The following is a 576,716-nucleotide window of genomic DNA, read 5'->3' as shown; positions in this document are numbered from 1 at the left end:
TTTAAGATGGTAGTTCCTCCGCCGTCCACCAGGTGGCGCTGCAGCGCCGAAAATAATCTTAACGCCCCGGAATGCACCATCCCATAGAATGTGAAGGTGAGCGCTCCCCAAGCGACACATTTTCGGTTTTTAAATGCGGCGGTTTTTCCGAATACGTCGGGTTTTCGTTCGGCCACGCCCCCCCCGATTTCTGTCGCGCGCATGCCGGCCCCGATGCGCCACAATCCGATCGCGTGCGCCAAAAACCCGGGGCAATTCATGTACAAGCGGCGCAAATCGGAAATATTCGGGTAACACGTCGGGAAAACGCGAATCGGGCCCTTAGTAAATGACCCCCATGGCGTTTTTATGCCGTTTTTTTGGGGTGATTTTTTGAAAACGCATGCGTTTTGTCAGCTTTTTAATTGCACAAGTTCGGAAAAACTGACAAAAACGCATGCGGTTTTTAAAAACTGATGTGTTTTTTATGATCTGAAATTGCACTAACTAAAAACGGCCTAAAAACGCCATGTGTGACCTCACCCTTAGGGTGTGGTGGTTACGCCAGGGTAAGCACACAGAGAACAGGCTTCATATGCTGACAAACTCGAGCACCTACCACAATTTCATTTTCAGCTTGTGAAATAAATATTGAACACATCACTAATTTCCCCACGTAAATATATTTCGAAAGCTGCTATTGACATGACATTCTTACAAAAAATCGAATCATAGGTGCCCGTAAATTATGTGTAATAATAAGAAATGACAAAGGGAAAAAGTATTGAACGGAAAGGAAGGTGCAAAAAGTCATGACACCACCTGAAATCTAGCAGTAATTAGAGAGCAATCCTTACATGTAGTGGAAACTAATGTAAGTCACTCCCACATACAAGTGTAAAGGAGCTAAAATCTGTGGGCAAATGTGAGGCAGGACACAATACACAACCTGTATACTCCATGTACCACTGGATCTTGACTTATATACAGGTTAGAGACGCCAACAGGGTCCTAGAGCCTCCTCTCTATATTCTACAGTTTCATGTAATAAACTTCTATTAATATTATATTTAATCACTTACAAACATTATCATTGCCGTCAATCAAGAAAACATTTAAATCCATCCCAAAAAATCTCTTCTTGGTGCCTTAGTGTATTTGCAGATATCGGAATTGTTTTGATTAGTCCAGAGACACTGACCTGGAAGACGACTCGGGCATTTAAAGGTATTTGCCTTTTAGAGGGGAATGGTTTTGGGGTTGGAAAACAATCAACATAATAAAAATCACAAATTTCTGATTAAAGGTACCTAGAATCCAGATACTAGTACCCAAACCTGCAGACTTCAGATTACATCAATTTATTAAAGGAAATCTACCACCAGGATGAAGGATTGTAAACCAAGCACACTGACATACTGGTGTGTGCCCCCTCTGGCATGATTCTCTCTTCTTTAAGCTTCCCATGCCCTTATTTTTAAGCAAAAAAGACTTTAAAAATATGCAAATGATCCTGAGAGGCTCCAGGTTCCATTAACACCTATAGGACTCAGAGCCCCTCAGGCTCATTTGCATAATTTTTAAAGCCTTTTTTTGTAAAAACCAGGACATAAGAGGCTCAAAGAAGAGCAGATCCTACCAGAGGGGGCACACACCAGTATGTCTGTGTGCTTGGTTTACAATCCTTCATCCTGGTGGTAGATGTCCCTAAAGTAGAGGCTCAGATAAACTACAAAGTTTGATGTTCAGGGCAACCTGTGGGGACAACAGAAAAGCGAAGGCGGGCTAATAAAAGGGGAGGGGCATTATAGGTGGGGCTAAATGAAGGAGGGCATTATAAACTAGGGGGCTAGAGGAAGAGGGCGTGTCATAATGTAGGGGGCACTAAGGGTGGGTTTTATGCCTTCTAGACACACCAGGGGGTAGGAAGGGTGTGGCTTAGGACATCAAAATTTTCTGAGCCTACAATAGCCCCCTAAAAGATGGGCTCTCCAGGACGTCTCTGTATATGTATTTGATATATAGAGACCACTTAGAGTAAGTGTCACCCACCTCAGGCGGCCGAGGAACCCCTGAGCTTGCAGATAGGTTGTAGAGGGATAAAATAAAACCATCAAGTAGAGAAAATTTACATATTTTTTGTAACGTCAGCGTTTTTTTTTTGCTGTCATTTAATACATTAATAAATGGACAAGAAGCAACAAAGCCAAAATGTTAGCTGTAAGAGACCGATAACCGACATTGTCGAGCGTTACACTGATTCCCAGGCTTCCCTACCTTTACCTTCCTGTGGTTATTCGCAGGACAGAAAATAGGATTTTTGCTTGGTGATATTTTTCATTCAATGCTGCTAACTGGTAAATAATTTTTCTATATTTTCGCAGTGAACCGTTTCATCACAGAAATTAAAGGGGTATTCACATTTTACAAATACTCAGGATCCGTACCACAGCCTTACTGCTGGGTGTTCCCTATATTATCCAGCAATGACTGCATAGCATCTAAGTGGTTGCAAAGGTTCCCTCACTTACTATTCGAAATAAAAAAAAAAAAAATAAAACTTCTTCAACCAAATTAAAAACTGGCTTTGCATGGATAAAATTAGTAAAATGCAGTAAAAATGCTAATTCAAAATCCGTCGGGTTTTCGTTCGGCCACGCCCCCCGATTTCGAAAACGCGAATCGGGCCCTTAGTAAATGACCCCCAAAATGTCATGGCATGTCTTTTCTTAAAGGGCTTGTCCGGGTCAAACTGCATTGCGTTAAAGGTATATCTGCCTAAACTCTGTATCACACTCCGTACAGTTCTCAGGTGGATGTGACCTTTCCAACACAGCACATAATGGGGCTTATTTACTAAGGGTCCACGCACGCACTGTCGTCGGACTTTCCGATGTCTTTGGGTTTTGCTCGGCTGTGACAGGTATTTAACAGTGGTTTGCGCTGGCATTGCGACGCACGTGACAGAAACCGGGGGGTCGTCGGACGATCCAAGTGATTCGGACTGAGCGCGGGATTTAACTTTCAAATTGTGTCGCGAGATCAAGCACTTACATGCATCGGGAAGAAGAAGGTGAACTCCGGCGGACCTGAGCGGGGAAGCGACACATGCAGGATATCGGGCGCATGATCTTATTGATTCGCAGCACAGGGTATTATACACGGACAATGCACTTTCTGTGAACTACGTTGGACAGGCAATTAAATGAGCCCCTCTGTATCTGACAACAGAAGCCCCCAAGGAGCCTTGGGCGGCTTTGTGTTTGAGCTGGAGAACCCCTTTAATAGGTTGATATAATAAGAATATAATAACCTGTTTCTGAGCTCAGTCTATCCCCTTTAGCTGATGCGATGCTTTTCGGGGCTGACCTATCATGGTTGTCAGGGGAATGACTATACAAACCTTCACGGACTGGAAATTACCTCGAAGGAATTCGGTAAATGGGGAATAAATCAACAATAATGGGATTTGCAGAGGAAAATCAGATGTTGACTTGTGATTCAGCAGGTTTATACATCTCCGGCTACAAAAGAAATTGTACTAAAATGATAATAGTTACGAGGAGAGAATAGTGATGTTAGTAAGCAGAACATTTGTGTGCCAACAGCCGCCATCTGTGCTCGCCCATCATAAAATGCCTTTAAATGTTAAAATTTCTTGCTGGCGCCGCGCCTCATGATGATAAAAGAGCAAGACTGTCACATCTAAAATCTCAGCTACAGGGTGGATGTCTCCAGTCACCTGTCTGTATAATGCTATATACTAGGTCCACGTATCAATCTGTGGTGGGCCCGAAGGAGGTAAGTCCATTAACAGTAGGCGCCCAGCCCCCCATAAAATAGGGGGTATAGGTAATGTAGAGCATCCTAAACTCTTAGCCTCCTAACCAAGTTTCTCTTCTGGGACTTTCGGGGACATCCTAGTCGTATCAGTAGAGTGGATAAATATGAGTAACTGAGCTTCCATGGAGGAGTAGAAAGAGACCAACCAACAGCCGCTCTCATTGGGTCCTACCGAATTAATAGAGAATCAGGGTCCTCCGTCATCAATAAGCTTTCCTACATTTGTATGTACCCCTGGCTCAAACAGCTAAACGACCCTGATCCGGGGCAAGAGCCAGTCAGCAGGCTACTGACAGAGACCCCAATACAGAACAGTAGCGGTGGGAGAGGCAGCAGGATACTGATGGGGGAAACATAGGAGTCAGACACAAGGCCTAGTGGTCAGTATGCTGGCAGGACCCCTGTAACAGAAACAGTCAGAGAGAAGAGTTAGGCAGAAAGCTACTGACAGGTCCCCCAATAACACAAACAGTAAGAGACAATGGCTAGGCAGCAGGATACTGATAGGACCCTGCAACATTCCCCACCGGGGCCTAGCCTTTTCTTGGGGCCTGGAGGCAGCCGGGGCCCAGAATACCGGAGTGGTTGTTGATCGTGGCCTAGCGGTTAGGTAACATCAGTGGGAGAGGGAGGAGCTGTACCGGAGCACAAAGGTGGGGGCTGAGAGCTGAGTCTGCAGCAAAGACAAGTCAGATGTTGTTTTTTGAAATGCATCCAAACCAAAGCCCAACTCCTGGGACTACACACAGGATTCTGTCAGGGTGCAAGGTAAGTTATAACACACAATTATATTTAATGCAAATGCTTGGAGAAAGCAGAAAGACATATTTGCACTGCAGCTGTAATGTGCTCCTGCAACCTATCTTTAGTGAAAATAAGGTCCCTGGTGACAGGTTCCCTTTAAGGAGGAGGCCCATGGGCACTACAGGACCCATCACCAAGGACCAGACACAAGGCGGAAGCTGGAGGTAGACCATCTCTCCAGGAGGGCTAGAAGAGCTTAAGGGGTCCATGACATATATAAATAATAATACAACTATTCACCCAAGGACCCTAATTTTTTTGTGAACTGGACAACCCCTTTAATAGTATGGCCTTTTTGCAATGGCTTTGTATTTTTTAAAAATCTGAGAAAATGATATAACAATTTTCTAGCTCTTACAGAAAAGGATCATACTTGGAAAACAGCAGATGCCAGGAGGATGCAGACGAGCCATAGGAGGGAGGTGGCACAGGTGTAACATACTGATCAGTACACAGGAGGCGGTGGCTGCGGAGTAAGATAATTGTACATGCTGTAGATAAGGCGCCGGTCACGTGTTGCGATGCAGCGCTCCACGCTATTAGTCATGTTTATAGTATAAGATTAGGCACGCTGCCCAGATATTCTGAGAATACTACAAAGCAGTAGGAAAGATCGAAGATAAATACAGCACATTTTTTAGGTCCTTTTCTAGGTGCTAGACCGGGTGCTAAGCTGTGCTAATTCTAGACTGGTGGAATGCAAAACATAGCCCACCTCAAGATGTGTCCCAACCTGGCACTTTCTTCTGCAACAATTTCTATTAAACCAGTAACATCTTCATTCTTAAAGGGAACCTACCACCACGATTCTACCTATAAAGCTAGAACGGTAGTAGGTACATGTATGGGACGTGAGGATTAGCCCTTTTTAGAGATAACCCTCACGTCCCGGCTATCTTTTAGAAAACTTTATTAGGCTAATATGTAAATTTTGTTAAGCGGCTACTGGGGGGTGGAGTAGCCGGACATGAAGCTACACGTCGTGGCTACTCCACGCCCAAGTAGCCTCTTTTCTCCTTCTACCCTTACATCTTCGGCGCTCAGCTCCTCATAGCTGCGCACCCTCGTCTGATAAGCCGCCGTTTTGCGCATGCGAAGAACCCTGGCCCGCGGCTGCGCGGCCACAGTTCCGAGGCCGGAGCTGCTACGGAGCGGCTTCTCGGACGAAGATGTAAGGGTAGGAGGAGAAAAGAGGCTACTGGGGCGTGGAGTAGCCACGACGTGTAGCTTCATGTCCGGCTACTCCACGCCCCAGTAGACGCTTAATAAAATTTACATATTAGCCTAATAAAGTTTTTCTAAAAGATACCCGGGACGTGAGGATTATCTCTAAAAAGGGCTATCCTCACGTCCCATTCATCCACCTACCACCCGTTCTACCTTTATAGGTAGAATCCGCTGAAGTATGTAAGTGCATTGGTTACGACACAAATTCCGTGCTCTGTCTGAATCAGTCGGATCGCCCAGCGGCCCACCCACCCATTTCTGTCTGGCGCCGCTGCGCCAAAACCTGATCACATGCGACACAATCCCCTTCTAAATACCGGTCACAACGGCACAAATCCCAAAAGCCATGAACAGTCCAACGAAAGTGCGATCCGCTGACCCTTAGTAAATAAGCCCCTATGTTGTCAAGCAGTTTCAAACCGGAGCCCCTCAGACTAATCAGAGAGAAGAAAGACCCAACTTTCGTCGTTTTGATCCTAGAAATCTTTAAATTTGGTTTCCTTTAGTAGAATATGTGGAGCCAGTTTATAGTAGCCTGGCGCAGATTAAGTCTGGCAGTGGCCTTGGGCTATATGCAAATTCTGGGCCATTTCCAGTACAACTATTTTTTTTTATATTTTGAAACCTGCTGCTTATATGTTCATAAAGTTGTGTGCGTTTTGTTTTTTTAAAAAATATTCTTATTAAATTTTTAACTCATTACACAGAAGCAATGCATATGTGTATAAAGAGTAAAGTCTTCAAAACCTCCGGAGTAGAATGTCCTCTATAAGGTTTTACATAGTCTTTCACATAGGGCCGGTAGTGTGTTTTCATCTTCAGTTTTGCAGTTTGAGAACCTTCGGAGGTCCTGGAAGGGCTTTTGTATACATGTATTAGTATTTTATGAGGACCCTCTCTTTATTATCTCTACAGGGTAGTATCAAATTTGGTGGATGGTTTGGGTGGCCATGGGCCTCCTAGAAGCCTTTTGTCCTGTACTGCCAACCAAACCGGCCATTTATAATCTGCTACTGATTGTGGTAGCCCTTTGGTACCCTAATGGGCCCGTCCGACTCAGTAGCACAAGAATGGAACAAGGGGGTGTCATCACATGGGTGTCTATAAGATCCCTTCTCAGTAGTCGTTGTTGATTCTTGGATTTGGTACTTCTTTAATTTTTGGATAAGCCGGTTCATCCACTTTAGGCGCAGTCCTTCCATGTTCCTATGGTCTTGTCTTACTCTATTTGTCTCTGGTGTTCTCTGTCGCCGCTCCCTCACGTGATGTGCTGGATTCAGATGTCCTACTTTCCGCCGCTCCGGCAGCTGCTTCCTTCCTCAGTGCCCGCTGTCAGGTAAATAGATTGTTCCCGCAGTAATTACAGCTGTGACTACAAGTCGATGGTGTTTACACCCATCTTGGCGCTGCCTCCCCCTCGGGGGAACCTGTTACATCCTCCTGTTGGTAGACATGAAGGATGACCTATGTGGAAGAAGCTGCTGGAAGTGGTCCCAAGGAGTTTTATGAATGAAAGCTGGATCGGTTTCTCGTCTGCTTCTCCTCCGAGGCGTCTTGTACCTTCCTGTTGTTTTATGCATTTTTATTTGTGTCTGATGCCGGCCCGGTGACTAGTGATGGATGATCGGTGTTCACACTTCTTCTCCGATATCTTTTCCTATCCTTCATATTTTCTCTAATTTTAGTCAATTTTCCTGCGTTCTCTCTCAAGGTTCCCTCTGCGTCACTTTTAGATGTATTCCCAAATTTCAATCTCATTTTCCCTTCTGTAGCGGAGTTTATCCTCCGCACATCCACATCCTTCAGACTTTATTGGATACATTTATTTGTTTTTCTGGAAATGCTCACGGTTAATTCTCCATATGTCATCCCTTCTGTTTCCTTTGCACTTTGCTTATCTTATTGAATTTACACTAAATTCCGGTGGCTGCCTCTGTACAGCCTCTCCGATAAAAAAAAAAGATGGAAAATTTCAGCATCCAGCTGATATTCAGCTAAATTATGCTAATATCAGGTGAGAGGAGGCACATTAAGCCGGATCTGAAGCTGGATGTGTAGGATGTGAGGGTCGGATTATATGGAATCTAAGCTCCTCCATCAACTAACCCTTTCAGCATCTCCAAACATTCATTTACAATAGATTTACAATGGCTTGAAGTTTCTGGCTTGGGAAATAAGGGTTAAATGTCGAGTAACAAAAAAGGCCAGTAAAATGCCAGGCCCTTCAAAAATCCAGATAAAAACCCCATTTATTAAAGTCCTTTTAAAAACATCATGGTACCATGAGACTATAATTAAGAATCTTACAGATTCTTGTTTGATTTTTCCATGGTACCATGAATCCTTTCCGGGGCTTATTTACTAAGGGTCCCGTGGCGCTGGGACAGGTATTTAGAAGGTGATTGAGTTTCACGCGATCGGATTTAGTCTCAATGACGCTGGCTTTCATGCGACATGAATCGGGGGCCGGCCGGCGGAGGACCCGACGGATTCGGACAAACCATGGGATTTAACTTAAAAATTGTGTGGCAAGCAAGAAGATGGTGAACTCCGGCGGACCTGATCGGGGAAGCAACACATTCAGCAAATCGGGTGCACGATCTTATTGAATCACGGCACAGTGCATTGTCATCGCACAATGAACTTTTGGGATCTCCTCCGGACCGGGTGAGTAAATGTGCCCCTATGGGGGGGAGGGGCTTGCGCCACAGTTATCAAAACTTTTAGACCTTTTTTTGGCACTTTCTCGACTTGTCCGGTTAAGGTGGCTTTGTCTTTGGGAGTTGGGGCATGGCCTCACGAGAAAGGGGCGTGGTTTGCGGGAAATCGTCCCAAAAATTCTGGCGTACAGTTTACACCAACTAGAAGTAGGTCTCATCTAGGAACCGAGAGTCTTATACTGCACCAGAATTCATTATCACAATGATAAATTTGGTGCAGCAAAAGACAAGTGTTTTCCAGCTATATATTGGCGGTACCTGAGACACATTGGGGCACATTTACTAACCCGGTCCTGTTGCGATCCCTGCTGTGCTTTTTCTTTTTTTTTTTCATATTAAAATTTTTTATTAATTTTTTGTAACAAAACAGTGCGTAAAGGGAGGGAGGGGGGAAAGGGGTAAGCACTTACAGTCAAATAATCAGGTGCCAACATGCACCCATTTGTGGAAAGGGGGAGGGGGTTACATTTGGATAATGCAACAATTTATAACCAAGAATGTCAAGTGTATGACAACAAAAATTCAATGTACCGTTATCTACTGAAACAGGTTCACTTTAAATTAGATGCATTCTATAAAATTTCCCTGCTGTGCTTTTTCTAACGATAATGCACTCTGCCGCGATTCACTAAGATCCTGCATGTGTCGCTTCCCCGCTCAGGTCCAACAGAGTTCACCTTCTTCTTCCCGGTGCATGTAAGTGCATTGGATGCAACACAATTTTAAAGTTAAATCCCGCGCTCAGTCCGAATCCATCGGATCCGTCTGTCACATGAAAGTGATTGCGCCAAAATCTGATCGTGTGCAGCACAATCCCCTTCTAAATCCCTGTCCCAGCGGCGCAAATCCAGAAAATTTCTAAAAGCCCCATTGTTAAATCCCCCCCTATGTCTAAATTAGATTAAGTTTATTCACTACTACTACTGCAGTACAGTTATATTGTAGAAAATTCTATGGGCTATCAGAGCCCTATGGGGCATGAAAAAACTAAAAATAAACCCTAAAAGTTAAAGCGTAACTGTATAGCGTTAGCATAGCTGGAGAGGGCCTTTGATAACAATTCCAATGACACCTGTATCATGCTGCTGACTTCTTCGTATCTTGAGATATATCTGGTATGTATATAAAATTAAATTCAGATTCATATGCTAATTCTCGATCCACCCGAATCCCCCATGAGAATCAGCATCTGCAGAAAGTCCCTTCACTGATTCAGGTAAAAATGGTCAATTACTTTTCGGGACTGGTGGGGGCCCATTCATGGGCAATGTGGTGGGGGCCCCGGGGCGCACCTCCTGGCAGCCCCGCCTATAATGCAGCTCTGCCTCTGAAGAACAAACGGATTCCCATGGGATCTCTAGGTCACCATACAGGAAGTTCAGGTATCTGAATGCTGCAGCTATAATCTGGATCCTGTAGTGGAGTTTCTTTATTAAACTATTTATTACACGTTTTATGTTTTTATCCTGTTTGCATTTGTTGCTCGTTTATTGGCTCTATTTGCTCCCCTTACAATAAATAGGACAGGTTGTTTTATCCTTAAATCTTGGAATTGTGTACTGAACGCCAGTCTTAAAGTTGACCTCCCCAGCCTCTGAGTAAATACGGCACAAACTCTTAATTATGGTCGTGTGAATGAGGCCTTATGGCCAGGAGCATAACAGCCATTGCAGCTTCTATGGGGCCCACAGTGCCAGGGGGTTCTGGCATCTGACCTGACACACTAAAGAAAGGAGGATGTGCACGATCAATCAATTCTAATACAGCAATAACCTTAGCAAGTTCACACTGCACATTGTACAGGACAATGGGGCACATTTACTTACCCGGTCCTGTCGCGATCCCTGAGGTGCGTTGTCTGGCGAGGATGAAGTCCGGCGCGATTCACCAAGATCATGCGACCGAGATCCTGCATGTGTCGCTTCCCCACTGAGGTCCGCCGGAGTTCACCTTCTTCTTCCCGGTGTATGTGAGTACATGTCTTGCGACACAATTTGAATTTTAAATCCTGCGCTTAGTCCGAATCAGTCGGGTTATCCGACGGCCAACCCCCCCGCCCCCCGATATGAGTCGCATGAAAGTCGGCGCTATTGTGCCAAAATCCGATCGTTTGCGCTAAAACCCCCAGTTAAATGCGGTGCAAAACGGAAAAAGTCGGGAAACCCAACAAAAATGCGTTTTGCAGACCCTTAGTAAATGTGCCCCAATATTTATAAAACAGGGCACATCCTCCACACAGCATATATCGGCAGCTCAGATAAGAAATGTTGGGAAAGAGGGAGGGGACAGCAGAACGACTGGACTAGGGATCCCTCATCTCTAATTCCTGCCTTGTACTTCCTCCATGTGGTCTGCAGCTACTGGATAGATCTACGTATACATATACACTCACCGGCCACTTTATTAGGTACACCATGCTAGTAACGGGTTGGACCCCCTTTTGCCTTCAGAACTGCCTCAATTCTTCGTGGCATAGATACAACAAGGTGCTGGAAGCTCCTCAGAGATTTTGGTCCATATTGACATGATGGCATCACACAGTTGCCGCAGATTTGTCGGCTGCACATCCATGATGCGAATCTCCCGTTCCACCACATCCCAAAGATGCTCTATTGGATTGAGATCTGGTGACTGTGGAGGCCATTTGAGTCCAGTGACCTCATTGTCATGTTCAAGAAACCAGTCTGAGATGATTCCAGCTTTATGACATGGCGCATTATCCTGCTGAAAGTAGCCATCAGATGTTACAGGGTACATTGTGGTCATAAAGGGATGGACATGGTCAGCAACAATACTCAGGTAGGCTGTGGCGTTGTACCAAGGGGCCAAGAGTGCCAAGAAAATATTCCCCACACCATGACACCACCACCACCAGCCTGAACCGTTGATACAAGGCAGGATGGATCCATGCTTTCATGTTGTTGACGCCAAATTCTGACCCTACCATCCGAATGTCGCAGCAGAAATCGAGACTCATCAGACCAGGCAACGTTTTTCCAATCTTCTACTGTCCAATTTCGATGAGCTTGTGCAAATTGTAGCCTCAGTTTCCTGTTCTTAGCTGAAAGAAGTGGCACCGGTGTGGTCTTCTGCTGCTGTAGCCCATCTGCCTCAAAGTTCGACGTACTGTGCGTTCAGAGATGCTCTTCTGCCTACCTTGGTTGTAACGGGTGGCGATTTGAGTCACTGCTGCCTTTCTATCAGCTCGAACCAGTCTGCCCATTCTCCTCTGACCTCTGGCATCAACAAGGCATTTCCGCCCACAGAACTGCCGCTCACTGGATGTTTTTTCTTTTTCGGACCATTCTCTGTAAACCCTAGAGATGGTTGTGCGGGAAAATCCCAGTAGATCAGCAGTTTCTGAAATACTCAGACCAGCCCTTCTGGCACCAACAACCATGCCACGTTCAAAGGCCACAAATCACCTTTCTTCCCCATACTGATGCTCGGTTTGAACTGCAGGAGATTGTCTTGACCATGTCTACATGCCTAAATGCACTGAGTTGCCGCCATGTGATTGGCTGATTAGAAATTAAGTGTTAACGAGCAGTTGGACAGGTGTACCTAATAAAATGGCCGGTATACAAATATGTATATTCTCTGAGATGTTAGGGGGTCCCAATTCCGAATGTGGCCTTGCCTCTCCTAGTTATGCCCCTGTTTATGGTGTTCTACACATGGTATCTCCATTTTGGCTTCATTTTAGTAAAATAAATAATCCTAGGTAATATGTTGTGTGATGTTCTGCACCAGAGTTTCAGATTTTTTATAGTTCGTAGAAAGCTTAACCCTCTCCTCATATCCCACCATGCACGGATGGTCACTGTCTGGACTTCAAGACTCTCTCTTAAAGTGATTTCCCCACAAAACAAGTTAGGCCCAATCCACAGGATAGGATCCAACTTGCTGATTGTGGGGGTCTCAGTAATGAGATCCCCCACAGATCACGAGAACAGGCAGTCCGTTTTAGCAGTCCGACATGAATGGAGCAGACGGCCGCACATGTCCGTGCTGCTCCATTCATCTCTATGGAGCTGACGGAGATTGTCGAGCACCACAAGATTGACACCAGCAACATTAAATCCCTGTAACCATGTCAAAACTGTAACTGTATAGCAGACAACATTCCTGGCAACCTTCTTCAGGCTGAGGATGTAGGGGACCAGGTGATTGTGGCCAAGAAAGTGGTCAAGAGACCACTTTATTTTCTCAAACTTCTCCTTCATGGAGCCACTTTGAGAGGCTAATAGACAGATGTGGGTACCACAGTATAGTGATCCGTCGGTGAGTTCCTCTTTGTTTCTCCAAATTATTTTTTTAAGGTTTTGTTAAAAAATGTTAAGGAATCGGAAAACTCAACCAGAAGAAAAAGTCTCCACCAGATTGGATTTGGCTTTGATCGAGACACCATAAACTAGTATGACACACAACCAACCAATATCAGTCTTGCTCCCTCTTCCAAGTTTCACCTCGATCTCATTCTCTATGTTTGGATGTTTTCATTACTTTGCGATCAGCCGTGTTGACTTGGTTTCCTCCACCTTTCCGCTTGCGCTCCCCCTCCGTCCTGTGACATTGTCAGGTGCATTTATCTAGCTGCCTCTCTGGTTGAGGATTAACACAACTGACCCACTTCTGAGACAGAGCTTGTTTGTTGTATGAATAGTTGTGTTAGCAGCAGGGAACAGGACGCTCTGATGCCACGATTAATAAATGAGCCTCCTGTGAACAGCTGCGTCAGCCCCTGATCTGTCCAACCTGAGCCGCTCGCGAGAGGAGAAATGAACTGGAATTTGATGGGAGACAAGAGAAATGAAACAAAGTGGAAATCATGATTATTTATAATTCCATTTCTTGTGTATGGCAGATCCACTACCCCGGCAGTAGGAATCTGTCTTCGACTAATTATCCATTTTGCTTTGGGGGGCTGCCTTGTGTTTGATCTCAAGCTCCTCTATGGACAGAGTTTCATAATCTTTATACTCCCCGGTAGTGGAGAAAGCAAAGTTCACCAGCATCAATCTAAATCTTCGGACTGTGAGTAATGATGATTATCATCCCTCATTAAGGGTTCGGTTTTTAATTTGATGACTCAATTTATTTCAGCCGTTCACTATCTGAAATTGGATTATAGTGGGTGTGTTATTATACATAGAACATGAATCCATCAAAACAGTCAATACATATCAAAGTGTTTTCGAGAAAAGACAATTGGGCTCATTTAATAAGGGCTCCACGGCTGCACTTTCTTCGGGTTTCCCGACTTTTTCCATTTTGCGGCGAATTCCGCTGGGATTTTGGCGCATGCAATCGGATTTCGGCACAATCACGCCGGATTTAGCGCGACAGATATCGGGGGCGTGGCAGATGGAAAACCCGACGGATTCAGAAAAACCGCAGAACTTAAAAACTAAGTGTGTCGCAAAATCAAGCTTTCACATGCACCGCGAAGAACCAGGTGAACTCCGGCGGACCGCGACGCAGCAGCAACACCTGGTGGACATCGGCGCACGACCTTAGTGAATTGCTGGAAGACCCGAATCCTTGTCGGATTGCGACAGGACCGGGTAAGAAAATCTGCCCCATTGTATTGGCCCCAAAACCAAGGTGCAAAAGCTTCTGCAACTCCTTAGGTTACGCCCCTGCATACTGGCCTTCATAAGTAATATTTACCTCTATATATATATATACTAAGGTAACCTTTTTTTTTGTTGACATTTGATCCTTTTTTATCTGATTGTTGCACTCAGGTGTCCATCTTGTGTGATCCTTCCCTTCCCTACATTCCTGCTTCCTCCCAGGTTGATCCGAGAGGGTTTAGGTTTTTAGAATGTCCTATAAATTCCCTGCCCGTCAGACTGTCTGTCTGTATGCATGTTTCCCACCTGAAGAAGTGCAAAACCGAAACGCGTTGTGAACTATTCATATAAACAATATAAGATACTCCACCGAAGACTGAAGCAGCGCCAAAGTTATAAAGAAGGCAGTCCACATCATCCACCAAAAGCTATTGTCAGATCCGTACAGGCAATAAAAAGGATCAATAGTAACTGAGCCTTTAAGACGCTGACTATTGATTGAGAGAGTGGCACAGCAGAGAAACAACCATCTGCACACTCTTAATGAAATATGTGGTAGGATGACGTCATTGTGCGTTGTGCATCCTTCTATAGAAGCCTGGCCAAAAAATCAGCCAGCAGTGTGGTGTAGAGAACTAAGTTTTGAGGGGCGCTGTATATAAATTCATGATGGGTACATGGTAAAGGTTCTGTATGTGACTTAATGAGGGAACCTGTCACCAGCGACTCTCCACCCCACAAAACACATACACATTGAGGCAAATTTACTAAGATTGTCAGAAATTTCACTAAAAGTGCTCTGCCCATGTATAATGCTATGCTAATAGCATCTTTCGCTTCCCCACACTGGCCCCGACAGAGTTCACCAACTTTTTTGTGGTGCACCTTTAAAATAGGGCGTGCGACAGACTTTGCATGTTAAATACGATGCTTGGTCCGACTGAGCGCCAGAACGCCCCTTAATTTGTGTCACATGGAATCCAGTGCAGCTGCCCCAAAAAAGGGTTGTGTGCGATACGATAGCGGTGCAGTCCAACAAAAGTGCGGCGCAAAGCCCTTAGTAAATGTCCCCATTACCTTTTACTGTAGACGTCTTTATACATGTTCCACTGATAACTATATACATGGGATTAGAGCATTTTTATTGATCACCTCTGTTACCAAAGGCCTTATGTAAACCACTGGTAAGGACACTTTAATAAATTACCCGTAACACAAATATCAGTAAACTTTAACCGTATAAGTTAACTTCCAAAATATAACAGGGATTCTTGCTGCATGTAGAATCACACATTTTTGAGCTCTGAAAGCTGTACGCTCAGCTCAACTCTCAGCTGGCAAGTCGGCCAACCGAGCAACCACCATCTCAAATATCTCACCATTCCGCCTGCTGTGACTTGAAATTAACTATAAAATACAAAGGTAAAATATTACAAAAAACATAACATCTCAATAACATAAGGGGGAGGGAGGGACAGCTTGAGTGTCACCGCAAAGAGGGAGATAACATTAAGTCATCAGCCATATAAACCCCCACGACCTTAACAGGGGAGGAGTGAGAACACATCTTAAAGGCACAGATCACCAACCCTATTAAAGTGCAACAGTACCCAAACTTTTGACCCTTTTGCATCTAATAACATCAGCCCCCAGTCTAGGGATACCTTTCCTTTAACAGTCAGGTGGACAACGATGGGCAGCTCCGGCATACCCCACCTCCTAACTGACACTGCTAACCTGGCTCCCTCATCCTCTTATTCTTCTGAGATATCGTTCACAAGCAGTGTGCCGCGCATGCGCCATTAAAGTTCACGTCTCAAGAGCACCCATCAGCTACATGACCGGCTAGTTGATGAGTGCTCACACGATGCACACTGTAAACATACGTGCGTGGTATATTAGGAGGATGCCGAAGCTGGAGAAGGTCCAGGGTTAGCAGTGTCAGCAGCTGTTAGGAGGCAGGGTACATTGACTGTATGCCAGAGCCTTCATACTTCCTTAATTGGATTTTCAGTAACAGAGGGCATCAATAATAATAATAATAATTCCTTTATTTATATAGCGCGCACAGATTACGCAGCGCTGCACAGATCTGCCAAATCAGTCCATCTATAAGAAGATGATGGCTCTAATCTTATAGATGCTATCAGTGAAACATTAAGACTTCCAGATGCAAGATGAGAACGCAGCCTCAGACATCGAGAGAGGGTTGGCACTAAAGACTGATGGGACCCAAGGCAAATATTTTGCATCAGGCCCAAATGCATTTTTTCTTCAGGCCATAGGTTATGATATATATATAAGTATGCAAATATGTTTTCCAAAGTGGGAAATGGAAAACCACACCTCCTTTTGCTACCTTGAAAGGCACCCCCATTAACATCAAGCATGACTTACAAGAAGCCTATGTGGGATTAAGCCAAACCAGTATATCAATTCCAGAAGGAACAGACTCCCAACTATAGAGAGCACTGTTTTGACCTGTTTGGGTCTCTTCAGTACAGTGTAGGGAACTGGTTTGGCAGAGGGCGAGGCTGTTTCCCCAGTTAACACCAAAAAATCTGTATGTAGTTTGGAAACAGCTTTTCAATAAAACATCTTTTCTAACAAGGGAGCTTAGACACAGCAGTTCTGTGTGTGGCCCCATGCAGAACCCTATGTTTTTTTCCTGTTCTGTACATACGGATGTATTTTGGCCATAAACACAGCACGTTTTTCACCGGTATAAGCACGTATAGTACCGTACGTAACGATGGATGACTATTGGCTGGCTGACAGAATGCTCCGCCCACTGGTTCTGGATACTGCGTGTAAATACGGCAGCATACGGTGCACAACCATATGCAGCACGTATGCAACCCATGTTTTATATGTTCCCATGGACTAATTGGGGCATATGGAATGGAAATACATGAGAAAATAGGGCATGCTCTATATCTCTTTTACGTCTCAAAAACATAACGGCACATTTTACGATACGGCCAATGAAATGGATGGCCGTATGGCCCAACTGAAATGAATGGGGCCGTATGCTACCCGTGAATATAGCTGTTTTTATACAATGAAAAGGGAGTGGTGGAGCGGCACCGTGTGAAAATAATAGGGTGCAGGTCTTCGCCAGGGGTCCGACAAACCCCGTTAGTAGTAGCAGAGATCAATGGATGAAAGCAGCACTCTGAATAAATAAAGTGACATTTTTTCATTCCACCGTGGATGAGACGTTTCATCTTTTCTATAAATATATAGATGTTTGAAAATGTCTTTATAGAAAAGACGAAACGTCGCATCCACAGTGGAATAAAAAAATTTCACTGTATTTTTTCGGAGTGCTGCTTCATCTATTGATCTCTGCTGCTGTTTTTATACATTCGTGGGCTCGTGCGGACTACGGCAATGTAATGGAACCATCCCGTCTCCATGGACACATCGCAGGGCGGGCGCCATAATATGCCCTATATTACTCTGTGCATGTCATGGTGCGGTGAAACAATGGGGCACATTTACTTACCCGGTCTGGAGGAGATCCCGAAAGTGCAGTGTCCGACAAAAATGCACAAAGTGTCGCGATTCAAGAAGATTGTGCGCACGATTTGCTGAATGTGTCGCTTCCCCGCTCAGGTCCCCCGGAGTTCACCATCTTCTTCCCGGTGCATGTAAGTGCTTGGCTTGCGAAACAAATTTTAATTAAATCCCACGGTTTGTCTGAGTCAGTCGGACCATCCGATGGCCGCCCCCCGATTTCTGTCGCATGAAAGCCAGCGCCAATGCGCCAAAATCCGATCAAGTGCGACACAATCCCCTTCTAAATACCTGTCCCGGCGGCGCGATCCCCGAAAAGTCGGAAAACCCTTACAGAAATGCGGCCGCGGGACCCTTAATAAATAAGCCCCAATGTGTGTTCACCGCACCAGGACCGTGCCCCATATGCGTCACTGGGGACCGATATCCATCTGCAATGCTGATGTTCATGTGAATGAGTCCTACAAATCTGGTGGCGGCTTATCTCCTATGATTAGAGAGGAAATACAATATGCCCGATTCTTTATCACCCTCAAATTACATACAGTAGGCTGATCCATATATATATATTTATATGGACATTCTTATAAAATTTTGTGTTCTATGCTTTTACTGTAAATATTTCACCTGACCATGTGATTGACATGTATCCCTAATCTGAAATGCAACTGGTTTATGATATTTCTAGCCCAAGACACCTTGAGACCCGCTGTGGATTGCTATAAAAACTAAATGAGATATTTCCCATTAATGTATTTAGTGTAAGTGGAGTTTATTACGGCCCGGATTAACTTGGTCTCCTATCAGGTTATTACAATATAACTGCTGTGTGCGGTATGAGAAGACTCTTGTAGCATGTCAGTGAGGTATAAAGGATTAGGAGGCGAGAGGGGGATATATCAAAGTGTCATGAGAGAATCTACCATTTGTCTGAGAGGAAAACTGTCATAGTTGCTCATGGCGACCAATCAGAGCTCGGCTTTGATTTTATAAACTGCTGTGGTAAAATGAAAACTGATCTCTGATTGGTTGCCATGCAGTTTTTCTCTCGGACAATTCTGATAAATCTCCCTCGATATCTTTGTTGCCCATTGCAACCAATTATAGCGTAGCTTTCATTTCTAATAGTGCTGCTCAAAAATGAAAGCTGGGCTGTGGGCAGAAAATTATTATTACGTTATTCCCCCTGTTTGACCTCCACAAATTTTAGTATTTCATTAACACTTGTTAATTGAGTGATTCAGACTTTCAAATTGTGTCGCAGGCCCAAGCACTACACGCACCACTAAAAAGATGGTGAACTCTGTCGGACCTGAGCAGCTAAGATATTAGGGTTCACTGCCCCTTCTGTTGTCCCTGAGTCCAGTGTTCCCATTTCACTGTAAGGCTACATTCATATGGCCGTTGGGTGTCATATATACGGCCCCCAGTGGTTGTCAATGGGCGCATGGGCACACGTGTGGCACTATACCGTTCCTTACCTGGGGAAAAGATAGGACATGTAATATCTTTCCCCATATTACGGCGTTGTGTGCAATGTATCTCTATGGAGAGGTGCACTGCTCACCCCCTCCTCAGTACTGAGGGATAAGAGCGGGAGACAGTGTAACAGCCTGTGAAGCTACAGCACGGAAAACTGAGGTAACACGTCAAGAGACCTTCTGGCTCATAAGCATAATTTTAAAAGTGTATTTAAGAAGTAAGAGGCCATGGATAACAAATATAAGAAGATTGCGGTGTCTGGATCTATGAGTAATGTCCCTGGTTTATCATGGTGGATTTAGATGGTAGATTTCCTTTTGGGAGCTTCCATAATACAGCCATATACCTCCCACAGGACACAATTCAATTTAAAATCATACCAAATAGGGAGTCTTCAGGGAGTCTTGCTTGAGCCTCTTATCGGAAGGATGTAAATATCGGATTTACCACATGCTACCAAATTTTAGGACTGGAATAATAAAGCACAATGTATGTTTTATCTATGGACGCTTCAGCATAAAATAGTGCTGAACGCTACAATATTCTATAGAGAAGACAAGGTATACCAGACAGGAGAACATATGGCAGGTGCACGGTGCCCTATGGATACATTTTGTGCACATGTTGGAATCCTGCCGAGTACACCAACTGTTCCCAGATTTCACGTGAACATATTTTAATTCTGATAAGCTGCTAAATAGTTCTACCTTTTGGGGAACCCCTAGAATATGGAAGCTGAGGGTAAATGCCCTGTTCTCCTTAATGAGTATACTGTATGGAAGGGACTTGTCTTGCCTTGATTCCGGCTCCATTGTTGCACTGGAGTCTATAAAAAAAAAATCTTATTTTTCATGAATATTTAAGAAAGCGCCATAACTTATAAGGGTTTCGGGAAAATAGATTGCCTCTCATTAAATGTAATGGCAGCATTATCATCTTCTACTTGCTGTAACAGGCCCTTATTAGAACTCAGTAGGACAGGCTGCAAATGGCTCTGTCTCTTCCAGCGTCGCTTTCATTTGTGCTCTACATTTTCCAATTACCTTGCGCTGTTTTTAGTGGTATCAAAGCACATTTCCTTTCATTAATTCTCTGGTCTGTTAATTGCTTTAGGGATAATTATGAAAAATGTCATAACGTGTTTTGCACACAAAGCCAGAAGCTTTACTGTACACCTTATCTGTCTGTGCGGCGATGCCTCAGGAGGGAGACACAATGAATTATGTAGTGTAGATTTGAAAGTACTAATTAATCAGAAAGCAAGACCCCAGGAAGAGAGGAAAGAACTAGCGAAATTGTGGCCCGGGCGACCTGCCGCCTTCCTCCGATGTGTCCGATTGGTCAAAACAAGCCCAAGACCCGGATGCTCTCTCCAACACAACATCCATGAGTCCTAATAGTCTGCATCACATGCAAAGGTTTTTTTTAAAAAAAGGGGGGACAGTTCTGAGGCCACCATGCTTCCTTAGTTTTGCAGACCACAATAAGAGTGATGCCTAGACCCTCAAAAAAAAAAAAAACCCAAAGCCTTCCCCCTGAGAAGACCAAAGATCCCTTACAGTAAATTGAATGCGCAGCTGCCATGTGACCACCCACCGATGGGAAGGAAACCCACCCAAAAGTTCTGTGTTCAGATTCCATTCTTCTCCACATTATCTTCTCTTTTTGTTCCCTTTCTATTACTCTTCCTCTTCCCTTCTTTTCTGTTCTCTTCCTCTCCTCTTACTCCCTTCTTCCCTTTTTCTTCTCTCCCTATTCCATTTCCCTTTTTTTCCAGTTCCATTTCCTCTTTCCATTCTCTTCCTCTTTTCTCATTACTATCTCTTCCCTTCTCTTTCTGTGTCCTGTGACTAGTAACCAGACACTAAGGGGGGGCATTCATTTCAGATTTTCCGCTAGTTTTTTGGTGGATTTTCTCCCCCTTGCTGCACCTTGTGCGCAATATTTCTGAATTGTCGGCTTTTCAATATTGGTCCTTTTTCCGACACTTGCACCTTTTTTTATTTTTCTGACATAATCCTGACATTATTTTGTGATTCTAGTTTCCTGATCCTTGTTTTGCTCTATTTTTGGTGCACAAACAGACAAGCAAAAAGCTGGTGTATGGAGCTTTATTTCACCTTCATGAATGTGGAGTGCTGAACCGTTCCGTTCATGCGTCAAATCCTTAATCCCTTGCGCCACAATCTAACATCCCAGTGTAAATTACTGCACAATTCGTGTGCCAAAACTACAGACCCTGTGCCATATTAATGAATGCCCCCATATGATGCTGTATGTCAAAGTATTTACCCTCCTGTTTGTCCTCATATGAAAAAGCATCTGTTTTGTGGACACTTTCCAGAAATTACCTTCTTAATTTTCCTTCACCACCGGATAGCTCAAATTTTATTATTAATTATTACACTATTTAATAACACAAAATGAAAAAATCTTAAAGACTTTATACACTTCCAAGATGACAATATTTAAATTAGTTGTTGTGTTAATCTGTGTCCTGATAATAACCTATCCATGCTCAGGGATATGTACACTTCTTCCTTGTCCATATCGCTTCTCTTCCTCTTCCTTTTTTCTTCTTTTCCTCTTCTATCCCTAATACCTTTCTATTTCTCCTCCTCTTTCCCTTCTCTTCTCTCCTGCTTCCCCTTCTCTTCCTATTACCTTTCCTTCTCCTCCCATTCCCCTTCTCCTCCTCTTCCCCATTTCTTCTCTTCCATTTCTCTTCCTATTACCTTTCCTTCTCCTCCTCTTCCCCATTTCTTCTCTTCCCCTTCTCTTCCTATTACTTTTCCTTCTCCTCCTCTTCCCCATTTCTTCTCTTCCATTTCTCTTCCTATTACCTTTCCTTCTCCTCCTCTTCCCCATTTCTTCTCTTCCCCTTCTCTTCCTATTACCTTTCCTTCTCCTCCTCTTCCCCATTTCTTCTCTTCCCATTCTCTTCCTATTACCTTTCTCTATTGTCTCCTCTTCCCCTTTTCTTCTCTTAGTCTTTCTCTTCCCCTTCTCTTCCTATTCCCTTTCTGTTCCTCTTTACTTCATTTACTCTTCTCTTTTCATTCCTCCTTGTCTTGTCTTCAGTTCTCTTCCTTTATCTCCCTTCTCTTCCTATTGCCTTTCTCCTCCTCTTCTGCTTTTCTTCTCTTCCTCTTCCCCTTCTTTTTCACTTCTATTCCTCTTTTCCTCTTCTATTTTCCTCCTCTTCTTCTGTTCTCTTCCTTTATATCCCTTCTTCCCCTTCTCTTCCTATTGACTTTCTTTTTTTCCTCCTCTTTCCCTTTTCTTCTCTTCCTCTTCCTCTTCCCCTTATCTTTCACTTTCTATTCCTCTTTACTACTTTTACTCTTCTCTTTTCCTCCTCTTCTGTTCTCTTCCTTTTTCTCCCTTCTTCCCCTTCTATTCCTCCTCTCTGTCCCTGCCCTTCTGCGTCCTGTGCCTAGTTATCAGACACCATGACACGGCATGTGAAAGCATATCCTCTCCTCTTATCCCCATATGAAAATGCATGTCCCAGCTGTCTATATAATCCTTGGTCTTCTGTTCTGTGACTATCCGGAGATTATCTTCTTAACTTTCCTTCACCACTCAATTTATCCTATTTTCTTACTATATAATAGGAATATGAATAGTAGTACAATACATTTAAAACCTTAAAAAAACAGTGTTGGTGATACAGCCCTTTACAGCCACTATATGGTTATTACTAAAATATGATCTGCTTGACCCCCTTGAGACCCCTCAAGAAGTGCACCGGTCTGACAAGTCAAAAGTTTTAAATTTATGAGTGGCTGCAGGTTGGGAGCGGCATTTCTGTAAAAGGTGATTCGAAGAGATTGAATAGAATCCTCATAGAGGAATAGTCGGAGCAGATTCACATCCATCATACAGAATCATTAAGGAATGATTGGCCTTAATACTCCAAACTTCCTACTGAAAAAGAATAATGACCTCAAAAATACATCCAAGGTTAAAAAAAAAGAACCTACTCTACAGGAGGAGCTATAGCTTCCACACAACCTTGGGCTCAACATCGTTAAAGCTATTTGAGAAACAAAGGCAAAGGAAGAAGCTCAATGGTTTCCTTTTGGATAGGCATCTCCTTCCCATCCATACTTGTTCTGGAATATTATAGATGTAGACTCACCATAGATGGCAACTAAACACCTATGGAGAAAACCCAGCATACCGTCATGTTCCTCCCTACTGTCATGTTCCTCAAGTTGGTATTTGATCCTGGTTTGAATTGGAAATACTGGTGATGATGTTGATGTGTCCTTCCTTAACTTTCCTCTAGACTCAAGATGAGTTGGACAACAGAAAATGTGCATCTCTTACAATGCTCGTTAGAAGGCCTTCAAAGATCGTCTTGCATCACTCATTTCCAGATATCTAAACGACTTTGAGAAAGATTACATAAAGATACATCTGCATAATGATATTATTTCATCGTAACTGGAAGCTTTAGACAAGAGTCTCCCATCCATATTAGTTAAAGTGTGATAGGTTCACCCCATGATCCGCTGTCTTGATACTTGTCCCGATACCCATTGACCTAAATACATATTGGGGGTATTTTTCAGAACACAACATCATAAAATAATCACAAATACTATCTTATTACTAGCACTTGTGACTATTTTCGCCTTTCCGCCAGCCTCCACGCATGGAGGGGCGTAAAGGGGGCAACATGGCCAGCCTTGAAGTGGTCCGCCACAGGGTTTTTCTGTCTCCGCGCTCAGGCACTCGCTGCAGCTGGTAACTTTTCACATACTTTGTAGAAATAAAACGCTGCACAACTACCCGCCGGATACATTGAGAGGCTATGATTGGCCGGCGCACAAGCCCTGGCGTTTGTTTAATACCCCTTATTGTCTGGAAATGCTACCTCAGCCAATCACAGCTTGTAATGAAGACCTACTGAAGTCAATAACTATTTGAGGGTCAGGAAGCAATGAAAATGAGGCCATAATTAAACTTAATTTTTCTCTGGAAAACCCCTTTCATTTCATGACTTGACCAAATGTTATGGGCATTTATTACTAATTTCTGGACGCTTGGAGTTCTTCATGATCAATGACGGATGTAATCGTGCTCTAGGGTGTTCAGCAAACAAGTAAGATTTTCTCCATGGAACTGAAGAAGATGGATGGATATTCGTGGAATCACATGAGATAGGAAAGATCTGGAGGACGATTGGGGAATAGGTTACAGAAGGTGGTCTATTCAAGATTGGGATGGTGGGAGGCCCAATTACCTTCTGCTCATGAGATGATACCAAGCAAATGTTTTGGGTTTATGCTGAACATATTGGGGCAGATTTACTTACCCAGTCCTGTCGCGATCCCACGGTGCATTGTCCGACAAGGATTCGGACAAGGATTCGGGTCTGCCGCGGTTCACTAAGATCTTGCGCCTGCATCCGTCGCTTCAGGTCCGCCGGAGTTCACCGTCTTCTTCCCAGTGCTTGTAAGTGTGTATTTTGCGACACATTTCTAAATCTAAAATCCTGGGCATTGTCCGAATCCGTCGGGTTGTCCGACAGCCACGCCTCCCAATTTCTGTTGCGTGCAAGCTGGCACAGATGCACCAAAATCAGATTGCGTGCCAAAATCCCAGAGCAATTTGGCGCAAAACGGAAATCATCGGGAAACCCGATGAAAATGTGCTCAGCGGACCCTTAGTAAATGAGCCCCATTGTTCTAAGTCAGGGGTTTTAAATGTCAATGCATGAAATATTTTATTCCTTTCCCAAGGAGTTATGTTATCAAGGGTCCTACGGGCCTACAAGACGTGATACCATAGTTTGCGTAAGGCGGAAGTAACATGTTATGATTATGGTTATTAAATCCAAGCCAAGGTCTCTTGTGGGTTCATCTGAGATATATATATATATATACATATATATCTATGAAAGGATACAACATACCCAAAGGGAGAGCTGGTTTTAGTCCAATGCAATGTATAAGCGTTAGAATCCCTTTACATTTCTATTCCTGGGCCTTGGATGACGTTACATACGTTACTTGAAAGCATTAATATCATTTGATGCCAGGAGATAATTTTCTCATGCCTTGCAATATTTGGGAGACCTGGGATTTGAAGATCAATGGTTTAGCGTGTGTAGGATATGAAGTGGAGACAAGTGTTCAACTTCATTGAGGTCTTAATGAGCTACGTAGGATGCGATCTCCTCCAAGCTTCAGATTATAAATGTTGTAGCTATGTGTAGCCACCCTGTGGCCTCGAAGAAGTTTCAGCTTCTGAAATATGAGGACTTGAGGGAGTTGTTCCGTGCTACAAGAACATGAAGGGGTGTGGTGTGTATCCAGTGTAACATACAGAGGAGATATTGCTTCATTTTGAAGGACACAAAGGTAACTATAGGGGTTCAGATTGCCAGGGCGGCCCATAAGCTGTGGTACAATACTATGATCTCCTTTGATCTCTTGTCTGTCTTAGGTATATAAATTCTTTAACCTTACTATGTTCACTGAGATTCATGACACAAGTTACCGGTCCCCACCTACCTTCCCTTTGGAGATCTTTCCCCTTAACGCCAGAAGTAGCAGTAGCTCAGTATGTAATCAAGTAATTGAGGCTATGGAGAAATATGCGGCTGCAAGGGTTACAGTGTTCTCCTTTTACTCCATTCTCACTACAATCAGAAAAGTAATCACTGGATATAACTGGAGAGCAATCACTTCTCACCATGTACAGCTGGTATATATACCATACAGAAAGCTGAGACACTATGTGGCAGATTTACTTACCCGGTCCGTTCGCGATCCAGCGGCGCGTTCTCTGCGGTGGATTCGGGTCTGGCCGGGATTCATCAAGGTAGTTCCTCTGCCGTCCACCAGGTGGCGCTGCTGCGCTGAAAAGCATCTGAACGCACTTGAGTTCACCGGGCCGGACCAAGTGAAGGTAAGCGCGTCCCAAGCGACACTTTTATTGTTTTAAATGCGTCGGTTTTTCCGAATCCGTCGGGTTTTCGCTCAACCACACCCCCCGATTTCCGTCGCGTGCATGCCGGCGCCGATGCGCCACAATCCGATCACGTGCGACAAAATCCCGGGGCAATACAGGGAAAATCGGCGCAAATCGGAAATATTCGGGTAACATGTCGGGAAAACGCGAATCGGGCCCTTAGTAAATGACCCCCTATATATTAGCTGCCATTATATAGAAATCCACCCTAAACAGAGATTAGCTGCTGTAGCTAAGCTGCCATTATATAGGTATCCACCTAATATAGAGCTGAGCCGCTGTATCTAAGCTGCCATTATATAGGCACCCACATTATATAGAGCTAAGCTGTTGTATCTAAGTTACTTTGTTAGAAAAGATGTTTATTAATATCCTCTTTCTAAAATACATATAGATTGTTTTGGGGGGGGTTAAGCAGGTAAATACATATGTTTTGGGATTTGCACCTGGCTGCAACTGTGGCATCAATGGGTCATGTAAGAAGGACTGGTTTTAGACAAATTGGGGCCCTGGGCAAAACTAAAAGTGGGGCCCTAAAATAAAACTATTTCATGAGCAGTCACAGTCAGTAAGAGGCTCCTTTATCCCTGCACAATAATAACACTTTGTAGTTACACATAGTATTAGGTAAGTATCTGTAATATGGGACTGTAGGAGAATGTTATAGGAGATAGATATATAGACAGGAGATAGATGAGAAGCATCTTCACCCAGGCATCAACCAAGGGGTATTAAAGGAGCAATACATCCTGTGCCCACAAAGATCCACATGCAGGGGGCCCTGGGCAAATGCCCAGGTTGCCGTCTCCTAATGCCGACAATGCATATGAGCTGCTGCTTGGTGCTGATGGACATTAGGTGTGTCCCAAGATACACCTTCGCCCAGTGAGCCCTTGAGTCTTTAGTTATGCCCATTGACTTACAATATATTTACCTTGAGCCATAGAGGAGGAAGAAGAAATAACATCACAGAAGAAGTTGGCACCAGGACAAGTGCACAGAACATGTGGATAAGTTGTAGACGTGGCATCGGCTTCCAGAAAGCCCTGAGTTGCTATTATATCTCGTACCTGATAGCACTCAATCTAACAGTATTTGTCGCTCCATAAAAGCAATTGAAATATTAATCACCCGCATATGTGCCCACAATTCATCACCCAATGCGAATGACCCCATTTGGGAGAGAGTAAGATTAGTCAGACTTATCATACATGTCACCATGAGCAATGCCTGACATTTCTTTAGTGACTTTGGGAGAGACCTCTCTCTCGGAAACGGCTGCGGAGAGATGTTACATCAAACAAAGCCTTGAAACCCATCTGTTGTCTGTGATGTCTGAGCAGCAGGGGGAGAATTAGAGCCACAACTGTCGGGAGGAGGGATCGGATCGCGTCTATATTCCGGATAATCTAACGTAAAATAACACAATGGGCTGAGCCGAGAAAATTCAGCATTATGTATCCGAAAAGGCGAGACACTTCAATAAATGCCACGCATCTGATTCTGGTTAGAGAAACTATAGCCGCACTGTTCAAAAGGCTTTACTAAAATTTCATTAAGATGAGGAGGGGACAGGGTTAATGACATTCGGGGTCATTTACTAAGGGCCCGATTCCCTTTTTTATGGAGGGTTACCCGAATGTTTCTGTTTTGCGTAGATTTTTCCTGAATTACCCCAGTTTTTTGGTGCACGCAATCGGATTGTGGCGCATCGGCGCCGGCGTGCACGCAACGGAAATCGGGGGGCCATGGCCGTACGAAAACCCGACGGATTCGGAAAAACCGCCGCATTTAAAAAAAAAAGTGTGGCTTGACATGCGCTTACCTGCACCCTGCCTGGCGTGGTGTACTTCAGTGCATTCCGACGAACTTCAGCGCAGCAGTGACACCTGGTGGACATCGGAGGAACTACCTTAGTGAATCCCGGCAGAACCCGAATCCTCCGCACAGAATGCGCCGCTGGATTGCGAATAGACCGGGTAAGTAAATGTGCCCCAATGGGGCAGATTTACTTACCCGGTCCGTTCGCGATCCAGCGGCGCGTTCTCTGCGCTGGATTCGGGTCCGGCCGGGATTCATCAAGGCAGTTCCTCCGCCGTCCACCAGGTGTCACTGCTGCGCTGAAAAGCATCCGAATGCCCTGAAATTCACCGGGCCGGTCCAAGTGAAGGTAAGCGCGTCGCAAGCGACACTTTTATTGTTTTAAATGCGGCGGTTTTTCCGAATCCGTCGGGTTTTTGCTCGGCCACGCCCCACGATTTCTGTCACGTGCATGCCAGCGCCGATGCGCCACAATCCAATCATGTGCACCAAAAAACTGGGGTAATACAGGGAAAATCGGCACAAATCGGATATATTCGGGTAACACGTCGGGAAAACGCGAATCGGGCCCTTAGTAAATGACCCCCAATGTGCGCAATTCTAGAGTTGGATCCACTTTTGCTGTAATTTATTATGTAGCTGTTTTTCTTGTTTTATTGTTATGTGGAATGGGCTCAGTGGTAAGCATTACAACCTTGCAGCGCTGGGGTCCCAGGTCAACATCTGCAGAGTTTGTATGTTCTCTTTGTGTTTGTGTGGGTTTCCTCCGGGTCCTCCGGTTTCCTCCCACCCTCCAAAGCATCCTGGTAGGTTGATTAGATTGTGAGCCCCATTGAGGACGGGGACTGATTTGGAAATCTCTGTGCAGCACTGAAGAATCTATAGGCGCTATATAAATAAAGGAATCATGTGCTTTTTTAGTTATATAGTAAAGTTAGGGCTCACTCATACAAAAGGGTCTCACTGTACATTGAGACTCACATTTCAGTTTTTAACTCTCTCCGTTCAAAAGTCAGGGCTTGTTTTCTGTGTGACAAATCATATTTTCTAGTGGCACCATTTAATAGTTGGGATAAAATCCAAGTGTAGTTAAACTGACGAAAAAAAACGCATTACAAGGCAGTCCCCGGGTTACATACAAGATAGGTTCTGTAGGTTTGTTCTTAAGTTGAATTTGTATGTAAGTTGGAACTGTATATTTTATAATTGTGACCCCAGCCAAAATTTTTTTGGTCTCTGTGACAATTGGATTTCAAAAATGTTGGGTTGTCATAAGAACCAGGATTAACAATAAAGCTTCATTACAGACGCCTGTGATAACTGTTACAGCTGATTATTGTAGCCTAAGGATAAAGTACAGTAAATTAGCAACATCCAGAGGTCCGTTTGTAACTAGGGGTCGTCTGTAAGTCGGGTGTTCTTAAGTAGGGGACCACCTGTAGTGCCATTTGTAGGCTCTGATGCTACGGCTTTTACTGTGTGGTCCAAATGACACCTCCCCTTTATGGATATGGTCAGTTCGGTCACGGAGATACCACATTTAAAAAGGTTTAATTATGTTTTTATACAGTATAAATAAATGACATTTAAATACATTTAAATCTTTTGTACAAAAAAAAATTGGATCACTTTTTGTTCAAATTTTTATGTGATGCAAGTGCAACATCCCCCACCGGGGCCTAGCCTTTTCTTGGGGCCTGGAGGCAGCCGGGGCCCAGAATACCGGAGTGGCTGGCGGTTGCGGCCTAGTGTCAAGGTGCTTGGTATGGGGACCGGAGGACTGTCCTACAGCCTGGTAGGTCTCCAGCAGGTGGTGTGTGCAAGAAATATAGAAGGAGAGGCTGTGGTACTGGTTCTCCCTGGGGCAACCCCTGAGTCTGTAAGATAGTTCCCTGGGTAATGGATGGGGAAGCCTGTGGTGGTAACAGCCGTATCCAGGGATCAGATGGAGGCAACGTTGTGCAAATCAACTACAGTTCTTTACTGAACAACAGGCAATGGCCAAACACAATTAACAGCTTATTCTTTACGCTGCAAAGGTCATGAAGAGTTGGTCCGCAGGAAAGGTGCACACAGCCTGATAGTAGATGCAGGCTGGGCTGGTTCAGGTGGAACTGTGTCCAAGTAGTGGAAGCTGCAGTTCAGGGCTTAAGTCTCCAGACTTGCCCTGTGTGCCAGGCTGGAGGCCTGAGGCACTAGGAGTTCCTGGGATTGATGAGCACTGAAGGTGTGCCCCTCACTCTCACTGAAGAACAAACCATGTGCTCTCATCCAGCGGGGGTTTTTATACTCCCCCTGGTCAGGTGGTAGAACCTCTCCAGTCACACTCCAGCTTGCATAACAGACACATCATTGGATAATTACATGCACCAGTTAACTGTTGCCTTTCCAGGCAGTATCTACAGCTGCAATTACACAATACCCAGGTTCTAGAACCTTCCTAGAGGGTTCGCGACTCCCCCTAACAGCTCCTGACCTGGAGAGGGTGCTGTTCGCAACTACCAGCCTGCCTATGCATTGGCAGGGGTGTTGCACAAACATTTGAAAAAGTGTCAATTTGGACACTATTTTCTGCGCAGGGGATAAACATTTTATATTTAGATTTATAATTTATATTTAGATAATTTGTGGGGGTTTCATGCATCAGTAGGCCATCGGGTATTTCCTCTTTTAGTAGTCGCCCCAGTCCCATCAAGCTCAATCCTACATATGCAGAATAGGGTCCCAGACCTGAATCTGGTTGGGAGAGCTTTTTACCCTTCATCTACCTCCTAGAAAAGTTAAATTATCCTAGGAAACAGATGAAGGGTGAGAAGCTTTCCCAAGTATATTCAGGTCTGTAACCCTATTCTACATGGCCAGGATTGAGTTTGATGAGACCAGCGCGGCTACTGAAAGAGGGAACCACGCGAAACTCCAAGTCGTCATCTAGAACGGTGGGAGTTGCTGGCCAGTTAAGCCGGCAGGGACTGATACCAGTGCCAGACTGCAGCTCCTTGGCTGTACAAGGTGAAATGATTTTTGGGCCAATCCTTCATCAATCCCTAAGTAATAGACTCTTTCAAATGATATTTTAGTCTTTTTCTAGACATCTTAAGCTAATAGTCACAGTGCCCCAACAGTAGCCAACAGTCACAGTGTCCCAATAGTAGCCAACAATCACAGCGTCCCAACAGTAGCCAATAGTCACAGTGTCCCAACAGTAGCCAACAGTCACAGTGTCCCAACAGTAGCCAACAGTCACAGTGTCCCAATAGTAGCCAACAGTCACAGTGTCCCAACAGTAGCCATTAGTCACAGTGCCTTAACAGTAGCCATTAGTCACTTTGTCCTAACAGTAGCCAACAGTCACAGTGTCCCAACAGTGGCCATTAGCCACAGTGCCCTAACAGTAGCCAACAGTCACAGTGTCCCAACAGTAGCCAACAGTCACAGTGCCCCAACAGTAGCCAATGGTCACAGTGCCCCAACAGTAGCCAACAATAACAGCGTCCCAACAGTAGCCAACAGTCACAGTGTCCCAACAGTAGCCAACAGTCACAGTGTCCCAATAGTAGCCAACAGTCACAGTGTCCCAATAGTAGCCAACAGTCAAGTGTCCCAACAGTAGCCAACAGTCACAGTGTCCCAACAGTAGCCATTAGTCACAGTGCCCTAACAGTGGCCATTAGTCACAGTGTCCCAACAGTGGCCATTAGTCACAGTGTCCCAACAGTGGCCATTAGTCACAGTGCCCTAACAGTAGCCAACAGTCACAGTGTCCCAACAGTAGCCAACAGTCACAGTGCCCCAACAGTAGCCAACAATCACAGCATCCCAACAGTAGCCAACAGTCACAGTGTCCCAACAGTAGCCAACAGTCACAGTGTCCCAACAGTAGCCAACAGTCACAGTGTCCCAACAGTAGCCAACAGTCACAGTGTCCCACAGGTGACATAAGCTTCTTCCAGCTTCTGAGCCATGTACACCCACCACACAGAGGAGAAGAAGAGAAGACTACTTCTGCTTCGGGGCAGCAGGGAGAGGTGAGTATTGGAGTATATTACACCTTACACCTTTATGGGAAAGGGAGACAGGACAGATTTTGGCCAATGACCTTGTGTTTAACCCTCGTGCCATAGAAATACACACTTAGTGAGCATAACCATCTGATTTTTAATCATTTTGCTTACTACAGCGTTCCCCTTTCCTCTCTTTTAGTGTGCTTTCTCCCTCTCCTCTCCTCATTATTACTGGAAGTGCTGGGAGTTCCTGCATAAACAGATTGGTGTTTTGTGCAGACGCATCTGGTAGTTTATCCCTCTAGAGATCCCGTGGGCTCTGTTCCCTGGAAGAAACTGTCTGGTTCACAGCCACATGAAGATGTTATTGAAGACATGGATCAGAGTGGCACTGCCACCCGCACCGTCCCTTTATCTCTCCTATAGAAATGCTGCAGAAAAAAGCCCAAAAGCGATGAAGATTATACCTCACCTGTCATGTCAAGTATAAAGAATACGCTCCTTGTTAGTGTTTGCGTCGCTGTTTTTATTGTATCTTTTCATTTCAGCTTTTCTGCAAGGGAATATTGTGCTGGAGCTGCTACTTCAGATATATTAAATCAAAAGGGATTTGCTTAAAAAAAAACCTTGCAGGATTCGCACTTCAGGGTGTAAAATTAAATTTCCTACCTGGAAATAGAATTCAAGTGCTGTACAAAGTTTATTAACTTCATTCGATTTCTGAGTTCAGACTAGAAGGAGGTTTGAGTTACTGCAGGACTTTACTTGTTCCCTGCTGTGCCCACCCAGCATAATATCCTCTTAAAGGGGGTTTCCCACAAAATAAGTTAGAGCCTAACTTGCTCATTAGTGGGGGTCTCAGAGATCACGAGAACGGGGGGCTCCGATGTACCTTTGTCAGACCCATCCTCGCTTGGCAATCGCCATAGAGATGAACGGAGCAGCCCGGTCATGCGCAACCGTCCGCTCCACTCATTTCAGGGAGCAACGAGGGGTCTGACGGGGGTACATCGGAGCCCGCCGTTCTCGTGATCTGTGGGAGCCTCATCACAGAGAGAAATCCCCGTTAAAGGACCCCCACATGGGACGCATTATAAGTGGCCTACAATGTCCCCTTCCCGCAACACCGCACCCTGTATTTCCAGTGGTCCCCAATCTTTTTGTAACCCGCTGCATGTCCTCATATTTTTCCAGGGACCAGTGGAGGAGGAAGTCCTCTTCTCTTCTCTGCTGCAGTGATTGGGGACCACTGCCAGGGCCGGCACCAGCACTGGACATACCTGGGCAAGTGCCTGGGCCCAGAGCTGCTGGGGGGCCCAGATAAGGCTATACATGAGGAATCCATGGGGAGGAGGGTGGCTGTATCTAATGAATCCATAGGAGATGAGGGGGGCTTTATATAAAATAACCATGAGGGGGCTGTTTCGTATGATAAACTAGGGAATATTTTAGGGAACAGGAGACTGTTTTAGATTCTGAATTTTTAATGCCACCATGTGAGTTCACTGCAAAGGGGCCCACTGATACCTGGAGCTGACCCTGAGACGCTGCAGTATACAACTATAAACCTGTTGCCTCCAAACGTGTCCCAACAGCTAATAATGCTGCCTAATTCAGCAGGTTGGACCCTGAAATCCTGGACTAATTCAGCAGGTTGGACCCTGAAATCCTGGACCGTCCCATTGAATCCTGGAGGGTTGGGAGGTATGATTTAATGTCCTGCGCTTACAGCAGCCCAGTCACTGATTCTAGCAACCAGTCTGTCAAGGGAGACAAGAAAGTGGGGAGAGATAAATAATGCAGAATACAGGCGGTCCCCGGGTTACATACAAGATAGGTTCCATAGGTTTCTTCTTAAGTTGAATTTGTATGTAAGTCAAAACTGTATATTTTATAATTGAAGTTCTAGTCAAATTTTTTTTCCCCAGTGACAATTGGAGTTTCAAAATTTTTTGCTGTAATGGGACCAAGGATCATCAATAAAGCTTCATTACAGACACATTACAGCTGATTATTGCAGTCTGGGACTATTGTGACATACAGAGAGCTTCACCAGAGGTCACAGTGGGGAGAGGGGTCCGTCTGTAACTAGGGGTCGTAAGTAGGTTGTCCATAAGTAGGGGACCGCCTGTACTTGGCGCTTGTTCCCTGAAGTATATTGTAGAGGTGATCCGAAACCCTAGGGTTAAAATGCCACCGTGAAAAAATAAATCTGTAATACAGGCAGATTATGTAATTCATCTTTTGGTTTCTTTTACAATAAAAGTTAGTCTTCAATTTTTTCTTAATATTTTCTTTAAAAAAAATTTCATTACACAGAATTGCAATGTCACCTCTTGTGATAAATGGAAAAATGCCTACAATTTATGACCGTGATAAATGAGATAATTAGCCGGTGGGACATTATTTAATTTTACGTATCAAAAGGCTTTTACCTTTGTATTTGCTCTACATTAACCAATCTGTAATATCACATTATTTCCACATTGATCTTATTTTTATAAAAAGAATATTATAACTGTCAGGCACCAGGGGTAGTGGACCCACTGGACCACCACGGACGATGACGTAAGCCAACACCTGGGAGCGGAGTCTAAGTGGCACTTGACTTCACCAGAGCCCGCTACAAAGCAGGTTGGACTTGTTGCGGTGTGGTACCACCAGGTCAATCCACAGGTGCAACTTTGTCCACAGTGGGAGCCAAGGTGAAGTACAAAGACGTGAGGCAGATGTGTGGTCAGGGAAAGGCAGAAGGTCGACACAGGCAGCACAGGATCAGAGTCAGGGACATAGCGGTAGGTCAGGACAGGCAGCACAGGATCAGAGTCAGGGACATAGCGGTAGGTCAGGACAGGCGGCACAGAATCGGAGTCAGGAACGGAATCGAGGTCACAGCGGGAAATCAGTCTAAATGCACAAGGCAAGGAACACAGCTTTCTCTCAGGCATAGAGCACAAAGATCTGGCAGGGGATTCAGGAAGGGGCTGGAATTTTTTAGGGCAGACGGCTGGCCAGCACCAATTATCAGCACGGTGGACACATCCTAGGAGACGGGGACGCACGCACCAAAGTGCAGGGACTGCAGGGAGACCTCCACTGGACCCAGGGAAGGTAAGTTAACGTGCAGGCTGGCTTCCGTGGCAAAGGGAGACACACGGGTATTGCCCTCCACACCTACCAATACTGCGATTTGCGAGGGAGGTCAGACCCATGGTGTTTTTCTATGGACTCACCAGATAAAAATATTCTGGGGACCTACCTTCCATCAACCCCTGAAAAATTCCCCTTAGTTTTCTAGAGGGTTTTCTTCTGCTGGATTCCGGGATCCATTATTGGGTTAGAGTCTGGGCCCATCAGGGATCCTCTGGTAATTTGTTGGGCCAGTCCGATACGGTTGATATCCACATTCCAAAATAAGTTGTCTCTAAGACTAATATATCCTTAAAATAAGAATTAAGAATGGTCTCTACTTATAGTTACTGCTTACGTTTTGTTGTTGCTTTATTAGTCCTTCTAATAATTTATGGTTGGTTAAACAAGTGGGTGTGTAGTTAGGGGAGTGTCCCTGTACAATCTTCTAGTGTCTGATTGGATGGGATTAAATTATGCCGGTGATACATCATTAACTTTTAACTCCCTAACTATTTTTACACCAAATAAACAGGGGGTTCTATTTATTTTGCTTTACTTACCTCTCCCTTCCTAAGTTGCTGGTACTTTGGCTGGGGCTGAAGTGTCGGTGATCATGTGACTGCTGTGACCAATCAGTGATCTCATACTGGGGGGAAACTGGTGATGCCGCTGCTGAATATGAAACTGGAGAACCCCTTGAAACAACAAGATAACCAAGTGTTATAAGAAAATATGCTCCAGTTTTTTCATTTTATGGTGAATATAAGTATTTTGTAATAGCGATATGTGAAAAGAGGGGGCAGATTCTCCTTTATAATCCCAGATATTAGAGCAACCAAGACTTACCTCCTGCCAAGTACAACTTTAAATTACTTAAGACTATTTTGCCATTTCGCTCTCGGGATCCAGACTGTGAATTGGATGCCCACCCTAATGTCAAGCATCAAGTATAAAGAGGGCACCTGCTTCATCTGTTTGCCGAGACAGATGGAGCAAGAAAACTTCTTGCTCCATAACTTTAATTTCCTAAAATCTATCTGTATGTAAAAATGTGTACATTTCTGTAATGGCTTATCATAGGTCATTCAATGGAGATCATATCAATAGTTGTATAGTCTATGGAGTAGTTGGCAGATAGCGCCAGACACTTGGCTGTGGCCATGTGGATCATAGGGATTGGACCCCCCAACTGATCTCTACTTACCCTATGGAAAATGTATTAATTGTTGTCTCTGGACAATGCATTCAAAGGTTCACATTCATCAATCTGAAGACTTGTAATATCAGAATTCCCCCCCCCCCCCCATGCAATCAATTGATCAGTCTGATCAAACTTCTATCAGTGGAAGTTTCAAAGTCTTGCTGGCATCTATTTTCTGTAATTTGAGCCAAATGTATAGAGACGTTTGGTCAATTGGTGTGTGGTGCTTTGCTAGTCCCTCTCCCCACAGCCAGGTCTTTGCACAGTGATCACCTCATCACTTCAGGGTAGCCAATAGGAATAGTTTCTTGCCCTTCTTGTCAGGGAAGGAGAAATATCTCAGCAGCTGCAGAAGAGACTGGATTCAAAGATTCAGCAAAGGGCCCGTCCCAGCAGCACTAAACTGGACACAAGGAAGCAAAAAATAATTTAAAAAGTATTATGTAAGCTCAAAACACTACATGACTGCAAGAAAAATAGTTAATTTATCAAAGATACAGGCGGTCCCCTACTTAAGGACACCCGACTTACAGATGACCCCTAGTTACAGACGGACCCCTCTGCCCACTGTGACATCTGGTGAAGCTCTATGGATGTTACTATAGTCCCAGACTGCACTGATCAGCTGTAAGGTGCCTGTAATGAAGCTTTACTGATAATCCTTGGTCCCATTACAGCAAAAACTTTGGAAACTACAATTGTCACTGGGGCAAAAAAAAAATTGTCTAGAACTTCAATTAGAAAATGTACAGTTTCGACTTACATACAAATTCAACTTAAGAACAAACCTCCGGCCCTATCTTGTACGTAACTGCTTGTAATTGATCATCCACTGCAGTGGATAAATCAGGAGGCTTCAATTTGTGCAAAAACCTGCAAACGTTCAGCAGTGAACTCAGAAATGTTCACCCAGTCCACCGCTGTCCACGTACCCTTCACGGCCTCTTAAGATGTAGGTGGCGCGAAGAGGAAAATAATCACAATTACTGGGGGTTCACACGTAATTGCGATTATTTCAGGGCTTGTACAGTGGAAAACTGCCATAAAAGTCCTGATACATCTCCCCCATTGAGTTAATCAAATTTGCTAATTTCTGTGTAGAATAAGGATCCCCCTTGTGTTTCCTTTTAGAAGGTGCTGTAATATGGGTCCTAAAAACTTGAACAACTTTGTAATAAAGGTCACATCTGAGCACGAAATCCCCCCCCCCCCCCCCCAAGCACTGCCTGGACTCCCGAGAGAGCGAAGGCTCCAAGTATCAGCCTCCAGCTATGCAGCTGCTTGGAGATAACTGGTGGAACACCTATCGTGATGGAGCAAAGCAAAAAGTTATTTGCATATTCAAGCTATTTTTTAAAAAATTCTGAAAAATAACTTGGTCTTTTAGAGAGGTCTTAATCTATAGGACTAGTAACATACTGGGACAATTTTTTTGAAGGTCAGTTTTATGTCTTTTTTTGGTGGTTTTGTTGTATGTGCACCAAATGTAACAGTTCAGTTTTTTGCGTCAGAGTCTCCATTAGAATTTCATTACCATATATCATGGGCATAGACAAGTGTACGGTAAAATAGCCATAACCAGTTGTATTGCAGGATGTTCTATGAATGACCATTTAGGGTTGGAGGGTCCAACTCAATTACACCGTGGGCCAGGTGAGCCCAAAAGTTGCATTTTTAAGACTATTGATACATAACATTCTTCTCTTGACCATTCCCAAAATCTACTGCCCCCCATTGCCCATTGCTTTACAACCAAGTAATCTCCACCCAACCATTGGTTGTATCATTTGTAGCATGGTGGGGGTCTAGCTGATGTGTATGGATGGTATCTCAACTTTATGTGCTTGGGCCATTACGGGGCCTGGAGAAGAAGCTCCAATGAAGATCTGGGCCATGGTTGTTGTGTCCCTATGTCCCAATTCTGCACACCTTGGGGCCAAATAAAATGAAGATGGGGCAGGATACAACCCACTTGCCTTGTGGCTGACATAAGCCAGTACTTCATAGTTCATAGTTTATACGGTTGAAAAAAGACATCTGTCCATCAAGTTCAACCAAGGAAGGGAAGGGATTGGATGAGGAAGGGATTTAGGGGAAACATTCTATATAATATAACCATCAATGTTATTTAGGTGTAAAAAGGCATCTAGACCCTTCTTGAAGCTCTCTGCTGTCCCTGCTGTGACCAGCGCCTGAGGCAGGCTATTCCACAGATTGACAGTTCTCATAGGAAAAAAGCCCTGTCACCTCTGGTGATTAAACCTTGATTTCTCCAGACGGAGACAGTGGCCCCTCGTCTTTTGATTTGATTTAATCTGAAACTATTTACTACCATATTTTTTGTATGGACAATTTATATAAATTAATCATGTCCCCTCGTAGTCGTCTCTTTTCCAGACTGAATAAATTTAGTTGTTTTAATCCTTCCGTATAACTGAGACCCCCCATACCCATCATCATTTTTGTGGCTCTTCGTTGTCCCCTCTCCAGCTCCAGGGCTTTCTTTTTATGGACCGGTGCCCAGAACTGGACAGCATATTCCAGGTGTGGCCGAACCAATGCCTTGTACAGTGGTAATATTACATCCTTATCCCGAGAGTCCAGACCACTTTTGATACAGGACAAGATCAGTACTTCAATGCAATTTATAGACTTTTCTCAATGATCGCCATGATCCAACGCTGATTCTTATTCCGACGAATACGTTTCCAGAGATTCAAATTTGATCTACTGTCCCAAAGATTTTATAGCAAAACCATATTGTCAGGTTTATGTTTCTCCGATGCTTCACACATTTATCATAGACCTTCCAAGTAAATATTTTATCACCCGTTCCTCCATGACACATGGCGTACGCTTGGCCTATTCATCATTGTCGGAGCTCTACTTGCTTCCTGCAGGGATCAGCTGCGATCACCACTTTCTATTCTGGAACGTAACATTGAGGTTACAGTAAAAATATAATTGGAGGGAAGCAAAAAGTCAAGAATCAGTCTAAGCTCTGTAGATTTCCATACATTTTATGTATATACAGCTATTCCTTATGGCAACCCCACCTAGTCGCCTAAGCGTGCATGTGTTTTCATATAGAAGGAAATGGGGTCCTTGTCTTATCTTCTGCAGGATCATGTTCAACTTTAGTGTTGTGCAGTGTATGCGCAGGTGCTGATTGGCTGCTGCAGTCCAGAAGGGGCCAGACATCTGGTCTATCCATGAAGGAAAGATACTCCAAATCGCAAAAAAGCCTCAAAACCATGTGACCAGGGGTGAACCAAGCCTTTCTGCAGCCTGAAGCGAGCCATAGAGAGACGCCCTCCATCCCCTCCATATATGATATATCAGGGAATGTCAGGACAAGATACATCACATTGGTTTGGTGTAAAAATAAAGCAATGCAAAATGCATACAGAGTGACGCAATGTAGTATAAAATGCATACAGCATACCACCATATAGTATAAAATGCATACAGAGTACCGCCATGTAGTATAAAATGCATACAGCATACCACCATGTAGTATAAAATGCATACAGCGTACCACCATGTAGTATAAAATGCATACAAAGTACCGCCATGTAGTATAAAATGCATACAGCATACCACCATATAGTATAAAATGCATACAGAGTACCGCCATGTAGTATAAAATGCATACAGAGTACCGCCATGTAGTATAAAATGCATACAGCATACCACCATGTAGTACAAAATGCATGCAGAGTACCGCCATGTAGTATAAAATGCATACAGAGTACCGCCATGTAGTATAAAATGCATACAGAGTACCGCCATGTAGTATAAAATGCATACAGCGTATCACCATGTAGTATAAAATGCATACAGAGTACCGCCATGTAGTATAAAATGCATACAGAGTACCGCCATGTAGTATAAAATGCATACAGCATACCGTGCGACACGCTGACGGGTGGAGAGGGGCACGGGTGAGTCCGCGACCCACAATATGGGTCGCGGGACCACCCGTGACAGTCCCTGGAACTTGATTTAGTATTAAGAGCAAAAAACCAAGCCACAGTAAAGAAAGATCGGATATAGTGAGTAATATAAGTTAGTAGTAAATACACTGCTGTGTATTGATATTCCCCGAATAGCGTTGGCCATCAGAGCAGTGGAGGACCATCTGGTGGGTTCATGCTCTACTTCAATACTTGACTCCAGAAATCCAGCAGAAGACAACCCATTTTGGAAGGATCTATTTCCTAATATTTGATAATAATAAAAAAAAACCTAGTGGGCCCATGGAGTTTCAGTGTTGAATTTCAGTGAATGTGCAGGTGTGTACGTGCATGCGCTGCCTGGCTGCTGCAGTGACTGAGGTCCTGCAGAAGACAACTCATTCTGAAGGCTACTAGGATGTATTTCCTAGCAGTTGATGAAACTTGCAGATTCCAGAATAATTTTATTTGGTGGTTTTATTCAGTCTCAGACCCACATTGACCCCATTAACAGTGGTGGAACTACTGTTGTAGCAGTCATAACGGCAACTTTAGGGCCCGCAGTGAAAGGGGGCCTGGGTTGTACAGCCAACGGATAATGAATATGCTTAGCTACTTCCAAGCAACTGACTGAGGAGAGACACAAGCTCCAGCACTCAGCAGTAGCCACCTCTCTCTGCTTAGGCCTCTCCCTCCACCTAGTGCCCTTCGCATCTTCCTCCAGCTGCCCCATGTTCTGTGTTGCATCCCTGGATATTTGTATATTGTGTGGTATCCAAATTAGTGCACTCCATGATGTGTGCTGTATGCTGTGTACTGACCGTACATATGTATGTTGTGTGTGCTGTATGCTGTGTACTGACTGTACATATGTATGTTGTGTCTGCTAAATGCTGTGTACTGACTGTACATATGTATGTTGTGTGTGCTGTATGCTGTGTACTGACTGTACATGTGTATGTTGTGTGTGCTGTATGCTGTGTACTAACTGTACATGTGTATGTTGTGTGTGCTGTATGCTGTGTACTGACTGTACATATGTATGTATGTTGTGTGTGCTGTATGCTGTGTACTGACTGTACATGTGTATGTTGTGTGTGCTGTATGCTGTGTACTGACTGTACATATGTATGTTGTGTGTGCTGTATGCTGTGTACTAACTGTACATATGTATGTTGTGTGTGCTGTATGCTGTGTACTGACCGTACATATGTATGTTGTGTGTGCTGTATGCTGTGTACTGACTGTACATATGTATGTTGTGTCTGCTATATGCTGTGTACTGACTGTACATATGTATGTTGTGTGTGCTGTATGCTGTGTACTGACTGTACATGTGTATGTTGTGTGTGCTGTATGCTGTGTACTGACTGTACATGTGTATGTTGTGTGTGCTGTATGCTGTGTACTGACTGTACATATGTATGTATGTTGTGTGTGCTGTATGCTGTGTACTGACTGTACATGTGTATGTTGTGTGTGCTGTATGCTGTGTACTGACTGTACATATGTATGTTGTGTGTGCTGCATGTGAATTGAATGTTTATATACTTGTAGAAATGTGCATTATATATATATATATATATATATATATATATATATATATATATATATATATATATAACACACCTGGGATTGTGGCAGATTTACTGCCCGCAGGTAATACACAACATGTGTAGCCATTTTGCTCTAGGGAAAATCTATACAGTGTCATACAGTAGTTTATAATATAGGTGATTTAGATTTAGAAGGACTTCCCCTCATAAAATCCTTGTACATCTGTCCCTGCTTTCAATACACATGTACACAAGAGCCATTTCAGGACCTTTACAGGTCCTCCAAAAGGTCCTGAAACCGCAGATTGAACGCAGCAGAAGGGACACATCCTCCATTCCCCTAGAAACTGAATCTAGTACCATATGTAGGAAGTGATTCCAGACTAGGGGCTATAATATTTATACACCCTGGGGCCCATGGCAGTGATAATCCACCCCTGACTATACATATCCATACACACAATTATCCTAATACAGACAGTCCCCAGGTTACGTACAAGATAGGTTCAGCAGGTTTGTTCTTAAGCTGAATTTGTAAGTCGGAACCGTATATTATATAATTGTAGCTCCAATTTTGTAGCTGCATTTTTTTTGGTCTCTGTGACAATTGGATTTTAAAAAATGTTGGATTGTCATCAGAACCAGGATTATCAATAAAGCTTCAATACAGACGCCTGTGATAACTGTTATAGCTGTTTATTGTAGCCTAAGACTAAAGTACAGTAAATTACTAATTACCAGAGGTTCCGTTTGTAACTAGGGGTCGTCTGTAAGTCGGGTGTTCTTAAGTACGGGCCTGTAGTTTAAGGGTTGGAGACACCTTATGAGTGGAGGGGGTCCCAACCACAACTTTGCTGCGGGACTCAGCCTTTGTTAGTTACACCGCTGCCCTTTAGTATGAGTAGCTGCTCCATATGCTATACAGGCGGTCCCCTACTTAAGGACACCCAACTTACAGACGACCCCTAGTTACAGACGGACCCCTCTGCACACTGTGACCTCTGGTGATGTCTCTGGATGCTTTACTATAGTCAGCTGTAAGGTGTCTGTAATGAAGCTTTATTAATAATCCTTGGTCTAATTACAGCAAAAAATTGTGTAGCTCCAATTGTCACTGGGGCAAATTGTTTTTAGTCTGGATCTACCATTATAAAATATACTGTTTCGACTTACATACAAATTCAACTTAAGATCAAACCTATGGACCCTATCTTGTATGTAACCCGGGGACTGCCTGTACTTGCGTTAGGAACAGTAATTATAACAGCAAATTTTTGTTGCAGTTGCCTCTCTCTGGCCACTAGGGGGGGCTATGCTCCTGCCTCAGTCCGTGCACTAGTGGCCTTTACTCCGTGGGGAACATCTGTACAAATAACGCTGATGGTTGCTGGTGATTTGGCCATTTGCACCACAGTCAGTCTCAGAGCGTATTGATATAATATCTCCGAAAGATTATTTCTGGCTCGGATGATCATCATAACAAAATACCAAAATTAGTACTTGGGAGGCGGATGAATAAAAAAAAATAGAAAGGTCTCAGCGAGTACATCAGGTTTCGACGAGTTGCTTACACAAGAAATAGCTGCTTTCTGCACAAATAGGCAAACTGATGGCGAGCAGATGAGATGGGTGAGAGATGTCTCCGCGTCTGTTAATGGTTCCTCGTCGGAAGCTCCTCCATGGACTCCTCCAGGAAGGCGGCGGATGCTCCTCAGGGAGCTGGAAAATCCATTTGTTCAGAATCTGGGGCACAAAATTTGACACTTCACAAGTCACAAATTTGCTCTCGTCGTAATTTGAAGTGAATAAGTAAAACGGGGTTGGTGTTGGGCGCGAGCGTCTCTCTCCGTGTCTCCGGTGCGGAGGGTCCACGTGTAAAACAGAACTCAATAAAATATACAGAAAGGCAAAGCCCGGGTCAACATTAGTCGCCTCTTACTGTGATCGTTCCTTAGACGGCTCGGGAGGATAACAGGAGAGACCTAATTATTTTTTAACATTCTGATCCTTTATAGACCACGAGAGGCTTCCCGGGGAATAGAGTGATGTCTCCAATGCACTTATTAGATGTGGTACCGCGCTGCCTCCTAGGACAGTGCAGCATGAAAACACCGGTGACATAGCAGGACTACACAACACTGAGGATGCGTTTCATCATTACTTAAAGGGATATTACTGCTCAGGCAAATAAGGGTTATGCAATGTAAAATTACAAAAGTTATGCCTTTACGGCTCCGGAGATCGAGGCTCTGCATAGGACGGGACCGTATTTATTGCTGAATATGTCCTAGGTACTCCCAGTGCTTACACCCCCTATTGTTGCCATTAGTGGAGTAATTAGGAGAGGTTGGATAATAATATATTTTGGTATCACAGTCCATCGCGCGCCCCAATGCATTGCGGACCCCAAAGCAGCCGCTACAGCTGTTGTTAATTCACTGGTTGCCATCAAGGAAATGCATCTCTACGTAACCCAAAGAAAGTTACTAAAATATGGCCGCGGAGGTCAAGGCTCTGCATAGGACAGGACCGTATTTAGGGTTGATGCTGCTAGGTACTCCCAGTGCTTACACCCCCCGTTGTTGCCATCAGTGGTGTAACTAGGAGAGGTTGGAGGGGCCTTAATCAATTTTGGTACCATCCCGGGCCCCTATGCGTGCGGACCCCGTAGAAGCCACTATGTTGTTACACCACTGGTTGCCCTCAAGCAAATGCCTCTCTCTATAACCCAAAGAACGTTACTAAAATATGGCTGCGGAGGTCAAGGCTCTGCATAGGACGGGACCGTATTTAGTGTTGATGCTGCCCTAGGTACTTTCAGTGCTTACACCCCTACTGTTGCCATCAGTGGAGTAACTAGGAGAGGTTGGAGGGGCCTTAATAAATTTTGGTACCACCATCCATCCCTGGCCCCTATGCATTGCAGACCCTGTAGCAGCTGTTACAGCTGTTGTTACGCCATTGGTTGCCATCAAGCAAGTGCCTCCCTACGTAACCCAAAGAACGTTACAAAAATATGGCTGCGGAGATCAAGGCTCTTCATAGGACGGGGTTGTATTGAGTGTTGATGCTGCCCTAGGTACTCCCAGTCCATCCATCCCGGGCCCCTATGCAGTGCAGACCCCATAGCAGCCGCTACGGCTGTTGTTACGCCACTGGTTGCCACCAATAAATGCCTCTCTCTGTAACCCAAAGAACCTTACTAAAAAAAAAAGCAGCACTGGACCCAGGAGGAGGTAAATTTAATATGTTTTAATGAACTTTCTTTTGCATTTCAAATCCATGTTTCTGGTGGGCTAGGATTTTTTTTTTAATAAAATAGCTAACCAGGATGCATTGGGGAGTCTTCATTTTAATAAAAAATGAATTTTTCTTGAATTTCACCTTAGTAATGAGTTAGGGGACTAAACGACTGCCCCCCATTACTATGGCCGTGATGTAGTGTTAGCCACTAAGCCACTTACTATTACCCCGGTGCCCACCACAACCAAAGGTGGTGGGCACCATGCAGTCTCTGATTTCTATGAATGAGGAAGTAATAAGGTGGCAGCAGGCTGGTATTCTTGGGCTGGAAAAGCGCAAAATCCACAGGATTTCACAACTCAGTAATATCAGGCCGGTGCTGCTCTATTGTATCTGACTGCTTATAGAAATGAATGTGGGCGATGACACAGATGCAATTGAGATATTCCAGGTTTGTAGCTTTACCCAGTGTGAATGCTCACACTGCTGTACTCTATGCTCTCTGAAGAGAGCGTTATGTATTGTCCAGGGAGAGATGTGTAATCCTGCCGTTGTTTGTGTTGTTAGTAGTAGCAGGACTGTGACATTTCAATTTATATTCCAGGTTTGTAGCTTCACCTAGTGTGAATGCTCACACTACTGTACTCTGTGCTCTCTGAAGAGAGTGTTATGTATTATAGAGATGTGTAATCCTGCCTTTGTTTGTGTTGTTAGTAGAAACAGGACTGTGAAATTTAGATTTATATTCCAGGTTTGTAGCTTCACACAGTGTGAATGCTCACACTGCTGTACTCTGTGCTTTCTGAAGAGAGTGTTATGTATTGTCGGGGGAGAGATGTGTAATCCTGCCTTTGTTTGTGTTGTTAGTAGAAACAGGACTGTGAAATTTAGATTTATATTCCAGGTTTGTAACTTCACCCAGTGTGCTATTAGCAGCAGTAGCACTGTGAAAAATAATTTTTTACCCCAGGATTGTAACAGGAAATAATAATTCTTAGCTCTCTGCAATAAACCATAGCCGCCACTTCTGCAATCAATAACCAAAAGCCTTTTATAGCATGGAGAAGAGGGGAGGGGCTGTATAAGAGCTCAATGAAGGGAGCTAAGAGCAAAGTGTGAGGACTCTCCCTGGGAGAAGCTATTCTAAAAAGTAGGAGTCCAGTGGGTGACCCTTCTTTGTATGGGTGCATACAGCAATAACTGCCATTTACTAAGGCCCGCCCACTGGACTCTCCCCGGTGCTCAGAAGGAACAGAGGTTTAATGTATCACATGTAGGTGTCATAGGGCTGGAGACAATGGAGGCTGCGGCTCAGGATCCATTCAATATATATAATTGACTTTGGAAAATAAATCTATGGCCATGATGTGACGGACACCTACTGGCGGCGAGATACAGACTATAGCTCTTAAAGGTCAAGTCCTTCTAATCTATAGAGTGTGACTATTAAAGGGATATTGCTCATCCAATTACTTGTGGCCGCAGCTGATATTTCAGGTTTGCTGCTCATTTGTAGGATCCGCTTCCTAACCGCTAACCCTAATTCCTTCCCTGTTTCCGACCCTCATTCCCCAAAGAAGAATTGACTGGAAACTTAATCCTGCCGGAACGCGAACGCCACGTATCAGGAGCTGAACCCGGATAAATAGCCGGATCCCCCGGGGACTTCCAGACCTGCAGCTCAGTATTCAGAGTTCACTGGAGTTAATAAAACATGGTCCCCCTGCGAGCCACCGCCGGATCTATACATGAGCTGCTGCTACATCGTTAGGAAAAGCTCGCTACTACAGGAATAACAACCCTATAACACCCTCCATATCCATAGGTAATGTATCCTGGATAATGGCCAATATAAGAGACAAGGTATTCAAAATATTGTTAAGAATTTTTTATGGAATTTTCCAATTGATTGTTTAGTCGTTCCCTGAGTGATAATGACAATGGATTTTAGAATTAATTATCCTAGAAATGTCACTTAGAGGGGAGATGTCACATTTAAGAAAAAGCATGTTATAGAGCAGGAGGAGCTGAGCAGATTGTACATAGTGTCCTATCTGAAGGCAGCACGTTATAGAGCAGGAGGAGCTGAGCAGATTGTACATAGTGTCCTATCTGCAGGCAGCATGTTATAGAGCAGGAGGAGCTGAGCAGATTGTACATAGTGTCCTATCTGCAGGCAGCATGTTATAGAGCAGGAGGAGCTGAGCAGATTGAACAAAGTGTCCTATCTGCAAGCAGCATGTTATAGAGCAGGCGGAGTACAGAAAATTGTACATAGTGTCCTATCTGCAGGCAGCATGTTATAGAGTAGGAGGAGCTGAGCAGATTGTACATAGAATCCTATCTGCAGGCAGCATGTTATAGAACAGGAAGACCTAAGCAGATTGTACATAGTGTCCTATCTGCAGGCAGCATGTTATAGAGCAGGAGGAGCTGAGCAGATTGTATATAGTGTCCTATATGCAGGTAGCATGTTATAGAGCAGGAGGAGCTGAGCAGATTGTACATAGTGTCCTATCTGCAGGCAGCATGTTATAGAGCAGGCGGAGTACAGAAAATTGTACATAGTGTCCTATCTGCAGGCAGCATGTTATAGAGTAGGAGGAGCTGAGCAGATTGTACATAGAATCCTATCTGCAGGCAGAATGTTATAGAACAGGAAGACCTAAGCAGATTGTACATAGTGTCCTATCTGCAGGCAGCATGTTATAGAGCAGGCGGAGTACAGAAAATTGTACATAGTGTCCTATCTGCAGGCAGCATGTTATAGAGCAGGAGGAGCTAAGAAGATTAGACATAGTGTCCTATCTGCAGGCAGCATGTTATAGAGCAGGAGGAGCTAAGAAGATTATATATAGTATTGTATCTTCAGGTAGCATGTTATAGAGCAGGAGGAGCTGAACAGATTATACAAGTCACTGGGGAAGATTTACTTACCCGGTCCATTCGCGATCCAGCGGCGCGTTCTCTGCGCTGGATTCTGGTCCGGCTGGGATTTATTAAGGTACTTCCTCCGCCGTCCTCCAGGTGGCGCTGCTGCGCTGAAAAGCATCGCCAGCTCGGGCTGAGTGAAGGTAAGTGCAAGCTCTGCGACAGATTTTTTTTTTTTTAAATGCGGCGGTTTTTCCGAATTCGTCAGGTTTTCGTTCGGCCACGCCCCCCCGGATTTCCGTCACGTGCATGCCGGGAACCAATGCGCGAAAATCAGATCGCGTGCGCCAAAATCCCGGGGCAATTCAGGGAAAATCGGAAATATTCGGGTAACACATCGGGAAAACGCGAATCGGGCCCTTAGTAAATGACTCCCACTATGTAAAACCCACTGTGCTCATTCCGCCTTATAACACCCCGCTCATGGATTGCATTCTATAACCTGTACACTGTGCTTCTTGCATATGTACATTAGTATATTATAAATTATATGCCCACTATATTTGTTTGTGGTCACAATAAATTCTGTTTTTATGTTCCTATAGGATTTTCTTGAGATTATTTAAGTTATTGATTTTTTTTATGGCCTCCAGAAATAATATAGATTATTGTTGATACAAACCATTAGGCCCATACTGTACCTCAAGGCAATCTTTATGGTTATGTTCACATGGACAAACATGATATGTGAGCCTAAGCCTTAAAGGGGTTGTTCACTTTGACCAAATACCTCATATTGTTTGTGTTATGAAAAGTTATACAATTTTCCAATCTACTTCCTGTATCAATTCCTCATGTTTTTCAAGATCTCTGCTTGCTGCAATGCTTTTGGAATTTTCATTGTTTACTACCTGTGGAAAAACATCGGTCCCTGGACACATGATGTGACACAGATGCGCAGCTCGTTATATCACAATTCAGAGTTGTGTGTTATAACGAGCCGTGCACCTGTCTGACATCACATAATCAGGGATATAACGAGCCGTGCACCTGTGTGACATCACATGACCAGGGATATAACGAGCCGTGCACCTGTGTGACATCACATGACCAGGGATATAATGAGCTGTGCACCTGTGGGACATCACATGACCAGGGATATAACGAGCCGTGCACCTGTGTGACATCACATGACCAGGGATATAATGAGCCGTGCACCTGTCTGACATCACAAAATCAGGGATGTAACAAGCCGTGCACCTGTGTGACATCACATGACCAGGGATATAACGAGCCCTGCACCTGTGTGACATCACATGACCAGGGATATAACGAGCCGTGCACCTGTGTGACATCACATGACCAGGGATATAACGAGCCGTGCACCTGTGTGACATCACATGACCAGGGATATAACGAGCTGTGCACCCGTGTGACATCACATGACCAAGGATATAACGAGCCGTGCACCTGTGTGCCATCACATGACCAGGGATATAACGAGCCGTGCACCTGTGTGACATCACATGACCAGGGATAAGACGAGCCGTGCACCTGTGTGACATCACATGACCAGGGATATAACGAGCCGTGCACCTGTGTGACATCACATGACCAGGGATATAACAAGCCGTGCACCTGTGAGACATCACATGACCAGGGATATAATGAGACGTGCACCTGTGTGACATCACATGACCAGGGATATAATGAGCTGTGCACCTGTGTGACATCACATGACCAGGGATATAACGAGCCGTGCACCTGTGTGACATCACATGACCAGGGATATAATGAGCTGTGCACCTGTTTGACATCACATGACCAGGGATATAACGAGCCGTGCACCTGTGTGACATCACATGACCAGGGATATAATGAGCCGTGCACCTGTCTGACATCACATAATCAGGGATGTAACGAGCCGTGCACCTGTGTGACATCACATGACCAGGGATATAACGAGCCCTGCACCTGTGTGACATCACATGACCAGGGATATAACGAGCCATGCACCTGTGTGACATCACATGACCAGGGATATAACGAGCCGTGCACCTGTGTGACATCACATGACCAGGGATATAACGAGCTGTGCACCCGTGTGACATCACATGACCAAGGATATAACGAGCCGTGCACCTGTGTGCCATCACATGACCAGGGATATAACGAGCCGTGCACCTGTGTGACATCACATGACCAGGGATAAGACGAGCCGTGCACCTGTGTGACATCACATGACCAGGGATATAATGAGCTGTGCACCTGTGTGACATCACATGACCAGGGATATAACGAGCCGTGCACCTGTGTGACATCACATGACCAGGGATATAATGAGCTGTGCACCTGTGTGACATCACATGACCAGGGATATAACGAGCCGTGCACCTGTGTGACATCACATGACCAGGGATATAATGAGTCGTGCACCTGTCTGACATCACATAATCAGGGATGTAACGAGCCGTGCACCTGTGTGACATCACATGACCAGGGATATAACGAGCCGTGCACCTGTGTGACATCACATGACCAGGGATATAACGAGCCCTGCACCTGTGTGACATCACATGACCAGGGATATAACGAGCCGTGCACCTGTGTGACATCACATGACCAGGGATATAACGAGCCGTGCACCTGTGTGACATCACATGACCAGGGATATAACGAGCCCTGCACCTGTGTGACATCACATGACCAGGGATATAATGAGCCGTGCACCTGTGTGACATCACATGACCAGGGATATAACGAGCCGTGCACCTGTGTGACATCACATGACCAGGGATATAACGAGCTGTGCACCCGTGTGACATCACATGACCAAGGATATAACGAGCCGTGCACCTGTGTGCCATCACATGACCAGGTATATAACGAGCCGTGCACCTGTGTGACATCACATGACCAGGGATAAGACGAGCCGTGCACCTGTGTGACATCACATGACCAGGGATAAGACGAGCCGTGCACCTGTGTGACATCACATGACCAGGGATATAACGAGCCGTGCACCTGTGTGACATCACATGACCAGGGATATAACGAGCCGTGCACCTGTGAGACATCACATGACCAGGGATATAATGAGACGTGCACCTGTGTGACATCACATGACCAGGGATATAACGAGCCGTGCACCTGTGTGACATCACATAATCAGGGATGTAACGAGCCGTGCACCTGTGTGACATCACATGACCAGGGATATAATGAGCCGTGCACCTGTGTGACATCACATGACCAGGGATATAACGAGCCGTGCACCTGTGTGTCATCACATGACCAGGGATATAACGAGCCATGCACCTGTGAGACATCACATGACCAGGGATATAACGAGCTGTGCACCTGTGAGACATCACGTGACCAGGGATATAACGAGCCGTGCACCTGTGTGACATCACATGACCAGGGATATAACGAGCCGTGCACCTGTGTGTCATCACATGACCAGGGATATAACGAGCCGTGCACCTGTGAGACATCACATGACCAGGGATATAACGAGCTGTGCACCTGTGAGACATCACGTGACCAGGGATATAACGAGCCGTGCACCTGTGTGACATCACATGACCAGGGATATAACGAGCCGTGCACCTGTGTGCAGATGCAGCTTTCTACAGCAACCTCCACCTACCTCATATCTCCAGGTACTTTCTCAGTTCTTACTCCGACCTACCTTCCACTTATGGGACGTCCTTTACTTGTAATAAAACAGATTCAATATAAAATATAAATACAAATCATTTTCTGCACAATTTCCAGTTTGGGAAATGACTCTTAAATAAATGTGAGGCAGGAAATCTTGTGGAGGATGTGATATTGTGTGAGTATTAGCACTTACTCCTTCATCATGGTGAATGTGGAGGTAATGTTAGTCTGGGGAGTCGCTGACATTTCCTAGACTTGGCGTCTTCTATCATCGAACATATTTCACCCGTCCAAATCAGCCCCAGATTCTCCCCATTAAACTCAATTGAGGCTGAAGAGAATATTTTATACTCAGCTCTGTCTGTATTTCTGTCAAAACTGATCAATATTTTTTAGCTGCTTTTATGAGCAAAGACACTTTCCCAGCATTCCTAAAATCATAACCTTTTCTTTAAAGGGAAATTGTCACCAGACTTTAGAGGATGAAATGTCCTGTTTACCTCTCAGATTAAAAAATCTGCTGCAGAGTCATGTGAAATTGAGCAGAGAGGAGTCATATTTTACTTGAGATGAGTCAAGTTTAGAGAATGCAAAGGGGAGAGACAATTCATGTTGGGTTCTATAGCACCTTTATGTACCTACATGTGTTGGTGTTGTATTAAAGGGAACCTACCACCGCGATTCTACATCGGGTGGTAGGTGGATGAATGGGACTTGAGGATAGCCCTTTTTTGGGCTAATCCTCACATCCTGGGTATCTTTTAGAAAATTTTAATGCTGGGATGTGTAAATTTTTTTAAGCGGCTACTGGGGCGTGGAGTAGCCGGACATGAGGCTACAAGTCGCGGCTACTCCACGCCCCAGTAGCCACGTTACTCCGCCTACCATGTAATCTTCGGCCCTCGTCCGAGTACCCGGCGTTCTGCGCCTGCGCAGTAGCTCTGGCCCCGGAGCTGCGGCCGCGCAGCCGAAGCTATCGCTGTGTGTAGCAGAGCCGGCGCAATGTGATGACGTCCTCCTGCCTGCTGGCTAAAAGTGACGCCCAGCAGAAGGAGAGGTGAGAGAAGCTATCGCTGGGGAACGGAGAGAGGTAAGTATCTGGTATTTATTATTATTTTTTTATTAGCAGCAACAAGGAGCTAGAGGGGGCACAGTATGAGGCAGCCACCATATCAGGGATAGCTAAAGGGGGCCACAATGATAGGAGAAGCAGAGGGCCAGAATATGAGGAAGAACTGGGCACAATATGAAGTGGCCACAATGTGAGGAGATGCTTAGAATATGAGGGTGTGTGTGGGGGGGGCGCAATATTAGGTGGCCACAATGTGAGGAGATGCTTAGAATATGAGGGTGTGTGTGGGGGGGGCGCAATATTAGGTGGCCACAATGTGAGGTGGAGCTGGGGGCCACAATGTTTAGCAACCAGATACTTGTTGCAGTGAAAGGTGCACCTGGACTGGTGAATGCTCTTTCTAGTTTAGTCTCTGCACTACAGGGTTAACTTTATTGAGCTGGGTGTTGCTAGAGTGTTTTCTCCTCCCCTCTTCTTCCTGTTTCCTGTCTTTATAAGGGGCTGTCAGCTACTCCTCTTCCTCTTTGATCTGCAGCACCAAAGCAGTTCCACCCTCCCTCCATACAAGTTGCCGTTTTATGTTGTACTGTTAACATTTTCTATGTTTTATAGCCCTGAAGTCACAGATGGCGGAGAGAAATGGAGAGAAGATGGATATGCTGCTCGTCTGGCCGACTTGTCATCTGGGAATCCGAATGGGCATAGTGCAGTCCAAGCCGTTTTTTCTTATGGAGATTTACCTAAAAATGTGTATGATGAGATTTACGCATTTTATAAGAAAGTGAGAAATGGAGAAATAATGGTGTCATCTGGGAGTCCAGATGTGCATTTGAGCCATCTTTTTCACTATGGAGACATACTTTGGAAAGTATATGAGATTTCCGGGTTTCATAACAAAATCACAGCTGGCGGTGAGAAATGGCGAAATAATGGAATGCTGATTTGCTCGTCTGGCCGACTTGTCATCTGGGAGTCCGGATGGCCGTAGTGCAGTCGAGACGTTTTTCTTCGCTGTGGAGAGTTACATTAAAATGTGTATGATGCTGAGATTTTTGAGTTTTATACTGATGTATATTTATATCAAGATATGTGATAGTAAAGCTGTGACAAGTTTCCACCACCCAACATGGGCCTCAGTGTCAATTATTTCATTACAGCTATCAGGAAAATGGTGTTTTATGTTATTCAAGAAAGCGCCCGGCATATCGCCACTCTAGAGCTTAACATGCTGATCTGTGGGGGTCTTAGTGATGGGACCCCCACAGATCTCTTGAACCAACCTGCATACCGAACAGTGGGGGTCATTTACTAAGGGGCCGATTTGCGTTTTTACGGTGGGTTACCCTAATTTTTCCGTTTAGCGCCGATTTTCCCTGTATTGCCCCGGGATTTTGGTGGACACGATCAGATTGTGTCGCATCGGTGCCGACATGCACGCAACGGAAATCGGGGGGCGTGGATTCGGAAAAAACGCCCCATTTAAAAAAAAAAAGTGTCGCTGGACACGTGCTTACCTTCACTCGGCCCGGCTTGGTGAACTTCAGTGCATTCAGCGCAGCTGCGACACCTTAGTGAATCGCCGGAAGACCCGAATCCACCGCAAAGAACGCGCTGCGAATGCGAATGGACCGGGTAAGTAAATCTGCCTCAGTGTGTTGTTTGCCGGGTGCTCGGGTTCGGCATGTTGCGGATCGGGTTGATGGATTACTGGGAGGGGCTGGTGAGGAACCAGCGGTCATGGTCCACATTGGCACTAATGACAAAGTAAGAGGTAAGTGGAAGGTCCTTAAAATTGATTTCAGGGATTTAGGCCATAAGCTCAGGGCAAGGACCTCAAAGGTAGTTTTCTCCGAAATACTGCCTGTACCAGAAAGGCAGCGGGAGATCAGGGAGGTAAATTAGTGGCTCAAAAGTTGGTGTAGGAAGGAGGGTTTTGGGTTCATGGAGAACTGGGCTGACTTTTCTGTCGGCTACAGGCTCTACAGTAGGGATGGGCTGCATCTCAATGGGGAGGGTGCAGCTGTTTTAGGGGAAAAATGGCTAGAAGGTTGGAGGACTTTGGCGGAAAGTAACTACACTTGTGCAGGGGAAGAAGACAATATAGATAGGGAACCGGGGAGAGTCATAGTACATGGGGGAGGAAGGGGTCCTGGAATAAGATTGGGGAATAAGAACCAAAGGAATAAGGATAGGGAAAACCATATAAAATGCATGTACCCTACTGCCAGAAGCCCAACAACCACTAAAATAGACAAATCACCAGGGCGAGATGGCATACACCCCAGGGTACTGCATGAATTATGTACCATTATAGACAGACCATTATTCATAATATCTGAAGATTCCTTGAGGACTGGTTCTGTTCCACAGGACGGGTGCAAAGCAAATGTGGTGCCAATATACAAAAAAGGATCAAAAAGTGATTCTGGAAACTACAGACCTGTGGGTCTAACTTCTGTTGTGGGGAAAATATTTGAGGAGTTTGCTATCCTGGAGTATCTCACTGTACATAACCTTATAACCCAGAATTAGCATGGGGTTTAAGAGGGACAGGTCCTATAAGACCAATTTTCTATAAGGTGGTAATTTCTTGTATGGGCCAGGGGGAGGCTGTGGATGTTGTTTATCAGGCCTTTTCCGAGGCATTTGATACAGTGCCATATAAAAGGTTAGTACATAAAATGAGACTGCTGGGACTAGGGGAAAATTGCTAGTCTGAATACATAGGGTGAATGTCACATTCTCAGATTGGGATGATGTTACCAGTGGAGGCCCCAGGGGTTAGTATTGGGGCCACTTCTATTTAATTTTTTTTTATTAATGACCTTGTAGAGGGTTTACACAGTAGAGTTTTAATGTTTGCAGATGGTACTAAGCTCTGTAAAGTAATTAATCCTGAGGCCAATAGTAAAATATTACAGAGGGATTTGTGGAAGCTGGAGGAATGGGCAGAGAAATGGCTGATGAGGTTTAATGTAGATAAATGTTAGGTTTTACCATCGCCATAGACAGGGGGCATCCTCTACAGCTTGAGGAGAGGTGGTTCTACCATCACCATAGACAGGGGGCATCCTCTACACCTAGAGGAGAGGAGGTTCTACCATCACCATAGACAGGGGGCATCCTCTACACCTAGAGGAGAGGCGGTTCTACCATCACCATAGACAGGGGGCATCCTCTACACCTAGAGGAAAGGAGGTTCTTCCATCACCATAGACAGGGGGCATCCTCTACACCTAGCGGGGAGGTGGTTCTACCATCATCATAGACAGGGGCATCCTCTACACCTAGAGGAGAGGCGGTTCTACCATCACCATAGACAGGGGGAATCCTCTACACCTAGAGGAGAGGAGGTTCTACCATCACCATAGACAGGGGGCATCCTCTACACCTAGAGGAGAGGTGGTTCTACCATCACCATAGACAGGGGGCATCCTCTACACCTAGAGGAGAGGTGGTTCTACCATCACCATACACAGGGGGCATCCTCTACACCTAGAGGAGAGGTGGTTCTACCATCACCATAGACAGGGGGCATCCACTACACCTAGAGGAGAGGCAGTTCTACCATCACCATAGACAGGGGGCATCCTCTAAACCTAGAGGAGAGGAGGTTCTACCATCACCATAGACAGGGGCATCCTCTACACCTAGAGGAGAGGCAGTTCTACCATCATCATAGACAGGGGCATCCTCTACACCTATAGGAGAGGAGGTTCTACCATCACCATAGACAGGGGGCATCCTCTACACCTAGAGAAGAGGAGATCCTACCATAACCATAGACAGGGGGCATCCTCTACACCTAGAGGAGAGGCGGTTCTACCATCACCATAGACAGGGGACATCCTCTAAACCTAGAGGAGAGGAGGTTCTACCATCACCATAGACAGGGGACATCCTCTACACCTAGAGGAGAGGAGGTTCTACCATCCCCATAGACAGGGGGCATCCTCTACACCTAGAGGAGAAGCGGCTCTACCATCACCATAGACAGGAGGCATCCTCTACACCTAAAGGAGAGGCGGTTCTACCATCACCATAGACAGGGGGCATCCTCTACACCTAGAGGAGAGGAGGTTCTACCATCACCATAGACAGGGGGAATCCTCTACACCTAGAGGAGAGGGGGTTCTACCATCACCATAGACAGGGGGCGTCCTCTACACCTAGAGGAGAGATGGTTCTACTACACCATAGACAGGGGGCATGCTCTACACCTAGAGAGGAGGTTCTACCATCACCATAGACAGGGGGCATCCTCTACACCTAGAGGAGAGGAGGTTCTACCATCACCATAGACAGGGGACATCCTCTACACCTAGAGGAGAGGCGGTTCTACCATCACCATAGACAGGGGGCATCCTCTACACCTAGAGGAGAGGCGGTTCTACCATCACCATAGACAGGGGGCATCCTCTACACCTAGAGGAGAGGAGGATCTACCATCACCATAGAGGGGGGGCATCCTCTACACCTAGGGGAGAGGACGTTCTATCATCACCATAGACAGGGGGCATCCTCTACACCTAGAGGAGAGGAGGTTCTCCCATCACCATAGACAGGGGGCATCCTCTACACCTACAGGAGAGGAGGTTCTACCATCACCATAGACAGGGAGCATCCTCTACGCCTAGAGGAGAGGTGGCTCTACCAACACCATAGACAGTGGGCATCCTCTACACCTAGAGAGGAGGTTCTACCATCACCATAGACAGGGGACATCCTCTACACCTAGAGGAGAGGAGGTTCTACCATCACCATAGACAGGGGACATCCTCTACACCTAGAGGAGAGGAGGTTCTACCATCCCCATAGACAGGGGGCATCCTCTACACCTAGAGGAGAGGAGGTTCTACCATCACCATAGACAGGGGGCATCCTCTACACCTAGAGGAGAGGGGGTTCTACCATCACCATAGACAGGGGGCATCCTCTACACCTAGAGGAGAGGAGGTTCTACCATCACCATAGACAGGGGGCATCCTCTACACCTAGAGGAGAGGAGGTTCTACCATCACCATAGACAGGGGGCATCCTCTACACCTAGAGGAGAGGAGGTTCTACCATCACCATAGACAGGGGGCATCCTCTACACCTAGAGGAGAGGAGGTTCTACCATCACCATAGATAGGGATTCCTTACTGTAAAAGCAGTGAGACAATGGACTCTTGCCCTAGGAGGTTGCTATGTACATGTTTACGAGAGGCCTGGATGCCTTTGTGGAAAGCAAAAATATTGTTTAATCATTAAAGGTTGGACTAGATGGACTAGGTCTTTTTCCAACCTTATAATCTATGATACTAGTGTGAGGGGGATCTGGGGGCCACAATGTGAGGGGGAGATAGGAAGTCACTATGGGGCAAATTATAATGTCTTGTGGTGGGGCAAGTGTATTAGGGAATATTCTGGTGATATATCTTAAAATCTGAACTTAGTTTACTATTACTCAATTTTTGTGGATTTTTATCCTCTTTTTCCCACCTAACTGGACCTTCTCTCCATATGGCTTTGAGAAGCTGCAGATAACATGCAGTAGATATTATTAAACTGGCAAGGCTTTTACTTGTTTTCAAGAGCTAGCATTAGTCTTTCTGGCGTTTGGCGTTGGCTGTAGGTTCCGCTCCGTGTAGACATAACAAAACTAGAATAAAACCATAACTATCTGTGATTGACAAACTCATGATTGGACTTGGTATGATGAACCGTAATGTGATCCATGAGAGAAGTGCATTGACTATTTTGCTCCGAATTTCCTCAGTTTTCACTTCATCAGAGGTGTAGATGTAGCAGTTGCACCTGCTACCTGGTGCCTTAGGGGTGCGTGGTTCTGACTAACAAGAGGCATAATTATGTGGGGTGCAACAGATGGGGCCTTAAGCCTGGGCAGCCACTGTAATAGTCTGCTTAGTGTTTATAAGACCTACATAGTCTTCTTAGAGGATAATATTAGCCAATATTCTAAGTAAATATATTTCTAAAGGTGCTTTTGACATGAAATTCTGTCCAGATGTTGGTAATAATTCATCCAATCCTCACTGGCAATGAAATCAAACCCTAGATGTCCATAAATGTTGTGTAATAAAGAGAAATGGGAAAAAGTAATTGACCATAAGAAGAAAGAGTGCTGCAAAAAGCCATGGAAAGTCATGACACCAGCTGAAATCTATCAGTGATTAGAAAGCAAACTGGACACTAGATGGAAAATAATATCAGATAGTTCAATTTATGGCCTGTAAAAAGTTTTCTCATTAGCATCGGCTCCAGGATATAGTAGGCCCCTGGGTAACAGAGCTTCAGTGGGCCTCTTTGCAGTGAAATCAGGTGGCGCCCTTAAAAATTCAGAAACTAAAACAGCCCCATGTTCCCTAAAATATTACCTACTTTATCATCCCAAACAGCCCCATCATGGTTATTTTATATACCTCTATGGATTCATTATATACAACCCCCTTTACCAGGCGCTGACAGGTTACTGTGGACTGAGAGTCGTCCATGTGGGCCCCCCAGCAGCTCCGGGCCCCAACTCTTGCCCAGGGATGCCGGTTGTTAGCACCGGCCCTGTTTCTCATAACCGAGGTGCTATAACTGCAAAACTAGTGAAATGTCTCAAGAACCTCACAACCTTATTGTTCCAAAAGATACTGTTGGCATTAGTTAGAGAAGAATGTCTAAACTATTGAAAGTTCCAGTGCGGAATGTTGGGTCCATAATCCATAAGTGACCAAGATCAGGTTGATAACATCCTCAATACCTATTCTCAGAGCAGGTCATCAATACCAAATAGTGTTGTGGGGGTCCAACTTTGACCACCGCACCATTCATTTGGTTGAAAGGGTTGCAATACTTTTTCACTTAGGCGCTGTACATTATATAGAGGCTGTTCTTGGTATTGCAGCTTAGACATTTTCTGGATTGACGAGCTTCCCATTAATATGATATTGATGAACTTTTCTAAGGTCAATAATAAAATCCCGGTTAATAGAAACTATATTATTGGGAATCACACAAGATTTTATTGTGTTCCTCAACATCTGAATTCTGCAGGACTGCTGGCTTCGCCACCCTTGCTGGGATATCTGCCATTTCAAAATGTGTAGAACTTATCGACTTGTCAGCGCATCACCGAGAATGGCGCATCCGCTGTGACTGGGTGTGAGTGACTGCGCTGTGTGATTATGACAAGTCCGGGTCTTGTAGGGTCATGAAGTTCCTGCGTCAATCTAAAAACTTGCCAAAGGCAACTAAAAACACTTCTACAAAGATATCTGCAAGATAAATACATTAAATCAGGTTAATACAGCAAATAACACCTCACTACATTTACATCACAGTCAAGAGCATCATAGAATAACATAGGGATTACATCACTACTGACAATAGATGATGTCACAGCTTATCTCCTCCCCCTCCCTATACAATGACCTCTATATAGATAACACTGATCCATCATTAGACACTTCTGACAATAGATGATGTCACAGCTTATCTCCTCCCCCTCCCTGTACAATGACCTCTATAAAGATAACACTGACCCATCATTACATCACTACTGACAATAGATGATGTCACAGCTTATCTCCTCCCCCTCCCTGTACAATGACCTCTATATAGATAACACTGACCCATCATTACATCACTACTGACAATAGATGATGTCACAGCTTATCTCCTCCCCCTCCCTGTACAATGACCTCTATAAAGATAACACTGACCCATCATTACATCACTACTGACAATAGATGATGTCACAGCTTATCTCCTCCTCCCTGTACAATGACCTCTATATAGATAAGACTGACCCATCATTACATCACTACTGACAATAGATGATGTCACAGCTTATCTCCTCCCCAACCCTGTACAATGACCTCTATATAGATAACACTGACCCATCATTACATCACTACTGACAATAGACAATGTCACAGTTTATCTCCTCCCCCTCCCTGTACAATGACCTTTATATAGATAACACTGACCCATCATTACATCACTACTGACAATAGATGATGTCACAGCTTATCTCCTCCCCCTCCCTATACAATGACCTCTATATAGATAACACTGACCCATCATTACATCACTACTGACAATAGATGATGTCACAGCTTATCTCCTCCTCCTCCCTGTACAATGACCTCTATATAGATAAGACTGACCCATCATTACATCACTACTGATAATAGATGATGTCACAGCTTATCTCCCCCCTCCCTGTACAATGTCCTCTATATAGATAACACTGACCCATCATTACATCACTACTGACAATAGATGATGTCACAGCTTATCTCCTCCCCCTCCTCCTGTACAATGACCTCTACATAGATAACGCTTACCCATCATTACATCACTACTGACAATAGATGATGTCACAGCTTATCTCCTCCCCCTCCCTATACAATGACCTCTATATAGATAACACTGATCCATCATTAGACACTACTGACAATAGATGATGTCACAGCTTATCTCCTCCCCCTCCCTGTACAATGACCTTTATATAGATAACACTGACCCATCATTACATCACTACTGACAATAGATGATGTCACAGCTTATCTCCTCCCCAACCCTGTACAATGACATCTATATAGATAACACTGACCCATCATTACATCACTTCTGACAATAGATGATGTCACAGCTTATCTCCCCCCCTCCCAGTACAATGTCCTCTATATAGATAACACTGACCCATCATTACATCATTACTGACAATAGATGATGTCACAGCTTATCTCCACCCCCTCCCTGTACAATGACCTTTATATAGATAACACTGACCCATCATGACATCACTACTGACACTAGATGATGTCACAGCTTATCTCCTCCCTCTCCCTGTACAATGACCTCTATATAGATAACACTGACCAATCATTACATCACTACTGATACTAGATGATGTCACAGCTTATCTCCTCCTCCCTCTACAATGACCTCTATATAGATAACACTGACCCATCATTACATCACTACTGACAATAGATGATGTCACAGCTTATCTCCTCCCCCTTCCTGTACAATGTCCTCTATATAGATAACACTGACCCATCATTACATCACTACTGACAATATATGATTTCACAGCTTATCTCCTCCCCCTTCCTGTACAATGTCCTCTATATAGATAACACTGACCCATCATTACATCACTACTGACAATAGACGATGTCACAGCTTATCTCCTCCCCCTCTCTGTACAATGACCTCTATATAGATAAGACTGACCCATCATTACATCACTACTGACAATAGATGATGTCACAGCTTATCTCCTCCCCATCCCTGTACAATGACCTCTATATAGATAACACTGACCCATCATTACATCACTACTGACAATAGATGATATCACAGCTTATCTCCTCCCCCTACCTGTACAATGACCTCTATATAGATAAGATTGACCAATCATTACATCACTACTGACAATAGATGATGTCACAGCTTATCTCCTCCCCCTCCCTGTACAATGACTTCTATATAGATAACACTGACCCATCAATACATCACTACTGACAATAGATGATGTCACAGCTTATCTCCTCCCTCTCCCTGTACAATGACCTCTATATAGATAACACTGACCCCTCATTACATCACTACTGAATATAGATGATGTTATAGCTTATCTCCTCCTCCTCCCCGTACAATGACCTCTATATAGATAACACTGACCCATCATTACATCACTACTGACAATACATGATGTCACAGCTTATTTCCTCCCCCTCCCTGTACAATGAACTCTATATAGATAACACTGACCCATCATTACATCACTACTGACAATACATGATGTCACAGCTTATCTCCTCCCTCTCCCTGTACAATGACCTCTATATAGATAACACTGACCCCTCATTACATCACTACTGAATATAGATGATGTTATAGCTTATCTCCTCCTCCTCCCCGTACAATGACCTCTATATAGATAACACTGACCCATCATTACATCACTACTGACAATACATGATGTCACAGCTTATCTCCTCCCCCTCCCTGTACAATGACCTCTATATAGATAACACTGACCCATCATTACATCACTACTGACAAAAGATGATGTCACAGCTTATCTCCTCCCCCTCCCTATACAATGACCTCTATATAGATAACACTGACCTATCATTACATCACTACTGACAATAGATGATGTCACAGCTTATCTCCTCCCGCTCCCTGTACAATGACCTCTATATAGATAACACTGACCCATCATTACATCACTACTGACAATAGATGATGTCACAGCTTATCTCCTCCCCCTTCCTGTACAATGTCCTCTATATAGATAACACTGACCCATCATTACATCACTACTGACAATATATGATTTCACAGCTTATCTCCTCCCCCTTCCTGTACAATGTCCTCTATATAGATAACACTGACCCATCATTACATCACTACTGACAATAGACGATGTCACAGCTTATCTCCTCCCCCTCTCTGTACAATGACCTCTATATAGATAAGACTGACCCATCATTACATCACTACTGACAATAGATCATGTCACAGCTTATCTCCTCCCCATCCCTGTACAATGACCTCTATATAGATAACACTGACCCATCATTACATCACTACTGACAATAGATGATATCACAGCTTATCTCCTCCCCCTACCTGTACAATGACCTCTATATAGATAAGATTGACCAATCATTACATCACTACTGACAATAGATGATGTCACAGCTTATCTCCTCCCCCTCCCTGTACAATGACTTCTATATAGATAACACTGACCCATCAATACATCACTACTGACAATAGATGATGTCACAGCTTATCTCCTCCCTCTCCCTGTACAATGACCTCTATATAGATAACACTGACCCCTCATTACATCACTACTGAATATAGATGATGTTATAGCTTATCTCCTCCTCCTCCCCGTACAATGACCTCTATATAGATAACACTGACCCATCATTACATCACTACTGACAATACATGATGTCACAGCTTATTTCCTCCCCCTCCCTGTACAATGAACTCTATATAGATAACACTGACCCATCATTACATCACTACTGACAATACATGATGTCACAGCTTATCTCCTCCCTCTCCCTGTACAATGACCTCTATATAGATAACACTGACCCCTCATTACATCACTACTGAATATAGATGATGTTATAGCTTATCTCCTCCTCCTCCCCGTACAATGACCTCTATATAGATAACACTGACCCATCATTACATCACTACTGACAATACATGATGTCACAGCTTATCTCCTCCCCCTCCCTGTACAATGACCTCTATATAGATAACACTGACCCATCATTACATCACTACTGACAAAAGATGATGTCACAGCTTATCTCCTCCCCCTCCCTATACAATGACCTCTATATAGATAACACTGACCTATCATTACATCACTACTGACAATAGATGATGTCACAGCTTATCTCCTCCCGCTCCCTGTACAATGACCTCTATATAGATAACACTGACCCATCATTACATCACTACTGACACTAGATGATGTCACAGCTTATCTCCTCCCTCTCCCTGTACAATGACCTCTATATAGATAACACTGACCAATCATTACATCACTACTGACACTAGATGATGTCACAGCGTATCTCCTCCTCCCTGTACAATGACCTCTATATAGATAACACTGACCCATCATTACATCACTACTGACAATAGACGATGTCACAGCTTATCTCCTCCCCCTCCCTGTACAATGACCTCTATATAGATAAGACTGACCCATCATTACATCACTACTGACAATAGATGATGTCACAGCTTATCTCCTCCCCAACCCTGTACAATGACCTCTATATAGATAACACTGACCCATCATTACATCACTACTGACAATAGACAATGTCACAGTTTATCTCCTCCCCCTCCCTGTACAATGACCTTTATATAGATAACACTGACCCATCATTACATCACTACTGACAATAGATGATGTCACAGCTTATCTCCTCCCCCTCCCTATACAATGACCTCTATATAGATAACACTGACCCATCATTACATCACTACTGACAATAGATGATGTCACAGCTTATCTCCTCCTCCTCCCTGTACAATGACCTCTATATAGATAAGACTGACCCATCATTACATCACTACTGATAATAGATGATGTCACAGCTTATCTCCCCCCTCCCTGTACAATGTCCTCTATATAGATAACACTGACCCATCATTACATCACTACTGACAATAGATGATGTCACAGCTTATCTCCTCCCCCTCCTCCTGTACAATGACCTCTACATAGATAACGCTTACCCATCATTACATCACTACTGACAATAGATGATGTCACAGCTTATCTCCTCCCCCTCCCTATACAATGACCTCTATATAGATAACACTGATCCATCATTAGACACTACTGACAATAGATGATGTCACAGCTTATCTCCTCCCCCTCCCTGTACAATGACCTTTATATAGATAACACTGACCCATCATTACATCACTACTGACAATAGATGATGTCACAGCTTATCTCCTCCCCCTCCTCCTGTACAATGACCTCTATATAGATAACACTGACCCATCATTACATCACTTCTGACAATAGATGATGTCACAGCTTATCTCCTCCCCCTCCCTGTACAATGACCTCTATATAGATAACGCTGACCCATCATTACATCACTACTGACAAAAGATGATGTCACAGCTTATCTCCTCCCCCTCCCTATACAATGACCTCTATATAGATAAGAATGACCCATCATTACATCACTACTGACAATAGATGATGTCACAGCTTATCTCCTCCCCCTCCCTGTACAATGACCTCTATATAGATAACACTGACCCATTCTTACATCACTACGGACAATAGATGATGTCACAGCTTATCTCATCCCCTCCCTGTACAATGACCTACATATAGATAACACTGACCCATCATTACATCACTACAGACAATAGATGATGTCACAGCTTATCTCCTCCCCTCCCTGTACAATGACCTCTATATAGATAACACTGACCCATCATTACAACCCTTCTGACAATAGATGATGCCACAGCTTATCTCCTCCCCCCTGTACAATGACCTCTATATAGATAACACTGACCCATCATTACATCACTACTGACAATAGATGATGTCACAGCTTATCTCCTCCCCCTCCCTGTACAATGACCTCTATATAGATAACGCTGACCCATCATTACATCACTACAGACAATAGATGATGTCACAGCTTATCTCCTCCTCCTCCCTATACAATGACCTCTATATAGATAACACTGACCCATCATTACATCACTACTGACAATAGATGAAGTCACAGCTTATCTCCTCCCTCTCCCTGTACAATGACCTCTATATAGATAACACTGACCCATCATTACATCACTACTGACAATAGATGATGTCACAGCTTATCTCCTCCCCCTCCCTATACAATGACCTCTATATAGATAACACTGACCCATCATTACATCACTACTGACACTAGATGATGTCACAGCTTATCTCCTCCCTCTCCCTGTACAATGACCTCTATATAGATAACACTGACCCATCATTACATCACTACTGACAATAGATGATGTCACAGCTTATCTCCTCCCCTCCCTGTACAATGACCTCTATATAGATAACACTGACCCATCATTACATCACTACTGACAATAGATGATGTCACAGCTTATCTCCTCCCCCCTGTACAATGACCTCTATATAGATAACACTGACCCATCATTACATCACTACTGACAATAGATGATGTCACAGCTTATCTCCTCCCCTCCCTGTACAATGACCTCTATATAGATAACACTGACCCATCATTACATCACTACTGACAATAGATGATGTCACAGCTTATCTCCTCCCCCCTGTACAATGACCTCTATATAGATAACACTGACCCATCATTACATCACTACTGACAATAGATGATGTCACAGCTTATCTCCTCCCCCCTGTACAATGACCTCTATATAGATAACACTGACCCATCATTACAACCCTACTGACAATAGATGATGTCACAGCTTATCTCCTCCCCTCCCTGTACAATGTCCTCTATATAGATAACACTGACCCATCATTACATCACTACTGACAATAGATGATGTCACAGCTTATCCCCTCCCCCTCCCTGTACAATGTCCTCTATATAGATAACACTGACCCCTCATTACATCACTACTGACAATAGATGATGTCACAGCTTATCCCCTCCCCCTCCCTGTACAATGACCTCTATATAGATAACACTGACCCACCATTACATCACTACTGACAATATATAATGTCACAGCTTATCTCCTCCCCATCCCTGTACAATGACCCCTGGTGGGTGTTATCAAGGTCCCTCAATACTGTAACTTCACAGGCTGTTACAAAGAGCAGAGCAGGTTTCCCTTTCCCCTGCACTCCCTGCTGCTGTCCGATTACACAAGCAGAGGGAGAGAGCAGGGGCTGGGGTAAGACATTTTCTGCTCAATGTAACAGCCTGTGAAGCTACAGCATAGAGGGGATCTGGTAACAACCTTAGAACCCTTCACGCTCTTTGGCATAATTTTAAAAGTTGATTTTTGAAGGAACAAATATAAGAAAATTACCACAGTCCCAGTGCCTGGGTCTATGAGTAATGGTTTATCAGGATGGATTTTTATGGTAGTTTTGGTAGATTAGTCATGGACAGTTAGGGATCATGTTACGCCATTTAGGGACAAAATCCATAAAACTGATAAAGGAAATTATATTTCTGAACCCGGGGCTTTTCTCTACATTTCTAGAAAGTGGAGCAGAACTATTAATAGATGAATATTGGTAAATTACCTAATATCCTGACCCCCACAATTACACACACACATAACAAAAACATGAGATAATGTGGCCAACCCCTTTAAGCCACAGATATTAGGCATAGATAATGTAATAGGTACCAGTGTATCATAATATATAGACATAAAGCTGAGTCTGGTTACTGTATGCGCCCGGGGTCATCCACTTGATAATGGTTAGTGAATGGAAGATATTGAACTTTAGTATTTGGGGAATATTTCCTCTTTATTAAAGGTCATATTCCATCCTGTTTATGATATGTGGAGCACAGAACATACTGCGCAGGTTGGAGATATTTCTGAACATTGGCTGAGTCAGTATAAAGCAGACGTGGAGTGGAGTCCGTGGACCCTGGAGGCCGAGCAGCTAATCAATGTCTCACAGTTTGCGCCTCGGCTGCTGTAGGGAGCTTGTTAGGATTATGTTCTGGTTCAGGGGATCAGATTTGTGGGATCAGACAAAAAACAGCTTAGCCGAGTGGCTTGTAAAATCACGAAGCTGCAAATTAAATATGCAAGGACGGGGTCACGTTATGTGCAGATCTGGCATCTGGATGGAGACGTATAGCCAAGGCAAAAAACGCATTAGTGACAACTTTGCGTGGCTCGTTATTTAGTGGCCTTCTTTAGGTTTATTTCTGGGAGGGTTGGTATAAATGGGGCTTTCCAGGATTAAATATTAAGATATTAGGGACTTAATAATAATAATATTAATTCCTTTATTTATATAGTGCACAAAGCTTGCCAAATCAGTCCCGTCCCCGTGGGGCTCACAATTAGCATGTTTTGGAGTGTGGGAGGAAACTGGAGGAACTGGAGGAAACCCACGCAAACACTGAGAGAATATACAAACTCTTTGCGGATGTTGACCTAGATGGGACTTGAATCCAGGACCCCAGCGCTGCAGGGCTGTAGTGCTAACCACTGAGCCACCGTGCTGCCCAAGTATCTATTAGTGGGGATCCAACCCATCATAGATGAAACAGAAAATGGAACAGGAAGCAGGACTCTGTTTTCTGTTTATTGCCTGAACTGGGTCACCTATTACAAATGAATGGGAGCTGATCTGCAGTAACCTGGTCTAACCACTATAGCAAAAATGGCGCTGTTTGCTTCCTTTTTTGTTATCTGTGATATCTATGTGTTGGTACCCACTGATCTGATATTAAAAACTTATTCTATAAATACAATATCAATGTTACAAGCCCAGAAAATCGCCTTTGTTATTTTTGATAGGTTTAACTAAGGGAAATCTACCATAAAAATCAGGCCTGTGACCCTTACTCATATATCCAGGCACTGTGAGTGTGGTAATCTTCTCTTATATTTGTTATCCATGGCCTCAAACTTTCTAAAATCAACTTTTAATATTATGTTAATGAGTCAAAAGGGCTCAGGGGGGTGTTACCACCTCAGGGGCAGCACATTTCAGTCTCACCCTCCCCCCTGAATTCCCTGTAAACTGGGCAGCAGTGAGAACTTGCAGAACTTGCATAACTTGCTGCTGTGAATCTGCAGCATGCAGGGGCTCTGGTAACGCCCCCAGGAGCCCTTGTAGCTCATTGGCAGATTTTAAAGTTGATTTTAGAAGGAAAGAGGCCATGGATAACAAATATAAGAAGATACCACAGTCACAGTGCCTGGATCTATGATTCAGTCACATGAGGCTATTACCTACTGGATCTTTTCATAAATGGCCCTATTCATCTACTGTAACTTGTATCTTACATTTTCCACTTTCTATAGGTGCCAAGTCTAACAGACCTAAAGTTGGTTGAATAAAGCTTCTATGATGTTCCCTACTGACAACCCAAAGAGAGGGATATTCTACTTAAAACCACAGTAGCAGCAGCATAGAGGATGTTATAGAGCAGTAGTGAGCAGTGATCCTTTGTTTGTTCCCAATGTCCAACGACGTGTTTGCTTTGTATAAACATGATTGGTCCCGGATTCAATAAGTAAATGCATCGTCTATAAAATTCCATCTCATAAAAATATGATATAAAATTAGGAACATGTATGAATTGCGTCACATTATAGCTGTTGGTGAAGTGTAAGTAATGATAATGCAGTCAGATTTTACACCCTAATGACATGTAACACTCAGGCCTTCAGGGGGAAGCTGTTTGTTGATCTACAGACAAATTATACGGCTGATTAAGATCCTCGCACATTCCCATGAGATACAGACGTCAGCGGAACAGGCGTCCTGCTCTCCAATCTCATCCTCTAACCTCTCCTCCTCACTGCCACATAGTCAGTGCACAGAGATACACGAGCTAAAGAAGTGGTAAGTATTCAGCCCCCGGTGATAAGTATTCGGCCCCCGGTGATGAGTATTCGGCCCCCGGTGATAAGTATTCAGCCCTTGGTGATAAGTATTCAGCCCCCGGTGATAAGTATTCAGCACCCGGTGATAAGTATTCGGCCCCTGTGATAAGTATTCGGCCCCTGGTGATAAGTATTCAGCCCCCGGTGATAAGTATTCAGCCCCCGGTGATAAGTATTCACCCCCGGTGATAAGTATTCAGCCCCCGGTGATAAGTATTCGGCCCCTGTGATAAGTATTCGGCCCCTGGTGATAAGTATTCAGCCCTTGGTGATAAGTATTCAGCCCCCGGTGATAAGTATTCGGCCCCTGTGATAAGTATTCGGCCCCTGGTGATAAGTATTCAGCCCTTGGTGATAAGTATTCAGCACCCGGTGATAAGTATTCGGCCCCTGTGATAAGTATTCGGCCCCTGGTGATAAGTATTCAGCCCTTGGTGATAAGTATTCAGCCCTTGGTGATAAGTATTCAGCACCCTGTGATAAGTATTCGGCCCCTGTGATAAGTATTCGGCCCCTGGTGATAAGTATTCAGCCCTTGGTGATAAGTATTCGGCCCCTGTGATAAGTATTCGGCCCCTGGTGATAAGTATTCAGCCCCTGGTGATAAGTATTCGGCCCCTGTGATAAGTATTCGGCCCCTGTGATAAGTATTCGGCCCCTGGTGATAAGTATTCGGCCCCCGTGATAAGTATTCAGCACCCGGAGATAAGTATTCGGCCCCCGGTGATAAGTATTCATCCCCCAGTGATGAGTATTCAGCCCCGGGTGATAAGTATTCAGCACCCGGTGATAAGTATTCAGCCCCCGGTGATAAGTGTTCAGCCCCCGGTGATAAGTACTCAACCCCTGGTGATAAGTATTCGGCCCCTGGTGATAAGTATTCAGCCCTTGGTGATAAGTATTCGGCCCCTGGTGATAAGTATTCAGTCCCTGGTGATAAGTATTCAGCCCCCGGTGACAAGTATTCAGCCCCCGGTGATAAGTATTCAGCACCCGGTGATAAGTATTCAGCACCCGGTGATAAATATTCACCACCGGTGATAAGTATTCAGCCCCCGGTGATAAGTACTCAACCCCTGGTGATAAGTATTCAGCCCTTGGTGATAAGTATTCGGCCCCTGGTGATAAGTATTCAGCCCTTGGTGATAAGTATTCGGCCCCTGGTGATAAGTATTCGGCCCCTGGTGATAAGTATTCAGCCCCCTGGTGATAAGTATTCACCCCCGGTGATGAGAATTCGGCCACTGGTGATAAGTATTCAGTCCCCGGTGATAAGTATTCGGCCCCCGGTGATAAGTATTCACCCCCGGTGATAAGTATTTAGCCCCTGGTGATGAGTATTCAGTCCCCGGTGATAAGTATTCGGCCCCCGGTGATAAGTATTCAGCCCCCTGGTGATGAGTATTCAGCCCCCGGTGATGAGTATTCAGCCCCATGTGATAAGTATTCAGCCCACGGTGATAAGTACTCAGCCCCCGGTGATAAGTATTCAGCCCCCGGTGATAAGTATTCAGCCCCATGTGATAAGTATTCAGCCCCAGGTGATAAGTATTCGGCCCCTGGTGATAAGTATTCGGCCACTGGTGATAAGTATTCGGCCCCTGGTGATAAGTATTCAGCACCCGGTGATAAGTATTCGGCCCCTGGTGATAAGTATTCGGCCCCCGGTGATAAGTATTCAGCCCTTGCTGATAAGTATTCAGCACCCGGTGATAAGTATTAAGCCCCCAGTGATGAGTATTCAGCCCCCGGTGATAAGTATTCAGCACCCGGTGATAAGTACTCAACCCCTGGTGATAAGTATTCGGCCACTGGTGATAAGTATTCAGCCCCTGGTGATAAGTATTCAGCCCTTGGTGATAAGTATTCGGCCCCTGGTGATAAGTATTCAGTCCCTGGTGATAAGTATTCAGCCCCCGGTGATAAGTATTCAGCCCCTGGTGATAAGTATTCGGCCCCTGGTGATAAGTATTCGGCCCCTGGTGATAAGTATTCAGCCCTTGGTGACAAGTATTCGGCCCCTGGTGATAAGTATTCAGTCCCTGGTGATAAGTATTCAGCCCGCGGTGATAAGTATTCCGCCCCCGGTGGTAAGTATTCAGCCCACAGTGATAAGTATACAGCCCCCAGTGATAAGTATTCAGCCCCCAGTGATAAGTAGTCTGCCCCTAGTGATAAGTATTCAGCCCCTTGGTGATAAGTATTCAGCCCCTGGTTATAAGTATTCAGCACCCGGTGATAAGTATTCAGCACCCGGTGATAAATATTCACCCCCGGTGATAAGTATTCAGCCCCCGGTGAAAAGTACTCAACCCCTGGTGATAAGTATTCAGCCTTTGGTGATAAGTATTCACCCCCGGTGATGAGTATTCAGCCCTTGGTGATAAGTATTCAGCCCCCTGGTGATAAGTATTCAGCCCCCGGTGATAAGTATTTAGCCCCTGGTGATAAGTATTCACCCCCGGTGATGAGTATTCGTCCCCTGATGATGAGTATTCAGCCCCCGGTGATAAGTATTCAGCCCCCGGTGATAAGTATTCAGCCCCCTGGTGATGAGTATTCAGCCCCCTGTGATAAGTATTCAGCCCCCGGTGATGAGTATTCAGCCACCGGTGATGAGTATTCAGCCCCATGTGATAAGTATTCAGCCCACGGTGATAAGTATTCAGCCACATGTGATAAGTATTCAGCCCCAGGTGATAAGTATTCAGCCCCTGGTGATAAGTATTCGGCCCCTGGTGATAAGTATTCAGCCACATGTGATAAGTATTCAGCCCACGGTGATAAGTATTCAGCCCCCGGTGATAAGTATTCAGCCACATGTGATAAGTATTCAGCCCCAGGTGATAAGTATTCAGCCCCTGGTGATAAGTATTCGGCCCCTGGTGATAAGTATTCAGCCCCCGGTGATAAGTATTCAGCCCCCGGTGATAAGTATTCAGCCCCATGTTATAAGTATTCGGCCCCCGGTGATAAGTATTCAGCCCTTGGTGATAAGTATTCAGCACCCGGTGATAAGTATTCAGCCCCCAGTGATGAGTATTCAGCCCCCGGTGATAAGTATTCAGCACCCGGTGATAAGTATTCAGCACCCGGTGATAAGTACTCAACCCCTGGTGATAAGTATTCGAACCCTGGTGATAAGTATTCAGCCCTTGGTGATAAGTATTCGGCCCCTGGTGATAAGTATTCAGCCCCCGGTGATAAGTATTCAGCCCCTGGTGATGAGTATTCAGCCTCCGGTGATAAGTATTCACCCCCGGTGATAAGTATTCAGCCCCTGGTGATGAGTATTCAGCCCCCGGTGATAAGTATTGAGCACCCGGTGATAAGTATTCAGCCCCCGGTGATAAGTATTCAGCCCCCGGTGATAAGTATTCAGCCCCCGGTGATAAGTACTCAACCCCTGTTGTTAAGTATTCAGCCCTTGGTGATAAGTATTCGGCCCCTGGTGATAAGTATTCAGCCCTTGGTGATAAGTATTCAGCCCCCTGGTGATAAGTATTCAGCCCCCAGTGATGAGTATTCAGCCCCCGGTGATAAGTATTCAGCACCCGGTGATAAGTATTCAGCACCCGGTGATAAGTATTCAGCACCCGGTGATAAGTACTCAACCCCTGGTGATAAGTATTCGAACCCTGGTGATAAGTATTCAGCCCTTGGTGATAAGTATTCGGCCCCTGGTGATAAGTATTCAGTCCCTGGTGATAAGTATTCAGCCCCCGGTGATAAGTATTCAGCCCCTGGTGATGAGTATTCAGCCCCCGGTGATAAGTATTCAGCACCCGGTGATAAGTATTCAGCCCCCGGTGATAAGTATTCAGCCCCCGGTGATAAGTATTCCGCCCCCGGTGATAAGTATTCAGACCCCGGTGATAAATATTCAGCCCTTGGTGATAAGTATTCAACCCCTGGTGATAAGTATTCAGCCCTTGGTGATAAGTATTCGGCCCCTGGTGATAATTATTCAGCCCTTGGTGATAAGTATTCAGCCCCCTGGTGATAAGTATTTAGCCACTGGTGATAAGTATTCAGCCCCTGGTGATAAGTATTCAGCCCCCGGTGATAAGTATTCAGCCCCTGGTGATAAGTATTCAGCCCCCGGTGATAAGTATTCAGCCCCCGGTGATAAGTATTCAGCCCCCTGGTGATGAGTATTCAGCCCCCGGTGATAAGTATTCAGCCCCCGGTGATAAGTATTCAGCCCCATGTGATAAGTGTTCAGCCCACGGTGATAAGTACTCAGCCCCCGGTGATAAGTATTCAGCCCCCGATGATAAGCATTCAGCCCCATGTGATAAGTATTCAGCCCCAGGTGATAAGTATTCAGCCCCCGGTGATAAGTACTCAGCCCCCAGTGATAAGTACTCAGCCCCCGGTGATAAGTATTCAGCCCCCGGTGATAAGTATTCAGCCCCCAGTGATAAGTATTCAGCCCCTGGTGATAAGTATTCAGCCCCCGGTGATAAGTATTCAGCCCCATGTTATAAGTATTCGGCCCCCGGTGATAAGTATTCAGCCCTTGGTGATAAGTATTCAGCACCCGGTGATAAGTATTCAGCCCCCAGTGATGAGTATTCAGCCCCCGGTGATAAGTATTCAGCACCCGGTGATAAGTATTCAGCACCCGGTGATAAGTACTCAACCCCTGGTGATAAGTTTTCGAACCCTGGTGATAAGTATTCAGCCCTTGGTGATAAGTATTCGGCCCCTGGTGATAAGTATTCAGTCCCTGGTGATAAGTATTCATCCCCCGGTGATAAGTATTCAGCCCCTGGTGATGAGTATTCAGCCCCCGGTGATAAGTATTCAGCACCCGGTGATAAGTATTCAGCCCCCGGTGATAAGTACTCAGCCCCCGGTGATAAGTATTCAGCCCCCGGTGATAAGTATTCAGCCCCCGGTGATAAGTACTCAACCCCTGGTGATAAGAATTCAGCCCTTGGTGATAAGTATTCGGCCCCTGGTGATAAGTATTCAGCCCTTGGTGATAAGTATTCAATTCCCTGGTGATAAGTATTCAGCCCCCAGTGATGAGTATTCAGCCCCCGGTGATAAGTATTCAGCACCCGGTGATAAGTATTCAGCACCCGGTGATAAGTACTCAACCCCTGGTGATAAGTATTTGAACCCTGGTGATAAGTATTCAGCCCTTGTTATAAGTATTCAGTACATGTTATAAGTATTCGGCCCCCGGTGTTATAAGTATTCAGTACATGTTATAAGTATTCGGCCCCCGGTGATAAGTATTCAGCCCTTGGTGATAAGTATTCAGCACCCGGTGATAAGTATTCAGCCCCCAGTGATGAGTATTCAGCCCCCGGTGATAAGTATTCAGCACCCGGTGATAAGTATTCAGCACCCGGTGATAAGTACTCAACCCCTGGTGATAAGTTTTCGAACCCTGGTGATAAGTATTCAGCCCTTGGTGATAAGTATTCGGCCCCTGGTGATAAGTATTCAGTCCCTGGTGATAAGTATTCATCCCCCGGTGATAAGTATTCAGCCCCTGGTGATGAGTATTCAGCCCCCGGTGATAAGTATTCAGCACCCGGTGATAAGTATTCAGCCCCCGGTGATAAGTACTCAGCCCCCGGTGATAAGTATTCAGCCCCCGGTGATAAGTATTCAGCCCCCGGTGATAAGTACTCAACCCCTGGTGATAAGCATTCAGCCCTTGGTGATAAGTATTCGGCCCCTGGTGATAAGTATTCAGCCCTTGGTGATAAGTATTCAATTCCCTGGTGATAAGTATTCAGCCCCCAGTGATGAGTATTCAGCCCCCGGTGATAAGTATTCAGCACCCGGTGATAAGTATTCAGCACCCGGTGATAAGTACTCAACCCCTGGTGATAAGTATTTGAACCCTGGTGATAAGTATTCAGCCCTTGGTGATAAGTATTCGGCCCCTGGTGATAAGTATTCAGTCCCTGGTGATAAGTATTCAGCCCCCGGTGATAAGTATTCAGCCCCTGGTGATGAGTATTCAGCCCCCGGTGATAAGTATTCAGCACCCGGTGATAAGTATTCAGCCCCCGGTGATAAGTATTCAGCCCCCGTGATAAGTATTCAGCCCCCGGTGATAAGTATTCAGCCCCCGGTGATAAGTACTCAACCCCCGGTGATAAGTATTCAGCCCTTGGTGATAAGTATTCGGCCCCCGGTGATAAGTATTCAGCACCTGGTGATAAGTATTCAGCCCTTGGTGATAAGTATTCAGCCCCCTGGTGAAAAGTATTCAGCCCCCGGTGATAAGTATTCAGCCCCTGGTGATAAGTATTCAGCCCCTGGTGATAAGTATTCAGCCCCCGGTGATAAGTATTCAGCCCCCGGTGATAAGTATTCAGCCCCCTGGTGATGAGTATTCAGCCCCCGGTGATAAGTATTCAGCCCCCGGTGATAAGTATTCAGCCCCCGGTGATAAGTATTCAGCCCCCTGGTGATGAGTATTCAGCCCCCGGTGATAAGTATTCAGCCCCCGGTGATAAGTATTCAGCTCCCGGTGATAAGTACTCAGCCCCCGGTGATAAGTATTCAGCCCCCGGTGATAAGCATTCAGCCCCCGGTGATAAGTATTCAGCCCCCTGGTGATAAGTATTCGGCCCCTGGTGATAAGTATTCAGTCCCTGGTGATAAGTATTCAGCCCCCGGTGATAAGTATTCAGCCCCTGGTGATGAGTATTCAGCCCCCGGTGATAAGTATTCAGCACCCGGTGATAAGTATTCAGCCCCCGGTGATAAGTATTCAGCCCCCGTGATAAGTATTCAGCCCCCGGTGATAAGTATTCAGCCCCCGGTGATAAGTACTCAACCCCCGGTGATAAGTATTCAGCCCTTGGTGATAAGTATTCGGCCCCCGGTGATAAGTATTCAGCACCTGGTGATAAGTATTCAGCCCTTGGTGATAAGTATTCAGCCCCCTGGTGAAAAGTATTCAGCCCCCGGTGATAAGTATTCAGCCCCTGGTGATAAGTATTCAGCCCCTGGTGATAAGTATTCAGCCCCCGGTGATAAGTATTCAGCCCCCGGTGATAAGTATTCAGCCCCCAGTGACAAGTATTCAGCCCCCGGTGATAAGTATTCAGCCCCTGGTGATAAGTATTCAGCCCCCGGTGATAAGTATTCAGCCCCCATTGATAAGTATTCAGCACCTGGTGATAAGTATTCAGCCCCCGGTGATAAGTACTCAGCCCCCGGTGATAAGTACTCAGCCCCCGGTGATAAGTATTCAGCCCCAGGTGATAAGTATTCAGCCCCCGGTGATAAGTACTCAGCCCCCGGTGATAAGTACACAGCCCCCGGTGATAAGTATTCAGCCCCCGGTGATAAGTATTCAGCCCCATGTTATAAGTATTCAGCCCCCGGTGATAAGTATTCAGCCCTTGGTGATAAGTATTCAGCACCCGGTGATAAGTATTCAGCCCCCAGTGATGAGTATTCAGCCCCCGGTGATAAGTATTCAGCACCCGGTGATAAGTATTCAGCACCCGGTGATAAGTACTCAACCCCTGGTGATAAGTATTCGAACCCTGGTGATAAGTATTCAGCCCTTGGTGATAAGTATTCAGCCCCTGGTGATAAGTATTCAGCCCCCGGTGATAAGTATTCAGCCCCCGGTGATGAGTATTCAGCCCCTGGTGATAAGTATTCAGCCCCCGGTGATAAGTATTTAGCCCCTGGTGATAAGTATTCACCCCCGGTGATAAGTATTCAGCCCCCGGTGATAAGTATTCAGCCCCCGGTGATAAGTATTCAGCCCCCTGGTGATGAGTATTCAGCCCCCGGTGGTAAGTATTCAGCCCCCGGTGATGAGTATTCAGCCCCATGTGATAAGTATTCAGCCCACGGTGATAAGTACTCAGCCCCCGGTGATAAGTATTCAGCCCCCGATGATAAGTATTCAGCCCCATGTGATAAGTATTCAGCCCCAGGTGATAAGTATTCAGCCCCCTGGTGATAAGTATTCAGCCCCCGGTGATAAGTATTCAGCCCCCGGTGATAAGTACTCAGCCCCCGGTGATAAGTACTCAGCCCCCGGTGATAAGTATTCAGCCCCCGGTGATAAGTATTCAGCCCCCGGTGATAAGTATTCATCCCCTGGTGATAAGTATTCAGCCCCCGGTGATAAGTATTCAGCCCCCGGTGATAAGTATTCAGCCCCCGGTGATGAGTATTCAGCCCCCGGTGATATGTATTCAGCCCCCGGTGATAAGTATTCACCCCCCGGTGATAAGTATTCAGCCCCCGGTGATAAGTATTCAGCCTCCGGTGATAAGTATTCACCCCCGGTGATAAGTATTCAGCCTCCGGCGATAAGTATTCACCCCCGGTGATAAGTATTCAGCCCCGGTGATAAGTTTTCAGCCCCTGGTGATAAGTATTCAGCCCCCGGTGATAAGTATTCAGCCCCTGGTGATGAGTATTCAGCCCCCGGTGATAAGTATTCAGCCCCTGGTGATAAGTATTCAGCCCCTGGTGATAAGTATTCAGCCCCCGGTGATAAGTATTCAGCCCCTGGTGATAAGTATTCAGCCCCCGGTGATAAGTATTCAGCCCCTGGTGATAAGTATTCAGCCCCTGGTGATAAGTATTCAGCCCCCGGTGATAAGTATTCAGCCCCTGGTGATAAGTATTCAGCCCCCGGTGATAAGTATTCAGCCCCTGGTGATGAGTATTCAGCCCTCGGTGATAAGTATTCTGCCTCCTTCTTGCAGATCCTCTCCAGTTCCCTCAGGTTGGATGGTGAACGTTATTGGAAGCCATTTTCCAGTCTCTCCAGAGATGCTCCATTGGGTTTAGGTCCGGGCTCTGGCTGGGCCGGTCAGGGATGGTCAAAGAGATGTTCTGAAGCCTCTGCTGTGTTATTAGCTGTGTGCTTAGGGTCATAGTCTTGTTGGAAGGTTCGGTCCATTCTGAGGTTCAGAGCATCTGGAAGAGGTTTTCATCCAGGATATCTCTGTACTTGGCCGCATTCATCTTTCCTTCCACTACACTCAGTGGTCCTGCACCCCCCCCCCCATTGCCTCATTCTGCCCCCACCATGTTTCACTGCAGGGATTGTATTTAGCCTGGTTTTCTCCACCGCTTAGAATTAACACCAAAATGCTCAATCTTCGTCTCATCAGAGCAGAGAATCTTATTTCTCATAGTCTGGAGTGCTTTATGTGTTTTGCACACTGCGGATTTCATATGTCTTGTAGTGAGGAGAAGCTTCCAAAATCATAGACTGCCATAAAGCCCCGACTGCTGGAGGCTGCAGTGATAGGTGACTCCCATCTCACTACTACATCTCTGGAGCTTAGCCACAGTGATCTTTGGGTTCTTCTTTACCTGTCTCACTAAGGCTCTTCTCCCACAATTGTTTAGTTTGGCTGGACGGCTAAGCCGAGAAAGAGTTGTGGTCATCCCAAACTTTTTCCATTTAAGGATTATGGAGGCCACTGTGCTCTTAGGAACCTTGAGTGCTGCAGAAATTCTTTTGTAACCTTGGCCAGATCTGTGCCTTGCCACAATTCTGTCTCTAGGCTCCTTGGGCAGTTCCTTAGACCTCATGATTCTCATGTCCTGTGATATGCACTGTGAGCTGTGAGGTCTTATATAGACAGGTGTGTGCCTTTACTAATCAAGTCCAATCAGTTTATTTAAACACAGCTGGACTCCAATGAAGGAGTAGAACCATCTCAAGGAGGATCAGAAGGAAATGGACAGAATGTGAGTTAAATATGAATGTCACAGCAAAGGGTCTGAATACTTATGACCATGTCTATCTATCTATCCCTGCCATCTATCACTGACATAGACTGCTTTTACCCAATTTAGTATCCAAAGTTGGTTTCTAATTGCCACCTTGTTAACTGGCTAGCCTAAGAATAGTACATCCTTATCAGACAGCAGCACCTCCATTATTAATTTTTAACTGCTGCCTCCCATGCCAGGAGAACTGCTCCTTTCTCTTTGTAGTGGTGGGACTTTGTTACTGCAGATCAAATCACATTCACATTCGCATATGATAATGATGAATTATCATATGTGTTGGTCTTTTGGGGATTGCAATGCAATGATCCTAGTGATACCTGCACCAGCGCTGTAGCTGTGCCTTTCTTTAAGAATTTGGAATAAATTATCATACTAATTCAGTTACTGTGTCTTGTTGAAGCCTGCACAGTCTTGTTCTTAGCATCACCCTTCTCTTTACCCTGCAGAGTGTACCAGGGATCTTATACAGTGCCCTGATCTGTAACATTGTGCATGGTGTCATGTATTCTATTCAGAATCGTCCTTATCTTTATGAATTGATGTTGCATAATGCAGACAAAAGGGAATTGAATTATGCCGGGCACCCAAGGAGGAAGACAAATTACTGGAGCTTAGCATCAACGGTCCTTGGTTTTTTGCCCAATACATTGGATATAAATCTACGAGGAAGTAAGAGGAAAGGAAAAGCGATAAAGCTATGATGATGATTTATGATGGGAACTTATTAGGGGCAGGTTTTAAAGGGGTTGTCCTATTGGCAGCCAAGGTCGAGGTACAGGAACGGCAGGCAATCTCATAGTCGGGGACAGGCAGGGGGTCAGGACGGGCAGCATGGGATCGGAGTCGGGGACGTAGCAATTGTTCAGGGCAGGCGGCAGAGGAAGGTGGTCAGGAACGGAACCGGGGTCACAATAGGAAATCACAATAACAGCGCAGGGCATCAGACAAAGCTTTCTCTAAGGCACAAAGATCCGGAAGGTTGTGCAGGGAAAGGCAGGTTTAAATAGCCTTCTGGGAAATGGCCAGAGCCAATTTAAGTTTCCTGCCCTTTAAGTTTCCTGAAGCCATCTCACACGCAGGCCTTAGGACACAGGGCCGCGTGCACACGGGCCGCGGATGGGAATCCGGAGCGGGGACAGCAGGCACCAAGGGGCGCAGGAGAGCCCGTGATATGGGTCACGGGAGCACCCATGACACCCATCCTGTTGGCAAATACCTTTGGTGGGGCAACTCCACCAACAGTTTTGAGATCTTGCAATTGAGATGTTCCTTAAACTGGTGTCATCTAAGCACCACCTCAGGCCTTGTCCTTGTCAAAATCTAGCTTGATAAACCAAGGAAATACTCATAGATCCCGGCACCGTGACTGTGATAATCTTTTTATATTTGTTATCCATGGCCTCCTTCCTTATAAGCCTAAAGGGCTGATATCGTCTGTGTTGTAGATTCACAGGTTGTTGTACTGTGCAGGAGCACATTTCCCTCCCGCTGTGTGAGATTATAGCATGCAGAGGGGAGTTGCTGTCATCATCATGTCTGCCCGGATCTAGAGCACAGAGATGAATAGAAGAAGACAGCTGCTGCTTCGGAGGAGTGTGAAAAGGCAAGAACAGCATGGGGCAGGGAGACGGGCCAGATGACACAACGACATGGGACGAAATTGACCTGCAGACCTTGTTTTTGACACCCTGTGATCTACAATATTGGTGAAGTTGCTGAGAAGTTGTTTGCACCAAAGTTTTTAGGCTCCAAAAAAAAGCCTATTTTACTGTTGAATTAAGGTGATATAATAATAATCTATAATTATAAATAATAATATTATATAATTATTATAATTATGTTACATATAATTATTTATATAGCGCCATCAAATTCCGCAGCGCCTATACAGGCAGTCCCCGGGTTACGTACAAGAATTTGTATGTAAGTCGGAAACTGTATATTATATAATTGTAACCCCAGTCAAAAACTTTTTTGGTCTCAGTGCCAATTGGATTTTAAAAATGTTGGGTTGTCCTAAGAACCAGGATTAATAATAAAGCTTCATTACAGACACCTGTGATAACTGTTATAACTATTTATTGTACCTGGGGCTAAAGTGCAGTAAATGACCAAAATCCAGAGGTCCGTTTGTAACTAGGGGTCGTATGTAAGTCGGGTGTTCTTAAAGGGGTTATCCGGGTTTAAATTTTTTTTTATGTCCGGGCTGGGGAGGGCTATTTAAACATAATAAACATGTACTTACCTCCTCCGGTGCTGCCGATGTCCCGCGCCGCGGCCCGTCTTCTCCGTGCGCCGGTTTCAGTAGAAGGGCGCACAGGGAGCTTCCGGCCGGCCGGATGCTCCCATGCGCACCATCTCCAAGCGCTTACAACGCTGAGAGATAGGGACGGATGGGAGGAGCCGTCCACAACGCGGACCAGAAGCTCCCTGTGCGCGGCTTCCGTGCCCCTGTTTGTTTACCTATAATGTATAATTTAGGAACAGCACAAAACACGTCTAATTAATGATGCTCCAGATTTGTTTTATTAAAGGCCTTGGCCACTTCACTTCAAGTTTTTTTGTAATGTGTTGGGTAAGGATGTTAGGTAATTTACCAAAACTCATCTATTAAATGTTCTTAACCACTTTCTTGATAGGAAACCTACCACTTTGGATAGGGCTTATAAGCAGCACATGCCGTGCACCAGGTCAGGGTGAGCTGGTGCCGGCGCTTATCTCCGTTATGTTTTTAAACGGTTTTAAAGCGTTTTAACACTTTATTAATCTTTATATCCAAACTAGCTTCCCCGCACTGAGGTCCGCGCTCGGCACACCATGCCAGCGACCACTTCCTATTCAGGCGCACGCACGGTGGTGCGCATGGTGCGCCTAGCGCGGACCACGGTGCGGGGAGGCTAGTTTGGATATAAAGATTAATAAAGTGTAAAAAACATTTAAAAACATAACGGAGATGAGCACCAGCACCAGCTCACACTGACCTGGTGCACAGCATGTAGTGCTTAGAAGCCCTATCCAAATTGGTAGGTTTCCTTTAAGGTCCTGGAAGGTAGATTGGTCATGGACAGAGATCACATGACCCTTCATCTCCGGCCGGGTAAAAGACATTTCACAATCAGGGGCTGTACTTTTCATAACAAGAAAGTGGAGCAGAACATCTGATGTATACTGACTGACGGAGATCGGTGAGCGCGGCTCCATAGAGATTATTGGAGCAGAACAGTCTTGCTGTCTGCCATCTTCTCCATTAGTCTGAGAAGCGATAAGGAGTCAGTCAGACCCCTCGTTTTCGCGGTCTGCGGGGGTCTCAGCACTGAGACCCCCAGTGATTAGTAAGTTAGGCCTTATCCCGTGGATAGGGCCTAACTTGTCTTCGTGGGGAAAACCCCTTTAAGTTGCACTAATAAGTAATAGGGCTACACAGAAGTAAATTTAATAACAACAGAAATTCACGTGTTCACAGTTTTTGTAAAACCGAATAACAACCCTTTAGGAGTGACTCTTCACACTGCGCCTCTTTGATGATTGTTTTTCTTAATGATAATAAGGGGAAAATCTGAGCCGAAAAAAAGAGCCGGAAGCCGCAGCAGGACTGTGTATGCGCGGAGTCGTTTCTCTTCGTCTCCTTCGAAAATGTTTCGCTCCTAATATCTTCTCTCTGTTAAGTGAACAATTCCCCATTTTTCACAGTTTATGAATATTTATGGGAACGAATATTAAAAAACGTCCACATGTGAAATTAATCCGGCGTCGCGTGATCCGTACTGCGAGTGGCCGCTCTGGAATGTGGAACCGGCAGCGAATCATTTTTCTAAACTTGGTGTTAAAAATCCCGAGTGCCAAGGAGATGGAGCTGAGAGAGAAGAATTTCAGCTAATCTCCCCTCACACGCTACGTCCCCCCCGCCCCCCCGCCCGGCGCTCTTTTCCCGATTTTGTTTCCAGACTCAGGTGCTATGCGAATTTAAAGCCGTATTTCGCCCAAAGAAAGAAGATTAAATGCACCTGAGTCTCAGCTGCGGAGAACTTAACGCTGGAGGGAACTTAAATTAATCAACCGTGACAAGCTTATCAGACTTTGTCAATTACTCTGCATATCTCTATTAGGACTGCGACTGGCAGCGCGGATGGCACTCGCCGCGGCGTGTAGACACGGAATGGAAACAATATACATCACAATAGATGTGTGATCTCCGGCTCGCGGAGCCATGACACTTCCTCGCACACTTCTTCACTCCTCATTTTTTTATCCCCCAATTACATGTAATAACAATCGGATCCGTTACCGTAGACGCGGAATGGGTGCAATGTAAGGCGTTCAAGTCGTTGGGACTGGGACTAATGAATTTCAATGAGTCGATTTTTTTTTTTTTTTTCGTTTAATGAAGCGGAATTGATTTTCTCGCTGAATTCTAGTTTCTAAATTTGAAGGATCAAAGAAAAAGAGTTTCTTAAAAAAAAAAAAAAAGTTGTAGATTTTTTATTGGTGGATCATCCATATCTGACGCCGCACTGATGAGGTATTCGACTGGTCCAGGGGGCGCAGCTAGGAGAGGCTGGGCCCCATAGCAGATTTCTGGCCTGGTGGGCGGGCCAGGAGGGAGGTGGGTGGGCCAGGTTTTGGAGTGCTGTAGTCGGGACACAGAGGGAGGGGTCCGGGGACACATCCCGGCCGGCACCCGGCGGTGCGTCCCCGGAAGACTTACCACGGGGCCGTGGCTCAGCACTGCAGGAACACAGATGGAGGGGCCATGCATCTCCGGGCCCCTTAACCTCATGGGCCGCTTAGCAGCACTATGGCTGCTATGGCGGTAGTTACGCCACTGGACTGGTCGTAAATACAGGCCGGTACTAGATGCCTCTATGCCCTGCATAGTGGCTGGAATTTGTAACTACAGCTATAACTTCCATTCACTACAATGGAATCCATTTACAGTTTCACTACTTAAACCATGACAGCCCTTAAAGGGAGCCCGTCACCAGGTTTTACCCCGTCAAACTACCATCCCCCTCACGTAAGGTATGAAATGTCCTTTGTAGAATCTCCTCTTTTATGTGAAATATCACCTGTTCACCTTTATAAACAATTTTTCCAGAGATGAGTCAAGTTTAGAGGCTATGGGTGGAGAGTCACTTCAGACACCTCTATCCCCAGATCTATAGCACCTGGAAACATGCTTTTGGTGTCATATTAAAGGGGTTGTCTGATTGTTTTTAAAATTTAGGAGCCAGGCTGGGGAGGGATTTTTAGAAAAACAAACCTGTACTCTCCTCATCCGTCGCTCACAGTGTCTAGCGCTGCTGTCTTGTTTGTTTACACGGGAACGGAAGCTCCGCTGAGTTCAGCTCCCAGCCGTGCCCCTGTAAACATACAGGGGCACAGACCGGTGAGACGCCAGATAACCCCTTTAATATGACACCAAAAGCATGTTTCCAGGTGCTATAGATCCGTGGATAGAGGGGTCTGAAGTGACTCGCCACCCATAGCCTCTAAACTTGACTCATCTCCAGCAAAAACATGAATCTTCACTGCCTAATATCACATGGACATTTTTTTAAAGGTGAACAGGTGAGATTTTATTAACAATCGGACAACCCTTTTTAAAGATAAGAATCTCTTCTTTCAGCTTCAGTTCAGTTTCAGCTTTGGGGTTTTGTGATCTACAGAAATTGAGATACACAAAATTAAAGAAATAGGCAGGAACTGGATCTTTATCTGCATCTTACATTTGCTACTATGTATTAAGCTGCCTATATCTCTGGTTCAGAAGCTTTAACATGACACCCGCAGCATGTTTCTAGGTGCTATAGAACCAAAGATAGGGGCAGCCACCTGCAGCCACTAAACGTGACTATTCTCAAGTAAATATGACTCTTCTCTGCTAAATGGGTGAGATTTCACATAAAAGAGGGAATTCTAGAAATGACATTTCATCCGCTACCTGAGGGGGCTTCTAGTTTAATGGGATAAGATTTGGTGACAGGTTCCCTTTAAGGTTGTGCAATTTAGAAAGGTGTCATGTCACTGGTCAAATGATGAAAAAGTAGTAGTGTCATTAAATATTCAAATATCTACAGATATCGCCGGGTGCTTTCTCAGCAGGGTCATGCTGACATTTATCACCGGCTTCTCACTCACTTGTCTTCACAGAGAGGGGCTGTGGTGATGGCACCTTCATCGCTGTGGAGGAGCGGCGCCCCCTGTGTGGTCACATATGTCATACACCTTTAAGGTCACAAACTATTTTCCTATTCCCGCTAGGCATCGGGACTTTTCTTTACTGTACGCAATATCATATACAGTGGGGCATATTTACTTACCCGGTCCCGCCGCGATCCCGTGGTGCGTTGTCCGATGAGGATTCGGGTCCGGGGCGATTCACTAAGATCGTGCCTCCGAGTTCCTGCATCCGTCGCTTCTGCGCCGAAGTCCGCCGGAGTTCACCTTCTTCTTCCTGGTGTATGTAAGTGCTTGATCTTGCGACACAAATCCTTTTTTAAATTCCGCGGTTTGTCCGAATCCGTTGGGTTGTCCAACAGCCACACCCCCGATTTCTGTCGCGTGCAAGCCAGCGTCGATGCGCCACAATCATGGGGCAATACGGCGCAAAACGGAAATATTCAGGAAACCCAAGAAATTGCGGCATTCGGACCCCCAGTAAATGAGCCCCAGTATATTTTATCTTAAAAAAACATGTTTTTGGCAAAATGTACGTAAGGTCTAGAGCAATGACTTTCATGGTATCTCAAAGGGGCAGATTTACTTACCCGGTCCTGTCGCGATCCAGCAGCCGGTTCTCCGATGCTGATTCGGGTCTTCCAGGGATTCACTAAGGTAGTCCGCCCGATGTCCACCAGGTGTCGCTGCTGCGCTGAAGTCCGTCAGAGTTCACTGGAGTTCACCAAGCTATTCCTGGGTGCAGGTAAGTGCGTGTCAAGTGACACATTTAAAAAAAAAAATACATTGGTTTTTCCGAATCCGTCAGGTTTTCCGCGGGCCACGCCCACGATTTCCGTCAAGTGCATGCCGGGCGCCGGTGCGCCACAATTCAATCGCGTGCGCCAAAAACCTGGGGCAATTCGGTGCAAATCAGTAATTTTCGGGCAACGTGATTCGGGCCCTTAGTAAATGACCCCCAAAGTGTTTTATTTTCTCCCTGTAGGTTTCTGCATAGGACTAGGGCTACCTGCAAACGTGGCCAAAATCGGCAATGAAAAAACGTTAACGCCTATAACGGATGATTTGCTTCAGTCTGGCGTCCGTTTTTCAACAAAAAACCTTTATTTAGCAAAAAACATGACAATGATAAATAGAGAACAGTAATGAGGGTAACAAAGCTTGTACAGATTGTAATGACATTTTCTGAAGGTCCCACCAGTCACCAATCACAGGACCTCAGCACCGGCCGCAGGACATCACTAGTCTCTCACATGGATCTGCTGGGATCTGCTCTATTCATCTTCCAGTCTCTTCCACAGTTCTGTGACTGTTGTGGATTTCACCAATGATTTTCTAAAGATTTTCTATTGGGTTTAGATCAGGACTTTGGGCTGTGGACGTTTCATTGTTTCAATCAATGTTTTCTGTTTCGAGGAACTGTATTACCCGTTTTACGCATTTTTTGTATGACGGGGGAATTGTTCTTCAAGAGTGATGAACACAAGGAAGGAATCACATGTTGTTGAAATAGGTTCTGATACACATTTGAATTCACTCTGCCATGTAGCTGTATGAGAGGTCCATCTCCTGCTGCAGAAAACATTTCCCAAACCATGACACTTCCTCCACCGCCTTTCACTGACTTCTTTGCACACTTTGGATTTAGTTGTTCCTCAGTTTGTCACCGAACACATTTTTAACGAAATAAATTTAACCCGTTCCATCACTAAAATGAACCATGGAGCCCTTCTCCTCTGTCCACACAAGATGCTCATTAGCAAACGTAAGTCTAGTCTTTTGATTCTTTTTGCTAATGAGAAGTTTGGTCACTACAGAGTCACTTTTAAATGTTGTGACACAGTATGAGACAGATCTTTACCTTGCTGTTCAGTACTAAAGCGGAAAGCCATTCCAGCTGCAGCGCTGATACGATTACCCAGTGATATTCTCTGCATTATCTTGTCCTGTCTTAGACTTGCAACCGCCTTCTATTGCTATCTCTAACAGGGTCATCCCTTTGGCCTTCATCTGGACAAACTGCTGCTAAAGGGTTCAGTGACTTAGATACAGCAGAGCATTTCTGTAGAGTCAGTGAAAAGTTTGGCGCCAGTTACATCGGGTTTGTTAGATAAGGAATTACACCAATAAGATTTACACCAATAACTTGCAGGTATCTGAACGTGTTCTCTAATTTTGATCAGTGTCTTTTACAATTATCTCATGTACATTTTTATTCTGTGCTTAAAGGGAACCTATCACCAGGGACCTAATTTTCACTAGTGACAAGTTGCAGAAGCCCATTATACCTCCATTTCAAATATGTCTTTCAGCCTTCTCTAAGCATTTGCATTACAATATAATTGTGTGTTTTAACTTACCTCGCACCCTGACAGAATCATCTGAGTAGTCCCAGGGGTTGACTTTGGTTTGGATGCATTTCATGCATTTCAACTTGTCGTTGCTGCTCACTTCTCAGCTCTCAGCCTCCAACCTTGTGCTCCTATACAGCTCCTCCCTCTCAAACTTATGTCAGCTCACCAGCCTGTGAGCTCTGTGAAGGAGCAGGAGGGAGGAGCTATACAGAAGCACAAAGGTAGGGGCTGAGATCTGAGCAGTCTGCAGCACAGACAAATCATGGGACTTAAATGGAACCACTTTAGTTTCACTAAAGACAGGTTGCTAAAGCCCATTATAGCTGCTTTGCAAATCTGCCTTTCTAGTTTTATTGAACATTTGCATTAGAAAATAATTGTGTTTTATAACTTACATTGTACCCTGACAGAATCCTCGGCGTAGTCCCAGGGGTTGGGCTTTGGTTTGGATGCATTGTAAAAAACAACACTTGTCTGTTCTGCAGCTCTCAGCCCCCACCTTTGTGCTCCTGTACAGCTCCTCCCTCCCCACTGATGTCAGCTCATCAGACTGTGAGCACTGTGAAGGAGCAGGAGGGAGGAGCTCTACTGGAGTATAAAGGTGGGGGCTTAGAGCTGGGCAGTCTGCAGCACAGACAAGTCATGGGACATAACACAGGATTCTGTCAGGGTGCAAGGTAAGTTATAACACACAATTATATTGTAATGCAAATGCTTAGAATAGACAGAAAACCCTATTTGCAATGGAGGTGTGATGGGCTTCTACAACCTGTCTTTAGTGAAAATGATGGCCCTGGTGACAGGTTCCCTTTAAGAATCTATACAGTTTATGAAATAATCTTAAAATACTGCTATTTCATATTAGGATATATTCACATAGGACTACACAACGACCTTAACATTGTGGAAACTGTGCTCTGTTCTCTAATTTTGATCTCCGCTGTATAAGACTCCTTGACAGTCAGGATCCGTAGATCATCGAAGGGAAACTTGGGGTCTCCTGAGGATCCCAAGGTAGAGGGATACATGTCTATTATTTAAAAAAAATAACCTGATCCAAACACCTCCATCTAAATCCACCCTAAAAGAAGGTCTAATGCGTCTCCTTCCTGCCGGATCTTCTCTGGATCAAAGACTCCATCAAAAACTACACCTGAAACTGCTTCAAAATCGAAATGAATATTACCAGCCTAAAATCAATAAAAAAAGGACACAAAGACAACCGCCATATGTCACCCTGTCCTAAAAAAACCCCCCATACATTCCAGCTTGTGAGATACACAGGTACTCGGAAGCGAAGCGATAAAGATGTCATGGTGGAGCTCAGCATGGGTCCTGCAGCACCGGCGCTAATGTTCCTGAGCTGTACAAGTAAATGAGGCCATAAAATGTCTCAGCCTGAGCTCTCCGAGGGGGCCGGATGCCCTCAATAATCAATGAAAAGCTGACAAACGGTGCCACATTAAAATCACAAGGTGTCACACTGCGAGAGGATGCGCCCAATACTCCTATACTATTGTCCTTAGACATCGCCCTCTCCGACGATGTTATATCAATCTCTTGCCTTGAGCGCTCCATCGACTCGCACTTAACCTCACTAAATCTATTCATACAGGAATTTTATACCCCTTTTTTTAAGGAAATTGAGGACACTGGACCAGAAGAAGTAAATTCTCTTACGGTTGGCTTAGTTTTTACAGCAGCCCAGATACTAACATCCCCCACCCCGCTCCACATACATTCACCACCGGCCTCCATCATTTATCTTTTTCTCGGATTGCTCTATTTCTGCCATATATTATTAGTCTGGACAGATGGAAGTATGGAAGATCCTACTTAATGTATTTCCTAATGCATGGAGTGGATTGAGAACGTAAAGTGGTCCTAGGTTGTATTTTGGGGACAACCAAGGGAAGAGGGTCAGAAGATCGTACAGTGGTGGGGTTGAGGTTACCAGTGATTGATATTAGTGCTACAGAGGAGAAGGAAATCTATTTATCATAGATGGGGGTATCCCACACTCAATGCACTCCAATGTAAAGAGTGAATATCCCTAGTTGACTACCCTATCTGCCAGGGTTCTCCTGACCTGGTCTTTGGTGGTTTTCACACCTGCTCCAATTTTCAAAGTTTTAATTTTCTACAAATAGTTCCTTTTATGCTCTTCGGACATTATAAGCTGAATGAAGGTGAACATATTAGGTCACCAGTGGCCAACTATATACCCCCACTGGCCTTCCCGGTCTTACAGATTTGGGCTTCTAGGTAGAGTTCACCAAACAACTATTGGGACCGGAGCCAGCAGACTAAAGGATGAGTGAAGGTGAAGAAACCTCTCACCGAGGGTTTGATCCTTCTTCAGTGTAGGCCGTGTGCTTATCTTACTTTAGGATATTCCTTCACCCAGCATGGTGTATCTACTGCCTGTTAATCCAGGATTGAAGTCTAAAGGATGTGGGTTCTTCACCATAAAAGAGGTTGTGAATAGGCTACCTACGTTGAACACATCAGTTGACCAATTAGAAAGTGATGTGTAGAATGAGAAGTTATGTTTGGGTATGAGGTACCTTTGGGTGAACATCTCTGATAAGAAGAGTAGCCTTGCAAGAAGTATTATGAAAGCCCACCTCAACTTTTTGATTGGAGGCTCTGGAGGACAGCAGACTCTCGCAGTGCACCTACCCTCCATATAATCCATGCCACCCTCTTTATCATCAGCTCCCTTCCCGCTACATCAATGTGAACACCTTCATGTCACCAAACCAACCCCCTGTCCCTACTGTCATCGAAATTGTAATCAAGACCTCCTCCTTTGGTTAAGATAAGCACCCCTTATATCATCAAGACGGTCCTCTTTCCATGTAGCAAACTCTCCGGTCTTCAGTCTTTGGAAACTCTTCCAGTAGTCCAAGTAGTTTTCTTTTTTTCTGAGAGCCACCGAGGGATTTGGAAGCAGATATGACCCTTAAACACCTCACAGGAGCCTACAAAAAGGTGGACACGTGTTGGATGACCATACAGATAGTATGGTCATCCAACACATGGAAATCCACATTTGGGATTCCCCGCCCCCCATTTGCCCTCTCTCTGACAACTCCCGTATCGCATAAGGAGCAGAAGGTCTTTGAAATGCTGAACACTCCTTCTACCGTAGTTATTTTAGCACGTTGCGGGTCAGAACGGCTGATAAATTCCCTTTAAACATTATGGGGCAGGTTTACTTACCCGGTCCATTCGCGATCCAGCGGCGCGTTCTCTGTGGAGGATTCAGGTCTTCCGGCGATTCACTAAGGTAGTTCCCCCGATGTCCACCAGGTGTAGCTGCTGTGCTGAATTCCGTCAGAGTGCACCGAAGTTCACCATGCTGGGCCGGGTGCAGGTAAGCGCGTGTCAAGCGACACATTTTTTAAAAAAAAATACGACGGTTTCTCTGAATCCGATGGGTTTTTCGACAGCCACATCCCACGATTTCCGTCGCATACATGCTGGTGCCGATGCGCCACAATCCGATCGCGTGCGCCAAAATCCCAGGGCAAATAAGGTAAAATCGGCGCAAAGCGGTAAAATTCGTGTAACCCGACGTAAAAACGCAATTCGGGCCCTCAGTAAATGACCCCCTATGTTTTCTGCAAAATACCAAGAGTTTATTCCGAAGCTCTTCAACCTCGTCACGGTTGATTTCTTTGTAGTAGTACTGAACAGCATGGAGCTAATAAAATCCATTTCTAAATCAGAAATCTTCCAGATCCAATATACTCAGCTTGATACACTGACTGTTACACTGTGCTTAATGGGCATATTGGTAAAGCTTATAAGAAAACTGGAGCTAACTACAACCATTCAGGGCCAAGCAAGGTGTATAAGGATCCGCAAAAGTAAAATTCATCAACTTCCCTACAGCAAAGATTATATCAGTGTAGCTGAAGATTTAATTCCCTGCATTTCTTGTAGTCTATGGTGATAAATAGGTTTATATTAATACCCATTATTCATGGTGACCTTTGACCATTACGCTTTAATAATACCTAAATAATACCCTGGATGTGTATAATACTGATAAATACCGAAGTGCTTTCAGTACAAAACGAGCCCTCCCTATTTTGGAGGGCTTGTTTTTTACAGGACAAGTCGCATTGGGGTAAACATATTTTAGCAGTTCATTTGGAGCTGCTCTACTGCATACTTGGAATTAGCGCATTTGGAGATTAGGGGAGTCAAGTAAGAGACCCTTCGTGAACGACAATAATGGGGCAGATTTACTCACCCGGTCCATTCGCGATCCAGCGGCGCGTTCTCTGCGGTGGCTTCGGGTCCGGCTGGGATTCATTAAGGCAGTTCCTCCGCCGTCCACCAGGTGACGCTGCTGCGCTGAAGAGCATCGGAACGCACTCAAGTACACCGTCCTATTCCTAGTGAAGGTAAGTGAAAGCTCCGCAACACATTTTTTTTTTTTTAAATGCGGCGGTTTTTCCGAATCCGTCGGGTTTTCGTTCGGCCACGCCCCCCGATTTCCGCCGCGTGCATGCCGGCGCCGATGTGCCACAATCCGATCGCGTGCGTCAAAATCCCAGGGCAATTCAGGGCAAATCGGCGCAAATCGGAAATATTCGGGTAACACGTCGGGAAACCGCGAATCGGGCCCTTAGTAAATTACCCCCATTGTTTCTTTTTAATAAAGTTCTAATATTGAGAAAATAATATCATTGACTATACAAAATGTGATACAAAATATGTAACAGGGCCTAAGCTATCATGATTAGTTAACTGGATCAACAGTACCGGACCCTGCCTGATTCCTGATGTAATCTCACACAGTGGGAGAAGGCAAGTGCTCCTGCACAATGTAACAGCCTGTGAAGCTGCAGCATGGAGAGACTCTGTCAACGCCCCCCAGAGCCCTTGGGGTTCATTAGCATAATTTATAAAGTTGATTTTAGAAAGAAGCAGGCCTTGATTACAAATATAAGAATATTACCACAGTCACAGCGCCCGTGTCCCTGTTTTTTCATGCTTAATTATGATGGTAGATTTCCTTTAAGTTTATGAAGATAATTATTTTTGGTAGGAATTTTTGTATGTTTTTTATGGTTTAAAAGACTCAATTACACCTTTTGATCCAAACATTAGGTCAAAACCCCCAACTATATTGCATATAATGTTGTTACGGCCATAGAGAGAGTTGAGTCTGATAGTAAAGCAAGAAGCTGTTGGCTCCCCGCTCCATCATTAGTTCTCTGTTTTCATTTCACAGCAAACAAGGCTCGAATTTAGAAAGAATGAGTTATGGAAAAGTGAGTATTTTCATTGGGGGCGGCAACAAATTAGAGCATTATTTGTAGGTTGGGCTATTGAAAAGGGGGCAAATGTGTGTGTGTGGGGGGGTGAGAGAAAACAGGAGGGTTTATACAGGTGCAGTATTAGTTTTTGGATCACTTAAAGGAAATCATCCTTCATCCTGGTGGTAGATTTCCTTTAAGGAGCTTTTATCGTGGTGCACATTATACAGTGTGCATGGGTCACAGGAAGGAGAAAATTAAGCAGGGGTATTATACTCTGTATGGGGTAATTTTCGGGATGGGGTAAAGGGTGTAGTTTACAATATGAAATTGTTCTGAAAGTTGGGTTCTGGATCTGTGATGGTCTTCTCCCGTTTAACCATGGGACCATAACATTTCCTCGCCTCCAGGCTCTGTGTATGACTATAGCGCCCCCTATAGTTGTACCCCTGAAGGTGACTGGATCCATATACAGGCGGTCCCCGGGTTACGTACAAGATAGGTTCCATAGGTTTGTTCTTAAGTTGAATTTGTATGTAAGTCAAAACTGTATATTTTATAATTGTAGATCCAGAGAAATTTTTTTTTTTGCCCCAGTGACAATTGGAGTTTCAAATTTTTTTGCTGTAATGGGACCAAGGATTATTAATAAAGCTTCATTACAGACTCCTTACAGCTGATCATTGCAGTCTGTGACTATAGTGACATACAGAGACTTCACCAGAGGTCACAGTGGGCAGAGGGGTCTGTCTGTAACTAGGGGTCGTCTGTAAGTCAGGTGTTCTTAACTAGGGGACCCCCTGTAGTACTTTGTATTCTGTCTCATTAGTGGTAGCAGAATTACTAGCAGAAGTCATACGGTTCTGCATTATAAATCTCGTGTACTTTGCATTTCTTCCAACAACTCCGCATAAATCCTGGTTTAAAGTTACGCTTCGCAGTGACGCGCGAGAATACATTTTTTTTCCTCTCCAGTAAATCCGACCTGTTTTTTTTAACGATGCCTGTAGCATGGCAGGAATCCAAAAAAAAAACGGAGACTCTATAGGAACTGTAAACACTGTGAAGAATTTGGGGGCCATCAGGTATCTCCAGTTCTGGGATGAGTTATCAAATGGGGCCAAGGTGGGGGGAGGCAGAGGCCTTTTATGGCTCAGTTTGGAAACCTAGACGTCCTGGCCGATCACGGGTGGGGATCCCCACTCCACAAATCGCGTGACTTGGCGGCTCAGGGAAGGAGCTGAGTAAATGAACCCCAGCCCTTGGCTCTAGCTCTCACAATATTCCGATCGAAATCTGCAGCGTGGAATGTAAATTGGAAGCAGACTCGGAGAGAGTGAGAGCAGATGTTACAAGGTAACTGCTATTTATTTTACTTTTCCTCACATTCTCATGTTATTCTGGGTTCAGCGGAGGAGACGGCCATCTCCGAGTCCGGCGTCTCGCTGGAGGTACATAGCTGAGGACGTTGCGGACGTTGTGGGCGACTTAACACGTAAAATTCCAGACGATTGTGCGCATGTATCGGAGATGGAACTCCAGAATTCCGAGAGTCTTCCACCTATTAATGTGCAAATGAGCGCGCGGCGTAATGTGGCAACTGTGCACACGGGGCGGAAGTAAGAGTTAAATTAATTTCCACTCCGAGAGCGTTATGAATTAGGCGCTCACATCTGCTTTCCAGCATATTCCAGACATACAAATTATATTTTCAATGCACTGGGCTTTAAAAATAGATTATCATATCACGTACAGAATGTAACACAGAGGGGAGCCCCATCCGGATTTACCAAAACAACCAAATGGAATTAAAAAAAGGACCCCCCCCACCTTCCCCCCTGACGACATATTAGAATAATTGTATATATATATATATTTACAGCATAGCCGTAATAAGGGGGACTACATCGTGATCCAAGGCTAGAGAAACTAAGCACATGAGCCCCAAGAAGCCGAGGTAGTCCTACAGAGTGACCGTGATGTACTCCTCCAGGAGGCAATGCTGGATAGGATTGAGGTTTTTCGTATGCTGGAAATTTACAATTTTCGGTACAGTATGAGCAGTCAGAGAGTACAGGAGTAACCTATTAAAACAGCACGTCCTCTTCTAGTATATCAGCTTAAAGTTCAACTAAAAACAAGAAGAATTTAGGTTTAAAGGGGACTAGATACCTGAAAGATGTAGACAGTGAGGTCAATTACCCAGAAGAAACACCCACTGGACTCCAAGAGTAAATCCAACAAAAGTTAGATATTTGTTTATTCCTGCTCTACAACATACTGCCTGCAGATAGGACACTATGTACAATCTGTTCAGCTCCTCCTGCTCTATAACATGCTGCCTGCAGAGAGGACACTATGTACAATGTGCTCAGCTCCTCCTGCTCTATAACATGCTGCCTGCAGATAGGGCACTATGTACAATCTGCTCAGCTCCTCCTGCTCTCTAACATGCTGCTTGCAGATAGGACACTATGTACAATCTGCTCAGCTCCTCCTGCTCTATAACATGCTGCCTGCAGATAGGACACTATGTACAATCTGCTCAGCCCCTCCTGCTCTATAACATGCTGCCTGCAGATAGGACACTATGTACAGTGAGGTCAATTACCCAGAAGAACCACCCACTGGACTCCAAGAGTAAATCCAACAGAAGTTAGATAGAGCAGCTCTTCCTGCTCTACAACATGCTGCCTGCAGATAGTACACTATGTACAACCTGCTCGGCTCTTCCTGCTCTACAACATGCTGCCTGCAGATAGGGCACTATGTACAATCTGCCCAGCTCCTTCTGCTCTATAACATGCTGCCTGCAGATAGAACACTATGTACAATCCCCTCAGCTCCTGCTCTATAACATGCTGTCTGCAGAAAGGACACTATATACAGTCTACTCAGCTCCTCCTGCTCTAAAACATGCTGCCAGCAGATAGGACACTATGTACAATCTGTTCAGCTTCTCCTGCTCTATAACATGCTGCCTGCAGATAGGACAATATGTACAATCTGCTCAGCTCCTCCTGCTCTATAACATGCTGCCTACAGATAGGACACTATGTACAATCTGCTCAGCTCTTCCTGCTCTATATTATGCTGCTGGAAGATGGGACACTATATACAATGTGCTAAGCTCCTCCTGCTCTATAACATGCTGCCTGCAGATAGGACACTATGTACAGTCTGCTCAGCTCCTCCTGCTCTATAACATGCTGCCTGCTGATAGGACACTATGCACAATCTGCTCAGCTCCTCCTGCTCTATAACATGCTGCCTGCAGATAGGACACTATGAACAATCCCCTCAGCTCCTTCTCTATAACATGCTGTCTGCAGATAGGACACTATGTACAGTCTGCTCAGCTCCTCCTGCTCTATAATATGCTGCTGGCAGATGGGACACTATGTACAATCTGCTCAGCTTATCCTGCTCTATAATATTCTGCCTGCAGATAGTACACTTTGTACAATCTGCTCAGCTCCTCCTGCTCTATAACATGCTGCCTGCAGATAGGACACTATGTACAATCTGCTCAGCTCCTCCTGCTCTATAACATGCTGCCTGCAGATAGGACACTATGCACAATCTGCTCAGCTCTTTCTGCTCTATAACATGCTGCCTGCAGATAGGACACTATGCACAATCTGCTCAGCTCCTTCTGCTCTATAACATGCTGCCTGCAGATAGGACACTATGTACAATCTGCTCAGCTCTTTATGCTCTATAACATGCTGCCTGCAGATAGGAGACTATTAACAATCCCCTCAGCTCCTTCTCTATTACATGCTGTCTGCAGATAGGACACTATATACAGTCTGCTCAGCTCCTCCTTCTCTATAACATGCTACCAGCAGATAGGACACTATGAACAGTCTGCCCAGCTCCTCCTGCTCTACAACATGCTGTCTGCAGATAGGACACTATGTACAGTCTGCCCAGCTCCTCCTGCTCTATAACATGCTGTCTGCAGATAGGACACTATGGGGGAATTTATGGTAGTAAGATGTGTGTAGTATCCCTGTACTGTGACATCACTGTGTGTATTATCTCTGTACTGTGACATCACTGTGTGTATTATCCCTGTACTGTGACATCACTGTGTGTATTATCCCTGTACTGTGACATCACTGTGTGTATTATCCCTGTACTGTGACATCACTGTGTGTATTATCCCTGTACTGGGACATCACTGTGTGTATTATCCCTGTACTGGGACATCACTGTGTGTATTATCCAGTACTGTGACATCACTGTGTGTATTATCCCTGTACTGTGACATCACTGTGAGTATTATCTCTGTACTGTGACATCACTGTGTGTATTATCCCTGTACTGTGACATCACTGTGTGTATTATCCCTGTGCTGTGACATCACTGTGTGTATTATCCCTGTACTGTGACATCACTGTGTGTATTTTCCCTGTACTGTGACATCACTGTGTGTATAATGTCTGTACTGTGACATCACTGTGTGTATTTTCCCTGTACTGTGACATCACTGTGTATATTTTCCCTGTACTGTGACATCACTGTGTGTATTATCCCTGTACTGTGACATCACTGTGTGTATTATGTCTGTACTGTGACATCACTGTGTGTATTATGTCTGTACTGTGACATCACTGTGTGTATTATGTCTGTACTGTTACATCACTGTGTGTATTTTCCCTGTACTGTGACATCACTGTGTGTATTATCCCTGTACTGTGACATCACTGTGTGTATTATCCCTGTACTGTGACATCACTGTGTGTATTATCCCTGTACTGTGACATCACTGTGTGTATTATCCCTGTACTGTGACATCACTGTGTGTATTATCCCTGTACTGTGACATCACTGTGTGTATTATGTCTGTACTGTGACATCACTGTGTGTATTTTCCCTGTACTGTGGCATCACTGTGTGTATTATCCCTGTACTGTGACATCACTGTGTGTATTATCCCTGTACTGTGACATCACTGTGTGTATTATCCCTGTACTGTGACATCACTGTGTGTATTATCCCTGTACTGTGACATCACTGTGTGTATTATCCCTGTACTGTGACATCACTGTGTGTATTATGTCTGTACTGTGACATCACTGTGTGTATTTTCCCTGTACTGTGACATCACTGTGTGTATTATCCCTGTACTGTGACATCACTGTGTGTATTATCCCTGTACTGTGACATCACTGTGTGTATTATGTCTGTACTGTGACATCACTGTGTGTATTATGTCTGTACTGTGACATCACTGTGTGTATTATCCCTGTACTGTGACATCACTGTGTGTATTTTCCCTGTACTGTGACATCACTGTGTATATTTTCCCTGTACTGTGACATCACTGTGTGTATTATCCCTGTACTGTGACATCACTGTGTGTATTTTCCCTGTACTGTGACATCACTGTGTGTATTTTCCCTGTACTGTGACATCACTGTGTGTATTATCTCTGTACTGTGACATCACTGTGTGTATTATCTCTGTACTGTGACATCACTGTGTGTATTTTCCCTGTGCATTAGAGAAAGTACAAATAAATGTAACTGGACCATTTTATAGAAACCTACTGGGCAGAATTTCTGATAAATCGTTGCTATCTCTGTAATGAGACGTCTCTCCTCATCTATAGAGCGATGTCTTCTCATGCGTCTCCATGTGTGGGGAGGAAGATGCTGCCTTTAAGCAGTCAATTACACAGAAGAAAAATCACAATAAGAATCTATTGAAAAGTAATTCTTGATGTTTCCATCATTTCGGGCGAAGATTTGACCTGCCCTGGAAACGCGCACAATCCTCTTCCAGACACAACAGTAATATAAAAACTCTAAAGATATACCGAAAGATTTCTGAGGACTCGGGCAACGTCCGTCTACAGGCAGAGGTTTAAAAATGGACGAATTCTGCTTCACCCCAGAGAAAGAAGTGTTCATGAAGATCAGTGCGAGGGCCGGACGAGAATCCTCGACCAAATTACTAAAACTGGAAGACGACAGCGAACGATCGGGGAGCGTCTCCTGCAACGCAAGCTCGAGGTCATGGGAGGTCACCAAGGAGGAAGCGGCTGCGCCCCTAAAAACATAAAAGTCTGGCTCAAGTTTGCTAAAATAAAAACGTGGCAAATTGGGTAGCTACTCAGTGCCCATGCTCATCCCCCATTCACCCACCAACTTCCCTGTAGAGGTGATAAGCAGAGGAGCCTCCAGCCCTGCTCTTTTCATACATGTTCTTGACTCATCTGTATATGAGCCTCACACCCCAGTAGTAATCTTCTTACTTATTTACTATGAGAACTGTCAATCACTGGAATAGCCTGCCTCAGGCGCTGGTCACAGCAGGGACAGCAGAGAGCTCCAAGAAGGGTCTAGCTGCTTTTTTACATCGAAATAACATTGATTGTTATGTTATATAGAACTGTTTCCCCTAAATCCCTTCTGCGTCCAATGTCTTCCCTTCCTTGGTAGAACTCGCTGGACATTTGTCTTTCTTCAACCGTATAAACTATGTAACTAAGTAACTATATTTGTTATCCATGGCCTCCTTCCTTCTATAGTCAACTAATGAGCCAGAAGGACCCTACTAAAGGGCCCTCCCGGTGCTGTAGCTTCAAAGGTTGTTACACTGTGCAGGAGCACTTTCTCCCTCCCACTGTGTGAAATTACAGCATTTGGGGAGGCCAGAGAGGGGTGACTGGAAAGGTGCTAGCTGGATGGTAATCATTCAGTAAAGGTGTCCACACTTCATAAATATTGCTTTATTGGTGACGCGTTTTGGAGGCGCACCGTCACCTTCTTCAGATCAATGCGTGTAGCAAGTATTGCTGAGAGAGGTGGACTAAGCTCCTCGGGCAGTTTATCATGGATATTTAATGAGAGGCTTGAGCCAAACCTTTTATAAGGTAAACCCCCACCCTAATAGGGGTAAATAGGGGTCTCCACTCACTTTTATATTTCCTAATATGAGATTACAGCAGGCAGAGGAAGAAGGGAAGTGCCGAAGGAGCAGAGGAGCGATTGAGACAGTGTTACAGCCTGTGAAGGCAGAGTCCTTATGGCTCATTAGCATAATTTAGAAAGTTGATTTTAGAAGGAAGGAGGACATGGATAACATATATAAGAAGATACCACAGTCACGGTGCCTGGATCTATGAGTAAGGGTCCCTGCTCTTTCATACTTGCGCCGGCATGCACGCGACGGAAATCGGGGGGCTTGGCTGAGCGAAAACCCGACGGATTCGGAAAAAACGCCGCATTTAAAAAAAGAAATGTGTCGCTTGGGACGCGCTTACCTTCACTCAGCCCGAGCCGGTGAACTCCAGTGCGTTCAGATGCTTCTCAGCGCAGCAGCGCCACCTGGTGGACGGCGGAGGAACTACCTTGATGAATCCCGGCCGGACCCGAATCCAGCGAAGAGAACGCGCCGCTGGATCGCGAACGGACTGGGTAAGTAAATCTGCCCCAGTGGGGCACATTTACAAAGGGCTTTGCGCTGCTTTGCGACACATTTTTTTCGGACTGTGCCCGTTCTTCAATGTTAAAATGGCTTGCACAGGTATTTCAGTAGTGGGTGCTTTAAAGGACATCTACCACCAGGATAAAGAATTGTAAACCAAGCACACTGAAATACTGGTGTGTGTCCCCTCTGGCAGGATCTGCTCTTTTTTAGCTTCTTATGCCCTGGTTTTTAAAAAAGGTATTAATGGAGCCTGGAGCCCCTCACGCTTATTTGCATAATTTTTAAAGCCTTTTATAGGAGGCTAAAGAAGAGCAGATCCTGCTAGAGGGGGGACACACTAGTATGTCAGTGTGCTTGGCTTACAATCCTTCATCCTGCTGGTTAATGTTTTTTTTACAAGACCCTGTGAGAGTTTTATAAAAACATACAATGGGGAACATTTACTTACCCGGTCCTGTCGCGATCCCCGATCCGGACGGTCCGACGAAAATGAAGTCCGGCGCGATTCACCAAGATCGATTTCTTGCATGTGTCGCTTCCCTGCCGAGGTCCGTCGGAGTTCACCTTCTTCCACCCAGTGTATGTAAGTGCGTGTCTTGCGACACAATTTTGAACGTTAAATTCAGCACGTTGTCCGAATCCATCGGATCGTCCGTCGGACCCCCCCCCAATTTGGATCGCGTGAAACCCGGCGTCGATGCTCCAAAATCCGATCACATGCGCCAAAAACCTTTGCTAAATGCGGTGCACATCGGAAATCGACGGATATTTCGACAATAGTGCGGACCACGGACCCTTTGTAAATGAGCCCCAATGAGTCCATCATTGAGGAATGTTAGATCCATCCAAATGGTATTTGGACATCTTTGTGAATTGCAAGGCATTTTCAGCAATGTCTAGATAACTTACCATAATTGGTCACTGAGCAGCCCTCAACACATACATAAGTGGATGGACTGGGGGACAATTAACCACAACCACAACAATTAAATCACAAGCTGAAGCACTGCTCACAATTACATTCCCAGAGCTTAATCATCACCAACCTATTCAAAGCCGTTCCCAAAGTATCAGCCTTCTCAAATATCATGCACCAAAGAAGTCTGTGTATTACAGGAGACAAGTCTTGGTATGGCCATCAAGCCAAGACACCGTTCCCACTAGGCAATATTTCCTATGATATCCTACCAATCCTATCGACATCCTTGGAAGCATTGAATGACTTCTTCTTCTTCTCTCTTGGTACCAAATAGTTGATAAAAGCAAACTCCATCCAAGGCAACCTCCATCCAAGGCAACATCCATCCAAAGCAACATCCATCCAAAGCAACCTTCATCCAAAGTAACCTCCACCCAAAGTAATCTCCATCCAAAGTAACCTCCACCCAAAGCAACCTCCACCCAAAGCAACCTCCATCCAAAGTAACCTCCATCCAAAACAACCTCCATCCAAGGCAAAATCCATCCAAGGCAACATCCATCCAAAGCAACATCCATCCAAAGCAACCTCCATCCAAAGTAACCTCCATCCAAAACAACCTCCATCCAAAGCAACCTCCATCCAAAGCAACCTCCATCCAAAGCAACCTCCACCCAAAGTAACCTCCATCCAAAGTAACCTCCATCCAAAGAAACCTCCATCCACAGTAATCTCCATCCACAGTAACCTCCATCCAAAGTAACCTCCATCCAAAACAACCTCCATCCAAAGCAACCTCCATCCAAAGCAACCTCCATCCAAAGCAACCTCCACCCAAAGTAACCTCCATCCAAAGTAACCTCCACCCAAAGTAACCTCCATCCACAGTAATCTCCATCCAAAGTAACCTCCACCCAAAGTAACCTCCATCCACAGTAATCTCCATCCAAAGTAACCTCCATCCAAAGTAACCTCCATCCAAAACAACCTCCATCCAAAGCAACCTCCACCCAAATTAACCTCCATCCAAGGCAACCTCCATCCAAAGTAACCTCCATCCAAAGTAACCTCCACCCAAAGTAACCTCCATCCACAGTAATCTCCATCCAAAGTAACCTCCACCCAAAGTAACCTCCATCCACAGTAATCTCCATCCAAAGTAACCTCCATCCAAAGTAACCTCCATCCAAAACAACCTCCATCCAAAGCAACCTCCACCCAAAGTAACCTCCATCCAAGGCAACCTCCATCCAAAGTAACCTCCATCCAAAGTAACCTCCATCCAAAACAACCTCCATCCAAAGTAACCTCCATCCAAAGTAACCTCCATCCAAAACAACCTCCATCCAAAGCAACCTCCATCCAAAGCAACCTCCACCCAAAGTAACCTCCATCCAAGGCAACATCCATCCAAAGTAACCTCCATCCAAAGTAACGTCCATCCAAAGCAACCTCCATCCAAAGTAACCTCCATCCAAAACAACCTCCATCCAAAGCAACCTCTATCCAAAGTAACCTCCATCCAAAGTAACCTCCATCCAAAGTAACCTCCATCCAAAGTAACCTCCATCCAAAACAACCTCCATCCAAAGCAACCTCCATCCAAAGCAACCTCCATCCAAAGTAACCCCCATCCAAAGCAACCTCCATCCAAAGTGACCTCCATCCAAAGTGACCTCCATCCAAAGCAACCTCCATCCAAAGTGACCTCCATCCAAAGCAACCTCCATCCAAAGTAACCTCCATCCAAAGTAACCTCCCTCCAAAGTAACCCCCATCCAAAGTAACCTCCATCCAAAGTAACCTCCATCCAAAGCGACCTCCATCCAAAGTAACCTCCCTCCAAAGTAACCCCCATCCAAAGCAACCTCCATCAAAAGCAAGATCCATCCAAAGTAACCTCCATCCAAAGCAACCTCCATCAAAAGCAAGATCCATCCAAAGTAACCTCCATCCAAAGTAACCTCCATCCAAAGTAACCTCCATCCAAAGCAACCTCCATCCAAAGTAACCTCCATCCAAAGTAACCTCCATCCAAAGCAACCTCCATCAAAAGCAAGATCCATCCAAAGTAACCTCCATCCAAAGTAACCTCCATCCAACCTCCATCCATTTCAAATGAGAAAAAATGTTAGTAATCAGTTGTGTCTTTGCATGGACCACTGTGGGTCATGGCTATGATGAAGGTGTGGGGCGATAGTGTTGCAATGGATTTGACATGGGGCTTAAACCAGAAGTAGGGTATAGATGATATTGTGGTATTCATCCCAAATAACAATTTTCATTTCCCCATGTTTAACCATAGCTGACGATTGCTACTAAAATCAGGATGAGGTACAAAATCGAAAGGCAGAAGTCGTAGTCAGGCAGAGGGAAGTTAGGACTTGCACAAGTCAAGCAATATGGCAGAGGGAAGTGACGGCAGATTCAGGGTCATAATCTATAATAGAAGGAGACAATAAATAGGTGATAGTACAAGCTGCTCTGATGGTAGAGTGGTGGCAGCAGGGTCATAGTAGGTAGTAGGCTTTCCTGAATTTAGAAGAACATGATGTGTTGAGATAGTAAGTTGTAGTAAGGATGAGGGAGACATAACATGGAGGAGGTACGAGGATGAGGGAGACATAACATGGAGGAGGTACGAGGATGAGGGAGACATAACATGGAGGAGATACGAGGATGAGGGAGACATAACATGGAGGAGGTACGAGGATGAGGGAGACATAACATGGAGGAGGTACGAGGATGAGGGAGACATAACATGGAGGAGATACGAGGATGAGGGAGACATAACATGGAGGAGGTACGAGGATGAGGGAGACATAACATGGAGGAGATACGAGGATGAGGGAGACATAACATGGAGGAGGTACGAGGATGAGGGAGACATAACATGGAGGAGGTACGAGGATGAGGGAGACATAACATGGAGGAGATACGAGGATGAGGGAGACATAACATGGAGGAGGTACGAGGATGAGGGAGACATAACATGGAGGAGATATGAGGATGAGAGAGACATGACATGGATGAGATGGTTGGCCCGTTCCACTGACTTTGCATTGGACTCTGTAGGGTTTATCCACTTTCAGCAGAAAATTTTAATTATTTGTATAATATAAAGTTATACAAATTTCCGATATACTTTCTGTATCACTTCCCACAGTTTTCCTTATCTCCGCTTGCTGTCATTCTACAGAAAAAGATTCTGGGGCACATTTACCTACCCGTCCCGTCGCGATCCCCGAGGTGCATTGTCCGACGAAAACTTCCAAGTCAATAGATGGATTGTGTTAATGGTATTTACTAGAAAGTCGCTGATTCCTTAAAATACCAAAAAAATAAAATAAAATAAAATCAATCTCTAATAAATAACTTTATTATTATGTGGAGCAACTGTTGTGATCACAAACTTAGACCCAAGTATCGGAGCCGAACAACAAAATCTTGATTTGCGTTGGCAAGAAAAAATAAAATTCTATGGCCAACATCTCGTCTTATCCGGAGCCAGAACTCTGCGTGTGTGTGTAAGAATCCAATTGGTCAGATGTCTCTGATTTAATCTGTGTGGTAACATCATTGACAACCAGGGTTGGCATCACCCTCCTCTCCGGAATGGTTTGTATCAGGGAGAGCAGCAGAGGAAACTAGACATGACTGCTGTGTTTATACATTATGGAGCTTATTTACTAAGGGTCCGCTGACGCACTTTCGTCGGACTTTCCGAACATTTTCGGGTTTTGCGAGGCTGTGACAGGTATTAAACAGGGGATTGTGTCGAGCGCGATTGGATTTTGGTGCGGCTGCGCTGGCTTCCATGCAACAGAAATGGGGGGGGGGGGGTGTATCGGCTGCTACGATTGATTCGGACTGAGCGCGGGATTGAACTTTAAAATTGTGTCACAAGACAATGCACTTACATGCACCAGGAAGAAGAAGGTGAAGTCCGGTGGACCTGAGCAGGCAAGTGACACATGCAGGATATTGGGCGCACGATCTTAGTGAATCGCGGCACAGTGCATTATCGTCGGACAATGCACTTTCGGGGAACTCTGTGGACGAATAAGTAAATGTGCCCCATTGGGGCTCATTTACTAAGGGCTCCGCGGCCGCACTTTTGTCGGGTTTCCCGAATTTTTCCGTTTTGCGACGAATTCTGCTGGGATTTTTGCGCACGTGATCGCATTTTGGCGCCGGCTTGCATGAGACAGAAATCAGGGGCGTGGCCATCGGGAAACCCAACGGATTTGGAAAAACCGAGGTATGTAAAAAAAAAAAGAATGTGTCAAGCACTTACATGCACCAGGAATAGGACGGTGAACTCCAGCAGACCTCGGCACAGCAGCGACATCTGGTGTACATTGGGCGCACGACGTTAGTGAATTGCCGGTAGACCCATTGGAGGCACACAACCCCGATTTCCGTCAAATGCAAGCCAGCGCGATTGCACCAAAATCCGATTGCGTGCGCCAAAATCCCGGCAGAATTCTGCGCAAAACGGAAAAATTCGGGAAACTCGATGAAAGTGCTGCCGCGGAGCTTTTGGTAAATGAGCCTCATTGGGGCAAAAGTGGAGAAAATAACATTCATTTGTAGTAGTAAATGAGAGGGCAGGTGAGCCAAGCTCAAGTTGTCCATATCCACTGGTCCCATGATATAAGACTTGCCATATGTGACACAATTTGCCCAAATTGTAACTTATTTTCAATGAATTAAAATAAATATGTATCATGTCTGCCCTAATTGCTTTTTCATTTAGCTGATATTACATTACATTAATTTTGTGGCCACCGATGCCAGAGTATATTTTGCTGATAGGGCACATTGCTCTCCTTCTTGGATTCCCTACAATCTCTCTGAAAAGTAGAAAATTTAATTTTGACAGGTCTTAAATGGTTGGTTTCGAAATCTAAGATGGTGTCACATCATGCCAGTAGTATCAGGGTAATATTGTATAAGAGCTATGCTAAATATCTGTCAACACATTAGAATACAAGTAAAGACTAGTTCTACTATGACATCATCACTGTAGAACACAGCCTACAAATATAGACAAGTTCTACTATGACATCATCACTGTAGAACAGAGCCTACAATTATATACATGGTCTACTATGACATCATCACTGTAGAACACAGCCTAGAAATATAGACAAGTTCTACTATGACATCATCACTGTAGAACAGAGCCTACAAATATAGACATGGTCTACAATGACATCATCACTGTATAACACAGCCTACAAATATAGACAAGCTCTACTATGACATCATCACTGTAGAACAGAGCCTACAAATATAGACATGGTCTACTATGACATCATCACTGTAGAACACAGCCTACAAATATAGACAAGTTCTACTATGACATCATCACTGTAGAAAAGAGCCTACAAATATAGACATGGTCTACTATGACATCATCACTGTAGAACACAGCCTACAAATATAGACAAGCTCTACTATGACATCATCCCTGTAGAACACATCCTACAAATATAGACAAGCTCTACTATGACATCATCACTGTAGAACAGAGCCTACAAATATAAACGAGCTCTTCTATGACATCATCACTGTAGAAAACAGCCTGCAAAAAGACAAAGTCTAATGTGACATCATCACTGTAGAAAACAGCCTACAAATATAGACAAGTTCTACTATGACATCATCACTGTAGAACACAGCCTACAAATATAGACAAGGTCTACTATGATATCATCACTGTAGAACACAGCCTACAAGTAAAGACAAGCTCTACTATGACATCATCACTGTAGAAAACAGCCTGCAAAAAGACAAAGTCTGATGTGATATCATCACTATAGAAAACAGCCTACAAATATAGACAAGTTCTACTATGACATCATCACTGTAGAACACAGCCTACAAATACAGACAAGTTCTACTATGACATCATCAGTGTAGAACAGAGCCTTCAAATATAGACAAGCTCTACTATGACATCATCACTGTAGAACACAGCCTACAAATATAGACAAGTTCTACTATGACATCATCACTGTAGAACACAGCCTACAAATATAGACAAGCTCTACTATGACATCATCACTGTAGAACACAGCCTACAAATATAGACAAGCTCTACTATGACATCATCACTGTAGAACACAGCCTACAAATATAGACAAGCTCTACTATGACATCATCACTGTAGATTACAGCCTACAAATATAAACAAGCTCTACTATGACATCACTGTAGAACACAGCCTACAAATTTAGTAAAGGTCTACTATGACATCATCACTGTAGAACAGAGCCTTCAAATATAGACGAGCTCTTCTATGACATCATCACTGTAGAACAGAGCCTTCAAATATAGACAAGCTCTACTATGACATCATCACTGTAGAAAACAGCCTACAAATATAGACACGCTCTACTATGACATCATCACTGTAGAACACAGCCTACAAATATAGCCAAGGTCTACTATGACATCTTCACTGTAGATCACAGCCTACAAATATAGACAAGGTCTACTATGACATCACTGTAGAACACAGCCTACAAATTTAGTAAAGGTCTACTATGACATCATCACTGTAGAACAGAGCCTTCAAATATAGACGAGCTCTACTATGACATCATCACTGTAGAACACAGCCTACAAATATAGACAAGCTCTACTATGACATCATCACTGTAGAACACAGCCTACAAATATAGACAAGGTCTACTGTGACATCATTAAAGAAGAAGATAATTGTGATATCGTAGTAAAACAGAGTTTATAACAAGTCATCATCACAGAACAGGACAAACACTATTCAAAATCTAACATTACTTAAAGGGGCATTGAGACCTTACACATATCTGGAAGCTGCTGGACCCCGATGTAAACTCTGTACCAGGTCCACTGTCTATCATGAACTCGTGTCCACAAATGGAGAGATGCCCCATAGGTCCCATCTGCTGGGTGCAGAACAGAAGTCTCCAGACCTCCTCTGCATCCACATAGAGAATAATGGAAAGGTGGCGATGGATTTATGACTCATCATTCACTTCCAAAGGCGGTCACATAAACAGTAGAGCAGCGCGGTGTCGCTAGACCCCCTTAATTAGGGCCCCATTGTGTCAGAATTTGCAACTGTGGCTTGTATTTTACAATTGTAATGACCCGTATCCTTTCACCTCCAGCTAATAACACATGTGTCACCCTGATTCCAATACAATCTGAATATTGATAATCAATGACTCAAGAAACAATGGAAACAAAGCAGGACCACTAGGCACCCGTGGAGCATTCTTTCGGAAACATATTTTAATGAAATTGTATCTTATTAAAGGAAATTGACCACAACAAATCATCCTCTATCATCTAGATCCACGATAAGTTAGAAACTGTGGGATCACCAAATCTTTAGTCTTTAACAAGTGAAATGCGGCTGAGTTGGGTTGAGATGATAATATCATTATATATCATTGTTTTTTCAGCAAAACCACTCAGCACAGGTATTAAACAAGATATGTTTCTGCATCAGTGTCACTACAGCGTTCTCAAGGTATGTTTGCTTCATACAGTAATTCTTGAAATCAAATGGTAGATTTCCTTTAAAGGGATCCTGTCACCAGACAGATTGAAAAAAGCCCATGACACCTGCAGTGCAAATCTGCCTTTCTGCCTTTTCTAAGCATTTGCATTACAATATAATTGTGTGTTATAACTTACCTTGCCCCCTGACAAAATCCTGGGGTAGTCACAGGGGCTGGACTTTGGTTTAGATGCATTTCAAAAAACAACATGTGACTTGTCTGTGTTACCCACTCCTCAGATCTTGGGCCCCACCTTTGTGCTCCTGTACAGCTCCACCTCCTGCTCCTTCTTAGAGGTCTCAGCCTGGTAAGCCTGACATCAGTGGGGGAGGGAGGAGCTGTACAGGAGCACAAACATGGAGACAGCCTTCAGCTCAAACAGGTCACGTGTTGTTTTTTGAAATGCATGCAAACCAAAGCCCAACCCCTGTGACTACCCCAGGGAGCAAGGTAAGTTATAACACACAATTATATTGTAATGCAAATGCTTAGAAAAGGCAGGAGGGCAGATGTGCACTGCAGGTGTCATGGGCTTTTACAATCTGTCTTTAGTGAAAAATGATGTACCTGGTGACAGGTTCCCTTTAAGTTTATTTTTGTTTAACCTGAATGCTTAAAAATGATACATGTCGATTTGGGACACTAAACTACTGGTCCATAAGGACCTGTGGGTGGTTTAGTATCCCATATTGCTGTGACAGGTTCCCTTTGAGCTGAATCTCCTAAACCCTTCATCCAATTGTAATGTGGATACCCTCAAATGAAAGCTGAAGTTCTAGATTATATGTCCCTGTCCATATAAATATATTTGGACCATATATCAGTGTCCAAATATTTATGGACCTAACTAAATACTGTCGCAGGAGATTCGTAATGGTGGGCAATCGCCTTTAATTCCGGGCTTTACAGTGCAGGATCGGCAACTTCCTCGGGTAATAATCATGGATTGCCAAATGAGTGAACACAATGGAAACAGGTGCGGAACTCGGGGGATTGCAGATGTTGCGGTCACCTCCAGGCCCAGGAGCCGTACAGGACCCACATGTCCAGTACTATAAATATAACATTATAGTTTGAGGACCTGCTACAGATTTTGAATTGAAGATGAATCGATAAATATTTTCATTGCAAAAATTTTGGCTAATTTTCCAGTTTTCAAAGTGACTCTGTTCTGTCCTCAGAGAGGGGGTGAGACTGTCTGCGTAGAGTCTGACTAGGAATATTTCCCCAGTCATGGAGATGTCAGGACACACTAGGGGGCAGATTTACTTACCCGGCCCATTCGCGATCCAGCGGCGCGTTCTCTGCGCTGGATTCGGGTCCGGACGGGTTTTATGATGGTCCACCAGGTGGCGCTGCTGCGCTGAAATGCATCTGAACGCGCCGGAATACACCAAGCTGGACCAGGTGAAGGTAAGCGCGTCCCAAGCGACACATTTTCGGTTTTTAAATGCGGCGGTTTTTCCGAATCCGTCAGGTTTTCGCTCGGCCGCGCCCCCCGATTTCCGTCGTGCGCATGCCGGCGCCGATGCGCCACAATCCGATCGCGTGCGCCAAAATCCCGGGGCAATTCAGGTACAATCGCCGCAAATCGGAAATATTCGGGTAACACGTCGGGAAAACGCGAATGATAGTGAATGACCCCCAATTATCGCAGTCATGGGTAAGTCTCTGCTGGGGATATTCTACACTAAGTTGGACCTTTTTACATCATTGTGGTGGATGTCTCCGCTTGTCCTATTTTTCGGAGAGCGGCTGAACTATTATACACATGTGAGAGCGGAATAAAGATGTAACAATAGAACCTTTTAGGCATTTTAATCTCTGTAATTGGCAATCTGCCCGTCTTTATATCCTCAAGTGAAGAGGTAACCTAGTTAGGATGAAGATAACATGTGCTTAGTGTTTGGGATTCTGTGTTTCGGACAATATTTAATTGTTATAAGCTTCTCTTCATAATATGTTGTTCAAATATTGTCCTCTAAATAAATAATAATAGTTCAATTTCTCAGCAGCGCCACCACAGGAGAACTCAGGTATTACACATTCACATTAGTGGATTGTCCATGTAACGTTGGACAGAGATCATGTTTGGGACCACCAACCCAGAACAGAGGACCCCATCCTAACATAGTACATTGAAACCATTCTAATTATCTTTATTACAAATTCATAGATTTTTTAATGTTTCTGATACTTCAATAGACACAATCTTTATACCTAACATTGCAGGTTATAGAGCAGGAGGAGCTCAGCAGTTTGTACATAGTATCCTATCTGGAGGCAGCATGTTATAGAGCAGGAGGAGCTGAGCAGATTGTACATAGTGTCCTATCTGGAGGCAGCATGTTATAGAGCAGGAGGAGCTGAGCAGATTGTACATAGTGTCCTATCTGCAGGCAGCATGTTATACAGCAGGAGGAGCTGAGCAGTTTGTACATAGTGTCCTATCTGCAGACAGCATGTTATAGAGCAGGAGGAGATGAGCAGTTTGTACATAGTGTCCTGTCTGCAGGCAGCATGTTATAGAGCAGGAGGAGATGAGCAGTTTGTACATAGTGTCCTATCTGCAGACAGCATGTTATAGAGCAGGAGATGAGCAGATTGTACATAGTGTCCTATCAGCAGGCAACATGTTATAGAGCAAGAGGAACTGAGCTGATTGTACATATTGTCCTATCTGCAGGCAGCATGTTATAGAGCAGATGGGGCTTAGCCTACTGGACATAATGTCCTATCTGCAGGAATCATGTTATAGAGCATGAGGAGCTGAGCAGATTGTACATAGTGTCCTATCTGCAGGCAGCATGTTGTAGAGCAGGAGGAGCTGAGCAGATTATACATAGTATCCTATCTGCAGGCAGCATGTTATAGAGCAGGAGGATCAGATCAGATTGTACACAGTGTCCTATCTGCAGGCAGCATGTTATAGAGCAGAAGGAGCTGAGCAGATTGTACATAGTATCCTATCTGGAGGCAGCATGTTATAGAGCAGGAGGATCAGATCAGATTGTACATAGTGTCCTATCTGCAGGCAGCATGTTATAGAGCAGGAGGAGCTGAGCAGATTGTACATAGTGTCCTATCTGCAGGCAGCATGTTATAGAGCAGGAGGATCAGATCGGATTGTACACAGTGTCCTATCTGCAGGCAGCATATTATAGAGCATAAGGAGCTGAGCAGATTGTACATAGTGTCCTATCTGCAGGCAGCATGTTGTAGAGCAGGAGGAGCTGAGCAGATTATACATAGTATCCTATCTGCAGGCAGCATGTTATAGAGCAGGAGGATCAGATCAGATTGTACACAGTGTCCTATCTGCAGGCAGCATGTTATAGAGCAGGAGGAGCTGAGCAGATTGTACATAGTATCCTATCTGGAGGCAACATGTTATAGAGCAGGAGGATCAGATCAGATTGTACATAGTGTCCTATCTGCAGGCAGCATGTTATAGAGCAGGAGGAGCTGAGCAGATTGTACATAGTGTCCTATCTGCAGGCAGCATGTTATAGAGCAGGAGGATCAGATCGGATTGTACACAGTGTCCTATCTGCAGGCAGCATATTATAGAGCATAAGGAGCTGAGCAGATTGTACATAGTGTCCTATCTGCAGGCAGCATGTTGTAGAGCAGGAGGAGCTGAGCAGATTATACATAGTATCCTATCTGCAGGCAGCATGTTATAGAGCAGGAGGATCAGATCAGATTGTACACAGTGTCCTATCTGCAGGCAGCATGTTATAGAGCAGGAGGAGCTGAGCAGATTGTACATAGTATCCTATCTGGAGGCAACATGTTATAGAGCAGGAGGATCAGATCAGATTGTACATAGTGTCCTATCTGCAGGCAGCATGTTATAGAGCAGGAGGAGCTGAGCAGATTGTACATAGTGTCCTATCTGCAGGCAGCATGTTATAGAGCAGGAGGATCAGATCGGATTGTACACAGTGTCCTATCTGCAGGCAGCATATTATAGAGCATAAGGAGCTGAGCAGATTCATAAATCACTAGATCTACGGACTCTACCGAACTTTAAAAAATGAAAGGTGGTTTCCAGAGGTTTGGTGCTGAGGATTTCTGGAACCCCCACGCTAGATAACCAACAATAGACATTGCATACAACATAGTAAGACATATATTTTTCATGGTTTCTTTGCGTGGTCTCCCAACCCAACGGTTGATTTACAGTTAAATTATTCTTCATCCTTTCTGTCCATTGAAACAAAATGATGTTAAATGTTTCCATTGCTGGAATGTTCTCTCTGCCTCTTTGTATAAAATATATCTCTTTCCCCCATGTCTGGAATTATCAGTCCGGTGTCGGAGTGCACTTCTACACGCGAGGAACATCTCCTTCTTTGTGAAGAATAAAAACAGGACTTTGTAGCCTGATATTGAATATCTGAATCCTGTTTCTATAGTTACACTTCACAGTAAACGGAATTATGCCGCGCATCCTTGGAGCTGCAGAAGGGGAGGTGGACGCCTAAGCGACAAAGAAAGAAGAGCTTCTAAGGAGACAAAAGCCGAAACGCGTCTGCTATGGAGAGTCAGAAATGTGGCCGCACTGACATGATCAATTGTAACATTTCCAGATCAAGCACTTGTGCTGGGCGGCTGCGGCATGAAGCAGGAGTTACCGTAGAGCAGAGAAGACAGAGGGGATCGCTATCCCGAGGAAGTGCCAAAAGTTCAATTCCTTAATAATGTGTGATTATTTAAACTACCTTTAAACTACATCTACCACCAGGATGAAGGGTTGTAAACCAAGCACACTGACTTAATGGTGTGTGCATTGCTCTTCTTTAAGCTTCTTATGCCCTGGTTTTAAAGAAAAAAAAAGTATTTGAAATTATGCAAATGAGCCTAAGGGGCTCCAGGATTCATTAACACCTATGGAGACTGGAGGCACACAGACTAATTTGCATGACTTATTTGTGAAAACCAGGGCATAAAAGGCTAAGTGTAGAGCAGATCCTGCCAGAGGGGACACACACCAGTATATTAGTGTGCTTGGTTTACAATCCTTTATCCTGGTGCTAGATGTCCTTTAAGGCTGTGTTCACACCTTGCACTTCTAAAGAGGTTGATGGTATTTTTAAGAATTGCATGTGTTCAATCAAGTCTCAAAACTATGGGTTTCCATTCAACATCTCCAAATGTTTCATGCATGTTGTAATGCCATAGAGGCGTGACTAAAGCCACCTTCGTATTCTGTCCGTCAAATTCGGAAAAGATACAATGGTTGCTTTTGCTGGATAGAAGACCACCTGGACTCCCAGCATCATAGACATACCTCATAGGCATAATTAGGAAAGTCTGAGCCCCACAGAAAAATTGTGGTTCAGTCTTCCTCCTCTTGGTTTACCAGGAATCTTGGGCAATGGTGACCCCCTAATAAAGTCTACCCTGCTCTGCCTCCTGGTGGTCTCCCAGACTCCACAGCTTTGCCATATCACAATGGGATGTTCTATGGCCCAATAATTGCATATCCCTTGACTCCTGGCACTCGAAGTACCGAAGACCAAGAGACCACTACAACACCGAAATTGAGAGCTTGTTCCCTGTTCAGTGACCAGCTTCCAATAAAATTTCTGAGATCTGATCTCTAAAGATCTGGTCCAAGAAAGATATTGTCATCCAAAGGACCTCGGCAAGGTTAGATTAAGTGATTATTGGAATCGTTGCTTTTAAGTAATGCCTTGAGTTTCTAAAGTGGCCGGTAGGAGTTTTAAGAAATGCATGTGTTTGATAAAGTCATGAAACCAAAGGTTTCCATTCGACATTTCCAAAGGTTTCCATGTACAAATGGGATAAAGATGCAATGAGTGATCGCAGACTAAAGCCATCTTCATAGCATAATGGCGGAAAAATTCAGAAGATACAATGGCTGTTTTTGCTGGACTGAAAACCACCTGGACTCCCTCATAGACATACCTCTTAGACCCATAACGAAACTGAGTCTTCTTCCACTTGAAGGGGTTTACCAGGAACAGCGGTGACCAAAAAACATGTACCTGCTCTACCTTTTGGTCCAAGCATTGTGTTGGTTTTAAAGACTCCTACAGCTTGACTGTGTCATGATGGACCATACCATGGTCCCTTGTGGCCATTTAATACCCACACCATGTCCCTAGACCCTTAGCACTTCCACCTAACAAGTACCGTAGACCAAAAGACCACCACAGAGCTGGTTCTCTATCTAGTGGTTGGGTCAGGTAATCAGCTTAGCTTCCATTAATATGAATGTGAACTGATTTCGATTGATCTGGTCTAACAAAGATAATGGGGGTCATTTACTAAGGGCACGATTAGCGTTTTCCCAACGTGTTACCCGAATATTTCCGATTTGCGCCGATTTTCCCTGTATTGCCCCGGGATTTTGGCGCATGCGATCGGATTGTGGCGCATCGGCGCCGGCATGCGCGAGACAGAAATCGGGGGCGTGGCCGAACAAAAATCCGACGTATTCGGAAAAAACCGCCGCATTTAAAAACGGAAAATGTGTCGCGGAGCTTGCACTTACCTTCACTCATCCGGCCTCGGTGTATTGCAGTGCGTTCCGATGCTCTTCAGCGCAGCAACGCCACCTGGTGGACGGCGGAGGAACTACCTTAGTGAATCCCGGCCGGACCCAAATCCACCGCAGAGAAGGCGCCGCTGGATCGCGAATGGGCCGGGTAAGTAAATCTGCCCCAATGTCATCCTAAGGTGCTCCACAAGGTTTAAGAGATTATGGTTTATTTTTGGGATTTATCATACTCTTTTTGAGGGTCTATTATTCCTTTTGTGCTTTAACAAACCTAGGAAAATATGGCCTACTGTATATCTAACTGGTAAGGAAGATATACCACTTGGACACTATATGGAGAAGGTACCATGTAAGTATCCCTTCATGTCTTGGTAGTGGTTTTTGGAGAAAAGTCTGGGACCCTGGATCCGGATGATAAGTGGGAGATGCTTCTATCTATGAAGGTCTAAGTTGGGAATACCCCTTTATTTGCCTCCTGACCTCGTCAGACATTTTGATGGTGGGCTATGGGGCTTGTAGAGTCTTAGGAGGACGTATCTCATCAACCTTCTCAACTCAAAAGATCCACCATAAATAATGGACCTGTGATGTCTTGGTTTTTGCAACAACAAGGACCAATCAAGGAGCAATTTCTAGTAGTTGAGCTAATCCTCATCCTCTATGCGTTGAGCTTGTATTGTATAGATACAGATCTTGTGTTTTGCCTTGATTTACACAAGTCTGAACAATCGTCTAATAATCTTTACCATGGCTGCGCCTCCTTTCTGCTTTCCAACACATATCTCATCTCTAAGAGGTGAAAAATGATCCCAATCATCTCGCCTCTGAAAATATAATTTGCCTGGCAATTAATGTCCCCGCTCCCAGCTCCGGACACTAGTGTTATTGGGGAGGGCGGAGAGCCGCTGGAAGATCTTGTAATGAACCCATCTTTTCTTAATGCGAGGCTTTATTTCAAAATAATTTATGGTGTCTTGGCTATGGAATATGCAAAAAAAAAAGTTATAATGTCTTACTGAAACTGTGTATGCTTGGAGAAATCTACAGATCCTTACACCTAGATGTGCATGATGAATAATACCTCACTTAAGGCTTGTGCCGCCAAGTCAGCTTTATCCTGAATGATGTTACCATGACCAGCGTCGAAAAAAAATCCATACCTGCCCCTTTGTTTGAAATCTTAGAACTCATAAATAATACTATATTGGGCCCCAGGGGGCTTTTCTTGTATTCCTAGATTTTCAAGAGTCTTAAAGGGGTTGTCCCATCAATGCAACCTTTTCCCCAGTTAAGTCTGACCACTGGGATCACTGGGAGAAAAAGGAAATGGAGGAAAATATGGAGTGCTGTTGCGTTTGCGCCATTGCCACTTCCTATGGCAATGGGTGAAACATGGTCCTGGTCGTGACATAGAAGTAGATTGTATCAGTAACTTATGACTTATCCTATGGTTAGGGTATAGGAAGTGTTAGACGGAGTATGAAGGTTCTACCGGAGGTGATGATTTTGAGGGATCTTCATCCAAAAATCCTGATAAATGATATATCCTATGATCTACTAACCCATAATATTTGTAAATCATCCCATAAGCCAAAATCCATCTAGTGGTGTTGACGGGACTGGGGGTCTACTCCACCCTCCCCTCGTTTTTGTACTTTTTGGATTGACTATCGTCCCTTTGGGGTAAATTTATCATAAGCCGGAGCTTATTCGCTAGTGTATGATGAAGTCCTTGCCAGTTTGGTACCACCCAATACATCGGAAGGATCCAGCTTCTTGATGGATTGGGCAGGTGGCTGCTCTGGTGGACAACTCTACCCCTGGTCCTGTCTGGAGTACAATTGAGCTATAGGCTACGAACTTTCAGGCCTGAGGAATGCCACATGCTGGCCCAACCTGTGCCCCTCCATGCCCACTTGCCTTGGAGATGTAAATGGGGAGGCGTACAAATTCTGATGTCCCCCCTTAGTAACAAGTGATTGCCCCTGTCACCTCAAAAGGGTTTTGTCTTCTACTGGGGCCCATAATGCGTCACAGCCTGGGCCCACCAAAGGAATCATTGGTTCTGTGGTGGGCCAATCCGAACTTGGGTTTAGGTCCCAAAGGTGGGAAACCACCACTAATACTTATTTTTCCATCAATGCGAGTCGCGATAAGTCTATACACAATCGGGGTAGGCGGTGAAAGTTCTGGCACTTTTGATAGTTTTGTTAAGAAAAAATACTTTGTATACTCTTTGTTTTGTATCGTTCTACAGATTTCTACCTTCTCTTTGGGTAAGTAAAACTTCTTTATGTAATCTCAGTAGGGGTAAACCAAGATAAAATAACCCAGGTGTTTGCAGTTGGCATGTAGATCAGACGGTGGGTGATTAAGGCATAAACTTGGTTAAGTAGGTCAGCTCTCTTTCAGGCTAACATTAGTGAGCTACAAAGACAGTGCCTGACTAATTTTATACGCTTCCCGTTTTCCCTCATTCCGAAGTGACTGCGATGTTTAAAGGAAAAGTGCCATCAAATAGATTGTAGATCAGCAATTAACCTGGTTCTAATAAATTCCTTTATTTCGTTTTTTTAAACTTTTTTTCAAAGCCTGAGTGATGTTCATTTTGACTCCTCTGCTACACCGGTTTCTAAATATAGATGTGTATTACTTTAGGTTTGTGCACTCTCTTAAATTATGGCAAAATATATCTGATTTGATTTTAAAGGGAATCTTCTATATCACCCCTTTGAGGTGACCGCCACATCCGAGAGGTTAACTGCCCATGACACTGTGGAGCTCATTTACTAAGGGTCCAAATCGCGTATTTCCACCGGGTTTCACGAATATTTCCGATTTGCGCCGAATTGCCCGCGATTGGATTGTGGTGCATCGGCGCACGATCTTAGTGAATCGCGGCAGCTCAGAATCCTCGTTGGACATTCCGGATCGGCTGCGTGAACGGGACGGGTAAGTAAATGTGCCCCTTTAGGTCCACTGTGCTCCTTGTTTGATATCCTGCCACAGGTCACTCACTCCAAGCAGTAATCCAATCCAGCTTCAGAATTATTTACTCATCTTAAAATTGTGACAATCGTTTTGCTGTCTGGAATTTTTTTATTACTGTGGGTTTTCTATGACAGAATTCAAAGGTATTATGTACAAGTGGTGAAACTGACACTGATCGGGTTGGAAGACAAACTTCCAGAAAAAAAGTTTGTGGTAATTTTAAATTTCTTTAGATAACCTCTCCTGTTTTTATAGGGAACCTGTCGTCAAGAAAGTCATTTTTCATTGATGGCAGGTTCCAGTTAGCTATTTTTTGTTCATTATAAAAAATTCAGAGTAATTTTTTTGTTTTATAATCTTAAATTTTACCTTAGCTGGCTCCCTGCCAGCAGCTTCTAGTAAGTCCCAGGGGATGGAGGAGGGGGCAGATAAAAATTCAGGAACCGGTGCTGAATCAATTTTTCCTCCCATACCAGTGAGTTGCGTACCGCTCACTACCTACCAACCGTGCATAGTACACGACACATGCGCAATGAGCAGTGAAGACTTCATTATAGAAAGCGAGAGCTCTCCAAGAAAGCACAAGGAATGCTCGTGGTGGTGATCTGCATAAGCGGAGGGGGGAAGGAACAAGGGGAAAGGGTGGGAGGAAGAATTAATGTGGCAACTGTTCCTGAAGTTTGAATCCCCCCCACCCCACCCCCTGGGACTTACTAGAAGCTACTGGCATGGAGCCATGTAAGGTAAAATATAAGATTATAAAACAACTAAATTATTCTGGATTTTGAGAAAAGAATTATTAGTTTTACTCTTTCCATGCATTGTGCAGTTCTACAATAGGTGTAGGACAAGAGGCATTTCCATTGACGGACATGTGCATTTTGTTGCAACTACAATGTTAATTTACTGATCTTATTGAGAAGACTTGAAGTTCTAATCACTTCTCCCTGAACACAGCTGCTTCACCTTCTCGGATCTAAAGTCGATTAACTTATAGAATTTGTAGTCTGTGAAGATGAGATCACAATGCTGAAAGAACCCAGGTACAACCTGACTATCAAGGCCAAATGCTAAAACGTACACTACCTTTCTAGCCTGGAACATATGAGACAAACCAGGATTTCTATGTAACCCCAATATGGCTCCTACTAGTAGGGTATTAAACAAAAATTAAAATATTGTTAAAGGGGCTGTTGTACGATTACTGTTTACCTTTTTAACTTTCATGTCTTACAGTTTTACCAACAGCGATCAGTTTGGGATTTGGCGGCTTTTATTATGGCCACTGGTTTTGTTGCATTCTACAATGTAATTCAATTGTCTTCAATGGAACAGAGTTACAATACCGAATGCAATAAATGGAGCTGCTTCAGAAACATCTTTTATGCCTTTTATACACACTTTCACTCCTTGCAACATTGGGGTACATTTACTTATCCGTCTGGAGGACTTCACCGAAAGTGTATTGTCCGATGAGAATGCATTGTGCCGCGATTCACTTCACATGAATGTAGGGGGGACGTATATACAGCGTACATACGTCCCCCATACATCGCAATGGCCTCATGGTGCCGTACGGGAGCGGTACGGTGCAGCACACGTGCGGCATAGTACCTTTCCATAGCCCATAGAAAGATAGGACGTAGAAAGAGTACGGCGCCGGGCTCTATGTTAGGCTATGGAGAGGGGCAGGGGTGAGCGGCGCTCTCCCCCTTCTCCTCTCCCTGGCACCGCAGTGTGCCCGCCATGCTAAGGTACGGCGGGCAACAGCAGTGTGAATGTAGCCTAAGATCGTGCGCCCGATATCCTGCATGTGTCGCTTCCCCGCTCAGGTCCGACAGAGTTCACCTTCTTCTTCCTGGTGCATGTAAGTGCTTGATCTTGCGACACAATTTAAAAGTTAAATCCCGCGCTCAGTACGGATCAGTCGGATCGTCCGACAGCACCGCCCCCCGATTTCTGTTGCATGTTGGTTATGTTCCTCATCCAATTCCCTTCCTTGGTTGATGGACAAGTGTCTTTTTTTCAACCGTATAAACTATGATACTATGAGTGAAGGAGTCCCCAAACATAGGCGTGTTATTCATGGTCAAGAAAGTACCAAGAGTAATCTCTTCTGTGCCAACTAGAGTACAGGAATTTGTGATGGGATAAGTCCCGGTCCATCGGAAACAACTAGGTTTCAGAATTTTGCTTGTACCACATTTTCTTTGCCAAACTTTGGCAACTTCAACTTGGCCTGAGACGCGAGGGTTGTCCTTTTTAATCAAAAACTTAAAGTATTACTTGCACAATGATAGAAAACATCAAAAAGATGTTGTTTTTATAAGAATTTCTACAGTTTTTATGTTTTGGGTCCAGACGTTGGATGACATTTAAGGAATGAACCTTTCGACGCTCTTCATTGTCTCATGAATCAAATCAGCCCAGCGGAGATCCTGAATGTTTACATAGAACCTCTTTATCTCTATGGGTGCATGTTTCTCCCCATTTCCACCCAGAAAGTGTTTGTCAGCTTCATACACTTGGAAAAAAAAAATGATGAAACTGCTTAATTTCCACAGGAATCGGCAGACTAAGAATGGAGGCTTTGAGCTCTTCCTTTTCATCATCGCTCTGTATTTTATTACTTTTCCGCTTTGTTGTCACCTTTCCTTCGGAGCCTTTGTGAATGTTTGCTTGTCATTGTTACTGTCTTGCTTTCATAGATACGGAGCTGCTCTTACATTTTGTGTAACTTTTTGATATTCGGAAAATGAATACAAAATAGGCCGCCTGTCGAAGAAAGGTTATTGAAAGGAATGGCAGACGATAAACAAGAAAAATGGGTCCTAAATGCATCTCCTTCTGAACGTTAATATTTGAGTTCGCACATTAATGAAATGCCCCCAGCAGTGAGTTCCACCATTAAAAATACCCTCCAGCAGTTCTCCCCCCTAATGAAATGCCCCCAGCAGTGCTCCTCCCTAATAAAAATGCCCCCAGCAGTGCTCCTCCCTAATAAAAATGCCCCCAGCAGTGCTCCCCCTAATGAAATGCCCCCAGCAGTGCTCCCCCATTAAAGAAATGCCCCCATAAAATAATAAAGTCAACACTTACCTCCGGCGCTCCTCTTCACCCTGCGGTCCCGGCTTCTTCTGTTCTCAGTGTCCCGGCACTGCAGACAGAGGCACGTCTATGCTCAGTGCCACCACGCACCCGCTATGACACGGCGTGTCGCCGGCTGATGACTTCATAGCAGATGCCCGTGGCCCGGGTGTTCCATGGCCAGTCTTGGGCCACGGCTCGGTGGTTAAAGCGAGGAAACAATTTCTACATGAACCGCTTGTTAACTTGTTAAAGACTGCCAATTATCTCCATTATTTGCATGACTATCCTACAAGTGATGTCACATTATCATCCAGCTCTTCCCTTGGCTATTATCATAAGCTCCACTTCACCATGAGATAGGAAGGGTGTTCAGCCCAATAAGTCACCGTCCCATCGCTATAGGCTGCATCTCATAAAACACGGCATCGCACCGCCGCCGTCTGCCGCGGACGCTCTGCTTGTCATAACATTCAGGGCTTTGCTGGTTTTTCTGCGTATAATTTTTAATGACTAAACTTGAGTAATGCTGCAGGGGTACAAATCAGATTTATTCGCTTGAAAACATTTTGGGAAAATGTGACGTCTTTGCTAAAGTATAAATGATCTAAAAATAGATTTAAAAAAACATCTAGGGTCAAAACTATTTGAGAGTGGCGTGAAATTTTTTGTAGAGTTCAATCACTGTTCCGGAAGATATGTTTAGTGAAGTGCCGCTGTGTGGCTTATTAGATAATGGGGCACATTTACTTATCCGTCCTGCACCCTCCCCGAAAGTGCATTGTCCGACCGGAATGCACATCTGCCGCGATTGACTAAGATCATGCGCCCGATATCCTGCATGTGTCGCTTCCCCGCTCAGGTCCCTGGAGTTCACCTTCTTCTTCCTGGTGCATGTAAGTGCTTAATCTTGCAACAGAAATTGAAAGTTAAATCCCGCGCTCGGTCCGAATCAGTCGGCACGTCCCCGATTTCTGTCGCATGAAAGCCAGCGCAGCAGCACCACAATCCGATCACGTGTGACACAATCCCCAGTTAAATACCTGTCACAGTGGCACAACTCCCGAAAATTCCAAAAATCCGACGAAAGTGCGATCCGCAGACCCTTAGTAAATAAGACCCAAAATTTTTGATAAATTGCATAATTGATATCATTTTGAATAAAATACAAGTTATAGTGAGTTGCGTAAGTATAACCCCTATAAAGTCTTCCTAATTTTTACGCCTCATGCATACGGTCGTGAGCAGAAATGGGCCGCAAACATGCAAAAGGGTCTGTCCTGTTTCAGCCGCTGCTCACCCCCTCTTAAAATCGACCTCTATGGGGGCCGTGACCTGGCTCTCAATTGTTTGCGCATTAAGCCTTAAATTCTGGACTGTGGACATTCCGGAACTGGGATTGCGCAGGACCAGGTAAGTAAATGTGCCCCTTTGTGTTGCCCTATTATGTAACATATCCATAAAATCCATTTTAGTTTGTGGCTGTAACATTTAAAAATAAGAGAAACTTTAGAAAGTATGAATATTTATGTATTTTTCATAAATTTGATCATGTGAGCGCTCAAAGACACAATCCTCACAGTAGCGTCTGCAAGGGAGCCGAAAACAGCTAGGTGCATTCATGTGGAAATTTGTCATTCCTAGGCTGGTGCATCGATTTTTCTATTTTTGCCTTTCTACAGGTTCTTCCTTTAAGGAAGTTGACTTAGGTGTCTGTAGGGACACGGCATGGCCGCTCTAAGCATACCAGAAGAGGCGGAAAAAAGAAACAGCCCTTACCCAGTAGTGTAATAATAAAAGAAAATAGATAATGCTTACTGTCTATAGTCCGAGGCAACACAATAGTGCAGGAGGTATTCTTCCAAGTATAGATCTGAAATTCAGCCTTCGATTTCCTAAGTATATTAGAACAGAACATTGAGTTTTCATTCCATACATGTTTTTTAGACTAGTTTAGAATTTTTTGATTGTTACAATTACCAAACTCTTAAGTCTCAGGGGGAGTCGAGAGAACAGGGGGACTGTAATTTCTCCTGATTAAAGGGGTTATCCAGACAGTCTCTATTCAGGTTCCAAAACTTCTTCTGCTGATTGGCTGAAGTGCCCACTTTTTGGCCAAAGGTCATAAGAACTAAGGCCCTAAATAGAAACCCCAGACAAAGAGAGAATTCAGTATACATATATTTTGCAGCTGTAAACACAAAATAGGTAGGTTGGACTAGTCTTTTATTGGTAGAGACATGGGGGGTCATTTACTAAGGGCCCGATTCGTGTTTTCCCAACGTGTTACCCAAATATTTCTGATTTGCGCCGATTTCCCCTGAATTGCCCTGGGATTTTGGCGCACGCGATCGGATTGTGGTGCATCGGTGCCGGCATGCATGCGACGGACATCGGGGGGCGCGGCCGAATGAAAACCCGACGGATTCGGAAAAACCGCCGCATTTTAAAAAAAATATGTGTTGCTAAAATTGCACTTACCTTCACTCAGCCCGGCTCGGTGTATTCCAGTGCGTTCCAGGGAACTTCAGCTGAGCAGCGCCACCTGGTGGACGGCGGAGGAACTACCTTAATAAATCCCGGCCGGACCCGAATCCAGTGCAGAGAACGTGCCGCTGGATCGCGAATGGGCCGGGTAAGTAAATCTGCCCCATGGTGTCTGGGACCTCCATTGATCCTGAAAAGTGAATGGGTTCGGCACCAACATCTTGAACATAATGGTGGCCAGAAGAGCCATCCTCTGCTATACTACCCATGCTGAACCTTCATTTCTAGGGTGGGGGTCCTAGAAAGTTCAAAGGGTACAACCTCCAAGTCTCTAGGACCGGTCACACTGGCTTGACCCCCAACAATCAGAAAAAGATAGCATGTTCTAATAAAAACCTAACTTTTTAGGAAACGGGAATACGTAGAGGCATAACTTGAAGGCCCTGGACCTCAGTGCAGAAGCTTTAACAGGACCATAATAGGTACAGAAGCAACTGGGTTCCTTCAGGCTCCAGGGCCCATAAGTCTGATAGATACGTGTTCAACATGTTATGTTGATAAGATGACATAATTTTGCAGTGAACACTTTTTACCACCACCATCAACCTCAACTCTTTACTTCCTTTCCTAGATACCACTCCACTGATTCTGATATAATTAATCATTATAATAATAAGAATTATATATTTATATAGCGCACACAGATTACACAGCGATACACAGAGCTTACTAAATTGGTCCCTGTCCCTAATGGGGCTCACAATTCAATCAACCTACCAGTATGTTTGGGAGTGTGGGGGGAAACCGGAGGACCCGGAGGAAACCCACAGAAACACGGAGAGAACATACAAATTCCGCAGATGTTGATCTAGATGGGACTTAAACCCAGGTCCCCAGCGCAGCATATATACACTCACCGGCCACTTTATTAGGTACACCTGTCCAACTGCTCGTTAACACTTAATTTCTAATCAGCCAATCACATGGCGGCAACTGCATTTAGGCATGTAGACATGGTCAAGACAATCTCCTGCAGTTCAAACCGAGCATCAGTATGGAGAAGAAAGGTGATTTGAGGCCTTTGAACGTGGCATGGTTGTTGGTGCCAGAAGGGTTGGTCTGAGTATTTCAGAAACTGCTGATCTACTGGGATTTTCACGCACAACCATCTCTAGGGTTTACAGAGAATGGTCCGAAAAAGAAAAAACATCCAGTGAGCGGCAGTTCTGTGGGTGGAAATGCCTTGTTGATGCCAGAGGTCAGAGGAGAATGGGCAGACTGGTTCTAGCTGATAGAAAGGCAACAGTGACTCAAATCACCACCCGTTACAACCAAGGTAGGCAGAAGAGCATCTCTGAACGCACAGTACGTCGAACTTTGAGGCAGATGGGCTACAGCAGCAGAAGACCACATCGGGTGCCACTCCTTTCAGCTAAGAACAGGAAACTGAGGCTACAATTTGCACAAGCTCATCGAAATTGGACAGTAGAAGATTGGAAAAACGTTGCCTGGTCTGATGAGTCTCGATTTCTGCTGCGACATTCGGATGGTAGGGTCAGAATTTGGCGTCAACAACATGAAAGCATGGATCCATCCTGCCTTGTATCAGCGGGTCAGGCTGGTGGTGGTGGTGTCATGGTGTGGGGAATATTTTCTTGGCACTCTTTGGGCCCCTTGGTACAACGCCACAGCCTACCTGAGTATTGTTGCTGACCATGTCCATCCCTTTATGAGCACAATGTACCCTGTAACATCTGATGGCTACTTTCAGCAGGATAATGCGCCATGTCATAAAGCTGGAATCATCTCAGACTGGTTTCTTGAACATGACAATGAGGTCACTGGACTCAAATGGCCTCCACAGTCACCAGATCTCAATCCAATAGAGCATCTTTGGGATGTGGTGGAACGGGAGATTCGCATCATGGATGTGCAGCCGACAAATCTGCAGCAACTGTGTGATGCCATCATGTCAATAAGGACCAAAATCTCTGAGGAGCTTCCAGCACCTTGTTGTATCTATGCCACGAAGAATTGAGGCAGTTCTGGCAGTTACTAGCATGGTGTACCTAATAAAGTGGCCGGTGAGTGTAATTGGACCATTCTCTTTAGCCACCACTATTCTTGTTGTTTGTCTCACGTCAGATAGGTGGAGCCAGACCAGGAACACCCACCTGACAATAGAACACATAATTAGCATAATGTTTTCTGGAACTACCCTGGAAATATGCTAATTATGTTCTCTCTTCTATTGTCAGTTGAGTGGTCTTGGTATGGGGCAGAAAGCAAGCTACCGCCCATTTTACAGCAGAAAGCTAAAAATATTGACATTTATTTGCTCAGGAATGGTACGGAGCTACAGAAAAATGCAAAATGCTCCAGAATCAGAGGAAGATGCAAAGAGTTGTAGTTAAAGAGAACCTGTCATGGCGATTTGGGACACTAACCAACCCACAGGTCAGTAGTTACTTTAAAAAACCCAAACATAAATCTCGGCACCTGAGCGTTGCGGCAAGTGAAGCCGGCGTAGTACAGCAACGTGAGAGGAGGCGACAAGATCTTCAGATTCCTCATTGGACTCATAACTAGGGGAATATAAATGTTTGTTTTTGGAATTTGAGGCCGCAGAAAGCTCTCACGTGGACCTGTAGTTAGTTTAGGATCCCGAGTCGACCTGACAGGTTCTCTTTAAGCGCCAAAGAGCAAGAGCAATGCATAAAATAACAGGGAAGCTGATTGCCTTCCTAATCTGACACATGTATTGTGCAGATCTTGTAATTAACCTAGAAGTTTCATCCTCGGCTATGATTTTATACATTACTTATGTTCTGTGTTCTAAAGCCTCTAAACACAATTATTTTAATCAACGTCCTCCGAAGACGGAGCGCGGCATGACAGATGAAGTGCAAGAAGTCATAAAGTAATTATAAAGATGGGACACATCTAATTGCAATTATTTTCTATGAAAACCAAATATATAAAATTCAAATCCACTAGAAAGGTAGAAGGAGGACGGGAGAGGTGTTTACATACTTAGAAATGAGACATGGAGAGGAGAAGAACATTAGATGGGGTGTGGGACCTACGGAGCGTCTGGGTTATGTTCTGGCAGGTGAGGTGCTCTGCATCATAATCATGTATTTCTCTGGAACATTTGTAACCCAAATTCTGATATATTGGGGCACATTTACTAAGGGTTCGAATTGCGCTTTTCCGCCGGGTTTTCCGAATTTTACCGTTTTGCGCCGAATTGCCCCGCGATCAGATTGTGTCGCATCAGCGCCGGCTTGCATGCGATGAAAAACAGGTGCCGTGGCCGCCGGAAAACCCGACGGATTCGGAAAAATCGCGCTATTTAAAAAAAAGTGTCGCTTGACACACACTTACATGCACCAGGAATAGAATAGTGAACTCCGGCGGACCTCAGCGCAGCAGCGACACCTGGTGGACATCGGGCGCACGACCTTAGTGAAACCCGACAGACCCGAATCCTCGTCGGAGAATGCGCCGCTGGATCGCGACAGGACCGGGTAAGTAAATCTGCCCCATTTGTCTTATTTATCTATACACAAACAAGCATTTTGGTGCAGCATAGAGACGGCCATCGGATCCATTGCACCAAGTCTTGCCCAGCTCTTCCTATTCATCCTTGATTGACAGTACCCAGCTCTCTTTCTATGTAAGATTATGGAGACAAATTAGCATACATGGATCCCCATGGTGGGGGTTGGAAGAAGGAACAAATACTTATCCTGCTCAGGTTCCTGGTTCCACCATTGCTCCAGTACTTTAGTTTTTCAGGCTCCAGCCCATAAGTTTCAGGAAAGGGTGGGGGCAGGATCCACGCCAATGAATGAGGGACCGGCTTCAACCAGGGGGCGTCACTTCCGTTTGTCAAGGGAACTTCACCTTAAGTGTTGTGCCCTGTTCCCAGGAGGCCACTTATTAGATGAAGTGGGGATCATGACCCTCCTCTTGAACCCTTGGTGGGGCTATTGCCTGAAATGCAAGGGACGGAGCTGAAGGGAGGTAAGTGTGTGTTTGTTTTTTGCTTTCGCCCACTCCAGCTTCCCAGGGCATATTCAAGGAAGGGAACAGGAGAGCAGGACACTGGACCTCCTGAATGGATCTGCACTCCCCTCCAACCACTGAAATGGAAATGGTTATGACAGAAGGGGCGAGCAGATAGATAACTTTATGACCGACTCCATCTACTAAAATTTGTCCAGACATGCAATGTTACAGAAAGTTCTGCTGAGTCCTGCTGAAAGGCCTGCGTCCTTAAAGGTAAGTACAAATGCATAATATTAGGGTATTATTCTTATCCTGTTTGATATAACTGGTCAACCCCTTTAACAGGATTTGTAACTACATGACAAGTGCCATTGCCCTTTAAACAACTCATTGACAAGAGTGCCCAAAGTCAGACCCCCACCAATTTAATACTGATGGCCAATGCTAAGAATAGTCCATCAATAAACCGATTGCAGATACCTCTGATAGCATTTAATACACATAACCTTAAAAAAACGAACATATTATGGCTAATTAGGTCCTAAAATGTGCACTAATTTCTCCACGGAGGCTGCCTGTAAGTCACAGACACGTCGCCTTCTTGCCCTAAGACAATGGAGGGGGCGTGTCTGTGACTTACAGGCAGCCTCCCTGCAGAAGTCGCCAATTTAGGAGAAACCCCATAGGAGGTGTATAAAACAAACAGAGGGCACTAGGTATGGGCACTAGGTATGGTTACCATTCATGCCTAATTTATAGCAAAATTTTTTCTTCGATGTAGAGCATCGATCAGTTCTATTCTTTGTATTATATGGGCGCACCATGTCCACAAAATATTTAGGTGTCTAAATTTTAGGCATTGTAATCTTAACTAAATGTCTGAGAAGGGCCAGTTAATCATAGTAGATGATAAATTTGGTGCATCTTCAGAGTGTCTAGACTTAGTTTATACCCCGTATTAGGTATTAGGTTGCTTAGGCTTTGTAACACAGCACAATAAATATTGCATACATTCTAAGTAGTACAAGAGTAAAACATACGGCACAGGCAGAGTTCCTCATCATACATTACACTCCAGACTACATTGACATTCTAATTAAGCTGCACATGTTAATCAATAATGGGGGTGGGGGTGAGTAGGAAAGTGGGGAGAGGGAGGAGACGTCATAGCCCTGAAGCTTTATTGAACATCAGGCACACAAGGGGAAGAGTGGAAGAAGAGGGGTATCATCTCTCTTCTTCAGCGATGTCTAGGTTGTCCATGATAGAGTAGTCTCTGAGCAGATGGACATCCAATTCATAACTTGGCAAGGCACAAAATATCCTTAACAAAATTTATACGGCACCAGGTTTTCCAATACTTTGGATCCCAATAATAAGTTTATAGAGCACCAAAAAATACTTCATACTGGCATCTATAGACCAACTCCGGTTACACCAAAGGTACGCCAAGGGTCTTTGGTTAACCTGCTAGAAGCCATGTTTTTCCAGACAGTCTTAGCAGGTATCCATGGAATAGGCTTTGATATGTTCTTCGCTTGGATGAAATTGTGAACAGCCTTGAAGACCCCCAGATGATGTTCCCTCACAAAATTTAGCAGGTCCTGGTAGTACGTAGGAAGACTCCGGTTGTAGATGTAATAGCTGTCTCGCTGTCCCAACCCGCCTCGTCCACAGAGGAAAAGAAAATATTATTCGCAAGTCCAGCCAAAAGGTCTTGCCAGGATTGAATTTAAAGGCTGTTTCTTCACGAACCATCTTGATGAAGTCTGCCTGGAAAAATAAGGGGTCAGTAGAAGCCAATCGCCATAGAGCATAGGTTCTGGCTTCTCATAGTTGACCTTGGTCCCTGAAGCTCCGTAGAAGTCCCCATAAGTCTGAAGTGCAGTTTATTGTGGGATTCTGTATGACAAGTGGGGTACTGGCCCACATTTAGCAATACTAGTTCAGTCTGTACTAGGCGCAGTTTGAGTGTGGAGTTTGCAGAGTTCGGGGGATTCATCAAAACTGGCACACAGTCTTCATGAATCTGGCGCCCCCTGTACTGCTCGGGAAGTGGGAACCATTATTTTGGTGCACTTTGTACATGCTGCAGAATTGTGGCGCACACTGGGGCACATTTACTTACCCGGTCCTGTCACAATCCCCGATCCGGACAGTCCGACTAGGATGAAGTGCGGTGCGATTCACCAAGATTGTGCACCCGAGATCCTGCATGTCCGCCGGAGTTCACCTTCTTCTTCCCAGTGTATGTGAGTGCATGTCTTGTGACACAATTTGACATGTTAAATCCTGCGCGTCGTCCGAATACGTCGGTTCGTCTGTCGGCCCTCCCCCCCGATTTGTGTCGCGTGAAAGCTGGTGCCGATGCGGCAAAATCTGATCACGTACGACACGATCCCCAAAAACGTTGGAAAACCCAACGGAAATGCGGCCGCGGGACCTTAGTAAATAAGCCCCAATGGACAGGATTAAGGTGCACGGTCCGACTAAGCAGTAACAGCCCCTTTTGGTGCACATTTTTTATGTCTTGTCAGACACAGAGCAACCGCGACACAAAAGAAATACAGGTGCAAGATCTAAAGACATTCTTTCTAGAGCAAGAGAAAACTGGCACAAACGCTTTAATAAATGTGGGCCACTGTATGTTACTCCAATAACCAAACTGTTCCAATCACAGTATTACCCTAATTTTAAGAGGCACCCCCCTCCGCCCCAGGAAAGTGCCAAAGCATTATGGCTTCTGGTTAGTGTTCTATAAAGTAATCCGGATTGACGACTGACTCCTGCGCCCCATCTTTTGGTTTGTTCCCTGATAACATTCCGGGATCTGGTTTCTGACCTTCTTCTGTGATGAGCCTGACAAGTCTTCATCCTAAACTTTTGCTGCACACCCTAACCTACAGCTTGATCCTAGATTTCCTAGTACTCCACCTGCCCTGACCTTGGCTTATTCCAGACCATCCTCTGTCCGATTCCTTGATGCTTCACCCTAGCATCTCTAGAGACTACTTCAAGAAGTGACCCTGTTGCAGAAACATCTAAACCAAAGTTTAGGGGTTGAACTTGACAGGGTCTATAAAAGGTCACCCTTAGTAGTAGCCCAAAGCCAAACCCACAATAGGTCTTCATACCTTACAGCGCCTGCATATACTGTCATGCAGTTGTTACTTGTTTCAAAACATTTTTAGATATCAATGTATCTAATTTTATTAATGCTCATGAACAATGTATGAAAACATTCTGTTATAATAAAAATCCATATACAGAGAGTATATACAAGATAGGTTCCATAGGTTTGTTCTTAAGTTGAATTTGTGTGTAAGTCGAAACAATTTTCTAATCGTAGATCCGGACAAAATTTTTTGTAGTTTCAAAATTTTTGGCTGTAATTGGACCAAGGATCATCAATAAAGGGGGCAGAGAGTTCTGTCTTTAACTAGGGGTCGTCTGTAAGTCAGGTGTCCTTAAGTAGTGGGCCGCTTATATATATAATATATAAGTTGTCATGTTTCCCATGGTAGCCTACATATTAGGGCTATATTTTACAGGCAAGTTTAGATGATTTACATGCATGAAGTAATATAGATTTCTTTACATTATCTTTTATATTAGGAATGTATTTGTTCTCCTGCCTTTGCTCTATGTGCACTTTTACATTCATTTATAACTTCTATCCATCTAGCGACATTTATACGCACTTGTTTACAACGTACATTTAGATTTATACGTCTAGCGCAGGATGTGTATGTATAGATATATATATAGAGATACTACTGTCTATTTCCGCCTCTGTCCTACATATAGTTGCACTATCAGCACATATGGATACACTGCCATTAATAAAGACATAAACATAATCAGGACATTGGGTAAATTAGTCCTCGGGATGACGTTTCTGAACCAGTTTTGAACCCTGGTGTATTTCTTTTTGCCTTTGTAGGCCACTGAATGTTGTACACAGCAGATTGTTCAACCATCTAATGTTATTTAGATGTTTGGGTCATTATAGATCATACATGTATTTTTGTTTGTGGTCAAATCATATTTGTTGTCACAAGGACAATCAAGGATGTGGTTCCCATCAGGCAGGAATGTGTGGTCATCAGGCTTCTTACCAACCTGCAATGTAACTCAGCCGGGGGAAACCTTGATTCATAGACTGCAAGCTCTTGTGTCACCCAATCATCCTCATAGACTGTAAGCTCTTGTGTCACCCCCTCATCCTCATAGACTGTAAGCTCTTGTGTCACCCCCTCATCCTCATAGACTGTAAGCTCTTGAGTCACCCCTCATCCTCATAGACTGTAAGCTCTTGTGTCACCCAATCATCCTCATAGACTGTAAGCTCTTGTGTCACCCCCTCATCCTCATAGACTGTAAGCTCTTGTGTCATCCCCTCATCCTCATAGACTGTAAGCTCTTGTGTCACCCCTCCTCCTCATAGACTGTAAGCTCTTGTGTCATCCCCTCATCCTCATAGACTGTAAGCTCTTGTGTCACCCCCCTCATCCTCATAGACTGTCGGCACTTGTGTCACCCCCTCATCCTCATAGACTGTAAGCTCTTGTGTCAACCATTCTCCTCATAGACTGTAAGCTCTTGTGTCACCCCCTCATCCTCATAGACTGTGAGCTCTTGTGTCACCCCCTCATCCTCATAGACTGTAAGCTCTTGTGTCACCCCCCTCATCCTCATAGACTGTAAGCTCTTGTGTCACCCCCTCATCCTCATAGACTGTAAGCTCTTGTGTCATCCCCTCATCCTCATAGACTGTAAGCTCTTGTGTCACCCCCTCATCCTCATAGACTGTAAGCTCTTGTGTCACCCCCTCATCCTCATAGACTGTAAGCTCTTGTGTCACCCCCTCATCCTCATAGACTGTAAGCCCTTGTGTCACCCCCTCATCCTCATAGACTGTAAGTTCTTGTGTTACCCCCTCATCCTCATAGACTGTCAGCACTTGTGTCACCCCCTCATCCTCATAGACTGTAAGCTCTAGTGTCACCCCCTCATCCTCATAGACTATAAGCTCTTGTGTCACCCCCTCATCCTCATAGACTGTAAGTTCTTGTGTTACCCCCTCATCCTCATAGACTGTAAGCTCTTGTGTCATCCCCTCCTCCTCATAGACTGTAAGCTCTTGTGTCACCCCCTCATCCTCATAGACTGTAAGCTCTTGTGTCACCCCCTCATCCTTATAGACTGTAAGCTCTTGTGTCATCCCCTCCTCCTCATAAACTGTAAGCTCCTGTGTTACCCCCTCATCCTCATAGACTGTAAGCTCTTGTGTCACCCCTCACCCTCATAGACTGTAAGCTCTTGTGTCACCCCCTCATCCTCATAGACTGTAAGCTCTTGTGTCACCTCCTCATCCTCATAGACTGTAAGCTCTTGTGTTACCCCTCTTCCTCATAGACTGTAAGCTCTTGTGTCACCTCCTCATCCTCATAGACTGTAAGCTCTTGTGTCACCCCCTCATCCTCATAGACTGTAAGCTCTTGTGTCACCCCCTCATCCTCATAGACTGTAAGCTCTTGTGTCACCTCCTCATCCTCATAGACTGTAAGCTCTTGTGTCACCCCCTCATCCTTATAGACTGTAAGCTCTTGTGTCACCTCCTCATCCTCATAGACTGTAAGCTCTTGTGTCACCCCTCATTCTCAAAGACTGTAAGCTCTTGTCACCTCCTCATCCTCATAGACTGTAAGCTCTTGTGTCACCCCCTCATCCTCATAGACTGTAAGCTCTTGTGTCATCCCCTCATCCTCATAGACTGTAAGCTCTTGTGTCACCTCCTCATCCTCATAGACTGTAAGCTCTTGTGTCACCCCCTCATCCTCATAGACTGTAAGCTCTTGTGTCATCCCCTCATCCTCATAGACTGTAAGCTCTTGTGTCACCCCTCATCCTCATAGACTGTAAGCTCTTGTGTCACCCCCTCATCCTCATAGACTGTAAGCTCTTGTGTCACCCCCTCATCCTCATTGACTGTAAGCTCTTGTGTCACCCCCTCATCCTCATAGACTGTAAGTTCTTGTGTTACCCCCTCATCCTCATAGACTGTAAGCTCTTGTGTCACCCCTCACCCTCATAGACTGTAAGCTCTTGTGACCCCCCCCCCTCATCCTCATAGACTGTAAGCTCTTGTGTCACCCCCTCACCCTCATAGATTGTAAGCTCCTGTGTCACCCACTCATCCCCATAGACTGTAAGCTCTTGTGTCACCTCTCATCCTCATAGACTGTAAGCTCTTGTGTCACCCCCTCATCCTCATAGACTGTAAGCTCTTGTGTCACCCCTTATCCTCATAGATTGTAAGCTCTTGTGTCATCCTCTCATCCTCCTAGACTGTAAGCTCTCGTGTCACCCCCTCATCCTCATAGACTGTAAGCTCTTGTGTCACCCCCTCATCCTCATAGACTGTAAGCTCTTGTGTCAACCATCCTCCTCATGGACTGTAAGCTCTTGTGTCACCCCCTCATCCTCATAGACTGTGAGCTCTTGTGTCACCCCCTCATCCTCATAGACTGTAAGCTCTTGTGTCACCCCCCTCATCCTCATAAACTGTAAGCTCTTGTGTCACCCCCTCATCCTCATAGACTGTAAGCTTGTGTCACCCCCTTATCCTCATAGACTTTAAGCTCTTGTGTCACCCCCTCATCCTCATAGACTGTAAGCTCTTGTGTCACCCCCTCATCCTCATTGACTGTAAGCTCTTGTGTCACCCCCTCATCCTCATAGACTGTAAGTTCTTGTGTTACCCCCTCATCCTCATAGACTGTAAGCTCTTGTGTCACCCCTCACCCTCATAGACTGTAAGCTCTTGTGTCACCCCCTCATCCTCATAGACTGTAAGCTCTTGTGTCACCTCCTCATCCTCATAGACTGTAAGCTCTTGTGTCATCCCCTCCTCCTCATAAACTGTAAGCTCTTGTGTTACCCCCTCATCCTCATAGACTGTAAGCTCTTGTGTCACCCCTCACCCTCATAGACTGTAAGCTCTTGTGTCACCCCCTCATCCTCATAGACTGTAAGCTCTTGTGTCACCTCCTCATCCTCATAGACTGTAAGCTCTTGTGTTACCCCTCTTCCTCATAGACTGTAAGCTCTTGTGTCACCCCCTCATCCTCATAGACTGTAAGCTCTTGTGTCACCCCCTTATTCTCTTAGACTGTAAGCTCTTGTGTCTCCTCTCATCCTCATAGACTGTAAGCTCTTGTGTCACCCCTCATCCTCATAGACTGTAAGCTCTTGTGTCCCCCCCTCACCCTCATAGACTGTAAGCTCTTGTGTCACCCCTCATCCTCATAGACTGTAAGCTCTTGTGTCACCCCCTCATCCTCATAGACTGTAAGCTCTTGTGTCATCCCCTGATCCTCATAGACTGTAAGCTCTTGTGTCCCCCCCTCATCCTCATAGACTGTAAGCTCTTGTGTCATCCCCTCATCCTCATAGACTGTAAGCTCTTGTGTCATCCCCTCATCCTCATAGACTGTAAGCTCTTGTGTGTCCCCCTCATCCTCATAGACTGTAAGCTCTTGTGTCACCCCCTCATCCTCATAGACTGTAAGCTCTTGTGTCACCCCCTCATCCTCATAGACTGTAAGCAATTGTGTCCCCCCCTCATCCTCATAGACTGTAAGCTCTTAAGTCACCCCTCATCCTCATAGACTGTAAGCTCTTGTGTCCCCCCTCATCCTCATAGACTGTAAGCTCTTGTGTCACCCCCTCATCCTCATAGACTGTAAGCTCTTAAGTCACCCCTCATCCTCATAGACTGTAAGCTCTTGTGTCACCCCTCATCCTTATAGACTGTAAGCTCTTGTGTCACCCCCTCATCCTCATAGACTGTAAGCTCTTGTGTCACCCCCTCATCCTCATAGACTGTAAGCTCTTGTGTCATTCCTCATCCTCATAGACTGTAAGCTCTTGTGCCTCCCCCTCATTCTCATAAACTGTAAGCTCTTGTGTCACCCTCTCATCCTCATAGACTGTAAGCTCTTGTGTCCCCCCTCATCCTCATAGACTGTAAGCTCTTGTGTCACCCCCTCATCCTCAAAGACTGTAAGCTCTCGTGTCACCCCCTCATCCTCATAGACTGTAAGCTCTTGTGTCCCCCTCGTCCTCATAGACTGTAAGCTCTTGTGTCACCCCCTCATCCTCATAGACTGTAAGCTCTTGTGTCACCCCCTCATCCTCATAGACTTTAAGCTCTTGTGTCACCCCCTCATCCTCATAGACTGTAAGCTCTTGTGTCACCCCCTCATCCTCATAGACTGTAAGCTCTTGTGTCACCTCCTCATCCTCATAGACTGTAAGCTCTTGTGTCACCCCCTCATCCTCATAGACTGTAATCTCTTGTGTCACCCCCTCATCCTCATAGACTGTAAGCTCTCGTGTCACCCCCTCATCCTCATAGACTGTAAGCTCTTGTGCCCCCCCTCATCCTCATAGACTGTAAGCTCTTTTGTCAACTCCTCATCCTCATAGACTGTAAGCTCTTGTGTCACCCCCTCATCCTCATAGACTGTAAGCTCTTGTGTCACCCCTCATCCTCCTAGACTGTAAGCTCTTGTGTCACCCCCTCATCCTCCTAGACTGTAAGCTCTTGTGACCCCCCCCCTCATCCTCATAGACTGTAAGCTCTTGTGTCACCCCCTCACCCTCATAGATTGTAAGCTCCTGTGTCACCCACTCATCCCCATAGACTGTAAGCTCTTGTGTCACCTCTCATCCTCATAGACTGTAAGCTCTTGTGTCACCCCCTCATCCTCATAGACTGTAAGCTCTTGTGTCACCCCTTATCCTCATAGATTGTAAGCTCTTGTGTCATCCTCTCATCCTCCTAGACTGTAAGCTCTCGTGTCACCCCCTCATCCTCATAGACTGTAAGCTCTTGTGTCACCCCCTCATCCTCATAGACTGTAAGCTCTTGTGTCACCCCCTCATCCTCATAGACTGTAAGCTCTTGTGTCACCCATCCTCCTCATAGACTGTAAGCTCTTGTGTCACCCCTCATCCTCATAGACTGTAAGCTCTTGTGTCACCCTCCTCATCCTCATAGACTGTCAGCACTTGTGTCACCCCCTCATCCTCATAGACTGTGAGCTCTTGTGTCACCCCCTCATCCTCATAGACTGTAAGCTCTTGTGTCACCCCCCTCATCCTCATAAACTGTAAGCTCTTGTGTCACCCCCTCATCCTCATAGACTGTAAGCGTGTGTCACCCCCTCATCCTCATAGACTTTAAGCTCTTGTGTCACCCCCTCATCCTCATAGACTGTAAGCTCTTGTGTAACCCCCTCATCCTCATAGACTGTAAGTTCTTGTGTTACCCCCTCATCCTCATAGACTGTAAGCTCTTGTGTCACCCCTCACCCTCATAGACTGTAAGCTCTTGTGTCACCCCCTCATCCTCATAGACTGTAAGCTCTTGTGTCACCTCCTCATCCTCATAGACTGTAAGCTCTTGTGTCATTCCCTCCTCCTCATAAACTGTAAGCTCTTGTGTTACCCCCTCATCCTCATAGACTGTAAGCTCTTGTGTCACCCCTCACCCTCATAGACTGTAAGCTCTTGTGTCACCCCCTCATCCTCATAGACTGTAAGCTCTTGTGTCACCTCCTCATCCTCATAGACTGTAAGCTCTTGTGTTACCCCTCTTCCTCATAGACTGTAAGCTCTTGTGTCACCCCCTCATCCTCATAGACTGTAAGCTCTTGTGTCACCTCCTTATTCTCTTAGACTGTAAGCTCTTGTGTCTCCTCTCATCCTCATAGACTGTAAGCTCTTGTGTCACCCCTCATCCTCATAGACTGTAAGCTCTTGTGTCCCCCCCTCACCCTCATAGACTGTAAGCTCTTGTGTCACCCCTCATCCTCATAGACTGTAAGCTCTTGTGTCACCCCCTCATCCTCATAGACTGTAAGCTCTTGTGTCATCCCCTGATCCTCATAGACTGTAAGCTCTTGTGCCCCCCCCCTCATCCTCATAGACTGTAAACTCTTGTGTCATCCCCTCATCCTCATAGACTGTAAGCTCTTGTGTCATCCCCTCATCCTCATAGACTGTAAGCTCTTGTGTGTCCCCCTCATCCTCATAGACTGTAAGCTCTTGTGTCACCCCCTCATCCTCATAGACTGTAAGCTCTTGTGTCACCCCCTCATCCTCATAGACTGTAAGCTCTTGTGTCACCCCCTCATCCTCATAGACTGTAAGCTCGTGTCACCCCCTCATCCTCATAGACTGTAAGCTCTTGTGTCACCCCCTCATCCTCATAGACTGTAAGCAATTGTGTGTCTCCCTCATCCTCATAGACTGTAAGCTCTTGTGTCACCTCCTGATCCTCTAGACTGTAAGCTCTTAAGTCACCCCTCATCCTCATAGACTGTAAGCTCTTGTGTCCCCCCTCATCCTCATAGACTGTAAGCTTTTGTGTCACCCCCTCATCCTCATAGACTGTAAGCTCTTAAGTCACCCCTCATCCTCATAGACTGTAAGCTCTTGTGTCACCCCTCATCCTCATAGACTGTAAGCTCTTGTGTCACCCCCTCATCCTTATAGACTGTAAGCTCTTGTGTCATTCCTCATCCTCATAGACTGTAAGCTCTTGTGCCTCCCCCTCATCCTCATAAACTGTAAGCTCTTGTCTCACCCTCTCATCCTCATAGACTGTAAGCTCTTGTGTCCCCCCTCATCCTCATAGACTGTAAGCTCTTGTGTCACCCCCTCATCCTCAAAGACTGTAAGCACTCGTGTCACCCCCTCATCCTCATAGACTGTAAGCTCTTGTGTCCCCCTCGTCCTCATAGACTGTAAGCTCTTGTGTCACCCCCTCATCCTCATAGACTGTAAGCTCTTGTGTCACCCCCTCATCCTCATAGACTGTAAGCTCTTGTGTCACCCCCTCATCCTCATAGACTGTAAGCTCTTGTGTCACCCCCTCATCCTCATAGACTGTAAGCTCTTGTGTCACCCCCTCATCCTCATAGACTGTAAGCTCTTGTGTCACCCCCTCATCCTCATAGACTGTAAGCTCTTGTGTCACCCCTCTCATCCTCATAGACTGTAAGCTCTTGTGTTACCCCCTCATCCTCATAGACTGTAAGCTCTTGTGTCACCCCTCATCCTCATAGACTGTAAGCTCTTGTGTCACCCCCTCATCCTCATAGACTGTAAACTCTTGTGTCACCCCCTCATCCTCATAGACTGTAAGCAATTGTGTGTCCCCCTCATCCTCATAGACTGTAAGCTCTTGTGTCACCCCTCATCCTCATAGACTGTAAGCTCTTGTGTCACCCCTCATCCTCATAGACTGTAAGCTCTTGTGTCACCCCCTCATCCTCATAGACTGTAAGCTCTTGTGTCACCCCCTCATCCTCATAGACTGTAAGCTCTTGTTCCATATGACTGTTTGTACTCTGTAATGTAGTATGTTATTTGTATATGTCCCCTATGATTTGTAAATCCCTACGGCATATGATGGCGCTATATAAGTAAAGATTATTATTATTATGATTATGTTGGTAGATACCCAGTGCCAGTGATTCCTGATAGTAATACTGCCTTATGGCTGCCCCCTTCTAGAACTGGCTGGATCTGTTCTCCATTGCAGTCTATGGGGCATCGTGCCCGGCTCAGTGATGAGTGTATTATTGCAGAGAGTTCTGCTGATCATAGGATTCCCAACAGAACAGACATTGGGGCTCATTTACTAAGAATCGCACTTGTTCGGGGATTGCACGGCTTGGACAGGTATTTAACAGGTGTCTGCGCTGGGGTCGCACGCGATGGGATTTTGGCGCAGGTGTGCTACTTCCATGCAACGCAATTTAGGGGAAGTGCCGTCGGGCGATCCGACCGATTTGGACTGAGCACGAGATTTCACTTTCATATTGGGGCAGATTTACTTACCCGGTCCATTCGCGATCCAGCGGCGCGTTCTCTGCGCTGGATTCTGGTCCGGCCGGGATTTATTAAGGCAGTTCCTCCGCCGTCCTCCAGATGTCGCTGCTGCGCTGAAGAGCATCGGAACACACTGGAATACACCGAGCCGGGCTGAGTGAAGGTAAGTGCCTTTTTTTTTCAAAATGCAGCGGTTTTTCCGAATCCGTCGGGTTTTCGTTCGGCCACGCCCCCGATTTCGGTCGCGCGCCGCACAATCCGATCGCGTGCGCCAAAATCCCGGGGCAATTCAGGGAAAATCGGTGCAAATCAGAAATATTCGGGTAACACGTCGGGAAAACGCGAATCGGGCCCTTAGTAAATGACCCCCATTATGTTGCATCCAATGCACTTACATGCAGCAGGAAGAAGATGGTGAACTCCGGCGGACCTGAGCGGGGAAGCGACACATGCAGGATATCGGTCGCACGATCTTAGTGAATCACAGCAGAGTGCCTTATCCTCGGACAATGCACTTTCGGGGAACGCGTCAAGACAGGTAAGTAAATGTGCCCCATTATATCCCCCTAGGTCTGTAATGGAAAAAACCTTTAAAGGTATTTTTTCCACAAATCAATATCACAAATCTTGACAACTTTGCCTAATAAATTAATTACCTATGTCCAGAAATCTCTTTGATATCCTCCTCAGTTTAGCCAGAACCTCATCATACGCACCTCAGCTGCTGCAGAACCTCATTATACTCACGCACATGAATGTGTGTTTTGGCCGGGAGTAAACCCACAAACAGCTGCTAGTTCTCGTTGCTTGCAGCTCGCGAAATGCATGTATGTCTGTGTGCATGAGGCTGTAACACGATGAAAACGCAATGTAACAGTATTAATGTGGCACATAAACACATGCAATACACATTAATACTACACACAAATTAACACACAATACATATGCGCGCGCACATATAAATACATGAAACACATATGGCACAATATACTGAGCACACATACATACAATACATATGATACACTAATACTACGTACATAACACATATACATACATGTATCCAATACATATAACACACTAATACTATGTACATAACACACATATACATACATGTATCCAATACATATGATACACTAATACTACGTACATAACACATATACATACATGTATCCAATACATATGATACACTAATACTACGTACATAACACACATACATACATGTATCCAATACATATAACACACTAATACTATGTACATAACACACATATACATACATGTATCCAATACATATGATACACTAATACTACGTACATAACACATATACATACATGTATCCAATACATATGATACACTAATACTACGTACATAACACACATACATACATGTATCCAATACATATAACACACTAATACTACGTACATAACACATATACATACATGTATCCAATACATATGACACACTAATACTACGTACATAACACATATACATACATGTATCCAATACATATAACACACTAATACTACGTACATAACACACACACATACATGTATCCAATACATACAACACACTAATACTACACACATACATACATGTATCCAATACATATAACACACTAATACTACGTACATAACACACACACATACATGTATCCAATACATATAACACACTAATACTACACACATACATACATGTATCCAATACATATAATACACTAATACTACACACATTGGCTTCTGTACATTTACACCCTGTGGTGGAGGCAGAAGTTTTCTCATTTGATCCAAACTCCCCAAAGAGGAGGGGGGTGAAGTGGTCTGGACTTCAGAGTTGATAACAGAGGAGGAGGGTGAAAGGGGAAGCACAGTCTGCACTCTGTGCTGTAGGATCCCGGCAGACATGAGAACTGGGAGAAGCCCCTCCCCCATCCTCACTGACTCGACTGCTGCAGGAGAGGGAGAGGCACAGCTTTAGCAGTGTGTGTGACTTTTGCCCTGCAGACATGATGTTTGGTTATGTGTCCCATACAGCAACGGTCTGTACAGAATTATTGGGCTCCAATCACATGAACTTCCACAGCTGCGTCAATGAAGGGACATTGAAGTAGTTGCAGTTCGCAGACAGGACTCATGGAGGGAGGAGAAAAGTCCTAAGCAGACTTTTTCACATGGGTCCTTTTCGAAGGAGTAAAATTGCCTGACCAATAGTCTATGCCGCTTGTATTACTATAACTCCACCTACTTCACTGCTGCTGAGGAAGATTTCTGACAAGTAGCTTCAGAGCAGAAAATTTTAGAACTCTGGAAAGAAAGGGGCTTGGAAAAATTAGAGCTACGGAATACGTCTGATTATTGGTGAACTGATCATTAGCATCCAACTGATTATGAACACAGTGGTCCGCTATTCTGCTTTGGGACTAAAGAAGATATCTAAAGCAGTGCTCCATCAGTTCCATACAAGTGAAAAAAGTGCTGGGAAAGCACTAACAATCCAATCTTGGAGATCTAAATTTCTGTGAAGGGTGGATGATCACTTGTCTCCTACCTTAAAGGGAACCTGTCAGCAGAAATTGATCTAATAAACCACTACCAGTATGTTGTCGAGCAGCTGAACACCTTCAAGGTTTCTTTCATGACCCTGTATGATGGCATTATTCAGAAAATCTACTTTTAAATGGAGTCATTAACTAATTGTATAAAGTCAAGGAGGCAGAGATTTTAACACTGAAGTCAAGCACTCTCTTCCTCAGAAATCCTCCTTAACTGTAATTGATCCAAAGTCATCACTAACCAGATCTCCAGAAGTCTGATGCATGATATTAATCACAGAGGTGGAGGCTTTCAGAGCTCCCCATCTTGACTTCAGTGTTAAAATCTCCGCCTCCTTGACTTTATACAACCACTTTACATCTCACTTCAAAGTTGATTTTCTGGATGATGCCACCGCACTGGGCCATGATAGGAACATAAACTAGAAGGTGTTACACTAATTCACAATATTCTGTTATCGGTTTATTAGGCTAATTGCTGATGACAGGTTCCCTTTAAGGAAATATGATTTTTTTTTTTTTTAAAGGAGAAATTTTTCTAAAAATATGATCCCTACAAAGTCATTTTAGATGGGTAGTACCAGTAGAAAATAATTTGGTATAGAGTTCTGTGGTGCTTGATTTTTATTGTATTATTGTTGTCATATTTTTTGTGATTTAAGTAAAATTTTAATGGTTTATTCTAACTCACGATGTAAATTGTCAGTGCACAACAATGTTGATAGGAAGCCACGATGAAGTGTCAGTATAGAAACCACACAACAACGTCGCCGCTTCCTCGACAAGTGTCTACGTGAGCTCAGATGTTGCTGTAAGTCTACAGTTCTCATTAATAATTCAGAATACCGTGTTCATTGAGAAACTGTACTATATATATATATATATATATATATCACCTGCTGAACACACTGGGATCCTTTATAATAACCCCTGCTGTGTTATCTCCAGTTTGCTTTCGACACACTGTATGATAAAGTTAACAAAAAAAAATAAGAATATAAAAATATATATATATAAAAATAATATAGTTTATAAGATAATTCTCAATGGTATTAGATTATAATGTGTTGACTGTGCTGATGAGTTTTCTATACTAAAATTTTAAAAAATCAAAAACTGAGGATGTAAAACACACCAGAATTTAACAAAAAGTTTAATAATAATTGGTATTTTTTTTTTTTTATATGTGGCTAAGAAAGAGTTAAAGGAAATCTACTAACTCAAATTTACCTTTAAAAGCAGATACACTGGCCGATTCCTATCTCCGCCCTGCTAAAGGATCTGTGCCTCAAAGAAGTTTTTATGGTCTGCTTGCTCAAAAAATCGTGTTTTATAAATATGCAAATGAACTGCAAGTGCTAAGGGGGCGTCACCATAGGTCTTCTGGGCTCTGCTCAATAGTACCGAATCCCATAGCACTTATTACATTCCCCAAATGGTTGCCCTCGCGGTTTCTAGTATCTAATCCACTCTTCCCACCACGTCATCACTGCCACCACCAGCCAACAACAGGGCAGTGCACGCACCTGAGCGGTAGCTCCATTACTCTATGCAGAGCATCCCTAACAGAGAAACTGAAGTTGGAGCCCTGAAAGACTATCTTGATGCCCCCTCACTCCCTGAAGCACTTGTGGTTAATTTGCATATTCATAAAACTTAATTTTTAGAACTGATCATAAAAACTTTTTTGATCCTGGAGCAGGGTTCATTGTAGACAGTAGATAACCCCTCACCGATCCTCCTACCTTATTGAAATGGTTCCCCACTGGTTTCTACTTCCTGTTTCCTCTTGGCACACAGGAAATAGCACTCAGCCAATCACTAGCTTGGGTGTGTCCGCAGTTTCCAGATTTTTAGAAAAGGGATGAGCTGGGTGGTAAGTAGACAGTAAGTTGGTAAGTAGGCTGACACATGCAAGAAATTAACTTAAGTCAAAAATCTTATTTTTTGGTAGTGCACACGTGGCTTCCAGTATGTAGGATGCACTTCACAGCGAGCGGGAACAAGGATGAATACTCACCACTCAAATATCAAAAATGTATTTCCATTACGCTGTGTTTTAGACTATGTGCAGCTATGCATAAATCTGATCCTAAGTAGTCTAATGCTACATGTGATGGAGCAGACATCAGGCCCTTCAATCAACACTGAAGAAGTTAGAATTGTTTGCGATTTCTTATCATCGTTGAGATTTTTGGGCTTCAAAGTTCTCCACCACGGCTTGGGTCATCAGCAGACAGTAAGTCCTCTCCTTGTCCTCAGCAGAAAGCTGTCTCTCTCACTGCATGGTGAATTGTGAGCACTGTGTGGGAGACTGCAGATCTTCTCACCATTTCACAGTGGGTCCTCCAACTTCCGGTTCCAACATTGGGGCAGATTTACTTACCCGGTCCTGTCGCAATCCAGCGGCAAGTTCTCCGTCGAGGATTCGGGTCTTCTGGTAGTGCACCCGATGTCCACCAGGTGTCGCTGCTGCGATGAAGTCCGTCGGAGTTCACTGGAGTTCACCATCCTTTGCTGGGTGCAGGTAAGTGCGTGTCGAGCGACACATTTTTAAAAAAAATACGGTGGCTTTTCCGATTCCGTTGGGTTTTCCGACGGCCACGCACCTGATTCCCGTCGCGTGCATGCCGGCGCCGATCGCGTGCACCAAAACGCGGGGCAATTCGGTAATTTTCGGGAAACCCGACAAAAAATATAGCGATTCGGGCCCTTAGTAAATGACCCCCATTGTGTCACTCACTCTAACGTCACCAGTGAAATCTTAGAGCTGTCAGCGCTGGAGACCAAAAGAGCGATGGAACCAGGAGCTCCCCAATGATCAAGTATTGATATCGGTACAATGGGTCACCACTACTAAATAGCATCCAACACCTTTCCTGATTGATGGCTGCACATCCAACTTTCTACCTTGGGGTACGAATCATGAGGCCTACACATAGTGTAAGCGATGTCCAGTGATCCCGTGACCTCCAGAACTTTTATTGTCCCAATGCAGGAACAAGTGTAAGGAAGACGAATACAAAAGAAGGAGTACTTACCTTACTCCGGCTCCTGGTTCCAGCATTAGACGACTCTTCCCGTCTCCGTCACTTCCTCTTACTTCACAAGTGAAATCTTAGAGCCGTCAGCGATGGAGACCAAAACAGTGATGGATCCGGGAACTCCCCAGCGATGGTCAAGTTTTTTTTCCACAATCAAGTGTATAGTAAGGCGCTTGCTCACCTCTCATGTAGATATAGGTTTATACTTTTTATATCCATGGACGCCCGGAGCATCCAACCGATTTGTAGATATCCAAAGAAGCACAAAAGAAAAAAAAAACACCCAGCATCCTTCAAATATTTCATATTATTATTTGTTACAAATTTTAAAATCCATAAAATTTTTTGTATGAGTTGGGCATTATATGGGCATATACAGACATGGCGATTTCTAGGGTGGAAAAACACGTACTTACGACTCGTTTCAGACTTTTCCACAAAAATAGTCCTTTTCAAAATGTATGCAACAAATAAAAATATGAAGATTTTGAGGACGCTGGATGGTTTTTTTTGTTTTGTGCCTAAATATAACCGTCACAAATACTAAATACTATCCAATAGCTTTCCTGATTGATGACTGCGCATCCAACTTTCTACCATCTGGATGAATCATGAGGCCTACACATAAGTGTAAGTCCCTCTGCTAGACCAGTTAGTGCACAATGGTGGGTGACCACGCTAGGGGAACCGGTGATGGGCCTATAGGGTCTCAATGATCCATCAGAAGAAAACAAAATATATTTTTGCTGATATTTCCTGTATTTGTCGTACATGTTATGTGTAGGAAAACAAAGATCATCTCGGCTGATGAGTGTGTGGAGCAAAGCCTCATGAACAGCGACTGCAAACCCGTAAAAATGTTGTGTGCTGGGGCTACCTATCTACTGGAGGTATGTGCTGGGGCTACCTATCTACTGGAGGTATGTGCTGGGGCTACCTATCTACTGGAGGTATGTGCTGGGGCTACCTATCTACTGGGGGTATGTGCTGGGGCTACCTATCTACTGGAGGCATGTGCTGGGGCTACCTATCTACATGGGGGCATGTGCTATGGCTACCTATCTACTGGGGGTATGTGCTGAGGCTACCTATCTACTGCAGGTATATGCTGGGGCTACCTATCTACTGGAGGTATGTGCTGGGGCTACCTATCTATTGGAGGGCATGTGCTGGGGCTACCTATCTACTGGAGGTATGTGCTGGTGCTACCTATCTACTGGAGGTATGTGCTGGGGCTACCTATCTACTGGGGGACATGTGCTGGTGCTACCTATCTACTGGGAGGCATGAGCTGTGGCTACCTATCTACTGGGAGGCATGAGCTGTGGCTACCTATCTACTGGGGGTATGTGCTGGGGCTATCTATCTACTGGGAGGCATGAGCTGTGGCTACCTATCTACTGGGAGGCATGAGCTGTGGCTACCTATCTACTGGGGGTATGTGCTGGGGCTATCTATCTACTGGGAGGCATGAGCTGTGGCTACCTATCTACTGGGAGGCATGAGCTGTGGCTACCTATCTACTGGGAGGCATGCGCTGTGGCTACCTATCTACTGGGAGGCATGAGCTGTGGCTACCTATCTACTGGGGGTATGTGCTGGGGCTATCTATCTACTGGGAGGCATGAGCTGTGGCTACCTATCTACTGGGAGGCATGAGCTGGGGCTACCTATCTACTGGGAGGCATGAGCTGGGGCCACCTATCTACTGGGGGTATGTGCTGGGGCTACCGATCTACTGGGGGTATGTGCTGGGGCTACCTATCTACTGGAGGTATGTGCTGAGGCTACCTATCTACTGGAGGTATGTGCTGGTGCTACCTATCTACTTGAGGTATGTCCTGGGGCTACCTATCTACTGGAGGTATGTGTTGTGGCTACCTATCTACTGGAGGTATGTGCTGGGGCTACCTATCTACTGGAGGTATGTGCTGGGGCTACCTATCTATTGGGGGGCATGTGCTGGGGCTACCTATCTACTGGGGGGGGGCATGTGCTGGGGTTGCCTATCTACATGGGGGCATGTGCTATGGCTACCTATCTACTGGGGGTATGTACTGAGGCTACATATCTACTGAGTGACAAGTGCTGTGGCTACCTATCTACTGGAGGTATGTGCTGGGGCTACCTATCTACTGGGGGACATGTGCTGGTGCTACCTATCTACTGGGAGGCATGAGCTGTGGCTACCTATCTACTGGGAGGCATGAGCTGTGGCTACCTATCTACTGGGAGGCATGTGCTGTGGCTAACTATCTACTGGGGGTATGTGCTGGGGCTATCTATCTACTGGGAGGCATGAGCTGTGGCTACCTATCTACTGGGAGGCATGAGCTGTGGCTACCTATCTACTGGTAGGCATGAGCTGGGGCTACCTATCTACTGGGGGTATGTGCTGGGGCTACCTATCTGCTGGAGGTATGTGCTGGGGCTACCTATCAACTGGAGGTATGTGCTGAGGCTACCTATCTACTGGAGGTATGTGCTGGTGATACCTATCTACTGGAGGTATGTGCTGGGGCTACCTATCTACTGGAGGTATGTGCTGGGGCTACCTATCTACTGGGGGGCATGTGCTGGGGCTACCTATCTACTGGGGGGCATGTGCTGGGGTTGCCTATCTACATGGGGGCATGTGCTATGGCTACCTATCTCCTGGGGGTATGTACTGAGGCTACATATCTACTGAGTGACAAGTGCTGTGGCTACCTATCTACTGGAGGTATGTGCTGGGGCTACCTATCTACTGGGGGACATGTGCTGGTGCTACCTATCTACTGGGAGGCATGAGCTGTGGCTACCTATCTACTGGGAGGCATGAGCTGTGGCTACCTATCTACTGGGAGGCATGCGCTGTGGCTACCTATCTACTGGGAGGCATGAGCTGTGGCTAACTATCTACTGGGGGTATGTGCTGGGGCTATCTATCTACTGGGAGGCATGAGCTGTGGCTACCTATCTACTGGGAGGCATGAGCTGGGGCTACCTATCTACTGGGAGGCATGAGCTGGGGCTACCTATCTACTGGGGGTATGTGCTGGGGCTACCTATCTGCTGGAGGTATGTGCTGGGGCTACCTATCTACTGGAGGTATGTGCTGAGGCTACCTATCTACTGGAGGTATGTGCTGGTGCTACCTATCTACTGGAGTTATGTGCTGGTGCTACCTATCTACTGGAGGTATGTGCTGGGGCTACCTATCTACTGGAGGTATGTGCTGGGGCTACCTATCTACTGGAGGTATGTGCTGGGGCTACCTATCTACTGGGGGGCATGTGCTGGGGCTACCTATCTACTGGGGGGCATGTGCTGGGGTTGCCTATCTACATGGGGGCATGTGCTATGGCTACCTATCTACTGGGGGTATGTACTGAGGCTACATATCTACTGAGTGACAAGTGCTGTGGCTACCTATCTACTGGAGGTATGTGCTGAGGCTACCTATCTACTGGAGGTATGTGCTGGGGCTACCTATCTACTGGAGGTATGTGCTGGGGCTACCTATCTATTGGAGGGCATGTGCTGGGGCTACCTATCTACTGGAGGTATGTGCTGGTGCTACCTATCTACTGGAGGTATGTGCTGGGGCTACCTATCTACTGGGGGACATGTGCTGGTGCCACCTATCTACTGGGAGGCATGAGCTGTGGCTACCTATCTACTGGGAGGCATGCGCTGTGGCTACCTATCTACTGGGAGGCATGAGCTGTGGCTACCTATCTACTGGGGGTATGTGCTGGGGCTATCTATCTACTGGGAGGCATGAGCTGTGGCTACCTATCTACTGGGAGGCATGAGCTGGGGCTACCTATCTACTGGGAGGCATGAGCTGGGGCCACCTATCTACTGGGGGTATGTGCTGGAGCTACCTATCTACTGGGGGTATGTGCTGGGGCTACCTATCTACTGGAGGTATGTGCTGAGGCTACCTATCTACTGGAGGTATGTGCTGGTGCTACCTATCTACTGGAGGTATGTGCTGGGGCTACCTATCTACTGGAGGTATGTGCTGTGGCTACCTATCTACTGGAGGTATGTGCTGGGGCTACCTATCTACTGGAGGTATGTGCTGGGGCTACCTATCTACTGGGGGTATGTGCTGGGGCTACCTATCTACTGGAAGGGCATGTGCTGGGGTTGCCTATCTACATGGGGGCATGTGCTATGGCTACCTATCTACTGGGGGTATGTACTGAGGCTACATATCTACTGAGTGACAAGTGCTGTGGCTACCTATCTACTGGAGGTATGTGCTGGGGCTACCTATCTACTGGGGGACATGTGCTGGTGCTACCTATCTACTGGGAGGCATGAGCTGTGGCTACCTATCTACTGGGAGGCATGAGCTGTGGCTAACTATCTACTGGGAGGCATGTGCTGTGGCTAACTATCTACTGGGGGTATGTGCTGGGGCTATCTATCTACTGGGAGGCATGAGCTGTGGCTACCTATCTACTGGGAGGCATGAGCTGTGGCTACCTATCTACTGGGAGGCATGAGCTGGGGCTACCTATCTACTGGGGGTATGTGCTGGGGCTACCTATCTGCTGGAGGTATGTGCTGGGGCTACCTATCTACTGGAGGTATGTGCTGAGGCTACCTATCTACTGGAGGTATGTGCTGGTGATACCTATCTACTGGAGGTATGTGCTGGGGCTACCTATCTACTGGAGGTATGTGCTGGGGCTACCTATCTACTGGGGGGCATGTGCTGGGGCTACCTATCTTCTGGGGGGCATGTGCTGGGGTTGCCTATCTACATGGGGGCATGTGCTATGGCTACCTATCTACTGGGGGTATGTACTGAGGCTACATATCTACTGAGTGACAAGTGCTGTGGCTACCTATCTACTGGAGGTATGTGCTGGGGCTACCTATCTACTGGGGGACATGTGCTGGTGCTACCTATCTACTGGGAGGCATGAGCTGTGGCTACCTATCTACTGGGAGGCATGCGCTGTGGCTACCTATCTACTGGGAGGCATGAGCTGTGGCTACCTATCTACTGGGAGGCATGCGCTGTGGCTACCTATCTACTGGGAGGCATGAGCTGTGGCTACCTATCTACTGGGGGTATGTGCTGGGGCTATCTATCTACTGGGAGGCATGAGCTGTGGCTACCTATCTACTGGGAGGCATGAGCTGGGGCTACCTATCTACTGGGAGGCATGAGCTGGGGCTACCTATCTACTGGGTGTATGTGCTGGGGCTACCTATCTGCTGGAGGTATGTGCTGGGGCTACCTATCTACTGGAGGTATGTGCTGGGGCTACCTATCTACTGGAGGTATGTGCTGGTGCTACCTATCTACTGGAGGTATGTGCTGGTGCTACCTATCTACTGGAGGTATGTGCTGGGGCTACCTATCCACTGGAGGTATGTGCTGGGGCTACCTATCTACTGGAGGTATGTGCTGGGGCTACCTATCTACTGGGGGGCATGTGCTGGGGCTACCTATCTACTGGGGGGCATGTGCTGGGGTTGCCTATCTACATGGGGGCATGTGCTATGGCTACCTATCTACTGGGGGTATGTACTGAGGCTACATATCTACTGAGTGACAAGTGCTGTGGCTACCTATCTACTGGAGGTATGTGCTGGGGCTACCTATCTACTGGAGGTATGTGCTGGGGCTACCTATCTATTGGGGGGCATGTGCTGTGGCTACCTATCTACTGGAGGTATGTGCTGGGGCTACCTATCTACTGGAGGTATGTGCTGGGGCTACGTATCTACTGGAGGTATGTGCTGAGGCTAACTATCTACTGGGGTTATGTGCTGGGGCTACCTATCTACTGGAGGTATTTGCTGGTGCTACCTATCTACTGGGAGGCATGAGCTGTGGCTACCTATCTACTGGAGGTATGTGCTGGGGCTACCTATCTACTGGGGGTATGTGCTGGGGCTATCTATCTACTGGGAGGCATGAGCTGTGGCTACCTATCTACTGGGAGGCATGAGCTGGGGCTACCTATCTACTGGGAGGCATGAGCTGGGGCTACCTATCTACTGGGGGTATGTGCTGGGGCTACCTATCTGCTGGAGGTATGTGCTGGGGCTACCTATCTACTGGAGGTATGTGCTGAGGCTACCTATCTACTGGAGGTATGTGCTGGTGCTACCTATCTACTGGAGGTATGTGCTGGTGCTACCTATCTACTGGAGGTATGTGCTGGGGCTACCTATCTACTGGAGGTATGTGCTGGGGCTACCTATCTACTGGAGGTATGTGCTGGGGCTACCTATCTACTGGGGGGCATGTGCTGGGGCTACCTATCTACTGGGGGGCATGTGCTGGGGTTGCCTATCTACATGGGGGCATGTGCTATGGCTACCTATCTACTGGGGGTATGTACTGAGGCTACATATCTACTGAGTGACAAGTGCTCTGGCTACCTATCTACTGGAGGTATGTGCTGGGGCTACCTATCTACTGGAGGTATGTGCTGGGGCTACCTATCTATTGGGGGGCCTGTGCTGTGGCTACCTATCTACTGGAGGTATGTGCTGGGGCTACCTATCTACTGGAGGTATGTGCTGGGGCTACGTATCTACTGGAGGTATGTGCTGAGGCTAACTATCTACTGGGGTTATGTGCTGGGGCTACCTATCTACTGGAGGTATTTGCTGGTGCTACCTATCTACTGGGAGGCATGAGCTGTGGCTACCTATCTACTGGAGGTATGTGCTGGGGCTACCTATCTACTGGGGGTATGTGCTGGGGCTATCTATCTACTGGGAGGCATGAGCTGTGGCTACCTATCTACTGGGAGGCATGAGCTGGGGCTACCTATCTACTGGGAGGCATGAGCTGGGGCTACCTATCTACTGGGGGTATGTGCTGGGGCTACCTATCTGCTGGAGGTATGTGCTGGGGCTACCTATCTACTGGAGGTATGTGCTGAGGCTACCTATCTACTGGAGGTATGTGCTGGTGCTACCTATCTACTGGAGGTATGTGCTGGTGCTACCTATCTACTGGAGGTATGTGCTGGGGCTACCTATCTACTGGAGGTATGTGCTGGGGCTACCTATCTACTGGAGGTATGTGCTGGGGCTACCTATCTACTGGGGGGCATGTGCTGGGGCTACCTATCTACTGGGGGGCATGTGCTGGGGTTGCCTATCTACATGGGGGCATGTGCTATGGCTACCTATCTACTGGGGGTATGTACTGAGGCTACATATCTACTGAGTGACAAGTGCTCTGGCTACCTATCTACTGGAGGTATGTGCTGGGGCTACCTATCTACTGGAGGTATGTGCTGGGGCTACCTATCTATTGGGGGGCCTGTGCTGTGGCTACCTATCTACTGGAGGTATGTGCTGGGGCTACCTATCTACTGGAGGTATGTGCTGGGGCTACGTATCTACTGGAGGTATGTGCTGAGGCTAACTATCTACTGGGGTTATGTGCTGGTGCTACCTATCTACTGGAGGTATTTGCTGGTGCTACCTATCTACTGGGAGGCATGAGCTGTGGCTACCTATCTACTGGAGGTATGTGCTGGGGCTACCTATCTACTGGGAGGCATGAGCTGTGGCTACCTATCTACTGGGAGGCATGAGCTGGGGCTACCTATCTACTGGGAGGCATGAGCTGGGGCTACCTATCTACTGGGGGTATGTGCTGGGGCTACCTATCTACTGGGAGGCATGAGCTGGCGCTACCTATCTACTGGGGGATTGTGCTGGGGTTACCTATCTACTGGGAGGCACGTGCATATTGTAGGACTCTTACGGAATAACATTTTAAAATATGTGGCATTCATGGCTCTCTCAGCCAAAAAGGTTCCTGACCCCTGGTCTATACTGTACTTTACTTGTGATCTCTATATGCACCAAATATCCGATATCCGAGCACCTATATACAAATGTAAGTCCCTTACATACAAATATTTGGACGTTCTCCAGAAAAACAAACGCCTCAGTGTTCATAACCCTGATGCCACTGATGCGCTCTCTGGGACCAATTTGTTAAGTATATATATAGCAAAGTGTCCTCCGCCTGCTACACGCTCTGGTTCTTACTTCTTCCATCCCCTTTTTATAAGCTACTTTTAGGAAAGAGAATTTGTAAGGCCATTTCTGTGCATATAATATGACATAGTGGGATGAGACTGTGTAACGTAGCTTCATGGAGAAGTTTCCTTGCCAAGGAAATCAAGTTTTAGCAAATATGCAAATGAAGTTGTCAAGTAGGCGGTACTGATCCAAACTCTATGTATCAGGGCCCAGGCTTCATCTGTGGTCCTGATTGAAGGCTCAATCTCTGTCTCCTGTAGTGAATGTGGCTTTGGTGTGAAAGTAGTAGGTCACTAGGGGAATACTGTACATAATACTCATAGGTCTGGTTAAAGGGAACATCAAAATCCATCATCCAGCACTTACACATAGATCCAGGAGCCATGACTGTGGTATCTTCTCATATTTGTTATCCATGTCCTCCTACCTTCTAATTTAAACTTTTTAAATTATACTAATCAGCTTGAAGGTTAGGTGGGTGTTACCAGACTATATCTATATCTGTTATAGCTTCACAGGCTGTTATAATGTCTTCCCATCCCCAATGCCGCATCAGTACTACCCCCTCTCTCTGCTCTGCACAGTGTGCCAGCCTGTGAAGCTACAACTGGTTTTGACTGTTGCATATACACAGAGCACTTACGTAGTGGAGGTGGAGCAGGGCCGGCGCCAGCACTGGACATATCTGGGAAAATGCCAGGGGCCCAGAGCTGCCGGGGGGGCCCATATTAGGCTGTACATATGGAATCCATAGGGGTGAGGAGGGATTTATATAAAACAACCATGAGGGACTGTTTGGGAAGATAAACTAGGGAATATTATAGGGAACAGGAGACTATATTAGTTTCTGAATTTTTTATGTCGCCACATAAGATCACTGTAAAGGGGCCCACTGAGGCTCTGCTGCCCAGGGGCCTACTAAAACCTGGAGCCGACCCTGAGGTGGAGTACAGCGCATGCACCAGCCCAAGATCACTGGATGGTGTTATATCCGACATGAATAGAGCTAAAGTGCACTGGATTAGAACCACCCCCTGTGCACTTGCCTATGTAATATAATGCTGTTTCCTGGGCATTTCTCTCTCCAGGGCCGCCCATCTGTTTCAGTCTGCTGTAATTAGTTTAATGGGTAGAAAGGAAGTGACAGACCCCCTTTAAGTATTAGTCCTCCGATTATTGAGATTATATATTTGATATCTGTTAAAAACCTAAGCTAAAAAAACCAGCAGGCGACCAGTCAGTGACCGCCAGGAGACCATAATCGTGCGACACTAATCCATATTATACCCACCAGATGTTCTCCGCTCCCGTAATACACATATTGGATTTCCTTATAAAACCGATGCACCCCCTACCCCCCCCACCCTCCAATCCCGATATATGAACGTACACGATAATAAGCAACTAACTCTTTGTTCGCCGATCCTGAATGTTCTTTTAGAGTAAAGTGGAGATCACGATGTGCAAAGTGCTGACTTCTCCTTTCTCCTAAGACTCTGGGTCCATGCATTTCAAGCAGAATATTCCAGGAGCTCACATAGCTCCTCATATATAAATGATACGCAGCTTTATATTTAATGACATGCCTTTTGCACTAAATCACTCTACAAGGGCTGAGAAATGGCAAATTGCAGCGGCAGAGGAATCAGATTAGCAAATGGATTGCACCGCCAATGCCCTTCTGCTTTGAGTCCACTCAAAATCCTACATTACATATGTGCCCCTATTACATTACTACCTGGGGGTGTAGATAAGGCTCAGTGCTGCTGCTGCTACTGCGGAGGGATCATTCCAGCCCGCTGCAGAGGTGAGGCTAGGTATCAGCTGTTCCAGGGCTCCCTGGTGAATCCGGCACATGTTGCAGCGTCTGCAAAGGATTAGAGGAGAACCAGTTGATTAGGGAAATCTCAGCTGGTCGGAGAGGTGCTTCACACACACATACCCACCACAGATGGCAGATTATGGGCAGCATCTGGGCACCGAGTTGTAAAACACAGAGATTGAAGTAGAAAGCAGAACCAGAAATGACCATCTAAAGAGAAGGTGTAGTGTAAGGGTAAAGACTGAGACCACAATGCACCTGACAATTTTATTAAAAAAAATTGGAAACATACCTGTTTTACATGAAGCAGACAGCTCTATCCACAATGCATTGTAATCCTCTCCACTGTCAGAAAGGAGGTGCTGGAGTGGAGGAGGAGGAGTGTGTTATGATAATCGTGCAACATCAGCTCCCTTTAATCAAAAGAGGACCTCTCACCGCCTCTCTTGGGACTGCTGCACAAATTTAGGGGCACTTTGAATTTTGCTTCTAGCTGAGATATCAGTCCCAGTATCCAACCACTGTAATCCGCTCCACTGTCAGAGAGGAGGAGCTGGAGCAGAGAAGGGATGTGTGTTATGATTATAAACTAAGTGTTTATCTCAACACATGCCCTGTGCTCCAGCACCTCCTCTCTGAAAGTGGAGAGGATTACAATGGTCAGATAATGGGACCGATATCTCAGCAACTTTGAAAGACTGTGCAAATTTCCCCTGCATTATGGTATGTTTATGGTTGGAAGTTGAGCTGCAATGATTTAGCTGATCTGTAGAGGTACTGGCCATTACACCCCTATTAATATGATATTGATAACTGGGACCAATGTCTTCTATACACATATATATGGACTTGGACCAATGTCTTCCATACCCCTAGCTATGGACTTGGACAAATGTCTGTCATACACCTAACTATAGACCTGGCCCAATGTCTTTTATACATCTATCTATGGACTTAGACCAATGTCTTCCATACACCTAATTATGAACCAATGTCTTCTATACACCTATCTATGGACTTAGACCAATGTCTTCTATACACCTAGCTATGGACGTGGACCAATGTCTTCTATACACCTAGCTATGGACTTGGACCAATGTCTTCCATACCCCTAGCTATGGACGTGGACCAATGTCTTCTATACACCTAGCTATGGACTTGGACCAATGTCTTCTATACCCCTAGCTATAGACGTGGACCAATGTCTTCTATACACCTAGCTATGGACTTGGACCAATGTCTTCTATGCCCCTAGCTATGGACTTAGACCAATGTCTTCCATACACCTAATTATGAACCAATGTCTTCTATACACCTAGCTATGGACTTAGACCAATGTCTTCTATACCCCTAGCTATGGACTTGGACCAATGTCTTCTATACCCCTAGCTATAGACGTGGACCAATGTCTTCTATACACCTAGCTATGGACTTTGACCAATGTCTTCTATACACCTAGCTATGGACGTGGACCAATGTCTTCTATACCCCTAGCTATGGACTTGGACCAATGTCTTCTATACACCTAGCTATGGACTTAGACCAATGTCTTCTATACACCTAGCTATGGACTTGGACCAATGTCTCCGAAACATCTAGCTATGGACTTAGACCAATGTCTTCTATAACCCTAGCTATGACTTGGACTAATGTCTTCCATACCCCTAGCTATGGTCAGGTGCAATTTAATTGTGTGCTTCATGTCCTACATTTCTTACATAGAGCCACTTGACCTAACTTATGACTTGAGGCCCAACACTGAAACATTCTTATATGATATGCAAGTCCATTGAATTATTTACATCCCTACATCCGACATTGATGCAACTACACATCAATATAGGATCACAAACTATAAAGACCACCGGAAATAACTCTTACACCTACTCATAAAGACTTCCACTAAATATGGAATGTGTTTTGGATTTTTTTGGGGAGAATCACTAATTGGTGATATGTGGGCGTACTTATCTCCATGGGTTAATGTGATGAATGTGATGAGATCCTAATTTTTGAGATAGATGAGGTCCTAATTTTGTCTCTTGGAAAGCCAGGAATCCTTCTCAGCCAAACTTACCAAGCAAGGGGAACTTCTCAAACACTGAACCAGAAGGCAGCCAGGGCTCACTTACTGTATAAAGCAAACATGGGGCCACATGTATCACTCGTTTTTTCTGTTGTTTTTGCGCCTTTTCATTCAGGCGCACAGTTTTTGCGCCATTTTTGCGACTAAACGCCAAACTAGCCGCGCAGCAAAAATAAGCAGCTTTCCCTCATCTATCTTACCAATCCAGATGTTTTGCTGCGCCTAATGATATTCATCACTTGCAACGTTTTCATTTAGGCGCAAAAACGGGTGCAAAAACACTCCAGCCCGAAGGTGGCGTTATCTGAGAAGAAAGCACTGAGCCCCTGTGCAGAAGAGCTCATTTCTAGCAGCAAAGCTCAGCCAGACACTGGAACATATAATACACCCATTAGATACTCTGCAGACACTAGAACAGATAATACAGACATGAGATACTCTGCAGACACTAGAACATATAATACAGACATGAGATACTCTGCAGACACTAGTACAGATAATACAGACATGAGATGCTCTGCAGACACTAGTACAGATAATACAGACATGAGATGCTCTGCAGACACTAGTACAGATAATACAGACATGAGATGCTCTGCAGACACTAGTACAGATAATACAGACATGAGATGCTCTGCAGACACTAGTACAGATAATACAGACATGAGATGCTCTGCAGACACTAGTACAGATAATACAGACATGAGATGCTCTGCAGACACTAGTACAGATAATACAGACATGAGATGCTCTGCAGACACTAGTACAGATAATACAGACATGAGATGCTCGACAGACAGGAGCTGCAGATTCTATTTACAGTTCATCACCTTCTATTTACAAAATATTCTGCAAACTCCTGAGCTCAGAGCAAGAGAGAAGAGAACTTTGCAGAATGTTGCAGACAAGTGTCCCCCATGTAATTCTGCACAGTGTCTGAGGGGGATATTGTGCAGAATTACAGGGGTGCGAGCAGGAGACCAGCACTGGGGGATCCCCTCCAGGAGAAGTCCCTGCTGAGGAGGTCACTGGGTGCTGGGTGTCACACACCTGGGTGCCGCTGTGAGTGTAATCTTCATGCTGGGGTGCAGGAGAGAAGCAGAGAGGAGTTTGTAGCAGGATCACATGTAAGTGCCTGAATCTAACATTGCGCCGTAACTGCGCCAAAGTAAAGTGATTAACAAGAGGCAGGAAATTACCTTATCACAGTTGGTGATAATTCTGGCAAAACAGTGCGCCAGAATTTAGGCGCAACTACTACACTTAGGCGCACAAAAGTGATAAATGTGGCCCATGGTGTCCTTATGCTAAGAAATCACGTTATCCTCCTCACTTATTGACCCAGGGGGTGGATTTCTCACTCTAAAAGGCGACATAGCCAACACTATAGTCTTGAGGGTCACCTTCAAGAGCGACCAGTTCTTGTTGGCTAGTGGACAAGCTAATCCTCGTACAGTCCTTTACTGTCGCTATATGTGATCCAGGAAATATTTCTATGTTGTTCTAGAACCTTTTCTAGCGCCTTATTTTCTTGATTGGTGCTTTAAGAGATACATAAAGAACCCTTCATCTTCCAGTAGGGAATACATTTAGTCTTCTGACTCACCACGCTCCTACCAGAAATTCGATTACCTCCTTTTTTTACCTTCAATAATATGTGAAGCTGAAATTGGCAACTAGGTGGTCCCTGACCGATGCCCCAATACATCTGCCCCTCTCAGTTGCTTCCCTACCCCATCACATGAAGACTGAATTAGACTTTCCTGCAAAGCAACTCCATTTACAAAAAGATAGAACTAGTCCTAGCAAATGATGACTCCTCTTATAACAGAGGAGGCAACGTATCACCCCAAACCCTATGGGAGGATTAACCACAAAATTAAAGACATAGATGAGATCTTGTACAAAATTGTTCTCCAACATAAATTATCCAAGGCTCAATCCCTCTTGGTCGAACGAGAACTTCTCAAACAAGCACTGGACCACAGGGCAGAACACGCTGTCTTCTAGAACAGGGACAAAGTACTTTTGGACAGAAGGTAGGAAGGAGTCATCTTTGGTTAGAGACATCACATCTCTGGCCCGGGGTCTCCAATACGGATGAAATCGTCCTAGAATTTCATGATCGCTACACTTCCATGTACAATCTGAAAGGCCACAAATCGCCAAAGCGACCGCAACGACAGGAGCCATCTCCACCTTTCTAGAAGACATCTCTAGACCTTCTCAAACCTTTCACACTCGCTGATTTAGAATACGCACAGTAGAGACCACCCTCTATCAAAGAGGGTCTTGACCACAAACACCCACTTTTACTTTCCTGTCCTTACAGAAATATTTAATACCCTCCACCACTTGCCTAACTTTAAGATCAGTCCCTCAAAGACGGTTTCCCTCAATATCAATGTCCCGGCATCCTGATACCACTCTGATACATCAATAGAATCCACTATATCCAGTAGGAAGATCAAACCCCCCACAGATGACGGTGCTCCTCAAAATCAATTTCCTACTACAAACTTTATCTTCATCTTCCCGACTCATTTTTACCCAGCTCCGCAGATTTCTCCTCTGTTATATCTGGAAAACCTCCGGCCACAGAATGGCCGTCACCAGACTCACCGGATCTATTTCTCCTGGTGGCATCAACTAGAAAGATGTTCATAGAAACTATGAAACTTTACTTGTCCCTTTACTTGTCCAGACATCACTGTGTGTATTATCCCTGTACTGTGACATCACTGTGTGTATTATCCCTGTACTGTGACATCACTGTGTGTATTATCCCTGTACTGTGACAACACTGTGTGTATTATCCCTGTACTGTGACATCACTGTGTGTATTATCCCTGTACTGTGACATTACTGTGTGTATTATCCCTGTACTGTGACATCACTGTGTGTATTATCCCTGTACTGTGACACCACTGTGTGTATTATCCCTGTACTGTGACATCACTGTGTGTATTATCTCTGTACTGTGACATCACTGTGTGTATTATCCCTGTACTGTGACATCACTGTGTGTATTATCCCTGTACTGTGACATCACTGTGTGTATTATCTCTGTACTGTGACATCACTGTGTGTATTATCCCTGTACTGTGACATCACTGTGTGTATTATCCCTGTACTGTGACATCACTGTGTGTATTATCCCTGTACTGTGACATCACTGTGTGTATTATCCCTGTACTGTGACATCACTGTGTGTACTATCCCTGTACTGTGACATCACTGTGTGTATTATCCCTGTACTGTGACATCACTGTGTGTATTATCCCTGTACTGTGACATCACTGTGTGTATTATCCCTGTACTGTGACATCACTGTGTGTATTATCCCTGTACTGTGACATCACTGTGTGTACTATCCCTGTACTGTGACATCACTGTGTGTATAATCCCTGTACTGTGACATCACTGTATTACTCCTGTACTGTGACATCACTGTGTGTATTATCCCTGTACTGTGACATCACTGTGTGTATTATCCCTGTACTGTGACATCACTGTGTGTACTATCCCTGTACTGTGACATCACTGTGTGTATTATCCCTGTACTGTGACATCACTGTGTGTATTATCCCTGTACTGTGACATCACTGTGTGTATTATCCCTGTACTGTGACATCACTGTGTGTATTATCCCTGTACTGTGACATCACTGTGTGTACTATCCCTGTACTGTGACATCACTGTGTGTATTATCCCTGTACTGTGACATCACTGTATTACTCCTGTACTGTGACATCACTGTGTGTATTATCCCTGTACTGTGACATCACTGTGTGTATTATCCCTGTACTGTGACATCACTGTGTGTTTTATCCCTGTACTGTGACATCACTGTGTGTATTATCCCTGTACTGTGACATCACTGTGTGTATTATCCCAGTACTGTGACATCACTGTGTGTATTATCCCTGTACTGTGACATCACTGTGTGTATTATCCCTGTACTGTGACATCACTGTGTGTATTATCTCTGTACTGTGACATCACTGTGTGTATTATCTCTGTACTGTGACATCACTGTGTGTATTATCCCTGTACTGTGACATCACTGTGTGTATTATCTCTGTACTGTGACATCACTGTGTGTATTATCTCTGTACTGTGACATCACTGTGTGTTTTATCTCTGTACTGTGACATCACTGTGTGTATTATCTCTGTACTGTGACATCACTGTGTGTATTATCCCTGTACTGTGAAATCACTGTGTGTATTATCCCTGTACTGTGACATCACTGTGTGTATTATCCCTGTACTGTGACACCACTGTGTGTATTATCCCTGCACTGTGACATCACTGTGTGTTTTATCCCTGTACTGTGACATCACTGTGTGTATTATCTCTGTACTGTGACATCACTGTGTGTATTGTCCCTGTACTGTGACATCACTGTATGTATTATCCCTGTACTGTGACATCAATGGGTGTATTATATATATACTGTGACATCACTGTGTGTATTATCCCTGTACTGTGACATCACTGTGTGTATTATCCCTGTACTGTGACATCACTGTGTGTATTATCCCTGTACTGTGACATCACTGTGTGTACTATCCCTGTACTGTGACATCACTGTGTGTATTATCCCTGTACTGTGACATCACTGTATTACTCCTGTACTGTGACATCACTGTGTGTATTATCCCTGTACTGTGACATCACTGTGTGTATTATCCCTGTACTGTGACATCACTGTGTGTTTTATCCCTGTACTGTGACATCACTGTGTGTATTATCCCTGTACTGTGACATCACTGTGTGTATTATCCCAGTACTGTGACATCACTGTGTGTATTATCCCTGTACTGTGACATCACTGTGTGTATTATCCCTGTACTGTGACATCACTGTGTGTTTTATCCCTGTACTGTGACATCACTGTGTGTATTATCCCTGTACTGTGACATCACTGTGTGTATTATCTCTGTACTGTGACATCACTGTGTGTATTATCCCTGTACTGTGACATCACTGTGTGTATTATCCCTGCACTGTGACATCACTGTGTGTATTATCCCTGTACTGTGACATCACTGTGTGTATTATCCCTGTACTGTGACATCACTGTGTGTATTATCCCTGTACTGTGACATCACTGTGTGTATTATCCCTGTACTGTGACATCACTGTGTGTATTATCCCTGTACTGTGACATCACTGTGTGTATTATCAATGTACTGTGACATCACTGTGTGCATTATCCCTGTACTGTGACATCACTGTGTGCATTATCCCTGTACTGTGACATCACTGTGTGCATTATCCCTATACTGTGACATCACTGTGTGCATTATCCCTGTACTGTGACATCACTGTGTGCATTATCCCTGTACTGTGACATCACTGTGTGTATTATCCCTGTACTGTGACATCACTGTGTGTATTATCCCTGTACTGTGACATCACTGTGTGTATTATCTCTGTACTGTGACATCACTGTGTGTATTATCCCTGTACTGTGACATCACTGTGTGTATTATCTCTGTACTGTGACATCACTGTGTGTATTATCCCTGTACTGTGACATCACTGTGTGTATTATCCCTGTACTGTGACATCACTGTGTGTGTTATCTCTGTACTGTGACATCACTGTGTGTATTATCCCTGTACTGTGACATCACTGTGTGTATTATCCCTGTACTGTGACATCACTGTGTGTATTATCTCTGTACTGTGACATCACTGTGTGTATTATCCCTGTACTGTGACATCACTGTGTGTATTATCCCTGTACTGTGACATCACTGTGTGTGTTATCTCTGTACTGTGACATCACTGTGTGTATTATCCCTGTACTGTGACATCACTGTGTGTATTATCCCTGTACTGTGACATCACTGTGTGTATTATCTCTGTACTGTGACATCACTGTGTGTATTATCCCTGTACTGTGACATCACTGTGTGTATTATCCCTGTACTGTGACATCACTGTGTGTGTTATCTCTGTACTGTGACATCACTGTGTGTATTATCCCTGTACTGTGACATCACTGTGTGTATTATCCCTGTACTGTGACATCACTGTGTGTATTATCTCTGTACTGTGACATCACTGTGTGTATTATCCCTGTACTGTGACATCACTGTGTGTATTATCCCTGTACTGTGACATCACTGTGTGTGTTATCTCTGTACTGTGACATCACTGTGTGTATTATCCCTGTACTGTGACATCACTGTGTGTATTATCCCTGTACTGTGACATCACTGTGTGTATTATCTCTGTACTGTGACATCACTGTGTTCATTATCCCTAAAGTGTGACCTCCGTTCCCTCCCCTCACACCCTCGGTCCCGCTCCCTCCCCTCACACCTCCGCTCCCTCCCCTCACCCCCGGTCCCGCTCCCTCCCCTCACAGCCCCGGTCCCGCTCCCTCCCCTCACCCCCAGTCCCGCTCCCTCCCCTCACACCCTCGGTCCCGCTCCCTCCCCTCACACCTCCGCTCCCTCCCCTCACCCCCGGTCCCGCTCCCTCCCCTCACACCTCCGCTGCGCTCCCTGGAGTTGGAGCATTTGGCGCTGGAGCCGCGCGCTCGCTCTCATTTCATTCCAGATGTGTCCCCGCCCCCTGGTTGACTGACAGAGGCTGGAACCAGAGAGCGGCCGTCCCCCGCAGAGTCCGCCTCTGATTGGCTGTGCATCTGCAGGAGGCGGTGCCGTCTAGTGAAGTTGGACTCCAGGATCCAGCTGTGGAGAACTGAGCTCCGGCGGCGGCGGCAGCATCTCAGCCACACAGAGCGCCGGGCGTGCCAGTGCCCGCTACAGCCGAGGGTCACCCATCCGCAGGACATGGAGTAAGCCCGGGAGCCTGGGGGAATCTACTTCAAGACACAAGAAGAGAAGGAGGAGGAGGATGCTGGAGGCTCAGGTGTGATCGGGCACTGGGCATGGCCACATAGCGGGCACACAAAGTTCCGGCACCTCAGCTGTGCAGCAGGCTGGATGCGTATCGGGGCTCGTGCAGACACCGGAGGAGAGCAGCGGCGGAGCCCCGGCTGAGCCCGCACCATGGCCGGAGACCGAGAGCAGGAGCCCGAGCCGGAGGGCAGGGACCCCGACACTACCCTGCCCTACCCCACCCTGGCACCCGTGGTCTTCTTCTACCTGAGCCAGAACAGCCGCCCCCGGAGCTGGTGCCTGAGGATGGTCTGCAACCCATATCCTTACACATGGCAGGTACCGGGGGAGGGGACCCCAATGTTACAGGGGAGGGGGTACTGCACCCCAGCATTACAGAGGAGGGGGCACTGCACCCCAACATTACAAGGGAGGGGGCACTGCACCCCAATATTACATGAGAAAGGAAGGGGGAGCCCAGCATTACAGAGGAGGGGGCACTGCACCCCAACATTACAAGGGAGGGGGCACTGCACCCCAATATTACATGAGAAAGGGAGGGGGAGCCCAGAATTACAGGGGAGTCGGCACTGCACCCCCACAGCACATGAGATAGCAGGGGTGCTGCACCCCAACATTAGATCAGATAGCAGGGGGTGCTGCATCCCAACATTATATGGAAGAGGCGGGTGACCCAAGCACCCAACATTTCAATGGGTCCAATGGAGAGAATGGGAGAATGGAAGATCTATCAATCACCTACCATGTGTCCATCTATCCATCTCATTATCTATCTAACTCTCTATATGTACAGTATTTATCTCCTCTGTCATATCTATCTATTTCTCTATGTGCAGTATCTCCAGCACATCTATCTTTCTATATCCTGACTATATCATATCTATCTGTCTAGTTACAGTACATGAAGTATCCCTCTATCTAGATACTTTATCTTCCTATTATCTGTGTGTAATATCTTTCTACAGTGCCTGTCTATCCATCTATCTGTCATCCATTGTATCTCTCTATGTATCTATGTATCTGCCCATCCACATACCTGCAGTAAATCTATCTACTGTTGGGATAAACTATCTATCTATCCATCCCATATCTATCTATCTATCTATCTATCTATCTATCTATCTATCTATCTATCTATCTCATATCTATCTATCTATCTATCTATCTATCTCATATCTATCTATCTATCTCATATCTATCTCATATCTATCTATCTATCCATCTCATATCTATCTATCTATCTATCTATCTATCTATCCATCTCATATCTATCTATCTATCCATCTCATATCTATCTATCTATCTATCTATCTATCTATCTATCTATCTATCTATCTATCTATCTATCTATCTATCTATCCATCTCATATCTATATCTATCTATCTATCTATCTATCTATCTATCTATCTATCTATCTATCTATCTATCTATCTATCTATCCTCTCATATCTCTCTCTCTCTTTTTCTCTGACATGGTAGTATACATATGGCTCCAGTCTCCTCTCTGTATACACAGGGCTGGTGGACTCTCTCTATAGTAACTGTTACCTTGTTGTAGTCTTGTCCCTGGGTTCTGGCTCCTCATACTGTTACATTGCTACAATTAGTTACTTATACCTCTAGGCCTCCTTTATGTCCTCAGCCAGAGGACAGGACCCCCTAAGCTGGGTCTCCCCCTGATCCATGGTAATGGCTCCTCACATGGGCACAATGGGGGTAATGGTGGACTGGGCACAAAAGGAAGAAATGTTCCAACTCTTTGTGGCTTCTGTTTCTTAAGTTTTGGGCTGAGGTTATGTAAGCGTCTCTATGAATTAGTCTGATATTTGTGCATTGTGAGGTCTCTGTGTTCCTGTGGACGGATGGTATTGATTGGGGGAGAGGTCTCTGCCCCCTTGGGTGCCATTTGGTTGTAGTCAGCCCTGGGTATGTATATACTGCCCTGTATATTTACATGCTGCGTCTCTCAGCTCAGCAGGATCAGGGATTTGCTGTAATCTGGAGTTAGCGTTTTGTTAAATTAAAAGCAGATGCTACTTGAGGAAGAGAGGACGGATTTTCCCTTGCAGAAAGAGGGCATGGACAGGACAGGTACACAAATTAGACCCTTAGGGTTGTCAGCAGGTCCCCCCACACCCGCTCCTAGGCTGACCACCAAGCCTGGGCATTAGGGGGTTTGTCTGGATTTGGCTCTACATCTGTATACACTTTCATCTGGTTGTAGTTTGCTTCATCCCTCTTTTTATAGCATATTTAGGGGCATAAGACCAGACAGGGATTTCTCTGGGGCTAAAGTCAAAACACGAAATTCCAGAAAGATTATGACGTCACCAAAATGGAAACAATATGTAGTGTGCAGATGGAGAGAACAAGAGGACGGAGAAGAGAAGGGGATACATGGAGGGAATCTACTGAAAGGATGAGTGCAGAGGGGACGCATATTACAAACCCAAATTCTCACAAGTGACTTTCGAGACAACCTGATCTACCATGACAGCAAAAACTACAAATATAGAGAAGCTTTGACCCCATTATTCTAAGTATCATATGAAATAATAAATGGAAAATAACCATAATTAATCCTAAAAATCAATAACGTGGAATAATCTATCAAAAAATAATGAAAATAATTATATATAATAAAAAAAAATTGGAATATAAAAATATTATAAAAACATTGGAATATAAAATAGTAATATAAACATATTTCATAATAAATATCATAATGTAATAATATAAAAATGTTTCATAATAAACATAATAAGAAGAAAGTAATGAAAAGTAACAATAAGTAACTATAGATAACAAATAGAAAGTAATAATATTTTTTAAAAAACATAATAAAATAAGAATATATATGGAATAATGTCCCCTCTGATTTGTAAAGCGCTATGGAATATGATGGCGCTATAGAAATAGATTATTATTATTAATAATAATAATGTTTAAAATAATAACTGAATAAAACATTGAATAATACAAATAGATAAAAATAAGAGTAATAATATCATATTAATTAAAAAAAAAAATACTAAACTAAAGAAATAGAAATTAAAATAAATTAAAATTTGCTCTTGTGTTCTGGTTCTCAGTCAACTTCCTAAGGGTCGGAGGTTTTTGAGGGTTTCTTAGAGATGACGTTCTTCCAGCTAAGGTTAATATGACGTATGGTCCACAATTCAGCGATGGAACGTGGTTGTCAGGATATGGCTTTGAGCTTGGTAATTTATGAATTTATTTGTCTCTAAACACTCGGCTAGGTTTAGGGACGAGGCTTTGAGTTGACGCCAACCGGATCATAACTTTCGGCTGATCTGTAATAACACTATATCTACGTCCCTGTAAATGGGGGGCCGTCCGTGTACTGCGCCAAGAAATATGTGGGCGATACTGGAAATCAGTAAATGACTATGTGTTATAGTGACGCGTCTGCGTCGGAGCTGACATGACAGATGACAAATGCAGTCGCCTCCTTGAAGACAAGTATAATTCTTAGCAAAAGTGGAAAACTGAGAGCGAAAGTCATTGAGGACAATTAGTGGAGGATTGGTACAAACATCATCCTTCAAAGGAGCATCTGCGGCATCGGGACGGATGATGGAAATTACCTCTGTGATTGCCCAGGTTGCCAAATCTCTAGGTGTGAGCTGACTACCAATGGTTCACCCCCAACATTTGCCAACAAACCTTCCAGACAGTTTCTGTGAAACCGTTCTAGATCCTCCTTTCTCTGACATTCGGGTGTAAAAAATGTGATTTATTCTGTTCTGATTTCTTTGGTTTTGGACTATTTCCACCATAAAGGATTGATATTTTATGTTTGGTAGAATTTACTGTTACATTGTACTTGATTGCGTCATATTGTATCACTACTTTAGATCTTAAGGGGTTTATTGCCCCTAAAATACAGACAAGAGACTGATAATTCCTATGGGACCATGTTTACCACCATAGGTTGTGTGTGGATCACAAAGTACGTGGACCAGGTCTTCGTCATTTCCCACAATTTGGCAATGGACGACCCATGGACTTTGATAGAAGTAATGATCACACATCTCACGGGGCACTTATAGGCTACATTCTTCTTGGTATCCAAGTCTATGGGCATGCTAAAACTGGCTATCCTCCCACAAGACCATGCCAGTTCATGTGGGTGACTGAGATGGGTGCTGAAGGTCCCAAGAGGCGGAGCTTTCTTTGGTGATCATACACTTATCTCCTATCCTCTCGGTAAGTGATGTGCCATCTGAAGGACATCCCCTTTAACTCAATGCTCTATACTACCCATATGTTACATGCCACAGTGGGATAGGCTTGGCACCACACACAATGGATAGGTCGTTGTGATTGTGGGGGTGTGACATCCCAAACCTGCACCAATCGGTTATTTCACGTTATTTACGGAGCTGGACTGTAGGGATCATTTGAAGTTGGCTATAAGTTACTGTAGATACTATACTGAATACATACATTGGAGGTGGGGAGGGAAGCGACAGATAATGGGGAAGATTTATCAAACTTATTAAAAGTAGAACAGTTGCTTGGAAAAATGTTACTGTGTTACTGCTCCACTTTCATGTGCACGGACTGTGATCAATCTTCCCTCACTCTTCCTGTATTTGCCATTAGGCACTTGAGGACCTGTACCTAGGGTGTTCTGCTACACAGGGGCGTCCTCCCAGAGCATGGTGGCTTAGTGGTTAGTATTACAGCCTTGCAGCGCTGGGGTCCAGGGTTTAATTTCCAGGGTCAACATCTGCAAAGAGTTTGTATGTTCTCTCCGTGTTTGCGTGGGTTTCCTCCGGGTCCTCCGGTTTACTTCCACACTCCAAAACATAATGGTAGGTTGATTAGATTGTGAGCCCCATTGTGGACAGGGACCTATTTGGCAATCTCTGTGTAGCGCTGCATAATCTGTGTGCGTTATAGAAATAATATTATTATTACAGAGCTTAATGGCCTTTAAGAGTAAGGGTGTCATAATATATAGGAGTGGAGGCATAGGGGGGTTATATAGTGTAAGAGGTTTATTGACAATAGGAGGGGGGCAAAGGAGGTCATGATATATATGAGTGGGATTACAAGTCTATAAATGTGGGGGGCAGAGCTTTGGAGTATATTGTAGTATATTGGAGTGGGACACAAGGGAGTCATTGACTGGTTGCCTTGAAAGGGCAGAATGTAATGCATCTACTTCTTAACAGTGAACTGTTTAGTAGTTACATTTATACAGCATTGCTTTACAATCAGCCCTTTGAGGGCAACCACAAACCAGCACATATTGTTACATAACCTGAAACTCTGCCATGGCCAATATGTGCCCCAACAGTAGCCAATAATCACAGTGCCCTCACAAAGCAGCCAATAGTCACAGTCCCCAGTCACAGCCCAATGATGGAGTAGCTAGACCCTAGGTAGCAGTAACACAGCACTCAGTTGGACATCTTCGAATCGTTAAAACCAAGTCTTCTTTATTCCCAAATATGACAGTACACAGCAAACATGGTCCCGCTATGATCGACACGTCATTATCTCCAACACATGTGAACACAATTAACATTTAAAAGGAACCTATCACCACATTTTGACAAATACAGCTAGATCCCTATTAACTAACTGCTACCCGTCTTTCAGCTAAATATTGTCTCATATCTCATATCCCCATAGAATCAACTTTATAAACTTGCCTTGCACACAGACAACTCTAGAGGAATTAGCAGCTTCTTCTCAGTATTCAGCAATAATGTAGTTTGACTAGGGTGACATCATCTCAGGTCCTTTAGCCTTTTAACATTATCAAATTGTATCCCATGCAGAAGTATGATGACATGAAATCACAGCAGCCTGCAAGGACTTCTACTCCTCCCCATCTTCCAGGGAGGATGCTGAAGTTTCATGTGATCGTATATATACCTGGGTTACAGTTTGCTAGTGTTAGGAGGCTAAAGGACCTGTAATAATGTTAGCCCAAAGAAGCAATGCCCCCTCGACACCCTCTGATTTGGGTGTATGTTTATAAAATTGATCTTATGGGCAACTAAGATAAAACAAATTTAGCTAAAAGAAGGGTGTGAGTTCTATGGGAACCTGCCACTAGCTGTATTTGGGAGAATGTGGTGACAATTTCCCTTTAAATCTCCCATTCATTCTCCACATAGTACAGCAGGAGTACAATGGACCCCTGTTCTTGTGATCTGTTGGGGTCCCATCACTCAGACCCCCACCGATCCGCAAGTTAACCCCTATCATGTTTATCACCAAACAACCCTTTTAACTACTAATCTAATGCTTTTTTTTTTTTACTGAAAGCCATTCTTCCTGAGTTTCCCAGACACATGCATACACAGCTCGGTCCAGGTGTGCAGGTGTTTAGATGGGAAGAAGGTAGTAATTTACTAGATACACCTGGTCGTTACTAATCATTTCACAAAACATGAGTCTTTCTCTGTCTCCCCCAACATCTGTCAAAATCCTTAGGGGTTGTCTGGGATCTCAGGAATGGAGAGATGCTGCCTTCTGTTTACCTCTTGCCAAGTGTAATGCTGTATATAGTTTGGTGGTTGTGCTTGGTATTGCAGCTCTTCTCCATCCACCAAAGGGCTCTGTCAGTGACAAAATGATGACTAAATGATAGTAAAGACCACTATAGGTAATATAATATGGGAGCTGAGAAGATTGTACATAGTGTCCTATCTGCAGGCAGCATGTTATATAGCAGGAGGAGCTGAGCAGATTGTACATAGTGTCCTATCTGCAGGCAGCATGTTATATAGCAGGAGGAGCTGAGCAGATTGTACATAGTGTCCTATCTGCAGGCAGCATGTTATAGAGCAGGAGGAGCTGAGCAGATTGTACATAGTGTCCTATCTGCAGGTAGCATGTTATAGAGCAGGAGGAGCTGAGCAGATTGTACATAGTGTCCTATCTGCAGGCAGCATGTTATAGAGCAGGAGGAACTGAGTAGATTGTACATAGTGTCCTATCTGCAAGCAGCATGTTATAGAGCAGGAGGAGCTGAGCAGATTGGACTGTATTATATCCTATCAGCCACTGCAGGCAGCATGCTATAGAACAGGGTGTGCAGTGCAGTGTAGTATCCTATCTGTAATGGGGACACAACCCTCAGAAGCATAGATAATGCTCATAGTTTGGACAACATTTCTGTGTGATAGATTTTCCTCATAAGCCATTCTAGTAGATGAATTACCCCTCCAAATCCAACATGAAGAGCATTAGGCTGTGATCACGTGTGACGTGGATATGGAGACAGATTTTGTACATTGTTTGGCTTTGGTAACTGTTCCATATCTCTGTAAATCCAGCAACAGATTCCATTCTTCTGTAGAGAAGCCATTTGCATATTTTCCCAGGAGGCATTGCATGAAGTCTCCTGATGAGTCTCCCAAAGGAGGATGAAAACCCGAAGAGGAGAAGGGATTAGGACTTTTAGTCTTGGGGATAGTAAGTTATCCTTAGTCTCGGAGGAGAGACGCTCTCTATACTGTCTCATATGAGTGATGCGCTCTCTTGCCTCCAGGCAGCTGTCTACTTTCTGAGACCTCTAATGCTGACGGCAACAGAATGTGAAAAACAAGCGAAACTAAACACAGAAGGGGATTATATTTTATAAGAACTGATTGGTCATTACTCTCTCCGCACGCAGCGAGCCGGTTCCCCCATGTGTCAGGTGTGGTGAGCTTCACAGAACGGATAGCAACCACTACAGAGCGATATCACAATCTCTGCCGACATTGTGTCCTGCGCAAATAATCCTCCTCATTACCTGGAGATCTGTACAGTCGCTGCTCCGTGTCCTCTCCATCCTTCTTATAACAAAAGTCTCCCAATCTTCCATCTAGTTACCGTCTCGTCCTGCCACAACACGCACAACGCAGCAGTCGGGAGAGATTGCTGAAAATGTAACAAGCGACCTCGCTCCGCTACGTTACCGGCTACACACGAAGCGTGATAAAATGATACTATGATTACAATGATGAGACAGGATTTGACGGACAGTTATTCCTTATAACTTTTATAGATTCAGGTTTACTTTAAAGGGAACCTGTCACCAGTTTTTACCCCACTAAACTACTTCCCCCACAGGTCCGGTGTTTTATAAAGTACTGAAACAATGTAGAATGCTGACAAAGGCAGTTTTAAGATCAACATAGCAAAGGTTATTGGAACCTTTCAGTAGCTAAAAATGTTGACATTCCTGGTGACAGGTTCCCTTTAACTGACAGCGTATCAGCTAGCGAGTTTGAAATTCCCTCTTTTGTGTGAAATGTCACCCATACACCTATAAAATATCACCTGCAAATGATCAGAGAAGAGTCACTTTTTGCCTGAGATAAGTCACCTGTGTGCGAATCAAGTGGAAGAATCGCTCCAGACGCCTCTATCTTGCGCTCTTTCGCAGCTATAACCATTCTTCTGTTGTCATTTTAAAGATGATAATCTCCTCTTTTGAATCTCCTCTGTTGAAGGAAATCTACCATCAGAATCCATCATAATAAACCAGAGATATTTACTCATAGATCCGGACAAGGTGACTGGGGTAATTTTCTTATATTTGTTATACATGAGCTCCTTCCTTCTAAAATCAATTTTTACAATTATGTTAATGAGGCTAGAAGCTATACCCTCCATGCTATAGTTTCACAGGCTGTTACACTGTGCAGAAGCTTTTCCCTCCTCCTACTGTGTGCTTAAACTCCCTGCTGCCATGAGATTACAGCAGGCAGAGAGAGGGGGAAGTGCTGACAGAGCAGCAGGGGAATGTGACGGTGTAGCATGTGAAGCGACAACACCCCTAGAGCCCCTCTGGCTCATTTGCATAACATTAAAAGTTGATTTTATAAGGAAGGAGGCCATGGATAACAAATATAAAAGGATTACCACAGTCCCGGTGCCTGGATCTATGAGTAATGTCCCTGGTTTATCAGGATGGATTTTGAAGGTAGATTTCCTTTAGAAACAGTCAAGAACAGGGCATCTTCATCCTTCAATATCTGACTTCTCCTGCTTGTATCTCTGTATCTTAAGGGGTGACCGGTCCTCTTTATAAGGTTTTTAAACATCGCAATAATGATTAGTAACAGAACAATTAGTTCTCTGTCTTTACAGTAGGATTGGACATTGACATTAGATTAGACGAGGATCTGGCTTCAAGTAACACAACGATAGCATCTAAAAGAGAGAGGTCCCATAAACCTACTACGACCCTCAGAGCCAGAAGGCCCAACAAGGTTAGGGATCAATGGCTCCCCCTTGTACAAGCTTGGAGACGACCACTCGTGCTCCCTGCCTCATTCTGAGGTTCATTAATGGGCTTATAGAGTTGTTGTGCTCACATTTTGCAAAAACTGAGGTATCACTCACCCCCATTGAGTTCAGGCCATCATTCCAGGGTCACCGTTCCAGGCACACGTTTGCACTCCTGGCTTTCAGCAACGCTTGAATCCTGGTGGAAATCTATAGGTTGCCTAAAAATTTCCCCTCTTACCTTTCTCGCCTTCCACCATGGCCTCTTTTTTATTAACACTGGTCCATACATCCTATACTCAGTAGTGTTTAATTCACCTCCTTCAGCTGAGAGCTAGATCCTCACCAATCTATTACGAAAGACATATTTTGGATAATTTTTATAATTTTATCACATTAAATATCCAACAATCTGTAAAATAATGGATTGGAGACCCGAATATGTCAGGGATAGAATATAACTTCCACTGCTGGTTAAATCATCTACTTCCTGGTTATACTTTGAAAGACAGGAAGTTCCCATCAACCAATCATTGGCTAAGGTTAGCCAGCTCTGCGCTGATTGGCTGAACAATCACTTCCTGTATGTTAAGAGGGACCAGGAAGTCCAGAAACGGATGGGAAACCTAAAAAACATTCTACATTGATCTGTGATGTGGGATCCCTACCCAATGCACCCACCCGATACCAATCCATTGCAACCCTAACCTTTCCATTCACACATTCTGGTAGAAACAGATTTTTGGCAGATTTTGGCTACGGACATTGATCCAGGGATGCGATCAGATTGGCAGTCAGGGGGTCAGGGATTGTTTCCCCACTTTGTGAACAAATTGCTTGAGCGCTTTGTAAAGGTTTTTATTTCTGGCACCATCTGATGGTACACAAGCTAGAACTTCTAATTGGCTGAACTTCTGTCTCTTTCGACATTACTATGCGACTATGTATCCAGGTGGCTTCACTTTCCGCTGCCAAATAAAACTTAATTAGTGCAGAGCCAGGTGTGCAATCAACATAATATTCGCCGATGCTGGAGATAGCGCCGCGGACGAAGAATCTGTTTCCGAGTTGTTTATTTGTAATAATATTTTTGTGGCGCACCGGTCCGAGCTTCGTTAATTGTATTAATTAGTTAGAGAACAAATGAGTATTCTTATGCTTGACTGGAGGAGATTACAGCATGTAACAAAAATGAGAATGAGTTGGGGGCTAGCTTCTAATTACAAGCGAACCTTTGATGTGCTGGTAGGGAGAGGAACTACTTCAGAGGGGTTTTCTGGGCTCCTCTCGAAGGGTTAGATAATAGTAGTTAATCGGTGGAGGTGCGACACCCCACACCCTGAAGATCAGCTCATGGGGCGATACACTACCGACAAAGCCGGTAGCAAACAACTACATTGCCAACTCAGTTTTCATGGATAGATCTGTGTTCTTCCAGCTCCATCCATAGCGTAAAACAGTAAATACTACTTTCAAGTGAACCCGTCACCAGGATGGTGATTTTTAACTGATGACAGATCCCAGTAGCCTATGCTATGCTGATTTTAAAAATGCCTCAATCAGAATTCTGAATACTGCCACTACTTTTTAAAATTTTATTTCACATTACCTGGCTCCCTGCCAGTAGTGTGTGGTGAGTCCTTGGGGGAGGGGGACAGCTGCAGCAGCCTGTGTGCTTATGTTTCATCCTCCTCTTCTCCACACCCATCCCCTCTTCACTTCCTGTCATGTGCATTGAGCTGGTGGGGAGGGCGATGTGAAGGAGAGAAAGAATGCAGGAGTCTGAGACACAGGCTGCAGCAGAAGGGACTCACCACATGCAGCTGGCAGGGAGCCAGGTTATGTGAAACAATGTAGAATGTTGACAAAGGCAGTTTTAAGATCAGCATAGCATAGGCTATTGGAACCTATCAGCAGCTAAAAACTATAACATTCCTGGTGACAGGTTTACTTAAACTGAAAGCGTATTAAGTAGCGAGTATGAAATTACTGTGCTTTTTAACCGATTTCACTTACCGCCCCTACTAAGGGTGTTATTCCAAGACTTTTTCCATTTTCATCTTTTCACACCTACACAGAGATATGTTTTTAAGCTGCAAGGAGATCTTAGGACAACTAACTTTGGTGGTGGTCTCTGGATGGAGAACAGAAACTTGTGTTTGATACTAAAGGATGAGTCAAAGAATGGTCAGGGATAGTGGAGAGCAGCTGGTGCAGAGGGCACAGAGAAACTTGTGTGTGATACCAAGGGAATGTGTGTTAACAATCCAAAATCAGGGCAGGCGGTATAGAGGTGACATTAAAAAAATAGATCTGAGGTAGACAGCACAGGTTTGGGAATCAGAAACAATCCAGAGTCATAATCGGGATCATAGTCAAAGAACAAGCCAAGGGTCAAACACAAAGAATCAGCAGAGTAAAATACAGCTAAGATATGAACTTAGGCAATGGAGAAGGGGGCCCGATGGGATATATAGTCCCAGGTGAGCCAGGGATTGTGAACTGCTGGTCATTTAAGAAGCTTAGAGATGCAATTCACTTACCCTAGGGAACGGGAGGAGGGGGACACAGTAGGGAGCTGGAGATCTTGAATACGGTAATTGACAGTAGCCCGGATGTAGTGGTGAGAGTTGAGCCCACTGCTAGTGTTACATATACTACAAAGATGTCTTGTAGACCTTAATTTTGCTATCTGGTAACACCACAGCATTGGCGCCATAGGGGTGGGACTGAAAATTGCACAGTACGGCACGTAAAATTGTGTATACTGTTGTCACAAGTTAAGGCATAGGCACAAAAGCCAAATCCTATCAGGTAATAAGTGACAGCAAGCGCTAGGAAGACAAACCTGGTCTATAGCTGCTGTCTACTATTTATAGCATGTATATAGTGGTGGGAGGGGGCCTGTCGTTATGGCTATTCTCCGCTCTTCATTCATGCAGTGCAGGCTATGTACACTAAACCCATATTCTGAGAGAGGAAGATGTAAGACCATCTCATATATAGTCTTGTAACCGTGCACCTCTGACCTCTCCTACTATGAATGTGAAATCTAATAGCTGTCTTAGTGTGTTGTCTACAAACACGGAAAGTAATTACAGCGACGCCTTACATCTTGTAGTAGAGGTGCATGCATCTGGAAATAGAGGGGGTGTTTGGGGAATTGGTAATTTGTAATCCTTGGCATTGAGAATTTGGTTGCGGTAAACCCTGGTGGCATGGAAACAACGGTGCTGCAATAAGCTGCTTACTACAACTTCATAACAATGTCGTCTTCTGAGCAATGATGGCTACTCAAAAAGGTCCTTCACAGCAACATCTGTGGGCATGTTCATCCAGAATATCATTTGTGAGGTCAGACAACGATGTTTAATGAGAGGGTCTGGCTGTTAATCTCCATTCTAGTTCATCTTAAAGGACATTTACCACCAGAATGAAAGACTTTATGCAAACGAGCCGGAGGGGCTCCAGGCTCCATTAACACCTACGGAGCCCCTGAGGCTCATTTGCATACGATCTTTCATCCTGGTGGTAGATGCCCCTTTGGATGAGGTTGGGGTCCAGGCTTGGAACGGGCAGTCACACAAGACAGAACAGGTCTGCTCATTGGGGTACGAGCTGTTGGGATCCACATCTATCACCAAGAACATTGAGGATCCCATCAGTCCGACCCCAGGAACTGGACACTTATCTGGTAAAAGGATATCCCCACCTTAATATGTGATCACTCACTATAATATTTATCTATTATCTATCTATCTAGTGGAACTTAAGGGATATATCTCAACAATGCATTGTGAATCAGTCTTCTAGAGCAGTGGTTGTCCAGAAGAAGATGGAAAATTGTCTTCTACAGACTTTTTCTATAGTAGTTCTTCTACAATTACTATTACCCATGGACAGAACAAATGATACATTTCTGATTGATCAGGGTTTCCACCAATAATGATGAACGGGGATCATCATTATCCCTGTTTAAATGAGGTGCTGTCTTCAGCCATCTCCAACAGAGAACCAACGCACATTCCTAATCTGCCACAAAATTCAGACAAGAGATCTAGAGCCCCGAACATATGATCTGTGTTCATAGTAAGGCTACATGCACCCCATTGCCGTCTATACGTCCCCCATAGACGGCAATGGGCACATGGCGCCATACGGGAGCGGTGCAGTGCAGCACACGTGCAGCATCGTACCGTTCCGTAGCCTGGAGAAAGATAGGACATATACTATTTTTATATCATGCTGGAATAGGCATTGTTGTTCACCAAACTGCTCTTGGATGGTTGGGAGTAGTTGCTCTTGGAGGACATTCTGGTACCATTGTGAGAGAGCCGATTCCTTTGGCTGAGAAGCCCCATGAATGGTTGCAGGATCCTTTACAGTTGGCATGAGACAAGACTGGTGGGATCGCTCTCCTTGTCTTCTCCCAACAAGCTGTTTTCCAGATGTTCCAAACAATCGGAAAGGGGATTCACCAGAGAAAATGACTTTCCCCCAGTCCTCAGCAGTCCACTCCCTGTACCTTTTGCAGAATATCAGTCTGTCCCTGATGTTTTTTCTGGAGAGAAGTGGCTTCTTTGCTGCCCTCCTTGACACCAGGCCTTGCTCCAAGAGTCTCCTCCTCACAGTGCGTGCCGATGCCCTCACACCTGCCTGCTGCCATCCCTGAGCAAGCTCTGCACTGCTGGGAGCCCCATCCCCAAGCTGAAACACTTTTAAGAGACGTTCCTGGTGCTTGCTGGTCCTTCTTGGGCTCCTGGAGACTTTTTGGCAACAATGGAACCTCTCTCCTTGAATTCCTTGATGATGCGATAGATTGGTGACCGAGGTGCAATCTTTCTAGCTGCGATACTCTTCCCTGTTAGGCCAGTTTTGTGCAGTGCAATGATGACTCCACATGTTTCTTTAGAGATAACCATGGTTAACAGAAGAGAAACAATGATTCCAAGCATTAGCCTCCTTTTAAAGTGTCCAGTGGTGTGATTGTTACTTACTCATGACAGATTGATCTCCAGCCCTGTCCTCATCAGCACCCGCATCTGTGCTGAGACCATGTTAGCTGCTCCTTTTAAGGTGCCTGCAATGAAGTTGAAATGTGTTTTGGGGGAAAACGTTCCTTTTCTAGGCAAATATTGACTTTGCAATTAATTGTGGTTAAGCTGATCACTCTTTATAACATTCTGGAGTATATGCAAATTGCCATTATAAAACCTGATGCAGTAGACTTTGTAAAAATGAACATTTGTATCATTCTCAAAACTTATGGCCATGACTTTATGAGTAATGTCCCTGGTTTATCAGGATGGATTTTGATGGTAGATTTCCTTTAAATATTCCTTTGTTATTTATCACAAAAACTGTTTCCCTCACACATCCAATTCCGACATTTCCATCTGATGCCATCTGCTCGCTGGTCCATCTCTCCCGAAGAGAAAACATTTTGATCAACATTGTTTTATATTTAGAGAAGTCTGTTTTTTATTTTTGTCGTTTTTTTCTTTTTGTTCAATATGTTGTTTGCCAAAGCTTTGTCGGGAGGATTTGTTATGTCTCTAGTTTTGCCGTCGCGGTGACTGTTCACTTGCATCAAACTAAAGGGAGCAACTATGTGACGTGTGACGATCGTATGGTCGTGATATTAAGTGGCTTGAAGTTTTTTGAAAGTTTTATAAAAGTTTTACTACCTGGAGTTGACCAAGAATGGCTGAACCTAATGATTTCAGTGTATAGAGGTGTCCCTTGATGGCAGATGGCACACGGAGGGTGGATGTTGGAGTTCAATAAACCCATTCCTATTGATCCCATGGAATATACTGTAGGTGCCACTAGAGGTGTCTTTTAGCAGAACCCATGCGGACACAGCCTAGGACGTAGCTAAAGAGTCATGGCCAAGAATAGATTAGTCCCTATCTACAGTATGGGGCAGTGGCGTAACGACCACCGTAGCAGCCGTAGCGGTTGCTACGGGGCCCGTGAGGTCCATGGGCCCGTGCTCCCGGGCCCAGACTGTGGTGCATCTTCACTTCAAAGATCCACCAGAAGAAGGGAGTGCAGATTCCGGTCTCCGCGCCGCTGCATAAACTGTACCTCAGGGAGCAGCAGAGGAGGCACAGGTCCACAGGGCGGTCCAGACGCTGGAGTTCACGCTCGTCGTACCCAGGGTACGGGCCCGCTCGATACCCACTGTGTCCCCCATTATTTGCACAGCAGCAGCGCGGCCCAGGCTTCTCCCTGCCATAGCATCTAATTATAACACTGCTGAGCCGACAGGGCTCCGAGGAACGACAGCCACACAGCGCGCAGCACAGGCCGACCAGGCCCCAGAAGAAGGAAATCCTGAAAAGCGATCATCGGCCGATCAGTCAGGAGGCTGCAGAGAAGATACATCTTCAGGTAAGTATATAAATATGTGTGTGTATTTATGTGTATGCTGTATGAGTGTATATGCTGTAAATGTGTGTGTATATGATGTATGGTGTGTAAATACTATATCTATGTCTGTATGGTCTTTATATGTGTGTGTATATGATGTATGGTGTGTATATAATATATGTATGTGTGTATATGCTGTATGTATGTCTGTATATGCTGTATATGTTTGTGTATATGATGCATGGTGTGTGTATATACTATATTTATGTGTGTATAGTGTGTATATACTGTATATGCATGTGTATATGATGTATGGTGTGTATATAATATATGTATGTGTCTATGGTGTGTATATACTGTATGTATGTCTGTATATGCTGTATATGTTTGTGTATATGATGCATGGTGTGTGTATATACTATATTTATGTGTGTATGGTGTGTATATACTGTATATGCATGTGTATATGATGTATGGTGTGTATATAATATATGTATGTGTGTATATACTGTATGTATGTCTGTATATGCTGTATATGTTTGTGTATATGATGCATGGTGTGTGTATATACTATATGTATGTGTGTGTATGGTGTATATATCCTGTATGTATGTCTGTTTATGCTGTATGTGTGTGTATATGATGCATGGTGTGCATATACGTATGCGTGCATATGCTATGTGTGTGTGTATGCAGTATGTGTGTATATGGTGTGTTTATCACTGTATGTATATATACACACACAGACAGTAATAAATATAATGTAAATATATATAGGGTTTGTATGTCTAAATATATTATGTATATATACTATATGGGGAAGATCTATAATGGCTTCTATGCCAGTTTTCTGGCGTAGAAGCAGTGACATAATGGCAAATTCTTGTGCAATGCAAGAATTTGCTATTAAATTTGTGAATATGCCACATGTTGTGGAGAGGGCACAGAGGGGCATTGTGGCCAGTGGAGGTGGTGGGGCCCAGGGCTTAGTTTTGCCCGTCTGCATCGCCACCCGCCGGATACATCAAGAGACCTAAGCCTCTTGATGTATCCGACACGACAAGGGGGAGGGGCACATGGCAGGAGCCCCGACGTATGATAAATCTGCCTCTGTATTTATAATGTATATGTGCTATACATACGTGTAAATGTATTGATGTGTATATACTTTATGTGTGTGAATATAATGTAGGTATGCGTGTATATATATATATTAATGTGTGTATGAGTGTAGAGCTTTAAGTGTGTGTATAAGTATATACATTTACTTATTTTTAGTGTGATATATAAATGTGCGTTATTTTACAAATATATTTATAGATTTTTTTTTAAGGGTAAGGGGGGCCCCATGCAGTAATCTGCTATGGGGCCCAGCCTCTTCTAGTTACGCCACTGGTATGGGGTCTAACTTGCTGAATAGTGGAGGTCTCATTGATGGGACCCCCGAGATCAGTAGAACGTATACGCTTGCACCCTGCTGTTCTGCCACCTTTATGGCACTACCAGAGATAGCCGAGCACAGTTTCATAGAAAGGTTACTCCATTCTCGTGATCCAAGGGGTTTCCACAGAAACCATGGGGTTTCCATCATCAAGACTTCCACAGATCAGTAAGTTATCCCCTAAAGTAAGCAGCTCCTAGTTCTTGAACAAACACTATCTAAGACTAGTGGTAAAGCTATCTAACACTGCGGTGGGGTACAGTGTAATCCTCGGACTGCTCGCAAAGCGGATCGATGTATTCATGAGGGGCGGTCTGAGGACCGCCCGCTCGCTCCATAGCCCAGCAGTGACTGTCGCGAACCAGGCGTCGGTCACCGCTCCTAGCCACGCCCCAATCCCGCCCCCTCATGAATACGTCAGACAGCTTTGCGAGCTGTCCGACAATTACACTGTAACCCGCCGCAGTGTTAGATAGCGTTATCGGAGGTTTCCCTCTAACACTGCGGCGTTTGTTCAGGCACTAGGAGCTTCTTACTTTTGTAAGCTCCTAGTGTCGAAAATTTGGGTGACAGGTCCTCTTTAAGTCCACTGGACCCATCTCATTTGTACCTTCAACAACATCACATGCTCCATTAGAATGGTACAGCCATGGTTTAAAAAATATCTTGAGCAAAAGCCCTAAGATACGCGTTTTGCCCCCTTTTATCACCAAAATATATGTGCATGTATGTATGTATATATATATATATATATATATATATATATATATATACATATATACAAAGAAAAGTAAAAAAGCACTGCAATGATCTGGGTGCTAATCCGTAGATGCCCTGGCCAGAGGATATTAATACGTACTTTGAGGAACAGGCAGCACTCCAAAATAGTGAAAAAATCAGGGTGTCTTTAATCCATCTGGCGACGTTTCGGTGACGCAGCACCTTTTTTCAAGCTGCAACATTTTCTTTGAAGAGCAATAATCTCCTGACAGGTTTTGTCGGCCACCAACTACACGACTTCATACAACTGAAGAAACCATGGATCCTCCTCCATACACTTGTGCTAGGAGAATACTAGGTGGATTTTTATGCACAGCCTCCCTTACTGGACTATATACTGGCCCATTCCTACTTTTGCTATAAAGGGTTAATGATCTCCTGTCATAAATCTCTTTCTCATGAATGATTTATGATACTTAGCCTGCCAGATATCAAAGTGTTATTAGAGGGGCTTGTGGGGCTCTCGTGGTGGTTGCAACTGTTGCGAACCCTAACACTACACCACTGCACATGACTGAGCATACACTGAACATGTCTATGGGAGGTCGGGAGGAACAGCTGTCGGCTTAACAAGCGCTTGCCAAAAAAATAAATCTACAGAGAGGATTGGCAGTTTCATACTTGACTTAGCCGGCCGGCATCAAGCAGAGAAAAATCCTACACATCTATGGAATTCCAGTTCTTTAGGATTCTGTGAATGAATACAGAACCATTCCATATGTTTGCCTGGAGGAAATAACTATACGTGAAATCCTATCAAATTTATACTTGGTCACTATAAAATCGTTGCAAAATGCCGAGGGCTCTCAACGGAAAACCTCAATAAATCAAAAGACATTAAAAAAAAGAGGTTACCGTATATACTCGAGTATAAGCCGACCCAAGTATAAGCCGAGGCCCCTAATTTTACCACAGAAACCCAGTAAAACCTATATTTTTTTAACTCGAGTATAAGCCGAGTTTGGGGTTTCAGCACATTTTTTTGTGCTGAAAAACTAGGCTTATACTCGAGTATATATGGTACTTCATATATGATTAATCACTATTGAATTAAAGGAAATCTAACATCAAAATCCATCATGGTAAACCAGGGACATGACTTATAGATCCAGGCACCGTGACTGTGGTAATCTTCTAATATTTGCTATCCATGGCCTCCTTCCTTCTAAAATCAACTTTAAAAACTTTTCTAGTGAGGCAGTAGGGCTCTTAGGGTGTTACCAGAGCCCCTTGGTGCTGCAGAGTCACAGGCTGTAACACTGTCTCAGCCTCCCCCCTGTTCCCTCAGTACTTTCCCCTTCCCTGCTGTAATCTCACTGCAGCAGTGGACTTTTCAACACACATTGGTGGGGGTTCTTCTGCACAGTGTAACAGCCTGTGAAGCTGCAGCACAGAGGTGTTCTGATAACAACCCCAGAAGCCCTTCAGGCTCATAAGCATCATTGTAAATGTTGATTTTAAAAGGAAGGAGGCCATTAATAAAAAATATAAGCAGATTACCACAGTCACGGTGCCTGGATCTATGGGTAAGTGTCCATGGTTTATCATGTTGGATGTTGATGGTAGATTTCCTTTAACTCCCCTTTATGCTGAAAAATGGGTTTTCTGACTCACAATTTATGAGAGATTTATCATAGGTTCCTGAGGTAAAACTGTTCTAGTTGCCCATGGAAACCAATCAGAGCTCCGCTTTAATTTTATAAACAGCTGTGGGAAAATGAAAGCTGAGCTCTGATTGGTTGCCATGGACAACTAGAACAGATCTGCTCTAAGAGGCCTATGATAAATCTCCCCTATTATAGGCCTAAATTTGATTTCAGCAATCTTCATCTGCTGGTGTATCTACACCTCTCATAAAACTTGTCTTTAAAGCACGAGCCTTACATTAGGAGTATGTTAAGATGAAGATTTATTTTTACGAATTTGTAGCTCAGTTTGTGATGTGGATTTTTCAAGGTGGATTTTTAAAGGGGTTGTCCGAGTTTTGAAAAAAAAATATATGTGGCCGGGAGCGGGCTGCCTAAAACAATAAAGCTGAACTTACCTTCCGGTGCCCTCCGATATCCAGCGCTGCTGTCGCTCCGGTCCGGGCGCCATGTAAACAAACATGGCCGCCGGAGCAGCGCTGCATTCAGCTTCCGGCCGGATGCGACAACCTTCCGGTCCCCATACACAATGCTGTGTATAGGGACGGATAGGCGTACCCGGCCACGGCCGGCCGGAAGCTGAATGCAGCGCTGCTCCGGCGGCCATGTTTGTTTACATGGCGCCCGGACCAGAGCGACAGCAGCGCTTGATACCGGAGGGCACCGGAAGTGCAGCTTTATTATTTTAGTCAGCGCCCTCCCGGCCACATATATATATATACATATTTTGAAACTCGGACAACCCCTTTAACTGGCTATTTTACCTCATGTTTTGTGTGTGTAAGTGTAGGGGGCAGGATATGAGGTAATTTACCAATATACATCTATTAACAGTTCTGCTCCACTTTCATGATATGTAAAGTGAAGCCTCATGTCTTTTACCTCATGAGCCCAGACATTCCTGACCATAAAATGGCCGCAGGTGGAAGGTCATGTGATCTGTATCTGTCCATGAACAATCTCCCTGCCAGGACCTTATTCCTGAATATAAGATCAAGGTGTATTTTCGGATTTGCGTATGGGGCTCACATATAGCAATGGTGTTTTCACGTGCATCCGCGTTTTGGCTGTGACGGTGAGACGTAGCAGAAGGCGATGGCATACATCTGTTATGTTCTTTTATGTCTTTCTGTTTTTTATTTTTATTTTTCAGGCTCATTAATTCAGTAGTTGCCTCTGTCAGCCGGGCACAGATTGCACGGACGCATGCCGCGCCTGGTGTTTCACTCTTTCACAAAGTCATCTTCATTCTGTAACCTGACATTCACGTCGCTTGTACTTCCTAGTGCCGGTCTCCGAGGTCGGGATAAATGCCAAAGACTTGACAGCTTTTCCCAGAGACCTCTTGGGGTTTTCTGCAGCGTCCGATTCGAAGTGTTATTTTGTGATGTGATCGATGGATGAGAAAATACATCTGTATTATCTGTGCGTGAACTTTAAGGTGATGCGCAGGTGACGTACGCCCAATGTCCGGATGATGTGCCCATCAGGGTTTATAGCTATCATCATGGATCGTCTTGTCTACAAATGTTCTGTCTAAAATGTAAGAATCAGTCAAACTGGATAAAGACGGATACAAGAGGATGTGACTAGAAAGGAACCAGGGGAAAATAAACATCATGTATAGGAAAGGCGTCAACAGAAAATACCATATTTTTTTAAGATTTTTTTTTTTAAGATTTTAAAAAATCCTACAATTTTCATTCTGGTCAAGGTAAAACACACCAGATTACAATAAAAGATAAGACCTCTATGGAAAATACTATCAATGCATCACTACTGACAATACATGATGTCACAGCTTATCTCCTCCCCTTCCCTGTACAATGACCTCTATATAGATAACACCGACCCATCATTACATCACTACTGACAATAGATGATGTCACAGCTTATCTCCTCCCCCTCCCTGTACAATGACCTCTATATAGATAACACTGACCCATCATTACATTACTACTGACAATAGATGATGTCACAGCTTATCTCCTCCCATCCCAGTACAATGACCTCTATATAGATAACACTGACCCATCATTACATCACTACTGACAATAGATGATGTCACAGCTTATCTCCTCCCCCTCCCTGTACAATGACCTCTGTATAGATAACACTGACCCATCATTACATTACTACTGACAATAGATGATGTCACAGCTTATCTCCTCCCCCTCCCTGTACAATGACCTCTATATAGATAACACTGACCCATCATTACATCACTACTGACAATAGATGATGTCACAGCTTATCTCCTCCCTCCCTGTACAATGACCTCTATATAGATAACACTGACCCATCATTACATCACTACTGACAATAGATGATGTCACAGCTTATCTCCTCCCCCTCCCTGTACAATGACCTCTATATAGATAACACTGACCCATCATTACATCACTACTGACCATAGATGATGTCACAGCTTATCTCCTCCCCTCCCTGTACAATGACCTCTATATAGATCACACTGACCCATCATTACATCACTACTGACAATAGATGATGTCACAGCTTATCTCCTCCTCCTCCCTGTACAATGACCTCTGTATAGATAACACTGACCCATCATTACATCACTACTGACAATAGATGATGTCACAGCTTATCTCCTCCTCCTCCCTGTACAATGACCTCTACATAGATAACACTGACCCATCATTACATCACTACTGACAATAGATGATGTCACAGCTTATCTCCTCCCCCTCCCTGTACAATGTCCTCTATTTAGATAACACTGAACCATCATTACATCACTACTGACAATAGATGATGTCACAGCTTATCTCCTCCCCCTCCCTGTACAATGACCTCTATATAGATAACACTGACCCATCATTACATCACTACTGACAATAGATGATGTCACAGCTTATCTCCTCCGCCTCCCTGTACAATGACCTCTATTTTAGATATCACTGACCCATCATTACATCACTACTGACAATAGATGATGTCACAGCTTATCTCCTCCTCCCTGTACAATGACCTCTATATAGATAACACTGACCCATCATTACATCACTACTGACAATAGATGACATCACAGCTTATCTCCTCCCACTCCCTGTACAATGAGCTCTATATAGATAACACTGACCCATCATTACATCACAACTGACAATAGATGATGTCACAGCTTATCTCCTCCCTCTCCCTGTACAATGACCTCTATATAGATAACACTGACCCATAATTACATCACTACTGACAATAGATGATGTCACAGCTTATCTCCTCCTCCTCCCTGTACAATGACCTCTATATAAATAATACTGACCCATCATTACATCACTACTGACAATAGATGATGTCACAGCTTATCTCCTCCTCCTCCTGTACAATGAACTCTATATAGATAACACTGACCCATCATTACATCACTACTGACAATAGATGATGTCACAGATTATCTCCTCCCCCTCCCTGTACAATGACCTCTATATAGATAACACTGACCCATCATTACATCATTACTGACAATAGATGATGTCACAGATTATCTCCTCCCCCTCCCTGTACAATGACCTCTATATAGATAACACTGACCCATCATTACATCACTACTGACCATAGATGATGTCACAGCTTATCTCCTCCCCTCCCTGTACAATGACCTCTATATAGATCACACTGACCCATCATTACATCACTACTGACAATAGATGATGTCACAGCTTATCTCCTCCTCCCTGTACAATGACCTCTGTATAGATAACACTGACCCATCATTACATCACTACTGACAATAGATGATGTCACAGCTTATCTCCTCCTCCTCCCTGTACAATGACCTCTATATAGATAACACTGACCCATCATTACATCACTACTGACAATAGATGATGTCACAGCTTATCTCCTCCCCCTCCCTGTACAATGTCCTCTATTTAGATAACACTGAACCATCATTACATCACTACTGACAATAGATGATGTCACAGCTTATCTCCTCCCCCTCCCTGTACAATGACCTCTATATAGATAACACTGACCCATCATTACATCACTACTGACAATAGATGATGTCACAGCTTATCTCCTCCGCCTCCCTGTACAATGACCTCTATATAGATATCACTGACCCATCATTACATCACTACTGACAATAGATGATGTCACAGCTTATCTCCTCCTCCTCCCTGTACAATGACCTCTATATAGATAACACTGACCCATCATTACATCACTACTGACAATAGATGACATCACAGCTTATCTCCTCCCACTCCCTGTACAATGACCTCTATATAGATAACACTGACCCATCATTACATCACAACTGACAATAGATGATGTCACAGCTTATCTCCTCCCTCTCCCTGTACAATGACCTCTATATAGATAACACTGACCCATCATTACATCACTACTGACAATAGATGATGTCACAGCTTATCTCCCCCCCTCCCTGTACAATGACCTCTATATAGATAACACTGACCCATCATTACATCACTACTGACAATAGATGATGTCACAGCTTATCTCCTCCTCCTCCCTGTACAATGACCTCTATATAAATAATACTGACCCATCATTACATCACTACTGACAATAGATGATGTCACAGCTTATCTCCTCCTCCTCCTGTACAATGACCTCTATAAAGATAACACTGACCCATCATTACATCACTACTGACAATAGATGATGTCACAGATTATCTCCTCCCCCTCCCTGTACAATGACCTCTATATAGATAAAACTGACCCATCATTACATCACTACTGACAATAGATGATGTCACAGATTATCTCCTCCCCCTCCATGTACAATGTCCTCTATATAGATAATACTGACCCATCATTACATCACTACTGACAATAGATGATGTCACAGATTATCTCCTCCCCCTCCCTGTACAATGACCTCTATATAGATAACACTGACCCATCATTACTGACAATAGATGATGTCACAGCTTATCTCCTCCCCCTCCCTGTACAATGACCTCTATATAGATAACACTGACCCATCATTACATCACTACTGACAATAGATGATGTCACAGCTTATCTCCTCCCTCTCCCTGTACAATGACCTCTATATAGATAACACTGACCCATCATTACATCACTACTGACAATAGATGATGTCACAGCTTATCTCCCCCCCCTCCCTGTACAATGACCTCTATATAGATAACACTGACCCATCATTACATCACTACTGACAATAGATGATGTCACAGCTTATCTCCTCCTCCTCCCTGTACAATGACCTCTATATAAATAATACTGACCCATCATTACATCACTACTGACAATAGATGATGTCACAGCTTATCTCCTCCTCCTCCTGTACAATGACCTCTATAAAGATAACACTGACCCATCATTACATCACTACTGACAATAGATGATGTCACAGATTATCTCCTCCCCCTCCCTGTACAATGACCTCTATATAGATAAAACTGACCCATCATTACATCATTACTGACAATAGATGATGTCACAGATTATCTCCTCCCCCTCCATGTACAATGTCCTCTATATAAATAATACTGACCCATCATTACATCACTACTGACAATAGATGATGTCACAGATTATCTCCTCCCCCTCCCTGTACAATGACCTCTATATAGATAACACTGACCCATCATTACATCATTACTGACAATAGATGATGTCACAGCTTATCTCCTCCCCCTCCCTGTACAATGACCTCTATATAGATAACACTAACTTTCGACAACCAATTTACATCACGTTTTAAAGTTGATTTTCTAAATGATGCCATCACACTGGGTCATGAAAGAAACATGATCTGGAAGGTGTTCAGCTGCTTGGCAACATACTGGTAGTGGTTTATTAGGTCAATTTCTGCTGGCAGGTTCCCATTAAAGAGGCACATTACCTTACTCTTCCGTGAAATTTTTCTACAAAAAGCTTTGTCTCTATTTCCTATAATTGGAGAGTTGGATTGTTTACATATAAGTTTCTCCCAAACCTCCGCGTTTTACGATTTACTGTATTTGACTTCGCGCTTAGAATAAAAGAAGTAATTTGGAGCACCGGGTGATTTATTGAACTGTAGAGAGTGGATGGGATAATAGAAAGTGCCCGTGCTTAAGAACAACATGGATAAATCTAATATTATAATTCCACACTAAGTACCTGACTCCACTTACAACTACCCTGTGTGCATAATAATGGATATTTGGGAGAATGGCTAAATATTTAGCAAAGTTGTACAGATCTTTAATACGGCCCCCATAGAGGCGCAGGGGGCACCTTCTGTTAATCCATATACTTGTTGTTTCTAATCAAAGAACACAGAGTACATATTTTGTCATAATTACCCAGAAAAAGATGGTGCCTACTGCTCTAAATTAGGCCTTTGGGTCGTTAAAGGGGTTGTCTGATTATACTAAGTTATAAGTTTCCATTTGTGGGGGACATCCACCGATCAAGAGAATCGTACTCCAAATGAACCGAGCGTCCGGTTGAGTATCCAAACTGCCAGTCCATTTACAATCTATGGTACTGATAGAACTTCAAGTAGCCACATACTGTCCTGGCCAATGAGATGAATAAGTATATGTGACCAGCTGTTTAATTTATTCGAGAGTACAACAGACCGCCATTCATGTGATCTATGGGAGCGGGAGAGTGGGGATCCATTATGCTCCTAATGAACTGAGTATCAGGTCGAGCATCTGGACTGCCAGTCCATTTACAATCTATAGTACGGATGGAAGTAGCTAAGTACTGCGCTTGGCTATCTCAGACAGTGCTAAAGAAATGTATATGAATATGTGACTAGCTGCTCTGTTCATTGGAGAGTACAATGGGCCACCATTCATGTAGAGCAATCAAAAGAACAGGGATCCAATGTACTCCTAATGAACCGAGTGTCAGGTCGAGCATCTGCACTGCTGCACCATTTACAATCTGTGGTACGGATAGAAGTAGCTAAGTACTGCGCTTGGTTATCTCAGACAGTGCTAAAGAGATGTATTTGAATGTATGACGAGCTGCTCTGTTCATTGGAGAGTACAATAGGCCACCATTCATGTGATCTGTAGAGCAATCAAAAGAACAGGGATCCAATGTACTCCTAATGAACCGAGCGTCAGGTCGAGCATCTGCACTGCCGCACCATTTACAATCTGTGGTACGGATAGAAGTTGCTAAGTACTGCGCTTGGCTATCTCAAAGTCAGTGCCAAAAAGTCATCTCTTTGCCAATGACTGATAGAGCCAAGAGCATGTACCCTTGTATGTGGGAGCGGCTGCTCCATTGAGCTTGGAGCACATCGGACCACCATTTGTGTGTCAGCAAGTTCCCATATAATGTGGATAGGGGATAACTTGTTGTCTGGGCTAAAAACGCAACCTTTAGTTGACGCTTCAAAATAAGCTCTCATATGGAGTATCACAGTTTTTGTTCTTTATCATATATGCCGACTCTCCGAGAATGTCAGAATCCAGTAGTCTCCAGGAAAAAAGGGGAAGAGATCCAGAGTTAAGGATCCACAGGCATATCTCTTAGGACCTATGATGTGCCAGGTCCCTAATATAACAGTGGTTTTGCCAGAAACGGTGTGCGATCGCTTACAATTGCATAGAATCATGAAGTAGACTAAAATCAGATATAGTCAGTTTATAACTTTCATGTTGTATCGATAACCAGCATTCCCACTTATGTCAGTTCTAGATACTACTAACTGCTATAATGTCTCCCGTATACTTCAGATAGCTGAGGAGATCCTGCTTTCCTATATATACTGCACATGTAAGAGCAGCAGCAGCATGGAGTACATTATACAGCAGTACTGAACAGTTTGGCCTTCAATTTAGCACTGGGGTGAGATAGTAGAATATCTACTCGAGGCAACAGCATGGAGGACAATATACAGCAGTACTGAACAGTTTGGCCTTCAATTTAGCACTGGGGTGAAATAGTAAAATATCTACTGGAGGCAACAGCATGGAGGACAATATGCAGCAGTACTGAGCAGTGTTGCAATCAATTGAGAACTTGGGTTACATAGCAGAAAATGTAATGGAGGCAGCATCTACCCTCATCTTCTCTATGTGCATCTCAGAGCCGCACGGACATCATAATTGCGCTTTTCTCTCTATAGATTTTGCTGAAGTCGAGCTGACCTGATCTTTCCGTCACTCAAATCCTCCGATTGTGCTGTATCACAGGATCTTATCTCACCAAGCAGATTTCAAGTAGAGTCACAGAGAAAGATAGCGATAGCCGTCTTATTATTTTATAAAGAGAGGTGTCCATGTAGGGAGGGACCTTTAACATGTTGGGGACTTTATCATTGGTGAAGTGAACGAAAAGAAAACCTGAGCTCGGTTTAGCCGCATCGTTTTTTTTGTGCATGGACACAAATTTCTTATGATGTTTTGGGCTACTACACCGATTACAATTCCTTATGGAGTGGTGAATAAGTGTCCCGAAATTTCCTATCCTGATTTTATATACGGGCCACTCTGGCTCTTATCGCAGTTGGTCACTGAAGTATACCACGACTTCACAGACGACTTTGCCCCAGAATTATCACACCATAACAATGTACATGAGGTGTACTAGTGTAGCTTAGAGTGGTCACCTTACCAATCTCCTGCCACTCTTGTGCCAGTGCTACCGGCTTGCCCTCCAGTCTCTGTTCACTCAACTTCTGCGATGATGTGTCAATGATGCCTTGGACCATTGTAACCAACCGTTGGCTTCATTGTTGTCTTGATTGGTGTTAACAATGTTAAATCTGGTAGTCATCCATGTGATGTGTTGGCATACCTGTTAAAATAAAGTCTGGGGGGAGTTATCATGACCCGGGACCTTGGGGTGGCATGTTTGGCTGGAGAGGTGAAGGGGTTAGCACTCCTCACCCCTTCCTCTCCACAAAGACACGTGCAGCCGGGCGGTACCTACAGATCAAAATGGAGCATGATCTATCTATTTTTCCGGCAATAGCATGGTACGGTAACACATGTGTGTGCTCACCGTACCGTGCCATGCACAATGCTATCTGCCATTCATTCAGCTACAATATGGCCGCCATAAACGTGTGTGGGAAAGAGGCCTTATGGCGTATCTTTCTTCTCACAGTCTGTCAGTGAGAGAGACAGGAAAAACGGCATTGACAGGAGCAGGATAAGTCATAAATGCTTCAGCTCCTCCTATTCAGTTGAGCTCTCACCTGTAAACAAAGAAGCACGAAGAGTCTGCACACAGTACAAAAGTAAGTAAAGGCACTCAAAAAGTGGCCAATCCATTTAAAACTAAGTATGTATATTATTATACTGATTTACTACTCAATGGGAGTGTGATTTTCTCTTTTTTTGTATATTGTATTCATAAGGAGAATGACTCTCCCCATGATCATAGTTACATATGATGCTATGAGTCCCTAGAAATGTGGTGATGCAGGGACTTGTCATCAGTAACTATAATGCGGGGATCTCTGCTCAAAGTGATTTGGCCAAGTCAATAATCTCTTAATAGGTAAAGAAACAAAAGGCTTTGCTTTTGGAACCATCTCAGTACCTCATCCAAGTACCATTACTTTACATCTCCTCGAACCACCCCTTTAAAAGGTTATTTAGCATAAATGGAGTCAAAAATAAAGAACGACAAACCAACAACGGAAATTTTTGTTTGCATCTAGCCTGATCCAAAAATTACATAGTACAGGTAAAATGACACACATAAAAGAAGGCATTGTACAGCTATGTGCAGAAATAACAAGAATATATAAAAGGAGATTTGGAAATCATGACTTTCAAGTACAAAAGACGGGCAGCTGTAGGTAGACAAAGTGGTCAGCGTGACCGCCGAGCGGAGAGGCGTATCACTAATGTATCTGCACATTGTTTACCCGACTTGTTTCCCGACAATTAACACTTTCTTCTCCTTTGATCTGTCTGTGATGGGTTTGATCTGTCACAATGGGGATTTTTTTCCTCTTTTTTTTTTTGTACATTTGTGCGTCTAACTTTTCCTACCTTCCCTTTGATACATGATCATATAAATCTGTGTTTTTCTTGTCCCGGCCCATTTGAAGTAGGAACAAAGGGTTATGGGTATAGATATTCTAATGAGTCCGGCTTTGATTGAACATTCCATGTCGTCATAATATTTGTCACATACAGTTTTTGGCACAACATACACAACATTTCCTTATGTTCTATGTGGTATTAGTTATATGCAGATCGCTGTCATCGTAAAAGTAAATGGTGTGAAGGGTTTCCTGAGATGATCGAGCAGAGAGATAAGAATAGACGTCTCCCGCCGCTTCCCCTCCTAGGGTACGGTTGCAAATAATGTTAAGTATTAAAACAATAAACTTTATTATGAGAGGAGTTTTCTGTTTTAAGCTTTGTAGCTTAATCCAAGCGCGAAATAACATAGTGACAAGGCTTTAAATTACTCTGCTCACCATCCTCGAAGCATCACGGTCAAGATTTTGTGAAATGATTGAGGCCTCATGCTCATGTGGGCTGTGAGGTAGCCCAAAAAAAGGCAACTAGTTCACAACCGCCATTGAGGTCTATTGTGCTGTGAGCACACATTGGGGCAAATTTACTTACCTAGTCCTGTCGTGATCCTCGATTCGGAAGGTCCGACGAAGATGAAGTCCAGCGCGATACACGTAGCTCGTGCACCGTAGTTCCTGCATCCGTCGCTTCCCCGTCGAGGTCCGGTCTTGCGACACAATTTTAAATGTTAAATCCTGCGCGTAGTCCGAATCCGTCGGGTTGTCCGACGGCCCGCCCCCGATTTGTGTCGCAAGCTGGCGCCGATGCGCCAAAATCCGATCGCGTGCACCAAAATCCCCTGTTAAATGCGGTGCCAAACAGAAACCCAACGAAAATGTGCTCCACTGACCCTTAGTAAATGTGCCCCACTTTCTCACCCCCACCGTGCCGGGCAGCCACGTTGCAAAAGATAGACCAGGTCCTATGGCCGGCACCTATGGAAATGGGAGTGGTGAGGAGCGCTCACCCCTCCCATTTCTTAGGGCCACAAACAGAATGAAGTTTGCAGCCGTGTGCATGAGGCCTAAGTCTACTAGTGCATTGTGGTCCATTCCTTATATAGACCATATACTCATTGATGCCTTGCCTACTGATCCAGACACAAACTCCTAATATTTTTGTAGTCCTTTGTGTCCTTTCCAGTCTCCTATTCAGTGTTCTAGTCAATCCCATACTATATTTGTCAACCGCCCCCAAAGTATTTTCCAAAATTTGTACAGAAATTCCTGGCAATTCCTTTTAGTTGGTAAAAACTACAGACCAATGGCCAGGTTTAATAAATTAGACCTGTTCCTCCCAAGATGAGATAAATATCTCAGTTGAGTTTATGTGAACCCAACGTAAAACTGGCCATCAATCAGTAGGTTGAGTGGGACTTTTTACCAACGAGAAGCTTGGTGTATATAGGGTGTATACTGCATTTCAATATACCAATCTATTTGTAAACTGCCCGTAGGTGTCTAGCAGCAGAAATAAGGAGTTATAACATTTTTGACTTATGGCTTTCAAAGGTTTTTGATCACTTGACGTACAGATTGTCTTCTTAGGTGCCACTAAGGTGTTCCTTCCCGTGCCATCCATACACGTGCACCATCTGTTTGGCTGAGCATGCATGTGTCCTTAACATGATTAGGGTTTGGGATGAAATCCAACCAGTAAGAGTCGGGTGGTCCCATGCATGGTTGGTGGTTGACCAAGTGGATGGGATTTGGCCATGGCCATGGTTTAGGGTGGAAGGTCGTACAGCCCCAATCAGGAGACAGATAATCATGCACATTGGAGTTGGTGGAAATGGTAAAAGGTCCACTTTAAGATCTTCCCTTTTTTTTTACACCTGTCAGAAATGAAGTACACAAATATATTTTACCTTTTCTTAATTAGGTTTCTATTTTCTTTTAGATTTAGTTAATAAAGTGGCCCTCAAACCCCTTGTCAGATATACAAAACACTGTTATTATGGAAGCGTCAGTAGATTTGGGGACGGATTCCAGATTTTACATCGGGGTCCTGTAAAGCTGTCATTGTGGTGATGCCGCAGTGCTCCGCTGGGATATAACACCGCCTGGAATGTCACGAAGCAAGCAGTTGTCTTGTATCGTCCCGTGTTCTTCCAGGGATCGGTCAGGCGTGAGCGCTGTTATCGTAGTCAGCTACAACCATATGGTAACTCGGCCGTGCCGTAGATGTTGTTAAGTCATTTAATGGACTGGCTCGAAATGTGAGAATAAGCGGAGGAGGGCACATTACGACACTATACGATTCACTATGGGCTCTTATCATATTAATTATGGCAAGTGACATTCATGGGAGATGGGTAACCTTTCTGGTGTAAATTGCCTGAATCCAAAGATTTAAGATTTAAGAGACGGGGGGCGTGGCCTGATGCCGAGCTAGGAGGACGTGCGCCGCGGAGCTCCCGGGACCCGGCACCCCATCACCCTCCCTAGGCAGCCATCCTCCACCTGTGCCCCCTCCAGCCTGCTCCCCGGTGCCGCGGGTACCTGCCTCCACGCTCCGGTGCCGATATCGCGGAGGTCCCCGGCTCCGTGCGGTCCCCCCGCACTCCAGCTCCTGCAGCTCCCACGTGCCCAGCGCGGCGGCGGGACCGTAGCCGCCCGACATCGCGGCTGCACACTGGAGCGGTGAGGGAAACCCCCCCCCGCCTCTGGACATACGGAGCCGCCGACCCACTTGAAGGATCGCGGCAGCGCTCCAGTCACCCCTGCAGCCTGCCGGAGGCGCCATAATACTGGACTCCCCTGCGCTGCCTGAGGCCTAGGCGCGCAGGGTTAACCTCTCCCTTGCCGGACTGCAGCCAGGAGTAAGGTAGGGAAGTAATTCCCCTGCTGCTGCCCACCTCTCACCTGGGGACCCCAAGCTGTGCAGCCCAGCACTGAGTCCTCCATACTCCCAGTGACCCCCTGCCCGGGTTCTGTTTTGTATTAACCCTTGCAGTGCCGCTGCAATTTCCCACGTGGGCCCTGATTCTATTTCTGCTAATTACTGGACGCTAGGCTCCTCGATTGTTTATCACTGGCCCCCTCTGCCCAGACGCCATGGGTAACCGGAGGAAGACGGCTAAATTGCTCAAAGCAGCGTCCGGGGTGTCTGCGCCTCCATCGGATGATGAATCCGTCCATGAAGATCCTCCATTCCAGTCCCTGGAACCCCTGGATGCGCAGGACTGCTCCACATCACAAGCCGTTCTAGCACAGATTCAGTCGAACGCTGCCAAAAAGTTGGGGAGATTCTCCCGCACACAGCCCTGCTCTCCTCAGGGGTCCCCAAACTCCTCTCCCTCCCTCTTTGAAGGCTCCCAGAGCCCGCCACAGCTTGTAAGCTATGAAGAGGGCGCTGATCCGCCTGACGTGGCCACTGAACTGGACCGCAAATTTGCAGAGGTGCTGGCGGCCATTAATGGGTGCCAATCCAAACTGGTTACCAAGGTGGATGAGCTGCGACAGGACTTTGTTCTTTTAAGACACGATGTCCATAAAGCTAAAGAGCGAATCACCGAAACTGAGCGCAGAATATCTGAGGTGGAAGATGTCCAGAGGCCTATGCCGACACAGATAAGAGAGCTTCAGCGCCAAATGTCTGCATCCATCGACAGAGCGGACGACCTCGAAAACCGACTGCGACGGAACAACGTCAGAGTGGTTGGCCTCCCCGAAAAAGTGGAGGGGTCTGACCCGGTATCCTTTTTTGAAAATTGGCTCAAAAATTTGCTTCCTGCAGATACCTTTTCCCCGTTCTTCACAGTAGAAAGGGCCCATCGTGTGCCATCCCGCCCTGGCCCCCCAGGGGGCAATCCAAGACCCTTCCTGGCCCGGCTGCTGCACTTTAGGGACAGGGACTCTATCCTCAGGGCTGTCCGTACCAAGGGAGAAATCCTCTATGCCAACAGCAGAGTGTCCTTCTACCCTGATTTCTCTGCATCCGTCAGGAAACAACGCGCACAATTCACTGAGGTCCGTGCCCGTCTACGTGACAAGGGGTATAAATACTCCATGATGTATCCTTCCAAGCTCCGAATTGTGGACGGACAGAAGACTCGATTCTTCACCTGCCCAACCGAAGCACTTCACTGGGCTGATGCAGCTCCACGGGCTCCCGCTGCAAGGCCCGCACCTCCTGAGTGACTGGACTCATATATCCTTTTATCTGATGAGCTATGACATTGCTGGACTTAGTCCTGTATTGATGCTTAGGGGTCCTAAATCATTGCTCTAATTTTCTAATATTGCTTTACATTGGGGCGCACGCCTCGTATATGGTGCCCCATAACTGATGTGCTATCTCTTTTGGTCAATTTGGCCTGTGCGCCACATATGGCACTTATTTCTCTTTCCCCTCCCCTTCCCCTTCTTTGTACCTACTCCCCCCCTCCCTTATCCTCTTACCGCTCCCCTCTACATATTACTCTTCCCTTATCCCCTCCTTTGCTCTCTTTAAACATGGCTGCCTAAATACCTCCTGTTTATATATACTCTGAGGGTTAGGGGTCCCGGGACAAATGGTGTAAGTTTGTCTTGAGTTAGGGACCACTGTTCTATTCTTTGATTGTTATTGGGTATAGGTCTGCACTACTGCTGTTAGGGTGTTAGACAGGGGGTTTATATTCTTGGGATTGTTAGTACAGTTCTGGTTATATTTGTTATGCTCACTGTTGTCTGTCTGTCTATGTCTCTGTGGTATGAAAGGATGAATGCTTGGTTGCTCACGTCTCCTTCCCCACACCCCTTTCCCTTCCGCTAAGATGTCCTCACTTAAGGTAATGAGTTGGAATGTGAGGGGACTCAACTCCAAATTCAAGAGGGCTCTGATGTTAGACGTCATTAAGCGTCAGGCCCCCCACATGGTATGTATCCAAGAGACACACCTTACGGGTCAGAAGGTCCTCTCTCTGAAGCGGGCCTGGGTGGCTAGAGGTTATCATTCCTCCTACTCTGTCTACGCCAGGGGAGTATCCATACTCATATCCAAAGCGCTTCCCATAGAGGTCATACAGGTAGCACCGGATCACTTTGGCCGGTACGTAGTCATACATTGTGCCTTGTGGGGCTTTACTTTCACTGTAGTGTCGGTCTATGTCCCACCTCCCTTTGATCCAGCTGTATTGCACCTAATCTCCGGTAAACTTGCTTCTATGCCTCCTAGTCCGATCCTCTGCATTGGTGACTTCAATGCAGTCCCTAATCCCTCCCTGGATCGCACAAGCGGCCTAGACACAGGCTCGGTCCGTCTGAATGAGTGGCTCACTTCTCTAGACCTCGCCGATGTTTGGCGTAGTAAACATCCTCAAGAGAGAGAATATTCATTCTATTCCTCTGTGCACAAGAGCTTCTCTCGGATTGATCTGGCCTTTGTCTCCCCTGATATGTTGCAGCACGTTGATCAAGTATCCTATTGCCCGCGCAGTGCATCTGACCATTCCGCCTTGCTTATCAGTCTCCTTATAGGCCCCCCCAGCGACTCCCGCTTATGGCGCCTGCACCCGGCCTGGCTCCTATCCCCAGCGGTCCAGAGTACTGTTAGGGCAGCGCATAGCGAGTTCTGGGATGTACACTCAACCCATCCTGATCCTCTTCTAGTCTGGGACTCGTACAAGTCCTCAGTGCGGGGAGCATTCATGTCAGGTGTAGCTGGCCATAGGAAGTTATTAAATGCGCAGGAGGAGAGGCTGACCGCTGCACTGGTGACTGCAGAAAAGGAATATCTAGAGAAACCTACTCCGGGGAATAAAAAGACTTGGGCCCAAGCGCAGAGGAACCATCTAGCTGTAGTGAAGGAGCGCACCAGCAAGCGCCTGCAAGCCAGGGAAGCGTCCATCTTTGAATTTGGAGATAAAAATGGGAAGCTGCTTGCATATCTCTCGCGGGCTGAGCGTCCGTGTGCATCCGTTCCATCTATCCTTGACAGTAACGGAGCCTTGAACACAGAACCCCGGGCCATAAACATGGTTTTTCACGAATTCTACTCTTCTCTTTACAGCTCCAGATTGTCCGCCTCTTCCGTCGAGATTTCCAGATTCCTTGACAGTCTTCCACTTTGGAGGCTCACACCGGCACAGTCATTGGAGCTTGATGCCCCGCTCTCGGCGGAGGAGGTGGAACTGGCCATCCAATCATTGCCCCCCGGTAAGACACCTGGACTTGATGGACTGGGAGGTGAGTGGTATAGGGATAACTGTGAGACTCTGGTCCCCCATCTCCTTAGCCTGTATTCCGATGCGCTCGACAGCGGTTCCCTTCCTGACTCCATGCGAGAGGCCCTTATTGTAGTTATTCCCAAGCCTGGTAAGGACCCTCTGCATCCCGACTCATACCGTCCAATTTCCCTCCTAAACTCAGATGTCAAAATACTAGCAAAAATTCTGGCAACAAGGCTTAATAAAGTAATATTATCCTTGGTGCACCCAGACCAGACAGGCTTTATGCCAGGGAGGGGTACTGACATAAATATTCAAAGACTACACCTGAATGTAGCAGAGGCAGAGAAGTCTTCAGACCCTGGGTTTATATTATCCTTAGATAATTGCAAGGCGTTTGATTCTGTGGAGTGGCCCTATTTGTGGACCCTCCTGCCCAGGCTGGGTATTGGCCCTCGCTTCACAGCATTGGTTAGGTTATTGTATAACGACCCTAGGGCTAGGGTAAGGACCAATCTTAATATCTCACCTACTCTCCCTATGGCCAGGGGCACTAGACAGGGTTGCCCACTATCTCCCCTCCTCTTCGCACTTGCCATTGAGCCCCTTGCTGTGGCGATCCGTCACTCTGATAGCATTAAGGGCATTGCTAGAGGTTCTATCATTGAAAAGGTATCTCTCTATGCTGATGATACACTTGTATACCTTGGGGATGTGGGCCCCTCTCTGGAATCCCTTCTGTCCCTGATAGAATGCTATGGGGGGTTCTCAGGTCTCCGGGTTAATTGGGACAAATCGGCCCTCTTTCCCTTATCAGATATAGGGGTACGCGCCCTTCCCGTCCCAGTCCAGGTGGTGTCCACCTTTAAATATCTGGGAGTCCAGGTGTCACGCAAGGTCCAGGCATATACAGAGCTAAACATCACACCCCTGATAGCTGCAACGGAATCGCGCCTAAAAGCCTGGTCCACTCTCCCCTTGTCCCTATACGGACGTATCAATATATTCAAAATGATCTTCCTCCCCAAATTTCTATACCTTTTTCATGCTTGTCCTATACTGCTCCCTAAGAGTCTGTTCAAACGCTTAGACGGCATTCTCAGGTCCTTCTACTGGCAGAGTAGCGCCCCGCGATTCAGTTTAGCGCTGCTTCAGGCTCCCAAGTCTAGGGGTGGACTGGCTGCCCCAGATCTGTATCTTTATTACCTGGCTTCCCAGCTAGTATATGCCCAGTGGTGGATAGATATAGACATGGGTAATGCAGCTACTGCACTGGCTGGTGCCCTGGTAGGTTCCTACGAGGCCCTTACAAACCTGCTGTACAGGTATAAGTCCCCATCTGATACCCCACTCCCCCTACGTACGGTAGCGGTGTGCTGGCGTAGGGCACAATCCCTGGTAGAGCTAAACGGCCCCCCCCCTCTCTCGCCTAGGACTCCATTGTGGCTCAATCCGTGGCTCTCTCACTTCCTCTCCCTCCCGGGCTGGACAATGTGGGGGGCGGCGGGGGTGAAATTTGTAGGCCAGCTATTATCTCCGGAAGCAGTGTTACTCAGCTTTCACGAGTTAAGGGAGAGACATACTGTACCCGATACGGCTAGCTTCCATTACACGCAATTGCGACACGCATTCAAAGCCCAATTCGGCTCCTTCGGCCTGACAGTGAAATTCTCCAAACTAGAGACTCTGATGAGTACCCCGGACCTCCCTAAGCCACTCACTCAGTGCTATGCTCTCCTACAAGAGCAAAAGTCCAGACCGTTTGATAGAGCCTGTGAACGCTGGAGACAGGATATCCCTGACCTGTCGGATGATGACTGGAGGGAGGTCGAACTGTCCTACTTCACATCTGTAGTGAGTGCGAGGGACTTCCTGATCCAATCTAAATTCCTCCATCGAGTATACTTCACCCCTGCTAGACTATTCCGCATGGGAGCAATGCCCAATGATATTTGCTTTCGCTGTCAGGCTGAAGTCGGATCCTTCCTGCATTGTGTCTGGTCCTGCCCTAGGGTTCTTGTCTTCTGGTCCGAAGTGCTGGAGTTCCTAAATGTACACTTTGATTTCCCACGATTACTGTCTCCCTCTGTGTGTCTCCTCGGCATCATAAATGAAGTCATCAATGGCCACTATGACAAAATTTTCTTTAGGTTTGTCCTATACTACGCCCGAAAAGTGGTGGTGATGACCTGGAAGGACCAGGAGCCCCCTCCATTAAAAAGATGGATATTACTTATTAACAGCGTCATTCCCCACTACCGGTCCCTGTATGTCAACAGGAAGTGTCCCCAGAAGTTTGACCGCATCTGGTCCAGATGGTGCGCGACTCCCCATACAGCCTTATAATCACATGTGATATATACTCCTCTCCATGATGAAGGAGACTAAGCGTGCTGGTGTGTGTGTGTGTGTGTGACTGATTGTCCCTGTGTCAATAGTTATTTGTGTTGTATCAAGATGTCTGGTTACAATATCTGCTGTCACTTATCGCGGTATATCCCTTAGCTAATATTGAAACGCAATAAGATCCTGTTCATTACCACGGATGCTATTCAATTATTCTGTATTGTGGGGAAGAAAGTATGTAACAGACAATCTTGTTCTTTGGTTTGTTTATTGCAATTGTTAAAAAAAAAATTTTCCAAAAATTTGCAAAAATAAATACTTTTAAAAAAAAAAAAGATTTAAGAGACAAGTAGGTGGAATCCAATTATAGAAGGAAATGCAGAAAAATCGGGACAGAAAAGACATTGACCCTTTGGATTTTATTAAAAAGAGAATTTTAATAAAAGTATAATTCCCAGTATAATAGAAGCCCCTCCATGTGATGCATATATTGGAAGCAAATCTTTTTAGCACTAGGGGTTTAGGTTCAGAAGCCTTGTCTTCTCCTTTCTGAAGTGAGGAACCCATTTCTCCCAATACAGGAGGTCCCCTACTTAAGAACACCTGACTTACATACGACCCCTAGTTACAAACGGACCTCTGAATATTGGTAATTTATTGTACTTTAGCCCTAGGCTACATTAAACAGCTGTAACAGTTATCACAGGTGTCTGTAATGAAGCTTTATTCCTGGTTCCTGGTTCTTATGACAACCCAACATTTTTAGAATCCAATTGTCACTAAGATCAAAAAAAATTTGTCTGGAGCTACAATTATAAAATATACAGTTCCGACTTACATACAAATTCAACTTAACAGAACCTATCCTGTACGTAACCCAGGGACTGCCTGTATGTGGAATTCATAGAACTGTAACCCCCAACTTTATAACATTTTGTATAAATATTCCCATTTAGTTTTATCTTCAATGTTCGGAGTGCCCTTTAAACTAGAAAAGATGGTGGATCCCTACGAAAGCCAAAAAATATGTCTTTGTCTAAGTTTGGGGAATGGAGTAACACTCAGATTGGTCTCTGCATTGAAGGAAGTAGAACCTCTCCCCTTTACTTATCAAATGTTTAGATGACAGAGGAAAAAAAAATATTTAATGAAAAAAAATTAACTAAAGACTCCTGTTCCTTTAGCGTATTTCTGCAGGGCAATTTCGACAGAATTTATATTTAAAAGAAGTAAACTATGGATACCGTGTTGTCTTGGACCCGGCACCCAGTCAGAGGGTGCGTTAAATGTAGACGAGGTCTGAACTGCCAAAGTTTTTTATTATAGTCCCTTGACCCTGCCTGCTCTCCGATAGTCAGGATAACAGGAAAACTGGCAGAGAAGGCATCATGAACCTCCCCCATTATGTTACATTTTGACAATTCTAGTCTGAACACTGATTTATACTTGCTGGCTCACTCTCATCTGTCTCCTACAAACTCTGCTCTAGTTCACTAATAGTTAACCTGATGTAATTGACAGAATTTCTCTCCACTCCAATTTGCATCCAATCTCATTTGAGAGTACGGATCCAATCACTTTCAGGAGCCAGCCTTAAATTCATATATAAGGTCTCAGAGTTAGACGTCTTTGCTTACTATAGTATTGTACATAGTAATCTGCTGTGTTTATTCTGTATTCTGGCATATTTGACCCTTTTCCTGATTCTTTGACTATTCGTTTCCCTGCTGATTTTGTACCGCATTGCACTCTTGGTTCTGATTCATATTTTCCGACTATCTCTCTCTGTTTGTATTGTCTTGTATTTGTCTCTGTGTTTGCACTTTGATTCAGGAAGGTAATGTTAACCAGTTGTCTACCTACTGCTTAAGGTAGGTCAGGAAATTAGGTAGCGACAGTTGGGAAGGTATTAAGTCTTAGTGCTCACTGTCCTTGTCTGTCCTAACCTGCATAACAGTTGGTTTCCGAGTATAGGGAATTTTCTGGAATGGTGTGGGGGCTACAGAAATTTTTTAATGGAGCACCACATATAACAGGATGCAAAAAGTTGGAGTTGGTAAAAGTGATAATAGATATTATTTAAAGTGAATGAAGTTATATACACTTATGCTGCATTAATGCTTTGCTGATTGTGTTTTGTACTTCCATATTGAGATGTTCTTTGTAGCTGCTCTTGAAACAACCATCTAAGACAGTCTTTTTCTGAATGCACTACCTCTCCTAATGTTCAGATGAATATTCCAGAACTGTTATGGGCTAATACCTCTGAGTTAAAAAAAAACTTGGTCTTTCTTCTGTAGATGCAACCTGACATCTCAATGTATTAATCTCATACATCTTTTCCTAAGGGGTTTAAAACACTCATTTATAACTTTCATCTGTGATTTTCCTAAATGGTTAGAAACACTCATTTAAGACTTAGCATGCATCAGTGAGCCCTATAGCTATGGAATAATGGAAAATAAGCTCGCAGAAGACTAGCAGATTTTGCAGGGGCAAACAGTGACCAGTCAGGGATTACTGGTGCTTGGGACCCTAAATCTATCACACTGTTGTAGTGTAGGTGCTTTTCACACTAGTCTAAATATAATATGAGCATGGTAACATGTTTGGTTATCTAGGTGGCGAAGGAGTCAATCAGGATATGATATTGTCTAGTTATGGCAACAAATTCCTTGTTGCATTTTAATAGTTACCACCCACCTCGAATTAAAAGGTCACTTTCATGTGAGCTGCTTTTCTGTCTTAAGAAAATTATTAGCAGGCAGGAAGAGTTTCTAGAAGGAGCTGCAAAACAAGCAGAAGTCTCGTTAGAGGATAGTCACAGGAGCCGTGCATCGCAAAATGCTAACACGACAGTGTATGCGCTGCCGACAAACAGGTGATTTACTCCCAGTCGTTCAATCCTTGGTCATGTTCACACAGGGCGGTAAAACACCTCTCGAATGGACAACTGTACGGGCAATTATTGCCCTGTATAAAAAAGATCTACACTGGAATAACTGGACCTGTAGGCAAATGTCCTTGAACATCTAGGCTTACTTAGAATTTGGCCAACCATCCTTTGGTATGTGGGTAGCAAAACTACTAAGGCATACAACCCCTGAGTCATGGTCTCTGTTGGTTTTCCAACACCCCCAACTGGCGCCGAATTGTCTGGTTGTAGGGAGTCTTTCCCACAATAAGTAGCCTCAGTGAAAGGAAACAAGTGACATTACCAGCGCAGACTGAGACCACTGATTGGTTGCAGCTTGTCATGTAACTATTGAACTTCGGGCAGGCTTGTTTTCACTTTTTGCTAAGATATCTGTCAAAGAAGCAGCCTGATTGCTCAATTTCTTATCTACATCTCTTATTTGTGTTCTCCTAAGTGGTTGAAAACACTAATTTAAACCAATTTCTTCAAACATTGACGCTTCAGCTTATATGAGTGTTTATAACCAATTGGATGAAATATATACGATGAGCACAAGAAAGAGGAGGGGAAGCCTGCAGGATGTGTGAGAAGTCGCTACAGAAGAGAAAAAAATGTTTATTTGAAATGGTTTTTATCTCTAAACAGATGAAATGCAATAATAGGACATTGGTTGCAGTTACACGGCTCTGCCACCTTACACATGATGGAGCTGTTTTTATACCAAGGGCGGCCACATATAGGAATGGTTAGGTTATTACGATAAATAAAGTAGAAATTAACTTTTTATTGCATTATTTTAGAAAAAAATTTAAAATATACCCAATAAGGACTTTTATGTAGGGTAATTTATTTTTTGCCCCCCCCCCCCATTTATTTTCATGGTGTTCTGCACATTATAGATCCTAAAACCACAGGTAATAAAGAAGAAGCTGCATTTTAATTGGATGTACTGGAGAAGTTGCCAAAATGGTATTAAAATATTGGAACTGATGTTATTTTGCACAGTAACTGGATTTTTCGCTAATAAAATTTAATGAACCTATAAAATTGCAGTTTTAGAAGCAAATTTGTTTTAACCTTAGACCTTTCCCATAATATACATAAATGAAATAAACCTATTGAATAACAGTCAGAGTGATGATGTCACAGCTGGGACCTTGCCACTTTGAGGCCACTCTTGACGGCCTCTCTTTGATGTCATGACGTCTTGGTGTCCTCCCTTTGATGTCATGAAGTCTTGGTGTCCTCCCATTGATTTCATGACGTCTTGGCGTCCTCCCATTAATGTCATGACATCTTGGTGTCCTCCCATTGATTTCATGACGTCTTGGTGTCCTCCCATTGATTTCATGACGTCTTGGTGTCCTCCCATTGATTTCATGACGTCTTGGCGTCCTCCCATTGATTTCATGATGTCTTAGCGTCCTCCCATTAATTTCATGACATCTTAATTTCCTCCCATTGTTTTCATGAAGTCTTGGCGTCCTCCCATTGATTTCATGACGTCTTGGTGTCCTCCCATTGATTTCATGATGTCTTGGTGTCCTCCCATTGATTTCATGACGTCTTCGCGTTCTCCCATTGATTTCATGACATCTTGGCATCCTCCCATTAATTTCATGACGTCTTGGCGTCCTCCCATTAATTTCATGACGTCTTGGCGTCCTCCCATTGATTTCATGACGTCTTGGTGTCCTCCCTTTGATTTCATGACGTCTTGGTGTCCTCCCTTTGATTTCATGACGTCTTGGTGTCCTCCATTTGATTTCATGACGTCTTGGTGTCCTCCATTTGATTTCATGACGTCTTGGCGTCCTCCCATTAATTTCATGACGTCTTAATTTCCTCCCGTTGATTTCATGACGTCTTGCTGTCCTCCCGTTGATTTCATGATATCTTGGTGGCCTCTCTTTGATTTCACGACGTGTTGACGGCTTTTATTTGATTTCATGACGTCTTGGTGTCTTCATATAGTTTCCATGATGTCTTGGCACCTTCCCATTGATTTTCTGACTTCCTGGTGGCCTCCAATTGACTTCATGACGTCTTGGTCTCCTCCCATTGATATCATGATGTCCTCTCTTTGATTTCACGATACCTAGGTGTGATTTCCCTTCCATAATTCACATTAATTCACAAAAGATTGTGGTTGTTGAGTAGCTGTTTAACAGATAGTTTTGGTGACCAAAACCTAGATGCACAAGACCATAGTGGTGGTTCCCTTAAAAGGGTTTTCCATGAATGTTGGAAAAATTCCAGGGGGCCGAAATAGGTGTAACCAAAAAAAGATGACATACCCTGGTCCCAGATCCAATCTTGCAGTATCTGGTTCATCAGTACTTTTGGTAGGTCTTGAGATTCCAGAGGCCACTTCAGCGACTCAATTGCCCCAAGTGACGTCTAAGGCCATGCCAAATAAACAGAGACCACTACGCTGAAACTTCAAATATCCATTGTAAAACATCTTTCCATGCGTTGTGATTTTCTTGTGATATTTTTCCAAGAAATGGATGAATGAATTGTTACCATATTTGATCATTTCTTGGCCAGGTTAGGTTCTTTGGGTCTGTTTTATCCAATCAATACCTTGGACCTTTGTTGGAGGACACTAGATACAAGTAATTGATATTATTTTTTAAGTGTGCTCCTTCTACAAACATTTTCTAAGTGAGGTCCAAAGACCTCACAGTTCCTGTATGTTGTGTTCTTCATTGTATTTTGAGCATATCTTTTTATGTCAAAAAATTCTGTCTCGGAGGTGACCTAGGTCCCAACCACATCAGTTCACAAGTGTAGAAGGCTAACAGGTTATGAAAACTAAAAGTTGGCTAAAGCTTCTAATCTGGGCAGGAAAAAATGACCTCAGGTGTATGGAGTTATCCGGACTCGTGAAGGATAGGACATCATGGCTGATTCGTTCTGCAAGCGGGAGACAAGCCACCTCCATAGTTGAAAGCTCTTCCCAATGACATATATTAGACAATCACAAACTTGAGTCAAAGCTATTAAAACCCCTGTATAGGGGTGCCTGACGCTCAGTAGTTTTATAGGAATCCTATCATAGTCCATTCCTCTATCCCGGCCTCGGCATATCCTGTACAATGAGTTGCCAGTTTGGTGCTGATAATGGGGGTCATTTACCAAGGGCCCGAATCACGTTTTTTCGTTGGGTTTCCCGAATATTACCGATTTGCGCCAAATTGCCCCCGGTTTTTGGCACACGCGATCGGATTGTGGCGCATCGGTGTCGGCATGCCTGCAACGGAAATCGGGGGCGTGTCCACCGAAAAACCGTGAAATTTAAAAAAAACGGATGGTGAACTCCAGTGAACTCAGACGAACTTCAGAGCAGCAGCGACACCTGGTGGACATCGGGCGCACTACCTTAGTGAATTGCCGGAAGACCCGAATCCTCGACGGAGAACCGGCCGCTGGATCGCTAATGGACCGGGTAAGTAAACCTGCCCGAATCCGTTGCCACACCCCCCAATTTCCACCACGTGCATGCCGTTGCGCCACAATCTAATCGCATGCGCCAAAAAACCTGGGGCAATTCGGCGCCAATCGGTAATATTCGGGAAACCCGGCGAAAAAACGTGATTCGGGCCCTTAGTAAATGACCCCCAATGTGTTAACGTGACACATGTAATCCGGTTATTACACACAAGCACTTGTGACACAATGTTGACTCATCCCCGGTAAACTCTTCCTCTGCGCTACGTCAGCACCTCGCTACTTGTCATTGTTGTATAACTGAGGCACGATATGTCAGGACGTGACACTTTCCAAAACTTTTTTTCTTGAAAATTTTTCTGAACTCGGTTTTACTTGATAGTTTTGAGGGTGATCTCTCCAGCCTTATGTAATACCAGGATAAGTGCAGTTTATGATGACGAACAATATCCTGCAGGAGAATTCTGCTTTTAAGAAGCACTGCAGTCAAATCTGATGTTGTGCTGAAGCATTGTGGGTTTGTTAGCAATCCAGAGAGTGAAATAAATAGGAGAAGCAGAAAATCCAATCTTAGTGCACTTCCGTAAAACCTAAAAACAGACATGCTTCTTCCTATCGCTGATCATGTGATGCTGTGCTGAAGCATCATGGCACTGTTAGCAAACCAGAAAGAGACATAAAAAGAAGAAGCAGAAAATCCAGTCATAGTGTACTCCCTAAAAAAACAGACATCTGGATGATCATGTGAGGCTGTGCTGAAGCATCATGGCACTGTTAGCAAACCAGAAAGTGAAATAAAGAGGGGATGCAGAAAATCAAATCATAGTGCACTCCCTTAAAAACAGACATGCTTTTGCCTCCCGCTGAGAATGTGATGAAGCGCTGAAGCATCATTGCACTGTTAGCGAACAAGAAAGTGAAATAAAGAGGGGATACAGAAAATTAAATCATAGGGAACGCCCTTAAAAACATACATGCTTTTGCATCTAGCTGATCATGTGACGCTGGGCTGAAGCATCGGGGTATTGTTAGCGAACAAGAAAGTGAAATAAAGAGGGGATAGAGAAAATCAAATCATAGTGCACTCCCTTAAAACCTTAAAACAGAGATGCTTTTGCCTCTCGCTGATAATGTGATGATGTGCTGAAGCATCATGGGATTGTTAGCAAACCAGAGAGATAATTCTAGAGCTGCAATTCTAAATGAGTAAGTCATTTGTAGGGCAGGAGACCGAGTACAGCAGTGCTGATCCACCACTAGACTATGGTCAGAGCAGACAACTCCACCGATCGGCTGTCCAGCTACTGGTATTTCAACTCTCATTTATTCTGCCTACAATTCTTACATGCAGCCAAAAAGTTATGGGCCAAGATTTCTGCTTCCTGCCCTGAAAGTAGTGTAGTACATCAACTTCCAATGACCAACACTGTCAAGTTAGAAGTAAATAGATCCTTAAACTCTACTTCAATCAGATGATCAGTGGTTGTGCCGGGTGTCAAAATTTCATGAGCGTCAATAACTAAATCCTAGAATACACCTTTAGGGGAGTGGTCCAAAATATCCCAAAAATTACATAAAAAAGTTTCCTTTGAATTTTCCAACAGGTAGTTATTCACATTACAGACATATACCATGTATCAATCTTTTCCCGTCTGATTTTTGGCTACAAATTGAAATGAGTTTTTTTTTCACTTGTCATCATGGCTCTCGTGGGAAATATTCATTTTTGATGTATTCATGTCAATCCCTGGCTGATGCTGGGCTCCTGTGTGCAGCTGTCAATCACGTCCGTCACCCACTGGACCCACTTGTATGGAAGTGCTGAATTATTAAGCTATTTATTAAACTTTACTATCAAGGTTCCTGGAGTTGATCCTATGACATGGCACAGCTGCAGCATAAATCTCTCCTCTAAGATTTATTAAAGGGGTTGTCCGCTACCTGCAAAAAGTACTTAAATGTTATACGCTGACGTGTAATAGCATAACAATTTGGTAAATCACTTCTGGCTATTCCTTTGCCCTCTCCCCACCCAGGTGCCATTGGCACCAATGTAATCAGGTTTTAGCTAAATCATAATTTGTGCGTCTGTAGTGTGGGTGGTATGAATCTCCTTACATGTTCCCTTTAAAGAGGATTTCAAAGGACATAAAAATAGTTGGCTTAATGGAGGCCCCTAGCATAAAAAAAACGTTACTCTCCTCCCCCCAATTCTTAGCTTTTTGCATCCAAATACTTCCTAGACCTTATTGCACTCCACTTCCTGTTTTGGACAGGAAGTGGTTGTAGATGCCTTCTAATCCAATCACTGGACGGTTGTCTTTAAGCTTGGTGGAAGTGGAGCAATGTAGACCTGGGTTATAACATATGTAGTTTGGGCGGTAGCTCGGGGCCCAAGCTTTCTAGGGGGCCCATTGGCACCCAAACCACTCACCAAATTTTAAAATCAGAAGGACCTTCACCCATGAAATCCTTGTACATTTGTTTCTGCTCACAAAACACCTGCACACAGAAGTCATTTCAGGACCTTTGAAGGTCCTCAAACAGCAGTTTGAAAGCAGGCAGAAGGGACACATCCTTTATTCCCCCAAAAGCTGATTCTAGTACCAATTAACTCAGGACTTGTAGGGGCTATAATATTCATACACCCTGGGGCCCCTGGCACTCTAACCCGTCCTTGCCTGGTAGCATTTGGACCAGAGCCACAGGAGATCGGGAGGGGGTGTATCACCTCCATGTTAAGCCGCTTTATAAATATTTTTATTCCCCTATAAGGTCCTTTCCTATAAAGTTCCCTTGGCTCTCAGAACTGGATGTTTTCCAGCCAATTAATATTGATGACCTACAGATTAACCAATATCCATTTGATATTGATGATGACCCATCTTCAGGATAGGTCTGGGGAAAAAAACTTTCACTTTGTTATAACCTCTGCATATTTAGTTTATCAACCTCAGGCATGGTGTTTCCATTTTGGATTCATTTTTGGTTAATAAATAACGATCCTATGGAATCTCGTGTTTGTGGAGCTTCTATTACCTAATCTTAGAACTTTCTAACAAACAGATGTTTCTTATTTTGTCGTGAAGTCTGACACTGGGGTGAATTTACTGAGACATCTACTCCTGGCAATTGGCTTGAATGTTTTCTACTTGTGAATATTTTCTTACTATGGAATGATGGAATTTTAATTGTTTGGAAATATCCTAATAATCCTCGCAGACTAATGGGCAGCAATAATTGCTTATATAAAATCAGTGCTAATGTCTTTCTCCATTGGTATTAGATTACAACAAAACTGCAAACTTCTGCTTTTTTAAAGGGGGTCACACTTGCCGATCAACAAATTTTCAAGAGCATTTGTTACAAATCTTTCACATATCGGTTCTACATTTTGGCATAACTTTTGGTAAATATGAGTCAGTGGAATCGGTTCAAAGGAGGTTGTAGACAGGGGCGTAACTACAGCGGAAGCAGCCATAGCAGCCGCTATGGGGCCCACAGTGTCAGGGGGCCCCGTCATCCGACCTGATACTAATGAATTAAGAATGTGCACCATTATATACATATTACGCTGCACATTGTGGTATATATATATTGTTTATGTGTGTGTATCTGTGATGTGTATATGCTGTTTGTTTATATGGTGTATTGTGTGTATAAATACAGTATGTTATGTGTGTATGTAAGTTGTTATATAAGTTATATAAGTTGTGAGGTGTATATGCTCTATATGTATGTAACAGTGTATAAATGTGTATGTATGAGTGATGAACTGTATGTTTATGTATATAGGAATGTAATATATGTATATTTTTGAGCCGGCAGGGGGTCCCCTTCAGAAATCTGCTATGGGGCCATGCCTCTCCTAGTTACGCCACTGGTTGTAGAGCAACCTAAATTTTAACATACTACAGTAGAATTGCATTGTTAATTATCTATGATTAGAGAGTTGCACGTTCAGGTCACTTAAAAACGGATCTTAGCGAAAAGCAGAATATTCTTTAATGTAAGGGTGTAAAATGTGGGGATTTAGAAAGGTTGTTTTGAGGGCCAAAATACACCATCATCGCAAGGGTTAAAAAAATTTTCAATAAAAATAACCTGTAATGATTTTTTTTTGTTGTCTTTCATCTATAAACGTACACTATATATGTCTAAGTTTCTAAGTAGGGATTTATATTTTGGGATCTCGGCCATTGAATGACCAGAGCGTAACTTCTGGTGTACCCCCCATAATGACTTAATCTTAAGATATAGCGTCCACGCCGGTAGTCGAAAAAAAGGCACTTTTCACAGTGTGAAGTTTAGTTAATTGAACATTAAACAGCTTGAAATTACTACGCCGTATGTTTATTACATTGAGCATCATCTTTACACAAACTAATTGCTTTGAAAACAAAACCGGGCATCGGCAAGGTCAAAAGAAAGATTATCCAGGAAACTTCCTGGTGGACACTTGAGGTGGTCAATGAACATCTGTATATTCCACAACTACCGTATTTTTCGGACTATAAGGTGCGCCTTATAGTCCAGTGCGCCTTATACATGAACCGTACTTACAGACAACAGCTGCCTTGAACTGTGCACATGTCTGCCACCTGCTGGTCATTCATCCTTATAATCAGGTGCGCCTTATAATCCGGTGCACCTTATATATGATCCTAGACGTTTTAGCAGGCATTTATTGATTGTGCGCCTTATAATCCGCCTTATAGTCCCAAAAATACTGTAGTTACATGTATGACCTGGTAAATACTATTAAGGAGGTTTAGCACCTAAAAATTGGTTTTCTGGTGTAAAAAAGTAGTAAACTATAACGCTATACAAAAAGGGACATGATGTGGGCAAGGTCATCCACCTTCTTCAGAGTTCTTCGTATTTACACCACATTTTTGGTGTGAATTTATACCATCTGTGTGCCGGAAATTCTGGAGCATGGACCATCATGAATTGCAACATTCGCCCCATCATCAATTCGGTGGACCCTTCAGTGGTGGGGCAGATTTCAATACCGAAGTAGGAAGTGCCAGTCAAGAAATAAATGTATATTTTGTTGGTGTAGCTTAGGTTGTCTATTACCATGGTTCTGCTTTGTACTGTTATATTAGGTTCTTCTTGTACTTTGCGTTCTTGTGGATATTTACTAGAGATGAGCGGACATGTTGTTTCAGCTCGGGTCCAGGTTTGGCCCCGTGACCTGGACATATTAATGTCTTGAAGAACATGGTGCTGCCTTAGCCGCCGAGTTCCTCAGATTTAAATCTCATAAATTACCTATGGGAAGTTCTGGAAAAACTAATCAAATCGATGGAGGCCTAACCTCACAATTTACATGGTGAATGTGTTCTTTGTCTGCATAGGTCAAAGATGTTTGGTGGCACAAGGGGAACCTAGCACGTGCCCCTAGTATATAGGTAGCACCAGGACATGAGCCCAGTAGATAGGTAGCCCCAGCATAATAGGAAGTCACAGAAAAAAAAAATGAATACTCACCTACTTGTGCTCCCTGCAGCCTTCTCCTTGTTGCTCCTGAGCTCTTCTCTATAACCCAGGAACCCCCGTTGTTGCTCAGGATGCTGGAATCCACTCCTCTCTATGAACCAGGCGCCATCGGCTTAGCAACGACGGTGGAGGCGATATGGGTTGCACAAAGGACCCCTGCCTGAGTCCAATCGCTTTGTCTACGAACCAGATGTGGCCATCAAAAGAGCCACATCTGCCTCACGAGCCATAGGTTCCCGACCCCGGCCCTAGGGAGTAGTCACTGAGAGTATGGGACCCTTGGCCAAAAAATGTATGCACCTATGCTTCTGGGTAGTTTGCTTTAGAGGTCGACTATTTACTTCTAGGGGCAGATACTCTTCATATGACTTGCCAATTGGAAATTGGAAATAATTTAGGATGTTTTACATTCTAATCAATACTGTGGTGCTTAGTTTTGTATCCGTTTTATTGGCATCCAGACACTGACTAATTGTTAGTAAAGTTCTATAATAATATTATTTAGAAAGACAGCACGAGTCCCCTTTGCTAGGATCTGGAAACCCAGACGATGACACATTCTGCGTTGCCCTCAATTTTATTTTACTTCAGAGCCAATTTTGTTTTCATAATGAGGATACTAATTACTACCCATGTTTTATTAGAAATACTTCCCGAGCCTCAGTGATTGCCCATATAATCCATTCTAACAACACTCTCAGCCATTACTAGACCACAATTAACTACTGTATCTCCTTAATGGAAAGAAATTCTATCATAAATGTACAAATTGTTATCAGACAATGGAACCCTAACTTATTAATATTCTGCCAAGACAAAGTTGCTAACGAACCCCCTTTGAAAGGGGTTTCCCATCCTGCTTGATAACCATATACTTGTACTTAAAGGGGTTCTCCGGAGGCTGAAAAACATGGCTGCTTTCTTCCAAAAACAGTGCCACACCTGACCATGGTTAATGCTGGTATTGCAGCTCAGCTATATAGAAATCAATGGAGCTTAGTTGCAATACCACACACTACCCACGGTCAGGTGTGGCGCTGTTTTTGGAAGAAAGCAGCCATGTTTTTCAGCCTCGGGATAACCCCTTTAAACTTCCTGCTCAGGACCGTGTGCTCGCCAAGGCCGCAACCCAGGCAAGGACATGACTGGGTGGATGAGGAAGGCGTGATTGCTCCTTACCCCTTCCCTCACCCATAGAATATTACACCTATAAGGGGAATTGTATGGGCCGCACACAGTCATGTGCATGGGACCTTACCTTCTGCTTTTGTTTGGCTCCTGTTCCGTGATAAAATTATCAGAGTTCCTCTAGGGCGCAGTCTTTGAGGCACAGACACGCCCCCTCTTAACTGCCCCATGCTATTCACATTGCTGATAGCTCGGGGGCGTGTCTGTTGCCTACAGAAAGCTCCCCCCAAGAGGAACTCGGTGCACATTTTATCACTGAAACTAATGGATAACTCAACGGAGCCACAGAGGTAACAGCAGGGCAGAGGGCACCAGGTTAGTACAGTATACATGCGTTTATTTAAAATCAGGATTTTGTAGTAGGATGGAGGGCCCCTTTAAGTATCATTTTTGTTCATGTTACCTAATTGCTGCTTTGTCGTGCTGCAGAAGCCTCTTCTTCATCCCTCTGCAGCGCTCGTGTTGTGCTAACCTTTAAATCCCACAAACGTAATGTTACACCATCACTTTTAAAAAAATGCCGTGAACTTTATTTTGGACGTAAAGCGGATGAATAATACAGGATTTGGGCCCCTCACATTTTTTGTGTAGCGCGTGTACTCACAGGACGGCTGCTCGGTTCACGGCACTTGCCATTTACACATGCCAGACGGCTGTGTCTGCCTGGTAAGTGATCTCTTCAAAAACAAAAGGGTCAGTAATAAAAAAAAAAAAGCCGAGTACAGCAAAAATAACAAAGATAAAATCATAGTAGAATTCAATTGCCGTGAAATAACCTCATCTTTGAACTTAGAATCTGATATTTTTAGCTTTGTGAGACGAAAAATATTCTTTTTTTTGTTCCTCTATTGCTGACTTGTTATTAAAGGGAGTCTGCCATACCCCAAAATGACCTCACAAGTCCTCACAGGAGTTTGTAGGGCACTTTATAAGTTTTCCTATCGATCTGTCTTTTCTGAGAAAATTCTATTTTTTTTAACTTTATGCACTTTAGCTTTTTTGTGCACTAAGGGTGGTGCCGTGTCTGCTGGTGCACACCCTTCTATGATGCCCAACACTACTTAACACCATCCCGTTACGAGATGATGGATATCCCCCTATAGAAATAATGGGGCAGATTTACTTACCCGGTCCATTCGCGATCCAGCGGCGCGTTCTCTGCGGTGGATCCAGGTCTTCCGGTGATTCACTAAGGCAGTTCCTCCGACGTCTACCAGGTGTCGCTGCTGCGCTGAAGTCCACCGAGAAGAGAACAAGTGCACTTGTGGGACCTGTCCCAAGTGCACTTCATTTGCATAAATTAACGGACCTTGGGAAAGCTGGATCAGCATGTTTCCCAAGATAAACACATTACACACGGGAGTTTGGAATTACAAATGGCTGCTAAGTAAAGAATGACTAAGCATGACTAGCCAAGCACTAATCAACCTGAGCTGGATCACTCATGCACAGCAGCCGGGGGATGGTGCAGCAATTGATAATTTTGTCTGGCAAGAAGAGAACTGCAGGAGGTGATGATGCAATCAGAGAGAAACTCTCCAGCTATGAGAAGCAGAAAGCAAGTGCCAGAGTAGCCATGGAAGCCACAGAGCTTCATTATCATAATGTTATAACTTTTTTATCAGCAAAACCACGCAGCCAGATATGACCCTGCATCAGTGTAGCTGCAGCATTCTCAAGGTATGTTTGCTTCATAATGCATCACATCAAATGGTTAGTTTCCTTTAAAGGTCTTAAAGACTGGTACTTAAAGGTCTTAAAAGTTTCCCTACACAGTGCTGCTTTCAAATGGACAATGATTTTGGAGCTGGTTGACTCCCTATGAAGAGGTTATCGCGCCCCAAGAACCCCCTTTCTGCACACATAATAGGCGGCACTTCATTTAATGAGATATAAGGTAACTCTACTCTGTAGAATGGCTATTCACTTGAATGGCTGCAGTGACATATAGTCAGACACTTGCTCCCCTGTTGATTGATTAGTTTTTCTCCTTTTAGCACCTGTCTCCATCTACTTCCTCTTTCAGTTTTGAAAAAGGACCTGTCATCACTCCTGATGGATCTGTCTTAGCAAAAATTCCAATAAAATAACACTTGCCTCCAGGAGTGACTGTGCCTCTGTAGATCCTTCAAGAAATGTAGAGAAAAATGTACAAGTGGGTGTTACCATTGGCCCTCTCCAATTAGTAATTCCTATACCTAAGAGTAGACACGCCCCTTTCATCATAACACCCAGTTGTCAATTTATTCCTACAATGTTATATATCACAATTTGTTTTAATCAGGATTATATATCACTAAATTATAATTTTTTTTTTCAATGATAACATTTTCCCATTAGACGATTCAGGCATAAATCAAGGAAGGTGAAAGGACTTGTAGATGACATTTTTTCATATTTAAAAATAGGAAATATTTTTGAAGGGGCTGACCACTCTTTTAAATAACTTGCCCATAAGTTGCCATTTCTGTCTTGTGGATGTCCTGATACTTCCTTTAGTGTTGTGTGCAGACTCTCCGTGAATCTTTGTTTACGTGTCTGAGGTCTGCTGAATAGGAGGAGCTGCAGCAGGAGATTTATAACTCATCCTTCCCATCCTCCCCCCCTTCCCTCTCCCTGTGTCTGTCTGTCAGTGAGGACAGGCAGTGATATAAGAGACACAGTTGGAGATGCCATTACGATGGGCTGGAGCAGTGAAAGAGAAGAAGCTGTGGATACTGTATATGCAGAGGGTAACATTGTGAGAACAGGGAAAGGCTCTCAAAGGAGAAAAAGACACAGGTACATATACATGCAGAGACATGTCTAATGGAAGAGATTTATTGAAAAGTGGCCAACCCCTTTAATAATGGATATGGATTTTTATTTTCTCTATGAACTTTGGGAAAAAGGGGGTTTTCTAGGAAGTCAGGTTCACAAAGCTCATAGCCACTTGTGGGCGCTAAAAAATGATGCTCCAGCTGCTGGTCCTCACGTTGTTCCACATGTTACTCTGGTACATCCAATCCTTGGCGCAACTACACAAGTGAATTCACATGGCCTGAGGAGGTGACCCACCAGAACTTCCAGCTGGACCGAAATACTGTAATCCGGAACTGGTAACCAAAGAAGAGAATGTATACATAAGTATAAGATACTTTTTTTGCCACGCCTTGTCACAGTCTGCACTGGGTTTTCCTCAATTCCTAGAAAACCGATTTAAATATTTCCATGTTCCGTTCATGTTCCATAGGATTTTGTATTCTTACATTCAGTAGCTGTCGTCATAAGTGGCTTTAGTATAATAACTATGACTAATCCACTGCTTCATATAATTTCATTAAAGGGGTTGCCCAAGAGATTACAAAATTAATCCAGCAGTAAGAAATGTTACAAAGCAAAAAAAACAATCAAACACCTTGTAATTTTTTAAAGACATCTCATACAACTGCGTGATAACTCAGGCCAATCACATAGGGGCGGCACGGTGGCTTAGTGGTTAGCATTACAACCTTGCAGCGCTGCGGTCCTGGGTCAACATCTGCAAAGAATTTTATGTTCTCTCTGGGTTTGCGTGGGTTTCCTCCGGGTCCTCCGGTTTCCTCCCACACTCCATAAACATACTGTTAGGTTGTTTAGATTGTGAGCCCCATTGGGGACAGGGACTGATTTGGCAATCTCTGTGCAGCGCTGCGTAATCTGTGTGCGTTATATAAATAAAGGAATTATTATTATCATTATTAATCACTGGTCTCATCTACGGCATGAAACTGCTGAGGCCAGTGATGGGCTAGAGCCATCACACAGATATAGGACACTCTGGGAACATCAGACCAAAGACCAGTGAGAAATACTAAAGTTTAAGTGAGATTCAAGGGAATTAAGTGGTAAGTGATGTTTAAAATTTTTAAACATTTTTTAAAAACCTTCCTGTTGAAGGTTAATTTCTTAAACTCTCAGACAACCCCTTTAAATATTCATTGTTCTCCAGATTCTCCTAAACTCCTTGTAGCTTAGATTATATGTGTAACTATTCCCAGAAGTAATGTAAATTTTGAGCCTGAATATACTTAGTAAAATAAGAAATCCTTCTGAGACGAGACTGCAGAGCGCGTTCATAGCAAGTCATAGAATACTGACTAACGAAGATCCGTAACGATTACGATAACACATTGTGCATCCAAAGTGCTCATCCATGAGCAGTGCTAACAAATTCTCACACCTCAGGACATCTTCACCCTTGCCACAGAAGATACTTTAGTCGTTATTAAAGGGGTTGGCCACTCTTTTACATAATTTACCCATGTGCCTTTACTTCCTTAATTATAATCCCTGAAAGTCATCAAGTGATTCAGCATTCCTGCTACTTACTTTGTCTGCAAACTCTCCGTGGATCTTTATTTACATGTCTGGGCTCTGATGAATAGGAGGAGCTGACACAGGAGATTATGACTTATTATGACATGTCCTGTTTTGATGTTTAATTAGTATTAATTAGATATTAAATTAGTTTGCCTCTTTAGTTTTATTAAGAACTAATTTACTCTAAAGTTATTTAGTGACCACCTTGTTTTCTTTGGCTCCGTTTAGATTTTATACCGTGCCCTTTTTTATTATTTTGTTTCCCCTTAAGTTTTTATTTAGTGCTAGTCTTCTGTGTCACCTTCAGGTTTTATATTGTGCCCTTTTGTTTTAATAAAATTGTCACGGTAGTCACCAACCTCACTAGTCAAGTGCTAAGCGTACTTGTATTGCCACTGAGGCCAATGATTGGCTGCAGCGGTCACATGCTCATGTCAAGTTGATAAAAAATGTTTTAGTCTGTCTTTTAGACCTGTCAATGGACATCTAAGTACCGCCCGAAACTGGGTGGTGACTTTGTTTACTTTGGGGGTGGAGCTTCACAAGCTCAGCCCCTTTTTTGAACGGGATATCCCTGAATTTGCTGGTACAGTCAAAAATTAAGGACTGTTCCTTAAGTACTGCACGTCATAGTTAGATTTATCTGTAGAAATATAAACCCTGGATGCAAAATTGCTTTTGTCTGATTGACATCAGAGCACTTGCGCCATTCACTAAGATCGTGCGCCCAATATCCTGCATGTGTCACTTCCCCGCTCAGGTCCGCCGGAGTTCACCTTCTTCTTCCTGGTGCATGTAAGTGCATTGTCTTGCGACACAAATTGAGAGTTAAATCCGGCGCTCAGTCCAAATCCGCCGGATCATCCGGCGGCCACATCCCCCGATTTGTGTCACATGGAAGCCGGCACCGCTGCGCTAAATACCTGTCCCAGCGGCGCAAATCCCGAAAACCATGAACAGTCCAACGGAAGGGCGATCCACTGACCTTTAGTAAATAAGCCCCACTGTCTCCTGAGGATGCAGAAAGAGTTGAATAAGAAAGAATTGAACGCACCTGCACTCTTTGGGCTATTGGTTAAAATCTCCCTTCTCTGGACACAAAATTTTGGTAATTTTAAGTAATTTTCTAGTACACTGCACATAATCCTGAGGAAGGACCTTTCCCCAATATTACAGCTATTTCTGACACACGGCACATCTGTTTTATATAAGGACATGATTTATATGTATGGCTTTTTCTGTCTGCTTGTCTTTAATCTTCATTTCTTTCTTACTTTGCGATGACGTTTTATGGATTTTGTTACAAATCGCTGGTTTTCTGTAGAGATATGATCTCAAAGTCGAGGGACTACTGTGTAATATTTGTCCGGAGAGATCATGGAGTCTGACTTCTTCTTCATTACAACAAACGTTGGCCCTATGAGTAGTGTTGGAGATTGATGATTTTGGCTGTGAAGACATATTAGATAGGAGTATACTGGCAGGCATCCAGAGATTGGGAGGGACAACATTTTTGGGCTGAGTAGACCTTTGAGCTCATTTTCCACGAGTACCATTATTGTGTTAGGGTGATGTCACACATGGCGTTTTTAGGCCGTTTTTGGGCCGTTTTCAGATTGTAAAAAAACGCATGAGTTTTGTCCGTTTTTAATTACGCAAATTCGGAAAACTGGACAAAACTGCATGCGTTTTCAAAAAAGCATGCGTTTTTTAAAAACCGTATGAGTTTTTTAACGCATGTGTTTTTTTACGGTCTGAAAACGGCCTAAAAACGCCATGTGTGACATCACCCTTAGGGTGAAGACACACATGGCGTTTTTGGGCCGTTTTTGGGCCGTTTTTACTAAGTGCGTTTTCAGATCGTTAAAAACGCATGCGTTAAAAAACGCATCCGTTTTTTAAAAACGCATGCGTTTTTGAAAACGCATGCGTTTTTGTCCGTTTTTCATTGCGCAATTTCGGAAAAACGGATGCGTTTTTTAACGCATGCGTTTTTAACGATCTGATTTGGGCCGATCGTTTTTTAACGATTTGGGCCGTTTTTACTAAGTGCGTTTTCAGATCGTTAAAAACGCATGCGTTAAAAAACGCATCCGTTTTTTAAAAACGCATGCGTTTTTTGAAAACGCACGCGGTTTTGTCCGTTTTTCCGAAATTGCGCAATGAACTTAGTAAAAACGGCCCAAAAACGCCATGTGTGTCTTCACCCTTAGGCTTACCTTGTGAAATATGTCTGATTGCTGGGATTATTGGGGTCCTACGCCCAGTGTTTGAATTGAGGGTCCGTCAAGCATGTACACAGTTGTTTTTATGCAGTTACATAGACTTTGTAGAGCAACACTGTCCAATGAATATGAACCCTAATATTCTCATGATTGAAGGGAGGTCCCAAGGTGTGGACCACCTCCGTTCAGACATTTTTCATCTATCCTGTGGATCGCTCCCCCAATATTCCAGTGGTGGTTCACTTGTCTTTTGGTCTCTTCATTGAAAGTAAAGATGTTTTACACATTGGGGGAGATTTATCAGAAGTGTCTGAGGTAAAACTGTTCTAGTTACCCTTGAAAACCAAGCATGGGGAGATTTATCATAAGTTTCTGAGGTAAAAGTGTTCTTGTTGCCCATGTAAACCAATCAGAGCTCAGCTTTTATTTTATAAACAGCTGTGGGAAAATGAAAACTGAGCTCTGATTGGTTGTCATGAGCAACTAGAAAAGTTCTTCTCTCAGACACTTCTGACAAACCTCCCCAATTGAGATTTATCAGAAGTCTCTTAGAGCAAAACTGTTCTAGTTGCCCATGGCAACCAATCAGAGCTCAGCTTTCATTTTTCCACAGCTGTTTATAAAATCAAAGCTGAGCTCTGATTGGTTTACGTGGGCAACTAGATAAGTTTTACCTCAGAAACTTGATGATAAATCTCCCCCTTAATAATTGTGAATGAGATGGTTGAGGCAATCACTGGGCACAGTGGGGGAGATTTATCAGAAGTGTCTGAGGTAAAACCGTCTAGTTGCCCATGGAAACCAATCAGCGCTCATCTTTTATTTTAAAAACAGCTGTGGGAAAATGAAAGCTGAGCTCTGATTGGTTGCCATGGGAAACTAGAACAATTCTGCCCTAGATCTCCCCCATATAATCAAATCTGAATGAACGTGAAGATAACACAGAGACCAATGATTAGCTCATCTATTACATACATAATGTATAAGATGTCATCAGTTCTGGTCTAATGGAGAATGGAGAGACCTGAAAATCAGGCCCTGTCGTGGAGGTGGTTGAAAAACCCCTTTAAGGTTGTCACCCCAAACTAGTAATGCCTTCCTTTTGTGACCCAGTATCACCTGCTGTTTCCTTGAATCTCACTTTAGGACATTGATTTCAGATTCTCGCTGGCTACATGACAGGTACATTTTAAGACTCTGCCATCAACTCTTACAAGTTTGACGTTCCCCGCTTAATGATGCTCCAAACCCCACAATTATTCAGCTGGAGATTAATTAGAAATTCAGCAAGCAGCTCAAATATTAAGGATATCATTCAGTAAGGTTAACCAGTAATTATAGCTCTCAATCTGCTACACATTATCCTAATTATTTCATTGACTGAAATAAAAGGGATTATGAATAAGAAGAAGAAGTGAGAGTCCACGGACACTTCAATTTAGGTCTCATTGTAAAGATCTCAAGAGATTCTTCTCAAGTTGCTGAAGTCCTCCACCAGATTCTGTTGGAATTGAAAGAAGGTGCAATAGGCCATCTACTGCATATGTATACACTATAAACACACCATATACACACATACATACAATATAAACACCATATATACAGACATACAGTGTTTAAACACGTACACATACAGTATCTACACACCTTATACCATATATCTACATACAGCATATACACATTACACACCATATACCACACACATACACATAGAATATACACATCACATAGGCACACATACAGCATATGCAATACACACATACAGCATATACACACATACCTACATAACCATATTGTCAGGTTTAGGGGTAGTGGACCCACTGTACCACTGTGCGCGATGATGTAAGCCGACACCTGGTAGCGGAGTCTAAGTGGCACCCAGTTTTCACCAGAGTCCGCCACAGAGCGGGTTGGACTTGCTGCACCGGGATACCACCAGGTTGCTCCACAAGTGCGATATTGCTCGCGGTGACGGCCAAGGCGAAGTACAAAGCAGTAGAACAGAATCATGGTCAGGGACAGGCAGGAGGTCAAGACAGGCAGCACAGGATCGAAGTTAATGGCAGAGCAGAAGGTCAGGAAAATGCAAATGCTTAGAAAAGGCAGGAGGGCAGATGTGCACTGCAGGTGTCATGGGCTTTTACAATCTGTCTTTAGTGAAAATGAGGTCCCTGGTGACAGGTTCCCTTTAAGACACACACAAACAGTAAATGCAGACCATACAAAATATACAATCACATACACCTCAACTCACATCACATTTACACATTCATGCCCTTATTTTTGAGGTAAATTCACGTGATCTACATGGATGTACATGAAATCCCTGTACTGTGATGGGAAATCGTTGCTCATCATCAAGCGGCAGATTGACACAATGCCAACATATAAAACACAAAATGCCCTGGTCCAATCCCTTTATTACATCCCCCAGTCGGTGAAGGAGGAAGATAGTGGTCATAAGTCATCAAGCTATCTGAAAGTCAGAATATTTCTAGTTGCCCATGGCAACCAATCACAGCTCTGATCTTATTTTACCAGTGCTCATGAATATTTTAAAGGGGAGCTGTGATTGGTTGCCATGGGCAACTAGAAATATTCTGACTTTCAGACAGCTTGATAAATCTGCCCCATTAACTCCTTGTACCTTAAGCAAACTACAGAATTGTGCAGACCCAGGTGAAGGGATAAACCCCACTTACCTGGCTAACCCTGACTCCCATAGCTATCCAGATCGCAGCGGGTAGTTGTCGAATAAAATCTGGAGTTTTGAACTTGAGTTCATATTCCAACTTAATGGACCTAAATAGAACTATTGGTGCCTCAAAGAGAAAATTACATACCAGCGGTGGAGGAGCACTGACATGTAACTACCTGCTGTGAAAAGCACAGCACCGGAGCATGCTAAGTATATAGTGCCGCTGGTACTTACATGGGAGGTCCGTGCTGGTCAGATTTAGGGTGAGGTTAACTTTTTTCCTTTACATTTTTTTTTTTTTTTACTTTTCTTACTAGTGGAGTACAGACAAAGATTTAGTGGACACCTGGAAACCAATGGCGGTCTGCCAGACCTCCTCACTGGCACAACCTAGTGGCTAGGATCAAGGACAGATTTCCCTATAATGTAGTGGTGTGGGGTCCTAAAGACAAGGAGGGCCCACACAATGGTAGGATGCAAGTGTAAAATATTCCGGGGGTTGGGGAACCAATTAGTAGGAGGATGAAGACCCTGTATACCCCTGTATACTCCTAATGGGGGCCCACAGAATGGTAGGATGCAAGTGTAAAATAACCAGGGGTTTGGGGAACCAAGAAGCAAGAGGAGGAGGATGAAGAGCCTGTATACCCCTTAATGTGGTCTAGTTTCTTCCACTAAGGCTAAATGGAGGGTAAAAAACCAAACTGATGGCAGGAGAAAGGGTGGAGATGGTCATTAGAGAAAGTCCCCAAAAATGTCAAAGTAGCTGCTGTGTCCCCTATTATTTTTCGGACTGTTGGCAATCTCAGAGACCAGATCCTTACCAATGTAATGTTATGCCCTATTTTAGAATATTTTTTTTAAAAGGGGTTATCAAAAAGTAAAAAATTTGGGTTTATTGAGAACAGACCATCAATTTTTTTTTATTATTATTATATTTTTTTTATTTAATCGCATACAAAAATAACAGGAGATTAAAAAGAGGGGAGAAAAATTCCTATATATACACATATCACATTGTATCTTTTTTGTATAAATTGTATCAATTGAACATTGTATTCATTGCTCCTGTCTGTTGTCCTATTGAAGCTTATAGGACACTGCCACAAAATATGGCCACATGACTGGAATCCACGCTCTCTAGAAAATGCTCTGATCCTGATTTTCGGACTCTGATTTAAAGTTAAAGGTCAATCCCGAACATAGGCCAACAATTTTAATAGGGTAGGAAGGAAGTTAACCCCAAAGAGCTCGACTTGGCCAATTCCACCTATTCAGTAATATTTGTAACATGAATAAGTGAAAACAAAAAGTTTCTTCCTTTTCATCCTTCTATTTGGGCTCCTGACGTCGCTTGGCATGATCTGACATGATTGAAGCTCTGATGATAAATTGACTTCACTTCCCATTAGATTTTCAATCAGGCAACGGCGACCCCAATTATATAAAACTAATCCGAAAAAAAAGCAAAATACAACATTGCGGCATATCTTGTCAAAAAAGAACAGTTACAACTGATGTAAAATGACACAAATGAGACTTCCCTGGAAGAAAATAGTATCTGATAATCCCCTCCACCAGGAAAACTAGATAATCTCAAGCACTAGAATCACTGCTAATATCACATCCTGCTGTTTGGCTTTTCTACGAGAACATCATTAACACCAAACTGCAAATTGTACATAGTGTCCTATCTGCAGGCAGCATGTTATAGAGCAGGAGGAGCTGAGCAGATTGTACATAGTGTCCTATCTGTAGGCAGCATGTTATAGAGCAGGAGGAGCTGAGCAGATTGTACATAGTGTCCTATCTGCAGGCAGCATGTTATAGAGCAGGAGGAGCTGAGCAGATTGTATATAGTGTCCTATCTGCAGGCAGCATGTTATAGAGCAGGAGGAGCTGAGCAGATTGTACATAGTGTCCTACCTGCAGGCAGCATGTTATAGAGCAGGAGGAGCTGAGCAGATTGTACATAGTGTCCTACCTGCAGGCAGCATGTTATAGAGCAGGAGGAGCTGAGCAGATTGTATATAGTGTCCTTTCTGCAGGCAGCATGTTATAGAGCAGGAGGAGCGGAGCAGATTGTACATAGTGTCCTATCTGCAGGCGGCATGTTATTGAGCAGGAGGAGCTGTACATAGCAGATTGTACATAGTGTCCTATCTGCAGGCAGCATGTTATAGAGCAGGAGGAGCTGAGCAAATTGTACATAGTGTCCTATCTGCAGGCAGCATGTTATAGAGCAGGATGAGCTGAGCAGATTGTACATAGTGTCCTATCTGCAGGCAGCATGTTATAGAATAGGAGGAGCTGAGCAGATTGTACATAGTGTCCTCTCTGCAGGCAGCATGTTATAGAGCAGGAGGAGCTGAACAGCCTGTACATAGTGTCCTATCTGTAGGCAGCATGTTATAGAGCAGGAGGAGCTGAGCAGATTGTACATAGTGTCCTATCTGCAGGCAGCATGTTATAGAGCAGGAGGATCAGATCAGATTGTACATAGTGTCCTGTCTGCAGGCAGCATGTTATAGAGCAGGAGGAGCTGAGCAGATTGTACATAGTGTCCTATCTGCAGGCAGCATGTTATAGAGAAGGGGTTATGGGGACAAAACATTTATTTACTTTTTAATGGTTGGACTTGATGGACTTGCGTCTTTTTCCGGCCTTATATACTATGATACTGTACAATCTGCTCAGCTTCTCCTGCTCTATAACATACTGCCTGCAGATTGGATGTTCCTTTTAACAATTCATGAGTCATTAGTTTCTTGTTACTTATCTTGGAGCCGGAATAGATTGTCATGTCGCAGTTCTGCATCATCTTGTAATATTGTGTACTATATGGCGGTATTGTTCAGTCGCATTATGTTATCTTGCCACTACAGCTGGTTCTGCTCCTGTTATCTATACCTTACGTCTGGTTGTCTTCCTATATCTGTTCAGTCACTGAATCTATGTATCCTTACGTTATTATTATCAGTGACCTCGCTGCACCCAGTGATGTCATCAGTACAGATAGTAAATCAGTCCATGGACAGCCCCTCCCCCATCCTCTATAGGTCCATATACTGTAACGGCGCTGACAGCTGGCAGTATGTCACTATACAATGCTATGTAATATTGGGTGGTCCTAGAATCAAGGCTTTACATAGCAAAAAAAAAAAAGTCTCTTCCTGTAAATTAGCGAATTATTGAACGTGACAAGGGCTGCACCTGCGAAAATTCTATTGTGTGACAGGTGACTATGGTTGCTATGGAGATGTCAGATGATGTATTATATAGAACAATACGTGAGATTTTATAGGAGAAATACCGGATTATGTTGGGGGAATTGCTGCCAATAGAATCCAATTCACATTCACCGAAAATGTCGGGGGGGATGGGGGACCTTCGCTTGTAGGAAAACCTCATTCCTTTACATACCTCATAGGATCTTTCCGAAAAATGAACTTCTGTCGCGAGATGTCTATCCTATAACTGTGTATGTCTAACCCCCCCATCGGTTAGGTTGTGAATCGCCATTGTATCGAATGGTTGTGTGAAAAATTATAGTCCTTAAAGGGTTTGTCCACAAATTAACATTGCACGACCAATCTTCTGTTGCAGCATCAATTCACTTCTTCTAACCAATTTTAACCTGACGCATCTGTTACCCGTCACTAAAATAATCCTGTCCTACGAGTGCAAAAATAAAGAGAGAGTAAAGTTTTTTGATTTTTTTTTTGATTTTTTTTGTAGGGAGTCTACCACCTCCACCAAGCATTATGATCTTTTGGTAGCATGCAATGGAGGGATACACTATGATTCCCTACCTACCTTTGTTTTTTCTCTCCGTTATACCATTTCCAAGATATCCCCACTTTAATCTTTATGCAAATGAGGTTGGTGCGCCCCAGAATGAGTCCTTAACACTGCTATTCTCACCTAAACCCCTCCTCTCTTCTTTCAGGACTAGCCAAAGCTAATATTCTGCTTCGAAGGGGGAGAAGGTGATGGTTAAGACTGGAATGTGCTCTGGGTAATGCTGGGGGCACCAGCTGCCTCATTAGCATATGGTTTCAAATGGGAATTTCTAAGAAATGACATACTGATAGTAATAATAATCTTTATTTATATAGCGATAGAAATAATAAAGATATTTTTGAAATGACAGTACATTTCTCCATAGCAGGAAAAGATTATAACTAGAGATGAGCGAGTATACTCGTCCGAGTATACTGCTCGGTCGAGTATTAGCATACTCGGACTGGCTCGTTACTCGGACGAGTATCTCGCCATTTCGAGATCGAGCAGTAAATTAATAAAATAAATTGAATAAAAGTATTTTTATTGTAAAAAAAAAATATTACACATGTTTGCAGATGTTTTACTTGTAAGAACACATTGAAATAACACTATTCTTCACTTTGCAGGTGTTCGCGCGTGTCTCCCGCTAAGTTAGGAGATGTTCAGAACATCTGGAATGTGAAGAATAGTGTTCTTTCAATGTGTTCTGCACTTAAATGCTCCTGTATTCACTGTTTTTAATGTTTTAATTCTATTCTTCACTTTGCAGCTGTGCGCGCGTATCTCCGAACCTATCGGGAGACACGCGCGCACACCTGCAAAGTGAAGAATAGAATTAAAACATTAAAAACTGTGAATACAGGACCATTTAAGTGCAGAACACATTGAAAGAACAATATTCTTCACATTCCAGATGTTCGTGCACATCTCCTAACTTAGCGGGAGACACGCGCGAACACCTGCAAAGTGAAGAATAGTGTTATTTCAATGTGTTCTTACAAGTAAAACATCTGAAAAAAATTTTTTTGCACTGTTCTTTTACTGTTCAGTTTTATTAAAAAAATGCTCGGGTCTCCCATTGACTTCAATGGGGCTCGTTATTCGAGACGAGCACTCGAGCATCTGGAAAAGTTCGTCTCGAATAACGAGCACCCGAGCATTTTAGTGCTCGCTCATCTCTAATTATAACGCTTGGGGGAGGTGGTGGACTCTCTGTAAAGGTTTTCTCCATTTACTCAGTATAGTGTCCTACTGTGTACGTGAGGCTGCGTTAGAAGGGAGAGCCGACCTCTCGATCCATCTTTCTCTACCTAGTGTCTCATCACAATGGATATAATTCAGGACCAGACTGGGACTGTCTATTGAAAATGGTGTATATGGTTCAAGGTTATTTAAGGCACCTTCCTACCTGGGTTGGTGCCTGAACAATAAGGTTCCGACATCCCTAGAGTTGGAGTAAAGGTGAAATCTAGTTTGCCCATCTGTCTGATTTCCAGTTTTTGTTAACCTGCTTGACCTGATGGGACTTACCTCAGCTTGTTTTCTGCACATCTCTCTGGTGTGTCTTGGCCCAACTGGGTGAAACTTCACTAAATTTCACGGCTCCTGCGGCAGTAACATGGTGGTTCCCTGTGGTGCATCCAATATGAGATTAAAGGGTGAACACCGGGGGACTACTTGGACCATGTCCTCAGGAGAAGCCCATGTCAATTTGTTTTTGGCACAAAGGACCCACATGCACTGAAAGGACCCACACGCACTGAAAGGACCCACACCCACTGAAAGGACCCACACCCACTGAAAGGACCCACATGCACTGAAAGGACCCACACGCACTGAAAGGACCGACACCCACTGAAAGGACCCACATGCACTGAAAGGACCCACACCCACTGAAAGGACCCACACCCGCTGAAAGGACCCACACCCACTGAAAGGACCCACACCCACTGAAAGGACTCACACCTTGACTGGGTTGTGTATGGATTTGACACATATTTTATAGTATTTTCATTCATAGAAAGGGCAATCATCCTCCTTCTACCTGGATTATACACGTACACTGTCTTCATTAACACCGCGGCTTGAAAACGCCCTTAACGTGTCCCCAAGGAGATGCGCCCGATGTTAGACAAGTTAAAACGTTACCTCAGTTTGATTACTTTTAATATTGTGTTTTCTTGTAGCTGGAATCTGTTTTCATGTCTCTCGGTGCCTTTTATACCATTATTAGGTGTTGCTATAGTTACAAGCCTCAAGCTTTCCTGGAGCTTCGTCTACTTATGCCGTCTTGAATATCTATACACCCATTAGCCATAACATTAAAACCACTGATGTGTATAAAATTGATTATCCCATAACAATGGGCGCTGTCAGAGGGTGAGATATGTTAGGCAGCAAGGGAACTAGTTGATGGGTTGGGAGAACGGATAAATGGTCAAACATAAGGACGTGAACCACTGGACAAGGGCTAAATCGTGATGGGCGACCACTCTACCAGCCCTTTCCATTATTATTACCTTTCGATCCGTAGTTTTTCCACCGGCCACATTAGATCTCCTTGTTTTCTCTGTGTACATGACGAACCTTAAAGTCGACGGTATTTCGGAGATGACAATATGACAACTCTATAGATGTCCAGGTCAGGGAATCTCCAAAACTTATGGACTTGTGGGTTGACCCTGGTGTGTAATGGTTAGTGATGCAAAGAAGGACAATCGGTGAAAATGGTTGACCAAGGCCTATTGATGATCTTAAGATCCAGGACTAGGCCTTCTGCTCTAGTTGTACTACTGCTGGAAAAAAATGCTGAAAAATACTTGTTCCTGTGACTCCAGAGAGCATCTCAGGTTGTTGTATATGAAGAGTGCCTATACCCATGACCCATGTCCTCTTCTGGAGGCATCTCTAAGGGGCAAGCAACCATCATAACTGGACCTCACACGTGGATTGAACTGCATCATGTGGACAGTATTAACATTATTTACTTGGGGAAGGGATAGCACCAGAAAAGGATCAAGACAAGTTGGAGAAGGCAATGTGATGCTCTGAACATGTTCCTCTGATACATACAGTACAACTTACCTAAATACTCTACATTCCTTTATGGTGGTACTATTCCCTAATTGCAGTAGGTTCATCTATTTGCAAAATGTTCCTCTCCTACTACAAGAATTGTTGAGGAATGGTCTGAGGGACATACTGGAGGCATCAAGGTCTAAATCCAGTCAAGAATATGTACGCTAAAAACAAGTCCCATACATGAAGGCCGCACCTCCCAACTGAAAGGACTTGATGAATCTGCTGCCGATGTCTTGGTTCAGGACACCACGGGACACCTTTATAGATCTTGTGGAGTTCATCAAACGCACCACACAACTGAAAGGACTTGATGGATCTGCTGCCGATGTCTTGGTTCAGGACACCACGGGACACCTTTATAGATCTTGTGGAGTTCATCAAACGCACCACACAACTGAAAGGACTTGATGGATCTGCTGCCGATGTCTTGGTTCAGGACACCACGGGACACCTTCATAGATCTTGTGGAGTCCATCAATGAGTCAAGATGAAAAGTCAAGGTGCTTTTAATGTAATAGTTGACTGGGTTCATATTTATCTGGTTACAGAATCCTGGAAAACTGGGAAGAGCCAAGGGTGTACTTACCCTGGCTCCCATGTCGCTGTGGTACACTAAGCCCGACTGGAAGTTCCTAGGGGTAATGTTACAGATTGCAGTCAATAAATGGCCTCCTTGGATCTGGAGGCAACATTAGAGGTGACCATCCATGGTCTACATAAGTGACATCCCATGGTCTGAGGGTGCCACTCTTTGATTGAAGTGGGTCTCAAGACCCAACTGAAAACTGATAGTACTGGATCGGCGCAGGAACCGGGAGCCAGAGCGCGATAAGCCTACTGTCTTCCTAATTTCTGGAAAACCCTTTTAAGCTATGACTTTGTAGTATATGGATTCAGTGTGGGTGACATTCTGGGGCAGATTTACTTACCCGGTCCATTCGCGATCCAGCGGCGCGTTCTCTGCGCTTGATTCGGGTCCGGCCTGGATTTATTAAGGTAGTTCCTCCGCCGTCCACCAGGTGGCGCTGCTGCGCTAAAAAGCATCGGAACGCGCTGGAGTTCACCGAGCCGGGCTGAGTGAAGGTAAGTGCAAGCTCCGCGACAGATTTTTTGTTTTAAATGCGGCGGTTTTTCCGAATACGTCAGGTTTTTGTTCGGCCACACCCCCGATTTCCGTCGCGTGCATGCCAGCGCCGATGCGCCACAATCCGATCGCGTGCACCAAAATCCCGGGGCAATTCAGGGGAAATTGGCGCAAATCGGAAACATTCGGGTAACACATTGGGAAAACGTGAATCGGGCCCTTAGTAAATGACCCCCTCTGACCTATGGAGGGGCACTAAACCCACCATACTCGGGCAAACAAACAGCTTCCAGAAAGGTACAATTTCTCCGGGCAAAGGCTCTGCGAAAATATACCAGAGGCGTGATTATACAATACAAAAACATTTTAAAGGTGATTTTTTTTGTTTGTATGTCGGTTTCCTGTGTGTTCCCATTTATTCGCATAAAATGATTTTAAATTGCAGCTTGGCAATTTAAGAAATTGTGATCACTGGGTTTCGTAGTATAAGTAGAGAAAAATAATTTTCAGCCACCCACACACAGCTGTAAAGAGACAGCTCCATGCGCAGGGATGGGAGAGACGCGAGGATGCTGGAGGGGGTGGGGGGCTTGACTAAGGGAAGCATGAAGCGCGGGATTAGAGTAGGAGGTTAAATGATAAAAAAAAGATACAAAGATTGAAAACCGTAAAAAACGGATGAGTATGTATAGGATCCAAAATGGAATGAAAGGTTGTGATGTCATGTCCCGGGAACATTTGCCTGTGTCATTTGCTTTTTGTACTACTTAGACACATCGCAACGCTGGAACGTTACACTTACTGTCCTTTACAGACAAGCTGAGATGGTAATGGGCTCATGTTAGTTTCTGGGGACTCTCTACAGATGCTGCGTGTTAACTCTTTTCATGGATAACTAGTACATGTACACAACATGATGTTCTGCTCTAAGTGCTCCGTATACTGCTGGGCATGAAAGTGATAGATTGTAAGTACCAGCTACACTGAAACACTCACATATACAGCTATATATACAGCTACATATCTATTTATCTATCTATCTCATATCTATCTATCTATCTATCTATCTTATATCTATCTATCTCATCTCTATCTATCTATCTATCTATCTCATCTCTATCTATCTATCTCATATCTATCTATCTCATATCTATCTATCTATCTATCTGTCTCATATCTATCTATCTCATATCTATCTATCTATCTATCTATCTATCTATCTCATATCTATCTATCTATCTCATATCTATCTATCTATCTATCTATCTCATATCTCTATCTATCTATCTCATATCTCTATCTATCTATCTATCTATCTATCTATCTATCTATCTCATATCTATCTATCTATCTATCTATCTGTCTCATATCTATCTATCTATTTCATATCTATCTATCTATCTATCTATCTATCTCATATCTATCTATCTCATATCTATCTATCTATCTCATATCTCTATCTATCTATCTTATATCTATCTATCTATCTATCTATCTATCTATCTATCTATCTATCTATCTATCTATCTATCTATCTGTCTCATATCTATCTATCTATCTATCTATCTATCTCATATCTCTATCTATCTATCTCATATCTCTATCTATCTATCTATCTATCTATCTATCTATCTATCTATCTCTCTCATATCTATCTATCTATTTCATATCTATCTATCTATCTATCTCATATCTATCTATCTGTCTCATATCTATCTATCTATCTCATATCTATCTATCTATCTATCTATCTATCTCATATCTATCTATCTATCTATCTATCTCATATCTATCTATCTCATATCCATCTATCTATCTCATATCTATCTATCTCATATCTATCTATCTCATATCTATCTATCTCATATCTATCTATCTCTATCTATCTCTCTCTCTCTCTCTCTATCTATCTATCTATCTATCTATCCATCTCATATCTATCTATCTATTTCATATCTATCTATCTATTTCATATCTATCTATCTATCTATCTATCTATCTATCTATCTGTCTCATATCTATCTATCTCATATCTATCTATCTATCTATCTATCTATCTATCTATCTATCTATCTATCTCATATCTATCTATCTATCTCATATCTATCTATCTCATATCTATCTATCTATCTATCTATCTATCTATCTATCTATCTATCTATCTATCTATCTATCTGTCTCATATCTATATATCTATTTCATATCTATCTATCTATCTCATATCTCTATCTATCTATCTCATATCTCTATCTATCTATCTATCTATCTATCTATCTCATATCTATCTATCTATCTATCTATCTGTCTCATATCTATCTATCTATTTCATATCTATCTATCTATCTATCTATCTCATATCCATCTATCTATCTCATATCTATCTATCTCTCTCTCTCTATCTATCTCTCTCTCTCTATCTATCTATCTATCTCATATCTATCTATCTATCTATCTCATATCTATCTATCTATCTATCTATCTATCTATCTATCTATCTCATATCTATCTATCTCATATCTATCTATCTATCTATCTATCTATCTCATATCTATCTATCTATCTATCTATCTATCTATCCACGTAAAGAAAGTCCAAACAGCACACAAAAAAAGTAATTTGTAGTGGGTGCAGGCTCACTAGGACTAGGCCTCAAGTCCTCCAAGGTAGGTAAGCGAAAGCAGGCAGCACTCCAGATCGTACAGTGAAAAAATCTTTCTTTTTATTCCATGCTCAAAAGTACATCATAGTGCAGCAACGTTTCAGCTCCAAGGAGCCTTTTTCAAGCTAAGTGATATCAGTGAGAGTCATACATTTATACCAAACATAGGGCCACATTTATCACTTTTGTGCGCCTAAGTGTAGTAGTTGCGCCTAAATTCGGGCGCACTGTTTTGCCAGAATTATCACAAGCTACAACCATCTGTGATAAGTATATTTTCTGCCTCTTATTAATCACTTTACTTTAACACAGTTTAGGCGCAGTTTAGGCGCAATGTTAGATTCAGGCACTTACATGTGATCCTGCTACAAGCTCCTCTCTGCTTCTCCCACAGCCCAGAATGGAGATAACACTCACAGCAGCACCCAGGTGTGTGACACCCAGCACCCAGTGACCTCCTCAGCAGGGGCTTCTCCTAGAGGGGATCCCCCAGTGCTGGTCTCCTGCTGCACCCCTGTAATTCTGCACAATATCCCCCTCAGACACACTGGTGATACTGTGCAGAATTACATGGGGGACACTTGTTTGCAGTATCTGCAAAATTCTGCAAGCTTCTGCAAACTTGTGCAAACTTCTCTTGCTCTTGCTGTGAGCTCAGGTTTTGCAGAATATTTTGTAAATAGAAGGTGATGAACTGTAAATAGAGTCTGCAGCTCCTGTCTGTAATGTATCTAATGTATCTATTATCTGTTCTAGGGTCTGGCTGAGCTTTGCTGCTAGAAATTAGCTCTTCTGCAAAGGGGCTCAGTGCTTTCTTCTCAGATAACGCCACCTTCGAGCTGGAGTGTTTTTGCGCCCGTTTTTGCGCCTAAATGCAAAAGTCGCACGTGATGAATATCATTAGGCGCAGCAAAACATCTGGAATTGAACGATAGATGAGGGAAAGGTGGTTATTTTTGCTGCGCGGCTAATTTGACGTTTAATCGCAAAAATGGCGCAAAAACGGTGCGCCTAAACGAAAAGGCGCAAAAACAACAGAAAAAACAAGTGATAAATGTGGCCCATAGTGGTCACATGACCAGACAAGGTCCCTTCCCCTCATTAGCATATTGCGTCATTTCAATCAAATAAAGTGCATGTTTTTCTGACCAAAATATATAAACAATGTCATAGTGATATCAATAGTTCATTCAGTTATAAAGTGCATACAGTGGTAGTATATTCTTCTACATTATTATAATACAGTGTCCCATGTGCTGTGTACAATAAAGTGCCTAGTGCAATAAACATTAAAAACATTCAATTCATAATCTCTAAAAGATAGCCTGTGTTTCGGGGTCTCACCATCCGTTCCATGTGGGTATTGTGTGCATAACCACCGCTGAGTGCGCGCCTGTGCTTACATCGTGTGACACGCACAGGTGGAACGCAAGCCAGCAGAGGGTGCATTGCGCATGTCCGCGCTGTAGAGCTAGTCGTCAAGGGAATCAGAAGGACGCTCTGACGTCACTGAAGAGGCGGGTTCTGTTGGTGCAGATCGGACTCCACATTAAGGCATGGTACAGACTGGTAGGTTGCGATATTGCAGAATCATGTATCATGTATGGAATGAAATACTGGACACATGGTCACTGGCACAGCAGAGGGCATTATAATCCAACGCTCCCTACATGAGGGGAGCAATTTAGGAAAAGACTCTGTAATACAGATATATATTTTGGGGAACAACGGTCTGGTCCTATGCAGTAAGGAACACAGACCTACAGGCATAAATTATAACTCTTGGTAGTTGGGATTATAATGCCCTCTGCTGTGCCAGTGACCATCTGTCCAGTATTTCATTCCATACATGATACATGATTCTGCAATATCGCAACCTGCCAGTCTGTACCATGCCTTAATGTGGAGTCCGATCTGCACCAACAGAACCCGCCTCTTCAGTGACGTCAGAGCGTCCTTCTGATTCCCTTGACGACTAGCTCTACAGCGCGGACATGCGCAATGCACCCTCTGCTGGCTTGCGTTCCACCTGTGCGTGTCACACGATGTAAGCACAGGCGCGCACTCAGCGGTGGTTATGCACACAATACAACACATGGAACGGATGGTGAGACCCCGAAACACAGGCTATCTTTTAGAGATTATGAATTGAATGTTTTTAATGTTTATTGCACTAGGCACTAGGCATATCTATCTTGGTTAAGGTAAGCCCATGCTGAACGCCATAAAATGTCATAAAGAGAAATAAGAAGTCCTCAGGGCAATATGAAGTATCGGACTGATGGGTCTATAACATGTAGTGTTTCAGGGGAGCAAAAGCCACTAGTATGAATGCAAAATGAGCGGAACCAACAGTTCTCCGGAATAAGACCAGATAGACACAATAATGATGGGCTAGAAGAAACAGTAAAATGTACATAAATACAGATTGACCATAAAAGGTAACTGTGGGTCACTATGTACCAAAAACCACCAAAGTGGAGAAGGTACAGATGTCGAGTGAAAACTCGCCCGGCTGTCACAATGGGTTACCATTGGACTGCATGGTAAGCACACTCTCCCACTAAAGAAAGGAGCCCTAGTGTCTACTAAGGCTGCTAGTCATATAAAAATGTATGCCCCTACACTACCCATGTAAATAAAGACAGATTATATGACAGCTGCTCATACGATATTCCACATGATACAAAAAAGAAAAATAGTACAAAAAAAATAAGACGTAAGATAATATCAGGAGGGGTCCAACACTTGAATTCTAGATTTACAGTGCACGTATCAGTGAAGTAGTGATTCAATGAAAATAGTGATCTAAAAGAAAAAAGAAAATAGTTTTAATATCTTATGGTATCATTCTAACACCAACACCCTCAATAAGAGGGAAATCACAGAATAACAGTGCAAATCATAGGGCAAGTCAGTCACTAAAAAATACCACTGGTTTTAAAGTCGACATTGGGGGTCATTTACTAAGGGCCCGATTCGCGTTTTCCCGACGTGTTACCCGAATATTTCCGATTTGCGCCGATTGTACCTGAATTGCCCCAGGATTTTGGCGCATCAGCGCCGGCATGCGCGCGACGGAAATCGGGGGGCGTGGCCGAACGAAAACCCGACAGATTCGGAAAAACCGCCGCATTTAAAAAACGAAAATGTGTCGCTTGGGAAGCGCTTACCTTCACCTGGTCCAGCTCGGTGTATTCCTGTGCGTTCAGATGATTTTCAGCGCAGCAGCGCCACCTGGTGGACGGCGGAGGAACTGCCTTCATAAATCCCGTCCGGACCCGAATCCTGTGCAGAGAACCCGCCGCTGGATCGCGAATGGGCCGGGTAAGTAAATCTGCCCCATTGAGTCCATTAGGTTTTAGAGTATTGAGCCTATAAATCCATTCTAGTTCCCTTCTTTTGAGTAGTTTCATACGATCACTACCTCTCCTGAGGGGTGGTAACCTGATTAATACGGGTTTTAAAATCAAGTGTTGTTTCTCCAACGTACCATAAGTTACAGGGGCACTGTAACAGATAGATCACGTGATCTGAGTCACAAGTCAGGTAATGCTTAATTTCATAGTTTTCTTTAGTAATGGGATGTGTGAATTGGTTACCCTTTATCATCATAGTGCAGTTGATGCATCTTAGACAGGGGAAACAGGGCACGCCGCCGGCTCATGCCACAGGAAACCTTGTGCCTGCGCGGTGAGCTGTACACTCCGGCGCCTGCGCAGTTTGCTGCTCAGCGGCTTGACACGCCTTGTTGAACAGCGCAGAGAACGGCCACATGAGCAGTTTGCTGCGTGGCACATCAAGCCGCCGAGCAGCGATCTGCGCAGGCGCTGGAGTGTCCGGCTCTCTGCGCAGGCACGAGGTTTCCTGTGCCATAAGCCGACGTCATGGGGGGAGGGATGAGATCATGGAGGATGTGGGAGGGGAAATAATTGAACAATTATCAGCGTGGGCCAAGCCGAGACTTATGTAAATGAGCAAGGAAGCGTTTTGATTTGAAAAGAGGCAACACCCAGGACTTGGTCAGGACTTGTTGGCAGGGAGCCATGTAATCTTATTCTGGGGATATTACACGAACGGAGGGGAGCACAGATGATATTCTAACTGTTATATAATGTACTATGCAGTGCCTATTGGGACCTGTCACCAGTGAATTTCTGCCTTCTGGTGACAGGTTCTCTTTAATTATCTAACAAACCTGATGTAACTGGCGCCTAACTTTGTAGTCTTCACCGACTATACAAAAATGTTGTGTCGTTTCAAAGTGAGTGAACTCTCCAGCAGCACATTGTCCACATGAAGGCCAAAGGGGTGACCCTAAAGCCATAGCAAGAAAAGTTTTCAAGTCTGTGATTTCTAGAATATTGCATCTTTACAACATCACAAACTCATTCAAGTCCCCCAAGAAAGCGGGATGCCCTCGAGAGACAAATGCAAGTGAGGACAGGATAATGTGTACAGTCTCCATGGGTAATTATTTCAACACTGCAGCTCGAATTGCTGTCCATTTCAGCACTGAACAGGGTGGGGATCTGTCTCGTCATACAGTCTCAATGTTTAAGAGCTTTTGGACTGAAAGCCCACCCTGCAGTGACCAAACCTATCATTAGTAGAAGGAATCAAGAGACTAGACTCACCTTTGCTGAGGAGCAGGTTGTGTGAACAGAAGAAAAGTGGTCATTTTAGTGATGAAAGCAAGTTTAATTTATTTGGATCTGATGGGAAACAGTGGGGCCCATTTACCTACCCGGTCCTGTCGCTATCCCCGATCCGGATGTTCCGACGAAGATGAAGTCCGGCGCGATTCACCACCATCGAGATCCTGCATGTGTGGCTTCCCCGCCGAGGTCCGCTGGAGTTCACCTTCTTCTTCCCGGTGTATGTCTTGCGACACAATTTTAAATGTTAAATCCTGTGTCAGATCGTCTGATGGCCCGCCCCTCGATTTGTGTTGCGTGAAAGCCGGCGTCAGAATCCAATCGCGTGCACCAAAAACCCCTGTTAAATGCGGCGCAACTCGGAAATCGTTGGGAAACCTGACGAAAATGCGGTCCGCTGACCCTTAGTAAATGAGCCCCAGTATGTTTGTCAACAAATTGGGGAAAGAATGAAACCATAGTGTGTGAAGAAGTCAGTGAAAGGTGGTGGAGAAAGTGTCATGGTTCGAGGAGTTGGATCTCTCATACAGCTACATGGCAGAGCGATTGCAAGGGCGTATCAGAACCTTCTTCAATAACACAATGTTCCTTCCTTGTGTTCTTCACTCAATGAGCCGGCAATTTCCATGCAGGACAATGCCCCCAGTCACACAGCTAAACGAGTAAAGCAGTTCAACAATGTCCTGATCTAAACCCAATAGAAAACCTTTGGAAAATCCTTGGTGACAAAGTTATGGCCAAGAAACCCCCAATATTCACAGAACTGTGGAAGAGACAGGAAGAAGAGTGGAGCAGATCCCAGCAGAGGAGCGATGAAGGGATCATACATTGTTCTCTAATTTTGATCCCCAGTGTACATCTCATTACAAATGTCTGCCCCCATGCTCCTCACTCCTCTCACTATAGATGTAATTTGTGGACTTAAGTGACCACTTGGGAACAGGTGCTAGACCCCTAGCGGATGGGTTACTGCCGTTTGTGCGATCCTTAGTGTTACATGACTGTGGTAGATGGAGCTTTGACTTTGGAGAGTGGTGGACATGTAAGTAGAACATGATTGGGAATGTTGGCTCAAACATCAGATGGGAGTAGAGGCTTTTGAGGTCCTATAGGTAGAGGTTGAGTATATTGAGAAGTTTACAAGTGGTTGTGGATGCAGATTCACAGGGTCAGAAGAAGATGTGTGGGTCAGGTTGACATGGCCAGACCTTGAGGAGGTGGGTGCTGGTGACCCCCTGAGTGGCGGGAAGTGAGGGCATCAGACAAGCAATAGTCCAGGTGAGATTGCTGTGCCCGGACAAGTATGTGATGAGCCCAGAGAGTAAATGTGAAGACCCATGTACAGCAGCTGCAAAAATACCCCCTAAAAATAATCTTGGGGGTTAGGGAGACAAGTCCTCCAATGCCATCCAGTAAAGCCATCCATACACCATTTGTTGTGTTCATGCCCTCTGGGGCATGTTCACCCATCTTTTGTTTTGTAAGGGATTGTGCCATTTTAGACACTTATCATACAGGTTATGGGATCAGTGTCCGATAGATGGGAGGGGGGAATCCGAACATTTAAGAGAAAGGGGTAGCGAAAGTCTCCTTAAGGGAGTGGAATGAAGATTGAAGCGCATGCGCAATCTTGCCTCAATTTATGTGCGACGCTTAATGGGGTTGTACCAACTTTGGAAGTTAAACCCTATCAACAGCCTAGGGAATAACAAAGTCATTGTGAGCGTCTGAGGACCCCCACGATCATGAGATCTCCAATGATCTGGAGAATGGGGGGGTCCCGTTCTTACTAATTGGCAGAATGCATCCTGCCGCTCGATTCAATAGTATGGGATTGGTCGGAGATTTCGAGCACAGACCTCGGCTGTCACCGGCACTCCCAATCTAGATATACCTGTAATGATAATTTTGGACTCTCCCAAACTATTGAATGAAGCCACATTCTCCGGATCCCTGGGGACCTTGTTCTCACGGATGGTGGGGGTCCCATCAGTCGGACCCTCACCCATCACCTGGGGGATAACTTCCTAGGGTGATACAACCTCTTTAAGGGGACTTTTGGTTCAAACCTTGAGCGATCTGACACTTATACGTGATTTTGGTGGTACAACCTGCACCTCCATGCTGATATATATATACAGTAGGGGCTTTATCATCTGGTATAACACATAACATCACATACATGGACACAGACCCACAAATCCATACAAAGTTTACAAAAGTTTGTAGTCTGGTCTTTTTCAACTCCTTCAGACATGACCAGGCTACAAAACAGGACCGTCAGCAAGTCTGGACCGTACCCAGAGGAATCCTGGTGCGTATCCTATGTAATGGAGTAATGAGATAATCCGGTGACACCTTAGCTCGGGATGCAGGATATCTGCATCTAACACTTCTCTGAGGGAAATCTGCTTCCATTACCATAGCAACCAGTAAGTACCGCCCGCTGACACATATTTCTGGTTACCATGGAAACCCGTGAACTTCACTTAGTAACAAAGGCCTCTGGTACCCATGGAAACCTTCCAAATATTGTTTTTTTCTCTGTGTTTTACATACTTTCATAGGCTTTTATCTGCATTAATAAAGACATAATAGGGAAAGCCCTTCTTTGGGGAAAGTCGTACGCGCCGCGGTTCTCCCGTGGAAATCGATAATGAGAGATAATGAGGAAAACCGCTGTTTTGGTTGCAATTTTTTCAAGGGATGTATCTGTTAAATCTGAAGTGATAATGTTTACATATATACCTTTTACACATAGTGATGTTATCTTAAAGGCGGTTTCCATTATAACAGTTGACCTAGAGTTCTGGCCACGTAAGTCACGTATGACCAATCAGTGACCAGTCAATGGTCAACAGTGGATTACAATATGGCCGATTTTGGAGGCCGCCCTGGGGCCCTTGGATGTCGAAGCGAACCACCAAGTTGGATAGTATCCCATAGATTGAATTCTTAGAAGGGCCTCCAACCCTGACATGCACGTGAAGAGTAGTAGGACTTTTGAAAAGGTCCTCTAAACTTAACTGCAGCACTGAACTGGACCCTTCCTTTGTTTGTCAATGAAGTAAGATTGGGTTTGTTACCATATTAAGCCATTAAAATAATGCCATGTAGCCCAAGGCACATGGCAGTCTTAATCCACCCCTGACGTTGGTCATAGGAGGTAGGTGTCAATATGGCAACCGAGCACCACAGTCCAGAAACAGGTTGCCCTAATCCTGGCAGCCAGCGGTTGTCCCGTTTTACTGAAAAAACCCCTTCAGTATTGACTCATTAGAATTGATATCACTAGATTTGGCCCCCAAAAAAGGATTCCCATGACTATGTTTGGCCTGAGAAGTGGCAGGTGAACCGAACTCAGCATTCAGAAGCTCACTACATCATAACTTATTATCAGTGTTGGATTTGGATTCCTTGGGTCCAACTCGTATAAAATAGACCCTAGAAGCCTCCACTTTAGGTTGACCTCTAGAACCCAAGAAGGATCTTCAGGGACTCTGGAAGGCCAGTCCAACAATGCTCACCATTCTGCAGTGAGTTTGGTTCATGGCCATCGTCAGTCTAGAATCACGTCACATAGACAACACATCGGGAGACATTAAAGGCATTGATGCCATTGGCCAAGTCTGGAGAGGAAGAAACGGCACTCGCCAAAGTTGTCGAATTCTGTAGCTTTATTCACATTGTTGGGTGCATGGATACAAGTCGCCGCAGACAGCTGGACAACGTTTCTCAATGACTGGCACTTTCTCAAATCTTGATGCCATAGATGGAACGGAGAGGGTAGTGCTGTAGACCACTAGTACATTTCATTCGCAGTTAAGAATATCATTAAGTGAGGCTAGTAAAACCCAGCCAGAGGTTTACAGCCTTAATTATTGGTAAATGGGGGCTGTTTGCATTAATGACATGGAGATGTAGATGTGTCTCATATGTCTGTGGTTGGAAAATCCCTTTAACACTGTTGTATTTAATAGTTTTCCTATGCAACTTAAGTTTTATATTCTGAGTCATTGTTTTGCTGGAAAATGCATCTTTTTGCAGTTGGTTTGCAGGTTTTTCTCCAGAATTTACGGTTAGTAATTAATCTACCGTAATTCCTTTTTTTCAGAGGTTTTCGGAAAGGATCCATCCCATATTAAATAGTACATGAGTGTTTTTAATGTTGATTTAGGACCCTTGCCAGATACATTTTGGTAAAAATTGTCATCGCTTGCTTTTAGTTTGTATGGACCTTCACCAAGAGCGTCACAGTCAGCCATTTGTCTATGCAACCCTCAGCTTGATATCTGTAAGACATACTATATCTACCAAGATCACCTTAAAACCTTTGAAGTGAAAGAGCCTAGGTCCTTTGCCAAGTGTCTTGATGTTGATCAAGCATATAAAGTGGTCGTCAAACTTGGAATACTTCCTTTCAGGTGGCAAATTCTCCAATGGAAAAGTTATACATCTTTAGATTTATAACAATCAGGAGCTTATGCCAGGGACATATGTCCAATTTTTATTGTGGCAATACCTGGTTAGCGTCTTATTAATGGTGTCCATTGACGTTAGAAGGTTATTCGTTGTTGTGACGAGCCTTGGAGACGTAGAGAGTTGACCACTTGTCAAGATTCTTTATTAGAAGATTCGTTGTGGTTGTTTTTGTTGGGTTGTGAATCACATTGTGCATAATGGGTCTGTAGATACCTAGACATCATGATATGGACCCTTAATAAGACTGTGAGATAGAGAAAAACATCTGAGCCTAGAAAAGGACTACTTCTTCTGTATCTTGAGGGTAAAGTCAAGTTTAATGAAGCTTACGTTGCAACGGTTTTTGACATTTTTTACATGTTGCATAGTGTTTGATCAAATAAGTAAAGGATTTTTCCAGGCAGCAGTTTGGCCACAGCAGGTCCTATGACCCTCCAGCACTTTCGGTCCCTCTGGAGATGCGGAAGACCCTGAGACCACCCTGAAACAGAAGCTGGAGCAGTGTAAATGCTCTGGTGTTCTGGTGACTCGTTTTAGTCCCACTTTTAGTCCCACTTAGAAAATTTAGTGTACCTCAGCTAAGTAGGTTTACCATATCCACTTAAAAAAGTGGACAACACCACAAAAAAAAACATAAAATGTTGCAATGGTTTTTCTCATATAACCCAAAAAAGTTGCAGTCAGCCCAATGATTGTGCATCTAAGATATCAAAAGTTCTTGACTCCCAGTCCCTCATATACATGAGTGATCGGCCTTGCCAAAAATACAGTCTAATGATTGAAGAAGGCCAATGTCAGAATCTTCTGGCAGGAGCTGATCACCCCGGAACAAAAGAATTGGGTAGGTGAATTGGGGAAGAGTCACAAGATGGCTTGATGCACCAGTGTGTACAAGTCAGTTTTCCCCTACTGCCAACTTCAGGAGGACTGGTGCGCATGCGCCCACCACCAGGAACCAGATAATCACTGCCGATGTGCAAACAAGTGCATGCGTACCAGTCCTGCTGAAGCTGGCGAAAGGCAGGTATTGACCTGTCCCCAATGACGCATGTGTAAAAATGGAGGAGCCAGGTAATGCAACATTGTGACTCTGTTGGATTAATTTTTGAACCCATGGTTATGGGCATGGGAATCCCCATGGTGAGACCACCAGGGATCATGTTGTGCCTCAAAATGAATAGAGCAGCTAGCCACACATGCCTTATTCATCTCTATGGTAGTGATGGAGGTGGCCAAACTCAGTACTATAGACAGTGAATGGAGTGACACTGGACACACTTGGGGTGCAACAGACCCCCATTCTCTCATTCCATGGAGGAGTTGCTGGGACCCCCATGGTCAGCAAGTTATTCCGTATACTGTGGATAGAGGATAATCTGTTGTGCCCGGATAACCCGGTTAGCGGTCATCACTAGCCTGGAAGCCCCCTTAAAATCAACTTCTTCCGAATACACCAGAATAAGATGAGAACGTTGATGGTAAGCTGAAGGGAAGGGTCAGACTTTGTGTCAGGAGCTAATTTTCTATTCCATTTCAGTTCTCCTTTGGATGCAGTCGGGATGTTTTGGCATTATCTGTTGCTCATTGAACAGCTAATAAACAGCTTTATGGTGCACAATGCCAAGGATACAAATTCCAGCGCTGACACAATCTGCCGCTCGCGTACTGTAGATCTGCTTCCATCATCGCTGCTCATTTTCTGCTGTCTTTCATTCATTCACATCATTTCGTTATAATGTGCCAGATATACGATTTGGAGCGGCTCGGGGACCCGGTAGATGCTGACATGTTGTCTGTCAGCGAGCAGTCTGGGAGTTCTCACATAGGAAAAAAAAACTATGAGAAAAGACAAAAGAGAGAAATATAATTAACAGATATAACAAAGAATCAAGAAAGGAGCTATAAGGGAGGAGTGAGGCTAGTTTCACTTCAGGTTAGGGATGTTATATGTTTCTGGAGGTTCTACTTGATGGCATGTTACCAGGTACAGTATACCTGTGATGTTATGTTACCATGTATACACACAAAGGAACATTAATGACGTATACCTTTTATGTGACATTACCACGTATACCTCTGATGAAACCTTATGGTGTATACCTCTGATGAAACGTTATGGCGTATACCTCTGATGAAACCTTATGGCATATACCTCTGATGAAACCTTATGGCATATACCTCTGATGAAACCTTATGGCGTATACCTCTGATGAAACCTTATGGTGTATACCTCTGATGAAATGTTATGGTGTATACCTCTGATGAAACGTTATGGTGTATACCTCTGATGAAACGTTATGGTGTATACCTCTGATGAAACCTTATGGCGTATACCTCTGATGAAACGTTATGGTGTATACCTCTGATGAAACCTTATGGTGTATACCTCTGATGAAACGTTATAGTGTATACCTCTGATGAAACGTTATAGTGTATACCTCTGATGAAACGTTACGGTGTATACCTCTGATGAAACGTTATGGTGTATACCTCTGATGAAACGTTATGGTGTATACCTCTGATGAAACCTTATGGTGTATACCTCTGATGAAACGTTATGGTGTATACCTCTGATGAAACCTTATGGCGTATACCTCTGATGAAACCTTATGGTGTATACCTCTGATGAAACCTTATGGTGTATACCTCTGATGAAACGTTATGGTGTATACCTCTGATGAAACCTTATGGTGTATACCTCTGATGAAACCTTATGGCGTATACCTCTGATGAAACCTTATGGTGTATACCTCTGATGAAACCTTATGGTGTATACCTCTGATGAAACCTTATGGCGTATACCTCTGATGAAACCTTATGGCGTATACCTCTGATAAAACGTTATAGTGTATACCTCTGATGAAACGTTATAGTGTATACCTCTGATGAAACGTTATAGTGTATACCTCTGATGAAACGTTATAGTGTATACCTCTGATGAAACGTTATAGTGTATACCTCTGATGAAACTTTATAGCGTATACCTCTGATGAAACGTTATAGTGTATACCTCTGATAAAACGTTATAGTGTATACCTCTGATGAAACGTTATAGTGTATACCTCTGATGAAACGTTATGGCGTATACCTCTGATGAAACTTTATAGCGTATACCTCTGATGAAACCTTATAGCGTATACCTCTGATGAAACCTTATGGCGTATACCTCTGATGAAACGTTACAGTGTATGCCTATGAAGAAATGTTATAGTGTATACCTCTGATTTAATGTTATGGTGTATACCTCTGATGAAACCTTATGGCGTATACCTCTGATGAAACGTTACAGTGTATGCCTATGAAGAAATGTTATAGTGTATACCTCTGATTTAATGTTATGGTGTATATCTCTGATGGAACGTTACAATGTATACCTCTGATAGAATGTTATGCCGTATATCTTTGACAGAATGATAAAACGTATACATCTGATAGAACGATACAATGTATAGCTCTGATAGGACAATACAATGTATACCTCTGATAGGACAATACAATGTATACCTCTGATAGAACAATACAATGTAGACCTCTGATAGAACAATACAATGTATACCTCTGATAGAACGTTACAATGTATACCTCTGATAGAACGTTACAATGTATACCTCTGATAGAACGGTACAATGTATACCTCTGCTAGAACGTTACAATGTATAGCTCTGATAGAACGATACAATGTATACCTCTGATAGAACGGTACAATGTATACCTCTGATAGAACGGTACAATGTATACCTCTGATAGAACAATACAATGTATACCTCTGATAGAACGTTACAATGTATAGCTCTGATAGAACGATACAATGTATACCTCTGATAGAACGTTACAATGTATACCTCTGCTAGAACGTTACAATGTATAGCTCTGATAGAACGATACAATGTATACCTCTGATAGAACGTTACAATGTATACCTCTGCTAGAACGTTACAATGTATAGCTCTGATAGAACAATACAATGTATATCTCTGATAGAGCGGTACAATGTATACATCTGATAGAACGATACAATGTATACCTCTGATAGAACAATACAATGTATACCTCTGATAGAACGGTACAATGTATACCTCTGATAGAACAATACAATGTATATCTCTGATAGAGCGGTACAATGTATACATCTGATAGAACGATACAATGTATATCTCTGATAGACCGGTACAATGTATACATCTGATAGAACGATACAATGTATAGCTCTGATAGAACGGTACAATGTATACCTCTGATAGAACAATACAATGTATATCTCTGATAGACCGGTACAATGTATAGCTCTGATAGAACGATACAATGTATACATCTGATAGAACGGTACAATGTATACCTCTGATAGAACGGTACAATGTATACCTCTGATAGAACGATACAATGTATACCTCTGACAGAACGATACAATGTATACATCTGATAGAACGATACAATGTATATCTCTGATAGACCGGTACAATGTATAGCTCTGATAGAACGATACAATGTATACCTCTGATAGAACGGTACAATGTATACCTCTGATAGAACGTTACAATGTATACCTCTGATAGAACGTTACAATGTATACCTCTGATAGAACGGTACAATGTATACCTCTGCTAGAACGTTACAATGTATACCTCTGCTAGAACGGTACAATGTATACCTCTGATAGAACGATACAATGTATACCTCTGATAGAACGGTACAATGTATACCTCTGATAGAACGGTACAATGTATAGCTCTGATAGAACGATACAATGTATACCTCTGATAGAACGGTACAATGTATACCTCTGATAGAACGGTACAATGTATACCTCTGATAGAACAATACAATGTATATCTCTGATAGAGCGGTACAATGTATACATCTGATAGAACGATACAATGTATATCTCTGATAGACCGGTACAATGTATACATCTGATAGAACGATACAATGTATAGCTCTGATAGAACGGTACAATGTATACCTCTGATAGAACGGTACAATGTATACCTCTGATAGAACAATACAATGTATATCTCTGATAGACCGGTACAATGTATACATCTGATAGAACGATACAATGTATAGCTCTGATAGAACGGTACAATGTATACCTCTGATAGAACGGTACAATGTATACCTCTGATAGAACGATACAATGTATACCTCTGACAGAACGATACAATGTATACATCTGATAGAACGATACAATGTATATCTCTGATAGACCGGTACAATGTATAGCTCTGATAGAACGATACAATGTATACCTCTGATAGAACGGTACAATGTATACCTCTGATAGAACGATACAATGTATACCTCTGCTAGAACGTTACAATGTATAGCTCTGATAGAACGATACAATGTATACCTCTGATAGAACGATACAATGTATACCTCTGATAGAACGGTACAATGTATACCTCTGATAGAACAATACAATGTATATCTCTGATAGAGCGGTACAATGTATAGCTCTGATAGAACGATACAATGTATACATCTGATAGAACGTTACAATGTATACCTCTGATAGAACGGTACAATGTATACCTCTGATAGAACGGTACAATGTATACCTCTGATAGAACGGTACAATGTATACCTCTGATAGAACAATACAATGTATACCTCTGATAGAACGATACAATGTATACCTCTGATAGAACGATACAATGTATATCTCTGATAGAACGGTACAATGTATACCTCTGATAGAACAATACAATGTATATCTCTGATAGAGCAGTACAATGTATACCTCTGATAGAACGATACAATGTATACATCTGATAGAACGTTACAATGTATACCTCTGATAGAACGGTACAATGTATACCTCTGATAGAACGGTACAATGTATACCTCTGATAGAACAATACAATGTATACCTCTGATAGAACGGTACAATGTATACCTCTGATAGAACGATACAATGTATACCTCTGCTAGAACGTTACAATGTATACATCTGATAGAACAATACAATGTATATCTCTGATAGAGCAGTACAATGTATACCTCTGATAGAACGATACAATGTATACATCTGATAGAACGTTACAATGTATACCTCTGATAGAACGGTACAATGTATACATCTGATAGAACGTTACAATGTATACCTCTGATAGAACGATACAATGTATACCTCTGACAGAACAATACAATGTATACCTCTGATAGAACGATACAATGTATACCTCTGATAGAACGGTACAATGTATACATCTGATAGAACGTTACAATGTATACCTCTGATAGAACGATACAATGTATACATCTGACAGAACGATACAATGTATACATCTGATAGAACGGTACAATGTATACCTCTGACAGAACGATACAATGTATACATCTGATAGAACGGTACAATGTATACCTCTGATAGAACAATACAATGTATACCTCTGATAGAACGATACAATGTATACCTCTGACAGAACGATACAATGTATACATCTGATAGAACGGTACAATGTATACCTCTGATAGAACGATACAATGTATACATCTGATAGAACGGTACAATGTATACCTCTGATAGAACGGTACAATGTATACCTCTGATAGAACGGTACAATGTATATCTCTGATAGAATGATACAATGTATACCTCTGATAGAACGGTACAATGTATACCTCTGATAGAACGATACAATGTATACCTCTGCTAGAACGTTACAATGTATACATCTGATAGAACAATACAATGTATATCTCTGATAGAGCAGTACAATGTATACCTCTGATAGAACGATACAATGTATACATCTGATAGAACGTTACAATGTATACCTCTGATAGAACGGTACAATGTATAGCTCTGATAGAACGATACAATGTATACCTCTGACAGAACAATACAATGTATACCTCTGATAGAACGATACAATGTATACCTCTGATAGAACGGTACAATGTATACATCTGACAGAACGATACAATGTATACATCTGATAGAACGGTACAATGTATACCTCTGATAGAACGATACAATGTATACATCTGACAGAACGATACAATGTATACATCTGATAGAACGGTACAATCTATACCTCTGATAGAACGATACAATGTATACATCTGACAGAACGATACAATGTATACATCTGATAGAACGGTACAATGTATACCTCTGATAGAACGGTACAATGTATACATCTGACAGAACGATACAATGTATACCTCTGACAGAACGATACAATGTATACATCTGACAGAACGATACAATGTATACATCTGATAGAACGGTACAATCTATACCTCTGATAGAACGATACAATGTATACATCTGACAGAACGATACAATGTATACATCTGATAGAACGGTACAATGTATACCTCTGATAGAACGGTACAATGTATACATCTGACAGAACGATACAATGTATACCTCTGACAGAACGATACAATGTATACATCTGATAGAACGGTACAATGTATACCTCTGATAGAACGATACAATGTATACCTCTGACAGAACGATACAATGTATACATCTGATAGAACGGTACAATGTATACCTCTGATAGAACAATACAATGTATACCTCTGATAGAACGATACAATGTATACCTCTGACAGAACGATACAATGTATACCTCTGATAGAACGATACAATGTATACATCTGATAGAACGGTACAATGTATATCTCTGATAGAACGGTACAATGTATACCTCTGATAGAACGGTACAATGTATACCTCTGATAGAACGTTACAATGTATACCTCTGATAGAACGTTACAATGTATACCTCTGATAGAACAATACAATGTATACCTCTGATAGAACGATACAATGTATACCTCTGACAGAACGATACAATGTATACCTCTGATAGAACGATACAATGTATATCTCTGATAGAACAATACAATGTATACCTCTGATAGAACGGTACAATGTATATCTCTGATAGAACGGTACAATGTATACATCTGATAGAACGGTACAATGTATACCTCTGATAGAACAATACAATGTATACCTCTGATAGAACGGTACAATGTATATCTCTGATAGAACGATACAATGTATACCTCTGATAGAACGATACAATGTATACCTCTGATAGAACGGTACAATGTATACCTCTGATAGAACGGTACAATGTATATCTCTGATAGAACAATACAATGTATACCTCTGATAGAACGGTACAATGTATATCTCTGATAGAACGATACAATGTATACCTCTGATAGAACGATACAATGTATACCTCTGATAGAACGATACAATGTATACCTCTGATAGAACGGTACAATGTATACCTCTGATAGAACGGTACAATGTATACCTCTGATAGAACGGTACAATGTATACCTCTGATAGAACGATACAATGTATACCTCTGATAGAGCAGTACAATGTATACCTCTGATAGAACGGTACAATGTATACCTCTGATAGAACGGTACAATGTATACCTCTGATAGAACGGTACAATGTATACCTCTGATAGAACGGTACAATGTATACCTCTGATAGAACGGTACAATGTATACCTCTGATAGAACGGTACAATGTATACCTCTGACAGAACGATACAATGTATACATCTGATAGAACGGTACAATGTATACCTCTGATAGAACAATACAATGTATACCTCTGATAGAACGATACAATGTATACCTCTGATAGAACGATACAATGTATACATCTGATAGAACGTTACAATGTATACCTCTGATAGAACGATACAATGTATACATCTGACAGAACGGTACAATGTATATCTCTGATAGAACGGTACAATGTATATCTCTGATAGAATGATACAATGTATACCTCTGATAGAACGGTACAATGTATACCTCTGATAGAACGGTACAATGTATAGCTCTGATAGAACGATACAATGTATATCTCTGATAGAACGGTACAATGTATATCTCTGATAGAACGTTACAATGTATACATCTGATAGAACGGTACAATGTATACCTCTGATAGAACGGTACAATGTATACCTCTGATAGAACGTTACAATGTATACCTCTGATAGAACGATACAATGTATACCTCTGATAGAACGATACAATGTATACATCTCATGGGACATTGTGACATATACCTCTGATTTGCCAATTTAGGCCGCCTTGCAGGCGTTGACGCTGCACTTGGAGATTCTAGGAAATATGCAAATTCAATTTTTTCTGGATGTTATAAGTTAAACATTGGCTCTTTTGGCTACCTTGGAAGGCAGTACTTTTAACATTAGCCCCATTTACATACAATACAGACCAAAAGTTTGCACACATCTTCTCATTCAAAGAGTTTTCTGTATTTTCATGACTATAACAATTGTAGATTCACGCTGAAGGCATCAAAACTTTGAATTATATATGTGGAATTATATACTTAAAGGGCACCTACCACCACAAATCTACCTATAAAGGTAGATTGGGTGGTAGGTGGATCATTGGGACGTGAGGATAGCCCTTTTAAGGGCTAATCCTCACGTCCCCACACTTTTTTGATAACTTTTATTATCCCTATATTCAAATTTACTTATGCGGCTACTGGGGCGTGGAGTAGCCGCATCTGAGGTTACACGAGGCGGCTACTCCACGCCCCGGTAGCCTCCTTTCTCCTCCTACTCACCCATCTACGGCGCGCAGCTCCGCGTAGCTGCACGCCCTCGTCCGGCGATCCTGCCGTCTGCGCATGCGCAGAAGAGCAGGCCCGCGCCTGTTTCGGAGCAGTGAGCGCGCAGGCGCGGGCCTGCTCTTCTGCGCATGCGCAGACGGCAGGATCGCCGGACGAGGGCGCGCAGCTACGCGGAGCTGCGCGCCGAAGATGGGTGAGTAGGAGGGGTAAAGTGGCTACCGGGGAGTGGAGTAGCCGCCTCGTGTAACCTCAGATGCGGCTACTCCACGCCCCAGTAGCCGCATAAGTAAATTTGAATATAGGGATAATAAAAGTTATCAAAAAAGTGTGGGGACGTGAGGATTAGCCCTTAAAAGGGCTATCCTCACGTCCCATTGATCCACCTACCACCCAATCTACCTTTATAGGTAGATTTGTGGTGGTAGGTGCCCTTTAAAGGCGTTGTATGGCCATGCATTAAGTAATTTAATGTTCTTAGCAATTCCTGCTCGTTTTTAGTTTAGTAGTTTGTAGACATTAGTTGTTTCCACTGATCTCCCTGGTAAAGACAAGGAGACCTTCTCCTGCTTCAATCGCGCATGCGTGGACCGATCTTTCTCTGCTGCGCGGTCTCTCATACTCTCCTGCAGTGCACTTTATGGCTGCCCCAGAGTAGTATGGGAAATGAAGTTTTTCTAAAGAACGTGGCGGCCATCTTTAATCTTCATATTGGGCCACAAAGAATAAAAAGGGTCAACAAATGCTTAGCACCTTTGGGAACTCCTTCAAGACTGTTGGAAGACCATTTCAGGTGACTACCTCTTGAAGCTCATCAAGAGAATGCCAAGAGTGTACAAAGCAGTAATCAAAGCAAAAGTAACCTAGAACATAAGACGTATTTTCAGTTGTTTCACACTTTTTTGTTAAGTCTATAATTCCACGTGTGTTAATTCAGAGTTTTGATGCCTTCAGTGTGAATCTACAATTTTTATAGTCATGGAAATACAAAAACTTCTTTGAATGAGAAGGTGTGTCCAAACTTTTGGTCTGTACTGTACCTCTAATAGAAGGTTATTCATGTTTTTATATACGATCCTTATAAGAGAGTTCAAATTCAATAGGGAGCCAGTTGTAGAGCAGGAGGAGCTTAGTATCTTGGGGGGGAATTCATTAAGATGGGTACATTGTGCCATAAAACTGGCATACAAGACATGAGAAATCTGCCCCATTGTTCATAGGGTCCACTCTGCAGGGAGCAGGAGGTGCTGAGGAGATAGAATTCTGCTGGATACACTGCTCTATAACATGCTGCCTGTAGATAGGAGACTATGTACAATCTGCTCACTCCTTCCTTCTCTATAACATATTACCTGCAGATAGGACACTATGTACAATCTGCTCAGCTCCTCCTGCTCTATAACATGCTGCCTGCTGATAGGACGCTATGTACAATCTGCTCAGCTCCTCCTGCTCTATAACATGCTGCCTGCAGTTAGGACACTATGTACAATCTGCTCAGCTCCTCCTGCTGTATAACATGCTGCCTGTAGATAGGACACTATGTACAATCTCCTCAGCTCCTCCCGCTCTATAACATGCTGCCTGCAGATAGGACACTATGTACAATCTGCTCAGCTCCTCCTGCTCTATAACATGCTGCCTGCTGATAGGACACTATATACAATCTGCTCAGCTCCTCCTGCTCTATAACATGGTGCTCAGTGATAAGAATTAATGTTTAATCCTCAGTTTAACCTGTGTGGTCCATCATCCCTGTAGTCGCTGGTCCTTCTTAAATTTCGGGTAAAGCAGCTCTCACCCCATTAATTGCTTGTGATGCTGCCCTAGCGGCTGATTACTTTTTTGACCTCCTGGGTGCATTAATGAATGTATTCTAGTTTATCAGATGTTTTCTATAGATTGCTGAGTAAATGATGATGATGAGTGTGAGGTCGGTGACATTGGAGGTTCCTGTAGTCATCCCCTGGACATGCTTTGTATCTCATCCCATTCATGAGGCTTCTATACTGGTTATGTAAACTCATCATATAACTAGGTCAATGAATAATCTGCATTAAACGTAGCCAGCTGATCAGGACAATAGCTTTGTGAGGAGCGCTATTATATGTTCCCTGAGAGGACATACACAATCTATGAGAGAAGCTTAATAACTGTATAATAGAGACATCTACTGTATAGTCTGTATGTGGTTAGTGTGTGACATCACATCCCACAAAGGACCAGATCTCTATAACTAAGAATCATATGTATCATCTTTATACTGTGCACATGTATGCAGCTTCACTGTGTGTATTATCCCTGTACTGTGACATCACTGTGTGTATTACCCCTGTACTGTGACATCACTGTGTGTATTATCCCTGTACTGTGACATCACTGTGTGTATTACCCCTGTACTGTGACATCACTGTGTGCATTATCCCTGTACTGTGACATCACTGTGTGTATTATCCCTGTACTGTGACATCACTGTGTGTATTATCTCTGTACTGTGACATCACTGTGTGTATTATTCCTGTACTGTGAAATCACTGTGTGTATTATGCCTGTACTGTGACATCACTGTGTGTATTATCCCTGTACTGTAACATCACTGTGTATTATCCCTGTACTGTAACATCACTGTGTGTATTATCCCTGTACTGTAACATCACTGTGTATTATCCCTGTACTGTGACATCGCTGTGTGTATTATCCCTGTACTGTGACATCACTGTGTGTATTATCTCTGTACTGTGACATCACTCTGTGTATTATTCCTGTACTGTGACATCACTGTGTGTATTGCCCCTGTACTGTGACATCACTGTGTATTATCCCTGTACTGTGACATCACTGTGTGTATTATGTCTGTACTGTGACATCACTGTGTGTATTATCCCTGTACTGTGACATCACTGTGTGTATTATCTCTGTACTGTGACATCACTGTGTGTATTATCTCTGTACTGTGACATCACTGTGTGTATTATCCCTGTACTGTGACATCACTGTGTGTATTATCCCTGTACTGTGACATCACTGTGTGTATTATCTCTGTACTGTGACATCACTGTGTGTATTATCTCTGTACTGTGACATCACTGTGTGTATTATCCCTGTACTGTGACATCACTGTGTGTATTATCCCTGTACTGTGACATCACTGTGTGTATTATCCCTGTACTGTGACATCACTGTGTGTATTATCCCTGTACTGTGACATCACTGTGTGTATTATCCCTGTACTGTGACATCACTGTGTGTATTATCCCTGTACTGTGACATCACTGTGTGTATTATCCCTGTACTGTGACATCACCGTGTGTATTATCCCTGTACCGTGACATCACTGTGTGTATTATCTCTGTACTGTGACATCACTGTGTGTATTATCCCTGTACTGTGACATCACTGTGTGTATTACCTCTGTACTGTGACATCACTGTGTGTATTATCCCTGTACTGTGACATCACTGTGTGTATTATCCCTGTACTGTGACATCACTGTGTGTATTATCCCTGTACTGTGACATCACTGTGTGTATTATCCCTGTACCGTGACATCACTGTGTGTATTACCTCTGTACTGTGACATCACTGTGTGTATTATCCTGTACTGTGACATCACTGTGTGTATTATCCTGTACTGTGACATCTCTGTGTGTATTATCCCTGTACTGTGACATCACTGTGTGTATTATCCCTGTACTGTGACATCACTGTGTGTATTATCCCTGTACCGTGACATCACTGTGTGGTTTACCTCTGTACTGTGACATCACTGTGTGTATTATCCCTGTACCGTGACATCACTGTGTGTATTACCTCTGTACTGTGACATCACTGTGTGTATTATCCTGTACTGTGACATCACTGTGTGTATTATCCTGTACTGTGACATCACTGTGTGTATTATCCCTGTACTGTGACATCGCTGTGTGTATTATCCCTGTACTGTGACATCACTGTGTGTATTATCCCTGTACTGTGATATCACTGTGTGTATTATCCCTGTACTGTGACATCACTGTGTGTATTATCCCTGTACTGTGACACCACTGTGTGTATTATCCCTGTACTGTGACATCACTGTGTGTATAATCCCTGTACTGTGACACCACTGTGTGTATTATCCCTGTACTGTGACATCACTGTGTGTATTATCCTGTACTGTGACATCACTGTGTGTATTATCCTGTACTGTGACATCACTGTGTGTATTATCTCTGTACTGTGACATCACTGTGTGTATCATCCCTGTACTGTGACATCACTGTGTGTATTATCCCTGTACTGTGACATCACTGTGTGTATTATCTCTGTACTGTGACATCACTGTGTGTATTAACCATTAACTGTGACATCACTGTGTGTATTATCCCTGTACTGTGACATCACTGTGTGTATTACCTCTGTACTGTGACATCACTGTGTGTATTATCCCTGTACTGTGACATCACTGTGTGTATTATCTCTGTACTGTGACATCACTGTGTGTATTAACCATTTACTGTGACATCACTGTGTGCATTATCCTTGTGCGTAAAGACAAACAATATAATACTAGTTCAGACTGTGGACATGTTGTAGGTTGTGGTAGAGGAGTTTTCCATGGGTTGGGGTCTCTGTGTGCTGCCCCTGGTGCTGGTACCACTACCCGTGTATCTGGATACTAGACTGCGGCTGGACCTGTGCCCGGGGTGCAGGAGATCCTATGGCTGTGACTCTGCTCTGTGCATAATGGAGTCTTTGTGGTGTGAGTATCGTATTTCACAATGAGAGGACAGACAGTCACATCTGCATTAGTGATCTCAGCGCCCGCTGCAAGGGTTAACACTTTTATGAGGTTTTTGCAGCAGAAACAATTTGCTTTTATATTTTTTTTTTTTTTTTCTGGGAAGATCGTGACATAAAAGTCGTCCAGTCCGTGCCGCGCGTCTCTACTGCTGTCAGGGGGCATGTGTGTCCCTTTATTCCTGTAGAGTATAATGATTGGGAAAGTTACGAGTGATGTCACGTAGGACGTCACATGATGGGACACATGGCATCCATTATATTTCAAGGAGAAGTTCATCCCAAAGTGATAGTCGTGAGACAGACATACATGATCCATATGTATCTGGTATATAATTCCTCCCATCAAGAGGGCTCCGAAATTCTGTAGTCCGTACAGTATACACGTTTCCATATGGCATGTGTCCCTAGAAGGTGTCCCTACATAATATGTGTCCTGTCTCCAAGTAAAAATGTTAAATTATACACCCCTTATGATTACGGTTTCCATTCACCCGTTCAAAAGAAAAGGTTCCAAGAGGTTCAATCCAAGACCCAAGGAAGGTCCTGCCAGCTCATGCCGGCCAAGGGGTCGGTAGTGTTTTTTTTCGTTGGGGGTCTGTCTATGTGCACTGTATGAACACTAAAGGTATGTAAAGTATGAGATAACTAGCTGTAGCTCCCGGTGTTGCCCTGGAGAGTAGAAAACTGCTCTTGGCTACAACAAAATAGAATGGGTTGACAAAAAATATTTTATATGTATCTATAGACTGTCTCTGACCGTCTCTTTGAGTGACTGTCTCTGACCGTCTCTTTGAGTGACTGTCTCTGACCGTCTCTTTGAGGGACTGTCTGTCTCTGGCAGTCTCTTTCAGGGACTGTCTGTCTCTGGCAGTCTCTTTCGGTGACTGTCTCTGTCCCGGACTATCACTTTGTCCATAGTAACCAATCAAAGCTTAGAGCTCATATTAATGACCTGTGGCATAACAGCAACCAATCATGATTCAGCTTCCAACTGCCGCAGCAGCAGACAATGGCTCCTCTATATTGTGGGTAATAAGTGGATTTTTGAAAGACCGGGGTGAAAATTTCAGCTCAAAACCGAGTCTATGACGTTCCCTGAGTCACAGGAAACATGATTGGAAACGTGACGGTACAGATTCCTTTAGAGGACATATATACACACACATACATACACACACATACATACATATACACACATACATACACACACATACATACATACAAACACATACATACATATACACACATACATACACACACATACATACACACACATACACACACATACATACATACACACACATACATACATACACACACATACATACATACACATACATACACACACATATATACACACACATATATACACACACATATATACACACACATACATACATACACATGCATACACACATACATACACACACATACATACATATACACACATACATACACACATGTATGTATGTGTAAGTTGGATTTTTTTCTTATTTTTGTACGGCTATCTACCAAGTACAGTAGTGGATTATAGTATTGGCAGTTTGGGCGGTAGCACGGGGCCCAAGCCCTCTAAGGGGCCCATAGTCAGCCATACTATACTGAGATGGACCTAATAATAATTATCTTTATTTTTATAACGCCATCATATTCTGTAGCGCTTTATAAATCATAGGGGACATATACAAATATAATATTACATTACAGAGTACAAACATTCATATGGAACAATAGTGAGGGCCCTGATCACAAGAGCTTACAGACTATGAGGATGAGGGGGTGACACAAGAGCTTACAGTCTATGAGGGTGAGGGGGGGGACACAAGAGCTTACAGTCTATGAGAATGAGGGGGTGACACAAGAGCTTACAGTCTATGAGGATGAGGGGGTGACACAAGAGCTTACAGTCTATGAGGGTGAGGGGGGGACACAAGAGCTTACAGTCTATGAGAATAAGGGGGTGACACAAGAGCTTATAGTCTATGAGGATGAGGGGGTGACACAAGAGCTTACAGTCTATGAGGATGAGGGGGTGACACAAGAGCTTACAGTCTATGAGGATGAGGGGGTGACACAAGAGCTTACAGTCTATGAGGATGAGGGGGTGACACAAGAGCTTACAGTTTATGAGGCTGAGGGGGTGACACAAGATCTTACATTCTAGGAGGATGAGGGGGTGGCACAAGAGCTTACAGTCTATGAGGATGAGGGGGTGACACAAGAGCTTACAGTTTATGAGGATGAGGGGGTGACACATGAGCTTACAGTCTATGAGGATGAGGGGTGACACAAGAGCTTACAGTCTATGAGGATGAGAGGGTGACACAAGAGCTTACAGTTTATGAGGATGAGGGGGTGACACGAGAGCTTACAGTCTATGAAGATGAGGGGGTGACACAAGAGCTTACAGTCTATGAGGATGAGGGGGTGACACAAGAGCTTACAGTCTATGAAGATGAGGGGGTGACACAAGAGCTTACAGTCTATGAGGATGAGGGGGTGACACAAGAGCTTACAGTCTATGAGGATGAGGGGGTGACACAAGAGCTTACAGTCTATGAGGATGAGGGGGTGACACAACAGGTATGAGAACTTGTATAATGGTCCAGCAATGCTTTATATGGGAACAGAATAAAATAATTTAATTTTAAATTGCTTGAACCAATTTTTCTGGTTAGCCAATAAAGGTAACATTCCTTAAGTTTTTACACAAAAGTATTTACATCAGATTTTTGATTTTTCCTGGCTAACACGGTACGTCAACAATTTTCTCAACTTGCCATCTTATATACAGAGTTCAAGGTCAGAGGACGGCAGAGAATCCTGGAGCTTGGTATCTGGTGTTTGCTGGAGGAGGACATAGGATGAGATAGTAAAGAGGTGGGTTTTAAGAGCATGTTTGAAGCTTTGGAGGGTGGGGAAGGGCATTCTACAGAATTGGTGCAGCGCAGGAGAAGTCCTGGAGATCTGCATGAGAGGTTCGAATTAAGGTAGAGATTAATATGACATCACTGGCAGATCAAAGAGCACGGGAAGGGCTGATAGACTGAGATGAGAGAGGAGAGATAGGGAGGTGCAGCATTATACAGAGCTTTGTGGATGAGAGTTATTATTTTCACCCATGAAATCCTTATACATATGTCTCTGCTCTCAATACACATGTACACGAAAGCCACGATGGTCCTGAAACCGCAAATTGAAAGCAAGCAGAAGGGACGCATCCTCCATTCCCCAAGAGGCTGATTCTGGTACCAGGTGATTCAAGACTTGTAGGATCCATAATATTTATACAGCCCAGGGCCCATGGCAGTCTTATCCACCCCTCACCATGTACCATCTTGTGATAATTCCTTCACGGACATGTGATCCATTATTGATCCATATTTCACAAGATGTCAAGGCCAATAATCAGGTCTCCATTTCTTGACCCAAGGACTATATTTGGAACGACCTGTTACTTTAAAAAAAATACATTATCACGCTATAGCCTTGCTTTTCAGACATGAGCAATACAGCCTTGATCAAATCCTCACGAAATCTGAGCCCAAAGTCGGAGCCAAGTGAAAATTGTTTCCAAACCGTGCACCTCCTCTCTCCTTTGTCCTGTGAGGTTGGCCTTGCATGACTAGCAGCCTGTTGCATAACCTCGGAGACAAATGTGTATGGCCAGAGAAGGTCCCCTCCCTCCTCCGTGTGTCTCTAGACCTATCCAGTCTGCATACAAAAGGCTCCTGCGGGGTTTAGTTTCCATATTTATTTTTCGTCTGCTTTATTCGTACTAAATACATCTGGGAAACCACTCAGAGACTTTGCCAGAAAACAGCGAAAAAAAAATAATAAAAGAGAAGTGAAAGTCAGGAAAAAAAAAAACCATACAGATTCAGGGATGGTTCACATTTTCAGTGGCTCTCGGTTATATGGGTTAAGTTTATAAATTCATTTTTACCGCTTTTTAGAGTCAACATTTTCTGTTATATTTGTGATATTTTTTTCTATTTTTTTTTTTAATTTGTTTTTTCGTGTGAAAATTTTCCTCCAAAAATTTCTTGATAAGACCCAAAAAAATGAACGTTATGAACGGACGCCTAGCGGTTCGTGTGACCATGGCCTAAAACTACACGTTGTAACATGACTTATTAGATGAAGATGAATTTCAGCGTTTCGATTGCGTTCAGATATTGCGTTGAGGGTGCAGCCACACGTTCAATTTTTCAGATGCAGTTTTTGAAGCCAAAAGCAGCATCTGAAAAACTGAACGTGTGGATGCACCGTTAGGTTGGCGGCACACGTGGCGTTTTGAACCCCTTTTTAGTCATGCGTTTTCAGTCTTCAGTTTATTTTAAAACGCATCCGTTTTTTAATTAAGCTAATTGGGAAAAACGGACAAAAACGGATGCATTTTCAAAAAACGCATGGGTTTTTTATCAGACTGAAAACGCATGGCTAAAAACGGGTTGAAAACACCACATGTGCCACCACCCTGAGGCTGCGATCACACGTGACGTTTTCAACCCGTTTTTAAGCAGTCCGTCGAAAAACACATGCTTTTTATGAAAACGTACCCGTTTTTGACCAGTTTCAATGAAGATAATTGGTAAAACCTGTCAAAAACGCATGCGTTTTTTTACAAACGAGCCAAAAACGGGTTCAAAACGCCACCTGTGACCGCAGCCAGGGTGATGCCACACATCGCATTTTTGGACCGTTTTAAAGCATGCGTGTTCAATCCATTTAAAAAACGGTTTTGAATGTTTCCCATGCGTTTGGCTGCTTTAAATGTGTTTATCTTCATTTCTAGAAGTACAGGCAGCTGTGAAATAGATTAAAACCAGCGAAACGCGTGGAAAACGCGACACGCTTGGCCCGATCGCACATGGGTTTCAACATAAACGCATCCAATTGGTAATAAGCACCAAGTGTTTTGCATAAACGATGCAATACAGGTTACAGATTAATCTCTGTACTCCATATCAAGAACAACGCTGTACTTTGTGTAGTGGCCATGCTTGGTATTACACCTCAGGTCCATTCACCTGTACATGCAGTGAAAGGTCATGATGATACTCGACTAAAAAAACAGACCCCTCTGGAGCGATACGGCTGCTTTAAAGGGGTCTGAAAAGTATATTTCCTTTCTTGCCAAAACAGCTTCACCCCTGACCCGGACCCCCAGCGCTCTAGAGAATGGAGATCACTTTCTTACTAATAGGTGGAGCCACAACCTGCTGCTCCATTCACTGTCTACTTCCCACATTCCCATACAATCAAATGGAGCGGCAGGGGGTGTGGCAGGGGGTGTGCTTGTCCTGAGCTCCACCCATTAGTGGAGAGCTCAAGTCCAATTCTTCTGATCAGTGAGGGTCCTAGCCGAAATATCTGAGGGGATCCTGTGTATAGGGAACAACCTAAATATTTGGGATAACTCCTTTAAGCAGCTGATAACAGATCGTAAGACAGACCCCTAATAATCTGATACTCTTCACTAGTGATGAGCGGACCTGAACCGCAATGTTTGGGTTCATACCGAACACAAACCAAGACTTCAGTCACAAGTCCTGGTTCGGTTCAACCCCCCCCCCCAGCGCTGCCATTTTGGTAGTGATCTTGTTGCTCCCTGCGGTGATCCCAACCAATATGGCGGCTCTCCCCGCAACGTCGCGAGGACCAACAAGGTTGGACTTTTGTTCTGAATCCGCTGGACCTACAAACTGATGGGTCTGCTCATCACTACTCATCAGCTTTCTTGAACAATATCTAAAACCTGAAAAACCCCTCTAATAAGAGCCACACACCGGAGATACATACATATAATATTATATAATATAACAATATTTGTACAATTTTTTTAAACCCTAAATATAATCTGTAACAATTTCCTAGCTCTCGCTCCGTGGATGTGAATATCCCTCCTCCGAGATGTAATAGAAACCTCCACGGATTTTGTTAAAATGCCACGGCCGCCTCGTACTCTCACATTTTTAGGCTTTGTGTGATTGCTTTCTCATTTGCATGTTAAAATGTTAGAATTTGAAGCATCGCTCAAGTATTCAATGCTGATGTAAGCACAAGGTTTTCTGGAAAAAACAACCTTTTCCAACACTTTATTAAAATATGCTAATGAGAACAAGTTATGTGAATGAGGCAGGTATGAATGGAGAGTACAGGCAGTGATAAGAGAGGTGCCATCTGCTCATACTATATCATACTCTATCTGCAGGCAGCATGTTATAGAGCAGGAGGAGATGAGCAGATTGTACACAGTGTCCTATCTGCAGGCAGCATGTTATAGAGCAGGAGGAGCTAAGCAGATTGTACATAGTGTCCTATCTGCAGGCTGCATGTTATAGAGCAGGAGGAGCTAAGCAGATTGTACACAGTGTCCTATCTGCAGGCAGCATGTTATAGAGCAGGAGGAGCCGAGCAGATTGTACATAGTGTCCTATCTGCAGGCAGCATGTTATAGAGCAGAAGGAACATGTCCAAGCAGTATGTTGCTAGTCACATATTAGACAGTATTTTTACAGTAAAAGTTTCCCTTTAAGGCAGGGGTCAGGAACCTTTTTGGCTGAGAGATCCATGAACGCCACATTTTTAAAAATGTTATTCCGTAAGAACCCTACAATATGCACATGCCTCCCAGTACATAGGTAGCCACAGCACATGCCTCCCAGTATATAGGTAGCCACAGAACATGCCACCCAGTAGATAGGTAGCCCCAGCTCATGTCCCCAGTAGATAGGTAGCCCCAGCACATACCCCCATTAGATAGGTAGCCCCAGCACATACCCCCAGTAGATAGGTAACCACAGCACATACCCCCAGTAGATAGATAGCCACAGCACATGCCCCCAAGTACATAGCTAGCCACAGGACATGCTTCCCAGTATATAGGTAGCCACAGAACACGCCTCCCAGTATATAGGTAGCCACAGCACATGCCTCCCAGTATATAGGTAACCACAGCACATGCCACCCAGTAGATAGGTAGCCACAGCACATGCCCCCAAGTACATAGCTAGCCACAGGACATGCTTCCCAGTATATAGGTAGCCACAGAACATGCCTCCCAGTATATAGGTAGCCACAGCACATGCCTCCCAGTATATAGGTAACCACAGCACATGCCACCCAGTAGATAGGTAGCCACAGCACATGCCTCCCAGTATATAGGTAACCACAGCACATGCTGTCCAGTATATAGGTAACCACAGCACATGCCTCCCAGTATATAGGTAGCCACAGCACATGCTTCCCAGAAGATAGTCACAGCAAAAAGAAAAAAATTAATATTTACCTACCTGCCCTCCCCGCAGTCAGCTCCTCATCGCTCCCACGCTTTTCTCTTTGAATCAGGCTTAGATGATGGCGCCTGGGTCGTACAAAGGACATAGGCAGCGGTAACATTGCTGCCTGTGTCCAGTGATCAGTCTATGACACACACAGCAGCCATCACTATTTATTAAAGATCTGTCTGAGAGCCGGATGCAGCCGACAAAAGAGCCACATCTGTCTCCCAAGCCTTAGGTTCCCTACCCCTGCTGTAAGGGATACACAAGTAAGGTGTCACTACGTGAATCCTGGAAATGTATACACTGGAACTTCCATCTCCGGCTATGTATTTAGTCTTATGACTTTACTAAATATTTCGAGGACACGTTATAATTAGGGTTTTTATATCCTTCCTCATGTATCAACTTCAGTTTGCATTAATATTAATATCTTCATTCAGCAGGAATTCTCAAGACACAAATGATTCGAGCTCTGGACAGACAGGACTTCCAGTGATATTGGGGATACAGGCAGTCCCCGGGTTACATACAAGATAGGGTCCATAGGTTTGTTCTTAAGTTGAATTCGTATGTAAGTTGAAACTGTAAATTTTATAAATGTAGATCCAGACAAAAAAATATTTTGCCCCAGTTACTATTGGAGTTTCAAAATTTTTTGCTATAATGGGACCAAGGATTATGAATAAAGCTTCATTACAGACACCTTACAGCTCATCATTGCAGCCTGGGACTATAGTAACATCCAGAGACTTCACCTGAGATCACAGTGGGCAGAGGGGTCCGTCTTTAAGTAGGGGTCGTCTGTAAGTTGGGTGTCCTTAAGTAGGGGACCACCTGTATATTTTTTGGTTTTTCATTATTTTGCACGGTTGTTGATTTTGTTCATGATGCAGGTAGACAGTTCTCATCCAGGGTTTTCTTAAGGCGGCGATATTCACGGCCGACAGCTGTGCCTCCCCCCCTCTCCCATATACAGCTGAACACGCATGTTTACTGCCGGTAGTGAATCTCCCTTGAGAACAAAGGGATTAAAAATTCCCAATGTAATCCTTTTTCTTTAAATTTATTAACCTGTGCTTATGCCGTGGATGATCGAAGTTGGGGGTTTGTCATATAATGGGGGAGGGTTTTGTTCCATTGTAAGGGTGATGGCACACGTATGCGTTTTCATTCCGTTTTCAATCCGTTTTCAATGCGTTTTTAAGCAAAACAGGCCAAAAACTGATTGAAAACTGATTGAAAGCGCATACGTGTGACATCACCCTAAGTGTTGGGGGTCATTTATAATTTGTGACATGTTGCGTCAGTGCACTGAATTTTATTTAAACCAAATGTAAAGGCGCAGGTTTATACTTCACGTATTTTTACTGACTCTTGGGGTGGAGAGCGTTTACACCGAAAAAAAAAAAATTAGCGCAATTTTAAGAAAGCAAATGCAATAAATCAGTCTAAAAAAAACTTCAAAGGGAATAAGCCACGCCCACTTGCCAGAACGACAGATCGAAAGCCAGTGATACTGCTTCCAAAAAATTGAGCAAATCAATTTAATATTAGGCAAATGTCATTGAAACTGTAAACCGTAAACCGTGCTAAAGTTTTTTTTGCATTTCACTTGATAAATGACCCGTTGTATTTTATTATATCCTTATGGTATTTTATATGTTGCAACAATGAACCAAAATCAATCAATAAATTTAAAAAAAATCACCTGGTGCGCTCTTAAAGCTGCTAATCTTATCTTTAAAATGACACCAGAAGCACAGATCTAGGTGCTATAGACCCCGAGATCTTTGAGCTGTCTATCAATCTGGGTGATACCAATTGCGGGTGGGTTCTGTTGTTCTACATTGTCCCGTACTAGCCAATCAGGACTAACAATATAAGACACACCCCATTGACAGGGATTTGTTTGATACCTAGTTCTTATTAAAAAGCCTATTGCGTATAGGAAAATAAATCTAGAATTGTGATTTCAAGTAATTACTAAAACAGCCGCGGGAGCGGGAGGAGCTGAACAGATTGTACAAAGTGTCCTATCTTCAGTCAGCATGTTATAGAGCAAGAACAGCTGAGCAGATTGTACAAAGTGTCCTATCTGCAGGCAGCATGTTATAGAGCAGGAGGAGCTGAGCAGATTGTACATAGTGTCCTATCTGCAGGCAGCATGTTATAGAGCAGGAGGAGCTGTGCAGATTGTACATAGTGTCCTATCTGCAGACAGCATGTTATAGAGCAGGAGGAGCTGAGTATATTGTACATAGTGTCCTATCTGCAGCTAGCATGTTATAGAGCAGGAGGAGCTGAGCAGATTGTACATAGTGTCCTTTATGCTGGAAGCATGTTATAGAGCAGGAGGAGCTGAGCAGATTGTACATAGTGTCCTACATGAGTAAATTGTACATAGTATCCTATAAGCAGGAAGCATGTTATATAGCAGGAGGAGCTGAGCAGATTATACATAGAGTCCTATCTGCAGGCAGCATGTTATATAGCAGAAGGAGCAGAGCACATTGTACAGTGTCCTATCTGCAGGCAGCATGTTATATAGCAGGAGGAGCTGAGCAGATTATACATAGAGTCCTATCTGCAGGCAGCATGTTATATAGCAGAAGGAGCTGAGCACATTGTACACAGTGTCCTATCTGCAGGCAGCATGTTATAGAGCAGGAGGAGCTGAGCAGATTATACATAGAGTCCTATCTGCAGGCAGCATGTTATAGAGCAGAAGGAGCTGAGCACATTGTACACAGTGTCCTATATGCAGGCAGCATGTTATATAGCAGGAGGAGATGAGCAGATTATACATAGTGTCCTATCTGCAGGCAGCATGTTATAGAGCAGGAGGAGCTGAGTAAATTATACATAGTGTCCTATCTGCAGGCAGCATGTTATAAAGCAGGAGGAGCTGAGCAGATTATAATTAATGTTCTATCTGCAGGCAGCATGTTATATAGCAGGAGGAGCTGAGCAGATTGTACATAGTGTCCTATCTGCAGGCAGCATGTTATAGAGCAGGAGGAGCTGAGCAGATTATACATAGAGTCCTCCTATCTGCAGGCAGCATGTTATAGAGCAGGTAGAGTTGAGCTCTATACTGCTATAGACCAGGCTTTATGTAAATGTGACAGGCACCCTTTATAATATTCAGTAGAGCAGAGCCTCTCTTTTTAGTCTATACACCAGTGACAGCCTGAATGAGGATCCACAGAACAGAAAGTTGTAAGATTATTAGCTCGTCACGTACAGTCTCTTGTCTGTAAGTTTTCCTTGACTTTTGTGCCCTCTACCTGGTTTGAACGCTTCAGTATGCTGGTCATCCTCCTGAACTGTGTCACCTTGGGAATGTTCCATCCTTGTGAAGACGTCGCCTGCGATTCCCAGCGCTGCACAATTCTGCAGGTAAGCAGGTTATCGCTCAGGGACATTGTGTTGACTTGTATTTTTTTTCATGTGACTGAAATGACTAAGTTCTGCGCTGGAGTGTTAATTTATTCATGAATCCAGTCTGTTATTACCTCCAGAAATATGTATGCATGTGTTTTTCATCATTTTTTTAGTTTCTCAAGTAAACTAAACACAGATCACAAAAAAAAAAAAAATACCCAAGTAAATACTTTGAAGCCTGTAGGAGTTGACATTGAAGAATGTGTTGGCTCGAAGGGGTGAGTAGGGTGGACAGCAAGTTCTATCAGAACAAGGTGGGGTACGGAAACCCTTTTACAGCCAGTGTGTGCGTTATTATCAAGCAAGTACAGATGTTTCACCACTATTTTAGCTTAATTTTGGTTATAGACTCCAGATTTCTATGTTTGACAGGTTGCAATACACAATAAAACCTCAAGGTGGCCACAAGTAGTCATAGAATATCACTTTATGGCACAATGCTGCAAAACAGTATTGTCTTGAGAAGCTACACACCTCACAACGCTTACATAAAAGGAAAAGTAAGTATAGAAAATCAAGTGGGTACTGTCAAGACAAGGAAGAAGCACAAACCCTCTGTCTCCAACAATCTGCCTACTTGCTTGAACTCTGCTAAACCTTAGGAGACAACTGGATGGTAGTCCCTAGCCTCGATAAATGCACAGTACAGTAGACAGACAAATAAAAAAGACCCGAAAAACAGAAGTCACATAAACTGAGTCAAAACCATGATGGCGGCAAGGTACAAAAATGTGAGGCAGAAGAATAGTCAAGGTACAAGGAAAAGGTTAATAACATAGTATACGTTATCACCAAGAGCCAGAAGACAAATATTTAACACGCACCTGTATATAGATCAAACAGGAACACATTCAGTTACTGGATACCGCCCCAGAAGTTGAGTGGTGCCCGCTCCAGCAAACTCATAGGAACCCATTTTCAGTCAACAACCCTTTTCATAGCAGGCATTTAGATGTACTATAATTCAATCTCCTGAATTAGTTCATGCAAAAGTTCTCACAGTAACCCACTGACTGGTTTAACTTTGGGATACTCCTAAAGGTGTTGACTATGTCCTCTTCTCATTTTTAGCCCTGGCACATGGTTCAGTTCTCTACCTCAGTATTATACCATTTAATGGATGCCATGACTAAGAGCAGTGTTTTGCTCAAAAAGCGTAGGTTTGTTACCTACTCATCTGTGATGTTTTTAAAAAGAGTTAATTAAAGATTGTGAACTTTTAAGGATGTGCTGCAACTTTTTTTTTTCCAAGTGTTCACCATTTTAGAGATGGCTGACCTGGACAAGTAAGGAGATCCTTTTAAATGGCACCAAAGGGTTTGACAGTGGCAGGGTTAGCAGACAAGCCAAGGTCAAGGCCGGCAGAATTTTTACTTAAATTAGTTTTTTAAGGAATCCTAGAAAAAAAACCTGTGTACTCACCCTTCTCCAGCTTCCAGTTCCAGTTTTGCTCTGTATTGAGGGTTTGCCCGGTACGTCAACTCCTCTACATCAAAAGTGACATTCCTTGGTCATCCTGCCAAACACTTGAAAACCTCAGAGACATGAAGACCAGTCCATGGACCACATTTATTAATCAGACTGCACATAAATTCATAAATACATGTACAAACTGCACTATGTACGCCGCAACATAAAACTGTGCACAGAAAGGGGCATTCCGGTTGGGGTTTGCGGCGGCCACCACATTTATGTTGGAAGTCCAAAATAATTGTGGAAAATGCCCCTTAAACTGAGTCTAGGTGCCCGCAGGGTGCGCCAGATTCATATCGACCGTGCTCTGGTCTTCATGGATCTGGTGCACTTTACAGGATAATGGGGAAAACTTGACTACGTGCCCCACTATGCTGTGGCCCCATGTGTTTGCTCTGGAGTTCATGGTACAAATCTCACCAGCTATGGACAATATAAAACTTCTGGTCTACATCTTTCTCAGAAGCAGAGTGTCACAGTTCGCAGGGACAACTGTAGGAGTCTCTTAGGGAAGAGTCTTTGCACCAGTGCGGGAGATGATGGTACTATCTGACACCCGGGACCGGAGTCTAAGTGGCACCTGGCCTCCGCCAGAGCGCGCCGCAAAGCGGGATAGTCTTGCTGTGGCGGGGTGCCACCAGGTCGTTCCATGGGTGCGACTAGCCCGCGGTGGCAGCCAAGTAGTGCGGAGGGAGATGCAGGACACAGTCCGAGCCTGGGGTGACAGCAGGAGAACAGCTTGGTAGGATCCACAGGGCCTCACGGCAGGAACACGGGAGCTGGCACACGGTACAGGCAGGCAGGAACTGGTACACAGAACAGGCAGCCAGGAATGGATGACAGAACACAGAGGAACACTGGTTACACGGGAATACGGAGGAACACTGGAAACACAACAACACTGTAGGGCTTTCACTTAGCAGGAACTGATGCTGACGGTCCAGCGAGGCAGGAAGGGAGGTGCCGGATTAAAAGGGCAGGCCGGATTAACGAGCTCCAATCAGGAGGGCGCTGGCCCTTTAAGTCTAGGAGAGCCAGCGCGTGCGTGCCCTAGTGAGCTAGGACATGCGCGGCCAAGACGGGAAGCAGGAGCGTTGGAGAGGTGAGTCAGGCCTGGGTGTGGAGTATGGGGACGCAGCGTAGAGGGGCACGAGTGTCCCCACGATCCGCGAAAAGGATCGCGGTTGCATCCGTGACAGAGTCATAGATCACAGAACCAGGCATGGAGTCCCAAAAGATCACTTGTTAGCCCAGAATCTAATACAGTAGAAAGCTCCCAATTTGTTGTTTCCTATGGTCTATTATTTCCATGGGGCTCTTTGAAGAATATTACGTAGTGGGCCCAAGAATCTCCTATTCAGCACTAGAACCAGCACAGAACCTGGGTTTCGAAGCACTGATGGATACAGATTCCTTGGCTAACAGTCCAAATGATCCAACTTTATCCAGCTGTAGGACCTCAAAGCAAAATCTATTCCTGGCTTCCAACTATAATGTATCATCTTATATAGGCCCCTTAGACTCCAGGGCCCCGAATTCTCTACACTCCATCACCCCTGACCGTGAACATGGGTGACTTCCGGTAGGTGACAGCTGCCGAATGAAGGCAACTTTGTGTTGAAGGCAAGAAACAATGGTTGATGGAAATTTCTTTTTGTTATTGTGCGTTCGTTTATTTTTTTTTTAGCTATTATTATTTTTATGTTTCCTGCTAAATGATATTTTTCGCTTTTATTGCAGGGATTTGATGACTTCATTTTTGCATTTTTTGCCGTGGAGATGATTATCAAAATGTTTGCTCTGGGAATATTTGGCCAGAAATGCTATTTGGGAGACACGTGGAATCGATTAGATTTCTTCATCGTTATCGCAGGGTAAGTGCTCTCGTTGTGTTTGCCGTGTTGTGGATTACTCTCCTAATGTTCCTGCTCAAATAGGATTTTGTCATAATGGGTTTCAGAATAAGCAAAACTGATATGAACATCTATTTTAAGTTGTGCCGTAAAAGAGAACAGTAGTCCAAATGTGACACATTAAATACGCCAAAATTATCAGTCGTGCTGGGAATCGTTTCTATCCCGAATAACAGACAATACAGGAGGATTACTAGCAAAATTATAACATAATTCTGATGATAATAGATCCCCGACCCCACATTTTATGATGGTTTTAGACACTTTCCGAGAGTTGGGTTGGGCTTACTATAAAAAGGGCTAGGCTTATAGGACAGGGGTGGAGCTTAAAGAGAACCTGTCACCAGGGGCCTCATATTCACTCAAGACATGTTGCAGAAACCCCTTACAGCTGCATTGTACATATGTGTTTCTGCTTTCTCTAAGCATTTGCATTACAATATAAGTGTGTGTTATAACTTACCTTGCCCTCTGAGAGAATCCTGTGTTAGGTCCCAGGGGTTGGGCTTTGGTTTGGATGCATTAAAAAAACCAACATGTGACTTGTCTGTGGTGCTCACTCCTCAGCTCTCAGCCCCCACCTTTGTGCTCCTGTACAGCTCCTCCCTCCTGCTCCTTCATATAGCCTGGTGAGCTGACATCAGCGGGGAGGGAGGAGCTGTACAGGAGCACAAAGTTGGGGGCTGATGTCTGTGCTGCAGACTGCTCAGCTAAGTCACATGTTGTTATTTTGAAATGCATCCAAACCAAAGCCCAACCCCTGGGACTACACAGAGGATTCTGTCAGGGTGCTTTGTAAGTTATAACACTATATGGATACTATATACAATATATTATACTGTAATGCAAATGTTTAGAGAAAGCAGAAAGGCAGATGTGTGATGCAGATGTAATGGGTAACCTGTGTTTAGTGAAAAGGAGGTCCCTGGTGACAGTTTCCCTTTACATGGCTTGTCACTAACCTGGGGTTGACACGGAGTAGTAGGTAAGATTTTTTTTTTTTACAGCCCATCTAAACACAGGCTTCATGGTTGGGTAAGGTTAGGGACTTTCACTGAATGGAGAGTTTTATTCATGTAACCCTCTGGCGGTCCACTGGGTCCACCCCTCTCAGTATCAATGGATAAACTGCATATCCTCATACATACAGGGATCTGCTATGTACCTCGGACACACAGAATGCACATGGGGAACTTCCTGGACTAAATTCCTGGCTGTCGACTGCCAGCTTTCCCGGGGGGTGATTTTAATATTCTCATATGGACATTCACAATTAATTTAATTTCTTTGTCATATACATACATTTCTTCAATTGGATGTTTTTCAAAAAAATTTATCCATGTGATGATGTAGTCGCATGTCCCTCAGAAACAAAAAACAGCTTTCCTTGAATACGACCACCACTTCTTGAGTGATTGCACAAAACTACAAATTGTATTGCATATGCCTGGGAGTTACTGCATGTCCCACAGCCATCCTATGGTAATGAACATCTAGATAGTTAAATGCCTCAATGTTGCATACCTAGTCACTAATTCCAGAGTGGGATGATGGTCGTATCCAAGGACACTTCTTTCCTGCTAAGGGACAACCTCTTCACACGGGTACTTTTTTATTTAATAACATGCAATTGGATAAATGTATATGTTTGGAAGATGAATTAAATTAAATGTGAATGCCCGGATGAGAATACCCTTTTAATTTTTACCCTCTTTTTCTTTCTGTGTTTTCCCGGATGTGTTGGCCACTTTTCTCCTTGAAAAACTCAATAAAACTTTAAATGTGGAATTGTTTTGCTATCCATCACCATTCGTGAGCATTGAGTCTATTAGTTTCATCACTCACTATGCTAATTAATCTTTCTACTGCCAAGTGGGCTGTACTATGCTGTCTGGGCCGCCCACCTGACAGTAGGGAGGCCAATTATCATTATTGGGTGGCAAAATGAACAGCACAGATTGCTCAGGAGCTAGAGAAAAAATTCCAATTGTTCCAGAATCAGAAGATGGGACCTATTAAAGGCTTGAAGTATGTAGAATTGGTGAAAGATCCTCTTTAAAGAGGATCCATCATATTTTTAAAAAATTAAATCTATTTTAGTAAACACTTATATTCCTTATAAAAAAAACAATTCTGAAACATATTTTTAGTTTCGCATTGGGTTTCCCTCTCTTATTTCTCATAGCAATTTTCTAACTAAAACTGACAGCTGGGTGGGGTTAACATTATCCTTGTCAGAGGGGTGTGTCCTTCATTGGGCACCTCCCTCTGATATCACCCCATTGCCAAATTATTCAGAACATTCTAAGAAGAATAATAAAGGAGTGAGAATTCCGCCGCACCATGAATAAAGTTCGGTTGGGGGACACTTGTGAACTGTGTTGGCACTGGTTTTAACCCTTTAAATGCAGTTGGCAAAGCCACATCACCTGGGATCGATGATGCTTGGGAAAATGGATTTAAAAGGTTAACACCCATGATCCGTGCTAACCCTTTAAATGCCAGGGTGGGGGAGAGCCTGAATGCTAAACCCAAACTCCTGGCTTTAGGTTTAGGAACATAAAAAAACATGTGTTAAGAGTCTGTTTATAGCTCAACATAGAAGGTACTGTAAGAGTTCAGGTAAAAGCTATGGACCTATGGGGGAGATTTATCAAGTTTCTGAGTTAAATCTGTTCTAGTTGCCCATGGAAACCAATCAGAGCTCAGCTTTAGTTTTATAAACAGCTGTGGGAAAATGAAAGCTGAGCTCTGATTGGTTGTCATGGGCAACTAGAACAGTTCTGCTGTAAGAGACTTATGATAAATCTCCCCCCATTATATGGAGTTTATGTTAGCAGTCGTCGCATGCATTGTTCTCGGCAGAATGTTTCTGAGCCGCTCAGGGTCCCAAGTTAGTAGTAAAAGGGTTTTCCAGCCAATAAAACATTTTTAACCCATTCTGTAGTACGTTGCCGGTTCGTCTGCCACATGGTCTCAGTATAAAGGGTTTTGCAGGATTTGGTCCTCCGGCCATCACCCACTGTAATGAATCTTCAAGCCTGGCTGTGGTCGGTTTATTATGGGTTAAAATAACTCCAAAAATGATGCACATCTCCTTCAAATCCCCTACGCCTCCCCAGCTGTGTGCGCCCCATCCCCTGCTGATCACTGTTTACATGGCTGCTGCCATAACGTGTCATTCCTGACACATGTCCACCGCAGCCAATAAGTCTACGGCTTACATTAAAGGGGTCTTCCAACAAATACATACTAAACCTTGTAGATCAGAGGGGTCCAACCGCTGGGGCTCTCTCATAGAGACCAACGGAGCAGCATGTCTGTACAAGCAATGTTATATTCTCACATGGAGACAAGGGAGACCCATTCGGAGGATCTATGGAGTCCTAGAATCCTACCTCAGTTGGTGGATAGTGGACAACGGCGGATTAAGACTGTTATGGGCTCTGGGCTGTATGAATATTATAGCCCCTAAAAGTCTGGAAATCACTCCCTAGAGATGGTACAAAAATCAGCTTTTTGGAGAATTGAGGATACGTTCTTTGTGCCTACTTTCAATCAGCGGTTTCAGGATCTTTGGAGGACCTTCATAGGTCCTGAAATGGCTCTTGTGTACATGTGTATTGAGAGCAGGAACTGATGAATGAGAATGTCATGGATGAAGGCCCTTCTCTGTCTAAAATTTGGTGGATGGCCATGGGTCCCCAACAGTGGTCCCCAACCTTTTTTTGCCCAGGGAGCGGCTGTAAACAAAAATCATCTCCAGGGACCGTTGGGGGTGGGGGGGTTGCAGCCTGTTGTCATAGTTTCTTAGCCAAAAATGTATGTTTGCATGCCCCACCATAACTCCCTGTGTGTTTAGTTTAATTTGTGTATATATATATATATATATATATATATATATATATATATATATATATACATATCCTGAAGAAGCACCCCCCACTTATATTGTGCATCATGCCCCCCCTCCCATGTCCCCTTTCCTTTAGCTGCCCCCACCCTCCGCTTCCAATGTTCCCCTTCCCAGCCAAACTCTGTCAAATAAAAAATACTCACCATACGCAGCAGTCTTCTCTTCCTTAACTTCTCTTCTGAATTAATTCATGGTTCTATTGTCGGGAGACACGATGTGATGACATCATGATGCTCGCGGTCAATAGAGCAGTGCATTACTACAGAAATTAAGTAAAGGAAGAGAAGACTGCTGCAGGGGAACACAGAAGGTGAGTATTTTTGGGGGGTTTTAAAGAGGTTGCCTGTGGACCAGAACCAGGTGTTCCACGGCCCGGTCTTGGGCCACGGACCAGTGGTTGGGGAACACTGCCCTAGAAGTCTTGGGCCTCGGACTACCGCCCAAAACACCTATAGTATAATCCACTGCTGATAGGGGGTAAATAGTTTTCATGGGAAAGATCTGCCCCTTAAGGAGACTGTCTTTGCAGTTATGTGGAACCTACATGCCAAAAATTTTGGGTATGGAATCTGCATTTTTTAGGTGATGAAGAGGAAAACTATGTCTTTGGTGCTACATAAAAGACGTCTACTTCCTTTCATAAAGTCTGCTGGCATAACATTGGGATAAACCAGACTTTTGCAGAAGAAAAAGACACCCAAGTGAGTCATTGTTCCTCATCAGTGCAGTGTAGGCTGCAGTGAGAGGCCATAGATATGGGCCAGGAAGATTCCAGCCTCTTAGTAGATGCGGGCACAGTTTCCTCCAGGTCGGACCTGTTTGACCTGTCGGACCTGAAGGAGATTTCTTCTATAGTCTCCACTCCTTCTCCAATGCCCAACCCAACGTGCCAAAAGTGGCGTGCAGGGCAGAAAAAGTTAAAAACTATAGGATATACAACAATGGTGGAGCAACAGAGAGAAATGGGAGGAGAAACAGAGAGATGGGGTAATAGAAAGAAGGTTGCATAGAACGATAGGTGGGGATAACAGAGCCATTGTGGGCATATGGATGAAAAGTGGAAAACCTAGAGAGACGGGGAGGGGGTACAAAGGAGAATTGAGGTCAAAACCAAGAATCCTCTTTCTGTTTGAAAACAAAAATCTAAATTTAAAATTTTGCCAGAATCTCTGACCCATACATGGTCCATAGGAATTACAGTCTAGCACTTGGCTATCGCTTTCAGACATCTTTGAATGAAGAGGCAGGGCACATTTTCGACCACCATTCCTCTTAACTGACCACCATTCTCACTGACGGTGGGGATAAAACATTGTCCTTTGTTACCCCAAAAAACCCAAGGAGGTAGAATGATCATGGGAGATGGAATAACAAAACTATAGAGGCGCCATGTTGGTGCTTATGATTCACAAGTTCTACAACACTTCCCTGAAGACAATTAGGAGGAAAACATTGCAGTCACATTTTCACAAGATTTATGAAAACATGTTCAAATAGAGGCTCGGTTGTCTTTTGTTAAGCCTCAGCAGATGGCATTGACATTAACATTAGCCATGTGCGCTCTCCATTAGCATATGCACAATGTACCGAGCGGCTGCAATGTTTTCAGTTTTGTTGATATGAGATGTGAAGATTGGAGTTCCATGGAGAGAGACCTCCGGGACACAATGCATGGCCACATAGGACAGTGCACAGATTGTCGGTATTGGGGTCTTTTCTGTGGCTGACACTTGACCTGGACATGGGACCTTGCTTGATGACAGTGTCATTAGTATATTCATTTAACAGATGGAGTTATTACCGACACTTCGGTGAAGGTTGCAAAGTAACCTATTAAGCCCCGCCTATGGTAAGGCCTAAGAGGTGGACCAAAATAGCAGCCATGGAAGCCATTGTTAGTAGAGATCCAATGTTTCCATTCTGGTTCGGGGTTCGACCAGGACAAAGGGTTGGCGGCCGATGACAAATTGATGCCCATATCTACAACCCATGGCTATGATTGTCCACCAATCCAGCATTATGTCCGGGTCACATGGGGCCAAACCTGAACGGAAACAGCGGGTCTAATTGTTAGGTTTCTGGTTGAATGACCCAAGACATGTGACATGTTAACGAAACGCTGCAACTCACAACACAACCACTAGGTAGCCAGATATACAGGAGTGGAAGTAAAGCCATGGACAACCCTTGGTGTGATGGGACGAAACTAAACTGAGAGGTTAGCCGCATCATGCATAGTCACAACAAGGGGCGGACAGCAGGTTGAGGGTCTTCTTCCTACTCCTCCTTGGTTCCCTGAACCAGAAGCCGGTCTAACACATTCCACATAGTAGCGTGGGGGAAAATCCACCCTATGCTTTAAAACCCTTGGAGAGTGGCTCCTGTCTTGGTTGACTTGTTCCTTCATTAGATGGTTCACTGCAGAGAAATTTATGGGCACAACGGTAAAAACATCTGACTGCCAGATGATAGAAAGGGTCTCTTTATGAGACAACTGTGACCAGATGACGCAGATTTAGAAGTCAGGCCTATTTCTTCCTTAGCTATCGTTATAGGGCATGTAGGGAATACCATCGCATGCAGGCGGACTCCATACTCCATAGGGTATATGCGTTACTGGGGTGAACCTATGTTTCCTGAGACCAGCTATAAAATTGAGCCCTTTTTGCCACATCCAGTAGTAATTTCTGAGGTTATTTTTTTAGTAAGTGGGTTCTCCATGCAGTTTTACACTGATAACGACTTCAGGTATAAAGTGGAAGATCCTGCTTTGTAGCAGATAACTGCGCCCCTGATGTTGCCGCCCATCTTGATACTTGTGGTGCTGTCTGAGGCAATAGGCTCAACTCGCCTAAAGGCTTGTGCACCTTTGTGTTTTACATTTCATTTTACTGAGAAATGGGTCCAGAGAGAGGGAAACATTGCTAAAATATCTTTAATCATTTCTATGTTAACAACATAATTTTTTCACATAAAATATAATAAATCTCATAACAGTTTGTATTATGTGGTACCCCCAGTGGTAACTATTAATCTACCTGTCCAATTATAGTGCCACCTTCAATACCAACTTAGTTATATTGTCCCTTCACATTAATAATGTCCCAATTGTGCCCCACAATTTTCCCACATTTCCACAAATTCACCTCTTTCCATTCCCAAAGTTATTGGCTCCCACAAAATTACAATAACCCCCTTTGTACCTCCACACAGTACATGTGTCATAATCTACTGTACTAACCTACATTAAGATTATAGTGCCCCCAAAAGTTCTAATAGCGTTTTGTGCCCCTAACTTAATCCATTGCCATAAATTAATAATCCCTCCCTGAATGTGGTGGCTGCTCAGGAATTTGGGCAGTAGACCAAAAGTCTGGGGTACAGGCCCCATATGACTGGTGTTAGCGATGCCATCGGCCATGATCTAAAGGAAGCAGCCATCAGACAAGTCGTAGATCTTCACATTATGGAACCTACTTTTAAGTAAGATTTCGGAAGAAGAGGATCGACCAAAAAAGAAAACGGAAAATCTGGAGTCTCACTTCAAATAATTTGGAATGCTGAACCACATGGAAACTAGTCTAAAACACTCAAAAACAAAATTCTTATGCTGATATGCAAAGCCTTGAAATTAACAACTTGTGCTTAGTTGCCGAACGTGCTAACCACAAGAAAGGAGGGCATCCCACCAATCCGGGCCTACGGAGGAGAGTATTCCTTTAAGTACGAGGTGTTACCCGTTTCCGTTAGCAAATGTCTTATTGTTTTCTTACTTTGGGGGTGGAAAAAAAAGTGACATTTTTTCTTTGCAGTTCTCTCGCTTCAAAACCAAAGCGGACACCTGGTTCAAATTAAAGTCTGCTTCAGCGCACAAGAATCTCCTGGCCGTGGCAAAGAATCCACATAAAAATCTGCACAGCATGGCCAAAAGTGTGGTGTTCCTGAGGCATCAGGCATTTCGGATCTCTTGTTTTACCGACTTCCATGAAGTACATGGGGAGCTGTCTCTAATGAACTGGAATTTCCTGGAAAGGCAACTCCGTGCCTTTAAAGTTGCAGCCCGCAGGATGTCTAGAGAGGGAGGGAGTTTATGAACTATGGATTAAATCAAAAAGAGTCTTTCTAATAAAAGACAAATAGGACATGTTAGCAATAACTGTTAATGGGGGAGTAATTTTGACATAATTTCAAGATATTAGCACATCGCGAAGCTGTTGCGAGGAAGCTGCGACTTCATGCACCGACCCCCTAGTGGGAGGGCAGACTTGTGGTCGCCTGTTCCGCGGGGAAGAGTTCTTTACGGGTTATTTTTAAGGAGCGGTTTCCCACCCGTTGAGTAGTCGGGGAGGTGGAGTCCCTATGCGCATTAAAGCAGCTTATGGGACGGAAAGGAAGAGTTATGGGATCGGATAGAAAACATCTGTATATGGTTGTATGAATCAAACACTTTCCTTGTGGTTGTTTTGGAAGACTGGGCCTTGGGAATTGGGCTGACATTGGACATAGTGCCGCTCCCAAAGTGTGAAAATGTGTATTATTTCTTTCTCTCACTCATATAGAAGCAACATATTATGATTGCCCAAAATTTTCTTTCAATATATTCTTGGAGTGTAGGAGAAAACCAGATCATCCAGAGGAATCCCACACAAACATGCGGAGAACATCCATACTACAGGCAGATGTTCCCCTTGGAAAAAATTTAACCCAGAGTAAAAGCACATTTACACAAATCAGAATTCCGGGGTCACAAGGGTATGCCCCATCTTTCTCATTGGTAGAATCTGAACTAAGGGTCTGGGTTGGGCCAGTTGCAGAAGCCTTTTAGGGGTAGGGGATAAATGTTTCAAGCGGCGTCTGAGATCCCCGATTATCCGCAAAAATGGTAAACACAGATCTGTTGATCCACTCCATGCTCGCAAAACTTCTGAGTTTCGGAAGTCCCATAGAAGTCAATATAACGCACTAGGCCACTCCGTCCATTGAGTTCTATGAGACCTCACTCTTACAGGCTTACAGGATAGACCCTTAGTGTGCAGCCGGTCAGGGGACTTGTAGTTCCTCTTTCTGTGGATCGTTGTGGATGGTGGATACATGTTTAAATTGATACAACTCCTTAACTTTTTACTATTTTTGCAGGTGTGGTGTTGATTTTGGAACCAATATGCAGATTAGGCTCTCTACCATCAGGTGGGTGGTACTAGGTTGGAGCAAACACCTTGGAACCACCCACCTGACAGTAGAGAACCACTTTTGCTACTAGGAAGAGTTGGATTTGGTGATGAAAGGTCCTCTAAAAATATGGTTGGAAGGGGTCGGGAAGATCACATTAACCAATGTTAGTTCTTTTCTTTAGGATGCTTGAATATTCCTTGGATCTCCAGAATGTCAGCTTCTCGGCGGTGCGCACAGTTCGAGTCTTACGTCCACTTCGAGCCATTAACCGGGTGCCGAGTAAGTTCCCTTAAAAAGCAAATAAATGAGCAGTAAGCCATCCATTTTCAGAAGCGGCGTTGCATTGTCTGATGTATGACAGAGTGCTTCGTATCTCGCCCAGTGTTATATGTTCCCCCAGGGCATCCATAATTTATTCAATGTTGATTTCAGCGTGAGTTTATTTGTAATAGTGTTCTTACTGGCGGCATGAGGGATTATAAATAACCTCATCAGAAAGAGAAGGATTGCGTGAAGCGGCTGAAGACGAGTCTACGCCTGCCACTTCTACTTATGGTGCTCATTCTAACATTTATGGCAAGTGCTAAGCAGAGCAGCACTGAGGCTTTAAGGGGTGATAAAACTTGGATTACACGTGTAATTCTTCATTATAAAATCTAAGTACGCTTTTCCAGTATTTACAGGAAAGGTCCAGCCCTGTAAACTGCATAGACAAAGATCACAAACTTAGTATTGTGGCTACCAGATGCAACCCCTAGGGGGAGCTTGGGAGCTTAGTGTGTAGTGTTATGTATACAAAAGTTGTAGAAATAACAAATGACAAGGCTGCAACCACTATGCACATGTATAAAAGGTTATTTATCAGTTAATGAATTAATTATCACTGGAAATGTGACCAATTGACCATGAGAAAGGTACAAGGACATCACACATGTGCACAACAGACTGTTACTCTTTTCATTCGTTGGCAATGGGGCTATATGCACCGATCACAGATAGGTTGAATCGAGTGACACTCACATAAGATATAGGTCTGAGGGACCCCTGCTCTTGTTATCTGAGGGGTCAAAGCAAATGGATCTACAGCAATCATGAGATTTGGGTACCCAAATTCCATGTGTTAATGGAGAAGTAGTGCACATGTGGGACTACCACTCCATACCCTTCCCTAGATTGCTCTATGCTCCAGTCGTACCACGGAGTGATGGTCATGAATCACAGACAGCCCTATTCTTGTGCTAGCTGGACCCCCAGTGTTAAGGCACTTACCCCCAATGGATAGGGAATAAGTGTTGGTAATGGAAAAAAGCATTTTAAGTTTTTCAGATCATCAAAAAACTTCAAGTTTTATGGCCTGTAGTAGTGGTGGTAAACCTGTGGCACATGTGCCAGATTTGGCACTCTGAACCCTCTCTGTGGGTTAACAAATTTGACCAGACAGGACTCATGGCCCCTTCCGCCAGTACCAGGAAGCCCAGGATGTGCCATACTCACTGCTCAAGTAGCTCATTCTGGGCTGCCTGGTACTGCTGGAAAAAGTGGGGAGGTCTTGATAGGCCTGGATTTTTTGTGGAGATCCTTCTCTGGGCTCTGCGATTTGTCCAGTTCGGGGGGCGCAGTGAAGCTACACTGATAATCATATTTCCCCTCCTTTCAACTGTATTGGTGACCTCAGGATGCTGATACAATTGAAAGCTGTTGCAGACCATGCAGCAATACATTGTGATTTTGGTTATAACTTTCTTCTAGGATTTGTTTATAATTTGGCCACTCAATATCGAAAAGGTTTGCCATCACCCGCCTTTAAAAATAGCTTCCGAGACTTAAAGGGGTGTTCCTGGAATCCTGCAAACTCCCATATGACTGAAAAATAAATAATATGAACAGTTCTATCAGATGTGGCCAAGTAATTGCTTCCTGGGTCTTTGGGACTTGACTTCTCGCAAAGCCCAAGAAGTTGGTTTTTCAGTGTCAAAGACCAAGAGACCTCAAGGCTGTAACCAGATCCCAGGGGATTCCAAGACCCCTATAAAAAAATATACTAAAAATGAGGAATTGCTCAATTAATGAGAAAGGTATTAATATATATGAGGGATGGAAATATCTAGAAAAGCCAGGATCAGTCTAAACGCCCTAAGCGTTGGCTGACCTTCTACTTTCATCTACCTGAAACTTCATGGTTGGCTGATAAATTGGGTGACATATAAGGCGCTATTCTCCCTTGAGTAACATCTTTGTATGGAGGTCATAGGACAGATACTACAATTACTCACATCGTATATCTCATTGTCCTGATGGCACCAACTCCTGCTATTTCCTTTAATGTTTGCAGGTATGCGGATTCTGGTTACATTGCTGCTGGACACCCTTCCGATGTTAGGCAACGTCCTTCTACTTTGCTTCTTTGTGTTCTTCATTTTTGGCATTGTCGGAGTTCAGCTTTGGGCTGGTCTACTTAGAAACCGCTGCTTCCTCCCTGAAAACTTCAGTCTGTAAGTTGGAAATGTGGTTATTAGGAGAAGTTGAAAAAAAACCCCAAAAAAACGAGTGAACATTGTAAAAGTTGGCCCGCGAAAGTTAACATTTTTTTCTAATAGGCTTCTATTATTCATTTTTCATAATTTTTTTGTTTTTTTTTCCAGGACGTTCTGTTCTTGAAACGCACCAGGAATGTCAGTGTTACCATTTTACCTGTCTGGTGCATACAGTCTCCCTTCCCTCTGGCAATGAGGAATATTAAATCAGTCATTGCCTTCTGAACCATTAGTGCAATAGGGAGTATGTGGGGAAATTCAGAACTATTTAATATCTTTTTACTTTATTTTCTCAAATTATTTTAAAGAGACAGAATTTTGCTGCCTACTCGATCTTCGGCTTTTAAGAAGATATTTTGAAAACTAAAGAGAAATTGCTTTACAAAAACTTTAGTACTTTTAAAAACAAAGGTCGTATTTGGATCACATTCATTTACACAATCAATTTTGTTCAAATTAATATTGTAATAGATTCACTCTCCAGAGTGATTAGAAAGCTGATTTAGCCTAATATTATTTAGTTGTAGAGATGTCAGCTTGACTTGTCAAGTTTTTCTCGACGGATACAATGCTGGTCTTCAAAGTCGTTGAGTTTACCTCCTACGTTATCCGGCATTCCCCCTATTTCATTGTATCTGCCCCATATATTTGCAGGCCAACACCTACACCATCAACCCACCGTCTTTTGACCATTTTGTAATGGGTACCAGTCTGGAAGTGGCCCACCAGAGTCCCAGAGGATACTCTGTTGGGCTTCCAACCAAATTTGGAAGATACTGGGATCTATTTCCTAGACCGCAGTAAATAGACACTTGTATCTTCCAAATTGGGTTTCCATCTGCTAGAATTATGATATCTAGGGGTTTCTGAAGGATGGTTCCCCAAAATAATTTTATCTGGTTGGCCCATGGCACCCCAGTCCTACGCTGAGGTGGGCCACCCAATAGTAGGGTCTATTCTATAGACTCTAATATATAGACACTTGTGTCTTCCAAATTAGGTTTCCATGTGCTAGAACTTTGATATCTAGAGGTTTCTAAAGGATGGGGCCCCAAAATATTTTTTTCTGGTTGGCCCAAGGCACCCCAGTCCTACACTGAATGGGACCACCAGACACTAGGGTCTATTTCCTAGACCCTAGTATATAGACACTCTTGTATTTTCCAAATTTGGTTTCCATCTGCTAGAACTTTGATATCTAGAGGTTTCTAAAGGATGGGGCTCCAAAATATTTTTTTCTGGTTGGCCCAAGGCACCCCAGTCCTTCGCTAATCTGGACCACCCGATACTAGGGTCTATTTCCTAGACTCTAGTATATAGATACACTTGTATCTTCCAAATTGGGTTGCCATCTGCTAGAACTCCAATGTCTAGAGGTTTCTGAAGGATGAGGCCCCAAAATAATTTTGTCTGGTTGGCCCAAGGCACCCCTAGTCCTACACTTTCACAACTAGACCATCAATTTTTCTTATTTCGACATTTCTTAGCAGATTAGCCAACTCTTTCAGAAGCTTTGGAGGGCTCCACATATATCTAAGTATTTGTAATACATGCAGAGAAATTTTCCAAAATTGTTAATTAAAAAAACTATTACAAAAATTATTTTTAGTCCGTAATTTGTTTTATTCAATATGGCGTCCATGTATTTTTTTTTTCACAATTCTCCATTTTCTTCCTGTTACAGTCCTGTCTCCCTGGAGTTAGAGCGGTACTACCAGACCGAGAACGAGGATGAGAATCCTTTCATCTGCTCCCAAGCCAAAGAGAACGGCATGCGCTACTGTCGCAGCGTCCCTACGCGCAGGGAAGAAGGGCTGGAGTGTACACTGGACTATAACTTTTATAATAACACCAGCAATACTTCTTGTGTCAACTGGAATCAGTATTATACAAACTGTTCTGCTGGGGAACATAACCCTTTTAAAGGTGCTATCAATTTTGATAATATTGGTTATGCTTGGATAGCAATTTTTCAGGTAGGTGCTTCACACTTGTGCCTGTAATGTTGTGATATTTGATGAAATTTTGTATTTTGCCAAACAATAAGAACATAAGATGGTAGACAACCAGGACAGACCAGAGATGTGAATTACTAAAGCCCTTTACTTTCTCCCTGCTCATAGGAAAATACACGTAAATACCGAAAACTCTTGGTTTTCAAGATGCAAAACCACAACAAAACCTTATGGTGGTGGCTTATTGTTCACGTTTATCCCGTTTATCCTCACGTTTATCCCGTATATATCCCGTTTATCCCGTTTATCAGTGTGGTGGGACTGATTTATGGTGTTCCTGTCACATGGGCAGTTAGGGTATAACAGTGTGACGGCCGGTAAAGCTATAGTATGACAATGTTTACTTAAAGGGGTTGTCCGACTAATATCAAATAAATAAAAAAAAAAATTGATTTACAATGCGCTCTGTTCCAGCGCAGTGAGTCTGGTCCCCACTGTTTCTGCTTCTTGTTCCTCCACAAGTAGTGACATCCTGTTTCCGGTCATACAACTGCTGCAGCCAATTTCTTGCCTCAATAATGACTTGTATACAAGTGCTATATGACTGTGGGATTGTAGCCACGTGTCGTTTATATAGATTGGCTTCTGGTCAGGCAAAAAAATTGGGATTGGTGGGGACAGGACTGGTGGTGCTGGAATGGAGCACCATTTGGTGAGTTATATTTGCTGTTTTTTGATTTAGACCATTTCCTTCTCCTAATAAATGTATAGTTGGACACCCCCTTTAATATTTATTTCTTGCTTTTTCATATCTGTCAGTAATAGGTATAGGAGTCACTTGGCAAATATATAATGAACTCTTGTAATATTATAACCGAGGGTGCAGAGATACTCTGATGCCATCTAGTGTCACATTCATCAATTGTTTGCGATATGTCCTTTGTTTGACTCCGCGTTATACAATTCTAGAATAATTCATCATAATATGACATCATATGCAAATTATCAGACAATTCTGAACAATTTCTTGTCATAAAAGTATAATCTGAGCAAATTCTTAGTTGTCTATGATGCAAAAGTGAACATGGATCCCAATCCGTAAAATTATAGAATTTTATCCTGAATCCTGCTGATGTTATGTGTATCTTTATAAAAAGGTGGAAAGAGACAGCAGAGGGACCAGGTTCCGTCATTTTTCATTGTATTCCCCTCCCCCATGACTATCTAATATTCTACAGCAACAGTAATCATGGTAGAAGTTGATTAGCTCAGACTAATTAATAAAGGGAAGCTGGGATGACAGTCGGTTTGCGTTACCGTGCATCCTTTCTTATACTTGTGCAGCATGTTATAGAACAGGAGGGGATGAGCAGAATGTGCATAGTCTCCTATCTGCAGGCAGCATGTTATAGAGCAGGAGGGGGTGAGCAGAATGTGCATAGTCTCCTATCTGCAGACAGCATGTTATAGAGCAGGAGGAGATGAGCACATTGTACATAGTGTCCTATCTGCAGGCAGCATGTTATAGAGCAGGAGGAGCTGAGCAGATTGTACATAGTGTCCTATCTGCAGACAGCATGTTATAGAGCAGGAGGAGCTGAGCACATTGTACATAGTGTCCTATCTGCAGGCAGCATGTTATAGAGCAAGAGGAGCTGAGCAGATTGTACATAGTGTCCTATTTGCCGGCAGCATGATATAGAGCAGGAGGAGCTGAGCACATTGTACATAGTGTCCTATCTGCAGGCAGCATGTTATAGAGCAAGAGGAGCTGAGCAGATTGTACATAGTGTCCTATTTGCTGGCAGCATGATATAGAGCAGGAGAAGCTGCAGATAATACACTAAGTATAATCTGCTCAGCCCCTCCTGCTCTATAACGTGCTGCCTGTAAATAGGACACTATGTACAATGGGGCACATTTACTAAGGTCCGTGCACCAAACTGCTTGCACAGGTATGTAAGAAGTGTCTGCACCACAATTGTGTTGCACGGCTGCACTTGGCATTATACAACACAAAACATGGGGCGTCCGGGGCTCAGTCGGACCGTGCCCCAGATTTATCATGCAAGTTTGTTGCACGCCCTATGTTAAAGGTGCACCACAACATAGCTGGTGAACTCTGCCGGGCAAGCGCAAGGGGCGCCACAAATCATGAATCTGGCGCCCCCTGCACTATACACAGGCAAACTGCACATAGTATACACCGCACTACTCTTAGTAAATGTCCCTCTTTGTGTTCAGCTTCTCTTGCTCTATAAGACACTGCCCATTGATATGGACATCTAATGCGTCAAGAGGTGACACAAACTGTTATCAAAATACTGTAAGAATGTATCTCTAATCGTTCATCTTCTCTTTATTTCAGGTGATTACCCTGGAAGGCTGGGTGGACATCATGTATTTTGTCATGGATGCTCACTCATTTTACAACTTTATCTACTTTATACTTCTAATTATAGTAAGTTTATTTATCAAAATTATTACAATGTTGTGTCAAATAATAACGTTCTACTTTATTTAGATGAGGCCTTAAAGGGGTTGGCCCTGTCTGTGATTTTGTCAGAAAGCCAAGAGCTGTTTCTGGATATCTATTTTAGTTCCAGGGGCGTAACTAGCAGCTGCTATGGGACCCGCAGTGTTAGAGGGCCCCCGGGACAGATCTGTATAAGTGTGTAAATGTATATATTGGTGCATAAATGTGTGTGCATAAGTGTATAAATGTGTGAGTATACAAATATATATATATTTTCTGAGGGGGTAGGGAGCGCCATTCAGAAGTCTGCTATGGGGCCCCGCCTCTTCTAGTTACGCCCCTGGTCAGTTCTATAGATTCTGAATCAAGTGACAGCATTGAGCCAACACAGGACACAGAAGCCATCTCCCACCACATACACACGCACTTTATTATAGGGGAACCCCAAATAGACGCCATAGCCGGCTTCTATGTAACTTTGTCTGCTTCTTTCTCCTGTACTGATCAGTGTATCTGAAAGACTACTGAAGTCTGTCCACTTCAGACAGATAAGAGGGCTAAAGATTAACTCTTGCCATTCGAAGAGAATGACTGTACCATCAGGGTTCCATGCTCAATTAGCCATTCCACTTATTTGGGGGAACAGAGCCCCCATTTTTGTTTTTCAGGGTTCCATTGTTCTGAATCCTTTTGTTTAGCAGTATCCATTCAGTCTTGGACTAACCCCTTTAAGGAGTTAACACTTTGAGTACTGAGCCATCTTGCAGGATAATGTGGGCATGTATTCTGCTTAGATACGTTGTAGCGCCATGAGCCATGTCTCCGAATAGATAATCATCTGCAGAATTACATTTTACAGGACGTGGAGAGGGATTCGCTGACTGGTTACACGTTATACTGTCAGCCGTGTATCAGGCGTCAGCTCTAACATGAAATACATGTAATTTCTGCTACTACACATCCTTATCTCACTCCTTCCACGCTCCATAGCTCCATCCTATAATCCGCATCTTATACCTGACACACAACAAATTATATAGGGAGAGACACTGAATGCAGACTCGTTCATGGTCCAAACGACAATCTAAGGAACGAACCGCTACTTATTGTGAAAGACTTTGGTTATTTTGAAAGGGAACCTGTCACATTTACCAGGTAGTACAGTTTGTAGGCAGCATCTTATAGAGCAGGAGGAGCTGAGAAGATTATTAACAGTATCATATCCGCAAGAAACACATTATAGAGCAGGAGGAGCTGAGAAGATTGTACATAGTGTCCTATCTGCAGGCAGCATGTTATAGAGCAGGAGGGGCTGAGCAGATTGTTCACAGTGTCCTATCTGCAAGAAACATGTTATAGGGCAGGAGGAGCCGAGCAGATTGTACTGTACATAGTGTCCTCTCAGCAGGCAGCATGTTATACAGCAGGAGGAGCTGAGCAGATTGTACATAGTGTCCTATCTGCAGGCAGCATTTTATAGAGCAAAGGGACACTATGTACAATCTGCTTTGCTCCTCCTGCTCTACAACATGCTGCCTGCAGATAGGACACTAAGGACACTATATACAATCTGCTTTGCTCCTCCTGCTCTACAACATGCTGCCTGCAGATAGGACACTATGTACAATCTGCTCTGCTCCTTCTGCTCTATAACATGCTGCCTGCAGATAGGACACTATGTACAATCTGCTTAGCTCCTCCTGCTCTATAACATGATGCCTGCAGATAGGACACTATGTACAATCTGCTTAGCTCCTCCTGCTCTATAACATGCTGCCTGCAGATAGGACACTATGTACAATATGCTAAGCTCCTCCTGCTCTATAACATGCTGCCTGAACACAGGACACTGTGTACAATCTGCTCAGCTCCTCCTGCTCTATAACATGATGCCTGCAGATAGGACTCTATGTACAATCTTCTCAGCTGCTCCTGGTCTATAACATGGTGCCTGCAGACAGGACACTATGGGGGTCATTTACTAAGGGCCCGATTCGCGTTTTCCCGACGTGTTACCCAAATATTTCCGATTTGCACCCTTTCCCCTGAATTGCCCCGGGATTTTGGCGCACGCGATCGGATTGTGGCGCTGGCATGCATGCGACGGAAATCTGGGGGCGTGGCCGAACAAAAACCCGACGGATTCGGAAAAACCGCCGCATTTTTTAAAAAAAATCTGTCGCGGAGCTTGCACTTACCTTCACTCAGCCCGAGCCGGTGAACTCCAGTGCGTTCCGATGCTTTTCAGCGCAGCAGCGCCACCTGGTGGACGGCGGAGGAACTACCTTAATAAATCCCGTCTGGACCCGAATCCAGCGCAGAGAACGCGCCGCTGGATCGCGAATGGGCCGGGTAAGTAAATCTGCCCCATTATTTCATGTGTCAGGTTGCCTTTCAATCTCTTTTTACATACTGTATATGTAAACACACATAATTGCAAAAGAATTTTTTCAAACCGAATCACAGTACAAAGATTTCAACTGAACAAAAAGTTTTTTTTTTTTTTAATTCAGTTTCACTTGTCTGGTGTTTCAGCTGCCATTGTTTGAAGTCATTCCCTTGTATTAATCACAGAACTGCTTTGATTTTCTTTAGATTGGATCATTTTTCATGATCAACCTTTGCCTAGTGGTCATAGCTACTCAGTTTTCCGAAACGAAGCAGCGGGAGAGCCAACTCATGAAGGAACAGAGAGTGCGCTTTCTGTCCAATGCCAGCACGTTGGCCAGCTTCTCGGAGCCCGGCAGCTGTTACGATGAGCTTCTCAAATATTTGGTATATGTGACCCGTAAGGCGAGTAAGCGTCTGGTCCAGCACTACAGAGCAGCCATCTTTAAACTTGGGCTCACGTCAACTCCCGTCGTGAAGAGCACCAATGAGAAACCAAATCGCAAGCATAGAAGAAGAAGGTCTTCAGTGCACCACCTCATCCATCACCATCATCATCATCACCACCATTATCACCTGGGGAACGGCAGCCTGAGAGCGCCACAGGCCAGCCCGGAGCTCAGCGAGGTGGAAACCAACTCTCCTCACAATGGGACCAGACTGATGCTCTCATTTTCGGGGGCTCAGACCTCGCCCATTGCTTCGGCCTCCAACACTCAATCCATTCACAGCATCTACCATGCAGACTGCCATCTTGAACCTGTACATTGCGTGCCCGTCTACGCCCAGCCTGGTACACTGGTTCCAAATACAGAAACAAGTCTCGTTGGGAATAAAAACTATCCTACCGTACACCCAAATGTTTCACCCGAACTTCCGAAGAAGACAGAACATGGCGAAGTCTCCGAAAGCCTTGTGATCACCAGTGACCCCAACCTCTACACGGGGCCTATGTACAGTTCAATGAACAAGCTCCTCGAGACCCAGAGTACAGGTAGGGAAAAAACTTATTTTTTTTCGTATCGGAATGGCTTTGGCGTGTTTCGATGAGTAGCAAATGTCCAATCATGATGTAGTGATTATTTTAGCTTCCAGTCTGTTTGGGAGTCGGGGAGTGCACTGTGTACAAAATTACGGAAAACGGGTAACTATTGGAAGATACTGTTCCTCACCTTAAAGAGAACCCATCAGACAAAATTACCCCCTAAACTAAATATATTTTCATACACTGCCATAAGAGAGCATTGCCTCTATCCCTTCATTGTCCCTCTACATGCCTGTAAACCTAAGCAATGAGGTCCTAAAGCTGTATGCAAATGACCTGTGAAATGTCCAATGAAGCATTAGCATATTCAAGCTGTCCACTCTATTCATGAGAGGGAGGTACAGCCGCACCCCCAGTGCATGACTGACAGCCAGTATAATGGTGTAATGGCTCCTCCATGTGCTTGCTGGTGGCCATGCTCCCTGCAGTCTGTGTGTGTATAGGAGAGATACAACAGCTCCAGGCAGCCATGTTGTAGCAGAACATGTCAGGTACTTGTGCAGCTGATTTCTGTGTCTCACATGTGTATTAGGAGGATGCAGCATGTCAGCAGATAAAGCACAGACACTAGCAATGCTTTACTATACATTACACACAGACATGAGCAGGGGGAGGAGAGGGGAGGGGTAACAGGGGTGACATCACTGCCTCTGACCATGTGACCAACCTCATTTACATAATAAAGAAAAGATGATTTTACAATGATTAATGTATGAATTGACTAGATTAAGGCTGTGATGGGATCCATGTGAGCTGCTCCAACAGGTAGTAGTGACAGGACAAGTGACACAGACCTGATGACAGGTGTCCTTTAAAGATGATTGGGTGCTTCTCTTGTTTAGCTTCTTATGTCCTGGTTTTTACAAAAAAGGCTTTCAAAATTATGCAAATTAGGGTCTCTGGGTTCCATAGGTGTTAATAGAGGCTCATTTGCATAATTTTTAAAGCCTTTTTTTTTCTTAAAAAGAAGGGCAAATGAAGCTAAAAGAAAAGTGGATATTGCCAGAGGGGGCGCACACCAGTATGGCAGCGTGCTTGGTTTACAATCCTTGATTCTGGTGGTAGACTTCCTTTAACACTTATTAGATCACGTTGAGGATCATATAGATCTTAATTCATCTTATCCTTTTTCAATGATATTCTGAAAGGGGTTTTCCAGTAAGATTCTGTTTCCCCCCGATGCTCCCGATCCCAGCTGCACTGTGTCTCCCGACAAAACAAGAAATTCAAGGGGAGGCCACTCAGCCAATCAGTGGCAAGAGTGGTGATCAGTCTCAGCAATTGATTGGCCTGAGGGGCGTTCCCCAGCATCAATTGGGAGACGCCTCGAAAATCCAGCGCTACTGTGAATGAAAGAGCCCCCAAAGCAATGGAATTGTAGAGGACCCCTTTACAAGACTGCAATGGGACCCCCACAAGTCAACTGTGTCAAATGGTTTGACATTTACTGCCTACATACAATAACAGAACCAAGCTTTTAGTTCTGTGTTTTAAGGACCTTTTGTAGGGCCTTCAAAGGTCCTGAAAAGACTCTTATACACATGTGTAGTGCTAAGGCACATGTAAGGCTCATGTATGATGATTTAAGGACTGTAGGTCCCTCTTTCTCTAATATCTACAAGGCAGGATCAAACTTGGTGAGTGGCCCCAGGCGTCCGCAAAAACCGCCCATATTATAATTCACGACTATTCAACCTGATCTCTTTCAAGCTATCCAAATGAATGACAGACAATATACAAGAGGGTTCACCAGGGTAAGAGCCCGTCCATGCCGACACCTCTCAACCCTGACTCTTATAATTATTCACAATGGGGCAGATTTACTTACCCGGTCCATTCGCGATCCAGCGGCGCGTTCTCTGCAGTGGATTCGGGTCCGGCCGGGATTCATTAAGGCAGTTCCTCCGACTTCCACCAGGTGGCGCTGCTGCGCTGAAGTTCTCCAGTATGCACTGAAGTACACCGGCCTATTCCTAGTGAAGGTAAGCCCGAGCCCCGCGACACTTTTTTTTCAAAAATGCGGCAGTTTTTTCGAATCCGTCGGGTTTTCGTTCGCCCACACCCCCCCATTTCTGTCGCATGCCAGCGCCAATGCGCCACAATCCGATCGCGTGCGCCAAAATCCCGAGGCAATTCAGGGAAAATCGGCGCAAAACGGAAATATTCGGGTAACACGTCGGGAAAACGCGAATCGGGCCCTTAGTAAATGACCCCCAATATTTCCATTATTTCCATGGATTATAATTTCAATATAATCGACAGTTAAGTATCTTGGAACATATTTTAGTTCTAGTGTAGATCAATTATATTCCTTGTACAAATCATAGTATAATAAGAACCAGGTTTCCAAAATTATTTCTCTTGGGGATAGTGGTGCTGGTTCTCATTAAGAAGATCCAGCATGCACAGTGCTCCATGGGTAAAATATGCAAATTAGAAGGAAGAAGACTCTATCTCATCTCTCCTCTGTCTTTCGTAGGTGGCTCCAGGGCGATTAACAAATTGTTAATTAATATCTGATAATGTACAAGTATCTTAAATAGAAGCTAATATCACATAATGTCACGTCATAGACGTGTCCGGACCCATCGTAGTCCACAGTGACCGGTCACACATGTCCAAGGATGAACAATCTCTAGGAAAATCCTTGGAACATTTTTTTAAGGAATTGCCCATTTTAAGCGCCTTTTTTGTCGATTTTATCAGAACGGATCCATTAGGATGGACTATTGAATTTTTAGTCGCTGCTGCTTCCAACATTTTTGGCTACATGTTTATTAAAGGAAATCCATCAAGATAAATCAGGGACACTTACTCATAGATCCAGGCACCGTGACTGTGGTAATCTTCTTATAATTATTGTCCATGGCCTCATTCCTTTTCAAATCAACTTTTATAATTATGCAAATGAGTATCCCCCCACACACACCCTCCTCCTATAATCACAAGGCAGATACACAGAGTGGGAGGGGAGAAATGCTCCTTCAAAGTGTTACAGACTTTGAATCTATAGCACAGATCGCTTGTGGCAGAGCTCTTCTGGCTCATTAGCATAATTTTCACAGTTAATATTGGAAGGAAGGGGGCCATGGATAACAAATATAAGAGTAAGTGTTCCTGCTTTATCACGATGCAAGTTGATGGTAGGTTGCCTTTAAGGCAGTGGTCATCGGTGAAAAGACTCCGCACTTGCCTCTAGTTAAATTCAGAGAAACCCTGTGGGGCTGGGACACTGGTGCCGATAAGAAAAAGTAAGTGTACTTACCCTGCTTTGGCTTCCAGTTCACGTGATACTTTAGTCTTTTGGTCAGCGCACCGGCGACTCGGCCGGAAACGTCAAGGTCAAGGATCATGGCACACACTTCGGCCAATCCACAGCTTCCCAGGCCGTGGGACGCCACTTCCTCTTACATCATATGTCACTTCCTGTTGTCTGAGGAGACCCCCAATTGGACAATTTGGGTCCCAGAATTTCCTGATTCTTATTTCCCCTGAGATTTGCCTTTGGAGGAGATTCAGAAGCCTCCTTACACATTAGACGGTCAGCAGAATACACTAAAATCGGGAGTCTGGGGTCCTGTCCCATCTCATTTTTGCGTTTATTCAGTCACTGTATTACTTCTTTACTAGTAAACTTAATATTAAAGCTAGTATTTTGGCTGGGCTCACATTATTTTTCCTGTTTTCTAACCAGGGGAAGAATTTGATATATTAGACATTGGATACCAATGTTGGCCAATGGTCCCTGTTGACTGTAATGATGTCTATTGGGCCTCCGTGCTTGTCGCCACCATGTAACATTATTGTTTCAACATTTTTGACATATTCTTCAACAGGGATCTGTATTCGGTCATAGAAGTGACCCCCTACCCTAAATATGTAGTGTTTTTATACAGTGTGTAACATAATATAAAAAATACCTTTACTTTAGGACCAGGGGCCACAGTATGTTGTGATTGAGGTCCACGGTGTGTTATATGTGATATAAAGTATGGAAAGTGGCGCCTTAGTTCTAGTAGTCGAGTCTTTATTTCGATTTTTTGGAAATGTAAGGATTTTATTTATTTTATAGTTTTTGCACGTCTTCACGATATTGCTGTACCAATGCTGCATGAGTAGGGGAAAGTGTTGTTGAGTTATTTTCATCAGTTTTGTATGACCCTAGGTATCTGTAAAGGATCCTGTAAAATCTCGGTACAAGCTCCAAGTTCTGAGATTGAATCCTTGGATCCAGAAATATGTTCTCACTGCAAAGAAGCGGAAGTCCCGGATACTGAGGATATGGAGTCTGACAGCGACGGAGGCTACGAGTTCACTCAAGATACTCAGTGTAATGAGAAAATTGAGCAAAAAAAGGGGAAGACGATCTCCAAGAACCCCACCAGGGTGATGAAGGTGGGGAAAATGGTTTGCGAGACATTTCGGAAGATTGTAGACAGCAAGTACTTTGGACGAGGAATAATGATTGCTATTCTGATAAATACTCTCAGCATGGGGATTGAATATCACGAACAGGTAAACCATGGGCAACCAGGTCGCCAAGAACACACAAATTTATATATTTGAAGGAAATCTCTCAACATGTTTGACCATAGACAGTGTTGGACTGGCCCACCACGAAAGGATCCACCAGTGGGCCCAGGCTCCCCCCAAATACTGGACCCCTGAGGACCCATATGGGTTGCTATTAGGATCTATTTAGAAAAGGATTGTCCCTCAAAATTATTTTAACTGATGGGCCCAAGAAACCCAACTATGACAGTGACCAAACAAAACTCCATCCAGTGTTAGGACATTCCAGGTCCATGGTCAAATCTGCTGAAAGATTTCCCTTTGAGGCTAACCAGAGCAATTGGGCATTGGGAAAGTTGAAGTTTACATGATTTTGGCTTCACTAATACTTAATAATTTATAAAATTGTATGTTTTTTCTCAGCCAGAAGAATTGACCAACGCCTTGGAGATCAGTAATATCGTCTTTACGAGTTTATTTGCCCTGGAAATGGTCTTAAAGCTTTTGGTTTACGGTCCATTTGGATACATCAAGAATCCATATAACATATTTGACGGGATCATTGTCATCATCAGGTAATTGTATCTTATCATGTTGGAAGCCTTAAAAAAACGACATATCCTTATTGGTTTAGGTAAGCACATACAACACACCTGGACCTTGCATTCAACCACAGGTAGCCCAGTGCCAGCTCCTGATGTTCTTATTCAGTGTCGGACTGGCCCACCAGAGTACCAGAGGATCCTCCGGTGGGCCCTGTCTCAACCCAATACCTGAACCCCAGAGGTCCATCAGAAAACAACACAATTTGAAGGCTGCTAGAGTGTATATTTCCTGGGGTCATAATGAAGAGTGGGCCCCCGGATTGATTTTCTCTGATGGGCCTGAGGAAAGCCAGTCAGACACTGTTCTTATTTTTGGGTCTTACTTGATGTGCTGTCCTTGGGAGGTCACCACTGGAACCAGCCATCACTGACTAACCTCAGCAGGGATGTCACCAATAATACAAGTGATGAGCTCAGGTGCTAACCTTCTCCGAAAAACCTCATTACTAGAGCTGGACGGGAGGTTCAAGAGCCAACACCGGACCACTGGTGCTGAAACGGAGGAGCCAATTTTTTTATTGTATCACAGAGCTTTACTTGACCAAAGTTATGTAGACATGGACAACACCTAGTAAACAACCTAAGCTTGTAGCTATATATTTCTATTAATGTAATGATATATGTTAATAGGTTGGCCTCTAATGAAGCCATTATTCATGTCTCAATGTTGCGTTGTGTGCCGTTTTACCAGCTGTACTATATACTTTAGATGTATTTGGTGCACTCACCTAGTGTAAAGAATGACTATAGGATCCAGGTCACTAGGGCAGAGTCATTTATTTGAGGCATCCGGTAGCAGCAATCTCACTGACTTACCAGCAGGTGCTAAGTGCTCATTACTTCCTAATATAACATTTCTGTAGGTTATTTATTCGCACAAGTCTATGAATACCTTTGCACTGATTTTTTTTTTTTATTGGTCATATTCATTCTAAATTTGGCAACTTCCTCAATAGTATTTATAAATAATTTTCAGTGTTGTTGCTGTAGAGATGTGCAACTCCTTTATGTAGCTGGCTATGCTGTTGCTTCTGAAATAGATTGGACAGCACTCTTCTGTCTGTGTTGTTCTGGTCCTGTATATCTCTAAGTTTGAGGTAATGGGGCAGATTTACTTACCCGGTCCTGTCGCGATCCCCGAGGTACGTTCTCTGACAAGGATGAAGTTCTGCGCGATTGTTCAAGATCGTGCGTCCATTTTCCTGCATCTGTCGCTTCCCCGCTCAGGTCCGCCGGAGTTCACCTTCTTCTTCCCGGTGTATGTGAGTGCATTGTCTTGCGACAAAATTTGAATTGTAAATCCCGCGCTTAGTCTGAATCAGTCGGGTTGTCTGTTGGCCACACCCCCCGATTTGTGTCGCATGCAAGTCGACGCGATTGCGCCAAAACCCGATCGCGTGCGCCAAAAAAACCCACTTAAATGCGGCGCAAAGCGGAAATAGTCGGGAAACCTGACAAAAATGCGTCATGCGGACCCTTAGTAAATGTGCCCCAATATCAGAAACGAGGGGTGTATTAGAGCATCAAATTTTTCCAGGATGAAGAAGATTGTACATTTCGGTGGAAATAGAGTGGACCGGTGTGGCCACAGGGCAGTTTTTAGGGCAAGAAGGGTGGGTGGGTGTCTAGTGGTGGGTGGTGGTGGTGAAGAGCTGTTCTTCTGGATCTTCAAGCTTTATAAACAGGTGGAACCAACCAATTGGAGGAGCTCATTGCTATCAGGGCCTAATCCGATGTTGATGTTTTTGGCCTATTTTTTTCTAATTCCCAGTGCTAAAAACTCAACTTTTGCTAGAAGACCATCTACCAACCTTCTACTAAGTGTGAACTTGACCTACAGCATGTGTTGTCACCAGTTTACTCGAGTGTATGTGAGCAAGCCCCACGTCATTACTCCGGTCTTACGTAACCGGCTTTGCCGTGTATGAGCAGCAGATGTTGTGCCTGCAGCACGTCTGATGTACTGTATACTGACCCCGGCAACTCTGGCCTTATTTATCCCCCCCGCAGTGCTGACCTCCAGCCTCACATCTATACAACAGCACTCTCTGTCCCCGTCCTTACACTGCACTGCCAACTTTACACTTGAGTAGCACGCTCTGACCATAGTCTGCGTCTTAAGCAAGTCTTTGGCAGAAACTTTTGCTTCCCCAAAGACAAGTAATGATTCTACAATTTACAAGATGTTTCCGTAAAAAAAAAAAACTAAATAATTCAATGAACAACACAGTACAGGCCTCAGTGTCCGTGCAGGGCAGGCCAATCCCTGTTCACAAAGCACCGCGAGTCTGAAGGTTATACCTCTGTGTTATCGAAAGACGCGTGCTGTGATTGGCTGAAGGACGTAGGAGGGAATTCAAAGAGAGTGTTAATTGGCTGCCCGTATGTCATGATAATAGCTTAGTTTTACCCACAGAAGAAATGCTCTGCGTCATAGTGATGCCTTATTTCTATCCTACAAATGAAATCTTAAGATTTTTGGAGAATCTGCCATCCAGGTTAAACCAAGTTCCCACAGAAGTCTTCTCACTTGTTTCCCAGTTTTTATTATAAAAATATTTATTTCAAATTTTCTTATTAATTCAGTTTTAAAAACTAGCTGAAACCTTGCCTGAAGACTTAGTAGGGGGGTGTTTTCTCTTCAGCATCTCAGTCAGCTCCCTCATTCCCCCCTCTGTTAGGATTTTTCTATTCAGCAGTCACTGGGTGACTCAGTCACCATCTCCCTCAGCTCACTCATTCTCCTATCCCTCAGGACTTTCTCTTCACCAGTCACTGTCTGACTCAGCTCCCTCATTCCCCCCTCTGTTAGGATTTTTCTATTCAGCAGTCACTGGGTGACTCAGTCACCATCTCCCTCAGCTCACTCATTCTCCCATCCCTCAGGACTTTCTCTTCACCAGTCACTGTCTGACTCAGCTCCCTCATTCCCCCTCCGTTAGGACTTTCTCTTCAGCAGTCACTGTGTGTCTCAGCCAATGTCTCCCTCAGCTCACTCATTTTCCCCTCCCTCAGGACTTTCTCTTCAGCAGTCACTGTGTGTCTCAGCTAATGTCTCCCTCAGCTCACTCATTTTCCCCTCCCTTAGGACTTTCTCTTCAGCAGTCACTGTGTGTCTCAGCTAATGTCTCCCTCAGCTCACTCATTTTCCCCTCCCTTAGGACTTTCTCTTCACTAGTAACTGTCTGACTCAGCTCCCTCATTCCCCCCTCCCTCAGGACTTTCTCTTTAGCAGTCACTGTGTGACTCCGCCAATGTTTCCCTCAGCTCACTCATTTTCCCCTTCCTTAGGACTTTCTCTTCACCAGTAACTGTCTGACTCAGCTCCCTCATTCCCCCTCCCTCAGGACTTTCTCTTTAGCAGTCACTGTGTGACTCCGCCAATGTTTCCCTCAGCTCCCTCATTCCCCTCTCCCTTAGGACTTTCTCTTCAGCAGTCACTGTGTGACTCAGCCAATGTCTCCTTAAGCTCCCTCATTTTCCCCTCCCTTAGGACTTTCTCTTCACCAGTAACTGTCTGACTCAGCTCCCTCATTCCCCCTCCCTCAGGACTTTCTCTTCAGCAGTCAATGTGTGACTCAGCCAATGTTTCCCTCAGCTCCCTCATTCCCCTCTCCCTTAGGACTTTCTCCTCAGCAGTCACTGTTTGTCTCAGCCAATGTCTCCTTCAGCTCCATCATTTTCCCCTCCCTTAGGACTTTCTCTTCACCAGTAACTGTCTGACTCAGCTCCCTCATTCCCCCTCCCTCAGGACTTTCTCTTCAGCAGTCACTGTGTGACTCCGCCACCATCTTCTCCAGCTCACTGGAGAATGAAGGAGCCGAGGGAGACATTGGACACACATATTGTGTTTAATTTAATTATTTTTTTTTTATTTTTTGCAGTCAGATGATGTTTAAAGGAAATCTTACTCATAGAACCGTGACTGTAGCAATCGTCTTATATTTGTTATCCCTGACCTCCTTCCTTCTAAAATCAACTTTTAAAATTGTGCTAATGAGCCAGAAGGGCTCTGGGGCATTGCCAGAGCCCCTAAGTGCTGGAGATTCACTGACTGTTACAATGAGCAGAACATGTCTCACCCTCTCCCTGCTCTCTCCCTTCTCCCTCTGCCAGTGTAATCTAGCAGCAGCAGGAAGACCTGCTCTGCTCACTATAACATCCTGTGGGTGTTACCAGAACATCTCCGTGCTACAGCTTCACAGGCTGTCACACTGCCTTACCTTCTCTCTTGCTCCCACTGCACTTCCCCCTCCCTCTGCCTGATGTCATTTCATGCAGTGGGGGGAAGACGTGCTTCTACACAGTGTAACAACCTGTGAAGCTACAGCACTTCTGGCTCATTGGCATAATTATAAAAGTCTATTTTAGATGGAAGGAGGCCATACATAACAATATAAAAAAATTACCACACTCACTGTGCCTGGATCTATGCTGGTTTATCATGCTTGATGTTTTGTTATGTTTTTATTCACTTTAGTTGAGTTCTATAATCCGCAGCTTGCTAAAAAAAACTTCAAAAACTGCACAAAAATTGCCTGAAATTTCTCTCCCCAAAAATCTAAATGCTTGTAGAAAAAAATAGGTCAAAGAAGTGTTTGGGAGGAAACCCTTTAGGTACTGAAATTATTTTATAATTTTTTATTAAAATATAATACGTTTCTTCCTATCAATGAATTTTAAATTGTAAATAATTACATTTTCTTTGCTCAACATTTTGTATTGTATCGATATTATCCTATTATACAACATATTCGCTTTTAGATCATCTGAAGATATTGTTTAAAATTTGGAGAATTTTTTTGTTATACCTTTTTTTTTTTTTTAATCTGTTGAGGGGAAACCTTAGTAGAAATCTAAAAAGGTGTCAAGTACCATCGCGGCTCCAGTGTGATTCACATACGACGCATGTGTGTGTCTACAAGTCCAGATAAATCCAGGATTGACCCTGTTTGGGCTTTATATAAATTGGTTCCTTTTTGGCTCCACACATTTGATTACTGTGCCAGGGTTTAGCTCAATGACAACATGTGATTCATTAGTTAAAAAAAAAAAAATGCTGAAAAAGGGATGTACTGCCCAAAATGGACTAAAATTTAGCTAGTGCCATGATGATGACGGTGTAAAAATTTTTTTAAAAAAAATTAATTAACTTAATGTGTTACTGTTGCAGCAGTTAATAGTATAATATTATAATACAATACTAATATGATAATATATAATAATATGAAAATTATTCTTTATTTTTCTTTATTTTTATAATAATAATATGATAATTATTCTTTATTTTTTATTTTATTTATTTTTTTAATCCAAATTTTTAATAACCAATCAGTTATGTGTTTCTTTATAGCGTCTGGGAAATCATCGGGCAGCAGGGCGGTGGTCTTTCTGTCCTGAGAACCTTCCGTCTCATGCGGGTCCTGAAGTTAGTGCGCTTCATGCCCGCGCTGCAGCGCCAGCTAGTGGTGTTAATGAAGACCATGGACAACGTGGCCACGTTCTGCATGCTGCTGATGCTTTTTATCTTCATATTCAGGTAGGTCTTATATGGTTTTGCTAAAGAGAGAGTAGGATTAAGAGGGTTGTATTAGAACCAGGAACCAACCATGAAATTTACCAATGGCCCCTTTACCAGGGGCGTAACTTGAGTGTGGTCGCACCAGGGCCCAAGAGGTTTAGGGGGCCCTTATGGTGTCACTTTCCCATATGAGAAGACTATTACTATAAACCATACATTATAGTCGGGGGCCTGGCACAGACTGCACTGGGGCCCATCAGCCTCTTATATATTTAAGGGATTTTCCAAGTATTATAACAATGGGGTAGCCGGTAGCTCATACACCTCTCCAGTGTCACCCCCAACTGTTCCCATGCTAGTCCTCCAGTGCCATGGAGATTGAATTTCTGTTCAATATCTGTGCTGAAATTTAGTCAACCACCATTGCCACTTCCAAAAAAATTAAAGGAGGTGCAGTGATTGCAGGGAATAGGTGGACCACCAACCTTCACTGGAGGTTTGATCTTTGATGCCACAAAAATCTATGATTGCCCCTTCCTGGAGTACCGTAGATGGCCTTCTAAGGACATGCACACAGTTTACGACAAGGCTTGTGCCTCTTCATAAATTAGGTGGACATTATGCCATTGCTGGAGTCATTAAAACCGTGGTTTTCAAATTTCATGGTCTTGATAGTTGCCCCCTCTAGTGGTCTCCACCACGTTCTAGCTCTCGAAAGAGGAACATGTCCTACACGTCCTGCCATCAGTAGTGGTATCAGATGACAGGTCTTGGGACACATGGGATGCAGGACGTAGAGAAGATTCTTTGGTGTAAGTTGGGTAAGATATCTAACTTACCTTATGTTATAGCCATTGGGAAGTCATCTCGTTGGATTGCCTGATTATGGATTAAAAGGTGGACAAGACATCAGTTGCTCAGGTCTTATCGTGGGAGGTTTCACCAGTAGGGACTCCGTTTTTTAAAAGAATAAAGTCTATGGTCAAATATTGTATCTTTTTCCATATATTCTTTTTAACTAATAATTCACCTAAATCTTGACCCAACTGTAATGTATGGTAGCCTAATAGTTTTAATTTTTATATATGTTCCAGCATCCTAGGAATGCATCTTTTTGGCTGCAAATTTGCATCAGAAAAGGATGGAGACACACTTCCAGATAGGAAGAACTTTGACTCTCTGCTTTGGGCTACAGTCACGGTATTCCAGGTATTGCAATGTATACAAATAGTATACACAAATGTCATATAAATGTATTATTCTCATCAACATTGCTCTACCAATGCCTTATTCTCCTGACTTCGCTCTACCAATGCCTTATTCTCTTTGACACCACTGTATCAATGCCTTATTCTCCTTAAAACCACAGTATCACTGCATTATTCTTCTCGACGCCGCTCTATCATTGCATTATTCTCTTCAACATCGCTCTATCACTGCATTATTTTACCCGACACCGCTCTATGACTGCATTATTCTCCCCAACATTACTATATAACTGCATTATTCTCCTTGATATTGCTCTATCACTGCATTATTGTCCTCAACATCGCTCTATCACTGCATTATTTTACCCGACACCGCTCTATGACTGCATTATTCTCCCCAACATTACTATATAACTGCATTATTCTCCTTGATATTGCTCTATGACTGTATTATTCTCCTCAACATCGCTCTATCACTGCATTATTGTCCTCAACATCGCTCTATCACTGTATTATTCTCCTCAACATCGCTCTATCAATACATTACTCTCTTCCACATCACTCTAACAATGTGATTGGTCAATTTAGATTTTAACACAGGAAGACTGGAACAAAGTCTTGTACAATGGAATGGCCTCTACGTCTTCATGGGCAGCGCTTTACTTTATCGCACTGATGACTTTTGGAAATTACGTCCTCTTCAACCTGTTGGTGGCTATTCTTGTGGAAGGGTTTCAGACAGAGGTAAGGTTTGTGTCACGGGCAAATTTTAAACAGGTCTTAAAGTTATAAAGTCAAGCAGGACATAAATATGGAAATTCTTGGTCGTGTGGATCAGTATGTGTAACACCAACAAGCTGGTTGTCTGTATGGCCAAGAATTTTGTTACCTGCTTTTCTATGCGACTTAACACTACTCTCATTAATGGATTCCTCATCCTCTGATGATTATTTTAAATGAAATGCGCAGGGTCTCCCTTTCAGGGTGGAAACCTCACTATCTATCAGGGTTAGGCAAGTGAGACATAGAACTCGTTTTACCTATGTAGTTGTTAAATGGGTCTTCCGGGCTGGGCTGACTCATTCTCAAAATACTGTAGGATATCTGTATCCGATAGATGAGGGTCCAACACCCAGACACCTTACCATTCAGCTGTACGGGGCATTGCCAATGTTGAACGCTGGTGGGCAATCACTTCAACAGGAACCGCTATGGGAAGCGAGGTGTGGAAACCTTGGAAGTTCTGTTGAATGCTGAAGATCCAGCCAGAAAGGAAGGGAGGTGCCGGATTATAAAGGCTGGGATTTAAAGGCTGGCCCTTTAAGTCCTGAGAAGTCGGCGCACACGCCCTAGCAGCGGGTGCGCGCGGCCTGGAAGGAAGGAGGCATGCGGCCTATACACTGGGACCCTAAGGACAGCCAGAAGCCAGGAGAGGTAAGTCCGGGCAGGGGGTCAGGGACAGGCACACAGCGGAGCATGGGTGTACCCATGACACCATACAATGGATATAGAAGAGTCCATCATCATCTTAAGAGCAACATCTGACTGTCTATTAGACAGAGGGTGGACCGATTCATTGAATCAGAGAAAAGAAGGAGAGAACCAAAGTGTTACAAAGACTGTATAAAAGACTGTTATGTGGTGCTCACCTTGTGGCTACCTTGTAGCCTAGCATGTAGTATATTGATGTGATGCGCTGCCTGTGGGTCCATGAGGATTAGGCTTCCGATGTTCTATCCCGCGGCTGAAACAGTTGAGTGGCAAGGCTGAAGAATCCACATCAACGGCGCGTCATCACTTAGAAGGCTCTTTATTGTTATTATTGGTAAAAGGAACTACGCGTTTCGGCGCTGTACTAGCGCCTTCCTTTTGAACCTGACGAAGGCGCTAGTACAGCGCCGAAACGCGTAGTTCCTTTTACCAATAATAACAATAAAGAGCCTTCCAAGTGATGACGCGCCGTTGATGTGGATTCTTCAGCCTTGCCACTCACCTGACTGTCTATTAGACAGCACCCAATGGACCGAATGAAGGAATTCTATAGCTCACAATTCTCGGTGATTTGTTAAGGTGATTACAGGGGGGTGCTCTGATTTTTAATGTGTGCTGAATCATAAAAGTTTCAGATTTTCCTAAATCCCCAAATGTTGGGAAATCTTTAACAAAGTTCATCATCTGAGTCCCATAAAGCAAGGTGAAAGTTTCTCCTTTTCACTGTAGATTTGCTTTGCTTACTAAATCCGTTATCCGTTTTTGGGGGGGGGGGGTCGTTTTTTTCCCGATCCGAGCAGGATAGGTACACTTTTTTTTCCTAACCCCTTTTTAGGTCCACAGTGGAAGTGTTGGAGGTGCAATAATGACTCCATCGGATTCCCATTAAGGGACCCCATGGGGTATTTCGAACAAAAAACTGAATAACCTCTTTAAAACCTTGGCACAAAGCTAAAACCACTTCTAACATTCAACGACAACCATTCCGTATATAAAGTGATCTAATAGGTTAATAATTCCAAAAATTCTGAGTTATTGCATAGTTGGCTATTTCTAATGTGCCTAATCTTGTGCCTAGTTTATAAAGGACATATTTTCCTGCCTTATTAAGGAGGACCACACACGATCCGTAGAGTCGAGCGTCTCACGGTGTACTTTATAAATGCCACGCGCCGGTTATTCGGCTAATCCGGTTCATTTCACATTCACATCATTTATATTCAGTTTCCACCAAGTGGGAAATGATTTTGTGCTGAGTGTATGGAAGCGTCAGCCGCGGCTCTCCCGCCATAGACACTGACTGTTTATCATAACAACAAGAGCCATTACTTACCCAATTCATCACCCGCTCCCGTCGCACGCTTATTTCTAGCGGATACTTTTACGTTCCTACAAAAGACTTCATGTTTTATAAATTAGGGCGATTTGGGTGTCGCTTTTATTGTAATTGTTTACATTGGCGGAGAGGTTCGGCTCATTATTTATAGGGCTGGTGGGGAAATCTCTTGCACTTTACATCCGCTGGTATTTACTACTGTGTACGATACCGAAACAGTGGCGTTTGTTTTCACAATGTCGTGTTATTTTTATGAAAATATTCATGTTTAGCATTAAAGGAAAGGATTGTAAGCCCAGCACACTGACATTCTGGTGTGTGCCCCCTCTTGTCTTTAAGCTTCCTTAATAAAAAAAAAAAAACTTTAAATTATGCAAATGAGTCTAAGGGGCTCCAGACTTAATTAACATATATGGAGTCTGGAGCCCCTCAGTTACATTTGCTTAATTATAAAAGCCTTGTTTTGTACAGACCAGGACATAAGAAGCTAAAAGAACAGCAGATCCTGCCAGAGGGGGGCGCACACCAGTATGTCAGTATGCTGGGTTTACAATCCTTCATCCTGGTGGAAGTCCGTCTTCAATAATAAGTACTGCAGCAAGATACTCAAGCAACTCCAGTGGTTGTTCGGCTGGGGGTAGGTGGGTCGGCAGCTGCAAAAACAACCAAAAATGATTTCAGTTTTTCAAAACAGCTCGTGGATGGAATAAAACCCCATTCACATGTGCTGAGACTGAACCAGCAATTTCTCGTTTCTCAATTTCATCATTTGTCTGACCGGCCTTAGGCCTCATGCACACAAACATGTTTTGAGGTCCATGCACATGGTATGAGCCACTTGCCATGATAGATATGGACCTTTTCCTGCCCGTTTTCGCGTTCGGTGCAGTCTTTATTGTCATCAGCGGTGAGAGTGGTTCTCACACGTCAATGGTAGAAGAGCCACATACAAGGGACCTCATAGCCATGGCTAGTTGCTGGGGGCGTCTGTTCATCCACCAATCCGATCCAACAATGTGTCCGGGTCAGGCGGCCATACCCCAGCGCCGAACCTGACCGCCGGATCTGCTCATCTCTACTGAGAAGATATCATATTCTTTAACCTGCTCTGTTGCTTTCATGTTACTGTATATAGGATTACATATACAAATGAATAAAAATGTCCATGATTCATCCCCTGCCTTCCATACATTTCCAGCTGCCTGTATGTCCCTCTATTACAAGGTGTAAAGTAGTCCTATAATTACTCAATGTCACCGGAAACATAGGCACATGAGCCCGCATTACAAAAGTGATAAATCACACGGCTTCTAAAAGATTTGCAAGCAAATTTCTTAGGGAAACTGTCAGCTCCTGGGTCAACTCTGAAATGATGCGCCTTGCAACATAAGAAAAGTGAAGGTTTCTTTACACCCCAGATTTTTACAATAATGAACTCTTATAGGAAATCTACCATCAAAATCCATGATGATAAACCAGGGACATTACTCATAGATCCAGGCACCGGGACTGTGGTAATTTTCTTATATTTGTTATTCATGGCCTCCTTCCTTCTAAAATCAACTTTTAAAATTATGCTAATGAGCCCGAATGGCTCCTGGGGGGGAGGTGTTACTAGAGCTCCTCCGTGCTGTAGCTTCAAAACTTGTTAAATGGAACTTGTCATAACGATTTGGATACTAGACCACCCACCGGTCCTTATGGAGCAGTGGTTTAGTGTCTCAAATCGTCCTGTGGGATTTTTAAGCAATTGGGGGGGGGGGACGACGACAAACTTTATACATACCTCGTCCCCCGTTCCCTTCCCTGAAGTAGTCATATTACACCCTGGCTTCACTGCACAGTACTACAGTCTATGAAGCCAGAGTAGGGAGTAGGGAGGCACCCAGGTAACATCCCCCATAGTACTTTTGGCTCATTAGCATAATTTAAAAAGTTGATTTTAAAAGAAAAGATAATTAATATAATAAGATTATCACCCCTAGTTTATCATGCTTGAATTGGTAGATTTCCTTTAAGATGGAGGACACTTCACCTACAACACTAATGGGGCAGATGTATCTCATGCACATTTTTTGGTTGGTATTTTAGTGACTTTTTGGGCGCATTGGGGCATTTTCTTGTGACTTTTTAGAGCAGTTTGCCGGAGGTCGCTGTGTAGCAGTTTCCTGGTTTGCGCCTAATTTCTCTTTGTATTTCTCCTTAATTCTAGATGTTTGTGCCTGATTTAACACTGAGTTGCACCTCAAACAGCTCACATAATTTTGCACAAACACACCAGTCCTGACCATGCACATGAGTTGTGCAGAAACTTGCACTTTTTAAAAAAATATTTTACCCCTAAAAAGGCTGCAAAAAACAGCATTTAACAAAGAGCTGAGACTATAAGGACAAATAGGGCGCAAAAAAAGGCAAGAAAAGTGTGCAAATTACAGTGAAACAAAAGGAAAATGTGATAAATCATCCCCTATATGTTCCCTTTAAACCTCGTAAAGCCCCTTTAATGTAATTTTCTCTCTAATTGATTCGGCTTATATAACAACTATATTATTTTTTAAGCAAATACTGGATAAATTTTACGTTTTCTTGCAGGAAGTAGCGAAGAGGGAAGACATGAGTGCGCACTTAAGCTGCATACACCTGCCTATAGACTCGCTTGTGGTGAGCACACGCATGCTTCCAACCCATATGTTGTTTCCCCTTTAAATTCTGACAATTTCTCTTAAAATTGTATTTATAACTGTGGTCTAAGAGATACTAGCTAATAGTGCCGTATGCAGCATGCATGTGCACAGGGGTCAAGTTGTAGGTTTAAAAACGAGTAAAAAACGTGAATTAACAGTTCCCCTGCCTGTTACCTTTCAGGGTGGCGGCTCGTTGTCTGGCTCTGAAAGTGCTCCAGATGAATGTGCGATGCGTAAAAGCCTTTCCAATGTGTCTTGTGAGTAAGAATTATTAGCTATACCATACACATCACTACAGTATAAATTTGGTTTAATAACCCATATTCATATTTTTTTTTTGTTATACATGGATGGACCAAGTCCACCAACATCAATAAGTACTTATAGGGCTACTCATAGCGATGATTTCTTCTTTAAAGGAGACTTTTCACCACTTTCAATTACTCCATCTCTTTAGTAGGTTACTCTTTGCTGATTCTGATGCTGTTGAAATTTTTTCGGTAGCCCCCACAGTTTCTAAGCAATCATGTATGTTTTAGGTTCACTACTGACAAGTGGGCCGGTGTGGAAGGCTATTTGCTGGAGTCTGGGACCACCCATTTGACTGTAGAGAGCCTAATTAACATATTTGGTGCCGAAACTAATGACACAAATTCCTCGGAAACAGTTGGGGTTAGGCTCCATGCACATGTCTGCAAATGGCGGCCATGAGCTAGCCGCAAAAAACGGCAGCCATAGAGGTGCATTGTGACCAGGAACTTAGGAGGCTGCACCGTCACCGATAGGGCAGGTCCTATTCCTGCCCAGATTTCCGATACAGCCAGGCTCACCCCCTCCTTCTCCAGCACACGTCTGCTCATGTGGACTTGTGCATGGAGCCTTAGAGAAGAAACTTAAAAAAGCACCAGAATCAGTGGAGTGGCACCCATTGAATAATACAAAGAGGTAGAGTTAGTTGAGAAGGTGAAAGGACATCTCCGTTCATAGCCCCCAATCCCATCCAAGTCCGATCTTCTACCAGGTCAGGGCCCCTACAACCTGCACGTAAGATGTAGGAATTACAACACACTTGGGTGTGAACAGTGAACTTAAACAACACCTAGCAAAACTGGAAGTATCTACATTAACATTTAAAGAGAACTCCAAGGGGGAAGTTTACTTTTTGTTTAAATATGGAAGTCTTCTTCTCTTTTTGGTCCCAGCATGCTACAGATATTGAAACAAGTTTTCAAGTGGCTCAGAACTTAGCTCTGTAGATAAACTTTTCTTGCATGAGGAGGTCTCTAGAACAGTTGTAGAATAATCCAAGTCAATCACCACTTAACTCTTTTTTAGTTACTCCATTACATGGATTACCGGAAGTAAAGGCCAATTTACAACCACCTCTCATCATTCATACAGCTGCCACCCCCATGCCTGTGCCAAAAAATGCTCTGTTTGGAGAACTATCTCTGGGCTGTGAATCTAGGAGACAAAGCAGCGTTTCCGAGGGTCCCCACGGTTGTGAAATCAAGTCTATGGTATGAAATGTCTAACTTTTTATGTCTACAACAAAGTACAGGTCTACCAACCAAACTGGCTATAGCATAGAGACCTAGGATGTCGTCAGTTCGGTACGGTAGAGCCGTGTTGGGCTGGAACACTTGGCCATAATATTGGGTCAACTCTGTCTACAACAAAGTGCAGGTCTACCAACCAAACTGGCTATTTCATAGAGACCTAGGATGTCGTCAGTTCGGTACGGTAGAGTCGTGTTGGTCTGGAACACTTGGCCATAATATTGGGTCAACTCTGTCTACAACAAAGTGCAGGTCTACCAACCAAACTGGCTATATCATAGAGACCTAAGATGTCGTCAGTTCGGTACGGTAGAACCGTGGCTGGGTTGGAACACTTGGCCATAATTTGGTATAAACTTTGTCTACAACAAAGTACAGGTCTACCAACCACACTGACTATATCATAGAGACCTAAGATGTCGTCAGTTCGGTTTGGTAGAGCAATGTTGGTCTGGAACACTTGGCCATAATATTGGGTCAACTCTGTCTACAACAAAGTGCAGGTCTACCAAGCAAACTGACTATATCATAGAGACCTAGGATGTCGTCAGTTCAGTTGACGCGTAGACCCGTGGTTGGGTTGAAACACCTGACCACAATATGGGTTCAAAGGGAACACTAAACTTCTCTTCAAATGTTTGTTCTTTCAGCCCAGTGCAAGGAATTCCACGCATAGTTCCTGGGGTGCAGTGTGTAGTTGGAATAGCCGAAGGTCTAGTTGGAACAGCATCGGACGGTCCTCCAGCATCAAGCGACAAGTGGAGAGCGGTGAACATAAATCCCTGCTCTCTGCCGATGGCAAAGAAAGTTCAGAAGGCGAAACATCTGACGAGGAGGTGTCCATCCGGAAAGGATCTTCTTGCAATGTCATGGAACTTGTAGGAAAAAGAGAAGCACTTGACACGTTGCACGTTCCTTACGCCTATGCATTACAGAATAAACCCAGCCTTCCCGTAGATTATCAGGGCTGCAATGGGAAGACTGTGCTGCCTAATGTGACATCTCAACCTCATCTCGAGGAGCCCAAGCTGGATTATAGCAATAATATTGATGACGATGTGAACATGGTAGGCATCTCTTTATCCAGTGCTAAGCTTCATTCAGCTCTGCACAGAGGTTTTAAAGGGAATCTACCATCATAATCAAGCACAATAAACCAGGGACATTACTCATAGATCCGGGCACCGTGACTGTGATAATCTTATATGTGTTATCAATGGCCTCCTTCCTTCTAAAATCGTTAACTGAGCCCCTCGGTGTTGTAGCTTCACAGGCTGTGAAGAAGTGCAGGAGAACTTCCCCCCTCCAACTGTGTTCAAAAACTACCTGCTGCGGTGAGATTACAGCAGGCAGAGGGAGGAGGAAGTGCAGAGGGAGCAGGGGTCAGACAGTGTAACAGCTTGTAAATTTACAACACGCACCCTCTTCCGAGCCCTTCTGACTAATTAGCATAATTTATAAAGTAGATTTTAGAAGGAAAGAGGCCATAGATAACAAATATAAGAAGATTACCACAGTCCTGGTGTCTGGCTCTTGGATTTTGATGGTAGATTTCCTTCCCTTGCTGAATATCTGTAAAGAATGAGAGTACTCTGCTATGCATGATCCGAAAGATACCCACTGGAAGATTCACTACTGAACATTGCTCTTGGCTGTGTGCTGGTCCCCATGTATGTCTTTGGGTTCATACACACCACAATAATTACTATGGCCTATGTATGAACTGACTGATTGAGCCGCAAATTATGGAGCAGGTCCTATTCCTGTCTTTGTTTGTGGCTCAGGCAGTTGAAGAAAGGAGACCATGGATAACTAATATAAGAAGATTACCACAGTCCCGGTGCCTGGATCTATGAGTAATGTCCCTGGTTTATCAGGATGGATTTTGATGGTAGATTTCCCTTAAAGGGAACCTGTGATCAGGTTTTCGCTATTAAATCTAATAACAGGTTCCCACACCAATATTCTAGCTGGTGTCCATAAAGTTTTTAGCTAGAAAATCAATAGTTCCTAAATCAACTGGCATAGATCCTATATTAAAGGGAACCTGTCATCAGGAGCACTTTTTCAGGCTCCCCCATGTCCCCATAGAGAATAGTTTGCCTAAGTGTTTTTATAATAAAACTGGCTTTTTTAGGTTAAAACAACTTAGATGAAAGTTTACCTTTCTCTCTGCAGAGCAGTGTCTCGTGTCCCATGGGAGGGGCCAGTGAGGAGCAATGCCACCTCCACCCTCAGGAAACAGATCTATCATGTGTCTATTTCAAATTTTGGCACACTGTCAAATGTCTCGGGAAGTCACATGGGACGTGTTTTATTTGACTCCATTGTGGCATCTCCCTCATTCCCCCCTCCCTTCAGCCCACGTCATACACTTCACATCTGCATACGTCAGATGTATATGTGACAGGAGCAGCTTGCAAACCCTTTCTGCTGCTCACTGCGCATGACTTATGCAGGGAATTGAAAAACTTGAAGTGGATGACATCAGCTAATGGGAGGGAGGAATGAGGGAGCTTCTGGAGAGGTGCACACAGTTACTCGGACGAATTACACACACCCCTTGTAATATGATGAGACTGCTGAGTGCCAGCTAATTTTGCAAAGTTGGTTAAATAGGTATAGGAAGTGTCATGAGTGCTCCAGCGACCCACCTCTCGGGTCACAGGCACACCTGTTCCCCTCTCCGCTGCTCAGGTCCCCTGACGGTACACTTACCTCGCTGCGATCCAGCGCTCACTCCGACGAGCATCTCCGCCTCCTAGGGCGAGCGCATGCCGGCTTCCTGAAATTTAACGGGCCAGCATGCCAAAATTATCGCTGCCCAGCCCGTGGTTCTATTTCAATTCCAGCCCCTTCCTGTGCCCCTTGCCAGATCTTCGTGCCTTGTGCCTAGAGATAGCTTTGTTCCCATGCCCTGCACTATTATTGTGATTTCCCGTTGTGACCCTAGTTCCGTTCCTGACTACACTCCTCCGCTGCCTGCCTCGACCTCTTGCTACGTCCCCGACTCTGATCCCATGCTGCCTGTCCTGACCTCCTGCCTGTCCCCGACTACAGTTTTGCTCAACGTCTTTGTACCTTGCCTTGGCTGCCACCACGGCAGAATGACCTGGTGGTACCATGCTGCAACAAGTCCAACCCACTTTTTGCGGCGGGTTCTTGTGAAAACCGGGTGTCACTTAGATTCTGGTCCCAGGTGTTGGCTAAGTCATCAACCGCAGTTTTCCAGTAAGTCCACTACCCCAGAAGCCTGACAGGGACTAGGATTGACTAGGGATTGTTAAGCTGTGTGGCTGTGCGGGAACCTGCCGTTAGGTTCAATAGTGAAAACCTGATGACATGTTCCCTTTAAGGAAATTTCACATGCCAATGATTCATGGGCAACAAACAAAGGACCAGTTTTTCACACTTTTCGCCCACCTGCACATAGCCTAAAACAGAGTTATGAAAAAACCATTGCTCTAGAACTCCATAGAATCCAAATATTTACTATAGGAGACACGTGCGGATAGACCATAGATCTTCTATAGAGAACGTTTGTCTAACCATTTTGTATTGCTATAAAGTTCCTACATTGCCCTTTTTACATATATACTTGTGTATTGGGACATTTTGACTTTTCAGATCAAAAAACATGACAATTATGTTTTATTTTTATAGAGCAAGACTGAAAGGCTGAAAGCTTGGATAACAGCCCATCTCCCGGAATGGTGCAAGGAAAGAGAGACCTGGTCCCTGTACCTGTTCCCGCCTTACTCCAAGTACGTGCCGGTCATTAGAAGTCTTCATCCAGTCCTGTAATGTCTTACTGAAGAATAGTATTCAGCCAGATGACATTGCTGTTAGCTCCACAATATGCCAGGGGTTAGGGGCTGGCACTGATGGTGGTTTTGTTGCCTGCCGAATATTGCCAAACGCCCTTCCCACTTTTCAGTTTACTTTGGGAAATCTACAATGTTTTACTATATGTTCTTGAAAGTATGTTAGCTCCAAACTAAAGCTTTGCTGCAACAAACGGTGGATAATATAATAAATGTAAAGAAATTCTTCATTCCTTTTCTTTTTTTATAGATTTCGTCTAATGTGTCATAAAATCATCACCCATAGGATGTTCGACCACGTGGTGTTAGTCATTATATTTCTGAACTGCATTACTATCGCAATGGAAAGACCTAAAATTGATCCTCATAGTGCTGTAAGTATCTCTATAGCCCCATTTCTATGTGTTGGGTCAACTCAATTATGGGCAACTCCACGGAACTAAGGTGATCCTTAAAGTGAGTCCCAGGGGCGTAACTTGAGGGGGTGCAGAGGTTGCGGTCGCACCAGGGCCCAAGAGGTCTAGGGGGCACTTATGGTGTCACTTTCCCATATTAGAAGACTCTTACTATAAACCATACATTATAGTCGGGGGCCTGGCACAGACTTTGCACGGGGGCCCATCAGCTTCAAGTTACACAACTGGTGAGTCCACCACCTTCCCCAGGCATTGTAATCTTCCAGCAGCATGTTGTAGGGAAATGCACTTTGATTTCAATATATACCTGTATTATTTCTGTCCTTTACGAGAAATTCCCACTTTAATCCATATGCTAATGAGGCAGTGGGTGCACCCAGCACCTGGAGCACTTCTTTTCCTGCCTCTCCATCAGATAAGAAGGATATTTCTCTTGTGAGAAGCACTGAATGATACTGGGTGAAGATGAACATTATTTAAGGGGGACATAGCAGCGTTTCAGATACTGAGGACATAATGGAGTGCACCAACTGCCTCATTAGCATATGGATTAACCTGGGAATATCTTGGAAATAGTATAATGGACAGAAATCACTAGGTATGTTGGAAATCACAGTGGATTTCTCTATAACATGCTGCCATTCTGGTGACGGTGGTGGTAGACTCCTGTTAAAGGGGAAGTTTCACCTCTATTTTCAAAATGTTTGCATTATTATTTTAAAAATTATTTTAAAAATGTTAATTTTTTAAAAATACATTTTACTATTTGCTAAGAGGACTCCCCAATAATTGCTATATTTATCTCTTTCAGGAAAGAATATTTCTGACGTTATCCAACTACATTTTTACTTTGATTTTCCTGGCGGAGATGACGGTAAAGGTGAGAATTCGTCGCTTTTCTTGCATAATGTGTTCTGATGTAAGTCTGTGTTCACATTTTGCTTACTCTTTTTTCCTCGCTTCTCTTTATTTTGTCGGCTCATGTAATTACATGTGAAAGTTTCAGGGCAGACCGATTGGCTCTGTGTCTTTCAGATGTAATTATATCTACATAATGATTACATTAGAATGCCCCAGTAATTTTTGGTGCTCGGACTTCAGATGTGATTACATCTTCAAAGATTTCTGCAGATAGGGGGCAGCGGCTAAAACAAAGATTTTATTCTATAAGACAAACTGTCACCATTTTATCTAAAAAGTAGATCAGCTTTTAAAGGGATTGGCCACTTATAGAAAACTTTAACATTGTAAGTATAAGCCTCTGTAGGGTCACCCATAAAACCTGATAAAGTTTCCCATTCGCTGATGAGAACCATGGGTCACTATGGACAGCAGGACTCAGGACTTCCTGTGACGTCCCATGTCATGCTGGCTTCCAGTGGATGGTGGGGGCCGTGGAGACATTACTACATGCCCACCCCCTTAGTAATAACCACTCCCATATCAGTGGTTAAAAGGGGAGGGACAACCATATGTGGCGTGCTCCGCCTACCATTGATATGGGAGTGGTTATGATGGAGGGGGGCTGGACCTCGGACCGCAAGGACTACAGGCAAATTTCACTAGAGTAAGTACTAAATGGGTGACCCTCTTAGGATCTTATACTTAACCCAATATGCTAATTAGACTCTTCAAGGGTGGAGTCAAGCTGTGTGCTCTAACCTAGGACCACCCACCAGATGACCTACCTAGTATATTGGGTGCTGAAAATACCATCAGTGAAAACTCAGGAAAGCTCTAAAAAAAAAAGTTCCAACCACTACTAAATGGGTGAAGTGGAGTTTGGAAAGGTCCTCATTTATGTAGATTTTTTAATTATGTGTTATATCGTATATTATTTCATTGCTTCCGCATAGGTGGTGGCGCTCAACCTGTGCTTTGGTGGCAAAGCTTATCTGAGAAGTAGCTGGAATCTCCTGGATGGCATGCTGGTTCTGATTTCTGTGATTGACATCCTGGTGTCATTGGTTTCTGATAGCGGCACCAAGATTCTGGGAATGTTACGGGTATTGAGACTTCTTCGGACCCTAAGACCCTTACGGTAAGAAATAGATGTATTAGTGCCACATATAGTATAGTGAGCTGGTCATACAGAGGAGAAGTCACAGTTCCAGTTTTTTATACCCTATGGGTAGTGGAACATAAATGTACTGTACATAGGTCACAAAATTATTTGATGCTACTTAAATTTTTTAAGGGGTGAGATTTTCCCCTTTTAAAATTATTAAAATACCTTTTGATTTTGGCAAAAATTTAGGCCACTTTTTAGTCAACATCACATAGAAATATACAGCATAGAAGGGCCAACATCCAACTTACCAAACTGGTACCTGCCAATCCCAAATTCCCAAATCTACCCACCTGCCACAGCTGCCCCTTCAGGAAGCTGCCGGATAAATATCTACATCCAGGGTTAACTCTAGGTTTCAGTAGGCCCCTGGGCGGCAGAGCCTTGGTAGGCCCTAACAGTCTCCGGTCCCTAAAATATTCCCTAGTTTATCACACCAGACAGGCCTCTCATGGTTATTTTATATAAAGCCTCCTTATGTGGGCCCCCCCAGCAGCTCTGGGCCCCGGCATTTGCCCCCATATGTCCAGTGCTGGCGCCGGCCCTCTCTTCATCCCACAATACCCTTTTAAGAGTAGTCAATGTGATCGACCCAACACATTTTGAAAAAACACAGACCACAATATTTGCAAGTTGTAAGAATCTTAGTTCACTTTTTGGCTGGTAATTTACAGATCTGACTTTCTGGAATATTTTTTCCATGTTGTTTGTTCTCTTTGATGTAGGGTTATAAGTCGCGCTCAAGGGCTCAAACTTGTGGTGGAAACTTTAATGTCATCCTTGAAGCCCATCGGGAACATCGTGGTGATCTGCTGTGCATTCTTCATTATATTCGGGATCCTGGGTGTACAGGTATGTACCAAACAAGATTTCACGTACGTAAAATAAATAGTAAATAAATAAGTGATTTGAAGGGGATTGTAATATCTGTGGTCAACAAGGAGTGGCTAAGGATATACCGATAAACATTGTTCTGTCTTTACTAGTGTGAATACTGATCAGTTTCTTCCTAGCAGTAGTTTACTACTTATTTACTACTTATCCTACCAGTGTTTGAACCAGGATTCTGACATCACATAAAAGGTTGTGGGATCCTTTACTTAGTGCTTGTTCACATTTTACTTAGTTTGTATGTATTCTGCCTGCTTATATGTGGTCTTGTCTGACCCCTTTGCTTGTCTTTCTGGTTATTACTTTGTCTATCAATTTGGTACTTCGTTGTCCTCTAGGTTTTGACTCGGCACTGACCAATCTTCTTATTCGTTTGTTTGTCTTGTCCTTGTCTCTATTTATCACTTGGAGTTAAACAGGGACTGTCGCCCAGTTCCTTGGCACCACCTAGGGTGGTAGGAAGGGAGAAGTTGCATGGATTCAGTTTAAGGGCTCACAGTCTGTGTCCATCTTTCTGTTTTGACTCCGCCCCTTACAGCTATTTTGACAAAAAAAAAACACCATTTTAAAGTTGCCCAACAGAATTCATAACTCATTTACGCCCTATCACTCTAAGGTCAACACTAGGACCCCATTCATCACTAGAGTGAGGCCTCACTTCCCTTTCTGTCTTCATCAGGACATATCACATATAATTCAGGTGCTTTTGACCCAATCCAATACCAGGGCTCATGTAGACCTTTAGATATATATTTTGGATCGGGGAAAGTCGGCCCAATAGATGGACACCCACTGATCTAAGATCAGAAATTTTGTTATTTTTTTTTTATCACAGGACTATTTGTGGGATGTAGATTATAAGGATTATTGTGATTAATATACATAATTTTATTACTTTCAGCTCTTTAAAGGAAAATTTTTTTATTGCTTGGGGGAGGACACAAAAAACATCACAAACAAATCTGACTGTCTTGACGCTAGATACAAGTGGATCCGTCATAAGTACAATTTTGATAATCTCGGTCAGGTACGTACACGAATCCATCATTACTAAGAATTCCTCTGTACAGCATTATCAAGGGAATCTACCTTCAAATTCCAGCAGGGGAGACCTGCTCTGCTCATTGTAACAACCTGTGAAGCTGCAGTTTTTCTGGCAATGCCCTCAGAGCCGTTCAGGCTCATTAGCATAATTATAAAAGTTGATGTTAGAAGGAAGGAGACCATGAATAACTAATGTAAGATGATTACCACAGTCACTGTGTTTGGATCGATGACGAAGTGTCCCTGGTTTGTCATGATGGATTTGATGGTAGATTTTCTTTCAAGGTACCTAGAAAAATGTACCTGGTTAATGTACACAAAAAAATAAAATATAAAGTAATTACATTGCATGGAATACCTGTGAAATGTTGTGTGGGAGATCCATGCTGTGATAGACTTTTGGTTGCATACTACAGCAGTGACTCAGAGGGGAGGGGCTATGGAGTAAAGTACTAGGAGCACAGCAGTGTGAGGACACACCCATAGTGCACAGTTCTGCTGCTACACCAATACATAAACTCAGAGGGGATGGGCTATGGAGTAAAGTACTAGGAGCGCAGCAGTGTGAGGACACACCCATAGTGCACAGTTCTGCTGCTACACCAATACATAAACGTACTCTTACACAAATACCTTACACTGTCTGCAATCTGTAGATCTACATTTCCCAGCGTATTTATTGGCATAAGCGGATTGGTTAGTAATAAAATGTCCAATGTTTATTGCTTGTGTCTTCATAGGCCTTAATGTCCCTGTTTGTCTTGGCATCCAAGGATGGATGGGTTGACATCATGTATGATGGACTGGACGCGGTGGGGGTGGACCAGCAGGTACTATTTTACCAATTATTACACCTCTGCTTCTGTGTGTTATGTTATTTTAGAATCAATGTGATTTTCTCATAATCTTGAAAAAAAAATTTTATAATACACAAAAAATTATTTCTCTTGATCTAATGTTTCAATATGTAACACTTAACTCTCGGACCTACCGTACACTGATCACAAGAATGTGGGAGTCTACTGATCCCTGGCTGCCAGAATTTTTGACGCAATAGTTGTTTTTGCATTTCCATCCAATTGATGAACTAATGAGATACATGAATCATGTGTATGGATAATCAAGCAGATAATGACCTATTAAAGAGGAAACTAATGTGACACGGGGTAGTAACCGCATCTGCAGAGAGAATTTTTTTGGGAGCTTTTTTTCTATTTTTCACTATTTCTATTTTTTATGTCTCGCTGGTGGAGATACCGGAAGCAGTTTCCATAGGGTTCTGCAGAGATCCGACTGTACAGTGCTTCATTGTAATTAACCTTTCTACAGATCCATCCAGATGGATCCAGTGATAGGTTCCTCCTAAGCCCTAAACTATCTTTCTCTAATCCTTTAATACTTCCTACCCTGATCTATACTTGAACTAATATGCAGAGGCTCCTGGGGTGTGGAGTAGCCCTTCCAGGCTTTGGGAGCAAAGACTACTCCACACCCCAGTAAACTCTCCCAAAAATTTGCATATTAGATAGATAAAGTTTAGATCAGGTTAGGAAGTATTATAGGATAAGAGAAAGATAGTTTAGGTCGTAGGATGTTAGAAAGAACCTACCATCATATCTACCCTAATAAGTAGATTCCTGATCGTAGGTTTCCTTTAAGAATTGTGGAGGTGTTCTCTGGTTTGGCTGATATGCCTAGATATGAATGAAGGCTATTTACAAGGACAGACATTGACTTATAGGGTAGCTACCTATAAGCAATGGCTGATATGCCTTGATATAAATGAATGGATGGAAATAAAGGGTAGCTACCTATAGGTGATGACTGATATGTTTTGACATGAATAAAGGCTTTTTACTGGGTGGGACATTGACTAAAAGGGTAGCTACCTATAAGTGATATGCCTTGATATAAATGAAGACTATTTAATGGGTCAGACATTGACTTATAGAGTAGATACCTATAATTGATGGCTGATATGCCTAGATATGAATGAAGGCTATTTTATGAGTCGGACATTGACTTATAGGGTAGCTACCTATACGTGATGGCTGATATGCCTTGATATGAATGAAGGCTATTTACCTTGTAGGACGTTGACTTAAAGGGTAGCTACCTATAGGTGATGGCTGATATGCCTAGATATGAATGAAGGCTATTTACTAGGTCGGATATTGTTTTATAGGGTATCTACCCTAGAGAAACAGTTTCCTACCTTCAGGTAAAAAGTGTTTTTTTTTTTGTTCTTGTGAAGATGACTAAGCTGGGTGATCGCTGCACCCACTGACTTACCTAACCTATGTAATATCAGTAATGTCTGTTCTTTTCAGCCAGTGATGAACTACAACCCCTGGATGCTCCTTTACTTCATATCCTTCCTGCTGATTGTTGCATTCTTTGTCCTGAATATGTTTGTGGGGGTGGTGGTGGAGAATTTTCACAAATGTCGACAGCACCAAGAGGAAGAAGAAGCCAAGAGAAGAGAGGAGAAAAGACTGCGCAGGATGGAGAAAAAGAGAAGGAGTAAGGAGAGAGAGCTGGCCGGTCGGTAGTCTTTGAAAATATTTTTGAGTGCTGCTTGACCTATACAGGCGCTCAATCCCTTGCTGAGATGGCCGCTTCTTAGAGGCATGGATACTGTAGTCTCCTTGTGCATGGACAGGTAGTAGCTTCATAGTTGTCAGGGGAAAGATGGTGCAATAACTTACTACTTCTATTAACTCAACGGATAAAGGGTTCTCCAAAAGTCAATTTTCTACAATGTATAAGGTCTAGATATCTCATGGAACAAGTTTATAGCAGAAGCTCCACTTCACGCAACTCGGAAGGAAATCTGACCAATTTTTAAGTCTTATTAATCTGACGGATTAAAGCTAAAACTTACAAGGAACTTTCTATTATCAGAAGGTAGTGAACTAGCAGGTTCCTTGTAGGGGTAGCTGTAGCCTTTAAATCTGTCTTTATAGGGGATTTTGTGCTTGGTGTGAGAAATCAGTGGACCGGCATGTCATCTGCGTAGACGTGATAGTCCAGTCTGCAAAAATGACCAGGAACCTGCTCCGGGTTTGGCATCCCAGGCAGTTGGATTACACACAGGGGAGCGTTCATGTGCCCATAGAAATTAATTTGTCCATGTGCAATCTGTTGAACCAACAGATAGTAAATGCATCGACAAATAGGGGACATTTATCATACGGCAAGGCATATGGAGTAGGTCTTGCCCCTCCAACGTATAGGATACATGAGGAGGTGCCGGCATCCTAATTTGCAAACAATTGCCATATTTCCAAGCCTGAATGGTCGCAGGGTATAGTGACTGGGCAGGAACGCCCTATACCGATCCACTCCGATTTCCCACTTGACACCTCTCCATGTCCACTGTGGAGGTGACGTAGAGGAGATAATAATCAATGTGCCCGGCAGTTCGGATGGAATTGTGATTATTTCAGGCATGTATGAATATCTATTAGAATATAGAACGTGTGACCTCCATTCTTACAATTCATTAGGGTTCCACCAGTCAGACCCACAGTAATCAGACATTTACCCCCTACCTGTGGACATGTTATAGGATTTGATTGCAGGAACATCCATTGTAGGCCAATTCTACTAAAAGTTGGAGAAATTTTGACAACACACAAGAAGATAAAAAAAATTGCTTTTGGAGAACCGTTTATCCCCGTTCTGTGAATGAAGAGCATTAACATTTAAGAGGATTGGCACTTTAACATCTCACCATGATTAATTTTTAGAGTCTTTCTCCTTACATATTGTCTGACCCTACATGTGCTCTCCTGGTAGGCATCCGATAGTAAAACATGCTTTCCAGAACTTCCGAACCAGCCAAAGATGGGACCTTCAGATGAATGATCGGAGCTAAATTCAATCATGTTATACTATTGTGCATGGAAAAACAAAAAGTCTGAAAGCATGGAGATACTTTATAGTGATGCAACTTAGCCCGTAGCATTGGTCGCAATTAAATGGGTTTTCCATTAAAATGGAGGGAAGGGGAGTTACTGTTCTCCCATATTTACTATTTTGATACTTCCTGCTGGACCTCGATAGAAAACTTTCAGCCCTCGCTGCATCTTTATCCTAACGTTTCTCAGAACTATATAAAAGTAACCACTAACGGTGGCTTGATAGAGAAGAAAGTTTTAGTAACTTTTATATTTTTTTTAATGGAAAACCTCTTTAATACATTTAGTAGCAAAGCATGAATGTTAGAGATGCTATGATACTGCTTAACGACTCTTTTGGTTTAGTGAATGCAACTCTTAAAAGGTACCGTAATTAGTTAAAAAAAAAATTACCCCCCCCCCAAAAAAAAAAAATTTTTTAGATTTAAAACGGGTTTGTATGAAAATGAAGGCTTCCCCCATCAGTTTTGTATTAGTTTAAGATTTACCGCCTACATACAGTACAAGAACCAAGCTTCTGGGGTAAGAAATTGTGTTGTTTAAGGACCTTTGGAAGACCTTCAACAATCGTGAAAGTTCTCTTCTGTACACGTGTGACTGGAGCCACAGGTCGCCATAATGGTTGTTTTAGTTTCAGGGGGCCCCAAGTCACAGAAAACCCTTCTCATTTCCCAGGTGCAGGGAACTTACTGTGCACACAGGGCCAGATTATCATTCTGTGCGGGGTGGGGCACAAAATTTGTCTGCCCCAAGCTTCCTAGTGGTGGTCCTGCTGACACGTATATATGAGGAATGGGGGGCGGGAGGCCCCACATCTTTACATTTTCTACATGGCAGTATAAAATTTGAATGATGTGTGTGGCACTGGCCCCCTAGAAGCCCTGGGGCCCAGGCATATTCTGAAAATTTTTAGAAAATACACCAACTTGATATCTGCTCAATTGGGTCTTTATGTCATTTATAAAATTGACATAAATGCACCAATTTGCCATGTTTTGATGCACATTATTTGATCCTTAGGTAACCTAAACAAATTGCTTTAATTTTCGCTTTAAAAATATAAGCAGATTTCATATAAGTCTTAAGTATCAGGATGTCGCTGTTTTATATAGATATTTTGCTGTTTTCTGACTTATGAAACTTTAAACCACACAGAAAAGACTTTCTTAGATCTTTCAAAGATATTTAGAGAAATACTTGTAAGAGCATACTTAGATTTACAAGCTGAGGGTGAATGTTGACCCCATTACTGTCCCTAAATGAAGATTGGATAATGGACAATGAAATTGTGAGTACTAATAGTCGTCTAATATTCAGAAGATTATCTTCATACTAACATTTATCAGAGGCAGTTTTGCAGTTTCTGTCAGTCGTGTATGTGCCTAACATATACCTCCAACATACATATAATGGTCAGACAACCTAGTAGTATATTGCATATTGGAATGTTCAGGTATTACCTTGATATTAGACACCGAGGTCTTTTGTGCCATCCCCAATTCCGCATTCTGTTTCCAGAATGACACTGGATATAAAGGGTTCATGAATTCAATTTCCTAGTTATTTTTGACCCTCAAATCAACAAGGCACATTAGAAATCTGCACTCATCTCACCTGACGATGGCTTTACACCCGAATCCAATGCTTGTGCCCATTTACTGTGCCCATTTACTTGAAATAGTCTTCTGCCGTTTTAACCGAATGGTGTTAAGGAATAATAACTTGTGTGTTTGATCATGAATATTGGCACAATAATATTATATTCAGAATGTTTGTTTTTGGTATAATGTCTCTTGAACTACTTCATTGACCCCTTTTGTCGATGTCCACAAGATCCCGTTTCGTTTGACTTTCTTGATATCGATCACACCATTCTTGATATAATCTTAGAATCATTACGCAAAAAAACTGCACATTTTTTTTTAAATCCTATCCAGCCCTGCCTAATCGGAAGTTACTCGTATCACTCAGTATTCCCACTCTAGTGTGGATCACCAAGTTGATCCACTGAAAACTTGTTCATTTTATTTCATATGTTGGAGAATGCATATAAACCAGTATAGCTCACCCCTTCCATATAGTTTAGTCCGCGTCGATCACTTTTGGCAGCAGCGTCTCACTATGCATTGGTAAGGTTCTTGTTGGATAACAAAGAGGTCCAAAATAGGGAGACCTTGAAATGACTTCCCCGTTCACTGTGCATTATAATGTACATGCCTTGGTGAAAACACAAATTTTAGTTGACGCGTTTCGGCATAAAACCCAAAAATTTTATATAATGTGCAGCAACCAATAACAAACTAGATTATAGAAGGTGTGACTTACGCCACCGACCCACATGTATATGCATATACATATTGAAAACATTGGGGGAATATGTGTCTCACATAACCGGATTCTACATAATTCTATATAAATAAGTATAAACATTTTATTAAATTGGTACCCTGGGATAAACTATATATATATAATACACAGGGCGTATTATTACATGGACAATGGTTTTTTTAGTGGCAGAGCTGAATAAAAGCTTCTTGCGCAACATACACCAGAGATCAAAATTAGAGAACAACACCGAATTTCCTAAATGTCAAGGTCATTGTGTAATCCTAAGTGATTATATCCTAACATGGGTAAAAATCTATATTTTAAGCTTATTTCATAAATTAAATATAGTCTAAAGCAGAGAATTGAAATATAAGTGAGATAATTGTAAAAGACAATGATCAAAATTAGAGAAGACTTTTAGATACCTGCAAGGTGTGGTGAGCCGTTCCAAAGTGACTGAAACCCTCCAGCAGTGGGTTGTCCAGATGAAGGCCAAATGGGTGACCCTATCAGCCGTAGAAAGAGAATTCTAAGTCTGTGTTTTTCCAAAATATTGCATTTTTACAACGTTACATATTCATTCAAGTCCCCCAAGAAAGATCGCCACCCTCGAAATAGAAATGCAAGGGAGGACAGGATAATGCAGAGAATCTCCAACACTACAGCCGGAATTGCTCTCCAGTTCAGCACTGAACAGGGGGAGGTTCTGTCTCGTGATACAGTGTCTCAACGTTAAAAAGCATTTGGACTGAAATCCCACTCTGTAGTGACCAAACATTTCATTAGCAGAAAGAATCAAAAGGCGAGACTCACCTTAGCTGAGGAGAATGTTGTGTGGACAGGGGAGAAGGGCTCCACAGTTCATCTGATGGGAACAATTATGTTCGTCGACAAACTGGCGCAAGACGGAACCCAAAGTGTGTAAAGAAGCCAGTGAAAGGTGATGGAGGAAGTGTCATGGTTTGGGGAATGTTTTCTGCAGCAGGAGTTCGACCTCTCATACAGCTACATGGCAGAGTGATTGCAAGTGTTTATCAGAACCTTCTTCAACAACACGTGATTCCTTCCTTGAATTTGTCACTGAACCAGTCCGCAATTTTCATGCAGAACAATGCCCCCTGTCACACAAAGCTGTTCCTTGAACCTGAAAACATTGAAACAATGAAATGGCCAGATCTAAAGCTAATAGAAAACGTATGGAAAATCCTTGGTGACAAAGTTATGGTCCAAGAAACCCTCAATATTCACAGAACTGTGGAAGAGACTGGAAGAAGAGCGGAGCAGATCCCAGCAGATCCGTGTGAGAGACTAGTGATGGCCTGTGGCCGGGGCTGAGGTCCTTTGCACTCCCTAGTTTTGGTGGGACCTTCCGAAAAGGTCATTATAATCTCTCTCTGTGTTACAATTATTCCTGTTCTCTAATTATGATTATCATATTTTTTGCAAAATAACCATTTGTTGATATAATTTGGTAATTTTGTAAAGCGCTGTTCTAGTGGCCTGGTGACCCCTTACAAAGAAATCCATCAATTGTTGATCAGTGGACATGACATTACTTCTGATTATACGTTGTTCTCTTATTTTGATCTCCGGTGTGTATGTAATGTTCTGTCTCTTTAATATGATGGACCTGATAGAAAGCCAGGTCTGTCATGTAATACTTGCATGTTATGGAAACACAATGAGTTCCTGACGCATTTCGGGCTGTAACAATAAGGGCTTACAGTTACAGCCCGAAATGCGTCAGCAATTCATTATGTTTCCATCAAATCATGTCCATTGTAATGGACTGAAATAAGGACTTTGAATGTTACTGTTTTGTTGGAAAAGTAATTTTATGGCTCCACTTAATTTTATACCGGACTGGGAGGGGGGGTTACTTGTCTAATTTCCGTACAGGGAAACATGAATTGTTATCGTAGATGTCTCTAATAGGAAGACCCTATTATTACACCTTATACATTTTACTGTATGAGCCTGAAGAAGCCAAAATGGACACTTTTTGGATTTCTGTTGTATGTATGGGGGCTTATGGATATTATAATACACACATGCATCATGGACACTGCAACTAATGGACACTGCAAAACCACTCTCATACCAACAGTGATAACATTCCCATCATACTACAGAACCTAGTCATTCCCTAACCCTCCACAAAAAGCTGAAACTTCACATTACCCTAGTGATGGGCTTAGTGGAATAACAATTCTCACATCACACAGCCTGATATTGTCACTGTTACCTCAGAGCGATCGTTATAATAATTGTCTACCATGATTGGAGGAAAAAAAACAGTAATACGTTGCTTTATAAAGGTTTCCCAATAGGAAAATAGTCACATTTACTAAGTCAAGTATGGATAAACCCGGGACATTACTCATAGATCCAAGCACCGTGACTGGTAATCTTCTTACATTTGTTATCCATGGTCAATCAACTTTGAAAATTATGCTAATAGTTACCATCATATTGTGGAAAATGGGATTGTTGGTGCATCGGAATAGGATGAAGTTCATATCAGTCCAGGTGGACATACATCATCTGAAGCGGACAATGTCCTTAAAATCACTTCCGGTTACTGTGCCAAACCTCTTGGGTCACATTCTAATTTGTATTTACTTTGCTTCAGGGATCATTAGATGCAGTTGAATAAGGTCTGGTACTATCAGCTTATATTTTATCAGAGTTTGTGGCTTCCAGGTACCATTGAGGCCACATTCCCCATTGGGATGCGGTGTAACATCTCCATAAGGTCATGGTCAGCAAGGAGAAGGAGGGTTTGTAAGGACACTACTGTACTTATATGCAGTGTTTGGTTTTCCAAAATATCGACCGGCCATAAAGTAACCAGTGATTTGTGACACGTTGAAAGTTGACCTGTTTCTGGATATTTAGGTTAAAGGCAATGTCCACCTTTGCAACCTATCAAAGATCTTCAGTTGACCTGTATGTTTCCATAGTAACAGACTACAAACAAACTCATTGTAGTCTGATCATGCAGATACATTGGCACTCAGGGGTGTAACTACAGTGGCAGCAGCTATGGGGCCTACAGTGTCAGGGGGTCCAGCATCCAGGATATTGGGTGTGCATATGCTGTATGTCTGTATATGGTATTATATGTATGTGTGTATTATTTATTGATGTATGTATGTATATATAATGTATATATATATATATATATATATATATATATATATATATTGTAGACATCTCACTGGAGAAGTGCTCGAGGGGGTGTACATCTCACCTAGGTTGCTACGTAGTGTGAGATGGTAAGTCCAGGATTGATCTGTTGCTCAGCAGTATTATGCTGCTGAGTTGTTGTTTAATCTTGCCGGGCCTGGATTTACATGGAGTGGCAGGTAGGTTTGGTAGTGGGACTTGCCACTCCCTCCCCTCGATCCAGTTCGGGTTTTGGATCAGGTGAGCTCTGCTCCTAATCAGCCTGTGAAGGTAAAAGCTTTCCAAAGCTTGCAGGTCTGGGCTCTCAGCCAGGAAACAGCCTATGTGGGTTTGGAGGAGCCCTGCATCTTCCTGTCTATGCGGCCGCTGTGTTTACGAGTGTTAGATAGGTGAGACAACCTGTTAGTAAGCGCCCAGACGGGTAGGTCTTTTGTTTGAACTTTTAAAAGCACGGTGTTGCTGTATTTATGTTTGCTGGACTGTTTATGCTAAAAATAAACGCCAAGTTGATCTTTTATACATCTACGTCTGCTGTGAACTGTGTCCTAACACACCATCCCCCGGGAAGATCCCTACAATTGGTGCTGCGGAGCGGGCAAAAACGGTTGCTAGGGGCAACGGTGTGTATCAACTTGGCTACAGCTGCTTATGTCCTGGGTGAAGACTGCTACTTCACTCCAAAAACAGACAAGCGCCATGGAGGAGATGTGGAAGCAGTTTATGCAAGTGAATTTGCAACAGCAGCAGGCTCAGACAGCGGCTAACCTGCGCCATGAACAAGCAATGGCTCAACAACAAAAACTCATCGAGCTCCTGATAGCTAAGCAAGAGGCGTCTGCAGAGGCTAATCCACAGCCAGCGGTGGCAGCCGCTCCAGAGACTTTTTATGTGAGACGGGCTGTGCAGCGAGCGCTGCAAAAGATGACTGCTGAGGACGATGTTGAGGCCTACCTAACTGTCTTTGAGCGTGTGGCTGAGCGAGAGAAGCTACCAGCTGCTGAGTGGGCAGAGGTCATTGCGCCCTATTTAACAGGTGAACCTCAAAAGGCCTACTATGACCTCAGTGAGCAGGAGGTCAAGGACTATACTCGGCTAAAAGCAGAGATACTTGCCCGACTAGGAGTTACCGCTGCTGTCCGTGCCCGGAGGGTACGCAACTGGAACTACAGTCTGGACAAATCTGCGAGGTCCCAGATGTATGACCTGATCCATTTGGCAAGAAAGTGGTTGGAGCCAGACACCTCTACTCCTGCACAGATCCTAGAGAGGGTCGTGATGGATCGCTACCTCCGAGCACTGCCTGCTGACCTGCAACGCTGGGTGGGACAAGGTGATCCTAAGAATGCAGACGAACTTGTCAACCTTGTGGAGAGGTTCCAAGCGACTGAGGACTACCTCCGTGATGTTCCTGCAGCTTCTTCACCTCCCCGGAGTGCCAGGTCTGTGCCGTCACCTGGTAAGAGACTTCCATCGATTGGGGGAGTGTGGAGGGGTGCTGATCGAGGGAAAATGGCTCAAGAGGTATCTCAGGGGCAAAAGACTGGCGATGGTCCCGGGTGGCCAAGTGGCCCTAAAAAGGACTCCCTGCCAGGGAGACAAGGCCCTATCAAGTGCTGGAGATGCCATGAGGTGGGACACGTGTCTGCCCATTGCCCCCTTACCTCTGAGCCAATGGAGTGTGACGCTAGCCGGCGTCAGTCGCTATTTGCGGAACCATCTTGTGTTGCAGTTCCTGGACTAGAGACTGAACCGCAAGTCTGCAACATTACCATTAATGACTTCCCTGTTAAGGCGTTGCTGGACTCAGGAAGCCTTGTAACCTTGGTGCATGCCAGCCTGGTGGCTGGGGACTTTGGGTCAAAAAAACACATGAGTGTGGTTTGCATACATGGTGATACAAAAGTTTACCCTATAGTGCTGGCTAAAGTCGGGACTGAACTAGGCTCCGTACAGTATGAAGTGGGTGTGGTTAAAAACCTCATGCATAATGTAATATTGGGACGAGATTTTCCGTTGTTCTGGGCTTTATGGGGAAAAAGAAAAACCCCCGAAAGGAGTGAGAATACCCCTAAGGTTGTTGCATTACCCACTGTAAATGATAAAACTGTGCAGGATGAAAGTGATGCTTTTCCTTTACAGGTCCTGGCTGGAGAGGAGGAGGAAGCTCCTCCCACTGAGCAAAATATACCAGACTTAGAGGTGTCTAGGGTTAATTTTGGGACTGCACAGTTGCAGGACCCCACTCTTAAAAATGCGAGAGAGCAGGTTACTGTTTTGAATGGGGTACCTCAGGAACCAGATGCTGAGAATAAATTTCCACATTTTTCCGTGACTAATGATTTCTTCTATAGAGTCACTAAAATTAATGATGAAATTGTGGAACAGCTTCTGGTCCCTAAGCCGTACCGGCGTCAGGTGCTTGACATGGCACATAACCATGTTCTTGGGGGACACTTGGGGACTGAAAAAACGCGGGAGAGAGTCCTCCAGAGGTTTTATTGGCCTGCAATTTATGATGACATTAAAAAATACTGCGAGTCATGCCCCACATGTCAGCTTAGCGCCCCAGTGTCACATTTTCGTAGTCCTTTGGTGTCGCTCCCCATTATAGAGGTGCCTTTTGAGCGTATTGCCATGGATTTAGTGGGTCCCATTGTAAAATCGGCTAGAGGACACCAGTACATTTTGGTTGTCTTAGACTATGCGACCCGCTATCCTGAGGCTGTGCCCTTAAGAAACACTGCATCTAAAACAATTGCCCGGGAGCTGTTTTATATGTTCTCTAGGACTGGGATCCCCAAAGAAATCCTGACTGACCAAGGTACGCCCTTTATGTCTAAGGTGATGAAGGAGCTATGTAAGCTATTTAAAATCACACCTATACGCACCTCTGTATATCACCCCCAGACAGACGGATTGGTGGAGAGGTTTAATAAAACCCTCAAACATATGTTGAAGAAAGTGGTAGAAAAAGATGGTCGTGATTGGGATCACTTGTTACCTTACCTGATGTTTGCTGTGAGGGAAGTTCCCCAAGCGTCCACAGGGTTCTCTCCCTTTGAGTTGGTCTATGGTCGTCACCCTAGGGGTCTATTAGATATTGCAAAGGAGACATGGGAGAGTGAGTCCACCCCATACAAAAGTGTTATCGAGCATGTAGCACAAATGCAGGACCGTATAGCCACTGTAATGCCCCTAGTAAGGGAACACCTCCAGAGGGCGCAAGAGAGCCAAAGTAGAATTTACAACCGTTCTGCGAGAATCAGGACATTTAACCCAGGTGACAGGGTTCTCATACTAGTTCCCACTATAGAGAGTAAATTCCTAGCGAAGTGGCAAGGTCCCTATGAAATTGTTGAAAAGGTCAGTGAGGTAAACTATAAGGTGCACCAACCAGGTAGAAGGAAGCCTTTCCAAGTTTATCACATAAACTTGATCAAATCCTGGAAAGACAGGGAATCCTTGGTGGCAACAAATCCTGGTAATAATTTGTCACAACCAATCCCTTCGGTCAAGGTTGGTGATACCCTATCAGGGTCACAGAAACAGGAGGCTAAGGAGTTTTTGCAGAAAAACAAAGACAAGTTTTCTGACCTTCCAGGGCGTACACACCTCATCCGTCATCACATTGAAACTGGGCCTAGAAGCAGAGTAAACCTCAAGCCCTATAGGATACCAGAAGCACGCAGAGAGGCAGTGTCTGCTGAGGTGAAACGTATGCTTGACCTAGGAGTGATTGAAGTTTCACAGAGTGAATGGTCCAGTCCGATTGTGCTAATCCCAAAGCCCAATGGAACTTGGAGGTTCTGTAACGATTTCAGAAGGTTGAATGAGATCTCCAAGTTCGATGCTTATCCTATGCCCAGGGTAGATGAGCTGATTGAAAAGATGGGTAATGCCAGGTACATAACCACCCTCGATCTCACAAAGGGCTACTGGCAGATTCCTCTTACTGATGAGGCTAAAGAGAAAACTGCATTCTCCACCCCTGAGGGGTTGTTCCAGTATGTAGTGATGCCATTCGGGTTACATGGAGCACCTGCGACTTTTCAGAGGTTGATGGACTTGATTCTGCGACCACATCGTGATTATTCAGCTGCCTACCTCGATGATGTGGTCATTTTTAGTCCCGATTGGGAAAGTCACCTCTGTAAGGTACAGGTTGTGTTGAATGCCATAAGTGATGCAGGGTTGACCATAAATGCCGAGAAGTGTGCACTAGCCCTAGAAGAGGCCAAGTACCTGGGTTACATTATTGGGAGGGGTTTGATTAAGCCACAGTTAAATAAAATTGAGGCAATACAGAATTGGCCTAGACCCCTGTCAAAGAAACAGGTCAGAGCTTTCCTGGGTATTACGGGCTATTACCGTAGGTTTGTGCCGAACTTTGCCTCAATTGCAGCCCCGCTAACTGACTTGACAAAGGGCGGAAAGTCAGCAATGGTGACGTGGACTCCAGAGGCCGAGAAGGCTTTCCAAAGCCTTAAGTCTTCTCTGTGCCAACAACCTGTGCTAGTTACCCCCGATTTCAGGCGAGAATTTCTGGTCCAGACAGATGCCTCTAACACAGGGTTAGGTGCAGTTCTCTCACAGGTGGTGAATGGTGAGGAGCATCCGGTGATGTACTTGAGTAGGAAGTTAACCCCGGCCGAGAAGAATTATGCTATTGTGGAGCGTGAATGTCTGGCAGTGAAGTGGGCCCTAGAATCCCTGAAGTATTACTTGCTAGGCAGGAAATTCAAGTTAGTGACAGACCATGCCCCCCTAACATGGATGAAACTAAACAAGGAGAAAAATGCAAGGGTGACTAGATGGTTTCTGTCCCTACAAAATTTCAATTTCACTGTGGAACACAGACCAGGGAAATTACAGGCGAATGCTGATGCACTGTCAAGGGTACATTGTCTGTGGGGACAAAATGCTCAGCCCTCCGGTCTGAAAAAGAGGGGGGGGATATGTAGACATCTCACTGGAGAAGTGCTCGAGGGGGTGTACATCTCACCTAGGTTGCTACGTAGTGTGAGATGGTAAGTCCAGGATTGATCTGTTGCTCAGCAGTATTATGCTGCTGAGTTGTTGTTTAATCTTGCCGGGCCTGGATTTACATGGAGTGGCAGGTAGGTTTGGTAGTGGGACTTGCCACTCCCTCCCCTCGATCCAGTTCGGGTTTTGGATCAGGTGAGCTCTGCTCCTAATCAGCCTGTGAAGGTAAAAGCTTTCCAAAGCTTGCAGGTCTGGGCTCTCAGCCAGGAAACAGCCTATGTGGGTTTGGAGGAGCCCTGCATCTTCCTGTCTATGCGGCCGCTGTGTTTACGAGTGTTAGATAGGTGAGACAACCTGTTAGTAAGCGCCCAGACGGGTAGGTCTTTTGTTTGAACTTTTAAAAGCACGGTGTTGCTGTATTTATGTTTGCTGGACTGTTTATGCTAAAAATAAACGCCAAGTTGATCTTTTATACATCTACGTCTGCTGTGAACTGTGTCCTAACACACCATCCCCCGGGAAGATCCCTACAATATATATATATATTTTTTTTTTTTTTTTTTTTTTTTTTAAAGGGGAAGGGGGCCCCATTCACCAGTCTGCTATGGGGCTCAGCCTCTTCTAATTATGCCCCAGTTGGCCTCTACATTTTGCTACTTAGCAAACAAGGCTGTAACTGCAGGATCAGACTACACAGCATTTGTTTGTAGTCTGCAACCATGGCGACAGATAGGAATGTGTTGCAAAGGTGAACCTTTCTATTAAAGGGGTTGTCTAAGATCTGCAGATCAGTCTTAGGAAGACAACTACTTCTATCTCTCGGAGGAGCCCTGGACCCATTACTGGAACTCCAATCCTTAGGGCTTCCAGTCTGGTCGGACCAGAAGTTCTGACATGACTTTAATCGTACATGTGGTGGATGAGCAAATTGCAGGATTCAACAAAGCCTGGGATAACCTAAGCCATCATTTACTTAGTGAACGTAACATCCGCTATTCTGATCCGGCAGGACTGGATGCCGGTGGACTAGAGAGCTGGTGATGGAGCTAGTGGGCCTCCAGAAAGATGACTATATCTGGTCTCCTTTCATTTTGTCTTTTGACAAAAAGCTCCCCATTGCCATCATTTTGGACAACCCCTTTAAGATCAATATTCATTTTACCATAGGGCACAGTAATTAACAGCATGTCATTCTTTTAGATCTAATGATGGATGATACAATGTTGGAGCACTCAGCCAGTCCAACCCAAGGTACTGGCAGACGTGGTGTATTGTCAGAGCACCGTGACTTTGTCGTGTAACTAATTGCTGTCTGGTGTCAGACGTCCACTAAGTCGTGTGTGAAGTCTTGTTCGTTTATCTCATGGCTCACACATTTCATCTTGGTGTTAAAATTCACGAGTATAAGACTCATGGAATTATTTGACATAAAAGAAAGAGTAATGTAATAATCAGCTATAAATAGTGCGTGGGATAGGGCCAATCTGCCAAACTAATAAGTCCAACTAATAGTTGCCAAAAATTGTTCTCACACAGTAGCCACAAGAGGGGCAGTCTTATGATAATGTAGAATTGGTTAGTGCAATTATTGTGGAATTGGTTGCGTCTGTCAGTGTAGACCATGGTAAAGATGTATGTATGACCCAATATCTTGTAATAAAGGCAGTGAGAGAGGTTAAAAATCATGGAAAATGTAGTGTACATAGTAGCAACATAACAAAGGTACAGCACACAACTTGGCAAGAAAAATTCGGATCTGTTCTGTTAATACCTGACTTGCATTAAGCGTATATACTTGAGTATAAGCCGACCCGAGTATAAGCTGAGACCCCTAACTTTACCACCCAAAACTGGGAAACATATTTACTCGAGTATAAGCCGAGGGTGGGAAATGCATTGGTAACAGCCTCCCAGTATATAACCTCCTGTAGTATATAGCCAGCCCTCAGTAGTATATAGCCAGCTAGCACATGCCCCCCCAGTATATAGCCAGCCAGCCCCCTGTAGTATATACCCAGTAGTATATAGCCAGCCGTCCCCATGTAGTATACAGCCATCCCCATGAAGTATACAGCCAGCCATCCCCATGTAGTATATAGCCAGCCCTATGTAGTTTACTACCAGCCCCATGTATTATACAGCCAGCCCGCCGTTTGCCAAGTTAATTAAAAAAAAAACTTACATACTTACCTTCGGGCGGTCCTAATGCCCAGCGCAGCTCCCTGATGCTCCGGTCCCCGGGCTCCTCCTCTTTCTTCTCTTTGCTATAACAGTAGGCAGAGACGCGTCCAAGCGATCTTCCGGCCGGTGCACGCTATGACGTCATCAGCGCCGACACCACCCGATCATAGTGTGTGCCAGCCGGCAGATCGCATGCACACATCTGTGCCGGCTAATACAGCATGGAGAAGAAAGAAGAGGAGTCGTGCCAAGGAACGGGAGCCGCAGCGAGCATCGGAGCACATTAGGTATCGCCATGTCTGAAAATGCCTGATCTATCCAAATATAATAACAGGTTTTCACTGTGTTTAACCCCCCTAACGGAAAATAGCACCTAAAGTTGAAAACATTTTTGCCACTTTTTTGCCATTTGGAAAAATATAAAAAAATTTAATAAAAAGTGATCAAACGGTTGTACAGTCCTAAAAATTACCAACCAATTGGTGAACTTTATTCAGTACCAGTCCATGGACACAACGTTACTGTGTGCATGATCTATGAACCACTAACAATACGGACACTTCTACAGAACATTACTGTCAACCCTTATGGAACGAGAGGATTATATAATAACTTGCAGGGAGTGAAGACCTTGCGCTGCTCAGTAAATAGAAGTTGTGTATTTTCGTTAATCCATCGGGGACTCATAACAGACTAAGGAAAGGGAACAAACCTGTCAATCTAAGAGCTCATAGTGAGCGGCTAATGAACACACTGGGGGTCATTTACTAAGGGCCCGATTCGCATTTTCCCGACGTGTTACCCGAATATTTCCGATTTGCGCCGATTTTCCCTGAATTGCCCCGGGATTTTGGCGCACGCTATCGGATTGTGGCGCATTGGCGCTGGCATGCACGCGACGGAAATCGGGGGACATGACCGAATGAAAACCCGACGGATTCGGAAAAACCACCGTATTAAAAAAAAAAATGTGTTGCGAAAATTGCACTTACCTTCACTCAGCCCGGCTCGGTGTATTCCGATGCTCTTCAGCGCAGCAGCGCCACCCCGGAACGTACTGGAATACACCAAGCGCAGGTAAGTGCAAGCTCCGCAACACATTTTTTGTTTTAAATGCGGCGGTTTTTCCGAATCCGTCGGGTTTTCGTTCGGCCACGCCCCCCCCCCCCCCCCATTTCCGTCGCGTGCATGCCAGCGCCGATGCGCCACAATCCAATCGCGTGCTCCAAAATCCCGGGGGAAATCGACGCAAATCGGAAATATTCGGGTAACACGCCGGGAAAACGCGAATCGGGCCCTTAGTAAATTACCCCCACTATCACCGAGCTGAAGAATAGCCAGGTACCAATATGTATGTAAAGCCAGGAAGCTTAGGACCTACTCGTAGATGAGCATCTATACATCACTCCATCTAGACGCTCTTATAATTCCTTAACCTACACAACCCATTATGTGGTAAATCAGTATCTATGTTCCACTAGACCCGATGTATTTCTGTGCTTTTCATTCTGTTCTCTGCATTCTTCATCTCTTCTTCTCCAAGTTCCTCCATAGGATGTTCGTAAGTTTTTGTGTTTTCGGGGACCAGTCCTCTTGTTGAAGTTTTTTTCTCTGTACTCCACGTTTTTTTGTCATCTGTAAAGTGAACTCTGAATCTGTACCGTGAATTGACTATTTCTCTATGTGTGAGTAGTAGATGACGACTTCTCCTTAGATACCTGGGACAAATTATTATGGAGTGTAGTATTAATCATCCAAAAAATTGGCGCTTTATTTTTTTTGAATAGTAAATGTGAAAAAGTTTGTTACATTTTAATGGTGTATGAAGTTTTGCTGTTTCATCTCTATTATGTTTTACGCATTAGTTATTGGATCTAGAGCATGGCAACTGCAAGTGCATGGGGTGCATGCATGACCGGGAGGAGGCAGATACGGCTAGAGGTCTCACTAATGACTTTTCTATGTTATAAAGGACACAATGCATAGAAGTCCTCATTGAACGTAGTATATATCTGCCTTGTTTATAGAAGCCCAGTGCAAGCCGTACTATTCGGAGTACTCCCACCTGCGCCTGCTCATACATCAAATGTGCACCAGCCACTACCTGGATCTATTTATCACCGGAGTCATTGGACTTAATGTTATCACTATGGCCATGGAGCATTACCAGCAGCCAAAGGTAAGACCCCACTATGTGATCTGTCAGCTCTTCTATCTGTGTCTGTGAGTTTGCAGTCCACTCTTAGCTTCTGGGAGGAGGTGACCTAGTGACCCTCCCTCCCCTCTCCATAGAGCTTCTATCTCACTACTCCCTTCTTATAGGAAGGATAATAAGAACCAAAGTAATGGAATGCACTTCCTTATGATATATACTTCAAAGGGTTTTTTAATAACCTATACAACTGATTTAAAGGGGTTGTTCGGTGACTACAAGTTAGCTCCTATCTACAGGATAGGACATAACTTGTTCATCGCTAGAGGTCTCAGTGATGGGAACCCCATGGATCATGAGAATTGGGTCTGTTTTACCCCCGTCGTTGCCCGAGATGAAGAGAGTAGCCAATTGCGCGTGCGCCAGCTCTATGGAGCTGACCTCTAACCTCTATGGTGCTCTATGGAGACCACCACCGATCAGCAAGTTACCCCCAATCCTGTGGATAGGGGCTAAGTTGTATGTGCCTAGAGAAACCCTTTAAGAAAGGTTTATATAAAAGTGAGTGACCTTCGAAAAGGGTTTTAAATGAAATCTACCGTCAAAGTCAAGTCTGATAAAGCAGGGTCTAGAGATGAGCGGGATCACTTTTTAGGTCCATGGATGGGGTCTATACTGTGCAACCCGATCACACCTGGCTAATCATAGCCATGCTAGTATATAGGGGCGTCAATTTGCCGGATTGGCGACACGGATGCCAGTCTGGCAATAAGTCCGGGTTGCGCAGGACACTACTGGACCACGACTCCAGACCTAAAGTTCAGCTCCGCTCATCTCTACATGGGACACTTACTCATAGATCCGGGCACCGTGACTGTGGTAATCTTCTTATATTTGTTATCCATGGCCTCTTTTCTTCTAAAATCAACTTTTAAAATTATGCTTATGAGACAGGAGGGCTCTGGGGGTGTTACCGCTGTATTTTTGCAGGCTATTACACTTTCTTCCCCTTCTCTCTGCTTGATGTTATCTCACAGAGTGGAAGGGGGAGATGCTACTGCACAATGTAACAGCCCTTGAAGTTACAGCACAGAGGTGCTCTGGTAACCCCCCCTGCAAATATGCCTTCTTACTCATTAGCATATTAATAATAAAAGTTGATTTTAGAAGGAAGGAGGCCATGGATAACCAATATAAGAAGATTACCACAGTCATGGTGCCTGGATCTATGAGTAATGTCCCTGGTTTATCAGGATGGATTCTGATGGTAGATTTCCTTTAAAAAAAAATGTAAAAATATATCTTAAAGGGCTATGGAGAACAAGGGTAATAATTGGAGACTTAAAGACCCTGCATACATTTTTAGATTACACAACTCCAATGGGAAAGAGTCTTAAAACAGACCATTCATTTACAGGGGAAAAAACCTGTATTTTGTCAGACATTGATGCAAAGGACTTGTTTAATGAAACCCTAATGAGAACTGTTGTCTTGCAGGTCCTGGATGAGGCTCTGAAGATCTGTAATTACATTTTCACCTTAATTTTTGTCCTAGAATCAGGGTGCAAAATGATTGCATTTGGATTCCGACGTTTCTTCAAAGACAGGTACAAAATGTTATTCTAAAATAGCCGTTATAATCACATACAGACAATCCCCGGGTCACGTACAAGATAGGTTCTTTGGGTTTGTTCTTAAGTTGAATTTGTATGTAAGTCAGAACTGTATATTTTATAATGGTAGCTCTAGACAAAAAAATTTTTGGATTTTCAAAAAATGTTGCTGTCATGGGAACAAGGATTAGCAATAAAGCTTCATAACAGACTCATTACAGCTGATCATTGCAGCCGGGGACTATAGTAACATCCAGAGAGCTTCACCAGAGGTCACAGGGGGCAGAGGGGTCCAATTGTAACTAGGGGTCATCTGTAAGTCGGATTTCCTTAAGTAGGGGACCGCTTGTATTTTGGTAACTTTGTCAGTGTTAAGTCTTACAGTAGGTCCTTAAGGCACTTTTTGACCTGGATTTTGATCATCATGGCCTACAGCCATGGCCTTTGCTAGATCTTTCTAGTGCAAACTGCTTGCACATGTATTTAAGAAGTGTTTGCGCCACATTTGTGTCACACGTGACCCTTTTGTGACATTTGGCTGCACAAATTTCTGCACTGAAGGGGGCGTTCCGGTGCTCAGTCGGACCGTGCACCACATTTAACATGCAAAATCTGAAGTGTTGCATGCCCCATGTTAAAGGTGCACCAAAAAAAAGTGGTGCACTCTGTTGGGGCATTGCAGAGCGCACCAGAATCGTGAACAATGGGCACCAGAAATCCTGAATCTGGCGCCCCCTGCACACTACACAGGCAACTGCACATAGTACACACTGCACTGTTCTTAGTAAATGTGCCTCAATGTGTGGACAGGATTGCCCTAAATCCCAAACACTACAATGCTACTGTATTACGCTGTAGATTTGCCAAATCCGAACGTACTAAGCTTCCTTTCTAATGAATTAGTGAGAAGAGAGTCTTAAAGCATTAACAATTCTGCAAAGTTAATGTCCATGAGGGTCTCTGAGCACAATCAAGTTGTAATTCCTTAATGGAGGCTTTAACTCAAAGAAAGACTTCTCCTTTTCTGCCTGAGGCTACATTTTAATGGGAATGTCAGTTTGAGCACTGCTGACAACTAGAAATGTGCCAAAGTTATCATACCCGGTAGTTTGTATGTATCTATAAGAACACATTTTTGGCTCAGTTTGCTATAATCCTGTCCACATGGGCCAAAATATGTCCATATGAGCCAAAAATCTTGTACAGCCAATGCCGAGAACGTTTAGAAATCAGGTCCTTCTTGCCCCATATAGAGGTCGCATTAACGCCTGTACAAGCATCATAGATGCTTGTACAGGCAGTTTTACTTCCCATAAAAGTGGTGCTCTTGACATAGTAGATGTGAATTGCTGTATATGGGATTTGGGAGTCTCTCAATCTATAATAAACTACTAGTGGAATATGTAATTTTGCGGCTGTGTTCATGTTTTCATATAAAGACCTGGAAGCTTTCACCTCCGCAGCGATCAGACGGCGCATACACTGCTGCCCCAGGGAGCCATACAATCACAGCTAGAGATCGCTATAATCTACCATATTGCCATGAACCCTCCCCTGACTGTGAGCTAATTTGTGTTTTCTCCCCATTGTACAGCATTAGAGAATATCTCCTGGGTGTAAAAATAAAAATTAACTCATTAAAGAATCATCAAACCCAGAAAACAAGTCAGCGTATGCAAATAAGGCACTAATGCCAAGTTTAAGTAACTTGGAAGGAACAAAAACTCAGGGAAACTCCTAATTTTATGAAAAAGTTCATAATCTTCACATCCTTGTTACGAAAATAATAACATTTTCCAAAACTGAGTGATCACTTTGCATATTAATAGTGTGAAGGAAACCGCGACGTTCCGGACCCCTGGAGGGTAGGTAAGGTCACTCAGTTATCCTTTTACAGACACTCCCAGAACGCACGGACTCTGAGAGGCGCAGGAAGTGATTTAAAGTTGTCCACACAACTTCCGGATATGGCACAACCCTAAATCAAATCCCTGAATGGCTATAAGATCCCTCTCACTAGCCGCAGTGAGACAGAATATTATCAGCCTTATGCTGCCACCAGTTCTCCTTTAATATAAGCCCGGTCCGTAACGGGATTATACAGGGTGAGGAACCAACCCGGTAGCATGTATATAAGCGAGAAACCCGGACGTAAGATTCGTGATCGAGATAAAAGAGCAACACAGATTAGATTTTATATTTAATTGCCTTAAGGGCACACTAGACAATACAGTACACACAATAGATATATACAGTAAACAGAGTACAAATTACACGGGCAGCACTACAAGTCTAAGCAGCTTGGTTAGTTAGTTAGTTACCTTTGTGTGTGGCCTAATGGGGATGGATAGTCCACACTTTTAGATCCTCCCTGCGCTTAGTTGATGTTAGTTTCCCCCAGGGCAAAGACACCGGCCCCTTCAAGGGCGCCCGATTATATCAGGTGTGGACACACCTCTGCCCATCCTAAGGGGGGTCAATGGTCCCTCCTACCTGATATTACATCCAGAGCCCTGGAGAAGCCACAGCTACCCCATGGGAAGGTCCTGGGGTCATGGTTCTGGTATCATTGGATCCGGGTGAATCCCAGGATCGCATTGATACCAAACCTGACCCATTTGCTATGGTCCTATCCAGAGATATTGATATCTCTGGATCTGAGTATCCTAGAGCAATGAACAATGGGTTGTTATGATTTATGGAGAATAACTGATCCAAAAATGTATTTGGTGTTCTGGTGAGACGGACCATAACTTCATAACTGTCTCTATACAACCTGGTGATGTGAAAGTTTTAATGGCTCTTTGTTTGCGACTGGGGAGGCGAGGGGGGGTGAGGCCTGCAGTCGGTTTGTCTGTATAGGTCTTTGAAGCCCGGCCACATGCTGGTTTTGTCAACAAACTGGCTCATTTAGGTTAATTTACTGAGGCTGGGGGATGGGGGGGGGCTTGATGACCAAGACAATACCTGCAGTTTCCTCACAAATAGTATTTAGCATCACTTAAAGGGGGTGTCCAGGATTAGAAAAAGATGTTTTCTTCTAGAAACAGCGCCACCCCGTCCATAAGTTATGTTCGCATCTCATATCGCATCTCATCCCGATGTAGACAAATGGAGCTGAGCTGTAATACCAGTCACAACCCACTAGGTAGGGGTGGAGCTGTTACTAGGGGAAAGCAGTCATCTTTTTCTAATCCTGGACAACCCCTTTAAGGATCTTTGGGGGTACGGTGTCAGGGGAATGCAGAACAGCTCCATTAAAGTGAGTGGGATTGGCTGTAGTTCCTACATTGGCAAGGTAGGCAGAAGAGTGGGGTACTGGCAATGTGTCCCTTACTTTTTAAGCTTGGTAAGGGTCCCAAACAAACTAAAGGAATTTGACACTTGAAAATGGGAACCAGGTTTGGTGACCCTGAACCAACTGCATGCCCTGGACCAACAACCTGGTGATACCAGTCCATTTGGCCATCAGAAGTTTTATTTTGGCATAGTAGACTCTTTGTGGGCATCTCCGGGCACTTGCACCATGTGCACTTAAAGTCTTGAGCATCATTGAATCTGAAGAGACCAACAGATCCATTCCTTACACTGAAAGTTCACTGATTCAGCAGGTGCCATGTAATGTCTCATGGCAATTCAACATCTACTAGCAATTCAGTTCTGAGGACTGAAATAAAATTCTGTAATTTTAATTTTTGGGGACCCTTTGTCTATATTACAGGTGGAATCAACTGGACTTAGCAATTGTTCTTCTTTCAATCATGGGGATCACACTGGAAGAGATTGAAGTCAATGCATCGCTGCCCATTAATCCGACAATTATCCGCATTATGAGAGTTCTGAGGATTGCAAGGGGTAGGTAGCCTACTAATGGAGGTAGATGTGGTGGGGCAATGGTTAAGTTATTTATCTAACTATTGTAGCTATACTGCTCAACCAACCATGTCTACAGGGCTTCGAGATGTTGTAGACCTGAATTTCCCTTTCTATATACCATCGTCTTCTAAATATTCCCACTGGCACACCTACAGCTGGTAACACCCAGTTGCTAATTTATTCGGGAATAACAGAGGATATATGAGGAGAGGACGGCCATGTCAGGAGAGGTTGGACATATCAGGAAAGATCAGCCACTTTAGGAGAGGATGGACTTGTCATTAATGAGCAGCCCCATCAGGAGCGGTTGGACATTTCAGGAGAGGTCGGCCATGTCAGGAGAGGTCAGACAAATTAGGAGAGGTTGGACATATAAGGAGAAGTCCGCCATTGAAGGAGAGGTTGGACATATCAGCAGAGATAGACCATGTGAGGAGAGTTCAGCCATGTTGGGAGAGGTTAGACATATCAGGAGAGGCCCTCCAAATCAAGAAAAGTTGCACATATTACAAGAGGTCAGCCATGTCAGGAGAGGGTAGACATATCAGGAGAGTTCAGCACTGTCAGGAGAGGTTGTATATATCAGAAGAGATCAGTCATGTCAGGAGAGGTTGGACATATCAAGAGAGGTCTGCCATGTCAGGAGAGATCATCCATGTCAGGAGAGGTTGGACATATTAGGAGAGATCGGCCATGTCAAGAGAGTTTAGCCATGTCAGGAGAGGTCCACCATGTCAGGAGAGGTCCACCATGTCAGGAGAGATCAGCCATGTCAGGAGAGGTCCACCATGTCAGGAGAGATTGGCCATGTCAGGAGAGATCAGCCATGTCAGGAACGGTCCACCATTTCAGGAGAGATTGGCCATGTCAGGAGAGGTTGGACTTACAAGAAGAGATTGGTCATATCAAGAGAATTTAGTCATGTCAGGAGAGATCCGCCATGTCAGGAGAGATTGGCCATGTCAGGAGAGATCAGCCATGTCAGGAGAGGTTGGACTTACAAGAAGAGATCGGCCATATCAAGAGAGTTTAGCCATGTCAGGAGAGTTTAGCCATGTCAGGAGAGGTCCACCATGTCAGGAGAGATCGGCCATGTCAGGAAAGATCAGCCATGTCAGGAGAGGTCCACCATGTCAGGAGAAATTGGCCATGTCAGAAGAGATCAGCCATGTCAGGAGAGATCAGCCATGTCAGGAGAGATCAGCCATGTTAGGAGAGGTCCACATGTCAGGAGAGATTGGCCATGTCAGGAGAGATCGGCCATGTCAGGAGAGATCAGCCATGTCAGGAGAGATCAGCCATGTCAGGAGAGATTGGCCATGTCAGGAGAGTTTGGCCATGTCAGGAGTGATCAGCCATATCAGTAGAGTTCAGCCATGTCAGGAAAGGTTGGATATATCAGGAGAGATCAGCCATGTAAGGAGAGGTATGGACATAACAGGAGAGGTCCACCATGTCAGGAGAGATTAGCCATGTCAGGAGAGATCGGCCATGTCAGGAGAGATCGGCCATGTCAGGAGAGATCAGCCATGTCAGGAGAGGTCCACCATGTCAGGAGAGTTTAGTCATGTCAGGAGAGATTGGCCATGTCAGGAGAGATCGGCCATGTCAGGAAAGGTGACAGGTCTCCTCTAGTTGAATGGGTGTATGATAGAGTACCCTAATGTGAAATTTACATCAAGCTAAAAATGTAATGTCAAGTAATAATTTTTCCTTTTTTCTCCAGTTCTGAAGTTACTGAAGATGGCTGTTGGCATGAGGGCTCTGCTGGATACAGTTCTACAAGCCCTTCCTCAGGTATAGAAAAACTGATACATCATCCAATGGTGAAACTCACCGTGTCATATAACTTGTATATACCCAACATATAAAATCCATAAAGGTCGTACTGAACGTCATTGCACATGTTATTCTATAGAGAGGGTTTATCGTGTCAGGGTGACGATACAAGTCTATGGCTTTGCTGAGTGCAATAAAAGCAAAATGTGGGTTTCTAGGCCAAGTGTAAAAAACCCTTGTAGCCAGTGATGTTGGTTGATAACCAAAAAAATTGAAAATCATCCATTTTTTTAAACTTGTCATACCTGCTCAACAGCATGGCTCCAAATCGCTTCTACTTCGTGTTATAGTGGGACTACACTGGTGACATCACTGATTATGTCATCATTCTTGCACATGTGACCACTGAGGCAAGTGATTGGCCATAGTGGTCACCGAAGCCTCACCATCTCCAGTCCAGTCTGGAATGGAAGAGTAGGTTGTCTTCAGACCCCACCGATCAGAGCGAGCATATATCTTTAAACAACACCCTTAAAATGATGGGTGAAGTTTTTTCAGCTAAAAATTATTTATAGTAACCCCTGAATGGAAATTTATCTCAAATATGTGCAGGACCGCAGGTCAGTGGCCCAGACTTTTGGCTCACCATCTGCTTATGAAGACATTTAGGACACTCACTGAGTTGGAGCTGTTGGTTGGAGACCATATCTGTAGGGAACACTCATATCTATGTGATATCCATATATCTTATCTGTTCCTGCAGGTGGGGAATCTAGGTCTTCTCTTTATGCTGCTATTCTTCATTTTTGCCGCCTTGGGAGTTGAACTCTTTGGTGACTTGGGTAAGTCTGGAGAAAAATGTTGACTATGCCAGTGATGAAGAATGAAGACCATGTAAATCTATTGTTGGTATTTTTCCATAGAGTGCAGCGATTCTCACCCGTGCGAAGGTCTGGGGAGACACGCCACGTTCAGAAACTTCGGAATGGCCTTTTTAACTCTCTTCCGAGTCTCTACAGGCGATAATTGGAATGGGATTATGAAGGTAAACAATCAACAAAAATGTGTGAACATGTAAATTAAAAAAAAGTTCAACTCAACACCAACCAGATGGCAGAACAAAAGGGCCACTATGTTTCAGCAATATCCATACATGGGGCTTAAATGTAGGACCAGTCAGTAACAAAGTTGTGTCTCTTCAAGGAATGGATGAGCCCCAGCTCCCGAGGGCCTATTGTATGGGTTTTCCACTAAGCAATTTAGGATACATATCTGATCACAGAAACTGCTGAAGCACCCATGATCAGCAAAATGGGGGACCACAAGCCCCCATTATCTGGCCACTGTAGCTGATTTCCAGTCCTAGTTGGTGCTCCTGTGCTCCATTGACTTCTTTTGGATTTCTGGATCAGCTCACATGATAAACTAAAGTCAGAACTTGCAGTTCTTCATCTGACGATCTTGGGGTGGGAGTTGGGGACAAACGAAACCCTCCATGGTTAGACATCAAAGATGGAAAGGAGATAAATGTCCTTAATGGAGAAAAAACCCTTGTTGCCATATCTTAGACCCACCGATCTATCTCTCATTTTGTAAGCTTTATTGACATGTTACATATTTTGATTGGTGGGAACGTAAATGCCGAGACCACTAATCACTAACACAAAGGGGCAGACTTCTGGATCAGCTCTCATTATAAACTAAAGTCAGAACTTGCAGTTCATCATCTGACGATCTTGGGGTGGGAGTTGGGGACAAACGAAACCCTTCATGGTCAGACATCAAAGATGGAAAGACCACCAATCACTAACATAAAGGGGAAGATTCTCTCAACTGAGCCCCTTAGTTGTCGACTCTATGGGCTTATAGAAAGTCAATTGGGCAGATTTATCATGAGGGGCATTTATGTAAAAGTAAAACAATTGCCATCTACGCTGCCCTAATCTGCATCAACCTTTATCAAACGACGTTTGGGAAATTGGATGAATGTCTGGTCAAGGCGGCTCTGACTGCACAGAACCCATGCGATCAGCAGAATGGGGGTCTACCGTTACCTATCCTGTTATGCCGACTTTTGACGTTGGCCACCTTAGTCCTGCAAGCCATGAAGGAAGTCTCGTTAAAGTCAATGCCGCCCAACACAAGTTTGGATTCTGTGCTCCATACGCTCGGACAAATAACATGTTATTTCTAATTTTACGAAACAACATAAAGTTTTCAGAAACAGTACAATAATCCAGATTTTTTGATAATCCATTTTTTGATACTCTCTTAAAATTGGGGTAAAGAATTTGCCACGCTTCCTATAATATAGGGCAGGTCCCCAGCATCTCTCTTCTGCTAAAGGTTATTTCATAAAGAAGCTGAAAATCTCGGAGTCTCCTAGCAGCAGCTTCCATATTAGCGCTTTTGTTCCCTTCTTGTGACTCTCTGTGGAAATAATTCCTTTGGCATGGAAAAATCATTCTGCTCCTATAATGAGTTTATCACAGATAGGGCTCTGTAGACTGCACTCTGAGAGCACAGAGATGATACAGTGCTGCGTGTCCCTGGCGTCTGTAGAGCAATCTCTAACTGCACAGCATTCATTTCCCGCTGAATACCTCCCCCGATAATTTGCTTTTCTCGTTATTCTTACCTTTTATCGCTGTCCTGAGGGGAAGACATGGAAATGTTTAAAAGACATCACTGCCTGTTCAAATTTTGCATATATTTGCAAATATTAATATTATGTATTGTATAATGCAGCGTTAATGGTAGCCCACTCCACTGCACCATATACAGGAGGTGGCGAGGTACGCTACATGGGTGCCGGGGGGGAGATGACAACAACCTACTGTACCTCCAGGGAAGGGGAGCCGAATCTTCACTTCATGGGAAACTGTCCCTGGTTACCTGGATGCTACATAGTTCACAGAGAAGTGCAGACAAAACTGGTAGGATACAGGATTGGGATGGACATATTTAAAAGACATTAAATTACCATTTTTTTACCATAAATTTGATCTTCTGGAATGTAAAGTCAAATCTTAAAATATTAAGGAGCTTAAACTTTAGACTTGGACAGAATCATCATTTGGACAGAGTCATCTCATTGGACAGAGTCATCTCATTGGACAGAGTCATCTCATTGGACAAAGTCATCTCATTGGACAGAGTCATCTCATTGGACAGAGTCATCTCATTGTTATTGTAGTTATAAGCCGTATGTTGAGATTTTCATTCATTTGCAGCTCGCCTTTCACTGTTGCTATCTCGTTATCAGAGCATGCCCATTCTAGCTCTCACATTAGGTTGAGATTTTTTTTTTTTTCAGCCCAATCTTCAGATTTGCTGTTTAGACTTGGATAGAGGGAACAGAGTCATCTGTTTGCTATTTTCGAGTGGCCACTGTAGTTTTCACAATAGGTTGAGCTTTTCATTCTTTTACAGCTCACTTTGCAGCTTTAACTTGTAGACTTGGAGTCAGCAGAGCCATCTCAATGTTATTGTGGTAGAGAGCGGCTACTGTAGTTCTTAAAATAGGTTTAGATTCTCATTCTTTTCCTGCTACTTTTCAGCTTCGCTGTGTAGACTGGATGGAATTAGCAGAGTCATCTCATTGCCGTTATTACAGTAAGATGAGATTTTCATTCTTGTGCAGCTCACTTTTCAGATTTGCTACGTAGGCCCATTGTTATCAGAGCATGGCCATTCTGGCTCTCTCAGTAGGTTCAGATTTTATTCTTCTAACAGCTCAACCTTCAGCTTTGCTGTGTAGACTTGGACAATGTCAACAGAGTCATCTCTTTGTTATTTTAGAGTAGAAACTGTAGTTTTCACATTAGGTTGAGATTTTCATTCTTGTACAGCTCACTTCACAGCTTTGACTTGGAAACTTGAAGTCAGCAGAGCCTTCTTATTGTTATTATTATGATAGAGTAGTGTAATTCTCACTGTAGTTTTAGATTTTCATTCTATGGCAGCTTACTTTTCAGCTTTGCTGTGTAGACTTGGATAGTATCAGCACAGTCACCTCATTGCTATTAAAGAGTGTCCACAGTAGTTATTACAGTAAGATGAGATTTTCATTCTTGTGCAGCTCACTTTTCAAATTTGCTATGAAGACTTAGATAGAGTCGTCTCATTGTCTTTAGAGAGTGGACACTATAGTTCTAATAGTAGGTTACGATTTTCATTCTTTGCCGGATCACTTTCCAGTGTTACTGCATAGACATGGATATAGTCATGTCAATGTTATTGGAGAGTGACCACTATAAATCTGACAGTACTTTCAGATTTTAATTCTTTAGCAACTTTGCCACGTAGACTTGGATAGGGTCAGCAGAGTCATCTCATTGTTATTGGAGAGTGTCCACTATATGTCTCATGGTATGTTGAGATTTTCATTCTTTAGCAACTTTGCCATGTTGACCTGGTTAGGGTAAGCAGAGCCACCACATTCTCATTAGAGAGTTGAGAGTAATAACAAATATTAATAGTATTTCACTGCATGAAGCCTGGATAACTGAAAATAGCAATACTGTACTATATACTGTATAGCAGGTATGGAGTAAATTTCCATATATTACAGCTGCTATAAGTATACACACTGGGGCTCATTTACTAAGGGTCGGCGGTCCGCACTATCGTCGGAATTTTGGAGCACAGCAGATTTTGTTGCATCAGTGCCAGCTTTCACCCGACACAAATCGGGGGGCGGGCCGTCGGATTCGACGGATTCGGACAACGCGTGGGATTTAACAAAGCAATTTGTGTTGCAATCCAAGCACTTACATGCACCGGGAGGAAGATGGTGAACTCCGGCGGACCTGATCGGGGAAGCGACACATGCAGGAAATCGGGCACACGATCTTTGTGAATCGCGGCAGAAGTGGATTCCGGCGGACAACGCACCTCGGGGATCGCGCAGGGACCAGGTAAGTAAATGTGCCCCATTGTGAATCTTAACTTTTCCACATTATAGGTGAGAAATGTGTTTTTGCTACAGACTTTAGTACTAGAACCCCCAGCAGTCCTGGTGCTGTGCCCCCATATGAAGGCTGCAGTTGTATCATACAGCTCTGCCATGTCAATAGCCTCCAGATTGAATGGAGCAGTGAGACATAACCAAGTGATTGTCAGGGTCCCAGGGTTGGGACACTCACCACCTCTCCTGCGGAGCAGCAATAAGCTATGAATCCCTTTACTGGCAGATACATGTGTCTTTTATATGGCAGCACCCAGTGAGGGTTCTCGAGGCTCTTCCTCATACTTACATTTAATTGATGGAAAACTAAAATTACATTAGTGAGAATTTCCGGGTACAAAGCCATCGCGAAACTCAATGTGTCACTCCAGATGGAGTCCTAGAACATAACTCGGTAATTAGCTAATAATAAATGCCTATTTTAGGTTTCTCATCATATTTTAGGTTGCAGCTACTTGACTTTTATTGTATTGCATTTATCTTTGACAGGTCTGAAGATTTCTTAACATGCACAAGTATTCTTAGATATGAAAACTATTGGTTTCCTTTTTGGACTTCTTTAGGCAAACTCATTTACTACAGTATACTAATATAGGGTCTTTGTATCCATAGGGCAGTGGGTGCAGCTGCAGATCCTATGGCGGCAGGAGGGTCCCTGTCAGTTCTAGACATAATGGCCCACATTTATTTTGCGCCAGTTTTTTGTCTGACTTTGTACTCATCCGTGCGCCATATTTACAGTATAACTGCGACTCAACAGAGCTGTGTTACACGCTCTACGTTAAAGGTCCACCAAAAAATGTTGGTGCCACTTCCCGAGCACTCTGCAAGTTAGTGAAGCAAATGCTCTACTGATAATGATGCATGATATATAACATGAATATTATTTCTGACCTTAGGACACATTGCGTGACTGCAACGAGGAGTCCACCTGCTACAACACGGTCATCTCTCCCATCTACTTTGTCTCCTTCGTGCTGACGGCTCAGTTTGTTTTGGTCAATGTGGTGATTGCAGTCCTCATGAAACATCTAGAGGAAAGCAACAAAGAAGCCAAGGAGGAGGCTGAACTTGAGGCCGAGATGGAGCTAGAGTTCCAAATCCAGAACATGCAAAGTCCAGATAATGATAACTTCCTCTGGGCTGGAAGAGATCTCGGCTTTTCTGGGGATAGCCCTTATGGGTATATGAATTCTGTGAAAGATAAGGTTGACTCTCAGTCACTAGTCCATCCTATGGTAAGAATCTACGCTGTAGGTCATTCAGTTGTGGTTGTGTCTGATAAATACTACAAACACATGATTGTATGGCATCCTAGGGGGTTGTCCTCCATGAACTTTTTACAATTTAATAAAGTTAGAAGTCATCAAAATGAGACAACCCTTTAAAGAGGACCTACCCTCCTGACACATCTGATTTCTTTGTAGTCCTCTCTCCACGTCTACCTTGTTTGCCAGTAATTGTGATTATTTCAAGACTTCTACACCAGAAAAATGGTGAGCAGGTCCTCGTAACTCTCCCCCACTGTGTCCTGAAATCAGTTTTACAATGGGTGCTTCTAGAAGTTACCTGGTTTTCACCCTTTAACCACCTAATAGTGATCTAGACTTTGCTGTAGGGAAGCCACCACGTTGGTTAGCCCTAGTGTTGACATCATCTGCCCAAGATTGGTCAAGAGACACTGTATTTGTTGTCCAGAATCCAGGCAATGGGTCAGGAGAGGCAACACAGATTCCAAGAAGACTAAGGTCAACAGTGGTAAACGGAAGTCACAGGAAGTTCTGGAAAAATGGCAAAAAGATTTGGATGTGTATTCAAAAATCAAATCAACTTGTGGTCTTCACAACTTAGAAGTCTTCCACATGCTTTATTTTATACATCAGTGATATGTACTAAACATTTGGTAGAAAAACAGTTTGTTTAGTACCTAGAGATTGATACACTTTTTGTTTTGTTTTTTTCCCCAGGAGCGACATATGTTTGATACCATATCATTACTAATCCAGGGATCTTTAGAGGGTGAGATGAAGCTCATGGACAATCTTTCCGGTTCTGTATGCCACCATTATGCTTTGCCTCCATATGATAAAAGCTCCACCGATAAACAGGTTAGTCCCAGTAATGGAAATTCTTCTATCTGCACCAAAACATTGTATTATCACCTTCATAACGTCAGTCGTACACCTAACGAGTAGAGTCCGCTCTTCTATTGCATCTTCCACCATCTTCCACCATTGAACAACAGTTGAATATTGTGTACTATCAAACTCATCATTTTAAACAATAAAGATGAGGACAACAGGTGAGGAAACTAGATCTACATCACGTTGTTGTCCACAACTGAGATAAAGCGATGGTGCCATGTAGTCATGTGCATCATAGACATATGGGGAAGCAGGGGTGAACCATATAGTAGGATAGGGATGAAGAACGGCGGGGAGGAGGTCTCACCTCTCATTTTAGAACTCTATGGAACCAAAGCTAAGTACTTCAGAATTATAGCTTGATTTGTGCCAAAAAATGCAACAAATTTTTCATAGACTCTCTAAACCCTCTTTAACAAAGGCGGGATTTAGATAGAAATGGGTGGAGCTTAGTGGTAAATAGGTGATGTTAAAAACAGGCATTGTATTGAACCAAACTTCTGCTGAATTGCCAGCTTATTGTTGGTGAAAACCTCATGGAAGACTTACTAATAATGAGTCAGAATTGTGGTTTTAGAAATAAATGCCTTATACCAAGTGTATTCATTATATTTGTGCATTCTCTAACAATGGTGCATGGCTTATATTCCACTTGAATTGTTCTTTCATGTGGAATACTAGTAGTTACTAACACAGACATGACAATAAAAACAAGAGTACCAACACTCCAGACAAATCTGATTCACTGTGTTGTGACTAGCTTAGATCCTCAGGGGTGGAGCATGAGTCAAAAACACAAAAATGAATAATAAGTCTCCTCCCCTGAGGTCCTGCACTATTTATAATGCAGCTTATCCGGTATGCTTAGCTTTTAGAGTATGTGCCTTTCCCTTGTTAATTGTACATGTATTATCTTCACACTCTACAATATCATATAAATTGTATTCTTCAGAAATATACAATGGTACTAGAAGACCCTCATCCCAGTTCTTATATAAGTATCCTATCCTTACAGCAAGGATAATGCAGTGAAGCGAATAAAATTCTATTTATGTAAAACCTGCTTTCCTACAGATGCATAATCCACACATTTAATAATATTCATTATAATTAATTATAATGATATTATATAATGTAATAATAAATTAATATAATAATTATCTAAATGGGATTTATATATATTTTTTGGCGGTGAACACTAGAGAGGACAGTACCCAACTTTTCCGTTCAGGTTCAGCTTCCCGTCCCAGACGTAGTGGCTGTACAGCCGCCAATCCGGGAAACTGACGCCACTAGCCATGGCTATGATTGGCCAGGGGGTGTCCTCCTGACCAATCACAGCTTTGGCTAGTAGCTAGGGACATCAATGTGCTGCATTGGCTGTACGGCCACCAATCCGGCGATACATCCGGGTCAGGCTGCCAATCACCGACTGCAGACATCAAGTCTGCTCATCTCTAGTCGACCCAGTGGGTAGTATTTATCATTATCACAAAAAATTATTGCAACCTTTTCTGAAATTAGGTTGTGGCTGGGAGTTATAGGCAGTGGATATAGGCTTCCATGGTTATAGGGATTTATTTTAACCTCAGTGGGCTTGGTTGCACTTCTGGTATACAGACCGCCTGTAACTCTCTCTTTTATATTAGGCTTATGTCATTTCTGTATCAATCGTGACAATTTCCTCCTCCAAGTTTCTTTTTTGTAGTATCAGGCAAGAGTTTTTTGGGTCCACAAGAAAGCCAGTAGACCCCTATAGCCTCCATATTCAGCTTTCTTCTGCTACTCTAGGGCCTACTATTCGGGTTAGAGCCTGTGCCCCCCCGGGATCTTCTGTTCCTTTGGTGGACCGGTCTGATGCTGCTTTCTTGTATAGGCTGGTGCTCAGTTTGTATGCAATGATGTGATGTCATGACACTACTGTAGTTATTCCTGAGTCGACTTATAAGAAGCTTATTGGGTCCATTTGAAAGTATGAAAATGTATGGACCAAAGATATGAGAAAGCATCAAAAAGGAAAGAGAAGGCTGTGGCACGCCACACACATCCATGGCTATTAACCAAATGCTGATTCGGACAACACTTGTTTTTCCTCTATCCATTACTCTTGACTTGTCCAACCATGCACTCATGCTGAAAGGGGTATAGCTCCTCAAGAACACAAGAACTGGGCAAGATAAAATCAGAACTCCTGAAGCATATCCCATGGAAGGTTTGGTTGACATTATTCGGTGGGATATAATATCTAATATATATATAGCTACTCTATAATACTTTGGACATCCATAGCACAAACTTTTTACACTCTTGGATCAAAGACCAATCTTTGGTATTGTAGAAGGAACTATGACCTGCGGTATTATTTCTTCTATGTAGGACATTCTGGCTTCTTCTGATTCTTTTCATAGAAAGGACCATAAGATTTTCTCTGGTAGAGTCACACAGTCCTCACAGTAAAGAATCACCTTCTATGTTGATCTAGAAACTTTTCTCTCGTTGAATAGTATTTGATGACACCTTCTCGTGGTCACCAGTCTAGTCATCAGTCAAGCTTTTTTTTTTGGTCCAATCAATATTAAAAAGTTTCCTACTATATTTTCTGTATTTAAAGGTCCAAGTTGTCCAAGACAACTAGTCCCTGACATTCTTGATTTAAAGAAGATGCAGTGATGTCACCAAATAACCATGCCATGGTTTATCGGTGAAACTGGCCATGTCCTTCAGCACTAGTCATCGTCTGGCCAATGCCGATCTTGACTTAGGTGTTGATACAGAGTATTTCTTCTCATGCACTTTTCCCAGACTTACTATGTGTTATCCTCCACTCTCTCTTTAGGTTTTACGAACTGAATCAGAGGGACATCTGAAAGTGAGGAAATGCGTTTTTTTTGGGTTGACGTGTTCTCGTGTTGTCCCTCAGTGTTTCTTAGTGACGGTATACTGTAGATGTGGAGTTTTTGTCATTGTCTATCTCTGTAGTGGTTCCTTTAGATTTATACATGACTTTACTATGTCCCAAACATGTTTTCGAGAGAAACATCTGAATTTGGCCTTGTTTTGGAGAACTTGACATAAGTGAGCCTATCCTTTCCCCAATGATAACGATCCATTTTAATTTAGAAAATTGGACACTGGTGACCAGGGAGATCTTTGTGTAATGACTATATGCTGTATAGTATTATGTATATATATGTTGGAGCTTGCTGGTATTTCTGGGAAGGTATGTCTGCTTCTCGTGTATATGTCCTCTGACTTGTCTGGAGGTTTCCACTGTTTTATGTGAATTGTACTTGTATATATATATATATATATATATATATATATATATATATATATATACAGGCAATATATGGTTTGTAGGTTTGTTCTTAAGTTGAATTTGTATGTTAGTCAGAACTGTATATTTTATCATTGTAGCCCCAGCCAGAACTTTTTTGGTCTCTGTGACAATTGGATTTTAAAAATGTTGGGTTGTCATAAGAACCAGGATTAACAATAAAGCTTCATTACAGATGCCTGTGATAACTGTTACAGCTGATTATTGGAGCCTAAGGATAAAGTACAGTAAATTACCAATATCCAGAGGTCTGTTTGTAACTAGGGGTCGTCTGTAAGTCGAGTGTTCTTAAGTACGGGACTGCCTATATATATATATATATTTGTTGAGTTGACAGGAGGAATATTTTATTGGCTGAATAGACCTGATGCTGTTCTGTTCCTTTTGTTGATTTGGATCAGTGTTTACCATCTAGAGATATGACTTTGGGCAGAGGACAATGGCAGATGTAACCAATATTCTATGAATCGAGGTGTAAATATGAGGTGGTAGACATCGATTTATTATCACTGCCTGATTTGTCTGCTCCCCATGGGAGGATTTTTCTTGAGCATCTCTTCTGATAACTCTACGCTGTGCGCTATGTCTGAAACACATAATAAGCCAGTTCCGGGTCAATTGTCAATTGTTTGTGAGGTAAAATTTTGGCAAATTTAGCTTAAATGGACTGTCCAACCCAAGACACTTTTCCCCACTGACCCCATGTTAGTAAATGGGGTGCCAATTACAGATGAGCACCTTCTCTTCTCTACAGGAGGACGCGTGTTCTCCTCCTTCTCCAGACACTGGAAGGAAAAATATCGCATCACGGTCCATAAATAATGTGTTGTCTCAGCTGAATGGGGGCATTTGGTTTTTGGTTTTTAGTAGGGTGTGCCCACTGCACCATACGTCTAATGACTTATATCTCATTGGGTAGAATCCATTAGGGTTCCCATATTTTGGTGCTCCATGTAATAGCGCACCCTGCTATACTATTGCTAGGCGGAGTATATAGTAAGGTCATATACCCATAAGGGCCCTAGGTCATGTGGGTCATCTGTGTGTGACCGCTAGTCATTTGGTGATAACAATAGAAGCCTGCGACGCATATGGATCGTACACAGGACAGTGGACATGAGCCCATATAAGTAAAAGGGGATTGTGTACTAGCCACTGAAACAACAACTAACACGTGGCCCCTATACTATGTTCTTGTGAAGGGTTTCTAACACAGTGTGAACGCTGCCATACTGTACAGCAGTGTATAGTGCCCTCTAGTGTATTAGGTATAGGACTAGGCTTGAATATATTTGTTAGGCCTCTGGACGCCATAGCAACACATGTGCACCGCAGGACGTGGCCCTTGTCAGGTTATGTAGACTGAATACAGTTACAAGGAACCTGCCAGGGAAACTTAGGACACTAAACGTTATGAAGAAGTGATTCATAGAGTAAAATTAGCCCCATTTGGGGTTGTGTAAAAAAAACCTTATACTTACTAAGAGATGAGATTTATCTCCGGGTGGTGGTTTGGAAGTCAGGGAAGTACACCTTGCCTTCATTGGGCATGCTCCTAGGTTTAGCGTCCCAAATCGCCATGACAGCTTCTCAAGATCAGAGTATCTTCACACCTACAGTAACCTATGACAGCAGAAGGATGAATTTTAGTCATAACAAGCACTGCTTGGTGACATTGTAGACCACTGATGGCGAACCTTTTAGAGACTTCAACCAAAACCCACTCATTTATCACAAAGTGCCAATATACGCAGTCATGTATTTATTGATTGAACTGTTCTCATACCTGCCTCCTGAGGACAGCGATACAAATGAAAGCAGGAGGGCAAATTCTGACTATCACTGTATCACTGCCAGCAGGAGGACCTTCAAAGATATTATAGATTATAGGTGAAGAGATTATAGGTGCCAGGGATCCAAAGTTATGGTTCCTATAATTCAGGACGGATCTCATACATGCTTGGCCACTAAGGTGCCACCCTGTGAGGACATATGGGATACTTCCTTGGAAATTAAAGGGTTGAAATAGTAAATTAGTAAATCTTGACTTGTGTGGACCTACAGTTAGATTATTTTGAGTCCTGTCTGGTGAACTCTGAGCTGAGTTTGAGTGCCCACTGGCCACCTCTGGCACCCGTGCCATAGGTTCGCCACCACTATTATAGACCCTGCCATCAACGCAACATCATACTACGTAGAGGACAGGGCTGCTTTACTTTGTGCCGTACATGCTGATATGTCGGAATAGAAAGGTTGGGAGCTGTTGATAAGGGCACATGGACACAGTTATATTGTATTTTCCATCCATGAAAGATGAAATGAATGGCTCATAGGTGACACCTGTGTACCACCATATATGGACCCATACACTAGATATACCACCACCTGTGTACCATCCATATGTGGACCCAAGCACTTATAGTAGATGAACTCAAGCCTCTGTAGCTCAGGTTCTTGGCCCCCATGAGAATCTTGCCCGTGTGTATGTGGACATAGTAGTGGATAGAAACTAGGATGAAAACTAGAACCTAAAGGCCAAAATGTGGACTGTGCCCCTGTAGGCTGTGATCAGACAGCGCAGTAAATGTAAATGTCTTCATCTCACACATCAGTCATCCATATTCTTTCGTGTCATGTGTTCGGGAGACATTTAGGTAACATTTTATTTTTGTTCTTTTCTTATTCTTGGACATTTTCCCTCATTTAGATTCCTCTAGCGGAGATGGAAGGACTGTCCATGACTTCCGATATTATGTCCGAAAAGTCCTGGTCCTTAGCCCTAACGGACGACTCACTGCCAGATGACATCGTCTTTAGCGTTCTCGAATCAAAAGTATCCGTATTTATTTCTATCGTATTCAGACTTTTTACTCAAAATGATTCCAAAAAATATCTCAAATCTGCTGCGATTTGTATTGTATTTGTTTCAGAGATTGACAATTCTGTTAGCATATAGTGCTAGGAATAGTGTGCCGAAGATATGTAACTGTAGCATATCTTATCAAGGAAAGGGGCTTCTTCTCGCAGTTATCAGGCTCTTTTCCTCCTCCTCCGCTTTCTTATTCACATTCACATTAGTCCGTGACTCACTGAACTGTTTCATTTCAGTATCAATGAATATTGGGGAAGTGGAAGGGGGGAGGACTGAGCAGGAGATGAGTGAGGCTTCTAGACATACACTGGTCAGTACTTCTCTGTAATCTCCTTTTTTGATTCTGCTGATACTTTTGAATAGCAGAATTATGTCTTCTATACGTTCTGTGTGAAGTGTATGGGAGACAGTATAGCAGCTAGTCTCCAGCCTCCAGCTCTGAGACAACTGAGAAGTAGAGATAGAGCCTTGAAGGGGAAAAACTGCTAAATAATGCAGAATACAAGTCCTATAATAGCCAAGAAAAGTTAGACGTAAGGTTGTATACGCTCAAAATTAATATTATGCAGAGAGTCTGCCTATATATTCCGTGTATAAGTGTCAGTAACTTTCAGGTTAGTGCTGTACCCCTCTAGATCAGTAGAGACCCATAGAGACTGCTAAACCTTGTTCTCTACAGTGCTGAGTCTGAACTGTTTTCAGTGATGGATGGGAGTTTCAGGGCCTAGTTAACAAATGCTTGTAGTAAGGCTGTGGCCAAAGGCCATGAAGTATCCTTCTATATTCTAGCGCCACAGCCTGCTCTACTCTGCAGATTTACTGGATCGATGAGTCTGTGCTGAAATGAAGAAGAATATACAATGGCACCTAGAAATGCAGTTCTGGTGTCATTTTAAATCTCCCCACCAGGAAGAAAGACTGTATACAAATGAGCTTGAGGGTCTCCAGGTTCATTTGAATACAGTCCTTCATCCTGGTGGTAAGATGAACCTTTAAATTTTGCACCTGGATTGTGTTTCTAGGTACAACCCTACCAGAGACATGTACTGTTAAACTTACAGTCTGGAGTCTGATTTTCTGATACAGGTCACACACCTGAAAAAAAATGCTTTGTGCTATGTGAAAGGGGTGAATTTCATCTTTAAACTGTCACCAGAACTGTGTCATTGGGTGCTACGTATTTGCCAGCACTTTTTTTTATTCAGCTTTTGAGCTGCTGTTGTTAAGAAGTTTTGTTTCATGTAGGTATTTCGGAGGATTTTTCAGCATTTTGTCTGTGGATTTACATTGGATAAGATGAAGGTTTTTTTGTGTTTTTTTTTTAAACAGCACCATGCTTTAGCTGTATTTAGTATTGCGGCTCAGCCCTAGTGATAGGGATAGAAAAATAATACCAGAAGAGCCTTTCTATATACAGATTATTCATATGTCACCATACATACAGTGCTATTACGTGTCAGTGTCCACGACCTATAGTATATATAGTGCCGATATTATATAGGTATATGGTCTATTCCTATTTCATCAGGAATCACAGTTTTATTTCCTTCACTTTCATCATAAACATTACAGTAGGATCTTCTATCATCTCACAGCAGTAACATCCCATCGTATGTTGTCATCTCCATATACACCTCCATATGACTAGAATCTACATGGTACAAGAATGAGGGGGTCACACTAACAGCCCCAATTTTGGGAACCCGATGGTTCCTACACACAAGACCATTGTTGATCCAATGGGACCCGCCAATCCTATGTGTGTTTTGATGAGGCGTCTGGCAGTGGCCTCCCTCTTTCGATTTGAAACACGTGCACTCCTGGCTGAGCCAAGGGTCCGTGTGTGTGGGGGGGCTTGGAGGAATAGCACATTGGTTATATAAAACTTTCACACCCTCTAGAGTAATGTACAATGTACCCTAGTGCTGTGATATCATATATACTGTGCGTTACAGGTACCAGGAGACGGGTGATGGGTCCCAGTACTGGAGGGTAGTCCAGATTGGGCCCACTAGAAGTTATTTTGTATGAATAATTTTTATTCTGCATTTTAAGCAATGCCTCATTTAATGGGGCCACAAACAGTGAAGACCTTCAGCAGAAACCATAGGCTTGGTCAAAATACTCGTGGATTTTTACCATAAGGTGGTAGAGGGTCTTCAGTTCTCATTGGGACCCGAGATCGATGATATACACTGTATATTTGGAAAAAAGTCATCGATATACCGCACCACTTTGTTAAATTTCCGGCTGCAGATTTGGATGAGTCAAGTGAGCTCTATAGCCCATGAGAAAATCCACGATACCTATACAGATTGGCATGTATATGATGAGTCCAGTCCAATCCATTACAGGTTTGGTGGGGAAGGCTCCAGTCATCTTTATGGCTTTGTAGTAGATAGTTTTCTGCTTCCTGTGTGACATCCCAGTACACAGGAAATGCATCATTACTGGCAACTGTAGATCACCACCTACTGCCACCACTAGAGGGAGCTCAGGAGCTTACTGCAGACAGTATCATTTGATCTATATTATCAATGATCTGTAAGTATCTGAGCTCCTCCTAGTGGTGGTGACTGTAAGTGCAGGGGGTTTGGAGTTCCATATCAGAAAATTGTTCCAAAGTAGTTTCCAGCACAAAAGAGTGCAATCTATGTAGAATCTTAATAATAAAGAATCAGACACAAAGTTTTTTACTATTTCATTTATATTTTAAATTAATTATTCAAATTTTTTTTTTGCTTTATTTTATTTCAGAATGAATATTCTCCGATGCAGAAGTCGTCAGCTGCGAAAGAAAGCAATTTGTTAAGTGTCAAAAAGCCTTTGGTTTGCAGAACTCACTCACTGCCGAATGACAGCTACATGTTACGGACCGAACACGTGTGTGCAGAATGCCAAGCCCAGAGGAGCCTCTCCTGCCGGAAATCAGGTACCACAGCGGATCACAGGATAGAACAGGAGCTACACAGGCAATCCAAGAGTAGTACAGAAACTGATACTACTGCCAGGGACCAACTACTCCTAATATCTGCATTCATCTACTCATACAAGCTGCTCAGCTCCTCCTGCTCTATAACATGCTGCCTGCAGATAGGACACTATGTACAATCTACTCAGCTCATCCTGCACTATAACATGCTGCCTGCAGATAGGACACTATGTACAATCTACTCAGCTCATCCTGCTATATAACATGCTGCCTGCAGATAGGACACTATGTACAATGTGCTCAGCTCCTCCTGCTCTATAACATGCTACCTGCAGATAGGACACTATGTACAATCTGCTCAGCTCCTCCTGCTCTATAACATGCTGCCTGCAGATAGGCGGCTATGTCCAACTGCTCAGCTCCTCCTACTCTATAACATGCTGCCTGCAGATAGGACACTATGTACAATCTGCTCAGCTCCTCCTGCTCTATAACATGCTGCCTGCAGATAGGACACTATGTACAATCTGCTCAGCTCCTCCTGCTCAATAACATGCTGTCTGCAGATAGGACACTATGTACAATGTCCTCAGCTCCTCCTGCTCTATAACATGCTGCCTGCAGATAGGACACTATGTACAATCTGCTCAGCTCCTCCTGCTCTATAACATGCTGCCTGCAGATAGGACACTATGTACAATGTCCTCAGCTCCTCCTGCTCTATAACATGCTGCCTGCAGATTACACTGCATATACGTGGTCACAGCCTCACTCTTAGGTCATTGACTCCCTAAAACTTCCTCAATAATGTGGACTATGATTCATTGCCCCCGCACATCAATGCGTCTTATTGGGTGCTATCAGCTGCTTACCAGGAAGACCACCAAAGAACCAGTGCCACTTGTTGCCATCACAATGTTGAGTTGGTAATGTTGGGTTTACATCATGTTTACATTGAATCCAGGTTGCATTCACACAAACACCATGTTCAATGCAATGTAAACACAATGTTAGCTCGGTGTAAACAACGTAAACGCAGCTGTATGGACACAGCCTCTCAGTACAGCTTAGGCTACATTCACACTACAGTATGGGGGACGTATATACGGCCGATATACGTCCCCCATACACTTCTATGGGCTCACGGCCCTGTACGGGAGCGGTACGGTGCCGCACGTGTGCTCCGTAGCCTGGGAAAAGATAGGACATGTCCTATCTTTTCCCGTGATACGGCGCCGTGCGCTGTATCTTCCTATGGAGAGGGGCTGGGGGGAACAGCGCTCATCCCCTGCTCCTCTCCGCAGCGCCGATGTATGCCCGCCGTACTACGGTACAGCGGGCATACATCGTGTGAATGTAGCCTTAGACTGACAGTCAACGTCTGGACGTGAAACTGCATTCACTCGTGGTTGTTTGATACACAATTCAAAAAATGCATCTAAACGTGATGTAAACGCAGCGTTAACACAATGGGGGTCATTTACTTAGGGCCGATTTGCGATTTGCGCCAATTTTCCCTGTAGTGTCCCGGGTTTCTGGTGCACGCGATCGGATTGTGGCGCATCGCCGCCGGCATGCATGTGACGGAAATCGGGGGCGTGGCCGAACGAAAACCTGACGGATTCGGAAAAACCGCCGCATTTTTAAAAAAAAATTGTCGCTCGGCATGTGCTTACCTTCACTCGGTCCGGCTTGGTGTACTCCAGTGCGTTCCGATGCTCTTCAGCGCAGCAGCGACACCTGGTGGATGGCGGAGCAACTACCTTAGTGACCCAAATCCACCGCAGAGAAGGCGCCGCTGGATCGCGAATGGGCCGGGTAAGTAAATCTGTCCCAATGTAAACAGAAGGTAAACGCACTCAAAGTGTGGATACGGCCTGACACCTGATCAACCTTTGCTGTCGTGAGCTGTTATTCACTTCATAGGATAATGTAACGTCTTCTTCTGTTTTGACATCTTCGCAGGTTCTAGCGTTCACGTTGACAGCCGCTGCCTCCTACAAGAAGCTGTGCTAAATGATGTCACCTCCGAATTAGTCATCCCAAAACTCAGCGCCCCTCTGCGCTCACCATCTACACACAGAATGCTCCGGAGACAGGTTTGTCATTGTAAATTCTTAGTCATTTTTAGCACTTGCTATTCCCCCTCGTACAATGCAGAGAGTTTATAAGGTCCTGAGATTCCTGCAGCACGGGCACCAGCGGCAGGGAGGAAGTACAGGGCTGTAGTAATTCTTGTCTCCTGTGATGGGAACGCATGGTCTGCCGCCTGCACGTGCATGCTATACAGGGAAACGGGACTCTTCACCATTAACTATATCGTCTTAATTTCAAGTAGAGGTTTGAACGGAGCGACTGGAGTACAGAAGGTACATGAACAGAGGGTTGAACAGGAGAGTAAAACATGGCTGCCATCCAGGGTTTAATCCAAGTTATGGAGCTCAGCTCCTCTGACAAGAATAGGATTGGATTGTAATACCACACCCGACCTGTGGACAGGTGTGGCACTGTTCTCTACAGAAAGATGCACCTTTTTCTAGTCTTGGACAATCCATTTACTGTATCTTCAGGTTTTTAGAGTTCCAGCTTTCTTTCCCCAACACCTTCCTTGTCCATAATCAAAATTTTGACCCAAGGGGGTGTCAAGTTACAAAAAGTTACACTTTTATCTCCAGTCCAGTGTGTCAACCCCCCCTTTCGCCTCTGGTCTACGTTGCTATACTGAGGCTCAGGACGCATTCACATGTTGCGTTTCAGTTTTAAACATAATGGGGCACATTTACTTACCCGGTCCAGTCGGGATCCAGCGGCACGTTGTCCAACGAGGATTCGGTTCTGCCGGGATTCACTAAGGTCCGTGCGCCCGATGTCCACCAGGTGTCGCTGCTGCGCTGAGGTACGCCGGAGTTCACCTCCTCCGTCCCGGTGCATGTAAGTGCTGATCTTGCGACACAAATTCTTTTTTAAATTCCGCGGGTTTTCCGAATCCGTCGGGTTGTCCGATGGCCACGCCCCCTATTTCTGTCGGGAAATCGTCGGGAAACCCGATGAAAGTGCGCGATTCGGACCCTTAGTAAATGAGCCCCAATGGGGAGGGGTTTGGCCACGACATCCAACACGTTCTGCTTGTAAATTATACAAAACACTTGGTGCTCCTTCCAGAACATGTGAATGCGGCCTCAGGGGTGACGTTTCCTTCATAGTCCGCACCTGCTACAGCCTAATTCACACCACATGTTAACACGTAACGTTTGTTAGCGCATTGTAAACACAATTCATTTGCGTTTACGCTGCGTAAACATGACGGCAACATTCTGTTTATGTAAATGTTGTTAAGAAAATGGACAGTGAGGGCGGAAAGTATTCAGATCCCTTTACATTTTTCACTCTTTGTTTCATTGCAGCCAATTGGTAAGATCAGAAAAGTTCTTTATTTTTTTGCTCATTAACGTGCCCTCTGCCCCATCTTTACTGAAAAAACAAAGATGGAGATATTTTCGCTAATTTATTGAACAAAAAACTGAAATATCAATATGAGTATTCAGCCCCCGGTGATGAGTATTCAGCCCCTGGTGATGAGTATTCAGCCCCCGGTGATGAGTATTCAGGTCCTGGTGATAAGTATTCAGCCCCCGGTGATAAGTACTCAGCCCCCAGTGATAAGTATTCAGCCCCCGGTGATGAGTATTCAGGTCCTGGTGATAAGTATTCAGCCCCCGGTGATAAGTACTCAGCCCCCAGTGATAAGTATTCAGCCCCCGGTGATAAGTATTCAGCCCCCAGTGATAAGTATTCAGCCCCCGGTGATAATTATTCAGCCCCCGGTGACAAGTATTCAGCCCCCGGTGATAAGTATTCAGCCCCTGGTGATGAGTATTCAGCCCCCAGTGATAAGTATTCAGCCCCTGGTGATAAGTATTCAGCCCCCGGTGACAAGTATTCAGCCCCCGGTGATAAGTATTCAGCCCCCGGTGATAAGTACTCAGCCCCCAGTGATAAGTATTCAGCCCCCGGTGATAATTATTCAGCCCCCGGTGACAAGTATTCAGCCCCCGGTGATAAGTATTCAGCCCCCAGTGATAAGTATTCAGCCCCCAGTGATAAGTATTCAGCCCCCGGTGATGAGTATTAAGCCCCCGGTGATAATTATTCAGCCCCCGGTGATAAGTATTCAGCCCCCGGTGATAAGTATTCAGCCCCCGGTGATAAGTATTCAGCCCCCGGTGATAAGTATTCAGCCCCTGGTGATGAGTATTCAGTCCCCGGTGATGAGTATTCAGCCCCCAGTGATGAGTATTCAGCCCCCGGTGATAAGTACTCAGCCCCCGGTGATGAGTATTCAGCCCCCGGTGATGAGTATTCAGCCCCCGGTGATAAGTATTCAGCCCCCGGTCATGAGTATTCGGCCCCCGGTCATGAGTATTCAGTCCCTGGTCATAAGTATTCGGCCCCCGGTCATGAGTATTCGGCCCCCGGTGATGAATATTCGGCCCCCGGGTAACGAGTATTCGGCCCCCGGTGATGAGTATTCGGCCCCTGGTGATGAATATTTGGCCCCCGGTGATGAATATTTGGCCCCCGGGTAACTAGTATTTGGCCCCGGTCACAAGTATTCGGCCCCCAGTCATGAGTATTTGGCCCCCGGTGATGAGTATTCGGCCCCCAATCATGAGTATTCAGCCCCCGGTGATGAATATTCGGCCCCCCGGTGATACCATAAGTATTCAGCCTTTGCTCGGTGTTGAGTAGAAGCAGCTTTGGAGCCTGGATTTGGGGATCCTCAGCCTTTTCCCTGCAGATCCTCTCCAGTTCCCTCAGGTTGGATGGTGAACGATGGTGGAAGCCACTTTCCAGTCTCTCCAGAGATGCTCCATTGGGTTTAGGTCAGGGCTCTGTCTGGGCCGGTCAGGAATGGTCACAGAGATGTTCTGAAGCCTCTGCTGTGTTATTGTAGCTGTGGCTTAGGGGCATTGTCTTGTTGGAAGGTTCGGCCCAGTCTGAGGTCCAGAGCTTCTAGAAGAGGTTCTCATCCAGGATATCTCTGTACTTGGCCACATTCATCTTGGTCCTGCACCCCCATAGCCCGATGCTGCCCCCCTATGTGTCACTGCTGGGACTGTATTTGGCAGGTGATGAGTGGCGCCAGGTTTTCTCCGACACTTTGAAATTTTTGGTGTAAATTCTCTCTTCATCTCATCAGAGCAGAGAATCTTATTCCTCATAGTCTGGGATCCTTCATGTGTTTTGCACACTGTATGCGGATTTCATATGTCTTGCTCTGAGGAGAAGCTTCCAGACTCTGCCATAAAGTCCCGACTGCTGGAGGCTGCAGTGATAGGTGACTCCCATCTCCCTCCTGCATTTCTGGGGCTCACCACAGTGATCTTTGGGTTCTTCTTTACTTCTCTCACCAAGGCTCCTCTCCCACAATTGCTTAGTTTGGCTGGAGGGCCAGGTCGAGGAAAAATTGTGGTCGTCCCAAGCTTTTTCCATTTAAAGATTAAGAAGGCCACTGTGCTCTTGGGAACCTTGAGTGCTGCAGAAATTCTTTTGTAACCTTGGCCAGATCTGTGCCTTGCCACAATTCTGTCTCTGAGCTCCTTGCCTTTCCTAATCAAGTCAAATCACTTTAAATAAACACAGCTAGACTCCAATGAAGAAGTAGAACCATCTCAAGGAGGGTCAGAAGGAAATAGACAGCATGTAAGTTAAATATGAATGTCACAGCATGTGATATTGACCATGTGATATTTTAGTTTTTCTTGCTTAATAAATTAGCAAAAATATCTACATTTCAGTTTTTTTCTGTCAGGATGGGGGCAGAGTGCACATTAATTAACATAAAACTCATCTTACCAATTGGCTGCAATGAAACAAAGTGAAATATTTAAAGGGGTCTGAATACTTTCCATACCCACTGTAAATACATTGTAAACACAATGTGTGAATGCACCCCCAAGGCTTTAGCGGGGGCGGGCTATGGGCAGGTCGTCACTGCTGAGTCTCTATATACAAACAGAGGTCCGTGGTGATGGGAGGTGCCACTCTGGACCGGAGGTTGGAGCTGAAGTAAGTAGAAGTTCTTTATTACTTTTACTCTACCTGGGCCCAATCCTAAAAAAAATAATGAACCTGGACAATCCCTTTAAGTAGAAGATCCAACTGGACATTAGGCACAAAGCACAATTTTTACCTAGACCCAAACACTGATGGGTCATAGTACCGGTTCTTACATCGGGCAGGTACATGACCGATCCGCTGAGATCCAGTGATAAAGCTTCTATGTTGCTCATATAAATTAAAATCCAGGGATATAGAAATAAGTATACTCTTATTTTTTTTGTTTTTTATTAAATAAATTTTATTCTTTTTTAATTTATATATTAGTTTATTATAATTTTCTTTATTATTCAGTGTCTATTTGAAGAGGACCTTCACCATCTCTACCGACCCCAACTTTTTGCCTCCTTTAGTAGGTGTCGCTCCACTGATTCTAGAACAGTTAGATTTCACTCTCTAGTTTGCAACACGAGCAATCAGTGCCATTAGTTTCAACACCCGGTATGCAATCTAGACCGTCTACTGTCAGGTGGGTGGAGCCAGATTGTCTGCTCTAGCTCAGGACCACCCATCTGACCATGGGAAACCTTATCAGCATGTTGGGTGCTTGGTGTATAATAGCGGTGATTGCTCGAGGACAGTCGGAATCAGAGAATAACTTCCAACCGTGCCGGAATCAGTGGAGTGGCATCTATTGAAGGGAGCAGAGAGTCGGAGTTGGCGAAGGGGGGGAAAGGTTCTCCTTAACACATTTCGTTTTTTTATTACAGAAAGCAATCCACAACGATTCATTCGACACGTTCGTGGACAACAAAGAAAGCGACCAAGGTGAAGCGGACGACATTGCCGTAACGTTACCAGTTTGCCAACTACCTACAAACGTGCCAACCGTTATAACGCCAATGGATCCTGAAAGAACTTTACGCGAGGTGGAAAGACAACCTGTTTACACACAACATTGCCACGACGCCGCTCACTGTCCCGGGGCTTCCCAGACAAGTAGAAACAAGTTCACAGAATCCAGCACCACCCAAGAAAGGACACACTTATTGAACCCATCTCAATGTCAAAAACATTTCAGCCTCCAAACGTGCGAGGCGTTAAAATACTATTCGGCTGCCTACTCATTAAGCCAGAAAGTACAACTGGAAAACTCGAACAATGTAGTTTTAAGAGACATGAAGAAATTTTACAGCATGGATGCTCACGGTGCCCTTAAAAAGACAACCTCGTGGCTGGAGGACGCCAGGAGACATTCTATCGAAATCTGTTCGGTGGAGAACGCCAAGTCTCACTATCCCGCTTCCCGTTCTTGTGGCTTCATCAGCCATATACTCAACGAAAGGGAAGACTTCCAAACGGGACACATCCCACAGTGCCCGGACTGCACAGCCTCGGGCGGGCCTCGCAGACATCCCTGCTTAGAGGCAGAAGCTTTAAGAAGACAATCGTACTCATTAGATTCCAAGGACCTTCCAAAAATAGTCGACCCTTTAGTTCCAGAGATGTCAATATCCTAATTTCTATTGATACTTTTTTATGGGTTCAATTGAAAAAAAAAAATTTGCCTATTTTTGATTGAGTGGGAACATTTGTTACCAAACGACGAGCTGCTTCGGTGGGTTAAAAGCGGAGAAACTTGAAAGTCGGCAGCTCAGGGGAAAATACTTGAACACGTGTTCTATTCGGACAAACAGCAATACAGTTTCAAAGGATTTTCACATTTCTCTAGCTAGTAAACTCATGTTATTTTTATGAAATAAACTCTTTAGAGTGTCAGCTAGACGTGTCATATGGTCTGTCACGGGTGTATATGGTCCGGACATATAGGATGTCTCAGCGGACAAACTTCTAGAACCTGCATAGTACAGAACATGTCTACAGAGGGGTTGTCCCACCATGGATCACAGGTTAGGGTGTGAGTAACAGATCACTGGGGGTCCAGCTATGAGGGAATATGGAGAACTGTAGACCTTGCGTGACTGGTGCTCCATTGTGGTGATCTCTGAAGAAGTTCATAGAGAATTGGTCAAACATGACCAATCACACTCTTGGGTCTCATGATCGATGGAGGCCCTCCGGCTTCTGTAGTCTGTGGTGGGACAACCCCTGAGACTGTGTTCATACGTTCCAGTTGGTTTGTGCTTAGAAACACAATCGGAACGGGGGTGGGTTGGCCTGATTGCATATGAAACGCATGATCGGTAGGGAGCACCAAGTGTTCGTAAACAATGAAAAACATGTGGAGCTCCCTACCGATTTACATGTGTTACGGTTGAAACTCTAATTCCAATCGTGTCTAGCACCATCTCAATCCAATTTAATTGTGTTTCTAAACCGGAACATGTGAACACAGCTGTAGGTGTAATATGGGTGAATGTGGGCGTTCTCCCTCAACCACAATTACAGGTGAAAAGTGTCCCATACTTCTGCATGCAATGGAAGAGAGTAATGGAAACCATAGGCTGTGTTAATGGAACCTCCTAATGCAATTATACCTTCATCTGTCTCCTCCCCCTTGTAGCCAGTGACATGGTTGTAGTCTGTCGCTGTGGAGACGCATATATCTGTATAAGGGCTGGATACACAACATTTTTACATAAAGACTTTTTGCCTGGTTACTTCATTTTTCTATGCGCCACAACATTTTAAACTACTATAAAATATGATCTTTGAGGCTGGATATCAAATATTTTTTACTTTTCATCAAGAACCTTCAATTATAATTTATATAAAACTTAATGTCATTGTTTTTGTTTTGTTCCAAAGATGCCTCAGGGATGGGTGGCACTTCAAAAGGCGTCTCTAATAGATTGTTGACTATTGGACTACCCCCTAGGATCGGTAATTGACTGGAGGCAGGGGCATCCATGGGCTCTGGGCTGTATGAATATTATAGTCCCTACAAGTCTGGAATCACTTCCTACGTCTGGTACTAGAATCAGCTTTTTGGGGAATGTGTCCCTTTGGCCTGCTTTCAGTCTGCGGTTTCAGGACCTTTGGGGGACCTTCAAGGGTCCTGAAATGGCTCTTGTGTACAAGTGTATTGAGAGCAGGAACAGATGTAGGAGGATTTCATGGGTGAAGATCCTTCTCGCTCTAAAATTTGGTGGGTGGTTTGGGAGACCATGGGCCCCCGAGAAGCCTTGGGCCCTGGGCTGCCACCCAAACCATTTATACCATCTATATTATATCCACTGCTGACTGGAGGTCATTTGGGCTCCGACACCGTTGGCTTTATGCACTAACTGTGCACGCCAACCACTAACTTTGAGCAGCTCCGTCTGCTCTGATCAGCTGCCGCCTGCAGGGACCTCCAATGATTGGCAAATCAGGGATGACAAGTCCATCATCGCTGCCTTGTATCACCTATTTCTGACATTGGGGCAGATTTACTTACCCGGTCCATTCGCGATCCAGCGGCACGTTCTCTGCGGTGGATTCGGGTCCGGCCGGGATTCACTAAGGTAGTTCCTCCGACGTCCACCAGGTGGCGCTGCTACGCTGAAGTCCGCTGAAATGCACTCAAGTTCAGCGGCCTATTCCTAGTGGAGGTAAGTGCAAGCTCCGCAACACTTTGTTTTTTAAATGCGTCGATTTTTCTGAATCCGTCGGGTTTTCATTCGGCCACGCCCCTCAATTTCCGTTGCGTGCATGCCAGCGCAATATTCGGGTAACACGTCGGGAAAACGCAAATCGGGCCCTTAGTAAATGACCCCCGTTGTCTTGTCCGGTAAGCTGAGACAGATGTCAAGAGATCAAAACCCCCCACAGGACCCGATACAGATCCCGCATTAGGGTCCGGCAGCTTCGTGTTTTACGGTTCAGCTCTGAACATTAAAAAATGATGAATTTTTATTCCTCTGCATTTGCCATAGAATTGTTCACATTTTGTAGAAGATTTCTCTCTCCGCTTGACATAACTCGTTACTGCCAACCCTATATTTGTCCCATGACTGACAGCGACACATGAGTCACGCGGCTTATGTTCTTGTACTGTACAGGAGATGACAGCCCTCTTAGTAATGTCACATATGCAGCTCGTAGTAATAAGTGCGCACGTTATTAGGCAGAAAATTTAGAGAAAAAACTTAGTGCTGTATAAAGGCCCGTCATTCCCCAGCAGAGGCCCGTTTTCTTGTCTGTCTCGGTTGTCTGGGGTAGGAGTGATGATGTCATCACATCATACCCATCGGGCCCCAGCCGTGGTGCAATGGTGAAGCAGGGGGCCGTCAAGTTTAATCTGCAAAGGAGATCAGGAAATATCTCCTGCCACATGGAAACGCAGGACAGACCCGAAAAACCAAGACAGTCTCACTAAACCAGAGATGATTGGCAGTTATGTTGTGTGTAAGTAATCATATTAGGTGTAAGTAGTACTTTATTCTCATTCTGTAACTTCATGACGGTCCAATTTCTGTGTCCTCGATAATAAAACATATACTGCCCCCTTTCTGGGTTATGGAGAGAGTTACGGACCGAACTGAACCCAGCATGTTGGTTCAGTACAGCAGTTTGGGACAACAGGTTCCCAACATTGCGAACCAGTAGTCAGTTGTGTAGGGCGGTGCAAGAAAAAAATGCTACCTACACATCAACAATTACAATGTACACTGACTAGTTATAGATCCATACATAAAGTTTTCAATATAGTGACCCTGCAAAGAAGCCAATGGTCACAGTGTCTGCTCTAAAGTAGCCAACAGTCACAGCGCCTACTTCACAATTGCAAGTAGTCACAGCGCCTGCCAGTAGTAGCCCATGGTCGCAGAGCATGCCCCTAGTAGCCCATGGTTACAGAGCCTGCCCCTAGTAGCCCATGGTTACAGAGCCTGCCCCTAGTAGCCCATGGTCACAGAGCCTGCGCCTAATAGCCCATGGTCAAAGAGCCTGCCCCTAGTAGCCCATGGTCACAGCGCCTGTGCCTAGTAGCCCATAGTCACATAACCTGCCCCTAGTAGCCCATAGTCACAGAACCGGCCCCTAGTAGCCCATGGTCCCAGAGCCTGCCCTTAGTAGCCCATGGTCACAGAGCTTGCCCCTAGTAGCCCATGGTCACAGAGCTTGCCCCTAATAGCCCATGGTCACAGAGCCTGCCCCTAGTAGCCCATGGTCACAGAGCCTGCCCCTAGTAGCCCATGGTCACAGAGCCTGCGCCTAGTAGCCCATGGTCACATAACCTGCCCCTAGTAGCCCATGGTCACAGAACTGCCCCTAGTAGCCCGTGGTCGCAGAGCCTGCCCCTAGTAGCCCGTGGTCGCAGAGCCTGCCCCTAGTAGCCCGTGGTAGCAGAGCCTGCCCCTAGTAGCCCATGGTCGCAGAGTCTGCCCCTAGTAGCCCATAGTCACAGAACCTGCCCCTAGTATCCCATAGCCACAGAGCCGGCCCCTAGTAGCCCATGGTCACAGAGCCTGCCCCTAATAGCCCATGGTCACAGAGCCTGCCCCTAGTAGCCCATGGTCACAGAGCCTGCCCCTAGTAGCCCATGGTCACAGAGCCTGCCCCTAGTAGCCCATGGTCACAGAGCCTGCGCCTAGTAGCCCATGGTCACAGAGCCTGCGCCTAGTAGCCCATGGTCCCAGAGCCTGCCCCTAGTAGCCCATAGTCACAGAGCCTGCCCCTAGTAGCCCATAGTCACAGAGCCTGCCCCTAGTAGCCCATGGTCACAGAGCCTGCCCCTAGTAACAGCTCCTGCGCCTAGTAGCCCATAGTCACAGAACCTGCCCCTAGTATCCCATGGTCACAGAGCCTGCCCCTAGTAGCCCATGGTCGCAGCGCCTGCCCCTAGTAGCCCATGGTCACAGAGCCTGCGCCTAGTAGCCCATGGTCACAGAGCCTGCCCCTAGTAGCCCATGGTCACAGAGCCTGCCCCTAGTAGCCCATGGTCACATAACCTGCCCCTAGTAGCCCATAGTCACAGAACCGGCCCCTAGTTGCCCATGGTCCCAGAGCCTGCCCTTAGTAGCCCATAGTCACATAACCTGCCCCTAGTATCCCATAGTCACAGTGTCTGCCCCCAGTAGCCCATAGTAAAAAAATAATACTTACCTTATTCCACTCTGCGCCTTCTTCTCCCTGATGAAGGAGATGCGGCTGGCAGCCTGCGAGATAGCGAGCAGGGAACTGAAATCTCCTAGACTCCTCGGCATCAAGAAAGAGGTGGGAGTCCGCACTCTCTGCTCCGCTTCTCGCTGGCTCTGTGAGCCGGCTGTGATTAACAACCAGTTTGGTCGAACCAGACAGATCCTACTCCTATATACAAATACACTTATAGATACCCATACAAACACCCATTATACACACAATCATACACATACCCACACCTTATACATACATCTACCTAGTAAGGACCATTTTATAACCATCTCATTGTAAAATGTTTATTATAGTTGGTTACATGAGAAATAGCACTTTACACAATTCCATAGAAAACTGTAATAGTCCATGTGAAGTTCGTGGCTACCGCGCAGGCGCACACCCTACAAATGATCCAGTCACTTGTACATGGAACACTAGATACAGTTATTTTTTTTAATACAAAAAACATTATGACATTTTTTTGCACGTGGTCCCTTTGATAGTATAGGAATAAACCAGTATAAAATGTGAGGTCACCTTAGAAAGGGCAAAGGTCACTGCTTCAGTCCATATAAGAGAAACGTAACAATCCTCATAAATCACCGCACAAGAGGTCAAATGCTAAAGGAGAGCGACTCCTTCATGGTCCATACATAGAAATCATAATCTGGAGGGTGAAAACATTCACATACATCTACAAAAACGGTCTTGGTTTTTCAGTCAAATGAACAAATAGCACAAATCTAATAATTTACAGATCAATTCCAGATTTCTGGGAGCTCGAATGTTGTCCCTAAAGACATTGGCATTGGCAATCATCCCACTGATTTACTATTGGACAGGTAAGGGGAACTTACAATCCCCCTTCCAATAGGTCCTGGATGTGGACATCTGTAGTCCAACTTTGACTCCCTTAAAGACACATGACATATCACCTTATGTTATTAAAGGGAACCTATCACTTAAACTAACCCACACTAACCAAACCTATTTCTGAAAACTGATATTATACAACAGCACAACTATCCCTATATTGTTCCTCCCCATGCCTGTTTTTGAAGCTGACTCATCATCTATGCAAATGATCCCATGTGAGTGAGATCATCGTCTTTCCTCTTAACTTTGTCTGGCATTTTCATGTCCTTCCTGCTCAGCCGTGCCTCCTGTTCCCCTCACTGAAGAGAATTCCTGAGGGAGGAGTGAGCTGATTTCTCTTAAGCCATTTTTTTGGAGCATGGACCATATGCTTTTCTTTAAATCCAATGCAATAAATATTATGATTAGATTAGATTTTTCAAGTATTTTTTTTTGGAGTGCTGGATATTACCCTTTCCTTTTGGATATGTACAAATACTTCACAGCTGATCTTCACAGCGTCTGCTTCCGTGCACCCTCCACTCCAACAGGATTTCTTATACCTGAGTGAGCTGGCTATTTTTTCTTTTTCCAATCAAATTCAACAGTGTCTCACTCAACCCCATAATTCACCCTTCCCCTCAGGAATTCTCTTCAACGAGTCACACAGCCAGTGCGTGAATGATGTATCAGAGCCAAGTGGGTTCAGCTGAAGATAAAGCAAACCCCTTGTCAATCAAGAGGTGTTGGTGAGCTAGAAAAACACGATTATGCCTAGATGATGAATCAAATGGACTGTGGAACTTTTCAAGCATGGGGAGGAACAATATAGGCATAGTTGTGCTGATCTACAATAGCAGTTTTCAAAGATATGTTAAGTTAGTGTGGGTAGTAGCTTAACTGACAGGTTCCCTTTAAGACTCTATGAAGAGGGCTTATGTGACTGCATAAAGGGAAGGGATCTGATGTATAATACAGCAGACACCCTCCGCTAATTGTGCAACTTAAACTTTTTAGGTACCATCATTTGGGTCAAAAAACAGCGATCGAGTCATAATATGGCGATTTATCAATAGTTTTTCGCTGTAAAAAAATTATAGATATGAAACCAACTCATTAAAATTTGCAGAGGATCGAAATACATCAATAGGAGTAAACTTGGCCCAATGGCTTCTTCCCGAATAATAAGCAGCAGAATGGTGATTGCAGCTCTGGACTATAAACACTAGAAAAAAATTCATCAATATCTTCTGTGAACATTTTATAGCTTATGCAATGAACCTATACACGAAAAAGAGGTTCATGCACATGAAATTCCTTGGACTAAATACTTGGTAACTAAAAAAAAATCATATTTTAGGGAAGTATTTGCAGAACTAGGCCCAGGTCTACAGCGCTTGTCCCGTATTATATAGGTTATATACTCCCATCTTCACCAGATTCAGTCTTTATCAGTTAAATTCCAGCACTTTATAATAATATTATACACTCAATAAGACAAGATCTTGCCGTTAGCAAGTAATATGGAGTAACACTGATAAAAGGAGACTTACTGGATACATGTAAGCCACGCAGGAGCGCTCAATGTCAGGCGGCCGCTGCAAAAGCAAAGAGTAGTTTAGGGTTTCTTAAAAAGAGAGAAAAAAGCTGCGATACGGATACAATATAAGATCACACTCCGTATTATGATACATGAGGGAGGAGTCAATAATAAATGGAGTATGGATGGTGCTTCTAATAGAGGAGAGGAGGTGACATTGTTATACAGAAGAGACACATGGCTTACTGATTCTGAGATTCAGGGGGCTTGGGTTTTGTAGGGAGGGAAGCAGATATAAATGTAAACAGGAAAGGATTCTTTACAGTTATAGCAGTGAGACTATGGCTTCTCCTAGCTCATGTTAGCTACGGGACAACCCCTTTAAATCTCATTTGAGCTTATATGGCTACATGTAATTTATCAGTCATACATTGTTCATCCCAGAACATACAGTTACACTTCGGTGTGTGTCTGCTCCACAAACTCCAAGGCGAGGTTCCCCCATGCAGGAGGTAAGGTCTGAACAATATCCCTATTAACAGGCTGAACGGTAAACTCCAGCGTGCCGGGAGCTGGCGGACATGGGTTAGGTACGGGCAGATCGACCACGCGGTAGATGCAGGCGTGCGCCAGGCCGAGGAGATGAGGCTGAGACGCCGGGGCGCGATGGCACGTGACGCCGCGGCAGTAGATGCGGAAGTGGCGGATGTTGTCCATGGGATGGCTCCAGTGAAGGGTTAAGCTGACAAACAATTGGTCGCTCTGCTGGTCTCTTCGCCAATGGACATGGGACAGGGTGAGGTCAGACGGCTGCACCGGGTGTGGTGGAGGTAGAGAGGCATCAAGAACCTACAACACAACACAAGGAGTTAGCTGGCTGGTTACTCAACGTCCGACCCAATAAGAAGCCTAAGGCAATCAATGCACTAGTGGACACCCATCTGTATGCAGGGCTTGTATGGATCCATATGGATCTCCACAAGAAGAGTCAGGACTTCCCGAGGGATAAGAAGTTCCTGGAGAATAGGATTACAGAGTAGATACCCTTATCTCTCCGACGCGGCACACAAAGCTCTCCTCTTCTCCGTTCTGTTGTGTTCGTGAAAAACGTACGGACAAACTGTTCAGCAAACATCCGCTGAGCTGCACCTCATAAAACCTGGAATGCAATAGAGGCGTCAGTGTTGGGGGGGTCTGTAATGACGACATGTGCACCCCGATCTTCAGAACTGTACATGTCATTGGTAAGGGTGCACAATATACAACATCCCCGCTGATCCCAGCTTACATCATCTACAGTCAATACTGCCCTCTACTGGTTTAAGGGGGATATTACATGGGAGATATTCGCATTTTGGCGGTAGATGGCGGACACTATTATGTATGGATTGGTTAAGCAATTCAGTAATATTTGGCTTTGGAGAACTCCAATTGCAAGGGGGAAATGTAGCATACATGTCAGGTATGTAGGAGGATGTAGGTATATTCTATATGTGTGTCACAGTATGTATGTGTATGTAGCGTGTATGTTTGTAAGGTAAATTCTGTATATGCAAAACAGTATGAATACGCGTGAGAACATGTATATTCAGTTACAGTGTATATATATATATATACATATACACACACATATATACATGCCATATGCAAGTATCTGCATGTATTTACCTATTCATAGAAGTGAAAAATCACAACTTTACAAAATTATGCACTCATTAGGCCACCATGACATTTGTTAGTCTCCAATTTGCGATGGAGACTAACACGTAATACTGAGACACCAACATCCAGCTGTATACAATGTCCCCACCATACAGACAGAGTATATACAACTGTATTGTGTGTGCAGTGTGAATGAGGACTTAAAATGAAGAAAGGAGAGAAATCTCAATGACAGAATAGTTGAAACGACAAAATTCTAGAACACCATATAAAATATTGGTTAATGGGAATCTCATGTTTTGTGGTTTCCTTGTATCCTGATCCATTCTTACCTTTTTGACCATCCATCTGATTTGTCTTGTTCGGGGGTCGTAAGAAACTGGGGAGGGTCTGTAAGGGGCTCCAGGGTGTGGGACTGACTTGGTGCTTCTGCTGTGAGAAAAAATAAAATTACAACAAAATGAAAAATTTTTGTCCCACTTATGAATGAGAAGTTTAATATGACAAAGCATTTTTTACTGGGGCTCATTTACTAAGGGTCGTGCGCACACTTTTGTCGGACTGTGCACCGTTTTCGGGGTGTGTGCGCCGGGATTGTGTCGCACGTGACCATTTTTTTTTTTTGGGCGCAGCTGCGCTGGCTTCCATGCGACACAATTTAGGGGGCGGTGCCGGCGGATGATCCGACTGATACAGACTGAGCGCGGGATTTAACTTTCAAATTGTGTCGCACTTACATGCACCAGGAAGAAGAAGGTGAATTCTGTCGGACCTGAGCGGGGAAGCGACACATGCAGAATATCGAACGCACGATCTTAGTACATCGGGGCACAGTGCATTATACACGGACAATGCACTTTCTGTGAACTCCAGCAGCAATGTAAGTAAATGTGCCCCATTATTTTTCTCACAGGGGAATTAATAGGGTTTTTGGGAATGGGAATGATATGTAAGGGGCAGCAGATGGAAAGGACACTCGGCACTGCTCAGGACATAGCAGTAGTGTAGTACGTGGTGACGTGGATGGAGATGTCTCACCTGATAACTGACTGATTCTCTCCACGCTGCAATAAGGAGCATCTTGTGTGGAAAGCTCCAGCGACACCAATACATTGGGGGCGCCCTCCAACTTGTACACAATGGACGTCATGAGTTTTTCCGGAGCAGGAACATGTAGGGGGAACAACCTAGACAAAATAACCGCAATCAATCAAGAGGTAAGAAAACCTTACAAATTATAAATTATATATGTAACACCAGGAACTGATGCAGATGGAGAACATTACTTATAACAACATTTGGAGAGAGAAAGTCCCGGACGGCACCACCACACATTACACATTAATCTATAGCCGCTGGGGTACAAAAGAAAAACCCTGAGGTTCTTACTTACATTTTGATCAATGTTATTGGCTTATGCACTTTCATCAAAATGTAACCAAGAAACTTTAGTTTGTTATGTTTATGTAGCCCAGCGGGAATAGATCATTGTGTGATAGGTGGATGTGCGTCCAGATCTTTCCCTCTCCCAATGTTGTGAATGTTAGTTATGTCATTTTAGGCTCCATTCCACAAATGGATATCCGGATGCAAAATTTGTGCCGGAATATTTGTCCCCATAGACCCCTAGGGCGCCTGACTACGGTACAGCGAGTACACACGTATGTCACCATACCGATAAAGCATGCTCTATCTTTTCTCGTATGTACGGCCGGGCCCTCCGTCTATCCACTCCTGACGTACACTACACCCGGGTCCTCACCCAGGTATAGCATCCATTGTGTGCATGAGGCCTTATAAAGATTATATACTAGTAATACAGTAATTGAAAAGTCCCCGGAAATCCTTCTATTTCAGAAACTAAAGGGAAATTACATATCTGAACCCCCAGCAAGCAATGGTTTAGGGGGAGGCCTATCTCTTAGGCTATATCTGAAACATGGCCGCCATATTGGAAACCACCATGTTGAATGAAGGGTAAGTATTCCCAAGGGAAAGGTGGTCATGTAACTTATGAAAAAAGCCAAAAAATAGTTTGCCGCATTCAGATCTGTAATATCTCTTGTGGTACAAAAGTTATCAGCACAGAAAGATGCAACAACAACAACCGGGAACGTTCCCTGTGATACACAGCTATACAACGTGTTGAACCACACGATATATTACAGATCTGATTGCCGCAATAGATTTCTGGTCTCTGATAATAATAATTCCTTTATTTACCGTATATACTTGTGTCTAAGCCGATTTTTTTAGCACAAAAAATGTGCTGAAAAAACTCACCTCGAGTCAAGTAAAAAATAAAGATCTTAATACTCACCCTCCGGTGTCCGGATAGTTGGCGCGGGTCCCGATCTTCAGCGCGAGGCTCCCAATCTTCGGCACGGTTCCCGACAGCTCCTCTTCTTTCTTTTTTCTTCTGTAGCTTGCAGATCGCGTCCATGCGATCTGACAGTGGGCGCGCACTATGATGCGGCGGAGTTACGCCGCTGATGACGTCATTAGCAGCGCCACCGCCGCATCATAGTGCGCGCCCGCCGGCAGATCGCATGGACGCGATCTGCAAGCTACAGAAGAAAAAAGAAAGAAGAGGAGCTGTCGGGAACTGCGCCGAAGATCGGGACTGTATACTACTTGGGGCTGGCTGTATACTATATGGGGGCTGGATGTATACTACTTGGGGCTGGCTGTATACTACATGGGGCTGGCTGTATACTACTTGGGGCTGGCTGTATACTATATGGGGGCTGGATGTATACTACTTGGGGCTGGCTGTATACTACTTGGGGCAGGCTGTATACTACATGGGGCTGGCTGTATACTACATGGGGGCTGGCTAGCTGTATACTACACCCTCGGCTTATACTTGAGTCAATAGGTTTTCCCAGGTTTTGGTGGTAAAATTAGGGGTCTCGGCTTGACCCCATTTTTCATCTTTATTATATTTATTGAAAACCTCACCTCAAAGACACCCCGTTTGTGTCTGCGGACAACGCTCCTTCGATGAGGAGGGAATTGCCTCCGTGCCAGGCGTCTTGCGGGCAGATGCGAGACTTGACGTAACTGGTGCCTTCATCAATAGACACTTCCGATAACATGGGCTGTAACTCCTGAGCGCTCAGGTTAAACCAAGGACCAATTTCTTCTGCCTAATTCAGTACAAGAAGCTTTTACTGGGAGTCATAGAAAGTAAAAACTCATCTGAAAAGGAATCTTTCAGGTGAAACATATTGGAGATATAACTTAAGGATAGATTGTGGGGTCTGACAACTGGTCCAAACAGGGGCGTAACTACAGTGGTAGCAGCCATAGCAATTGCCATGGGGTGTATATGTGATGTGTATATGCTCTATATGATGTAAGTGTATACATGTGTGCATGAGTGAAGAACTGTATGTTTACATACATAACTATATGCATATATACAAGCGTAATATGCACATTTTAAAGTGGGAAGGGGGGGGCCCCAGTCTGAAGTCTGCTATGGGGCCCTGTCTTTCCTAGTTACACCCCTGGGTCCAAATATTTGGACATTTATGGCACATCCCAGGACGATGCTGGGAACTAGAAACTTGAAGAAGTTTTACAAATATAATACAACCCGAGTCTCACCTGCCCGTATGAAAACCTCTTGTTCCCACGGCCAAGACAGAATGAGGAGCAGATAGGGAGGGCACTGAGGCTGTGACTGTACAGGTGATTTTCTATCAGAGACCAAAACCTGCATCAAAAAGAACACAAATAATTCAATTGTTTGTTCCTTTACCTCCTCGATTACTTTTACATTTCCATTTTTTTGCTCCTCTCCTTCAAAAATCTGTAACTTTTTTTTTATTTTGCCATGTACAAAACTTTATGATGGATTGTTTTTTCACGTAACTAATTGAATTTTCTGGTGGCGGAATTTAATATTTCATTCCATGCACTGGGAAGCAGGAAAAAGAAAAATTTCAAATGCGTTGGAATTAAAGAAAAGAACTAATTTGCACCATTTCCTTATCGGTTCTGTTTGTACGGCTTTCACCGTGCGCTCGCAGTGACGCCTCCCCACCTTCTTTGGGTCGGTACGATCACAGAGATACCAAATTCATAGAGGTTTTATACGTTTTTAATAGATTTTAAAACTTCAAGCGTGTTGTACAAAACATATTCTGATGCCAATAACTTTTTCACACTTTGTCATTTCTTGCAGGATCAGGCGTTGCTTTAATTTCTAAAATTTTTTGGACCGTGCAACATTTCTGATCACTATGCATTTAAATTTTTTTAATGAGTTGCAAAACAGGGGGGGTGGGGGGGGGAAGTGGTGATTCAGACATGAGGGCGGTTGTTACGGGATTTACCAATGGGAATAACCATATTTTATATTTAATAAACATGCGGATACTTAACATGTTTATTATTTTTGTTTTGTTTATTTTTATATCAGTTCTAGGAAAAGGAGGTGATTTGACCATTTAGGTTTTTTATTTACTGTATATACTGTATTTGCAGTTCATTATTACTATATACTGCAATACAGTATTATGCAGCACACACCGGTCTGTATCAAGGGGGCAGTGAGCCCTCTTCAAACATGCTTAACAGCACCGTGACATACTAGTAGGTCATGGCTGATCCTAATGTTGGATCAGAAGTGGTATGATGCTCTTCCCCTGAAAGAAGGGGACCATACAGCTCTCCTCTCAGCTTCATTGCTATCCCCTTCCAACCTAATTGGGGAGTGTCCAAATACTGAGACCTCAACGATAACAGGAATCTTGTTCTAACGAATTTATCTTGCAATCCATTCACTAGTATGGTCAGAAATTGCAGAGCACAGCGCTCAGTTATCTCCAAAGCTCCCAGCCTATAGCTACTTTACTTAACCCCCTTCCCCCCCTAAATTTGCACTAGATTAGACATGCAGACATCCAATGCTCTTACTTTTGCTGGTTTTCCAGGAACTGTTCCCTATTGAAGCACTCATACACCCATCCTGGAGCAAACAGGGCAGCAGAGAAGCCATACTGCCGGATCATCTCCAAAGCCTGAAAAAAGATAAAGTACAGGATATGTAAATATATACAGATACACAGAAGATGACAAAAATGAAAAACATTGTACACGTTACATAAGAAGTAGTTGCAAAGGTTGATAAAGTGACTCCCTTGACCATCTTGGGAACTTCTGCTTTATGGTCTGCAGTGGTTTGTATATTGATCTGTAGTCCATAGTGTTTATAACATACACCGCATAGCAATAGGCAAACGTGGGCCATACTGTAGCGTCAAATTGGTAAATAGATAAGATGACACTTGCAGTGTTCAGCTGATTATAGCCACATTCACACAGTGCAAAGATTGCTGTGCCATATGGGTTTTTTTACAGGCCCAATACCAGTTTTTGATATTGATGATCTATCACCACAATAGATGATCAGTATCCAATCAGTGGCATTCTGATATCCAAGACTCCTGACTGATCACTTGTTCCTGTGCCCTCCAACCACCAGGACTTATACAGTGGATTTAGTCTGATCTGGGTTACTTTTGACATCCCTATCTTCAGTTCTATAGGGCCTACAAAAATGCTGCTTTTGACATATTAAAGAGAAGAATCTCATCTTGCAAATTGCATCAAGATTGTTTTTCTGTGATCTACAGAACCGGAGATAGAGGCAGTAAAAGACATAGTTGGAAATGCGAGCCGCGGATAAAGATCCAATTCTCAATTTTTTAGCCTGTATCTATGGTTTGGTAGATCATAGAAACCCAAGCCTGATACGACCTGAAATATGAGATTCTTATCTTTAAAAGGACACAAAGGGGGGGCGTGGCCTGACTGCGGACGGAGATGGCCGCACATTAGAGCTTCTCCTGCCCGAACCCTGCTCCAGCACCGCTAACGGCACCGAATCCAGTCCTGATCCACTCGTTCATGGGAGCTAAGAGGAGAGGGGGTACCCGGACCCCAGCACCGCCGCTGAATCGGTCCTCTGCACGCGGAATTGGCCGATCCCTCATGGCGGCGGCCGCCGCTACCCAGCCCGCAGCCGCGGTTGCCCCGACTCCGGCTCCAAGATCAGCACCGCGGGAAGCCCCCGCAACAGACGGCCCGCGGACCGACTTACCTGCCACGGATCCTCCGCAGGTGTCCGCAACCGAGGGGGTACCGGAGCCCGAAGCAGCAGGACAGGCTGCATCACCTCGGCTCCACGTGGCCAAGATGGCGGGCGACCGCGTGGCGGCGGGCGCCACAGCGAGCGCCGAGGCCCTGGCTGACTTCAGCACTCACCACCCGAGGGAATCCAGCCAGCTACAGCCTGATGAGGAGGCAGAGCAGCACGAGTCCGGAGAGGGAGCTGTCAGCGCAGACGAATCCCTGCAGCTCCATATGGGCAAGATGGCGGCCGTGCACGGCCCTTCAGGTACTGTCGGGTGCAGGGGGAGTAATTATCAGGACAGTGCAAGTGGAAGCCCAAGTTCACACTGCCCCGCGAAGCCCAAGGGGGGGAACGATACTGGGGACACCCCAACACCAACAGTCCGGGCCCTGTTCGCCCCTATGTGTGGCTACTACAGTGCAGGCCCAAGGGGCAGTGGAAACACCAGTGGAGCCCTATGGCCCCGATGGGCTACCTCAGGAAGGCCCCTTTACCCCCTCCAGTGGAGCTGACCCTTCATGGGCTGAGCAGGTGGAGTTACAGCAAGTGAGAGTGGGGGGTAGGGGGGACCCTCAGCGGCTGAAGGGGGAAAGAGAGAAGGGGACACCACCAACACCCCACTCCCCTGTGCTGTGGCCGGATTCGGGGGAAGAATGGCCGGCCACCCCTGTGGCACGTACCCCTTGCCCCTCTCCAATGTGGGCTGCTTCACAACCATCACAAGCCAGGCCGCATCAGGCCACCGATCTTGTTGGCCGTACTGCATCTAATACTGAGCTCTCCCAGGAAGGAGTCTTTGAATCCCAAAGAGTCATGTTGTCCCAAGAATTTGGCGCACTGGCTGAATTACGTGCCCTGAGCTCCCACCTTCGCACCATTCCCACTAGGGACGACATGGAAAGCTATGTTGCTAGATTAGAGCAGTCCTACACCGCTGAGCTGCACGCGGTGCGAGAGGAAGTTCAACAACTCGAGCATCGGGTAACATCCACTGAAGTTACCCAGAATGATCTTAGTGCCCGCCTGGAGTCACAAGCTGCTACTATTGCTTCCCATTCTTTCCAACTTCAATATTTGGCGGACCAAATGGATGATGCCGAGAACAGGGGACGGCGCAACAATATAAGAATACGGGGTCTGCCCGAATCAGTAGAGACCCCTGCACTCCATGATACCCTACGCCAGTTGTTCAACTCCATCTTGGAGGTACCGGCAGATTCACCAGTGGAGCTGGATAGAGCGCATCGATCACTACAACCCAGACCTGCAGAGCTTGAGCAGCCGAGAGACGTTATCTGTCGGGATGCACCGTTATCAGCTAAAAGAGGCAATAATGTCCAAGGCAAGATCAGCAGGGGACATTATGTTCCAGAGGTCCTGCATACAGCTCTTACCGGATTTATCAAAACTGACACTACTAAAACGAAGAGCATTGAAGCCCTTTCTGGAGGAATTACGACAACGAGATATACCCTACTCGTGGGGATTTCCATTTCGCCTCCAGATCAGACAGGCGGAGCACAGATTTGTGATTCGACACCCGGGAGAGGTCCCGGCGGTTGCAGCGGCATGACAAATCGCAGCTCCTGAGTTACCAGATTGGCCAGGCCTGCCTACATCCCCACCGTACGGGGCCGCCCCCCCACTAGGGAGACCCCCTAGACGCCGAGCCCGGGGGGGTCGAGGCAGGGGAGGAGCACGGATAGGCCGCGTTCCTGGACAGTTGCCCCCTGAATGATGCTTGATAAGCAGGACGGTTTAGATTTGTTTTCTTTCTCAGGGTTGTGGCACCAAGTGGAGGGGCGGTCATTTTGGGACGGATCTTGGGATGCGGACGAGGCTCCCGCGATTATTATCGCTGGTTTACACTGATAGTTGGACCCTTTTGGGTTCATGAGTAGTTGGATGTCCCATTATGACCTCCTCTGCCTGCCAAATGTTTACTACTAATTGCTTAATAATGTTTTCTCTTTTCCTCTGTATTTTTCTCTTGAAACTGGATTTGGTTTATTGACTTTATATAGATATACTGTGTAACATGCGGTTGTGGGGGTGGGGGGAGGGGAAGCCTTTCGTAGTCAATTCACTACCCACCGGGGAATCCGTAGCCAGCGGGCCTGTCTATGGTATTATAAGTGTTGTTTCCCCACTGTTTAGTGTTAGTCTATTGAGTGTTTGTCTAGCAAGTGTCTCGTCTTAGTGTATATCCCTTCCCCTCCTATACCCATACCCATTCCCTTTACTACAACACCTGAGGATCCTGTATTGGTCGCTATCCTCCCAGTTGGGCGGCGGGAGGTTAGAAGGGAACCAGAACAGCGATGGATACTGTTCGCCTAGCATCCCTCAACGTTAGGGGACTTAATGTCCCACAGAAGAGATCACAGATCCTATATGACATGCACAAACAGAGAGTTAACATCCTCTTCTTACAGGAGACTCACTTCCGCTCCACCAGCATGCCAGACATCCGGGATCGTTACTTTGTGCGCTGGATCCACAGCGCCAACCCTGAGGCCAAATCGAAGGGAGTGTCAATAGCATTTCACAAATCTCTGCCATTGGAGGTCCTGGAGACAAAGGTAGATGATGACGGCAGATATGTCTTCGCGAAGGTAAGAGCCTTCGGGCAGTTGCTCACTCTCGCCACCTGGTACCTTCCCAACAACGGCCCCATCCCTGTTTGCAGGACAATGCTGAGCACACTGTCCGACTTTATGGAGGGTCACCTTTTAGTGGGGGGCGACTTTAATTTTCCCTTAGACCCTTCAGTTGACACGTCAGGGGGGCGGGGTGCTATCCCGCTGAGCCACCTCCGTGGCCTGCGGAGGGACCTGCATGCCCTGCAGCTGGTCGACATATGGCGGACCTTACACCCCCGGGATAGGGACTATTCCTACTTTTCTCCTGCACACGGATCTTATAGCAGAATTGATTTTTTCCTTTTGAGCCACAACGCTCTTAAATGGGAACCCACGGCAACAATTGGGAACATCCTCTTCTCTGATCATGCCCCTGTTTTCTTGACATTGTCCTTTCAGCGTCATAGTCGCAGTCCTTGGTGGTGGAGATTAAATGACAACCTCCTCAGAGATGCTATTTGTGCAGAGGAGATCAGACAGCATATAGCCTCCGTTAGCAATGACCCGGAGTCGAGCGAAACAGCTCACTCTCCTCGGAGTTGGGAGCAACTCAAGGGGGCATTGTGAGATATTTTTGTTCGCCATGGCACCCGCCTTAAAACAGAAAATAATGCACGAATTATCGCTCTCACGGCACAGATCCAGAGATTGGAGTTGCGCCATAAGTCCTCCTTATCTGCATCCAATCTGGCTGAGTTGGCAGGGGCTAGGGAATCCTTAAGGTCTCTCTTGGACCAGAAATACTTGCAACATAGGGCTCGGTTTCAGAGCTATTTGTATGATCATGCAGACAAATGCGGTAGACCTCTGTCCAGATTACTACACCCCCGCTCTCAGGCTTCCTACATCCCTAAGATCAAAGGCCCAGGGGGATCGGAGGTTTTCCACCCTGATGAGATAAGCAACAGCTTCGCTTCTTTTTACTCCTCGCTATACAACATTAGGGGTACAAAGGGTTCGACATCGTCCCCTTCCCAAACACCCCTCATAGACTCGTACGTGGCAGAGACAAGCTTACCAGTCTTGTCCATGGAAGTCACTGATACACTAGAGCAGGATATAGAGGAGGCAGAGGTCTCTGCGGTGATCAAAGACACACCCGCTGGTAAAAGTCCAGGGCCGGACGGGTTTACACCGGCCTTCTTTAAACAATTCAGAGAATTGCTGTCCCCCTTACTAGCCAAGGTATACGGTGCCGTATCATCGGAGTCAGGCTTTTCCCCCAGTAACATGGAAGCCCACATTAGCGTGCTACCCAAACAGGGTAAGGACCCCTCGCTCCCAGCCAGCTACAGACCCATATCCCTAATAAATGTGGATGTGAAGCTATTTTCTAAGGTGTTGGCGGAAAGATTGGCCCCCCACATCCCGTCAGTAATACACGCTGACCAGGTCGGATTCATCCCGGGAAGGGAGGCACGGGATAACTTAAACAAAACTATTCTCTTAATGTCACACGCGAAGGCGCGCTCCATACCCACCTGTCTTCTATCCGTGGACGCGGAGAAGGCCTTTGACAGGGTCCACTGGGGTTTCATGACGGCGGCACTTAGACAGATCGGGCTGGGTCCTAGGTTCCTGGGAAAAATTCTAGCCCTCTATTCCAATCCCACTGCTAGGGTGAGAGTTAATGGGAACCTTTCCGGGTCCTTCCCCATCAGAAATGGTACTAGACAGGGGTGCCCGCTCTCGCCCTTACTATATGTCATAGTGATGGAGCACTTAGCCACAGCTATCCGGAAAAACCCCAACATCCATGGGATCACAATGGGATCCAGACATTGTAAGGCTGCGTTGTACGCAGATGATTTGCTGTTGTACGTTTCTCAACCAAGGATCTCTTTCCCGTCGCTCATACAAGAGTTCAAGAGATATAGCGCGGTTAGTGACTTTAAAATCAACTATACTAAGACTGAGGCTCTCAACATATCACTTCCTGCTTCAGAGGTGGACCACATTAAAGACAACTTCCCCTTTCAGTGGCGGCAGACGTCCCTCAAATATCTGGGAGTAATGATTCCGACTGATCTGTCGAAGTTATAAACTCTTAATTACTCACCCCTTCTGGATCGCACCCTGAAAGATCTCCAAACATACGATTGTAAACGCCTTTCGTGGTTCGGCAGGATTAACGTCCTAAAAATGGATGTGCTTCCACGTTTTTTATACATTTTTCAGGGTGTGCTGATTCTACCCCCTGCTGGCATTTTCCGCATTTTACGTTCTGCCATGTTGCGATTCATTTGGGGATCCAAACGCCCTAGAATAGCCTGGAAGACGCTGATTAGACCAAAGTCAATGGGGGTGGCGGGCCTCCCTGACCTTAAACTATATCATCGAGCATCATTGCTCCTCAGAGTGCTTGACTGGACGTATAACACGGTATCCAAACAATGGGTCGCTCTGGAACAAACATGTTCAGCATCACTTCTTAAATTGTTGCCTTGGGTTCCAGCGGGAACCTTCCCTGCTCCGGCGCCCCAGGCAATTTTGCTAAGGGACGCGCTGCGCCTGTGGAGATCACTAATAGCGAAGAAATGCTTGTTCCGGGAGCTTGGCCCTCTCACCCCGATCTTCCAGAACCCGGGATTCCAACCGGGAATGGCTAAGCTGTCCTTTTTGGGCTGGGGGGTTTTAGAGGACCCACGGATGTACGACCTACTGCAGGGATCTCCACTGCCTCCCCATAAGGACTTTAATCCGCGTCAGGGCCATACGGGTAGTTCATGGTTCGAATACTCACAATTACGGTCCTTTATAGTGGGGGCAGGAGACTCGGCGGCCTTCGCCGATTCCCTTACAGCCTTTGAGGGTTTATTTCGACTGGACGCAGCCCCACCACATGCCATTTCCCAAATTTACTCTATTCTGACGGATGACTCCAAGACCTCAGAACTCCCATTTGTTAGGAGCTGGGAACGCGAGCTGGGAACCCCCCTGTCACAGGAAGACTGGGACAAATCTTTCCTTTTTACGCACAAGATGTCCTCCGCTTGCTCAGCACAGGAAAAGGGATATAAGATAGTCGCACGATGGTACCGGGTGCCGACAGTGTTGCACTTAGCCTTCCCCTCGGTCTCGGACATATGCTGGCGCTGTGGAACTGATAAAGGAGATATGCTGCACGTCTGGTGGAGCTGTGAAGCTCTTAAACCCTTCTGGAGCCAGGTGTTTAGCATATACAGGCAAATTTCGGGCAAAACAGTGACTGCTTGCCCAGATGTGGCCCTTCTCTCAGTTCTCCCTGGTCAAATCGGAGCTCAAAAGAAGGACATACTACGTTTTTGTTTAATTGCAGCCAGGGTGGTAATACCGCGCCACTGGCGGTCCACCACATGTCCGTCCCTAGCCGAATGGGCCGCAGAAATGTCTCACCTGTTCCGCATGGAGGAACTAGCTATCTTAACACCTGAAGGCCATGAAAAGTTTCTTCACGTTTGGTCCCCCTGGATGAGTTTTAGGGACTCTCAGGACTTCAAGGCCCTCTTCGAAGAGCAGGCCCCAGGATAGACTGCCCTAAAGCCCATGTAGCGGTATTTATATATAGCCTCTCTGCGGAAGACAGGGAACCCCTGATGCTTCTCCTTCCACTATACGGAACACGCCCCACAGGATTCCTCCCCCTTGTATATACTATCCCTTTTGTATCTGTCTAATTATCTGTCTTGTCGAGTTTTGTGTTTTAGTCTTATTAACACGCTCATTCCAGGCGCGCAGTTCCCTGCAACTCAGGAAACTAAACTGTTATACTACCCGGAAAGGAGTAGGTTGACATGTTATCAGAATGGGGAGGCAACGGTCAAATGATGGGTACTTTTCAGAGTTTAACTGTAGAAACCGCTCCCTTCTCCATCCGGAAAGGCATTATACTCATTCGGGACTCCACTGGGGACATAATGTGTGACCTGGATGTATGCTTATGTTTACCATACATTGTATGTTTTACACTGATTAATGTAGGCTCCTGTCTAATGTTATGTGAGTTCTTGTTTTACAATGTTCAATAAAATGATTCAACATAACAGGACACAAAAATTTCTAGGTTTGTAGGCCTTATAGAATTGGAGATAGAGGCGTCTGAATTGACCCTCCCTCTGCAGCCTCTAAACTCATCTCAGACAAATATGACTCTTCTCTGCTAATTATTACAAGGAGATTTTTTTTTAGGTAAACAGGGAATCCTGCTGATGGTGCTGTGTGTAGGATCACACAATACCATGGGGATGAGCAGAGCTCTTCACTGCCCCAGCCCACAGCCACTGTGGAAGGATATTTAAGAACTGAGCTCTGATTACATGACCTTCTATCGGAACGCCGAGTATCAGCAATGATCTGCCCTAAATCGCCTGCAGCTTGTGGCCTGGATGGCGGAGGAAGGGGGGGGGGGGGGGGGAGGTCAGTGAGATAAAAGTTCCATTCAGATAAATCCGCATGGGACTGTTTTTTTTTTTTGAAGAGTTAAACTGCCTGTACAAGCGTCATAGAGGCCTGTACAGGCGTTAAAGCGACCTCTGCTCATTGGTATTAAAATATGATCCAGGGCCAGAAAAACCTTTCATAAAACAGAAAAATATTACACAATCCTGATACAAGTTACTGATCCTGTATCATTCTGCGGCCTCGATACACACAGTTATGGCAGAAGTGGCTACACTGTGAAGATAGTCAATTACCTTGAAAGTTTCAAACTTTCCCCCGACAACTTCTCCCCGGGCGAAGATATCCACACCGATATAGACATCAGTTCTGCGGGGCTCGTCTGCCATGCGCTGCAGGTGATCTTCCTTCCAGTTGTAGTTTGTGAAAATCCCATCACATGCATCAAAAAACTGTCTATTGGGAGAATTATAATAAGGCAGATCAAAATAATATACAGTATATATATCAATTTACAGAAAGCATCCATGTTTATGTTCATGTTCACACACTGTACCCATCTGTCAGCGTTGAATTACTTAAAGCGTAAAACTGTAAAGTTACTTGACAAAAATAGTTTTTGCACAGCTGGAGAGAACCTTAGACAACAATTCCAGAGATACCTGTTTTATGCTTCTGGCTTCTTCCTATCCTGAGCTATATAGATATAGAAGAAAAAGAGGCGATACGGGCGCCGCAATGTGTAAAAAACGTTTGGCAGTAAAGACAAGGGGGCAAATTTACTTACCCGGCCCATTCACGATCCAGCGGCGCGTTCTCTGCTCTGGATTCGGGTCCGGCCGGGATTCATGAAGGGAGTTCCTCCGCCGTCCACCAGGTGGCGCTGCTGCGCTGAAAATCATCTCCACGCGCCGGAATGCACCACCTCGGACCAGGTGAAGGTAAGCGGTCACCAAGCGACACTTTTTCGGGTTTTAAATGCGGCGGTTTTTCCGAATACGTCGGGTTTTCGTTCGGCCACGCCCCCCGATTTCCGTCGCGCGCATGCCGGCGCCGATGCGCCACAATCCGATCGCGTGCGCCACAATCCCGGGGCAATTCAGGTACAATCGGCGCAAATCGGAAATATTCGGGTAACACGTCGGGAAAACGCGATTCGGGCCCTTAGTAAATGACCCCCAAGGTGTTTTTAGAGTGGTGCTCACCTTTTTAGGTTGTACAATCGGTACAACACGTTCAAATGCGGTCTTTGGTTGAGTTTTTTAGGCGGCCGTCCTGGGTAACGCGGTGGGGGGTCCTCACCCCGCACACAGCAAGTTGAATTTCTGGACCTGATAATAGGGCATGATGGTAACAAATTCACCACAAAAACGTTCTTCAAGAATGTGGATGTGAACAGCTATCTGAACTATACCAGTAACCATCATAAAAAATGGCTACGAAACATCCCTTACAGCCAGTTCAGGCGGATACGCAGAAATTGCTCTGACACACAAACCTTCAAAGATCAATGTTTGATCCTAGAAAAAAGGTTCAAAGAAAAGAAGTACCCAAAGACAATTGTAAAAGATGCAGTGAAACGAGTAAGCCAAATCACACAAGAAGAAAGCCTTCAACCGAAAAACCCAGAAAAACAAAAGAAAACAGAAACAAAGAATGAACTGAAATTCATCACAACATATAGCCAGGATAGTCAAAAAATCTTAAACATCCTCAAAAAGCATTGGAAGATTATAAAAACTGATCCACTATTAAATAAAATAGTTCCAGATGACATAGCCTGCATCTACAAAAGAGCCCCCACAATAAAAAATCTGTTAGCCCCAAGTATCCCTAAACAATACAGACACCAGACTACATCAACAGCTAGAAAAGGAAGCTCCAGATGTGGGAAATCCCAATGTCTCTGTTGCAGAATTATTAAGACATCTGACACCTTCAGATCTAATAACACAATGGAAACTTTCAATCTTAAAGCCCATTTAAACTGCACCAGCCAATATGTCATCTATCTTATTGAATGTCAATGCGGCTTGCAGTACGTCGGTAGGACTACCCAAGCACTACATTGTCGAGTTAACCAACATCGGTATAATATCAAACACAAAATTCTCACTCACGGGCTATCAAAACATTGCACACTTAAACATAAAGGAGAAGGGAAAATTTCAATTATGCCTATTGACCACATCAGTCACGATGTGAATAATAGATTCGGAGCATTAAAAAAGAGGGAAATCTACTGGATGTACCGTTTAAAAACACTAAAACCGGCTGGCCTCAATGAGGTCACAGAAACAATACTCACCTAAGAACTTTCATCAAATTGCATAATCCTCGCTCCAAATCCTCACTACGACGCTCTATGCCCGTTTTGGTTTGACCCCTCCAGGCTTCCGTAGCTGAGCCGCGCAAGACAGAGACAAACCTCACACACACCAACAATTAATAGGCAGAATACCGATCACAAACACAGGTCAGCTTTTAAAGTATTAACCACATAGATTTTACGTTCTTTATTCCTCGTTGTTTTATTCCTCGTTTTTATTATACCTGTTGTAATGTATAAAATCCCCTCTCCCCCCTCCCTCAACTGCATTATATTAACGCTATGAACTAATAGAACTGGATTTTGTATTTTATGTAATCAAATGTATTTTAGTTATTTTAATTTTAGCCACAGAACTCTAGGAATGATTTTATGAATGAACCATTGTACTACAATGTTTATGTTTACATATCTGACGTCAGAGCACAAGCATCTCGCGCCAAAATCTACCTTTATAAACCATATGTTCTTCCATTATTCTGAAGCTATATGTAACTGAGGAAGAGCCTAGTACAGGCTCGAAACGCGTTTTACACAGCTTAAACAATAAAACCAATTGTACTAATAATACGACGAAACGGAGTTATTGGCGCCGACCATCAACCTGGAACACACCACAAAAAACTGAAATATCCTGAGCTATAGGACTAGTAGGTATATGAGGCTATCTGTAATATCCTCTCAGTTTTTCTTGCAGTGGGGGGGACTTCCCGGTTGTGACATCAGCTATGGGCAGTGATGCCTGAGCACTGAGGGCATTCACGTGAACGTGCACAAACAGCTCAGCCAATCAGGATACAGAATCAGTGTTACTGCTTGTACAGAGATCCAGTGCAGAGCTAGGTAGGGAAGGCACAGAGCACAGGAGCTCTGCACCACACAGTAATCTACTACATCACAAAGAAAAGGATATATTAAAACATATCCAACTACACCATAAAACAGCTACTTGCTGCTGGTGTCATATTAAAGGTAAGAATTTCATCTTTTAGATCTCATCAGGCTTGTGGTTCTGAGATGTATAAAACCAGAGAGAGATAGTTTAGGACATAATTCATCCTCATAGACTGTAAGCTCTTGTGTCACCCCCTCATCCTCATAGACTGTAAGCTCTTGTGTCATCCCCTCATCCTCATAGACTGTAAGCTCTTGTGTCACCCCCTCATCCTCATAGACTGTAAGCTCTTGTGTCCCCCCTCATCCTCATAGACTGTAAGCTCTTGTGTCACCCCCTCATCCTCATAAACTGTAAGCTCTTGTGTCACCCCCTCATCCTCATAGACTGTAAGCTCTTGTGTCACCCCTCATCCTCATACTGTAAGCTCTTGTGTCACCCCCTCATCTTCATAGACTGTAAGCTCTTGTGTCACCCCCTCATCCTCATAGACTGTAAGCTCTTGTGTCACCCCCTCATCCTCATAGACTGTAAGCTCTTGTGTCACCCCCTCATCCTCATAGACTGTAAGCTCTTGTGTCACCCCCTCATCCTCATAGACTGTAAGCTCTTGTGTCACCCCCTCATCCTCATAGACTGTAAGCTCTTGTGTCACCCCCTCATCTTCATAGACTGTAAGCTCTTGTGCCACCCCGTCATCCTCATAGACAGTAAGCTCTTGTGTCACCCCCTCATCCTCATAGACTGTAAGCTCTTGTGTCACCCCCTCATCCTCATAGACTGTAAGCTCTTGTGTCGCCCCCTCATCCTCATAGACTGTAAGCTCTTGTGTCACCCCCTCACCCTCATAGACTGTAAGCTCTTGTGTCACCCCCTCATCCTCATAGACTGTAAGCTCTTGTGTCACCCCCTCATCCTCATAGACTGTAAGCTCTTGTGTCACCCCTTCATCCTCATAGACTGTAAGCTCTTGTGTCACCCCCTCATCCTCATAGACTGTAGGCTCTTGTGTCACCCCCTCATCCTCATAGACTGTAAGCTCTAGTGTCGCCCCCTCATCCTCATAGACTGTAAGCTCTTGTGTCCCCCCTCATCCTCATAGTCTGTAAGCTCTTGTGTCACCCCTTCATCCTCATAGACAGTAAGCTCTTGTGTCACCACCTCATCCTCATAGACTGTAAGCTCTTGTGTCATCCCCTCATCCTCATAGACTGTAAGCTCTTGTGTCAACCCCTCATCCTCATAGACTGTAAGCTCTTGTGTCACCCCCTCATCCTCATAGACTGTAAGCTCTTGTGAGCTGGGCTCCCACTCCCATTATTGCATATGACTGTTTGTAATGTAGTATGTTATTTGTATATGTCCCCTATGATTTATTAAGCGCTACAGAAAATGATGGCGCTATATAAATAGTATCAAAGATTATTATAATTGGAAACGCACACTGCAGATAAAGATATAGTTTCTGCCAATTTATTTAACTATCTGTTTCTACAATTCTGTAGATCACACATTCACAAGCCTGATGTGAGCTAAAAGATGAAATTCTTATTTTTGATAGGACACCGGCACCATGTTTCTAGGTGCTATAACACCAAAGATAGGGACACCTAATGTGACACTCAAGTCTAAACTTGACTCATCTCCGGTAAAATATGACTCTTCTCTGTTCATTATCACATAACTTTGGAGGAGTTTTTTTTTTATATAGGTAAACGGAGGAAAAAAGGGGGCATTTATGAAAGGACATTTCATCCCCCACTTGAGGGGGCTGCTAGTTTGATAGGGTAAAATCTGGAGATATTGCCATGGCACTAGATCCATGGCCATGTGTCTCGGATGGCCAGATCCTCAAAATAAGATCGACCAACTTAATAAAATAGAAGCCTTTGAGTTGGGATAAATTAAAAATTCCCAGCGTTAATTTGTTAATTCATCACTATGGCAACTTGTTACAAATTAACACGTTAAAAATTCATAGCGTTTATTCGCCGTGCATCACCATGGCAACTACTATACTGTACTGATACCTAGGAAGCGAGAGCTCTGCCAAGCAAAAGTGCAGGAGAGGTGAAGATGTGTGCAGACACATAGAGACATTTATCTGCTGCATTTATTATTGTGAGGCTGCAGAGGTAGCGATATAAGGAGCGCAGAGGTATTAGGTGGATTTGGGCATTGAAGCTTGACTATATACTGTACTTAGGATAGGAAGACCTAGGCCCCAATAAGACACTGGGGGTCATTTACTAAGGGCCCGAATCGTTTTTTTTCGCCGGATGTCACGAAAATTACCGATTTTCATTGAATTGCCCCAGGTTTTTGGCGCACGCGACCGGATTGTGGCGCATCGGCGACGGCATGCACGCAGCGGAAATCGGGGGGGCGTGGCTGTCAGAAAAACCGCCGTATTTTTTTTAAAAAATGTGTCGCTTGACACGCACTTACCTGCACCCAGGATAGCTTGGTGAACTCCAGTGAACTCTGACGGAATTCAGCGCAGCAGAGTGATGGGACCCTAACGGATCAGGAAAACGGGTGCCCATTATACCCCCAAATGAAGAGAGCCACAGGTCACCCAGGTAGTAATTTCTATGGTGCAGACAACGTTTCCTTCAGTGCCATAGAGAGACCTCCTTCATCTTGGGGTACAAAGCACCCCCCCGTTCTCCTGATCTGTGGGGGTCCCACTGATCAGCAAGTTAGCGCCTATCCTTGTTGATCCCTTCAATAGCCGCCATATTGTAATGAGACCAAATTTGGAAAGGTGGTCATGTAACATATCAAGATATAAAAGACTAGAACAGATCTGTAATATCCCTTGTAGTCCCAATGTTATCAACACAAAGATTCTCCAAAGATTTTGGATCCGGCGCCGTCAGCTCTGTGTTCAGCATCAGGAACAAGTCACATTTTCCGTGGTTGTGTAACTTTGGAACCACAAGAGTTATTACAGATCTGACCCTACTTCTACATTCACGTCCGGTGTTGGGCTTTCCTTGCTGATCCTATGCAAACTTCCCATAAGGAAGAATAAGCTTCTTCTATTGATTAGTGGGGGGTCCCAATGATCAGTCTTGTATTAGAAATCCTATGGGTGGGAATAAACCATATTTTTCGGACTATAAGGCGCACAAAAAATCCTTTGATTTTCTCTGAAATCGAAGGTGCGCCTTATAGTCCAGTGCGCCTTATATATGAACTGTACTTACAGACATCAGCTGCCTTTAACTGTGCACAGGTCTGCCACCTGCTGGTCATTCATCTTTATAATCAGGTGCGCCTTATACATGAACCTAGATGTTTTAGCAGGCATTTATTGATGGTGCGCCTTATAATCCGAAAAATACTGTAAATGTACACTGCGGGACAACCAATAAACTAATGTCACTACAGCCCCAGAGAAAAATCTCCCCCTTAGTGTCTCGAGAGGCGAATGCAAAATTCGTAAAAGTACCTATTGTCGTCATTGAGTTCGTTCTGCCACTTCAGCTCCCCGGTGTGGATCACGCTGTCGTACCAGATGACCAGACCCCCGGGGATTTGTGAGTGAAACTTTTCTGTCAAATAGGAGAGGAACAAGGGCACCCGGGACACGGCCACCGACTACAGGTAAGAAATAAATCCAAATATTAGTTCCACGTCATATACGAGGTAATAATCTGTGGCTATGGGTGATGTCCACTACTTACACTAAGGACATTCTCAATGTTAACCAACCATCCGTCAAACCTGTAGAAGCGCGCGAGCGACACCATCTGATCTGCCACGGCTTTGTACGTGGCCTCGTCGCCCGCCAGGAACGATTCGCACATCTTGCCGCCATCTTCCCATTCTGTGATAAATGTACCTAAAGGAAGGTAGGAAGAAAATTTTGATTTTGCGGAGTAGAGTATTTTATCCTGTGCACATGTGACCCTTAAAGGGGTTGTCCCAAGTATTTAAGTTATTCCCTACCCAGGGGGTGATCAAGTGAAAGTCCTAATGCTGGGACCCCTACAACCCGAAGAACTGATGGGTGGAGCAGGAGGAGGAGAATGTGCCCTAACTCGCTAGTCACGGTCTATGGGAGCAGTAGGAGATACCTGAGCGATGTGCTCAGCTGTTTTTGTCATTCCCACACAACTTAATGGAGCGACACATCCTCGTCCTGCCATCCCACCCAACTGCGGGAACTGGTGGCCCATTATTGTGATCAGTGGGGGCCCCAAAAGTCGGACCTTCACATTTTTATTCTCAAACTGTGGATAAGGCATATAACTCTTATGAGACCTTTGGCTTGGCTTTCAGAATTAGGGGCAGGGGACTTCACAGAATCTATGAGTTAGTGCCCCTGGGTCATCATGCTTGAATTTGATGATAGATTTCCTTTAAAGGACATCTATCACCAGGATGAAGGATTGTAAACCCAGCATACTGACATACTGGTGTGTGTCCCCTTTGGCAGGATCTGTTCTTCTTTTAGCTTCTTATGCCCTGATTTTTTACAAAAAAAGGCTTTTACATTTATGCAAATGAGAGTGAGGGGCTCCAGGCTCCATGGGAGTTAATGGGAGCCATAGGAGCCCCTTAGACTCATTTGCATAATTTTTAAAGCCCCTTTTTCTTTAAAACAAGGGCATTAGAAGCTCAAATAACAGTAGATCCTGCCAGAGGGGGGGGGGGCACACCAGTATGTCTGTATGTTTGGTTTACAATCCATGATAGATGTCGTTGAAGTACTTGGGACAACCCCTTTAATACAATATAATTTAATGCAAGCAATTCTGCAAATCTTACCCAAGACTGAAACCCCATGTTTGTGAGCAGCATTAGTCCAGCACACAGGAGGGATAGTAAACATCCGATGACTGAAGTACACGAAAATATCAATGTACTGCCAGTGGTAGAAGACATACGGGTCCTTAGAGTCAGAGCCCTGAATAAACCTGTAGAAGAGACCCAGATTAAGGTCATCAATACAAATACCCACAGAGATATACATATAGGACCTGGAAGATAACCCACCCCGGCCATACCTGTCCTCCAGATACCCTCCCATCAAGTCATGGCAGACCAGGGTCTTCGGTCTATGGCTATTATCAAGAGGTGGATATCGTTTTGCAAGAGGCGTCACGGCTATATTGAACATGTCTTGGGTGGTCGGTTTCCATGAAAATAGTTCCTCCAGATTGGAGAAGAAAAAGCTGATGGGTTCGGTGGTCGCTCGGTCATGATGTCTCGCTAAGTGGGAAAGAAATTTTTATGAGCGGAGGCAGATTGGGTTTGGTGTGGATGGTGTCCGAGCCTACGGACTCAGGGGGTACGTCGGGATATTTCCAAACGTATAACACTATGGGGCAGATTTACTTACCCGGTCCGTTCGCGATCCAGCGGCGCGTTCTCTGTGGTGGATTCGGGTCCGGCCGGGATTCATCAAGGCAGTTCCTCCGCCGTCCACCAGGTGGCGCTGCTGCGCTGAAAAGCATCCGAACGCACTGGAGTTCACCGAGCCGGGCTGAGTGAAGGTAAGTGCGTCCCAAGCGACACATTTTTTTTTTTTAAATGCGGCGGTTTTTCCGAATCCGTCGGGTTTTCGCTAGGCCACGCCCCCCGATTTCCGTCACGTGCATGCCGGCGCCGATGCGCCACAACCCGATCGCGTGTGCCAAAATCCCGGGGCAATACAGGGGAAATCGACACAAATCGGAAATATTCTGGTAACACGTCGGGAAAACGCGAATCGGGCCCTTAGTAAATGACCCCCTAAATATCCACCCTGTGACATATGTAATGCAGTGGCTGCATTCGTATAAGCCTCTGGTATCAGTACATAGCCGAGCACTCGCCCGGACGCGATACAAGGCTTACTGCAACGTGACCGGCTGCCATAGGCCATGATCTCTCTGCAAATTGTGCAGCCAGATCATACAGTCGTGTGAATGGGGCCCAAGTCTGTATGCAGCCTGATCAATTCATTTGATGTCAACACTATGGTTACACCAAATGTAAGGCTCCAACGTTCCACACAGAGACTAATAGTGTTGTACGTGCAATACTTGTGCCTCATTCACACACAGGGCGAGCACAGGGCCGGGAGGTGGAGAGGGAAGGGGTGGGTGCTCATCACCCCTCCTCGCTCCATAGGCAGCATCACGGCCGCCCAAACACTATCGCGGTGCGGTGATGGACTGTGTACTCTCTGAAACCATGACGGGGAACCATTGCAATCTATGGTGGCCATGATCTGTTCGTAAATCTTGCGACCAGATCACGCCACCCCTTGTGGCAGTGTGAATGAGCCCCTAGTGCGTGTCAAGAAATCTGTGTTATACAATAGCAACGCCGTTTCTTACCTGACAATGGAACGGACTCATATCTAATGACTTCCTTATAAACTTTCATGTCTGGGCGAAGATATTACCTAAAGGAAAACATGAAAATGCATGAAATACCCAGAAACCAGAGAATTTATCATGAATTTTACAGAAAAGTTTGTGACTTTCTGTGCATTTATGACATACGGATGGACCGAACCTTGTGCAAGGCCCTGGACTCGTAGTCATTAATGACGTCCCGAGTCACTGCCTCATCCTGGGAACAAGGTTACTGACCACAACAATACACTGCAGGGGGCGCTAGTGACTAGGATGCAGGGAGTCAGGGGGGGGGGTCTTCATACACAGTTTCTCCATAGATTATCAGATGTGAGTTTATAACGATTGGATCCAGCGCCTTCAGCTCTGTGTTCAGCACCAGGGACAACACGTCATGTAGCTGTGCATCACAGGGAACGTTCCCAGTGGTTGTCGCAACTTTTTGTGTTGACATCTTCTGAACCACACAGGATATTATAGATGTGATTTGTGAGACAATTCAGCTCTTCTATGATTTGCTAAATGACCTCCTATCCGTTGGAAAAAAAAAAAAAACCTGAACTTGATCCAGTATTGAGTCTTTCAAGATGGCGGCCATGTTCGTACATAGCCTAAAAGATTGTCCCCTCACCCATTACTCGCTAGAGGATCCGACATGTCGTTTTTGCTTTTGTTTCTAAAATAAAAGGGCGTCCTGGGACTTTGGTCTCGCCCTTTATACATACATACATTGCACACACAGATAGGACATGCAGGCTTGCCGAGGATGCATGTCACACTAGGTAATGCAGAAGTCACCACTAATTATACGGAGCGCCATAGTGAACCTGGCGCCGTAGTATCATCACACTCCAACGCGCACCACATGATAGGGGATACATACAACGCATCTGTCACCCATAGGCCTGTACTGTAAACATATACTACAGGGTATATATTCATCTATACGGTATAAATACATTGAGGTACAGTCACCTATATCCGACCTCTTTAGGTCTCTGTCGGAGTACAGTCACCTATATCCGACCTCTTTAGGTCTCTGTCGGAGTATAGTCACCTATATCCGACCTCTTTAGGTCTCTGTCGGAGTACAGTCACCTATATCCGGCCTCTTTAGGTCTCTGTCGGATCAATAAGGATCTATGGATGCGCATAAAATATATACAGGGGGCTTATACACCACAAAAACGTAAATGTAATCAGAACTGTAGAATTTTTTGCTATGTATATGACATAATGATACAGAAAATGAGAAATAAAAGGGATACCGGTCACGGAGGAGAAGGATGTCACCGGCTGGCGGCAGCTTCCACGGTCGCTCCCTTCTGCTGAGGCGTCAACGACAGCGAACGCGTGGGAGTGAGGGAGGAAGTTGGGAAAACCTGGAAAAAAAGAGTCATGGATGTGTAAGAGCTGCAGAGCTGGGGTGTGTGTACATGCAGGATGGCAGAGACCGCTATGCACAGGGACAGCAGGGAGAGGACATATGCGACATATGTGCGACACCTGCCGGGGGGTGGCGCACTGCTCCTGGCGCCTCAGCTCCGTCATGCAGGTGTCTGACCTGTGCTCTATAGCTGGCTGCCATTCATTGTGCACAGGCTGCGGTTTTCCGTTCACACTTCTGCATTTTTGCACTTCCGCCTCCTCATTTTCCTGTCATGGAGCCGTCCCCGCTCGTCACCTCACACGGGCCCGCCTCTTAAAAAGAAAGGACGAGGTATAACGCGTCAAGACATGGAGGAACCAATGTGCATAGTGTCCTAGTATCCCTCCACGTCACTGTATCCAGCTTGTGGAAAAAAACCGCTCCGTCTTTTGATGCGTTATCGCGCTGAGTACAGAAGAAGTGTAGTACCCATAGCCTATCACTAGGGGGAGACATAGCACTAGGTGGGAAGGCTTCGCGTTCCGTTTTTTTATTTATTAATCGTTTTTAATTATTTTTTTTCCAGATTTTTCTTAGATTTTAGTATGTAAATTTAGTTTTGTATTTTTAATTTTTTTATGCATTGGTATTTTTTGCATTTTATGTATCTGTTTGGTTGTTTTACTGGTTGTGACACCTTCTTTTTACCCTTTTAGGGGACAATAAATAAATTATTATTATTATTATATTATTATTATTATAATATTTTTATTATTATTATTCATAATAATATTATTTTTATTAATATTATTATTATTATTTTCGCCACTTTCTCCATAATATCTTACATTTCACTTCCAGGGAAGATTCACACTTCACTGTGCGCTCCAAATGATACCTCCCAGCTATTCTTTTGGATCAGTACAATCACAAGGCATAACAAATTAATAGAAGGTTTTATTTTGTTTTTGTTTTTTTTTAAATAAAATGTTTTGTGCAATACTCAGCTGTGTATTGTGTCATTTTGTCATTGCTACCATTTTGGGGACTGTGTGGCCGCAATCACTTTGAATTCCAATTGTTATGTTTCGCAGAAGATGGCGAAAAAAAAGTGGCGATTCGAATACTATTTTCCATTATTTTTTCTATTTTGATATCTACTTGGTAATATTCCAATGCGTGTTCTGGGATGTGGGGAAAAAAATATTTGCGCCATTTTCTTGTGGGCTCGGTTTTCATGGCTTTCACTGTCCGCTCCGTTATTCTTTGGGTTGGTATGATCATGGGGATACTAAATTTTTAATAGGTTTTATTATGTTTTAATGCATTTTTTAAAAAAACTAAAACCTTCTGTAGGAAAAAAATTTCTTTTTCATGCTTTCCATGCTTTTTTGCGGGACGGGCTGACATTTTCTTTGCTACCATTTTGGAGGTGGTACGACCCTTTGATCATTTTTTTAAAAAAAATTATATGTTGCAAAATGGCAAAAAAGTGGCGCTTCGGACATTTGGGCGCTATTCTCAACACAGGGCTCAACACCGGGAATAACCATTTATACATATTGAGAGATTGGAACATTTGGGCTGTGGCGATACATGTTTAGGATTTTTACTGTTCAATTATTTTATATTAGCTCTAGGGAAGTGGGGGAGTTTGAACTTGGTTCAAACCACCAAGTTTTTTTTTTTATTTTTATTTTTTTACTATTTCCAGACCCCCTAGGGTACTTTAACCTTGGGTTGTCTGATTGATCCTACCATATACTGCCTATACTGCCATGTGGCTGTATATTGGAATTTCAAAGAGTTTGTATGTTCTCTCTGTGTTTGCATGGGTTTCCTCTGGGTCCACCGGTTTCCTCCCACACTCCAAAACATACTAGTAGGTTGATTAGATTGTGAGCCCCATTGGGGACAGGGACTGATTTGGTAAGCTCTGTGTAGCGCTGCGTAATCTGTGTGCACTATATAAATAAAGGAATTATTATTATTATTAGAGATGATCTATTACAACGTGCCACTGGCACATTGTAACAGATCTTCATAAATTACACATCCTTATAAAGATCTGAGGCTGTCATGGCGACAGATCGTTGATCCCCTATAACATCACCGGGAGCGTCAATCTAAGTCAATATGGTGGCCCCCACGTGCCGCCGGCTTTGCCACAGTCCATGAAAAGACTCCACCAATGTCTCGTTAGACCATTTAGGTTCTAGTTCACACAGAGGATGTTGCCTCTAAATCCTTCTCCTATTGAAATCAATTGCTTACATACATTGTCCTATAAGTAAAATAATTGACGTGTCTTATTTTTGTGACGTGGTCACAATCTGCATCAGAGAATTTTGATACTTGATATTTGACACAGAATTTGTGTTCAGCTACAGGTCCCTCCCATGTCAGGTATTTATGACACATCTATAGGTCTCATTTATCTTCCTGTATGTAGCTGTGCTCAGAATGATCGCGCTCACTCCATTCATGTCAATGCGGGCGCTGAAAATACCTGAGTAGGCGGTCATTTTTGGCACTCCCTTTGACTTCAAGGGAGTGTCTTCAGTCATGTCCCACATTCATTACATTCAGGAAAGTGAGCGGGTAAGGTTTTACTCTACTAAATAAATCCAGACACAAATGTAAGGGGGTTTCCAGGCTAAATATACAGATAACATATCCATCAAATCAATTCTTAATATCAGATCAGTGAGAAGGGGGGGGGGGATTAGCACCCAGAAACCCCCCAAAACTGAGAATGATACTGGAAGCAGACAGCGCCGTTCTCTATGTAGTGGTCAGACCAGGTTACTGCAGATCAGCTCCTATTCATTAGAATGTGAGTTTAGCTGCAGTGACTCAGTTCGGCCACTAGACAGAGAACGGCGCTGTCCACTTCCCACTCCATTGTCTGTGTATAAGCTCATCTGATTGGTGGGGGTGCTGGGTGTTGGACCCCCTTGAATCTGGTACTGAGGACCTTGAACAAGTTATTAATATATTTAGCCTGGAAAAGAATTATAACATAATAAGGAACCCAGATTGAATACAGGCGGTCCCCTACTTAAGGACCCCCGACTTACAGACGACTCATAGTTACAGACGGCCCCCTGTTCCCACTGTGACCTCTGGTGAAGCTCTCTGGATGTTACTATAGTCCCAGACTGCAATGATCAGCTGTAAGGTGTCTGTAATGAAGCTTTATAGATAATCCTTGGTCCAATTACATCAAAAGAATTGTCACTTGGGCAAAAAAAAAAAAAATTGTGTGGAGCTACAATTATAAAATATACAATTCCGACTTACATACAAATTCAACTTAAGAACAAACCTACGGACCCTATCTTGTACGTAACCCCGGGACTGCCTGTACTGTAAATAAATGCAAACCCGAGACCCCCTCCCCCCCCCCGACTTCTCAGATCAGAGGGGCACCGGAGGACACGGCTGGCCTCACCCAATGTGCAGCGTCATCCAAGATAGAAGAGCACTACCCGAGTAGGGAGAGGTAAGTTACATTTTATTCTGAGATTCTCCAAAACATTCCAGGAGAGAAGGGAAATTTTTATTGAAATAACATTTTTTAATTTTTTTTTATAATTCTCGTGATGTCCCTCAGTTATTCCTCCTGGAAATAGATAAATATATTGACAACTGGGCGGCACCATTCCCCCATGTCACCGGGGCGTGTCTTCACACAAACTATCACGAAACATAAAAACTTGCCCAAAATCGCAGACACGGCTCATGTAAACACGTATATGTTAACATCACATTAACATTTGTGTTTGGGCAACTCCTTGTTAACGTGTCCATTGCACTAACATTGCATTTTGTAAACACAAATGTAAACAGCGACGTAATTGGGCGAATCTCTACTCTGTTGCTCAAAACGCAATGTAAACGCAATGCAGTCTTAAAAAAACGCCATGTGAACAAGCCCCAGGTGAGCAAACTCTGCACAGTCCTCATATGGTTAACAAACGCGTCCGCTTTCTGGGTCAGTTATTTCCCACCATCTAAAAATAAATCCTTAAAATTATAACTTCATTATAAATTATTAATAATTATTCAATAAATAATTATTGTAATTATTCATTATAAATTCATTTTGTTAACTTAAAAATTCACATTTTTAATCTAGCACTAAAGATCTCAGTCACTTTGCACTATATGTACAGTATTAGATGATATGATGTGGATTTAGGCAAATATCGGTATCAGATGCTGACTATGTGAATACAGCCCAATACTACAGGCAGCCGCATAGCAGCGCAGCGATGCATGCCGGGAAGGTGGGCGGGGCGCGCTGGGCATGCCGGGGGATGTAGTTTTCTGTAGGAAGGCGGAAGTGCGGTGCCTATGCTGGACCTTGTGTATGGAGCAGTGATCCCCTGGCCGCGCAGGACCATAACACCGGTGAGTAGTGGCGGTCACTGGGGGATAGTCAGGGACTGCCCTGTGATAGGTGTCAGCCTGGACCCTACTATCTATATACTGCAGTATACATGGAGGTTACATTGTATCAGGGGCAGGAGATACAGAGTAGTCAGGAGGATACAGTGTATCAGGGGCAGGGGGTACAGTGTATCAGGGGGATACAATGTAGTCAAGAACAGGGGGTACAGGGTAGTCAGGGGGATACAGTGTATCAGGGGCAGGGGGATACAGTGTATCAGGGGCAGGGGGATACAGTGTATCAGGGGCAGGGGGATGCTGTGTGTCAGGGGCAGGGGGATGCTGTGTGTCAGGGGGATGCTGTGTGTCAGGGGCAGGGGGATGCTGTGTGTCAGGGGCAGGGGGATACAGTGTGTCAGGGGCAGGGGGATACTGTGTGTCAGGGGCAGGGGGATATATAGTTGCCAAGTCATCACATTGGGGGTCAGTTAGGAAGGTTACAGGGTCCATCTTGGGGACATTGATCAGACTGATTCAGTGTAATAGGGATTTTTCTATGTTTTTGTGGTCATGGGGGTCCCGCTGATCACAAGCTTAGGCTTCCTTGTACCCTCTAGTGAATGGAGAGATGATCCAGGTGGCAAGTTGCTTCTCCATCCATCCCAAACTACAGCAGCTCCATAGAAATAGATATAGGGGGTACAATAAACCTCTGATCTGAGTCAGATCCCCACAACTTAGTCTGTAATAGCAATGACCCCCTCCAGGAGATATGTGATCAATATAAATTGGTGGGGGTATGATAGCATGAGGAGAAGGCACCTCTGTCTACTCTCCAGACCATTATACACACTAGAGAATTGTTAACCAACCCCCTTATCAGGACACGCTGACTGTATCATGTAGGGGGTCTCCAGACTCTCCGCCTACATTTTTGGAAGGATCAGGTATCTGGATTCAGATCCAAGTCCCTTTCTTCTCAAGGGAGAGCAGAAGCTGGAGGTGACTCCCTCTATAGTGCGTGTGTAAGAGGAGCCGGGATGGAGCCAGGAGCTGCTCAAGGTACATGGAGATCTTACTCTTCATCTTCATAGACATATTACATACCAGTCATGTGATACTACAATGTTACATTATAGATGGCTGTGCTATATGTCTTATATACATGTGGGGAGGTTACACTGTGTGTGTCCAATGTGGTTGCTATGTTATACATTGGAATATTTCTTTGGATTCTTTCCTGTGTTGTTCCACTTGGGGGACTCGAGTAGATTTGCTGCGGAATTGGCGACTTGTAAAAAAATTTGCAATATCTTTAATGTCTGGAGTCATGTAAGGGTGGTGCGTTGTCCGTTTTTAACAGCGCAAATTCGGAAAACCGGACAAAAACGCATGCATTTTTTTCGATCTAAAAACGGCCTAAAAACGCCGTGTGTGGTATCACCCTAATAAATCTGGAGCAAACCACCTCCAAGTGGAGCCAATTTCCAAAACAGCTGAAAGCCGTAGAATCAGAAGAATCAGACTTGGGTGGTGTGGATGCATTGTGTTCTACATTGTGTGTAGTTGGTTTAAAGGGGTTGTTCCCCTTTTAGGGATAATTTTGTGATTGGGGGGGGGGATCCCTGTGGTGAAATGTGGATCTGTTGTACCCCAAATGAACAGATCTCTTGGTCACGCATGAGCCTGTTGCTCTATTGATCTGGATGGCAATGATGGAGATAGTCGAGCGCAATACTCAGCTACTTCCATCAGTGAATGGAGCTGCAGTGCACGTCTCACCCACTACCCCATTCATTTTGGATACAATAGACACCCACCCCTACTTCCCATCTCTTGTGATCTGTTGGGGTTACACCTCTGGGTCTCACAGGAATCAGCAGGTTTTCCCCTATCCTCATAGGAGTTATTGAGATACCTGAGCGTTGTGCTCAGCAATTTCTGTTGCTCCCACTCAATGAATGGAGCAGCAGGCCACACAGTCCTTTAATGACTGTAGTATTTCATTGTTGTTGAGGTCCCAGCATTCAGACAATCTCTGACCTTATCGTGCCCCCCTATGGGTTCAACCTTCCTTAAATATTAAATATGTTGAACCCAACTTGCGTTCACGTTTTCATTGCATTTTTTCATTATAGAAGAGCGTAACACAAACAAGATACAGAAGCTTTTCCATAATTGATCCCCCCTGCACCCCTCACTAAGGGATTCCTATGGGATATTAGCATTGCAGACGTATAGTCTGTGCCCCCCGCTGCTCGCACCATTGTCTGACCACTATCACCTAATGCTATGGTAATCTCATCTTATAGCAATGTATAGCAGGCTGATGGGATAAACCAATCACAGCCGGACGTTATCTCTGCGTGTTATCGGGCTGAGACGTAGGTAGGTGCAGCTGTAGAGTGACTTCAAAGGTAACACACCCTGGGATACGTGTAATGCAGATCCGTGTTTGCTGGGTAAACAAGTTTCTCCCATTGTACACCTCGTCACCTAATAGAAGGCATTGTGTAATAGTTACAAGTGCTAGATTTGGCCCGGCGTCTGGGGTTTTTATGCCTATTAACCCTCTAACGGAACTATGGGGGTGCGTTCACAAGATTTTATCCCATTAAACTCCCAGCCCCCTCAGCTAGGGCACAAAAGTCATGTGACAGTGAGCAGAGAAGAGTCATATTTTATCTGAGATGAGTCAAGTTTAATGTCCCTTCAGGCGCCTCTATCTTTGGTTGTACAGAACCTAAAAATATGCTGCTGGTGTCATATTAAAGATAAGAATCTTGTCTTTTAGGCTTGTGTTTCTGTGATCCACAGATCCAGAGGTACAGGCAGTTAAATAAATAGTTTGGAATGTGTGTCGCAGATAAAAAAAGACAATTCCCACCTTTTTAAAAGGTCCTGAATCTCATAAAACTACAAGCCTGATGCAGTCTTAAAGACAAGATTCTGATCTTTAATATGGCACCAGCATGCGTCTGTGTGCTATAGATCAGAAGATAGGATCATCTGTAATGATACTACCCCTGTAGCCATTAAACCTGGCTCATCTTAGGTAAAAGATGGGACTCTTATCTGTAATTCTGATACTAGTATGTTTTTAGGTTCTATAGAACTGTAGATAGCTGTGTCAGAAGTGATGCTCCCCCTGCAGCCTCATCTCAGGTAAAATATGCTTCTTCTCTGCTTATTTTCATATGAATTTGGAGATGTTTTGGAGGTAGAAGGGTGAGATTTTTACATAAAAGAGGGAATTTTAGAAAGGACATTTCACCCTCTACCTGAGGGGGCTGGTAGTTTGATGGGGGTAAAGATAGAGGGAGATAAAGTATAAGGGAGATGGCACACGTGGCATTCGAATGCGTTTTTGGCCCGTTTTTAAGCAGTCCGTTAAAAAACGCATGCGTTTTTGACAGGTTTGACCAATTATCTTAATTCAAACTGGTCAAAAACACATGCGTTTTTTGGCGAAACGCACGGAAAACATTCAAAAACACGTGTATTTTAAAACGGACTGGAAGCTTATGCATTATAACGGTTCAAAAACGCAACGTGTGGCATCACCCTAACACAATTCATACACAAGGGGAGGGGCTTGACCCGGTTGTTTTTTTTTTTTTTAAAGCTCATTTGAAACGCAACGTGTGAACGCAGCCTCCCGCTACAGTAACGCGGAGCCAACTTCTTCCGACTCTGTGTCTAATGTTTATCTCCTTCGCATGGCGTTTTGAACCCGTTTTTGGTCCCTTTTTAAGCAGTCCGTCCCAAAACGCATGCATTTTTTGAAAACGCATCCGTTTTTGACTAGTTTTAATTAAGATAATTGGTAAAACCTGTCAAAAACGGATGCGCTTTTTAACGGACCAAAAATGGGTTCAAAATGCCATGTGTGGCATCACCCTTAAAGGTGTTGACTGGTCTCAGATTGTTATCCTGGACCTATACGGAATAACAATTGCGTTAAAAACATCCCTATTTTACCTCATGTTTTTTGTTTGGTGTGTGTGTAAGTGTGAGGGGCAGGATATGAGGTAAGTTACCAATATACATCTAGTAATAGTTCTGCTCCGCTTTCTTTATATGTAAAGTGAAGCCTCCGGTCTTTTACCTCATCAGCCAGAGATTCCTGTCCATAAAATGGCGGCAGATGAAGGGTCATGTGATCTCTATCTGTCCATGTACAATCACATCCATCTGCGGCCATTTTATGGTCAGGAATCTCTGGCTGATGAGGTAAAAGACCGGAGTCTTCACTTTACATATCAAGAAAGTGGAGCAGAACTATTCATAGATGTAAATTATCTAATATCCTGCCCTCGCACTTACACACATTACAAAAACATGAGGTAAAGTGGCCAACCCCTTTAAGCTTGAGACTCCCCTCCAGCATTACACTGGAGCAGATTCCTGGTTCAGGGATCCATCAACAAGGAAACGCTCTCGATACACCTGGCACAGCACCAGCGTTACTACCCCTCGGGGTATTTGTCACGGCTTGAGAAAGACAATAACGGATTAGCGTTGGCGCCATGTCAGGCAAGCGGTTTACACTTCCCCTGGAGTGTTGTGGGGTTTTTTTTTATGTATGAAGCATATTTTCTCCGTACCTCCATTATTCCTCCTGGAAATCGTTAACTAAATTGATAACTGGGAGGGAGTTACATGGCGGGGGGGCTGGTTTGATGATGTCCAGTCATTGCTGGTCCTATCACACACACCCACTTTTTCTAGGAAGGAATGGCAACGCCCAGTTGTCAATGTAAGATACCTCAGAATAGTGTTTTTAACTTGTCATAAATCAGTAGCCCAAAGATAAAGATTAATTTCTGGTCAGTATGTGACTGAAAGTCTAGATTTTCACATCTAATGGTGTTTAACATGAAGTCTGGAGGGGCCTGGGGTTATAAGATGCGTCGCCCTGGGGTTCAGTCATTGGTTGAAGCAGGTCACGTGACCCACTGCGCTTCCGGTTCGCAGCTTATACATTCAGTTCTAAGTTGGACTCTAGGTTCTGGAAAAGTTCTAGAAATACAATGAAAATGAGTCCTGCTCCTCCCTCAGGCCCTGCACCATGAATTAGCTATAACTGGACGTTTCCTTTAAGTTCCATATGCGTTTTTGTTGGATCCTTCATCTTGGCTTCTTATTTTCCAGGGTCCTGACTTCCATCGCTGATGCCTTATGAATTCCTACACACAACTGGAATGTAAAGAGCCTATGAACCCGTTGCGGATCAGTGTGGGTGGTCTTCCAGTGCTGGCCTCCATGACAAAGACTGCGGACCCCCGTTTCCAGCCGCGCTGGCGCGCCATTGTAGTGTCCGTATTGGGTTTGGCGTTACTGCTCTTGCTGCTCTGTTACCATCGATCTTCAAGCCCAAGGACTGCACTACCCAATGTTCACAACTGGAAGATCGCCCATTCCCTAGCGGGCGACCTCTACAATGACACCTACCCCCTGTCTCCACCCCAGAAGACCCTCGACGGTCTCCGCTACCAAATTGCCGTTATTGCAGACTTAGACACTGACTCTCGTAGCTCCAAAGACAGCACGTGGTTCAGCTACCTCAAGAAAGGGCACCTCACGCTATTCCATAGTGGAGACCGGGTCAAGGTGGAATGGGAGAAGGACCAGGTGGTCTTGGAAACGCATTTGGCGGAAAAGGGGAGGGGGATGGAACTGTCGGAGCTCATAGTATTTAATGGAAAGTTGTACTCGGTGGACGACCGGACGGGTGTCATCTACAGGGTGGACGGAAACAAAGCCGTACCCTGGGTCATACTGACGGACGGAGATGGTACGGTGGATAAAGGTGAGAAGACCTCTGTGCTGCCGAAGAGTCAAAGATTTCACTGCCCAAATTTTTTTAATACACTTTTATGGTGGTTAAATGTCTGGTCACAGGGGTCCAACACTTTTAAGGGATTATATCACCAGTTTTGACCTTGCACAACTGCAACCCATGTCAGGTATTGTTAATGGAGAGAGGTGTTGGCATAATTTGTTTGTTAGTAGCAGCAGAACTGTGAAAAATGTTACATTCCAGGATTGTAGCTGGACTTGGCACACACAGTGTTTCCTCTGCTGTGTTTTTGTTTTTTTTTTTTTTAACCCAAAAGCTGTTACAGCTTTTACTTAGAGCTGAAAGAACACTACCGATCTATAACATACTACACAATCGTAACGCCGTTTCCATTTCAGTTATGAACAATACACAGTAACGTATAACAAACTCTACTGTATTTATATAAATGGATTAAAAATAATAAAGGGGAGCAGCTGTGGAGCAGTTTAGTGCACACAATCCGGGAATTTAAATCTATATTTCACAGTCCTGCTGCTACTAACCAGGTACACGATGGTTTGATTACACATCTTTCCACGGCTCTTATCCGTTTTTCATGGTCACATCGGCTGATGGATTCACTTTATCTGTAACCAGATGTTATCCCATAAAACTACTATCCCCCTCAGGTAGGTGATGAATCGTCCTTTCTAGAATTACCTCCTTTATGAGAAATCTCATCCATTTATCTATAAAAAGAAACCTCCCCAATAGTCATGCGAGATGATTTAGAAGCTGCAGGGTAGGTTCAGATTGGTTCTTTAGGATCTAGAAACAGGATACTGGTGTCATATTAAAGTTAAGAATCTCATCTTTCAGAACTCATCAGGCTTTTGGTTCTGGGAGCTGCAAATGGAAATAAAGGCAGTTTAACAAAAATGGGAACTGGATTTTTATCTGCATGATATACAGGCAGTTAAAGATATATTTGGAAAAACAAGCTACAGATAAAGATCCAATTCCCATCTTTTTTTAATTCCCTGTATCTTCGGTTCCATAGCCCAGAACCACAAGCCCGATGCAATCTGAAAGTTGAGGTTCATATTTTTAATATGACACTAGTAGCATGTTTCTAGGTACTATAGAACTCAAAGGAAATCTACCACCTGGATGAAAAATTGTAAACCAAGTACACTGACATACTGATGCGTGCTCCCTTTGGCAGGATCTGCTCTTCTTTTAGCTTCTTATGGCCTTGTTTTTGCAAAGAAAGGCATTTAAAATTTTGCAAATGAGCCTATGGAGCCTGGAGCCCCTCGGGCTAATTTCCATGTGTTAAAACCTTTTTTTTTTTTTTTTCTTAAAAACAAGGGCATAGGAAGCTTAAATAAGAGTAGATCCTGGCAGAGGTGGCGCACACCAGTATGTCAGTGTGCTGGGTGTACTATCCTTCATCCTAGTGGTCGATGTCCTTTAAGATGGAGGCTCCCTCTGGAGCCTCTAAATTTGACTCGTTCCAGAAAAATCTGACTCTTCTCTGCTCATTTTCTCATGACTTTGGAGGAGATTTTTTTTTTAACAGATAAACAAGAGATTTCACATAAGAGGGGAAATGGGCGGAAAACATTTTTGTTTTCAGGACAGGGTGCCTCGGTAAAAATTAAAGGTAACCGCCGCTTTGGCTATAATGAGATAATTCACATATTAATTTCTAGGGGTAAATGGATTGTAACTGAACAAACACCAAATTGATCGGGGGCAGCACCAATCACAGAAGTTATGTCATTCAATTTTTTTTTTTTTTTTTTTTCACTTGGCGACAAAATTCTTTCGAAAGCCAATATGTGACAATATTTGGTGCCACCGAGAGAAGAATTTTAATGTCCCCATTTAAAGAGAACCCGTCAGGCAAATTAACCCCCTTAACTAAATATATTTTATATTTAAACTGCCCTCATTGTCCCTCTACATGCCTGTAAACCTAAGCAATGAGGTCCTAAAGCTGTATGCAAATGACCTGTGAAATGGCCAATGAGTCATTAGCATATTCAAGCTGTCCAGCTTATTCATGAGTGGGAGGCACAGCCACACCCCCAGTGCTTGACTGACAGCCTGTATAATGATGTGAGGTATAATGGTGTAATGGCTCCTCCATGTGCTTCCTGGTACTGGCGCCCCCTGCAGCCTGTGTGTGTATGAGATACTCCTATACATATTACTGACAGCCTGTATAATGGTGCGATGTGTAATGGCTCCTCCATGTGTTTCCTGGTGCTGGCGCCCCCTGCAGCCTGTGTGTGTATGAGATACTCCTATAGACATGACTGACAGCCTGTATAATGGTGCGATGTATATTGGTGTAATGGCTCCTCCATGTGTTTCCTGGTGCTGGCTCCCCCCTGCAGCCTGTGTGTGTATGAGATCCTCCTATACATATTACTGACAGCCTGTATAATGGTGCGATGTGTAATGGCCCCTCCATGTGTTTCCTGGTGCTGGCGCCCCCTGCAGCCTGTGTGTGTATGAGATACTCCTATAGACATGACTGACAGCCTGTATAATGGTGCGATGTATTTTGGTGTAATGGCTCCTCCATGTGTTTCCTGGTGCTGGCTCCCCCTGCAGCCTGTGTGTGTATGAGATACTCCTATACACATGACTAACAGCCTGTATAATGGTGTAATGGCTGCTCCATGTGCTTCCTGGTGCTGGCGCCCCCTGCAGAACATGTCAGATTCATGTGTAGCTGATGTCTGTGTCTCTCACCTGTATATTAGGAGGATGTAGCATGTCAGCAGATGCAGCACTCACACTAGCCATGCTTTACTATACATTACACACAGACATGAGCAGGGGGAGGAGAGGGGAGGGGTAACAGGGGTGACATCACTGCCTCTGACCATGTGACCAGCCTCATTTACATGATAAAGAATAGATGATTTTACAATGAATAATGTATGAAATAACTAGATAAAGGCTGGGATGGGATCCTTGTGAGCTGCTCCAACAGGTAGTGGTGACAGGACTAGTGACACAGACCTGATGACAGATGTCCTTTAATGTTTTTTTTTTATTATATTCCCACCTTTTTAGGTTTTAAAGCAGAGTGGCTCGCGGTAAAGGACGAACTCTTGTATGTCGGGGGGCTAGGAAAGGAGTGGACCACAACAACCGGCAAAGTGCTGAATGAAAACCCGGAATGGATAAAGATAGTGGGGCCCCGGGGGGATGTTCAGCACCACAACTGGGTTCCCAACTACAACTTGTTACGAGAGGCAGCTGGAATAAAGCCCCCAGGTAAGTGATGTGTATAGAACTGGCTTTAAGGATGCGTTCACATGATCGTATAGGGGACGTATATCTGGCCGTAATTTTGTGGCCAGGCATACGTCCATGTGAATGTACCCTCAGGTTGTGTTCACACTTACCTTATGTTCTCAGTGTGAGTGACATAGCACTAGACTAGTATGTAGGTACAGTATAATTGTCTAATATCTAAAGTGTTGACGAATGGGACCCCCACCAATCACAGGATTGAAGGCACCGTAACCCTCTTATGAAGCAAATTGTAAAGAATCACAAACCATGCAGTGTCCTTTTTCACGGACCGACCACAGTGTCCAGGTCGTGACTCTTTTCATCATGGTGATATGTGATACAAGGAGTCCCTGCTACCGCTCAGAACTACTTTGAAGCTCAGCGCCCCACCTAGGACATTATGGTCGGTCCATGAAACAATACTGCATGGTAAGTGATTTACAGACCGACCATGGCCGCGTGGATTGCCCCTTATAGTACGATGAAAAATAGAAGCCAGACACTAATTTATGAGTCTGGTGAATTCACACCAGACTTGTTTGGGCATCTTTTAGTCCAGTGTATATGGCACAATATTCTAGTGACAGATCTGCTGTTGTAGTTGAAGCTTCTGTGTCTAGATATTAGATTGTTGTTGTTATAGCACTACCTGGGATGTGCTTTTAATTGTCTATATTATCTATGAGAACATCCACCTAAAGGTGTTTTCCCGGAATCCTTGAAAACCCTGTAGGGATCGGGGAAGGGAAACCAAAATTGTGTGCCTACCCTGCTCCCGCACTGAAGACTCGGCCGTAAGTACCAGATGTCACTGGACCCATTTTGACCAATTAGTGGCCTCTTCGGACCTTGGGTCATCACTTCCTCTAATGCAAGTGTTGTCCAAGAAGGTCATTGATTGGCAGTCCGGAAGACGTGGGAGACGGGGCAGTATAAGTTTGGTTTGTTTGTTTTTTGTTTTGTCACCCTTTCTCTGGCTCCACCTTTTTTTTTTTTTTTTTTGAGGATTCGTGGAAAAACCACTTAATGGGGGTCATTTACTAAGGGCCCAATTCGCGTTTTCCCAACGTGTTACCCGAATATTTCCGATTTGCGCCGATTTCCCCTGAATTGCCCCGGATTTTGGTGCACGCGATCAGATTGTGGCGCATCGGCGCTGGCATGCACGCAACGGAAATCGGGGGGCGTGGCCGAACAAAAACCCGACGGATTCGGAAAAACTGCCGCATTTTTAAAAAAAAATGTGTAGCGAAAATTGCACTTACCTTCACTCAGCCCGACTCGGTGAACTCCAGTGCGCTTCAATGCTTTTCAGCGCAGCAGCGCCACCTGGTGGACGGCGGAGTAACTACCTTAATAAATCCCGTCCAGCGCAGAGAACGCGCCGCTGGATCGCGAATGGACCGGGTAAGTAAATCTGCCCCTATGTTGTAAATGTTGTTGAGAAGAAGTCGTGTGCTCTGAATCTGAGCCTTGGCACCTTTTGGTTCTTCACATGGATGAGGCCATTTCCCCATATTAATAATTTTTTATTCCTAATCCAGGTTACTTAATCCACGAGTCTGCGGCCTGGAGCGACTCTCTACACAGCTGGTTCTTCCTACCGCGCCGTGCCAGCAAAGAACGCTACAGCGAGCAGGAAGACGAACAGCGAGGAGCCAACATCCTCCTACGAGCGTCTCCCAACTTCTCCGACATCAAGCTTTCTCATGTCGGAGCCCAAAATCCCACCCACGGATTCTCCTCCTTTAAATTCATCCCGGGCACCGACGACCAGATCATTGTCGCCCTGAAATCGGAAGAAAACAAGGGAGAAGTGGCCACGTACATCACAGTCTTTATCCTGGACGGACGAGTCTTGTTACCCGAGACTAAGATCGGTAACATAAAATATGAAGGAATCGAGTTCATCTGATGATCTGCTCCATTTAGTATTTAAAAAAAAAAAGAAAAATTGCTATTACTGATCCTATTTATAGAAGATGATGGAATTTTTGGTGGGAACAGATTGACCTGATTGTGTAGAATGTATCTCTGAAATACCAAGCGGTGTCTGTCTCTTGGTCTTTGTATTAAAAAAAAAATATTTTTTAATCTGTCTTTTATTTTTTATTTTTGCCCATAAACTGCCTTTTTTAGTAGATTACTGTGTGGTTGGGCAAAGTAATTCAATTCCTTCATTTATTTAGTTCACCAGTACAAAAAATGCAGCTACCACATGTCCGCAAAACCTTATTGTGTGCATGAGGCCTTACGAAGATCTGACCGTATCGCCTCCTGTTGAGACTGCTGTAGCTACACTGATGCAGGGTCATATCTCGGTTAATCCCTGTGCTGAGTTGGTTTGCTGATAAAACAGATATAACATTATGATAATGAAGCTCTGCCCCTTTTATGGCTCGTTTAGCGCTTCTCCTAGCACAAGAGTTATTCACTGCAGGAGAGGATGATGCAATCACTGTTCTCCCTGCCAGACAGAATAATCAATTGCTGCACCATCATGCTTGACTAACCGCTATTTGTAATTCCAAGCTCCCGTGTGTAATGTGTTGATCGAGGCAGCCGTGCTAACCCAGCTTTCCCAAGGCCCTCAATGTTATAATTGTTTTTTTCAGCAAAACCACTCAGCTCAGTGATTAACCAAGGTATAATAATAATTAATAATTCTTTATATAGCACACACAGATTATGCAGCGCTGCACAGAGTTTGCCAAATTATATGATCCTGCATTAGTGTAGCTACATCAGTCTCAAGGTATGTTTGCTTCATAATGCATCAAATCAAATGGTAGATTTCCTTTAAACGCTTGGAGCCGTCAAGCTAACGCTTCTTCCCATAACCCCCAGCACATTGGTAGAAGAGATCAGCGCTGGACCCAGGAGTCATCTCTCCAATGACCCATTCAAAAACTGCCTCAGGCTGTGTTCACACAACGCATTTACCTTGTGTTCTGAAATGCATTGGCTAAAATACTTCATCACATGTAAATACATTTTTTTTCTTAGTAGCAGCAACGTGTGGTGTGTGACATTATTATTCATTACTATTAAAGGGGTTGTCCGAGAGGTCAAAGAAATTAGAAGCCAGGCTTTTTTTAAAAAATAAACGTGCACCCACCTCCTCCGTCGCTCCTCCTTCTGATCTGTGTCTGACGAAAGCTGTGCTCAGGGAGCTTCCGGCCGGATCAGACTGAGTGCGGCACGGAACACCCGGAGCCACGGAGGTGGTGAGTACAAGTTTATTTTTTTAAAAATCCTAATTTATTGGAGCTCTCGGACAACCCCTTTAATGTTAAAAGACAAAATAATGACCCACGTTTATGAAAACCGGTGCAGTTTGCCTGTTGGTGGTGCAGATTCGTCAAAACTGGCGCAGGCTCTTTATGAATGTGGCGCCCCCTGCCCTGCTCCCACAGAATGCACCTTTTTTTTTTTTTTTGCACTTTAAGCTGCAGAATTGTGCCACAAACTCCGACCCTTCTGGTGCACTTTTTTTCTGTCTTGTTGGACACAGAACAGCCGCAGCACAAAACTGGCGCAGTCACTTTATAAATACATATACCAGCAGTGTGCACATTCTTTCTAGTACAAAGTCAGACAGAAAACTGGCGCCAATGCTTTATAGAACATCTATCATCAGTGTACTGGATGTCTTTTAATATAACTATATCCCGCCATCATAAAAATAGTTATAAAAGTTATGCAAATTACCCCGCAGTAAACGCTAAACTGATGCTAGATTAGTCTTTTAATAAATGTGCATTTGAAAAGGAAAGTTCGGGAAGAACTTTTACACTCTTTTTGGCAAGACCGTGTTTTATCAGAGCAAACCTGTAATAATTTACATATCCGCCAGAGACACAGCAACGGTGAAGTCATTTTTTGGAAAAGATCAGCACCTTGTGGCCATTACTGTGCACTACATTGTGTTCTGAAATGTACACTTAATGCAGTAAGCTTATATATATATATATATATATATATATATATCCCATGGGTGATTTTTTTAATTACCTGGAAATGAATAACTAACCTCGCTCAGTTACCATCAGGGTAAAACCAGCAAGTGAGAGGCCTCTCCAAAATAGAGAAGGCCTTTAAATACACATGTCTTATTACCCAGAGTGTAACCAATGAGGTCCGTGCATTAAGGGATTTTCCAGTCCCAACTTAGAAACACTGAACTGAACTCGTCCTGTCCGTTCAGTTAACTGCAAATATTCGGTCCAGCCAATGTACAGGCGCACGGATATGACAGACCAAACTCGTTTGAGGTGAATGTATATCCTGATGGAAGCTTTAATCTCATCCTACAAAACCCCAAAGTTTCTTAGCAGCCGCTGGATCCCTCGATTACCGTATTTTTCTGACTATAAGGCGCACTAAAAATCCTTTTATTTTTCTCAGAAATCAAAGGTGCGACTTATAGTCCAGTGCGCCTTATATATGAACCGTACTTACAGACATCAGCTACCTTGTACTGTGCACAAATCTGCCACCTGCTGGTCATTCATCCTTATAATCCGGTGCGCCTTATATATGAACCGTACTTACAGACAACAGCTGCCTTGTACTGTGCACAGGTCTGCCACCTGCTGGTCATTCATCCTTATAATCAGGTGCACCTTATAATCCGAAAAATACTGTAAACCTAAAGGGTTTGTGTCGGGCAACGTCCTCCGCACATCGTGATATTAACCGCACGCGATATACACACACAATTTATTATTTATTTCATGTATTTGTTAAATGTAGAGAAAAAAAAACAAAAAGCAGTCGTTACTTCTCAGGCTATAAATTAGAACTAAAAGTTATAGAAGAAAAAAAAAAAAAGTCATATCAATATAAATGTTAACTTTTATCATCTGCACCTAAAATCTTCTTAGGCTAAGCAGATAATGGAACGTACTGGCGGCAGAATGATAGGGCCTTAAAATTGAAAAAAAAAAAGTAAGTGCACCCGTCATATGACATTGGGGTCAGTGGACAAAATTTTAACATCTAAATCAGATGGGGATTGTCGATTTTTTTTTTTTTTTTTTTTTTTGAGGACTGACCCCGGGTGTTACAAATTAAGACCTTATACCTACCTCTCTTCAGTACAGTGTGATGCCTACCGATCCCACCAGTCTCTATTACAGGCAGTCCCCTACTTAAGGACACTTGACTTACAGACAACCCATAGTTACAGACGGACCCCTCTGCCCACTGTGACCTCTCTGTCTGTCACTATAGACCCAGGCTGCAATGATCAGCTGTAAGGTGTCTATAATGAAGCTTTAGCCATAATCATTGGTCCCATTACAGCAAAAAACTTTGAAACTACAATTATCACTGGGGCAAAAAAAAAATTTTTGTCTGGGATCTACAATTATAAAATATACTGTTCCAACTTACATACAAATTCAACTTAAGAACAAACCTATGGAAGCTATCTTGTACGTAACCCGGGGACTGCCTGTACTATACATCAGTGACATAGCAGACACCCGCTACGGCCTCTGGCTATATGTGCATTATGGTTGTGACATCACCTATGAACCTCTGCATTGTAACCTAGGGAGGGGCTGCAGAAAGGTAAGTAAAGGTTCTTTCTTGCTTTTATAGCACATGGGGCCAGTCCTTTAGCAAAATCTGTTAGAGTTTGGTTCACATAACGTTACAGTATTTGACCCAGATTTTCCACTGGCACCCCATGATAAAATCCATTATGGCGGATGCTGACACACATGGCCTGTAATCCACGTTGCGTCCACCAGGAGTCAAGACATGGATTTCAATAGGAGGTTGATTCCTTCCTGTGTGAACTGTTCCTTAGGAATGAACTTCCTATTATTGCACTGCCCAGCCCTCAGCACCCGCTTCATTTTGGGAATCTTCTAAGGTGCCCATGCACATGAGTGTGAGCCAGTAAGACGCAGCAGTCATTGGCCACGATGTATAAGGGGAACTTCTAACCCCTCTTCCCCCCACAAAGAGCTTTAACTTCAGTGCCATATGCTTTTATAATCTGGGGAGGTAAACTTTTCCTAGAAGTGGCCACTTTACCCCATATGTGTGCGCTTAGCCGAATAATACATGATGCAGGGCCTGAACGGAGGAGCATGAGTCCTTTTTCTGCAAAGAGTTTGTATTTTCTCTCCGTGTTTGCATGGGTTTCCTCCGGTTTCCTCCCACACTCCAAAACATACTGGAAGGTTGATTAGATTGTGTGCCCCATTGGGGACAGGGACTGATTTGGCAAGTTCTGTACAGCGCTGCGTAATCTGCGTATTCATTTTCATTGACAGAGCCTAGAATTATGCTCCTCCCTTCTGTCCTTGCAGTCAGCATTGACTGGAGCGTTCCTTTAAGGGTGCAAGTGTATTGGGGATTCGGGAGGATTAGCTGATGGCTTTAGTCTTGGACATGTAAGTATTGCACGTAATAAAACCAAACCTCCTCCGCCCCTGTGCTATAGACAAACACTGAAGCAGTACATGGAGAACACTATGGAGAAATAAATAGGTTATAAAGGCACATATTGTCTGTATCCCGGGGTGCAGGCAGTCAGATATACAGACACTCGTCTCTGCATCGTGTACCGTACTCTACAGTTTCGCAGTAGATTTCTCTAATGTCTCCTTGTGGAGGAAACCTTCTTCTTTCTGGTGGCCAACATTTCATAAAAGGGATCTCTGCTAATGGCGGCTCTGGACGGGGAAGAAGATAGAAAAATGAGACATAATGGCACACATGACTTGTATCACTTTCTTCTATTCCTCCTGTGTGTTGTTTGTAGCAGAACGACTGTGAAAAATTCATTACACGATTGTAGCTGGACTTGGTCACCCGGGAAATTGTTTATTTGTTTTGAATTATCTGTATAACCTCAGATAACGCTAGCAGACGCTGCCGCAATGTACACCAGAGACACTTTGAGAGCGGTCCGGCGTTTCTAGTGTACATCGCGGCAGTGTCTGCTAGCGTTATCTGACGTTTCCGATAACGCTAGCAGTGTAACACTGCTGGGACTGTTGTAGCGCTAGGAGCTGCTTACTTTAGTAACATCTCCTAGTGCCGTTTTTATAGGTGACAGGTCTTCTTTAAAAGACTTCCAGGATTGTAGCTGGACTTGGGACACTGGGGGAGTGTCCTCACACTGCTGTGTTTTTTTGATCTATGCATAGAGACTGCTTCTAAGCCCGTTCCCTCTACTGTAATACCTAACCAGAAACCAGCCACTCCTCTTACTCAGAGTAGAGTGGAGGACTCTACTATTTATTATTCGCATACACGACTGCAACCCAGTGCTCAAAGCCTAGCTACAATCCTGAAATATAAGCAAAAACCAGAAAAAACATCCAGCTCACAATACAATCCAGAATTTTCATAAAAACATATCGGTATCAGACACAAGCGTGAGCTGTAGTTGTGCGTTTCCTTTGTCTTGTTTACCATGGATTTTTAAAATTACAGAAATAAAGAGAACCAATATTATTTTAATAAAAATTCTGGATCGTTTTGTGAGCTGGATTTTTCTTCTGGTGGATTTGGAACAAAGTTTATCCGTGCTCCAATTGACCAGGAAGAACTGCAAAGGCCACAGGTGAGCGGACTATCCTTCCTATATTTAATCCAGAAATATAATTCCACATTTCACAGTCCTGCAGCTACTAACAACACACAAGAAAAGCTATGATCTTTACTATTCACGCAAGCCCTTACTTTATGCTTTTTATCCACTCGTCTTTCTCTTCGGTTGTTGGTGCGGAGATTCGGTACACCGTGTGATTCCCCTCTACCACTCTGCCGTCAGCCTCGGTCTTGCACGCTTTGATGACCTGGTCTTTGTTGTCTGGTATAAATAGCTCAAAGCAGTTCTGGAATAGATAAAGGAGCAGGTATGAGAATGTGCATGAAAGAAGAGTATAAAAAGGTACACAAGATACCATCACATGTTCTCTATATAGTATATTCTGTAGTCCTGAGCCCAGGAGAGGGTATGAGCGAATCAAAGGAAATCTAGGGATCCCCTATAGGTCATAGCTAATTTTAGAAGTTAATTGTGATTAACGACTTTTCAGTATGACCTATACTAATATCAGTGTTGGTGAAGGTTTATGCCCCCCGATTACAATACATCTAGAGGGTGTCCTAATCAGTCCGATCTTCCACTGTGCCCTTTTATTTATCCATTTCAGCACCAGGTTTTTCCCCCCGTTTCTATTTTTGACTCATTCCCTCCACCGTGTTTTTTTTCCATTTTGGGATACGTTGATATGTTAAAACTTTTTTGTTTATATATAATGTGTTCTAGGCAAAGGGAAGCGATTTGAACTTTTAAATTTCTTCTTTCATTTTCTTTTAACATTTTTTTAATAGTTTTTATAATTACTATTAATCCAGGCCCCCCTAGGGTGCTTAAACCCTAGGGGGTCTGATTGCTTATACCATTTACTGCAATGCAACTGTCTTGCAGTATAAAGTGAATATACCGCTCTCCGACCTGTGGGAGGCCTCCCCACCCAGCACCACCCACTGATGACGTCACACAGCACCAGCATCTTGGCAGCTGGCGGTAGGTGTCTGCTGTATTTTACCTGCCCGTGAGCCCTCTCTGTACACCGTTGAAGACCGATCATAAAAGGGTTTAAAAACACATAAACGGTACAAAAAATATACCACATACCGGTTTCTTTGAATCTTCAATCTCGCGGATGCTCAGGTTTTCTAGAGGTATGATCCCCCGGGGCTCCTTGTCCTGTAGGAATATATAAAATATAAAGGGTTAATGATTAGAGGGGACTTGTTTTCATTAGATTAGGGCTTATACTGTAAAAACATCCAAGTAAATTTGACCTGGTCAGTAGGGTTGAAGGGTTGAACGCCCCCAGGCGTGAAGAACTTGTACACCTTTGTACAGATTTTTAGCAGGAGCCGAAAGTCAACGCTATTCTAAAAAACCAAACCCTATAAGAGACCGGAAACTAACTCCAAAATTCTCATTATAGATATCTAAAAAGTGCAAAATCTCATTTTCCCCATATACATGCATCCTCAGCTTGATTCATGTTCTCAGTAGGGAAAGGGGGAATAGCTCCCTGCCAGATACTTGAATAGGAGCTGCGCTGCAGTACCACCGCATGGCCACTACACAGTGCAAGGAGCTGAATACTGTGCATATCATCAGACATTATAACATCAGACATTGCACACATATTTCGGGACCTGTCTGAGCATTAGAAGTAGTTGCTTGAGCTTGTACAGTACAAAATAATCTCATAAACTAGGTTCAGAGAGCCGCGACCCATTGATTTATGATGGAATGTCTAGGAGAGGACCTGCCACGACTTGCACGCTGCACATCTGTGACTGGGGGAAACATGCTGCTCACTTTACATTACCGCCTATAGCATCATCATGTACAGGAAGAAAAAAATCCCACTTCTGGTATAAACCTGATAGTCATCCATGAACACAGAATGTGTTTATAATAATAAACTCTACCTACTACAGTACATTATAGTGATATATAGATTTGTGTGGGTCGTAGCAGCAGGACTGTGAAATTTATATTTACATTTATATTCCAGGATTGGAGCTGGACTTGTACTCCTGTGTGAGATCTCAAAGCAGATCTCTCTGAGTAAGAGATGTCGCAGGATTCTTGCCTGTGACTACAGATGGTCTGGAAAATAGTGAAATGTAGAGATGGAAAAAAAAATGGTTGCTCCACAAGTTGAGTGGACTCAGACTTTAGGTTCGGAGTCCTCTGTTCGGCAGATCCACCTAACCCAGCCTTGTTGATTGATGCGTTGCAGAGCAGCCAATTAGACAGCTTTATGACTCTAGCAACTAGGCATGGCTGTGATTGGTCAGTTAGACACCTGGTAGACACACATGGCCGATCACAGCCATGCCTAGTTGCTAGGGTCATAAAGCTGCCCGATTGGCTGCTCTGCAGCCCATCAAGCAACATGTCTGGGTTGGACGTAGCTGAACCTAAAGTTCAGATCTGCTCTTCTCTATCCACCAGGACATTCCTAGAATACACATGCATACTTCACAGTCCTGCTGCTACTAATATCATACCCAAAGGTATGGTTACACAGATCGAAAGGGGCAAATACAAAACACTGGGAACATGTCCTAACACTGCTGTGGAGTTCTCTGCATTAGGCTACCCTTATAGTGCTGCCCACAGACTATAATAGATTAGCCACTCAGAGCAGAGGGGAGGGGCTGTCGAGTAGTTCTATGCAGAGATCTAAGAACACAGCTGTGTGAGGACATTCCCCCACTACATTTGGAGAATTAACAACCCTAAAATCCACTTTCACAGTCCTGCAGCTACTGATAACATGCCCATGTATGATAAAACACCTCCAGAGGACCCCAGGATAGTGAAGTCACCCCAAATGTATTAGCTAGTTGACCAGATTCAATCTAATTTTTTTAATAGCCCATCACGTTGCTGGTAAAGATGGCCAACCATCAAGTCACCCTTGGGGAGGAGACACACGTGGCGTTTTTAGGCTGTTTTTGGGCCGTTTTTAGATCGTTAAAAACGCATGCGTTTTTGTCCGTTTTAATTGCGCAAATTCTGAAAAACTGACAAAAACGCATGCATTTTCAAAAAACGGATGCGTTTTTTAACGCATGCGTTTTTAACGATCTGAAAACGGCCTAAAAACGCCACGTGTGTCTTCACCCTTACACCACACGACTGTGGGAACCAAATGTAATTCACATTCAATGTGCGAAACCTCTCGTCCACTTTCTCCCTCTTCGTGTTTGTTCCCCTCTAGTTCTGCATCTGTAGTCATATTTTCCTCTCTGCCCCCTTTCCATGAAGGCAATCTTCCCAAATTCTTCTGTGCACAGCTCATGTGCAGACATCTGTGCTCACAGACACTTTTTAGCTGATCTTGCATTTCTTGGCCAGTAAATCACAAGTTTTTTTTTTTGCAAAAGAGACAATGACTCAGAACACGTTCTGCTCTGGAAAGGTCGACTCCGGCTTGTTTAACCTTGTCCGGTCCAACTAATAAAGTGGCGCTGTGGATTTATTGTTTAGGACTATTATTATTTTATCATATGCCACATCTTACACCTTCTGCGGGATGGTGGGGATCCTGGGGTTACACTAAAGGTCACTCTAATCCCCCCATTCCATTGCTGGCTCTCCAGTCCCTGGGTCTTCTGGTTCTGATAAAGTGGTGACTTCATGTGACGGCTGAGCGATTCACTGGCCTCAAGAGTCAGGGGCCAGGGAATGGCTCAGCCTTCATATACTGAATGAAAACTATATAACCCCTTCCAATCTTACGGGACTAGAAGTCCTAAGAACTGGAGAACTAGGGATGGCAATATGGAGAGAGAAGTATGTGTTGTTTATCCTTCAAAGTTACCCTATGAGGGTTTTTTTGTAATGTTGGGAAAACCCTCAAAGTGAGCCTCCCACCTATCTCAAGCATTACAATATTCTGTTGTAGAGAATGCACTTCAAAAGAAGTGTTAATATTTCTTTCCACTATCCATTTCGGAGAAATTCCTATTTTAATTCGTATGCTAATGAGGTAGTTGTGTTCTTTGCCCCTCCCCGAGCACTGCTACTCCTGCCTGGAACACGACCCTCCTCATCAGGCAAGTAAGAAATATTTCTTGTGCCGCAAAACTGGAAAAAGATGGAAGTGACGTAGGCAGGAATAGCAATGTTAAGGACACATCACGGGTGCAACAGCTGCCTCATTAGCATACGGATTAAAGTGGGAATTTCATAGAAATTACATAATGAGCAGAAATAATAAAGATATGTTGGAAAGCACAGTGCATTTCTTGACAACATGCTGCCCGCAGATTGTATAGCTTAGTGGAGGTGCTAGACTCCCTGTCAGGTGCCATAATTTTTGCATGTTACCAGAGTAACCTATGGCTAACCTGCAGTGATTTACAGTCATAGCATAGTGAATGGGATTGATGAAAATCCCAATAATATGCTGTGAAAAAAACCACAGCAAAATTTGTAGCATGTTCATTATTGCTACAGACTGTAGAAGGGGATTGCAACTTTTGCACTGCCATTCACCACAGGTATCTGGCCGGTGTGTCCCGGGCCTTCAATGAACATGTACAAACAAAATGCTACTTAGAAAGTGTTGACATGCAAACGTTCACTTACCGTTGTGTACTCAAAATAGTACAGACAATTGTCCGTCAGGATAAACCAACGTCTTTTCCACGTCTTAACGCGACCCCCTGCAAGCCAAAAGAGGGCAAATATTAAAGGTAATAAGCTGAAAAGTTTTCTGAGCGAGCACAAAGAAAATTACATCCAATCACTTCTAGACAAACCATGGCCTGTTATAAGAGATATGGAAAGTATACATTAGTAATGCAGAAGCCCCACGCAGGAGGAAAGGAAAAGGGAAAGCCATTCAGTTAACCCCGACCCACACATACAGCTTGCACAGGTGTTTAACCCCTACCCACACATACAGCCTGCACAGGCATTTAACCCCGACCCACACATACAGCTTGCACAGGTGTTTAACCCCGACCCACACATACAGCCTGCAGAGGCATTTAACCCCGACCCACACATACAGCTTGCACAGGTATTTAACCCCGACCCACACATACAGCCTGCACAGGCATTTAACCCCGACCCACACATACAGCTTGCACAGGTATTTAACCCCTACCCACACATACAGCCTGCACAGGCATTTAACCCCGACCCACACATACAGCTTGCACAGGTATTTAACCCCGACCCACACATACAGCTTGCACAGGTGTTTAACCCCTACCCACACATACAGCCTGCAGAGGCATTTAACCCCGACCCACACATACAGCCTGCAGAGGCATTTAACCCCGACCCACACATACAGCCTGCAGAGGCATTTAACCCCGACCCACACATACAGCCTGCAGAGGCATTTAACCCCGACCCACACATACAGCTTGCACCGGTATTTAAGAAGTGTCTGCACCACATGCATGTCGTACACAACGCTTTTGTGTTGCGGCTGCACTATTCTTCATGCACTTCTAATTTTGTCACTGAAGGGGGCTTCCAGTGCTCAGTCGGACCATGCGCCAGATTTATCATGCAAATTCTGACAGAACTGCACGTTAAAGGGATTTGGCCACTAAGACAAGTTAGACCCCATCCATGGGATAGGGCTAAACTTGCTGATCAGTGGGGGTCTCAGTGCTGAGTACCCCGCGGATCACGAAAACGAGGGTGTCTGATGGACACTCAGACTAATGGGGCAGACAGCCACACGTAAACGTTCTGCTCCATTAATTACTATGGAGCTGACGGAAATTGAAGAGCGCTGCGCTCACCGATCTCCATCAGCTCCATAGAGATTAATGGAGCAGAATGATCAAGCGCAGCCGTCTGCTCCAATACTCTCATGGAGCGACGAGGGTTTGGTCGGACCCCTCGCTTTCTCGCTCTGCAGTGGTCTCAGCACCGAGACTCCCACTGATCAGCAAGTAAGGCCCTATCCTGTGGATAGGGCCTAACTCGTCTTAGTGGGGAAACCCCTTTAAAGGTGCACAAAAGAAAAGTTGGTGCACTCTGTCGGAGCAGTACAGGGGGCACCAGATTCATGAAGAACGGGCACCAGAAATCCTGAATCTGGCGCCCCCTGCACACTACACTGCACATAGTACACACTGCACTGGTCTTAGTAATGAGTCCGCTCATCTCTACTCATCACCTTTCACAAAACCCCAAAATATATTTCTAAAAAGGAAATAACCAGTGCAGAGAAGTCATTCGTTTGTTCCCGGCAACCACATAGAATGAAGGTATGACCAGTGCACTTACCTCCTGGATGGGTGGGAAAATGTGCAGATCAGATGTAGAAAACATAGAAGTAAAACAAAAAAGAAAATTGAAATGTCAAATTACAATTTGTATGTAAAGAGCTGAGAATAATATTATAATAATCTCAATCTTAATAATAATCATCATAATAATAATAATAATAGTATCTGTAAAAAAAATTGCTAATTTTCACTCCATATCACTCACTTTCTATATTATAACACATGTAACTGAAGTTTGGTCTCTGACCAACCAGGAAAATAATAATTACTACAAAATTCTAGAACATGAACAAAGAATAAATATCAAACTAACCCAGTTTTAATAGCCAGCCCTCTCGATCTGGGTTGAAGAAAGTGTGAGTGAGGTCATTTCCGTCATCTTCAGGAATCTTGAACGGCTCATTCTTTATGCTGTCATACAAATTCTAGGGAGACAGAAACATCCCAGACAAGTGAATAGGGTAATTATACATCACAAGTAATAATGAGACAAGTCATACAAGTGTCCGATGTAATTGAGCGCATGCGCCGTTCTCGTTTACATCTGAGGTTGGTGTGTGATGAAGTCTCATATAAGTTATGGTCATCAGTGCCTCTTTCATAGGGGGTATCTTAGGAACTTGCAGGCCCCCGTTCTCATGGGGGGGTTCCAGTGATCGATCACATCCCCTATATAATATGTCCTATAGCTTCCACAGTTGTACTAACCTTTAAAAGGTCCTCAGGTAAGTCGCCTCCATCGTTTATGCCGCGGTTCATCGAGATAAATCGTTCAGCATTCGGTTTGTCCTTGACGTTGGGATTGTGCAGGCTGGTGTTTAACATGATGATGGCAAAGGACAAGACGTAGCAGGTGTCTGTGAGCAGAAAGTGGATGGAATAAATGAATGCATATTATTACGTGAAGACCCCATACTACATAAATCAATCACAACTACACATTAGAATGAAGGTAAAGAAGTCTACATATAAACTACTAACCGGTAGACTGGAAGACTCCTGGATTGCACTGACAGTAGCGCTGTGCAAACGCTTCCATCATGCGGTCAATCTTCTGGGCTTCTCCTGGTAAGCGGAAACTCCAAAGGAACTGACTGAAGAAGACACAAAGGATAAAGCTGAGAATAATAGTGACATAGTACAACCTTATCCACACTTATGTATAGCACTTGGTGCCATGGATTTTCTATGGACGTGTTCCAATTTCCGGCACTTTTCTGCCCAAATGATGCACGGTATATACTCAAGTATAAGTAAAGTTTTTCAACACAAAGGGTCCGTGGATCGCATTTCCGTCAGACTGTTCACGGTATTTGTTGATTGCACGGCTGTGACAGGTATTTAGAAGGGGATTGTGTCGCACAAAATCGCTTTTTTTGGCGATTCTTCTCTCTCAGGTTTCCAGTGTAGCAACTACAGTAGAGACAGGTCCATGTGGTGTGCATGGACCTGTCTGTACCCACGCTACTACACGGGAAACCCTGAGAGCGACGAGGAGATGCGGGCAGTGCCCGGGGCAAGTACTGAGTTTATTATTTTTAGTTAATGAGGGGCCCTGTGAGTCCAAGGGTGATGCACGCCTGTGGCGTGCATCACCCCTGCTCTGTGAACTTCCCTAAAATAAAGTGAATACTGAACCTTACCTTGGTGAGTGCCGTTTTTTCTTCCCTTCATTGGCCCAGTGAGGAAGGCTTGTGGCTAGCTTTTATTGGGGGGAGGCTGCTGCAGGGCATTGAATGAGTGGGGGGAGGCTGCTGCAGGGCATTTCATTAGTGATGCATTTCCCTAGTCATAAAGTTTTCCATTTTTTGGTGGTAAAATTAGGGGCCTCAGCTTATATTCGGGTCGCCTTATGCTATATGTGGTATATTTTACTATAAAGCATCTTCATTACTGTTTTATACATTTTATTAAAGCTTTTTTCATGAACTTACAGTCGGCGCCGCAGCAGCTACTCGGCATTGGCTGCTACAGAGCAAATTACAATTAAATAACCTCAACTTTACAACAGCTCTCGAGAAGTGTTAGGCCCCTTCTCCACTGGCGTTTTTCACGCGCGAGTTCTGCGCGTGCATTTGACGCTCAGAACTCGCATTGCACTCTGTCCCATTGTATTCAATGGGTCTTTCTCCATTAGCGTGGTTTTTAACGCGCGTGCTTGCGTTCGTTTGCACGCGCGTCAAAATCGCAGCATGCTCTATTTTTGCGGGTCACGCGCGTTTTTCACGCCCCATTCAAGTCTATGGAGATGCATCAAGAACGCATTGCACTCGCAATCATTGCAAGTGCAATGCGAGTGCAATGCGTTTTAAACGTAAGGGTTGCTAGGTGACCAGAATAACATTATTTCCCCTGCTCGCGATCGAGCATTTAATTAAAAAAAACACAATGAAGAACAGTGAAGAATAGAATAAAATCATTGTACACAGTGAACACAGTGACCACAGGATCATTTAAGATAAAAACACAGTGCAGAACACAGTGCAGAATAGATTACAGATGTTCGGCACATCTGCTTACTTGTCGGGAGATACGCGCGGAACGGTGCGAACAAAATAGCATGTGAAGAACAATATATATGTGTGTAGAACACATTGCAGATGTATTTAAACATCTGCAATTTGTTCTTCACACACATATATATTGTTCTTCACATGCTATTTTGTTCGCGCCGTTCCGCGCGTATCTCCCGACAAGTAAGCAGATGTGCCGAACATCTGTAATCTATTCTGCACTGTGTTCTGCACTGTTTTTCTCTTAAATGATCCTGTGTTCACTGTGTACAATGTTTTTATTCTATTCTTCACTGTTCTTCACATCTGCTAAATTGTCGGGAGATAATATACGCGCGGAACAGTGAAGAATAGATCGCCGATGTTTGCAAATTATCAGAAGACATTATTTTTCAATTAAATAACACATTTTAATCCCAAACCATGGTCCCTTTGAAATATGCTCGAGTCTCCCATTGAATCGCGCGTCAAAAATGCGCCGAAAACGCAAAAAAAACGCAAATTACTCCAAGGAAAAATGGAACAAAAACGCAGCCAAAACGTCAGTTTTTCACGCATTGCACCCTGACGTGAAACGCAACGCTAGTGTGCAAGAGGCCTTACTCAAAAACATTGGACAAGCCATGTATTAAATCACAGGTGCAGGTATAATAGTGAAATCAACCAACTGCTGTGATTTTTAGTTGCCACTTCTCCGAAGGAACTTCCAACTGATTAGATCCATCTAGAATATACAGTATAATAATAATAAGAGTATGACAATAACAGCCGACAACTTACGCACCGAAGAGCCTGCACCAGGTTAAGGTCTGTGAACTCGTGAAGCTCCACAAATGCATGTAGGATGCGGATGTTGAAGTCGTCTCTGAAGATGTGAAAATTACAGAAGAATTAAATACAAATTTCCAAGGAAAAGTAACATCGATATCAGGTATATATAACGGATAAAATATAAAACTTCTTTATTGTCTTTTGATATTTTAAGGAAACGGAGGAATATTAAGTGCCATCTCCTTCCATCCTGATAAACCAGGTCACTTAATTGTAGATCCAGGCACAGTAACTGTAGTAATCTTCTTATACTTTTCTTATATTTGTTATCCATTTCCTCCTTACTACAAAAATCACGGTTAAAAATTATGCTAATGAGTCTGAGGGGCTTCAGGGGGTATTATCAGAGCCCATCCATGCTGCAGATTTAGAGGCTATTACAATGTGCTATGAGCACTTCCCCTTCCCACTTGTGCTCAAACTTCTTCTGCTGCAGTGAGATTACATCAGGCAGAGGGAGGGTGTAACAGTCTAACAGCCAGCGAAGCTGCAGCACAGGGGCCCTTCAGGCTCATTAGCATAATTGAAGATGCTTTTTATGAGGAAGGAAGCCATGGATAACAAATATAAGAATATTTATGGGTAAGTGTCCCTGGTTTATCATGATGAGTTTTGATTTCCTGTAAGAATTCCTGTAAATTTGATATTAAAAAAAAAAACTTACCGTTCTCCCAAATAGTCCCCAATAGCGGTTTTGTTTAAACCTTCTCCTTTGTACAAAAACTGAGCAATTTTCTCGCATGTGTTTTCCAGGAGTTCGTTGTCAATCATGAACTGGATACCCTGCAAAACAATGTACAAATGAATATAATTTATCACAAAAAAGGAAACCTGCTTCAACATTGTTACTAAATGAAGGGGTCAATCACAGCTGTCCTGACATGGGTGATGATGTGGATACCACGGCTGATGGGATTTCTTATGCATTGCCCTATGACATAGCAGGAGGCCTCCACCAGCCATGTTTTGCAAGGTCACCCACTTATTTTCAATCCCTTTAATATTCACCACTAACTAATGCACAACAGAACCCACCCAAAAGGCTCCTACTACAATTCTCCCATGTTTCATACCTTTTTGGGGTCCATATTGAACTTTTTCCTTCCCATTGCAAGTTGTTTATTCTTCTGCATGTTTTTCCTGTGGAATAGTTGCGAGTATTAGAGTAATGCATCATATGTTGAACAATCAGCAACATGTTACTGTATATTAGTAGGGATTAGATAGGGATTAAGCCATTGTCTAACACATCTGATGATGGCTTAAAGGGAACCTGTCACTAGGGACCTAGTTTTTACTAAAGACAGGTTACAGAAGCCCATTACACCAGCAATGCACATCTTACCTAGCACTTTGACTGAATCCTCTGTGTAGTTTCAGGGGTTGGGGTTTGGATGCATTTCAAACATGTGACTTGTTTGTGCCGCAGACTCCTCAGCTCTCAGCCCCGTCCTTTGTGCTCCTGTGCAGCTCCTCCCTCCACACTGATGTCAGCTCACCAGGCTGTGACCTCTGTGAAGGAGCAGGAGGGAGGAGCTGTACAGGAGCGCAAAGGTTGTGGCTGAGAGCTGAGGAGTCTGCAGCACAGACAAGTGTTGTTTTTTTTAAATGCTTCCAAACCACAGCCCAACCCCAGGAACTACACATAAGATTCTGTCAGGGTGCAAGGTAAGTTATATCACACAATTATATTGTAATGCAAATGCTTAGAGAAAGCAGAGAGGCAGATGTGCAATGCTGGTGTGATGGGCTTTTACAATCTGTCTTTAGTGAAATTGAAGTCCCTGCTGACAGGTTCCCTTTAACTAACAATTCATAAAGGCCTGGTCCTCCAACTATGATGTCTTAATTATAGTACTGGACTCTTTGTATGGAAAAGAGTCCCTTTATGGCCCCACTAAGTCCGTGAAAAAGACCATGTACTGGATGGATATCACTGACCGGTTATAGTGCAGAATACAGGACTCCAAACAGAATAATGATATATAATCATAATTACAGTTCAGTGACCTGAATGATAAAAAGAAAAGGGATTCCTTGCATCATATGTTATAAGTCCCATCCTCTGCACTGTGGTTGATCTGTGAAATCCAGTCGTAGCAAGGTCCATTTTTATGACCAACCACGTTCCTGTGCAACTGGCCTAATGCTCCTGGGTCTGAGTGTAGCCGTACCCTGTGCACCCCCTCGTACTACACCCTTGCTCCAAAGAACAAAAGGGTCAGTCATGTCGAAATTCACTTTTATACTCTAAATAAAAGCGTCGCTCACCTATCCTCCAGGGTTCCCAAATTTTCAATTTCATTGGTAACTTCTGCGATCTCCTCCTTAAGTCTCTGAAACGAAACAAAAATTAAAAAAAAAAAAAGTTTTAATAATGGCAAAATATTATATTGTTCTCCAAGATATGTAAATATTCAGGATGGGTATTAATACTGTACAAGCAGCATGTCCCTCGTCACTTTTTCCCGAAATTCTTGCAATTATCCTCACCCCATCCCCCTCTTTACACGGCAGATAAAGTAGCGCGGGCCCAGCGTCATGTGACTCTACATGGGAAGGGTTAAAGGTTTTTTCGCAGTAATAAAAATTCACATGCATCAAATAATAAAGATCAATAAATTCCGCTGATATGAAATCATTGTTGTAATAGTTTGATTAATTTGACAGCGAGACTTATCTCCCCCCGGGTCAAAGACAGACAGACAGACAGACACACACACACACACACACACACTTCCTGATGGGGAGAGGGGTATACACCCTCCTACTACACCTCCGACTATAACTTCTCTCCCCATTGAATCCGACATCTTCCACTAATCCCTCATCTATCCTTCTGTCCCCCCCAGACATCATCAGGCTCGGCCAACATACAGCTAAGGTGAAAGGTCATCTTGCATTGGACATGCTGGATTTAGACATGTCCAATCCCTTAGTCTAATAGAACAGGAGCAGTGGCTCATCTCCCCACTCCTAATGCACATTTAGCTGAGCGTGCATATATATTTATGAAGTATTTTGGAGAAACAGCTGTTCAGCAGACAGCCATCCAAAATGCACGGGTAGCCTGGAGCGCATTGGCCGCCCCTTTGTATTGCATAATAAGCGACCAGTCTCACGGCCAAAACTCAGAGCAGCTCAAGTCTGCAGAAGAGAGTGGAAAAAGCTGCTTGGTCACAAGTCACTACTCATTCTGCATCGCGACAAGCTTTATATTATACTTTTAGGAGACGCAACTTTTACAAGGGTATCCCTGGTAGAATTCATTTAAAGGGGTGATTTGAGTGTCTACTCTGGCAGCAGTCCCTGCTATTCCTTTCCTCCCTCAGGGGTGGAGGAGAGATCCTGGTATTTTCTATTAAGCCTGTGCCAAGAGGGACCAGGACAAGGGGATCGAGGGATCATCATGGCAGGAGCAGTGGGGATCGGGGCTTTTTCCAGTTATTTGTGGTAAAATTAGGAGCCTTGGCTTATACTAGCGTATATATATATATATATATATATATATACGGTAATCTCTCTTATGGTTCAATAACATGGTGTAGGCATGGCGTATCCAAAAATTACCGAATGTATTTCATTACTTCATAACAAAAGGATTGTCTATCCAAGTAACTTGGTTTTGCAGGTCACATGCAGCCATTTACTAATAGTGTTAATAAAGTGATGTAGCTCTGTAGGGTGAGCCGCGACTCATGACACAGGCAGCATCGGCAACATAAGGGGGGGGGGGGATAGAGAAATAAGAGGAGTCATAGAAAGATGGGGGTTATAGAGAAATAAGAGATACAAGCGTGGAAATACAGAGATCGCACACCCACAGGGCAGTAACTTTGGTCAAACAAATAATTAGCTCATGCTCACGATTGCATGGGGGGGTCTGATCACAATCCCCAGTCACGGTGCGCTCCGAGGGGCCACAAAATGCAAAAAGCATGTGCAGCCACTCACCTTTCTATGGAGAGCGGAGTCTGAGGGGCACTCAGTCCCGCTCCCTTATACACCCGGACGAGTGCTACGCCCGTATTCTGTACCAAACCAAAACATGGCCATGTGTATGATACATAAGAGTGGGGGCACCTGTATGAGGCCTGTAATGTAAGTGGCAGCACAGTGTGCCAAGTCTGGAGTGCAGTTCATCCTCGTCTAGGAGGTCATTAGATATCGGACAGATAGGTGCCAAACAGGAAGTTGTGGTTTATTTTTCTAGACACATTCCAAGGGAGAACTTCCTGCTTCATATTATCCAAGCACCAGCTATCCAGGTAGGAAAGAAGGACATGGGAGGAAGGACTGATGCCAGTCTTTCCTCCTCCGTTGGCTCGGGCTTGGATCTGATGAAGATGGTAGTTGTCCTTGGAAACTGATAATCCCTATCAAGAAAAATAAACCTTTGTGTGAGTCAGAGATTATGTCAGACCACTCAACAGCCTAAGTTAAGATAACAGTAAATATGGGGCAGCGGTGGTCTGCAAAGCCAAGGCAGAAAGGAATTACATCTGCGTTTTTGTGTAAAAAAAAAAAAAAAATTCCCATACAATCCCTTTAAAACTGCAATTTCAACCCATAACAACATGAAGCGTTCTCAAGGTGACAACGCCGGAGGACATTCACCTGTATATCCTCCAGAAGCTTCTGCTTTCTACGCTGGATGTTCTCCAATTCCTCCCTCTCTTGAGGCGTCAAGTCGCTGGGCACTAGAGGAAAAAACAAGTGATCAGAGTTTATTTACATGTATCATCCAATAATATCAGCTGTGTGCATGACTAGGTTGGCTATTAAAGGTAACAAGTCCTTTAAAAGAAATAACCCTCATAACTTCCGCTGTAGATGACAGGTCTCCTGATTCATGGCTATGCTCAACCTGAACGACCGGCACAAGTGTTGTGACCTCCCCATCACCGGGGAATCTCATCTGTAATATCTACACTGGTCTAGTATGTAATATCAGGGTATGCTGAATATGGACACATTGGGGGAGACTTATTGTTTTGCTGGGCATTTTTTGGTGTCAAAATGTTGCATAGAGGGTTTTTTTGTGACTTTTTATTGCTAAAAAGTCGCACAGGACTATTTCGGCCCCTACACGATACCGGCGTAAACATAGAACTACCGCTAGTCAGATTTATGACTTCAAATTTTCTTTTAAAAAGTCACCAAAAAGAAAAAGTAGATCATAAGATCATTTATTAAAGGGCTAAAGCCATCTTAAAAGACATCTACCACCAGGATGAAGGATTGTAAGCCAAGCACACTGACATACTGGTGTGTGCCACCTCTAGTTCGGAGAGGTTCTTCTTTTATCTTCTTATTCCCTGTTTGTTTTTTGTTTTTTTAAAAAAGGTTTTTAAAATGATGCAAACGAGCCTAAGGAGCTCAAGGCTCCATAGGCTTTAATGGAACCTGGAGCAGTTTTAGTTACACTCTCCTCAATGTAAACACAACATGTAAGTGCACCCTAAAATAAAACCCTAATGTAGGTGTGAACAATTCCACAACAATTCAGTTTTTGTGGTAAATTTTGACTTCCTTGTTGAGCTCAATGGGGAAAATCTGGAACAAAACTACAACATCTGCAAAGAGTTTGTATGTTCTCTCCGTGTTTGTGTGGGTTTCCTCCGGGTCCTCCGGTTTCCTCCCACACTCCAAGTAGTTTGATTAGATTGTGAGCTCCATTGGGGACAGGGACTGATCTGGTAATCTCTGTGTGCACTATACAAATAAAGGAATTATTATTATTATAACAATAAAATTGGGATGTTATGGATCGGAAAATCCACAGCACAGGTCAGTTCTTGCACTGAAAGTTTTTGTTGTATGTGGGCTGTGAGGTCTGCTCACTTTGCTACTCTCAGGATTTCACATAAAACCTCTGGATTATTTTAGCAAATTTTAAAAGAAAGGCGCACTACGCTGTGTTATTGTCCCTGACTATAAGCCATATACATTGACAATTGACAATCCTTGTCTGGTAATGTAGAAATCTATGCCTGGAATCAATAGAAGCAGCAGATATACTAGAAAGTTGCACAACTATTATATTACAGAGATAAAAATGTATCTACACAGAACTGTAAACCCTCTATTCCCTCCGTCACCACCCATAAGGATTAAGCAACTACGGGATCAATGACCTTTCATATGTAAAGAAAAGTGCGCCCTAGGGCATGACTTACATATTTCTATAAGCCACAACCTGCAGGATCATCCCTGGACTAAAAAAAAAAAAAAAGTAAAAACTACTAAAAACTGACCAATCAAAAAGTTGCCTTTGAGTATCAAGTTAAAGGAAATCTACCACCGGGCTACACGAGATTTAACCACATACCCTTACTGGTAGGGCTACTGTCCCAGAGTCCGAGAAATACCTTTTTTCGGACAAAAAAATAAAAAAAATTCAACTTTTAAAATGTGCTAATTAGCGTTGGACGCTTTGGCAGAGGCGGTCTGCAGTTACTAATTATGCACGCCTACTAATTATGCATGCCAACTGATTATGCATGGCTAATTATGCACGCCTACTAATTATGCACGCCTACTGCCTGTTAACCTAGCCACCACCCACTCCCACCCCCTTTCACCCAGCTCTCGGGAAGTCTCGTCAATGCAAGCGCTTGTATCTGCTCGCAGACGAGCGTTCACACTTGTATTTGAGCAGTGCTGCCCATGTTACTGTAAAAACCCCTTTAAAAAATCTCAGAGGAAATATCGCGGTGGCTTCAGGCCCCATGGAAAATTACAAACTAATATGTAACCAACATTGTATTATCGGAGATAATGATTGTCGACTTCCGTCCTTTTATAGGATCATTATAAGAATATTCGATTATTAACGGTAAACAATGACGTTACCGTGGTGATAAGATTGCGCACTGGACATAACCTTTATTACGAGGATGTTTATGGGAGTGGCGCGGCTCTAATGTGCAGAAATGAAAGCAGAGAAGGGAAGTCAGGAAGAAGTAACTAATACAAGACGTCCTCAGTGATCCTCTCCTCTGATGTAAGAAGGACTCGTTATTATTTAGCAATAGGGTTATTATCTCTCAGGATGAGGACAATGGTCATACATAATAAGCGTATTATGAAGACTCGCTACTTACGTCCATCCTTCTTAATTCTGATTCCTTTTTAATCCACAAGGCAGTCCCCGAATTACGTAAAAGATAGGTTCCTTGGGTTTGTTCTTAAGTTGAATTTGTATGCAAGTCGGAACTGTATATTTTATAATTGTAGTTCCAGACAAAAAAATGTGGACAGTGACAATTGTCACAACCAGTCTAAGGCCACAAGCAACTGTGTTCCAACAAACTAGCTCCATGTGCGGGCCAGATTTACCAGACGGAACACAGAACCACTGAACCGACACGCAGAGTTTAGTTCAGTAGTTCTAGGTTTGGTCCAGTAAATCTGACACGCATATGGAGCTAATTTGTTGGAACACACTTGCTTGTGGGCAACCGGCCATAACCTATACCAGATGGGACTTATTTTGATAAATCTGGCCAAGTAAAGGACCATCTGTGCACTACCTCATAGTTTGATAGTTTTACTTAATCTCCTCCAGTGTGTGTGAAACTACCCTTAGGCTGGGCCTGGAGTGTACTTGCCATAGGTTTGCCGTAACAAAGTTGCAGGAGCCTAATATACTATAACAGTAGATGAGATTTAGGCCTATTGCCTGTGAGTAGTTCCAATGTGACTAATTTGCCTAAACCTGTATCATTTACTTGTTGAAATGTCAGGGCCAGGACGGAACTCGGCCAGGACGGAACTCGGCCAGGACGGAACTCGGCCAGGACGGAACTCGGCCAGGACGGAACTCGGCCAGGACGGAACTCGGCCAGGACGGAACTCGGCCAGGACGGAACTCGGCCAGGACGGAACTCGGCCAGGACGGAACTCGGCCAGGACGGAACTCGGCCAGGACGGAACTCGGCCAGGACGGAACTCGGCCCAGTTTTGATCTCTGAGCGTTTTGGTCGGACGCTCTGACAAGTACACCTCACATATGATGCGTCAGACTCGCTCGTGGGCAATAGTCCTTGTATGTACCCCCCAAAAAAAGTAACCTGTCATGCAGGCTTTTAAGGTGTTACATGTCAATTTATTCTGCAGGATATTTCATTGTGGCTTTTACCATCTACATTGTAATAGTGCAATGGCACCAGAAAACCCATACCAAAATGAAGAACTCTATGCAAATAAGCCTGAGGGGCTCCAGGCTCCATTGGTGTTAATGGAGCCTGGGGCCCTCCTGGCTCATTTGCATAGAGTCTTTCATCCTGGTGGTAGATGTCCTTTAAATCTGGAGCTGGAGTAACACTTTATGGATGAATTGCGTTTTGAAACGTAATTCACTTGGAATGGTGATCGTTACTGATCGCGTGAATCGCATTTTCTGGTTACGACTGAATTATTTATGTTTCGGAGCGCAATTTAAAGAGACTGTGTGAACGATGAAGAGCAAAGGACACTCAAAAGAAGGGAGGGTTATCAGAAGCGTCAGAGCAAAACTGTTCTAGTTGTTCATGGAAACCAATCAGAGCTCAGCTCTCATTTTATAAACTATTTGGGATAAGCAGCAGATGATCATTGGACACATACCAGCCGTGTCAACTGGGTCGTGAACTTTACAAGACTATGTCAAATTAACAGTAAATGGCATCTAGGATGGGAAAATTACTCAAACTGCTGACGCTAATTGATTTTATCATATGACACAGGAAGTGTTGAAAACAAGCTATTAAAATAAAACATTTTGACCAGAAGTACAATGACCTCGTTTCATCACATTTTGCCATCAAAATATGCTGAAAATTTTTTAATGGAAGATAACAGAAAAAAAAAAAAGTCATTTCAGCAGAGGCCGTTTCCCACCCAGTAAGAATCCGGGAGCATCTTTTCTTAGGACTGTGATTTTCCGTTCCGCTCTTATTCTGCGTACAAAATTATGAGTAGTTGGCCAAGTGGGTGTTACCAGTTGTGGGTCTTCATACAACAATGTATCAATAAGGACCAATCACAGCTGTCAGAATCAAACTGGGCCTCCATACACAACATTATATGATAACACCTATTTGGCAAATTACTCAACAATTCTTTAAAGGAATAGCAACGGAACAGAAACAACATCAAGTTGTAAGGTTGTAGTCAGATGACCTACAATTCATATTTCAATGGGGTAAAAGTATTTAAGATATCAGTTTGGATCTTTAATAGTTCTCTACTTAAGAAAGAAGCTTCTGCTAGTTGTCCTTCAGCCTACCAGTGGACGGCGAGGCTTCTGCTAGTTGTCCTTCAGCCTACCAGTGGACGGCGAGGCTTCTGCTAGTTGTCCTTCAGCCTACCAGTGGACGGCGAGGCTTCTGCTAGTTGTCCTTCAGCCTACCAGTGGACGGCGAGGCTTCTGCTAGTTGTCCTTCAGCCTACCAGTGGACGGCGAGGCTTCTGCTAGTTGTCCTTCAGCCTACCAGTGGACGGCGAGGCTTCTGCTAGTTGTCCTTCAGCCTACCAGTGGACGGCGAGGCTTCTGCTAGTTGTCCTTCAGCCTACCAGTGGACGGCGAGGCTTCTGCTAGTTGTCCTTCAGCCTACCAGTGGACGGCGAGGCTTCTGCTAGTTGTCCTTCAGCCTACCAGTGGACGGCGAGGCTTCTGCTAGTTGTCCTTCAGCCTACCAGTGGACGGCGAGGCTTCTGCTAGTTGTCCTTCAGCCTACCAGTGGACGGCGAGGCTTCTGCTAGTTGTCCTTCAGCCTACCAGTGGACGGCGAGGCTTCTGCTAGTTGTCCTTCAGCCTACCAGTGGACGGCGAGGCTTCTGCTAGTTGTCCTTCAGCCTACCAGTGGACGGCGAGGCTTCTGCTAGTTGTCCTTCAGCCTACCAGTGGACGGCGAGGCTTCTGCTAGTTGTCCTTCAGCCTACCAGTGGACGGCGAGGCTTCTGCTAGTTGTCCTTCAGCCTACCAGTGGACGGCGAGGCTTCTGCTAGTTGTCCTTCAGCCTACCAGTGGACGGCGAGGCTTCTGCTAGTTGTCCTTCAGCCTACCAGTGGACGGCGAGGCTTCTGCTAGTTGTCCTTCAGCCTACCAGTGGACGGCGAGGCTTCTGCTAGTTGTCCTTCAGCCTACCAGTGGACGGCGAGGCTTCTGCTAGTTGTCCTTCAGCCTACCAGTGGACGGCGAGGCTTCTGCTAGTTGTCCTTCAGCCTACCAGTGGACGGCGAGGCTTCTGCTAGTTGTCCTTCAGCCTACCAGTGGACGGCGAGGCTTCTGCTAGTTGTCCTTCAGCCTACCAGTGGACGGCGAGGCTTCTGCTAGTTGTCCTTCAGCCTACCAGTGGACGGCGAGGCTTCTGCTAGTTGTCCTTCAGCCTACCAGTGGACGGCGAGGCTTCTGCTAGTTGTCCTTCAGCCTACCAGTGGACGGCGAGGCTTCTGCTAGTTGTCCTTCAGCCTACCAGTGGACGGCGAGGCTTCTGCTAGATGTCCTTCAGCCTACCAGTGGACGGTGAGGCTTCTGCTAGTTGTCCTTCAGCCTACCAGTGGACGGTGAGGCTTCTGCTAGTTGTCCTTCAGCCTACCAGTGGACGGCGAGGCTTCTGCTAGTTGTCCTTCAGCCTACCAGTGGACGGCGAGGCTTCTGCTAGTTGTCCTTCAGCCTACCAGTGGACGGCGAGGCTTCTGCTAGATGTCCTTCAGCCTACCAGTGGACGGCGAGGCTTCTGCTAGATGTCTTTTGCTTACAATGACACTTCAACTCAGGGACACATGGTCTCACTCTTCAAAGAATGGGAGCATTAATGTTTGATGTGTAAGTGCCCATGCACCATCTTAAAGCCACGTTGAGCTGAATTTGTTCAGCACAGCCCCCTCAGTCACAGGAGATAATTATGCTATGACTCTAGTGAGGGGAGACCATGTGACCCCCAAGTTGGGCCAGCAGTCTATGACAGTGAAAAGGCACTGCATCCTGGTCCTTCAGACCATATCTCAAAATCGTAGCAACCAGGAAGGGGGAAATAAAATGAAATAAAATCACTCAGCACTGAAGACCTGCAGTTATGTTCCCTGGATAACCCCTTCAATTATTACACCCAAAAAGATTTCAGTTCTACAATGAGCCGCACATAAAAAAAATATAGAGAGAGAGAGAGAGAGAAATTGGTTACTTCAACAGAGGATAATAACGCACCTGAACCTAAGGGTACAGAACAACCTGAAAACTCCCAAGCGATTATTAGAGGTTTTACCTCCACCGCCCTTGAAAACAAGTACAGACGCATCCAATAATAGAGAGCAGACAATCCTCTTCTACAAAACAGTCAGGAGAAAACACAATGGACCTTGGATGATAAGTGAGCCCACTCTAAGCCAAGTTCAATAACTAACATACCGTATATGCTAGAGCACAAGTAGACCAAGTATAAGCCGATGTACCTAATTTTAACACAAAAAAACTGGGAAAACCTATTGACTCGAGTATAAGCCGAGGGTGGGAAATGCATTGGTCACAGCCCACCAGTATATAGCCAGCCCCCTGTAGTATATAGCCTGTCCACCCCAGTATATATGTAGTATATATAGCCTGCATCCCCAGAATATATGTAGTATATAGCCTGCCCCCCCCCCCCCAGTATATAGCTCGTCCGGCACACAGAATGACGCTTGCCAACGTCATCGTTTGTGAGCTGCTAGCATTGTGAGGGAACCCTGAGAGGAGCGGAAGAACCCGAAGGACCCGAGGAGGCACCGGAGCATCGGAAGCAGAAGAGGACCTACGGGGGATGTTGGAAAGGTGAGTACAGTCTTTTTTATAGACTCGAGTTTATATGCTAACTTTTTTTTACGCAAGGATTATTTCCACTCCATAAGCTTTGTCAAAAAACAGCCACAGGAAGTTTGCCACGATTTTAATGCTAGTCAGTGATGAACACTTCTCTCGCTCCAATTCATTTTAGGAAATTTTAGATCCAGACGGAAAATAAAGAAAGTCAATGTGAAAAATTCAACCTATCAATGCATTTCAATTGATCTGATCTAACGTAGCCACTGCCATCACATTGGTAACTCATTTTTCACTGGATGGAGATGTTGTCCAGGCTCCGTACCCAATATTCTCACTTTCTTAAAAGGATGCTCACATAGCTTCTACATAAAAAAAAAAAAAAAACATATAGGGGGTCATTTACTAAGGGCCCGATTTTCCCGACGTGTTGCCCGAATATTTCCGATTTGCGCCGATTTCCCCTGAATTGCCCTGGGATTTTGGCGCACGTGATCGGATTGTGGCGCATCAGCGCTGGCATGCACGCAACGGAAATCGGGGGGCGCAGCCGAACGAAAACCCGACGGATTCGGAAAAACCACCGCATTTAAAACAAAAAAATCTGTTGCGGACCTTGCACTTACCTTTACTCAGCCGAGCCGGTGAACTCCAACGCGCGCTTTTCAGCGCAGCAGCGCCACCTGGTGGACGGCGGAGGAACTACCTTAATAAATCCCAGCCGGACCCAAATCCAGCGCAGAGAACGCGCCGCTGGATCGCGAATGGACTGGGTAAGTAAATCTGCCCCATAGTGTCAAGAACGTGCTGCATCGGGCAATTCACAGAAGAAAGGAGGTCCAGGAGTTCCTCATAAATGAAAGTCATAAAGTATATATTATTATTATTATTATTATGTATCCATTAGCAGAATAATAAAAAGTTTATGTAAAGCTGGAGCTCACGTGTTTTGGACAGTTTGGTCCTTACTCACTGCTTATAACGTGACTGCTCTGCCACTCACAGGGTGCAACAGTGACCCGCCATGGTCTCTACAAGATTGTTCTTCTACAGGAGTACAGAGTACAGCTATTGCAAGAAACCACTATGGGTGGCGGCACACGTGGCGTTTTGAACCCGTTTTTAAGCAGTCGGTTAAAAAAAAAAAATGCATGCATTTTTACAGTTTTTGTCCATTTTTATCAATTATCAATTAAGCTAATTGGCAAAAACTGTCAAAAACAGATGCGTTTTGAAAAAATTGCATGCGTTTTTTAACGGACTGCTTACAAACGGGTTCAAAACGCCACGTGTGCCACCACCCGACAAGTTTAGTATTTGTTTGATAATAGAGAGTGACCAGACCAGAAGTGGACGGAGGTGATGATGTCAAGAACTTTGCGCAAGTTATACTATATATGCGCCGATCCCAGGTTTAAAGCATAATCATTGAAGTGTAACATACCGAGACATCACTACTTCCAGTACATTGGTACCAGAAGCATCAAACACATGAAAACCCTTTGTTGTTTTCCCAAAAGAGGAGAACTGATTGATTGTCTTCTATGGAGGCACCATATAGTGCCATCCATAGTACTACTACAGTGCCCTACATACAGGCTTCAAGGAACCGTCATTAGGATATTAAAGGGGATGTCAGAGTCAAGTAAGAGGAGAAGACAGCAGTGACCTCTTCAATGAACTTATCCTACCACCTCCCAATACTGCTGATAAAGACGTCAGGTTCTGCAGAAATGTGGCAACATTTGATATGTAGGAGCTTTACCACAAAAGCAGAAGTGTGATGACACAAGTACGAGTATTTTGCAATTCTAAAAAAAAAAAAAAAAAAAAAATTCTATTTAAAGGACATCTGCCAAACAGGATGAAGGATAGTAAACCAAGCATGCTGACATACTGGTGTGTGCCCCCTCTAGCAGAATCTGTTCTTCTATTAGCTTCTTATGCCCCAGGCTCTGGGGTCCATAGGTGTCAATTGAGCCTGGAGCCCCTCAGGCTCATTTGCATAATTTGTAAAGCCTTTTTTTTTTTTCTTTAAAACAAGGGCATAAGAAACCAGTATGTAAGTGTGCTTGGTTTACAATCCTTCATCCTGGTGGTAGGTGTCCTTTAAGCCAAATCCACAAGTGCGTTGTCACATCTGGATTTCTATCCCAAATGCTGGACAACAAAAACTCACAATGGATATCGCTGCATAATAATAAAACCCATTGGGATACACTGTGGCTGGGATGAAATCTGGGACAGATATAAAGCAATGACGGAAAATTTGCTGCAAAATTGTGGGTTTTTTGTTCATATACTTGTTAATTCAACGGATAGCACACGGACAAATGCATTTCAATGGGCTCATGCACACGTAGTATCCAAAGCCCCGTGTCTGAACAGACTGCTCAAGCCTTAAAATTAAGAACAGGCCCTGGCAGCCTTTTCTACCGTTATCAGATCTCACACGTTGAAGACACACATGCCACAACCTACAGACCACAGATCCATTACTTGCAGCCTCATAAAGCAAATTCTGGTGTTCAGGTAGAGTAACACTGCATATTGTATGCGAAAGAATAGTTGCCATAACCTAATAGGAAATCTAAGATCAAAATCCATCCTGATAAACCAGGGACATTACTCATAGATCCAGGCACCGTGACTGTGGTATCTGCTTATATTTGTTATCCATGGCCTCCTTCCTTCTAAAATCAACTTTTTAAATGATGATAATGAGCTTCACAGGCTGTTACACTGTGCAGGAGCCCTTCCACGCCACAACTGTGTGAGGTTACATCAGGCAGAGAGACAGTGTACAGGCTGTGAAGCTGCAGTATGGAGAAGCTCTGATATCACCCCCTAGAGCCCTTAAGGTTCATTAACATAATTTTAAAAGTGGCTTTTAGAAAGAAGGAGACCATGGATAACACATATAAGAAGATGCCACAGTTACAGTGCCTGGATCTGAGTGGCCATGTTTAATCATGATGGATGTTGATGGAAGATTTCCTTTAGGCTATATTCACACACATACACATGTGCCTGCCAAAGCGTAGCACGGCGGGCACACGCTGCTGCCTGGGAGAGGGGGAGGTGGTGAGCGCTGCTCACCCCCGCCCCTCTCCATAGAGACAGATGGTTCACCGACCCGTTTTTCGGGGAAAGATAGCCACTAGAAAGATAGGACGTGTCCTATGAAACGGTACGGTGCCACACCGTACCGCTCCATGTGACGCCATGCGCCCATTGTCGGCGTATGGGGGGACGTATATAATCGCTAAAAGTGTAGGGCGAGAGGGTCAAAATATGCGATAGATGTGCAGAAACTGACACAGGTCAGTTAACTTTAACATAATGGCAAACATTTGATAGCCTGTTAAAAAACATGAACTTAAAAAAAAAGTTATATCAGTTTGCGGCACTGTAAAAAAAAATAAAAAATAGAAACTGCATTTTTGGGTTTTCCTACAAATGCCATTAGTGAAACCACCCTCTTAGACACGTAATTTATCCACATTGTGTGCGTTAGACTTGTTTAGTACTAGAACCCAAACATTTACAGAACACAGAGAGGCTTTTTGTTTTTTTGATTTTTACTGTAGGGCATGGAGAGCAGCCAAAGATGTTCCTATAGGTCACGCAGGAAATTTTTTAACGACTTCGAAAACGACTGATATATCTGTTCCAAAGCATATGGGGGGGGAGGGGGCTGGGGAGCTGGTCGGTAAAAAGAAGAAAAAATAAAATAAAATCACTGCATCACTTACTTGCATGTAAACCATCACAAGACCACCACAAAAGTCCACTATAGGGTCCTACATAACAACAAAAGCAATTTCACTCTTCCATACATTTTCTCATCTCATTATTGGCCATTTTTACGATCGTTTTTTGATTCTATACACTCCAGACTGCATTATTTTATTATACAGGCCGTCCCCTACTTAAGGACACCCAACTTACAGACAACCCATAGTTACAGACAGACCCCTCTGACCTCTGGTGACCTCTCTGGATGTTACTATAGTCCCAGACTGCAATGATCAGCTGTAAGGTGTCTGTAATGAAGCTTTATTGATAATCCTTGGTCCCATTACAGCCAAAAAAATATGTTTAAACTCCAATTGTCATTAGGGTGAAAAATTTTTTGTCTGAATCTACAATTATAAAATATACAGTTTCGACTTACATACAGATTCAACTTAAGAACAAACCTCCGGACCCTATTTTGCCAATCCGGCAAAATGTCCTGGTCGTGAAACCGAACCCCTAATCAGGATGTCGGGGCGGCTCACCTCTAAATATCATGTTTTTGCTACAGATTTTTGGTCGATTTTTACAAAATGAGCCCTAAAATGTAAATCTCCCCCACTTTGGTGATAACGGGTATCAAACAACCGTGGTTTCGCTGTCGCATAGAACTGCATGTCCCAACGCGATGACATTCTTCATCGTCAGCATCAAAGTCGTCGTTAGACGTCATGTCGAAACATTACATTGCGTTTCCATGTCTTTATACATAACCAGCCATAGCCTACGAAGGGTTACACACCTACAGCGAACAATCAGACGCCACATTTATGCAAAACAAACTCTGTGGGCAGATATCACTACAAATCATCGAAATATTTAACACCGGGCATAAAAATTGAAGCAAAGCCTTCAAGACGACAATTTTACATAAAAAAAAAACACCACAGAGAAAGAAATCAAATAAAAAACTACAAGTGACACAAGTTTTTGTTACTTTTGACATAAAAAAAAAAAAAAACAGAAAAGACAAATATTTCAAAAAGTTTCGATAACAGTTTTCGATCACCGGATACGGAATGACGTAATTTATCGTCCATATGTATTAATATTTCCATATGGTCTGAGGTTTGGATATATGAGGTCATAGACATATAGAATGGGATATGTACAGGTAACATACCTCCATATAAGGTCTCTATCACCCCAAAAAAACAAACTCACCATCTGTATTGAGCACCATCTTGCCGGCTGCGGCTCCTGTAGACAGTGCGTCTCCTGAGCGTCTTCACCACAGAACAAGGTGCCACCTAGGACTTTGTGTACTGACAGATGCAAGTCCCAGCACGGCGAGTAGGCGGGGGCCGGGCGTACACGTCACCCTGAGGGGGGAGGGTAAAGCTGTCACACCCTGATCCCTGTCACAGTCGCTGCCTTAACCCCTGCCATTCTGGAGCTAGCCCGTGACGTAGCGGGAGCGGGGCGGGGCCTCTCTGTCACACCTGAGCGCGGAGTATATAAGGCACAGTGAAGGCGCGATGTTCTCTCAGACGTGACGCGCGCCGCCCCGGATTCGCACGACCGTAAATTTTTTTAGGCGGGAAATGAGTTGTGACAGGAAAGCTTGAGTCTGTGACAGAAATGATAGTGCAGGCGAGAGATATTTAGTCAGAGCTACACCCACACTGCGGTGAGAGACATCCTTCCTGTACATAGAGATATATGTACTGTGCTGTGAGGAAACTGCGATAAAAAAACGCTTGGACCTATATTATATTGAATAGAATTGGGGTGTTGTGCAGTTAATACGGAAAATATATACGCCTAGTTGCGTTATTTGAGGGTGCGGCGCAAATGGAGGCTTAGGCGGCCCGTAAGGTGTCGCTTTCCCATATGAGAAGACTAGGACTATAATCCATTTAAAAAAAAATATTTCGGTATGCAGCCTTGTCAGGAACAACTCCAATTCTTTATTTAGGCAAGTTATAAAATTCCGTACCAAGTCATCTTTGCCAATGTACTGCCCATTCTTAGTCCACACATTATAGTCGGAGACTCCGCACGGACTTATCACTGGGGCGCATCAGCTTCGAGTTACGGCACGGTATGCGCCCACGACGAAGATTGTCATATACGCGAAATGTCGTAAATCTTAAAAATTAAGTCTTAAGGGTATCTTTACGCGGTGATTGTCGCATCCACTTTAGGAGCTCCTGGGCTTGTATGATAAATGTAGCTTGAGGTCACCGTTTAATAGTCAAGAGGCCAAGTTTCATTTTGTCTTCGTCAAGGTGTGGAATGCTTGGTATTTCTTAAAGTATGTAGAAAAACACAACAGAATGTGACGTTCTATACTGTCAGCCGCCACCGAAAAAAAATAAACAAAGGTGTGCATTTTTTGCATTGTAGACAGTGCCCAACGTATGACTATCTACATTGGGCATGACCTACTACTAGTCTGACAAAAGTGGTGTGGCCTTGTACACCAAGAAAAATCGGTGTGATAAAAATTATGCTGACACGACAGAATTGTGTCCTAATTTTCTAGCAACAGACACTTATTTGCATCTTGTGGAGTATAAGATTATCTAGTCTAACTCTGCACTATCTTACCTTATGATACTTTTTTATAAGTCTCCCAAATCCTTTGTTTTGATACCTTGAAAGGCAGCTCCTTAACACCATGCACAACTTGTTCAGGAACGACAGAAACTCGAATTGCCACCCGATGGAAAGTTACGGGGTGTTGCACAAAATTTGCCATAAAAGACCCAAACCTCCGCTGGTATTAACATTAGCACAAAGCAATGGCATGCAAGCCATACATCACCAAGCACATTGCTAAGTCTTGAAGTAAACAAGCTGATACTGTTCTCTATTCTCCTCTAATTGGCTGTCTGATGTATGAGTCTGGATTTGGCATATGCCACCTGCCTGCATTGGGTCATTGGCATGGCTGGGCAAATCTGGTATAAAAGAACTTGACTGGCCACAGACAGTCCTGACTTCAAAACCATCAGACACATTTGAGAATGAAGGTTGTGAACCAGTCACTGGGGCTTATTAACTAAGGGTCCACGGTTGCAATTTTGTCTGATTTTCAGTCGTTTTTGGGATTTGTGCCTCTGTAACAGCTATTTAACTGGGGATTGCGTCGCACGGGATCAGATTGTGGTGCGGCTGTGCTGGCTTTCGTGCAACAGAAATCGAGGGGTGTGCCGTCGGACGATCCGACTGATTCGGACTGACCTCGGGATTTAACTTTTAAATTGTGTTGCAAGACAATGCACTTACATGCACCAGGAAGAAGAAGGTGAACTCCGGGGACCTGAGCGGGGAAGCGACACATCGGGCGCACGATCGTAGTGAATCGCGGCACAGTGCATTCCGGTCGAACAATGCACTTTTGGGAAACGCGTCAGCACAGGTAAGTAAATGTGCCCCACTGTGTGTACTCATAAATGCCCTTCAGGATACAACGGCCAATATTCCCATAAATACCATTCAAAATCTTCTAGAATGCAATTTCCCAAAAAGTTAAACGCTTGTTATATTACTCGAAACCTAACCTAAATATAAGCTACATTTTGAGAATCATATCCACACCATCAGTACCCATGCTTTGTATATCAAGCATCATAAATGTCACTTCTTAATTTGCAGCCTTTAATGAACTGCGTCTTTAAACAATTTTTTTTTCTTGGTCCGAAAAACACCTATGAAACCAGTTCTATAAAGTTTTCTAGGCCTTTCTATGTATATGCCAAAATGTGGTGTATTTTGGTATATATTGAATATATCAGTAATGTAAGTACAGTATGTAAGAGTGCATACTGTTTGTTCTACGTTGTAGATCTTTGGAGAAAGAAAAATGCTGCATGGTTGATCTGGGTAACGTGTATTACAGTAAAACCACCTGCCTAATATTCTGTAGGTCGTCCTCAGCATACGTAAACCAGTCTGACCTGTTGAGATGTGGATTCCTCAAGACTGTCTGGATTTTGTGGTACCCTGGTGTTACCAGAAGATCCTTTAAAGAGAACCCGTCATGCAAAATATCCCCCCTAAACTAAATATATTTTCATAAACTGCCATTAGAGAGCATTGCCTCTATCCCTTCATTGTCCCTCTACATGCCTGTAAACCTAAGCAATGAGGTCCTAAAGCTGTATGCAAATGACCTGTGAAATGTCCAATGAAGCATTAGCATATTCAAGCTGTCCATCTTATTCATGAGTGGGAGGCACAGCCACACCCCCAGTGCTTGACTGACAGTCTGTATAATGATGTGAGGCTGTATAATGATGTGCTTCCTGGTGCTGGTGGCCACGCCCCCTGCAGCCTGTGTGTGTGTTTAGGAGAGATACAACAGCTCCAGGCAGCCATGTTACAGCAGAACATGTCAGATTCATGTGTAGCTGATGTCTGTGTCTCTCACCTGTATATTAGGAGGATGCAGCATGTCAGCAGATGCAGCACACACTAACTATACATTACTATACAGTACACACAGACATGAGCAGGGGGAGGAGAGGGGAGGGGGAACAGGAGTGACATCACTGCCTCTGACCATGTGACCAGCCTCATTTACATGATAAAGAATAGATGATTTTACAATGAATAATGTATGAAATAACTAGATAAAGGCTGGGATGGGATCCTTGTGAGCTGCTCCAACAGGTAGAGGTGACAGGACAAGTGACACAGACCTGATGACAGGTGTCCTTTAAGTCCTGTAAATTATGAGGTGGGTCCTTCATAGATTAGACTTGTGTTGTCAGGACATCCTACAATTGCTCATTTGGAGTGATTTTTGGGGAATGAACTCCTCACCTCGAATGCTTTGTCATGCTTTACGAACAATTCTTCAATGACGTTCGCAGTTTGGAAGGACATGTTGACCTATAGAAAGAGGTCACTGATGTGAGGAAATATGTTTGCCATAAAGTATGTACAGGCAGTCCCCGGGTTACATACAAGATAGGGACTGTAGGTTTGTTCTTAAGTTGAATTTGTATGTAAGTCGAAACTGTATATTTTATCATTGTAGTTCCCGACAATTTTTTTTTTTGCCCCAGTGACAATTGGAGTTTCAAATTTTTTTGCTGTAATAGGACCAAGAATTATCAATAAAGCTTCATTGCAGACAATTTTAAGCTGATTATTGCAATCTGGGACTATTTTAAAGCATCCAGAGAGCTTCACCAGAGGTCACAGTGGGCAGAGGGGTCCGTCTGTAACTATGGGTTGTCTGTAAGTCGGGTGTCCTTAAGTAGGGGACCGCCTGTATTTGGTTTGCATCATTTTTGTGACATGCCAAATGTAAATCACCCGAGACGATTCATGTGTGCAGTTTGTTTTCATCCATGAAAGTAGGCACACAGCCATGAACAGAGAATGGTATCTACTCAACTCCTCCAACCGATCCAGGAGTAATTTGGTGATGAACAATGCCTTTCCAAACATGGCAGAGCACCATTTCACACGACATTATTGATAACTAAGTGGCTCGGATTTGGACCAGAAACTGATATCCAAAATGTCAATCTGGATTGCAGAAGTCATTTTTAAACAATCAGTGTCAACTCTGTAAATTTTGAGTATTTTGAATATGTAAGGGGATGTGAGAAACATCTGTCTCAAAAGCAGAAGCAGCAAACGTGGCGAAAACCAAAATGTATGTGTGTCGCTTTTGAAACTTTTCAGCCGAAACCATTTTTCACTACCGGCCTTAAAAAATCCCATAACTTTTTTTTACTTTGTCTGTGCTCTAAGCTGTGTGAGGGATACTTTTCAGTATAAGAAATATTATTTCCTAGTGTCAGTAGCCGTGTACTGGGAAGCTGCGTCATGCAGGGGGGATTTTACAATGTTGCACTCTCAAGATCTAACTCCATTTTCTGTGTAGTGGCTGGTCCATGTTACTGCAGTTTAGATGCCATTACAGTAAGTAGACGATGAGCTGCAATTATACAGCTATGGCTGCATTTACACTGACGTATGCCCGCACTGCTACGGCCGGGTGGGCATCCATCCGGCGCCATGCAAAGGAATAGGGGTGACTCCTCCCCTCACTGTAGTAATGTATTGGGTACGGGTCATAACACGGGGAAAGATAGGACATGTGTAGGGAGTGGGGTACGGTGCCTCAGGTGTGCAGCACCGTATCGCTCCGTGCAGCCATTGCCATATGTCCCCCATACGTTAGTGTGAATGCAGCCAAACCCAGTACAAAGAATCAGACCCTGTAGGGATGCCCTAGTGCAGTGATGGCGAACCTTTTACAGACAGAGTGCCCAAGCTACAACTAAAATCGACTTATTTACCGTAAAGTGCCAACATGGCATTTTAAGGAGTAACTTATTGCTCCCTGTTCTTCCTCAATTTTCAATCGTATCAACCCCTTGAGGCCACCAATACAGTTGAAAGAAGGGCAAATGCAGACTCTCATTGTAGCTTCATTTTAGGATCTCTCTGTAGGGGGAGAATGGTGGGTCCAGCAGGATTGACCTCCAAAGACATTGCAGTTCTGTCAACAGCCTCTCACTTTTCCCGCAGTTAAACAGCCAATGAAATGTCACTTTAAAACAGTATCTCTTAAGTTGCCTGGGACTGCAGGTGGATTTGGTCCTATTTGGTTAACTCTGTCCTGGGGCGATGGTCTGAGTGCCCACAGAAATGGCTCTGAGTGCCACCTATGGCACCGTGCCATAGGTTCGCAACCACTGCCCTAGTGTCACAATTCGTATAGTAACATCCCAGTTGACAATTTTACACTAAATAGAAGTTTTTACACAAAAATAAGAGCTGGTAAGTTTTTAAAAACAATGTCTGCAGCAGCCGAGATGTGTATAATGTTTAACTAACACTTCAATTATTGGAGGAACCTCTTTATAGAGAGAGGAAGCAATACTTGTCAGTCAACTCGTTGCTGGCAAAGTCGAATGAACTTCCTGCAATAGTGATCTGTAACAGATAAGAGAAATATGCCTTTCCCACATTGCACTACTCGTCTCTGTGTAGGGGATCAGTCACTTAGATAAAATATGGACAGTGTGGCAGCCGTCGGGACTACAGATTCAATACAATACAATGCAACTTTATTGATCCCACAGGGAAATTGCTTTGTGCAAGTGCTCCGAGCATGAAATGACTTTTAGTAGTATTAACACATGTAAGAAGTAAGGAAAATTCTGTTACCTTCTGGTGCCAATCGATTTAGGGATAAAGGAGTTGCGAAAACTCTGACGGTTCAGCTGGGGGTAACGATCAGTGATTGTACTTAGTTGTTTGGCAAACATTGTCAACATGGGGTTGTGAATTGTTTCCTGTAATTGATGCAAATTTGCGTTGGTACAGGCAGTCCCCGGGTTACATACAAGATAGGGTCTGTAGGTGTGTTCTTAAGTTGAATTTGTATGTAAGTCGGAACTGTATATTTTATCATTGTAATCCCAGCCAGAACTTTTTTGGTCTCTGTGACTATTGGATTTTAAAAATGTTGGGTTGTCATAAGAACCAGGATTAACACTAAAGCTTCATTACAGACACATGTGATAACTGTTACAGCTGTTTATTGTAGCCTAGGACTAAAGTACAATAAATTACCAATATCCAGTGGTCCGTTTGTAACTAGGGGTCGTATGTAAGTCGAGTGTTCTTAAGTAGGGGACTGCCTGTATCTATCTTGCCAGATTGACCCAAACTGACCTAGAGGTAAAACCGACAGTGCTCTATTCGCACTGTATCCTGCATGGTCTTCTAGAGTCATAAATCACTATGATTATTGGAGTCCTGGGGCATTCAGATGCCCATACTGAAATGATATGGAAATGATATGCATATTATGACCACAAATCCTATCCCATCCTAGAATATTCCTGTCCATGTGTCATGCAATCAGTTATATCTACTTACAAGGATTGTTGAAATCAAAAATAACAGAGTATCAGATTATCATGATAAATAGGTAATACTGATGCCGTAGTTCAGAGATAATTAATCCAGGGATACAAATGTTATAATAAGGGGGAAAAAAATCTGGTTCACCAGAATACCAGAGAAACCTGCGGTGGGCTCAGGCTCTAACATCATACTGGACACCATAGACATAGTAGAAGACAAACTAATGTGAGGGTTATTATGGTTTATTTTCTAGGGGATAATGATGGGTGGGCTCCAAAGCTATTTTATCTGGTGGGTCTACCCCAGTACGACACGGCTTACTTGACATAAAGTTGTATAAATCGAAAATTAAAAAGCTAAGCTATAACTTACTTCTTAGAAGCTGCACACATTGCAGTTAGGTTGGAAGAACTCCGACTGCTCTCTACATTCCTCTTCTTTCCGTACCAATTACTGCAGAGCCCGGCAAACAACCCGGGACAATTGCTATTTGCTTTTCACATTACTTTAACAATCTCTGCAGTTCAGCAGAACATTTAATTCCCCGCATGTTATTTCTGAGAACGAGGAAGTACAAAATATTAATGAATAAACATTTTCATTTCTCAAACACTTATATTATTTTGTGCTGTCATTTCAGATTTATATTGTTATACAAGTGATCTGGGATTTCAAGGTCATCCATGATGACAATCCAAGGGGCCCCTTTACCCAGGGGTGATCTTTCCTGCTGCCTGAGGTGAGCTATAAAACGGCACCCCCTCCAGAAGTAATACATCAGGGTATTATTTTTACTAAGTGGGTTCTCCATACAGTGTCTCATACCCATGCGGACATCAGTTGTGAAGTGATACTATATTTAGGTGTCAGGTCCTGCTTTATAGCCCCAATCTTGCTGCCGGTGGGGCTGCCTGAGGCAAGGGGCTCAACTTGCCTCGTGTATGGTGCACTCCTGCCTTTACTGAAGTATGAAGTACCTAAACCTTCATATAATTGACCAAAGCCCTACAAAGCTTTCAGTTCTGATCTATCCTAAGAAAAGGCTATCATAAGCATACTAGATTCCATAACATGTATCAAGCTAATTTCTTGGGTGGGGCTCCACCATGTGGGCTGTGGAGTCAGAGTTGTGATAAAATAGGCCGTGTCCAACGTATATGTATGTTCTATTGCTGATCTAAGGATTTAGGTCACGGTTGAATTTATTGGTCCGAGGGCAGCAGTGCATCACTCAACTTTAAGGGACTGGACCTGTAACCAGCACCCTAGAGGCACCAACAACCACAGTATAGCAAAGCACACACAACACAGCAATAAATACTACTTCAAAAACCAAATACTGCAGGCAATAGTAGTGAAGACCCCAGAGCAGACAATGATAATAATAGAAAGAGTAGACAATATTAATAATCAAGACCCCACAGCAGACTAAGAATACTGAAGACACTCAGAGCAGATAAAATGAATCATAGCAGGGTATGTTTTTTATATATCCTCCCTATTCCCCAGGTCCTAGGCATTTTCCAGATAAAGAGGGAAAACTCCTTTAATTCTTGTAGCTGTACAATGCTAAATAAAATAAAGTGTAACACAAAAAAAAACATTACAAAAGTTACTCAAACAAAATAACAAAAATTTCATTAGGAATTTAATTTTTTAGCTTGAGACAGGCTCCCCTAGCTTATGCTTTGCTTGATTATAAAAGTGCCTTTGTCAGAATTCTGAACCATTTCAGTTCTTGATATAAGTTTATTTCACATTACCAGCGTGTGATAAGTCCCAGGGTGTGGGGGAAGGGGGTCATCTGCAGTAAGAGGTAAGTTGTTTAACCTCTGGGGGGCCCATAAAAGAAAATTACCCAGTCCAGATAACCCTTATTAAGACAGAGAGACCAACCCGAAATGGGCCAAAATCAGGAGGTGTCGTAGTACAATGAGTGGTGTATATCAGGGGCGTAACTACAGCTATAGCAGCTGCTATGGGGCCCACAGTGTCAGGGGGCCCCCGTCATCTTTCCTGACATGCTAAAGAGTGGAGGATGTGCACCATTATATACATATTATGCAGCACATTGTACAGCATAACATGTATATAACATATATGTGATGTATATATGCTCTAGATGTGTGTATAAATGTGTGATTGTAACTTGCATGTGTGAGTATACAAATATGAACATTTCTTTAGTGAGAAGGGGGGCCCCATGCAGGAGCCTGCTATGGGGCCCTGCTTCTCCTAGTTACGCCACTGGTGTATATTGTGATGTGTGTATTAAGGTTACTGTAGTTTATACGAGTTCTGTTTTTTAGGTTGTTTAGGTTTAAACAGTCTCATATTTTGGGTGTTGAGTTTCACAGCGGAGAGAAGCAGAGAAGATCCGAGAATGGGTGGAGTAGAGAGTCTGGCATCAGGAGATTACACAGAGCCAAGATGTTATGTGTAACTTTTACTTATTTGGAGGATTTTGAATGATATTTTCTGGGTGATCTGTAACCAATGAACTGTCCAGAAGAGAGAGAGAAGTAGAGGGGTAGATCCAGACAGGGCAGACAGAGGAGAAGGTTGTCACAATCAGATTTGATGAACTCACATACAATCACTCAGGTTGACTCATAAGTGAGGCAGACGCCGGAAACCTTTGCAGGCATGAAGGAGGGGTAAGACCGAGTTCACACAGCCATGTTCAAGTTAGGAAAATTGGGGGTCATTTACTAAGGGTCCGAATCGCGGTTTTACGGAGGGGTTACCCGAATTTTTCTGTTTTGCGCCGATTTTACCTAAATTGCCCCAGGTTTTTGGCGCACCCGAACGGATTGTGGCACATCGGAGGTCACGTGACGGAAATTGGGGGCGTGGCCGAACGAAAACCCGCCGGATTCGGAAAAACCGCCGCAATTTAAAAAAAATTGTCGCTGGACACGCGCTTACCTTCACCCAGCAATGGATCGTGAACTCCGGCGGACCTCAGCGCAGCAGCGACACCTGGTGGACATCGGAGGAACTGCCTTAGTGAATCGCCGGAAGACCTGAATCCACCGCAGAGAAAGCGCCGCTGGATCGCGAATGGACCGGGTAAGTAAATCTGCCCCATTGTCTGCATTTAGACTACAACCTCAGCCTGGTAGAATTGAACAGTGGGGCAGATTTATAGTGTGCAGATTGTCAGACAATCTGTGACACAAACATATTTTGGAGACACACGTTCGCTGTTATTTCAGCGTCCCCCATGTATTTCTATGGACTCATACACACAGCTGTGGTTTCCCACAACTACTGAAGCCACAAAACTCTGAGGGTCCTGTGTCTAGGAGTCTATTCTGTCATCTGCAAGTGAGCACATTTCACGTGCCACTATCACACGGGCTGCAACCACCCCACGGGCCATTTGTTTGCGGCTCGTAAAATGAATATTTATTACAGCGCCTGATGCAGAATGATAAATCTGTCTAGTCTAACTTTCCATGGTACATAGTGTCCTATCTACAGGCAGCATGTTATAGAGCAGGAGGAGCTGAGCAGATTGTACATAGTGTCCTATCTGCAGGCAGAATGTTATAGAGCAGGAGGAGCTGAGCAGATTGTACATAGTGGGGCAGATTTACTTACCCGGTCCATTCGCGATCCAGCGGCGCGTTCTCTGCGGTGGATTCGGGTCCGGCCAGGATTCATTAAGGCAGTTCCTCCGACGTCCACCAGCTGGCGCTGCTGCGCTGAAGAGCATCGGAGCGCACTGAAGTACACCAGCCTATTCCTAGTGAAGGTAAGTGCAAGCTCCGCAACATTTTTTTTTGTTTTAAATGCGGCGGTTTTTCCGAATCCGTCGGGTTTTTGTTCGGCCACGCCCCCCGATTTCCGTTGCCTGCATTCCAGCGCCGATGCGCCACAATCCGATCGTGTGCGCCAAAATCCCGGGCCAATTCAAGGGAAATCGGCGCAAATTGGAAATATTCGGGTAACACTTCGGGAAAATGCGAATCGGGCCCTTAGTAAATGACCCCCCGTGTCTTATCTGCAGTTAGCATGTTATAGAGCAGGAGGAGCTGAGCAGATTGTACATAGTGTCCCATCTACAGGTAGCATGTTATAGAGCAGGAGGAGCTAAGCAGATTGTACATAGTGTCCCATCTACAGGCAGCATGTTATAGAGCAGGAGGAGCTGAGCAGATTGTAGATAGTGTCCTATCTGCAGGCAGCATGTTATAGAGCAGGAGGAGCTGAGCAGATTGTACATAGTGTCCCATCTACAGGTAGCATGTTATAGAGCAGGAGGAGCTGAGCAGATTGTACATAGTGTCCCATCTACAGGTAGCATGTTATAGAGCAGGAGGAGCTGAGCAGATTGTACATAGTGTCCCATCTACAGGCAGCATGTTATCAGGGTGGGTCTCTGCTGTATTACACAGCTTTACACTGATATTTTGCCAACTTAAAAAGCAAAGAAAAAACCACCACCACTGCATAGACTTGAATATTTATTAGTATTTTTACATATGGTCTGTGTCTTACAGTATGTACAGTACATAAGATGCATCATAGGAAATGATAGGTCTACCTGATCACATGTGCCGTACAAAATAGATGCAGAAAACACATTGCAGACATGAGAAAATCTCCCTTTGATGAATAAAGGGGAATATTAGATTTGTTCATTCATTCTTCAAAATAAAAAAAAAACTTAGTGGTTCTCACGGTAAAGTTGAATAGGAAAGACACAATTAGACTAAATCATCTGAACGTGTTGTTCTGTACACAACGGGGGAGATTTAGCATCAAGTTTCTGAGATAAAACTGTTCTATTTGCCCATGGAAACCAATCAGAGCTCAGCTTTCATTTTATAAACAGCTGTGGGAAAGCTGAGCTCCGATTGGCTGACATGGGCAACTAGAACTGTTGTGCTCTAAGAGACTTATGATAAATCTCCCCCATTATGTATTTAAATTAAAAAAAAAACTATTAAAATACGGCCACTGTATTCAGCAAGCCTTGGCCAACTCTTCAGAGATATGAAAACTGGACCAAGCCCTCCCCTGAATGCACCTTGGGGGTGGGCACATCTAGACATCCAGTACGTGATCTACAGCACCACTTATAATATTTTCTATGTGCAGAATATAAATTATTTCATTTTATCCCTCCACTAAACTAAAAAAAAAAAAAAATCTTCCCCAGACTTTATACTATAAGCACCAAGCCTTAAAATAGTTCATCAATATGAGAACTGTGGGGGTCGTAGACAATGCAAAGGAGCTAAAGTACAATTCATGGGCACACTACCGGTACCAGCGCCACCACCACTCATCAAATCGGTCATATCACCAACAATCTCATACGACTACCGATCCTACGGATTAAAGTCTCGGAAAATCTCATGGGTCTGGATATTTTGTTCAATGCCGACACTCTTAGTCGTGGCCGGTGGCCCCAAGTTGGAATAGTAGAACCTGACTGGCACACAACACCCTCGTCAGTAGAGAAGATGATCAAAGCTGGAAGATGAGCACAAATGTTAGTGACATTTTTCTCGATTTTTTTTTCTTTTTTTACTCGATTTTATAGAATAGGCAACTAATACATAAGATGTTTTGGCGAAATCTTGCTCGACGGGACCATAAATGAAGACATGCTCATCTCACCGATTCCTCTGCTGCTCAGCCAATCAGTGGCTGAGGTGGGTCAATGATCTGGCCAGTGATTGGCAGTGATTTCTTGTGTGTCTAGAGAGATCAGGAGTAGGGATGAGCGGAATAGTGATGGAAAGTCCGGCTCTTCTTAGGGAGCTGGCTCTTTAGGCTCATCTCACTAAAAAGAGCCGGCTAAAAACAGTCACCCTTCTCCACCCTACTTTTAATTAGATTTTTCAGAGGGTCAAAAGGGGTGTGGTTACATGATTATGGGAGGAGTTAAGTAAGCTATAGGCTCACTACGAGGAGCCGACTCCCGTTGTTCACATGAAAGAGCTGGCTCGTTCGTGAGCGACATCACTAGGGCAAAGAAGCGAACACTGAACCCAAACACGTTCCCCGACAGGTAACACCCCAAATCATGGGCGTTTACTCAGTAAATTCCTCTGGTATGGGCACCACCATTTTCCTGAGGATTGTCAACCCTCTGGAAAATGGAAAGGGGGCAAGTCGAAGCCAAACTTCTTGCCAAAATCCAGGTTCGGGACCCAGACCAGCAATGTTCAGCAAGGACCCGAGTAAGTCTGAGTCGGTTCCGCTCATCACTAATCAGGATCAGTGAGGATGCAGGGAGTATCAGAACCAGTGGGGCAGGGAGATCAATGATGCAAGGACTCATTAATGGTTTATTTTACGGAAATTTATCAGACAGAATACCCTTATAAATTGCAACCAGGGCAGGTCATACGCACATGAGGTGAATGCAGTTATGGGACGTCCATTGACAACGATCGGGTACATTGGATTCCAACATGCCCGATCCTTGCGCTCTACTGCTATAAGGAGAGGACGATGTCACTTATATGCAAACTGGTTATGAGCTGGGGTCATCCACGTCGGCTCCTTTTCCTTTAAAACCAAGCAAAATTTCACTTTTTTACAGTAAAATGCAAATAATAGGAAGGAACTGCACAAAACAGGTAGACATTCAGGAGCAAAACCCTGATCTTCACACCTCACACACATCTCATCCATCAGGGGAACCTCTGGGAATATACAGAATATTTCTCACTCTTCAACAGCCGATCTCGTCTACATTTATTATCATCAGACCAAAGTTAACAATTTTAACTTTTCGATTTTTGCATAATCTTCTATTAATATTTGCATTTTAATTATGTACATTTGCCTTAAAAGGAAGCAAAATACTTCCCGAAACACATCCGGTATTCGCTTACATTATATATTACACTGAAATGCAGTGTAGCAACGAATCAAAAACATTGTATAGAAAATAAAATTATTTAGGCTGGGGGGGGGGGGGGGGGGGGTTGTGTCACATGAGAAGGGTCCGACGGGGGTTGTCCAGTGGCGAAACGACAAGATTTTAAAAATTTCAGCATAGTGAAAGTGATTTCTGCCCCCGAAAAACACTTTTGGGCATTTTTGAGTGGCAGGGTGTCTCTACAGTGGAGATTTGGCTACAAACTAGCCCTCCCTCAGCTAAAAAAAGGGCGGCCTCATAGAAGGCAACTTGATAGGGTGACCACCAGTGGTGGACCTTCTGGAAACACTGGTGATCATCAGGTCTTGCAAAGCAACACACCTTGACAATGAGAAATGCAGCATTACGTGGAACCCATTGAGACTCGTAGGTGCTCAGATATCAGGTCCGATCAAGTTGTTGCCCTAATAAGGAATACGGGCAGGGTTTGTTACGAGTCAGTCGCGTAAAACGTTTGAAAGCCATTGCTACAGATCGCTGGACTAGAGGATACAGAGCAACTTGTGAAAATGGATTTCTAGTAGACGAGTGTCAAAACAATAAAGTTATTGAAGAAAGTAGAATTACAAACCAAATTAAAAAAAAATAATAAATATGTTAAGCCACCAAACTATTAAAATATAATTTGTAAAATAAATCGGAGGATAATGGACAGGTCTTATAATCCTGTCCTGAGAATGGGGTAATGAGCTACAACTATTAGGACTGAAATGAAACTGGGAAAGGTTTGATGCTGCTCCTTTAAAAATACTCACGGGAACGGGCTCGGGCCTGCTATCTTTTCGAGTGTTTGGGTATCTACTCGACCGAATGCAGCGGTGGTCAGCGCCGCAATCTTTTAGCCTGTTTGTTTTATGCACTCCATGTAACCGGACAAATAATTTGGGAACCAGTAATCCTCCTTTTGGACTGCAGACCGTGTCCAGATATCCAACATTGATAAACCATGGAACACCTACCCCTGAAAGGGTTATATACACATCAGCCAAGTTGTCTTATGGTGACCACCGCATTGGGGGACTTTTCTATTCATTTGCCCTCAGTCTGACGATATTACCCGATGCGCCGCCCTCTATTGTTTTTGTTTTTCCTACTATGTGGACTAACGTAATGGGCAAAAGATGTCTGGGTTTTTAAAAGGTGTATGTCGGCAGTACAACTAGGTGGAGGATGGATAAAGAAGTGTAAACATCTAGGGTGATGGTAATGGAGGTTGCATGATGGAGACATCCAAGTTTCAATGCCACCAAGTTCTAGAATCGCAATTACAAAGTAGTCAACTACTTCGTGTGCAATGCCTGGGCTCCTCGATGAAGACTGTACTAGTCTCCTTATCGGACACAAAGTGGTTCCCGACGCTCGGCCAAGCCGAACACTTGCATGGGGAAAGCTGGGGGAAAGGAGTGCTGAGGAATAACACAAGGCCACCTTGACTATAACTGCCCTATAGCTCCAGAAAACCATCATCAACCTATAGCTGCTTTACTGTTATTTAGGTAGCAACCACAACCAGGCTGCATGAGTGACGAGACTTGTTCGACAAAAAATTTGGGCTCCGTTCTTCCCACACTTGCAGGGAATATTCCTGGGCGTACAGTACTGTCCAGCAAGAGAGTATAACCACGAAAGAACACTCAGCATCATTGCTATATGGACGCAACAGGACATCCAGGCTATACGTCCATTTATGTGGGGGTCATACGTGTACATGTAGTGTGGCGTAGCCTCCGACTAGTCACAGTCTGCACGGCATGATGACAGCGAGAGGATAAGAGCGAGTGGTCAGCACCCGGTCTACATGGACATATGGTTTCTCAGCGACTTGCGCTGCACCCCCAATCACATACCACAGAGTCATTAACTTTCGTTGCCAACGTCTCGTAAGAGTTTGCACAGGGCGGGACGCTATACAGATTTCCAATAACAGAGCTATGACACCTCACACAGCTCTCCGAAAAATTCAGCACTTTTATTACTCCAGGTCAGTGAGAATTGATATCGAAGAGAACACAGAGTCAAAGACGGCACACGAGTGATCTTCCGTATCGTCGTCAGTACTTGTATGCCATCCGGGAGAACTGTCGAGACTGAGTGACTGACCAGAAGTTACGCCGATTCTGAAGAGACTGAAAACCATTTTTGTTTCGCCACTTGTCACGTCGAAATTTGATCTTTTTCGCCTAGAACAAAAGGAAAAAAATAAATAAATGTACGCATGAATTGAGGGTAACATACACCACCTTCCCATTGCTTTATCTTTTTTTATATGGAGGGTGTTCAGGCAGTAAGTTATTACATGGGCTGCTAGAGACCGTACACATCCGTGCCTGCTGGGAGGACAGTGGGGGAGATTTATCATTAGGCTCCTTGGGGTAGTTCTAGGTCTGTCTTTGGAGCTCCGCTGCTCATCAGATTCATTAAAGGAAATCTACACTATGAAGCAAACATACATTGAGAATGCTGTACCTACACTGATGCAGAAACATATTTTGTTTCATCCCTGAATTGAGTGGTTTTGCTGAAAAAAAAAAACTTTTATAAAATGATGAGGCTGTCGCTCCTGTGACAGTCTCACCACTTCTCCTCTTACACTAATTTTGCGCAGCTTCAGAGAATGTTGTTATTACTGAGAAGTAATCAATCGCTGCACCAACCTCCAGCTGCTCTGTAATGTGTCTATGAACGGCAGTCTGCATGCAACCCAGCTTTCCCAAGGTCCCGAATTTTATAATTGTTTTTTGAGCAAAACCACTCGGATCAGGGATTAAACAAGATATGTTTCTGCATCAGTGTAGCTTCAGCATTCTCAATGTATGTTTGGTTCACAATGCATGAAAACAAATGGTAGATTTCCTTTCAATGGCTTCGGCCCTTAAATAAAATGTTCTTATGATCTAGAAGTCTGGGATTGTTCTTTCAAAAAGTGCTCCCCCCTCAGATAGCAGAGAATTTAGAATCCTTATTGTTGCGATTGATGGAATTTCCGTTGGTCTTTGTTGTAACAAATCCCCCCATTCACGTCGTCAAACAAAATTAAACTTTAATCTAGAATCCACGCGGCTTTGTTACCTTTCCTCTGTCGAATTCGTCGTCCCATTCGTCTATAACTGTGCTATATTTTGCCTCTTCTGCATAGTCCACGGCATCTTTGACCACAGCAGACTCTTCTCCATCCCAGGTACTGACTGAAAATAGGTAAAAAAAAAAAAAAAAAAGAAGTGTCATTTTGGACATATGCGCGCAGTGTTCCATTATGGGGTTCAACGAGGAACGCGGCGATACCTAACAAGTTTATGGTTTTTACTATTTATTTTTATAGCAGTTCTAGGGAAAGGGGGGGGGGTGATTTGATTTTTTTTTTTAATTTTAACTTTAAAAAAAAAAAATAAAAATTCTTTTTTCTCAGTTCCCCTGTGGTACTTTAACCCTAGGTTGTCAGCTTGATCCTACCACACTACAGTATGGCAGTGTAAGGGGATTTTACGCATCTATTACAATGTGCCACTGGCACATGGTAACAGATCTCCAGAAACCATAGAGATTTGGATCTTCAGACCCAAGGCCGGCCGTCATAGTGACAGATCGTTGCTCCCCAGTGACGTCTGCCAAGATGTCGCCAATCAAATCAAAGGGTTAACACCCTCGATCGGTGCCATCTGCAGCCTGGTAAGGGGTTAAAGGCATTATATTAAGTTAGCAAGTTATTACCTAACCACAGGATATGAGATAACAAGCTGATCTGTGGGGGGTCTGTGTCCCGAGACCCTCAGCAATCTGGAGAAGGGGAGTTTCATTCTCACTAATGGCTGGCAATAGAAGGGGTATAAACTGCCTTCCCCAAAACTTGTATAGTCCTATACAACACACGTCCTCCCTCCCCTTGTACCTTCTGTCCCGTAGGCTTTATTGCTGGAGTTTTTCAGCAGTTCTTTGACCACAGACGAATCCTTTGTTCCGTCCCACGCCGGGCGAAATTTATTTTCAGCGCCATTCATTGGATTTAATCGCTTGTATCCATCCTTGATGTGAGTGTCCCATATAAACACAGAATCTAAGTACAGAGGGAACGATAGAAAAGATTATCCCCATCTTATAGCAGCACATCTTTCATATTAGACGCAAATTTTTTTCTTTTTTTAACATCATCTTACCAGAACCGAGTTCCGGAACCGTCTGCTTCTGTTTTCCATTGGATTCAGGTTCCACAGTCTGGATGCTGTCCTGTTCCTGCAGTTTTAGTTTCCTTTTTTTGGCTTTTTTCACCTTTCGGGCCAAATCCTTGTCATCGTCCGAATGGTTGGTGGTACTGAGAAGACAGATTGGATATAGTTGGGTGACCCCTTGTTCTTGTGCTTGAACTATCCCTCTAAATTCAGACATTTATAGCAATTTCTCCTAAATGGTCGGGAACTTTTCATCAAACTTTGAAGATATCAACGTTACAACTGATTACAAGAAACTGTATGACGCATCTTCTAGGAGGAAAGAGTCTCCGTCTCCACTTACTTTGGCTGCTATTTTGATTTCTACTTGAGTTGCAAGTGACAAGACAGAATCTCACCGAGTCAGACTACATAATAGCTCTATGGAGAGGGGAGGGGGAAGGAGTGAGACACAGCAGCTACGTCTCCACCAAGTAGCTAATAGTGCACTGTAATATCAGAGACAGAGACTAGAGAGATAACAGCTAGAGATAATGGGGCAGATTTACTTACCCCGGCCATTCGCGATCCAGCAGCGCATTCTCTGCGGTGGATTCGGGTCTTCCGGCGATTCACTAAGGCAGTTCCTCAGACGTCCACCAGGTGGCGCTGCTGCGCTGAAGTTCCCCGGAATGCACTGATCTTCACCAAGCCGGGCCGAGTGAAGGCAAGCACGAGTACCGCGAAACTGTTTTTTTTTAAAAATGCAGCGGTTTTTCCGAATCCGTCGGGTTTTCGACCAGCCATGCCCCCCCCCCCCCCCCCCGATTTCCGCCGCGTGCATGCCAAAATCCCGGGGCAATACAGGTAAAATCGGCGCAAATCGGAAACATTCGGGTAACACGTCGGGAAAACGCGAATCCCCCAAATGACCCCCAATGTTACTACTCAGATTCTGACACTGGACTGCTGACTGCTATACAAAGTTTGATAAAAAGTTAGTAACCCAATAAGTCTGTGTTATTGTTTTTTAAATTGCAGTATTATCCAAAGCGTTATAATCCAAAAGGTGGACTGTAAAAAAAAAATTAAAAAAACTAAAAAAATGAAAAAAAAAAAAAAAAATTTAATCAGTAAGTCAGAACTTAATGACAATCGCATTCTGTATATATTCTAGTATATACCGCAGTTTCCCTGTTCTGTATATGTTTTTAGGAACCAGAGTAGAACACAATTCACACTAACTGCGTTTACATGGCCGTTCATGGATGGCCTCCTTGTCCGGGATGAATCCTTCCCTGGGGATTACAGCTCATCATGGTGGGGAATAAGGGTAGGATCAGCTTCTGTTACCATATAACAATCCTTTTAAAGATTATAGATGGTTCAGAAAGTACCTTTAATGAAGACTCAGAAAACTATGTATGATCATATACAAATGGAGGCAGTCTGGGCGTGGATGCTAGCTGCCACTTATACAGGCGTCGATAAAACCTCTATGTAAATATTATAAACTCCTAGCAAGATGGAATTCAGCAGAGAATGAAAAGCTTATTGGGACGGAATAAATATAATTCGCTGTATTCACTTGCATTGATTTACTCATATACGTGCAATTTGTGACTGATAAGGATGTGCACAAAAGAGAGGCTACTGAATATGTGCCTAATCTTTTCTAAGGGTTCAATGCAACACAGTGCTAAAGCCTTAAAGGGGTTGGCCACTTTTCAATAACTCATCTATTAGACACATTTCTGCATGTATGTGCACCTGTGTCTTTGCCTCCTTTAAAAGCTGCAGAATTTCCCCGTTCCAAACATGCTGCCCTCTGCAAATACACAAACAGCTGCAGTCTCTATCACTGCTGCAGGAGGTCCATGTGACATCCAACTCTCTCTTCTCACAGTCCGTCTACACTGACAGAGACCGGGAGAGGGAGGCCTGCTGTGCTGCCACAGCTCAGAAATGTAAGGGGAAAAGTATGGAGAGTTTGCATTCCATACAAAAGTAAGTAGCAGGGCTGCTGAACCACTTGATGAACATTCATTGCACAAGGGCAACTTAAGTAAAAAGAGTGGCCTTTAAGTCTAGGCCAGATGCACGGAGCAAGTTTGTCAGACCAAGAAAGCTTACGAATAGGGCATGTGGGGACCCTTCACAATTCGGCTTCTCTCCCTGCCCGCTACAGGTTTGTTGCTTCAGCTCACAACTGGGCAGGAAGAAACTTATAGATACCGACTAGGATACCGACAAGGACCGACTACTTGTCGCTTTGGCCACACTGAAGAATTGCAGCATTGTAGCTGTACAGGATAATACATATAGGGGGGTTCTGTGGGGGGCTCATCTTATGGCTGTTCAATGCAATACTCAATCTCCGATGGATAGTGTCAATGTAAAGTCAGGGTTCTTACCCATTTATCTGGATCGGGGTCTCATCCTGCACCTGCTGATCAGACTGTGTGTCCTCCCTCTTCTTCTTTCCCGTTTCTGACGCAGGTTCTGTACTTCCGTCGCCTTGTATTGGTCTGCTCTTCTTATGTTTTACTTTGCCTTCCTTTGCATTGTGATCACTTACAGTCCGTGTCTCCAGGTGGGATATGACACTTTCTGTCCTCCCTTCGCTTTCCAGCTCTTTCCTCCTCTTCTTTTTCTTCTTCTTGCTCTTCTTTCTTTCCTCGCTGCCTCCATTGCAGATTTCCGTATGCGCTTCTACATGGTGTTTGTCTTGTAGCTTTGAGGACTTGGTGCCCAGTGTTTCGCTTGCGGGGTCTTGGAGGGGCTCGGTTGGGGATGATGTACAATTTGAGAAAGGGAGGCTGGTCGAGTAACTAAGTGGAGGGTGTTTGGATGATTCTGCTTGGTGCGGTGTATGTTTTGCATGGAATTTGGAAGGTTTCGGCTTAGGAGTATTGCCACAAGTCCCAGGAGAGTTGTCTGCAGCTTGAGGAGATTCCCTGAAGACAAGACATGACTTTAAATGTAATATAAAGTTGTGTTTTCCATTTTTTGACACCCTCCATACATGGATGCAGCATTTGCGAGAACTGGATAGATGGGGGTCCGCTTCTTGTGATAAGTGGGGGCCCCAGCAGTCAGACCCTCACCGATCAGGACAGGGGACAACTTGCAAACTTGGTGCAACCCCTTTAAAGAGGACCTGTCACCCCATTTATCAGCTAAAAGTAAGCAGCTCCTAGTGCTCGATCAAAAGCCCCAGTGTTAGAGTGATAGCGTTACCGGAAACCTCCGGTAACGCTATCTAACACTGCGGCAGGGTATAGTGTAATTGTCGGACAGCTCGCAAAACTGTCTGACGTATTCATGAGGGGGGCGGGGTTGGGGCGGTGACTGCCGCCTAGCGCGTGGCAGTCAATGCCGGCCTATGGAGCGAGCGGGGCGGTCCGGGGTAGAGGCAGCGACTCGGACCGCCCCCCTCATGAATACGTCGGACAGCTTTGCGAGCTGTCCGATGATTACACTATACCCCGCCGCAGTGTTAGATAGCGTTACCGGAGGTTTCCGGTAACGCTATCACTCTAACACTGCGGCGTTTGATCGAGCACTAGGAGCTGCTTACTTTAGTAATCAGCTCCTAGTGCCGATAAATGGGGTGACAGGTCCTCTTTAACTTACACTGTATCCTGTGGACCGGACAACCCCATTAACCCTCCCAATACACCTCTAGCAGAGTTACCATGTCGGATGCCAAAAACAGAATAAAACTTCCGTTTTATCCAAATTCTTTACAGCGAAATACAACATCCAGAAAATCAGGGACAAGATCATGATATAGTTAGCAACAGATAGTATTTCAGCCTCAAAGTATCAGCTGGCATCCTTCTTGCGGCAAAACAAAGTGCATTATTTATGTTTTTTTTTTTAATTTTTTAAAAACAATTACACAAAATATACAATATGAATGTAGAAATTTTTTACCATCTTGGAAAGTGGAGAGCGATGACGTGCGATTTCGGTTTCGATTTTCCCTGTGCCACTTACCGATGCGTATGGAGCAGCTTGGTTGCGGTAGGACCAGGGGAAACAGAGATGGGATGAGTGGAGCCGGCAGTGATGGAGCGGGGAGGAAGGGAGCGGGCGTCATTTCTGCTTCCCTTCGGCGGCATGCTGCCCTGTAGTTATTGACATAAATAAAATCTTGGTGGTGTAAAGAAAAAAAAGGGAGGTTCGAGGCAAATGAAAAACAAATGAAAAAGAAGGGGGGAAAAATAGAGATTTTATATATATACGGCCATCAGTCAGGTAAATAAATGTGATATACAGCTGGCGTATAGGGATGCGCAGGAGGAAAAGAGAGCGATGAGAGAGATGGAGATGGTAGACCACAGCCACAGCAAAAACACGTAGAGAACGGGATTACAAAAAAAATAAAATTAGCGAACAAAAAAAAAAATACCGAAATGTAAAAGGATATTAAACATATAAGCAATATCCAATCAAATAGGAAGGATTTAGAGGAACTAGAAAAATCAGAAAATAATGAAAAGTTTAAGAAAATCTACCACAACTGTGTGGTAATCTTCTTATATTTGTTATTCCTGCCCTCCTTCCATCTAAAATCAACTTTTAAAGTTATGCTAATGAGCCAGAAGCGCTTTGGGGAGGCGCTACCAGAGCCCCTCTGTGCGGTTACACTCCCAAACCCACTGTGTGAGATTAAATCAGGCAGAAGGAGCATTGAGGAGGGGGAGACTCTAACAGCGTTTGAAGCTACAGCATGGAGGGGCTCTTGTAACACTCCCCCAGAGTCCTGTAGACTCATTAGCATAATTAATAAAGTTGATTTTTAGAAGGAAGGAGACCATGGATAACAAATATAAGAAAATTAACACAGTCACGGTGCCTGGATCTATGAGTAATGTAAAGATTTCCTTTAACAAATGACCCCCACCACTCCCTCATGTCATCTCCTTATAGAAAGAAGTTCCTAGCTGTAGTGGGAGCCTCCCCCTCCACTTGGCCATATATTAAGTTTAGTAATAAGTTCCCAGTTGTATATAAAGTCAATGATATATCCAAATGTACAGCGTTTGTTGCACCTTGTAACAATCTGTCTCACCTTTTTAGCGGACAGGGCAAGTTTTTTGGCAGGTGGTGGTGACATCGTAGTCAAAGCCTCGCATACACCGGCCAGCGTGGGCGACTTGGACTTTATGGCGGCGCTTGTACCGGGCTGTTCGCCTTCCATTGTTGGGGAGCAGCATGGAGACGTCATGTTCCCGGCTGTGGGGGTGCTGGGAGTGGAAGATTGGCCGTTCATCTGAGAGTCTTGTTGCTTCCCGTTCTCGGCTTCCCCATTCTTGGACTTATTGCTACTATCCTGAGTTTCGATACTTCCCGTTTTTGAAGCGGAAGACGAAGACAGGTCGTCGCTGTCCCAGTTTGTCTTGGAGTCGTCCTGCATGGCGGCTTCGTTCGTGGGGCTTGTGGCTTGAGACGCCTTTAACTTGGCGTTGAGAGGCTTTTTCATTCTACTCAATGGATCGTCCAAAAGACAAGGGGCGTAGGACGTCTTACAGCCGAGTTTAGGGGAAGGGCCCGCGCTGAGAGGACGCGTGCGGTTTACTCCGTTGTGGTGCATGTGCGTGTGACTGCCTGGCATCCCATTGTCTTCCGGTTTTAGTGGCTTCTTCTCATGTAATCCCTCCGGCTTCTGGAAATTAAACATTTTGCATGAAATTTTTATGAAATTTTACAAGCTATGGTCCAATAAGTTCAGGCATAGTAGTGGTTAGATGGTGGTAACCGAGATAGAGAGATACATATATACACAAACCGATTAGAATTAGGATGGATAGACAAGAGATACAAAATGCAGAGCAAAAGGATAGATAGGTAGGAAGATAGAATGGTCCCTAAATTATTCACCTTTCCTATAAGAGGAGATGAGAGGCTGCCATTGGACACCGTCTTCTTCAAGGTAGGAGGGACAGAACTGGGGCGAGGCATTTGATTTTGAGACACTTTACAGATAGAGGCATCAAAGCTTTTCTTTGTCTCTGGAACCCTGTAAAAAGAGAAGATAATAAAAAACTAAAGAGACGCAAACAAGAATGACGCTGGCCGGGTAGGATTGCCACATTATTCTATTATTTTCTACATCTTCAACCCCTTAGATGCTGCGTTCTGTAGCGGCCTCTGCAGCCAAGAGGTTAAAGGCAAATTGTCAATTCATGGCAGGTCGTCTACATGAGCGATCTCCTTACGTTCCATTCTATATAATAAAGCGCAACCGCACATGCACAACAAGACACCAAGACCCCCAATTCTCATCATAACTCAGGAAATCTACCATCAAAATCAGGGACACTTATTTTCCTTTTATATTTATTATTCCTACTAAAATCAACTTCTATAAAGGCTCCAAAGGACGTTACCAGATCTCCAGTGCTGTAAATGTACAGTGCTTTACCGTGCTGTTACAATGAGCAAAACATGACCCCCCCCCCCCCCACCCTTTGTAATCTAGCAGCCGCAAGAATGCAGGGGGAGAGGAGACCAGCTCTGCTCAGTGTAACAGCCTGTGAAGCTACAGCACTGGCTCTAGAAAAACCCACCAGAGCCCTTTTGGCTTATAAGCATAAAAGTTGATTTTAGAAGGAAGGAGGCCATGGGTAACAGATATAAGAAGATACCACAGTCACGGTGCCTGGATCTATGAGTAAGTGTCCCTGATTTATCAGGTGTTTAGCGTGTGTTATTGGGACACCCCCCTGAAAAAGTGCAATTTTATTTGGAAACATAATATTTCAGTGCAGTTTTTGCATGCTCACGTATTACATTTTTATTTTTATTACAGACATGGGGAATAAAACCTACCTCAGGTAGAAGAGGACGTACGCCTGCTGGTTCAGCACCACCTTGATGTTACTGGCATGAACAAGGGAGTCGTTCATCTGATACCACTGTCCATTACTGGCCTGCGGGGGAGAGGAGACCGTCACACGGATTACAAGATGAGGGTAAATTATTTTAACATCCAATTAGTCAAATTAAGGCTATATTCAGATTACTATAACAAGGAAAAACGTCACTGATGTGTCAAATAATGGTCACCAACAGTGTCCAAAAGACCCCACTGCTTATAAAAGATGTTGTATGGGCTTTGGCGCACCTCCCTCCTGGACTACGAGACATCAACCCAACTACAATAGTCATGGGATTGCAGGACTCTTCAGGAGCCGGTGCCACTATTTAGATTGCTCATGCTAATTTATCACCTTAACAACACACAGGGGGTAGATTTTCGGGGCTGAAAATATGACTAATCCGTTCCTTTAAATGCAAATCAACACAAAAGTCCTTTGCGACGTACAAGCGACATACAGCTACTTACCTTTACGTAACAATAGTAGTGTCCAGCATGACAGCTGTACCCAGAATGCACCAGGACAGCATAGAGCGCATACATAACAGGGTCCCCATTGGTCTGTGACATGTATGGACGGATGTTTAAAAATTCTGGGTATCCAACATCCTACAAAGGAAACAAGCAATAAGTAACGTGAAGGTTTTCATTAAGAAGCAAATCCAACAAAATCCTGAAACACAAATACGTGATATTTTCTTACCTTGGTTATTTTGCCGCCGCTAAAGTTGGCAAATCTTTTCAGTGACAGAGTGAGGACGTTAGAGGCTCGATGGACGCTGAACCTCTTGGTGGCAGGAACTTTCTTCTTGCATCTAACAAGTAAAGAATACAGTATCAGGCTACATTCACACATACACACACACACACGTACGTGTGCGCATTTCGGTGCACGGGAGCGCTGATCACCCCTGCCCCTCTCCATCCAGATACATGGTGCACAGCGCCGTAATACGGGGAAATATAGGACATGTCCTATCATCCCTCCCAGTACAGAGCGGCACGGTGCCGCATGTGTACTGCTCCGTGTGCCCATTGCCGGCCTATGGGGGACGTATATACGAGGGTCATGTATACGTCCCTCAACGGTCGTGTGAATGTAGCCTAAGCCTCAGAAGTAATAACAAGGGCCAATACAATCATGATTGAAGAGGATGTATCGTCAGAAGTTCGATTTTAACAACTTTGGGTAAATCAAGTGCCTAAGGGCTCATTCAGGCGGCCATTATTGGGGCGTGATCTAGTCCCATGATTTGTGACCAGATCATGACCCCTCCCCATTAGACTTCTAAGGCTCCCGGTGAAGGTGCAGTTAGCATCATGGCTGCTCATCTGCCTATGGAGGGAGGAGGGGTGAAGAGCGCTCACCATCCCACCACCCGGCCCTGCTCGAGAAACTGCAGCTAAAATATGGACACGGTCATGTGATACCTGTATAAAAAGGAACGCTCCGGTCAAAGCGAATTCACGTAATAATACACGGTGCGGGGCCAGAAGGGAGAAGCAGTACTCATCCTAGAACCTGCTCCTCCCTTTATGAATAATACAATGTATCCGCTGTGACTGGAACGTTTGTTTAAGTTTTCCTACTATTCCCAGTATTGGTTCTTACTTTGCACACATGTAGGCATTTTCTCCACTCAAAACATCCGATCTTACAAACAGCTCCAGGGCACGGATAATATTCGCCGAGTGCTGTCGGGAAAATCAAAAGTGTATTAAAATAAAAATACAATAAAAAAAAAAAAAAAAAATAATAAAGAATCACAAGACAAAGACTCTGTATTACAATATTATTTGCCGCTAAGTCACAAAACCCAAAACACACATTACGTGCATATCACAATACTTGGCAACTTTTATTAACCCCTTTATGACCAGGCCTGAAAAGGCTCTAATGACTAGGGTAGTTTTAGCAAATATTTGTATGTATTTAAGGTTTAAAGACCTTTTATGGGGTGCTACCTTAATCTTTTTTAGAAATACATTACATTAAAAGCTTTTCTATAAAAGGGAAGGGCACGCAGGTCCAGATAATATAAACTAACATATAAAGCCTTCAAGCAATGCCAGAAAAAACATCCATCCAAATAACAATATATTTCTGTATTAACCAGAACCACTTATGTGGTGCACATAATGTGAGAGCAATAGAGAGCACAAGTTTGCAAGATTAAAAGGGGTTATCCGGGTTTAAAAAATTTCTTATGGCCGGGCTGGGGAGGGCTATTTAAACACAATAAACATGTACTTACCTCCTCCGGTGCTGCCGATGTCCCGCGCCGCGGCCCGTCTTCTCCGTGCGCCGGTTTCATTACACCGGCGCACAGGGAGCTTCCGGCCGGCCGGAAGCTTCCATGCGCACCATCTCTCAGCGCTTACAACGCTGAGAGATAGGGACGGATGGGAGGAGCCGGCCACATCGCGGACCGGAAGTTCCCTGTGCGCGGCTTCTGTGCCCCTGTAAACAAACAGGGGCACGGATCAAAGGGACCGCGGTGCGGGACATCGGTGGCGCCAGAGGAGGTAAGTACATGTTTATTATGTTTAAATAGCCCTCCCCAACCCGGCCATAAGAAATTTTTAAACCCGGATAACCCCTTTAAGTCTGTCCATCACAGACTATGTTAAGCCCTCAGGAGTTTAAAAGTTATTAAAGGGGGGTAACATGGGAAAGAAATGTACCTTTTTTTGTGGCCTAGATAGTTAAAGGAATTTTTTTTTGGGTGGGGTGTTAAAGATACAAAAACTTTATGTAATGCATAGCATTTATATTTTTTTTATTTTTAAATTAACTCAAAATGACCATTATAAAAATGAATGCCCTAGTTTGGATATAGACCACGTATAGCCAACTATGGCAATGTGTTTTTTTTTTTTTTTTTTAACATATTTATTTTATTGGGAAATATTCAAATTTATTTCTTAAAACCAAATTATTTACCCTTATCTCCAGCGCAATATCCAGATATGGGTCAAATGTGTCTGAGACGCTCTTACAGACCGAACATTTTACTGAAAAAGAAGGAAAAAAAAAAAAAAAACCATGAATAGCCGCAATATTTATATATATTTATTAATGAGTTCAGAGTAAGCGCTTTCCTCCCTCACCTCGAGATCGCAGGTAGCCTCCAAATATCTGGTGCACTAACGTAGTTGCTTGGCTTTGACGATCCAGCCTGGGAAAATAGAAATTTTTGAAAAGTGATTCCAAGAGGAAATAAAGAACATTCCACGGATCCCTAACAAAAGGTTCTTTATCTCCTTACTTGGCGTATCCATTCAGACAAGCCTTCTGCATGGCGTCTATTGTGTAGCGCAGGAACTCGTGCGCATCTTCTTGGCTCCCAAATCGGAAATGACGGGCAATTTCTAAATTAAGAATGACACAAGTAGGAGGACAGGTTAGTGCTGGACTACAAGGCTGACACTTCATTGATTCTTGCACTGTTGAGAGAGATGGTCCAGCCATGATCAGATATCCCCCTATAGTTCAGTATAGAATCAGTATGATTATCTACTTCTTATTTTCCCCAACATCTCTTTGCTCTTTGGTGTATTTTTAGTTCAATTCCTTTAGTGTACAGCTCTGTTGTGACCTGTGATGACAGTTTAGCTACAGTGTCACCAGGGAGGCGGAGGTAGTCTGAGACACACCCACCATATCATCATTGGTCCAGACTGCTGTGTTTTTTTTTTGTCTCCACCGATTGGCTGCTCAATGAGAATTTAGGGGACAGACAACCGTTTCTCATTAAATTAAGGTAAAATAATAATAATAATCTTTATTCATATAGCGCCACCAAATTCCGTAGCGCATTACAGATCGGAGGGGACATATACAAATAAAATAAGAGAGTACAAACAGTCATATGGAACAATAGGAGCGAGGGCCCTGATCACAAGAGCTTACAGTCTATGAGGATGAGGGGGGTGACACAAGAGCTTACAGTCTATGGGGATGAGAGGGTGACACAAGAGCTTACAGTCTATGAGGATGAGAGGGGTGACACAAGAGCTTACAGTCTATGGGGATGAGAGGGGTGACACAAGAGCTTACAGTCTATGGGGATGAGAGGGGTGACACAAGAGCTTACAGTCTATGAGGATGAGGGGGTGACACAAGAGCTTACAGTCTATGAGGATGAGGGGGTGACACAAGAGCTTACAGTCTATGAGGATGAGGGGGGTGACACAAGAGCTTACAGTCTATGAGGATGAGGGGGTGACACAAGAGCTTACAGTCTATGAGGATGAGGGGGTGACACAAGAGCTTACAGTCTATGATGATGAGGGGGTGACACAAGAGCTTACAGTCTATGAGGATGAGGGGGTGACACAAGAGCTTACAGTCTATAAGGATAAAGGGGTGACACAAGAGCTTACAGTCTATGAGGATGAGGGGTGACACAAGAGCTTACAGTCTATGAGGATAAAGGGGTGACACAAGAGCTTACAGTCTAAGGATAAAGGGGTGACACAAGAGCTTACAGTCTATAAGGATAAAGGGGTGACACAAGAGCTTACAGTCTATAAGGATAAAGGGCTGACACAAGAGCTTACAGTCTATAAGGATAAAGGGGTGACACAAGAGCTTACAGTCTATAAGGATGAGGGGGTGACACAAGAACTTACAGTCTATGAGGATGAGGGGGTGACACAAGAGCTTACAGTCTATGAGGATGAGGGGGTGACACAAGAGCTTACAGTCTATGAGGATGAGAGGGTGACACAAGAGCTTACAGTCTATGAGGATAAGGGGGTGACACAAGAGCTTACAGTCTATAAGGATGAGGGGGTGACACAAGAACTTACAGTCTATGAGGATGAGGGGGTGACACAAGAGCTTACAGTCTATGAGGATGAGGCCCTGATCACAAGAGCTTACAGTCTATGTGGATGAGAGGGTGACACAAGAGCTTACAGTCTATGAGGATAAGGGGGTGACACAAGAGCTTACAGTCTATGAGGATGAGGGGGTGACACAAGAGCTTACAGTCTATGAGGATGAGGGGGTGACACAAGAGCTTACAGTCTATGAGGATGAGAGGGTGACACAAGAGCTTACAGTCTATGAGGATGAGGGGGTGACACAAGAGCTTACAGTCTATGAGGATGAGGGGGTGACACAAGAGCTTACAGTCTATGAGGATGAGGGGGTGACACAAGAGCTTACAGTCTATGAGGATGAGGGGGTGACACAAGAGCTTACAGTCTATGAGGATGAGGGGGTGACACAAGAGCTTACAGTCTATGAGGATGAGGGGGTGACACAAGAGCTTACAGTCTATGAGGATGAGGGGGTGACACAAGAGCTTACAGTCTATGTGGATGAGAGGGGTGACACAAGAGCTTACAGTCTATGTGGATGAGAGGGGTGACACAAGAGCTTACAGTCTATGATGATGAGGGGGTGACACAAGAGCTTACAGTCTATGAGGATGAGGGGGTGACACAAGAGCTTACAGTCTATAAGGATAAAGGGGTGACACAAGAGCTTACAGTCTATGAGGATGAGGGGGGACACAAGAGCTTACAGTCTATGAGGATAAAGGGGTGACACAAGAGCTTACAGTCTAAGGATAAAGGGGTGACACAAGAGCTTACAGTCTATAAGGATAAAGGGGTGACACAAGAGCTTACAGTCTATGAGGATGAGGGGGGACACAAGAGCTTACAGTCTATAAGGATAAAGGGGTGACACAAGAGCTTACAGTCTATGAGGATGAGGGGGGACACAAGAGCTTACAGTCTATGAGGATGAGGAGGTGACACAAGAGCTTACAGTCTATGAGGATGAGGGGGTGACACAAGAGCTTACAGTCTAAGGATAAAGGGGTGACACAAGAGCTTACAGTCTATAAGGATAAAGGGGTGACACAAGAGCTTACAGTCTATAAGGATAAAGGGGTGACACAAGAGCTTACAGTCTATAAGGATGAGGGGGTGACACAAGAACTTACAGTCTATGAGGATGAGGGGGTGACACAAGAGCTTACAGTCTATGAGGATGAGGGGGTGACACAAGAGCTTACAGTCTATGAGGATGAGGGGGTGACACAAGAGCTTACAGTCTATGAGGATGAGGGGGTGACACAAGAGCTTACAGTCTATGAGGATGAGGGGGTGACACAAGAGCTTACAGTCTATGTGGATGAGAGGGGTGACACAAGAGCTTACAGTCTATGTGGATGAGAGGGGTGACACAAGAGCTTACAGTCTATGATGATGAGGGGGTGACACAAGAGCTTACAGTCTATGAGGATGAGGGGGTGACACAAGAGCTTACAGTCTATAAGGATAAAGGGGTGACACAAGAGCTTACAGTCTATGAGGATGAGGGGGTGACACAAGAGCTTACAGTCTATGAGGATGAGAGGGTGACACAAGAGCTTACAGTCTATGAGGATAAGGGGGTGACACAAGAGCTTACAGACTATGAGGATGAGGGGGTGACACAAGAGCTTACAGTCTATGAGGATGAGGGGGTGACACGAGAGCTTACAGTCTATGGGGATGAGGGGGTAGACACAAGAGCTTACAGTCTATAAGGATGAGGGGGTGACACAAGAACTTACAGTCTATGAGGATGAGGGGGTGACACAAGAGCTTACAGTCTATGAGGATGAGGCCCTGATCACAAGAGCTTACAGTCTATGTGGATGAGAGGGTGACACAAGAGCTTACAGTCTATGAGGATAAGGGGGTGACACAAGAGCTTACAGTCTATGAGGATGAGGGGGTGACACAAGAGCTTACAGTCTATGAGGATGAGGGGGTGACACAAGAGCTTACAGTCTATGAGGATGAGAGGGTGACACAAGAGCTTACAGTCTATGAGGATGAGGGGGTGACACAAGAGCTTACAGTCTATGAGGATGAGGGGGTGACACAAGAGCTTACAGTCTATGAGGATAAGGGGGTGACACAAGAGCTTACAGTCTATGAGGATGAGGGGGTGACACAAGAGCTTACAGTCTATGAGGATGAGGGGGTGACACAAGAGCTTACAGTCTATGAGGATGAGGGGGTGACACAAGAGCTTACAGTCTATGAGGATGAGGGGGTGACACAAGAGCTTACAGTCTATGAGGATGAGGGGGTGACACAAGAGCTTACAGTCTATGAGGATGAGAGGGGTGACACAAGAGCTTACAGTCTATGTGGATGAGAGGGGTGACACAAGAGCTTACAGTCTATGAGGATGAGGGGGTGACACAAGAGCTTACAGTCTATGATGATGAGGGGGTGACACAAGAGCTTACAGTCTATGAGGATGAGGGGGTGACACAAGAGCTTACAGTCTATAAGGATAAAGGGGTGACACAAGAGCTTACAGTCTATGAGGATGAGGGGGGACACAAGAGCTTACAGTCTATGAGGATAAAGGGGTGACACAAGAGCTTACAGTCTAAGGATAAAGGGGTGACACAAGAGCTTACAGTCTATAAGGATAAAGGGGTGACACAAGAGCTTACAGTCTATAAGGATAAAGGGGTGACACAAGAGCTTACAGTCTATAAGGATAAAGGGGTGACACAAGAGCTTACAGTCTATAAGGATAAAGGGGTGACACAAGAGCTTACAGTCTATAAGGATGAGGGGGTGACACAAGAGCTTACAGTCTATGAGGATGAGGGGGTGACACAAGAGCTTACAGTCTATGAGGATGAGGGGGTGACACAAGAGCTTACAGTCTATGTGGATGAGAGGGGTGACACAAGAGCTTACAGTCTATGTGGATGAGAGGGGTGACACAAGAGCTTACAGTCTATGAGGATGAGGGGGTGACACAAGAGCTTACAGTCTATGAGGATGAGGGGGTGACACAAGAGCTTACAGTCTATAAGGATAAAGGGGTGACACAAGAGCTTACAGTCTATGAGGATGAGGGGGGACACAAGAGCTTACAGTCTATGAGGATGAGGGGGGACACAAGAGCTTACAGTCTATGAGGATGAGGGGGTGACACAAGAGCTTACAGTCTATAAGGATAAAGGGGTGACACAAGAGCTTACAGTCTATAAGGATAAAGGGGTGACACAAGAGCTTACAGTCTATAAGGATGAGGGGGTGACACAAGAGCTTACAGTCTATGAGGATGAGGGGGTGACACAAGAGCTTACAGTCTATGAGGATGAGGGGGTGACACAAGAGCTTACAGTCTGAGGATGAGGGGGTGACACAAGAGATTACAGTCTATGAGGATGAGGGGGAAACACAAGAGCTTACAGTCTATGAGGATGAGAGGGGTGACACAAGAGCTTACAGTCTATGAGGAGGAGAGGGTGACACAAGAGCTTACAGTCTATGAGGATAAGGGGGACACAAGAGCCTGTAAAATCATAAAACTAGGTAAAATAGGAAGATTATCAGGTAGCTGCCAAACATAGGAGAAGGTACCTTAGTAGCGAGGACTCTGTGGTCAAAATATTACATTAAAGGAACCTGTCAGTAAGAGGTTTAGGGCCCCAAACCTTTTTAAAGGGAACCCGTCACTTAATCTAACCCAAGCTAACTAAAAATATCTTTTAATATCTTTATAACTATCCCTATATTGTTCCTCCCAATGCCTGAAAAGTTCCACAGATCGTTTGTAACCTTGACTCAACATCTATGCATATTCAAGTCATGTAGCGCAGCTTTCTCTTCAGCCAAATACTACATAATACATGCTGGAAGGGTGAATGACGAGAGAGCGAGAGAGACTTTCTGTATGTAACTGGCTAAAGAGAAATCAGCTCACCCTTCCCTCAGGAATTCTCTTTAGAAAATGCAATGAGCTGAAGACGTGAAGGGCACGAATATGCCAACACAGCTCAGAGTAAAGCCAATTATCACATGGGGTCATTTGCATAGATGGCGAGTCAACCTTTCAAACAGGCTGTGGACCTTTCCAGGCATGGGGAGGAACACTATAGGGATGGTTGTACTGTTTTATAATAGCAGTTTTCATAGATTAGATGCTCAATTAGTGGAAAGTTATTTCAGCGTCAGGTTCCCTTTAACTTGTCAGTGTCCACATTCTCGAGATTTCCGAGGGGAAGGGTCCCAAGACTTGAGTTGGCTATGGACTCTTGGTGCATGTGTACTACTAATAGTTAAGGTCAGTACACCAACATTGACAGCATCAGTTTTGCAATTGTGAAAGGGATGCGGAACAAAGTCTAATGAACCCCACACACAGGAAAAAGCCACCAGAAAAGGCAAGGTAAAAAAGGTTCTCTTACTCTTCAGTTCACGGATAAAAGACACCGGCTTGATGGCGTTTCCGCTATTTGCGAAAGCTTGGATGAGATGGTTCTGCATAATACACAGCATACAGAATCCACCCTGCTGACCTGAAGTTAGAAAAGAAATATTGCATTTTAGTTAGTATAATATTTATTTTGGGCCAACGCATGTGGTTATTAAACGTGACACGAGTAGAAGGCTTAGCGCTAATCTACTCACAGTTGCGGCTATGCTCCTTAGACAATAGGTAGTTAGCCAGTGGAGGAGTGTAGGTCAGACATTGCACCGTAGAATTTAGGAAGCAAGTATTTCCCAGATTTTGAAGTCCAGCGCCCACCCTGGAGATTCGTTCCCATTTCATGGATAACTTCTCGACTGGAAAGAGAACCTTCTGAGGATGTGGAACGCCATCGGAGCTGCCGGATGCGAGGTCGTTACCTGGAACCAACAAACAAAAGCTTAATTGATCATCAGCAAGTGTGACCGCCTCTATAAATGAAGATGTTTTGGTTGTTTTTCTGGTCTGGAGTATTCAGATGCATTTTAAGAGGTGGAAAGACATCAACTATGACCATGGAGAAGTAAATGCTGCTGCCCATCAATTTTAAAAGTCCGTTCCCAAAAAATTCTACATTAGGAAGCCAAACAGCATCCAGCACAAGTGGTGAGGATATTGGCTTGTTCTGCAGCTTCCGATTCAATAGATGGACAAGGTAAAGGTCAATTCCCACCAGACTACACAAGAGAACTTTACAGAGGTGCTGCCTGGTGCCCACCAACGCTCTAGAGAGATGCCGAAACACAAACTGGACCGGAACCACATATCACAAGAGACACAGCTTGCATTTACCACCCGTTTGCAACTTAAAAAACCCACAGATTCAGAAAGAAAAATCATCCACCTCATAAAATTTTGCTTCCACCCCTCCTTGAATATAAATCACCAACTCCATGGAAACACTCATCATCTCTACCCACACAGGGAGAGGAGCACGGACATCAAAGTCACAAGACTTCAGGGCTTTTCCCCCATCCGAAATACAGTTTCTATATCTACAAAATATGCATATAACCCGCTCGCCACTAGTGAGGCGGATCTTCTGAAGGAGAGCTCATTTACATATTTATCCCGGCTGGACCTCCACAAGGAGAACCAGAGCCCCCAAAGAATATTCAGAACATCAAAGCAGAGTTGCGTCTATTATGTATCTCATGTGTTACTACTATAATGTGCAAAGCCCCTCATACAACAGAGGGAGTCACCGTCCCCTTGTGTGATGACCTATCCTGGAGGAATAACATTTAAACACATTCCCTTTAAGGGCTAGTTCACACGATCATGCTCACTCAATGAACCAGGACCATCTGGTCACCACATTTCACAGACTAGCCACTGCTACAGGAAAGAGCGTGGAAGCCTCGTAGTTCAAATGATGATGCAAGGAGTCCCTGCATGACCAAATTTACCAAGTTGCGTTGAAATGGATGGAGTGATTGAAAAAGCTGCCTGCGTACGGAGACGAAAACGTGCGTGAGGCATAACATGAACCCAGCGCCGAGCTGCAGCATGTGGCAGTGTTCACACAGGACTGTAACTTGTGTTCATAAACTGCAGCAGAATTAGTGGGATTCTCCTGCGACCTCCGCAGATACATAGATAAGGGCTTGCTTCAGAAGACAACCCCTTGAAGCACCTTAAAGTTCATCAGCTTTGTTGCCGGCTCATTTTTAAATTTCATGTTATTTGCTTACCACCAGTGTACGAGGACACTTGTCTACACGAGAAGTCAGGGAGACTAAACCACTGTAAAGGTTGTTACGACCCCGTGGTTTAGGTTACACGGTCAGTTTTTCTGATCCAGTTTTTGAAGCTAAAAGCAGGCTTAGATTATATTTGGTAAAGACATATCATTGAGAGGAATTACTACTCCTCTTTTGTTCACTCCACTGGTTTGGACATCAATAACTGCCTCTGAAAAACTGAACGTGTCTCCAAATCGCCCGATAATCACCTCCGTCCGAGGTCGCAAATGCTTTTTAATTTGCTTGGTCCGCAGCACAGTCATTCAGTGAAACTGACATGGTGCGCATGACCTCAGCGCGCATGCGCCAGAGGGACAGTTGAACCTTCGTCCACCAATACGTTGAAGACGCACAGCCGATCCTGAAGGGGAATGTCGGGATCATTCATCTCTACTAAGGGCACCAGAGATGGGTTTGAAATTAGTTTTTTTAACGGCACCAGACAGAGATGATATAGGGGCGTATTGGACACTAAACAATCACGTCATAAAGATCTGTGGGTGGTTAGACTTTTAAAGTCTAACTACAGGCTTTATGCAGGAGTAGGCCCCAGCGCACAACAGTACATGGGGGTCGTGAGCCAATCGCAAAATCGGCAGCTAGCTCATGGCAACCACATAGGTGCATTGTGTACGGTCATGCAGTCAGCAACCATGTCTCAGACGCCAAACATAGTGCAGGTCCTGTTCCTGCCCGGATTTTCGGCAGCTCTCTGTGGAGCGGAGAGTACTGATCACCAACCCCCTTCTCCAAACCCATGTCCTCCGTCTGATGTGAGAGGAGGTCACACACAGTGGATAGAGGTGTCACTATGCTCCATCCCTGGAGATGCACTAGGGCTCGCTATGGAACCTGCAGGACCCATCGTGTCAACATGTCAAGACCCCTAGAGTATGACACAACTATAACCCACTGGAAAAACTGAATGATGACAGGAGGGGGACGGGATAATTTGCCCACATGACCAGAATACAATGAATTGAAAAGCCTTACTCTGCTTCTGGGGTCCTTCGATGCCCCTCTGGGAGGTGGCCGGTTGCAGGGCAGGACTCAGCAGGATGTACTTGCTCTTCAGCGTCTCCAGCTGGTAGTAGAAGCTTTTGCTGGCCGGCTCGAATTCGATTTTTTGTAAAAGGATCTTTTTGGCAGAGGAAGTGAGCAGCTTCCCCAGGTCCACATCATCCGAGTACTTCCGGCCTGGCTTCAGGGCATCTTTTAGTTTCTCCACGATCGGCATTCTTGCTCTATAATGCAAGGGACAAAAAGGAAATTAAGTCAAATTTATAACATTTTTCAAAAATTCAGCAGAAGCCTAGATTTGTATGGAGGAGTCTTCCCCAACACCCAGGGTGAGACACCTCAGCCCCACAGATTCACTAGAACTTGTGCCAGAAAACTGGATCAGGTAATATCTGAAGTCACAATCATCCCCTGACTGGAGTAAGTCTCAATCTTGACATACTGGACTGGACATACTAGAGCCCCCAAATAATTTTTGTTCCATGTCCAGTAATAGAGTGAATATAGGGATCGGACGTCTTATTATGGGATGGTCAGGGGTCCGTTACTGGATAGAACAATACAATATGGGCCCCATTTAGTTATTAGACAGACTGCAGGCAGGGCTGTGGGGTCAGTGACCATTTTGGTAGAGTCGTTGTCGTGATAAAATGGACAAACTGACCCCACGAGTAAATAAATTAGAAAATTTCCTTTAATTGTCTGTTCTATTCCTAATCTAAAGATTTAGCACAGGAGCGAGCGACATTTGTTGGTCCCAGGGCCATATTGTAACACTGCTGAAGGGGCCACATCAGTAAGCAGCACCCTGGATGCACAACCAACAACAGAACAGCACAAAATACCACCCTAGAAATGATAAATGCCACAGTACAGCAATAAATACCACCCCGCCAACCAAATACTGCAGAGTAGGCCACATTATTAATGGAGAAACCCCCAGAGCAGATAATACTGGAGACCCCAGAGCAGACAAATTAATAAATCTTCTCCTTTCCTGGCTCCTCTTCTCCTCCCTGCACCACACGGCAGCTTCTTCTCTCTATACACTGCTCAGCTCTGTGTCCTGCACTGGCTGTATGGGCCGGCATCAGGACCCAGGAGAAGTACAGTACAGCTGACAAGTACTTACCACCCCTAGGACCTCTCTGCTGCTCTAGGTCCTGACGCCTATGCATATAGAAGGTCAGGACACAGAGTGGAGCAGCAAGTGAGGACCCGAGAGCAGTGACTTCTCAGCTGTACTCACCTCTACCCGGCCTCCTGCACCAATGAACGCTGTAATCAGTTACTGAAGTGCTTAATGGACTCTGTCAGCAGGGTGCGAACTGCGTGATACATGTAGGTGCAGGTTGTGGACCCCTGACCTACACTAATTTGAGATGAACGTGGCTGCACTTTATGTACATGCTCAGCAGTGAAGCTCCTCCACTACAGATCAGAAATGGCCACATTTAGCTCAGCATTGCTACAGTGATCAGGAAAACAGGACTGCGGCGTCAGTGACCATTTAGGTGGATCAGGAGTCGGAAGTTGGGGTTATCGACCCTACAGCCCTCACTGCAGCAGTGGTCGTCATATACCGGGCCCTCTATGGACCAGATACGCCAATTTGTCCGGATCACACGGCCGGACCCGAATGTCAGGTCCAGTCATCTCTAATAACGGTAGACAAAGCGCGGCAGTATGGCGGTATTATAATTACCATCTAGCCACATGATCTGTAATAATAAGTAAACACTTGAAAACATATCAGAGTAGTATCTACCATATTAAACGCCTAAATTCAGCCTTGACCCTAAACCGTGTACTCAGGGCTCGCAGCCTCTACCCTAGGGTATAATACCGCCATATCGTGCCCATGTGCACTTCTACTAACACTTTCGCTCCTTGATTTTTGCTTTGAAAACACCATTGAAACCTCAACACGTGAAATTGCAGCTTCCCAGTCTCACACACGGCATGTAACGTGGATTATGTTAAAGAATGTAAAATATTGCTGGGAATCTGCTATTTGATGGGGTCTATCCCCGGATCTCAAGTAAACGCACATCAGACTGTTTATGTGAGGTGTGAACAGTGTCTGAGCTGCGGGTGACATGTGTGTGTCCAGGCCCGGCTGCTCTCACATGGAGCACATGCAGCCCAGACGTGCCGTGTGTCAGCACCTGCACCCCCGGCCAGCACCCGCACACCCGGCCAATCAGCTGCGGCCCCCGCACATATCAGGGCGCTATCCAGCCGTGACCCCACACACATGATCGGCGGTGACATGCTGCACTCACCCGGCCCCACTCTCTCCGCTCCAGACTCTGGGACTTCCTGTTCCGCTCCTGCAATATCCGTTCCCGGGGCTGCTGACTAGCTCATGGCCCAGAGGCGGTATCCGTACACACCCCGGTGCTACACGTCAGCCCCCGGGAGATGAATTACCCCGGACTGCTCCGCTACCACCCGTACGAGACGACTCTAGAAGTGTCGCGCCCCGGCCATGATGTCGGAGCCCGGCGGTGCACAGTATCCTATGAGAGCGGCCCCGGCCCAGGCCGTGACTGCAGACAGGAATGTGACGCCGCAGCGCGACCTCTAGCGTCTGACGTCAGCAGCTGCTGAGGTATTTACCACAAGTGCAGGAGCCCCGGAGCTCCGCCATTTTGTGGGCTGGATGTGCAGCCAATGAGAGGGCAGCGGCCGCAGTGATTACTGGAAGGATGACTGTACTTTGCAGTGATGTCAATTATTACTGGGGAAATGATGTGCTGCAGTGTGTGCAGAGCCAGAACATGGAGGGGAGGCAGGGACACACATGGAGGGGAGTAGTCAGAGACTAGAGGAGAAGACATGGAGGGGAGTAGTCAGAAACTAGAGGAGAAGACATGGAGGGGAGTAGTCAGAGGCTAGAGGAGAAGACATGGAGGAGAGTAGTCAGTGACTAGAGGAGAAGACATGGAGGGGAGTAGTCAGAGACTAGAGGAGAAGACATGGAGGGGAGTAGTCAGAGACTAGAGGAGAAGACATGGAGGGGAGTAGTCAGAGACTAGAGGAGAAGACATGGAGGGGAGTAGTCAGAGACTAGAGGAGAAGACATGGAGGGGAGTAGTCAGAGACTAAAGGAGAAGACATGGAGGGGAGTAGTCAGAGACTAGAGGAGAAGACATGGAGGGGAGTAGTCAGAAACTAGAGGAGAAGACATGGAGGGGAGTAGTCAGAGACTAGAGGAGAAGACATGGAGGGGAGTAGTCAGAGACTAGAGGAGAAGACATGGAGGGGAGTAGTCAGAGACTAGAGGAGAAGACATGGAGGGGAGTAGTCAGAGACTAGAGGAGAAGACATGGAGGGGAGTAGTCAGAGACTAGAGGAGAAGACATGGAGGGGAGTAGTCAGAGACTAGAGGAGAAGACATGGAGGGGAGTAGTCAGAGACTAGAGGAGAAAACATGGAGGGGAGTAGTCAGAGACTAGAGGAGAAAACATGGAGGGGAGTAGTCAGAGACTAGAGGAGAAGAGATGGAGGGGAATAGTCAGAGACTAGAGGAGAAGGGATGGATGGGAGTAGTCAGAGACTAGAGGAGAAGACATGGAGGGGAGTACTCAGAGACTAGAGGAGAAGACATGGAGGGGAGTAGTCAGAGACTAGAGGAGAAGACAAGGAGGGGATTAGTCAGAGACGAGAGGGGAAGAGATGAAGGAGAGTAGTCAGAGACTAGAGAAGACATGGAGGGGAGTAGTCAGAGACTAGAGGAGAAGACATGGAGGGGAGTAGTCAGAGACTAGAGGAGAAGACATGGAGGGGAGTAGTCAGAGACTAGAGGAGAAGACATGGAGGGGAGTAGTCAGAGACTAGAGGAGAAAACATGGAAGGGAGTAGTCAGAGACTAGAGGAGAAGACATGGAGGAGAGTAGTCAGTGACTAGAGGAGAAGACATGGAGGGGAGTAGTCAGAGACTAGAGGAGAAGACATGGAGGGGAGTAGTCAGAGACTAGAGGAGAAGACATGGAGGGGAGTAGTCAGAGACTAGAGGAGAAGACATGGAGGGGAGTAGTCAGAGACTAGAGGAGAAGACATGGAGGGGAGTAGTCAGAGTCTAGAGGAGAAAACATGGAGGGGAGTAGTCAGAGACTAGAGGAGAAGAGATGGAGGGGAATAGTCAGAGACTAGAGGAGAAGAGATGGAGGGGAATAGTCAGAGACTAGAGGAGAAGGGATGGATGGGAGTAGTCAGAGACTAGAGGAGAAGACATGGAGGGGATTAGTCAGAGACTAGAGGGGAAGAGATGAAGGAGAGTAGTCAGAGACTAGAGAAGACATGGAGGGGAGTAGTCAGAGACTAGAGGAGAAGACATGGATGGGGAGTAGTCAGAGACTAGAGGAGAAGACATGGAGGGGAGTAGTCAGAGACTAGAGGAGAAGACATGGATGGGGAGTAGTCAGAGACTAGAGGAGAAGACATGGAGGGGAGTAGTCAGAGACTAGAGGAGGAGACATGGATGGGAGTAGTCAGAGACTAGAGGAGAAGACCTGGAGGGGAGTAGTCAGAGACTAGAGAAGAAGACATGGAGGGGAGTAGTCAGAGACTAGAGGAGAAGACATGGAGGGGAGTAGTCAGAGACTAGAGGAGAAGACATGGAGTGGAGTAGTCAGAGACTAGAGGAGAAGACATGGAGGGGAGTAGTCAGAGCCAAAGGAGAAGACATGGAGGGGAGTAGTCAGAGACTAGAGGAGAAGACATGGAGGGGAGTAGTCAGAGACTAAAGGAGAAGACATGGAGGGGAGTAGTCAGAGACTAGAGGAGAAGACATGGAGGGGAGTAGTCAGAGACTAGAGGAGAATACATGGAGGGGAGTAGTCAGAGACTAGAGGAGAAGACATGGAGGGGAGTAGTCAGAGACTAGAGGAGAAGACATGTAGAAGACTAGTCAGACACCATAGGAGAAGGGATGGAGGGGAGTAGTCAGAGACTAGAGGAGAAGGGATGGAGGGGAGTAGTCAGAGACTAGAGAAGAAGAGATAGAAGGGAGTAGTCAGAGACTAGAGGAGAAGGGATGGAGGGGAGTAGTCAGAGACTAGAGAAGAAGAGATAGAAGGGAGTAGTCAGAGACTAGAGGAGAAGACCTAGAAGGGAGTAGTCAGAGACTAGAGGAGAAGACATGTAGGAGACTAGTCAGACACCATAGGAGAAGACATGGAGGGGAGTAGTCAGAGACTAGAGGAGAAGACATGGAGTGGAGTAGTCAGAGACTAGGGGAGAAGAGATGAAGGAGAGTAGTCAGAGACTAGAGGAGAAGACATGGAGGGGAGTAGTCAGAGTCTAGAGGAGAAGACATGGAGGGGAGTAGTCAGAGACTAGAGGAGAAAACATGGAGGGGAGTAGTCAGAGACTAGAGGAGAAGACATGGAGGGGAGTAGTCAGAGACTAGAGGAGAAGACATGGAGGGGAGTAGTCAGAGACTAGAGGAGAAGAGATGGAGAGGAGTAGTCAGAGACTAGAGGAGAAGAGATGGAGAGGAGTAGTCAGAGACTAGAGGAGAAGAGATGAAGGAGAGTAGTCAGAGACTAGAGGAGAAGACATGGAGGGGGGTAGTCAGAGACTAGAGGAGAAGACATGGAGGGGAGTAGTCAGAGACTAGAGGAGAAGACATGGAGGGGAGTAGTCAGAGACTAGAGGAGAAGACATGGAGGGGAGTAGTCAGAGACTAGAGGAGAAGACATGGAGGGGAGTAGTCAGAGACTAGAGGAGAAGAGATGGAGGGGAGTAGTCAGAGACTAGAGGAGAAGAGATGGAGGGGAGTAGTCAGAGACTAGAGGAGAAGACATGGAGGGGAGTAGTCAGAGACTGGAGGAGAAGAGATGGAGGGGAGTAGTCAGAGACTAGAGGAGAAGAGATGAAGGAGAGTAGTCAGAGACTAGAGGAGAAGACCTGGAGGGGAGTAGTCAGAAACTAGAGGAGAAGACATGGAGGGGAGTAGTCAGAGACTAGAGGAGAAGACATGAAGGAGAGTAGTCAGAGACTAGAGGAGAAGACATGGATGGGGAGTAGTCAGAGACTAGAGGAGAAGACATGGAGGGGAGTAGTCAGAGACTAGAGGAGAAGACATGGAGGGGATTAGTCAGAAACTAGAGGAGAAGACATGGAGGGGATTAGTCAGAGACTAGAGGAGAAGACATGGAGGGGAGTAGTCAGAGACTAGAGGAGAAGACATGGAGGGGAGTAGTCAGAGACTAGAGGAGGAGACATGGAGGGGAGTAGTCAGAGACTAGAGGAGAAGACATGGAGGGGAGTAGTCAGAGACTAGAGGAGAAGACATGGAGGGGATTAGTCAGAGACTAGAGGAGAAGACATGGAGGGGAGTAGTCAGAGACTAGAGGAGAAGACATGGAGGGGAGTAGTCAGAGACTAGAGGAGGAGACATGGAGGGGAGTAGTCAGAGACTAGAGGAGAAGACATGGAGGGGAGTAGTCAGAGACTAGAGGAGAAGACATGGAGGGGATTAGTCAGAGACTAGAGGAGAAGACATGGAGGGGATTAGTCAGAGACTAGAGGAGAAGACATGGAGGGGAGTAGTCAGAGACTAGAGGAGAAGACATGGAGGGGATTAGTCAGAGACTAGAGGAGAAGAGATGGAGGGGAGTAGTCAGAGACTAGAGGAGAAGACATGGAGGGTATTAGTCAGAGACTAGAGGAGAAGACATGGAGGAGAGTAGTCAGAGACTAGAGGAGAAGACATGGAGGGGAGTAGTCAGAGACTAGAGGAGAAGACATGGAGGGGAGTAGTCAGAGACTAGAGGAGAAGACATGGAGGGGAGTAGTCAGACACCATAGGAGAAGGGATGGATGGGAGTAGTCAGAGACTAGAGGAGAATTATGACCAGAATTTTTAGCAAAGGTTCTAGCATAAAAAATATTGAAAAAATTCTACCTTCTCGTACTTATCATATGTCATAAGAATAAAGTTATCAGCTTTAATGGTCGTATTTTTACCAAATTGTAAAGTTCAGCTTAATTTCTGGAAAATTCTAGACTGTAGGTAACTTTGGGTGCAGTCAACCATTATCTCTTCAACTTCCGATATTTCTCCACATTCGTAGTGAGCGGAATTGTTTTGGGTTCTTCATGAGAAGCCCTGAGATAAATAATGGTAAAACCGGCCAGATCTCACCTGTAGATGGCATCATTGCACCAAAAAATTCATTATTGGCTCAAACGTATAATATTTTTGTACCACTGAGCCTATAAAATTGTGTTCCCAGAGTAAAAGGGGCTGTTCAGGATAGGAGATTTTTTTACTATTAGCACCATTCAAAAAAAAAAAAAAATAATAATTTAGTTCTACTTCTGTTCCACCGTGGCTCCTCCTGTCACTTCTGGCTTATGTCAGTATACACAGGCTTAGTTGTGACGTCACATTAACATCCACTTTTCATGGTTGATTTGCATCGGGCTGGGGTGTTATTGCATATGCATTTCCATTGAAACGCATGCAATCGGCAAGTACTGCCTAGTGTTTTGCATTGTTTATTTGCAAAACACCCAATGCTGGTTACCAATCGCACGTGTTTAGTGGGAAATGCACATGCGTACAGGCCAAACATCTCTTGTGCTCATTCTTAATTTTTTACATTTCCACTTATTTTTCTTATCCTGTACTTTGGTTTGGTATTAATGTCATGATGCCTCAGCACATAAATCACATAATCAGCCAGAGACTGAAGTATCTCTACTAGCTGGGGTGCATTGTAATTATCCTCTTCACGTATATTCGCCATACCATAAGTATACAGTCAGGGAGGCTGAGATGTGAGCTCTTCATGAATAACTGTATGACAGGAACCTGAGTGATTGTTATTAGTAACTGTGATAGATGTTTCTGTCTTCCCTATGGAGAGTCTGTGTGGGACAGTCCATCATACACAGTGATTTCCCACTCTATATTCTCCGTACCATAAGTATACAGTCAGGGTGGCTGAGCTGTGAGCTAGTTATGAATAACTGTATGACAGGAACCTAAGTGATTGTTATTAGTAACTGTGATAGATGTTTCTGTCCTCTTTGTGGAGAGTCTGTGTGGGACAGTCCATCATACACAGTGATTTCCCACTCTATATTCTCCGTACCATAAGTATACAGTCAGGGTGGCTGAGCTGTGAGCTAGTTATGAATAATTGTATGACAGGAACCTAAGTGATTGTTATTAGTAACTGTGATAGATGTTTCTGTCCTCTTTGTGGAGGGTCTATGTGGTACAGTTCATCATACACTCTATATTCTCCATAAGTATACAGTCAGGGAGGCTGAACTCATGACCTATACAGGCGGTCCCCTACTTAAGGACACCCGACTTACAGACAACCCATAGTTAGAGACAGACCCCTCGGACCTCTGGTGAAGCTTTCTGAATGCTTTACCATAGTCCCAGACTGCAATGATCAGCTGTAAGGAGTCTGTAATGAAGCTTTATTGATAATCCTTGGTCCCATTACAGCAAAAAATGTTTAAACTCCACTGGGGCCAAAATGTTTTTTTGACTGGATCTACAATTATAAAATATACAGTTTCGACTTGCATACAAATTCAACTTAAGAACAAACCTCCGGACCCTATCTTGTACGTAACGCGGGGACTGCCTGTAATGGTGTGACAGGAACATGTCTGATTATTATTAGTAACTATGATAGGAGATTCAGTCCATCATACACAGTCATTATCTTCCTATCTATATTCTCCATAAGTATACAGTCAGGGAGGCCGAGCTGTGAGCTCATTATGAATAACTGTATGAAGGGAACCTGTGTGATTGATATTAGTAAAAGTGATAGATATTCCCTCCTGTGCAGAGTCTGTGTGGTATAGTCCATCATACACTGTGATTATCTTCCTATCTATATTCTCCATACATAAGTATACAGTCAGGGAGGCCGAGCTGTGAGCTCCTTATCTATAACTGTGTGACAGGAACCTGTCTGATTATTATTAGTAACTGTGATGTATCTACCCCCTGTCCATTATTAAGGAAAATTTGTTGTGTTTGATGGGTGACACATAACACTTCATAGACTCTAACATGGAAATCTAGCTCCTGGGCACTCACCACACACAGCTGGCAGGGATCCAGGTAATGTGAAATAAAATTTTATAAAGAATGCTGACATTTTTTTTAAAAATCAGCATAGCGTAGGGTATTGGAACCTGTCACTAGTTAAAAACAACCTTCCTGGTGACAGGTTCACTTTAAGAACAGTTCATTGCGACTCCTTTTTTCCGCTGAAATCTGTTGTTCTAGGCCGACTGTAAGTCCTGGTAAAAATAAATTCGCAAATTCTGAGATGGAGAACAGATGGACGGATGCAATTTGGTTCCAAGAGCAACGCAATGCAAAACAAGAGGAATGAAGAAAACAGAAGTATTTTTAGTGTCGTGTTTTCCTTGAATTTGGTTTAATATCTTCAAAAGCATTTTCACTGTCTACGAAAACGAGGCGAACGCCAAATACGAAAAGGCGTTTTGTTTCACGGAATGAATGTTGCTGGAATGTGAAGATTTTATTAGGTTTTTAAAGAAAATCAAAACCAGATGATAATAAATGAGGAAGTAATTATTAACACAGTTACTTAAAGTCCATTTGTATCACATGTTGAGACGTTGGGAAAATTGTGTCCTTCCCCATGACCTATGAACCTAATGACAGGTGTTATAGTAGGATGGTAAGTGTCTTCTGTATTATACGTATAGTACAGCAGTCATCAGCCCGGGTTCTTGCCTGTAGCAGCCTCTGATGTCCTAGCCAATCAAAATGCTGCTTACACATAAATGCTACGTATAGAGCCTTGCTACTGGCTGTGTCAGTGCTGCACGAGATGTACTGCAGAGCGATGCCATAGCCGCAGGGGTGTAAGTTCAGGGGTAACAGCCATTATATCTGCTACAGGGCCCAGACCTAGTGTCCTAGTTGAGGTCTTCTGCCACCATAGGAGTCTAGATATTTTTGTTGATCTTAAATCATGATTACAGTTTGAAGCTGCTGTTTTGTGAGGGAAGAAGGGACTCTTTGCATCACATATAACTATGATGCTTGGAATCCCATCCTCTCCATGAAATCCATTCAGTGCGTGGTCCGTTTTTCACAGCCTACCACAGTCGTGTGTTGCCGGCCTTGGACAAGCCTGAGAGAAGATATTCTGGTCAGATACTGTTGAGCAAACTCTAAAAGGAGCCAAAACGACGGATTCGGACTGAGTGCGGGATTTAACAAAGCAATTTGTGTCACAAGACAAGCACTTACATGCACTGGGAGGAAGATATTGAACTCCGGCGGATCTCAGCGGGGAAGCAACATATGGACAGGATCTTCATGAATCGCGGCACAAGTGGCTTCCGGCAGACAACGCACCTCGGGGATCGAGCAGGGACCAGGTAAGTAAATGTGCCCAATTCTGTTTGTTCCGCAACGGAGTCTTGAGTGATGAGCGTCCGTACAGCCCACGGAGAGGGAGAGGGCTCAACCTGATGATTCCAGGTCTTTCCACTGCTCTTGGACAACTCTTCCAACCATTTTTTTTGCACTGTTCGTGGAGTGTCCTCAACCAGAAGTAGATAGAAATCCTGGAAGATGCAAATGTATCTAAAGTAGCTTTTATCCCCTTTTGAATAGGACAGATTTTAGTTTTTTGGTTCACTATTCTGCCAATAGACTTGGAAGGAACGTAATTTTCGTGATGAACAACACTGAATCCGCTTCAGGCGAAGATTACCTACTGCATGTACAGGAGCAGCAATAGCAATTCTGGATCTATCAGTATAAGGGGCCGGTTGTGTGTGGTCCATGTGGTGGTCACGTTTTCTGGAACAACCACAGATCATCCGAAGAGAGAGTTCCGTGATGCTACAAGCTGTAATCCGACTGTCCTGCAGTCTAAGTAATGGAGAGGGGTCAGGTTACTACTCTCCCGGACCACCTCAGCTCCGCCCTCGCTCTCATCTAATAGGTGCATATCATTTCACGACCCAGATCTATGGCGTCTGATGGACCCCATGGTCATGTAATGGTCGTCTTATGGGATGTTATTAGGTTTGGTCTTGGTTGTGGAATTGGAAGTAAGGGGCCGTGTGATATTTTATTCAGAAAATATAATGGAATTGTCTCGGAGACACTCAACAAAGTCCCACAAAACTGACGTAAACTCAACCGATAAAAATATCCAGTGATATTGTCTATGATGGATAATCTTGTGGAGAAAAACATGGGGAGGTGTTACATGGGAAAGTATCTTCTACTTACCTCTCTTCTTACCTCCAATATGGTTGGATTTTACCCATATCGCTTCTAGTGCCCTGGAGACCAGGGTGGGCCACATGGTGGTGGGAAGGAAGTTCAGGGGAGCAGAGGGGTGAAGATCTGCATGGTCCTTGTTGACCTCTTGGCGTGACACAGTTCCAACCCATCCACTTTCCACCTCTTGGTCTTCTTCCTTCCTACTGAATTGCTATCCAGAAGGGGAAGAAACCACCAGACTGAGGGAAGGAGAAGAAAGTGGCGCGAGGGAGCACTGCATCCCACAAGGGGCGCAGTGTGACATTTTAGGGGCCATAAGATGCCAAATCCACCCTTTATATCCAGTCAAGCATTTTGACTTCTAGTCTTTGTATAGAGTGATGTCATGTGACCATTGCTGTCTATCACTGGCCTCTGCTGAATTTAATGATCATCATGTGACTGCTACAGCCAATCAATGGCCTCAACTGACTATAACTGAAGCCAGTGATTGGCTACTACAGTTTCTGTAAACAAACAGAGACAGATTGCGGAAGGAACCATAACGCTTGATCAGAGGGGAGAAGAAGATCCTCAGTTCATGTTCCAGCCTTCCCAGCTGCTGTTCAATCCCTTATGATAAACCAGGGACATTACTCATAGATCCGGGCACCGGGACTGTGGTAATCTTCTTCTTATATTTGCTTCCTTCTAAAATTCACTTTAAAATAACAGATGTGTTATGGGGGGTGTTACCAGAGCCCCTCCGCGCTGTAGTGTCACAGGTTGTTACAATGTCTCGCCCTGCTTCCTCAGTCCTTCCCCTCCTCCCACTGAGTGCTGCTGCTGTGAGATTACAGCAGGAAGAGGGAGCAGGGGGAGGGTGTGTCAAGCTGCAGCACAGAGAGGCTTTGGTAACACCCCCCCCCCCTCCCAGCTCATTATCATCATTTAAAAAGTAGATTTTAGAAGGAAGAAGACCATGGATGACAAATATAAGAAGATACCACAGTCCCGGTGCCTGGATCTATGAGTAATGTCCCTGGTTTATCATGATAGATTTTGATTGTAGATTTTTGAAGGTGCAGCTTTCTTAACCCACGCAACACTGAAAAAGAAAAGCGCTCAGACCGGGTGACACACAATAACGGGGTCTCCTATTGGCAGATAATACTTTTTTTTTTTAATGGCACCGATGAAACTTTCACATACAGAATTTGTCATCGAGCATCGGAATGAGTGCAAAGCACGGAACATGCAACTTTCCCCTTCTCTCTCCACAAGTCTCAGACTTTTATTTCCAGCAGAAAAAATATATATAATAATAATTATAATAATAATAATAATCATAAAAACACCAAAAAAGATAACAAAAAGCTTTAAATTAATACTTGCAGCAGAAAATAAAAAATACACATTCCGGTTTTTGTTTTTTTTTAATACTTACCAAGCGAGAAACTCTACAAATAGCGTTACTGTGATTTACAGTATAGTTGTTTTTTTGTACAAAGGGGAGGGGCTTGACACAAGGACCAGAAAGCCATGTCGAGGTGAGGGGTGGGGGGATAAAAAGGGGACAATACCAAATAGTGTGATATAAATATGATAAAAGGTTTTCTAGTAATGAGGGATTAAATAGTCCCCGAAAAAGCTATACAGTACATCAGGCACGTGTAACGTTCTCTCCTTAAAGGGGATGGGGGCTGTGATTACGCAACGTGTGCCCTGTGTTAAACGGGGTAAAGAGGGGTGTGAGTATCCTGTGCAAGGTAGCGGAGGACTGTGGGTACAGTGTATAGAGTGGGGTGCACCGTGTGGGTGTGATGCAGGGTGCACGTGGCTGATATATCGCTGCTGTCACACTCATACTGCCGCTAACATGACGACTAATGCTACATGTATAGAAATGTATTGATTGGGGTTGGACTTCATATGCTTGATGTGCAGGTTAGTGGACGATGAGGCCACGGCTAGTGGCGTATTCTACTAATTGAAGGGGGCGATCTCCCTCCACAACAGCACCCCTAAATCTGGATGTAACTCTGCAGAGAACCTTCATGTACTGTGGGGATTCACCCCAAAATTTTAGTCTCTTCTCTCCGAATGCTGCGATCCGAAACATAACAGGAAATCTACCATCACAATCCATCATGATAAACCACTTCCTCATAGATCCGGGCACCGTGACTGTGGTAATCTTCTTATATTTGTTATCCATGGCCTCCTTCCTTCTAATATCAACTTTGAAAATTATGCTAATGAGCCAGAAAGGCATTACCAGAGCCCCTCAATGCTGTAGCATCACAGGCTGTTACACTGTCTGCCTCCCCCCCCCCCTAAGCACTTTTCCCTTCCTTCTGCCTGAGTAAGGGCTCCACAGAGAGGCTCTGGTAACGCATAACACCTCTGACTCATTAGCATAATTTAAAAGTTGAATTTAGAAGGAAGGAGGCCGCCATGGATTACAAATTAAGAAAGTAAAAAAATTAAGAAAATAATAAATATAAGGAGATTAGCACAGTCCCGGTGCCTGGATCTATGAGTAATGTCCCTGGTTTATCAGGATGGATTTTGGTGGTAGATTTCCTTGATATGTAAATTTCCATGTGGAATATTACTGATCACAAAGTTACTGTAACACATGGTGTCTTTTCCATATAGAGTGGAACTAATACTGGGCATTCTTGTCAAAGGGGCGTGGCCATGCGTACCGTACAATAAGCGCTACCAGTACCCGGTCAGTAGTTGTTCAGTATTTGGCAAAGCCGAGTCCAAAACATGGAAAATGTGAAGATCTTTCCATTATATGTTTCCTCTGTGTTGGTTCCAGTTCTGATCTCGACGTTTAAATAACAACTGCATGAAAGCGGCGCCTGACCTTGTAAGGACTCAGCGCCCGGACAACTAATAATAGAGGTGCAGCACATTGCGAAAATTAGGGGTATTGATCGTTCATGGAAAATTCTAGACCAGGAGAGCTGACATCTCTCTGTGTTGGGTCGTTGCTCAATTCTCGTCCTTCTACAGATATATGCACAGACAACAGGGTGTTACCGGTTGGAGGCGTGTCACTAAGTAGACTGTTCAAGAACACGCCCCTTTAACGATCTTAAAGGGAACCGGTCACCACGTTTTTCAGTAATACAGCTAGTGGCAGGTTCCCATAGAGCCCTATTAACTAAATACCACCTTTTTTGGCTAAACATAGTTCCCCTCTCATCCCCATAAAATCAACTTTGTTAACTTACCTAGTATACATCCAAATACAGCAGGAGACGGAGGGGTGGGGCGTGTCCTGCTAGGTGGAGTCCAGCAGCTACTCCCCTTGAATCCCTCTCACCATTCAGCATTTCTTGTTACGTGACCAGGGTGATCTAAAGTCCTATACCGACTAACATTTGCAAAATGTACCCCATGTATAAATCTGATCACATGAGATCACAGCAGCCTCCAAGGACACATGATGAGGAGTAGAAGTCCATGGAAGCATGCTCTGTTTCATGTGGTCAGATAGATACATGGGGTATATTTTACATAAGTTAGTGGGTAAAGGACCTTAGATGACATCACCCTGGTCACATGACATGAAGAGCTGAATGATAAGGAGGAGGCACGTGGCATGGGGGGAGCCACTGGACCTGATCCAGCAAAGCATGCACTTTCTGACTCCTGCTGGATCTGGGTGTATGCCAGGTAAGATAACAAAGTTGATTTTATGGGGATGGGACAATTTTTAGCTGAAACAAGGATTACATTTAGTTAATAGAGCTCTATGGGAACCTGTCACCATCTGTATTTGTTAAAAATGTGCTGACAAGTTCCCTTTAATGCCCAGTTGTAAATTTATTTATACATTTCTCAGAGGAAAACACCTCTACAAACCAGTACTATATATCAGCATCACATGTTTAGCATTAGCGCTCGATTAAGAACACCCCCCCAAGACAGTCTCAGAAAAAAAACACCAGGTAATGAAAACCTGAAGAAATTGGTGCAAATTGTATAACGAAAGCATTCTCCGAATTACACAGAAAGCCAGTCCCTGCATCGATTGCATGAGAACACTAGAGAGGAAGGGACGGGGCAAGGAGAACTCAGCGCATAGGACCTCGCTTTGCAGGTTTTATCCTTTTGGTAAAGGGAATCGGGCACTTGGGGAAAAGCCAAGGGGGGGACTGTAGACCAGCTACACAGAATAAAGGGATTCTATCTGCGGCCTTGTGCGCTCCGACAAACTGTACGATAGGGAAAAGCGGTAAGAGGAAGTCTAAGAACTAGGCTGGAAGCAGAGTCCATCCTCATCCTGATCCATTTAATCCTTTCAGTGCTGCAGAGCTCAGCAATGAAGGGGTTAAACCCCCTGTCCCGGGACAGCTTGCAGCAGTCCAGCATCTTCTCTTCAGCCATGTGACTTGCAGGATATTTACCTGGACCAAAAAAAGAAAATCCCAAAAAAAAAAAAAAAATCTCAGAAGTGGTGGGAGGGACTTGCACAACGTGAGATTTTTTTTAGGGATCTTCGATGTCGAGGAACTCCTGCTTGGGAGGGGCGGTTCCCCGGTACCAGGAGCAGGATCCATCACTGCGCTTAATGCAGGCGTAATGTTTGGCCTGCCGCCCGTTTATGCTCTTCTCTGTCATCCAGTCCGTCCACAGACACTCATCTTGGGAGGAGACGTAGCAGGGGATGGAAGGACAGCGGGAAATCTGAGGAAGGAGAGGAGATAGAGGACAATCAGAACCACTAGGTACAACTTTTACTGTATAAAGAGTCTAAACTGGGGCAGATTTACTTACCTGGTCCATTCGCGATCCAGTGGCGCGTTCTCTGCGGTGGATTCAGGTCTTTTGGCGATTCACTAAGGTAGTTCCTCCGACGTCCACCAGGTGTCGCTGCTGAGCTGAAGTTCCCCGGAATGCAATGATCTTCACCAAGCCTGACCAAGTGAAGGTAAGCGCGAGTACAGCGACACTTTTTTTTAAAGTGCGGCGGTTTTTCTGAATCCGTCGGGTTTTCGCTCGGCCACGCCCCCCGATTTGCCGGCGCCGATGCGCCAAAATACGATCGCGTGCGCCAAAAACCCGGGGCAATACAGGGAAAATCGTCGCAAATCGGAAATATTCGGGTAACACATCGGGAAAACGCAAATCGGCCCTTAGTAAATGACCCCCTATGTTTTTACATTTTAGGACATAATAAAAAACATTTTAGTAGGCCTTAAAGCGAACATGTCACCAGGAATGTCATTGTTAGCTAGTGACAGGATCCAATAGCCTGTGCTATGCTGATTTTAAAAATGCCTATGTCAGCAATCTGAATCATTTTAGTACTTTATAAAACTTTATTTCACATTACCTGGCTCCCTGCCAGCAGAATGTGGTGTGTCCCAGGGGATGAGCAGCTGCAACCCAAGTGTTTCCTCATGCATTCTTCGTCTTCTCCACATCATCCCCCTCCCTCCCCTGCCTGCTAAAAGCACATAATAGAAAGTGGGGAGGGAGCGGGATGGGTGTGGGGGAGAGGAGCTGGACACAGTCTGCTGCAACTGCATAAAGTCACTGGGGTGTTGGAGTCTCTGGCGTCACCATCATCATTATCTGCACTGATAAATCTTCCTACCTCCCCCTCCCTTCTGCAGACGTGAGCTGCTTGGAGCAAGTGGTCAGCTATATGGAACCGGAGGGGGCGGAGGAAAGAGGAAGATGTAACAGAACAGAGATCAGATAATAATGATGATGACTGCAGCCTTGTAACAGAAGTCACCAGCAATGTGAATTATAAAAGCAGATTGGGGAATAATTTAGTGTTGAATGGTGAGAATGGCGCACGGGGAGGAGTAGAAATGAGTGAGGTCGGGAGGACATACCCCCTCTGACTCCTGAGGATCTGGCTGTATGCCAGGTAAGATAACAAAGTTGATTTTATGGGGATGTGAGGGAAACAATTTGTAGCTTGGAGCTATGAGGGCACTTTGAGCCGGTGTAAGTGCACATTTTTGGGCACCCCGATTGCTGTTGATTCTTGATTTTAGAAAAAACCCTTTAAGATCTCAGATGATGTGACACAGATTTCTCTTCTGATCCTCTACGGGATAAATACATGAAACAAGGATTTGATGGGAGATTTTGTAGCACTTTGTTCTCATACCCTGTATGTAGGGATTTCGCCAGATGTAGCACTTGGAACTAAGAACAAAATGTTCCAATTTAGTCTCTCCTGACCGCGAGAACCTTTTGTCACATGCTTCTAATAACGGATAAATGTGTGTAATGTGAGCTGCATCCCCCCCGGCATGGCTTCCCTTCTTCCTCGGCGGATGTATGAATGTGTCGGATCCGCGTTGACTCATCGACGTTCTCTTCTACCAGAGACATTTATACGGAGGGGTTTTTATGGGATTCCTAACCTATTGGACTCTTCCTAACATAACACAGGAAGACATGGGCTGATTTACTAGTCTGTGTAATATTTCCTCTACTGGACTGCGGCCATGACCACAACCCTAAAATATCGACAAAGAGGTTCTGAGTGTAGACATGAGAAATGCTGCAATGGTGCCAGCACCCAAGAGTCTCCCTTACCTATTGTATCCATGCAGGCCCCTCTGCATGGTGCTGCCCCCATCATGGATGGTGACCAGGGTGTGAAGGAACGGCCATGGTAAGAGGGGGACACTGGCTTGAATTTTCTGAGAAATCCATTGGAATTTAACCCTATATCTGCCTCTTTGATGCTGTGGGTCAGGGCTAGTCATAAGCTTTAAGTCCAGTTTTTTTAGTGTCTTCCACCATATTACCATCTTAATTTTACAATTTATATTAAGGTTTTTCAATTTAAAAGACAGAATAATAGTCAGGTTAATCCGGCCAAACATATGTGATCTACCATCAACATCCATCGTGATAACCCAGGGACATTACTCATAGATCCAGGCACCGGGACTGTGGTATCTTCTTATATTCGTTATCCATGGCCTCCTTTCTTCTAAAATCAACTTTTAAAATGATGCTAATGAGCCAGATGGCTCTGGTGGGCATTACCAGTGCCGCCTCTGTGCTGCAGCTTCACATACTGTGACACTGTGCAGGAGCAGCCCACTGTGTGAGATAACATCAGGCAGAGGGAGGACGGGGAAGTGCTGAGGGAGCAGGGGGAGGGGAGACAGTGTAAACTAAAATTGATTTTGGAAGCACCTCCTCGTCTAAGCAGGGCCGGTTTTAGACAAAGTGGGGCCCTAGGCAAAGCTAAAAGTGGGGCCTCAAAATAAAACTATTTTATCACAGTCCGTAAGAGGCTCCTTTATCCCTGCACAATAACAACACTTTGTAGTTACAAACAGTAGTAAGGTAAGACAATCTGTAATATGGGACTGTAGGAGAATTATATATGAGGAGATAGACAGATGATAGGGAGATGGATGATAGAAGCTAAATATGAAAGATGATATAGATTTATAGATAGATGCATAAATATAAAGTAGATTATATGATGATAGGAGATAGACAGATGGATGGATAGCTATGAGATAGATATGACATAGATAGATAGATATGAGATAGGAGATAGATAGATAGATAGATAGATAGATAGATAGATAGATAGGTAGATAGATAGATTTTTGCTGCTCCCTTTCCCCTGCCCTCCCCTTGGGTCATTATGATGGATTTTGATGGTAGATTTCCTTTAAAGGCCATTTCCCTGGGCTGTAAAAACAAAAACTAAGTGTACTGACACTGCTCCGGCTCCTGGTTCCTTTGTTGTGTGTGTATGTGCTGGGGAGTCACCAGATCCGCTTTGGCCAATCCATGGTCTCACATGGTCACAACTTGTCACTTGTGATATCAGAAGAATTGACATTTTGTGGTCTGGGGAGACCTGGGATTGGTCGAGGTCAGTCCTCTGTTATCCCCTGGCACTTCTGATCCAGCATAACAACTGAATACACTGATTTGCCCTAGAACACAAGGGGTTTCCCAAAATTTGTGGGAAAGACGACTTTACTCGGGAAGTCAGCGCACTAAGCATCAATTTAGCTGGATGCAACACCTCTTATGTGTAAACCACGCCCCTCTTCAAACATACCACACCCCTTTTTGCCACACAACATGCCTCTCATAGAAATGATTAAAGGGCATTTTCTAATTCTTACGGTGACTCACCTTACACTCGCAGCCCATCTCATATCTCTGATTAAGACTCTTCTTCTGGGTCTGGGTGAGCGAATCCCATGGCACAATGAAGTCACACAATGTGATGTGCATTTTTCCATTACCCTCTGCCTTTCCTGGAAAACAAAGATAGATGCTTAAAATTATTTGTCCCTGGATTAAAAATTGACAAATGCAGCTTGTTAGACTTTCCCATCTCTCTCTGACTGTTACTAATCCCATGACGGCTCAGCACAGCATCACATGGACAACTAAAAGTTCCGACTGCTAGGTGGACGGTGGTACCACCCATCACACAAATATTCAAGAGACGAGCAAAAATGAAACAAAATAAGAAATATCTGCAGAAAAACTAATGTCTAATGACATGAAAAATACTTTAAAGCCAAAAAAAGGCGAAAAAAAGGATTGGAATTTAACTTTAAAAAGGACAAAGGGAGGAGAACACATATTTTTCTTCTGTGTTCATCACTGAGTTGCCAACACCAGACAGTCAAGCATATACCATATTTTTGGACTATAAGACGCACCCAAGATTTAGTCATCCAACAAAAAAAAAAAAGTAGAAAACATATTTGATACAAATTTAAAAATTCTTGTTGGTCACACAGAGCTCAGCTGCATCCAATCACTCACACACTTCCCTGCTTCATCCATCCATTAAAGGGGTTGTCCGAGAGTTCTGAAAAAAACAAAAGGTGGCCGGGGGGGCTGCTTAAAAAAAATAAAAAGATGTACTTACTTTCCGACGCCCTGCGGGTGTCCCCGCTGCTTTCACTCCGGTACGTGCGCCATGTATACAAACATGGCTGCCGGAGCAGTGCTGGGTTCAGCTTCCAGGCCGGACACGCCCACCCGTGCCTTTTCACAGCACTGTGTATACGGGCCGGATGGTTGTCGGGTCCGGCCGTAAACTGAATACAGCACTGCTCCGGGGCCATGTTTGTATACATGGTGCGCTGACCGGAAAGACAGCAGAGCGGGACACGGGGAGGGCGTCAGAAGGTAAGTACATCTTTATTTTTTTAAGCAGCCCCCTCCCGGCCACCTTTTGTTTTTTTCATAACTCTCAGACAACCCCTTTAACTCACACACAACTTTGCTACCGCCATTCACTCACAGCTCTGCTACATCCTATTACTCACACACAGATCTGTTACACTCATTCACGTACACACAGCTCTACATCCATACACTCACACACTGCTCTCCTACATCCATACACTCACACACCGCTCTCCTACATCCATACACTCACACACTGCTCTCCTACATCCATACTCACACACTGCTCTCCTACATCCATACACTCACACACTGCTCTCCTACATCCATACACTCACACACCGCTCTCCTACATCCATACACTCACACACTGCTCTCCTACATCCATACACTTACACACTGCTCTCCTACATCCATACACTTACACACAGCTCTACATCCATACACTCACACATGCACCAGGGTAAAGTGGGGGTTATACATGCACCAGGGTAAAGTGGGGGCTATACATGCACCAGGGTAAAGTGGGGGTTATACATGCACCGGGGTAAAGTGGCGGTTACACATGCACCAGGGTAAAGTGGGGGTTATACATGCACCAGGGTAAAGTGGGGGTTACACATGCACCAGGGTAAAGTGGGGGTTATACATGCACCAGGTTAAAGTGGGGGTTATACATGCACCGGGGTAAAGTGGGGGTTATACATGCACCAGGTTAAAGTGGGGGTTATACATGCACCGGGGTAAAGTGGGGGTTATACATGCACCAGGTTAAAGTGGGGGTTATACATGCACCGGGGTAAAGTGGCGGTTACACATGCACAAGGGTAAAGTGGGGGCTATACATGCACCAGAGTAAAGTGGGGGCTATACATGCACCAGGGTAAAGTGGGGGTTATACGTGCACCAGGTTAAAGTGGGGGTTATACATGCACCGGGGTAAAGTGGCGGTTACACATGCACAAGGGTAAAGTGGGGGCTATACATGCACCAGAGTAAAGTGGGGGCTATACATGCACCAGGGTAAAGTGGGGGTTACACATGCACAACTTGTCTCCACCTGCGGTTGGCATCGCCCACATGTAACAATGTTGGCCCAGCTATTATGACATGTCCCTAGCTCACAGGTTTCCTACAACAGCAGCCGTAGGAAGGAAATGGGGCCATAACCAGATGATCTCCAGTCACAATCTCATGAAATGTCCCCGCACACTTACCTCATCGCTACAGAGCTGTAAACAACAATATTTTCTACGGTTTTGTGTTTCTCCATCGTGCCGGCGGCGTAGGCGCGGTACAGGACGGAGCAGCAGCCACCTGCTCAGCAGCCGATCACACGGCCACATCACTTACAAAAATATGTCTAAAAACTGTTGTGCAACTCTTTCCATCGCCCCTCCAGCTGCCTTTCTTCTGTTTGCCAAAATTGTCTTTTTTTTTCAGGCAGAAAATACTTCCATGAAGTGAATCCAATGCCGCCTGCCTTGTAAATAACAACTCATGTGCTATCAGGTTCTTAAAGGGGTCCTTTCACTTTTTTGCATGCACAATGGCTCCTCTTGGCCACCCGGTTCACTCATTATCTATTACAGCCTCTGCACGGGTCCATCACATGATCACGTGCTAACGAAGCCTGGTAGACAGACCGGGTAAGTGAAGTAGGTGGCCATAAGGGTGCCATCGCCATCTCATGTGCATGGAAAGCAGTGAATGGGTTATTTTCCGGATCGTTGGACACCCTAAATCATAAAGTGATCCTTTGGATATTCCAAAGCTTCCAAGTTACATCTGATAAAACTACACTGCAACATCATAAAGAAGAGTCACATATACAGATACAAACCTGCGATCAGATACTCTTTTTTGCCTCCGGTCTCCAATGTGACTCCACATACGGCTGAGGAAGGAGCGGTGAAGATGTACTGGATGTCCTCCGTAGGTCCCTTGAACATCTATAAAAGCACATGGTATATTTAGGAGCAATCACAGGGAACATAATCATCCAATATTACTACTACTACCCCACTACTAGTCCTGTTCCTATGGCCACCACCATCCTCATACAGAAGGATTCTTTACTGTAAGAGCAGGGACTCTATGAACTCTCTACCACAGGATGTTCTGATGGTTGATACAATGTCCACGTTCAGGAGGGGCCTGATGTTTAGAAAGTAATAAATATCAAGTTATGGGAACTAGATTCTTGGGATTAGACATTGATCCAGGGATTTATTCTAACAATTTTCCCTATTACATGCCAATCGGCATCAGCTTTAAAGTGAACCTGTCACCTAGAATGTAATTTTCAGCTGGTGACAGGTTCCTATAGCCTAGGCTTTGCTGATTGTCTTTGTCAGCATTCTGAATCATTACATCAGTACTTTATATAAGTTTATTTCACATGACCTGGCTCCCTGCCAGCAGTCTGTGGTGAGTCCCTAGGGAGAGGCTGCGTCTCCTCGTTCATACTTTCTCTCTTCCACACCCCCCCCCCCCCTCCCCAATGCACCTGACAGGAAGTGGGGAGGAGAGGAGACTGATATAGGCACACACAGGCTGCAGCTTCCCCTCCTGGGGACTCACCATGCACTGCTGACAGGGAGCTAGATAATGTGAACTTATATTAAGTACTGAAATGATTCTGAATGCTGTGAAAGGCATTTTTATAGTAAGCATAGCAAAGGCTAGAAGTTGGAATGCTTATTTTTTATTGTTGGTGCAATAAAGTGATGGGACTGCATGAAACATTTTGGGGCTCATTTACTAAGGGTCGCACTGCACCTTCGTCAGACTGTGCACATTATTTGGGTATTGCACAGGTTGGACAGGTATTTAAGAAGTGTGCGCTGGGATTTTGGCACACGTGATCCTTTTGTGGCGCAGCTGGGCTGGCTCCCATGTGACACACATTGGGGGGGGGGGGGGGCGATGTAGTCGGATGGTCTCATACACATGGCAGGGGTTTCCATGGCCAAGTGTATAAGCCGAATGGCTAAGCTGTAATTAGTAGCGCGGGGGAAAATCTTGTCTTCAATTTACCAGACTTGTATCACGCTAAGAGGATATGTGTTCCCTGACTGTCAATTTAGGAAGATTTTTTACTAAATGAGTGAGTAGAGGGTAGTTACACATCTACTAAACAGGAACCGGAACCTTTTAGTATATCCAGTGGGATTTGCACCGCCGGGGTGTTTGGGCTATTATTAATACTGACGTCAGGTCTTAACACCCCCCCAGCCCCCCCATGCGTTTTCTTTTAGGAAAAATACAGGTAATAAAAAAAATGTATGATTTATTTTATTATATAAATGTATTCTATATAAGTTTTAACTAAATAACCTGGCAGCAAAAAGATTATAGTGATTCTGTACTTCGGCCAATCTGTTTTACTGGGATCTCCAGCCTTTTGGAGGGTTTCCAAAAAACTATGTGATCATATGATGTTCCACTGCTGAGTTCCCTGACAATCAGCTTTCTGCGGCTTCTGTTTTTATGTGATAAATACAGATTTTTTTCATCCCTCAAACTTCAAAAACACAGCATAAAAAAACCCCCTGTCACAGCTGGGATCATGTTTCTCGTGCGCTACCAAGATTTGGGTCGTCTGTTACCATTGCAGCTCTAGGAGCAAGTCGACAGCTAAGGCCTGACAAAGGGCTGGGGCTTAGGAATAGGTTTCCCCCAAATGTAATGTCCCCAGCAGTGCTCCCCCCAATGTAATGTCCCCAGCAGTGCTCCCCCCAATGTAATGTCCCCAGCAGTGCTCCCCCCAATGTAATGTCCCCAGCAGTGCTCCCCCAATACAATGTCCCCAGCAGTGCTCCCCCCAATACAATGTACCCAGCAGTGCTCCCCCAATGCAATGTCCCCAGCAGTGCACCCCCCTATGCAATGTCCCCAGCAGTGTTCCCCCCAATGCAATGTCCCCAGCAGTGCTCCCCCCAATCTAATGTCCCCAGCAGTGCTCCCCCCAATACAATGTCCCCAGCAGTGCTCCCCCCCTATGCAATGTCCCCAGCAGTGCTCCCCCCAATGCAATGTCCCCAGCAGTGCTCCCCCCAATGCAATGTCCCCAGCAGTGCTCCCCCCAATGCAATGTCCCCAGCAGTGCTCCCCCCAATGCAATGTCCCCAGCAGTCCCCCCCAGTGCTCCCCCCAATGCAATGTCCCCAGCAGTGCTCCCCCCAATGCAATGTCCCCAGCAGCCCCCCCCAGTGCTCCCCCCAATGCAATTTACCCAGCAGTGCTCCCCCCAATGCAATGTCCCCAGCAGTGCACCCCCCTATGCAATGTCCCCAGCAGTGTTCCCCCCAATGCAATGTCCCCAGCAGTGCTCCCCCCAATCTAATGTCCCCAGCAGTGCTCCCCCAATACAATGTCCCCAGCAGTGCTCCCCCCTATGCAATGTCCCCAGCAGTGCTCCCCCCAATGCAATGTCCCCAGCAGTGCTCCCCCCAATGCAATGTCCCCAGCAGTGCTCCCCCCAATGCAATGTCCCCAGCAGTCCCCCCCAGTGCTCCCCCCAATGCAATGTCCCCAGCAGTGCTCCCCCCAATGCAATGTCCCCAGCAGCCCCCCCAGTGCTCCCCCCAATGCAATTTACCCAGCAGTGCTCCCCCCAATGCAATGTCCCCAGCAGTGCTAGCCCCCAATGCAATGTCCCCAGCAGTGCTCCCCCCCAATTCAAAGTCCCCAGCAGTGCTCCCCCAATGCAAATGTCCCCAGCAGTGCTCCCCCCAATGCAATGTCCCCAGCAGTGCTACCCCCCAATGTAATGTCCCCAGCAGTCCCCCCCCCAATGCAATGTCCCCAGCAGTGCTCCCCCCAATGCAATGTTCCCAGCAGTGCTCCCCCCAATGCAATGTCCCCAGCAGTGCTACCCCCAATTGTAATGTCCCCAGCAGTGCTACCCCCAATTGTAATGTCCCCAGCAGTGCTCCCCCAAATGTAATGTCCCCAGCAGTGCTCCCCCCAATGTAATGTCCCCAGCAGTGCTCCCCCCAATGCAATGTCCCCAGCAGTGTTCGCCCACCCAATGAAACGCCCCCAGCAGTGCACCCCCCTATGCAATGTCCCCAGCAGTGTTCCCCCCAATGCAATGTCCCCAGCAGTGCTCCCCCCAATCTAATGTCCCCAGCAGTGCTCCCCCAATACAATGTCCCCAGCAGTGCTCCCACCCTATGCAATGTCCCCAGCAGTGCTCCCCCCAATGCAATGTCCCCAGCAGTGCTCCCCCCAATGCAATGTCCCCAGCAGTCCCCCCCAGTGCTCCCCCCAATGCAATGTCCCCAGCAGTGCTCCCCCCAATGCAATGTCCCCAGCAGCCCCCCCCAGTGCTCCCCCCAATGCAATTTACCCAGCAGTGCTCCCCCCAATGCAATGTCCCCAGCAGTGCTAGCCCCCAATGCAATGTCCCCAGCAGTGCTCCCCCCCAATTCAAAGTCCCCAGCAGTGCTCCCCCAATGCAAATGTCCCCAGCAGTGCTCCCCCCAATGCAATGTCCCCAGCAGTGGTACCCCCCAATGTAATGTCCCCAGCAGTGCTCCCCCCAATGCAATGTCCCCAGCAGTGTTCCCCCACCCAATGAAACGCCCCCAGCAGTGCTCCCCCCATATAAATGTCCCCAGCAGTGCTCCCCACTCCTAACAAATGCCCCCAGCAGTGCTCCCCCCCATATAAATGTCCAAGCAGTACTCTCCACTAGTAATAAATGCCCCCAGCAATGCTCACTTCCTAATAAAGCCTCCTTTTTGGCCGCAGCCCAGAGGTGGATGACCGCAGCTCTACATAGCTTTGTCAGGTCAGCAGATTTAAGTGGTCACAGTTTCCTATTCATAACACCCATCTGTCCTGGCACCACATCCTACCTTAATTTGCTTGATTTCGTACTGAATCCTTTTGATGGGATTTCCATAGACATCGTTCCCACTGTCAACCTCCTTACCCACGATGGCCTTCGCTCTGATCACTGAATGGAAAGAAAATATGAACGTTACAATGGCAAACATGTCCACAGCATCTCAATGATTTTTATTATTACTGTGATTTCACTCCTATGTTGCTATATTATATATATATAAAAGCCTTCATCTTGATCTTTTTTTGTCCCCTCTGCTATAAATCCCATGATGCTTTGGCACAGCATCACAAAAGCAACAAGAGTCAGCAGCATATCTGTTAGCTAGGGGTGCATTGTGATTATGCTCTCCATCTACATTCTCTATACATATGTATACAGTCAGGGAGGCTGAGCTTATCTATAACTTATATAACCTTATCTATAACTGTGTTAAAGGAACCTGTCTGATTAGTATTGGTAACTGTTATAGATGTTTCGGTCTCCCCTTTGGAAAGCCTTTTTCGGTACAGTCCATCATACACTGAGATTTCCCACTTTATATTCTCCATGCCATACAAGTATACAGTCAGGGAGGCTGAACTGTGAGCTTCTTATCTATAAATGAGTGACAGGAACCTGTCTGATTGTTATTAGTAACTGTGATAGATGTTTACTCTCCCCTCTGGAGAGTCTGTGTGGTACAGTCCATCTTACACTGTGATTATCTTCCTATCTATAATCTCTATACCATAAGCATACAGTCAGGGAGGCCGAATAGTCAACTTTTACTTTTTGGAATAAACCTGATTATTATTAGTAACTGTGATAGAAATTTCTGCCTCCTTGTGGAGGCACAGAGCCGATAGTAAAGGCGTTTTCCCACAAATACAAGTTAGGCCCTATCCACAGGATAGGGCCTAACTTGCTGATCGGTGGGGGTCTCATTGATGAGACCCCCACAGATCACGAAAATGAGGGGTCTGATGGGGTCATATAATATAATTACATATAATCTCAACTATAACAAAAATGTTGACAAACACAAAAATACAATAAATCACAATCTTAGGGTACATTCACACGATGTACGGTGGCCCGGATGAACATACAGCAGTGGGCTGGAGAGGAGGAGGGATGAGCGTTTCTCACTCCTCCCCTCTCCTTAGAGGAGTGAGTGGCCGCTGCCGTAACACAGCGAAACATAGGACATGTCCTATAGTTCGCCATGCACGGTGTTTGGTGAGACATCTTCTCACAGCACAGTGACTGGGCGCCATAGACGTCAATGGGGACCGATATGTGGCCGCAAATGGTTAGGCAACATATCTGTCCCCATTACGTTTGTGTGAATGAGCCCTTAGCCTAGCGTCTCCATGTGGTACACGCGTACGAGTAAACGTGGAGCATCTGATCTATCCACTGAAGACGGCTGGCACCTCTTTTATATCCACAAAGACGATACTTGTCCAAGATGGTTGCCAAGGAGTGAAGCCTTGTATATCACAAAGACCTTGTGAGGATAGAAACCAGACAAAAGACCGGACCCGACCACAGTACTAAGACGCACATTTCACATTCAGCAAAAGGGGGACACCCATCGTGGAAGCTGCAAGGGTGTCAGGGTGCTGTGGTGGTGGTCTGGTCCAGTCTCTCCGGCAGTCCTAGATGACTTCATGGTAGTCAGAAGGAGTATTTCCGGTATCTCATGTGACCCATTAGTGCATTTCCACACACCCCACACAAGTAACACAATGCAGTTAGTAAAATCTGTACAGATCCTTCCATAGCTTAGAGATAAATTGTAGGAAAGGTACGAGATGATGTTGTGTAGAAGGATGGGGTTAGTCAAGGTGTGTAGGAAGAGATTAATAAAGAGAAGGGATGGCGGTATAATCCCCGGCACTAGTAGTGGGTGGCAGAGACGAGCGATGGCTGCTGGGATCCAGCTCCTTTCCTCTCATGTGCTGCTGAATCATTAGACAAAAATGCATCCAAACTCTGAGAGGATTTGTTGGAAACAGAGAAGCTTTGTGGAGGGAACTGCTACTCTGCACTTTCCAAGCCAAAACCAAAGCCTCGGAGCCAGGAGCTCGTGCAAAACGCGTGATGGAAGAGAATCGGAGAGGGGGAGCGGGAGTCACCAGACGTACAATACGTGTCATACATGGCGGCCATACTGTACTGTCCGGTGACATCTGTCGGGTTCTCCGATCTGGATCTGACCTCATATCAGACATATGACACTACTGCAGGGGTCACAGGGGGGGGTCTTGGACTGTGCTCGCGGCCGGTCTGCTTCATGATTACACTCTGTAATAAAACAGATGGTTTTCTCGCTCTGATGGTTTCCAATTTGTGATATCATCCCAGCGTACAGAGAGTTAAACAGATGCTCTAAAATAAGAATAAAATGAAAGTCCAACCCCAAATAACATCGAATATAACCAAAACTTGTTGCTACTTAAAAATAGTCTATATACACTATATACAGCTATCCCCAATGTGCCCCCCCCCCCCCCAGGCATCTCTGAAAAACCTCTGCATAGTCATAGGGTTAATGCTTCTGTATGTGAGGCCTGATGATGCAGCCTACACTCCGCCAGACCATGTGACTACGGCAGGAGGCATGAAGCGGCTAGAGAGGGAGGGGCCTTGTGCCATAGAGGGGTGTGTGGGCTGCTCCCGGAACTAGGTCAACGCACCAGATACCCAAACTAGCTCATATACATCGTAGGGGTATCTGTCACATGGTGCGAAAGCCAATTATAACCGGGGGTGGTGGTAGATTCCCTTCAAAGAGACTTTACTACTTATACCCCAGCCAGAGGAGAGGGGACGAATTGCAGATTGTGGGATCCCAAATTATCAATCCTTTTCCTTAGATGCATTGCCCCTCCAATGATTCCCATGGGAGTGCAAGAGACAGTCAAGTTCTGGAGCTAGTCCAGCATACAAAGGGAAACCCCGTGTTAGCACAATCCATATTTGACCTCATCAATCTACAAATTATCCCCGATCCTGTAGACAAGTTATTTCTGAGACACAAGTATTCATTTCCTTTTAGGGGTCATCGTTCTATTTAATCATAGCCCCAATCCCTGTGTATGGAGACAGAGTTACATAGGCTCTTAACATAACAGTACACATAAAGCTCACGAGCTCCCCCTAGTGGTGACTGCAGGCAGCAAGACTTATCACCTTTTCTTTTTGGTGTTAAATCCACTGCTGTATAAGCGACAATTGGTACTATATCCATTGCGATCAGTGGCGATGTATACCTGTATAGTTTCAGGGCATTGAGACTTGGGACCACCAGGGGCTAAAGACCCCCCAGAAAGTTAGCACTAAAGATAACAGGTGAGTAATGCTTATTTTATTACAATTTTTTTTTACTTTTTTAAGCTTTTAGAAATCCCCTTTAACTCTGACTTTGCAGTTGATGTAGAGCATTGAAAAAGGAGAAACAAAACTTGAAAATCTTACCGAAAAAGTTATTACCTAACACTTTACACACAATATAAATAAGGCAGGACACACAGGAATTACTGCAACTACATTTCTCAGTTGGCCAACACCTGCAACTTCTCTTGTGCCGAAACTTCCTCTTTGACAAAACATCCAACGCCGGTCATGTGCACCTTCCATAGATGTCGAATGATCGAGAGACATTTCTTTACGCACTTGCATGCCTGGCTCTTATATTTCCTGAGACCGCGAGGATGGGACAATCATCTAAACATGAGATAAGCTGCGCACGGTGGTCTGGTCTTGTAGAAATAGTCAGGTTCGGCTGGCTTTGCTTCAATGCCAAAGTCCATCCATAGTAACGCCAACGCCTAGTAGGAATCTGCATTGAATAAGTACTTTTAGTTATTCCTTCTTCTGCCAAACCTTAGGCCTCTTATTGCAGGACTAATAAGGACATAAAACAACTCCGACCTTCGTTTCATGGTTGGACAACTGGTGGACAAGCGTCTTATTTGCGCAACAATTTTTCCAATCGAGGTGAAGTTATAGAGTGACACCTGCACGGCCAACTCTTCACACACTACAACTGCAAGACAAGGGTTGAAGGATTTCTGTTCTCAAGACAGATTCGGGTCCCAGAAGTAGAAGCCACGTCTATTATACATTCTATTAAGGCATAGATGAGACTACTTACAACCCGTGGTCAACAGGAATGTCAAACACCAGGAGTAAAGGATCCAGTGGACCACCAAGGATGATGACACAAAACCGAAACCTGGGAGTGGAGTCTAAGTGGCGCCCAGTTCTCACCAGATCCCGCCGCAAAGCAGGTTGGACTTGCTGCAGTATGGTACCACCAGGTCGTTCCACAGGCGCGACTTTGTCACGGTGGCGGCCAAGGCGTAGTACAAAGTCATAAGGCAAGATCGTGATTGGGGACAGGCAGAAGGTTGAGACCGGCAGCACAGGATCAGAGTCGGGGGCTGTAGTTGAAGGTCAGGACGGGCAGCACGGGATCAAAGAAAATAACGGAACCGGGGTAACAACGGGAATTTGGAATACTTACACAGGGCATAAGACAAGCTTTCTCTAAGGCCGTAAGCACAAAGATCCAGTGGGGTGTGCAGGGGAAGGCTGGGTTATAAAGGTTTCTGGGAATGGGCAGCACCAATTAACGGTGCACCTGCCCCTTAAATGATTGGGAGGCGGTGCACGCACACCCCAGGAGTCTGGGACATGCATACAACCGTCGGAGCCGGAACGGGGGCAGGTAAGTGAAGCTGCAGAGCCGCTGGAGCACGGAGAGAGGGGCATGGGTGAGCCCACGACCCGAGATTTACTTGGCGGGAGCACCAGTGACAAGGAATAGATGTTTTCACATGTGTACGGTAGGCCTTTCCTGTCCAGGGTAACACGATACTAATGTTAATAAAAAATTTTATTTTGTAGGCCAATCGATTTTTCCAAGAGGCAAAAGAAAGCAAATATCCACTATGGAAGAAACATAGAAGAACAGATCTCCTAATTATGGGACTAGTTGTCTCAAAGCTGCTTGGTGGAGACTTAGCTGCTGGTACTCTCCCCACCCTTTTCATAGACTTCTCACCTCAGTGAGCATCAACCTGACTTGCTAGCAAGATTGAATTGGGCAGAGATTTCAGATAAGAGGAACGATAGCCGTATTCTCACCACCCACCGCAACAAAAAAAAATATAACATGTCCTATTATTTTAGGTTTTGGGGCACCTTTTCTCGAAAGAAGTCTACGGTAGCACAGATAAATGGGCTTCATATGGTGGGTTGTCCAAGACACCAGGTCCTGTGATTACCTGTCCACCGTATTTTTTGCGGATACAGCTCGCATGCTGGTTACATACAGTCTATTTTGACACTGAAAAACCGGGACCACAAAATGCAGACGGTTGTGTGCATGAGGCCTGAACAGCAGATCAGTTTATTCGGAGGATAACAAACACTAAATTAAGTGGAGAAAAAAGTCCTAACCCCAAATTTATTACATTTTCCTGTATTCGTTTTTACTAATGGTTTATACAAAGTTTGTTGAAAAATAATCATTTTGGGATAACTGCAACTTTATATTGTGGGATGCTTCTAAATGTGAGCAGAAGGTATATATCAGGCCTCAGTTGGTAAATGGAACCTATGGATACAGCACTCACACTATAAACAGAGGTCATCATCAAGCTGCTGGGTCTACTTACTAGCTAGGTAAAATTTTGGGGTTTTAAAAACAGGCCCTCCACATCCAATGGCTGCTGTCCCTTTAGACAGTGTCCTCCCCGAAATCTGAGAAGAGCTCCCCATTGTTTACAGCAATACCCTCGCTCTTCTATCAAGTAGTATCAAACATTCTGCCACAACCTTTTGCCCCAGTACCTGTTCTTGAATATTGGGGGTGCTTGGAACTGGACCCCCACCAACAGAAGACCCATGGAATGGATAGGACATGTATGTCAATGTCCTTGAAACCCTTTTAAATACTCCTACGTGGTGAAATATACTAAACAAAAACTCAGGAGTATTTTTACCTTTCAGTAACATATTGGGGCACATTTACTTACCAGGTCACCGGAGTTCACTGAAAGTGAATTATCCATCTATAATGCTGCGTGTGGCGATTCACTAAGATCGTGTGCCCGAAGTCATGAATGTGTCGCTTCCCCAATCAGGTCCGACAGAATTCACCATTATTTGTGTGGTGCATGTAAGTGCTTGGACTTACGACACAATTTGAAAGTTAAATCACGTGCTCAGTCCGTATCAGTCAGATCGTCCAACAACATGCGCCCTAAGCTGTGTTGCATGGAAGCCAAAATCTGACCGTGTGTGCGACACAATCAACGGGATAGGGTCTAACTTGCTGATCAGTGGGGGTCTAAGTGCTGAGACCCCCGCAGATCGCAAAAAAACGTCAGCTCCATAGAGATTAATGGAGCAGAACGGTCATGCGCGGCTGTCTGCTCCATTATTCTTATGGACCGACGAGGGGTCGCTCGGATCCCTTGTTTTCGCGATCTGCGGGGGTCTCAGCCACAAGTTAGGCCCTACTGTCTTCGTGGGGAAAGCCCTTTTATACTCTTGAATCAGCTGACCGGTTGGGTGCTCAGTCTTGGGCCGATAAATATGAAAATTGGACCCTTGCTTATTTGATATTAAAGGGATTTTCCATCCTCATCTTTACCAATGCTTCAGATGCTGATGTCACCTGATCAGTAGGAGTCCCGGATGTTGCAATCTAAGAGGGATAACCTATCCCAAACACAAGGCCATCAACGTCAAATTTGAAAAAAATTCTCAATTTTGTACTTCCCTACTTCCCATCTTGGGTAGGAGACAGCATCTAAGACAGTATTATATATAGATGGAACAAAAAGTCTATAGTTTTTTTTTTTGTTTTTTTTTAGCGAAGCTTCTGACAAAGAGCGAGATGAGCAGTAAGAAGCTGACGTGTGTGTGGGGGTGGGTAGGTGAACGTTTTGGCACGCTCGCTGTTGGCGCCAGTGCTGACGCTTAGCATGAGCTGGTATCCCTCCTTAGCCACAATGTGGTCTGTATACTTCCTGAGAAATATATTTCAGTTTCAAGCTCAAAAAAAAACAAGGGATCATTGAAAATACTCAACACACTATTGAGCAGAACAGCGCTGGCAGGACCTTCCTTTTTAAGAAAATTACATGGTTAAATAGTTCGGTTAGCAAAAAAAGGGTCTATGTCCATCCAGTTCAAGCCGGGGAAGGGACATGAATGGAGGGAAGAAGTAAATATGAGAACTTTGGATCGCTGAATAGATCCAGAAGAAAGCATGAGCTTATCTGCACGGGAGCAAAAAGTTTCCTTCCGAATCCAAAAAGTGAAAAACACTGAATTGCCTTGAAAACAAGAGATCAATGTTTTCACCCCTTGACTCCTTGACCAGTACTTACCGTGGACCTTACATGATCATCTCTTCTAGTCGCTGTTTGGACTTTGACAATGGGGCAGATTTACTTACCCGGTCCATTCGCCATCCAGCGGCGCGTTCTCTGCGGTGGATTCGGGTCCGGCCGGGATTCACTAAGGCAGTTCCTCCACCGTCCACCAGGTGGCGCTGCTGCGCTGAAAAGCATCAGAACGCACTTGAATACACCGAGGCCGGCTAAGTGAAGGTAAGTGCAAGCTCCGCGACACATTTTCCATTTTTAAAATGCAGTGGTTTTTCCGAATACGTCGGGTTTTCGTTCGGCCACGCCCCCCCCCCCCCCCCGATTTCTGTCGCGTGCATGCCGGCGCCGATGCGCCAAAATCCCAGGGCAGTACAGGGAAAATCGGCGCAATTCGGAAATATTCGGGTAACACGTCGGGAAAACGCGAATCGGACCCCCAATGGTTTTTTTTTTTTAGATCTTTACATTTGCCCATTTTTGGCTTCCAAAAAATTCTGCAACTTCAGCATTTCTTACATATAGATGTACGTAGACACCAGCACAAGGAACTATACTTTATACTATGCCCTCATGATCTCCTACATCAATCTTCTTGGTAGTCTCCCAGCTAGTTCTCTCCAATTCATCCATAACTCTGCTGCCTGGTTAATCCACCGACCTCCTCGTTCTAATCTGCCTCTAACCCCCTCCGGTAGTCCCTCCACTGCCTGTCCATTCTACAATGAAATGGTCTTAAAAAGCCATCGACAACCTGCCCCCTCCATGTATCTCTGACCTAATCACCTGTAACCATTCCCCCCAAGCCTTCTGCTTCATTCTCCCAAATCTACTCCTGTGCATTCCCCATACCCTAAAACTCTCAACCCAAACTCAACAGACTTGTTCTCTCGCAAAAAAACTGGTAGGAAAAGATTAGAGGCAATTGGTGTTTCCCTGTAAACTTAGGGGGCTCTTTAGGTATCCCTTACGAAAAGTGAGTAGACCAGTACCCTAAATGAAATTAAAATTTGGGGGCCTAGTAGATATTTGGGCCAATCAATTTTACATTACCTGCAACTTATCAGAACCTCTCTTTTATCAATCAAGAGACCCGAAAACAAAATTTTAGATCATATAGTCAGGTCGGTCAGTTAATATTGTCATAATACAGGCGGTCCCCTACTTAAGGACACCTGACTTACAGACATCCCATAGTTACAGATAGACCCCTCTGCTCTCTGTGACCTCTGGTGACCTCTCTGGATGTTACTATAGTCCCAGATTGTAATAATCAGCTGTAAGGTGTCTGTAATGAAGCTTTATTGATAATCCTTGTTCCCGTTACAGCAAAAAATGTTTAAACTCCAATTGTCACTGGGGCAAAAAATGTTTTTTTGTCTGGATCTCCAATTATAAAATATACAGTTTCAACTTAAATACAAATTCAACTTAAGAACAAACCTCCGGACCCTATCTTGTACGTAACCCGGGGACTGCCTGTAATGGCTCCTGATTCCATTAGAGAAGTTGCGGACACAGTCTTTGCCCGGGTCATTGAACAGGGGTCGTGTCTGAGACTCACACACTCGGCTTCCCTATTGTAGGAACATAAGGGAGACTACCAGGTATGGCTAATTAATAGTCAACTTTAGTTTCCTGGATTCAGGGTTACCTAGTCTTGTGAGCAGGACCCTCCCGTCTATGCAGACTGCCACTCTCTATAAGATATAAAGAGGAATATTATCATCTCGCCCACGTCACATTTGTGTTGTTGTTGTTATTATAAGGACTGACCTCGAAAACCTAGTTGACTTTTTTACCCATTCCATACACAAGGAATGAAAAGAACAGATGAAAGTGGAGCTAATCAGATGTCAGGAATGTACGGAGCAGTACAACATGTCCATCCTGAGGGGCGCAGCGACCCGGGGCCGCTACATGACGTCAGTGGCGACAAGAACAACCAGACCCCCCCAGAAAGCAAAACTCACAAGTACAGATCCCGATCAAGGTCTCTATGCTAGGATATCACAGACCTTGTGTGTATGAAATCCCATTATGAAGGTCTGCTCGTATGTTTTTCTGGGTGCAATGCATCATGGGCTGCAAACAACGCTTTAGGCCCCTCCCACACTAGCGTTGCATTTCACGTCAGGGTGCAATGCGTGAAAAACTGACGTTTTTGGCTGCGTTTTTGTTCCATTTTTCCTGGGAGTCATTAGCGTTTTTTTGCGTTTTTCACGCGCGTGTTGTTCGCGGTTTTTTGCGTTTTCGGTGCGTTTTTCACGCGCGTTTTTTAAGTCAATGGGACTTTTTCCAAGGGACCATGGTTCGGGAATAAAATGTTTTATTTAATTGAAAAAGAATGTCTTCTGATAAGTTAGCAGATGTATGCAAACATCTACAATCTATTCTTCACTGTTCCGCGCGCGTATATTATCTCCCGACAAGTTAGCAGATGTGAAGAACAGTGAAGAATAGAATAAAAACAGTGAACACGGTGAACACAGGATCATTTAAGTGAAGAACACAGTGAAGAATAGATTACAGATGTTCGGCACATCTGCTTACTTGTCGGGAGATACGCGCGGAACGGTGCGAACGAAATATTATGTGAAGAACAATATATATGTGTGTGAAGAACACATTGCAGATGTTTCCATACATATATATTGTTCTTCACATACTATTTTGTTCGCACCGTTCCGCCTGTATCTCCCGACAAGTAAGCAGATGTGCCGAACATCTGTAATCTATTCTGCACTGTGTTCTGCACTGTGTTCTTCACTTAAATGATCCTGTGTTCACTGTGTTCACTGGTTTTATTCTATTCTTCACTGTTCTTCACTGTGTTTTTTTAATTAAATGCTCGATCTCGAGCAGGGGAATTATTCATGTCACCTAGCAACCCATCCATTTAAAACGCATTGCACTCGCATTGCACTCGCAATGCTTGCGAGTGCAATGCATTTTTGATGCGTCTCCATAGACTTGAATGGGGCGGGAAAAACGCGCGTGAAACCCAAAAGTAGAGCATGCTGCGATTTTGACGCGCGCCAAAACAAACGCAAGCACGCGCGTGCAAAACAACGCAAATGAGGAAAGACCCATTGGAAACAATGGGACAGGGTGCAATGCAAGTTCTGCGCGTCAAAAGCACGCGCAGAACTCACGCGTGTGGAAGGGGCCTTAGTAGTCATCGACATGCGAGGACAATAGATAAGGACTACCGGCTACGGATAAAACCTCATCTATAATTTGCAGCTCGGGCAGATGGCTCATATACGAGACTGTGATACCACATCCGTGTGTATGCGCCCAACGAAATACATGGGGACATTTAGTACACATCCCAAAACAATGCCTGAAGTTTTTTTTATATCTTATGGTAGAATAGTTGACAGGCAAGATACACACCAATCAGCCACAAAAATTAATAACAGCGAAATACAAAGTAGGAAATATTAACGATCTGACAAGTATTGTGCGTTGCAATCTATGACTAAAAAAAAGTAACTTTCTGCCTAATATAGAATTCAGTTCTGGAAGCAGTGGATGTAGCCATGCAAAACAGCTCTCCCTATCCTTATGGTTGCATTCAAACAGCCGTTGGGGGACATGTATACGTTGTATATCCATGCCCTCCTTACTTCTATAAGTCAGAAAAGCTCTGGAGTTCGTTATCAGAGCCCCTCCATGCTGTAGCTTCACAGGCTGTTACACTGTGCAGGATAACGTCTCATCAATCCACTGTGTGAGATTACATCAGGGAGGGGAGAAGTGCTGTGAGAGCAAAGAGGGAGACATTGTAACAAACTGTGAAGCTCCAGCACAGAGGACTATGGCAATGCCCCCAAACTAGAGTCCTTCTGCCTCATTTGCATAATTTTAAAAGTTGATTGTATATATATATAAGTCCTCCAAAGGCCGGCAATGGGTGCACGGCACCGTACCGTTCCGTACCCTGGGAAAAGATAGGACATGTCCTAACTTTCCCCATAATACAGAGCCATGTTTCTCTATGGAGAGGGGTGTTGCTTTCCGTGCTACGGTACGGCGGACACGCGGTAATGTGAATGTAGCCTATCTGCCCCAATCGGAAAAAGAATTGAGTGGCTCCGTACTCATTTACCTGTGCACTGAAATTTCTAATATTTATAGGGGCTTTATGTCAGATGCTGAAAGTCGGCAGGAACAGCTTATTATTGGGGGTCACAGGCGTTAGATTATATCATGTATCATGGACCTAGAAAACTCTTTTAAAGGAAATCTACTACCTAAATCCATCCTGATAATCCAGGGGCTCTTACTCATAGATCCAGTCACCGTGACTGTGGTAATCTTCTTATAATTGTTATCCTTAGCCTCCTTCCTTCTAAAATCAACTTTTGAAATTATGCTAATAATCCAGTAGGCCTCTAGGGGGAAATACCAGAGCCCTTCTGCGCTGCAGTTTTACATGTTGTTACACTGTCTCCTCTTCCCCTGTTTCCTCAGAACTCCATGCTACTGCACAGTACGACTGCCTGTGAAGCTGCAGCACGGATGGGCTCCATCAAATTATTAGCATAATTATAAAAGTTGATTTTAGAAGGCAGGAGGCCATGGATAACAAATATAAGAAGATTATCACGGTCCCGGTGCTTGGATCTAGGTAAGTCAGTGACCCTGGTTTATGAGGCTTGATTTAGACTTTCCGAAATTCCATGTAATGTACAGTAATGCGTTACAATACAATACTCTACGTTAGGAGCCTCGTATGAAGTGACCTGAAAAACTCCAGGAAACGTATCATTTATTTCTGTATAACGTAACCAAACATCTTTCCCGCGAGATTCCTGGGTACCATTTCCTTTCTGCCTCGTAAGCATTTACACAAGTTATCATTATTGTTCTTCTAAATGTTTTCGCAGATTGTCTTTCTATCTGGATTCCTTCCAACTCCTGAAATGTCCACATATGTACAAATACAGATATGCTGACCCGGCACAATAAAACCGTGCCCATATGTGTGACTGCCCATTTATGGAAGCGTGACTATCCCTTATAAACACGGAATGTTTCCTTGAAGTCAGCATCTCTCCTCCCCATTTCCTTCATCTGGATATCGTTACTGTGCAAAGGTGGGAAGCAGCCAGCGCTCACTACCAAGAGGCGTACTAGGCTGATACACATACCTCCTCCACCACAACCAGTCCGAAGACTACAGCAATGGTCACCGCCACTCTGTGTCCCCGGGAGCCAGACAAAAACTGATACATTTCCTTAAAGGAAATCAAAATCCATCCTGATAAACCAGGGACACTACTTATAGATCCAGGCGCCGTGACTGTGGTAATCTTCTTATATGTGTTATCCATGGCCTCCTTTCTTCCTAAATCAACTTTTAAAATTATGCAAATGAGGCAGAAGGACTCTAGGGGCATTACCAGAGTCCTCCGTGCTGGAGCTTCACAGGTTGTTACAATGTCTCCTTCTTTGCTCTCGCAAACACTTCTCCCCTCCCTGATATAATCTCACACAGTGGAAGGGTGAGACGTGATCCTGCACAGTGTAACAGCTTGTGAAGCCACAGCATGGAGGGGCTCTGATAACGAACTGCAGAGTTTTTCTGAAGTACTTACTTAGAAGTAAGGAGGCCATGGATAACAACTATAAGAAAATTATTACACTCCCGGTGCCTGGATCTATTAGTAAGTGTCCCTGGTTTAACATGATGGATCTAGACATTAGATTAGCATTAGCATTAACATGCACACAGTAAATTGATGTAAAAGAAACCCCAATTTTGGGAGGAATGGCAAAGCAGCTTATGTCCCAAATCTCCCCAATGGATGCTGCAGTGAAAAGAAAGGTCAGGTGTGCAGGACTTTATACAAGACAGCTTTCCATTGGCTCAAGTTAATATATACACAAGATAGTTGTGGGTCAATATTAATTATCACTCCCAACCCTCTCATTTGAGCAAGCGTCAGTATGTTCTGGATGGGGTAAGGAGAGAAACCCGCTGTCATACACTTAGAGAAGGATCAGCAAAGAGAAATCCTTAGTCAGGAGGCGCCTGTACACCGTCAATGGCCGACTAGTTGTATCTGGGTTTGGCCACATTAAAGCCCATGGTCAATGAAAACCATAAGCCAATTGTGTATGGAACCAGGAGGAACAGATTTTAGCTGAATGAGCACAGAAATCTGAAGAGTAAGGCCACCTGCAAAGGGTTCTTGTGGTCCTTTAACTAGAGAATGAGGTAAGACCTGATCCATCTCAAGAACTAAGGTCCTCTAACCTCATGGGTCCAGTGGTGGCTATCCCTTTTCCCTTCTACGACGGAATATGGAGCCTTGGCTTATCCGCAGAAGTTCCAGAGATGGAATGAGAGAAAGCCATTGATACTCAGCCACCTCTTCGCTCAATTCGAGGACAGTTCCAACTCAAACTACGACCATGCCCAGGTTTAGAAATGGTAGCAAAAAATGCATTTGGGGGAGCATGGGTCACCTAGGTCTTCGATGCCTGAAAGAGTGAAGTTTATTACTCCTCGACAGTAGCGGCCTGTGGCATAGCACCGGTGTCTAGGCTGCTGCTTTCTGCCTCCACTACTGGAAGGAGAAGTGTGGACACAATACTAAGGAGCCAGTCACCCCAAGTCAGACCCGTATTAGTTGTCAGATACTAACTTCCAAAACTATCCAAAAACTTGGCACCAGATGCCAATTTTTAGGACCAAGATCAAAGTCTTGTGATATAGGTAGGCACGTTCTTCCTATACAGATGGTTTTCATAATTCGGATTTGATGGACCCTACATTATTCCCCAACCTTATCTACTAGGAAAAACATACCGATAGATCTACACGAGACCAACCGGCACAGAAGACCAACTTCTGGTGCTGTATTCGGTCCACAAGGGTAGAAGTCACACGTGCCAGGAAGACGTCATTGTTTACTTTCTTTCCATCTGCATAAAAAAACTGCACGGGAAACCTGCACGTGTGAACATACCCTGACAGAATCTCACATAACTTTTGTCGATGTGATGGGTCCTGAAGTCTACCGGCGTCTGTCCAACCTTGATGTAAATAATATAAGACGTCAGGGGGTTTACGACAAACTGGAGCTCATTAGGAACCCTCGGAAGGGAGCCCTTAAGGACCATTCCCACCCCCCCAGATGCTGCATCTCCTATAGAAACTATAGGAATGTTTGGCACTGGATGTGTCCATGATGCCCCTGGCAGTGCCAGGCAGAGCCCCCTCCCTCCCCACAGCCTCCCCGGCCTCACCTATGTCGGCGTTACAGAAGGCCTGCTGAGGATGCACGGGGGAGCAGCTGCACGCATCGGTCACTCGCTCCGAGGGCCACAGGAGAAGCAGAAGGGCCACGGGGGCCAGGAGGCCGGAAACCGGGGCCGTCCGCATTCTCAGAGCCGCATGTAGGAGCAGTGTGCAGGAGAGCGGCTGTCCCGGGCTGTGGCTCGTGTCTGGAGTGAGAGGGGCTCTGCGGGCGCTGGCTCCGCCTCCTCCTGGGCAGCGGGCCAGCGCACAGGGCGACAGTCACGGGGACGGCTGAGAGGAGGGAGCGGGCGGGAGAAGATGCGGCGTCTGACAGGGAGAACTTCAGCACCTCATCTTCTCCTCAGGGGACAATCAGCACCAGCAGATGATGGAGCCGCAGTCACCATATCAACAAAGACCCCCTATAGCCTGCAATGTATGGAAGAACTAGAAATCCGAACAAATTGTCCTATAACAGCAGTCCTATAAGAGTAGTCCTATAAGAGCAGTCCTATAAGAGTAGTCCTATAAGACCAGTCCTATAAGAGCAGTCCTATAAGAGCAGTACTATAACACTTGTCCTATAAGAGCAGTCCTATAAGAGTAGTCCTATAACAGCAGTCCTATAAGAGTAGTCCTATAAGACCAGTCCTATAAGAGTAGTCCTATAAGACCAGTCCTATAAGAGTAGTCCTATAAGAGCAGTCCTATAAGAGCAGTACTATAAGAGCAGTCCTATAAGACCAGTCCTATAAGAGCGGTCCTATAAGAGTGGTCCTATAAGAGCAGTCCTATAAGACCAGTCCTATAAGAGCAGTCCTATAAGAGCAGTCCTATAAGAGCAGTGATATAAGAGCAGTCCTATAAGAGTAGTCCTATAAGACCAGTCCTATAAGAGGAGTCCTATAAAAGTAGTCCTATAAGAGTAGTCCTATAAGACCAGTCCTATAAGAGTAGTCCTATAAGAGAAGTCCTATATGAGCAGTCCTATAAGAGCAGTCCTATAAGAGTAGTCCTATAAGAGTCCTATAAGAGCGGTCCTATAAGAGGAGCCCTATAAGAGGAGCCCTATAAGACCAGTCCTATAAGAGAAGTCCTATAAGAGTAGTCCTATAAGAGAAGTCCTATAAGAGCAATCCTATAAGAGAAGTCCTATAAGAGTAGTCCTATAAGAGCAGTCCTATAAGAGAAGTCCTATAAGAGTAATCCTATAAGAGCTGTCCTATAAGAGCAGTCCTATAAGTGCAGTCCGATAAGAGAAGTCCTATAAGAGCAGTCCTATAAGAGAAGTCCTATAAGAGCAATCCTATAAGAGAAGTCCTATAAGAGTAGTCCTATAAGAGCAGTCCTATAAGAGCAGTCCTATAAGAGCAGTCCTATAAGAGTAGTCCTATAAGAGCAGTCCTATAAGACCAGTCCTATAAGAGCAGTCCTATAAGACCAGTCCTATAAGAGTAGTCCTATAAGAGCAGTGATATATGAGCAGTCCTATAAGAGTAGTCCTATAAGAGCAGTCCTATAAGAGGAGCCCTATAAGAGGAGCCCTATAAGACCAGTCCTATAAGACCAGTCCTATAAGAGAAGTCCTATAAGAGTAGTCCGATAAGAGAAGTCCTATAAGAGCAGTCCTATAAGAGAAGTCCTATAAGAGCAATCCTATAAGAGAAGTCCTATAAGAGAAGTCCTATAAGAGTAATCCTATAAGAGCTGTCCTATAAGAGCAGTCCTATAAGTGCAGTCCGATAAGAGCAGTCCTATAAGTGCAGTCCGATAAGAGCAGTCCCATGAGAGCAGTAGTATAAGAGTAGTCCTATAAGAGCAGTCATATAAGGGCAGTCCTATAAGAGTAATCCTATAAGAGTAGTCCTATAAGAGCAATCCTATAAGAGAAGTCCTATAAGAGTAGTCCTATAAGAGCAGTCCTATAAGAGAAGTCCTATAAGAGAAGTCCTATAAGAGTAGTCCTATAAGAGCAGTCCTATAAGAGCAGTCCTATAACATCAGTCCTATAAGAGCAGTCCTATAAGAGCAGTCCTATAAGAGTAGCCCTATAAAAGTAGTCGTATAAGAGCAGTCCTATAAGAGCAGTCCTATAAGAGCAGTCCTATAAGAGCAGTCCTATAAGAGTAATCCCATAAGAGCAGTCCTATAACAGTAGCCCTATAAGAGAAGTCCTATAAGAGCAGTCCTATAAGCAGTCCTGTAAGAGCAGTCCTGTAAGAGCAGTCCTATAAGTGCAGTCCGATAAGAGAAGTCCTATAAGAGCAGTCCTATAAGAGAAGTCCTATAAGAGCAATCCTATAAGAGAAGTCCTATAACAGCAGTCCTATAAGAGTAGTCCTATAAGAGCAGTCCTATAAGAGTAGCCCTATAAGAGCAGTCCTATAAGAGCGGTCCTATAAGAGTAGTCCTATAAGAGCAGTCCTATAAGACCAGTCCTATAAGACCAGTCCTATAAGAGTAGTCCTATAAGAGCAGTAATATAAGAGCAGTCCTATAAGAGTAGTCCTATAAGAGCAGTCCTATAAGAGTAGTCCTATAAGAGTAGTCCTATAAGAGTAGTCCTATAAGAGCAGTCCTATAAGAGTAGTCCTATAAGAGTAGTCCTATAAGAGGAGTCCTATAAGAGCAGTCCTATAAGAGAAGTCCTATAAGAGTAGTCCTATAAGAGCAGTCCTATAAGATAAGTCCTATAAGAGTAGTCCTATAAGAGCAGTCCTATAAGAGAAGTCCTATAAGAGTAGTCCTATAAGAGCAGTCCTATAAGAGTAGTCCTATAAGAGCAGTCCTATAAGAGCAGTCCTATAACATCAGTCCTATAACATCAGTCCTATAAGAGCAGTCCTATAAGAGCAGTCCTATAAGAGTAGTCCTATAAGAGCAGTCCTATAAGAGTAGCCCTATAAGAGCAGTCTTATAATTGCAGTCCTATAAAAGCAGTCATATAAGAACAGTCCTATAAGAGCGCTGAAAGGCCAAAATCACAGCCCCCTGCATCAGAAAACAAGAAACACTGCCCCTATAAGAGGGCATAAGAAGTGACCCCCCATAAGTGTGCTAAAAGGCCCCCATAACCTGATAGTAGAACCCTATAAAATGTAACCCCCACATATGAGAACTAGCGGCCCACATCAAGTGACCCAGTTAAGTAAACTACAGAAATCTAACAGAATCCTAGAAGGGAGATAAAGGGTCACAGTATTGTGATTAGAGAACAAGACACAGATCAGTAGGGCCCCCGGACCAACATCAGGCACGCTACAATGTACCTGTAAGAGAACACTATAAATGTGCCCCCCCCCCCCCATATGAGAGCTATGGGTTCACATAAAAAAACCCTGATTAAAGAACAAGTTTCAATAACTCAAAAGAGATCTACAGGACCTCCATAAGGAAGCTAAAAAGGAACCAATGAGTCCCTAAAAGAGAGCTGATGGGCTCAAATAATAAAGTCCCTACAAGTGAGGAGGCCACAATTACACAACAGACCCTATTACAAAACAATTAACACTACCCCTAAAAGGCACAGGCCACAATACTCACTGCAAGCGCGTTACGATGCTCATAAAGGTAGCCACAGAGCTGTACACAAAGAACACCATTGTCATTATAAAATGCACCACAATAATTGCCCCAAAGAAGGGCAAGACATATAATACATATCATAAAGAGAGCCTTACTTCACCCATCTGTGTATCGAAAGGGAACAAGATCTGCAGGGACTAGTGAGGAGGGTAGAACATTTTGGGGCTCATTTACTTACCCCTCCCCGGAGTTCACAGAAAGAGCATTGTCCGTGTATAATGCCCTGTGCCGCGATTCACTAAGATGGTGTGCCCGATACCCTGCATGTGTCGCTTCCCCGCTCAGGTCCCCGGAGTTCACCTTCTTCTTCCCGGTGCATGTAAGTGCATTGTCTTGTGACACAATTTGAAAGTTATATCCTGCGCTCAGTCCGAATCAGTCGAATTGTACGACGGCCACGCCCCTTCCCCCCCCCCCCCGATTCCTGTCGCTTGAAAGCAGCGCAGCTGCGCCAAAATCCGATCACGCGTGACGCAATCCCAGTCAAGACACCTGTTAAATACCTGTGCAAATCCCAAAAACTGCGAACAGTCCGAGGAAAGTGCAATCCGCAACCCTTAGTAAATAAATTGTAAGAACTTACAAAATTTTGGGCCAGATTTACTTACCCGGCCCATTCGCGATCCATCGGCGCGTTCTCTGCGCTGGATTCGGGTCCGGCCGGGATTTAAGATGGTAGTTCCTCCGCCGTCCACCAGGTGGCGCTGCTGCGCTGAAGTCCGCTAGAATGCCTCGAAATTCACCGGCCTATCCTGGATGAAGGTGAGTGAAATTTTCGCGACACAATTTTTTATTAAATGCGGCGGTTTTTCCGAATCCGTCGGGTTTTCGCTCAGCCACGCCCCCCCGATTTCCATCGCGCTCATGCCGGCGCCGATGCGCCACAATCCGATTGCGTGCGCCAAAATCCCGGGGCAATTCAGGTACAATCGGCACAAATCGGAAATATTCGGGTAACACGTCGGGAAAACACGAATCGGGCCCTTAGTAAATGACCCCCATTGAGTCTGGACCACATATAACCGATGATCCTACAAATGTTACCAATGCTAAATACCTCAACATTCTATTGTTACTAATGTGACTGCAGAAAGGATCCAGAATGCAGAATCTGAAGCAGTCACTGGCATTAATATCACAATTTAATATGTTGATCCAGGGAATTGATAGATTGCCAGTCCAGGATCATGAAAGAATTTCTCTCTGCTCCGAGCTCGCTCTAAGAATGTCAGATCTTTTTTGAATTTTGAGAAGTTACAGCAAGTCACCCGAAAGGCTCCTCCAAACAGCTGAGGAGTGCCAAGAGTCAGACCCCGCACTGATCTACGGAGAACTAGCCCAAGGATGACCTCTCCTTCAAGTTCGTTTTGGTAGAACTTGTTGAAAACATTACATCAACATGAATTGGTTCCAGTTATGGAGAGGATCAGGGTGGATTTGCCGACTATAGTTCATATATTCTGGGTGATGCTCAATGGTGGATCTTCATATAGGCGGCATGGGTGGGCGCCCGAGGCCTTTATGAGGATCACTGCGGCCAAATAGCGTCAGGTTGTCACCTCCGGAAGAGGTTTTTAGGGAGAAGAAGCCGGAGGTGACTATAGAGGTTTTTTTCAAGGAGCTTTAATTTGTACATTTCCTTAAAGGGGCCCCTGCATTGGCCATTTCATTAAAGGTGGGCTCTGCTGTAGTCATTTCAATCATGGGGGAGGGCTTTACCTAGACATTTCATTAAAGGGGGGCTTTACTGTGGACATTTCTGTAAAGGACGGTTCTGCTGTGGACATTTCATCAAGGGGGGGGGGGCTCTTCATGAATGGGGGGCTCTGCTGTGGACATTTCCTTAGCCGAAATGTGATGTAATAGGTAGGCTCAGTGGCTGGCACTACAGCCTTGTAGCGCTGGGGTCCTGGCTTCAAGTCCCATCCAGGTAAACATCTGCAAAGAGTTTGTATGTTCTCACCGTGTTTGCGTGGGTTTCCTCTGTGTCCTCAGGTTTCCTCCCACACTCTAAAACATACTGGTAGGTTGATTAGATTGTAAGCCCCATGGGGTCAGGGACTGATTTGGCAAACTCTGTGCAGCGCTGTGGAAGTAAAATCCCAAGCCCAAAAGAAAATGTCGCAAATACATTTTTTTACTAATTTCACTGCATTTGGATTTTTTTTTTCCGCTTCCCAGTACACGGCATGGAATATTAAATACCGTCACTATGAAGTGCAATATGTTACGCAGAAAACAAGCCGTCACACAGCTCTGTACATGGAAAAATAAAAAATTAATAGATTTTTGAAGGTGTGAATTGAAAAATTAAAATGCAAAAACGAAAAAGTGCCTTGGCATTAAAGGGTTAAAGGGGGACCAGATCTGGGGTATCATAGGGCAGGGGAGATTAGGCCTGGGAGGGCCCTAGTTGTGTGAACAGTCCCGAGACCCATAGGACACTTAATCTGCCACTGGTGATGCTGTGGTGTCGTGAGGTCAACTAATGCTGGGGATCTGTCACTTACCTTCTTCTACAGGCAGCCCCCATGTTACATACGAGATAGGTTCTTTGGGTTTGTCCTTAAAGGGGTTATCCGGAGGATATGGGCTAACTTGCTGATCGGTGAGGGTCTCAGTGATTGTACTTCCGCTGTTCCCCAGATGCATAGAGCAGGTAGTCGAACATGCGCCAGCTGCTCTATACATCTCTATGACGCTGACGGATATATCCGAATATGGGACTGGGAGATATTGATTTGGAGTGTTTGGATGCTATGGTGGGTTTCATGGATGAGGCTCAGCATCCCCCAGGTGAGGGTCCCTTCACAAAGTTAAAGCTTGCCTTTAAAAAGTTTCCACCAGTCTATAATACATCTTTGGATGCTTTCCTCAGTCTAATGGCCAATAAATTATGATCTGTATACACACATACCCAGATAACGTACAATATAATATCAGTATGGAGGAGAGATTGAGAATTAAAAGTCTGGAAAGTGATGCCGCAATAGTCATCAAACCCACTGACAAGGGGGAAAACCTGGTGATCTTGGAAAGGGACCGATATGTCACCATGTGTTGGAGGGATAGGGAGTGTTATAATAATGATAATACTTTATAATCCCTTTATTTATATAGCGCACACAGATTACAAAGCGTTTGCCAAATCAGTCCCTGTCCCCAATGGGGCTCACAGTCTAATCATCATACCTGTATGTTTTTGGAGTGTGGGAGGAAACTGGAGGACCCCTTAATTAGCGAACCTCCATCACTGAAACTGTGCCGATTGGAGGGAACCAAGGCGGCACCGCCCCGGAGAGATGGGATTATATGTTTACATTGTCGGATTGGCCGCTATAGTGACTGATTGACGCTAATGAATGTACCAATGTGCCTGTGGTTTGATTTCCTTAAGATTAACTCCTAAATTGCCTCTAATGACGCGTCTTCTGAGAGGGCTGATGTAGAAACGAGTCATACAGGGACTATAGGCAGAGAGCTGGTTTACGGAGTAAGCTAGATCTGAACTTTGACCTCAGCCAGTGTGAGATACCAACCGGTGATATCTACGCAGAATACCCAACTTGTTCACTTTGTGTCTTCCCGTTATATGTGTGGTACAGAAGTGATATGATTTCTGATATTCCTGACACATAGTAAAAACCAGAGTTTGTTAGATTTTTCAGCGCATTTTAATGTGATTACTAATAAAGTTTTATTTTAGATGTTCTGTTCATGCATGAGGATGAGGTTTAATGTAGATAAATGTAAAGTTATACACTTGGGCCATGGAAACAAAAAGTATATTTATGTTCTAAACAGTCAATTACTTGGTAAAACTGGAGCTGAAAAGGACTTGGGGGTATTGGTGGATGGTAAACTTAATTTTAGTGACCAGAGCCAGGCGGCTGCTGCTAAAGCAAATAAAATAATGGGATGTATCAAGAGAGGAATAGATTCTCATGATAAAGACATAGTTTTGCCCTTATACAAATCCCTGGTCAGACCACACATGGAATATTGTGTACAGTTTTGGGCACCAGTGTATAAAAAGGATATAGTAGAGCTGGAACAGGTGCAGAGGAGAGCAACCAGGATTATTAGGGGAATGGGGGAACTAGAATACAATGACAGATTAAAAAATTTGGGATTATTCAGTTTAGAAAAGGGGAGACCTCATTACAATGTACAAATACCTGAACGGACAGTACAAGGATCTCTCCAAAGATCTTTTTATACCTCGGCCTGTGACCAGGACAAGGGGGCATCCTCTACGCCTAGAGGAGAGGCGATTCTACCCTCACCGTAGACAGGGGGCATCCTCTACACCTAGAGGAGAGGAGGTTCTACCATCACCATAGACAGGGGGCGTCCTCTACACCTAGAGGAGAGGAGGTTCTACCATCACCATAGACAGGGGACATCCTCTACGCCTAGAGGAGAGGAGGTTCTACCATCACCATAGACAGGGGGCGTCCTCTACACCTAGAGGAGAGGAGGTTCTACCATCACCATAGACAGGGGGCATCCTCTACACCTAGAGGAGAGGAGGTTCTACCATCACCATAGACAGGGGGCATCCTCTACACCTAGGGGAGAGGCCGTTCTATCATCACCATAGACAGGGGGCATCCTCTACACCTAGAGGAGAGGAGGTTCTATCATCACCATAGGCAGGAGGCATCCTCTACACCTAGAGGAGGAGGTTCTACCATCACCATAGACAGGGGCATCCTCTACACCTAGAGGAGGAGGTTCTACCATCACCATAGACAGGGGGCATCCTCTACACCTAGAGGAGAGGAGGTTCTACCATCACCATAGACAGGAGGCATCCTCTACACCTAGAGGAGAGGAGGTTCTACCATCACCATAGACAGGGGGCATCCTCTACACCTAGAGGAGAGGAGGTTCTACCATCACTATAGACAGGGGGCATCCTCTACACCTAGAGGAGAGGAGGTTCTACCATCACCATAGACAGGGGGCATCCTCTACACCTAGAGGAAAGGAGGTTCTACCATCACCATAGACAGGGGGCATCCTCTACACCTAGAGGAGAGGAGGTTCTACCATCACCATAGACAGGGGGCATCTTCTACACCTAGAGGAGAGGCAATTCTACCATCACCATAGACAAAGGTTCTTTACTGTAAGAGCAGTGAGACTATGGAACTCTCTGCCGCAGGAGGTTGTTATGGCGGACTCTATGTACATGTTCAGGAGAGGCCTGGATGACTTTCTGGAGAGCAAAAATATCACGGGTTATGGGGATAAAACATTTATTTAATTCTTAAAGGTTGGACTTGATGGACCTGCGTCTCCTTCCAGCCTTACATACTATGATACTATGCAGAATTCCATATTGTCCACAAGAACGTATACCTTGTATCTACTTCCATTCAACATGTTTGAGGAGGTTGTCAGGCTCCAGGGGTAGAGGACCCCCTGGACCACTGCGGACGTTGACATAAGCCGACATCTGGGAGCGGAGTCTAAGTGCCACCCGGTTTTCACCAGAGCCCATCGCAAAGCAGGTTGGACTTGTTGCGGCGTGGTACCACCAGGTCGTTCCACAGGTTAGACTTTGTCTGTGGTGGCAGCCAAGGCGTAGTACAAAGACGTTGAGCAGAATCGTAGTCGGGGACAGGCAGGAGGTCAGGACGGGCAGCACGGGATCAGAGTCAGGGACGTAGCAATAGATCAAGGCTGGCAGCGGAGGAGCGAAGTCACGGAACCGGGGTCACTATGGGAAATCACAATAACCACAAACAGGAAATCACAAGAACAGCACAGGAACAAAGCTTTCTCTAGGGCACAAGACACGAAGATCCGACAGGGTGTGCAGGGAGAGGCTGCTTTATATGAAATTCTGGGAAATGGCCAGCGCCAATTAACAATGCACTTCACGTTTTCTGGTGGAGACAGAAGTACACTTGATTTATTATTCACAAATTTTTGTATTTTAACACAAGTATTTCACAGGCCCATAACTGCAAATGTAAATCTACAGGACCTTATGATTCTATCAGTTGCGGTGATGAGACCTGCAAAACCTGTGGGGTCTTCTCCGCCCCATTCATACAGTAGGAATGTTTTTCTCGTCTGCAGGTACCTTCATAATTACACAGTAAATGTCGGTGACCCCTTTGTCTGGGCTCTCGGAAGTCTCCAAAGACATTTTGTGGAAGTAGTTTAGTAAAAAAAGAAAATAACAATTTTATAGTAGTAGTAGTTTGTCTACGCTGCCATCTGCTGGACAAAAACATTATAAACCAGAACCCACCATTTTTACTGCTTCGCTCATGATGATAAATTATATAAACATAGGGGCAGATTTACTTACCCGGTCCATTTGCGATCCAGCGGTGCGTTCTCTGCGGTGGATTCGGGTCTTCCGGCGATCCACTAAGGCAGTTCCTCCGACGTCCACCAGGTGTCGCTGCTGTGCTGAAGTTCGCTGAGGTCCGCTGGAGTTCACAATCCTATTCTTGGTGAAGGTAAGTGCGAGTCCCGCGACCCTTTTTTTAAAAGAATGCGGTGGTTTTTCCGAATCCGTCGGGTTTTCGTCCCGCGTGCGCCAAAATCCCGGGGCAATTCAGGAAGAATCTGCACAAATTGGAAATATTCGGGTAACACATCGGGAAAACGAGAATCGGGCCCTTAGTAAATGACCCCCATTGTGTCAGGGTTTTATTCTGTCAAGACAGGTAATTATGCAGACATCTGAGCAGCAGGGAGGAGGCACGGAATCAGGGTACAAGCACAGGAACAGGGTTAGGGTTAGGTTCAGGACGGGATTAAGGGTTTTTGGATCAGGTCAGAATACAGGATTCCTGATCACAGGGCTGGTGGTATGGGTAGGCAAAGTAGGCATTTTCCCAGGGCCCCTTGAAAGGGGAGAATCTCTTCTTTCAAATAAATCTTGAATTGTGTTTCTAGGTGCCAGGGATCCAGAGATCCAGGTTTAAAGTGAGAATATCAGGTGCGACTTTTATATATAAAAATCACTACAGGTGGCAGTTTAACAGTTAATATCTATTTTCCTGACACTTAGAAACACAAAATGTTATTCATATAAAAGAGGAGACTCTCTTCTTTCATAGGAAAAAAGAAGTGAGGTTCTATGTGTCACAGAGCCAGAGATACAGCCCCTTGAATGTACCCCCCTCCAGATTGTATTGTATATATAATCTACTGTATATATAATCTACTTTATATTCTGCATCTAGAAATCTCTATAATCTTTCATATTTAACTTCTATCATAATAATTATAATTAATAATTCTTTATTTATATAGTGCACACAGATTACGCAGCGCTGCACTGTGCTTGCCAGATCGGTCCCCGTCCCTAATGGGGCTCATAATCTAATCAACCTACCAGTAATTGTTTTGGAGTGTGGGTGGAAACCGGAGGATCCGGAGGAAGCACACACAAACACAGAGAGAACGTACAAACTCTGCAGATGTTGACCAGCGCTGCAAGGCTGTAGTGCTAACCCCTGAGCCACCGTGCTGCCCATTAATCTCCCTAGTATCTATCTATCTCCTATAAAACTCTCCCATATTACAGTTTGTTTTACCATACTAAAGGAGCCTCTTACTGACTGTGACTGGTCATAAAAGTTTTATTTTGGGACCCCACTTTTAGTTTTGCCCAGGGCCCCACTTTGTCTAGATCGGGTCACGATACAGGGTTCTGGATTAGGTCACAATACAGCTATCCAGATCAGGTCACGATAAAGGGTTCCAGATACAGGTTGAGGATACACAGGGTTCTAGATACAGATTACAGTTCACACGCACGGTTCTGGCTCTGGCTGGGATACAAAGGGTTTTGGATAATGGCAAGATACAGGATTCCAGATCAGGAAAGGACACAGGGTTCCAGAGCTGCTGGCAGGATACCACAAGTCAGGTACAGGTAACAGGTAGGAGAAACATAGATTACAGAAACACAGGGTCAGATTGAGGTCAGGTCTGAGAAGAAACAATAACCAGCCCTGGGAATAACAAAAACTGAGCCTTGGGAATATATCCAGCCCCTGGATGCCGCCCCCAGCAGCTGACTGACTAGGCCATGCATTACCACATACATCCATATGTGGGATTTGCATTGTGTTTATGAACACAATGCAAAACATTGGGTGATCGGTAACAAGCACCCAGTGTTTTGTATTGTGTACATGCAAAACACTGTGTACTGGCTACTGATTTCATGTGTTTCACCAGAAATGCAGATGTGATTGGGTCGTGACCTGCCCACCGGGCGTTTGCATTGCGTTTGTTTGTTACGTGCAGAATATGATTCATGCCATCAGGCTGATCATGTAGGCCTGAGCTTCTGAATTTTTTAACATCTCACCACCAAGAAACAGAATGAAAATGATTTTAAGGTTGGATGTACCTAGAACAGGGCAGCTTCTAGGTAACTAGTTGTACAGGGCTAATCTAAAAAAGGCAATCTGTCCCATTAGATTTACTTACCCGGCCCATTCGTGATCCAGCGGCGCGTTCTCTGCGGTGAATTCGGGTCTTCCGGCGATTCACTAAGGCAGTTCCTCCGACGTCCACCAGATGTCGCTGCTGCGCTGAAGAGCATCGGAACGCACTGGAGTACACCGAGCCGGGCTGAGTGAAGGTAAGTGCGTGCCGAGCGACACTTTTTTTTTTAAATGCGGCGGTTTTTCCGAATCTGTCGGGTTTTCGTTCGACACCCAATTTCCGTCGCGTGCATGCCGGCGACGATGCACCACAATCCAATCGCGTGCGCCAAAAACCCGGGGCAATACAGGGAAAATCGCCGCAAATCGGAAATATTCGGGTAACGCGACGGGAAAACGCGAATCGGGCCCTTAATAAATGACCCCCATTATGTATGAATTATAGCGCACCATACATTACCTTACACATTGCTCCCCCCAAATTAATTGTAACATATACAGTGCCCCCCACCCCCTGTATCTTCACAAGTTAATATTAAAATCCAGTCTAGTGTGATTTGTGTACCTACACCGGGTTTCATAGACCAGCGCAAGTCTTTCATAATAAAAACCATGTGGAAGACGTTCGGGGGCCTCAGCCACATATTTCCCACAGTTGAGATGAGGCAAAAATGATGGCGTCTGATCACTAGCAAATGTTTTACTTCTCCTAACAGGAAGCAATTTGCTAAAATTCCTCTAGTGAGCCTGAGCGAGACAAGAGAGTATGATGTCACGTCATGTGACCGGCGTAATTGTGCTTCGTGATTCCTTGGCATATTCTCCCAAATTCTTTTTCCTATAATTTAAATGGCCAAACAAATTGTACAATAGAGTCAGGACAATATCAGATGGTCTTATTCAGTCTGTGAAATACGGACTATAAACCAGTTGTATTTCCAGCACTAAGAACTTGGACTGAAATCATCCATGACACGGTGAGGCACTGCTTCCCCACAAGATTAATGTTCAGTATCGAAAACGTGATTACGGTACAATACGTGCACGGCTTGACAAAGCGCTAGAGTGTGCAAAACAGCTTATATCCGGCTTACCCTTTGTCAGGATCAGGGGTAGTGGACCCAATGTACCACCTCGAATCATGGCGTCAGCCGACATCTGGGACCGGAGTCAAAGTGGTACCAGATTTTCACCAGAACCCGCCGCAAAGCTTGTTGGACTTGTTGTGGTGTGGTACCACCAGGTCGCTCCACAGACATGACTTTGTCTGCAGTGGTGGTCAAGACAAGGTACAGAGTCGTGAGGCAAAATCGTGGTCGGGGACAGGCAGGAGGTCAGGACAAGCAGCACGGGGTCAGAGTAGGGATATAGCGGAAGGTGAGGACAAGCAGCACGGGGTCAGAGTCGGGACATAGCGGAAGGTGAGGACAAGCAGCACGGGGTCAGAGTCGGGACATAGCGGAAGGTGAGGACAAGCAGCATGGGGTCAGAGTCGGGACATAGCGGAAGGTGAGGACAAGCAGCACGGGGTCAGAGTCGGGTCATAGCGGAAGGTGAGGACAAGCAGCACGGGGTCAGAGTCGGGACATAGCGGAAGGTGAGGACAGGCGGCAGAGAATCATAGTCAGTAGCGGAGCAGAAGGTTAAGGCTGGCAGCGGAGGGGCAGAGTGAGGAACAGAACCAGGGTCACAGGGGGAATTCTCAACAACAGCTTTCTCTAGGGCTTAAAGCACAAAGATCCCGCAGGGGACACAGGAAACGGCCAGGAATTTAACAGGAAGGGCAGCCGCCCAGCGCTGATAATCGACGCGGCGTGCGCGCCCCCTGGGAGGTAGAACCGTCCGCCGGAGCGAGAAGACCGACGGTGGAACTTTAACAAGTGAGTGAGGCTGCTGCAGGGTAGAGGGGGCACAGGGGTGCGCCTGCGACAAGGGAGAGGGGTCACAGGAGCACCCATGACACCCTCCCTGTCTTTTAGGCTGATATTTTGAATGATGAAGAGTTTTTGGTGAGTGCCATCGGCAGTAGCTGAGCATCTCATCGCCTCTTAGGCTACATTCACACGATGTATGCCCGCTGTAGCGTAGTACGGCGGGCATACATCGGCGCTGCGGAGAGGAGCAGGGGATGAGCGCTGCTCACCCCCGCCCCTCTCCATAGGAAGATACAGCGCACGGCGCCATATTACGGTAAAAGATAGGACATGTCCTATCTTTTCCCAGGCTACGGAGCGGTACGGTGCCGCACGTGTGCGGCACCGTACCGCTCCCGTACAGGGCTGTGAGCCCATAGAAGTGTATGGGGGACGTATATCGGCCGTATACACATCGGCCGTATATACGTCCCCCATACATGTGTGTGAATGTAGCCTTAGGGTGCGTTTACACGTGGCATTATGGCATGTGTTTTCAAATGCATCACAACAGCCGAGAAGATGAGATTTGCTGTCAACATGGCGTTTACAAAACCAATGCGTTAACATAGCGTTAACAGACTTATGCGTTAACCTGATGTTGCGTTGCGTATCAGTTAACATTGCATTAACTCGTATCCCGGATTGATCCTTGATTCCACCTTAAAGTAAAAGTGGCTTCTGGGATATATATATATATATGTACCCGTATGTTTTTTAAGTTTGGACTTTAGAAAAGATAAACCAGAGTCATGATTCTTAACACGCACGTTCACTAAGACTGTGCGCCCGATATCCTGCATGTGTTACTTCCCCGCTCAGGTCCGCCAGAGTTCACCTTCTTCTTCCTGGTGCATGGAAGTGCATTGGATGCGACACAATTTGAAAGTTAAATCCTGCGCTCAGTCCGAATCAGTCGTACGGATCAGGCCCCCGATTTCTGTGGAGTTGACCTGTTCCTTATAGGGTTAGGTCTCTAACACAGCATGTGCTGGCTGAAATGTCCGGCCCGAACACTGACAACCAGAAGTGAACTGACATGTTGAATTCTGTCCTGGTTGCTTGGTATTCGGGGCAAACGTTTCAGCCAGCCTCATAGTGCCAATTATGTCCATTGTATAGTAAAGGGAACCAGCAATGTTCAAATAGTGGCCATAAACATGATTCAAGCGCTTTTTATTGTGATTCACAGGATTGTCCTTTTAACAGCTATTAAAAAAATCTAAATGGGTGGAATCAAAATCGCGTAGTACAAAGTTTTCGCCACTGGGTGGTGCTATGTGCCAAAAAATGACATGTAAGAGCACGTGACCTCTGAAGGAAATATGTTTCTTAAAAGTTCTGATCTAATATCATGGATCTGCTGTCACTTAGTTACAACCCAGCGCATGCAAGTAAATGACTCCCTTTCAGATAATAATTAGATGATGATAATAATTAGCATATTAATTAGATAAAGTGCAGCTTAGTTTAGAAAGTATTTTAGGTTTAGGTAAATATACACTCACCGGCCACTTTATTAGGTACACCATGCTAGTAACGGGTTGGCCCCCTTTTTCCATCAGAACTGCCTCAATTCTTCGTGGCATAGATACAACAAGGTGCTGGAAGCTCCTCAGAGATTTTGGTCCATAGTGACATGATGGCATCACACAGTTGCCGCAGATTTGTCGGCTGCACATCCATGATGCGAATCTCCCGTTCCACCACATCCCAAAGATGCTCTATTGGATTGAGATCTGGTGACTGTGGAGGCCATTTGTGTCCAGTGACCTCATTGTCATGTTCAAGAAACCAGTCTGAGATGATTCCAGCTTTATGACATGGCGCATTATCCTGCTGAAAGTAGCCATCAGATGTTACAGGGTACATTGTGGTCATAAAGGGATGGACATGGTCAGCAACAATACTCAGGTAGGCTGTGGCGTTGTACCAAGGGGCCCAAAGACACCATGACACCACCACCACCAGCCTGAGCCGCTGATACAAGGCAGGATGGATCCATGCTTTCATGTTGTTGATGCCAAATTCTGACCCTACCATCCGAATGTCGCAGCAGAAATCGAGACTCATCAGACCAGGCAACGTTTTTCCAATCTTCTACTGTCCAATTTCGATGAGCTTGTGCAAATTGTAGCCTCAGTTTCCTGTTCTTAGCTGAAAGGAGTGGCACCCGGTGTGGTCTTCTACTGCTGTCGCCCATCTGCCTCAAAGTTCGACGTACTGTACTTTCAGAGATGCTCTTCTGCCTACCTTGGTTGTAACGGGTGGCGATTTGAGTCACTGTTGCCTTTCTATCAGCTCGAACCAGTCTGCCCATTCTCCTCTGACCTCTGGCATCAACAAGGCATTTCCGCCCACAGAACTGCCGCTCACTGGATGTTTTTTCTTTTTCGGACCATTCTCTGTAAACCCTAGAGATGGTTGTGGGTGAAAATCCCAGTAGATCAGCAGTTTCTGAAATACTCAGACCAGCCCTTCTGGCACCAACAACCATGCCACGTTCAAAGGCCTCAAATCACCTTTCTTCCCCATACTGATGCTCGGTTTGAACTGCAGGAGATTGTCTTGACCATGTCTACATGCCTAAATGCACTGAGTTGCCGCCATGTCATGTCATGTGTCATGTGTATATAGCCTGCCAGCCCCTGCCCCAGTGTATATAGCCTGCCAGCCCCTGCCCCAGTGTATATAGCCTGCCAGCCCCTGCCCCAGTGTATATAGCCTGCCAGACCCTGCCCCAGTGTATATAGCCTGCCAGCCTGCCAGACCCTGCCCCAGTGTATATAGCCTGCCAGCCCCTGCCCCAGTGTATATAGCCCCCCCCCCTTCCCCGTTGTGCAGCACAACAATACCGGATGGATCACACAGAAGATCTACGGGTGCCGCCAGAAAGGCGAGTTTTGATTTATTTATTTTTTTGACTTGAGTATAAGCCGAGTTTGGGTTTTTCAGCACATTTTTTGTGCTGAAAAACTAAGCTTATACTCGAGTATATAAGGTACCATCAGATCTACCTTAATATGTTTCTTCTAAACCTCATAAAGCAGTAATATCCTATTATTCCAAATCCACACAATAAAGTCTCACAGCTGATCTAGAATATGCTTAAAGTTTTATTGTAAAATTACCGTACAAAAATTCATTAAAATTTTTTTTGCAAAAAACAGAAAGAAGTACAAGGTAAGGAGATAAATAGATGTTGTGTACAGGACACTAGGTAGGAGAACAGTCCATATACAATCAGGAGGAGTCCAGTCCTCCCCCTCCCTCTGGGTTACAGTTCTGGGTCTCCAGGGGGTTTTGTTGACCACCTCCTGGGCTTTGGGTGACATTGATAGGGATGGGTGTTTCTTCAGCAGGGGGCAGCGCCAGTCTAGGAGCCTGGAAGCGGAGCTGGCCATCCTGGGACAGGGAGCAGAGGATGTCCTCAGGGCTGACATCCTGCGGGAGCTCGGCTTCTCTCCTCCACTCTCTGTACTCATGGAAATAGCCGCCATTCTCTGCCTCCTTCCTCTTGTCATGTTTCCCTGAGACAATGAGTCTCCTGCCTTCCGTCTTCACTGTCAGCTCCTCGGGGGTAAAGCCCCTGACGTCCAGGGTGAGCTGGAAGTTTTCCTTGGCCTCTTTGCGGGCGGTGGAAGCTTTTGTGTCCGTGTCTCCGGAGCTTGTGGTGGGATGAGCTCTCCGCTCCATGTCCTGGGCCAGAAGATGGTCAACCTGGTGGACACGCTGCATTGTCCTCTCCATGTCCTTCCTCATGCTGGTCATGTCATCTTCCAGCCGGCCAAACAGGAGTTGTGTAGCCGGCCAGAGAGTGATGGCCGACTCCCTGCAGACACGCAGAGGGCCGTATAATGACTGCAGAAGGCGCAGAGGAATCATCTCAGGTGGAGTTTCAGGAGCTTCTGGTCTTGGCTGATGTGTTTTTCGGCGTCTGCTTTCTGGCAGCTCTGTACTGCAAGACGTCCCGGCTCAGCTTCTTATATAGTCACTGCTGGATGTTCTGGCCTCTTCCTGACACTTCCATGTGCTCTCTGTATATGGAGAGTAAGGGAGGGGCCTGTATATACAAACACTGAATCATACATGAGGGCGGGCACAGGCCGTGCTAGCACCTTCCAGCATAGACCGGGGAAGGAACCGGCAGGTGGGTGGAGCCAGAAATGTCACTACCGGAGATTACTAGACAATTCTCACTTCTTATGTCTCTTATGTTCTTTAGGAGGACATGTAATAAATTATGGGTTATTAAGCACATTCTCCCCCAGATAAATTTTGGAGGAAATGTTAAGACAACATAATTATCACCTAGTCCCTAGACAAACAGTCTCCCCCCGTGTTTCCTCTGTCCCATGAATAGCAGATGTTAATTGTGTCATGTCCCTTAGAATGGCTGCTTAAGATTAAGGCAAAATCAGACTTGAAAGACAACCTGGGAATAACTCAGATACTTCAATTTCTGGTTAACAAATCTGTGATCAGCATTCTCTGGAATATCGAGCACCAAGGATTTCGGAGTTGGGGACTCAAGAAAATACTGTATATACTTGCGTATAAGCCGACCAGAGTATAAGCTGAGATATAAGCTAATTTAAACACAAAAAAACTGGGAAAACCTACTGACTTGAGTATAAGCCTAGGATGGGAAATGCATTGGTCACAGCCTACACCCAGTATATAGCCAGCAAGCCCCCAGTAGTATATAGCCAGCCCCCAGTAGTATATAGCCTGCCAGAACATGCCCCCCCAGTATATAGCCAGCAGCCCCCAGTAGTACATAGCCAGTCCCTGCCCCCTAATGTATAGTCAGCAGACTCTGCCCCCCTAGTATATAGCCAGCAGCCCCCTATTATATAGCCAGCCTCCTGCCCCCTACTATATAGCCAGCAGCCCACTGCCCCTTAGTATATAGTCAGCAGCCCCCTCTTATATAGCCAGCCTCCTGTCCCCTATTATATAGCCAGCAGCCCCGGCCCCTTAGTATATAGTCAGCAGCCCCCAAGTATATAGCCAGCCTCCTGTCCCCCTAATATATAGCCAGCAGCTCCTGCCCCCTAGTATATAGCCAGCAGCCCTATGCCCTCTAGTATATAGCCAGCAGCCCCCTAGTATATAGCCAGCCTCCTGCCCCCTTATAGCCAGTAGCCCCCTAGTATTTAGCCAGTGGCTGCCCCCTTGTATATAGCCAGCAGCCCCCTAGTATATAGCCAGTGCCTGCCCCCTTAATATATAGCCAGTGTCTGCCCCATTAGTATATAGCCAGTGCCTGCCCCCTTATTATATAGCCAGTGTCTCCCCCCTTGTATATAACCAGCAGCCCCCTAGTATATAGCCAGCAACTCCCTATGCCCAGCCTGTACTCTGTGCTCACTTTTCTGATGCCCCCCGCAAGTCCTCTTCTGTCTTCTAAAGCTCCGTCTCCAGGTCCCTGCACGCTGCTGTCACACATAAACCATGATGTCAGCCGATTGCCGACATAGTGTGTGAAGGTGATGAATAAAAGGTTATGAATAAAAATAAAATGGCAGTGCTGGTGTTTTCTTGTTCATCCACCCAGAAACTTGTTAACTAAATAACCTAAATCAAAGGTTTAAAACAGGAGTGCACATACTAATACACATACTGGGAACTACAAACAGCAAAAAATTCAATTCTTCATTTGTAATAAATATAAAAACGCTACTACATATACTAGTATACTATACTATATATAGTATACATATACTATATTGATAACTATACATGGAGACCTGTATGAGCTTATTGGCCCTAGGGTGTTAAAAGGTTTCTCTTGGCTTACTGGAAACCCTCCTGGAAGTTGTCTAAGTGGTGCCTGGTTTTTACCAGAGCCCGCCGCAAAGCGGGTTGGACTTCCTGCAGCGTGGTACCACCAGGTCGATCCACAGGCGCCATTTTGTCCACGGTGGCAACCAAGGCACAGTACAGAATCATAAGTCAAAACCGTGGTCAGGGACAGGCAGAAGATTGAGACAGGCAGCACTGGATCAGAGTCAGGGACGAAGTGGAAGGTCAGGGCAGGCCGCACAGGATCGAAGTCAATAACGGAATCGGGGTCACAACAGGAAATCGCAGAATAGGTACAGGGCACACGTAACAAGCTTTCTCAATGGCTGTGAGGCACAAAGATTCGGCGGGGTGTGCAAGAAGAGGCTGGCTTATAAGGAATTCCGGGAACAGCCAGCTCAAATCACCTGAGACGTGGGTCGCGGAAACACCCGTGATATTCCAATATTCTATTAGTGGTGTGAGTTCCACATCCCCTCTGTGTATAGTCTTGGTTGGTCCTCCTCCTTCAACATGGACTTGAGACCCTTTTTTAGCTTTATAAGTCATCATTCTTTAGGTATTCCGTCAGGATTTGGAGTGTTTCTGTAGGAATTTCTGCCTAATCATTCAAGAAGCTCTTGTAAGGTTAGGCCTTAGTTTTGGCTGGAATCTACTTTTACAATTTATCCTAGAGGATGATGTCAGGACTGATGAGTTTGTAGCCGTACAGTTTTTTCCTTAGGCTCTTCCTGATAAGATCCTGAAACAGCTGAACATAACTATTCTACGATGTTCCGGTAAGGGACGTTGTCTCCGTAGCTCTTGAAGCTATGTTAACCACGTAGCTCACTCTCCTACGCAGTTGACATGGACTCTTCTTAATACTCTTCAGAGAAAAGTCCTGAAAAAAACAGTGGCTTCTAGGAATCACGAGGCTACAAAAATGAAAAATATGTGGTTACATATAGTCAACACAAGGTGTCGCTGTTTTCCTGGTTACTTTTTATATTTTTTAACCAGCACTAGAGCATGTGTGACCATGGATGTCTCTACACCGGCAACGTGTTTAACCATTTAATTAGCATTCTATGGTTTTAAAATTTGCAGCACACCTCAATTCCTATATAGAAAAAAGTGGATTCAATTTGTTCAACACTCTGAAGCCATACACATCCATAGCCACTCTTGAGTTGGTTCTCCCTTTGCAGCCAAACAAGCTTCCAGCTTTCTAAGAAAAGGTTTCCAACACTGGGGCTCATTTACTAAGGGTCCGAACGCCGCACTTTCGTCGGGTTTCCAGAATATTTCCGTTTTATGGGTTTTTGGCGCACGCGATCGGATTTTGGCGCATCGGCACCGGCTTGCACGCAACAGAAAGGGGGGGGGGGGCATGTCCGTCGCAGGTGAACTCCGTCGAACCTTGACGCAGCAGCGACACAGGAAGGAACTCGGCCACGCGATGTTAGTGAATCGCATCGGACCGGAATCCTCGTCGGACAGCGAACCTCGGGATCGCGACGGGATCGGGTAAGTAAATCTGCCCCAATATGTTGTATTCCTTTTGTCCACATTTTTACAGAGATTATTTCATCCAGAAGAGCATATGTGATGGATTTTACACTTATGTTGGATGATATCACATCTCTTTTCCACTTACTTGGAATAGTAGTGATAAAGCTGATGTCAGGTGAGTCATCTTCTTCCACATCAGACTCCTCATAAAATGTCTCTATGGACTTGTGCTCTATGGCTTTGTGCACTGGGGCTAGGTCATGCTGGAAAAGAAAAGGTCCTTTAGAAAATTGTTTCCACAAAGTTTGTTCTGTATAATTGTCCGTAATGTCTTGACGTGCTAAAGCATTAGGCTCACTGAAACTAAGGGGCCAAGGCCTAGCCCTGAGAAACAAACCCTAGCAACATCCCTCCGCTTACATAAAAGCTGGTAGAAGGCAGTCAGGCTTACATAATGTTCTCCAGGCACTCACCAAACCTAGACTTATGCATCAGACCGCCCGCTAGAGAATTATAAAGCATCATGTAACTACAGCGGTAGCAGCCATGGCAGCTGCTATGGGGCCTGCAGTATCAGGGGGTCCCGGCATCCGACCTGACACACTAAAGAATGGCAATTGTGCACCATTATATACATATTATGCTGCATATACTGTATGTATATAAAAGTGAAATCTTCTGCAGTACACAGCTGAGTTGGAAACTGAAATAAGAAACATCGAGGGATTGGACGGCAGCACTAGGAATCTCTAACTTCTTGCCGTCTACTTCAGAAGACTGTTATGGGGCCCAGCCTCTCCTAGTAACGCCCCTACACATCACTCCACAGAACAAGTTTCTGCTGAGTCCCTTGGCAGCATTGTGCGTTACCGCACATAATCTACCATATATACTACCTTGTCTAGTATAATATTAGATGAAGTTGAATAAATGCAAAAAGAAATTTCCAGGATGGGATAAGTAAAACATTGGGGCACATTTACTTACCTGTCCCGTCACGATCCTCACCATGCGTTGTCTGACGAGGATTCGGGTCTGCTGCGATTCACCAAGATTGTGTGTCCAATTTCCTGCATGTGTCGCTTCTCCCGCTGAGGTCCGTCGGAGTTCACCTTCTTCTTCCCAGTGCATGTAAGTGCTGATCTTAGGATACAATTTGCTTTTTAAATACCGCGGTTTGTCCAAATAAGTTGGGCTGTCCAACTGCAAGCACGTGGCGATGCGACACAATCCGATCGCGTGCGCCAAAATCCCGGGGCTATTCAGCGCAAAATGGAAAAAATTGCAAAACCCGACGAAAATGCGGAGTTCGGACCCTTAGTAAATGTGAACCATTGTCTCTTGGTTACCTTGTAAGCCAGCCCCTTTAACATCAAGCATTACTATCAGGAAGCCTAATGACTTGCAGGATAACAGCCAAAGCTGTATGTCTATCCCATAAGGAACAGATGCCCAACTGTAGACAGCACTGTTTTGATCTGGGTGCATCTCTACATTACAGTATAAGGAACTGGTTTAGGAAGTAAGAGTTTTCGAGGATGGGATAAGGAAATCTATGTTTCTTTTAGCTAATCTTGTAAGGCAGCCCTCTTAACATCAAATATGACTTTCAGGAAGCCTAATGACATGATGCAGGATTTATTCCACAAGGAACAGACTCCCAACTGTAGACAACACTGTTTCAATGTGGTTGGGTCTCTTCAGCACAGTGTAGGGAACTGGTTTGGTTGCGTGAAAGGCTTTTGACTAGGGTCGGGAAGTAAGAGTTCTCCTTGTGTAGACTTTGCCAATTAAGGCCGACTTGTAGGTGTGTGGAGACTTATAGCCATTGATGCTCCACTAGAGGATATTCTTATTTTCCTGACCAAGGTTGAATTAAGGCTCTAGCAAGGGTCTATCAAGCCCAACCTACTGGACATAGTAGGTGAACATTCCCATTCCCAACTCCAAATATGACTTCACCTCTGATCTTCCCATTTTTCTCTTCAAACTCTCTTCCACAGATTCCCAAAATCATACCCAACATTTTCTTGTGGGGTTTTTCTAGCAACTTGCAGTGGAAATGATGTCTTTACTTTGAGCTTCTATGCCTTTCTTGATACATCTGATAATTATATTTGCTTTTGCCTTGGCAGCAGCCAGCACCGGTTGCTATGTTTACTCTATATCCCCAAGTCAGTTTTACCCAGTGGGCTTATGAAACTTCCGACTTGTTTCTATGTACATAGGTGGCATCTCAGACATCCGTCTGTAATATTTTCTAGTTTTGTTGATTCTCTGAAAAACCAGTTTGATTCTGCATGCTAATAAGCACTGCTGTGCGCCTGGGGCATTGCTCTAGCCTCTTGTGCACCAGTATGCCAGCACAGCTAATACCGTACTGAACCTATCCTGCCGGCACTATTCTCTCCTCGTTCTACTGAATCTCTCGGCATCGTTCGATACTGTGGACCACCAGCTCCTCCTCAGGAGGCTTCGCTCCATTGGCCTGAAGGACACTGCACTCTCTTGGTTTTCTTCCTATAAATCTGACCGCACCTTCAGTGTCTCCTTTTCTGGATCTTTCTCCTCTCATCTTCCTCTCAGTGTCTGGGTTCCTCAGGGGTCAGTCCTAGGTCCTCTTCTCTTCTCCCTCTATACTGCCCCCATTCAACAACTGATAAGCAGATTTGGTTTCCAGTGTCATCTCTATGCTGGTGACACCCAGCTATATACTCCTGCACGTAACATCACCCCTGCCTTACTGCAGAACACCAGTGACTGTCTCTCTACTGTCTCTAACACCATGGCCTCTCTCTTCTTGAAACTTAATCCTTCCAAAACTGAACTTCTTGTCTTTCCACCGTCTACTTAAAGCTCTAACCTTGATCTCTCCATTTCTGCCTGTGGTATGATTATTACCCCGCGGCAGCAGGCCCGAGGTCTTGGGGTTGTGCTGGACTCTGACCTCTCCTTTGCACCGCATATTCAATCTGTTGCTCTCTCTTGCCAGATGCACCTTAAACATATTTCTAGAATCCAACCATTTCTTACAATCGAAACCTCTAAAACACTTTTGTTTCTCTCATTCACTCTGGTCTAGATTACTGTAACTCCCTACTAATTGGTCTCCCACTTACTAAACTCTCCCCTTTACAATCTATTCTCAATGCAGCAGCCAAGCTTGTCTTCCAGACTAAACGCTACACAGATGCCTCCAGTCTGTGCCAGTCACTGCTCTGGTTGCCAGTCTCCTTCCGAATACAGTTTAAGTTAATAACCCTCATCCACAAAGCTCTTCATAATGCTGCACGCCCCTACCTCTCCTCTCTCATCTCAGTCTATTGCCCAGCCCGTGCTCTTCGATCTGCTAGTGATCTTAAATGATTCTCTTCCTTAATTCGAACTTTCCACGTACGTCTCCAGGACTTCTCCAGAGCTGCACCAATTCTCTGGAATGCCCTACCCCTCGTCTATCAGACTAATACCCAACCCCCAATGCTTCAAACATTCTCTTAAAACTCATTTATTTAGGCTGGCCTATCACACCTGCTAACTACATGCAACTTTAACTCTTTATTAACCAATTCTGGGTACTCCCTCCGTCTTTTATCCGGAATATCTCTGCAGTCCCACTGACTTTGGACTTTTAATATAAGATGGCAACTGGTGGCTGGTTCAAGCAGCAGCATATATTTAATTAAATTATTTTTATTGCATCCCCTTGCTGGATCATTATACAAGCTCTAATATCTCTTTTGTCACCCCCTCATCCTCATAGAAGCTCTTGCGAGCAGGGCCCTCACTCCTTTTGTTTCACATGACTGTAATGTCTTATTTCATTGTATGTTCCCCAAAATCTGTAAAGCACTACGGAATTTGATGGTGCTATATTAATAAAGTTTGTTATTATTATAGTTTACAAGTTTTAGTGCATAACCGTCTGTTCTACCACCGTTCTTGTACACAAACGACCTTCCCTGGACAAAAGACACCAAGGGGCCAAATGCTCATGCGCATCACCACATCACTCTTTACTGACGAAGCTACCACGTAGATGTTTAGCCATTGAAACATATGATATGGAGCTCCTGCAAACTTTAATACCAGAGGTGATTTCCATCCTTACACTTATTGAGTCAACAAAATGTTGGTGACCTTTATGATCAGTCTTAGCAATCGGCCACCTCATTATATAACATTGCATGGTTTCCCCCTGGGTGGCTGAGTGATTTTAATAATACCACTTACTGTTGATCATAGAATGACTAAGGCTGGATTCACGTAACGTTTTGTGTCATACGTTGTAAGGACATGTCAGAAGGATTGTCCCTTTGACAACTGGATTTTTAAAAATTTTGTGCTGTCATGGGGCAAAGGATTATCAATAAAACTTCCTTACAGACAGTTTAAATATAGGAGGGGAGTGGATCTTAATCTGTATCTTGGATTTTCAACTTTGTCTTGAGCTATCTCTGGTTCCATAGTTCACAAGGGCTGTTGTGATCTAAAAGATAAAATCCTTATCTCTATGTGACAAGTTTTTAGCTACTTTAGAACAAAAAATGGGTAAATGGTCGAGATTTTACATAAAAGAGGGGATTCTAGAAAGGTCATTCCATAGCCTACTTAAGGGGGTTAGTAGTTTAGTGGCATAAAACTCGTTGCCATAATGGGGGTCATTTACTAAGGGTCCGTCAGACGCATTTTAGTCGGGTTTCCCGACCATTTCCGTTTTGCTCCAAATTGCCCTAGGATTTTGGTGCACGCGACCAGATTTTGGCGCATCGGCGCCGGTTTGCACGCGAGTGAACTCCGGTGGACCTCGGCGGGGAAGCGACGGATGCAGGAACTCGGACGCACGAGTAAATCTACCCCATTGTCTTTTAAGAAAAACTACCATCAAAATCAACCAGGGACAAGAGGGAAGTGCTCCTTCAGAATTTAACAGCCTGTAAATCCAGAGTACAGGTGGCTTCTATAACATGCCCATAGCCCTTCAGGCTCATAAGCATAATTTCAAAAGATTCTTTGTGAAGGAAGGAGGCCATGGATAACACGAAGATTTCCATAGTCAAGGTGCCTGAATCTATTTAAGCATCAAAATCCTCATGAAAATCTCTATTGTAACAGCACCATCGACCATGGCTTGGTTGATATAGGGACAGAATTATTCCTGGAATTTCTGTAAAAAAAATTACATGTGACCCTTAGTGTCCCTGATGTTTCTACTTGGGGTGACCGATCATCATATACGATGGCTTCCCAACTCAACACACCAGCATTGGGCGGTATCTTATTCCACTGCACTGGGCTAGCCAAGTATCGTCAGGATCTAAACAGAACTTTGATCCATGACTGAAGGTATCAGGTTCCAGTCCGCTACCGTGTAAATTTTGCGTTTACGACCCCTGTACAAACAAGGACAATGGTGGTAGGATATGACTGGCAGGACATATAATGGGAGTCATAACTTAAAATTAACTCCTTCTAAGCACCTGGAATTGGTTGTGGCATAGAAGAGTGTAATAAAGGTGGACATTGGACGACCAATGTGTGGGAGTCGGTGTAGAGAAGTTGAAGGGTGTTCTCAAAATCCAACCTTGCTGAAACAAGAATATAAGTAGGGCACCTCCAAACCTCCAATAGTCGGTGATTGAGAATGAATTGCTTCCTTAAAATTAACATATTTCAATTTCTTCCCGACTTCTGCTTCAAATCCATAAGAGGTCCAGATTGTGGCACAGGTTTTTATTGAGCGAGTCTGATTTTCACGTCAATGGGGCTCATATACTAAGGGTCAGTCGGACGCATTTCTGTTTTGCACCGAATTGCCCCGGGATTCTGGCGCTCGCGATCAGATTTTGGCGCATCGGCGCCGGCTTGCACGCGACAGAAATCGGGGGCAGGCCGTCGGACAACCCGACGGATTCGGACAACGCGCAGGATTTAGCAATTAGAAATGTGCTGCAAAACACGCACTTGCATGCACCGGGAAGAAGCAGGTAACTCCGACGGACCTCGGCGCAGAAGTGATGGATACAGGAACTCGGGCGCATGAGCTACATGAATCGCGGCAGACCCGAATCCTTGTCGGACAACGCATCGCGGGATCGCGACAGGACCGGGTAAGTAAATCTGTCCCAATAAGTCACTTATCGCGGTAGATCTTGCACATAAACCATGACTGGTTACGGTATCATCCAAAATCCAAAGAAGGAATACGAAGGTCAACATGAATGGCACATCAGATTTTTCCATGAGACAATATGGTATTGCGTACACATTCTTAGAAAATAAGACTATGAGTGTTTTTGTCTATTTTACACAATCTTCTGAGCCTGTCTTTTGAAACCCAATACAACAACCGTAGAAAGGAGATTTTCGCGTTCACATTGCAATATAAACGCCATGTGTGAACAGTCTCGCTAAGCGAAGCTGAATAGTTGAGTACTACTTGAAGTAATCACCTCACGTCGCGCTCCTCTCATTCCTCCGCCTGATTTTACCTACTCCTCAGCCTCCCGGCCCATCCTATCACGACAGAGAACTGGTTAACCGTTTAATCACCAGAGTAGACATCGCCTCATTGTTTCTGCTATATATATTTGCACTTCGTACCCTTGGGATTTACAGGAGGTAGAGCTTCCTCCGCCTCGGGTACTGCTTGATCCTCCCGCTCCAGCCCCGCACATTGCCCTGGCTTTCCTCTCACACACTGACAGAGCAGGAGAAGGTATACAGTAGTCTGAGGTACTCAATGTTTTCCCGCCCTTATATGGTAGTGAGCTCAAGTGCCGCCTGAGAGCAGCGCCTTATAAGGAAGCGGCACAGGGCTGTGGTGTGTGCTGGAGGGCTTTGATTGGCTACTTGGTATCATAGCAACCAATTTTCTCCTGAGCTCAAGCTTAGTGTGTTCTGTGCAATGTACACTGTGTGGTGAATGGTGCGTGTATAGTGCATGTCATATATAGTGTGCGGTATATATAGTATGTATTATACAGTGTGCAGTATATATAGTATGTATTATACAGTGTGCAGTATATATAGTATGTATTATACAGTGTGAGATATATATAGTGTATGTATTATACAGTGTGCGGTATATATAATGCATGTATTATACAGTGTGAGGTATATATAGTGCATGTATTATATAGTGTGAGGTATATATAGTGTATATTATACGGTGTGAGATATATAGTGCATGTATTATACAGTGTGAGGTATATATAGTGCATGTCATATATAGCATGAGGTATATATAATATGTATTATATAGTGTGCGGTATATATAGTGCATGCATTATACAGTGTGAGGTATATATAGTGCATGTATTATATAGTGTGAGGTATATATAATATGTATTATACAGTGTGTGGTATATATAATGCATGTATTATACAGTGTGAGGTATATATATAGTGCATGTATTATACAGTGTGAGGTATATATAGTGCATGTCGTATATAGTGTGAGGTGTATATATACTGTATGTATTATACAGTGTGAGGTATATATAGTGCACGTATTATATAGTGTGAGATATATATACTGTATGTATTATACAGTGTGAGGTATATATAGTGCACGTATTATATAGTGTCAGGTATATATAGTGCATGTATTATACAGTGTGCGGCATATATAGTGCATGTATTATACAGTGTGAGGCTTATATAGTGCATGTATTATACAGTGTGCAGTATATATAGTATGTATTATATAGTGTGATGTATATAGTGTATGTATTATATGGTATGAGGTATAAATACTACATAGTGCATGTTTTATATAGTGTGATGTATATATAGTGTATGTATTATACAGTGTGCGGTATATATAGTGTATGTATTATACAGTGTGCGGTATATATAGTGTATGTATATTAAAGTGTGAGGTATAAATACTACATAGTGCATCTACTATACACTGTGTTGTATATAAATGTATTATATGGTATTGGGTATAAATACTATATAGTGTATGTATTATAGAGTGTGAGGTGTATATAGTGCATGTATTATACAATGTGAGGTATATATAGTGCATGTATTACAGAGTGTGAGGTATATGTAGTGTATGTATAATATGGTATGAGGTATAAATACTACATAGTGTATGTATTATACAGTGTGCAGTATATATAGTGCATGTCGTATATAGTGTGAGGTATACACTCACCGGCCACTTTATTAGGTACACCATGCTAGTAACGGGTTGGACCCCCTTTTGCCTTCAGAACTGCCTCAATTCTTCGTGGCATAGGTTCAACAAGGTGCTGGAAGCTCCTCAGAGATTTTGGTCCATATTGACATGATGGCATCACACAGTTGCCGCAGATTTGTCGGCTGCACATCCATGATGCGAATCTCCCGTTCCACCACATCCCAAAGATGCTCTATTGGATTGTGATCTGGTGACTGTGGAGGCCATTTGTGTCCAGTGACCTCATTGTCATGTTCAAGAAACCAGTCTGAGATGATTCCAGCTTTATGACATGGCGCATTATCCTGCTGAAAGTAGCCATCAGATGTTACAGGGTACATTGTGCTCATAAAGGGATGGACATGGTCAGCAACAATACTCAGGTAGGCTGTGGCGTTGCAACGATGCTCAATTGGTACCAAGGGGCTCAAAGAGTGCCAAGAAAATATTCCCCACACCATGACACCACCACCACCAGCCTGAACCGTTGATACAAGGCAGGATGGATCCATGTTTTCATCTTGTTGATGCCAAATTCTGACCCTACCATCCAAATGTCGCAGCAGAAATCGAGACTCATCAGACCAGGCAACGTTTTTCCAATCTTCTACTGTCCAATTTCAATGAGCTTGTGCAAATTGTAGCCTCAGTTTCCTGTTCTTAGCTGAAAGGAGTGGCACCCGGTGTGGTCTTCTGCTGCTGTAGCCCATCTGCCTCAAAGTTCGATGTACTGTGCGTTCAGAGATGCTCTTCTGCCTACCTTGGTTGTAACGGGTGACGATTTGAGTCACTGTTGCCTTTCTATCAGCTCAAACCAGTCTGCCCATTCTCCTCTGACCTCTGGCATCAACAAGGCATTTCCGCCCACAGAACTGCCGCTCACTGGATGTTTTTTCTTTTTCGGACCATTCTCTGTAAACCCTAGAGATGGTTGTGCGTGAAAATCCCAGTAGATCAGCAGTTTCTGAAATACTCAGACCAGCCCTTCTGGCACCAACAACCATGCCACGTTCTAAGGCCACAAATCACCTTTCTTCCCCATACTGATGCTCGGTTTGAACGGCAGGAGATTGTCTTGACCATGTCTACATGTCTAAATGCACTGAGTTGCCGCCATGTGATTGGCTGATTAGAAATTAAGTGTTAACGAGCAGTTGTACAGGTGTACCTAATAAAGTGGCCGGTGAGTGTATATAGTGTATGTATTATACGGTGTGAGCTATAAATACTACATAGTGCATGTATTATAGAGTGTGAGGTATATATGTATTGTGTATGTATTATACAGTGTGAGGTATATATAGTGTATTTATTATACAGTGTGCGATATATATAGTGTATGTATTATACAGTGTGATGTATACATAGGGTTTGTATTATACGGTATGAGGTATAAATACTACATAGTGCACATATTATATTATAGTTTGCATTTTCTCTCCATGTTTGCATGGGTTTCCTCTGGGTCCTCCGGTTTCCCCCCACACTCCAAAAACATACTGGTAGGCTGATTAGACTGTGAGCCCCATGGGGATAGGGACCAATTTGACATGCTTTCTATAGCGCTGCGTAATCTGTGTGCGCTATATAAATAAAGGAATTTTTATTATTATATTGTGTATAGTACATGTATTGTACAGTGTGAGGTATATGTTGTATATATGTATAATTAAGGCGGTATAGTGAATGTGTTAGACAGTGTGAGGTATAAACACTGTATAGTGTATATATTATACAGCGTAAGGCTACATTGATACGAATGCATGGGGGGCGTATGTACAAATGCCGCACCATACATACGTCCCCCATAGAGGGCAATGGCCGTAGGGAGCGATACAGTGCCTATCTTTCCCCGTGTCAAGGCCTGTATGCCATGCATCTCTATGGAGAAGGGTCATACCTCCGCTCCATTGTGGCTGATGTATGCCCGGCTGTAGCTGTGCGGGCATAAGTTTGTCTGAATGCAGCTTAAGGCCGGCGTCACACGTGGTGCTTTGTCTGCGCTTGCAAGCGCAAACGCTGACAAAGTCGCGCCCACTGGGGCGGGCCTCGGCCCGATCGCATCAGCATTTCTATGGAAACGCCTGCGATCGGGAACGAGCCGCTGGTGTTTTGCGTTAATTTCTGCGTTTGCAAGCGCAGACAAAGCGCCACGTGTGGCGCCACCCTAAGGGTGATGCCACACATGGCGTTTTGAACCCCTTTTAAGCAGCCCATTAAAAAACGCATCAGTTTTTGACCAGTTTTGATTAAAATAATTGGTAAAACCTGTCAAAAACGGATGCATTTTCTGTATAATAGTGCATGTATTATACAGGTATGTATCAGGTATACTGCATATGTGAATATATATAGAACAGTGCACATACACTGTATATATTGCACAGTCAGTACTAAAGGATATACCGCTCTATGCATTGTAGGTAGGATACAGCGGATATTGTATAGACTATATATAGTTAATAAATAACTAGGGTTGACATCTGCTCCATAAAAATCACCAGTAACATTTAAGAAACACCAATCTGAACCTATAGAAGTAAATAGCATGCGTTGTTGTACGGGGTACAGGTTTTATGCTTCTGAGGTGCCACGTCTTACGTTTTTAACGTCTACATTAAATGCGTCATTTTCCTTTCCCTATGTTTTTGTATTAAAGGAAACATAAAATTTAAAACATAAAAGTTTTCTCTGAATAAAATGTGAAGTCAATCCTTGTATTTGCAGCCATATTTTTTTTTTTTAAAAAAACTTGAGATATACATTTTAAAAGAAACATCCTTATTTTTGGCGTCGTAAAACGTTTACGTCTTTTCAACCGTGTTTTAGTCAAGCAATATGTTTAGTTTATTTTTAGACTTATATGCTGGACAGATATTATAATTGTGGTATTATAAAACACCTCACATATCACCCCTCATAGAGACTGTACACACTGAGCACTATACCAGAGGTCCTGCTTCCCGCCATTTTTTGTCTTGTCTAGACGCAAGTTTTTACCACAAAATATGCCATTTTTCAGTATAGATTTTCGTCTATGATGTTAGTTGCTGTAATAATTCTAAAGATATAATATATATTCATCATGGAGACGCTACTTTTACCTCAGAGCAGTCACTACCACTCGCTACTTCCACATCGTCGTGTGTATGGCTGTATTGATCCCTATGTGAAGGCTACACAGATCCCATGCCGAGCCCTGGCAGTGTGTAATACAGGGAGCAGACACGTGTATAATACAGATCTATATATAGACAGGAGAAGCCGGCATGCTCCATGTTGCTTCCCCCGTCTCCATGTTGCAGCTACCAGACAAAGACTAAGCGATGATCTGAGGAGAAAAACACAAAATGGGGGACTGTGAGGAAATATATCGGGCAGGGGAGTCTTATAGACGATGAAGGCATGTGGAAAATAAAGCATAGCACAGCGCCCTATGTTATCTATACACACAGAGCTAATTGTAATACTAATATATGGCGACTAATACACAATAACCGGGCGGTAAATGTCACGATATTATCAGCCCGACAATAGGGGGAAAAAACACTGCGACAGGAAAGACACGGGCGACGACCGCGACCACGAGCGACCCTTATATGGAGAGGAAGAGCAGACACTGAGGAGGCTCCACATAGTGCACACTCATCACACGGAGGACACGGCTACTCCTATATACTGCTAGTATACAGCTAATATACAGGTCATAGTACACATACATACAAATGTATGGACACATATCAGGTAGACAGTTATATACCTAGATAGGTGCTAAATATACATATATACTTAACCCCTATTTATGAATTTAACTGTCTATCTGATATGTGTCCATGTATTTGTACTATGACCTCTATCTCCCCATATATTTGGTGATAGTAGATAGTAGTATATATATATATATATATATATATATATATATATATATATATATACACACAGATGCAACTGCAGAGAAAGGAGGGTATGAGAGATATATTAGATTGATTGGTACACATGATATCTAGTTGTCTCATATGTGTCTCTCTCATAATCATTTATATATATCTAATAGCTACGTGGCTATTTATCTGTATTATATGTATCTATACATCTTTATGTATATTTACTATCTATCTATAAATAGGAGACCCGGGAAGAGACCACTAATAGCAGCACTGTGGGTGATAGAGAGCTGTCTGATCATTTTTATTTATTTATATCATATCTCCATGTATCTCCTGTATATTCCTCTATCTACCTTCTATCTAGCTATCCATCTGCCTCACATTTGTCATCTATCTCTCTAGTATCTTATCTATATATCTATCTATATATTTATAGCAATCTCATCCTCTTATCTATCTCTCATATTTATCTATATCCATCTATTTCATAGCTATATCTTCCACTTATTTACTTCTTTTATCTAACTATCCCTCTATCTCCTATCTATCTATCTATCTCCTATCTATCTATCTCCTATATATCTATCTATCTATCTATTTATCGATCTATCTACCCATTCATATATCCATCTAACTCCTATCTATCCCTTGGGGTTATATCGATCTATCTCCTGTATATCCCTCTATCTGTCTATCTCATATCCATCTCTTTATCTCCTATATATCTCACATATCTAAATATCTATCCATCTAATATCTATATATCATATCTAATTATTTATGTATCCATCCATCGCCTAACTATCGCTCTATTCATCTATCTATCTCATATCTATCTATCTATCTATCTATCTATCTATCTATCTATCTATCTATCTATCAATCTATCTCATATCTATCTATCTATCTATCTATCTATCTATCTATCTCATATCTATCTATCTCATATCTATCTATCTATCTATCTATCTCATATCTATCTATCTCATATCTATCTCATATCTATCTATCGATCTATCTCATATCTATCATGTATTATGTATCAAAACCATGCAAGTTTTTGCAGAATTTTGCACAATACATATAAAAAGGAGCCTATTTTTGACGTTTTTTTCTTACGTGACCTGACAAATATCAAAAGGCGCAAATAACACAGGTGACGTAATACTTAACTCCAAATATCTCACACCCTCTTTGCTCATCTTTGGCTCAGTTACCTTTTTAAAAGGCACAAGTAGGTGACAATCTAGGCTCAGACATCTTATGTAGAGAGATGGCAAATATTTGCTGCTATATGTTACCTACGATATAGTATATGCCTGGATAATCGTGAAATAACTGTATGTCTGTACTGAAGTGCTGTGAAAAAAAAGTATTCTCTCCAACGTAATAAAACATATATCGTCTCCTAACCGTCAAGGCTCATCCTTAGGCAAATATTCCCTTCTCTGGATAAACTGGTTCTTTTATATACAACCCGGGAGGCACTAGAATAACAGCATAGGGCACGTGAACTAAATCCTTACAGCTGGCAGGGAAAGTAAGAGCACCGGCACCCGCAGCTTTGCCATGTGCAGACTGACCTCAATTTCTGTAAGATAATTCAGTCACTAATGAATTTATACACAAGTCCTCAATTTCGCACCTCATAAACTCCACTGTGTTTTCATACTGTTTTTAGTTTTTTGTAGGTCAAAACTGCAGTGTTCACATATTATTTTTAAGTCTATAGCCAAATATGTGGAAACACACAACGTGTGATGGCGTGTGACAATGTTGTGCTGCCGGAACATCCGTGTCAGCTTCATCCTCTGTCCGTTGTATGCGGCTAAGGAGGCGCTGATTGCATCATTGTGCCTCTCCGAACAACTGCAGTGTGAACACCGGTTAAGCTGGCTATGCTGTTTGGATTAATTAGCACCACACCCATCTCTTTCCTACAGCTTCACTCATTGTTAGTTGTCCCGTTGTGATCGACAGCTCCTCACAATACTCACTTGCTCTCTGTGTTGTATAAAGTTCTGGCCCAATCACTATTGAGGACGGGGATCAGAGATCACATCAAAGTCCTGCCCACCCCTCCTAGGGTGCTGGCTATATGCTCCATACCTTTAGTGTGACTCTGGTCACTGTGACATGACTTTTTGGCTTGTGTTCAGACTATTCTTCTGTCTTGTCATTTTGTACTGTGTTTGCCCACTTTGTTGTGATCTGGCTGTGATGACTATTCTTATCTGTTTGCACCGTCTTGCATTTGTCTCTGCATTTCACACTTTTGCGCATGAGGGATTAATGCCCAATTATTAGTCACCGGCCATGGGGGATCCAGTAAGTAGGGCGCGTCTGGTGGGTTCAGCATTAGGGCTCACTGACTGTGACTGTTTTTTGATGCTTGTTGCCCTAGTACAGCTGCTTTGGATTGTTTTTTTCCCAAAAATCATACTACTGGCAGCTTTTTGGGGATTTTCGCATAGTTGGACACTGATCTTTCGGTCATCCCTTGGTTTACTGGCATGGCAAGCAACTGATGTTTTTCAGTTTTGTTTTTTTCTAATTTAGTGAAAAGGTTTACAATGAAGTAATATCCAAAGGCAAAACAGTAAAATGGACCAAAAAAACAAACTACATATAAATGGCAACAACAGAATTTTCGGGGAATTGTCGCAGAATTTTACGACAATTATTTTCCCTATTTCAGCCAGTAAGTCGATGAGCAGCATTCTCCATGTGCCCAACGGGAAGCAGAAGTAAAGGCCTGTGGAGTTATAGGACAATTTATTTATTCATTTATTTTTTACTCATTTAACTCATTATAGGTCCTTTTTGAAGATTTTTTTTTTCTACCCTACTATGCCGATTTGTGACACTTAAAGGGGTATTCCCATGAAGACAAAATTCTTAAATATATTCAGGGTAACAAAATAACACACTCTAATTTAATGTTATGAACTAAAATGCAGCATTTCACAGATATAATTCCAACCTGTCTCTATCTGTCCTCGTGTATACAATTCTGGATCCGACCCTAAATCACCTGACTATGGTTGGGTAGACTCTGATCTTTCTCATTAATCTTTTTCTATGTGTCAGATATCCGTAGAATCTTCAGGAGCTACGGAAATTGCAACTGTAGCTAAACCCTGTACCCTGATAATCTAAGCACAGTGTCAGTGCACAGCTCTCATAGCACAGAGGAGTGATTTTTTTGCTAATAGTGTGTCTCCCGATTGGGGTAGTCCACAGACAATCATACAAATTTTATTGATCATGTTTTTGTCGTCAATGTAAGAGATGTATAACTCGCATCCAACACCATGCAGTAAAGTACAATGTTTTTGTCCACCAAGAGAGCAAAACCCAGCCTCCTGACATTCACATGAATGGAAGATGAGCTGCAGTTCCGGGTCGCTTGGTCCCGTTCTGTTCTCTCGCTGGGGATTAGTATTTGGTGTTCCTGTGCCCTTTACATTGCATAACACAGGATAGAACTTTCATCTTGTTTCTTGACGAGATGGCTTTTACAGCAGAAGTTTCGCTGACATACTAATGAACCCTCTCGGGAGATTCTTGTGTGACCTTGAGGAATTGGTTAATTATAGAGCACGGCAGCAAAAGAAAAGCGTGCGCTGGTTTATTGCAGCCTGTCATCTGCCGCAGCAGGTTTTAGTACTGTGGATGGCGTTTTAAAAAAACTCTGTCCATATGTAGCAGAAAAATATTTTGTATAAGGTCGAGGACACACATGGCCTCCATTATCGCAGTGGGTTAGGCACATCGGTATGATCTGCGGATACCTCTAAGCCATTTACAGTCATAATAATTGGGACAATTTTTGCTACAAAAATTAATGACAGGGAAAAAAAAAGATGTCTGCTGCGGGTTTTGTCGAATCCATAACATGTTAAAGGGCTTGGCCAATTGTTCTAAAATTTAACACTGTAAGAATAAGGCCCTAATAGGGTCACCCATATTATACTTAGGCCTCTTGCACACAAATGTTGTGGGTCCAGATATACGTCCCCATAGACGCCTATGGTGCCCCGCTGCAGTATGGTGAGCACACACATGTCACCGGACCGTAGCCGGGTAAAAGCATGCTCTATCTTATCCCATAAATATGTCTGTGTACCAGACATCTCTATGGATAGAGGAGGGGTGAGTAGCACTCATCCCTCCACCTCTCCAGCCGAATGTGTACTACGACCAAGTCCTGGCCTAACCCTGTTAAAGTTTGCCGGGAGCTACCAGGAACCACGGGTCACATGATCCCCAGGTAGCCGCTCCCATATCAGCAGTTGTATCTTCACACGCCCCCTCTCCAACAACTGATAAGGGAGTGGTTACGGCGGAGGGGGTGTACAGACACTAATGATTGCACAGCCTATCCCATCCACCAGAAGCCAGTAGAACACATGATGTCACAGGAAGTCCTGAGTCCTGCTGCCCAGGGGGAGGGTTACATGACCCAAGGCTCCCAGCAAACTTTAACAAGGTAAGTATAATATGGATGACCCTGTCAAAGTTTAATTTAAGTGGCCAACCCCTTTAATTATTGTTGTGGACTTAGAGTGCAAAGGAAAGCAGCAGAAACTGGTTCTTCATAGTTGGTTCCTGCCACAGTCTAAATCGATGTGAAGCGTCTGCAGTAATTCCTAGTGTCCCCGGCCAAATTGAAATTTTTTAAGTTTGCAGAACGCGTCCTCTCTTGCCAAAATACGAGAGAAGTGATGGTCAATCGACAACAATATTTAAATACATCACATGTGGATTTCAAAGTGAAATTGTGGCAGGTTTCCAATGAGGTCTGTTGTGGATTGTTTAGTCTGGACTTACGCTTAGGATTCTTGGACAAGAACAGTTCTCGGCCAGGGGATCCAATTTTAACAGGAATCATTCCATCTTCAGGAACACCGATGGTTACCTGCAAAATACAGTTTGAAGGGGATGCATATTTTGCTATATGTTCAAGTTAAATGAGAAACAGAATACCCCATGATAAGCTCCTGTCTTGGAAAATGGAATCTCAATGAGCTCAACATACTCCTCCTCCTCTGCTCCAGCACCTCCTCTCTGACAGTGGAGAGGATTAAAATGGTCAGATGCTGGGACTGATATCTCAGCAACCATCGGGGCTAGAAAGAAAATTCAAAGTACCCCGAATCTGTGAATTAGTATGTACATGTCCACACCTGTAAGCTCCTCTTTAAAAGTCTGTCCCAAATGTAATTCCCGCATAACTATCCTATTCCATGGATAGCGCAAAGACTTTTGGGAAGAGACATAGCTGAAGATCCTCTCACATATCCCTAGAACCGGAGGTCACCGAAATTGCAAAAGTAATACCCTGTTTCCCCTAAAATAAGACATCCCCCAAAAATAAGACCTAGTATAATTTTGTTCAATCTTAGAAATATAAGGCCTCCCCTGAAAATAAGACCTAGTAGCAGACATTGCTACATCTCCCCCCAAGCCGTATATTAGTATTAGTAGATCTTTTAGATGCTACAATAGGTTGTGACATGGGTGAAGAATTGCGGAATAAAATTACTGACTGTTGCAGGACCAATAAGCTACAAGCAACTACTGGACATGAAGTGGTAATTTAAGGAAAGTGCTATTGCTAAATATGAGAGGTTAGGGCCAAATATTCCAATAATTCAGAGTTTGGAGAGCTATAAGGATGTTTTAGAAGATGATTTTTTGTTTACCAATAAATGTAAATTCTTCTTCATGGACAAATAAGACATCCCCTGAAAATAAGACCTAGTGCCTCTTAAGGAGCAAAAATGAATATAAGACACTGTCTTATTTTCGGGGAAACAGGGTAGAACAATTTAGAAACTATTTAATGGAGAACGTCTTGAGGTGAGACACAAGAAGTCAAAGTTAACGCAATTAAAAAATGGAGGTGCATTTTTGTGAAATACTTTACCCTGGAAGACAGGCTTCAGCTGCTACACCCATTCACCTTGACCCAATGGTATCTTATGACCCAATTGCGAGGTACCTTCCAGAGGTAGGTAATAGGCCCTAACTAAGGTTAGACCACAAGGGCTCTGGGGGTGTTACCAAAGACCCACCATGTTGTAGCTTCACAGGGTGTTACACTGTGCAGGAGGACTAGTGTGAAATCACATCAGGCAGAGGGAGAGGGAAGTGCTGAGGGGGGGGGGGGGGGAGGTAACAGCCTGTTGAAGTTACAGCACAGAATGGCCTTGGTAACAAATAATTTTATTGCCTAACAGATCCAGGCACAGTGACTGTGAACATTGTCTTATATTTGTTATCCATGGCCTCCTTCCTTCTAAAATCAACTTTTCAAATTATTCTGAAGAGCCAAAATGGCTCCTGAAGGGTATAACCACAGCCTCTCCATGGAGCCCCTACAGAGGGTCGTGAGAAGTGCTCAGGGGGAGGGAGACAGTGTAACTGCCTGTGAAGCTACAGCACAGAGGGGCTCTGGTAATGCCTCAAGAGCCTTTCTGGCTCATTCACATAATTTTAAAAGTTGATTTTAGAAGGAAGGAGGCCATGGATAATTAATATAAGAAGATTCCCACAATCACTGTGCCTGGATCTATGAGTAAGTGCCCCTGGTTTATCAGGATGGATTTGGACGGTAGATTTCATTTACATAATAAAGTTAATTAAAACAAAACACAAAAAGGAAGACTTCTCAGGCAACAAACAATGATCCTGAGGTCCCGTCGTTGGTGTCACAGACTACGTGAGCCACAGACTCGGCCAGGAATAGGAGCTGCTTTATAATTTCTTGCTTGGGTAGTCGGGTCACACACAGGGCTGTGGAATCGGCCATGTGCATGAACCAAAAAAAGTAATTCAACACCCGATTGCACGTTCGTATACATGAGGCCTTAGGGTGCATAGACACAAAGAGATACACACACACACACTCTGGAGGGAAAAAAAAAAATAGATTCAAAAACTAAAAAAAAAAAAAAAAAAGAAGATTCCCATTAAATCTCATGGGCTACATAAAATAAACACAAAAACAGCAACAAAAAAAGAAATTGTGTATGTAAAACTACCATTTGTGTTATTCTTTTTCTCTTTTTCCTAAAATCATTGGGGCATGTTAATATATGCAGCATTTTCCTGGATGAGAGCATCTTCCTCACCTTCCATCAGTCTGCAGAGCCCCTGTCACTGCCCGCAGGCTATCTGTAAATGATCACAGCAGGGGGGAGACATCTGAGCAGGCTGCAAAGCTCTGACGTCACACCAGGAAACCCTCTGCAAGCATGACTAGAGAAAACACACAGCGCAAAGCCTGCAAGTAACGCTACAGTCACTGCTTATGTATAGGATTGACATTTGTATCTACTAGACATTCACAAACTTGCCAAAATTTCTTGAGTTTTATTATCCATTTTTATTAAAGAACACCTGCAAAGAGTTTGTATGTTCTCTCCGTGTTTGTGTGGGTTTACTCCGGGTCTTCCGGTTTCCTCCCACACTCCAAAACATACTGGTAGGTTGATTATATTGTGAGCCCCATTGGGGACAGGGACTGATTTGGTAAACTCTGTGTGCGCTATATAAAGGAATTATTAAAAGAAGACTTCTTATATGTCCCTCTGTTACTCCTCCTGGAAGTTATGAGTACATTTTCTAAGTAAAGCTCATGTCGAATTTGCCTACAGTCCTAAATTTGCAAGGGTTGTGTCACAGTTTTTGAGAAATCTGATTTTTAAATGAAAGCTTTTTGCTTTGATATCCGAGGTGCAATTTGAGATCTTTACCCATAGTCTGGAAAAAAAAAAAATCATTAAAAGGAGGGCATTTGTACCCTGTCAACAGGGGGGAAATGATTGTGGGGTGTCTAATTGTCAGAAGCCCCCGAAATATAGCATCAGAATCCATCCTGATAAACTAGGGACATTACTCATAGATCCAGGCACCGTGACTGTGGTAATCTCCTTATATTTGTTATCCATGGCCTCCTTCCTTCTAAAATCAACTTTTACAATTATGCTAATGATCCCGAAGGGCTTCGGCAAAAGGGTTTGTTACCAGAAATCTCCGTGCTGTAGCTCCATAGGCTGTTACACTATGTCACTCTCCTCCTCTGCTCCCTCCACATTGCCTGATATAATCTCACAGCTTCAAAAGTTTCAGCAGACAGTGGGAGAAAGGAAGTGCTGAGAGAGCACGTGGGAGAGTGAAACATTGTAACAGCCTGCAAAGCTGCAGCATGGAGGAGATCTGGTAACATCCCCCAGAACCCTTTTGACTCATTACTACAAAATTTTAAAAGCGGATTTTAGAGAGAAGGAGGCGATGGATAACAAATATAAGAATATTACCAAAGTCACGGGGCTTGGATCTGTGAGCAAGCGTCCCTAGTTTATCAGGCTTGATTTTGATTTCCTTTAAATATAATAAAATGTCAATTTTTAGCGTATAGTCAGTCCTAATTTGGTTACATATAGCTTATATAGTAATCACATATCAGAGACATCAGTATTTCTATATATCAGAGTTTAATTTCCATTATTACACAGTATCAGTCCTTAACTCTGGTCGAAAGGCTGGCCAAGCCGGTGGCTTATGCCGCGTACATAACATTTCTCCACTGTACATATACATCCATTCAGGTTGCTGGAAGCACTAGGCCTAGTCTAATAGCAGCATTTTCCTATCAAACACTCTGCATTTTTAAAATTGTACCTCTATCGCAAGAGTACACCAAAAATATACACGTTATCGTACGGCAGTGTAAATGCATACACTCTAGCAACAAAATAGGTTACGTAAAAAGGCATCTCCCACAAAAAATATGCTTAAACAATGAAAAGCCAAGAGCGCTCTACCGATATACATATGAACCAATAAATATAGAAACTTTCAGGGTAACTAGTACATGATATAGCGCTGCTGCCTCTATGCTGCTAAGTGCTTTAGGATATCCCATCTCACAGCCGTCACGTTCGGTCCCCGTTCCCGACCGCCGTTATCCCTGATGGAAACTATAGCCATTGCGAGTTATCTGCAACATTGTGGTCATGTCGTTATATACTCCTTGAAAGTGACAGTAACACAATTGGCAGTCACGTCCGTAATTACAATGTTTCCAAAAAACGGTCGGAATATAGTTTGGGGGTCCTCTTTTGCACAGTCTGTTTCAGTGGGTTGTGGCTCCTGGGGTGTCGTTTGCACCCCATTTTCAGCTAAGCCCGGGTCACGGTCACACCTGGACTTCACACAACGCAAGTCGATGGGTTCGTCCAAGTCGGAGTCGAGGAGGATTACTTCGGGCTCTTTCGGACGTAGAGGAGATTTCGGTAGAGTCTGCTGCTTCTCCAGTCCATCAGAAGCAGAGACACTTTGAGAAGTAGATACTTGTTTGAACGGGATGACGGGCTTAGACAGCTCGGACAAGCAGCGCTTTCTCGGATTTATATACGCAATATCTTTTGGGGACTCGTTTACAGGGAATTTGCAACCATTCGACCCTGCGGGATTCTCTTTTTTGGTGGTGAGTTGTAATGGTTTATCACTAACGGGGTCAACACTTGAGTAGGTTCTCTGAAGGCCGGCGAGAGGCAACGCGCCATTGTTCCCACAATCATTCCCGGCACTTAACCTTACTTTAGACTCCACCCTCTTCTTCCAGTGCTCCTGTTTTTCCTCTAAGACTTTACTAGTCCTTTCGCCATTACAAGATTCCAGGGTTCGGTTTACAGACGCGTCCGCACCACATTCTTCCTCGGAAGATTTAATTTTGACCGATTGCAATCCGTTCTCCATGTATTTACTCATAACTATGACAATCCGTCCGTTTTTGTTTTTATTCTTCACAATCTTCATTTTACCCCCAATGCCATTGGCTGGCACCTCCTTAGCTAGACTGGTGGAGGTCCCAACAGATGAAGTGTTCTTATCCACCCCATTTAAGACAGTTCCAGAACCATTCTTTACATGAACCCCCAAATCCACCAACTGGTTATGATGAAATGACGATTCCTTGTTTCGGCTGTTTTGGTCAGCGCCAAGTTGCAGCTCCTTCACCGAGGGTTGTTGGTCATACATTTTCGGATCTGGCTGATAATGATGGTGTCTCTTACTGTTCAGTTGGTAGTAATATTTCCGTTGACCACTAGGGTGATGCTTTTCGGCGTGATCGTGATCGTTGGGTTGATACTGGTGATGCTTTTTGCTGTTCAACTGATATTGGTGCGGTTGACTCTTTTTAACAGATGTTAGATCCAGTTTGGGGAGATGGTCCACAGAGGAGTCCTGAAGGCCACTCAGGACATTAGACCTACGCGCAAAAGAGGGTATCTGCAGAACAAAAGACAGAATCACCATCAGTAACTCAAGCTATATAATTGAACAGATACTACAAAAGCAGAAAGATCAGCGGAATAAGAATTTTAGGAAATTGGAGTGGAGTTTTCTACTGTGCTCAACAGTACCCGACAATATGGGGCGTGGCAAAGCATGTGAATGGCGCCATGGGTGCATGTGAATGGCGCCAAGGGTGCAGATACAAACCTTGATTTATCTGTTGGCTAAGACAAATTTACGGCCAGCTTTACTGCAGGGATGAAGGTATGTATATATTTCACAATTTTACAAGTGTTTTCTAGAATTTTTCATATAAGCAAACCTATATGCAAGCCAGAAAAAGAGAAGGTATGTATTTTTTAAGAGAAAAAAATGTAAACTTACTGATAAAATATGGTGCTTTGGCTTCGCTCCACGTTTTCTATAACCCAGAATTTGCTCCTGCCTTTCCCTGTAATAGAAGACGCACACAAAAATCATTAGTTACACTGCCTGATGTAACGTCATAGACGGAATGATGCAATATTATAGAAAGACTGGTGCAACCAATGTATAAAGAAAAATATTTGTATTATATTATTTGGTATTTGTAGCTGTGGTGAGGAGGTTGGCTTCCGAGACAGACCAATACGTCACTTGTCAGATACCGATACCAGAGGGGGAGGAAGCTCCCTGCATAACCAGACTGTGACGCATCATACACCTCAGGAACACCTCTCTGATAAAGTGACTGGAGTAGCAATCGGAGCTCATTGATGGCCCCCAAACCCCAGTCCTTAATATATCCTATTGACCAGAGAACAGTCATGAGGGTGGAGCCGGTCCAAGGAGCTTGGCTATTTGGGTTCTCAAGAGTTTGTTTTTTCATGAAGCCTCTAAGGCCCAGTTCACACCAGCATTTGGGTTCCTGCTATTAACTGCCATCAAGGCAGATAAGATAACTGCAGATAAGTTAAGAGTTAAGAGACATAAGCTTCTATTAGTGTCCATTTGCACCATGTACCCTAGGCTTCCATTTTTTTGAGAAAAAAAATTTGAACTATTTTTAGGCGCAGAAGAAATGAAATGTCAAATTAGGTGCAAAACAGCGCACTGCAGAAAAAGGGGGCAAAAAAAATTGTGCAAATACTCCCAATGCACCCAAAAAGTCACTAAAGTACAACAAAACAATACGCATCAGACTAAGATAAATCTGCGCCTAAGAGTTTCAGACCATTTTTGGGCAGTTTTCCAGACTCGGGGCGTGGTCTATTCTGTGCACCAGAAAATTTCGTACATGCGCCAGAACAAGACTGTGGAGTCTGGTCTGTTCCTTACACTTTCCCCTTATTTGTTCTATGGCCAAAATCCTTGGACAGAGATGTTGGGCAGTGGCTAATCCTCTCTGTCTTTAGCTACTCAGCCTTGCCCACGCATGCGCAGTAACTCGACTCACTGCCAAAAAGAGGGAGAAGTTACTGCACATGCGTGGGCATGGATGAATAGCCAAAGAGCACTGCGGTGCCGCACACAGAGGTAAGACTTCAAAGGCTACAGGGGAGGGGTGTAGCCTTAGCCAATGGGGCTCGGCGTGGCTTCTTAACGCCACATTAGCCTCTGAAGTTCATCTGCATAAAAGGATGGAAAAGTTTTTAGTTACAGTTAAAATGCAGTTTAGGGATCAGTAGACAGAAAGGCATCTACCATCAGGAAAACCTCAGTTAGTGTATTACTGATGATAGGTTTCCTTTACTTAGTATATAACAGGAATATATGGACACAGGAGTATCTAAACGTAATTCTAATTGAAAAATTATTAGAAGCTGTAAAAGATAATCTGCGGTTGCTTTCAGGGCGCCTGCAATAATAGCGGTAAATAATAGTAAAAAAAACCAAAACAAATAGTAACAGTAAATAATACAAAATAATATAAAAAAAAATAGTCATAAAACTAATAAACAATAATAGTAAATAACACATTTTGTTGATTCCTGACCTGTTCTGAAAGGCAACTAAGAGTCGGGGGTCCAAAATATTTTCCTCTGGCTCCCACGTGTTATACCTGGAAAGCAGAACATGAAACATTAGTACAAAGATTACTAATAATGATACGGTATCTGATCTCTGGTCCAATTTTGGGACCCTCTTGGATTACCAGCATCGGGACCCCAGAGGGAATTAAGCATTGCCATGACATGATCCGAGCCAAGCATGCATGTGTACAGCAGAGTCAGGAGGACTAGCTGCTGTTCCATTCATTTCTATAGAACAGTCTATATCGCTGGAGATGATACATTGTAACAAACTATAAGAAGACGTGATGTATCTCGCCGCCTCCACTGAATACAAATGTGTCTTGACGACAGAAATAAACATGTAAAACATCCACCCTATACTGCAGCGGGGCGTAAGGGTAAACAGCTGCTAGAAAACTCTGACGTCTGCTGAGATCTCTCCAGAGTCAGCAAACATTGGGCTCTGCAAATTTTCCCTGAATTCTCCGAAAGCAACTCCATATGGCTGTTAAAGGGGATATCTGATTTTTTTTTTTTAAAATATATATATATATATATATATATATCTTAAAGGGGCGTCTGACCAGCAAACATAAGGATGGGGGTCCCCGAGTGCCTTATTGTAAATGTACAAGTTCTATGGAACTGATGAACACCAGGGGGTACAGTATCGGGTCACACAGCCGCCCCCAAAGCTGCTAGTTACAATGTTGCACCGGCTACGGGTCGTAAACCACTAGCGATAACTTCTTTATAAGCTTCAGGTATCGAAACTTGCATGTAAAGGCGCCCTCCGCTATACTGTTCCTATAGACATGATGGGATAAAGATATATATATATATTTATATACACACAGCGTCAGAGGTTCTATATACATCTGTACGTATAGGATCTCTATATATGGTGTACTAGTTGCCGCGCAGCTGCTCGGCCACCTCCATATATAGGCAGGATAGTTGTCACTGTGCCCATTGTGAGGAGCGTCTCCACCGAATTTCACACCTAAAATGTCTAAATCCACCATGGAAGACGCTCCAGTGACGTGGAGAGGGAGCGAGGAGCGGGGAGAGAGAGAGAGAGAGAGAGGAAGGCAGGGAAAGAAATTCCATCCTTGGCAAAAAGCGCATTCCCCTCCCTTCCCCCTACTCTGGGCTGAGATAGTGCCAGTCTGCACCTAACTCCTTCCTTGCCAGCTTCAACGCTGCGTTTTTTTTTTTTTCCCCCAAATGATTTTTTTTTAATGAGTATGAAGAAGATGGGATGCAGGGCTGTAGTTTTTTCCCCCCTTAATGTAACACTTACTTGGAAGACCAACCTCGCCATTTCACCAAATATTCCACTCGGCCCTGCAATGACATAACCGCACAGTGTGACCGGTGTCTTATGTGGGGGGTGCGCGGTGATGCGTTATTAGTAGGACACAGTTCTTACCTTGCGGATTCTCCTCTTCTCGATGCTTTCCACCGCAAATACATGCTCTCCAGCCGCGGGCAGCTCCATCTTCTCCCGTCTGCCAGAGGCCGGAGCTCCGAGTCGCGTCTAAATCGCACGTCACCCCCTCCGGCTGCGGATTATAGCGTCCTCCTGGGAGCGATGCTTGTCATAGTGCAGCCCGGGGATGTAGTCGGTCCGTGGTCGCAGGGTGACAGCGCACATCACTGCTCCTCCATATCACCAGCGATCGCTCTCACTGCCGAGTCCCCGAGCTGGCAGCGGCGGGAGGATGACATCACAGGGGGCGGGACGCGCAGCTGTCACCGAGCGACCCCTGATTGGCCGCCGCTGCACGCCCGGCGCCGCCCACCACCACAGCGAGAAGAAGATGGGGGAGGGGAGGACAGCTCTCCGCCATGCAGGAAGACAACACTGCCAGCCCAGACACACGGCACATCTGCGGCCAGGTGTGTACTGTGCTCTATACCTGCCAGGAGCACGACAAGGGGGCAGCTAATCTCTGCCCTTCACATGTCACACTGATGATATAGTCACATACATGTATAAAAAAAACATAAAGTGCAACCACAGATCACAATAGTAGCATGATGAGTCTATATATCTACAAATCTATACATATATAGATAAATAAATAAATACATTTATATTTATGTGTGTTTATAGATTTTATACAAGATAGATTTGGATACTATATATACACACTAGATCGACAGACAGAAATGTAACAAATATTGTATATTCCTTCTATATACATTACATAGATTCTCTACATATATACTATAGCTTATAGAACCAGATACATACATGAGACACACACCCATTCTGATGCAACGTGACCCAACAGGAAGATGTACAGCACATAAATATGAGATAGACACAGAGATCAATTCTGTATATGGATACGATAGAAAATACATAGGTGGACATAAAGACAGATGATAATAGGTTTATATAGATAGGTATATAGATACTATAGGTGGTAGATGCTTAGGTGATAGATACCTGTATATAGATACTGTAGATTATTGATAACATGTATGGAAAGGTGGTAGCTACTGTATAGATACTATTAATTTATAGAAAAATAATAGATTAATTGATAGATTTAGATAAATAGATACTTGGATACTTAGCATAACTAGGTAGTACGTATACACATATAGGTATATATATATATATATACTATAAGTAAATACATAGATACATGTATATAGATACTATAGATTATTCATATATTGAATGTATGGATAGGTGATAGCTACTGTATATAGATATTATTCAATTATAGATACTGTAGATATATATTATATATGAATACTATGGATAGATGATAGATATCAATGATTATAGATAGATGATGGTAAATATATATGTTCATAGATAGATACATAGATACATTGATAGATAGATACATAGATAGATATGAGATAGATAGATAGATAGATATTAATATGAGATAGATAGATAGATAGATAGATAGATAGATAGATAGATAGATAGATAGATAGATAGATACTATATATAGATACTATTCATTGACAGTAGACAGGTACATACTATATATAGATACTACTGATTAGAGACAGATAGATATGAGATGATAGATAGATACTATTTATGGATACTAATCATTAACAGTAGGCAGACAAATACATTCTATATATATATACATACTATATATCGATAATACTGATTAGAGATAGATATATATGAGATGATAGATAGATACTATATATGGATACTATTCATTTAGAGTAGACCGATAGATATTATGGATTAGAGGTAGCTAGCTGCACACAGATACTAGACAGATACAACCCTCTTCTGATGCAATATGATCCATCTAAAATTAATGTCATTTAAACACCCTTCCCTAAAAATAAATGAATAAAGAATGACCTGGAGATCCCCTCCCCTGGGAGCCCCTCTTATGTGTTGTTCGGGGTTTCTAGATGATCTTCCTATCACTATAGTGTTCTATAATATAATGCTGGATGCAATACATGTGCCCTTGTATCTGCCAGTGCCCGCCATGACAGGGTGCCAGGCAGCAGCCTCTGTACCAGTGCAAGATACAGAGGG

The 576,716-nt window shown here is 44.2% G+C and overlaps 8 protein-coding genes and 2 long non-coding RNA genes across 29 annotated transcripts; 3 read left to right on the top strand and 7 right to left on the bottom strand.

Moving 5' to 3' along the window:
* Positions 1-123,727: 123,727 nt before the first annotated feature.
* LOC140064982 (uncharacterized) lies at positions 123,728-160,683 on the bottom strand. 3 transcript variants are annotated; one of them, XR_011847840.1, is made up of 4 exons: positions 156,047-160,683; positions 155,879-155,964; positions 155,671-155,799; positions 129,079-130,184 (listed from the first exon to the last, which is right to left on the bottom strand). It is a non-coding gene; the product is annotated as an uncharacterized lncRNA (long non-coding RNA). The 3 variants fall into 3 exon arrangements; XR_011847841.1 differs by lacking the exon at positions 129,079-130,184 and adding an exon at positions 123,728-123,805 and having other exon boundaries at positions 155,879-160,683; XR_011847839.1 differs by having other exon boundaries at positions 155,879-160,683.
* Positions 160,684-164,532: 3,849 nt separating this feature from the next.
* On the top strand, positions 164,533-370,083 carry CACNA1G (calcium voltage-gated channel subunit alpha1 G). Of its 7 annotated transcripts, none has more exons than XM_072112368.1 (39): positions 164,533-165,022; positions 269,779-269,890; positions 273,149-273,282; positions 282,591-282,688; positions 284,742-284,901; positions 286,628-286,919; positions 289,267-289,359; positions 291,970-292,756; positions 296,973-297,322; positions 297,743-297,894; positions 303,278-303,463; positions 304,540-304,654; positions 305,242-305,397; positions 310,073-310,141; positions 310,346-310,421; positions 311,566-311,684; positions 312,374-312,790; positions 315,387-315,487; positions 315,798-315,921; positions 316,775-316,843; positions 317,820-318,004; positions 318,757-318,883; positions 319,824-319,949; positions 320,707-320,796; positions 322,297-322,489; positions 335,590-335,640; positions 338,598-338,749; positions 340,220-340,329; positions 344,057-344,190; positions 345,938-346,008; positions 346,754-346,832; positions 346,914-347,035; positions 351,859-352,197; positions 352,927-353,067; positions 355,940-355,972; positions 359,148-359,273; positions 362,070-362,244; positions 364,210-364,343; positions 369,075-370,083. In XM_072112368.1, the coding sequence occupies exons 1-39, from the start codon at positions 164,874-164,876 to the stop codon at positions 369,822-369,824; spliced, it is 6,897 nt and encodes a 2,298-aa protein (XP_071968469.1). In that variant the 5' UTR covers positions 164,533-164,873; the 3' UTR covers positions 369,825-370,083. The 7 variants fall into 7 exon arrangements, with proteins under 7 accessions (XP_071968469.1, XP_071968463.1, XP_071968467.1 ...); XM_072112362.1 differs by having other exon boundaries at positions 164,534-165,022; positions 311,500-311,684; XM_072112366.1 differs by lacking the exon at positions 335,590-335,640 and having other exon boundaries at positions 164,534-165,022; positions 311,500-311,684.
* Positions 370,084-374,682: 4,599 nt separating this feature from the next.
* ENGASE (endo-beta-N-acetylglucosaminidase) lies at positions 374,683-402,983 on the bottom strand. 4 transcript variants are annotated; one of them, XM_072112361.1, is made up of 15 exons: positions 402,690-402,983; positions 402,452-402,565; positions 401,163-401,230; positions 399,846-400,050; positions 399,607-399,755; positions 398,520-398,677; positions 398,285-398,433; positions 391,900-392,059; positions 383,366-383,469; positions 382,052-382,160; positions 381,401-381,588; positions 379,478-379,626; positions 378,772-378,868; positions 377,822-377,936; positions 374,683-377,626 (listed from the first exon to the last, which is right to left on the bottom strand). In XM_072112361.1, the coding sequence occupies exons 3-15, from the start codon at positions 401,209-401,211 to the stop codon at positions 377,231-377,233; spliced, it is 2,028 nt and encodes a 675-aa protein (XP_071968462.1). In that variant the 5' UTR covers positions 401,212-401,230; positions 402,452-402,565; positions 402,690-402,983; the 3' UTR covers positions 374,683-377,230. The 4 variants fall into 4 exon arrangements, with proteins under 4 accessions (XP_071968462.1, XP_071968460.1, XP_071968459.1 ...); XM_072112359.1 differs by having other exon boundaries at positions 378,772-378,871; positions 402,694-402,978; XM_072112358.1 differs by having other exon boundaries at positions 378,772-378,871; positions 402,748-402,978.
* Positions 402,984-406,820: 3,837 nt separating this feature from the next.
* On the top strand, positions 406,821-418,144 carry CANT1 (calcium activated nucleotidase 1). Of its 2 annotated transcripts, none has more exons than XM_072112352.1 (4): positions 406,821-406,968; positions 412,102-412,759; positions 415,826-416,029; positions 417,595-418,144. In XM_072112352.1, exons 2-4 carry the CDS (start codon positions 412,129-412,131, stop codon positions 417,963-417,965), a joined length of 1,206 nt encoding a protein of 401 aa, XP_071968453.1. In that variant the 5' UTR covers positions 406,821-406,968; positions 412,102-412,128; the 3' UTR covers positions 417,966-418,144. The 2 variants fall into 2 exon arrangements, with proteins under 2 accessions (XP_071968453.1, XP_071968454.1); XM_072112353.1 differs by lacking the exon at positions 406,821-406,968 and adding an exon at positions 407,871-408,009.
* A 2,616-nt stretch (positions 418,145-420,760) lies between these two features.
* On the bottom strand, positions 420,761-457,153 carry CYTH1 (cytohesin 1). Of its 2 annotated transcripts, none has more exons than XM_072112355.1 (13): positions 457,025-457,153; positions 437,842-437,924; positions 435,496-435,560; positions 434,298-434,364; positions 433,889-434,007; positions 433,178-433,258; positions 430,862-430,974; positions 430,589-430,737; positions 430,193-430,305; positions 428,214-428,292; positions 424,722-424,793; positions 423,758-423,912; positions 420,761-422,742 (listed from the first exon to the last, which is right to left on the bottom strand). In XM_072112355.1, coding segments are annotated over exons 1-13 (1,176 nt in total). In that variant the 5' UTR covers positions 457,026-457,153; the 3' UTR covers positions 420,761-422,663. The 2 variants fall into 2 exon arrangements, with proteins under 2 accessions (XP_071968456.1, XP_071968455.1); XM_072112354.1 differs by lacking the exon at positions 457,025-457,153 and adding an exon at positions 449,972-450,234.
* On the top strand, positions 450,148-519,251 carry LOC140064979 (uncharacterized). The gene is made up of 4 exons (XR_011847838.1): positions 450,148-450,437; positions 457,293-457,391; positions 474,522-474,684; positions 517,823-519,251. It is a non-coding gene; the product is annotated as an uncharacterized lncRNA (long non-coding RNA).
* USP36 (ubiquitin specific peptidase 36) lies at positions 465,510-489,242 on the bottom strand. Of its 3 annotated transcripts, XM_072112349.1 has the most exons (19): positions 488,933-489,242; positions 486,621-486,871; positions 484,044-484,262; positions 483,821-483,931; positions 477,860-477,962; positions 477,702-477,769; positions 477,535-477,605; positions 476,203-476,285; positions 475,294-475,405; positions 475,059-475,199; positions 474,542-474,642; positions 473,591-473,729; positions 472,782-473,375; positions 471,704-471,834; positions 470,116-470,658; positions 467,711-467,865; positions 467,446-467,610; positions 466,629-466,744; positions 465,510-465,739 (listed from the first exon to the last, which is right to left on the bottom strand). In XM_072112349.1, the coding sequence occupies exons 2-19, from the start codon at positions 486,862-486,864 to the stop codon at positions 465,611-465,613; spliced, it is 3,225 nt and encodes a 1,074-aa protein (XP_071968450.1). In that variant the 5' UTR covers positions 486,865-486,871; positions 488,933-489,242; the 3' UTR covers positions 465,510-465,610. The 3 variants fall into 3 exon arrangements, with proteins under 3 accessions (XP_071968450.1, XP_071968451.1, XP_071968452.1); XM_072112350.1 differs by lacking the exons at positions 486,621-486,871; positions 488,933-489,242 and adding an exon at positions 485,837-485,922; XM_072112351.1 differs by lacking the exons at positions 486,621-486,871; positions 488,933-489,242 and adding an exon at positions 485,577-485,783.
* On the bottom strand, positions 499,053-527,857 carry TIMP2 (TIMP metallopeptidase inhibitor 2). The gene is made up of 5 exons (XM_072112356.1): positions 527,578-527,857; positions 512,934-513,034; positions 508,910-509,018; positions 506,053-506,177; positions 499,053-502,599 (listed from the first exon to the last, which is right to left on the bottom strand). Exons 1-5 carry the CDS (start codon positions 527,711-527,713, stop codon positions 502,402-502,404), a joined length of 669 nt encoding a protein of 222 aa, XP_071968457.1. The 5' UTR covers positions 527,714-527,857; the 3' UTR covers positions 499,053-502,401.
* Positions 527,858-544,607: 16,750 nt separating this feature from the next.
* Positions 544,608-560,513, bottom strand: LOC140064973 (heat shock protein 30C-like). Of its 5 annotated transcripts, XM_072112344.1 has the most exons (4): positions 555,399-555,521; positions 555,248-555,311; positions 548,944-549,061; positions 544,608-548,221 (listed from the first exon to the last, which is right to left on the bottom strand). In XM_072112344.1, exon 4 carries the CDS (start codon positions 545,379-545,381, stop codon positions 544,740-544,742), a length of 642 nt encoding a protein of 213 aa, XP_071968445.1. In that variant the 5' UTR covers positions 545,382-548,221; positions 548,944-549,061; positions 555,248-555,311; positions 555,399-555,521; the 3' UTR covers positions 544,608-544,739. The 5 variants fall into 5 exon arrangements, with proteins under 5 accessions (XP_071968445.1, XP_071968444.1, XP_071968449.1 ...); XM_072112343.1 differs by lacking the exons at positions 555,248-555,311; positions 555,399-555,521 and adding an exon at positions 560,091-560,513; XM_072112348.1 differs by lacking the exons at positions 555,248-555,311; positions 555,399-555,521 and adding an exon at positions 560,091-560,513 and having other exon boundaries at positions 544,608-548,187.
* An 8,809-nt stretch (positions 560,514-569,322) lies between these two features.
* Positions 569,323-574,915, bottom strand: CBX4 (chromobox 4). Its single transcript, XM_072112342.1, has 5 exons — positions 574,611-574,915; positions 574,482-574,525; positions 573,160-573,225; positions 571,569-571,635; positions 569,323-571,178 (listed from the first exon to the last, which is right to left on the bottom strand). The coding sequence occupies exons 1-5, from the start codon at positions 574,677-574,679 to the stop codon at positions 569,898-569,900; spliced, it is 1,527 nt and encodes a 508-aa protein (XP_071968443.1). The 5' UTR covers positions 574,680-574,915; the 3' UTR covers positions 569,323-569,897.
* Positions 574,916-576,716: the final 1,801 nt, after the last annotated feature.

The sequence above is a fragment of the Engystomops pustulosus genome, chromosome 6 (genome assembly GCF_040894005.1).
Source record: "Engystomops pustulosus chromosome 6, aEngPut4.maternal, whole genome shotgun sequence".
Lineage (NCBI taxonomy): Eukaryota > Metazoa > Chordata > Amphibia > Anura > Leptodactylidae > Engystomops > Engystomops pustulosus.
This window is presented reverse-complemented; position numbering and strand designations above follow the sequence as displayed.

Excerpts from the sequence above, each read along its gene's own strand:
- CACNA1G (XM_072112362.1), top strand. The coding sequence starts at position 164,874 with ATGGCCGGAGACCGAGAGCAGGAGCCCGAGCCGGAGGGCAGGGACCCC. Across the intron at positions 310,142-310,345 it reads TGCCTATAGACTCGCTTGTG|GGTGGCGGCTCGTTGTCTGG; the intron begins GTGAGCACACGC and ends GTTACCTTTCAG. Across the intron at positions 346,009-346,753 it reads TTCTACAAGCCCTTCCTCAG|GTGGGGAATCTAGGTCTTCT; the intron begins GTATAGAAAAAC and ends CTGTTCCTGCAG.
- ENGASE (XM_072112359.1), bottom strand. The coding sequence starts at position 401,211 with ATGAAAGTTTATAAGGAAGTCATTAGATATGAGTCCGTTCCATTGTCA. Across the intron at positions 399,756-399,845 it reads GGAGGGTATCTGGAGGACAG|GTTTATTCAGGGCTCTGACT; the intron begins GTATGGCCGGGG and ends TCTCTTCTACAG. Across the intron at positions 392,060-398,284 it reads GAACTCAATGACGACAATAG|ACAGTTTTTTGATGCATGTG; the intron begins GTACTTTTACGA and ends TTCTCCCAATAG.
- CANT1 (XM_072112352.1), top strand. The coding sequence starts at position 412,129 with ATGAATTCCTACACACAACTGGAATGTAAAGAGCCTATGAACCCGTTG. Across the intron at positions 412,760-415,825 it reads AGATGGTACGGTGGATAAAG|GTTTTAAAGCAGAGTGGCTC; the intron begins GTGAGAAGACCT and ends CCACCTTTTTAG. Across the intron at positions 416,030-417,594 it reads AGCTGGAATAAAGCCCCCAG|GTTACTTAATCCACGAGTCT; the intron begins GTAAGTGATGTG and ends TTCCTAATCCAG.
- CYTH1 (XM_072112354.1), bottom strand. Across the intron at positions 435,561-437,841 it reads AGCTTCTGGAGGATATACAG|AGACTTAAGGAGGAGATCGC; the intron begins GTGAATGTCCTC and ends GTTTCGTTTCAG. Across the intron at positions 423,913-424,721 it reads TTGAAGATTCAAAGAAACCG|AACTGCTTTGAGCTATTTAT; the intron begins GTATGTGGTATA and ends TATCTATTCCAG.
- USP36 (XM_072112349.1), bottom strand. The coding sequence starts at position 486,864 with ATGCCGATCGTGGAGAAACTAAAAGATGCCCTGAAGCCAGGCCGGAAG. Across the intron at positions 483,932-484,043 it reads TAAGGAGCATAGCCGCAACT|GTCAGCAGGGTGGATTCTGT; the intron begins GTGAGTAGATTA and ends TTCTAACTTCAG. Across the intron at positions 475,200-475,293 it reads GCGGCGGCAAAATAACCAAG|GATGTTGGATACCCAGAATT; the intron begins GTAAGAAAATAT and ends TTTCCTTTGTAG.
- TIMP2 (XM_072112356.1), bottom strand. The coding sequence starts at position 527,713 with ATGCGGACGGCCCCGGTTTCCGGCCTCCTGGCCCCCGTGGCCCTTCTG. Across the intron at positions 513,035-527,577 it reads CTTCTGTAACGCCGACATAG|TGATCAGAGCGAAGGCCATC; the intron begins GTGAGGCCGGGG and ends CTTTCCATTCAG. Across the intron at positions 502,600-506,052 it reads AGATGGGCTGCGAGTGTAAG|ATTTCCCGCTGTCCTTCCAT; the intron begins GTGAGTCACCGT and ends CTCCTTCCTCAG.
- LOC140064973 (XM_072112343.1), bottom strand. The coding sequence starts at position 545,381 with ATGATTCCTCTGCGCCTTCTGCAGTCATTATACGGCCCTCTGCGTGTC.
- CBX4 (XM_072112342.1), bottom strand. The coding sequence starts at position 574,679 with ATGGAGCTGCCCGCGGCTGGAGAGCATGTATTTGCGGTGGAAAGCATC. Across the intron at positions 573,226-574,481 it reads TGGCGAGGTTGGTCTTCCAA|GTATAACACGTGGGAGCCAG; the intron begins GTAAGTGTTACA and ends TCTGCTTTCCAG. Across the intron at positions 571,179-571,568 it reads CAAAGCACCATATTTTATCA|ATACCCTCTTTTGCGCGTAG; the intron begins GTAAGTTTACAT and ends TTTGTTCTGCAG.